This window comes from Syngnathoides biaculeatus, chromosome 2, assembly GCF_019802595.1.
Source record: "Syngnathoides biaculeatus isolate LvHL_M chromosome 2, ASM1980259v1, whole genome shotgun sequence".
Taxonomy (NCBI): Eukaryota; Metazoa; Chordata; class Actinopteri; order Syngnathiformes; family Syngnathidae; genus Syngnathoides; species Syngnathoides biaculeatus.
In genome coordinates, this window is record NC_084641.1 from 3,983,053 (window position 1) to 4,443,554 (window position 460,502).

At 42.7% G+C, this 460,502-nt stretch overlaps 9 protein-coding genes and 1 long non-coding RNA gene across 22 annotated transcripts; 6 read left to right on the plus strand and 4 right to left on the minus strand.

The window, feature by feature from the left end:
- Positions 1–1,382: 1,382 nt before the first annotated feature.
- LOC133493865 (neuronal membrane glycoprotein M6-b-like) lies at positions 1,383–19,326 on the minus strand. The gene is made up of 7 exons (XM_061807795.1): positions 19,181–19,326; positions 6,498–6,684; positions 6,256–6,415; positions 5,026–5,194; positions 4,456–4,529; positions 4,316–4,381; positions 1,383–3,476 (listed from the first exon to the last, which is right to left on the minus strand). The coding sequence occupies exons 1-7, from the start codon at positions 19,248–19,250 to the stop codon at positions 3,324–3,326; spliced, it is 879 nt and encodes a 292-aa protein (XP_061663779.1). The 5' UTR covers positions 19,251–19,326; the 3' UTR covers positions 1,383–3,323.
- A 10,797-nt stretch (positions 19,327–30,123) lies between these two features.
- On the minus strand, positions 30,124–39,293 carry gemin8 (gem (nuclear organelle) associated protein 8). 2 transcript variants are annotated; one of them, XM_061827503.1, is made up of 4 exons: positions 39,156–39,256; positions 38,697–38,737; positions 34,975–35,299; positions 30,124–31,750 (listed from the first exon to the last, which is right to left on the minus strand). In XM_061827503.1, exons 2-4 carry the CDS (start codon positions 38,697–38,699, stop codon positions 31,500–31,502), a joined length of 579 nt encoding a protein of 192 aa, XP_061683487.1. In that variant the 5' UTR covers positions 38,700–38,737; positions 39,156–39,256; the 3' UTR covers positions 30,124–31,499. The 2 variants fall into 2 exon arrangements, with proteins under 2 accessions (XP_061683487.1, XP_061683496.1); XM_061827512.1 differs by lacking the exon at positions 38,697–38,737 and having other exon boundaries at positions 39,156–39,293.
- LOC133504832 (uncharacterized) lies at positions 39,283–48,077 on the plus strand. The gene is made up of 6 exons (XM_061827491.1): positions 39,283–39,813; positions 39,918–40,007; positions 42,599–42,850; positions 43,427–43,771; positions 45,067–45,175; positions 47,919–48,077. Exons 1-6 carry the CDS (start codon positions 39,774–39,776, stop codon positions 48,058–48,060), a joined length of 978 nt encoding a protein of 325 aa, XP_061683475.1. The 5' UTR covers positions 39,283–39,773; the 3' UTR covers positions 48,061–48,077.
- A 586-nt stretch (positions 48,078–48,663) lies between these two features.
- On the plus strand, positions 48,664–58,889 carry LOC133504830 (OX-2 membrane glycoprotein-like). Its single transcript, XM_061827476.1, has 6 exons — positions 48,664–49,065; positions 49,771–49,858; positions 50,769–51,092; positions 52,582–52,905; positions 56,316–56,603; positions 57,086–58,889. The coding sequence occupies exons 1-6, from the start codon at positions 48,925–48,927 to the stop codon at positions 57,184–57,186; spliced, it is 1,266 nt and encodes a 421-aa protein (XP_061683460.1). The 5' UTR covers positions 48,664–48,924; the 3' UTR covers positions 57,187–58,889.
- A 6,450-nt stretch (positions 58,890–65,339) lies between these two features.
- LOC133504876 (B- and T-lymphocyte attenuator-like) lies at positions 65,340–68,896 on the minus strand. The gene is made up of 7 exons (XM_061827581.1): positions 68,762–68,896; positions 68,557–68,659; positions 67,551–67,865; positions 67,428–67,469; positions 67,194–67,301; positions 66,095–66,129; positions 65,340–66,006 (listed from the first exon to the last, which is right to left on the minus strand). The coding sequence occupies exons 2-7, from the start codon at positions 68,621–68,623 to the stop codon at positions 65,767–65,769; spliced, it is 807 nt and encodes a 268-aa protein (XP_061683565.1). The 5' UTR covers positions 68,624–68,659; positions 68,762–68,896; the 3' UTR covers positions 65,340–65,766.
- On the plus strand, positions 68,846–79,202 carry LOC133504883 (splicing factor U2AF 35 kDa subunit-like). Of its 2 annotated transcripts, none has more exons than XM_061827597.1 (8): positions 68,846–68,987; positions 70,674–70,761; positions 70,837–70,903; positions 72,551–72,600; positions 76,342–76,440; positions 76,524–76,657; positions 78,742–78,834; positions 78,934–79,202. In XM_061827597.1, the coding sequence occupies exons 1-8, from the start codon at positions 68,944–68,946 to the stop codon at positions 79,040–79,042; spliced, it is 684 nt and encodes a 227-aa protein (XP_061683581.1). In that variant the 5' UTR covers positions 68,846–68,943; the 3' UTR covers positions 79,043–79,202. The 2 variants fall into 2 exon arrangements, with proteins under 2 accessions (XP_061683581.1, XP_061683575.1); XM_061827591.1 differs by lacking the exon at positions 68,846–68,987 and adding an exon at positions 70,235–70,277.
- A 1,007-nt stretch (positions 79,203–80,209) lies between these two features.
- Positions 80,210–90,397, plus strand: cbsa (cystathionine beta-synthase a). 2 transcript variants are annotated; one of them, XM_061827534.1, is made up of 15 exons: positions 80,210–80,380; positions 82,231–82,505; positions 82,672–82,778; positions 83,940–84,074; positions 84,198–84,277; positions 84,350–84,554; positions 84,652–84,743; positions 85,488–85,613; positions 85,685–85,769; positions 86,996–87,101; positions 87,759–87,836; positions 87,917–88,051; positions 88,141–88,249; positions 88,431–88,515; positions 89,684–90,397. In XM_061827534.1, exons 2-15 carry the CDS (start codon positions 82,237–82,239, stop codon positions 89,812–89,814), a joined length of 1,743 nt encoding a protein of 580 aa, XP_061683518.1. In that variant the 5' UTR covers positions 80,210–80,380; positions 82,231–82,236; the 3' UTR covers positions 89,815–90,397. The 2 variants fall into 2 exon arrangements, with proteins under 2 accessions (XP_061683518.1, XP_061683508.1); XM_061827524.1 differs by having other exon boundaries at positions 80,212–80,422.
- Positions 90,398–90,880: 483 nt separating this feature from the next.
- On the plus strand, positions 90,881–99,825 carry arl13b (ADP-ribosylation factor-like 13b). Of its 4 annotated transcripts, XM_061827546.1 has the most exons (11): positions 90,881–91,065; positions 91,274–91,421; positions 94,916–94,986; positions 95,064–95,313; positions 95,669–95,774; positions 96,130–96,332; positions 96,551–96,665; positions 96,752–96,893; positions 97,173–97,295; positions 99,040–99,108; positions 99,495–99,825. In XM_061827546.1, the coding sequence occupies exons 2-11, from the start codon at positions 91,363–91,365 to the stop codon at positions 99,569–99,571; spliced, it is 1,215 nt and encodes a 404-aa protein (XP_061683530.1). In that variant the 5' UTR covers positions 90,881–91,065; positions 91,274–91,362; the 3' UTR covers positions 99,572–99,825. The 4 variants fall into 4 exon arrangements, with proteins under 4 accessions (XP_061683530.1, XP_061683546.1, XP_061683540.1 ...); XM_061827562.1 differs by having other exon boundaries at positions 90,882–91,421; positions 99,632–99,825; XM_061827556.1 differs by lacking the exon at positions 99,495–99,825 and adding an exon at positions 99,276–99,488 and having other exon boundaries at positions 90,882–91,421.
- Positions 99,826–174,154: 74,329 nt separating this feature from the next.
- Positions 174,155–175,084, minus strand: LOC133495785 (uncharacterized). Its single transcript, XR_009793656.1, has 3 exons — positions 174,922–175,084; positions 174,686–174,832; positions 174,155–174,599 (listed from the first exon to the last, which is right to left on the minus strand). It is a non-coding gene; the product is annotated as an uncharacterized LOC133495785 (long non-coding RNA).
- Positions 175,085–186,901: 11,817 nt separating this feature from the next.
- On the plus strand, positions 186,902–416,585 carry LOC133504891 (neural cell adhesion molecule 2-like). Of its 7 annotated transcripts, XM_061827631.1 has the most exons (20): positions 227,295–227,685; positions 304,045–304,133; positions 309,423–309,540; positions 363,347–363,421; positions 366,308–366,514; positions 369,902–370,045; positions 371,515–371,652; positions 375,491–375,608; positions 378,416–378,585; positions 380,692–380,837; positions 394,146–394,296; positions 395,410–395,597; positions 395,699–395,795; positions 396,240–396,413; positions 397,350–397,469; positions 398,057–398,178; positions 398,255–398,429; positions 406,000–406,207; positions 406,521–406,560; positions 413,023–416,585. In XM_061827631.1, the coding sequence occupies exons 1-20, from the start codon at positions 227,388–227,390 to the stop codon at positions 413,077–413,079; spliced, it is 2,835 nt and encodes a 944-aa protein (XP_061683615.1). In that variant the 5' UTR covers positions 227,295–227,387; the 3' UTR covers positions 413,080–416,585. The 7 variants fall into 7 exon arrangements, with proteins under 7 accessions (XP_061683632.1, XP_061683615.1, XP_061683595.1 ...); XM_061827611.1 differs by lacking the exon at positions 406,521–406,560 and having other exon boundaries at positions 227,298–227,685; XM_061827621.1 differs by lacking the exon at positions 406,521–406,560 and having other exon boundaries at positions 227,302–227,685; positions 406,003–406,207.
- Positions 416,586–460,502: the final 43,917 nt, after the last annotated feature.

The window sequence follows — 460,502 nt, forward strand, 5'->3', positions numbered from 1 at the left end:
GGCCTCTGAGGACCGGGATTTGAATCTCAGCGATGGCTGTGTGGAGTTTTCATGTCCACTCCGGTTTCCTCCCACATCCCAAAAACATCCATTCAATGGAGATTGTAAATTCCCCCAGGTGTGATTGTGAGCGCGACTGTTGTTTGTCACTATGTGTGCTGCAGGTTGCACCCCGCCTCCTGCCCGATGACAGCTGGGATTGGCTCCAGCACTCCCCCGGGTCGCGACCATTGTGAGGATAAGGGGCTCAGAAAATGGATTGGTGTATGAATGGATAGATGGATTACTATATGTCTCATTTCACAATTTGAGGACACTTTCTCCCTGTCCCCCACTCATGACACTTAAAATATCTACAAAGTACAAAAAATATAAAGCTGTGTGTAAATTCTACATCAAAATTATGCTTCTTTTGGCTTGTCCCATTGGGGTCGCCACAGATGAATGCTCATATTTGTTTGGCACAACTCATGACCCCTGGTGTACCAAACCAATGCTCTAACAATTGAGCTATGGGGCCCCTGAACTCTACATCAAAACTAATACCTAAATATTTTTAAACATTAAATAGCTCTACCCCTTCAAGTAACTTTTTTTTTTTTTTTTTTTTTTAAAAAATACCACCCTCCTGGCGACCAACATACTTATGATACAAAACGGATTTAAAAAAAGTTTTAAATCAAGGTTTGGGGTGTAATTTTGTCATCACGTTGAAAGTTTGTCAGCGTATGGACACAGTAGTAATTATGCTCTTAATTTGTCTTTTGGTGTATCTCTGTTACTACCGCAAGACAAAAGGAGTGCGCTAAAATACTAAGCAGCAACATAAAACAGCAACATAAAGCTAATTGCTTTGACCATGGATAGACGGAGGGCAAGTCCTCATTTCTATTATATTGTAATATATTTTCTATTATATTCTAATACATTTTTTCAAGTAAACCTAACCCTGTTACTTATCAGAAAAGTACAATTTCAAATATTTCTTTTCCATTATTTATGTATATATATAGCTGAGTTTGTTTTGGATGGACTGGTGAGCATAGCAGCTAACATAGCGAGCATCTACTCTTGAGCAAAAACATTACCAATGATTTATGTTACTGAAATTAAATTGATACTAAAAGCAAATTTGTTTTCAAATAAAATGTAACTTTTTTTACTTGTAAAGGATTTATTGTGCAATATTTCTGAAAGGATGGTTCGTTACCTCCTTTCTTGAAAACGAAGAAGTCATGTCATCTGATTTTATGCACGAGTGTAACTTTCCATAAATCACTTGACATTGTTTCTGAAAACACATCCCGTCGACTTGTGAAATTATTCCCAAAGAACATCAAGACAAGCCAAGTCAAGAAAGAGGCAGGAGACAACGGTGACACGATAATAAAAATACCGGTTTTACTAGAGAAGGTTACAAAAATCATCACTATATACCAGTCATAAAACTAGTTCCAACTTAAAATAAACAGCATAAGGAAACACCTACTTAGATTACATTGCCATCAAGGTACAATGGATGTGTGTGTGTATGTGTGTTTATTTTTCATTTTTATTTTTTAGAAAAGGGGAATGGGGTAGGGGTGCAGAAGAAATTGGGAAAAACACCGCCTACCAAAGTTCTCCTACAATTGACTACACATCACCTGAAAAAACTGCAAAGACACGGTCATGTCTCCTTCATGCAAAGAACAAGGAAACAACAACACCCTGACATGAATTGTCGGATAGGAAGTTGAAGTTTGCTTTTACATCCGCCTGCCAGCAGAGGCAGAGAATGATTGGCAAACGTAGCGCACATGGCAATAAAAATCTTTTTTTTTTTTTTTTTTTAAATACAGAATAGACAGCTGCACACGTGAACAATACTGACATGCTTCATCTCATCAAATTGCATTTTTTTCCCTTTTTTATGGTTGACTTAGCAGTGGTCATCAATTATATAGTATAGTTTATGATTATGAAATAATATTGGATTATAAAATGAATGTATGAAAATTCCTGACTTGTTTAGTTCAGTGTAAACATCCAAAAACAGTCTGTGGCTCATCGGGGAGGCGTCAAGAAAGAAAAAACAATAACGTACTCGATCGCACAAACAAGTCACTCTTTTGGCTGGCCATTAAAAAAAAAAAAAAGAAGGATATAGAACCACAAGAAGAATTCATCTGCCTCGAACTCAAAGCTGATCAAATCAATTCTGTCGCATTTGAACTATTCATATCACAAGTACATCGATCCATTGTGTCACGGCCGCACTGTATCCATCCCTCTCACGACATTTCATTGCAAGTGTTACGTTACAATTGTAAAATCAAATGCAGAGCTAAACACACACAAAGGGAACATATACATGTTTGCAAAGTAATAAGAAAATGAATATCACGGACAAACGCGGACTCTTCTCGCTGAGTTGATTACAATTTTTTTTTGGAGGGGGTAACGAGACTATTTACAGCTGAGCCTTTTTTGCAAATAGGAAGCAAATTTTGAGCAAGATTTAGTGGTTGTTGTTTGGGTACATGCTTCAGGTAAGTGATTCCCGACCAAATTGACGGAAGAGATCCTCAGGTCCGGCATTGGAATGTTCGTCCGTTTTTTTTTTTTTTTTTGTCCGCTTGCACAGTAACAATGTTTTAAGCATCTACAATAAATCAGTCAAAAATGCAAAGAAGTGGAAAAATAATAATGAACGGCAAAAACATCAGAAGAAACATTTTCAGAGTACCTGGCATTTTCAGAGTATTAAAAAAAAAACAACATTCGCACACATTCACACAATATATTCATATTCATATATACTGTATATATGCATATAAAACATCAAAAAAAAGAGAGGATGTTGGTCGCTGTCAGGCTTCCCCGTGGGGGGCGCTAGCAGTAAACAAAGTTTGTTTCGGCCGCAGGGAGTCGTGCGTCGAGAGGCTGCGCTGGCCAGTGGTGGGAGGTGGGGGGCGAGTGGGGAGGACCTGGGCCGGCCTGCTCGGACCAACTGACCCCAACAGCCAGGAGACGCTTGGTAACCGGTGGCCCACGCATGAGGTCGCCCCCTGACGGATGAGCGCTCACATTTTCAAGGCTCTTTTGGGGCGGGGCTTCTCTTCCCTGACCCTCAATCCTGTTCCCTTCTGGTGGGAGACCACGCCCACTCCATCCAAGATGGCGGAAGGGAAGAGCAGAGAGACTCAGGAGCTCCGGGGACTACTGAATATAACTGGGGGGCGTCGTTTTCATGAAGGAAGTTGGTGGGTGCTAAGGTGTGGTGGGTGGCAGCTGAAGGTGTGCGGGGGAGACGGGCGCTGCTATTAGCGGGTCGCTCATCCTTATGAGTAGGAGGATGAGTTCTGGCCTTCCTTGGAGCGCGCCTCTGCCTCCAGGTCCTGGTCATCCTTCGTCTTGATGTCGTGGTAATCGTGCGTGGAGACGACGCTCTTCAGGTAGGCCCAGTTGGCTGACAAGATCATCAGATAGTGAATCTGAAACGAGATCACAAAAATCTTGCCGTGGACTTCTTGTGTCCAGATTTTCTTGTCCAAAGGCAACACTGACCGATGCAAAAGCCAGTGTGACACTGTTGACTCTATCAAACACGCTGACAGTGCTCTATCAGGCAATTTTGTGAAACTCCAACATGACTGCTTTCTGTTAAGCACGATAAGGCAAATAGTTTCGGGTTTGCTATGATTCTGAGGTGGCCCCGTTTCCCGCCAGAATAGATCCACCCTTGTCCAGAGCAAATCTCCATATTCAGAGTAACAACAACAAAAAAAAAAAAAACAAGCTGTCATAGACTGACAATCCTCAAAGTAATGTTTGCTTGAGGATCTTAATGAATTATTCATTTTTGACACAGGACCAAAAACAATTTTTGCTATTTAGTTGTAAGTAGTTTCTTTGCAGGTGTGCAAAAGCTCATATAAAATCGTTTAATGGCCCTCGTAGTAGTTGTCATGGGTGCTGCAGCCATGGAAGAGTGGGTGTCACCCCTGCTCCCCCTCACCGTTTTTCATGCTTACACCAAACAGCATTGGAGAGCCGTATCAAGTGTTATTTTTTCCAACATGCGAGCTACAGAAAAGCGGACTCTCACTTTGCCACAGTTTAAAAAAAAAAAAAAAATCAATGCTAGCAAAAAAAATCTGAAGCTTGGAAAACAAATTGTGACCCTCTGCACACAGATGGATGCAGAGGTGGGCAACTGGGGAGAATTTCAACCCGTGGCGTTACGCGTTGAGCGAGAGAGAGCCAGAGTTGCTATGGAAACAGATCATTGCGCCATGGCAACGTGCATATTAAGAGACCAAGCCAAGCTCACCAGTGCTATGACGGTCGCTCCAGCGCCGGCTAACGCCACGATGTAGAGGTGGTAAGACAGGTAGAACTGCAATTCAAAACAGATTTAGGCTTAGTGGAGGAAACTAAAAGTAGTAAAAGTCCTGCTCAAGAGCATCTTACTTCATTGGTGTTGCAAATGTCTCCCAGAGTGGCACCGCAAGCTTTACCCGGCGTCGCGTTCCAGGGAATGATACCTGTGGGATCAAAGGCTTGAGTCCCAGAGAAAAAGTGGCTCCTGTTTTCCTTTCTTTGCAAATCAAAGAAATGATTATGACGCCGATTCAAATTCAGCGGAAATCCGACCATGCGGCCCCGCGACGCCGGAGCCATCTTTGTCCCACTTGGGAGGCGTCCCAGCTGCGCCTCACATGTGGCTTAGAAATTCAACAGTAACATAAGCTGCAGGCTAAGGCAGCCGTGGATTTTCCAAGCAGTTCCATAAACTCATTGTACAGTTGGGATCTAGTAAAATTGAAAGAGACTCTCTCACTCTCCCTCCCTCACTGGAATCCTGGGATGTTTGCTCAAAAAGTTCACTTAAAAGTATAACTCACTATTTTGGAATCTACCACACATTTGTTCATTACACAAATAATAAACTGATATGCAAACATGGTGAAATATAAATACATCATAAACATTTCACAAAGCTGTGTCTGGCGCCTGCGCAAATAGGTCAGTGCCACCTACCGTACTGCCTGACATCCACGCAGATGGAGTCGGGTGAGGTGATGTTGGAGTCTGGGGACCTCATGGCAGCGCAGGTGTTCCACATGTTGAAAAAGAGGAACACTGGGATGGCCGTGAAACCGAAGATGGCGAAGAAGGCGAGGGCGAGGATGTAGGTCAGGAACATGAACTGAAAATATCAAAGAGGTTTGTCTCCATGACACCCGTCCTTTATTAAGTTGGGGAAAAGAAAAATCCATGTGCTACCTGGGCCTTTGGTGGGGACTTTACTGACTTAACCAACCTCTCTCTTAAAACCAATCCTGTTACATCACAATTATATAAACCATTAATACTAACTATCCAAAATCAGAATAGTTTGTAACTCAAACAGCACGCATCTGTGCCGCTGTGCCTATTATCTGGAGAAGTTATCAATCAGCATCTATTCATTCATTCATTCATTCATTCATTTTCCAAGCTACTCATCCTCACGAGGCCTCTCCAAGCTATCACAATCAGAATCAGCACTAATGGCCAAGTATGTAACAACACCCAAGGAATTAGTCTCCGGCAGTCGGTGTCTCCCTGGTACGACATTCATGTTGAGTACTGCACAACGCTTGTATCACCGTGCTGCCCATTCAGCATTTAACATTTACAAAATACATGTTTAATTGCCGGAAATCCTTATTAATAAACATATTGCACCCGTCAAATTTGGCTTGCTCAGACCAAGCAATGAGAGGACGTAAATTGGTGCCCTCCTTGTGGGTCTGTGAGCGAATTTTGAAATCTGATTGGCTGAAGAAACAGTCCCATTACCAATACAAGGAACCAAAAAGAAATGTGTGAATAATTAACTGTAATTGTGTCTAGATGCCACAATATGGAAGAAAATCACTTAAATGGAGAGGATCATGAAACATTAATGCTGTGCTTTGAGCACATACACAATCATGAAAGTTAAAGTGTGTCATTCGGCCAACACTGTGTGCGTCCGAAACTAGCTGAGTTATTCGATCATTTTTCACGGCCCCTAGAATGAAGCCATACACTTTTGGTTGTAAATAAAGGTCAGCGCTACTGAGGTTGTCCAGTCCTTGCTGGCCTTATATGCTCACGAGGGCAGATTGAATGTCTGTGCCAATTGGACCAGAGAGGTCAAATCGTGCCAGAGTTACCCTCAAGGGCCAAGAGCGCAACATTTTATGTATGTATCTATCTGCACTTTGTGTGTGTGTGACGTACGAAGGCGGTGATGCAGCGTCCACACACGGTGGTCTTGAAGTCACTCTGCAGCTCCTTTTTGATGGCGCCGGTGGTGTAGAAGCCCTCAGCCAGCAGGACCACGGCAAAGACGAAGAAGAAGGATGCCACGCCGTAGATGATGTACTGAAAGATCTGAACGCTGAGAACACGCAAATATTGGGAAGTTTTAAAGCAACCAAAGGTCGCGTGGCCTTTGCGCCGGCGGAGGTTCCAGAACTTACACCAGGGTGAGGGTGGCGTGGTCACTGGGGATCCTGGAGAAGTGGTTCTCCAGCATAGTGAGGGTGCCAGTCAGTGCTACGTGGCCACAACCGCAAAACAGGGCCACACCGGAGAAGCAGAGGATGGTGGCCACCAGGGAGGCATATGGCACCCCGCCCAGACACTTGATGCAGCACTCGAAGCATCCTACAGCGAAGGGGGACAAACATGAACACACCACGAAACTCTTTGGCGATTGAAGCGCTGCTAAAAACCAATCATGCACCTCTACGATTTATGAAAGCGCTTGCTGCCTAAACAACTTGGAAAAGTGTCAAACGTAACACTGCTTGGTTGAAACGTGACGTTTTACACAAGAAAAATGGTTTGCTTCGTCCAGTCCCTCCTAGAGCCATTGTGATACTTCTTTCTTTCTGTGTGCTTGAGCTGACCTTTTCCTTCTTTCTACTCTATTTCATTATTTTATAAAGGAGGATATTACAGTTGTAGCTTCCTAATTAAAAAAAAAAAAGTTTTGGGGTTTTTGGGGTTAGCCTGCAACGGATTGATGACTTTTCAAATTCATTTCAAATTGGGAGATATGACATTAGATGTGAGTGTTGAGTTGTATTTTATTCCTCCCTTTTGTCTTGCAAGAAACCTCGCCAAAAATGTCCCCCCCCCCATGACCAGATGACATGAATAAATCACGCGGCAGCACTAAATAAATGATCTAAAAGCAGGGGAGACGTTTTCTAGGGCAACCAAGAAGCAGCGCTTGAGTGTTGCCCGTGTGAATTCTGGGATGCGCTCGCGGACTTTCTTCTGCGGATGAACATCAACAGTCAAGAAAACGAAGAGCAACAAGGAGGGGGGACTCTTATATAACGGCTTGTTAAAAATAGATCCTCCGGCAAAGCAGGAAGTTTGTCAGGGAGGCGGAAAAAAAGGATGGAATGAAATGTCTTTTGTGCCGCGTTTCTACGGCGACCAGCTCCATTTGGCAACCCTGAAGCCTCGTTACCATTTTTGCGTGTTGAAAAGTTTGTTGGACTGAAGAAGACCACTAGGTGTCTTCACAAGTGTGCACGCGCAGCTTTGCACCAGCGAGACATTCTCCGCCCTTTCCCCAGCTCACACAAGCCCCTCAGCTTTCATCGCCGATAGTTATAACGTCGGCAATCATCGACATCGTTTGCGGCACAGCCCAAACGAACAGACGTCCTGCCAAAGCACAACTAGAGGGGAACCGTTGGACTGAAAATTGTCCTTTAACAGTTTTCTATCGAGCCCTCGCTGCAGCCATTTGACTCTCCCGCTTGTTATTGATGATTTTAAAGAGCAAATTGAGTTTTGGCTCCACTAAGGGGAGGGAAGTTCATCTGCAGTTTTTCTTGCCATATGCACGAGATGTCTCTATTATTCACGGGGAAATGATGGAAACTTCGCAACATCCGGCCACCATCAGTTCACATAGATTTCCTTGCAGCGGCAAGCCAAAATCAGTCGGGGGCGCAAATGCTAAGTTCAGCTCCCTGGCCATCTGGCAACAAACACCACAGAAGAAGAATAAAGAAGGACAATACCTTCGTTCTGGACGTGTTTTGTCCTCACATTTTCTGTTTCTGCAAGTTTTGTGCAGAGCAAATGTTTTTACAGCATGTTTTTATTCACTGCAAAACTGGTCACTCAGTGTCAATTTTCCTTTTAAATGTTGTTGTTGCTGGAAGTGATTGATTGTACTTCCATTCATTTCGACAGGGAAAGGTGTCTTGTGATGCAAATGTTCTGGGAACAGAGCGAGCTCATGCATTGATGCACACTCTTATCTCAAGACAGCACCGTATGGTGCCGTAAGTCTCAACTGGCAGGCGGCGGCCCTAAAAAGTGGGTTGCAAATTAAAAATTACAGGCCGTCCTCCATAGAGCGCCATAACATGTTTTGAAGTTTCAAGTGGCACGTAATGAAGTAGTTTGTTTTCATTGGATTATTTTAGATTTATCAAGTGTTTTTTTTAATACTGATAATTACGACTTTAATACTGTGTATGGTGTAGATTAGTGATAGACTATGACACATGGCTGATTTACAGACAAATACTGTATGTTTACAAAAAACTGAGGACTCCTGTCCAGTGATGTATTCAAAGTGTATCCTAAATTAGAATAAACTTGAATTTGGAAAATAACATTATTATGAAAAAGAGAACAATGTCAAGATGAGTGAAATTTTGTGGGTGTATTTTGTGCAATTAACTTGCCTGCTTGTCTTTCAGACTTTACCAGGACCGTTCTGGGACGGATGCCGTGCTGCTCAGGATTTCAAGGTTATGCCCAGCACATGGTGTAAACTGTGTGATTCGACGCTTGATTAAGTCACAGCGTTAAGACGCTCCCCTCCAAAGTGTGCTGCTTATGATGAAGAGTCTCGTTGCATAACGGTGGGCGTTGCATAATACATTCAAATCCCATTAATGTTAATGAAGAGGAGGGTTAAAAAATCGCTCGCCCGAAACCAGGCCGAGTCCTCGGGGAGCTCGTTGGGGGTCGACGGAGTCATGACCAGGGGGGTTACGCACTGACTCGACATCCTGCTCTTAAGCTCCAACCTCAACTGCTTGTCTAATACCATATCAGAGAATTTACATTCACATTTACTTCTGCTTGGAGACTACTTGATAGAACAAATCCAAACTTGGGTGTTGTGCACAGATGCATTGTCTCCCTGCGCCAACGGGCTTGACTCTAGTGGTTCTGGACTGCTGTCACCCAGCAACTCGTATTTTCTTACTGTTGCACACCCCCAACCCACGATCAGAACAATAAATTATTTTTTTTGGTTTAAAACTATATCCTCTGAAAATACACGTACAGAACGGTGAATTTTTAAATGTCTTTTATTTGAAGAATCTACATTTCCCGTCAATGTGAATATGAGTGTGAATGTTTATAATGTGCCCAGCGAGTGGCTGGCAACCAGTTCAGGGTGTAGTCCGCCTCTCTTCCCAAGATAGCTGGGACAGGCTCCAGCACTCCCACGACCCTTGTGAGGATAAAACGGTTCAGAAAATGGATGGATCCCGCCCAAAGTATATTGCTTGCCATGTTCCCCACTCGCCAGAGGTCTAGGTCTAGGTCGTTGATTTGACTGGTGACGAGTAACGTTTCTTGTGGCTTAGCCAGCACGTTCCATGGAGGAACTGAGAACGCTTCTGCACTACAACAAAAACAAAATCAGTATACAAACACGACCAATGTTATTGGTCCCGAGCCACAGGAAGAGAATCACTGCTTGAAAGCATAAATTCCCTTGCGGGCTTCTTTTATACACACGGGCCCGCTTTTGTCGCCCGGGGAAGTGGTTTTAAAAGCCCGCTAATAGGAACCAGACAGGCCGGAGTGCTCGGGCCTAATGGAAATCAATGGACTATTCATTAGAAGTGAATTGAGGCGACACTCTGAGGTCAGGCCGTTGCTCCCGTGTTGCGGCCGGCTGCGTCCTGCCATCTCGCAACGCGTTCCGCCTCTGCCCGCTGCCTGAAATACGACCGGCGGTCCACATTGCTCTCGCGCTCGCTCACTAGCTCAGACAATCTGTTGGCATGCCGGGGCTACCCGCTGCATCGTATATCATCTCAGCGCTCTTATAATATCCCGTCTCAACATCAGGGAGAGGGCGCGCCTGCGGTCAGCCAGGAGAGGTCTCGCCACATTAGAATGCAGATGCTGTGATAATGAGCAGGACCGGTGGAGAGGGATGCCACACCGGCAACTAGAAGGACAAAGAAGCAAGCGAGAGATGCGAGCCAGTCAGTCATGGAAAGGGAAATGAAGGCCAAAAGGAAATGAATGGAAAATTTGTTGTTAGTGGGCGTTCCAAATTATTTTCTTGAGTTTGTCACCGTCATCTCAGTAATAGCCAAAATAAATAAATAAATAAAAAACACAGATACACGCACATACACGAGTTCAGATAGGCAAGTAGTAATACCAGGTATCTCATTTCAAGCTATCGGGTACTTGTGAAGACTCTCGATACCTCTACTTTTCAGGTGACAAGATGGTGAAAAAGGATAGACGGACGTGGAGCCAACAGCAAACGTGCCTTAGCACAATTTTGTGCGGGTGGTGCCCCGACAAGCCAAAATATTTTACGTGGTCTTCGTAACAACAGAGCCTCTTTGCCTCAGGCTGACGAGTATCAGTTGCCATGGCAACTTGTTACCCAACGACCCAGTTCGGCACTTTAGCGTGTTGAGCTTAGCAGCCGCTGTTGCTTTTCTTGCCCTTTCTCTGTTTTCACAGAATTGAATTCCGAACCCTTTATCCTATATGCAGCTTATTGAGTCACTTAGTTGCAAAAGTCTTTTCTTTGTATTATCTGCAGTGGAACCACAATTTAACGGTGTTCAAATTACATGTGTATAAACAAGTGTGGCGGCACGGTAGATCAGCTGGTAAAGCGTTGGTCTCACAGTTCTTATGTTCCGGGTTCAATCCCGGACCTGCCTGTGTGGTGTTTGCATGTTCTCCCCGTGCCTGCGTGGGTTTTCTCCGGGTACTCCGGTTTCCTCCCACATCCCAAAAACATGGAACATTAATTGGTCGCTTACTTTAGTTTTCTTCTGATAAAGCTTGTTGAAAAGCCAGAGACAACAAAATTGCCCCTAGGTGTGATCATGAGTGCAGCTATTTGTCTCCATGTGCCCTGCGATTGGCTGGCAACCAGTTCAGGGTGTACCCCGCGTCCTGCCCGTTGACAGCTGGGATAGGGCCCAGCACTCCCACAACCCTTGTGAGGATAAGCGGCTTTCTAAAAAAATAGATGGATGGATGGATGGATGGATAAACTGGTGTAAAGCGGTCATTTAAAATTCCCGTTCCCATGCACCATCAAGCTAAGTCTGGATAAAGTAAACTTTTCAAACATTCTAAAAATTAGTTTACATTCACTTACAACAATTTTGTACTGTACTGCTGTTTTAGGCCATGAAAAAAGTGTTTCAATTTAATGGACAATCTGATTTGACCGATGCCCCCACCATAAATCGAGGTTGCAATGTATTGAAGCTGGATAGTGTTGCCCCCTGGTGGCCAAGGCACGCTACCAGACCACAATTTTAGTTGACAAACAAGAATTGAATTGAATTTAATTGCATTAATTATATTCAATGGTGTTGGAATTGTATAATTTTTATACCATTGAGTGCTATTTTGCTTACTAAAAAAAACATGTTTTGTGAAGGCATGTAACGGATCGATTCCTCATCTGTTATGGCACCGCTGTACTGTACCCAGGTTTGAGAACATTTTTGGGGCGTTTTCTATGAGATGTTCTGAAAGTTAAATAGATGTCTCGGCCTGATTAAGACTGAGAAAAGCAGGTGTAACCATTCCATTTCAAGAACAAACAAACGGAACAAATGGTGAGCAAAACTCTCCATCTGGCTTTTGCAATTCAAAGTTTGTCCCAAGGGGGTAAAAAAGTCTGGTAATGGAGTTCAGTATTTATGTGAGCTTGCTTTTTTCTTTCTTTCTAGCAAACACCTTTTAACAGTAAATTGAGCAATAGCTGATAATAAAAAAAAAAGAATATTACCCTTAACTTGGGATTTCAAAACCACATCAATCAATTTGCCGTGTGGTGTAAGCTTGAGTTTCCTTCCGCCAGAATTCAAGATGGCCCACCGGGCCACAAATTGTGTCGTGCCAACTGAGCGAGTGGCTCAGAAATTACGCAACCGACTTGGCCGATGTTGAAGAAGTCAGTCATAGAATTTGACTTTCCGGGCATTCTGAGGGGACGTCCGAACATTGTGGCAAATATTTGATTTTCCGTGGACGCGGCCAATTAATGACTAACAGTAATCGCCATCGGAGGGCATTCAGAATCGCTGGGCAGGCAGAGGAGGCTGGCGTCACTCGAGGACGAGGCATGCTGTGCCAACCTGTCACGCTGCTATTCATATCTCACTGCAGACAGTGCCCACCACGACCGCTGTGCTTTGTGAAGAAGGAACGTGAAGGCAAAATGGCCACAAAGGGATGCGAGCAAGCATGTTTGTGGAAAGCTCGAACGCAAACACAATGCTGCGCCACCCACTGCACGCGTGTAAAAATAGAGCTTTTCAACCACCCCTGGTCACTGGCACGTAAACAAATGAAAGCGCAACAGACGCGCGCATCCAGATGGAGGCCGACGGCACGCTTTGGGCAATTGACTTCAAATGCGGAATACGTGAGCCTCCCCCCCTCGTGTGTGACGGCTTTCACGTGCTTCCGCGACCTCACGCAGCGCTGCAGGCTCAGCCGAGGATACAGTAGGTGAACTTTGTACGAGCGTGTACATGTGCGTGTGTGATAGAGATGAGGGCTGAAACGAGGAAACCGTGCAGAAATCTAACATGGTGGGTTTCCATGTGGGCCTATTTATCATCTATTTTCATTCATTGCCAACGAGCGAAATTTTACATTTTATTCTCCAGCAGCATCAGGCCTTTCGAAAATAACCGTCCATCTTTGCTTGAAGCGTGAATTAGCACTTAAACTTCTTCTTCTTCTTTTCCTTTCGGCTTGTTTTTGACCAACTTATTCAATCGAATACTAGCAGGAGAGAAGATACCAGAAGAGTGGAAGAAAAGTGTGCTAGTCCCCGTTTTTAAGAACAAAAGCAATGTTCAGAACTGTGGAAACGACAGCGGAATAAAGATGATGAGCCGCATAATGAAGTTATGGGAAAGAGTAGTTGAGGCTAGACTCAGGACATAAGTAATGTATGTCTGGATGAACTTGAGTAGGCTGCGAAGAGTTCTGACCTCAACCCCATAGAACACCTTCAAATTGATTTGGCCTTGTCGTCCAACATCTTCACATATGCTCCTGTAAGAATGGGCAATAAGTCCCATTGTTGAAAGTCTTTGAAACTATTGCAGCTCCAAAATGGTAGAGAAACACGATACTCAAGCATTTCAACTTGGAATGAGATATCACTTCAAATCATATATGAGTCAAGACAGACGAGACAATATTTTTGGAAATATACCGAACTTTACAAAAGCGTGGTGTGAACAATTGTTGACAATTAGTACTCCTGCTAAAAGAATTTTAAGCAAAGCATCTGGTTTGGACAATGGTTTTGCGATGTTCGTCTAAAATAAATGAAGAAACCGAAACAGGTTAAAACACCTTCCCTTATATAAAAGTAAAAAGTACAGATTCTGCAATGTACTTGCAACAAAAGGCAAAGCTAAAAATATCTTGTATATATATTTTTACAATCAATTATATTACATTACATTTAGATTAGCTGGAGAGTTTTGGAATGCCAGAAGCTGAACGACTCACAATATAAAAGAATCTGTCAGAGAAATTCTTCGTAATTCTGTCTCGGTTTTTCTGCACCTTGTGAGTCGCTAACATCACAATCGATACAGCCATCAAATTTCTGAAAAATCAACTCAGTGCGGGAATGACATATTTGTACTTGTGCCTCGAATAAAAAAAGCATCATCAGATTTCTGGGAGCCCAGCGCAACAGCGTGGATCCGTGAAGGACGAAGACACGCCCGTATTTACGTGTTGACCGACAAACACGCCAAATGTCAGCACCAGCACCTGACAGATGAACATCAAACAAATTTGACCTTTTCAGTCACCGACCTTTTACCCTTTCTGGCAATCACAAAGTTCAACTCGTCTTCTTTGTGATCTGCTCGCATTGCTGACCATTTTCTCCACAAATGATCCGTTGATAAAAAACAACAACAACACAGGTGCCTTGGACTCCTTCTGGAGCATTTTGGAGCCTCCAGACAATGACGTCATCTCAAAGTGCTGCTCACGCACCACACGAGGAGGGGGGGAGGGGGGGATCGAAGCTTGACGTGGGCTTCAAGGAGGTTTTTGCTTTCTCTCATCGAACAGGACCCAATCAAACGGAACTTCAGAAAGAGCAGCCGACGTCCGAAACAGGGCCGGGCTTCAAACAGCAAGATGATGCGATTGAATCGAAGACAAACAATTGAGGAACTGAAACATTTGCTTGCATTAATTTTCTGGTGTGGCGGCATGGTGGATCAGCTGGTAAAGCTTTGGCCTCACAGTTCTGACGTCCCGGTTCTATCCCGGATCCACCTGTATGAAGTTTGCAAGTTCTCCCACTGCCTGTGTGGGTTTTCTCCTTACACTCCGGTTTCCTCCCACATCCCAAAAACATGCAACATTAATTGGACACTCTAAATTGCCCCTAGGTGTGATTGTGAGTGCGACTGTTGTTTGTTTCTATGTGCCCTACGATTGGCTGGCAACCAGTGCAGGGTTTACCCCACCTCCTGCCCGTTGACAGCTGGGATAGGCTCCAGCAGTCCCCACAACCCTTGTGAGGATAAGCGGCTAAGAAAATGGATAGATGGATGGATAATTTTCTGGTGCAGAGTTTATTTAGGTTATGCGTAGAAAAATTTCATGGCACAAAAAAGTATTATGAAACAAAAAAACGTTTTTGGAGTGGTGCATCTTTTCGGACCCATGTAACGGCGTTGCGCGATGGGCTGCGTCTCAACTTCTCGCAAAGTCTGAGGATTCTCCGTTGCACCTGATTAAAATGTAGTGCAGGATAGGGATGACATTTTCAGCTCTTTTTTCAAAGTCATCAAATAATATTAATGTTTACGCAATTTTATCATGTGCAACCGATGGACATGTTTGCATTAAGTCGATTCAAGAGTTTTTCTAGAGTGTATATCCCTATTCACCTTTTGTTTCACCTTTATTCATATTGCACATAATTCGCCATATCATGGGATTTTGGGTGTATGCTGTGATTTTTTTTTTTGTGGTATGGTAAAGCAAACACTTGGTAAAAAAAAAAATCCAAATAAAACATCAAACAAATGACAAAGAATAAAAGGTACATAGTGTACGGTACTACTGTGCATTACTGCATGATTAAAAAGTGTTTCAGTGGATAAAAAAGGTTTCTTAAGAGTATGGTGGCAGTTAAAAGGAGTGTCGAAAAATTAATGAATCTGGGGTGATTTGTACTGGTTTAAAATACAGTACTAAGTATAAATAATCGGAATATGTGCTGTAGCTACTTTACGGATTTCACCTATTGCCGGGCCTGTCTGGAACCTAAGCTCCGTCATAAAGGAGGACTTTCAGTGTGATGATAAAAAATGAAGAGTGAATCAGAATTGAAGTATTACTTCTTGTACTATTCCAAAATAAACACTGTAAAGACATGTTATTGTCCAACAAAACACATTTTGTCACATGACCAGAAAGAGAGCAAACTGACACATTTTTGATGGCACATTTCGACTGTGCTTGTTTTTAGTTGAAAATGGCTTCCTTTAACCAAGATCCCATGCGATATTGTGGGCGTTGTCTGTTTTGCAGCCTCTTTGTGCAGTAAATCCACGCTGGCTGGCTGGCTGGACACATCTACTTCCACTTAGCCAGCTCGTTACTTTATCCTCGCTGCTAGTTAGCAGTAGCTGGCTAGCTCTTGTCAATCATAGGCCACGATGTGCTGGATGAATCTTGTGTAACTTTATCTAGTTCAAATGCACCACTCGCTGTCAGCCAAGAATGTCCGTGGAGATTCTCGGCCATGTGCAGTAAACAAAGACCATCGTGAAAAAGGGCAGTAAACGCATTGCGGCAACATTGCAGCGCTTATTAGAATTAAGTAAGCAGTATAATATTCTTTAATGTTTTTTCAGGGGGATGCAAAAATTCATTTTTTTTTTCCAGTTGACTCATGAGTTAATTTGAATCATTAACGGTTCGCTCATAGGCCTACCACAAGATTATTTGAGTGTGTGCATCTTCTCCATGCTCCTTGCGAGTGTATTCATTTTGCATTTGTGTTTGACTGTTTGTCTTGTTCAGTAAACGGCTGAGAGTGCCACAGTGACTGTTTGTACTTTTTACCCCACTTCACTTGAGCGGTGGGCATATGGAAAACTGGCGAAGCAAAACCAAACAAACAATCTTAATCAGTGTGAGCTGTAATAATGACGATCTTGTTTCAGTATAATCACAAATGGATTGTGAAGTGGGGCCTTGTTTAGGAAAACATTGAGTTTTTATCGCATTGTATGAATGGCAAGAGGTTAATTGGACTTTCTCCAGTCTAGCGGAAGAACATTTAATTATATTGCGTGTCGCAATATATCATGAACATTTACAGGCAGATTTTTGTGCCATTCCAATGCATCTCATTCCGACTGAAGACCAACTGTACACATGCGAGGTGATCTATTCTGATCTTGTGTAAATGTGTCACACCTTTAATCACAACAGCTGTTTTACAAATGTGTGATGCGCTGATCGCTGCAAACATCGCAACATTTATCGAGCTGGAGGTCAGCCGTCAATTGAGCACAGTAGTGTTTCGACATTTCTGGTCATTAAAAAAAAACAATCTCATGTTACAACTGTGACAATAACTTGTTACAAGTAGCTAAAAACAAGAAACGATTGAATGATTCTGATTGACCATTTCCATGATGTAAATTGACTTCTAATCAGTTGGGCAAAAGGAATATTGCCTCTGTGAAATCAAATTAAATTCTTTTGGATTTGCCGAGTTTATCCCAATTATGCATTTTAAAACCGATTCTAATCGGGATACATTGAGCCATCGTAAACTCATGTATAGATAAAGGAACAGAGATACAGATGGAAAATAAACTTTTGCATCAATCACGTAAAATTATTGTGGTTAATCAGCAATTAAGCTGATGGTAAATGTGGTGATATAACTTGGATAAATATTCAGAGCCCAAGTGGTACCTGAAGGTCACGCCACGCAACTTAAACCCCGATTTGGAGCCAAATACACAACACAAGCTTCTTACGCGAGCGCGCTCGTCTTTTGGCTCCTGGTACAAATCTTCAACGTCTTATTGGACTCGGTAAGCTGATGGTCACATTCCAGATGTCAAAGTGCGCCCACAGCACTTCAATTTATTTCAGTGCAGCGGCGTGGGTGGACCCAGTTGCGCAACGTACACCTCGGCTGCGGACGGCGAGTGGAAATGGGCGATTCGACAAGTCGGGGGGTTAACTGCTGGTTCTGAGAGCGCTCGACCACCCTTGCCCAGCTGATGTTGCGCAATGGGCCCTCGCCAGGGAATGATGTCATCGCTTTTGAAAGCATCGGAGCCAAGCGACGCCCCGCCAGCTTCGATCGGCACAGCTGCGAGGGGACACGCTCAGGCGCACAATTTTCAGAAATTGGGGATTTGCTCAACTGGGCCCTCCAACTACAACGGAAGGAGACAAGCCCAGACAAAACCGCAAACTGTAACGCAGTCTGCACCAACAGGCACGTGCACAGACATTTTTGGGGGGCAGGTGCAGTAGTATGGATTTCATTTACAATGTCTATTTTGTCAACACCTCCCGCCCAAATATATACAGCTTATCTCTCTGTGTGTGGGGTTTTTGTGTGTCTAGTAACAAAGTTAATGAATGTAAAAAAAAAAAAAACGTGTTAATATTTATGTACAGTAGTAAGTTTTAAAATGGATGTTTTACAACACAGTTGTTTTCCTTCATTGAAAGATGAAAGAAAAAGAGTGTATTTTTTGTGGTGGTCTGTAATGAATTTATTATTCCATTTTTAATACATTTTGATTGGGAACATGTATTTGATATTGGAGAATATTGAGTTACGATCTTGAGTACCACTTGCAGTGTGTACTTTTCTGTGCATGATACTTTGACTTGGTAGTGCAGCGAGATTGTTCAAATGCAAAATGTGTCTTGGCTCAAAAAAGGCTGGCAAAGCCGGAAACAGATTCCAAAGCGACATTTTGCACCTTACAACCAAATGGACGCCCACTCCCAAATTTGCCCAAAAGGATTTTAACAACCACACGATTTATGCACACGACAGTGTTGATGATTTTGACGGTGGTGGGGAGGTGGGGGGGGGGGGTGTGACAATCAGCCTGCACACTGCACGACACACCTTCGCCTGAAGAAACACGTACACACATACACATGCACACGCACACACACTGAGACGCAGCAACAGTTTGACGTAATCTACATTCAATTCATCTTTTGACACAAACACACACCGCCAAAATAAATGCACGCAGTGTGATTCGTTTTATAGGAAGCTTTTACGTGCAGCGTGTAGTGAGGCGCTCGTGCGACTGATGCCCACGGAGCCCGTGCGCGCCTCTGCGTCAAGTGCGCGCGTCTTTCTGCAGCCTCTCTCCACGCACGCACGCGCGCGCAAAACACACGCCAAAAGAAGACTTCCATAGTGGAGGAGGAGGATGTAGTCTCATGCATAAAAAAAGAAATACATCCAATCAATCACAGGCTGACGTGCACGCGCACGGGTACAGCGCCGCGGGTCACCAATACGGTGCGAATCTGTGCATTGCATTGCATGGAAAGCTTTCAAGTAAATCGTGGAGTCTTGGACGTAAGGCACACAATGACATGAAATCTGGACCACGAACTACTGAAGGTTAAAAAACAAAGTCCTAGTCTTTGCTTCCTTCGGGAGGGTGTCTATCAGAATAATAGCACCGCTATTGTTCGGAACAGGAAGCCACCGCAAAGCCGGTTTACCGGGACTCGGGTTGGCACAAACCAAACCACGGGCCGCAAACCACTCGTTAAAAAAAAAGAAATAAAAGAAAAGACGCAAAAGGCAGTAGCAAGTGAAGCCTACCTTTACTCTCCTGTCCTTCCTCTTGAGTCTCGTCCGCGTTGGAGTCCATGGCGGGCTTTGTTCCATCCATGATGATGCGGCCTGATGTTCTCCGGGCAGTGCAGCTGGGGGGCTGTGCTGGGTGGAAGGACGGACGAGCCTAGAGCCTGGAACCTGGAGCGGAGCGTGGGGACTTGATGCTATCTCTCTCTCTCTCTCTCTCTCTCTCTCTCCTCTCTCTCTCTCTCTCTCCCTCTCTCTCTTTCTCTCTCTCTTTCTCGATCTCTCTCTCTCTTCTCCCTCTTCCCCCCCCTCTCTCTCTCTCCTCTTTCACCTCTCCCCTCCCCCTTAACTCTTTTGCACAACCTATCTCTCTGTTTCTCTGTCGTCTACACGTGCAAATGCTCTTGCCGGCTTGTATTGATCCCTTCAAACTGTCACCACGCAAATCTTTCCAAGTCTTTCACTCAACGCAGACTACCTTTTCATTTTTTGGGGGGTCATTTTTTCCAAAGGACGCGAAGGCCACAAAGTGCAAGAGCTGTAAATATGCAAACTGATGTGTGGCCATGCGTGAACGCGCAAGCGTAGCATCGCTTCCCCCTCTCCATCTGGTGAGTTGAGACCGAAAATGAGGGAGGGAGGAGAGACAAGCAAATCTTGTGCCTTCAGAGCCTAAATTGGGGCATAGAAACTGCAGCTTTAGCTAAACCGATGTGGTGAACTGATGTCACGATTGACCAATCACATCGTAGGGCAGTCAACACTTGACTTAAGAGGAGCAACTTTGTTTACCTCAAAGGATGCTGATGCGAGGGTGTTTTCACACCATAATTCGCCCCATTTTCTACTGATTATGAATATATCCTGGAACAATGAGGCGCCATCTGTCCAGAATCCTCTTACAGTTTTAGCTCAGGTCCCCAGGTGGCCCCATTTCAGGCAAACAAGTCCAGGGGGTTCCCCTCAGCCCCCTCAGTCACTGTCCACAACTCAAAATATTGACAAGTATCAGCCAGACCGGCATGACATTTAATGGGCACATTTAGCCACAGGACATAAGAAAAAAAACCAACAACATTCGCTGTGTGCCATATGTAGGCGAGCCAAAGAGGGTCATCGCTCACAATGAGTGTTTGTCATGTGAGCAAACCTGAAACACAATCTACAAGCACAAACAAAGAATTCTGATGCTCGACTCTTACTGATGTCTTCCAAGCAGACGTTGGCTTGGTAACGCGTTTCTTTTTGGGACTCGCGCCCCACTGCGCTCTCACAGTGAGCTTAACCAGCAACATGTTTTAGGCCATTTAAAACCAGTTTTGGGCTACGTCTTTGGTGCCTGGGCCTTCAGTGGGGACTTTCTCCTATTACAGCAGGGGTCTCAAACTCACTTTATCTTGGGGCCACTAGAGGCAGAAGCTGCCTCAGCCTGGGCCGCAGAGGCACATACACGTGCGCACAATTTCAATTAGAAATGAAAAAAAAATCCCAATCTTCTCAAACGTATTTCTTTTTAAACACAAAATTAGATAAACAAGGATGCTGGTATTAAATGAGTTGTGTGCCATACTGTGATTGGTAGGTTCGTCAACTCCGCACACAACATTGTAAAACTGCTATTCATAAAAAAAAAAAAAAAAAAAGGCTGCACTAACATTAAACTTCATAATAGAGATGACAGTCTTGCAGGCTGCAAATGGCCCCAGGGCCGCCAGTTTGAGACCCTTACAGTATTACACAAATACTAAAACACAAAAAAACTAAAATCCTCAGCATCATGAACCCACTTATCGAAGCCATCACCCTTTTGGGAGCACCCGCGGCACTTTTCGCCTCGTTGGTCACGAGTTGCCAAGACATTTTCACCTACTGAAACACATTTTGTGCTCTCCTGCACTTGGGTTGCATAATAGTAAGCAAGCCCAGGTGGCAAATGTGGAACTCAATTAAAGTTCATAAGTCTCATCATGAACACAGCCACTCTAAACTGCTCACAGTTGTGGCTAATGATGCAAAGACGTTATTACAACCAGAGTTGCCGAAGTTTCACAATGCATAGAAACAATCTGAGGGGGAGAGGAAGAGGTAGTCGACCAGGAAAGGCCAGGCAACAGTGATCTGAGACCGTGGTACACATGCCCCCATCCGTAATTTTTTGCAACATATTGCAGGCATCAATTTCAAAAGGAAAAAAAAAAACCCCAATACAATTTATCAGGGCGGCTGCGCTGCAACATGGCAAAGAAGAATCCAGCCAAGAAGTCATTTTTTAGGCTAGGGTTCATCCAGTCTGAAGAATCATACAAGAACAATCAAAAAGATGGAAGCGTCGTGCTCTCCCCGCTCCAAACGGTTCATCAATGCAGGGAAGGCGATGGCTTCCATTTTGGGGATTCTCGGGGTTCGTCATATCGATGGGTTATCTTTAGCATCGCATGCCCAGCTGGTGGTGCATTTAGTGGGCCTTTTCCGTCTCCCTACCACTCATGATTGCGATTGTGATTGACTACGAGTGAACGTCTGTTGACCGTCCGTATTTGCGCATTTCCAGGAACAAGGTTTCAAAGCGACGAGCACCTCTGAGGCAAAATAAAACGAGGCCACCTGTTTCCACACAATACCCCCTCGAATTGATTATCCCACACAATTCCACGACAGTCCGCGTTCTCGTCCTTCGCACCGATCGCAGGAACTGCTGTTGCCATGGAGACCCGCCATACTGCCAGTGCGCCGCCATGGTTCAAGCCTGCTCGCAATGCTGTGTCAGTTGTGTGTGTGTCTGTGTGTGTGTGTGTGGGGGGGGGCTTTCTTTTTATGGGACGATTGGGCCAGGAGCCAGAAACCAAATCAAAATGAGGCCGAGTGAAAGAAATTTCATCAGTGAGGCGATTTTTCTTCTGCCTCTGCGTCATCCTCATGGGGATCGAGACGATGACGGGGAGCCCGCCAGGATATGTTGTCAAGCTTTGCGGGGGCGGTGTCATCTCGTGTACTCTGAATGTGAAAGTAAGCCACCTGCATGTGTTTGGCAGCTTTATGAAATAAAAGCTGCCGGCCAGACGCTGTGCGAGTTGCCATCGGTAGCATCGACCACCTCAAGCATCGCATTGACCTTTGAAGGTTCTACAATCTGCGGACTGTGAAGCTTTCAGGCACTGGCCCAAAGGTTGAGGTTAATGCGACATTTCATTGCGTGAAAAGTGCAACTTGGAATTGAGCATCGATGTAAATAAATATAATACGAAGACACACAGGTACACAAAAATGATGTGTATTTTAGCTGGAAACCGCACAGAAGGTGGCAAGACCTCAAAATTTTGTGATAATGATTCAACAAAACAAACAAACAAAAAAAAAAAGTTCAAGTTTTCCTCACCATCTCACCATGTCTTAAAATTTCCTGCTAAACAATACAGAAAATAATACAAATGAGCTAGAGGTGTGACCATTAATTAAACACTAATGGATAAAATAAATCACTCATCATTTTTGATAGTCGAATAGTGTAGTAGTGTGTAATATTTCATGCAGAAGACTCGGGTTAGGGATATGTAAATGCGCAATGTCATGCAAGAGAAAAGTCTATTGGCCTATTTGCATCACATCGGACTTTTAAGACAGGACACTGGGTTCCATTACGAGCCAAGTCAAATGAATACACCCACTCACTTATAAAGATTACATTGCTATTACTTGTGATCTTTCCAAGTAAAAAGTACTCATCCTACTTTACATGCACAGTATGATTCCACTATTTTATCCTGTTGGATTTCAATATGAAGTTTGTGAGGCATCAACCTTTTTGCATCGATTGCCAACATTTCGCTGTAACTCTGACATTGCGTCCTGCTCTGTCCAAAATCTTAATTCTGTGTAGATGTTCTTGCGTGAAATAGTTGAGACCTCTCTGTAGAACTCCCTAGGCCAAGTCTGATTCATTTGGCAAAAAACATAACCCAATATTATATGGAATACGCGATAGAGCACTGTTTTTCAACCTTTTTTGAGCCACGGCACATTTTTTACATTGGAGAAATTTTGTGGCACACCACTAACCAAAAATGTTACAAAAAGACACTCTGTATAGTATATTTAATTACAATATAATTTCTGAATTTATTTATACTCAGTCAGTGTGAAACCTGGGCCTGTTTAGATGAACACAAAGCCGATATCCTGGCAGGAAAGAAGAAGGACACACACGAAGCTCTTCTTCAACAGCTCTCAGTCTCTCATTAGACTTTAGCTATGTCATCAGGGCCGAGCATCTCGTTGACAATGGCTTTACAGGCAGGTAGTATTAATGTCTCTGCCACAGTGTGCGGCTTTTCTGATTTAGCAACAAGTTCGGCGACTAGGTAACTAGCTTTGAGCGCTTTCTCATTTACCTTTGTGGTTTTTCTCATAAACGTTGCCTGTTTTTCTGTTTACACGCAGGCAAACAAAATAGTCTATCGGCTTGTTTTGAAGCGACGGGTGTGTCGTTTGGAGATGGCGTTTAAGCTTGCTTGGCCCCATGGCGCTGTTGGATAGCTTCTCGCCACACACCAGGCATAACGGAATAGGTGTCGTCTCATCCCCGGTGAAAGTAAATCCAAACGAAAGATAGCTTTCACTATATTGCCTTGAGCTCACCGTCTTTGCTTTCTTTTTCCCACCACTCAAACTTGGGCCTTCATCCGGGTCAGAATCTTGTCCAGGGCCCAGTTCGGAGTTTGCAGTTGTCCTTTTTAAAAACTTCTCCATGACTGTCACCACGGCCTCTCAGGTGCATCACTAATTCTCTTGGAGGAACGAGGCAATCAGCTACGTGTTGCCACACGGACAAATATTACATTACTCTGCCAGCCTTTACAGCACGGACACTGGACAATGACATAATATTTGCAGAAAATTATTAATAAATGTTAATTTTAAAAAAAAAGTGATATTGGATAATTTCTCACGGCACACTGGTGTGCCGCGGCACTGTGGTTGAAAATCACTGCGATAGAGAATCCAGTTCAAACCTGTTATGTTCAGTCGCCATTTTGGAAGATTGTGGGGCATGGCAACTGTAGCTAAGGAGGGTGGGGCTGAAGATCGCCAGTGGGAAAGGTCCACTGTAGTAATAAAGAAATTAATATTAAGAATTATATTGACTATACTAAAGCAGGCCTATAATTTTGCGTTTCATCAAAGTAAGACATTTGAAAACATCTTTTACTTTGGAAAACAATTACAAAAAACTTTTTCCCATTTTTTGACATGTTGCAAACCAAAATGATATCTGAATCAATCAGTCAAGGGATGATAACCCGATTCGTCGCTGAATCTAAAAAAAAATAATGGACGGATTAATTGAATCAAAATATAATTAAGATTGGTCCAGGGTATGAAGAATTTTGAATGTAACAGTACGTGTGCGTGTGTGTGAGTGTTCCGCGGCATACACACGCGTGTGCACGGCCGTCAGGCCTTTTAATCTGCCGTGGCGCCGATGACCCACTTTCGCACCCCTCCCACTCACACACTCAGCTTTCGGTCGCCAAGGAGACGTTTCGCTCTCATCCCTGAACAGGATAATCCATCCCTGACACACTCATACACACGGTGGAAAGATGTCATCGTTTATTTGCAAAGGTGGGATTGTGACGGAGGCGACCACTTCAAGCGGGTCAGCTGAAGAGTGCCACGTCAATTTTTGCTAACTCCTCCATCATCTCGTCACCAATTGGCATCATTTGCGCTCTCTGCTGCATGGAGGCCAAGTCGCCAGATTGAATAGCCATGACAATGTCTCGCTTGCCTGATTTATGATACAGTACCTGACTCGTAATTTACTGTCGTCCCCCCCCTCCCCCCGACCCCAACACACACACATTTCCCTCACCCGACCAATCTCTCCATCTCGCAATTTATCTGAGGAGCCATTAATCCCGCTGGCCCAGATTTGGTCTTCAGCCTGCACCACATGTTGTTCCGCCGTCATCGGACCCACAATCCGTCCATGCGGCGCACACCCCCGCATTCACGTACAGTAGGCTTACGCCCTTCTTTTCGTCATGTGACGTGTGTGACGCAGGATTCGCGCGAGCGTGACCCGCCGCGTCTCCCTCACAAACGTGCTCCTGCTTTTCCGAGCATGCAAATTGAATCAAAATATGACCGTGATTATAATTTTGGCTTGTCGCGATCATTAAAACATTACAATGGAAGAAAAACAAGTCACGTGCCAAATTTGCATGTTCCTGTGTCGTAAAAGTACCGTGAACACATGTACACTACGGTTGCTTGCAGCAAGCCTGAGACATTCGTTATTCTGCCACAGTTGGAGTTGAATCTCAAACTAGCCATTCACCTAGCCAGCCATTTTCTACCGCTTAGTCGAGATCAGGTCACGGGGGCAGTAGCTTTAGCGGGGACACCCCGACTTCCCACTTCGATATGGGTCCTCTTAAGCCTGGCGAAGTTGCTCAAGTTTGACTAGGAACCATGGTTTGTCGTTATTGAATGTGTGAAAGGACTTTGTTGGTACACACATCACTTCACGCAAACTGATATAGGATGTGGCAGTGTCTGTTATATTCACCCAGGCAAGCATCTGAACTTCTGAAGCATCTGACAGTCTGAAGAGACTCCAGAGTGTCTCTGCAGTCTAAACAGCATTAAAGTTCTACCTTTGCTTTGTTGGTTCACTTTTTTGGGGTATGTATTTAGGGAGTTTGTGGTTAAGTTTAGCTTTGTGAAAGTCCCCTACAATAATGATGGGTGAGTCCAATTTTGTTTACATTTTTAGCGAGCGTTAGCAGCGTGGTGTTCGTGTTAGCTTGAGGTGGATTGTGAATATCGTTGAGAATGGAATCGGCAAACTCATGCGGCAAATGGCTGACAGTTGAAAAACAGCGGCTCTAAATGCAAGCTGCAGTGTGTGCCGAGCTCCGTGACGTCCGTACACCATTTTTCATTGATATAGGACCACATCCTTCTGCCCTCTGTTTTCCCCAATAATTCTGTGAACGCTCTGCCCGGCGTAGATGGAAGCCTGGAAGTAGAACGGCGCCGTCGGGCACAGCCTCATAAAACCATGCCTCCATGAAGCACAGGGTGGCAGAACGTCCAAAGTCTTTACTGGTTTTTATCAGAAGATGGAGTGCATCCATTTTGTTAGGAAAGGACTGTAGATTTGCAAGGTGGATTGACAGGAAAGTCAATCTGTATCCTCTAATGCGGAACTTCACTACCCTCCGTGTCATCGCCTTCTCCTCCATGACCCCAAGATCGCAGTTTCGCCCTCGGTGAGTACCTCGGGGAAAAAACTGAGTGCATTTGCGAGAGTTGATGAAAGAAACTCTCCCTGATGTCAAGACTCCCTAATATTTAGCAAAGTCTTCCCTTTTGTTGGTGAGTCAGGTAATGTTTCCAAAGAGGAACGAAAAACAGACTGTTCACACACACGAATGGAACACATACAACAAAAAACCAGAGTGAAATCAATCAAATTTAATGACAAATTTCTTCATCTGACCTTTTTTTTTTAATCTTAGTTTAAGTGTGTATAAATGTACGTACCACACAGAGGAACAAGGCATGCAGCAGATGGAAAAGCAGGTCATTTTTTAAAATTTAAATTGAATGTTGAGTTTTGGTCCTTCAATAAATGCAGAAAGTTATGAAACATGCATAATCATGCTTGCTCATCGGGATTTCAATATTAAGCAAAATAATCTTGCTATTATTTTCTTGATAATCAGAGAGCGCAAAATCTCAATGAAGCAAAATGGAGCACATCTTCATCATCCTCATCTTCAAGTGTTCGCCAAACGTCGGCCTCGCTGATTGTGCGTTGCGCATATTCATATTTGTTTGGCTTCGTGGGCGCAAGCCACAACTCCTCGCATGTGACCGCGCGTGATATGACGCCAGCCTCGATCTGAGATGAGTGCGTTGCTGAGTCGCCATGGCAACAAGTCCTCTCGACGACCACTCATTCCGACACATTAGAGTCGCTGTTGGGCTGAGTTTAAATTTCCTCACATGCAAGGTGGTGAGTTTTCAGGTTGCGCAGTAGAAAGTTGAGATGTGCTTTGTGGATTGATTAAAGCGCACTGAACACCACTGCAAATATTAAACAAATGGAACATATGGCTTTGATTGGCTCAGAATTGAGACCTTTGTTGTGGAAGATTAGTTTGACAAACACAATACGTTTGATAATTGCGGAAAACAGGAAATAACAATAATAACAGAAAACAACAATAACTGTACTATGTGTTACGCAGTTGTTGTTCAGCATTTCCGATTTTTTTTTTTTTTTTGCACCTTCCCATTGGATGGTCTACTGTCATGGCCACTTTAGGGAACTTCATTATCTTGGCATAGACAGGTTTCCACGGACTAGCCCAGGTACATTTCAATACATTCAAATACCCATCCATCAATTTTCACACTTATCTGAGGTCAGTTTGCAGGTACCAGCCTTAGAAGGAATGGCCACACTTACCTCTTCCCAGCCACTTCATCCAGCTCTTCCGGGGCCATTATGAGCCAGTTCATGACAGAACGGAAACAAAGAGCATCATGGGTAAAGAGTGAGTTCCCTCCTAGCCAATCAGATGCCAGGAAGATGCTGGGGAATAGGCAATGGGAGAACTGCTCTACCTCGCCACTTTCAAACCACGAAACCAGATGATGAAGTTTGGTGAAATTTGGGAGCTGAATATAGCAGAAACTATTTCTGCCTTTCGTATCCTGGATTTACCTTCGTAACGAGACAATGTTTTTCCAAAGAGGTCCTGCCATGGGAAAGCCCCTAACCTCTACCTGTCCCGGCGGCATATTTTCCACCCAACGGAGGTTTTAACCAGATATGCAGAAGACGCAGTCACACCAATTTTTCAAGGTGGTAGAAGTAGTATTTGACTGACAGCTATCAGTAGAATGGGGTTTGGTTTCAGCACATTCAGGGGGCACATGTTGTGAAATTCCCAGTTATTTCAGTGATCACATTTTCAATTGCTGTATTTCAGTTTAACTTTTCAATGTTAACAAATTCGTCATATAAAAAAAAAATTCAACCTTCAAAATTCAAACGCAATATTTGCAGTCTCCTGTGATTCAACTGGCTACAATCTGCTGTCTGAAATTCACCATCTAAAATCAGCGTTAAGAAGGCAGGGTTACTTCAGGTCTTCTTAACACTGAACACTGAATTTAGATGGTGAATTTCAGACAGCGAATTGTAGCCAGTTGAATCTCAGGAGACTGAAAATACTGCGTTTGAATTTTGAAGGTTGAACTTTTTTATATGGCGAATTTGCTAACATTGAAAAGTTAAACTGAAATACAGCTATTGAAAATATGATCACTTTGAAATAACAAACTGAATTTTACAACATAAAATTTTCACTGGCATTTTTAATTCAACTCCTAGTGGCACATATTTACCCTCATACGCCTATGGCGTTTGAATCAAGAGTGGAGGACTTTTTGATGATTTTGAAGCTTTATTTTAAATACCTTTTTCTTCCCCGCCAAATTCAAATTTATCAGGGTTACTCTTCTATGTTGCACATCAAATTTAGAAGACATTTATTTTCACTTTACACTCATTAATGCAATTTTGTGGTCCCAATCTGTCATTATTACTATTTCTACTGAATGCCTGTCAGCTTCAGCATCTGTTTTGCAGCTTCAGTGCACCACAGCCAACCCCCCCAGAGAGGATGCGGCATTAGTCACGTGCCGCAAAGAGCACAAAGGTTGAATCCACAAAGAGGTCAAACGGGTGAAAGAAGCAGGCGATGAAGGGAATGCGGGCCATGCAAGAAAGGCTTCTAATGGCAACACTCATGGCGTCAAAGTATAGTTTAGCTGAACAACAAACATTACGAGTGATGAGCTGAAAAAAAGTTGTAGGAAAAGGCCCATCGCATTAAATCATGTTGGCTACTTCTTGCCGACTTTAGAATGTCATTAACAGTCTGGCGGCATTATTGAAACCAGATTTTGCCAAAGAGAGACAAGAACCGCCAGCGCTTGCGCGTTTCTATGTCGAAGCGAACTATATGTCGTCACACAACAGTGAAAATTGTACTTTGTGCTGGAGCTGCCACAGCCTATCTAATCCGCAGCCAAGTGAGCGGAACCTTTATTGCAAATCCAATCAACACACGAGCAACGGAGCACTCGGTGGCTGGGTACAAACACGCCATCGTCTTCTTCAGTGTGGGCGAAACTGTCATTCAAATACAAAATAAAGCATTGCACAACGGAGAATGTACAGAATTTAAATCAGAATTCTTCTTCAACAGCTTCAAATCCTGTCCGGGAGGGATGTGACAATTTTGGAATCTAGTTTGAGGGCTACTCGTGCACATGTGGAAACAAAGTTTAACCGTAATATTTTTCAAAGTGTGATTATGGAGTGGGTGGGGAAAGCCATACCGGGTACAGTGAAACGATGAAAGCAAGCAGACAGGGTGAGGTTTCCTTTCCTTTAATCCTTTAAACTGATTAACAGAGATGTACAATAGTCAAGCGAGGCGCATTATGTAGAATGTCCGGACAGGCGCAAAGCTTCCTACGCCCATCAAATGCAGTGACAAAGTCAAATACACAGACACTACTCTGAAAATGACCCGGTTCCTTGCACTTTCGGTTTTGAAAGAAAAAGATCATTGAAATCTTTTAGACAGGGCCCTATAGCTCAGTGGTTAGAGCACTAAACTAGGGGTCACGAGTTCATATTTCTCACAGGGGCCTCCACTCCCCAAGAGGGGTTAAGCCAGGAAGAGCATCGAGTGTAAAAACTGTACCAAACACATATGAGCGTTCATCTGAGATGACATACAGTGGAGACCCCTAACGGGACAAGCCGAAAGAAAGTTTTTAAGTCATTTCGACACTATGCACGTCTGGAGACTGGACCTAAGAATCAAATGTGGTGGAAAAGGAAAAAATATAAAGATGAAGGCCAGCGGTTGTGCGGGGGTGGGTTTATTGCGGAGGTAACAAGCAGTCAATCGGACGTCAGATTTTGAAAAGGGGTTATGTGACCGCACAATCATTCTGCACGACATAGCAATCCCTCGCTGTCTTCTTTAAACGATTGCGATTTCAGCGCATCATACTTTTGTTTTAAATAACTTCAACTCTGATACAATTCAACTTCTAGGCTAAATTATGTTAATGCGGGAGCAATGACTTGGGTACTTATTCTTTGCAGAACTCAAACAGTACATTTGGTAAGTCACTAAATCGCTTAAGTATACAAAGAACATCACTAGAAAGCCACTTTTAAAAACAAAAGGCACGGTCAGGATTTTTTATAGATAAATTCACAACTTTAGACAAAAAAAATAGCTACTGCACACATGCATAACAACATCTGCAGGATCATTGCCAAGTCAAGAGCCATATTTACCTTGTTTTTCTACAACTTACAGTAGGTACTAAAGTTAAAACCATCCCCGCAATCAGGTGTGGGTTCACAATGCTTTTCACTTATCTTGCCAGGATTATCAGGGTGAGGAATTGTTCAAAGTTAGGAAATGTGTTGAAATGTTCGCATGGACTGATGTTCACATCAGTCAAGCACAGCACACCTGCCTTCAACAAGCATGTGCTCGTGTAGATGTGTGGATGGCGACCTCAAGAGGATATATTACATTCCTGCATCTCACTCAACGCGTCGCACTCTGAAAAGCATATACGAAATGTAAAAACCAATACAATCGTATAATAAAGCATGATACTTCACTAATTTCATTTATTGTCAGGGTTTTTGGAATGTAACCGTTATGATCAATGAGGGTTTACTGTTTAGGAAAATGCTCTCCAGTGGTTGCCACAAAATCAGGTAAAAATAATCCCATTTCAAAATATTTTTTTCTAAATTCTAAAAAGTTTTTAACTCTGTGTTAGAGTGCATGTCAATAAAATCAATACTCCAAAACTTTGAATTCCCACATGCCATAGTAAACAGCAGTATACTGCTTCCTTGCATTTGCCTTTCAACATTTCACCACTGTAATATGCATATTTTAAAAACACAATACAATCCTATACGTTTCCATTAGGTTTTTAATTTCTACATTAAATAAACTATATGCAATTTCATTTAATATATAGCATACACCTTTTGCAAGGCAGCCATGCGAAGGGCTTCTTGTGATGACTGACAGCCCGGACTAGCTAGTTGAGGGGAAAACAAAAAGGGAGAAGAAAAAACACAAGTAGACATTTGTTTCAATTGTTTACATCACCAAAAAGTGGGAAATGTTCACCCTCTGGAACCAATTTTCTGTCAGCAAATGAGTTGCACTTTGAAATAAAACAGAAAAAAAACCCCTGAGGACTAAAGTTTGAGCGGGATGACGGGCCAGTACTTGGGCTGCTTGAGGTCACAGTTCCTGTCAAAGGTGAGCTGCATGGCTGTCTCCATTGCCAGGATCTTGGCCGCATCCTCGCCGTACAGCTTCTTCATCTCGGCCCCGCGCCTCTCGCCCGGCCGCTCGGCCGGTGGGGCCACGCCAACTCGGTGGGAGATGCTGCGCAGGTCCTGGTCGGCCGGGACGTAGCTGTTGGCTTCTATTTGTTGCTGCTTTCCTGCAAAGGAAGATGAACACAGCAAAGCTCCGTTTATCAGGGTGAACCTTTTTCAGATACGCCCGCATCAGGTGAACGTTTGCACTGTAATACTCATAAAACAACAAACATACAAACAAATTTAATGCATTAAAAGTATAGTAAATACTATAATGGTATTAAACGTAACTTTAGAGGCAGGGTAACACGTGCCGTTGCCAAGTCCTTGTGTGAATGCCTGGGTGTGAGCTGTGGATGACAGCAGCTCATTGTCCTTATTTTTGACTGCTGTACCCAGTGTGTGTATATATATATATATATATATATATATATATATATATATATATAAATAAAAGTACACCCATGGCAGTATCTCCCGTTTGGCACGTGCAAGGGAATTACAGTCATAAAAAAAAAGCAATGCAGCTCTAAGGAGAAATCTACAAGTGACCCCCCCTTAATTACCAACGATTGCCAAAACATGGTTGCAAGGGACAACTTTTTCAGCATGATCTAAATAAACATCCGTTGCATTGAAGAAAATGTGTCAAAAAATTACATCTATATTTATTCTACTTAATGTCGTTAGTGTCTAATTTTATAAACCATATTTCAAGCTACTTCCCATTTCTATTGCCATTTCCAGATTTAAGATATGCTTTGACATCACAAATTAAGCATTTTAAGGCAATAACACAATGAAAAAAAACTACATGTTCAACAATTAATAGACAACTAATCTAATTTACGGGCCAAACCAGTAACCGAACCAGAATCAATTTGTGCTTGTGTGTCACTTTGAAACAGTGTCTTGTCTTGAAATTAAAGAATGTTTTTAACCGATGAATGGACATATTAGCAGATTATTCAAATAATTGTTTTTAAAACCCTAGTTAACACACCTCAAGGATGATACTATTAACAGTCACTGTTATTTGAGGGGCGAGATTGCGTTCGAGCCCCATCACGCGCGCAATTCTGCACGGTTGAGCATGAAAAATCACACGTGCAAAATTTGTTACTTGTACAAAAAAATAGATATTGAAAGATGTCGCTTATTTTGTGTAGTCTTGACATTAATTTACATGTTTATTTCATAAATGTTGTGAACTAAAGAAGGCTGCTCCTAAACAATCAATATTCAACCCGGAAACAGGAAATGCAAGTTAACTGTACTGAGCATGTTCCGAAGTTACAAGGCCCTCGCTACCCACTCACTAATTCGCCATATGTGAATACATACTGAGTCAAGCGGGTAAAGTTTTGAAATGGCAAAAAAAATTGGCAAACGTGGAAATTGGCTGTTTATCCTAGCATACGATTCTGTAGTGTTATAGGCTTTTATGTATATTCAAGAATTTGTATTCGATTCCTGGGTTTAGCGTGACGAACGTTTGTCGGAAGCTATACCGGAAGTTGAGCAAATAATTATTTACATCAGAGACAACTGCATCCGGGTTCCGCGTCAAACCCACGATTTCTCGCCATCGGTTCATGCTAACTGTGGATGCTACGGAAAATTTATAAACCTTAGGGATTATCTTCCGAAAAACAAAGCATGGCAGTGGTATAAATGCAGTTTGTCAGCTGCCAACTTTGACAGATGCCCATTACGTGGGAAAGACATCCAACACAACTTTGTCTGCTGTCGGAAAATCCACTCCGCGTGCAGGGCAGAGGCAAAAGATTCACTAGGAATGGTTTTCTAAATTCAAGTGGCTCAAATTGAGGGACTCAAATTTTTTCTGCCAATGGTGTATTGACAATGGAAGAAAAAAATGTTCTGACACGCTGAAAATCAGTGGTGCCAAAGTTGGACGACTTCGTGAAGCATCAGCAGACAGATGATGACAAGTTTGCTGCAACTGCAAAGACGTAGTTGATGTAAAACGTGGCTTCAGCAGGCATAACATTGTAAAGACGTCCTTAAGGAATTGTCTCAAAACAGAAAGTGGAAATGAATTGTTAATCGTTAAAATTGAAGGCCCTGAAGAAGAATTGTTTGATTTTGATAAAAGTTTCTATTAATGGGTGAGCAGTAAAAAGAGGAGAATCTTTATGGCAGGAATCATGCTAAAACTTAGTGTTGAACAGTGACGTTATTTTCAACAGTCAGAAGTACGGAAGAGGATTGAGAAACTTTTTTATTTTTATGACATATCTCTGTCATTCTTAATGTTCATTAGATTCAGTTACCAATAAAAATATAATTCCTTGTATCATATTGATGTCTGAAAGTTATTTGTATGCATGTAACCTGAATAACAAGAAAGAGTATTAGTCATTTTAGTAGTCCGCAGTTTGACCGGCATGTGATTGGCTATTTTTTGGCTTTGATTATCGACAAGTGGCAAATGGGGGGGGAATAAAAAATGGTTAATGATGAAAAAAGGCTAGCCAGGGACCAGAGTTATGCCAAAAGCGTATGTTCAGAGCTTCTTCTCGTGCGGCGAGCGCATTTACGTTGAAAGTCATCAACATCATGAGGCATGTCAAAGGAAATTCAGTTACACTGAAAACATTTCTACCATATAACACAGGTAATGTTTCAGTAACTAACTATAACAAGTGTGATCTTGTCATTTACTTTCACTTGATCTAAAAATCCAACGTTAGACTAGTCTGTCCATATATTTAAATGGTCATTTTCCCCATTGTACGCATTATCTTGAAGTTGAAAATGTTTCCCCTCTACATGCTTGAGGAAGATAGAGATCATCTACTGCTAGCTTTCATCAATGGATTGACAATAGATACCGCTGTTAAATTATGCTAGATTATAACAATACATCACGATTCCCGACAGGAATGTTTGTTACAGTGTATCGCTAGCTCGTTGGCACTAACGGCGATTATGTTGAACTAAACTTTCAGCATTTAGAAAACATTGCAGTTATGTTTATTCCTTGACAGGCCAGTGCATTTAACTTTTCTTCAGATAAAGTTTGTCAGATGAAGAATTTTTATTGATGAAACATTTTAAATCATGTTCTACTAATATCATCTGAAATTGGAAATTAACATTTATGATTTTCAAATTTTACTTTTCTATTTTATTTATTTCATTTTTAATTTACAGTTATGTAATATTACTCCAGTAGGTTATATTAAGGTTTTGAGATTCCATCCCTAATCACATGTGCAACTTTATCTGCGAGCATGACTGACCACACCCATACATTTTTCAAATGTGAGTGACTGTATTAAACATAACCAGTGAACGACAGAACGACAACTCCACTTACTTAACTCCTGCCGGTGTTTCTCAGTCTGGGCAAAATACTCCCGGAGCTCTTCGCTGATTTCCATGTTACTAATGTCGCACTCGATCTCGTCATCCGAACTACTCTCCCCTTCTTCACTGCCACTTTCGCCTGGGTGCCAGTCCATGTAGCGCTCTATACTCCCGGGGCGCCGCTGGCGGCGGTAGACTGGGCCATAAGCGGCCTGCAAGGCCTTCTGGTAGGCCCACCTGTGCCTCTGGTGCCAGGCCATCGCCTGCTGGTAGTGCCGCCAGTATCGACTGTAGACGGGGCTGCAAAACCGAGACATTTGGGCGCTAATGTCCTCCTGTCAAGGAAAACAACTTTAGCTCAACACCATATGCAAGATGACGAGCATTTCAAGCCAACAGATGTATGAAGTAACCAAGTCCAAATACTTTGTTATGAACCATCAGTAGATTTAACAGGTATTTGTACATAACTTGGGTATTTATTTTTTCTGACAACATTTCACTTGTGCTCCCTATAATTTCAAACAGATGTCAGTAATTTCGACTCCTTACTGTGTCAAAATAGACTGGCTAATTTTTTTTCAAATGCCACAGATAAAAACATGATGTAAAAACAAAAGTGGCTAAGATTTTGGTTAATTGAGATCTTGGAAACTTGAAAGGGTGAAAAAAAACAAAACAGCAAGGACGTGGAGGAACATGAAGCCGTGATCATCAACAATGATGATTAAGCAGAATCAGAGAATCAAGATATTGCCCATGCACTGCCCTTTTTAACGCTTGGATCAGACTGGAAAACAAATGAAGTAATTCTTGATGGTACAAGGTCAGACTACTGCCACTAAATCCACCCCGTATCTCTCAAACTGGCAAGCAGCACTACACGATGCATTACGATACCAACCAAGACCATCTTTTACGGTCACCGGGCTATATCTTGTCAAGCCAGGCAGGGACAGGACCAATTGTGAATGTGAGCGCAAATGGTTGTTTATTAATATGTGCCCTACGATTGCCTGGCAACCGTTTTAGTGTATTTCCCACCTCTAACCCGATTATTGCTGGAGTAGGCATGAGGAGAAGCGGGACTGAAGATGAATGAATGAATGAATGAATGAATGGTCTCTGATGTGATAATTTTCCCTTTTTCTCAATCAAGGATGTGGTTGTTCCTTCTAGTTTGGGAAGCCATTTATCCTCTCAAGAAAGGCTTGGAGTGCTATCTTTTTAGAGTCGGGGATATTCATTACAAGTGAGACCATGTCGGCCCACCCCCCCAACACGTTATGATCCTAGTCCGGTTGCAAAGTGTTCGACGGAGTGTACGTGCTGTGGGATGTTATGATGTCCAAAGTAGGTACTGGTTTGTATGTGTGGGTTTTGTGTATAATATGATTTTGATGTCACCATCTTCTTTGTGGTGTACTACGGAAGCATATTACTGCCACACCCAAAAAAAATTATGTGAATCGAATCACATTATTATGTGAATCAATACACATTATAACGTAGATTTGTTTCACATAATAACGTAGAAAATATTTATAATTTCTCACAGGAGTTTCCCTGGACTAACTTGTGCTAACGTGTTTGCTAGCTACAATAAAAGAGCACAAAACTATTGGATGCTAAGAATAAACTTAAATGTTCTTGCTCCATGTGTAAGAGGCAATCTTAATGCAAGAGGCAATCTTCAGGTACACCATGACTCCGTAAAAAGCTCACCAAATCCACGTTTTGTGCAACACTAAATGATGTCTTACGGAAGTTATTGCTACCGCCCACCCGAACCAGAAGTAATTGTCTATTGGGGGGCGGGGTAAAGAGAGGTGAAATTTATTTATTTATTATTTTCAACATTATTATGTGAAACGAATCTACATTATTATGTGAAGTGAATTTATGTTATTATGTGAAACGAATCTATGTTATAATGTGAAACGATTTACTTCACATTACGCGACCTTTTTTTTTTTTTTTTTGGTGTGGCAGTCATACGCTTCCTCAGTGTACAGTAAGTACGTGTACAGTATTCCATGAATTAACTATTCTAGGTGACTTTGTTTCTAAGCCATGCTCTCAACTGTGTTCTGCCAGTTCCCGGGATGTGTGGGTTTTTGTGTGTCCATGTTTTCTTGTATCCAGTATGTCATCTTCGTGTCGCTTCCAGAATGTTGCATCCTAATGCGAGGGTGCAATCGGAGTGACGCATAGGCGGAGAATGGACATGGTCATTTTAGGGAATTTGACTTTGAAAGTATCCCAGTCCAATCAGCAGTTTTTAGACACATGACACCAGGAAGTGGTGACAGCTCTAACAAAAGCTCAAATCCGCTGAATTTGTGAGCCAGAAAAGAGAACTTCTTTCCTTGAAAAATATCTGTCTGAATACGAGAAATCAAATTTGTAATCAAAGAAGACACTTAAAAAAAAAAGATTGACTTTTTTCCCCTAACTGTGAGAAAACAGTACTGTGAATCACAGACGAATGAAGTATCCTTAGTTACAGTATGTTCACTTGCTTGCTCACTGCAGTATTTTGTTGGAAAAGCCAATCCTAAGCTTCTTTTCAGAAATTCTGTTCAACTTTATCAAACTTCCAATCTACATTTTAAAGAGCACTTAAGCTGTGCACGGTTTTCCTACCTAAGAATTATCTGATTCAAAGTTCATATATGTTAATCATAATGTTGTTGGATAAAGTAATAGATTATTGTCTATCCCATGTTCACATACATACATTACCTGTTAATTAAAACTATACAGGAAATTATTGATCGCAGAGTTATATTTTGAAATTTGGTAACTTTAGAGGATTTTCAGATTTCAAATCAGGACATCATCGTCTGAGTTTCGGGAATGACTGGGATACGGTTTGATGTAAAGCTTGTCAGAAAATAGGCAAACATTTCTTTTTATCATGTTTCCCAAGTCCAAGATAAATTCCATGAGTTAATTGATTTCATGGAGGATATTAGAAAGTGTTCACATTTTAGCACGATTTAGACTTTAAAAATAATCTAAATCTTTTCACTTCTTTTCCATTATGCGTGCAATAAGCTCGCTAACAAGAGTTACGTATTTTGTTGTTGTTTTGTCACAGGACATTTAATTATCTTTTTTTGGCCAAAACAGAGAGGATGAATTCATTGTAAGCGGATGATCATTACACTGGGGAACAATTTGAAAATAATTTGCTGAAGGGTTAATTTGAATGCTGAATAAAATGAGATCTTGATTCCAAAATTAGTTAGTTTTGTAGCCTGTTTTTGGGATTTGGGAGAAAACCGGAGTGCCCGGAGAAAACCCACGCAGGCACGGGGAGAACATGCAAACTCCATACAGGCAAGGCCGGGATCGAACCCGGTTCCTCATAACTTTGAGGCCAACGATATACCAGCTGAGCCGCCGTTGGTCACTACTCAATATCTGCAAACAGAAAGCTAGCGTAGTAGCAATTATGAGGACATATACATTGTTCATAAATTCTATTGTTTTGCGCAGTTTTTTTTACGGTTTCAAAGCTTGTATCTACATAGATTATATTTACTTTTATTAATATAGTTGCTCCACTTTGTTCAAAAACTTGACGTGAAAGAGAAAAACAGTTTTGGTTTGCGCACCCAAAAATGAGTTAGAGCAGTGGTCAGATCTAACTACAAAAATGGCGTTCCCCAGTGATTTACCCATCAATTTCTAAAACAAAAGCGACCTCAGTGTCGTTGCTCTTACCATGGGTGCTCTTCAGTTCCTCACAGCAGACGACGCACGGTCTTAAAAAGGCATTTGAGAGAAAACTCAGCGAGAAAAAAAAATAGCATCCCAAAAGCTAGCTAGCGTTGCTAAAGCTACAACAGAGTGACAACCAGGCAGGGCGCAGGGAGATGATTTATTTAGCACTGCCCACTGACTGTTACGTCAACAACAATATAAAAACAAGATCACAGACCCATCACGCGAAAGGTCGCGGTCATTTCGAGCTCCGTGTTGACAGCAACGCTAAGCTAGGGACAATGGATAGGGTCAATGAATGTTGGGGGGAAATAACAAAAATACCAAGGATGTCAGTTCGCTTGATTACGGACTACGATTGCGAACGCCCATTTAAGAAGAAAACTGAAAATCCCGTACAAATGTAAACATTTGATGCATTTTTTTCAAATATTATGCGTTGACAAAATCGTAACTCACGTGAAAAGCGATTTGGAAATGAGCAAGTGAATTTCTTCATGTCAATGTCGATGCTTTGTACAGAAACACCGACCCTTCCAACATGGTCCCCACGGAGATACGTCGGATATCTGGCGAACCGGCAAGTTAACACTTCCTAGCTATCGTGGACACGTTTTCCCTTTTAGTCACAATCTTTCATACACGCACAGTATTGTGGTTGTAGAGTATTATAACAAGAGACATGAGTCTTAAGTGGTTGTTAAACTGGAAGGGATACATTTTATTTCCCCTTTTTGTTCACTCTAGCTGAGTTGTTGCTCTAAGGGGAGGAGGTTCGTGTTGCTTGAGGGAATATCTGGGTCGCGTTTTGGTCTGAGGCTTCAAAGGGACGATAAATAAATGAGAAATAAAAGACGTGTTGTTAAATCGACGCGTGGATTCACACTGTACAATTGCACATTCATAATTCCCTTTTTTGTACATTTTAGCAGATCAAATGCTTTTTTCCCGTGAGCTTGAAATCTATCCTTCACCACTTTAAGTATTTACAAAGTCTCAAATGGTTTTGGTTTTGCTTTTTGTTTATGCTGCTATTAAAGATGAAGAAATAAAACCGAAAGAGATCTTCCCTGCAGGATGTGGCAACACATATTCGTCCTCTCTTTGCTCTTCAAATGTAATTCCGTGCTGGAAATCGAAGTTGTTTGTAGATTCTGCTCGCCTTTTGAGGACTGCACTAATAACATTTGTGTATGTGTGTGTTGTGCATTATTATTTTAGCAACGAGCCCTCGGGTCACCGGTTTTGGGGATACATCTGTTGAGTATGGCAAGGATGCACACTACAAATGCGAGCTTTGGAACCAGAAAGGTAAGATACAAACTTGCTTTAACTAAACTGGGCTGCTACTGTTCTGCAAAAGCAATTATATGTTATTGAATTCGGCACAGGACAGCAAAACACCTGCATTGAGCCAGCAATTACCAAATCTACACTTTGGAGTGTGGATTTAACAGATTTAACAATTTTAACAGTACAGTATTAATCATATTTATACATTCAATTTTGAATTGTACTATTCAGATTTAGTTTTTAAAGGAAGACTCCTCAGAATTCATATGTACAATAAACCCTCCAATGTGAAGTAATATTATTATTATTACATATATTTTGTACAGTAATTGAAAAAAAAGTTGAAAATGAAGAACATATTTGAAATCCAAGCAAAATCCGGATATGTCCCAGCTTTCAGAGCCAAACCGAAAGAAACATCCTTGACCCCCGCCGTTGATGTCGCCGGTGCTTAACATTACAGACCATTCGTTCTTGCTAAGCCAAGATGCTGACTTGTTCTGCACTGAAACTGAGAAAACGCACCCAAATTTGTCCTTCTTTAACCTCCTGTGGGGTCAACCTGACAGGATAAAGCTGTGGCTGGCACAGTTGAGGCTCATTCATCAATGGGGAAATTTGCACGCATTTCATCATTACTGGTCATGAGACTGTAAATTATAGCCTCTCGTGCTTGTACGGTAAAGCGGTAAACAGCATACGTTATGAGGGTGGCGTAGCTGTTTAATCGCGGACCTCCGTGTGTGGAGTTTGCATGTTCTCCCTGTGTCTGTATGTGTGTGGATAGCCTGCCTCCTGCCCGTCAACAGCTGGGATAGGCTCCAGCACACCTTCAACCATCGCGTGGCTAAGAAAATGGATGGATGGATATACACGTGTAACACTTCCCGGCGATACACGCGAGCAAGAAGAAGCTTTGCTGCTTAAAAAGTACAACTTGGTGTTAAAAACAAAAAAAGTCTGTCCATATATTCTCTACATCTAAACCAACTCCTCAGTAAAGCATCAAATCTCCGCGGTCCATTTCATGGGACTATTATTGTTCGTCATCAGCGCCACGTCCCTCTCAACTCGTCGAATTCCGCCTGTGTGTGTTCTGGCTCAAACGCTTGAACATTGTACATTGTTTTTTTCATTTTGTTTGCTCAATGGTCGGTATAGCAATAACATGGAGCATCAACTCGCTTTGGTAGCTCTCAGAACACACTTCCCGGTTACTATTTACAGCGATCCGTGTGTGCCCCGCCACCTCCACCCCCCGCCACCGCTGCTGCCAGTCACTTGAGAGAGGCTTGCTCCTTGGGGTTTAAAAAAAAAAAAAAAAACTCAGGCTACGCCGGCTGTATATTAGCTACATCTAAACCAACTCCTCACAAAGATATCACACAAATCTCCACGGTCCATGTAATGGGATTATTGTTTGTCATTAGGGCCACGCCCCCTCTCCAACAAGTCAACCGGCGGCTGTGTGTATTCTGGCTCAAACGCCCAGGCTTGAAAATTGTACGTCATGCTACTCTCCTTTGTTTGTTTGTAATTATTTTTTCACAAAAATCAGCCGCAAAATGGCAGATAGTGGACATTCTCTTTTCGGTGAAATGTATCCACGAGCAACGGGGGGTCAGAACAGGAAGCACTGCAGGTGTGGCAAACACTGATTGGCTGTCAGTTTTCCAGCCGGGCCCATTGGAATGTCTGAGTGAGAGAGGAATTTCGATTTTGCGTTTCCAATTTAGAGATGTTTTTCAGTGAAATCTGCGGATAACTCTGGCGTTAAAAGAAACACTGAAACCTCATCTATTAACTTTTAATGTGTGCTCCCATTCCTATTAGTTTGGACAAAGTCTTCCTTTCAATGCAATGGTTTCAACTGAAATGATACGAGGTCAAATTCTCTTTTCCCAATTCGACTTTTGGATTCTGTTATTCAAGTGTAGAAATTCAAATATAAATGATGGAAATTCACTTCCTGCTGGCACTTATTTCAGTCCACCAAAATGTTGCCAAATCGACAGGTTATATGAATAATTTCATCCAAATCTTTTCATCAGCAGTTGTTGGCTGTACAAACAGTGCGATCGTATTTGCAGTCTGGGTGGAACAGGTTCAGTTGGGAACTTTTACAACAGAATTTAATACTTTTTTTTATTATCGCAGATGGATAAACATCCGGTTTCCTCCCACACCCCAAAAACATGCATTCATTCCAGACACTAAATTGCCCTTTGGTTTGATTCTGAGTGCGGCTGTTGTTTGTCTCGATGTGGCCTGCAATTGGCTACCAACCAGTTCAGGGTGTACCCTGCCTCCTGCCCGTTGACAGCTGGGATAGGCTCCAGGACTCCCGCGACCCTTTTAAGCATAAGCGGCTCAGAAAATGGATGGACGTATTGGATCATAGTTTATGGTATTTAAACTATAAATAAAGGCAGTTTCTATGCCTTTTACTGCCTTACTGATTAACTGTAGGCAAAAGATTTGCTGACACTGGAATTTTCTTCCTTAGGGGTACAGACTTTTGTCTGAAACCTTCATTATCAGGACCAGTACTGAGCTGTTGTGTTTGATCTGCAATCTGTTTCCCTAATGGCTTCCTGGCCTCGCCCCAGGTGTGCACCAGATCACATGGCAGAAGCGCCTCCGCGATAATTCAGTTGAGAATGTAGCATCGTACAGCAAGAGGTTTGGACAGCACGTCAATGAGCCTTACCAAGGCAAGGTGATTCTCACTGAGACTTCGCTGAGCTCGGCGTCCCTCACCCTAAAGAATGTCACGTGGGGAGATGAATTTTGTTACATCTGCATCTTCAATGTCTACCCAGAAGAGTCCAAAAGAAAGCAGACCTGCCTCACCGTGGAAGGTAAAAGCGATTACAGTGTCCGCAGAACTCGTGCATCCATATCCTCTCCAACGATTGTTCGGTTCCACCCCACCCAATCCCCCCGTAGCTGGGTGCACAACAGTACATGGGATGGTTTAAAAAAAAAAAAAAAAAAAAAAAAAAAATATATATATATATATATATATATATATATATATATATATATTAGATGTGATGATAACACATTCCATGATTTTGACAATGACTAAGAGGCTCAAGTAAGGTTTAATTAAGTCTGTCATCTCCCACCAATATCCAAGGGGCTCCCGTTACTGTGTGCCCAGATGCGCCCTTGTCAGATTCACCCAAATCACAATATTAGATCACCTGCTCCAAAAGTTGGACATGGTCCCAGTTGCCGTAGGTTTCGACATACATTCTGTCACCAAAATCTCCCAGGGCGCTGATATGCCCAGCTTGGTGCCGATGGGTCTGCATAATAAGCGAGTCTTCAGACTGTCAAGATGCACATGTTTTCACACTGAAACTTGCTGAAAATAGAACCCTTCATTGGCAATTTTTCATGTGACCAGTGTGACTTTGCAAATTTTGTAGGGATATCTGAGGTGAAAGCAGAGGTGTACCATCCCAGCAGCGGGCTTGCGGACGGAACCGCCTCTGTTGGGTTCAGCTGCTCTGCCACGGGGAAACCAGCACCAACCATCCGCTGGGGCTTCTCACCCAATGTCACCGGTTTGCAGCATCCGGTGACCACCCTGCTCGTCAATGATGACGGCACGTTCACCAGCAGTCAGAATGTCACGTTGCGCATGTCAGGAAGATGGGAGGGCCACGCAGACTGCGTTGTTCAGAGCGGGAGTTGGCCGGAAAGGCTAGAGAGGCTCCCTTTTTCCTGGACTGCTAGCCTGGAGGAGGAGGAGGAGGAGGCAGGGGAGACTGGTATATATGATGTCAAGGCTGGTGCCTTCACTTATGAGTCCGGATGGTGACAGCCAATGCTATGACTTCTCAAAACTGAAAATGTTTGGCAGATAGTGAACAATTGTTAAAAAAAAAAGATCATTTAAGCTCTTTTATGTCACGCTAACTTGAAGTTTACTGTTAACGCCCCCACCCCCAAAAAAAACAAAGAATTTCAGATTTTACATTTTAAAAGAACCAGACAACTAATGTTAAATGGAAAACAAAATAGATGTGCTAACGATTAGCATCGATAGTTGCACCGTTACCTTCACCCTTCACGCAATGGATATTGGAACACAAACAGTCGTGCAGCCTGTAAACCAAACATATCGAAATCCTTGCAAGTGTATTATTGCACCTTATTTTACTACTTGACTGTAATTTCATAAAGTGGAATATTATGGCGTTATTTTTCCCCCCCCCCCCCCCCCCAAAAATGACAAAAGTTTTTGCTGTGGTTTTACAGGCCGGAACACCTGAATGGCCTTGCCATTTTTTTCTGTACATTAAGAAGTACTAACTGTTCCACCCTTTTAATTACGCTGTAATTGCTTTTAATCACGATAGCTTCCGCATTCTTTTATTTGTTCCCATCTGTAATTCTTTTCATTTTTTTTTTATCAAGACCTCTCATAAAGTGTGTTGCTTTCGCTGTACAGTATTCTGGATTTACAGGATGTTGAATTTATCGACTGTTAACGTTACTTTGAGGATATCAGATTCCATCTCCCAATTGCGTTGCCATGACAGATATCTGGGCGGGGGTGAGCCTTTACTGACTGATTTAAAAACTCCATCAGAAAGAAAGTGAAAGCAATCTAGCAGTCTAAAATGCCACCGAGTTTCTCTTTCACATTCGTGATGAGTGTGTTTAGTTAGTTAGTGTACTTGTAATATCCTTTATCCACTATGTCCATTTTATTCAAAATCAAGACATGAAGACCAATGTGTCATAGGTCTTTATTACTTGGAAGATAATTTCAAGGTTAAAAAAAAACATTTACTACAGTACCTGTATTTTGCTAAAAAAAAAAAAACAAAACATCTGATACAGATTGGGTTAAATTCTGGAGATGAGCATGGGCAGGTAACATTAATTTTGTTGGTTTAATTTCTGGTATACCAGTCAGTTGTTTTTGCTCATTATTTTGGGAAAGAGATATCACAGATATATTTTTCTTCGTGTTTTGATTTGCAAGGAAATAGTGTTCCCAGTGCAAAGCTATTCTTTACACAACTGAAGTGTGTATGTATGGTGTTTTTTTTGGCAGGTGGAAGGCTCTCTGAAACAGGCCAAATTCTTCTTGTACTTGCTATACTTGTTTTGATGGCGATCATAGTACTCACCATTGTCATAAGACTGAAGAGGACTCAGAAGAGGTGAGTACATTACAGTTAACCCGGAAATATTATGTGAAAGTTGTATGATGTTGCATAGCTGAAACGTTAGTGATAATATTCCGATCCTTCAACATTGTTGTTCTTCTGTCTTTAATCTCACAATTGACCTGATTTCAATATTTTTTTACTCTTCAGGATGTTGTTTACACAGCTCACTTGCTGACCCTTGACTGAGACCCATAACTGAAATTAGACAGTGCCATGAACAAAAGTAATCCCTCCCCCACCCCTTTCAAATTCTTATATTTTTGTATAGCTTCCTCATTTTAATGTTTAAGACAATCAAACAATAACTGAAACAAAGCATTTTCTAGAACAGGCAATGAGCCATCTTTGTGAAGCTATTTTAGCCCAATCTTCCTCAGAGAATTGTTTGAATTCAGGAACACTGGAAGGGTTTCAAGCATGAACAGTTTTTTTTAGAGGTCATGCCACTGCATTTCATTCAGATTCAAGTCTGGACTTTGTCTAGGCCACTTCAAAACCTTTTTGTTTTTTTAACCCATTTGAAAGTTGACTCAATGTGTTTTGGATGATTATCCTGGTGCAGAATCCAAGTGCGCCTCAGCTATAGCTGATGGCGGAACGTATTCTTTCAGGATTTTCAGTTAAAGCACAGAATTCATGTTTCCATCAATCACAGCGAGTTGTCCAGGTCCTGAAGGAGGGTAGCAGCCCAAGGCCTCCCCACGGTCACCAGCGTGCTTGACTGTTAGTTTTACCCCAGACGTAATGAGACCCACGCCTTCCAAAAAGCTCAACTTTCATCTCATCAGTCAATATAACATTCTCCCAAAAGAATCATTCAGGTGTTTTTTTTTTTGTTTGTTTTTTGCAAATATAAGACTACCCTTTATTTATTTGTTTTTGTCAGCAATAGTTTTTGCCTTGGAAGTTGCATTTTTGCCCTGCAGTCTCTTTCTTGTTGAGTCATGAGCGCTGATCTCCAGAGAGGCAAGGGAGGACTGCTGTTCTTCAGATGTTGCCCTGAGTTCCTTTGTGACCTCCTGGATGAGATGTTTTTTTTGTTTGTTTGTAGGACGGCCATTCCTAGGATGGCTCACCGCCACCCAGTTTTCCTTAATTTCAGGACAGTGACCCTCACGTTGGTTTGTTGATGTCCTAAAGCTTTAGAAATCAGTAACTCTTTCAAGATTGTGAGATGACAATTACTTCATTTCCCATTTGTTTCTTGAATTTTTTGGGTTTTTTTTTCCCGACATTTTGAGAAACTTTATTTTATCAGTAATTGATTTCTTAATTGAATAGGTCAGGAAGTAGTCAGACTTGAGGATGATCAGCAAAAATGAACTAATGTTTTCCCAACAATGTTATTATTTTGTTTATTTGTGATATATTTGTCTGATATATGCATTTGTTTGATGATCTTGAACGTTAAAGTTTGGGAAACTGCCCAAAAATAGGAACTTGCTGGGGGGCCAATACTTTTTCACGGCACTGTATGTACTACTCAATTGTGAAGATTTAACGTTAAACTGCTTTTTACTGTTTCGGTCTTCATGTTGTTGTGTCATGCAGTTAGGTAACAAGCTCTGCATACACTCCAAAAAAGATAATCCTCCTCCGTTTGTAGTGTATGCTGGCATGAAGGGTTTTAGAGTGCCTCGTTGTCAGCCATGAGTGCATGCACATCATGGAAAGAAGGCAGAAGAGTGAGATATTTTAGTTGTTTTGCTTTTTTAAAGTCAGATTAAATAACCAGTAGGTGGGCAGGGATTTCACATTAGTGTGAACGCTTTCAAACGCCTTCTTGCGGCATGGAAAAGCCCCAAGACGACCCTGTGGGATGTATTCCAGCCACTGGAGGCTTTCACTGGATCTATTTTTGTGGCTCAAACATGTAGGGAAGTGGAGGTATAAGAAAAATGTGCTGTATTTGATTGATAGGTGATTTTCCATGATTTTAAAGCCAAATTTCAATCGCGATTAGGCCCTGTAGCTCAATGGTTAGAGGACTGGTTTGGTAAACCAGGGGTTGTGGGTTCGTATCCCACTGGGGCCTCCACTCCCTGAGAAGGGTTGCGTCAGGAAGGGCATCCGGTGTAAAAATTGTGCCAAACACATATGTGTGTTCATCTCAGATGACACGCTGTGGCGACCCCGAAAGGGACAAGTTGAAAGAAATTTACTTTTATTTCAATCGCAATTAGTATTTTTTTTTTTAATATCAAATTTGGCAGGTATGTTGGCAACACAGCGACGCATTGAATAACTGTTTAGATTGTCTGTCTCACTGTCCCGGGGACCGTGGTTCAAATCCTGGCCCCAACTGTAGTGGGTGCATGTTCTCCCTGTGTCTGTGTGGGGTTTTCTCCAGGCACTCCGGTTTTCTTCCACAATGCAAAAACATGCATGCTAGTTTAATTGATGACCCTAAATTGCCTGTAGGGACAAATGTTTGTTTATATGTGCCCTGTGATTGGCTGGCAAAGCAGTTGATGGTGTACCCCGCCTTCTGCCCGAAGATAGTTAGGATGGGCTCCAGCAGTCCTGTGACCCTTGTGTTGATAAGCTGCTCAGATAATTGATGGGTGTTGACAAAATACACCTCTCTGTGGTTTGTGATACATTTAGAAAATATTTTCACTTTCCAGGTCCCTCCAGTAATTGCGATTGAAACAAGAACATCAAGCCTAACTGGTCTGGTGCATGAAATTGCCAACTATCTAATGTTCCTTGTTTCGTTTCTTCCTGCCCACAGGCAAAAAGTTTTCAGAGATGGTGTGTTCTTTGCCCTGGTGAGAGCGATGTTGTCACTCCGGGGTGGCACTGACCTTAACACGCCAGATGTCCCAAGATCACAGCGGGATCAGCTCCAGTCACCAACTTCAGACGCGCTCTAATCCGAACCGCACTTTATGTATCTTTGTATGAAGTTTTAAGTTGAAGGTTTCTTAGTCCTTTTAGAAATTCAGCTTGCTTGATATATATTGTCGGGATTTGCGAGTTTGGACCCTACGCGTGTTCGATGATCGAGGAAGAGATCACCAATGATTAGAAAAAGTTAACAACAAATGGATTTGTTACAAAGGAATGTGCAATACAGACATCCGAGTCTTATCTAGGCATCTGCTGCACACGAGACGCGTGTCTTTTGACAAGATGACCCAAGAAGGAGACAAGGGCAGCCCGGTAACACAGGGTTTTTATCTGTATGGGTCTTTTCTATTGAAATTGCATATATTTATTTTTTGTGCACTTTAGCGCCTCTTGCAAGCACTCTCTGTGTACTGTTCATGTATGTTTATTTATTATACTGTAGCGCCGGAGAAAAGGAGTCGGAGGCGGAGGAACAGAACTTGCTTTATTGTTCGACATCACCAAACTACTCGCATAACGGCGGGAACTCTGTTAACCTTTCCTCCGGAAGCGCAACAACAAAAACAGTCCGTGCGGAACCCCGCACCCCAACTCGTTGTCCCGCGGGTGAATTATGTAAACACCACAATACGGTAATTTCCATTCCCTCCTTTTTAAATTATGTTGTTGATGGATAAGTGATTAATAATTGTGCGAATTCAACGCAAGATCTTATTTATGTTGTAATTGTAAACCTGTGAGTCATAAAACATGGTGATCCCATCTGATTTGAGTTTGAATCGTTAGAAGCACGATTGAGCAGGTGAGGCTGAATGACTGCAATGAGACCAAATGGCCGCTAGAGATCGTAGTTTCCTGCTTTTGAGAGCGAGTCCTCGACCAAGCAAATGCAACTTGTCCTCCATCACTTGTTGCTCTCTGCTTGTCGGAAGCTGTCATGTCCTGTTCGCTCCCCTCTCGCTTCCCCAGCGAAATTCCACACGCCTCGCACTCACCAAGAGTCACTGAACGCAGCCGTCTGCCCGCGGGTGAGTTTCATCTGCAACCGTTACTATCGCCATTTTTCTGCTTAACATTTTGCTTTAATCAACGATGCACTTCAGAATGTACTGTATTAATAATACTAATCTCTAATACGTAAATGTCCATCAATGTACAGTATTCAGTCTTAATATATAAAATTTGTTTGAACTGTTAGTGGATGCTGTTTATGTGCTGTGAGCTAAACGTGTATTCTGTGCTGTTTGCAGAAATAAAATAAACACAACTTTAATATGTTGAACAAAGTGGGTGACTCCATTCTTTAAAGTGTAACACATCCAATGGCTAGGCTTCCAATGACGTCACCACCACCCTTGGACCAAATCAACGATAGAAAAAAACCTTCACGCTTCACCCATCACCTGTGTTCTCTGGCCTCTTTTACACACAAGATGGCGGAATTGGAAACTTGCCCATTGTCAGCCATACATGTTTAAATCTAAAAAACGTTCGGAGTCAAGAGTGGACTGGGTTGACATTACAAATGAGAAATCACTACTGTTATTGGATACAGAATATTACTAGGGCCACTAAAAGTAATGGCACTATGTACTATGCATTGTAAAACTGTATAAACAAAACTTGAGAAAAATCTAAATTAGCATTCCTTGTTCAGCCAAATGAAAAGAGGCCAGACGTTGGTTTGGAGCCATCAGTGTATGTTTTTTTTATTGCTCTTGTCGTTTTTGAAGTTGGTGGTTTTGCTGCAGTTGGACATGTCTGGACTTCCCCTGCGTCTGGTCCTCCTACTCTGGGTTGGAGGACCATCCACCACACAAGGTAAATAAAGAAAATGAATGAAAGATGAATTTTAGGCTGTCGATGGAAACCCCTGCCAATTCTTATGTAACGTCATGCGCAATCTGTGATGTCGAGACATCATGCAAATTGCTCATAGGAGGCAAAATTCGCCACACGTTTGAACTGGAAAAAAATGTTATACTGCACACCCATGATCGTATTTAAAACGTATGGCATTTTTTCCTCATAAAAAAAATGCACATCTTTTGCCAACTGTTGCAATCACTAAAACATATTAAGTGCATTTTAATGTAACATTTTAACATTCCTCATGGTCAGCCAAATTTCAATATAGTGTAACTACCACTTATCGTAAAAAAAAAAGGAAATGTAAATAAATAAATACATAAATAAAGAATGGCCTAGGCATGAAGTTATGTCACTGCGAGTCTGCTTTCCCTCTAACATATAGTGTGTCTTGTTACTGTCTTCATTTTATTATATTTTTAACCCTTATTGTGGATATGGCCTAGCTGTTGGCTTTGGAGCACAAAATGAAAGCAGCTTGCCCCCTCAAGAGCAGGTCTTGGACCACACCAATTTGGACTTGTGCCCTTTCGCAGGTGACTTTGGTGGTAGCTGGTGGCTACGGCATGGCAGCTGCCAGCCAATGGCAGAGAACAATAAAAAATAACCACTGACACGTTCACACCAAAACACAATTTTGTGTCTTTTAAATACTGAATACTGAACATTACGTACGCCTGTTTCTTAAACACAAAAAAAACATGCAAGCACCTGGGAGAACCCAGATTCAAAGCCAAATTGCTGTTAGTGTGTCATTGTTTTCATTTTACTGTCTCAAATCCTCAACAGGAAAATTAGGTTTTCGGGCTGATCCATGAGGATGAGATCGACACCGATGTTAGCTGACATGGTGTTCTCGCAGGTGAGGTGGCATCTTCTGCCAGCGTGAGTGTCGAGGCGGGGCAGCCCGTCCTCTTGGGCTGCAATGTTACCACGGCAACGGGCAACAGCGTCCATCAAGTGCGCTGGCTGAACCAACGCAGCGAGCTGCTGTTGGCGTACCAGCACACAACGCCGATTCGCGTCAGCCACCGAGCGCCCAACGTGCGGCTGGCCTCCTGGAGCCAGGACTCCAGCCACATCGCCATCAACGAGGCGGGCCCCCGGGACGAGGGCTGCTACCGCTGCATCTTCGACGTCTTTCCCGTGGGCTCGCAAGAAGGCAGCACCTGCGTCAGTGTGACCGGTGAGTTCAGTCTTTTCAACTAAAGAAAGTTGACAGAGTTTGAGAGCTTCATCAACAGTTTCAAAAGTTGCAAGATATTCCCCATCCATGGCCTGATTTAAGAGAAATGTTTGCCATTTTCTTACCCAGGGAATAATTTGTGGCAGATGCGTTTTATTTTGTGCCAACCGAAAATCACCAAATATTCTCCATCTAATCAGAAAGAAAGTAAGGTGTCTTTTTTTCCCGGCTGTTATCATTGGCTAATTCAGCATTTTATTAGCCTAAAAACATAATTTCCAGTCCTTATTAAGTTACTTTCACGTTATCAAATAAACAAGACAAATATGCCTGCAAACTCTGTGCAGATTTTCGTCTGTAGGTCGGTGAGTCTAAAACTGTGGTTTGGGGACCGCTTGTGTACATGGGTTGGCTGTCGCAGGACATGAAAGAAGTAATGCTTAAATGTAATGAAAATTCTCTACATTTGAAAGATGACATCCAAACATTTTAGAACTAAGTATGTCGCTGTGCAGCAGGTTAATGAAACTTTTTTTTTTTTTTGACAGCAACTTGATTTTTGATGTTTGTTGACTTTATGGCTTTTCTATATTCTCCAAAAACATTAAAATATGAGTCTGGCAACTTTGCTATGGAGTTCACTTTTTTTTTGTTAACAATGTTAACAAAGCGACTCACAGCTGTTTAACGGCAAGTCAACCAAAGGCTAGCTAGCTTTTAAAGAAGAACGTGCCTCGTGTTGTGATCCCCCCCCCTCCGTAAGCGCTCATTTAAATCAATAAGAGGGTGTAAAAAATTATTTTTCCCCAGTTGTGTCAAGTTATTAAAATGTTTTGTATATATTGAAAAAGGACTTTGAATTGATAATTTTGTACAGTGCAGTACTAGTTATAAAGTAGTTCGTAACATGCCGGTTACTTCTTTGCAGACTGTGCGAGTTCAATTCCCAATGCCAAACCACTGCCAGTCCCAAAACGTCAGGAAGGTTTGCATCAAGCAATGAACTGAATGTCATAACTACAGCTTGAGTATATTTCAAACTCTAAACTTCTTTTTACTTAACTACAAGAATTGAATCAATGCTTGTATATTTCCCAGTCCTTTTTATATCATCATCATCATTGTCTTTTTCCCACCTATCGTCTCACTCTCCATTCTTGAGCAATGACTTGCGGGTTGGCCTTCACTGCACGCTTTGTGCCATCTCGACAAAAATAGGCTTTGTTGCATTTGCTGCTCCCAAATTCTCCGAACATGAACAAGACTGAAACTTGTGTCTGAATCAACACCCCCCCACTATTGGTACGGCGGCCCACCCACTCCGCGACCTCGCTCCCAGTGAGTGTGCACAGTTTGACCCCCAGCCTCCTCCTCGTGAAAGCGGCTCCCGAGGCAACTTCGCTGTGACGTCGGCTTTTTACTGCACATTTGCGCCGCGGCAGATATGTGCGGTAGTAACAGCCCCAAATTTGTTTTTTTCCCTTTTCAGTCAGTGCCCATCAAGACGGCGACAAGGAAGCCCAAAGTGGCCAGCCGGCCGCCCTGTCCTGCTGGTACAGCCTGCCCGAGCGGGTGCTCCAGGTTCTGTGGAAGAAGACTGCGGAAGAGGGCGGCGTCACGGTGGCCTCCTACTCCCAGGGTCACTACGACGTGGAAGAGACGCTGCGGGGTCGCCTGATCCTAAGCCGAAGTCTCGGCCGCACCCGGCTGTCTTTCCAGTCGGTCAGCGTACAAGATGAGGCGTGCTACACCTGCGAATTCCACACTTTCCCCGACGGCACCAGAAGCGCCACCGCTTGCCTCTCTGTTTTTGGTGAGTTTAGGTTAAAGTGCTCAATTGCACGCAGTCTTTCATACTCAATCAGGGGAATGCTGGCCACAGATCTTGAAGTGATTTACAACTTTAGCAGAATGAACAATGATATCAATGCGAAATCAAATTACTCTACTGCCAGCTGAACATTTGCAAGGATGTCCATTTCCGTGCCTTTCTGTGACTCTTCCAGTCCGCCGCGATGTGCTGGTGACATCCAAACTCGGTGCCCACTTCCCTCTGAGAACATGTCGGAAGTGTCACGATGGCGAGGTACAGTCGATTGTTTGCCATCGTCTTAGGCCCGATGTCAAAATGTGAACGACGTGACCGAAAGGACCGTTTTAAGACAACAACGCCAACTGGACTGGGACATTGGTTGCCCGAGTCACCCGTCAAACCCCTAGTGCGTGTTTTGCCCTTCAGCTCGTTAAACAGTTGGACATTTGAATGTGCAGTCGACAAAACCTCAAATCAAGTTCACCTGTAAAGGGTTGAGTGCATTTGAGGTCAATTCTGAAAATGTGCCAAACATCGCTAAATTTGTGTCCGTAATGTTTGTCAATGGCTGAATCTCATTTCTCTGTTTACATCCTCCTCGGGCCCCTCATTCCACATTAGCTCGTCCCTTCAGAGATTCTGTCGAGGAGAACAACGGCGATGCGAGGAGGGGCAAATGTTTGGAGAAAGGAGACCTTGACCCTTTGATGTCATCATTTCATGGAGACGTCAAGTAAAGATAGATAAAATAGTGACTTTCAACTCAAATCTGATACACAAAGCCACTCTCAGAAGCCTGATCGCGGTGGGCTTTCCCATCCCCTCACGCATCTCGCTCACAGCCAGTGTTTGCTGTAACTTGGAAATATTTACACTGTATTTACAGTGAAGAAAATAAGTATTTGAAGACCCTGCTATATTGCATGTTCACATTTTCCACTTGGGAATCATGGAGGGGGTCTGAAATTTTCATCATAGGTGCATGTCCACTGTGGGAGAGATAATCTAAAAAGAAAAATCCAAAAATCACAATGTATGATTTTTTTTTTTTTACCGATTTATCTGTGTGATACAGCTTCAAATAAGTATTTAAATGCCTGAGAAAACCAATGTTTATATTCGGTATAGTAGCCTATGTTTGCAATTACACTCCTCCACACAGATCTTCTCTAGATCGGACAGTTTTCTGGGCTGTCGCTAAGAAACACGGAGTTTCAGTTCCCTCCAAAGATTTTCTATTGGGTCGAGGTCTGGAGACTGGCCAGGCCACGCCAAAACCATGATATGCTTCTTACGGAGCCATTCCTTGGTTTTCCTGGCTTTGTGCTTCGGGTCATTGTCATGTTGAAAGACCCAGCCGCAACCCATCTTCCATGCTCTTAGTGAGGGAAAGAGGTTGTTCCCCGAAATCTCACAATACATGGCCGCCGTCTTCCTCTCCTCAATCCAGTGCAGTCGTCCTATCCCATGTGCAGAAAAACACCCCCAAAGCATGATGCTACCACCCTCATGCTTCACAGTAGGGATGGTGTTCTTGGGACGGAACTCATCATTCGTCCTCCTCCAAACATGGTTACTGCAATTATGACCAAAAAGTTCCATTTTGGTCTCATCTGACCTCAAAACTTTCTCCCATGACTCCTCTGTATCATCCAAATGGTCATTGGCAAACTTAAGACGCCAGGTCATTAACGAAGTCCTGTCGTGTAGTCCTGGGCTGATTCCTCACCTTTCTAAGGATCATTGAGACCCCACGAGATGATATCTTGCATGGGGCTCCACTCCGATTGAGATTGTCCGTCATATTTAGCTTCTTGCATTTTCTAATGATTCCTCCAACAGTGGACCTTTTTTTCACGAAGCTGCTTGGCAATTTCTCCGTAGCCCTTTCCAGCCTTGTGGAGTTGTACAATTTTGTCTCTGGTGTCTTTGGACAGCTCTTTGGTCTTGGCCATGTTACAAGTTTGAGTCTTACTGATTGTATGGGGTGGACAGGTGTCTTTATGCAGCTAACGACCTCACACAGGTGCATCTGATTCAGGATAATACATGGAGTGGAGGTGGACTTTTAAAGGAGGACTAACAGGTCTTTGAGGGTCAGAATTCTAGCTGAGTGTGTTCAAGTGTTCAAATACTTATTTGTAGCTGTATCACACAAATAAATCGTTAAATAAATCATACATTGTGATTTCTGGATTTTTCTTTTTAAATGATCCCTCTCACAGTGGACATGCACCTACGATGAAAATTTCAGACCCCTCCGTGATTTCTAAGTGGGAGAACTTGCAATATAGCAGGGTGTTCAAATACTTATTTTCTTCACTGTATATTTATACGATATGCCTATGATGAAAGGCAGCTGACCTTCCGTGATTCTAGCTGAAAACTCATTTGGACGGTGGCATGAGAACAACTTGCGAGTCGGGGTCCGAGCACTGTGGAGCAAGTGGAACGACTTCTTGGCAGAACGAAAATCTTTTATTTTTGCTTCTTATCTGTTTTAACGTCCTTTTGGCCTCTGCTCTACTGAACGAGACGTAAGTGGGCAGGCAGAACTTTGAAAAGGGAAGTTCATGCTCAAGCAGCGCTTTTATCACTCAGGAAGGGGAAACAAGTGGATAAATAAATCACAATCTGTTCTTAGTCATGCCACAGCTTCCAAGAAAATATTGTGAGGTATGTGTGTGGAGGAGGGTTGGGGAGGTAAAAGGTAACAGGCGATTGTTTTGGAGGGAAACAAACTCATATGATGAAAAAATGTAGTTTTATAATGAAAATAAATAAATACTATCTTAGCCAATTAAAAACTGGGATGTGAGCCCAAAATTTGGGGCTCAGAAGCACAAAGCTCGGGTGAAAAGTTTCCATCGGTGCGCAATCACTGCTTTTGTAAGGTAGAAATGTGCACGATGTCTTTGGACGACTGAATTTGTGATTGCAAAACAAGGTGGAAAAATTCTGCTCATATGTTGCCTGTTTCTCAGCGGGGATTAAAAAGTCCCCATTCGCTTTTCTCCTAAAATTGTGGCTACGTGGGTCGGAAACATCGGTAAGATTGCAAAATTGACGCGGCTTTTTCAAATTTGTTTGCAGCCATGTTGTTAGTGGAAGCAGAGCACGTCAACTACTGACGATGGCTAAATACTGAATTAAATTCAATTGAGTTTGGTTCAGTTCCTTTCTATTAAGCAGCTCACTAGTATTTGTCTTTCTCCCCTACAAGAGGTCCCTTGACCACAAAAGTTTGAGAACCTCTGTGTTAAGGTTTAGATAGGATTAAAAACGTCCATACGTGTCAACAACCGAGCATTCAGCAGGGTTAAAATTTCATCTGTCCCAGTGATCTGGCGGTGAACAATATATGTTGACAAATTGCTGTTTCTCAAGCAGTTCCTCATTGTATCCTCCAGTTCTACCCGAGGTGACGGTGGCCCATCTGACGTCGTCTTCAGGTCTTACTGAGGCCAACTGCACCGCACGATCACGCCCCGCGGCGCAGATCACTTGGACGATCGGCGGAGACGACCAAAGTCTCAACACGTCGCTTGTTTCCCGCCACTCAGACAGTGACGGCATAACAACAGTGACAAGCACGCTACTCGTCATGTCGGCCACGTTCACCGAGAACTCGATCCGGTGTGTCGTACGCCATCAGGGACTGGAAGAACCTCTCTATGTGGCCCTCCACAACCCAAGCGGTGAGATTTTCAGAGTCCTCCTTTCAAATTGGTTTAGTTATTGCTTGCGTGACTCCTTTTAGCTAGTCAGTTCAATTGTTTATTTCAAACTCATGGCTCATAAAAGATGCACCGTTAAAACTAAGAAAATAAATCAAATCACCTCGTCACTTGGGAAGTCTTAGAATGACACCGAGCTCTTCTATAAACTGTGGGATTCAGGGACAATGCATTAGCTTAGCTAGGTAGCTAACTGCACATCATATTGGTGGAAATGGGTCTTGTAATAATAAATAACTTGCAGGTTCGTAATGATCATGATCATCATTATACTATAATTTAATTTCTCAATATCAACAACAGCGTGTTTCACACCCCAAACAACTCTAACTCGACTGGCCATCGTGGTCTTTGCTTGGAAGAACAATTCTGGCGGGGGATTGTCTTCGTGCCTGACCTGCTCATTTTTCAGAAGTAAAACTGGGTGTGTTTTTGTGCAACAGTGAGTCCCGCCCAGATCGCCATCATCTCGCTGAGCACTTTGATAGCAGCCCTGATCCTCGTCTGCTTGTGTGTTCACCTCCGCCGTAAATTCTTCACTTAGAAAGTGGCTGCATCAGCTCCCAACAGGAATGGAAAAATCCCTGCTGACAAAGACAAGGTTTATTTGGGCAAGGTGAGCCAATCTCAATGGCAAATCTCGTGTCTCAAAGCGACTTTCCACACAAAGGTGTTGACGCGGGTGCATCGAAGCACATCCTCATCATCATCACTTCTGTTCACACCTTTTTCGTGTGGAAAGTGCGACGTTTGCATTGTGAGGGCCATTTTCGCTTCCATCTTCTGCCCACAAAGGCACAAATCGAACTTGACGACACTATTTAAAGGCCTTCACTGAAATATTTTGTAATACTCATTACTGTGTGTATTTTATGTTTGTTTGGTTTTTTTTAATTGTGTAACTTTTTTCAAATATTATTTTATACCATTGTCAGATTTCTTTATTTTACCAATTTTGTTGGGATTGTGAGTCTTTTCTGCACTGAAGGCTTGTAATTAATGGTTTGACCGCCTCATATTGAGGGTATGTTTTAAATGCCCACTTGTTTTGCTTGCATCCTTCTTTGGCTGAAGAATTACAATGAAGAATCAAAAACAATTACACTAAAGTCGATTCCCATACAATATATAAATTTACTCAAATTCAAGAGAAGGTACTTGTATACAAAATTGCCCCAAACTTCAGTTCCCTGTTTTGCATGACCCATCACCAGTGAAGGATTAAGTTATTTTTGTTTAACTAATTAAGATGGTTAACTTCTTTTTACACTTTTATGACAGGTGAGAATGGAACAAATAAAGGAATAATATTTTATTTAACACGAGTCGCATAGAAAATTTACTTCCTAGTACAGTGGAGCTACTTTGGAACCATTGGGAGTGCTCAAGCTCAACAGATGGCAATGACCTATGGGGTCCCTCAAGGATCAGTTCATGGACCCCTCCTGTTCAGCCTGTATATGCTATCCAGGGATCAAATTCTTCAAAATTTTCATTTTGGCTATCATAGCTATCCAGATGACACACAGTTATATTTAGCAGTGTCTACAGATGACCACAGTTCAATTGAGGTATTGTGCCATTGTCTAAAGCAGATTCAACTCTGGATGAGGCAAAAAATTTCTTCAACTAAAAAGGTGGGAACATGATGTTGTGGGGCTGCTTTACAGCAAATAGTAGTGGTAAACTTCACATCATTTGAATGAATTATGAATGGGAAAATATACTGAGATATTCTTGACAAAATTCTGCTCTCATCTACAATGATGATAAAAATGAAAACAGGGTGGACATTTCAGCAGGTTAATAATCCGAAAGGAAACTAAATTGGTTTCAAAGGGGGGAAAAGACTGCTATAATGGCCTAACCAATCACCTGACTTGAATCAAATGGAAAATAGAAGTGGAAAGAACTGAAACTCAAGGTCCATAAAAGAAGCCTTCAAACATTCGAGATTTGAAGAGAGCTTATGCGAAGCCAAAATCACAGCAGCATTTGACAAGTTTCTCCATACAGGAGGCATCTTGAAGCTGTCATTGCAAACAAAGGCTGTTGTGCAAAGTATTCAATAAATACCATTTGACGTGTTCATTACTTGTTCCTTTGTCGTTTCACATTTATTGCACACAACATAATTTCTGAGCATATTTGTTCTTTCTTTCCATGTATGGACTACTTGTGTTGTTCCCAAGATCTGTTGAAATTTTCACATCAATTTCACCTCTGGAAATATATTTGAGAAAAATGGCAACGTGTTGAATACTTATTTCAGCTGCTGTATGTCTACAATTATTTTTTTCTTTGGGATTTTTCATGAAAATATAGCACAGATGTTAAGAAACCTGGGAAATAGTCCAATCTGAGATTTAAAAATAAATATACACGTCTCCTTCTGAATTTAATTGAACGTCGTATTAACAGTGGCACAAATTGTTCACGCCCTCATTACAGTATTTCCTATTGGAGAATTCCAAGCCAATTGGAAGCCTGACCGGCACCCTGGACAGGTATTGTTCCACTTTCAGAGGTTCTACTTGAATTTGATTGTGTTGAGGGCCCAAGTCACTCAGTTGAACTAAATGTTGGGTTGCAATAAGACCAACTGGATCTTTGGTAATTTTTTTAATGCACTACAATTTAAAAAAAAAAAGAAAAATGTTTTCCTGTGCATTTTCTCATCCCGTTGTCCTCCCTTGCTACCCCTGAATAGAATAGCAGGTGGAGATTGTTTACAACTCCAGCAAAAGGACACATCTGTCCTGTGTGGGAGGGAGACGGTCAGGAGTGGGCCGTGACAAAAATACTTCCCTGGATCCTCCCACACATGAAACAGTGCACACATCCAACTTACAGTAAAACTCTAGGCTTTGAGTGTAAAAGATGTTGTCCAAAATAGTTCCTCACAAAGACAACTAACCGGTGGTTGGAAAAGTTGAGGTTTGCCCACCGACTTGTTTACAGTTTTATTGGAGAGAGAGGGATAAAAAAACAAACCCAAAACAAAAGAGTCACCACATGAATGCTTTTAATCATGGTTAGTTTGGCACCTCTCGGTGCCAGCAGGATGTATAAGGGAGGAACCACATCCGGCCTGGTGCCTGGCAGACACAGCCAGGCGCCATGACTGGAAGAACTGAGGAATGCCACACAGCTCCAGATCTATCTACAGAGGGGATATCCGAAGGTTCACACACCCCTGTTCAAATGCCAAAGTATGTAAAAAAAAGATGGAAAACTTTCTTCATCATGAATGTGACCTATAACCCTTCTCAGTAGGGTCGGTACAAATAAACAACTGAGATCATGGGGTTGCACTATATGCACACCCTCTTATCACTGGGAGTGTCGCAGCGTTCAGGAATATCCAATCCTATCTCAGATCAAGTCCAGGCTATTTATTTAGCTTTTAACCTCAGTAGAGCCTCCAAGGGCTTCACAAGCGTCCCGTTAGAGATCAACGACATCGTAACGACCACTCGGGCGAGGAAGGACAGAACTTACATTGTAAACGGAACCCAGCACACAACTGCCACCTTGTTAAAACCCCAAATACGTTCTACTCTTTAATAGTTACCGGCATGCTGTTGGTTTGGTGATGATCAGTGATGTGTTGTTCTTTGTATTTTATTTTGACTGTGTTCAGACTTCCATTACTGGCGTAAAATTGTTTGTAAGATAACTTGTGTAATTTATAGTCGGCCAGGTTTTGTAATTTTGCGCTCATTCGACAAGGGAGAAATAGAGGTTGGAGCACCGAAATTTTGTCTCTTCGAGGAATGCATGGTGAGTGCTTGAGGACTGGAAGATCTGTTATCGACGTTGTGAGGTTGACATCCAAACACTTGTGGGAAGTGGTGACTTTCAGGTTTTGCGTGCATCTGAGCACAAAAGGGCCTTTCACAAGTCTTGCTGAAGTTTCACTTAAAGACACTGTGAACACATTTCCATTTCTTGGTTTCTAAATACATGAAACGTGAGAAGATAAGTTCTGAAAACGTATCAAGACAGAGAACAATTTAGGACTGAATTGTTGAGGTATAGCGGTAAGGTCTTTTTTTTTTTTCAACCATTTCAGTTGTCTGGATTATGGGGGGATTGCTAAAACGAGGTCAAATAGGCACTTGGAATTTCAGGCATAAATTGGCCCTTCCCCAATTTACATAAATATACCGAGTGCTGTCAATCCATACGTGGCGATTGTGAATTTATAATAACTCGTTTGATTTCTACCACTAAAGCATACAGTTAGCTGTCAAGCTATGCCTACAATCTGAAAAATGAAAACTTCCCTTAAGCATTTCGCCACGCGTGGTGCACAGAGCCAGACCATGATGTATTAGACCACTCCACTGCTGGTCTGGACACCCGCAAACAGCTAGGAGTTTCAAATGGACCCACGGACCGACACGGGGTCCGTTTAATTGTCCACAGCTAACAAGCTAGTGAGCTAGCTGGATCTGTGAGTGGACAGTCTCACACGTCAGGGACTTGGGCTGTGTTGCTAAGACACTTCAGGGAAAGTTGATCAGGAAGTACGTTCGGCAGGCCACAAACTAACAAGCTAGCGAGCTAACAAACAAGTGGGTTCAGCAGACTGGCAGTGGGATCGTCTCACACGTCGGCACCTCGTTGGGTGTCACTGTGTGTGGGCACAAATAGAGAAACTCTGGGGAAAGCTAACTGTTTATTTAACGGAGGAGCACATTGTGTAGCCTCTACCTGACTAACCAATTAGCTAGCGGACATTTGAGCATACGTTTCACAAACCAACTTGTTAGATTGATAGCTGAAAAATGAGTGTCAGTGACCGTGAAGGCGGTGTTTCATTTCACAATTTTGGATCTTCCTTTTAGAGTATATACTTTGTATTTATTTTAATATTATTCATTCAAATTTTCTAATTTACAGGATATTTTATTTTCACTTTCCAGGGCCTTGAAAGATAACAACAAATATATTGATGGTTTAGTCAAGCATGTATGTTAATGTCATCCGGTGTGACATTGGTGAAAAGTCTCCTTGTGATTAATGCACATGCGTTACTAACAGGGGAACTCTAGGTATGTAGCAGACGCTTACTGGGAACTCCCCCGATCTCATTGTTCCCCTTTATGGTGACCCCGACGTGATGTAAGAGAGGTAAAAGAAGTCCGGGACTTTGAAAAAAAACCACAAGAGTCTGGGACTCGGTCAGGGACCCACGTCCACACCAGGTGACGACCTGACAAAGGAGCCACGTGTCCGACCGTCTTTCCTCTTGGGCCCACAGTGAAACAAGGAAAGCAGACTCCTTTTCAAATTCTGCACATTGGCAACGCTAAATTATAAGAGGAAGGAGGAGCGGAACGGCGTAAAAGTGTAATAGTGTGGACATTAGTAGGGTATAAAATCTGGGATTTACCTACTAGAATAGTTTGGAACTATTCGTGGTAACGATACGGTTTAAAATTTGGGATTTACGTATCAGTGTGGAAGCGGTGTGAATGTGAGTGTGAAAACTAACATTATTCTGCGTAAAAAGTGGTTGGGACACGCGCGGGTGGATTTAAAGATGGCGAATGAGAGGAAATGTGAAAGGGGTCTCGGGTCCAGAACTTCAGACGAACGGACTGAACTCTGGTTGGAGATTAATGGTCATTACGCTAAGCTGGAATCACAGTTGATTAGTGGAAAAGAAAGTAAGAAAATTAAGAAGGAAAAAGAACGCAGTCAGAAGTTGTTTCTGAAATTAAAGAAGGATGAATTGTTTCGCGGAGAACCCGGAACATGGGACATGGCAAAGTTAGCGCGGCAGTTACAGAAAAAGGAAAACAGAATGTTGGCAGATATTCCAGATATGAAGGAGGATCAGAGCCAAGTCGGATGGCGACAGCGTAATAAACTTGAGAAGGAAGTGACGAAATTGGAGAAAGATAGACGAGGCATTCACCAATTGGCAACTACCGCTACTGCGCTGGCGGCGATAAAAGAGGAAAAGAGTGAGAATGAGGTGAAGAAAGAGGATGAAGTGATTGAAAAAGTGGAAGAAAAGATGGAATGTCTGAGAGGCATTTATCCACAGTTGTCGGACTCGCGACAGTATGTGTTTGCGCCGCCACCGTATCCGACGGCGCCAGTAATGGCCCCCGTAGTCACCTTGGGGGGCAGAATGGTTTTAGATGTAGAAGTTGTATGAAGCAATTAAGGGTCCCCACGAATTGGCGATTGTAAAGGTCTCGGGACACTCAAAGGCCAACACCATGGTGGCAAAAGGTAATGAGAGGGCGGATGCTCTCGCGAAAGAAGTGGCTGGGTACACCCCTCAGGACGAGATGATGTTAGCAACCACGACTGTGGTCTGGGATGGGGAACCCCCGGATCTTCCAGTGGCACCCGAGGTTACACTGGAGGACATTATGGACGCACAAGTGTGTCTGCGCAGGTCACAGACAAGGCGGTTGCAGATTCGTCATCAGCATCACCGGAGTCGGACATCACTCCGTACGTCTACCTCCGGGTGCTTTCCCGGATGTGGACTGAACCTCGCTGGAAAGGACCGTTTAGGGTTCTGGCTAGAATTTCACACACCGTCCAATTGGAAACTAAAGGACAAAAAAGGTTGACCGCCCGGACGGGCAGGTCCAGAGAGGGAATGTGAAGATGGCGAGAATTGGATCAAAGTCGGACTCGGACTCGAAAGTGTCTGAACAAAGACGATGACGATGCAAATGTTTAACTTTATTGACTATTTTGCTTGCTGGCTTGTGTTTGTGTGGACTATGTTGGGGTTTGAACATATGATGCAGGATGACAGAAGTGATGGAGCAAAAGGAGAACGAGTGATGGTGTACCATTCCTGTCATAGAACGGTATGGTATGAAGCAGAGCAAGATGGTGGTAAGACGCTGACACAGACACAACAACTACTGCTAAATCTGAAGTGTGAACAACCGACACAGGTGAATGCTTGGGTGACAATTTTCACCTGGACTCAACAATGGCTTGATTTGTTAGATAAATTGGACAATTATCAACCACGGTACCAGGACTGGCCCTTGGTACGCCCACAGGAACCTAGAAGGAGAAGAGAGGTAAAGTCAGAAAATGAGTGGGAGAAAAAGGGCTACCAGCCTTGGATAATAGGCTGGGCATACAATAATTCGGTGAGAGTAACAGTGGCCCCTAATACAACTACCCAAGTAAATATACCAATAAAGGCATTGGAGGGTCTGCGCACGCTAAGTAACAAAATGAAGGAACACTCAGGTGTGGACACCAGTTGGTACTCTGACTGCTTAAACATCTTTGGCAAATACAAAAGCTTGATTGCATCAGTACTGATTTATATCGCTGTGTTTGCTGCTATTATGGTGTTATGCGGATGTTGCTGTATTCCATGTATCAGATCATTAACTTTTAAGACAATTGAACACACGTTGGGGCCACTCCCTCCGGGTGGCCAGTACATGATGATCCCTCAGAAGGACCCCCAGGAGGCGGAGACAGCTGTGGCCCTCCGGGAGTCCGGGATGTGAGTATGTGAAGGTGGCCTCAGGGACCTGAGGCCATGAGGAGGGAATGAAATTTTCTACTGATTTTCTACTAGAATTAAATTTTTTACTGATTTTTAATTTTCTACTAATTTTTAATTTTTTGCTGATTTTTAGCTTATGGCTATTGATTTTTAACTCGTGTTTAACAATAAAATCAGGTGTTCGAGTGATGACCTCAGTCGTCTGAGGTCATGAGAGGGAATAAAGGAATATAAGAGTTTGAGCTTAAAGTAGTTCATTAGATGTTGCTGCATCCTGTGTATGAAAGTGTGAGACTGTAAAGTGCTGAGTGTGTGACTGGTGGAACGAAACAGGGTATGTGGTGCAAGAATGGAATGTTTTAGAACAGACGGTGCTAACTGCAAGGAGGATGCGGAGACGAGAGGACTCAGAGCAGTTGGTGGAAAAACTACTGTCAGGAAACCACCACCAGGAGGAGCCTGCACGCGATTCTGCAAGGGAGGAGTCGGGGCAACATCCGGCGGACCAAAGGAGACCAATGAGAGAGCGCCAAGGATACCTACAGGAGACACAGAACCAATAGTGAATCAGTAGATTGTACTTTAAAAATTGTTCTGGGAAACTCGGATGTAGAGTACGTCTGCTGGTGGCAACAGAGACGTACAGGGTTGTAATGAGAGGGACCCGAGACCCAGGTGTGTGTTGAAGGAATAAATCCACTCGTGTGTGAAAATGCCGGCTTCCTGATACCTTTCTATTGCAGAACGAGCGCGCGTATTGTTGGATGAGTGGCAGTTGGGTAAGGTCACAAATTGGAGTCAGATTACTAACTTAAGTTTATGATCATTTAGAAATAAAAATTCCAACACCCTTCTTCTAGATGGAGGGAGCTAACATACGTTATATCCTAACGTTAATCTAACCTTAAAACAAAAGTTGATAAAAGGATATACACATATATGTACGTTCCCTTTGTTTGTCTTTCGAGATGTCCATAGAGAACATGAACACTCGGCGACAAGTTGTCGAATGGCACATATTGAAGAAGCATGAATGGGGATGTTTCAGACTGGCAGGAAGTTTACAAAATATACGCGCATGCAAGTTAATCACAAGGAGACTTTTCAGCACCGGGACCGCTCAAACCGTCACACCGGCATGAAATTAGATATGAAATCCAATAAATTGTGACCAGCTCAAACTGTTGCTTGATGTTCTTGTTTTGTAAATCTATTCCATTTTATTTCGTAAGCACATCCATTTTTTTTCTGGCAGCATAAAGTTTACACGTTGGAAAGGAAAAGCTTTGAATTTTGTGCCTGGCTGTAATTCTTGACAACAATAATGCTAAAAAAAAAAAAACAGGGGCTGTCATGACAACTTTCATAAACTGCAGTTTCACACCCTCGTCGCACGCCCACATGATTTGTGCAACCTCTGTCACCTTCCGCTTATTCGAAGAACTTTTTGGATCTCACTACCTTAAATTCTTGACAATAAACCAGAAGGTCGCGTCTCTTTCCTACAAAGGAAAGAGGAAGCTGGTGGTTACAGTCTCATGTGAAAATGGTCTCTTCACCGACTTGAATGTGGGAGAAAAGCTGATCTTCCACCAGCAGCAGTGCGTGGCATCATACTCGAATGTCCGCGTACTCTGAACTTTCCTCTCTGGGCCGCCTCGGTCGCGGGGGCGCACCGGCGGGCGGCTGATGATGGAGCGCGGCGTACACAACGACGTTTCCGTCGGTCTCTGTCCTCGCTTCTGAACCCTTTTCCTCTTTGGAAGCCATCCTGTTGTACGCGAAGCTGCCAGGGGAGGTTTGCGTAGCGTGTGGTCTGGCGCTAGCCGTCGGCTTTAGCACAGAAAAGTCCTGCAAACATCGACAGACATTATTTATAACACTTTGTTGGGAATTAGTGACAAGTGTTATGTTGCACAAAAGATCAGGGATGCCTCACTTGATTTTCACTTTGCGTCTCTCTCTGTGAGTTGCCTGCATGAGGGGGGATGGATTTTTTTTTTAATTGGATCAAATAAGGATTGGATTCATATATACATATGAATATTTACATACAGGTGTGTAGACTATTTCGTTAAGTCTGCATTTTTTTGAAGGTTTTGTGTGAAATGGCAACTGAAAATGCACTTTACAGGTGAACTTGATAATTGTGTAAACTGTTGAAGGTCCAACTTTTCAGTGTTTCAGTATGTTTTGCACAACTTGGATTTCAAGGAGCTGAATGACAAAATTCACAACAGTTTTTTTTTAACATTTGGATAGACTAATACAACAGTTTTCAGTTTTTTTGTACTAAGTGCTAACTCCAAAAATAATGTCAACACGACTGCATAGCATATGATGCTGACTGTTCAACAAAAACGAGGCACTTCCTTAAAACTACATAACTCTAATAGTTTGAACGTTAACACCTAAATAGTGATTCATTTATCTGTTGCACATTATAAATAAAAAAAGTAACAAAATAAATATTTGAAAACCAACTCTTCTAATAAGATTAAATCCAAAGTCATTGTTGTTCAAAGTTGAATAAAACTAAACTGTACTTGGAAAATGTACTGTACTGGATAAATGTAGGCTTAATGCACTGTAAAATTACATGCGGTTTGAACATTTGATTCAGTGATTTTTTTTTTTTTTCTTGCATACCCCACATTGAAAATCACTGGACCAACGCCATCCACTTCTAGGCCTTTCTGTGATTCCTCCAGTCTCGCTTTCTCTGCTGACGACGCTCTGTGACACTCTAAGCTCAGCGGCCCCTTCTTCTCCGAGAACTTCCGTTTTTTAGCCGTTATCAATCAACAAGCGTTGTCTTTGTCCCGCGGTGTAAATATGTGAAGAGCATGATGAAAAGCATCGTTTACATTACATTATTTTTTATTGAGCCAGGAAATGTCTCGCTCATTCATGGATCAAACAACCATTTTGCCCTTCAGCTCCTTGTTGTAGAACAGCCGACTAGACCTTGTTTTTTTGCATTTGTATTGGCTTGTATTTTTATTGCCTGACAATATGCTAAGTAAAAAAACACTCACCTTTGCACCGCTGCATGGAAATGACCGAAATGAAAATGATTCCGATGACAAAGGCCAGTGTACCGACGGCGGAGTACACATACATCCACCGCCTTTTCACCGTCATGGCTGCAGAAACAAACATAGACTTGAATTTAAAGAATAAACATGGAGCCACATGTCAAGCGCGCTCTCTGAATAAAACAAAAATCATCATGTAGAATTGGCTGCAAAAACAAAACAAAACATTCTTACTCGTTTCATTCGTCGGTGAGATGTTGCTCACCACAGAGATGTCTAGGAAAGCAAAGATGGAAAGGAATATAGAAATAGTGTCCAAAACTATTGGCAATTGATGAGCATGTTAAGGACACGTACCGTGCACGGACACTTTGATGTTTTGACCAAAGGTAAATTCACTTTGACAGCGATAGAAACCTGCATTGCTCATTTGTATATTTGTGAAATTGAGTAACAATATGGTTTCAAAATTGTTTACCTGGACTGGTTTCACCTCAGTCCGAGTGTCATTGATCACTGGCACATACATTCTGTTTTCCAACTTGTGCCAGGAGACGTACGATGAAGTAGAACAATTAATATACCGGTATGTGCAGTTCATCTTTAAGTTTGCCCCAACTGAAACGTTATGAACATCTTCGTGCCGAATGATTTGCAGGCAGTCTTCTCCATCTGGACACAGAGAGGGTGAGAAACACAAATGACCACAACCATAAATATAGAAGACAGTAACACAAATATTTTGTTTCAGGCCCATGGCCTTTTCAGACCCTCACACAGAATTTACTGCATGCAGGTCTCCATACCATCAGGGACTGTACTCCACTATTCGGACAAGAAAGCTCTTTATGATTTTGCCCTGACACACTACCACAGTGAGTCTGAACAAATAAACAACTTTAATTGAAGCGGCTTCACGGGTTATGTCATTTGACATTTTTCTATAGCGCTTATACTCCTTTGGGTGTCTCCCAGCCGAGTTTGAGTGCGGCGTCGAGGCACACCCTGGATTGGGTTACCAGCCAATCGCGGTGGACAAATAAACAACAAACACTTCGAACTTGCGAGGAAGCCGGAGTACCTGGAGAAAACTACATCCCGACTGTACAAAGAAGGACTCGAGCGGAGCGCTGCACTGCTACCTCGCAATCAAATCATATGCGATTGCTTTTAATGTGATATGCACTGTGGCGGTTGTGCCTTGGTAAAAACACAAAAAGTTCCATGGTATACAGCACATCGCATTTGGACCAAACAGAGTTATGAGTGATGCAGGCTATATCTTTTTTTTTTTTTTTTTTTTGCACTCACAGGACCTCCTCAGACGGTGAAGGATAACGTGAAAACGGAAATAACAACTCACCGCTGCTTGAAGTGAGATGCTGGACTGCCAAAATGGAGGCAAGCAGCACATGCCAGGATTGCTTCATGATTGGAGGCAACACTCATTTTCCCCTTGCAGCAAACTGAAAATAAGATTATCATTCGGTTACACAAACACACGTGTACAACTTCCTCTGTCTGGTCTGCATTTGCAATGTTATGTGGAAGTGAGTGAAAAGTCACACCTATGCACGCTCATATTTTAACCACACGCTCAACAGAGAAACTGCTCGAGGTATTTTCGATCAACAACGCCCCGGTGTGTTCATGATAGTTATTGCCTAATGTCTGGTTTATGACCGCGCTTACGTAGTGACGTAGGTGTTTTGCGTAATGACGTGTTCCGTACGTTTCCGACGAGCCGAAAATGGCGGAGTATCTGGCGTCCATTTTCGGTACTGAGAAAGACAAGTAAGTTTTCCTGCATGTTTTTGTCAATGTAGCGAGAAAGGTGGTGCACTCGAAAAGCACCACTGCGCTTTCCAAGCTTGGCCAGTAGGTGGGCTCACTCGATGCCGGTTAGGCCTCACTGACTGGTTTACTAAAGTTGATATTAGCAAGAGGAGCTAACGAGCGGAGCTAGCGCAATGAATGAAACAGGAAATCAGCGTCGCCAATCTGCAACTGCGAGGCGCTAAGGCAATTATTTCTCAAGCACATGTTGTGCTACGTGGTCTAATACTTGCATCCAATTTTGTTTGTAATCGTTAGCAAGTTGTTACCCAAGTTTGCGCGATTTCAGTTCAGCCAAATAATTCTCGTATCCACCAAATTGTAGACGTTGACTTAATATTTGATGTGTTCACACCAATTATTATCAAAGCGACTGTTATTTACAATGTGAAAAAATGTTTTTATTAGACTAGGTACCTTGAACAATGCCAGGATGAAGTTATTAAAGAAAGGAATGGAATAAATAAGTTTAACTTTTCTAACTTGTGACGTCGCCTCCTGGTATTTTAGTCAAAACAATAGGGTAATAATATGCCCTCTTGAGCACCGGTATCGTCTCCTCTTTTCATGCCGCTGTGTAAAGATGAAATATGTTCATGATATGACAGAACTTTCCCCACGATTATCAATCAAAAAGTGCTGATAGCCATGAGATACAATATCGAGAAGAAGAAACTTGATCTGACAGGAATAAAGATGCTGAGATTGATGTGTGTAGTGATGTAATAAGAAATGAATTGATAAGGGGTTGTCAGGGAGGCTAATTTAAGTTTCAAAGACAAGACATCTTTTGGTGAGAAGAAATGAAGGACGGACAGCATGGAAGAGATGGAGATTAAAATACGAGGTGTACCTAGAACCGAATAAAAGAAAAATGACAGTAATAAACTACTTCTGGAAGAGAATGAAGTGGATGAAAAGAATGCTGTTGTTGTTGCTGTTGTTATACAATGTAAAAAATACACCATGTCCCAAAGTTTTCCGATTTCATTTCAGGTATTATTCAGATAGACGTGTGGCTGTCGGCATTCGACAGCGTAAGCAGTGCAGTTTTTCTAAGCACAATGTTCCCTTGCTTTGGACCGTCATGCAGCATTGCAAAAAGTTTTTCTGTCGACTGCAGTTTATGGCCATCGTCTCGACGCGCAGTATAACTTGTTCGATCTGTAGCAATTTTCTCAGAACGGCAGGGGAAGACTTACTACTACCGCCGCTGATGAAAATCCAAGAGCAGGTGTTTATGCAAAGGTGGGGAAAGTCTACCCGCTAGAAGTCAGGATCCATCAAAAGATGGATTTAGTGGAGTGACAAAGCTTTAGATTTTGTTGACCATCATAATCTTCCTCTTGAAGCCTTTGCACAACCTTAAGTAGTTCTGGATCATGCGTTATCAATTTGGCAATCGGTGAATCATTGGCCATGGAATGAAAACTTGCTTACAAAAGCTGCAAAGCACAGGCTGCTGAATGGTGATGATGGCTTCTTGTCTCTCTGAATGAGACCTGCAAGGAAATAGAAAAAAGGAAGTTTAGGGTGTTGTGATTTTTGAGGCCACCTGCATTTGTTTCGGGAGTACCCAGAAAAATAAAATGTGCAATATTCAAATCGAAGGGCCCCATCAAATATTTGTTTGAATCTTTCCAGGGTCAATTGTTCCTTCTATTTCAAAATCGGAGCTTGCAGACATGGCGATCGCTGTTCAAGATTGCACAACAAACCGACCTTCAGCCAGGTGAGGAGGACGTCGGCTGACATTTCCTACGAATGTGGACTTGATTTGCCTTTCAACTGCTCATTCTGTCCGCAGACCATTTTGATACAAAACATCTACCGTAACCCCCAGAACAGTGCACAGACTGCCGACGCGTCACGCTGTAAGTGTCACCCTCCCCTCTTCTCCTTCCTGTGTTTTATTAATGTGGCGGCCACATGTGGGGTGTCGTTTGGAGCTTGGAGTGCTCCCATGTCAAACTTTGTAAAAACAGCTGCTGGCTACAAAACACATGAGAACATGAACACCTTTTGCACCTTTTAGCTGGTGGAGAAACGCCCAGAACAAACATTTGGTGAGGAAAAAGTACACCGCCAGCAGGCCAGCTTGTTAAACAGTAAACTGCTCATGTGACTTATGACCTGTCTGATGTTTTACATTGTTGAATTTTACACCCCAAACCCAATTTGAAACTTTTTCTATGCATCTTGGTGTTTGCTGCGTGTCACACAGACGCATGCGCTAACACTGCTAAATAGTTTGCATTTACTACAAAATGTGGTTTTACTTTAACAAGAGACTTCGGGTTTTTTAAAAATACTGAATAGTCAATCATAATTCCCAATCTTAAATTGCGTCGTCTCTACCACTGTCATCATTTTGACTGAGTTTTTGAGTCTGAGTCAGCATTTAGTTCATTTCATTGTTGAATATATATATTTTTTAATTATATGCAGCACTTAGTTTCAGCTGTGGTTGTTCTTCTAAAGTGATGTAGATCGAGTTGAGTTGGTTAACGGTTTATCAGCATTCTGATTAGCATCCTGACCTTGGCACAGAAAAAAAAGTTGGCATCTCTGTGCTGTTTTTTTGCGCTCCGTCACACTGAGCTTTGTTTGGCATGTGATCTTGAATCTTGTATCGGGACAGGAAAGTCGAGTTTTGGAACCTTGTGTTTTGAGCACACAGACGCAAATCCCTGTGTGAACTCTCGAAAGTTGGAAGATGTCATTCCTGAGGATTCTAACAACACGTTTTCCCTCCCCAGCTCCACGTTTTTCATTGTTGTGTGTCACAGAAATTTACGTTTTGTATTTCAGACCGTTTCCCTCTTGAACATTTACCTTCATAACCTTGAAAACTGTGTCCAAGTCTGCTGATGGTTTGCACTGTAAGTTCTTCTTCATACCCAGGACCCTCTGGCACTGACTGCACTTATGTTTTCGTACTGCGCAATTTCCTTCAAAATTTGGCTACACTCGAGATTAAGGAGCCACGTGCAGTTTCCTGTCGAAAAACGAATTGTGCCAGCGCGGTGTGTGGGCGCACCAAGCACGTTGTGGCTCGTTCTGTTGATGTTGAAATGAAGGAACAGCCAAGGAGGGTTGATTCCTTGGGTTCAGCAGCCCAGGACAGCCCATGATTCAACTCTCCTCAAATTTCCATGACCAGAGCAAAACCTTCAGACTCGACGTATCAGGGCCTTTCTGTCGGAGCCTGTAGGCTTTGCACTCATCTGACACTGAGCACTCAGTGTTCATCGAAAGATACAGGTCGCTGACCCCAGATTCTGTTTGTAACGAGTACATCAAGAACCCAGCCATAATATATTGTACGTAAACAAACGTTTTCCCACCAGCAGGAAGCTGACCAGGCCTGGTTCTAGTTTTTCCTCAATAAAGAACACAAACTCATTCACACGACTGTATTTTCATGTCATCTGGTAGAATATCAAACTTTCTGGACAGTGTCTAAATGTCCCAAGTTGAGGTCCATGACAGTGCTGCTGATTTCTGTGATGTAACTGCAGGTCCCGTCAGTGATGTGGAAATGCAGGAGCACTATGACGAGTTCTTTGAGGTGAGCGACCTTTTGTATCGTTGCCTTTCCCACGTGACATAAGATTGTTTCTGTTTGCGCATCTGTCACACAGCAGCTCTGACAGACTGTGGGGGAAATAATAATTTATTTTATTGCTGAGTTTGTACATTTGCTATTAAAGGAAGACTTTGTCGAGACTATTGGGAATGGGAGCACACATGAAAATTTAGTAGATGAGGGTTCAGTGTTTCTTTTAATGCCAGATTTATTTGCAGATTTCACAGAGAAACATCTCTAAATTGGAAAAGTATTATCGAATTTCTCTCTCGCTCAGACATTCCAATGAGCCCGGCTGGAAAACTTGACAGCCAATCAGCATTTGCCATGCCTCCTGTGCTTCCTGTTCTGGCCCCCCTATTGCTCGTTGATACGTTTCACCGAACACATAACGTCCACTATCTGGCATTTTGTGAATGATTTTTGTGAAAATAATCACAAACAAACAAAACAAAAATAGCATGATGTACAGTGTTCAAGCCTGTGCGCTTGAGCCTGAATACACACATCCAACACTTGACGTGTTATAGAGGGGGCGTGGCACTAACGATGAACAATAACAATCCTATTATATGGACCGCGAAGATGTGATGCTTTTCTGAGGAGTTGGTTTCGGTATAGAGATTGTACAGCAAGCGTGGCCTGACTATTTCCCCCCAAATTGTACTTTTCAAGCAGTTAGCCTCTCGAGAATGACCTTTGTGTACGTGTCGATCGCCGTTAATAGTAACCGGGAAGTGTTGTGTGCTCAGAGCCAACAAAGCGAGTGTAACACAGAGTCGATGCTCTATTACTACTCCCGCCATTGAGCAAACAAAACAAAAATAATAATGTGCAATGTTCAAGCGTTTGAACCAGAATGCACACAAGGCGGAAGTCGATGTGTCGGGAGGAGCGTAGTGTTGACGACGAACAAACAACGGAAGTCCGGGATTGAACACCTGCGCCACCCTCATAACGTATGTTGTTGTTTATACAGTATTACCACGCGAGGGTATAACTCAGCAGCTAATAACCAGTAATTATTGGATGCGTGCAAATTTCCCCTGCTGGTGAACGAGCCTCAACTGTGACAGCCACAGCTGTATCCTGTCAGGTTGACCCCATGGGAGGTTAAAGAAGGAGAAATTTGGGTGCAGAACAAGTCAGTATTTTGGCTTAGCTAGAACGAATGGTCTATAATGCTAAGCGCCGGAGATGTCAGGGGCGGAGTCAAGGATTTTTCTTCCGCGTTTGGCTCTGAAAGATGGCACATATCCAGATTTTGCTTGGATTTCAAATATGTTCTTTATTTTCAATTTTTATTTACAATTAATGTCCAAAATATATGTAATAATAACATTACTTCACATCGGAGGGTTTATTGTACATATGAATTTTGGGGAGAGTCTTCCTTTAATGACAAAGACATTAAGATTAAGATTAACATTTTAATGGTTAATTCATGCTAGTTCGTTCCCCTCAATCAGTTTGAATGGACACGTCATTCTATGGGGGCTGAAACGCAATCTGCCTCGCTGATGTTCTAAACCAGGGGTGCTCTCTGCGTCAATCGCAATCAAGCAATCGATCGCCGAGGCAGTTTTGGTCATTCATGTGACGGTATGCCAAAAAACACCAAAAAAAAAAAAAACCACGAGCCCATCATGCGTCTCGTCGCTTGATTGATTTGTGGCCAATATGTCGATTGCTCGCACTTAAAGACGCGTTCTAGCAAGCTGGCCTCCTATTTACAGTCTCTCTCTTGCTTTCTCCAGTCGGGGTGATGTGCGCATGCCCCCCCATAACACAAAATCAGTTCTTATCCAATTAATTGATGGCACAATCGGTAGAAAAATCGATTCAAAATATTTATACAAAAATGAGAGGTGTTGGAAATAATGCACAGGAAAGAATATCCCATTAGATTATCCTCTAGCCACAAGCAGCAAACTGGAATTACAGCTAGCTAGCTAGTGATAACCATGACTCGAGCATCACTGGGTTTTGCGCTACTGTGGGAAACACGTGCAGAACTATTTGTGTTGCTGAAAACTGATTAAACATTACATGTTCCTGTTAACTATGAAATAATATTTGTATACATGTGTAAACACAATAGGGCTGTTGAGGTTGTGATGTTCTATTCTGGTTTGATGATCCTGAGATAGTGTACAACATCCCTTGTACATTTTGTTCTTTGTTTTTGTTGCTTTGTTGTTCTTTGATTTGAATGTCCAACTGCCGGAGAAAAATTCCTTCTGTGTTTTTACACACTTGGCCAATCCCGCTGATGCTGATTCTGATCACTCCATTTGTGAAATATTGCTTAATAATTTAGACATCAGTGATAAATGTGTAAAAACAGACAATCTAAAAGGTGTAAATGATGTTAACCCATTCAAGGGCAGGGTGGCAATTTTTTGCCTTATTGAGATAAAAGTCTCCTAACAGGCCACAATCAAGGAAATAACACTTCTTTTTCGTTTAACGCATAAAACAAAGGGCAAAAAAGATGTACCCTCTCGCGTGCAGCGTCCCAAAAGTGGGAAGGATATGTTATCAGCTCTGTGAAGTGATACATACTGGAGATATGTTTATGAATTAGTTCGTATTCTAGAACGACACTTACACATCAATAATACTGATGGATTTGCATTTTGAAGACAAACTTGGTTGCATACTGACCTTTCTCCCTTTCTTCTCTTGGAAAACGCTCCATGTGCACATGAGGCAGCCATGTTGGGTCAGGAAGGAAAGGGAAATAACGTCGTGCTAACTTTGGCCGATGAGTTATCCTCTCCCTATACCAAATTATGACTTCAGATTAAAGCACTTAAATATTTTGATATAGTAAAGGATATAATGCGTGAAAATCATGATTTCCCAAAAATGGGATGCTGCCCATGAATGGGTTCAGTGGAAGAAAACAAAACATTTTGCGTTTTTTTGAGTGCTATGTTTTTTATCTCAAGACAAACCTTAGGTCGTGGTAGTTGTGGAGAAACCCTTTTTAAACATTTCTTGTATTTGCCCAACACGTTTGAGTTCACCTGACATGGGATTTTGTCTTACGAGGAACACTTTAAATTGTTCAAGTTTTTAATTTGTATGAAATGCATTATATAAAAAAGTTTGCTTTGGTTTGTTACTGTACTTGCCTCTGTTCAGTTTCCCCTCAACGCAGTGAAGTCACCTCATACCATTGGCACAAAACCAACCCAAAATAATGTTGCCACATTGCTGCCTGACTGCGGGATCATGGATTGTGTTATTTAGGTCACGTCTGTGCCCGATAGCTCAACTTCGATTTCATGTAACCACACTGCTCTCTCCCGAGGCCTTTCTGAGTCATTTACCGGTAGACGTTAACTGGCCAACAAAAGCCGGCAGGCCGCTTGCACACGAGCCTTCTCGAGCAGGGCTCCTTCCGATCATGGCAAGAACTTCAATCTGTAACGGTGAAGTCTTTCCAGCTGTTTTCTTTGTTTCTCTGTTACAATAATCAATAAACAAGCAGATATGTGGTAGAATTTATTTCTTTGAAGGTGAACAAGCTTAAATGATTAAAGGTACGGGGAAAAAATTCAGCTGGATGTTTTCCAGCGTACGTGACCTGTTTTCTGTGCTTAAGAATATCTGACCCGCATGCTGTGCTGCCAAGGATTCCAAAAGCAAAGCGTGGGAATTTGACCCTGATAAAGATGCTCGAACTCTGAATAAATTCAACTTGCATTGGTACAGGAGGTCTTCACGGAAATGGAGGAGAAGTACGGAGAAGTGGAGGAGATGAACGTGTGTGACAACCTGGGGGACCATCTTGTCGGCAATGTTTATGTCAAGGTACTTCATAAATGACTGCATTATTCAGTTTTCCTTGTGGCCTGTCTGCAATCGCCGCTTCATCCTCTCAACTTTGCTTGCAGTTCCGTCGCGAAGAGGATGCGGAAAAAGCTGTCATGGACTTGAACAACCGCTGGTTCAATGCCCAGCCCGTCCACGCTGAGCTCTCGCCTGTCACTGACTTCAGGGAAGCTTGCTGCCGCCAGTACGAAATGGGGTGAGTCACCACTGTCAGGATGTTGCTGTTGGGATATGAATTTGAAAAAAACTATACATTTCATCACATCAAAACCTTAAATCTCTCTCTCTCTCTTTGTGGCATGCAAGCGTAATGATACTAAATGTGTAAAGTTAAAAAGCCCAGACTCCTTTAAAGAGAATTGCGTAGGAAAACAAACTCTTCAATAAAATAAAGTGCAATAATTGCGGTAGTAAAAATTTATCCTTGTTCAGTTTGGGACCATGGTTTTAAATGGGTAAAGTTTGTTTTGCTAGTCAATAATTTGCAAAATAGTGTGAATAATCACAATTGATACCTTAATATAGTGTTGGTACACTTCTCATTTTTAAATGTGTGCCAATCATGGTTGTGGTAATGCCTAAAATGAAATGGGAAGAAGGTGGGAAGCCTTCACGTGAAGAACTGGCCCCTCTCAGTTGAAAAAAAATTATCAAATACCTATGAAGCCTTTGTTTTAAATGTGAATTGACCTGTTTTGTCTGCTACTTATTGCAGACAAACTTCTTGTTCGGTGACATATTTTGCAAGTATCATATCTCCAGTCACTGTCAGTTGAAACTATGGTATGCTACGGTTGTACTGTTCTCTTCATGTGTTTTACTTCCAAAGTGCTAACATGAATAAACAGCCAGCCAAACTCCTTTTCAAGAGCCAGGAAGTGAGCGTGCTTGCTCCTTTAATGACTTCTTAACAGGTTAAGTCGGGTGACACAATGAAAATGGAGTGAAACTAGAAAAAGAAATACTAAACAGACTGCGGTGTCAAATCAGTATGGAGTATAAACATCTTCCATTAGTATATGAATTAAACATTCACATTCAGTAAGTCTAAGCACCAACAGCAACAGCATTCTAGTGAAGTGAGTAGCAGATACACATACTGCTGCTAGCTATCTCATGAGAATGAACACAACATGTAAAGTTACTAAAGCAGTGCCGCTCACAAATATGCACAAAGATACTGTTAAAGTTACTAGCAATACTTCTGAAACATGTAAAGAACATAAATTACTCACAGCCACTGCTTTCTGACGGATTCATGCACAGGAATAAGCTCATTTCAACGTGCTACATCTTTCAACTGTTGACGTTTTTTTTTTTTTTTTTACCGTTTTGCTCAGTGCTTCCTACTTCCTGTATTCTACAGTTTCAAAATAAAAGCTCAGCAATGCACTCTCAAAATTAACAACACAAACAGATCTTTTCTAATAAAATCGATCTTCTTAACATATTAAACACTTGGGGCAGAACAACGGTCATGCTGTGCCTCCTCAAAAACAGTTGAATATAGAGATTGAAGGGGAATGTTATCATGGTATTCATCGTGATCATATAATCACTTAATCTGAACTCTGTTTGGTTAATCAATGAGCTGTTTGGTGTTTTCTTTAAATTTAATATGATTTGACCGGAGAATGGGCAACAGGTAAGTTATCCATAACTTCCACACATGCCAAGTATTTTTGAATGTGGTTGTACTTTTATGACTATGTTTGGAAGAAATAGTCTGTGGAGACACTTCCATATTGTGATATCGTCACTGCCTCACAGTCAGAATTAATATAAGTCAAAACTCCAGGTCACACAACACAACTGCAGGGTTGCTACTCCCTATGGCGCAAGAAGGGTTTGCCATAAATGCTTTGTTGTGGGCCTTAGATGGATTCTTGCCAAAGTCTGCAAGTTCCTGTGTGTGAAGGCGTGTGTATGTGTGACTTGTAATTGGTGATGTCTGTAATTTTCTTTTTAGATTATCTCTAACAGTGGAGACGCACCTATGATGAAAATTTCAGACCCCTCCATGATTTCTCAGTGGAAGAACTTGCAATACAGCAGGGTTTTCAAATACTTATTTTCTTTACTGTAAAGCACCCAGAGAGCACTTTGGGGTATCAGCATCTTGCTCAAGGACACCGCAGCCGTGAGTCCGGCGAATGTTTGCGGATGGTCCTGTTGGGATCTTGAACCGAGCTCTCTCACTGAGGCAGGCGATGCTCTCAGAATGGGGACACAGCTTACAAATGAAGATGGACTCGATTCTTTTCCTGTGATATGTTCCAGAGAGTGCACACGAGGCGGCTTCTGCAACTTCATGCACCTGAAACCGATATCCAGGGAACTCCGACGAGAGTTGTATGGACGACGCAGAAAAAGGTTCAAACACCCCGTTTGGGTTTTGCAAATCAGTTGGTTTGATTTTCTTTTTCTTTTTTTTCTTCAGATTTTTATTACATTCTTTTTGTCCACCAACAGGCAACGTTCTCGCTCACGTTCTCGAGAAAGACGCTCCCGCTCGAAGGATCGGCGGCGGGACCGTGAGAGACGGAGGTCAAGAGATCGAGAACGCTCTGGACGCTTCTGAAGGCGTACGACAGAACAATCTACCGAAATCCGTCTGTGGGGGCAAAAAACCCTGTCAGTGAAAACAGTTTAGACTCTTGGTGAATTATTAGTGTTTTTCTTTGATCCCTTTTTTATGAACAGCAAGTCGCTTTCTCAATAAAACAATTTGTTACTCTGCATTGTTTACTTCAGAAAACAATCCCTTCATTCTTGGGGGGGGGGGATGAAAAGATGCACATGTGCTACATTCCATAATGTGGGAAATTAAATACTAATGACATGGTTGATTTGGTGTTTTTTTGTGTGAAAACATTCCACAAGTAAATTAGATTTACTTTAACACTGTTAAAGTTTGTTTGTAAAGGGTTTTTTAATTTTCTGATGAGATTAATTCACTTGAACAAAGTTTTATGGTTGTTGTTCAGTCTGTGCTTCACCTTTGTAGGCCAACAGTTTTTTTTGCAAAAAAGCAATCTAAATATATTCCCAAACTTCATCAGTGGATATGCAAGAAAACACATTTTCTGTGAAATTTTTGATGAATTTCACACTACATAACTCTGCAAATTGAATTTGACTTTCAAATGTGAGGAAATGTTAACATTTTCTGGATGTCGCAGAGACAACAAATGAACGTTGAGCATTTTCCCATAGTGAGTCCATATTTCCAAAAGTATCTAGTAATTGACTTAAAATGTAACGTTTTTATGACAAAAAAAATACGTTTAGTTTTTGCTATGTTAAGATGATAGTGCTTCTCAGCATGTTTTAGGAAAAGTTAAAATCACGGAAATCGGGCTGTAGGTAATATGCAAGGTTTCTTGGTAGTCACGGTGTTTGATGTCTTTCCTTCGCACTTAGCCTTTTTTGACTTACCAAGTCGAATTAAAAATCCTTCATGTTACCAGAACTGAAACGACCAGTTTTAAATTGACATGCCAAACTTTGAGAAAAAAAACCCGCCATAATCCAACCTGTATGTCGTGTCTTTCACACTTTTGTGATGGGAATACCAAGATGGCGGTCAACTGGGTTCAACCAATCGATACATCGCTCGATGTGTATGCTCTATCCAGGTATTTTTTAAATTTTTTTTTTTTTTTTTTTTTTTAGCTCAGTCGTCTCGGGCATCTGCCAATAAACAGTGGGCGGGGACTGCGTGGGCTCATCGGTTTCGAGAAGCGCCCAGCTCGTGATTGGCGCAGGAGCTGGCGCAGCCTCCGTCACTACAGCCAATGACGGTACCATGAAGAGACGCTAGCAGCTGCAAGGCGGAAGTTGTGCAGTGTGACCTCGCAGCTTCTCGGTTCGCTCACCACATTTCCGATCTTCATCAGGGCCACGTCGCGCTGAACAGGTGAGGGACAAGCCAGCTATGCCAAGGCCCGCGGACAAAAAGGTAAAGTGTGAAGTGGAGCTTCTTCGGTTGTGATGGGTGCTTCAGTGGACTTCCGCGCACTTCACCTGCCTGCGTGTTATTCTTTTGAAAGCAGACAATTGCTGGCTAAATTCGGGTTTCGGTAAAATGTCGCCACAACGTTTAGAATTTGCTGTAGTTTACCTTGCGAGGAAACTGAAGCTAACCTGCGTGTGTGTGCGCTTTTACTTTTGGACATCGGTTGGAGCTGCTTTTGTTGATATGATGCAACATTGCAGCACCAGCATGGTCTTGATTTTCTTGCCCACAGGATCGACTTCCAAGCACGTCGTGGTTTGCAGCTCTTTGTGTTTGTTTTGTTTGCTTTGCATTCCTGCTGCTCACATTTGTGCGCTTTGTTGCGGCCCAGTGATGCCGATTTTTGCTGACAGTCCAGACAGCGCTTTTTCTTCTCTTTCTTTTGTTGTACAAATGAAAATAAGCACTAAGTCAATATTTGAATTTTGGTGATTATGCCACAGAAGACTAAAGATGCATGACCTCTATATAGAAGAGTTGAATGTGAATTAATATGTTCATCTGGTTGGGCTTGCTTGGAGCCTTTAATCCGAAGTGATACGCATATGAATCGGATTTCCCCGGGTGAAAGATTGACATCGGAAGGCTTACTTTCAGTTCTTATAGTAGCTCTGGTTTTCCACGTGTCGCAGTTGAAATGAGCAGCTTGCCTCGCACTCACTCTTTAAACACTCGAACGCAACTGTATGTGAAAACGGTAGGATGTTTGAGAAAATCAATAAGCTCAAGCATGGGGAAAAAATAGATATATAACCTGGCATTTGTAAAATACAACCCCGAACATCCCAGTTTATGAAAGTAATAAACATGATTTTTTTATTTCCTCCCCTGTAATGCTGGTATCTGAATTCACGTTAAAAATTCTGTTTGGTCATAGATTTAAAAAAAAAAAGACATCCATATTAGAACACATTTACCTTCTTATTGCAGACCATTTCAGAGTTTATAGTGAAATTCCATTAACACACAAATGCTTATAATATCTCAACATTATCATTTATGATATATGACAATTTGAAATGTTGTGACATATTTTCACAAGAATCGCGGATTTTGAGACCAATGATTTGCCTTCGCGGGCCACATAAAATCAGGTGGCGGGTCAGATCTGAGTTTGACACCTGTGATATATGTCCTACTGATCAAAAGTTAATGTGTGCGTCCAAAAATAACTGACTTGCAGGTGAACCACAAGCTTTGATTGAAAGTGACTTTTGATCTTCCCTTAGACTTGTTTTCAAGTCACGGGTAAGGAAGGTTGATGTAGGGTCGGTGATAATGTAAATTAGTTATTCCCATTGAATGGCTCACTCGCAGCTTTTTGAAAATAAGATTGACTAGGTTTTTTTTTTGTTTTCATGTATGAAAGGCAGGAAGAGACCCAACTATTTGTATACAACCCAGCAAAAAGTCTACTTTCCATTTTAGATCAAATAAATGAATGTGTTCAACAGTTAATATGTGCTGGGAAAGAAAACAAGAACATCAACTAGTTGTTGATGTTGTGTTTGCTTTCAGTCTGGATTTAATGATTGTTGCCGTGATTGGGCATGAATGGTTACCAAGGTGTTGACGGAGCTTTCGACGATTGCCCAATACTCTCTAACGAGAAACAAATGGTCCACATGCTTTCTTCAGTGAATATTTAAAAGGTTGCTGAACTGATCCCTCCTGAGTGTTTGTGGAAATTTTAAAAGGACATTTTTTTTTTTGGATGTTGGATGTCATTTTTCTTTTTGTTTTTAATGAAGGAAACCATGCCGTCCGTTCCCTTGTCCAACGAGAGTGCTGTCAAAGGCCCCATCTGCTCCCACGCTGCTATGATGCTCCAACACGCCAACGGCGAAGTCAAACTGCGCGAGGCTTCGGACCTGCCCAACGGGGTTGACGTCGCGCTCGCGGCAGATGACGACACGGAGCGGAACGCCGTCACTGCCAGGAAATGGATCCGTCCTGACCTGCCGAGCCGCTGCAAGTGGAGGCTGGGAGCTTCGCAAGTGGAATCTCCTCATGCTCAAGTTCCGAGGTGACTTGGGACATGTGCACAGACCCTGTTAGTTTTTCATACTGAAAACCCCCAATTGGTTTGGAAGAAAAATTAATCAGCAAACTAAATGCCGTTGTCAGTAGTGTCTGATTATTATAATGTATGTTTCCTCTGACCATTTTTTTGTTTATTCTTCTGCTGACAGAACGACTGCGCCCACCATTCTTCCCAACATTTTGTACAGGATCGGTGACACTCCCATGGTGCGGATCAACAAAATCCCCAAAGCGTTTGGACTCAAATGCGAAATACGTGAGTACCCGCACACACGAGCCGAGAGTCAAACTCCGATGTCAAAGGGGTTAACGCTCAATTTTCAGTCCCGCCCGAAGATGCCGTTGTGTTTTAAGAAGTTGGCTATCGCTTTATGGTTCGTATCTGAATTACAAATTCTTTGTAAGCCACCAACTTACTGTTCTAAATGGATTTCACACCAAGTTCAGTTTGGCACATTCATGCTTCAATGCTTAACTACCATTTTTAAATGCCACATCGACCCTTACTGTAAAGTGCTGTAAAAATAACCATCATGTATGTTCTAAACTCTTATGTAAAAAGATTAATTGTGACGTATGAGTCCCACAGCTAATTTACATATTAAATACTGATGTGCAAAAATAGGAAACGTCTGCTTATTCACAAGTGTTTAAAATTAACACTAAAATTAAAATTGCTACGTAAAAACTTTGGCATGTCGATTTGACACAAAATCTATAGGGGGGGTGGAGTATAATACAAACAGACAAGACAAACAAAGAACTGTTTTGCTAATGACTCAGCAATCTGCTGAAATATTTGACAATTTTGCAAAATTTTTTCCAAATTTTTGAAATTTCAGGCTCTCAGCAGTAAATCTGCTCGGACTCCTTATTCCTCCAAAACAAAACATTAGCAAACATCTGCTTTGACTTTGAAAAATAATGAACGTTTTTGCCGCTTCTCTGATATTTTACGGGCTAAACCAGTCACTGAATTATCAGTTTGTGTGTGAACTTTCTGCACTTTAATTTTGAAATAATGTTCCATTTTTCTTAGATCAATCAAAAGTCTTTATTGTCATAATTTGACTGCATAGAATGAGATGACAAGCGCTACTCCACAAGGTGCTTGAGCAAATATAAATAAAATGTGATAGAAAACAAATTAAATGTGAAATAAAGTGACTCCTCGTGTCCAGGTAATGGTAAGATTATGATCCATTTTTCACCCATTCATCGATTAATCAACAGAATTAATAAATTGTATCAGATTATCAAATTCATCATGAGATGCTGGCCTGTCTGAGTTTTGTTGTAATGATGTTGACTTGTAACTGGAGTCGTTCCTACCGCAAGGCACCGCTGTAAATGTGTCATGTAGAAAGTTGCAGGACAAGCTGTTAATGTTCTTCCTTCCTCGGTGGCGTCAACGTAGTGGCCAAGTGCGAGTTTTTCAATGCCGGCGGCAGCGTCAAAGACAGGATCAGTCTGCGAATGGTGGAGGACGCAGAGAAGGCGGGCGTCCTCAAGCCGGGAGACACCATAATCGAGCCCACCTCCGGCAACACCGGTAATCAAGGGAGGCGGGCCGGCGCACGCGTTTGTGCTCACAAGTGCCCATGTTGCTATGACCAAAAGGTATTTTAATGGGCTGCAAGCCGAAGTCTTGTAAATGTTGTGTGCTTGTGTCGAGGTATCGGATTGGCTCTGGCTGCGGCAGTCAAAGGCTACCGCTGCATCATCGTCATGCCCGAGAAAATGAGTATGGAAAAGGTGAATTTTGTCGTGCTGTCGTAGTGACGTCCTTCCCTTCACATTCTTCAGAAGACCTCTTCCCCCACGCAGGTCGATGTGCTGAGATCACTCGGAGCCGAGATCGTTCGCACACCTACCAGCGCTCGCTTCGACTCCCCAGAATCTCACGTGGGAGTTGCCTGGCGCCTGAAGAACGAAATTCCCAACTCGCACATCCTGGACCAGTACCGCAACCCCAGCAACCCTCTGGCTCACTACGACACCACAGCTGAAGAGATCTTGGAGCAGTGCGACGGTACAGGACATCTGTGCGGTGTTAAGAAATGGCAAAATTCGTTAGCGTGTTAGCACCAGCAAGGGCACGTTGACGCTTTTCTTTCTCACCTCACCAGGTAAACTGGACATGCTAGTGGCAGGAGCTGGCACTGGAGGCACCGTTACGGGCATTGCCCGCAAACTAAAGGAACGTTGCCCCAACATCAAGGTAAGTTGTTACCAGAGATCACAATGAAGATGAAGGCCTTTTTTTTGTGTTTATTTACCACTCCAGGGCAATTGCTACAAATTCAAGGCCTACACTCATAAACATATCACTGTTTAGTTTTTTCCCCGAGTCAGTGTTTGCCACATGGAAAAATTCCAATTGTCAAGCCTCTGTCCTTTTATTAGCATGAACTTTTTGAAAGCCACTCAGCGGAGCAAAAGCATACAGTATTTATTTGGACAAAATGTCTGCAGTTAGCGGTTGGAGCTAAACTTGGCTCTCAAGCTTGCAAGAAGATATGAATATGTGCCACTTCAACTCAATTTCCTTCCACGAGAGAGAGATTGACCTTATTTTCCTTTGGGGTTGTCCCGTTGGGGATGGGTAGAGCGTTTCCTCCTTTACCATGTCAACCTCTTCTTCCGTCCTCCTCGCTAACATCAACAGCCCTCATAGCGGCTTCACTGCACTTCTGAACTGAATTATGTGTTCGTATTACCCAGCATCCACCTACAATATTTTGCAAGTTGTAGTTTACCTTTTGCCAGCAGTCATCCTGGTTCTATTCTGACCCTGAACAGGATTTGGTTGGATAGTTGGACATGTCCAAAAGCATCTTCTTCCGTAAACATTGCACAGCACTATCTGTCCCACTTATATATTAAACAACCTACTTAGAAGAATACAGATGTACGAGGTGTGAGCCGTCAGGTGAGAATAAGTTGGTTGACATTTTTCCTGTAGATTATTGGTGTCGACCCTTTAGGGTCTTGCCTGGCTGAGCCAGAAGAAATTAACAAGACTGACAAGACCCAGTACGAGGTGGAGGGCATCGGCTATGACTTCATTCCCACAGTACTCGACAGATCAGTAAGCAGCACCGGCCTTGGCTTCCTTGTGACTTTGCAGTCAGCACTAATGTCTTCATTTGGTGGCGTTAGGTTATTGATAGCTGGTACAAGTCCGACGATGAGGAGTCCTTCAATATGGCACGTATGCTGATCAGAGACGAGGGCCTGCTGTGTGGTAAGCGCTTGCACCAGTCAACCAGAAACGTACTTAAAGGTCAAGTGTCATGAAATGGATGATTTTTAGTTCGTCATTAATGAAAAAACGGTAGCCGGTATGGACCCATCTGTTTTTTCACCACAAAACATGATTTTCCTCTCGAGGGATTTTTTTTTTGACAAGTAGCAGGAAGTGACGTTGGAGGCAGTAGCGCGCTCAAGCGAACTCATTTCTTTCAATTAGTTTTACATGCAGGAAGGTAGCTCGTTATTCCTTCGTGTTAGCCAAAATGCCAGCTCGTTGCATTGCTGGATATTGCTCGAACACTCGGGAGGATGGATTCGCTCTCCAAAAGATCCGGTTCGTCATGAAAAATGGATTGCAAATGACAGGTAGGTGTGTATACAGCTACTAAAAAAAAAAACAATAGTTGGGGGGCGGGGCGTAATCCGTAAATCAGGGGGTGCTAAATATGTCAATGTGCGCATCGGAAGACTTCCGTGCAGCAGCCACTGAAGGACGCCCTCCGCAGGTCTTGTGAATCGCCACCGGCCATGTCGACAAGGCCAAGCCAGCTGCCGGCCTTGTCGGTCGGGGTGGTTGTGGTGGTGGTGCCGGGCCGCGGGGACTCATCTCCGCCGTGGAAGTGGATCGGGTGGGGAGGCGGTTTGGCCGCGGCGTCATCGTCGCTCACGGGCGGCGTTGTTTTTATCACCCCCATGCAGAGGTGAATGGGACGGGGAGGTGGTTTAGCCATGATCTGCATATCCTCTAAGAATGGGTCGAAACGATAGCGTAGTATTGCCTCGGTCACTTCACTCGGTTGTGAGATGTTCTCTTCTTCGAAAAGAGCTTCCGTGTCTGAAGGGGCATGTCCCATAGTAGGGGCCACAGCGTCTTTTCAATGGCGAATGTCCAGGGTGACGTCACGGACAGTAGATACACCCAATATGGCGACCACTTGGATGTCAAATGACACTTCCACAACTTTGGGCATGGATGACGCCTCTCCGCTCATATTTATTTTTTTGTATAGACATTGAAGTAAATAATGTTATATGTATTTTTCATTTCAATATCTTATTTTAGAATGTTTATAGGGATGACACTTGACCTTTAAGTAACTGTAAATCTATCAGATAATATATCAAGACGTAAATTTGTGAACTTTTCAATCCTATATTAATTGATTGAGGTCTACCTGTATGTTACACTGGCAGTGAAAGTATTTTTGTGTGAAACAGGGGGGAGCTCTGGCACCGCCATGGCAGCTGCTGTCAATGTTGCCAAAGAGTTGAAAGAGGGGCAGCGCTGTGTGGTCATCCTTCCAGACTCCGTCCGAAATTACATGTAAGGGACGGTCATGTTCGAAAACGGGCCGCTACGGTGGGTTTTGCGGTATGGAGTGCTCCCAAAGAGTAAGAAGGGGCTTAAATATGTGTAGGCTTGGCCTTCGGGTATTCTCTGTCCAAAATCCTCCACATTACCATCCTCATTTAATGATTGACACGCCTCTAAGGGACCTTATTTCATTGGCCTTTCACTGTAGTTTTGATTTTTAAATGTTTATTTGTTTTGTGTGGGCTGACGTAGTTGTTTGTACACTTGTAATGGGCGTATTACAAGGATTTCAAGCACCAATTGACAAGGTATATTTGATCTGTATGTTTTCATTGCATTCAAATTTTGATGTGTATCAGATATTTAACCACACTTGGATTATTTTTTCTTTACACTCCAATGAAGCAATCTGAGCTGTGCCACTTGACCGCCTAATAATTAATATTGTGTAACATGAACCATGAAGTTATTGACAGATGATCTGTCAAGTTCACCTTCCCTGTGACTCTGAACAGGATCATTAATATAGAAAATGGATGGATCGAGCTGTAATCATAAGGACCCAGAAGTGTTTTCACTAATATATCGAGCCAACTTCAGAGAATGACAAACTCTGGTTAAATGGATTGATTTAGAATGAATCTATTTTAAAATGTCGTTTTCAAGGTCCAAATTCCTGAGTGACAAATGGATGGTGCAGAAGGGTTTCCTGAGGGAGGAGGACCTCATGGTGAAAAAACCGTGGTATGTTGAAAGTTGCGTTTTGATCCTGAAGAAACCTTAACGTATTGGCACTCAGGGATGCGCATGATTGTCGTTGTCAGGTGGTGGAACCTCACCGTGCAAAGCTTGAACCTGTCCGCACCGCTCACTGTCTTGCCGAGTGTCAGCTGCCAGAGGACCATCACAATCCTCAAAGAGAAGGGCTTTGACCAAGCACCTGTGGTGGATGAGTCAGGGTGTGTGTCCTGGAGCACAACAAGTATTTTCCATTGGAAAATGTGCAATTTTGTATTTGTTTTGTGTGTGTGTGTGCGCGCGTCTATAGGGTAATCCTGGGCATGGTGACTCTGGGGAACATGCTGGCTTCTATCCTTGCCGGGAAGATCAAGCTGTCAGACCCAGTCAGCAAAGTGCTCTACAAGCAATTCAAACAGGTCTGACAGACATATTGTCTTTGAAAAGTGTCATGACCGTAAGGCAGGCATACTTCTTGTCAAGTCTGTCCAACTATGCTCCAACTTGAATGAAGAAGCATTTTATTTTTTAAGTAGATGTCAACGTCTCTTTTCTTCCATCCCACTCTCAAAATAGTGTCCCCTTGTCTTATAATTTCAGATACGCCTTTTGGATAACTTGGGAAAGTTGTCCCGAATTCTGGAAATTGATCACTTCGCCCTGGTGGTTCATGAGCAGATCCAATGTAAGTTGTATGAACTTTCTTGCACTTAGTAGTGGTGTGAAAAAATACACCGACATGCATTGTTTTGTTTTGTTTTTGTACAATTTTAAGCCCTTACCCAGGTGTCGCAATGTCTTTGGCAAGCTTTGGTCATTGTTCTCCGAGAATCAAGAATTACAAAATTTCTACGGCATATTTCTTGCCATGATAAAATTGGCTCCTTTTCGGGGCGGGGCACTCTTTCCGGCTTATGTAAGCATGACAAGCAGTAAGCTGGAACGCCTCATGTGCTTGCGGCGGCCGACCGCTTCTTGCTTCTACTAGTGGAAGCAGAGCCCGGCTGGTGGAGAACAGCCGAGCGCCCAAGATAATGACGGTGTTGTTATGCCCTGTGGCAACATCGCCAAACGCAAACAACCCACACCATGTCAACATCTACATTAAACAATCATGTAAGTGTCTTTACTTGATTAGTGTTTGTTATTATAACCTAACACTAATACAAAGCTAGTCCTTTATTAGTAGGCTAATCACCACATCACCAAACAATGAGGAAAAGAAGGAAATGTGATATTGATTCAAATCCTTCACGAGTGACTTACAGCAGCTGGTAAAGTGGTTGCCTCTCGATTTGTTGTGGTTTGAATTCCCAGATCCCTTTCCTTGTGCAGGATGCACCCCACTTCCTCCCGATGTTGCATCATGAGCTATCAACTAACTTTTTTCCCTTCCATTGTAACACATTCCTGCATCAAATATCCCTGTGAGAATGTAGTGAGGTGGTTGTATAAATGCCTTTGAGTCAGTGGCAGTTGGAGACCAATTTTAATGGGGAGGCGGGGCTAATGGTTTCATCGGAGGAGCCACGTTGGCAACCCTCGAGAACTATATTCGGACTCTATTCCAGTGAAGAGTAGGGCCTGACCGAAATGTTTATCAGACATAAAAGAACATTCTGAACTTGGGTGGGATATTTTTCATTTTTGGGCCTGGCTTGAATGAACCAAAGGGAGGGAGGGGCAAGCACTGCCCTACACCACCCCACCCTAACCTGAACTGCCACTGCTTTTGACTGTCTGGAAAGTAGAAAAGGTCCTTTGTCAATAGTTGTATTTCTGCATCAACTTTTTGCTGCACCTTAATTTTTTTTTTTTTTTTTTTTTGCTCTTGTGTTCCTTTTGTGTTTCAGACCTGAGTGATGGCTCTCCCAGTTTGAAGCAGATGGTCTTTGGGGTGGTGACCGCTGTGGACCTACTCAACTTTGTCACAGGCCGTGAGCGCCGGGAGCGCTCGTTCTCCGAGTCAACGGACGAACTGTGACTGACGGGCAAAAATGTAGTGCAGTGCTTGCAAGGTTCTCACAGCGTCACAATGTCTACGAATGTCATCAGTTAAGTTTGTCTTGTATACAAAAAAAGCGATGATTGGGATTCATACTTGAGTTTTGAAAATGAAGCAGGCCATTTTAATGTTTATGGGATTCATACAATTTGAGATTGGGTCATTTTTTTTTTGTGTTTGAAAGAATTGGTTGTTATGAAGTAAATCTGCCTGCTGTGCATAAAGAAAGTTATTCATGTAGAACATGCTTGTTTAATATTATTGTAAATGGTGGAGGCTTTTTGATCACGTTTGAGATCAGGGATATCAGAATGAGGACTCTTAGTCTGAAATTTGTCAGAAATGAAGATTAGCCAGGCTGACAAATGGTATTTATTTCTTGTTACAGTATGCATGTGTTTACTCCTTTTTGTGTGTCTGCAAAAAACAAAAACAAAACTAGTATTCTACATGAGGTCTGTCTTCATACTATATGCTGTTGCTACTTTTGGGGGTAAAAAAGTATTTTTTATTTACTCATTACATGTAATCATGAATGGTTCAATAAAGACGTTACATTCAGTATCGACTCATTTTATAAGCCAAATTACAACACTCCGTCAGGTCCCTTTTTGAAACTGGGGAAACATTGATGTGTCATATCTGGCATCCTGTAAAATCAAGAAAATATTTTGAGATTAGAAGTGTAGAACACATACAGTATATGGCATTTCTTTATTGTGTGTGGGGTCTGTCAGAGATTAAGAATACTGTATTTTTGAAGAATCTTTGTAGGTACATCTCGAAAGCTCAATTTAGTCATGTGGCTCAGTACAAATAGTGAAACTCATAGAGATGTTCTCCACACATGCTGTGAAATATTTCATGATTTTTTTTAAACATTGACTATAGCTCACAGCAAACAAAAATCACATACATTTTTGTACCACAATTTAATTTGTGGAAGTGTGTATGTGTGTGTGTTGGTCGCATCTCTGATCAGATCGACACGCGGTTGTGTAGTGCCAAGAATGTCCACAGGCAGCGCTTGAAGTAGAACGGATTTTATGGGACGAGGGAATATGACGTCAACACGTCTGCATCCTAGCAACGGAAAAGAAGGCGCAGAAAGGCTAAAGGAGGCTAAATGCTAATTGTTTCGTTGGCAATGTAAACATGTTACTTGTTTTGATATTGTGCTCTTATAGAGCTGACTCATGGTTCATGGTGAATACAACTTTTATTGACAAGGTAATTGACGTGTGTCGAGACTAAACCTGGTTCAAAAAGCTGTTTTTGTCGCTAGTCGGAAGCGCTAGCGTTAGCTGCAGTTAACGGTTTGGAGAATTTTTGGGATATGTATTCTACGTTTGGGTCCTCCCGTGACATGGACGGACACTCAAATCACAAGAGCAAGTGATGCTTTTAACACTAATGGCCACAACCAATGTTACACCAGGCTGGACTTCGCTCAGAATGTAGCTGACAAGTGGTGGAACTCCTTTGGGCTCGATGACCACTTGACTGCAGAGCCACACTTAGCCCGACATGTTTAGCCTGATGGCCAATTGCTGTAACTGGCTGAAACGCTGGCGAGAGCCGGCAAGGTAAGTCAGCAATTTTACACTAAAAAGGTTTGCAATCATTTGTAAAATGTAAATGCCTTTTATTAGTTCTCATAATGTGCAGTTAGCCCTGAAAACGCGCTACACGTGTTAAAATACTAAATGGTAAATCACATTTGAAACGGAACTTTCCATGCACCAGTTAGCCCTTTTAAAAAGACATCCTTACGAGGACGGGATATTGAAAACCAAATAGATTTCGTTTATTTAGGTAATTCAATTTGGAATCTTTAAATTGCAATTAAATCTTAATGGAAAAGCTTTGGTGTAAATTGGATACGATGAGAAATGAGCTAATTAATTAGAGGGACACCTAAAGTTGGAGGTTTTAGAGACAAGGTTCGAGAGAGCAGACTTAGATGGTTTGCACATGTCCAGAGGCGAGAGAGTGAGTATATTGGTAGAAGGATGCTGAGGATGGAGCTGCCAGTCAAAAGAGTGAGAGGAAGACCAAAGAAAAGGTTGATTGATGTTGTGAAGGAGGATATGAGGACAGTGGGTGTTAGAGAGGAAGATGCACAAGATAGGTTTAGATGGAAAAAGATGATACGCTGTGGCGACCCCTAACGGGACGGGACAAGTTGAAAGGAAAAGAAGAAGTGGAAAAGCTTTGGTGTTAATTCAAGAAGAAATAGAAATACTCAAATAATTGTCCATGTTGACGATTTCCAAATATGTATTATTTATTGCCATCTGTGGACACTAAAACATCTCAAGCATAATATTGTTGCATATGGATTATAAAAAAAATGACAGTTCTGTACTTAGATCTAATTCAGACGTTTTGCTAAATACTGTAGATATTGAATTGGAATTGGGTATATTGCGATGCATCCATTAATCCATGTCCCTCAATCCAGCTAAGTGACATCATAGTTATGGTTTCCTGCAGAGGGTTGTTATACATTTCATATCACCACATCCTAGTATAGATACATCCATCCATCCATCCATCCATTTTCTTTTGCCGCTTATCCTCACGAGAGTCGTGGGGAGTTCTGGAGCCTATTCCATCTGTCAACGGGCAGGACGCGGGGTACACCCTGTACTGGTTGCCAATCGCAGGGCACATCGAGACAAACAGCCGTACTCACAATCACACCTTGGGGCAATTTATGTTGCATGTTTTTTTGGGATGTGGGAGGAAACCAGAGTGCCTGGAGAAAACCCATGTAGGCACGGGGAGAACATGCAAACTCCACACAGCCGGTCCAGGATTGATCCTGGGATCTCAGAACTGTCAGACCAACGCTTTACCAGCTGATCCACCGTGCCGCCACAGATACATGTTTGTCTCTTATTATTTTATATTTGCTAAACATCAAATTAAATTTGAAATAAGAATTTATAAAAAAAAAACTGGCAAGCAAACATGTTAGTATACAACTATTGTTCAATTTTGGGGGATTTGGTGATAAACATTTGTAAATCAGGCACAACAGAAATACATTGTAATTTTGGCACAGATTTTTGACCAAAATGTTCTTTTTTTCAATGTCATCTATTTAGCAAGAAACATTTAATTGACTCGTTTTATTTGCCTTTGATGGCTACTTAAAATGATGCCGCGGACCAGAACTAGCCCGTGTGCTTTGATTTTGACTCCCTTGATCTTGAACATCTACATTGACTGTGCCATTAAAAATGTTTAACATTCAGAATCATAAACTAGATTCACACAAAAAAAACCTCACTAACATGAAATGCAGAAAGGCAGTCATAAAGGCATCCCCAGCACATCAAATATAAATTTGACACAGCAAAACACAACAGAAGACATGCAACTTAGGTTTTTCTATGAATATTATCCTCCTTGATTGACCTTATTTGCAACGTTCATTAAAGTTGTCTTTAGGTTTGAATGTGAGTGTAAATGGTTCTTTGTCTCTGCGTCAGTCCTGTGATCACTGCAGTATGTTCCCTGCCTCTCACCGTAAATCAGCTGAGATAGGTTGAAGAGAACAATACTGATGCATTCTTTTGAAATATTCTGACATTGGAATAACTGTTTGGAATTTTGTAAAACGTCAGTCTGTTTTGCAAATCACCAGACACTTCGATTAGGTACACCAGACGTACGTGAGCTTTGTAAAAGATTCAGATTTTTTCGAAGATGCTCAGTTTTGAGAGCTATTAACGACAAGTTTCTTTGTGATTTGTGAACTGTGTGGGTTGTTTATGAATTTTACGACTAGATATTGAGCTACACAAGAGATGCCTTGTATTAGACATGTTTAGCCTAATATGCAAGCCATTTTCAACATTTTTGAGAAATGAAAAGAAACGACAAAATTCAATAAACAAGAAGAGTGCCGTTTCCTCAATTCGACATTTGCCAATTGTCAGACCCAGATGACACAGAATCTCCACGAAAAATGAAGAAAAAATGAATTTACAGGAATATTGGTATTTTTTATTTTGATATTCTGATAGGAAGTTAAAAATGTCTTGGTTAGATTGAAATCTATTTCGTTATGGTGGAGTGAGTTCAAGGCCTATCCAGTAATGCAGATGCATAATAGTGAAAGAGTAAACATTTGCGCACAATCGATGTGGTACATGTGAGTCTTTGGATTTAGTGAGAAATCCTCACCTAATCCCACAGCCAGGTCAGTTCGCCAAGTCTCTCTCCTTTGACACTTTGCTGCGAGGTGTTTGCAACATAAACGGGGTTGCAGATAGCGGCTGCTCATTATATCAGCTTTACATCATGAAGCTGCTCAGATGAAGGCCATCTTGCTCCAGAGGACCGTTAGATGAATTAAGCACTTGATGACAACTTGGCCCGGGTGTCACAGTTAAGTATGAAGAAAGGAGATGAATGTCAAGTATATGTGCTTAGCATCACCTTGAATGCATCCCCACAGTCCTCCGTTGGCTACAAATGTTGACTGTTGTCACTTGATGAGGTCATAAGATTAGTATTTTAGAGCTATAATTTTTTTTTTTTTTAATTCAGCACACATGCATACCTTGCCAATTATTGCAAACAATGAATTACATAATTATGATTGAATAGTTACATGACAATAACTGGCTCATTCAGTTCACTATTTATCTAACCGGGCTAAGTGTGCCTACTTTTGTGACAAGTTTAATGTTTTCTGGGACTGGGTGATCAGTTAGAAGATGAGTGTGTTCAGACTAAAAATTATCCATCATCGGGCAGGAGGCGGGGTAGACACTGAACTGGTGGCCAGCCAATTGCAGGGCACATAGAGACAAACAGCCACACTCACAATCACACCGAGGGGCACTTTAGAGTGTCCAATTAATGTTGCATGTTTTTGGGATGGGGGAGGAAACCGGAGTACCTGGAGAAAACCCACGCGGGCACGGGGGAGAACATGCAAACTCTACACAGGGAGTGCTGGGATTGAACCTGAGTCCTCAGAACTGTGAGGCCAATGCTTTCCAGCTGATCCAACCGTGGCGGCTACTAAAAACTATATTCATACCAATTTCTTTTCCTGCAGAAAAGTGACTTTAGTGATGGTAGGCCTGGATAACGCAGGAAAGACTGCCACAGTACGAGGAATCCAAGGAGGTTCGGAACAGGTTTTTTTATTTTTCATGTTTTCCTTTAGAGCTTTATCTGTGCTAACCTTTGGCTTTGTTTTGCAGAGAATCCCCAGGATGTTGCTCCAACTGTGGGTTTTTCCAAAGTTGACTTGAAGCAAGGAAAATTTGAGGTGACCATCTTTGATCTGGGTGGTGGGAAGAGGATCCGTGGTATATGGAAGAATTACTATTCTGAGTCGCACGGTGTAGTGTTTGTGGTGGACTCCAGCGACGTGCAACGGATTCAGGAGACGCGGGAGACCATGGCGGAGGTTCTGCAGCACCCTCGCATCGCTGGGAAGCCCGTGCTGGTGTGAGTGGATGCAACAGAATTCAAAAGTTGGATTTTCCAACCCAATTTTACTGAAGTTAGGATGTTGTGTTAAATATAAATAAGTCTTTTGCGGGTCTTCTCTTTCAATTGCTTTCAGAGCAACTTTGTACTGTTTCTGTTTCAGTGCCATCTGGTGACTGACAGAAAAGTGCACGAGTAAAAAAAGGATACCCAAACTAGTGCAATGCTGGATATTGTTTTTTTTCATTCAATTTTTTTATGTTATCATTACTTTGAGAATTAGAGGTGCCTGGAATATAGGTTTGGTTGTAGAAAGTCTTAATTGTAGGAAAAGCCCTTTTCATTTACATGTAGTTCACGTTACTTCTTCCAGACTTGCCAACAAGCAGGATCAGGAAGGAGCACTGACTGAAGCAGACATCATTGAGAACCTGTCGTTAGAGAAGCTTGTTAATGAGAACAAGTGTCTCTGTCAGATCGTAAGTGTTTCTGCACCTGTTGTCGAAGGACCGTTGAGTGACATGAAGAGCGTACAGTTTTTCTGCGAGTGGCAGAGTTTAATTCGTACAGTGACCACACTCGTAAATTTTTACAGTAACTGCTATGGCAATTCGTCTGGATGGAAATGTGGTACGCTAAAATATTTTCCTTTCTAAAAATATGTACTAATGAAATGTACCAATCATTCAGAGTGGGGATAAAGAAAATGCGAGAAGGCAACAGGAGCTGCAGGAGTGGCACCATTTCTTGGAAAAAAAAGAAAAAAAAACTTGCTTTGTTAGCATCAGCTTTGGCTTGGCAGTGCTGACGAATTACATTCTATTCCTTGTCCAGGAGCCGTGCTCTGCAGTCTTGGGTTATGGCAAGAAGGTTGACAAATCTATCAGGAGGGGTTTGAACTGGCTGCTCAACAACATTGCCAAAGATTATGAGGCCATTACTGAACGTGTGCAGAAAGACACTGCAGAACAGCGTGCTCTGGAAGAACAGGATAAGAAAGAAAGAGCAGAACGAGTCAGGAGGATAAGAGAAGAGAGGTGAGTAGGGAGGAGGCAAAAAAAAAGTATCACGGATGCTTTCCCTGGCTAAGAATGGAAGACGATATCAGTTCTTGTTTTCTGCACTTAAGCATAGATTTTTTTTATTCATTGCTTGCAGGTAAACAGTTGAACTCATTTGACCCAAGAATATTTTCTTTACATCCCTCCCACGTGTGTGTATCAAGCTGCCAAAAGGTTAATGCATTTTTTTCCAGAGAACGGCAAGAGAGGGAGGAGGCAGAACGTGAAGGCAGGGAGATTCGGGAAGATGAACCTGATGAAGAAAACATGGCCAACCCCTTCCAGCCGATTGAAAATGTCATCAGTGAGGTATGAAACAACAACGGAACATTAAAACAAGGCACTGTGTGATCGCCAGCGTGACCAATTCCCCTTTTGACTTCAATTTCATTCAGAGTGGGGATAAAGAAAATGCAAGAAGGCAACAGGAGCTGCAGGAGTGCACGATCAGCAGTTTGAAGGCAGAAAGCGAGTATCAGGAGGACAATCACGAAGAGACAGACGATGCCAGACAAACGCCGGATAATTCCAGCTCTAGTAAGTGCGTTACGACCCACATCGACCTTTACGACAGGAGATGTAGCAAATTTTTATTTAATTCGACTTTGGGTGCACTGTGGCCGTGAGTGTGCATTTCGACCTCACACAACCTCAAATAAAGGTGAAAAAGGAGATGACAGAAGTGCGCACTTTTAAAGAACATTTGCTACCCAACATGCTGACTTTTTATTACAGATACTGTTTGAAACATTCAACGAGAAACTGAAACAACTTCTTTCCATCATTTCAAATACATAGCACCATATTTTGTCGCAGGCACAGTCACGGAGCAAAGCAAGAAAAAGGTGAGGAAATTGTACCTGAAGAGGAAGCACCGTGTGGACCCACTGAAGACGGAGGAGGTGCCAGCCGAGAGAGCCGCCCCTCCGCCACTCCCAGGTTCGTCTTCTCGATTCAATTTGTCGTTTTCACGTCACCATCTCAACTGGATTTCCGCTAATAACATTTCATTTTTTCATTGTTGGAAAAAAGTGAGTGGGTGGGGGAGACTCAACGCTGTTGCCTTTTCGACCTGTCATGTGTGAACATTAATTGTGTTAATCCTTATGATAGTACGTGTAGAGCGGTGCTTTGAGATAAGAGTTTAATTCGTACAGTGACCACACTCGTAAATTTTTACAGTAACTGCTATGGCAATTCGTCTGGATGGAAATGTGGGACACTAAAATATTTTGCTTTCTAAAAATATGTACTAATGAAATAATTGAAAAAATTCCATTAATTGAATTTATTTACATTTATCCACTTGTTTTGCTCCAATTTTGTGATAGTGCTGCTCATTCTTGCACTCTCCACTTGGGGGCAGTACAACACATCCATTTTCTGTAGCGCTTATCCTCACTAGTGTTCCAGGTGAGCTGGAGTCGATCCCAGTTTATTTCAGGTGAGAGGCACGAAACACTTCTGAATTGGTCACCAGCCAATTACGGGGCACAAACCCTAACCCGTGGGGTCACAGCATTTGGGGACGTCACAGAATGATGACATCACGACACTGATGTCATGTTTTTATAAAGTTATAATAAATATGAAATAAATAGCTTGCATTTTAAATACTTTTTCCTCTGGGTCATTTTACATTATTTATTAGTTTATTCTACTTTCATTGTATGCAGTTCATATATCTGGTGATATATGTAGAACAATATCTAATGAGAAAAATGGTATCATGTTAAATACTTCTTATTCATACACAACGGTTCTTCACAGTTCCGGGGTTTAAATCCCGGCCTCGCCTGTGTGGACTTGCCATATTCTCCCTGTGCCTGCATGGGTTTTCTCTGGGCACTCCCATATCCCAAAAACATGAATTCATTGGAGACTCTAAATTGCCCCGAGGTGTGATTGCAAGTGAGAGAGTGTTTCAGCAGCAATTGTGGATATAAGACCTATAAATATGTAATATAAATAGCAGGCAAGAGAATATGGAATTACATTTCTCATTACATGTACTTCCTGTACGCACATGACGACTTGTTACCCTTGCCGTATTTCTTATATCGCTCTACATGGTAATTTTAACTTGCATTTGAAGATGACACGTTGAATGTTCCAAAAAGGTTTAAACGTTTTTTTGTTGCAGACATCACGTTAAAAATGAGACAATATTTACAAATTTAAACCCAAAAAATAAAAGAACATTAAATATCGTGTGTTTGTTGTATATTGACCTGAATGTAGGTTGAAACGGATTTGTGAAACATTGTATTCTGCTTCTATTTGTTTTACACAATGTCCCAAAATAATTGGAAAAGGAATTTGTATATACAGTCATGGAAAAAAAATGATTACACCACTTTAGTTTCTTGTTCTTTTTCATGTCTGGCACAACTAAAGATAAGTAAGAGCTGAATTAAAGAGTTTTTATCTTGCCGTTTTCCTTGGGTTTTTTTTTTTAATCGCAAAATAACTGGGAAAACAGTTAAGCTTAAGCATGTCAAATAGGAGATCAACTATTATGCAATCAGCTGCATTTTTGTTCATTCCTGTTCCTCACTTTAGTAGTTCCAGCCATTCAAATGAACGATAAATTAAAGCAACGGGGGTGGTCCACATTTATTTCCCCACGACATCTACCCTGGCAAATGTTTCAATGTTCAAGTCCCTTTTTTTTCTATTTTAGTTGGATGGGCGTCACCTAAGGTTTCTCGGCTGGCCAAACTCGAGCCTCTGTGGGACTCAAAAGCCTCTGGTAAAAATAGCCGTGTCTTGACTCTAATTTGTTTGCTTTGTTTAACAGCTCTCATCTCATCCCACGCTTGCAAACAATCACTTAGTTTTCTTTCTTTATCTTTCACTGACTGTTGGAAGTGTCTTCTCTTCAGAGTAATAATTAGAGGGGTGTCGTTGTCATTACAGGCAACATCGCAGTTTGACACTGCAGAGGAAACACTGAAGCCATGCTTTTATTCTTAATGCAGCGTCAATCTTGATCATCTCCAATGGCTCATTGGTCTTTGCATCCAGCTGTCCATCTTCACATCTCTCATCCCCTTCTGTTTTGCCTGATGCATGGATTAATTTCAGTTTGTTCTGTCTTTGTATTAATTTCGCCAAACCCTCTCTTCCGCTCCACAGAGTTTTACAAGAAGCCACTCCCGCCTGTTGCAAATAAGCGACAGCCTAACAGTGACAGCCACGATGTGTTTTTTTAACCTCATTTACTGATCGAGCCCACCCAATCACGGCTCTCCCCTTTTGCTTTCTGTCCCAAGCGAGCGGAGTGTAAACTGCACTACAGCGCTCAGCAGCCCGAGAGCAAGAAGTGCCGCGTAAAAGACGACAGACCAACATGGAGACGGACACGCCATAAAGCTGTGCTCTCAAAGATGCAAAAAAAGAAAAACATACACACGTTTTCCACAAATGTTTTCATGTACCATGTTATTAAACAAAATGAACACCTCTATGACTGTGGCATCGTTTTTTTTCAAATACCTGATCATTTACAAAATGAGTGGGGAAGAAGTCCCTACAACCTAATCTATCTCATTGATATCAAATATTTAAGGATATTCAAATACAGGAATCTATAATGTAAAATCTAATACCATATACCAATATTACATACACTGTTTACACATAATACTTTCATAACGTTATATACCAGTATGCCAATATCACAATATAATTGACTTTCCTGATACTACCAACCTATTAATATAGTTGCTCCACAATAGTTATGAATTTGAGGATGAGTGGCTTGGAAAATGGAAATGGGAAAAAACCCACTGTGTCCTTTACTACTTTTTCTTTCGGCTTTTCCTGTTACTGGTCGCTATAGCGTGTCTTTTTTTCCCCCATAGACTTACATAAAATAACCTCTTTATATCACAATCGTGGTTAGCAATAATGTAACGTATATCCCGAGGTGGGTAGTAACGCTACACTAATTCCGTTACATTTACACAAGTAACACTTTCCATAAACTGTACTTGTCACAGAACTTGAAATGCCCGGTACATTTCACTTGAGTTCATGTGACGAAGGATCGACACTATTACTCCCTTGAAATGAACGACATCCCATTCACGACTATTCTGCGTTCAAGCTTGCGAGCGTGCGTGTACTTCCACATGGAGGGCCCGTTGCCCCAATCAAACGGGATCGCCAATGTCATTGGACTCTTAATTGGCTAATTAGACGACACAAGCCTGTCATAAGACTTCACAAAGAGCCCTGGCGAGTCAATGAAAATGACAAATCTGTCGCCAATCAGTCGCCACAAGACAGTCACATGATCGCATACGTCGCTTTCGCGAGACAATCCAAATGACTCATTTGGGGGTGGGGGTAATCAGCCGCGCGACTTTATTTTCATCTTTACAGACCCCCCCCCCAAAAAACAAACAAACAAAAAAAAAACAGCCTTGTCATGGGCTCTTAAAGCCCAAGTGTTATCCCTATAAACATTCTAAAATAGATATTGCAATGAAAAATACATATAACAGTATTCACTTCAATGTCTATACAAAAAAATGTGAGCGGATAGTGCGTCATCCATGCGCAAGTTGCTGAAGCGTCATTCTACGATATCCAAGTGGTCGCCATATGGGCTGCGTCCTCCGTCCGTGACGTCACCCGGACGTTCGCCAATGAAAACACGCGGTGCACCCTAACTATGGGAGACAAACGCGCCCCTTCTGACAACGGAAGCTCTTTTCGAAAAGGGAAACACCACACAATCGAGTGAAGTTCCCGGGGCAATATTGCAATATTGTTTCGAGCCCTCGGGGTAATATTACACTATTGTTTCGAGGCATATTCAGATGATATGCGATCACGGCCAAACCGCATCCCCGTCCGATCCCCTTCCGCAGCGGGGATGAGCTACCGCGCTACCACGGATGAGCTGGCTGGTGTGGATTATGACGGAGCCGAGCTGTCCTGCTTTAGGGGGGTGTTCACAGACGCCTTATTACTGAGCAACACAGTCAAACTGGGGCGCTTTATGCGCGCACGCGGCTGAGTGAGGCATTCTTGCCTGGGTTCTTCAAAGCCGCCCATGTCCGCAAAGCCTGACGCGCAGCCTTCGCAGAAGCGGTGACCGCCGAACGGGGCGTCTCAGCTGATGTGGCTGATTATCTGTGCCGTGGTGGCTTATCATGGAGCCAAAGCGTGCAGTTTTTAGGGGGATGTTCAAAGCCGCTTCAGTACTTGTTAAACACTGTCAAGCCGGGCGCATTACTGCTTACCTGTTATTTGGAACCCACAAAGCTCTCATCCTCCACACCCGTGCCATCCATTTTTCACGACAAACTGGGTCTCTTGCAAACTTAAGAAGGGTAAATCCATCCTCCCGAGTGTTCAAGCAATGTCCAGCAATGCAATGAGTTTTTGGCTAACACGAAGGAACAACGAGCTACCTTCCCACAGGTAAAACTAATGGAAACAAACGAGTCCATTTGGGGGCGCCGCTGTCCTTTACGTCACTCCCTACTTCATCTCAAAAACAAATCCCTCAAGGGGATTTTCATGGCGGGAGTTACAAAAAGCTGTATACGTCAAAATCATGTTTTGTGGTGGAAAAAACGCACGGGCCCATATTGGCTGATGTTTTTCCATTAATAACATACTAAAAGTCATCCATTTCATGACTGGGGCCCTTTAAATAATTATTGGCCAACTTCGGATAATTCGGCCCACTACTAACTTGGGAAAAAAACCTGCGGTAAATTGCTGATTTTTCTAGTGTTGTTTTGGCAGTGAATATGGAAAAACTAACACTATGGTGTCCGACATGCACACACAATCCCTCATGCTGCTCAGCAAGCAAGTTGTTCATGAAATTATTTACGCGAATAAAGCAAATAATGTTTCTGTAGGGCCCATTCCATATGTTGTTTATTTTTGGGCAGTTAATAATTGAAATAGTGGCAGGTGTTTCGACTCGTAAATCCGTTTTCACAAAAGTTTCATTTGATGTTCATGGTCGGATTAAAAAACTAAATAAAATCAGAAACTCCTCACAAGTTACTCTTGTAGCTTTTTAAAAATAATTACTTTCTTAATCAAGTAAGGATTTGGATGTCTACTTTTTACTTTGACTTGAGTCATATTATTCTAAAGTCAGTGTACTCTTACTTGACCAGAATATTTATGACTATGCCCACCTTTACATATAGATCACATATGTTAGCATGCTACAACTTGCAAACTCCCAAAGGTGGTTATTGAAATGCTGCAGTTGTTTCAAGTTGAAAAGATACCACTCTTGTTAAATGACTTAGACTAGGCAGGCATCTTCAAAATAGCCTCAGGTTTTGTTCTGGGATGCTTGCAGCTCCGTGTTTTAGGTCATTGTTATGTCGGAGAGACATTTGAGAGCGCATTTCACCCTAGGGGACCTTTAAGGATCGTTTCTTTGTACCCTGCATAAATTCCCACAGACAACTTTCCTTGACACATTTCTTAATTCGTTCGTTAATTAAATAGGATTGGATGACTTGATCACTTGTAATTCTTTGTATTGCCATTAAACGTTTTGGACAATTGTACACACTCAACAGGTGGGGGAAGCCTTTTTGTGTTCTGGTCTGATTGAGCCGCAGTGTAGAAAGCAAAGTCCACCAATCAACGCAGCATACTGGGATGAGTTTGGTGTGAAAGAACTTGCATGGAACCCTGACCTCAATCTCTCTCTCTGGCTGGCCACCATCACTACCACACCAGTTTTCAAAAAAGTGGCAGCTGTTCTAGCTGAAAAGAACTGAACTACTGTCTTTTTGTCTTGTACAAAGGTAGCCGTGGGTAAGAAAGTCTCACATGTGCAAAGAAAAACGAAAAATGACTTAGAACATTTTTATATTTCTTCATCACTCCCTAATCGCCATCAGGCCTTTTCTTTTGTTGATTTGTAGTTGTTGACTTGATATTATCACTGATTCAGCTAACATTAGATTAAACACCTCAGAGTTTATTTATTTAGCTAATGTGGCTAGCTAACATTAGTTAAAAGACTTAGCTGTGACTTGATTTCATTTATTCAGTTAACAGCTAATGTCCACTTTTACAGATACATTTGCAATATAACGTGACATACATGTGACTATTCCATTTAATTTGAGAAGTACAATCTCCCCACTTATCCCGAGGTGACTCACTCCACACTGCTGAGCTGGTATTTAAAGGGTTTATTTGCTGATGTGCAAAATGTAAATTTCCAACGGTCTAATCTAAACCAATCAGTGATAGCGAAGGGCAGGACCTGGTTAGCCATGCGCATGCATTTGAAATGCAATCCCACGCAGGTGGACTCCGCAAAGTTTTCCGAAGGCTTGCATGGAGCTGTGCAAATTACAGAAAGTTGAGCAGCATAAATGGAATTCGTTACAAAGCCAAATGCCACTATAACGATGTGGTGAAGATTTATGGGTGCGGCCACACACGTTTGTATGAAGTCGCAACAAAAACAATACAACATAAACCTCAAAGTGACAAGAAGCACCTGGCCAATTTCTTCAGGAGGTAAGAAAAACATGGTGGGACACTTTCTGTTTCCTGTCATCTTGCACTTCAGGAAGCCTTTGTCCAAAATGCAAACATTAACATGATACTCACATGTACAGTACATCACTTGCTAGTAGAGATGCAGCCATTAAACATGTCAACAAACTTACAAAAAAGTGCTGCAAACCTTTAAATGGCAGTGTGAAACCCGATGTAACGGGTTGCATTGGTCTACTTGTGCTGTTGTTAATGTTGATACTTTGCACTTTTTATTTACTAATTGCCAACATATTGTTGCCTTATAAGACTTTAATGATGCTTTATACCGCTGTGCCAAATGTTCAATATTTCAGAGCAATTTTTGTGTAAAGGTCAAGTCTTTATTCACTATTGATTCATCTGATATATAAAGTTCTACTATTCCGTCCCACTGTTCAATATTCTTTAGAATTAAGTTCTTCTTTTCCTTTCGGCTTGTCCCGTTAGTGGTCGCCACAGTGTGTCATCTTTTTCTATTTAAGCCTGTCTCGTCCATCCTCCTCTCTCACACCCACTGTCCTCATGTCCTCCCTCACAACATCCATCAACCTTTTCTTTCGTCTTCCCCTCACTCTTTTGCCTGGCAGCTCCATCCTCAGCACCCTTCTACCAAGATACTCACTCTCTCTCCTCTGAACATCTCCAAACCATCAAAGTCTGCTCTCTTGAACCTTGTCTCCAAAACATCCAACATTGGCTGTCCCTCTAATGAACTCATTTCTCATCCTATCCAACCTGCTCACTCCACGCGAGAACCTCAACATCTTCATTTCTGTTACCTCCAGTTCTGCTTTGTGTTGTTTCTTCAGTGCCACCGTCTCTAATCCGTACATCATTACTATTACATCACCACGGTTTTATAAACTTTGCTCTTCATCCTGGCCGAGACTCTTCTGTCACATAGAACACCAGACACCTTCTGCCAACTGTTCCACCCCGCTTGGACCTGTTTCTTCACTTCCTTACCACATTCTTCAGTTAACTGCTCTTAAAAAGGTATTTTTAAATTATGCACTAATATATCAGCAGCAGAAAAAAAAATCAGCAAGAAGGGTAACACAAAAAACAAAATAGCAAAAAATACAACCACGAAGAAGGTGTTTAGTCCCTTAAAGTGCGGGTGACATCCCTATAAACATTCTAAAATAGATATTGTAATGAAAAATACGTACAACAGTATTCACTTCAATGTCGAAATGAAAAAAAAGTGAGTGGAGAGCGCGTCATCCATGCGCAAAGTTGCACAATTGAGTGCACCTCAACATCCAAGTGGTCGCCATATTAGTCTCGTCATCTGTCCTTGACGTCATCGTCACTTCCGCCGTTGAAAACGCGCAGTGCCTCCTACTATGGATGCCGAACAACAGAGATATTCGGATTTTTCCAATGGCCCTTCTGACACGGAAGCCCTTTTCGAAAAGGACAACACCACACAACCGAGTGAAGTTACCGGGGTAATATTACACTATTGTTTCGAGTCTCAGGGCAATATTACACTATTGTTTCGAGCCATATTCAGATAATATGTCGTCACGGCCAAACCACATCCTGTCCGATCCACTTCCGCGGCGGAGATGAGCCATCGCGGCTCATCGGAGCCGGCTGGTGTGGCTTATGACGGAGCCGAGCGGTGCTGCTTTGTGTTCACAGTCAAGCCGGCGCGCTTCATGCTCGCACACGACTGAGTAATGCATCCTCGGCTGGGTTCTTCAGAGCCGCCCCCGTCGCAAAGCCCGACGCGCAGGATTCGCGGAAGATGTGACCACTGAACGCGGCGCCTCAGCCGGTGTGGCTGAGTTTTGGCCCGCTGTGCTATATTAGGAGGGGGTGGAGCCGAGCTATGTTGCAGGCTGAGTGAGACATTGTTGGCTGGGCGACGCGCACATTGACACATTTCATACGCGTATCTTTTGTTGCGTTATGAGAGAGACCGATTACGTGGTCCGCCCCAAACTATGATTTTTTTTTTGTAGTCGCTGTATACACACCGACCTGTTATTTGGAACCCCCAAAGCTCTCGTCCTTTGCACCCGCATAATCCATTTTTCACAACGAACAGGGTCTCTTTCAAACTTATGAAGGGTAATTCCATTCTCCCGTGTGTTCAACTGTTCAAGTGTTCCAGCAATGCAATGAGCCGGCATTTTGACTAACACAAAGGAACAACGGGCGACTTTCGCGGAGGTAAAACTAATGGAAAGAAACGAGTCCACGAGGGGGCGCCACTGTCCTTTATGTCACTTCCTGCTTCTTCTCGACAATAAATTCCAACAACAAAAAGCTGTATACGTCAAAATCATGTTTTGTGGTGAAAAAACACATGGGACCATATTGGCTGTGGGGTTTTCATTAATAATATACCAAAAATCATCCGTTTGACGACACTTGAGCTTTAAACAGTGTATTATTTAGGACGTTCAACAGATATTAGCTTTAAGGTGATATGCTGTCTATTTTTACAGTTTGTTGCCTTTTATGTAAATATTTGAATTTATATACTCCAGTGTATGTGTATATGTATTAGTGGTCTCGTTGCCAATTCTATTCTTCGTACTAGCTGGAAGGAGATTACAAAACTACACATATTTCCCTTTTGGCTTAATTTCTCCGTTTGCTGTCTTTGGGAAGGTTTTACATTTTTCAAAGTTCCATAACATGAGTGACACCATGCAGTCACCTGGACTGAAATAAGAGAATCCATATTATCCCTACATGAAAGCGAGTAGCTCAAACTGCAGTTTGACGGTCTGGGCACATTGCATATTGCGAGTTACTTCTTGTGCTGTCATGGGACATTGTTAAAGAACATGACCAGAGCAAAGGCACATGCCAACTTGCACTCGGCATCTAATCCTTTGATCCTCGCGGTAGCTCTCCCTGACCTCAAAATATCAATAGCTTTGATTGTTGTCATTAGGGCTTAACGTGTTCCCTGGAAGGGTGAGCATCGATCGGAGGCGTGCTGGATGTGGTCGCATGAAGTCAGCCAGCGGTTCCCTCTGAACGACGCCACAAGAAATCGAGGTGGCCGTCAGGGAAGTGTTCCGATCATTGACTTCAGGTTTCCTGAACATGTTCCGGCACAGTTTGCACAAATATCCGCAGTGTGCGCAGAAAGGCCACTGAGCGATTTTGTTTTGTACCAGACCGAAAATGTCATCCATGATGCGAGCAAAAGATGTATTTCAATGTATCGATTGCAGATATTGAAGGTGCGCCAGGGACTTCATTATGTGTTAAAACCACAGCCTGAGGTTGGAATGAGCATCACAATCAAATATGAACCCAAATGTGTGTGTGGACCTGTTATTTATCAACTATATTCAATAGGGTAGGTCACAGGAGGAGTTCATGCAGAAGCCATTGCGGTTATGTCTTTTGCCTGTAGAGGACAGTCCAGTCCTAGGAATCCCAACCCAGCAAGGATGTGACTTCTCCCCAGCCTCATAGAGTTGATGAGCTTCCTTCTTTGTTTTTTTTACATGCGTTTTGAGCTGACCTGATAATCTCGGTTCATAAAAATTATTCCCTGAGGAGTAGAGGAGGCGGAGGAGGCTCAATCGCTCAGGGGTGAGGTGAAAAAGTGTAATGTTACGGTGCGGTGACATTCAATCTTATATTAAGCTTAGTATTTGCATCCATGTGAATGAAATCTGTGCATATGCAAATAGACTTGCATTTTTTTCAGCAGTCTGGATGCTTTGTGGCACCACGGTGTCTCTTACGAGCAGTCTCAGTACGAAAACAGATGTCTGGATTAAACCAGGAGATGACTTCTTTTTCATCATTTGATGTGCTGGGTCGTTTACCTCGTGTACACCACACGTTATAACACTAAACATTACAAGATCTTTTTCATGTATTTAATTTATTAAAAAGTGCTATGTGTATACAGTGAACTCCAACCAATACAAGATCCAAATGGCACAAACCAAGGAATAATGGATTAGTCCCTTATCTTCATAATTGCCAATAATAAAAAATGTTAAACGTACCCCACACTATCACCCTTTTCAAACGCATCTTTCATTACCATGAAAATTAAATGATGATGCTGGCACGTATGTCGGCACTTTGTGACCCCTTATTAATTCGAATTACTACTTTCCGATCAGCCAAGTGAAGTGTATTTGTTCAGCCCTTACTCACAAAAGAATCTCAAAAGGCTGAAATCCCCTCCCTTAAGCCCCCTAACGGTAGAAAGAAAAACTCAAAACCCCACTGAGAAGGGACCCCAGGGGGGCGATGCCCTATTGCCCCCTTCCAGGATGAGCAGGCTGCAATGGATGCCGGTGGGTAACATTTAGGACACGCAGTAACCTGCTGTGGTACAATGTTCATTACGATGCCGTAAGAGTCCATCTGAAGAGAAAAGGCGCCACAGGACGGGAGGCTCCGGCGGTTCTGCCTCAGATTCTATTAGGCATGTTTCATTATGTTTTTGGCTCAATGATACTCATTTTATGTTTATGTTAATGCATTTAATGAAAGGAAAAATACCTTATCTTTACTTTTGGAAAGTACTGTACTCGCTACCCATTAGCAGCAGATCAGCTGTTCACTTCCACAACTGCAAATGGCGGTGTGGACCTTTCCCTGAACCATCCAATGATGTTTACCACAGAATATATGTGCATGAATGTGAGGGGCGGAGGAGGAGGAGTGAAGCTCCAGGGAGAAGAGATAGCGAGGGTGGATGACTTCAAATAATTTGAGTCAACAATACAGAGCCGTGGAGAGTGTGGTATAGAGTTGAAGAAACGGGTCCAAGCGGGGTGGAACAGTTGGCAGAAGGTGTCTGATGTTCTATGTGACAGAAGAGTCTCCGCGAGGATGAAGGGCAAAGTTTATAAAACCGTGGTGTGGCCGGCCCTGATGTACGGTGGCTCTGAAGAAACAACTGGAACCAGGACTGGAGGTAGCAGATATGAAGATGCTGAGGTTCTCGCTTGGAGTTAGCAGGTTGGATAGGATTAGAAATGAGCTCATTAGAGGGACAGCCAAAGTTGGATGTTTTGGAGACAAGGTTAGAGAGAGCAGATTTCGATGGTTTGGACACGTTCAGAGGCGAGAGACTGAGTATATTGGTGGAAGGGTGCTGAGGATGGAGCTGCCAGGCAAAAGAGCGAGAGGAAGACCAAAGAAAAGGTTGATGGATGATGTGAGGGAGGACATGCGAACAGTGGGTTTTAGAGAGGAGGATACACGAGATAGGCTTAGATGGAAAAAGATGACACGCTGTGGTGACCCCTAACGGGACAAGCCGAAAGGAAAGATCCAATGATGTTTACTACACTGCTTACGGTACTCTGATGTTGCCTACCCACCTGTTGGACTCGCTGCTGTTTGCTATCAAGTCGCACGACTGTCAGGTCGTGGCCAGCGCTAGCTACTCTCTCGCTAACATGGCACCAAAGTCAGGGCAGGATGTTCATTGCAGAATGAGCACAAGAAATGCACAATTAGGTGGCAACTGCTGCCTTTGTTAGTGAATGCTAGTGTTTTCTAGAAATCACTTGATTTGGCAAATCAGACAGAGTTGGTTGTAAAGGAATATAAGAGTTTGAGCTTAAAGTAGTTCATTAGATGTCGCTACATCCTGTGTATGAAAGTGTGAGACTGTAAAGTGCTGAGTGTGTGACTGGTGGAACGAAACAGGGTATGTGGTGCAAGAATGGAATGTTTTAGAACAGACGGTGCTAACTGCAAGGAGGATGCGGAGACGAGAGGACTCAGAGGCAGTTGGTGGAAAAACTACTGTCAGGAAACCACCACCAGGAGGAGCCTGCACGCGATTCTGCAAGGGAGGAGTCGGGGCAACATCCGGCGGACCAAAGGAGACCAATGAGAGAGCGCCAAGGATACCTACAGGAGACACAGAACCAATAGTGAATCAGTAGATTGTACTTTAAAAATTGTTCTGGGAAACTCGGATGTAGAGTACGTCTGCTGGTGGCAACAGAGACGTACAGGGTTGTAATGAGAGGGACCCGAGACCCAGGTGTGTGTTGAAGGAATAAATCCACTCGTGTGTGAAAATGCCGGCTTCCTGATACCTTTCTATTGCAGAACGAGCGCACGTATTGTTGGATGAGTGGCAGTTGGGTAAAGGTCACAAATTGGAGTCAGATTACTAACTTAAGTTTATGATGATTTAGAAATATAAAATTCCAACAATCTATGGTGACCCCGACGTGATGCAAGAGAGGTAAAAGAAGTCCGGGACTTCGAGAAAAACCACAAGAGTCTGGGACTCGGGTCAGGGACCCACGTCCACACCAGGTGACGACCTGACAAAGGAGCCACGTGTCCGACCGTCTTTCCTCTTGGGCCCACAGTGAAACAAGGAAAGCAGACTCCTTTTCAAATTCTGCACATTGGCAATGCTAAATTATAAGAGGAAGGAGGAGCGGAACGGCGTAAAAGTGTAATAGTGTGGACATTAGTAGGGTATAAAATCTGGGATTTACCTACTAGAATAGTTTGGAACTATTCGTGGTTACGATCCGGTTTAAAATCTGGGATTTACGTATCAGTGTGGAAGCGGTGTGAGTGTGAAAACTAACATTGTTCTTCGTAAAAAGTGGTTGGGACATGCACGGGTGGATTTCAAGATGGGGAATGAGAGGAAGTGTGAAAGGGGTCTCGGGTCCAGCACTTCAGACGAACGGACTGAAGTCTGGTCGGAGATTAATGGTCATTACGCTAAGATGGAATCACAGTTGATTAGTGGAATAGAAAGTAAGAAAATTAAGAAGGAAAAAGAACGCAGTCAGAAGTTGTTTCTGAAATTAAAGAAGGATGAATTGTTTCGCGGAGAACCCGGAACATGGGACATGGCAAAGTTAGCGCGGCAGTTACAGAAAAAGGAAAGCAGAATGTTGGCAGATATTCCAGATATGAAGGAGGATCAGAGCCAAGTCGGATGGCGACAGCGTAATAAACTTGAGAAGGAAGTGACGAAATTGGAGAAAGATAGACGAGGCATTCACCAATTGGCAACTATCGCTACTGCGCTGGCGGCGATAAAAGAGGAAAAGAGTGAGAATGAGGTGAAGAAAGAGGATGAAGTGGAAAAAAAGATGGAATGTCTGAAAGGCATTTATCCACAGTTGTCGGACTCGCAACAGTATGTGTTTGCGCCGCCACCGTATCCGACGGCGCCAGTAATGGCCCCCGTAGTCACCTTGGGGGGCAGAATGGTTTTAGATGTAGAAGATAAAGGTTCACGGATGGCGCCAGCGACCATACAGTTGATTGAACAGGCTGTGAATAATGAGAGAAAGAGAGTGCGCGGGAAACAGCAGGGGAGTGTGGAGTCGCCCGTGCTGGCGCCAGGGGCGGAGCTAGCAGGAGACGGGGGCACCACTCGTCCAAGTGAGTAAGAGGACTCCGAAGCTGATGAAGAAGGAGGCATCGTGGAAGTTGTTTGAAGGACAAAGGGTGCAGAGTGAGGAAAGAGAGATGCTAGAGGAAGTGATGACGGGGACACGGAAACATGGGCAGGCAATGCCCAGCGACGCTGATCACCACGAGGAGGAAATGGAAAGTGATGAGGAAGACGAGGTGGTGTTACGTGAACAGCGGCAGATGCTCAGAGCGCTGAGTGAAGGTTAGAGGCTGGGCGATAGTGAGGAGAGCATGTCCAGGGCGGAGCGAGGCTATAATACGCGTAGTAAAGGGAAAATGATGGCACAGAAGGAGCAGCCTCAAACAATGGCACCCCTAGTGGTGACTCATGCTGGCCGTCACTATGAGCCTTTGGTGCTTTGGGATGTGGCTTCATTGGTGGAAAAATTGCCCCCCCTGCATAAAGGGGCACGAGTCTGGATTACTAAATTCTTAGCTGCCATGTCAGGACAGGGAGTAGCATTGGGGGATTTTAGACAAGCCATTTTGGGATCATGTTCCCTGAGTCAATTACAGAATATTGAGGGGGCAGCTGGCACCCGCCAGCTGGGGAGAGAAACGCCCCTTGCGGAGATCTCGGAGGCGTTGTTTCGGGAGCTGAGGGCGGCTTTTCCCTCCCCAGTGGATGTGGTGCCAACAATTTTTAATTACGAAAAGATGTGACTCCCGAGCAACATTATGCTGAGGCATTGGAGCTGTGGATTGAGACCACAGGTAAACACCCAGGCAGCTACCCTGAAGCTGAGATGATGTTCAGGACGGCGATGCTGAACGGCCTCCCAAATGAGGTGCAAGCGATTATGAGAATTGATCCGGACATTTTGGTCTGTCCGGAACCGAGATTTAAGAGGCATTTGATACGCCATTGCGCATCTACATGGAAAAAGCAAATAAAGATCAAAAGGAAACTGATGCTCTGGCAACTAGTTTGGTTAAACTACAGTTGGCAAAGTTGCATGGTGAGGCAAAACAAGAAAAGGTTAAACAAAAACAGATGTATCAAACTCCAGTAGGGGCTGGACGGGGCAGAGGCCAAGGGTTCCGTGGTGGATACAGAGGGCGTGGTCATGGCGCCCCCCCAGGTCGGGGCCGGAATGGGTTTGCTCCAGGGACTTGCTTCAACTGCGGGTCCCCTGATCACTGGGCACGTTATTGTCATGGCAACCCACCACCACCAGGGGTGGAGCAGCAGAACCAGCAAGCAGGGCCACCACACCAAGGGGGACCGCAGCAGCCCCGTCCGTGGCCACAGCCAAATCCACGGGGTCAGTATTACCAAGCCGACCCGTGGTACGGCCCGGACGAATAGGGGGGCCTGGGAAGCTCGGAAAGCACTGGCCAGGCAGAGCCAATGCTTCAGTTGACAGTGGCGGGCACTCCGGTCCAGATGTTGATGGACACTGGAGCAACACATTCATCAATCAACATGCCACTGCCAAGAACAGCGTTGTCGAGACGAGTTCCAACGTTGGTCGGCTTCTCGGGACGTCCTCAGACTCTGCCCTTTACCCGGCCATTGAAAATGGAAATCACAAACACTGGACAGAAACTATATCATTCATATGTTCATGCAATGGACACACCCATCAATTTAATGGGCAGAGACATGTTGTCAGCATTGAGAGCCCAGTTATTGTGCGGTGAGTAGGGACTTACAGTGACATTTCCTGGCGGACAGGTTCTGGAATGCTCCCAGACTGTGACACCTAGGGGTCAGTGGTTGATGGCACCACTCCCCACAGTACCTGAAACGGCACGGATCTACTGGGCTAGATTGAATCCTGAGACTCCACTTGGGGGAGGTGTCTACTCCACTTACTTCCTGTGGAAACCATGGATCCAGGGATTGGCACCGTACCACCCCCCAGTGGACCCATTGCATTGCACTCTTTATTACAATTGGGATTCGGATGAAGTATATAGAGATGCATTTGAAGAAATCGAGGGAGTTGATTGGACACTCCAGTCACCATGCATCTTTGTAGGCCCAGAGGGAGTGGCAGCGAATGTGCAGTTGTCGCCAGAGCAAGAACAATTGTTCAAAATGGGTGAGGAAGGTCTGCCCCATGTAACACTGGCTGTGTCGCCAGTCCATGAGCCCCGCCAATTGGGGCCCATGGTGAAACGATTAACACAACAACATGACTGGATGATGTATGAGATTCCAGATGTGTGGCATTCGGCCGCAACCAAAAGTTACAGGATAATGGCAAAAATGGTAGCTGAGTCAGACCTTGAATTGGTCTTCCTGGACCGCCATTTTGGGCGGGAACAGACGGACCATGATTCTGCACAGGCGATGCTGGATCAAATGCCACAGACCTTGTGGTCACAGGGTCCATTTGATGTTGGTTTTTGTCATACGGTTCAACCGATCCAATTGAAGTTGATTGCTCCATTCAGGTCCGCCGTCCTCAATATCGATGGCCGAAGGAAGCAGACAAAGGTATGGAGGACACAGTGGCAGGATTGTGGGATGCGGGGGTGTTGGAAACGTCGGCATCCTCTTGGAACACACCTCTGAGGCCGGTCCAGAAGGCTGATGGGGTGACATGGAGGATGGCCCACGATTTGCGGCCAGTGAATGACATAACTATCACTCCAGTTTTGCCAGTTCCTGACCCCCATCGCACCCTGTCCTCCCTGGATCCTCAGAAACAGTGGTATACGGTAATTGTTTTGGCGAATGCATATTTCTGTTTACCACTGGCTGAGTCAATACGACACGTGTTTGCATTTTCTTACAAAGGGGTGAAATTGCAGTACAAACGATTCCCACAGGGCTTCAAGAATTCACCAGGAATCTTTAATCAGGTCTTGAAGGACTTGTTATTTTCATGTGAACTACCCCAAGCCTCAGTGCTCCTGCAGTATGTGGACGATCTCCTCATTGCAGCCGAAACATCCAACCAGTGTGTGGAAGCCACACGAGCAGTGCTGTTGAAGCTTGCTGACCTGGGCTTCAAAGTGTCAAGGAAAAAGTTACAATGCTGTCGCAAGTCTGTGGTTTTTCTGGGGCGTGTCATCACACCAGCCGGTTTGGCTATGTCCCCTAATCACCGCAGCTCCATCTTGCGACACCCACGTCCAGAAACAGTGCAGGACATGCTTTCTCTTTTGGGATTGTGTGGCTACAGCCGAGCCTACATCCCATGTTTTGTGGATAAAACAGCAGGCTTGCGGGCCCTGGTCAAACAACAAGGGGTCCGAAATTTGAAGGCCACATTGCAGTGGACCCCTGAGGATGATGCATTGTTTGTGCAACTAATTCAGGAATTGGCATCAGCAGCAGCTTTGGCTACCCCAGATTACACTAAGGTGTTTCATTTAGATGTAGCTATTAGTGAGAAAACAGTGAATGCGGCATTGTACCAAAGACATGGAACAAACAGGGCAGTTTTATTGTATTGGAGTGTGGCATTAGACGGAATTGAACAGAAACAAGCAGACTGCGTTAGGTACGCAGCGGGCCTGGCAAAGGTCCTACAGAAAACGGCACATGTGGTCATGGGGTATCCCGTCCAGGTGTTAACAGAACATGCGGTGTAAGCTTTTGTCGCATCGGCGGCATTTACGTTGACACCCCTAAGACAAACATGGATAATGAAGACATTGACGGCACCAAATGTTACGTATGTGAATGATGGTGTGAACATGGCTAATCACCTCCTGGAAGGGGCACATGAGTGTGCTCTGAAAGTACAGAAAGATCAAAAGGTCCGTGAGGACTTGTATGCGGAACCATTGGAAGGTGGACGGGTTATGTTCACGGATGGGTGTTGTTGGCGTGCCAAGGATGGGACACTCCACGCGGCAGCGGCAGTGGTGGAGTGGAAAGGTTCTTTCTTCCTCCCGGTGACAGCTCAGAAATTGACAATAAAACCCTCCGCCCAGGCGGCTGAGGTGTTGGCTCTGGTGTTGGCGTTGGAACAGTGTCCAGGACAGCAATTAACTGTATATACTTATTCGGCATCTGCAGCGTTGGCTGCCCTGATTAACCTAAAGGGGTGGCTGCACAATGGCTGGCTAACAGCGAAAGGCAAAGAAATCGCTCATAAAACTTTCATGGAGCGATTGTATGAAGCAATTTAGGGTCCCCACGAATTGGCGATTGTAAAGGTCTCGGGACACTCAAAGACCAACACCATGGTGGAAAAAGGTAATGAGAGGGCGGATGCTCTCGCGAAAGAAGTGGCTGGGTACACCCCTCAGGACGAGATGATGTTAACAACCACGGCTGTGGTCTGGGATGGGGAACCCCCGGATCTTCCAGTGGCACCCGAGGTTACACTGGAGGACATTATGGACGCACAAGGTAAGTCGTCGCCGGAACAAAAATCTATGTGGATCGCATCAAAGGCGGTCAGGGGATCGGATGGTCTTTGGGTGGGTCCCAGAGGCCAGCCGGTCCTCCCTGAAGGACGACTCATGACCTCGGTGTTGACTGTAGCAGATTCGTCATTAGCATCACCGGAGTCGGACATCACTCCGTACGTCTACCTCCGGGTGCTTTCCTGGAAGAGACTGAACCTCGCTGGAAAGGACCGTTTAGGGTTCTGGCTAGAACTTCACACGCCGTCCAATTGGAAACTAAAGGACAAAAGTGGTACCATTACTCACAGTTGCGCCCGCCCCCAGACTTTGTGCCTGCCAATGGTGAGCTTAAAGGTTGACCGCCCGGACGGGCAGGTCCAGAGAGGGAATGTGAAGATGGCGAGAATTGGATCAAACTCGGACTTGAAAGTGGCTGAACAAAGACGACGATGCAAATGTTTAACTTTATTGACTATTTTGCTTGCTGGCTTGTTTGTGTGGACTATGTTGGCGTTTGAACATATGATGCAGGATGACAGAAGTGATGGAGCGAAAGGAGAACGAGTGATGGTGTACCATTCCTGTAATAGAACGGTATGGTATGAAGCAGAGCAAGATGGTGGTAAGACGCTGACACAGACACAACAACTACTGCTAAATCTGAAGTGTGAACAACCGACACAGGTGAATGCTTGGGTGACAATTTTCACCTGGACTCAACAATGGCTTGATTTGTTAGATAAATTGGACAATTATCAACCACGGTATGGAAAAGAAAAAGCCTATTTTTGACACCCAAGTTGCGAAACAAAATTTCACCTGCCTAAAGTTAAATGGGACTGGCCCTGGGATTGGAAGTATCCAGGAGTCATGGTGTAATGAAAGTGTGTCTTTGCCAGCAGGAATCCCTCTCGCTCGTGCTGATGTTTGGCTGTGGTGTGGAGCGAAAGTGTTGTATGATAGGCTTCCCACCAATGCCTCAGGTAAGTGCGCCCTAGTAACGCTGCTCATGCCAATTAGTGTGACAGCATTAGATCTGACCAGAATGGATTGGGAAGGCGTTGGACAGTGGGGAAGAATCCCCTTCCTTGGGAGGAAGAAAAGGGACATGCAAGAATGGTTGAATGCAGGAGACCCCACGTACATAGATGCAATTGGAGTTCCGAGAGGGGTCCCTGATGAATACAAATTGGTGGATCAAGTGGCAGCAGGATGGGAGAGTATATTCCTGTTCGTTACAGTAAACAAAAATGTGGACCGGATTAATTATGTCCACTATAATGTCCAACGATTGGCGAACTTCACCACCTCAGCACTCCAGACAGTGCATGAGCAATTGGCTGCCACGTCTCTTATGGCATTCCAAAACAGAATGGGCTGAGATATGTTGTTAGCTGAAAGAGGAGGAGTGTGTGGTATTTTTGGGGATCAGTGTTGTACTCTGATTCCCAACAATACGTCTCCTGACGGTCGCCTTACCAAGGCATTGGAGGGTCTGCCCACGTTAAGTAACAAAATGAAGGAGCACTCAGGTGTGGACACCAGTTGGTACTCTGACTGGTTAAACGTCTTTGGCAAATACAAAAGCTTGATTGCATCAGTACTGATTTATATCGCTGTGTTTGCTGCTATTATGGTGTTATGCGGATGTTGCTGTATTCCATGTATCAGATCATTAACTTTTAAGACAATTGAACACACGTTGGGGCCACTCCCTCCGGGTGGCCAGTACATGATGATCCCTCAGAAGGACCCCCAGGAGGCGGAGACAGCTGTGGCCCTCCGGGAGTCCGGGATGTGAGTATGTGAAGGTGGCCTCAGGGACCTGAGGCCATGAGGAGGGAATGAAATTTTCTACTGATTTTCTACTAGAATTAAATTTTTTACTGATTTTTAATTTTCTACTAATTTTTAATTGTTTGCTGATTTTTAGCTTATGGCTATTGATTTTTAACTCGTGTTTACCAATAAAATCAGGTGTTCGAGTGATGACCTCAGTCGTCTGAGGTCATGAGAGGGAATAAAGGAATATAAGAGTTTGATCTTAAAGTAGTTCATTAGATGTTGCTGCATCCTGTGTATGAAAGTGTGGGACTGTAAAGTGCTGAGCGTGTGACTGGTGGAACGAAACAGGGTATGTGGTGCAAGAATGTGGAAGAAGGGAATGTTTTAGAACAGACGGTGCTAACTGCAAGGAGGATGCGGAGACGAGAGGACTCAGACGCAGTTGGTGGAAAAACTACTGTCAGGAAACCACCACCAGGAGGAGCCAGCACGCGATTCTGCAGGGGAGGAGTCGGGCCAACATCCAGCGGACCAAAGGAGACCAATGTGAGAGCGCCAAGGATACCTACAGGAGACACAGAACCAATAGTGAATCAGTAGATTGTACTTTAAAATTGTTCTGGGAAACTCGGATGTAGAGTACGTCGGCTGAGGGAACAGAGACGTACAGGGTTGTAATGAGAGGGACCCGAGACCCAGGTGTGTGTTGAAGGAATAAATCCACTCGTGTGTGAAAATGCCGGCTTCCTGATACCTTTCTATTGCAGAACGAGCGTGCGTATTGTTGGATGAGTGGCAGTTGGGTAAGGTCACAAATTGGAGTCAGATTACTAACTTAAGTTTATGATGATTTAGAAATATAAAATTCCAACAGTTGTATGCTTTCGTGTTTGGTGGCACCAGCACAGCTGATGGGCACAGGGCCTGCTCTGATTGAGGTTAGGAAAAGGTGGCGGCTAGTGAATGGCAGGAGATGCAGAAAAGCAGCACAAAGAGAGCGATGAGGGCGGAAAGGCAACAAGAGATATGTGAGTGAATCAAAAGAGCAGATAAGGGATAATGAGGTGTTTGTAAGAATGGTGTTGAGAGAAGGAGGATGAAGCTGAACTTGGGGAAGAGCCGTGAGATAAAGGTTAAAAGCGTGATCGGAACGTTCTGGTGTCCGGGGCTTAGTCAGCAGAAGTGGAGGAACACGAGAAGCCGCAGTGCTGACATTGTGCCGTTATTGTTGAAATGAAGTTCTAACAATTTTTTATCCATGAAATAATAGTATTCATTTATTCCCAGCACTTGATTCTTTTTATTTTGTAGCAGTAAATTTATGTTGTTGTTAGATTTTTTTTCCCTCGTCCAATCAGATTTCAGCCTCTGTCAGTGCCCAGGGCCTTGGAAATGGCTGTAACTTCAACTATAATTCACCAATTCGATGAAATCCATTTGACCTCACATGGCCAGCAGTATTTTTCTGTCCTCTGATTGGGTGGCAAGCAAGCTAAACTTGACAAGCAAAATAGATCCAACCCACTTTTGCACATATGAAATACATTAAATACTTAGTAGCATCCCTGGTGAGCGTGATGTTTATGTAAATTTTATTATTAAATTTGATTTGTGTTTAGTGTTTTTTTTTTACTTCAACTCCTGTACCGTCAGTGTTCGATACTGCTGCCCCTGTTCAGGGTAGCAGAATGCTTGAGCCTCTCCCACCCCAGCGTCTTTGGCCGAAAGACAGGTTTGAAGACATGAAGACAGGCAATTTTTTTGTTGTTGTTGTTGAAAACTCTCATTTACACTATCAATTTAGGGAGAATTTAACCTATGCTGGCATATGAAGTGCTACTCCATCAGTGACTGACTCCTGCAATCCATTTGGATGTAATTACAGTACTTACTTGCAGAGGAAAATGACAGGTGCCTCGAACTCTGACGTCTGCTCTTGTTTTCAAATGTTTGTGCTTCACCGTCGACCACACGGCGTCGAGTGACAGGAAGGAAGGAAAACAATTAATGCCATGCCTGTTTGAAAAATGACAATTCTATGTGGTTGGCTTGATTTCACTTTGCATGTCCTCATCCAACTACACAGTCTTGCATTTTGGATTCTACGGATCTGATTTCAGCAATAATCATACATTTTTCTTTTTCTTTTTAATCTGTTTTTGTGAGGAATCACTGAATTCGAGCTACGATTCCATTGCTGAAGTGGAACATGATGTACCTGTATATGTATATGTATATAGGAGTGCCGCTTTACTTATAACTCATCATGATTTATATCCTTTGTTCATAGAAATGTTGTGCAGCTTCACATCAGTCTCAGAACCCTGCGTGTGACAAATCTAAATGTGGGAAGAGAGAAGCCAGGAAGCATAACAAGAAATGTAGCATATGTACGTCATGTCTTCGTATTCACTGACAACACAAATAGGACTGTAAATCGGAGGATAGGAAATCAATCTTGTGCATGTGAGCAGTGATCACTTGATGCTCATGAACGCGGAAAAAAATCACATGGAGAGAAGAGCGCCTCCATCAACATTGTGGAAAGGCTGAGGAAAATGAAGATAGTCAAAAGCGATTGTGCCCCGAGGGCTGAATCCGACACTGAGGGGAGAGGCGTTCTGCCCAGAGTGGAGATGTTTTACAGAGTTTGCACGCTTTCAGTGTGACACTTTCTTCCTGCTGCCACTCAGCGGTAATAACACTACTCAGGTGGTAGTTACCGCTGCAATCATTTCCTGCTTGTTCCATGTGCTGTACGACCATGCAACTTTATTTACATGAGGAGTGTTGCCATTATGAAAAAAGGCTGTTGTGAAGAGAATTTGTAATCCAGGGGTATTATTTTATTTGTTTGCCAAGTAGCAGTATCACAGCTAGGGGTGGCTGCAATTATCCATTCAACAACTCATCATAATTCTTTCCCCTCCACAATTTACTATGTAAGTTTCTTTTGGCTTGTCCCGTTAGGGGTAGCCACAGCGTGACAGCTCAGATGAACGCTCATATTTGTTTGGCACAGTTTTTACGCCGGATGCCGTTCCTGACGCAATCCCTCCTGGGGAGTAGAGGCCCCAGTGAGATATGAACTAACCCTCCACAATTTAGTACGGATTTCACAAATCCTTTGGATCGATTGACCTCCTGGCCAGTGGGGGGCACTGTGGGTGTGATTCATGTTGCCCGGACAGAAGTCGCACTTGACGCTTAATTATTTGTTGTATTTCTATGACTTAAGTAGTCAATCTGACAAACTCACGGTGTCACCATATTAAGCAATAGAGTGGTACCTCTACTTACGAAATTAGTCTGTTTGGGAAATGGTTTTGTAATCAGAATTTTTGGTAAATAGAAGCACATTTTACATGTAAATAGTGTAATCTCTTCCAAGGATTGGAAGATGCTACGGCAATAGCCAATGGGAGAGCAGCTCTATCGTGCCACACAAACCAAGATACTGTATGTTTACGTTCAGTGGAATTAGGGGGCTGTGAATCCGGTGCCCATTTTTTCCCCTTTCGTATCCTGAATTTTCCTTCGTAACTAGAGACAATATTTTCACGAGAGGTGTTTTGTAACCTGAATTTTTCATTACTAGAGACAAAGTCATAAGTAGAGGTACCATTGTTTTAATTCATTTACTTAATCCTGGCACAGACCTACGACAGATGTTTCAGAATCCTTAAACTGCGTGGCTTTCTTCTTCCCAAACTTCGACTTACTTCTGACGACCTTGTCTTCACTTACCGAGGTTGCATGCTCAGCTTTGAATTTCCTTTTTAGAGAACGATGCCAAGTATATTATAACACACAGATTAACAGACACCAACATAAAAGTTATTGGGATTTTAAGATATATTGGAATACACATTGCAGTATAATTTAAAGCCCAAGTGTCATCCCTATAAACATTCTAAAATAGATATTGTAATGAAAAATACATATAACATTATTCACTTCAATGTCTATACGAAAAAATAAATGTGAGCGGAGAGCACGTCATCCATGCGCAAAGTTGCAGAAGTGTCATTCTATAATATCCAAGTGGTCGTCATATTGGGTGCATCCTCCGTCCGTGACGTCACTCGGACATCCGCCAATGAAAACACGCGGTGCAGCCCAACTATGGGATGCAAACGCGCCCCTTCTGACACGGAAGCTCCTTTTCGAAAAGGAGAACACCACACAACCGAGTGACGCTACCAGGACAGTATTACACTATTGTTTCGAGCCCTGAGGCAATGTTACACTATTGTTTCGAGCCATATTCAGATGATATGCGATCACGGCCAAACCGCATCCCCACGGCGGAGATGAACCATCGCAGCTCATCGCAGCCGGCCGGTGTGGCTTATGACGGAGCTGAGCGGTGCTGCTTTAGGGGGTTGTTCATAGTACGAGATGAACAACACAGTCGATCCGGGGCGCTTTACTGCAGGCACGCGGCTAAGTGAGGCATTCTCGGCTGGGTTCTTCATGAGTGCCGAATGCAGCGCCTCAGCCAGTGTGGCGGATTTTCGGCACCGTGGTGGCGTATAATGGACCCGAGCCGTGCTTCTTTTAAGGGGTTGTTCATAGCCAGAGTATTCTATGAACACCGTCGAGCCAGGGCGCGTTACTGCGCGCACGTGGCTGAGTGAGGCATTCTTGGCTGGGTTCTTCAGATTTGCTGCCGCACATCGACATCTTTCATACTCGGATTTCCATTCTCCCGAGTAATCCAACAATGTCCAGCAATGCAATTAGCCGGCATTTTGGCTAACACAAAGGAACAATGAGCTACCTTCCCGGAGGTAAAACTAATGGAAACAAACGAGTCCACTTGGGGGCGCCGCTGTCCTTTACATCACTTCCTGCTTCTTCTCGAAGACAAATCCCTCGAGAGGATTTTCATGGCAGGAGTTACAAAAAGCTGTATACGTCAAAATCCTGTTTTGTGGCGAAAAAACGCATCGGCCCATATTAGCTGATGTTTTTTCATTAAAAACATACAAAAAAATCATCCATTTCATGACAGTAGCCCTTTAAAAAACTGATACTGCACCCAAAAATGGAAATGTATCTACTTATCTTCTAGTTGAAATCATGCCAGTGGAGGGGGAGTGAAATGTATTTTTTTGGGTGTCAGTTTTCTTAACCTGTTTATGCAAGGCTAAAAACTCTCGGAAAGCCGCAGGGATCCAATGATATATATATATATATATAATTTTTATTTTTATTTTTCCATAAAACATATGTTTGGACTTCAAGAAACTTGGATAACTTCAGATGAGCAGTATGAAGATACTGTATGTGGTGGTTTCATTGTGCTTTGTGGACAATTGAATGAGCAAATTCACACTTTTTTTTTCAAGCCGAAGTTTTGAATTAATTTGTCAATTATGTGGGTATCAACATATTTAACCTCAGAGGATTTAACATGCAGATAGCTAGCTAGATATTCTTTCCGCTTTTAGCACCCTCAACTGGAAGTTGGCTAACTTGAGAGATTCGCGTCCTTCATGCAGGTAGCTGCCAGCCTTCAAGTGTCCAACCTAGCTTCACCAAATGATTAAAATGGTACTGAGCAAGCTAATAATATTTCACTTAATTTGCCTTGAGCCATTTACTATTTTCAGTTTAGTGAAAGGAATGTTACAGGCTAGTTACTTTACTGACACAGCTATCTTACAAACTGACCGGGTTTCATTAAATTGAACCAGACATTTGTCAGAACCACAAAACTTCACATTTACATACTTTACATTTGAATTCATCCTAACACGACCTCTTTGTGCCTCCTCTTCTGTAATTTGTAATTGTGCATACTTCAAATTCTGGAGAAGGTCTTCTGTTGAAAAGGGCTCCATCCTTGTCTCGCCAGTGACTGAGTGAAGAAAAGAAAACTAATTGTTTGGTTTGGCATAACCTTGCACTTTTGACTGACTCTTTTTGGCCAATCAAATCACTTGAAGACATTCTTATTCACACCTATACTTGCGAACTGAACTAGCTAAAGTAAGAGGATTCCAGAGTTCCGCTTCATTCTGTTTATGTACATGGTAAAACAAAAGCAACAATTTTGTATGGTGTTTGCTTAGAGGAGAAAAAAAATACTTGCACAAACTTGGTGCATGACGATATTACTGGCTGCCTGCTGTGTTAATCGAAGGTATCTTTTAAAACCCCACCAAACAAAATCAAAATTTCCTCCTCTGATTTACACTTGTAGGAACTTAACATAATAGAACAGAAATAGGACTTCAACATGGAACTCAATTAATTTTATGTTTGTGTGTGTGTGTGTAAATATATAACATTGAAAATCTTTAAGCAGGCTCAATTTTGTATGGTCTGAACCCAAGATTTACATAAAAAGCATTGTTAAGATAACATTTTATTGTTGTCCTACATTTATTTCTTTAAACTGTATTCCAGCTTTGTGGCCTCTTAAAAGTCAGTCTGGACATTTTATGTACCTTTTCTAACCATAAAGAGTACTTATTTGTACCTAGAGGTTCAGTTTTAAACCCTTTAGAGTACGTCACAGAATTTTGTACCTTGGAGATAATAATTGGAACCCAATAGTACCCTTATTTTTGACAGTGTAGGATAAAAACCATCGATGTCATCATGCCATTTTACCTAGCATAAAATGGCGCCCTGCAGATGTACATAAATTACATACCAGAATCTGCCACTGACAACAGGTGTTCAAGTAAGTCAACATTCACCCGGGTACCGCAAACGTTTGTCCAAAATGTGATTTGGTGAAAAGTGAACATGTCAAAAGGAGTAAGTTCCCTTATCCTTAATATATTCCAATCCAGGTACTGAAAATTGCTTTTTCCTTGGTCCTTAGACCTGATATCTCTTTGCCAATCATAAAAGACCCACTGAGCATCCTTTGCACAGTCAGTGGCACACGTGTGCTGACTCAGCACCTGTCGCCAACAAGCGAAGGCGGGCGGGAGCATGGCAGGCAATCTGTGATGCTTGGCAACTTGCAATAAAGGCGAAGAAACCTCAGTTGAGTGGCAGAGTTGCCCAGTGGGTACACAGAGTGTTGTCTCAATCCATTTTAGTTTTTTTACTGAACCAAGTGTCATTGAGCAATATGATTTAAAAAAAAAAATTGTGAGCAGAAGGATGTTTTATTTTACAAGCTTCAGGGTAAAACAAGGATAAAAAGAACAACTGGGCGAAGGTTTCATCCTATGGTTCAGTTTCCTCCGTCTGTTGAGCAGTGAGAATATTTGTTACTTTGCTGTAATTACAAAAAATATTTTGGAATTGTGTTTCCTATCTTGGCTCCATGCTAACTAAAATAGTGTATGTGGAAAACGCGCATTCCCACCCAGTTACACACATCTTTTTTTGAAAGAAAACCGTCACTTATCTTGAACGCAAGATTGATTCAGGAGCCAGCAAGGCTACAACCAACAAAAGCAAAGCTAGCTTTTGTTCTCCCACACTTCAACACCACTTGTCGGTCGGCCTCCTTCCAGCGCCTTGCGTAGTTATGCGGATGCTCTGCCATTGCTACTTTGACAGGTATTGTAATTGCATTTTCTCCCATTGAGTCCCGATACGTGCACAGTGCCAGCGCACCCCTTTGGACGTCGTCGTCATCCACTTACATGAAAGGAAAAAAGCTTCACTCTGAGAGCGACACTGGCCACCTTGGTGTGCGTTCAGACATCGAAATGTGTCATGACTCTTAAGTTTGAAATCACGCTCACAGCTGACGCTGTAGGAAGATCCTTGTTTTGCAACCCACTTCTACAAGTACAGTTGCCCTTCAGGTAAAAAAATATAGATGTCAAGAAACTACAATAACTTCCAATTATCCCCAAGCAGAACTAGATTGGAAGACCCTTCCGATTGGCCAACAAGTTACGGAAATATTTGATATTTAAGCCACACAGGTCACAAAAACATCATTTTTAATGCTGTATGTAAATCATGTTAAATATTTCTAAACTGTTAACTCATGTTTTTACATAAATTACATCTCCTAATCTTCTTATTAAAAAAATACAGTTTGGGATTGTTTGCGACAATGGATTTTGTGTTTGAATCACCTCTGCCTCAACTCGCTGTATTATTAAAACTATTAACCTACAAAATAATTTTGAGTATTTAACCTTTGTTTGACCAGTCACATTGTGCTGTGTTCTCCTGTGTTTTTTTGGTGTAGCAGAGCAGCACAAGGCCAACAGGGTGTGCCCACACTGAGTGTAAATTTTGGAATAAAACTGAATTCTAAAAATGACAGAAAAGTAAGGGAGGATTTTGTGCAGGGTTCTTTTCAAGAAAGCAAAAATCAAATCTGGTTGCGCGTGAGCGACGCAGGGCGAGTGACCATCGACCAACCTTTCTGCTCTTCCTGATTGTTTGTCACCGCCATCTTTTCAGACACAAGCCAAATAACACCCAGTTCAACGGCACACGCTCAGGAGAAATTTCCTTGCTTGCTAGAGAGCTTACAAAAGTTCTAGTGGAGATGAAGTGGCGCACAGCACGGACCAAAGCTTGTCTTGTCTGATGAGAGGCCTCGTTTGGAGGTGCTCTTCGCATGCCGTGTGATTTATGGCTGTGTTTGCTGCAGATCTCGCTTGACAATAGAAGAGAGAAGTGCTAAAGAACCGCCGTCCTGCTGGCGCCGTCTTGTTACTCAAATGTGCCCACAGAGATGGTGGAATCCTGTCGCAAGCACAAAGTTGTCTAATTTTAAATAGAATCAATGGCGGATGGAAATAGAGACTATCTGGATCAGGAATTCCTCTTAGAACGTTTTTCTTGTATTTCCATGCTGTGAGTGTAAATTTAAAATGGGGGGGGGGGGAGAATCACCTCGTGCAGGTGAATCATACTGCGGGGGATTTAATTTGAAGCTGATAATTAGTTTCATCATTTTATTTAACCTCCATTTGTCCTGAGAAATGGGAGGCAGCAGGATCATTAGGAGACAAAATCTGAATTAGACCAAATGCAATTATATAATCACGATGATTTTTATCTTTTACCTCGTGCACAATGTCGGTGAGTGAGATTGTCTTTTAAAGATACAAAAAAAAAGTTAAAAAAACAACGTGATTATGGACCGTGCTGTTGCCATTATTTGAAGTGAATAAATGATCTGATCATTAGCATTACAGTTATATCTTAATTAGAATGTCCTAGAAATATTACTTTTTTTCAGTACTCCTGCAGTCTATATTCATTAAGTATTTGGGGAAAAATACTTTCCAGAGGGCAAATTCCTGCCTAATTTCTACAATAACAATCATTTTGGTTGCTTCGTGATGACTTTGGGGTGGGCGGGTTGGGGGTGGGGTGGAGATTTAGGGTTTTCATTGGCTACATTGGCCTCATTGTTCTGAGGACCGGGGTTCAATCTGGGCCCTGTTTGTGTGGAGTTTGCATGTTCTCCCTCTGTCCGTGTGGGTTTTCTCTGGGCAGTCCGGGTTCCTCCCACATCCCAAAACATGAATTCTTTGGAGACTATAAATTGCCCCAAAGTGTGATTATGAGTGCGACTGTTGTCTTTCTCCATGTAGCCCCTGATTGCCTGGCAACCAGTTCAGGGTGTACCTGGGTGTGCCGTATGACAGCTAGGATAGGCTCCTGCAACCCTTGAGGATAAGCAGCCCAGAAAATGGATGGATGGTTGGATGGATGAGGGAGAGGTAGCTGTATGTACATCACCTGAAGTGCATGATGTAATAGGACAGTTTCTACATTTTCATTTCCCTGGAATAAACGAGGCTGCGGCTGGCTGGGAATTAAACACCGCCGTCCCTGCTGCACAGCAAAAGAATGTCTTTACTTGAGGACTGACGTTCTACCGCCCACATCCGCACATCTGTCGACCCCCGGGCTCATTGATCAGATGGCTGACTGGAGGTCGGGAGGGGTACAGAGAACGAGCATTAATCGCTCGGACGTGGATGTCGGTGGCCTGTGATCATTGAAGATCGCTATCTGTTGGGGAAATCTGCCGTCAGCATCCCCTGCAGACCAAAAAGCATTTCCTGTATTGTTTGCTTCCAATAGCGTAGGTGGAGGTCTTACCGAGCAGCAATGCAGTAGCGCTCACTGGCGGAAGCAAAGAAATAGAAACCCGTAGCAGCAAACACAACATTGTAATAAGCTTCCAGCCAAAGTTGAAATTGATCAGTAGTCTCCTGATTCATTCAACACGTTAGGGTTAGGTTTCGTAATGGTTATTATGTCAGAGTTTTGATGTTTGTGTCGTGCTGTGGGCAAGATGGGGAAACGACACATTAAAGACCATATCATATCATATTTGACAAGGTTTTTTTTTCTGACAAATCTTTACTTTTACCCACGAGGTTCGAAAACACTTCCAATGCCTTACTTTGTCAATATAGCTATTTTTTTTTCAAGCTTCATAGGCGTTTTATGGAAAAAAATGTAAATAGCGAGCAGTATGGAGGTCTGGATTGATTGAGCTCTTTGGGTTTTTAAAGCAGAAAAAAAAAATACAATAGTAGTGCTTTGGAGAAACACGAACCCGGAAAAATAAAGAATGTTGTTGCAACAGGTTTGAATTTGAATTTCTGGAGGAGAGCCTCTTGACATGCACTATCTCAAGTAGAATGGGCAGCTGGCAGCGATGAGGGTCTGGCCAATCATCCCAAGGGAGCAAACCCAGAATTTGGAGTCAATCTATTTTATTATTTATTTCATCCATCCATCCATTTTCTGAGCTGCTTATCCTCACAAGGGTCGAGGGAGTGCTGGAGCCTATCCCAGCTGTCATCGGGCAGGAGGCGGGGTACACACTGAACTGGGTGCTCGGTCCTAAGAACTGTAATGCCAACACTCTAACCAGTCACGCCACCGTGCGCATTAGCTATGATTGGGGAACATTGAGTGGCAAGTGAAGTCGGATTGCCTTTATGCTTCAAAAGAGGATAGTTGTAATCTAACTCCTAAATATTTTTGATAATTGAGGAAAGTATTTGTAATCTGGTACATGCGCAAATGCACCAAAACCGGTTGGATCTCTTCCTCCCGCTTTAGATGAATGGCGAAGGGGGCCGTCACAAAGCAGCCATAACATCTTCAGGTTTTTTTTTTTTGGTTGTTTTTTTTTAATACAGGATGTCACCACCGAGTGTGACTGTCAGATTCGAGTGGAGACTGGACCTGAAAGCAGGCTGAGGGGTTGCGATGAACAGTTTTTTGAAAGAAGGGAAATGTAGTTGGTCCTTGAGGCGGAGTGGCAGGTCTTTGAGGCAGGGGATGCGTGGCAGGTGGTGACAAGGTTAGGCGTGGGTGCACGGAGGGAACACTGAACACAAGGAGACATACGGAGGTCAGAAAAGGATACAAGCAATTGAGTAGGCGTCCTTGGAGACTGAGCAGCTTTGGTACCGCTATGCAAGCTGCAATGCTCTGGCGAGAGTTTCTGGGATCTGGCAGGCTTTTCTGCAGGTGCGTGTGGGTGATCGGGATGGGGTAGCACACACAGAAAGGCAGCGAACCTGTTTTTGAGGTCCGGTCACGTCACATTCTGCATATAACTGATTATTAATTGTTAAATGTAATGTAATATTTTCTTGAATGACATCATTGTTTTTAGACTGTTTTGGTCTTTTTGCTCCGCCACCAACACTGTCACATGTGTGCAGTTACTTCAGTGGCAGCATCAGAGCAATTTACGTCCAGTAAATTTTCCAGGCACCTTCACTGATGTGCGTATGCAAAAATGCCTGCCAGGGACTCGGACTAATGTGCCCCAGACAAAATGTTCCTGCTAATGATGGTGGGAAAGGGCCTGAAATGTACTCCTTTCTTCATAATGCATGGAATGAAAACTCATTTCAGGATGGTGTTTTTAAAGTTGGAACATGAAAATCAATTGATTTTTTTTGGAGGACCTTCCTCAATCTGGATCTGCGACTATCACTGAGTTCAGGATTTATTAAAGACTAAATCAGGGAAAAAGGTTCGTGAGAATGAAAACACTATTTCTTTGGTCCTTGGAACCAAATGACGTTTTAACCACTTCAGCCTCCTTCCTTCATTGATGTAGCAATTTCACCAAAGAATACAATAGTAGCGTACAGCCCACTTATCTGTCGCTACATAAATGTACTCTCTGCTTACAAATGGTTTCAGCACTGTAATTTGTTGAGGCAAAAAGGAATCCATTCATGCTCATTCCTTGATCATAAACTATTAGGAATAGAAGAGTTGATGCACATGTTGTTTCCATTCAAAAGTTGAGTAGAACGTATGTAGCTAAGAAGTTTCGTGTGTCTTTTATCTTTTGCTGTCTTCCGGAAATGTTTTTTTTTTGGGAGTTTTTCCCTAATTGCTGTATTTATTCATTCTTCTGTTGTGGATGCAGCTAGCGTCTCAATACTGTATTTACCAAAGAGTTCAGGGTTGCTCTTTTGTCAACCTCCTGCTCGACTGTCATATACACATCGCACAGGTTTTGGGTTGTGTCATTGGCTCGGCGAGTGTGAGAATTATATTTACTTTAGGATTTAGGAGGTAAGAAGCTCACTGTGTTAGCACTTGTGGTAATAAGGAGTTTGTGGCCGTGTGCAGAGTGGAAAGGAAAACATTCAGAGAAGCAATTTTCTCTCCAAGCTTCAATGTATTAGTATCTTTAAACCTATGGCATGCTGGTTCGGGCTGTTGCGACTCCACAGAACAAATCCAGAACGCCCTGTCACACTGGTCAGTTCGCTAACAGTATGTAAAATACATCTCATGTGTGACAACACAAGATGAGACAGCATCCGGTTTCCATTTTTGTAATGTTTTTCCCATACACATTACAAGTGTCTCATGTAACATTTTATTTATTTTTTATAAGGTGATGATTGTCGACTTTGATGAATTGCTGACTTTTTTTCAGTCGTCAACTAGCTTTGGATGCCCCAAAGAGTAAAAATGGAGGAGAAAGAAATGCTTTGCAATAATGTCTCGTAGCAAACCTACAGTTGTTCGGTGGATTGTTTTAAATTTTATACGCTTTGAATTACTGTATATTGGTTTCTTCACGTCATTAGCCACAATTGTGATCAGTTTATTTCAGATGAGATTTTTTTTTAATTCTCGAAGCTGCTGTTTTGATGACAATGCAAAACACAATGCAGCAGAATCAACATCAACATTCTCTTATGGGAATGCACAAAAAAAAATCTCTCTAAGTTTAATTTAATTGTTGTCTTTTTTGCCCTGATTCACCTGATTGTTGATGTCGCCAAGATCTAAATCAATCAAATTGAGATTTCAAGATGTCAATTATTTTTTTACATCATGTTTTCATCTGTGGCCGTTAAAAAAACATAACGAGCTAACTTTGACTGTGCAGAGAGAAACTAGTACAGACTGTTGTTAGATGTAACAAGTAACAGTAAGTATCTACACACACCTGTAATTTCAAAAGTAACGAGGCATTTGTACTTCCTTGCATTCCTTCACTGGTGTATTACTGTATGAATACCAAATGAGAAAAGTGTCGCTTAGGGAGAGACGACGAGGACGTACTGCATTCAGGTCATGTCTCTCCTCTTGCCTGTCTTGCTGCACCAGTGATTAACACGAGCACGACATGCATACGCTTTGACAGACAAGCGCCTCCCCGCGCCTGTGCGCTCGCCACCCTTCCCTCCCCTGTGGTCACTACCCCCTACTTCCTCCTGCCCATTGGCATGTGGACGTGTGTAATGGAGATGGATGGCGGCCGGCTCTGCTTACACCGTGCAACAGACGGACTTCTCCCGAAGCGCCTGTCGACCGGCACCCATCAGTCTTCAGCCACCGTTGTATCTCTCTTTGTGTGTGTGTGTGTCTTCCTTTTTTTAAAATCAACCTTTTACAGTTAACATACAGTATATCCTGTTAAAAAGAGCTTTTTAGTTATATGTCTGGCATCCTCAGTGCATTAGAGAAACAACAATACTCTTTACTTAAACATCTTCCTCAGAAGCTTCAGGAAGTACAACCTCTGCCGGGCCTTTTTAATATGGAAATTTGTTGATGTTGAAGGTCAGGGTCTTGATTGTTGACAAAAGGCAGTTGGTCAACTTGAGCGGCAAGTGTGGCGAAGTATGCTTCCTGAAGTCCACTATTACCTCTCCAGTCTTGAGTGTGTTCTGCTCCAAGTTGTGTCGGCCACACCACAGCTCCAGGTGCTCCACATCATGTCGATACGCAGACCCGTCATAGGCAAATGACTGTGGTGTTGTCTGCAAACTTCAGGAGTTAGCAGGGGATCTGTGATCCTCTTGAGGTGGTCCAGCATGAGGCATTCAAAGTACTTCATGAGCACAGATGTCAAAGCGACATTTTTGCACAGTTCCAGATATCTATTGAAGATCTGTGTGAAGACTGGAGCGAGCTGGTCCAGACAGAATTTGAGTCAGGATGGGGGCACGAGGTCTGGGCCTGCCGCTTTGTTAATCTTTTGTTGTTTGAAGATGCACCCACATCCTTTTCGTAGAGGGTCAATACAGAAGTCAGAGGTCTGATAATGGTCGGTGGTGTGCCTGTTTGGGTGTGTGAAGTCAAAGTGTCCATTTCAAACCTGCAGTTCAAGGTGTTCTAGTTGTCGGCTAGTCTGGTAGTGTTCTCGGCTTGGAGATAACGTCACTTGTAATTGGTTAGTAATTGTAATACATACCAGACATTTATACACGTTAGCTAAAATTTTCATTATAGTTTCTCTTTGCAATGTTGATTTCTTTAGTCAGTTGTTTTCTAGTGCGATTATAAAGGCCCTGTCCCCACTTTGATATGCGTCCTCTTAGTCTGGTGAAGTTGCTTAGGTTTGACAGATAACCACAGTTTGCCTTTATTGAATATGCAGAATGACTTTGTTGGTACACACACCTCTTCATACAAACTGATGTAGGATGTGACAGTGTCTGTTTATATTCGTTCAGGCTCCCAGCTGAACTTTCGCAGAGAATTCAGTCTGTGCTGTCTACACAGCTTTGAAGTTCTCTCTTTGCGTTTTTGGTCCACTTTTTCACCGTTTTCACTGTTGGCTTTGCACATTTTAAGTTTTTGCTTGTATGCTTATATTAAGTGAATGTCAAAATGAACCAGCCCAGAGCTGTACAAAGTATGGCACAATATGTGTTACTTAGGACAGTATAAGAGTGGTCCAATATAATTTTCCTTGTGGGACAGCCAGTGTCTTGCTTGTATTGAAGGACTCTGTGGTTGAGTTTAGTTTGGGTTGCTCGGACACCTTTTACTTTTAGTCTCCCTCTGTCCCTCTGATTGTTTGAGCTATTGAGAAACTTTAACTATCAGGCCTCCCTGAACTGGGTTATCTTAACCTTTTTGCATCATTAGCAACACGTGTGATCAGTTTTGATTCTTAAATTGAGTTTCACTTTTGCTACCTGTGCTTACCATGACACAACACATATGTATCAGATTAAAAATGTGTTCTAGTGGGTGAAAATATGTTGGCAAGTTGTATTTAACTAGGCAGAAAGTGCTTAAGGTTCTTCTAAAAGGGTGACTGCTTCAACCAATGAGTTCAGGACAAGTGAGGATTAGAGTCAGACAAAGTGGGTTTTGTGTTTTAGCATTTGAAAAATACTGAGAGCAAGATAGAATGACCGTTGCCCTGCCCCAAAGCTATATCAATACAGTATAGCAAGCATGACAAATGTTTTACAGCAACTTCACCATATTTACAGTTTATAATGTGGCTATAGATGATTTTCCCAAAATGTATGTTCACTGTATGTATGGTGTAAAATGAATTGGGAGCCATTGAGCCTCTTTGAAAATATTTTCATTTTTATGCTCGCACACGTCCACTACCTTAAGCAACCCGCTTCTTCCTGAACTATTACTCTGTCTTTTTATGGTTTAATAAATGTGATAAGGTACAATATAGTGGATGTGCATCGTCAAACACCTTTTACGGGTTTGCTGTTTGGGGCGTCCACACAAAATATTGAACTGCTCAGTGTGCAGGGCGGAAGTGGGGCCATTTTTTTTTTTTTTGGGCAATGATCCCATCTAATTGGGTTCTTGCCCATCCCGCAGTGTACGCCGGCCTAAAGTCGACAACACTGACTGTGCTTTTGTGAACCAGTAAAAGCACGACCAACTCTGACAGCGGGGGCTGACGTACTTTGGTCAGTAACTTGATTCCAAAATAGCTCAACAAAAGCGGTGAGGTTGGCATCTGAAGAATCCTCTCTACTCAGCCACCACCACTGGAAATAATAATTAAGCGAGTAATTAAGATGCTGATTTTGACTGCTTATCCTTCCTGCATTACAATTTGTGATTTGTTTGAATAATTTCAAAACTGAATCAGATCAAAATACTGATGGTTTATAATCTCAGGAAACAAGATTTGCCTTGAGGGCCTTGACAATTTGACTTTTTTTCATACTGCCACAGAGCAGTGAATAGGAAAGCAAAATGCAGTGGCAAGTGTTTGGGCGATACCGGAAGAGATCTACTTTGTTTTGATAAAATATTGGAAATCCAGTTGCTCCTTCCTTTTAGAACACAGTTGATTACCCAACCATCACCTGATGCTTGAATGATGAACATTTTCTTTTCAGTCTATATTCAGGTCTGTGTTTTTTGTTGCATTTGGTTCTGACCACCTCAAGGAAATCCCTCTTGGATAGAGGTGGAGAACCTTTTAATTATCAAGCAATTTCTACTTTTAAAAAGTCTTCTGGGGACCCTACTAAGTATACAGCATATTTAAAAAAGTGATGCAGTGAGAATTTTCATATTGAGAATTTGTGGGTTCCTTTTTTTTAGATGTACACATTCAAAAGTGAATAGGGTATACTCCGTTTGTCTATGCTTGCGTTCCGTTTTTTTTCTTTAAACCGAAAGGCAAACATGTTTGACTCTCAAGTGGCGACAGAACGTCAGGAGAATTGAGGATCTGCAGTTTCCTGGCAACACTACTGTGATTAAAATTTGTCTACTTATCCTGTCAGAAATGTCTGACAATTGTAAAAAGCAAAGCAATTTTATTTGTATAGCGCATTTGATTCACAAGATATTTCAATGTGCTTTACATGATTAAAATGATTTGAGTACAAAAATAAAAAATTGGCACTCGGGACTGACGTCACCTCTGTTGGCAACTTACTCCATTTGTGTGCAGCATAATAGCTAAATGCTGCTTCACCATATTTGCCTTGGACTCTGCGCTCCACTGTTTGACCTGAGTGTCGATCTCAGCACCCTACTCGGTTTCTATTCTATTCTATTCTATTCTATTCTATTCTATTCTATTCTATTCTATTCTATTCTATTCTGATTTCTTTCATGTATTCAGGACCTGAACCATTTAGTGATTTATAGACCAGTAGCAGAACTTCAAAATCTATTCTAAAGCTAACTGGAAGCCAGAGTAAGGACTTAAAAATTGTAGTTATATACTCAAACATATTTGTTCTGGTCAGAACCCAAGCTGCGGCATTCTGAATGAGTTGGAGCTGTTTAATGGTCTTTTTGGTTAGTCCAGTCAGAAGACCATTATAATAGTCAAGTCTACTTGAGATTAAAGGCATGGATGAGCTTCTTCTGGTCTGCTTGACACATGCAACCCTTCACTCTATTTTCTTCAGATGGTAAAAGGCAGTTTTTGTGATTGATTTGATATGAGTCTTGAAAGGCACGTCGGAATCCATCAGAACACCAATGTTTCAGACTTGGTCTTTTGTTTTTAAAGGTAGTGAGTCCAGGTATTTACTAACAGCAATTCTTTTCTTTGTTGCCACAAACAATTGTGTCAGTTTTGTTGTGGTTTAGTTGAAGGAAATTTTGGCTCATCCAGTTATTTATCTGCTTTAGACAATACCTCAATTGAACTGTTGTCATCCAGAGACACACATAGGAGCAGGTTCTGTATATGTATTATTCTGAGAAGGTAATAGTTTTCCCTTCAGAAGTAATGGAAATGATAAAATAAATCATTTTAGCATTTTACTGATTTGTGCTGACATTTGACCTGATGAATTGTATTTTTGCACTATAATAACAGGCATAATCATTGCATGTGTCAGCTGTTATGAGTTCTGGAGCTATCTGATTTGGGGGGTGAGCGTGTCAACCACATTAAACAGAGTGACAGTATTCCTGAGGTTCTTACTGATGATTTCAGAAAAGTGTTGCTGTCTAGCCCTGACAAACTCTTGGTTAAAATTACAAAGACACTGTCTGTAGCGATCATAGTCAATTTGGAGTTTAGTTTTTCTCTACTTGCGCTTTGCTTTCATACAGTTTGATTTAGAGGTCTTTACCATTGATGTGCTCTTCCATGGGGGTTTAGTTGCCTCAAGATGGTCTTGGTTTTAACAGGAGCGACAGAATTCAGGGTATTTGAGATTTTCGAGGTGAAAATGTCCAAAAGTTGTCTCAGCATTCATAGTCTGTGGGACAGCTACAGTCTCCATAAACCTAGGCGCAGTACTCTCATTTATGTACCTTTTCTTAGTAGACACAGATGTTGTCTGAACTTTTGGAAGAATCTATAATTCAAAAAATACACAAAAATGGACAGAAATAATCATATCCAGTCTAAAATGTGACGTTGAGTGTTAGTTGGATTCTTAAAATGTTGAAAGAGGTCAAATGTGTCTAGTATTGCAGAAAGTTCTTTGGATGGTAAATTCATGTTATTGTCACCATGAATATTAAGGTCCCCCGTTATGACATAATACTTGTACTTAGGACAAATAACTGACAGCAGTTCTGTCTATATATTAGTAAAACAATAACCAGTTGATGGTATTCATGTCTAGTTTTATTTCTGCCTGCTAGTTTGAGGCTAAAGCTGGCACAGTTGTACGGTACAGTAAACCTCAGCTGCTTCATTTTTATTATGTGGATTTATGCCTGTTATTTTACACGGAAGATTTCACTGCTTATTAATAACTTGCCATTTGAATTTGTTTCCACGCTGCTGATTGAGCATGGGTGGCGGCGATGAGAGCCAATACCAGTACAAAACAGTACAGTGTGCGATGTAGCTACTAACTATTAATTTGTCAACATTAGCTATGAATGAAAGCACCAGCTGTTAAACATTATAATGGCCAATTTGCATTTGCGGAAGAATGCATTTCACATAGTCTCACAAGTTAGCTATAGGCGCACGTATGGGTCATTTGGCTGCAGATGGTGACCCGCTATGAGATGAGGTTGACATCATTGTGCGTCGACGGTTATACCTGCATCTGTTGGATACAGCAGCTCTTTCACAAAACGTGATGTAAATACAGTACACCTGTGTCATGAGTTGTTCTTTTCTTAGTGTTGCAGCAATTCATCATAGGTTGACATAAATTATGACTTGCTAGCCATACCACTTCCCTATTGTCTTCTCAAAGAGGAAGTAAAACAGGATACAAATGTGTGACATCCCTGGGTAAAAAAGCCACTTCATGACATTCATCCCCGCGCGCTTGCATGTGTGCGCTTCCTGTCGAAAGCTTGAAAAAGGATAATGAGGTGGCTGTTTTCAAGCAGAGAGAAAGCAATGCATCAGTGATTTATGAGACTGCTGGACACACACACACATTATTGCTCTGGGATTATGCATGTGTTGATGGAAGTGACAAGTGATGCTCATTTGGGAGTGAAGAGGGCTGCGCTCTGCGACTGCTGACGGTTTACATAAATAGGCTGACGAGCTGGCTGGAAGTAACTGACTCAAGTACAAAGACTTGAGTCAAATCCTCCCAGCAAAGAGTTAAAACATTCGCATCTGGAAAGGCATCCCGTTTAATGCAGTCGTAGCTCAAATTTGATTGGCTCAAAGTTGCGCAATTTGGGGACAGATCAACATAAGAAACACCGGCTGTTCATTTTTGGCATTATTAATGCATTTTAAGTGTTGAAAATAGCTTGAAAACAAATCTCTGTTGAAGTTTCACCTGTCAAAGGAATGTTGTTCAACTCTGCCTCTTCTCTTTCACTTTGTGGGAGCCGTTCGCCATTTAAACAGTAATGAGTGAAAATATTTTGAAAATAGCTAAACAAGTTGTTTGAGTAAGCCTGTTTTGTTGACAATGGCTTGCTGTGATGTTTCAGTGCCGAAGGAAACAGTCAGCCACAAAGTTAAGTGTGTGACGATTCATTTTTGCTGATCAAACTTCTTGGCCAGGAAATTTTAGAAATGCATGGATTCTGCCCGACAGCAGTGATATGTGGGCAAAATGTCCCTCTAAATTCAAACAATCATGAAATGTGATGCGACATATTGTGCAAGAACTGATTGGAAGTTAGTTACACTCATTTTTATATTTTGGATAGTCACTAAGAATGTTCAGATGTTGCTTTAAAACACTGTGCACGTGCAAGATGTTGGCGCCACTTTGACCCGGGAGTGTTTTAATTAGTGGTTCAGTATTTCCTGTTAGAACTTTGGTTTTGAAAGCCCAACAAATTCTGCCTGTATTCTGTACTTTACGAGTACTCAATCACTGCAATTTAAACTGAATTAAAAGACATCTGGTCAATGAAGTGAAGCCTCTACCTGCACAGGTACTGCACAGGTCTTCTATTGCTTCTATATATTTGTCCTCCCTCCAAGTTAATATTAGTTTCCAGACAGTGCAGCAGCATTTCTTGCCAGGGTTTCACTTTCCGGCTTTTCATTCTGAAAGATTCCAAGGCTGGATTTATGCTGCACACTTCAAGTTACACAGTTCAGATATTTTGCTCTCAAATCATCATCATCATCATCATCATCATCATCATCATCAATCATCATCATCATCATCATCATCATCATCATCATCATCTTCATCAATCTTCATATCAGAATCATACAATGAAGTATTAGGCTGACACAGATTTACACTACGCGAATAAGGTAGTAATTTATGAAAATAGAAATGCTATAAAAAAATAAGCACAACCCTACACTATTTTTGTGAAAAAAGGCCATATGTTGGATTATAAAAGTTGTCTATTTTTTTAGGTGGATTTTAACAAAGTCTTTGTCATCTTTTATGTGACCTTCCTCATTTGTTCCTTACAGACATTAAGACGACTCTAAAAACCTTCTCTTCAGTCGCATCACGAGTCAGCTTTTTTTTATTTCTTGACATACTTTACAACTTGTATTCTAAGGAGGATCTTCTGAATCTGTGATTCTAAAATTTCTTACTCTAAGTAGCACCTAAACACTGTTCATGTACCAACATCATGACCACATGAATGTAATAGGCCCAGGTGTTCATCAAAAACAAGGCAGATGTTTTTTCTTAAAGTATATTTCTTATTATAAAACAGTGTAAGATTGTGTAAAAATAAACAGTTCACTTAAGGACAAGAAAACAAAATGTGACTTAACTCATTCACTGGCAGCCTGACAAGTTAACATAGAAATTTGGCTTCTAAAGCCATCAGTGGAAGTAAATGTGGTTAACTTCCAATTCAGTTTAAATTATTTCATATAAAAGTCAAAAGAAGAATTTATCTTATTGAAAGAAGTTTCTTCTTCTTCTTCTTCTTTTCGGATTGTCCCGTTAGGGGTCGCCACCGCGTGTCATCTTTTTCCATCTTCTTAGCCTATCTCCTGCATCTTCCTCTCTCACCCCTACTGCCCTCATGTCTTCCTTCACCACATCCATAAACCTTCTCTTTGGTCTTCCTCTCGCTCTTTTGCCTGGGAGCTCCATTCTCAGCATCCTTCTACCAATATACTCACTCTCTCGCCTCTGAACATGTCCAAACCATCGAAGTCTGCTCTCTCGAATCTTGTCTCCAAAACATCCAACTTTGGCTGTCCCTCTAATGAGCTCATTTCCAATCCTATCCAACCTGCTGACTCTGAGCGAGAACATCAACATCTTCATTTCTGCTACCTCCAGTTCTGCTTTCTTATTGAAAGAAGTTTGTCACTGTAAAAGTATCGGCAGTTTGAACATTTTATTCAGTAATTTTCACATAGATGATGGACTCTTTGAACATTATCACTGCACTTAAAGCTCCACTGACATGAAATACATGATTTTTAGTATTAGTATTTTAGTTTTTTTTTTTCATTTTTTAAAATAAATAAAAAAAGACAGCCAGAACGAACCCATCTGTTTTTTTCACCACAAAACATGATTTTGATGTATATGGCTTTTTGTAACTGCCGCCATGAAAATCCTCTTGAGCGATTTGTTTTGGAGGAGAAGCACGAAGTGACGTTATCAACAGGAGTGCACTCAGGCGGTCTTGTGTTTATAGTAGTTTTACCTGCTGGAAGTTAACTCTTTGTTCCTTCGCGTTAGCCAAAATGGCGGCTCGTTGCATTGCTGGACATTGCTTGAACACTCGGAAGGAGGGATTTCCCCTTCATAAGTTTGCAAGAGACCCGGTTCGTTGTGAAAAATGGATTGCACAGGTGCAAAGGACGAGAGTTTCATGGGTTCCAAATGACAGGTAGGTATGTATACAGCTATGAAAAAAAAATAATTTGGGGGGGACCACGTAATCCGTCTCTCATAATGTAACAAAAGATCCGTGTACGTAAGTCAGGGGTGCTAAATGTGTCTGTGTGCATCTGCGCCGCGTCCGCCGGTCATGGCTTCTGCCAGGGTGGCTCAACGCAGCCCCGAGCCGGGCCGCTTTGTGGCGTTGTTGTCGCTTACAGCTGAATGTGCCATCGTCGGCGGCGTTGTTTATTGCCGCCACCATTGGAGGCGTTGTTTATCTGTCGGTGTTGTTCATCATTGACAGCAGCGGCGTCGGCGGCATTGAACAACACCGACGAATGAACAACGCCGTTGACGATGGTGGACTCTGCCGCGAGCGACAACAATGCTGTAAAGCGGCCTGGCTCGACGCCGCGATGAACCACCCCGGCCGAAGCCGTGACCAGGTTGTCGCGTCACTTGGGCTTTAAATAAAGGAAAACAAAAACTGAACTTAAAGTGCCACTGACATCCCAATATACATTTTAAAAGAGATATTATGAAAACTACACATCATATTATCCACTTCAATGTCTATACTAAAAAAAAAAATGAGTGGAGAGCATGTCATTCATGGATAAAGTTGCGGAAGTCTCACTCGACATCCCAGTGGTGGCCATATTGTCTGCGACATCATTTACAGCTGTCACACTGGGACAGTCGCCTTGAGAAGCCTTTCTCCTCCCCGTCCGATTCAACTCCTTGTCAGGGATAGCGCCGGCGGAAAGCAACAATGCCGCAGCCGTACACATTTAGCATCCCGGACTTAAATACTTCATGACATTATTATGACGTGGTTCTTTTGTTACGTTCTGAGGTGAAGGATTACGTCGTCATACGCGGACAGAGCTTTTTATGATTGCTGCTTTTGGAGAAGTATACATCTCGTTAGCTCGTGTTACACGCTACTAAACTGTCTTTGTACTGTTTACTATTGTTTTGTGTTGTATTGTGTTTGTGATCAAATTTTCTTCAATGCAATACAAGTGCTTTATTATATGTTGCCTGTTTGACCATAGGGATTTATTCTAAATTCATACATAACATATACTATGAACTGAGACAAATTAGTCCCCCTTTTTTTTTTTGAATAGCTCTATACGCGACGCTCTCGTCCTTTGCACCTGTGCAATCCATTTTTCATGATAAACCGGATCGTTTTGGTAAAGTGTGAAGAGTGAATCCCTCCTCCAGAGTGTTCGACAAAACCCAGCAATACGATGAGCTGGCATTTTGGCTCACACGATGAAAAAAACAAGTCATGTTTCGCCGGTACAACACTTGACCCTGCTACTGTAAAACATATCAATTCCTGGTTCTTCTCCAACACAAATGCCTCGTGAGTATTTTCATGGGAGGAGATGCAAAAATCCATATACGACAACATCATGACGTGTGGTGAAAAAACAGATGAGTCAGTTCCGGCTTCCTTTTTTTAAATTAAAAAACATTGTAAAAATCATACTTTACGTGTCGGTAACATTTTAAAGGAAGACTCTCCTCAGAATTCATATGTACAATAAAACCTCCAATGTAAGTAAGTAATATTATTATTACATATAATTGGTACAGTAATTGAAAAAAAAATAAAAAACAATCAACTTATTTGAAATCTAAGCAAAATCTGGATATGTCCCAGCTTTTAGAGCCAAACCGAAGAAACATCCTTGACCCCGCCGCTGACATCGCCGGTGCTTAGCATTACAGACCATTCGTTCTCGCTAAGCCAAGATGCCGACTTGTTCTGCAGCAAAACTGAGAAAACGCACCCAAATATGTCCTTCTTTAACCTCGCGTGAGGTTAACATGACAGGATAAAGCTGTGGCTGTCACAGTTGAGGCTCATTCATCAGCGGGGAAATTTGCACGCATTTAATCATTACCGGTTATTAGCTGCTAAGTTATAGCCTTTCGTGCTGGTACGGTAAAGCAACAGCATACGTTATGACGGTGGCGCAGCTGTTCAATCTCGGACCTCCGTGTGTGTGCTTTCCGAGCTCTCAGAAAACAACACTTCCTGGGTACTATTGAAACCCCCCCACCCCACCCCACCGCAGCTGGCGGACGCTTGAGAGAGGCTTGCTGCTTGGGGTAAAAAAAAAAAAAAAGTCAGGCCACCCCTGCTGTATATATATCAAAACCAACTCCTCACAAAGGCATCAAACAAATCTCCACAGTCGATATAATGGGATTATTGTTCATCGTTAGTGCCATGCCCCCTCTCCAACCCGTCAAGTTCCACTCGTGTGGATTCTGGCTCAAGTATTGTTTGTATGTAATTATCTTTCACAAAAAACACAAAAAAATTCACAAAATACCAGATAGGGGACGTTCTCTGTTCGGTGAAATGTATCCATGAGCATTGGGGGGTCAGAACAGGAAGCACTGAAGGCGTGGCAAACGCTGATTGGCTGTCAGTTTTCCAGCCGGGCTCATTGGAATGTCTGAGCAGGAGAGGAATTTCAATAATACTTTTCCAATTTAGAGATGTTTCTCTCTGAAATGTGCGGATAACTCTGGTATTAAAAGAAACACTGAATCCTCATCTACTAACTTTTAATGTCTGCTCCTGTTCCTATTAGTTTCAACAAAGTCTTCCTTTAAATAACGATTCAATTAAAAAAAAAACCAAATGGTTCTAAACACCCATCCATTTTCTTCACTGCTTATCCTCATGAGGGTCACGGGGAGTGCTGGAGTCTATCCAGCTGTCAACGGGCAGGAGGCGGGGGTACACCCTGAACTGGTTACCAGCCAATCGCAGGGCACATTGAAACAAACACTCACAATCACACATAGGGGCCATTTCGAGTGTCCAATTAATGTTGCATGTTTTTTGGGAAGTGGGAGGAAACCGGAGTACCCGGAGGAAACACACGCAGGCACGGGGAGAACATGCAAACTCCACACAGGTGGGTCCAGGATTGAAACCGAGACCTCAGAACTCTGAGGCCAATGCTTTCCAGCTGCTCCACCGTTCCACCCACAGATATACACGTTAAAAATCCAAAATATTCAAAGTAAATGCACTGGTACGTAAAAGTTGACTACAGCTGAGCTCTACTTAAATTTATTGTACTCGATTGTGGGGGAAAGTGTTTCTACTGTGAGAGGGACCCTTTACATTCTTCGAGAATGTCTGTAGCCTAATAAAGAATCCAGTTTTGGAAGTGGCCTTTGAGAAATGTGTCACAAGGACGCAGGCTGACACCTTTTGGCAAATTCTTTATTCATGGCGATGACATAATACGTTTGGATTAGGACCCAACACGTTAGGATTAGATAAACGGTACACCGCCATTTTCGGGATGGGCATTGGGAACGCTTCCTCGTGGCAAACACAACTTAAAAGCCAAGTGTCTTCCCTATAAACATTCAAAAATAGATATCTTAATGAAAAATACATAATACATTATTCACATTCAAATGTGAGCGGAGAGCGCGTCATCCATGCGCAAAGTTGCAGAAGTGTCATTCTACGACATCCAAGTGGTCCCCATATTGGCTGGATCCTTTGTTCATGACGTCACCCGGACATTCTCCAAAGAAAACACGCGGTGCGCCCTACTATGGGAGACAAACACGCCCATTCTGACACGGAAGCTCTTTTCTAAAAGAAGAACACCACACAACCGAGTGAAGTTACCGGAGCAATATTACACTATTATTTCGAGCCATATTCAGATGATATGCGATATGCCAAAACGCCTCCTGTCTGATCCACTTTCCCGGCGGAGATGAGCCATCGCGGCTCATCGCAGCCGGACGGTGTGGCTCATTTTCGCCGCCGAGGTGGCTTATCACGGAGCTGAGCCGTGCTGCTTTAGGGGGTTGTTCACAGCCGCCGCAGTGTACGATAAGCAACACCATTGAGCCGGGGCGCTTTATTGCGTTGACGTCGCACGCGGCTGAGTGAGGCAGAGCCGAGCCGTGCTGCTTTTGGGGGTTGTTCATAGACACCGCAGTACGCGATGAACAACACCGTCGAGCCGGGGTTCGTTACTGCGCTGTCGTCTCACGCGGCTGAGTGCTGCATTGTGGCAGCCTTCTTCAGAGCCGCCGCCGTTCGGGAGCCCATGAGCTTCGCTGACGAAGCGACGCAGCACCCCGATGCTATCCAGCGTGCACATCGACATATGTCGTACGCGGATCTTTTGTTACGTTATGAGAGACGGATTACGTGGTCCGCCCCAAACAATTATTTTTTTTAGTAGCTGGAGACACACCTACCTGTCATTTGGAACCCACGAAGCTCTCATCCTCCACACCCGTGCCATCCATTTTTCACGACAAACTGGGTCTCTTGCAAACTTATGAAGGGTAAATCCATCCTCCTGAGTGTTCAAGCAATGTCCAGCAATGCAACGAGCCGGCATTTTGGCTAACACGAAGGGACAACGAGCTACCTTCCCAGAGGTAAAACTAATGGAAACAAACGAGTCCATTTAAGGGCGGGTCTGTCCTTTACGTCACTTCCTGCTTCTTCTCGAAAACAAATCCGTCGAGAGAATTTTCATGGCCGGAGTTACAAAAAGCTGTATACGTCAAAATCATGTTTTGTGGTGGAAAAAACGCATGGGTCCATGTCGGCTGCCGTTTTTTCATTAATAATGTACTAAAAATCATGCATTTCATGACAGTGGCACTTTAACAGTTGGTAGAAGAGCTTGGTGACCACAAAATCAGTACTCCCTGAATTTGCTTATTAGGTGATTTTTAGCGAATCGTTTGAAACTTTGTTCAAAACAGTGATCATGTTCACCTCAGTGTATCGAACTGACGTCAACAATCTCAATGTTGTCTGGGAAAAGGAAGTTCAAGAGTGGTTAGATAAAAAAACAAAACAAAAAACTTGAGGGGCTTGGGAACAGTTTCCAGAGTCAAAGATAAAAATAGGAATGGTTTGTGTGACTGTCTTGTTATAAAACATATATTAGCCAGCAAAACAACCAAAATATAGATGTAAAGTTTGACAGAATGGGGTCATTCAGACAAGAAATAGGACTGTGTTTCACAATAGGGTTGTGTCATAAAAAAAAAAAAAAAAAAAAAACTTCAAGAATAATAGACAAATACTAGCGAGGTATTGAAATGAACTTTTCCTGATACCAGATTTATTGGATCGTGTAGCAGTTGACCACCTCCTGCTTTGTGACTTCAAAACAGAAGTGTTTGTTAGGACAGAAGCCTACTCATATTTGCGGGTTAGTTGTATGTTGTGTGTTGTTACCTCTTAGAGTTTTTGTGGGCACACACAGGATGAATCATGTGTTCACTGCAGCAGCGCTTCAAATATAAGCCTTCAGTTCAGTCAGTGGCAGGGAGGCAGAGCGCCTGGCACCACAAACCGGGCTTGGAGATTACACCGGTTGCTGAACTATCCATGGGGGAAATGTTAAGCAGATCCAATGGATGGAGGAATTCAATTTCAGGCCCTGAATAGTACTGTACTCTCATCATTTGCCATGGAATTAGCTGCCCCCACCGAGGATGTCGGGTCGGTGGTCACATCCCTAATGCTGCTACCCTAAAAAACATAACGTGAGCAGAGCATAGCTCACCCATACCTTTTTTTTTCATGGCAAAATACAAGTGACAGTATGTTTGTAAGCGTTTTGAAGTGTTATGAGCATCTTCACAGCCATCTATGGCTTTTGGGACCAAAGTTTGTTATATTTATGGTTTAACCGGGGTGTCAAACTCCATTTGAGTTCAGGGACACATTCAGCCCAATTTGTACATAATAAACTGTGAATACCAACAATGACACATTTGTTTTTACTGTAAATAATTACCCGTACATTTTTGAAAATATTATTGACGATGATCTTTATTTTTAAATATTTAATATTAATGTTTATTTTAAATGTACAACTATTATATATACTGTATGTTCATTTTTACATAATTTAAGATCTAGAAATTCTTTTACATGCATTTCGACATACTTAGGAAAATCTTGACAAGCTCACCTGACCTAACACACCTTAGAAACCAAAGTGGTTACTTCACAGAGCGCTATTGCCCCCTCGCTTTTTAAATTTATACATAAGAATAAATACAAGTGATGTATCTCTCATGCCCACATTTAGTCATGACTACATAATTTCCTCATGTGCTCAGCTCTTGCCAGATGTGTCCTTGAGAGCATCTCTGCACGTGGGCTAACCTTGATGAACTGCATACTGGACACTTTGCAATAATCCATTGCCAGCTAGTACCGGTTGAGACAGAACCCTTTGTCTAAGTGGAAAGCCCCGATCTCACGCCACAGGTTTGATACCACCCATAGTCCGCCCTTATGATAAGATAAATGATGTGTGCTTTCTCTGTATCTTCGGACTTGTGATTTGCTCTCTGCAGCCATTGTCTGTAACTCATAAATGCCCGGAATATTCTGTAAGTAAATTCTTCAAAGAAACTGTTCATCATCTCCAGCCTTTATTTGGATAACCAACATTCTCAGTACCCAAAATTAAACGAACACACGGAGGAAAAATAGCATCCTCCAACACAAGTTACAGAAGACAGTGCTTGAATAAAATGCACAAGGGTTCCGTCAAACCAGCCTCTGTTCAATTGAAGCTGTCGACTCATAATTTGCAGTTTTCGATATCTTAACATATTTCTACAGGAAGTCATCATTTTCACAGAACTGTATTCTTCACAGCAAAAAGGTGGCACAACATTCCAAATGAAGCTCGGAAGCCCATTTCCTGTCATTTGAGCGATTGTCAGTGTCATCGCCAATGAACAAAATTTGCAACAACTGTTACTTTTTGTCAAAAATTGCAATTCATGTGTTTGCTTTCCCATACATACACAGTAATATGCATGTGTGTCACTTGTTATATACCTCGAAAGCTTGGGATTCTGGAAAACATCACATCATGTCAAAGTACAGCGAAGAAAATAAGTATTTGAGCACCCTGCTATATTGCAAGTTCTCCCACTTGGAAATCATGAGGGGAGGGGGTTTAAAATTTTCTTCGTAGGTGCATGTCCACTGTGAGAGAGATCATCTAAAAAGAAAAATCCAGAAATCACAATGGATGATTTATTAACAATTTATTTGTGATACAACTGCAAAAAAAGTATTTGAACACCTGTCTATCAGCAAGAATTCTGACCCTCAAAGACATGTTAGTTCGCCTTTAAAAGTCCACCTCCACTCCATGTATTATCCTGAATCAGATGCACCTGTGTTAGGTCGTTAGCTGCATAAAGACACCTGTCGACCCTATACAATCAGTAAGACTCAAACCTGTAACATGACCAAGACCAAAGAGCTGTCCAAAGACACCAGAGAGAAAATTGTACAACTCCACATGGCTGGAAAGGGCTACAGAGAACTTGCCAAGCAGCTTGGTGAAAAAAGGTCCACTGTGGGAGCAATCATTAGAAAATGGAAGAAGCTAAACATGACGGACAATCTCAATCGGAGTGGAGCCCCATGCATGATATCACCTCGTTTGGTCTCAATGAACTTTCGAAAGGTGAGGAATCAGCCCAGGACTACAACGCAGGACTTGGTCAATGACCTGAAAAGAGCTGGGACCACCGTTTCCAAGGTGACTGTTGGTAATACACTAAGACGTCATGGTTTGGAATCATGCATGGAACAGAAGGTTCCCCTGCTTAAACCAGCACATGTCAAGGCCCGCCTTAAGTTTGCCAATGACCATTTGGATGATACAGAGGAGTCATGGGAGAAAGGTTTGTGGTCAGATGAGACCAAAATGGAACTTTTTGGTCATAATTCCACTAACCGTGTTTGGAGGAAGACGAATGATGAGTTCCATCCCAAGAACACCATCCCTACTGCGAAGCATGGGGGTGGTAGCATCATGCTTTGGGGGTGTTTTTCTGCACATGGGACATGACGACTGCAATGTATTAAGGAGAGGATAACCGTGGCCGTGTATTGTGAGATTTTGGGCAACAGCCGCTTTCCCTCAGTAAGAGCATGGAAGATGGGTTGCGGTTGGGTCTTTCAACATGACAATGACCCGAATCACACAGCCAGGAAAACCAAGGAATGGCTCCGTAAGAAGCATATCATGGTTTTGGCGTGGCCTGGCCAGTCTCCAGACCTAAAGCCAATACAAAATCTTTGGAGGGAGCCGAAACTCCGTGTTTCTCAGCGACAGCCCAGAAACCTGTCTGATCAAGAGAAGATATGTGGAGGAGTGGGCCAGAATCCCCCCTGCAGTGTCTGCGAACCTGGTGGACAACTATAGGAAACGTTTGACCTCTGTAATTGCAAACAAAGGCTACTGTACCAAATATTAACAATGGTTTTCTCAGGTGTTCAAATACTTATTCGCAGCTGTATCATACAAATAAATCGTTAAAAAAAATATACATTGCAATTTCTGGATTTTTATTTTTTACGGAGCCCTAAAGGGACATTGAAAATAAAAATGTATTGAAAAAAAAAAATTACTTGTTTTTCTCATTGTAATGAGTAACTTACTCATTATATTGAGTAACTTACTCATTACATTGAGTAACTTACTCATTACAATGAGAAAAACAAAAACTTACTCATTACAATGAGAAAAACAAGTAAGTTTTTTTTTTCAATACATTTTTATTTTCAATGCCCCTTTAGGGGCTCCGTAATTTTTAGATTATCTCTCTCACGGTGGACTTGCACCTACGATGAAAATTTCAGACCCCTCCATGATTTCCAAGTTGGAGTACTTGCAATATAGCAGGGTGTTCAAACACTTATTTTCTTCACTTTGTTTTGTGGCTAGTTTAGGCTTTCATGATGAAGAGGAAGAGACAAGCTCATTTGTTGACAAAAAAATTAAAACACGCTGACCTTTAATTCGTTCATCTCATTTGTTGCCAAGGATCGGAAAGACGTTTTAATTCCTGGACCCAGTCCTGTCCAAATAATTGTTTTCCATTTTTTTCTTCTTGTTTTTGTGAACTGCATTCGCACAGGTAGCAGGGATACGTCCACGTGGAAAGAGTCCTTGTGCTGTATGTAATTCAAAGGCAACAAACTAGAAGGCGTGTGACGGCTGCTGGAGTGTAATGTCTTTTTAATGGTGCCCAAATTCTCCAGCAGTGAGTGACCTGTCCTAAGTGCTGTGCAAAAAATGGTCTGCAGCGATCCTTTTCACTGATGTGAAGCACAGGCAGGCTCCCCATCGATTGTCTTCAAAATGAATCTAGATGTCACAGTTCCTAAACTGAAAATTCTTCTCCCCGCTCAGCAAATTGTTACCCTTTCACTAGTGAAAATTGAACAAATTAGATGCTGCTGCCAGCATTCAAATAGCAGGAGACGGTTTTCCTTTGTCAAGAATTTACTTAATTGCAGCGCTTGACGGGTGTCGCAGCACAAGGCCTTAATTAGTGTCAAAGTTTTTGAGCTGCGACGCTCTAAAATGCTGTTTTCATATATTTGGATTTCATCAAATGTGAAAGCAGACTGGAAGGTCCTTGCTGTCCTGCAGTTTTTTCTTTTTTTTTGGGTGAATGGTCTCAGATCTATTTCCAACTCACTATGAAATAGCTGTTAAACATATTTTAGGGAACTTTGCCGAACTTCCAAAATAAGTGCTGAAGGCATCTTAAATATTCCATGACTTCTCTCCCTTCTTTTCATCTATCCTGTTTACGAGTGTGCTTAAGCGTCCAAATATGTTTGGGGGACCCCAACTCTCCCCAACACACTTTGTTGTCTGCACCGGTGGATGCTATCAACGTCCTGTTCTTCTCAGCGATGGCCTTGAGCTTTCTGGGCGTTGACAGTCGTCCTTATTACTGACCCAGGCTGCCAAAACGTCAAAACATTGCCACAATCCGTTGCGGAGGAGAGAGACCCGGTGCATGTTTAGCTCTTGTACACTTCCTGGATGAAGATTTTCCAATGCTCAGCAGCTTTTCAAAAAGTCCCCGATGTCCAAAAAAAGATAATCATGACCGATGTGCAAAGGTGGAAGGGTTTCATTTCTTTTTCTTGATTATTTGAGATGAATACAACAACAATTCCAATGAAGTTGGGACATTGTGTTAAACAAATAAAAACAGAATACAATGAATTCCAAATCATGTTGAACCTATATTTAATCGACTACAATACAAAGACAAGATATTTAATGTTCAAAGTGATAAACTTGTTTGTTTTTAGAAAATTATCATGAACTTAGAATTGTATGCCTTGTTCCAAAAAGACTGGAGCAGGGTCATGTTTACCACTGTGTTACATCACCTGTTCTTTTGGCAGCATTCAATAATCGTTTGGAAACTGAGGACATTAAGTGTTGACCCTTTGTTGGTGGAATTATTTTCCATTCTTGCTTGATGTGCAGCTTCAGATGTTCACAGTCCAGGGTCGTATTTTACACTTCATAATCCGCCACACATTTTCAGGAGACAGGCTGGCCGGTCTTGTTCCCGCACCCTTTTACCACGAAGCCATGCTGTTGGAAAATGTCCAGAATGTGGCTTGGCATTGTCTTGCCGAACTAAGCAGGAGTCTCCATGGAAAAAGACATAGCTTGGATGGCAGCATAATTTTCCAAACCCTGTATGTACAGTGAACCTCTGAGTTTGAACATCCAGTAGTTCATGCTTGTGAAGTGTTCAAACTCTGATTTATTCAAACATCCATTCCATAGGAAATAATGTAAATGGGTTTAATCCATTCCTAACCTCCAAATAGTAGATTTGATTTATTTATCATTTACCTTTTAGCTCACGGTGTAATGGCATCGGAGGGACTTGAGAAGGAAGGAGAAAGTGTTATGCTGAAGTGACCCTCCATGATTTGACAACGTAATTCTTCAGTAGCTTCTCCTTTTTTTTCCTATTATCTGTGGTCTTTGCTTTGTAATGCTAGTCATTCCTTTGCCAACACTAGCTGCCTTTTATTATATTTTTATTCTTTAGGATAGTCGAAATAGGCGACTTAGCTATACGATACTAGTTAGCAAGACCTGTAACAAATGTGCACCTCATTTACGGATTTAGCGATGTTTAAAGGGGAAGTCCGGTAATTTGGATTAACAATGTATCCGATAGGTCATGTCATATGTACTCTACCTTGAAAATTTGAGGTTAATCTGATATCATTTAATGGTATTTTGAGAAGATTTTTATCGGCAATTATGATTTTTCAAAGGTGCTGCCATTTTGACGAGTCACATGACCTACGTGCGCGGATGTGACGTATTACATGCGCAAACAAAGTCTCGCTTACGTGGTGACACAATTATGGCCAGCGCTGATTTCTCTAATTTATCCTCATCTGATGAAGAAATAGCACTATTGGTTGATCAGGAAGATGGAGGAATACTTCCAAATAGGTTGCCGATAAAAAAAAACTTCTCAAAGCACCATTAAATGATATCGGATTAACCTGAAATTTTCAAGGTACAGTACATATGACATGACCTATCGGATACATTGTTAATCCAAACGACCTGACTTCCCCTTTAACAACGTCCTAACCTCAGAATTTCTTTGAATAAGTTTGGCTGAGGGTTTTTATTTTTTAAGTGCTGAACTCCATATTCATTGTGTCAAGTAGATGTGCTGTTGGAAATGCATATTAGTCAAGCGCCTCCGATGTGCATGCAATCAGCAAAATATGTGAGTTTGCTGACAGTATATTTTTCACCAGTGTTAGCTTTTAATTAGCAACAGGAATCAGTTAGAAAGCTGACTGTGTACTGTTTGCCAAATATATTTCTAATGTCTTAAATGTTTTTGTCTCAATTGATAGTTCGCTCTGTCCTTGCGGACATGTTAAACTTGACAACGTCCAACTCCAAATTAATTCTAATGTGCTCATTTACGATTCAACAGTGGAAATTAATTATTGTGTAACTGTCCACTGTTTCAGCTTCCACTTAAGAAAGATGTAAAGGCGTTCATAATGGCCTTGGAAACATGATAACCCACAATTACAGGGTGGACACCAATTTCAGGGCCATGTGGCAAATGTTCAGTATGATTATGAAAAGGGTGAATAAAATGGATCTATCCCGTAACTTGGTGTTAATGGTAAAACACTAAGAGTTTTGATTTAGTATCTTTTAGCACATATTCCACCCACTAGCTAGAAGAGCAATGTCTGGGAAGTGCCAAAAACACATTTCAAGACACTTTTTATTTTACTTGTGTGTGAAGAAATATTTGTTCACCATTTTCATCATAATTGATTCATTCTGAGGAGGACAACAAAAATATTTTATACTGATATTAATCCACGGTACATTTACAAACGAAGATTTTTTTTCGTGTGCATAAACAAAATAATAAGAATAAAAAAAAAAAAACTTTCCAAACAAGTGGAAAAATGTAATAAAATATGCCAGGCCTCCCTGTTTGTCTTTCCTGGTTTTGTGAAATGCATCTTTTTGGGTATGTGTATTTATAATTGTGTGTAATTTCTTTGTTAGACACAGCAGCTTTCCTGAAGTAGTATTGCAAGCGCGCCAATCACAACAACCTTGTTGTTGACTTGTGGATCACACCCACACGTTCGTGTGCATGTTTTCTGTTTAATGATTTTTTTTTTTTTTTTAGCATTTTGATCATTGATCTCAAAACGTACGTTTTTTAACCGCATTTTTCCAGACCCTAAACATTGTTTTCATGCACGAATAGCCGCATGCTGCTTCCTGCCATCAACCGAAAAGAGCCTGGCAGCAATGAGCTTTCACGGACAGTGATGTGGAAGACTAGGTACGCATTCATGACCATAAAATAGTGTCATATTTTCTTGTATTAACGCAGTATCCACTAATATAAAATCCCTTTTAAGACACTCCCAAGCCATTGAATCGATCACGACTGGCCTGTTGATGTCTTAGAAGTTGTTTTGCCTGTCATCTGAGCAGGCGTCATCAGTCCATGCGCACAGGCTCAATAGGACAGCTACGGCCAGAACAGTCCAGTTGCCATCGATTCAGTACCCTGAGAACTAAATGACCTGGATGAATGAAAATACTCGCAGGCATTCCAAGACACTGTTGCGCTGCATTGTGAGTTTTGCCAGTCTCTTCTTCAGTGTTCTCTTGAGTAGAGAGAGACATACTTCCATCACGCACTGGCACCGGTTTCGAATTCATTTGCCGTTCACGTTGCTGCCAAACCCTGTTGGAGCTGTAATGCTCGGCATTCGGACATGGGGAGGAGCCGGACACAGCGGCCCATTAGTTGCTTGTCAATGAATCGTGCCATTTTGTGACCCGAAATAATAGATTTACAACAGAGAGAGCAATTCAAAATGTTTCTGGATCATTTGTCTCCCCTCCTCTTTATTGAATTTGTTGACAGTTTACAAGTCTAATCAGGCTTCACGATTCCTAACTGCTGCCCTGTGAATGGCTGGGAACCCATCCTGAGGTGGAGGCCCTAGTTCACCTGGGACCCAAATGAGGACAAACTCACCCGAGTGTGGATGGATAGCAGCAATCGGAACTGAATTGGTGAGCTGGGCTGAACTTAGCGTGAGCTAGAAGCGTGACTGAGGAAGTACGTACTGCTACTGGATCCCACGTTTCTTGCAGGCTTGGGATCTTCCTTTCATTTCCCCAGGTTGCAGCGTGCAAGTTTAAAACAAGCTCAGAGATTTAAATTCATGCTGTGAAAATATGGCAGAATTTGAGCTTAACTGATTATCTAAAAACTTGTTCGAACTAACATGCTTTTACATGAATATTTTAGCTCGGTTTCAGTGGCCTGTGAATTATTTAGAGGATCTTGGTGCGGGTGAGACCACAAGGCTTGATGGGGAAAACTGGCTTTCCCAGTTTGTTGTTGTTTTTGTTATCAAAGTTAAATGAGGTGCCACTATGCGATTGAAGAGCATAATCTTACAATTTTGTGACCTCCTGCTAAGCCACAAGCTGTCAAGGTCATGCTTTGTGAAGGGAAGGAGTTGAACAGTCAAAAGCAGATATTTAGTAAAATGGTGTTTGTTTGTTTTTTTTATTCCTGGGTACCAACTTAAAGCCAGTAGTTTTTATTTAGGGTATTGTAATTATTATGAATTGAACTGATTATAGTCATTGGTGCCCCTCAAGTGTGTGAAGTTGTTTTGCAAATCACAAGCGTCAGAAAGGTTCTGTAGAGAGTGCTGGACCAATTGAGTTGTGGTGCGGGCAACGATGCCTTGCTCAAGGGCAGCGACACAGCAGACAACAAGCAGACGAGCATCTCTCCAACAAAGAGTTGCCATTTTGTAAAGCATTTTTGTCTGTAGTGGGCCACCAACAATTTGATGTCCTTGCAAATAAGATGAAAAAAAATGTATTAATACAACTTTTATTAATGATCTTTTATTAATAAAGGTTTTTCAAGAAGATCTATGATTTCATTTCAGCACAAAACCAGATACCTCCACAAAAAATCTTTTCCTGAACAGTTTTGTGTTTACATTTCATTGTTTTGTTTTGAGTTTTTATTCCATCAAGAACATGATTAATTCCAAAAATAGGGATCTGCTAATGACCTCTTTTTAGGAGGAAATATGCAAGGTTTTTCTTGATGCATTTATTCAAAATTATGGAAATAATTCAACGTAAGGATGTACTTCTTGCGGCTTCTGAGGAAGCATGGTTTGTCACAAGAGCTGTTGAGACAGTTCTACACAGCGGCTATTCAATCAGTACTGTGTACCTCCATCACAGTCTGGTTTGGCCACTACTAAAAAGGACAATCAAAACCGCTGAACAGATCGTCGTCACCACGCTACCCATTATTGAGGACTTGGACGCAACGCGAAGTAGGTCCAGAGCAGGTAGGATCCTTTTGGATCCTCCACATGCTGGTCACCAGCTCTTCCAGTTCCTTCCTTCAGGAAAGCAATACAGATCAATGAAAGTCAAAACTAGCAGGCGTTTGAACAATTTTTTCCCCTCTGGCAATTGAGTCGTGAAATTTTTGATCGGCGAACCTATTATTTTTCTGCCTTGTGCCGTGTTAGGACACTCACTCAGATCCTGCTGGTCCAATCAGTATGAGTATTAGTAATATATATAAAATATTTTGTATTATACTTCGTTCACTTTAAAGCTCAAGTGTCATCCCTATAAACATTCTAAAATAGATATTGTGACGAAAAATACATATAACATTATTCACTTCAATGTCTATACGAAAATATAAATATGAGCGGAGAGCTCGTCATCCATGCGCAAAGTTGCAGAAATGCCATTCTACAACATCCAAGTGGTCGCCATATTACTGCATCTCCTGTCCTTGACGTCACCCCGGACATTCGCCATTGAAAACACCCTGTGGCCCCTACTATGGGAGACAAACGCGCCCCTTCTGACACGGAAGCTCTTTTCGATGAAGAGAACATCTCACAACCGATTGAAGAGACTGGGGCAATATTACCCTATTGTTTCCAGCCATATTCAGATGATATGTGATCATGGCCAAACCGCGGCGGAGATGAGCCATCACGGCTCATAGCAGCCACCCGTTGTGGCTCATTTTTGGCGCCGAAGTGGCTTATCACGGAGCAGAGCCGGGGTGCTTTAGGGCGTTGTTCATAGCCGCCGCAGTACGCGATGAACAAAACCATCGAGCCAGAGCGCTTTACGGCGTTGTCGTGCATGCGGCTGAGTGCGGCATTGTGGCAGCGTTCTTCAGAGCCGCTGCCGTCTGCGAGCCTGACACACAGCCTTCACCAAAGCCGTGACCGGCTTGACGCGGCGCCTTGGCCGGTGTAGCTCATTTTCGGCACCGCTGTGGTTTAACATGCAGCCGAGCCGGGCTGCTTTAGTGCACATCGACAAATTTAGCACGCTTGTCATACGTACGCGGATCTTTTGTGACCTTATGAGGAACTATTATTTTTTTAGTAGCTGTATACACACCGTGTGTTGGTGCCATATATTAGTTTCTCTATTTTGTAGTCGTCAAAAACTGATTTAAATGTTGAGTTAACATGAGGACATAATTGAATCTTAGTCAGGCAATATCTAATTGTGATGGAAACAGTTAATAACAACTTGAAAATCTTCAAACAGGAGAAAAAAAGGCTTCGGCCTCCAACTTTGAATGTAAGTGAGGGTTTGAAAGCCTTCACCGTCAAGCCTGGCGCTTTTCGTTTAAAATGAAACGAGTACAGTAATTGGCAACGTGGCTGTGGCTGACCCGTTAATTATCAATTAATTGGGGCTGGCTTGATGAAATCACTTGGCGCAAACGAGGTGTTGTTGTTTCACAATTTGCAAGGCGTTCGCGGTGGAGTTAACTGGGAGACTTGACGACAGCATGTTTATGCACATCTGGACCGGCAGCCATCTCGTGGGCGTGCACATACCCAAGCGAAGCCGGCTTTACTTTTCAAATGAAGTGTTGCACAACCTAAAGAGGTTTGTCTCAACACCAGATGGAAATTTGGAGCTGTGATGTAAAAATAGCAGGAGCAAGATTTTTTTTTCTTTTTTTTTTTTTTAAGACATATGAATCTTCCCATTTCCTACAGTCCTATAAACATCTACCATACTTCCAAACATTCCCTATACTCTTCAACCCTTTTTCTACCATACATATTGACAGCATGCCAAATAATGGTACACCCATTTAATGTTGATGCCAATTGTACAAACCCGGCAAGAGCAAGTCAGCCTGATTTTATTTTCATCCTTTTATGCCACGATGGCTGTCGACATGGGGCAAACTTAGGCAGACCTTCTAGCTTCCTTCAACAGGTCAGGAAGTTGCATCATTTCTTATCCGGGCACCTGTTAATTCTAGCATCTTCTGCTCATGTACCTTGTTTGGGCACCATAGTTAGGCTTGACCTCAGGTTTTGTCTTACGTCATCCAATGACACACAAAAAGAAATTATCATCTCCTCACATTTCTTAATAAAGTAACGAAACACAGATACTGGGAGACATACAGTAGGCCGTCAACAAACTGTCTCTTGGCCTGCCCACCTGCCCCTGATATATGTAGAAACGATGCGTTCAGAGATACTCTGAAAACCCAGCACCACTCAGCTTTTGGACTGTACTTTACAGGTATTTATTCCTTGTATTATATTCCAGAATTGACCATTGTTATTTTGTGGCTTACTGCAGGCAGAACATGGGACAGATAAATTGTCGAGTCACAGATCTACAATGATACTAGATTCTCCTGTGCCGACAAGGCGGCCCTGTTAAATGTGGGGCATTGACGTGGCGGATAAGTGACGATGGTTCTCTCTGTGTATTCTGTGTGGATTGTTGGCAGATGGCCTGGCAGCAGCGTTAACTTTGAGGAAAATAAAATACAAGTCTTTGGAGTTTGGATCCTGCTATTTTTGGTACAGTAACTTTTTTTTTTTTGTCTAGCCGTTCACATTTGGCAACAGATTTGGAACTATAAAGCACACTACAGTGAAGAAAATAAGTATTTGAACACCCTGCTATATTGTAAGAACTGCCACTTAGAAATTATGGAAGGGTGTGAAATATTCATCTTAGGTTCATGTCTACTGTGAGCGAAATGATTTAAAAAGAAAAATCCAAAAATCACAATGTATGATTTTTTTAAAATGATTTATTTGTGTGATACAGCTGCAAATAAACCTGTAAAACCTTTAAAAGTCCACCTCCACTCCATGTATTATCTTGAATCAGATGCACCTGTATGAGGTCATTAGCTGCATAAAGACACCCGTCCACCCCATGGCCAAGACCAAAGAGCAGTCCAAAGGCACCAGATACGAAATTGTACAACTGTACACAGCTGGAAAGGGCTTCGGAGAAATTTGCCAAGCAGCTTGGTGAAAAAAGGTCCACTGTGGGAGCAATCATTAGAAAATGGAAGGAGCTAAACATTACGGTCAATCTCAATCGGAGTGGAGCCCCATGGAAAATGTCACCTCATGAGGTCTCAATGATCCTTAGAAAGGCGAGGAATTAGCCTAGGACTACAAAACAGGACTTGGTCAATGACCTGACACGCTTTGGGACCACCGTTTCCAAGGTGACTCTTGGTAATACACTAAGATATCGTAGTTTGAAATCATGCATGGCACGGAAGGTTCCCCTGCTTAAACCAGCACATGTCAAGGCCCATCTTAAATTTGCCAATGACCATTTGGACGATACAGAGGAGTCATGGGAGAAAGTTTTGTGGTCAGATGAGACCAAAATGGAACTTTTTGGGCGTAATTCCACTAACCGTGTTTGGAGGAAGATGAATGATTGGTTCTATCCCAAGGACACCATCCCTACTATGAAGCATGGGGGTGGCATCACATTTTGGGGTTATTTTTCTGCACATGGGACAGGACGACTGCACTGTATTAAGGAGAGGATGACCGCAGCAATGTATTGTGAGATTTTGGGGAACAACCTCTTTCCCTGAGTCAGAGCATTGAAGGTGGGTCGTGGCTGGGTCTTTCAACATGACAATGACCCGAAGCACACAGCCAGCAAAACCTATATATCAAGGTTCTGGCATGGCCTAGCCGGTCTCCAGACCAAAACCCAATAGAAAATCTTTGGAGGGAGCCGAAACAACGTGTTTCTCAGCGACAGCCCAGAAACTTGTCAGATCAAGAGAAGATCTGTGGAGGAGTGGGCCAAAATCCCTCCTGCAGTGTGTGCAAACCTGGTGAACAACTACAGAAAACGTTTGACCTCTGTAATTGCAAACAAAGGTTACTGTACCAAATATTAACATTGCTTTTCTCAGGTGTTCAAATATTTATTTGCAGCTGTATCACACAAGCTGTATCACACAAATAAATCATACAATGCGATATCTGGGTTTTTCTTTTTAGATTATCTTTCTCACAGTGGACATGCACCTACGATGAAAATTTCAGACCGCTCCATAGTTTCTAAGTGGTAGCACTTCCAATATGGCAGGGTGTTCAAATATTTATTTTCTTCACTGTAATTCCTCACGGTTTATGAATGCAACTCGCTCATGATGAATACTGTACATCAATGTTGTCACCATGACCTAGCACATCGGCGTGTTCAGTCTGTGTTAGATGTGAAACAATTTCAAGCTTTTTTTAAAAAAAAAAATATTCACAATAAGTTTCTACACCGCTGAGAGTTTTAGATCTTAATGAAAAACGAAATATTTTGTACTGTACAGTAATATGGGTGCATATGTTCTAAAAAAAAAAAAGTGTTTCACTTGTAACGGACAATCGCCTTTATCAGATCAAATAATCTAAAGGATAAATGGAGCCACTACGATGTTGTCACTGGGAACAAACCAATATTAGTGAATAAATCAGGTTTGACATTGTCTTGTAAAGTGGAACCGCACTATAATGAAAGAAATGTTATTGAGGTGGGAGGTGTCATTAGGAAAGATGAGCTCAAACATTCAAACGGTCAATAAATGACTCATCATCTTTGTGGGATGAACCTGCTTCTGCGCACACTTTGATGGAAGATTACCTTTCCAGATGAATGGAGTCCATCTTAAATGCTGCTTTGTGCACGCCTTTATTCAGTTTTTATTCATTGGTGTTTAACCCAACTTGATATGAGTGAGCATATTTTCAAATGGCCATCAAGCTGGAACGTATTGATAAAAGTGGTTCATTTGCGTTGGAATTTTTCTTCACGATGACCAGACATTCTAATACGAAACACTTATTGTTTTACCCGACCTTAATCGTCATACCTAAGCTCTTGGATCCTTTCTGAGGGCTGGGAGTTGTTTCATCGTTTGTTTCTTAACACCATGTTGCGCTCATCCTGCTTCCATGAATAGCAGCACTCAGTCTTGCAGCTCTGCTGTCCTTTCCCAGTGGCATTTATAAAAGTTTCATTACAGCAATATAAAACATTACATGTCACGCTCTCATGAATCATTTGTGTCATGGATCATTGCGTCGGAGCCCTAGCAGGGACGTTAATGGGAAGCAACTTTGTGACAAGCGCGTCCGTGTGGAAAAGCTGATAAAATGTACAACACGTTGAGAATTTGGTCCTTGCGATTTCAGATTGATGTTTGCGATCCTTCCAGCAAAAGAGAAAAGGTTAAATGTGTGAGTTAAACGATTCACCTGTCATCATTTCAGACGTATTGCTGTGATGATCACTAAACACAAAATCTCCCTTTTGCTCTAACAAGATACGTATTAGTAACCGCACGGGTTAGTAAATGGCAGCCAAGTGTGTGTGGAGGGGGGAAAAAATGGATCTTCTCAGTCTGATGTATCAGTCATCTCAGTCAGTATCTATCAAGTCATCCATAAAGTCCTCCCTTTAAGGGAAACTATGAGATTCCATTTAGATTGTCAATGCTCAGCTGACTCTTTTTTTTTTTTTTTAATAGTACATGAAAGGAATGAAGCAAATGTCACATAGTAAATGTATGGATGCATGCAAAGGATTTTAAGACAAGTGTAGATGTGATTCTTTCTGTTCCTTTGTCCAAATGTTAAAGTCTGTATGTCACAAACAAAATCACACCTGGCCTAACAATTGTAAAACGGACTCCAGTCATCAGGGAAAGTCCAGTTTTCACACCAACTTGTTCCAAGTTCAGTATACCATTCCAAAAATGGACTAGCTCATAGTTCTCCCCCTGCCCCTCAATATGTAGCTGTGAGCTATTGGCCTCCCAAAACTGGCATTTCCACATGACTACCATCTATTTAGGCCACACTGGTAGCCAGTTGCTGCTTTCAAACTAAAAGTCTTAGAAACAAAAGGATCATGTTTCTTGGTTGCTATTTTTGCTGAACGAAGAATTAAAATAAAATCAAGACTTGAAGTCCTTCATGTGCTGAAACACAATCAGGGATAGAAAATTAGTCATCACTGCAGCTACAGTATATGCGGCCCTCTACTGTAACTATCCCCGCACCTTTCATGTGAGGAGCTTTTATATGCACGTAAGGCACTTGGAAAACAGCATCCCACCTGTGACTTAATTTGAAGGTTTTGGAATTTTTCACAGAGTTAAAATTAATTATAATGTACCACCCAATGAAATACAAAGGATAAACGCTCTTGTGCTTACCAGGGACGAGCAAGCAATACGTTTTTTTTTTTTCTAAATCACCACAAACTACACATTATTGAAGATCTATTTATGTTGTTGTGCGTCCCGATTGTGTGGAGTGATAAATTACGTTTACAGTTGGATGCGTGAAATAGAGGCTGGCCTTTGACATCGCCTCGGGCTACTGTATCGGCTCTCTGCGGTGTCCTTGAGCGAGATCAGTCGACCGTGACCTCCTGACCACTGTGTGGAGGCAGACCTGAAGATAAGCAGTGGAGCAATATTGTGCTGTTTTTGTTAGAGAACAATATCAGCCTTTAAGCAGTACATAAGTGAAAAAACAGCGAGCCAACCCTGCCTAAACACTCTTTGTACACACTGGACAATCATGACTGCAGTCCACGCTTGAAAACACCCAATTACTTTGTACATATTCTTAGTGTGTATAAGTGTACTGTACTTAATTTATAGGAAACCTTTTTCCAGCTTGTATATCATTATGAGGGCATAGAAAACTATTAATATCATTAGGCTAATAACTTGTTATAGTATATCACCAGTGGCAGTCCTAGCTGGAATGCCAACCTATGTGAGACGCCCTTTGGCCCCCTCCGCCCACCATCTCACACACACGCACACACCAATGCATTCACACCAGAGTGGATGTATTAGAGCCACATATTTTCTTTCAAATGATTGAATTCTAAATAAATGTTTGCCTTGCAGACTAACTGTCTTTTACAGTAACAAGCAGTTGTGTTATTTCCAAGAAACAAACTCCTCTTTGTTATTTTTGAGGTGATGAGCAATTTGGAAATGGAACTTGTCCCCCATGATATGATAAAAATCGGTGGAATCGACTTGTGCGCGGTGGTGAGTGTGAACCTACTACAACTTCACTTGCAGCTACTAATGTACAATTTGACAATGAGCTTGCCACATGTCAGAACCAACACCGTCCTCATCAAAAACAACTTAGGGGACAACAAAATGATGCAGAACAAGTGACCACACATGCGTGCATTACACTAATAGGAAATACTAACTATAACTAAGTTGTAATGAGCTGCAACTGTTTACAAATGTAGGGATGCCAAACATCAACTTCCTTAATGCTAGAGCAGGAGTTAAGCTGCACTTCCCAGCATTTCTAGCGGCATCTTGTGAAGGAGTGTGAGGAATTATTTGTTTGTTAAAGTAGTTTGTTGTTGGTCCCTTGTTGTAAAAGTAGTTTTTGTGGATTAGTTGCTTGAGTGCTTTACATACCTACAGTGCTGCATGTGTCGTGCTGTAATTCTCTTTGTACCTCGAGTAAGGTTACATTTTCCATTTAGTGACAACTCGTTCATTTCCGTGATGTAACAGAAATTGTAACGATAGCTTTTTTTAACTATTGCGATTTACTAGAATTAAGTTTTCCAACTTGAGAGGAACAAATAATTTATGATGCAGCAGCAGCCCTAAAAATCACTCCCACTCTCTAGCACTTGAACTTTCCAAGACCTGGTATGGTGATAAAGATGATCAGCCTGTTTTTTATACCAATTTTACCCCTTCCCGAACAAGCATGTCAAACGCCAGACAATTTTAAGTCTTAGAAGATGATCCTAGAAGATTGTCCTCAGGTCTGTGATGTGTTAATTGGATTTGTCACAATTTTAGGGTCCGATACATCAATCAATATGTATGACCAAAAGTGTGTGTGTGCGTGTGTGTGTGTGAGGGGGGGGAGGGGGGGTGACTTCTCCTGAGTGAAGACATTGAAAACTGACGTGGAATTGAATGTACCCGATCCAGTACCATGTATCAGTATCATATACCCGCCTAAGACTGTTGAGCAAAATACAGAAATCAAAAATGAAAACAAACATCTGAATCCATTTTTTTGAATAAAAGTGTATTTAAAGGTCTACCGACATGTATGGCATGATTTTTAATATGTTTTTAATAATTAAAAAAAAAGGCAGCGGGAATGGACCCATCTGTTTTTTCACCACACGTGATGATGTTGTCATATATGGATTTTTGTATCTCCTGCCATGAAAATCCTCTCGAGGAATGTTTTGGAGAAGAAGCAGGAACTGACGTTATCAACAGGAGCACACTCAGGTGGTGTGCTCGTGTGTTTATACCTGTTTTGCCAGTGCAAAAGTAGCTGTTTTTTCCTGCGTTAGCCAAAATGCCGTCTCGTTGTATAGCTGGATATTGCTCGAACACTCGGGAGGATGGATTAACTCTTCACATATTACCAAAACACCGAGTTCATTGTGAAAAATGGATTGTACAGATGCAAAGGACGAGAGCTTCATGAGCTCCAAATGATAGGTAGTTGTTTATAGAGCTTTTAAAAAAAAATAGTTTGGGGGGGACAGTATAATGCTCAAAGAAGTAACAAGAGATCCGTGTCATAACAACTTAATAAATTACATAAGTCAGGGGTGTTAAATGTGTCTGTGTGTGGCCGCGGCGTTCGTTTTCGTCACTCGCGGGGGTGCTGTTAGTTGTCGTCGCTCGCCGGCACCGTTGTTCATCACCGCTGTGGAAGTGGATTGGGCTGGGAGGTGGTTTGCCGCGCGTGGGAGGAAAAAGGAGCTCTACTCACCGGGCACTGTTTCGCCATGACAAAATTTTGGTGGTGTTTGTTGAGATGATCAACACCACACACAATATGACCAAAACTGTTAAATGCCCAATTTTGTATCTTTGTGTGGGGTCTGTCACAGAGTACAAAAAAAAAAAAGCTTTTTATATTTGAAAAATCTTTACGTGTGTACCAGGGCCAAAATGTTACTTCACCCTAAACCTCCCTTAGTACTCTTATAGTGGTCGGGTGAAGTATTTTCTTTCCAGACCAGTAAGAAAATATCGCCACTCCTTTTAAATATGAACCTCATCCAACATTTGGTCATACTTCTGAAAATTAAGTGAAACATTTCACCAACCTCTGCTTTCCTAATAATTTGAAATGTTTAGTTAATTTAATTTGATCCATAACGCTCCACTACATGTGACTGCCTGTTTCTAAAGCCTAAACTTTGATTTGTGACTCTTGCATTGTGTGCAGTGTGCAGTGTTATGTGCCCACCTGGTGATTGCCAGCTCAGAAGTATCATTAAAAATGAATCATATTTCGACAGTTTCATAGTGATTTTGCTGCAGTTGGACTGCCTCCCTGTAGGGGTTCTGTTGTAAAACATCAGCAGTCACACAGGATTGATTAAAAAAGAGGCTTTGAACAACAACAACAACAAAATGAATTTATTATTTGTTCTCCAAGTGCACATTTGGAGAAATGAAGGACAAAAATACACAAAAGCAAGCAATTATTTGAATGTTCCTCATGAAATCATACGCCAGAGCGCACGTAAACGCTTAATGACACACAAAAAGCAGAACCCAATTGTATGTTGGCCACTTGTAATGACATTTGGTGGATGGCTAATGTAACAGAAGTCACGGATCACTGATGTACTTGAACCTTTTTTTTTTTTTTAAATCAATTTAATTGCTGCTAAACATGGCTCTGATGCTTAACCATATGGCAGCATGGCTGTCATGAGCGTGGACCTTAGCGGGGATGTGGATGTTTCATCAGCCACCTTTTTTCCCAGCAACAGTGTTTCAAACACCTACTCGTTTCCTGCAATTACTGCACAAACACGGTCAGCAAATTAAAAATGTTACAGTTCGAGCTCCCCGCAGACACCATTGCACTTTTACAAAGCTTGCTTCAGTCTGATTGTTGTTCGCTAAACAAAAATAAGTCTTCTTGAAGCAAGACAATAAAAATGTAAACTATGATTGTTGAAGGTTTTTCGTTTTGGCTATTATTGTAATACAGAGCGCACCTGGTTATAAGCCTCATCCAGTACATTTACAGTACCCAGTAAAAGCCGCCCACATTGAAACCCACATTGAAATACGAGATATTTACAAAGAAAGACGGTACACAGAGAGTTTAACGCTAGCGTGGGCTAACACTACCACCCCCGCACTAACGCTAACGCTGTGTTAACGCCGCGCTAACGGCCTGTAAAAAAAACAAAAAACATACCGGTAAAAATCACTGACACATGGCAGTAACACGGTGGCGCAGTGCTAACAGGGCTGGACCAGTAAAAGTCACTTCCTCAGCACATATTTTCCATCGTTCTGACTCTTACCTTTTACGCTTGAGTGCCCCCTTGCGGCCATTAGAAAAAATACACAAATTAGCTGCATCACTGCATAAACCGCAGGGGTGAAAGCGTGTGAAAAAGTCGCGGCTTATAGGCCAGAAATTATGGAAGGTTTATCACAATCAGAATCATCTTTATTATAAAAATGGCTCTGTTCTTTCAACAAACTCAAGTTTCCCCCAGGGACAAGTGGAGAGTCTCTCTTACGTGGCTACGGCTCAAACCTTTGACACAATTTGCTTGCCGTTGTACTTGAACCACAGTTGTTCCAACCACCCGTCACACTACGTTTAAAGTTGCACGAAATGGCACTCAGGCAAAACCATAAAAGCTGGACTGTCGCAGCTCCATTAAAGTCACTACCGGAGACCTGCTTTGCAGTGGATATACAGATCTTTTATGTTTTCCAAAATGGCTGCAGTCAATTGCGTGTGACTGTGGGACGAGGTGAGGAAAATTCACAAAACCTAATTCTATGCCCCGGATTCTCTTGCCCACTCAGTAGTGGGCACTTAACCAATTGTCAGAGGAATGACAAGCTGTTTATAATTGGCTAGCTGACATCCTGTTCAATCAAATGACAGGATGCAAAGACTATTTTTGTCAGCAGAGATTGCGATAGTAATATATTGTAAGTGGTGTTTGTCTGAAATTTATGCTCCACTTGGACCATCTTTACGTAGCATTGAAGCACTCAGCTTCCTGCTGTGAGAAAACAACAGTGTGCAAAAACAAATCAAATCAAAGTTTTTAGGCTTGACTCCCTGAAATCGAATATGTAAAATTGGAGAATTAAAAGGGGAAAACAGAGAAAACGGGGATAAAAGGAAATTAGATGGGGAAATTAACGTTGCATTTGAGCCTGTGTGATTCTCCAGCCTGACCTCCAATCAGAAAATGACAAGTTTTGAGCTACAAAGGATCTCTAAAGGTTCTTGCACTGTTTCATGATATGCCAGTCATCTTGATCAGTTAATTAAGATCTTAGGAAGGACAATTTCTGTAAACCCGCATGTAGTTATTAAGGAACTTGCAAAGTGAAAATTAAGGGTCCTTTTGAGATGGAAGTTGTAACCAATATGTTCCAGCTTTGTGTAATAAAGTTATGACCCTTTCCAGGTTCAATGCTTGCAAGTCAATGTCATCTACTCAGCTCACCAAGCGGGTATGCAAAATATTGTTGTGCTGTGACGACGTTGCGATGAAGGCCCCATATTGGCCTTTGTCTAGTTTGTGACTTGCTGATTAATCACCTTAACTACTGTGCCTTCGTGTTGTTAGTGGAGGGCCAGAACATCTGACTACGCTCTCCCCATTCCCCTTACACAGACTCATGATTGTTATGTCGTTTGTTTATGATCCGTGGCGCCTTTATGATGGGATAACGCTATCCATCAGTTGTCCCACTGGCCCACTTTCACCCAGGCACCGTCCCACCCTCGATGATTCAGTGACACAAAAATATGTTCAGCTAATTAGAAACTTTGAAATAGAGACACTGTCACGAGGGTCTTGTAAACGTGTCAGCAAGTAATTTACCTTAATTTTATTGTAAGGGTTGTCACACCTCCTCTTTACAGCACATTTTGTATTTACTATTAAGGATGTTGTTAAACCTATTTGGCTGTGCAGTTTGCTGGACCCTGCCCTCAACATTTGGAATATTACGGGGACGAAAAATGATACACACCAAGAAGAAAATGGTGTAGTTAACCAAGAATTTCTCATTTTACCAAAGGTGTAGTCTTTTTTTTAAAATGCTAAGCCACCGCTGAAATTGGAGCGCTATCTTGTGCGGCGGTTTCATGGCTGAACATTGTTTGTGAGTGACAAGTGCACAAATATCTCCTGACATTTGGTTGCTTCGACACAAAGAGCTCCATCAGTTTTCAACGACAATGACCTTGAGCTATTTAAGCCTTTGTGAGACTGCTTGGATATTGCAGAAGGTGTAATACTTTATACTTCTGTGACATGACCTGATGTTTTACCCTGACAGTGCTGATGAGTGAACTGTATCAACAAGAGGTCGGACATTAACCGTCATTATTTGCAAGCATAGCTTTCTAACCCTGGGAAGCTGACGAGGTCCAACACATTTATACAGACTCAAAAGTAATTTTTACATTTATCTCAATTATATAGTTTTTAAGATGAAAATATTAATGCATCCAGACTGACAGGAAAAGCACTTTCAGAATAATGAGTGATACAATTTGACAATCACCTACATGCAAGGAGATCTTTCAAACATATGGTTATCATCTGCCACATGCATCATTCATTAATATTTGTGGCTAATCACATTTTTAAAATTCATTTTCATTGATCTCACCCAAGACAGATTACCTCCAGAACTGCTCAATCAAGAATTCACTTATATAGATTCTGTCTGACAAATTGAAGTTGCTTAAAAGAGCTGTAATAAAATGGCACAATCCAAAGAAATATAGTGCCAGATTAGAAATAAAATAGTCATCTTTTACTCTGGAAAAGTTTACAATCACAATCAGATTTAGTATGTAACAACACACAAGGAATTTTTCTCCTGTGGTAGTTGCTACCTGAGTATGACATACATGTTGAGTATGATGAGCAATAGCCAGTAAATTGATAGGGAACTTTTATTTATTTATTTTCTCATAAGGACTCACAGTTGTGCAAGGATGCAGTCTCCTAGCATTTAGAGGAGTTAGAGTGCCCATTTGAGCGATAGTCCAATACAAACCATGTCAAAACCTCAAGGAGTGTATGCAGTTTAAAGTGACTAGTCGGCGATAATTATCGTACACAATACCAATACTGATTGACTGATTGTGACAACAACAACTCGAGGTAGAAAATTGGCAGCATGTTGCAGTGGAATTGTAAGTTAACTGTTCAAGAATTAATAACTTAATTGTGAGAGGGAAGAAGCTGTTGCAATGCCTTCTAGTTTTGATTTGCATTGATCGGTAGCCCCTCTCCGATGGAAAGAGTTGGTGGCCAGGATGTGAAGGGTCCAAGAGGATTATCCATTTTCTTCTCTTAGTTTTGGAAACGTGCAAGTTCTTTCTAATGACAATTTTATCCATTAGTCCTGACTGTCTGTTGCAGTCTAAGCTTGTCGGTTTTTGGAGCAGCACTAAACCAGACTGTCACAGGACCGATTCAATGATTGCTGTGCAGAACTACCTCAACAACTCCTGCTGTAAGCCGTTCTTCCTCAGAAGCCGCCAGAAGTCCATCCTCTGCTGAACTTTTTTTGAGGATGGAGTTGATGTGATGATGATCACTTCAGATCCCAAGAGACTATAATTCCCAGAAACCTGAAGGTCTCAGTGGTTGTCAGCAGGCAGTTGGATGGCGTGAGTGACAGCTGTGGCAAAAGATGCTTCCTGAAGTCGATGCTTATCTCTACATTCTTGAGGGCATTCAACTCTGAGTCAGCCGCACCAAAGCTCTTCATGTTGAGTAATGGTACGTACATTTAATTGTGGCTTCAGGAGAGCAAACTACATCCTTCTGGCATTATTAATGTGTGTCCATGGTTGTTGCCATGGCAATGGTGAGCCGAAATGTATTTCTTGCCATAGCAGTATTAATGTTGAGGAGGAAAAGAAAGGAAAAAAATGGAAGAGAAAAGTGGTCTTGTTCATGGATTGTGAAAAAGGGCCCATTTGGGATGCCCCTAGCAATACTAATCAAGGTGCAATTTAACCTACGTTTACACACAACAGCATTAGCGTTGGCAAGCTAACATGCCTGCAGTTCAGTTGATTTTGCCTTAATTCATAAAAAGTTTCAAAGCACATCACAGGTCAACAGCTGACAATGACTGACGATATCCCCTAATCTAGACCCCCTGATTATGCAGAGAAGAGAAGCTCAAAATTCCATTTAAGGGGGGAGCAGAAACCTTGAGAAATGGTCATTGGGGTTGGGGTATACCCTTTCAGGGTGACCAGGCCACAATGGATGTTGAATATATCACATGGTCCTGTAAAATATTCGTGACGATGGCATCCTTTTAAAGAAGTGACACAGGTACTGCAGATGCCTTCACGGAGTTGTTTTACCCAAAGACCTGGCCAGGTTGGTCAGAGCAGAGTCCTCCATAGCAGCGCCTCCAGGAAAGTGGTCCACCTCTTTTCCAAGTTGGTTGGCGCCTTAGATTGGATTATGGGTGCGTGGCAAGACGCTGAGTAGGAGAGGAGGGGAGAGTCAGTGGCAGGAGATAGGACAAGCGGCAGTAAAACAGGCCTACATGTACTTCAACTCCATGCCAAAGAGTAGAAATTAGTCTGAAGTTGGGATTTTGACATTTCTACTTAGATATCAGCTCTAAATATCAGCTGGTCGGGCATTCCCGATTACAAAGCCCAAATAAAAAATGCTCAAGAGCCCTTGGACTTCTTTCTGGCTTTCACAGGCACTAAAAGACAGGCATTGTGCAAGCATAGGTTTCAGTATGGAAAATAGAGTACAACTAAATCAGTGAGATAAGAAGCTAGAAACTAGACAGGGAAAGACGTGAAAGGAGTATTTTACAATAGTCGAGGCCAGACGTAACATGAGTTGGCCACGATCTCCGCTTCATCATTGCGATATTGCAGGGGAAAAAGAAAAAGAAAAAAAACCCCAAAAAAGTGTAGTTTGGGTCATATTCTTAAAGTGCCTCTGAATCAGAGTCCTTATTTTCTGATGTCTTTTTGGTAATGGTATGTTTCAAAACAAAAATCCTAATCCTAATAATGATGTACAGTATATCGTACGCAAGATGTTTTTATATCACATTACAATCTTGATGCAATTTTGAAAGTGTTATGAACCAAAATGCACTTCACATTCACATTTTGTGTGACAATCACTTGTTTGTGTTGTGAGGGGAAATGATAATCAAAATCGTCAGACAAGCTAACAAATGATCACGTGTAATCAAATACTGGAAACCGACGCTTGTCCAATAGAACAGGATTGAAAGTCCCATCCCTACAGTGATTTGAATAAGTTTTCATTTTTTGTGTCTACAAAATACTCCCGAGCAAAATTTGTGGTCACGCTACAATCTGCTAGGTGTACTTTGAAGTGCACGTCCATTGTGGTGGGCAGGTAGGGTGGCAACTTGCCCTGGGGGGCTTGGCACCGGGCCAGTAGCTCGAGCATGTGTTCATTAGTGAACTGTGGGGAAGCTTATCATTCAGAATGGCCTCATTAGTGATTGGAATTAATATGCTGTGGGTTCATTAGAGCCGCAGGCAGGGGAGTTGCCAGGACTACAGAATGCCCTCACTTCTCATGTTGGGTCAGATGTTGGCAAAAATCTGCTGAAAACACTTGTTGGACATAAACCGCACTACTCTGTACACCACTTGTCTAGCATGAGTGTGATATGGTGGTTATTCACTAACAGGTTCCGTAGGAACGCAGGCAAAAAGAAGGGGGGGGGGGGGGGAGACACATGGCACTTATTACTACCCAGTCACACACACAGACACATTGCAAGCTGAAAATGTACTTTTTGATGTGCTGCATAGGTTAAATTTACCATTAGTTCTTATCTGAGGGGTGGACTTTCGCGCAAATCAACATAATGCTTAAAGGAGCAACTTTATTGTATGCAGGTCGATTCGAAGAATGAATTTTCCACTCAGTCCCCACCCTCTATTTTGAATAAATGACAGCTGGTGGGCTGCTACATATTTGTTGTGTGCTGATCGCATGCTGAGAGAAAGATACGTGCACTGTACCGCTCATTAAATATTGAACGACCACACTGTTGTTATTTTATTTATTACAACATCAGATCGAGGGCCCGATTGGACTTGAAAAGTTCTGCAGCACACACTACCTTCTGTAATGCAAACATTCAGAATGCTGTTGGGGAGGGGGAAAAAAAACATCCACAGAAATGCTTTGTAACTTAGAAAATCCACTTGAAGTTCTGGTGGGATTTTTTTCACAGTGATGAGTTGGTTCAGTGATGATTTTATAGTGTACAATAAACTGTGTGTATGCGTGTGTGTGTGTGTGTGTGTACGTATGTATGTATATATGTTTTTCCATCTATTTTCTAAGCTGCTTATCCTAAGCGCTGGAGTCTATCCCAGCTGTCAACGGCCAGGAGGCGGGGTACACCCTGAACTGGTTACCAGCCAATCCCAGGTCACATAGTGACAGACAGCAGTCGCACTCACAATCACACCTAGGGCCAATTTAGAGTGTCCAATTAATATTTTTGGATGTAGGAGGAAACCGGCGTGCCCGGAGAAAACCCACACAGGCACGGGAAGAACATAGTGAGTGCGGCTGTTTGTCTCCATGTGCCCTGTGATTGGCTGGCAACCAGTTCAGGGTGTACCCTGCCTCGTGCCCGTTGACAGCTGGGGGAGGGTCCACCATTCCCTGCAACCCTTGTGAGGATAAGCGACAAAGAAAATGGATGGATGGATATATGTATATATATATATATATATATAATATATATATATATATATATATACTACTCCACTGTTGAACTGCTCCAGATGATGTACGTGGTTGTTATTAATGTTATGGTATAGCATTGATGGTTTCTGTAATTGCCATGTGATGGCGGTGTTAAGAGGTCGATCAATTCAGTGAAGTCCCCGCTGAAGGTCTTCGTACCAAGTGTTGGAATATTATCATCAGTAAACAATCTTGAGAAAAACTCTACAAGAGCTTGTAATGGGCTACCTTTTATTAGCATGTGCATGGAATGTGAAATTAAAATGATTTTTAGAAGGTGAATCATAGTTTAGTTTATTGAAATGTCAAAAAGTCCATAGGTTATAGCAAAGTCTTTTGTTTCCACGTACACTTTTGTCAGACTTTACCACACAATAGGAACTCTTAGGCTTCAATGTTATACTTGAGACCTGCACGGTCGAAGAGGAAGCAAGAACGAGATAGGAAGTTAATGATAGCAGCCTTTGTTTGATTTCTCTCTCAACTCTCCTGTAGATTCAGCTGCCAGGCATCACACGCTTGTGATGGAGCTAAAAGGAAGAACACTCAGAGAACATTCAGCAGACATTTACTTTGGTGTTCTTTGTGCTGCAGCTGAAGGGTCTTTGTCAAATGTGATGGCAAGACTATTCTTTTTTTGTCTCATGTATTATCGCTCTAGATGCTCCGACTTCTCCTGATTGAAGTAATTCGTTCACAATGTGAAATCAGAATGTTCCTTATGATCCTCAGGGGTTACTCGCAATAAAGAGAGCCTGGGCCAACTCGCCGGCTCACATCACGGTTCTTTTCTAATAGAGAGGCTTTCCAAAGCTGACACTGAACCTTCTGTACCTTACTTGAAAGGACATAGAGCGACTGAAATCAGTATTTAAAACATCACCTCTTTTCTCACCCAATATATTCCCAACGGTGGTATTCACCAGAAAACGTCACCAGATGTCGGGAACAACTCAAGTAATCCAACCATACAAAGAAAGTAGAACAAATAAACGCCGAAATTAAGTTGTTTAAAAATGCGAAATGACATGGGAAAAAGTACTGATCACATGAAGAAAGGGAGGTACTTAACGGACAGCCAAGACGACGCTTTAAATCAATGCCCAGACCCTTGTCAGTGCAACTGAATATCAACTAGTTGAGTCCTCAGTGATGGCTTGTAAAACATAATCATGGAATATCTAACCCTTCTTACGGAAGTGGAAGCCAATACGACTGCCATAAATTTGCTTCTATCCATATTTGGGATGGAGGTGTGCATAAAATACAGTAATTTCAGGCCTACCAGCTGCGACTTTTTTCCACACACTTTCAACCCTGCGGTTTATTTGGTGATGCGGCTTATTTGTGCATTTTTTTCTCTTGGCACTTGAGCGGAAAAGGTAAGAATGAGACTGGTAAAATATATGTGCCGAGGAAGTGACTTTTATCGGGCCTGTTAGCGCTGTGCTAGCGTGTTGGTGCTGTGTCACTGGCGTGTCTCAGTGATATTTACCGGTAAGTTTGATTTTAACTGGCACTGTTAGCGTTATTTTCTGCAGGATAATAGTATCAGAAAAACTCAAAAATAAAGCTGCAAGAAAAGGTCAGCCAATCACCCGACTTGAATCCAATTGAAAACCCTGGGAAAGAAGTGAAACTTAAGATCGATTAAAGCCGCCCATAGAACCTTCAAGATTTGAAGACTGCTTGTGTGGAAGAGTGGTCCAAAAATCACAACAGCAATGCAAGCATGTGACCAGTTTCTCCATACAGGAGGCCTCTTAAGGCCTCTTGAAGCAATCATTGCAAAGAAGCGTTCCAATTGTACCATTATTACTGTAAATCAAGACCACTTGGCGTGTTCAACATGTTTTCCGGGTCTCATTTCACATTGTTGTCGATGTTGTTCCCAACATCTGGTGAAATGTTCATGTCAGCATTATCTTGGGATATATATGGTACATTTAATGAGAAAATGGTGAGGTGTTAAATACTTATTTCAGCCTCTGTACATACATATAGATACATAAATAATCCATCTTCTGCAGTATAAACCTCTCTTCTCCCTGGACAGCTAACTGCTATGGTGGAGGAGTCTGTGACTGATAAACTCTTGCTGCCATAGTGACCACTAACTGTCACTTGAGCTGTACGTAGACCTGTCATAACATTTTTAAAGACAATTTTGTCCCAAGACACGATAAACCATAGGTTTTTTTTAATGCCTCTGAAATCATGAATGTTAGGCCTTCCTTTATTAGTGTTACTATTTTTATTATTTCCTTTGTTTTTTTTCTTTTCCCTAATTTTTTTTAAACTCTTCAAATATTGATCCCCAGAGCTGTCAAATGTTACAGAACGTCCGTATTTTGTTCTGGAAATCACACGCTGAAGCATTAAGGCTGTAACACCGATTGTTCTGCATGTTAGGGCGGGGGAAATACGTGTGTCATTAATTACCGGACGATATTGGGCTGCGTCCAGCTACTGTGATGAAAAGAAAAGGGGGGCTGCTTGGGAGCACACTATTTTATTGTCCCTAAGCAAGCCAGTTGCCAAGCTGCATAAGCAAAAATTGTCTTTGCAATGCAGTAGAAATCACTGTTCATTGCCTCCATGGTAGCGAATAAAGGACACTTCTTATCACGTATCATGTTTGTTGTCACGACGACAAGGAGTGAAGTGAGCAGGAAAAGATGCAAAAACAAGCATGATGCTAATTGCTAAGCTATCGTGTCATGAAGTCGCAAAACCCCAAAATAAGTGATTCGGTGCTACAATTAGTCCGTCACATTAGTCTGGCTGGAAGGTGGTGTTGCAAAGTTTGGACAACAAAACAACAAGCCAATAAATACGTTTGTGTCCGGAGATACTGGAGACATCATCTGAGAATGGGGTCAGGTCAAAACTATTTTAATATGAATAATAAATATTTGTAGTACAAGATAACATGTCCATGTCCATTGTCCAAGTCGCTTACCCTCACAAGGGCAGAGCCAGGGCCTATCCCAGCTAACATCGGGCGATAGGCAGACTACACCTTGAATTGGTTGCCAGTCAGTTGCAGGGCATACATCAACACCATCACTGAGCGGAAATCGATCCCATGCTGCCTTCACCAATGTCAGTCGTGTGTGCCACTACTCCATTACCTTACAAGATAACATTTATTGTTAACATTTTTAAATACATTTATATATCCCAAGTCACCAATTGTGTAGCAGTCAACTCGCCTGACTTTGGTGCAGACGTGGGTTCAGTTCCCGTTCGTTGACGCCGAATGGCTGTCTCTATGTGGCCTGTAGCGGACTGGTGACCAGTTCAGAGTGGAGTCCGCCTTTCGCCTGAAGTCAACTGCGACCTGTGACCCTAACCAGGATAAGCACTGTTGAAAATGGAAGGATGGAGGTTTATTAGTCCAATCATGAAGGAATATCAATCACATCAGTAGCAATAGTGAATACTGTCACAAACCTCTGGTGCGGGGCTAGACCCAAATGCAGGACTCCGGGACAAGGACATGATATTAGGTGTAGTTTTATTCAAGCTGAGGTGGCACAGAAACACTGTAACGAGGATACCTCAACACGACACAATTTTCAGTGGTGGAGATTCCTATTGTCAATGAATACAACTCACAAACTCAGGGGACAGCGACGTGGCGAACTCCGACTTAAATACACCATCTAATAACAGTCCCAATGTGAAACAGCTGTGCGTGGTGACAGGGCAGTGGCCACGCCCCTCTTGGCCATGGTCCAGCCTGGCACATAAAATATATAGGAAAGATAAATATATAATATAAATAGCATGAAAGACTACATTTATATAGGTACATTCACGAAATAGAACGCTAAGCTATTACCTAAGCATAAACTATCATGTTCAAACTATCAGCAATGTTTGTTTGCAAAATAGTGTTGCATTTTAGTTGACTTTTGAGATTTGATTAATCTGATTTCTTTTTTGTTTTTCAAACCAAGGTTGAAAACAATTGGTAAAGGCTAATTCATTCAATGATGGCATGTTGAGATCTTATATACTTTGATTCAGGCTGCAACTGTGTTCACCAAAACAAAGTTGACCCAATAAAAACAAAATAATAAATATTGAAGCCAAAATTTAATAACAATTACGTTAATGGAGTAATGATTATGTTATGGCCTCACAGTTCTGACGTACCGGTTTCAGTCCTGGACCTGCCCGTGTGGAGTTTGGATGTTCTCCCGTGCCTGCGTGGGTTTTCTCCGGGCACTCTAGTTTCTTCCCACATCCTAAAACATGCAACATTAATTCGAGACTCCAAATTGCCCTGAGGTGTGATTGTGAGTGCAACTGTTCTCTGTCTCTATGCGATTGGGTGGCAACCACTTCAACGTGTACCCCGCCTCCTGCCCGTTCACAGCTGGTATAGGCTCCAGCACTCCCTGCGACCCTCGTGAGGATAAGCGACTAAGAAAATTGATGGATGGCATAAAAGAATATGCATAATTATTTTTTATCCAATTATATACAGTAGCATACCGGAATAACTGCAACTCAACAAAGTTGAGAAAATATGAAAATTCAGACAAATTGTTCAGCCAATCAATTTCTATACATATGCAATAATCTCTGAAATATAGAATAAAGGCAATCCTGGTTTACATGGAGTTCTCTATTTCAGTTCTAATTGCTTTACAATCCCAAACCAAATAAAAACACTCCATATGAACACCTCAATCGGAATGAGCAGGCTGAATAACATTTAACATAACATTTAGTAATATTTTATAACAAAAAAAAAGGAGCTACCGTAATGTGACGAGGCAATATCACCTTTGTCCCAAAGGCAGACTACAAAGGCATTGCAAAGAATTTTAGTTCCTGTGAACTACGGTTATTTCCAGGTCAAAATGGGCCTTCAGCCTCACTTATCAAAAATACCGTCCACTAAATGCACTCGAATTGCTTGGTTGCTTTTCCACCATGTGTGATTTGTGGTATCCGTCTACAAATGTCTGCAATCTGTGAATTAAATACAGTAAAAATAACGAGCAGCAGTAGCTGCATTTGAGTTAAAAAAAAAAAAAAAATAGTTGTTTTTTATCTAACAGTGGGTGAATGTTTTGGATAAACATGCCTCCGGTGTATATTCACACCGCAATTTAAATGTTTTATTTATATGGAAATAAAGTGAGCATTGTAGGTTGGCAAACGAATGGGCGATGCGAGTGCAGGAGCGCCTGCCTGGCGTTTCTATTTCTAGATGCAGAACGGCACCACCCCAAAACTGACCTGGATAACGAGCGCATGGTGTGTCGCCGTTGTAACGTGAGCATAATGGATTCACCCCCCACCCCGCCCCCCATCGCTGTTTTAATGGACTCATTTGCATAGAAAAATGAGTCAATATCGTATCTAAAAATGGTGGGACTTCATTGGCTGCGTGAGAATGAGTTTGGAAAAAGAGTGAAGCCAAGAGTGAAACTCACACCTGTCCCCCGTTATATTCCCTTCAACCCGCACGGGCCTCATCGGAGATGCCAGATAATGTGTACTTGTTGCTAAGACAACCACTTTGACTTCTCATTCATCTTGATAGTTACTGTATGTTGGGCAGGATGACGAGCTTTTAAGTGATTGAATATGTGCATGATTTAAGGGCTGCTCAAAAAACTAATTTCAACAAAACATTTGGGCTGAAATTCTTGAGGAACATCAAGCGAAAAATGCTATATATGATTTCCATCAAGATTCTTAACCTTGACTGTTTGGTCATCGGGGCGCAAGTTTATTCTCAGCAAACACAACATAAATTATCGGCAAACAATTTTTGTGTGGTCTCCATCTACTCAAGCAAAGTCAGAGAGATTGTTGTGCCAAAACGAAGCCAGAATTCAAGCGGTCTCACCTAAGAAGGGTACCTTTAAGGGTTTGTCTATGCGTTATTTTATTTTATTTTTCACTCTCTCATCCACAGCTCTGTTGTTCTGCTCTTGCAAGTAATTGCTCTACTTTGAGGCCATCAATCCTTCGCAATCCTGTTAATGTGTTCCCTCCTCCTCGCTCGATACAGACCCAACATATTTGTTTGAGAACAGCCTTTGTTTCTTTCCATCATCGTTAGTATTTCCAATTTCACAGCTTTGTTGCTATTTGATGGACTTTTCTCGACACTTTTAGACACGCTATGCATTTATATGTATGTAGTCTCCAAAACGCTGAGCCCATCTGTTTCATTGCTTTTATTTTATGTGTGTGTGTGGCACAGTGGTGCGACTGGTTAGTGTTAGCCTCACAGTTCTGATGACCGGGGGTTCAAATCCTGGCCCCGCCTGTGTGGAGTGTGCATGATCTCCCTGTCCCTGTGTGGGTTTTCTCCAGGCACTCAGGTTTCCTTCCATATCCCAGAAACATGCATTCATTGGAGACTTTTCCGTTAGGTGTGATTGTGAGCATGAATCCGTTTCTACAGTGAAGAAAGTAAGTATTTGAACACCCTCCTGTATTGCAACTTCTCTACTTAGAAATCATGGAACGTTCTGAAATTTTCATTGTAGGTGCATGTCCACTGTGAGAGAGATAATCTAAAAAGAAAAATCCAGAAATCACAATGTATGATTTCTTTTTTTTAGCGATTTATTTGTGTGATACAGCTGTAAATAAGTATTTGAACACCTGAGAAAACCAATGTTAATATTTGGTACAGTAGGCTTTGCTTTCAATTACAGAGGTCAAATATTTCCTGTAGTTGTCCACCAGGTTTGCATAGACTGCAGGAGGAATTTTGACCCACTCCTCCACACAGATCTTCTCTAGATCAGACAGGTTTCTGGGCTGTCGCTGAGAAACACGGCGTTTCAGCTCCCTCCAAAGATTTTCTATTGGGTTTAGATCTGGAGACTGGCTAGGCCACGCCAGAACCCTGATATGCTTCTTACGGAGCCACTCCTTGGTTTTGGTGGCTGTGTGCTTTGGGTCATTGCCATATTGAAAGACCCAGCCACGACCCATCTCCACTGCTCTGACTGAGGGAAAGAGGTTGTTCCCCAAAATCTCACAATACACGGCCACGGTCATCCTTTCTTAATACAGTGCAGCCGTCCTGTCCCATGCGCAGAAAAACACCCCCAAACCATGATGCTACCACCCCCATGCTTCACATGAGGGATGGTGTTCTTGGGATGGAACTCATCATTTGTCTTCCTCCAAACACGGTTAGTGGAATTATGACCAAAAAGCTAAATTTTGGTCTCATCTGACTACAAAAACTTTCTTCCACGACTTTCTCCCATGACTCCTCTATCATCCAAATGGTCATTGGCAAACTTAAGACAGGCCTTGACATGTGCTGGTTTAAGCAGGGGAACCTTCCGTGCCATGCATGATTTCAAACCATGACGTCTTAGTGTATTACCAACAGTCACCTTGGAAACGGTGGTCCCAGCTCTTTTCAGGTCATTGACCAAGTCCTGCGTTGTATTCCTGGTCTGATTCCTCACCTTTCTAAAGTTCATTGAGACCCCATGAGGTGACATCATGCGTGGGGCTACACTCTGATTGAGATTGACAGTCATGTTTAGCTTCTTCCATTTTCTAATGATTGCTCCAACAGTGGACTCTTTTTCTCCAAGCTGATAAACAGGTGTTCAATAACTTATTTGCAGCTGTATCACACAAAAACACTGTTAAAAAAACATGCATTGTGATTTCTGAATTTTTCTTTTTAGATTATCTCCCTGACAGTGAAATTGCACTGACGATGAAAAATTCAGTCCCCTCCAGGACTTACAAGTGGGAGAACTTGCAATATAGCAGGGTGTTAAAAAAACTATTTTCTGGCAACCAGTTCAGGGTGTACCCTGCCTCCTGCCCATTGACAGCAGGATTAGGCTCCAGCACTCCCACAACCATTGTGAGGATAAGCGGCTGGCTAAGAAAATGAATGGATGGAGATATATATATTTAGTGTTCCACATAATTTCCAGTGTATTGACGTGTGGAGCAAAAGCCATTTGTCTCAAGCAAGAATCATTTAGGTTTGTGAGAAAAAATTTGCATTTTTTGCAGCATCATAAAGAGTTAATAGATGTTTTGTATTTGATTATAATGTGATGACATTCAAGTCGAAATCAATGACATTATTAAAAATATTGATGTTTAAAATGTTGATGTCCGCACATCACACCAGTCCCCAAATTTTTTTGTGCCATGGAATGGCTTCACGTGAAGATATATTTTAATGGACCCGCACAGAAACAAATAAAGGCAAGTGATTTATACAGTACATATAACTCATGGTTACACCTAATGAAATATTTTTTAGCGGCAACACTCCGCATGTTTTTCTTCTGCAATGAGCTGGGCTGTATCACCTGGTGTTCCTTTAAAAAAAAAAAAAGAAAAGAAAAAAAAAGTAACATGACGTTGTCTCCAAAATCACAAAGCATATCTTTTTCATTACTTTTAAGAAAAATTATTTTATTGTACAAACCACAATTTCAATAAAATTGGGATATGTCAAATAAAAACAAATTTCAAACACTTTTCAACCAATATTCGATTGAAGACACTACAAAGACATTTAATTTTCAAACTGTTGAACTTTTTTTCACCCGTAAATATTCTCTCATTTTGAATTTGATAGCTGCACATGCTGTTTTGAAATCTGGGACAGGTTCATGTTTACGCGTTACATCTTCTTTCCCTTTAACAAGATTCAAGTGTTAAAGAAGTGAGGGCACTAATTGTTGAAGCGTTGTAAGCGAAATTCTTTCTCATTCTTGCTATCTGCAGTTCCTCATTAATCTCAGATCTCTGTTGTGGTATTTTGCATTTCATAATACACCTGCAGACAGGTGCATTATGAACATGAGACAGGTTTGGACTGCTGGCACTGCTACTACGAATGTAGCCATGCTGTTTTTACATGTGCAGAATGTGGCTTGGCACTGTCTTGCTGAAAGAAACAGGAGTCCCTGAAAAGGACCTTGCTTGGATGGCAGCATCTGTTGATTCAAAACATGTACGATAGCATGAATGGCGCCTTCACAGAAGGGCAAGTTACCCATCCTATGGCCATTAAGACACCCACATACCTTTACAGATGCTAGCTTTTCAACTTTATGGTGATGTATAATCCTGATGGATTGATGAATCTCTATCCTCTTTGGTCAAGAGGACACCACGTCCATGATTTGTTTTAAAAAAAAGTGTGCTAAACAGATCACCGCATACTTTTCCATTTTTCCATCTTAGATGAGCTTGGGCCAAGAGAAGCCTGGCTGCCTGCGATGGTTCTGGTTTTTGTTCATATATGGTTTTGGATTTGCAAGGTATAGTTTTAAGTTGGATTTGCAGATGTAGCAACCAAGTGTGATAACTAACAATGGGTTTCTGAAGTCTTCCGACTATTTTGAAACTGACAGATCAGTGTCTTTCCATACAAGCACATTTCACTATAGTTGCTTTCTTTAGGAGGGGAAAAAAAGGCTAGCTATCTGCGACCATTGATTATGTCCTTACAAGTGAACATTAGTTGGTTCTGGACTTCTATCTTCCAGGCCAGTGATCAGTGTCAGCCAAGTTCAGAAAGTGGTTTTCCCACAGGCGCTGGATTAAAAGTATTGCTTTCGTTCAAAAAGGTTTCTGCCTCAAGGTTATGTGTGGAAAAATCCCCCACTCCCAGCACAATCCCCCTTTCCCTTGCTTTTACAGTACACACAGTCATTCTATAAAACGCAAGATGCGATGTCGTGACTTCCTTTATGTGAGCACACGTTGAAATGTTTGAAGTAGAGTATATAATTTTTGCCGCGATGTCCATCATTATTAGAACCAAAAAGTTATTTTCCCCATTGCGACAGACCAGCTTTGCGTTGTTGTTGTTGTTATCGGGCTACTTCCTGGCTCATGGAGGATGACAGACAGGTGTAAAGCTACATTTGTGAATCTATAACTTTATCAAGGGGCTTCACCAAAGTTTCAGGGTTCACACAAAAGGATAAAGTTTGGGAAAATATGTAGTCCTATTCATGGTCTCTGTTCTAGTATTGACTGTTTTACGATGTTAAAATGACTGCAGTGGAAAAAGGTCATTAAAATAATAAAGCTGGTGACTTTGCATAGTAGAGCATAATTGGCGTAATATATTTTCATTGGAAATGTTAATGTTTGTTGCTATAGTAAACCAATTTTTCGACAACTCGACCACCTTTATTTAAAAAAAGAAAAGAAAAGACTTGTGTTGTTTTTGTTTGTGTTATTGCAGTGTAGTCGAGACATGTAGTCAAAGTAGAAATAGCTTATTCGATTAAAAACCTGAAGCTGTTTCATGTGAAATAAATACATGGGGTGGCACGGCGGGGCAAATTGGTAGAGCGTTGGCCTCAGAGTTCTGAGGACCACCGTTCAAATCCTAGCCCCGCCTGTGTGGATTTTGCATGTTCTCACCATTTCTGCGTGGGTTTTCTCCAGGCACTCTAGTTTCGTCCCACATCAAAAAAAAGATGCAACATTAAATAGACACTCTAAATTGCCCCGAGGTTTGATTGTGAGTGCGACTGTTGTCTGTCTCCATGTGCACTGCGATTGGCTGGCGGCCAGTTTAGGGTGTACCTCGCCTCCGGCCCGATGACAGCTGGGATAGTCTCCAGGACTCCTGTGACCCTTGTGAGGATAAGTGGCTCGGAAAATGAATGAATGCATAAATGTATTGACAGTGGAAGTGAAGTGCAGGCAGAGAGTCGAAAGCGAATCAAAATTGCTAATTGTGTTCCAATGGAATAACGAGGAGATATTACAAAGATTGTTATCACAGATCCTGCTTTCAAAAGAAATGCAGTGAAGAGCATGTTTTTTTTTTACTAGCCTTCTGATTTTACAACTAGTTATTCATCAATTTGTTGTGTATCTCTAATTACATGAGATGATAATTCCTTCATATGGGTTCACAGTCATAACGGCCCTTGGAGAGGAGTCATAACTACCAAGTGACCTGTGACAAAAATGAGTTTGACACCCTCTGATTGAAGTCATAAGAGTATAATTTGAGCTTGGTCTTCATTACATCTTTGTGTTTTCAGTTATTTTTTCACTTAATGTAAGTTATCACTTTTTGAAGTTCTATGATTGCAACAGAGCTCGAGCAGCAGCAAATGCTGAGGTGAAGCGGAAGAGGAAACGTAAGGTTTTATACTTTTATGATTTCCAGACATGCACGCTTTTGAGGTAAAAACCACCTCGCTTTGCACAGGCGTTAAGTCCAGAAACTGACATGCAAATTTGTCGTAAATATCCGCCCCCTCTTAAATTGTTTCAAATTGCAGATATGAATAGCTTCACAATAAATACACAAACTATGCACGCAAACTGAGATTACATACCTACATACCTAATATAACATTATTCACAGACTGACATTTCAATCTCAACTTGTTACATTACATTGCAGATTCGAGCACTTCCTGTACCTGACGGCAAGTGATAAGCTTGTTAAGCTTCACCACTGCCGATAGCCGAGCCGAGCTTTCCCTTCTTCATCTTGAGGGGTAAACGCCACGTTTTTTATGCAGTCAACCCCACAAAGAACCTCACCTGCCTTTTGGACCTCTAGCGGAGTCTTCTGCCATACCGCTGCATGGAAAACAACAGCATAACATTTTTAACACTCTTTCCTGAAGGCTGAGCGGGAGCAGAGTATGCCTGCCGGCACTAATGAATTTCAGGCCGATACTAACTATTATATTCATTCATTTTCCGTACTGCTTATCCTCACGTGGGTCCCCAGTGTGCTTGAGCCCAACCCGGCTATATCGGGATACGCTCTTAAGTGGCCGCCAGCCAATCACAGGACACATCTAAACAATTTAGAGTCTTCAATCAACCTAGCACGCATGTTTTTGGGATGTGGGAGGAAATGCACGCTGGCAGAGGGAGTACATGCAAACTCCACACAGGCAGGGCTGGATTTCAACCTGCAACCTCAGAACTGTGAGGCACATATGCTAACCATAACCAGTTGGTCTCCATTTTGCCCTGACAACAATAATAATAATAATAATTGACATATAATAGGCTGTGATTGAGAGATCAAAGCCAAAGAAGAAAAGGTGAACATGTGCATAGCATATAGTGTGTAGAATAACAAAATAAAGAAAACACAAGCAGACGGTGTATGTTGTGGCTTATATTCTCAAATGTGCCCACGCGGGGTCACAAGCAACGATCTGACCTTCTGACAGCCCGCAGACACAAATAAAATTTTCCAGCAGGGATCGCTAAATCATTTCATTCATCCATTAATCTCGCTTGCTCCCCTAATTGAAGAATTTGTGTACTACTGATGCGCATGTTACATTTGATTAAAAAAAAGGGCTTGTCCTCAATTTAAATCTTGTTCATGTCACCATTAAATTTAACGTTATGTGCACGTTTTATTTCCAAGAAATTAATCATGTTATTGAAAGGGAAACCTCTTACATTCCTGCATGACAGATATGCTGTGCGGGATCCAAAACCAGTGCAAATCTGGCTCCTGAAACGGCATCTTTCTTCATTTCGCTAAATAGTTAATAGCGTGCCAATCATCAGCACCTGCTGAAATATGCAAAGAGCGTCCATGCCACGAGGGCACCGGATCACAGCAGCCAGACGTTTCCCCAGCCAGCCCGAAAGCATCGAAATGGCTCGCTTTTGCACACTGCCGTCAATCCTACATCATCAGCTTGTTCCACCTGAAATATAATTTTGAGTTTAACAAGCATGGGATCGCGCCGCGAACAAGACGTCTTTGCCCTCAATTTAATTACTCTTATTGTTCTAATTATTTGTGACACTACTCTAGCTGCGAGCCAAGCTCAGAGGTTGACAGGGCAAATAGCACGGTAATTACTAGGTAATGTGTTTCTTAATTGTACTTTTTCAGCGGTTGTGGATCAGTGGCATTTAGTTGAGTTACCCAAAGTTGAAAGAGTTTTGTTTGTGTTTTTTCATGGGAACGTCTCATGCCTTACGTACAAAAGCTTCTTTCCGAGGACCTCCAACTGTCCTTGCAGGATTCGAGCATCTAAGACATTACGCAATAGTAATCCACACTCCATCGTCTTGAAAACAACTAAATGTTGACTTGAGAACTTGACCTCTAGAAGGGGGTGTAGGGCTGGGGGTGGAATCAACTCAATGTGCCCCTGTGAACGCAATGAACACATTTGATGATGAAAACAAAGCACATAGCGGAGTTGTGTGCAGCCTGTCCGCATTTCATGCTTACCTCCTTGCTAGTGCTAATTTAACAGGAAGTTTGCACCATCACTTCTGATGCTAAAGCACACCTAAATTTGCTTTTCACACAACTGAAAATAATAGGGATGTATTTTTTTTTAATGAAACACTTTGCTTCTGGATGTTAGAAGACAGACAAATGCTGTGCACTTTTATGCACAGTCGGTAGTCCATAACAATGTCTAATCTTGATTGCCTTTTGTTTCATTGCCTCAGGTTACATGAATGAAGGCTCAAGCACAAACTATATTTTATAAATTAAGTCAAGGGCGGAGCGGCGTACGGGGACGCCAAAGAGAGAAAATCCATTTTAAACAGAACCATCCCACCCAATTTCTTCAGATGGGAACAAAAATAAAGCGTGGGACAGTTCTCGTTTCCCCATCAGCTTGCAATTATTGGAACCCTGTGCCCAACAATGCAAATAAAAAATGTCAATATGGTACATGAATGCTCACATTATAGTATAATATAGCTTTACTATTGTAAGCGATGTAGCTGTCGACAAAGCAGAAGCGTTGCAGACTTTTGAAAAGTAGGACATATTCTGCATCAAAACAGGTTGCTTTGATCTACTTGTGCTGTCGTTATTGTTGCTACTTGGCTCTTTTTCTTAACCAACTGGAAACTTGATTGGCAGTATATTGCCTGCTAAGACATTAATGACTGTTTGTATTGTAGAACTGCAATTTTTGACAACAGAGCCTGAGACTGCTTCATTTATTCTACATTACAATGTCAGTATTCATTGGAATTAAGAAAGTATTTAGTCAAAATATTATGCTGTAAATTCATTATATCAGTGGCATACGAAAATATTTGCCGTGATTGGGAAAAATGTATTGCCCTAAAAAATTTGAGAGAGAACAAATGCTATAAAAATATTGCAGCAAAATCTGCAATATAGCAGGACGGTGAAGCAAGAACTACGATATAGCGTAGGATTACTTTATATGTATTTTGTGATGACAAGTTGTAGGGACTCATTTTTTCAATGATATACCGTCATGCAGCCTGGGACTCACAAAGTCTCAAATGTAAAATAATCTACAGTGTGTTACCCACTCTGTTCTTTTTGTCTTTTTTTTCATAAATATTTCTGTGGTTTTAGAAAAAGAAGAATCACCTTTTTCATGAACATGCAGAGATGCACACAGTTTTTGTGACCGTATTAGTTCATCTTTTTCAAACATTTTCCCTGGTGGATTCAATGACATTCCAATCCAACTTTATTTGTTAAACTGGAGTCATCAGATTATGATTGATCAGATTCATTCATGATTGATCAGATGACAGCTGTTATTTAATTGTGGAAAATCAAATGAGCAATCAATTAGGTTCCAACACTCAGATTTATTTGTGCATGTGGACTCATACACCTGAACCTTTTGTTGTTGTTACATTTCCAAAGTGCAAATAAGATAGCCACAATTTAAGGGGCAAAAGACAACAAACATGTCGAGCAAAATGAAAATTTCAATTTGAGTGACATGAAAATTTGCAACATCAAGGTTTGTTATAATTTCAGCTTTGTTCGGAGGGTGCAATTAAAAAAAATGACAACCACCATTCACTCTTTTGTTTAAAAACCTTGTGGTCGTTCTCATTTGTAGACCTTGTTGTTATTGGTTTTTTTTTTCATGTGTATGTAAACTTGAATCTATGCTGTCCTACTTCTACTTTTGGTATTTTAGAATACAGTACAAACTGTCATGGCAGGCATGGCAGCTCACCGGTTTTTCTCAGTGAAACAGCGGTTTGGTAATGACATGCTTCGTGCAGTAATTCTGGTTATGTCACTGCTTCTTGGAAAATTGTAAGCAGTTTTGAATGCATATTTCAGTGCATGTGAACGCATCAAATCCAATACTTACCATTATCATCAAATTTTCAGGGTTATGAAAATGGCCTCATTACATCAAACTGATTTGGCCAAAATTCTTCCATAATTGGCTGTGTTTTGTTATTCATTCAGTAATTGTAAGTTACAATATGTCGCTGATTGGCTTCAGATCCCAAAATAACTTCTGATTGGAAGCAAAATGAATTTAAAGAACTTGCAGACAAATACAAAGTCCATATTGATGCTTTGTTTACTTTTTCTTCATTTTTGCAGGGATTCTTGTGGATTCAGGCGGGACATACAGTAGCAAGGCATCTAAGGCTGCTGTTTCTGTTCTGCCACTATTCATTGTGGAGAAGGCCAATGGTGAGCAAATCGTATCATGTATGAAGGAAAAAGGGCTATTTGTCAAGATGTTGAGCCCGTTGGGCGCAGTGCGATACGTTTGTTTACCTGTTCTCTCTTGAATGAAACTTTGCTCACTATGCAGCTTTCTACAGTGGTCTGAGTCATTCAAGCAGATTTTAATTAGGATTATTACAACTTGAGGACAGCCTTATAAGGTCCAGTCATGTTTATGACTTCATTTGTAACTCCATGAATATATTTGATTTGAATGTGATCCACAATTCTGACTAATTGCGCCACATCCTATATTGGTATTTGACCTCCCTTCCCTGACACTCAAGCACGAAATCCACTCCGAGACAACGTTGCTTGACCCAAGGTCACTCGATTCATTGGCGTCGGGCTAATTGCGTTGACCCCAGTCACAATGAAAGCTTCTAAGCATCTTGCGCTTGCCCTAAATCGGAGGTCTCCGCCTTGATTCCGTGTCAAATGGAGATAATACTTGTCACCCTAAACCTTGTTGAACTCTGTCCACAATCTTTTAACTTAGAACTCCTGCAAAGAGTGACATGATGGGCTTTATTTCTTCTAGAAACTCTAAATATACTGGAAACATCTTACCATGCTATATCATTTTTGATTTTGTTTTTCGGGAGCATTCAAGCTCCACCCAAGCTATTGACGCACTGTAAACTTGAAAGAGGTTTGCTCCATTTGAAGTCAAGTATGTCATTCCACAAAATGTTACAACAGTTGCAGTTGTTCGTATTTCTTAGGGCAACTGAAAACTGAATTTTCTACTGTAATGGAATCTTTGGTGTGGAATCTCAAAAAGGCTTCAGACAGCTGCAAGACAGGACTTTGAGGAGAAATTGTGAATGTGCCTCTACTCTTTTCATTATCTTCCATCATGACCAAAAGGAAGCAGCAACCGATATAGAAGTGTGTATCTATTATTAATACACTCATATATTGGACAAATATGAGCTCGCTATTGTCAGGCCGTTACTGAAATGGAGAAGAAGGAGCCTGCAGCGATCTCAAATGACCCGCTGATCGTTATTCAGCAGGGTCTAATTGTGCAAATTCTCTGAAGGCCAATAGAATTACAGCAGGCTGTTATTTAAGTCATTAATTATCAACATTTAATGAAATGGACATTTTCGCATTTGCATTTTTCAGAGCTCCAGTCCAATGAGCTGTACATTGCTATTGATTGACAGACCACTCTTCTGACAAATGAACTCCTCCCATCGATTTTGGCTCCTTTGAATAGCACATAATCATATTTCACATAATTTGCCCTCTGTTTTTTCTCCTCAGTCAGTCTCCCTTCTGCCATCGTCCCCACGTTCAAAGAGTTGCCAGCTCGTATTTCTTCCCAACCATGGGAACAATGCTCGGAGATATAAGAGCCCATTTTCATACATCCATAATATTGCGATGCTGCCATAAGTTTATGAAGATGTTGTTTTGAGGTTATGACCCCTACATGCAGACAAAATATCCTGAGGACATTTTGTAATGGACTTCATGATATGGCCCCAGCCCTGTGCCAAATCAGCATGGCAGCCTGCGAGGGAAGAAAAAAAAAACATTGCGAGGACACATTTGGATTCGCAGAGCCTCATTTGTTCTCGGTTCAAGGCCTGCCTGCGCTTTGACTCTTAATGCAAGGCACCTTCCGTCAATAAGTTGTTTTCAACAAAACAAACACATTGCTCTTTTCCTTCTGTCACCCGTTCTCTGTTTTTCCTTGCTTGACCTTTGACCGCTCCAGAGAAATAGCCCGCTGACCTCTAGTCTACGTTACCAAGCAGCAGAGTTGTTGATCGGCACAGTTTTTAAATATTTTCTCCACTGTGCAATTAAATGTTTATAATGTTTGAGTTTGTCACTAACATACTTAAAAGCCTGGATTTTTATTTGATTTTTTTTAAATGCTGTAGACAATTGGGGTGTGATCTCAGACAAGGCATACCCAGGCAAGACAAGTAGCTGGAAGGAGCTGATTGGCTGACACAAGCTAGCGGATGGAGGACATAACACGGGGAGATGGAAACTAAACGAGCTGACGAGACATGAGACACACTAAAACAAGATATCACCTGAAACAAAACACAGATCACAAGAGTTGTGGTAGAGACTGAACTGACTAAAATGTGGGTGGGGCGGCACAAGTGTAGCGCCGGAGAAAAGGAGTCGGAGGCGGAGTGTCGGACACAGGAACAAAACTTGTTTTATTGCTCGACATCAAAACACTACTCGCATAACGGCAGGAACTCTGTGAACCTTCACTCTGGAAGAGCAACAACAAAAACAGTCCGTGCGAAACCCCGCACCCCAACTCAAGGTCCCCGGGTGAATTATGTAAACACAAGGACTACAGACAGACAGAGTGCTGAATCTACTGAAAACGCAGTTCTAGCGCTTATCCTTCCCCAGATCACTTAAGTTTCTGCTGGGTACTTTGAGGCTGGATCAGCTTCACTCCATGAGGCAGTAACATCTTGCATGGACCCTCAGATTGAGTGCACCCAAATCTTTCCTTAATCCACCCTTTTAATTTGTTCTCAAATTCAGTTGAAAATAACTTAAAAAAACAAACAAAAAAAATTTCTGTGGTGGAAACAAGTGCTTTTGCAATGACCCACTAAAACCTAAATCATGTGAAAAATCAGCAGAGAATTGAATAAGTTATTACCTAATTTCAATGTCCATCAATTGCCTTTGATGGGGATCTCAACCTTCCCAACATGGCTGCCACGTAACCCTGTCGGTTAGCCAAGCCTGTAGTCCTGATCTCTGTGATCACTACAAATATTTGCCGCTGTGTTGACGCTCATGAGCAGCTCATCCTTGTTTGAACCCGCAACCTCACAACTTTGAGGCAGATGTGGTGCCCAGTTGTTCATCGTACCACCCTATTTCAAGTCAAAACTAATTAAAATCAGAGGCATCATGTGAAAAAGAAAAGAACAAATGGACATCATAAATAACGCGCCCCTGGGATAGCTTTTTCAAGTAAACATGAGCTCGTAGCAAGTGAAAACTGCCTAAAAACCAGGTGATGAGTCTTTAAGATTTTGAATTTTTGCAGCCTCGGTGTTTATTTTCAGTTAAAGAAAAACAAAGCAAAAAAAAAAAAAAAAATCAAACATTGGCAGTATCAGGTCGCTTTCATTGGCATAACAACATATTACAGTTCACGACAGGACAGGAAATTGTTTGCAAATGTCTGCTTTTCAGTAGATGGACGTTTGCTATTTTTTTAAAAGAAGTTTGCCAGGTGCAGGTGAGAGAATACTTTGTTGCACGATGAGTTTCTTTTGTGTAGTTGTTATAATGTACAAAAGTACAAGATAAAAGTAGCATTTTCAATTACTCAAATCAAATGTTGGCCTTACAAAGAACTCCTTTCTTCTTTAGAGACAACCCCAAATGATTTTAATACTTTTCCTCTGCGATGAAACACGTATGTTTGTATTCATACTGTTTCAAGAGGTCTGTGCTTTTTTTTTTTTTTTTCACAATAAGAATGGCCTTTAAAACATATTGAAGAAATGGATTATTAATAATAATTAGTATCAGAATTTGGATTCTTCTGCCAATTGGTCTTCTTTTCCTTTCGGCTTGTCCCGTTGGGGGTCGCCACCGCGTGTCATCTTTTTACATCGAAGCCTATCTCGTGCATCTTCCTCTCGAACATCCACTGTCCTCATGTCCTCCCTCACAACATCCATCAATATTTTCTTTGGTCTTCCTCTCACTCTTTTGCCTGCATCCTCAGTGTCATGATCCTGCCGCTCCAGCCCGGGCTGTGTGGGTGCCCGTGCGGCCGTGCTAATTGGGAGGCACACACCTGCGCCTCATGCGGGCTGATTATCCCCTGTATATATAGGACCCCGATGACGACTGGTCCTCCGTCAGATCGTTGAGGTTCATGCCCCGTTCCAGCACTCCCGTATCCCTGATCGTCAACCCGTGTGTACCGACCTTCGCCTGTTCTCCGACCGACCTCGTAAGCCTGACTCCTTTGACACTTCTGCCTGCTTTGATCGTTCTCCCGTGTACCGACTCCTGCCTGCCTGCTGACCTCCTCTCTACGCCCGACGCCCCAACTACTGCTGCTGCACCTGACTGCCTGCCCGATCCCCGACCATTGAATAATAAATGTTTTTCCTGATTTACATCTGCGTCTCCCGTGTACTCCTGCATTTGGGTCCTACTTCCATTCCGATGGGTCGTGACACTCAGCACCCTTCTACCAATATATTCACTCTCTTGCCTCTGGACATGTCCAAACCATCAAAGTCACTGTTTTATAAACTTTGCCCTTCAACACAGCAGAGACCTTCCCGCTTGGACCCGTTTCTTCACTTCTTTACAACACTTTATTGTTGCTCTGGATTGTTGACCCCATGTATTTGAAGTCATCCACCCTCTCTACCTCTTCTCCCTGTATCCTCACACTTCCCCCTCAAACCCTCTAATTCACGCACATATATTCTGTTTTACTTTACATCGTGGTCCAAGGGGATTCCAGTCTAACATCCATTACCACAGCAAACAGGAAGGGGCTCAGAGCTGATCCCTGATGCAGTCCCACTTCCACCTCGAATTCTTCTGTTACACCTATGGCACATCTCAGCACTGTTCTGTTGCCCTCATACATGTCCTGTACTACTCTAACATATTTCTCTGCCACACCAGATTTCCGCATGCAGTATCACAGTTCCTGTCTTGGTACTCTGTCATAGGCTTTCTCTAGGTCTACAGAGACACAATGTAGGTCCTGCTGGCCTTCTCTGTACTTTTCCACGAGCATCGTCAAGGCAAATAATGCATCTGTGGTACTCTTTCTAGGCATGAAACCATACTGTTGCTCGCAGATACTTACTTCTGTCCTGAGTCTAGCCTCCACTACTCTTTCCCATAACTTCATTGTGTGGCCCATCATCTTTATTCCTCTGTAAATTCCACAGTTCTGAACATCGCCTTTGTTCTTAAAGATGGGAACTAGTACACTTTTCCTCCATTCTTTAGGCATCTTCCCGCCCGCTAGTATTCTGTTGAATAAGTTGCTCAAAAACTCCACGGCCACCTCTCCAAATTGTTTCCATTACTCTATTGGTATGTCATCAGGACCATCTGCCTTTCCATTTTTCATCCTGTGTAGTGCCTTTCTCACTTCCCCCTTTCTAATCATTGCCACTTCCTGGTCCTTCACACTTGCCTATCTGTCTAAGCATTATCTTCACTATCATCAACAAGCAGGCAAACACTTGGAAATTCTCAATATCTTTAAAAACAAATGAAGCACCTGATCAGAAAAAAAATCAACAATTTCCCCCACCGCATATGAAAAGTATTTTTTTTTTAAATATGCTACTAGTATTTTTGTAACAATTTGTTTTTCAAACGAATTAGCCATTACAAATCCGTCCTGAAGCCTACAGTTTGACTCGACCAGCGAGGGTATTTTGAGATACTTTAATTCCCACTGACTATGGCCTAGAAAAGCTTTTATTTTTGTTCTAAAATTTCTATCCTTCTCATTAGTCTCCGGGCAACGGCTCCCAAGAAGAGTGAGGCCTGAAGTTGTTTATTTTCTGCGCCTCGAATCCACACGTGAAACACCTTGTTCTACATAACCGCGAGTGTCTCGTAATCGACTTGGTTGTGTGATGTGTTTTATCCAATCAACCCTGTGAATTCCTCTTTGAAAGAGTTTGTGTCTGAACTTGTGGCACGGCAGAAACTAATTACAGCGTTATCGGTGAATTGGCAGAGCATTACAGTAGATCCGAGCTCCAATTTGCAGAGAGTGACAACCGGTGCATTTAAAGTTGTTTTCGTGTTCCTTTCAATCTTTTTCAGCTCAGACGAGGGAAACCATCCCAGAGCACGTCTTGCATTCGTGAAACCAAAGGAGTTTATTTGGATAGGGCTCGAAAGAACCAGATTGGCTCGAACTTCCAAATGAGTAATTACACCTGGCAGGATGGAACAGAACAACAGAAATGTACAGATAACACAAAAACTTGAACGCAAGCCTTCCCACAAGCTGAGGCTTTGACCCAAACTGATTTTTAATGAGCTATTCACATTTTAAACAAACACACGGAGGTTGTTATGGATCGCAGGATTTTGGTTTCAAACCTTTCCTGGAATATTCAGCTGTCGGGAAATGCTAGGTAACGAAGCCAAGCTCATTGTGAGGTGGAAAAAGTTGAAATATGCCAATTAGAGAAGTTTGTGCTTGATTCTTTATTTGTACAGGTTTGGGTTTTTTTTTCGTTGCTTGAACATGATTTTGAAAACTGGGCTCTTTTTTTTTCAAAACTCCACACAATTCACGCAAGTACACACAAGAAGCAGAACACCTCAAATCCTTTGGAAAATCAAACACTTGCACAGAATATACACTCACTTATGTAAACTATATTTTGTTACCCTTTAATTTTGTTTATACAGTGCTGTTGGTAACCTAAAACAGTTTTACCAGATTCCACTTCTCAATGAGTAGAGGACAGGAAGTGAAATATACAGAGTGCAAATATATACAGCAATCCGTAAATTTGCCAAACATTTCATGAGATGAACGCTGCAGACTGAAAATATTTTTCTCTTCATTAAACCAAATCAGTCATCATGTCATCATGGAGAATCACAGCTAAACATGTCCATGTGTATTGCACAAGAGGTAAGAGTTTCAGAAATATCAGACAAAAATAAATGATTGGGTCAAGCACAAGTTACAGTAGAAAGGAAAATACAATACAGAAAATATTCGGTATTCTCGTTGTCTAGCTGGATCGAGCCAGAGAATTTCATGAACACCATAAAGACTAATGAATTCACCTTTTTTTTCCTTTTTTTTTAGTGCCTCCACCCGATTGGTGTGTGTGTGTGTGTGTGTGTGTGCACAAGTAAGCAATTGCGTGTTGGCGCATTCGATGGCTACGTTGAACCAACTGAGCTCATTTGACCCTCACTGCTTTGGAATTGAAAGGAAGTCACATCCTGACCTGCTACTGTGTCCAATGTCTAAAAGTGAGTTTAATGTTTTGCACATCACTGTGTGTACTGTTGTGCACAAAAAGTGTGAGGCTGACTTGGTGCAAATGCTCCTTCAGTGTAAGGTTATTACAATTGTGTAATACTTTGGATTATAATGTTTATACAGTTGCAAAAAGCTGTCAAGAAGATGAGATAAGATGCCCCACTGGCAGGTTATCAGCATTCCGCAGAATCACAACGTGTGACTTTTGCTACCTTTTCCCCTTCATAAAATCCTTCATTGTCAATCTTAAGGGTGGCCGGTTCTTTTCTCATGACTACAAATCAAAATACAGTGGGTGCAGAAATACCTGAATTATGTCTGCATGTCTTTTAAATCGTAAAAAAACATCGGGTCATGGTAAATCATGACCTGTCTGTCTAATGTACCTGATTCAAAGCAGCTGGAGGTGAGCTAAATGGGGTTGATGTCTAATGCCCTCCAGGCTTTGCTTGTTTTACATGTTGCTACCTCTCATTTTGCCTTTTAATTGCTTTGCTGTGGTTGCACAGAGGCCTTGCAGAGGCACCAAAGAAGTGTAAGTGTAATCACCATCTGTTGTCAAGGTCATTTGCCACACTATAAAAGCATCCATCATGAGCAGGAAATGTCCTCATTTAACTGGAAATGGAGTCGTTCATCTTGGTGACATTTCACATTCAATATTTTGGATCATTGTGCACTACAGCGGTGCAGCACAGATAGAACGATATCATCAGTGGAGCAGATGCAATCATATTTGTTCTCTTACTCATTAAAGCGAGAGTGCTGCTGCTTCACAACACAAAAGACTATTTTGAATGGGCTCGACCAAATTGTTGTGTGCTCTGTCTTGCTGTTGTGTTTCTTCCTCTTCATCTTGGTTCCTTCTGGCCAATCAGAACGGATGTTGCCAAAACCTTATGCATACTTTTTGCATCACTGATGCCCGCCACCCAGCACAACAAATTTCCTCACACATTATGTTGTCAACAGCGGCAAACTCAGGCATGCGTATTATATGTGACAGTACGGGGCCAGATTGCGCCCACAAAATTCGATAAGTAAAACAGGTTCCTTCAATCATTACGATTTTCACTGCCTTATGGCGTCGCATTTGTAGATCTGTGGGAGTGATGTGTGGTGAGGCACAGTCAGTTAGTGAACACATTTCACATCACAGGTGTGACTTAGATGTTCTAAACTAATACATTAAACGTACTGATTGTACTGTTCTTCAGAACTTTAGAACATTTAAGAGTTCTACCCAACTTATTTTGGGGCTTGTTTTGATAGGCAGAGTTAGGGTTAGGTAAATTGTACATTGACAGTGAAAGTCCTAGTGTGCCGCGCATGTGTGCGTCCGCAATGCCCCCCCGACCTCCAAGTTAAATTGATCACGAACTACCGCTTCTCACAGAGCAAACAAGTGAAATAAGTGATTCAACTTGAAATAATTAACATTTCATGTAATGTAAAATAGCCTGTCCAGTAACTCAGTTTGTGTGGTTTTGATCAAATAAGACGACGACTGAAAATGATCGAAAAAATAACCAAATGTCTACAGCCGTAGTCACTCTGTCGTCCTCGTAACAGGGCATTTCATTTGTAAGCATCCCCTATCATACTGCTTACAATGAGCAACAATGATAAATTGTGTGGAAACTTGCCAGAGGCTTTCTGTTATTGGTTTTTAAAGTAACACAATGTCCCATCGGGCAAGAGGTTTGGCCCACTATCAAGAGAAATGGATTTAGGATTAAACACAAAAAGACACGTTGAACACTGCCATGCGAGGCGGTACGACGGTCCAAGATGTTCTTTGGGGGATGGACCGCCACACGGCTAAATCTGCGCTCAGTATACAGTTTCTATAAAACCCTGGACTGTTTTGGCTTTTTAATCCTCTGTTTGGCAAAGTCACCATGAGCTTACTCGGCTTTCGTCTCTTGTGCTGTCAGAAAGGAAATAAACAATACGTTTTGTAACAGATGGATAACATTCTGACCGCTTTGTTAAGAAGCTATTCAGATGGAGACCCTTAACCAATCATCTTCATTTGTCATTTATTTGTTATTCACTCAAACACATGAAAATTTAAGTGTGGTTGTGTGACAAGTCTCACGGGCAAGAAATGGTGAGGGAGGTGCAATCATGTTGGCTCCCTTTTTGCGATTTCTAAAACTCCAAAACTCAATTGAATACTACTAAAATGAAAGCATATTGACAGAAGAGAGTTGAAGACATCAGTGCAACTTATTCTGCTAAGGGTAATGGGGTGTCGTCTTGATCTCTGTGGTCACTACAAATATTTGCCGCTGTGTTGACGCTCATGAGCAGCTAATCCTTGTTTGAACCCGCAACCTCACAACTGTGAGGCAGATGTGCTGCCCAGTTGCCCAGGGTGAGTCTTCAATCAACCTACCCTGCATGTTTTGGAGATGTGGGAGGCAAACCAGAGTGTCCGGAGAAAACCTGTGCATACACGAGGAGAACATTTAATCTCCACACAGGTGGGGCTGGGATTTTTACCCGGGTCCTCAGAACTGTGAGGCAGATGCGCTAGTCTCCAAGTTGACAGGAGTCAAGTCTTGTAGAGGTCTTAGTCATCGTGAGTTAATCGACGTCTGGATGCCCCCACCGCTTTGTAAATATAGGAGCCATCAATACCACAAAAAAAAAACTCAAAAAAAAAAAAAAACAATAGAACAAGGCATAATATTTTGCTTTTCTGGAAAAGTCACCCTTATATTCTTTTAAGTATGTTGACCAAGTCAATATTTCTTCTTCCTTCAACCATTGTGGGCGTGAAAATAACAATTCTAACTTATGAATGTGTGCAGCTCACCACAAATGTGTTTTGGTTTTCACAATCTTGCTGTGACCGATCAATCGGAGGACAGAAAAATGTCAGCAGTAGGTAGCAAAATATCACCAGTAGGTAGCTGGGACTGTGTGCAGATTTGAAGTAAATGTTACATTGGCCAGTGATACTGAAAAGTGACGTGGCAACACGTGCAGGGTGGAATTTGATTGGGGAAAAAAAAAAAAAAATCAAGCAACCACATCAATGTGCTGCTGCCAATTGAAAACAAAAAACACAGACTATTAATTGCGGCTACAGTCTTACGAAAAACTAATGTACATGATTTTGGTTACCTTCAGATAACACTGAGAAGAACATCAAGAGATCGAAATTGAAATTTTGAGTTTCGAATCTGGATTCCTCTTATTGTAGGATGACTAATGGAAACAGACAACCAAAGACTCATAAGCGCAGCAGAATGGAGATTCGAAGTCAAAACCTTCTTGGGTTAGCATTAATCCATAAATATTTGCCACTGTGCTTCCCCAGAACAATAAGATAAATCTAGCAAATCTCACTACTTTCTTCAGCATTCTCACCATAAACTGGAGCCTTACCTGTCAGTGCTGATTTAAGTACACGCATAGACTTGAATAATTTGTGAGGCTTGGCAGTTCTGCCACAATATGCTTTGATGAAGAGGCGAAATAAGAGGCTTTCAGCGTTAAGATGTCATTGAGTGCTTGTGCGTCATTAAGATGATCTGACCTCGGTAATTCCAGAGAAGAAAGCCTGATCAAGCTGTCAGCGCTCGCCGTGGCTTAAATCCGCATGACGAACGTTCCCCGGCAACAAAGGCCAGACTGTGGTCAGTGCGCGCATGTGAATGCCATGTGCCGCTGCTGTCCTCACACTCTCCCCGTGCGCATCTTTAAATTTGGGCACGTGAAAGCGATCCGTCACGCACGTGCCAAGCGTGGACAACGACCCAAAATATGCAGCAAGTGTCACACTGCAGCCTTTAATGTGCTTGAGAGTGCTGCCCGATTGACCCCATACGCGAATTCCAAGCAGCATCTCGGGAACGCGACTCACGCGCCCTTTGATTCAGAAACAACCAAAGCCTTTCAAGCACGCGGATGCACAAACCGGCTGCGCCGCGCTACTTCGTCCCTCTCCGGATGAGCGTGCCGGCGTGAAACTTTGATTTATCCTCGTAATATCCATCAGGTCAGTAGGACCTTGGAAAGGCTCAGCCATAAAATCCGAGCTGTGGCTGGGCCTTTTTAATACAGTCTCTGTAAAATGGCTGAAGGTCAACTGCAACCTCACTCAATCAGATGTAAGCAGCTCCTGCAGCCACAGCAAGTGTTGTTGCAGTAAAGTTAGACAGATCGCTGCGGTAGCGCAGCTGAAGGAGCGGGAACAATGACTGCGAGATGTTCTGCAGTGGGAAGATGCCTCTCCCACAGAGAAGCCATTACTCCCCAGTCAAAGAAATCAATCGCGTGCTGGCGACGCTGTAAAACATCTCTGCCGCAGAACTGTAACTCAAAATAAAATGTGTCCTCGCCGCAGAATGAAATGTCCCTGCAGAAAGGGTGCAGATCAAATTTAGATGAATTCTCCCGAACCGCATGGATTCTGATGATGAGCAGCATTGTAGAGACAATCTGAATCATTTTCAGAATTGTGTGTGGCTTTTCCAGGTCGGACAGTGTCAGCTACTGAAAAAGTCTCTTGAAATAGTTTTTCCTTACTTCTCATCAAGACACGTAGGATCCCAGCGTCTGCATTGTTTTTATGATCACATTTACTCATGACAATTTATTGTGGATCCTCCTCTGGCTAAATTAGAAGCATGAGTCAGAAAAGCAGAGAAATCCACACAATTTGAAAGAAAAGGCGCAGAAGTTGCCCGCTAGTTGGGATTAATTGCTTGGACCTTTCCTGCCATTAATTTGAGGGTGGTGGTGAGGGAGGGGTGGTGGGGGGGGGTGAGGGTAGTACCTTTTTTTTTAAAGCCGTTTTAATTTTAAGATTGCAAATCACAATCACAAATCGAATTTAGAAACTTGCTTTTTGTACAGGACATTTGTTAACCTCGCAATCACTGATGTGTAGTGATACACCTGCCTGACTTTGGTGCGAGCAATTAGTTAACCTAAATTGCCAGCTGTCAGGCGATGATATAAAATCTTTAATGGAATAGAATCAACGTTTGTGATATTTTCATGGCATCTCGGGATAACAAAATGTAATGTACAAAAACAAAGTCATGTTCTCTAGAACAGTGGATCTCAAGCCCTAACCGGGGGTCATGGACTAATTTTTAGTGGCTCCCAAACTTTTAACGAAGGTGTTGACTATTACTGCAACTACAAATAATTCAACAATACACACTTGGGAGTTGATAGAGCCTCAATAGCTCTGAAAAAGAAAAAAAAGATGAAATTCCTGTGTGTATTTCTCATTGAGAATACAAATTCTGGTTCCATTTCATCCCTCCCTCTGTAGTTCTGGCTGAAATTACAAATTCAGGTTCCATTCTGTCACAAACAAGGATGCTGGTATTTGATTAGACTCAAGGCCTGTCCTCATGAGGGAAACTCACGGCGCTGTGTGTGGTGCAAATACAGACATTCGCATGAAACTAATACATTTTCTTCAATGTTCTTAAAGCCCAAGTGTCATCCCTATATACATTCTATAATGAATATTGTAATGAAAAATACATATAACATTATTCACTTCAATGTCTACACGAAAAACAAATGTGAGCGGAGAGTGTGTCATCCATGCGCAAAGTTGCAGAAGTGTCATTCTATGACATCCAAGTGCTCGCCATTTTGGCTGGATCCATTATTCCCCAATGAAAACACACGGTGCACCCTTACTATGGGAGACGAACACATCCCTTCTGTGTCACGACCCATCGAAACGGAGGTAGGACCCAAATGCGGAGTCGGGAGACGCAGAGGTAATTCGGGAAAAACGTTTATTCTTCCAAGGTCGGGGATCGGGCAGGCAGTCAGGTGCAGCAGTGGTAGTCAGGACGTCGGGCGTGGAGGGCAGGTCCACGGGCAGGCGTTAGTCGCTACAGGGCAGATCAATCAAGGAAGGCAGAAGTTTACGGGGTCGGTTGGAGAACAGGCGGAGGTCGGTACACACGGGAATACGAACAGAGATATGGGAGTGCTGGAACGGGATATGAAGCGCAACGATCTGGCGCCGGACCAGTCGTCCTCATAGTCCTATATACACCGGGACCAATCAGACAGCATGAGGCGCAGGTGTGCGCCTCCCAATCAGCTCTGGCCGCGCGGGAACCCGCACAGCCAGGGCTGGACCGGCAAGACCATGACATTCTGACACGGAGGCTGTCTTCTAAAAGAACACCACACAACCGAGTGAAGTTACACTATTGTTTCGAGCCATATTCAGATGATACGTGATCATGGCCAAAGCGCATCCCCGTCCGATCCACTTCCGCAGCGGAGATGAGCCGTCACGGCTCATCGCAGACGGCCAGTGTGGCTTATGAAGGAGCCGAGCCGTGTTGCCGAGCCGTGTTGCTTTAGGGGGTTGTTCATAGATGCCGCAGTACGCGATGAGCAACACCATCGAGTCGGGGAGCTTTACAGCGTGCACGCGGCTGAGTGAGGCATTCTTGGCTGGGTTCTTCAGAGCCGCCACCGTCCGCAAGCCCGAAGCGCAACCTTTGCTGCCAAAGCGACCCAGCAGCTCAACGCCGTCCGACGCGCACATCCACATATTTCGTACGCGGATCTTTTGTTACGTTATAAGAGGCCGATTATGTGGTCTGCCCCAAACTATATATTTTTTTTTGTAGCTGTATACACAGCTACCTGTTATTTGGAACCCACGAAGCTCTCGTCCTCTGCACCTGTGCAATCCATTTTTCACGACGAACCGGGTCTCTTGCAAACTTATGAAGGGTAAATCCATCCTCCTGAGTGTTCAAGCAATGTCCAGCAATGCAACGAGCCGGCATTTTGGCTAACACAAAGAAACAACGAGCTACCTTCCTGGAGGTAAAGCTTATGGAAACAAACGAGTCCACTTGGGGGCGCCGCTGTCCTTTACGTCACTTCCTGCTTCTTCTCGAAAACAAATCCCTCGAGAGGATTTTCATGGCGGGAGTTACAAAAAGCTGTATACGTCAAAATCATGTTTTGTGGTGAAAAAAACGCATGGGCCCATATTGGCTGCTGTTTTTTCATTGATAACATACAAAAAATCATCCATTTCATGACAGTAGCCCTTTAACTTTTACGAAAGTGGGTTGTACTTGAGGGTCAATACCAAAAATGAGAGTCCCAGTATGACAAAAATTGAGAACCACAGCTCTCATTGCTGAAAGTATTTCAGTGAGTGCCCCGAAAAAGGCCTAAAGAGAAACACTTGAAGAGTTTGTTTTCAAAACGAGACATAGGCATTTTTTTCAGATTTACGAAACTCGCGCCAAAATTATCCAGCTCCGAATGGATAATTTTGGCGCGAGTTTCGTAAATCTGACAAAAATGCCTATGTCTCGTTTTGAAAACAAACTCTTCACTTGTTCAAAAGTAACTGGAAGGAGGAAGTGAGTAACAGTTACGGATACAGTCTGAAAACGTCCACAGTTAATGGAATCAGTCCATTGGGTTTGTGAGGTCATTTATTTGTCAATAGGACAACTGGTGACGGTGACTGTTGGCTCGTGACGCTCTGTTGTTCCCGACTTTTGCGATACTCTGAGACATCCCGAAGAAGAAGTGCATATGTCTCCTTGTAAGTGACAGTCAGGCTCGCGTGCTGTCATTTGAGACGACCTTGTCACTCGCGCTCGGCACATCTTTGAATTACATCCCGCAGTCCCCGCCTAATGCCATCATTACCATTATTAATGGGACATGACACAAGTCATTGCCACGCATAACGTTCGCCCACAACCCAGGAGTAATGGCTTCCCTCTGATGTAATGCCGCCGCTTTCTCGCTTAGCGCGCCAGGAAGTCAAATAGTCGGCTTCTGCCGCCGACTCCGCGATGCCACTTGTCTCGCACGCAATAAAATCCAATTTCATCAGTGGCTATGTGTGCGCTTGCTAATTAAATCCCTTGTCAGTAATTTGCTCGAAAGACGTCAGCTTTCCCAACATCACGCGGGCACTGATTGAAAAGGTGGCGCTGCTGGGGCGGCGTGGTCAATTTCTCGCTCTGGTGTGTTTTGTGTGCAGCAGGTTCCATGTCAACCCGCTCGTTTGCAGAAATGTGCAAATGACATGAAGTATTGTGCCAGTGCTTCAAGAAAAGTGTTGTATGCACCAGCCGTCATTTTAATGTGTAATATAAATGTTGTTCACCAAACGATTCCAGGGACAACGACAGTGTCACGACTGGGGCTCGAGGGCGGACCCAAATGCAGGACTCCAGAGGCAAGCAGGTAGAGTACAGAAAGCTTTTATTAGGTCCGTGGACAAAGATCAGCGAGTCAGTCAGGAAAAGCAGCAGTATCAGAAGAGCCAGGCTTACTGGGATGGTCAGGGAAAAGGCGAGGGTCGGTACACGGTAGGTCAGGTATACAGGAGTGCGGGAACGAGGCATGAGAATCAACGATCTGGCGGAGGACTAGTTGTCCCCCGCGTCCTATAAGTACCGGGTGTAATCAGCCGAAACAGGGTGCAGGTGTGTGCCGACTAATTGGCTGACCACACCCAGCCTGGGGAGGATGCCAGGGGCCTGACAGACAGCTTGCTTGGAAACGTTAAACTACTCCTCATTTTGGAGTGCCTTTTGCAAGTGGATTAAAATGAATAAAATAATGTCTTGAAATGTTGCAATCAGATTAATTTGTCATTTATATGTACCGCTCACACTCCCTCGGGGTTGTATTTAGATTTGTACGGTGCATGCCAGGAGTGAAGTACAGTTATTGTCATTTTTCATTTAAAATACAGTATCTGCCTGGTAAAGCGTAGGGAATGCATTCGACTTTTCATTTGAGCTCAACTCTACCAATTTTCTTCAGTTATGTTTATTACTTTCACTTTCAATATCACTTTCAAGAATTTGGCCGGGGGCTTCCGTTCTTTCCTTTCACGTTTGAGTCAAAATGGAGAATTTAGCAACAAAACCAAATAAAAGGACTAATCTGTGTGTAACTGACAGCTTGAAATTGTTTGTGGAGAGTTTTTCTGTTATGGCTCATCTGTTGCTGGCAAGCATGTACCCTCATGAAGTATTTTGAAGTTTTGGATACGGCACCATTTTCTATTTGGCCTCTTTGAATTCAAGCAAAATGATTTTTTTACAGTATTTGTTCTTGACTAAATCAAACAGACACTTTTAACAAAGTTTAGATGTTAGGGGTTTTTTTTTTTTTTTTTTAGTCCTGGCTAAAACTTCTATCTCATTTGCTGCTGCCCCAGCGACAGTAAATAGGCTCATCTTCCTTTGCTGCTAATGAGAAGGTAAAATATGTTGCATCTGGCAACCGCATTCATTTGCAACGCTGTTTGGCTCACGGCTGGAGAAGACAGGAAGGAGCAACGTTCATCTTTGCCCACAAGCCACCGTGGTGATCATGATGGTATAAAACCTCAAACCACCTGCGCTAGTGATCCTGTGTCACCTCAAGTGGTTAGCGGGATTAGGCTGTGTCATGGAAGTATCAATCTTCTCAGCATCTCCCTTGCCTGTCACCTTTTCACAAATTTGAGGTGACAGTCGCTGTCCAGGATTTAGGTCATAAAAGGTGACTGCGGTGTGTGACTTATGTAATTTAGTTATGATTCCTTGAAGGCTCCTTTCACCCTCCAATCAGTTACCAAATAAGAGAAGTTCAAAGTTGTTACAGCACCCCATCAGAACGCAATCCTACACTTGTGCAATACTTGACAGGCTTGTACGGTCCAGCCTAACGCACACTTTCACGTCATTATCGCTCCCTTGCCTTCGATTATCAGTTTTTATCTGATTGGAATGAAATCACCTTTTTTAACATCAGGAACAAAAAACTGTTGACAAGTTGAAGGTTGGAGAAAGACACGGTGATGCGAGGGGAAAAGATTACATTGCCACCCGCCGGAAGGACTCCAATGTCACACTTGAAGAGACAAAAAAATGTCATCGCCGTGCTGGCAATCAGAAACATTTGGTTCCTTCCAGATCTTCAGATTTCCCATCACATCTCTGAGATTGACCTCTAGCTACCGGGACAGAGGTGGAAAATTCCCATTAGATGGACGAACAATGAGCAACAATGAGAGTGCATGAGCAACAATAACAGCGGCCATAAAAGAAATCATGTGAGCGGAGAATGTAAATGCTAATGTTTACTGGTCATCCAGGCGCTTTAATTAGAAAAACATTACCATGATAATTTGAGGGACTAAATTAAAGCTGACTTTGAGAATCAGATCACCCGTTTACAATGGCATTGTTTAGTGGCACTACCGCCGTTAAATGTAATGCACTTGCTGCAGTTTGGAAAAAGCGGCAACTGCAAGACACAGCCAGTCGATGCAATGTCGTTGCAGCTAACTAATTGCCTTGGCCTCTGTTTTTTCCACAAGCAGACACACAGCAATCCATCAAAAAGGGCCACAAAACACAGCGATTATATCGGAGACCAAGTGTTGCTCGTGGCGCCAGATGGAATTTGGCCTACCTCTGCAGAGGTCGTAGTCAACTTAATTTGAAACATTAAAGGGAACTGCACACCTGTGAAAGGAGCCTGTGAGATATCAGCTGAGCCGGGTCGCTTGCAGCCCGCCCGCTTTGGTGGCGCGTGTTCTACCTTTTGGGCCGGTGGACGCCGTCATGGTGCTCTGTGGGGGAGCACAGCTGTTAATTGATTGATTGAGCGCATTAATTGCTTCCTTTGGCAAGGACACACGTCACTGTACCTTGACTCTCCACTCTCTCTCGTATTGTCAGCCCAAAAGCACATTGTCACACCTTCGCACTCACACATATTCCCCCTGAGCGTTTGGAACCGCGGGCATCGGATAAATTAAAGACACGGCGTTGCATTGCAAAAAGTGTGTTTTTCTTTACGTGACATCGTTTTTCACCTCATTTGCTCGTTTTCAGGCGTCTCCTGTCAAACAGCGGGTGAGCAAACTGTGCCTGTGCTTTGAAAACAGGTTTCTCAGAGCGGAGAATAAATTCTCAGATGTTGCTGCGGAGGCGCCAAATATCAGGTTTGAAAGGTGACAGAGACACTAAATAATGCTTTATGTATCTGTTCAGTGATTTTTAAGATTGGTGTGGAGGATTCAGACAGAAAAAGAAATAGACACTGCAATGCTGAATGTGTTAACTAGATTTCATGGCATGATAATGCAAGCAACTGCGGTGTCATTTTAATGTGTCTTTGCAATGGGTTAATGCAGATTTGAGTCCTCTGGAGAGAAATTGACAGCGGTTGAGGCATAATAGAAGTGATTTTACTCAACAGGCTCGAAGTTACTTTGAGGATAAGATGTTTTTGTGAACGTGGCCGGTAAACCCATTCTCTTAATGCACACAATTAAATGGTTTTTTTGTACATTATTGTTCAGCTACCAATCCAGTAACCGCAAATTCCTCAGCCTGTTTCTCTAATTGAGTAAAGTCTGAACGTAAGCTCTACATTAAAGCAATGTTGGGGAACACTTAATGGAATTAATTGGAGGAATCTCCTAGCAGAAATTCACCATTTTAATTGCGAGGGCCGTGCTTTGAGTTTGCTTATGCCTGCCAACAATTATTTTGGTGAAAATATTATGGCTTTTTTTTTTTTTTTTTAAATGATACGATAAGTGCAAAGGAGGATGTCATTCATCCTGGCCTTTGTATTCTCAGGGTGTTGACTTACTCGCAAGCGGACTGTTGTGGTCGTCCAAGAAGAAGTTTTGTGTCGCTGAAATATTCAATCGGTAACCTCCAGGCGGAGCAGATGGCGACAGGCCTGAATATTTATCCTCTAAGATTCTCATTCTGGGTGTGGACTCCCTGATCTTTGAGCGTAGTGGCCTTTGTCTCGGTGTGTTTGACGTGCACCAGAATATCATGTCGGTTGAAAATCATTCTGAGTTTCTCAGCTGGACCTGACAACATAAGGAATGGGCATGTTGTGAGTATCACACTTTTTGTTTTCCTTATCCACTTTCATCTTTTTTCCTTCTGGAACTCGAGGCTTTTTTTCTTCTTCTTTTTTTTTTTTTTTCCAACAAACAACCAGCTGGCAGAACCACAGGTTTTGAGGGCTCCCTCAGGTGCTCATGCTTGCTCTGTTCAGCCTTTAGGCTGGTTGGAAGATGATCTTTATCTTTTAGGGTTCTGATAACACCCAGTTTGTGTCTAGTCTGTGCTTTAGCTCACAGAGTAGTAGCCAATGTGGACATGGCTTGCACTTTTTGGCTTTTGATTTGAACCCAGCCCGACTATTGTAACAACTGAATGTAATGCTGACTGTGGTAACTGCACCCAGAGGCCTGTCGTTGGCTGGCTGATGCCTTTCTTGCAAACTATCCCCAAAGAGTGAAAACCTTCTCACTTAGCCCCGATCACACAGAAATGGAGCAGACCTTTTTATTATTGATTTTGAAAAAGGTTTCAAAAAATGTGTGCGCCCAAACAAAGATACTATTGCATGGCATTGCAACGCTGCCACATGAAGTCACCAAAAACAGAGAAGAAGAAATCAATGCAACGAAATTTGCTCACGACAGCGGCAAGGAATAGAAAGCCAGCAAGTATGGAGATAATTGTTTGTGTGTGACAATAATGTGAAGTTTCAAACTTTCACCAAGGTCCACGGCATCGGTGAAGACACAGTGATTTACCGTAGCCGTTTGTTGTTGTTGTTGTTTGGCGGTACACGTGCATGCTCATGTGAGAACTGGGGCAGGCACGTTAATGTCTAAGGAAAGATGTATGTGTGGCACACACATGGAAATGTGAGAACAGCGTTTTGAGATCAAGCCACTCTGGAATCTGATTGAAGAAAATGATTATCTTTTGATTTGCAAAATGCTAACATTTCTGTCTCGATGGGGCATAATTATAGTTAAGTATGTAGAGGGTGAATGCTGTCAGTCAGTCCCCATCCTGCTAGACAATAGTTGTCCTTTCTTTGAATATGAACTGATGAAGCCTGCTCTGATGAGAGGCAAAATGTCTCCGAAGACAACGCAAACAGGCCAGATCACTTCAATGCCCAAGGAAGAGAAGTTCAAAGTTGTTACATCACCCCTCGCATCAGATTGGACAGTTTCCAAATACAAACATAACAAAAAACAAAAAGCAGCACATTTTGACCCCAGAAAATCCGGTGCTTCATGAAAATTCAATGTTATGAAGTGAAGCAGATCAGAAAATGACATCTCCCTATTCAGATAGGCCGATTCCTGTCAGGGACGGCGTGCAAACGGCGCTCGTGGCGGCGGCGAGCGACAGAAGGCGAAACGCACCCAGATAAGACCGAGGCGAGCTGGTGACACGCCAGGCTGGGGAGGGAAAAGCAAATCATTGAGGACAATCTATTCCCACAGCTGCCATTCACGCGGCCGGCCTGTGAATGCCAATTCCCTATGATGGATTCTACAAAGCTGGCAGTGCGCTCTGAGCCTGTGCAACGTTATGGACCACACGCTGGCTGCTAGAAGTATAAATCAGCTTCTTGAGGAAATCTAATGGCAGCTTAAGGACAAACGAATGAACTGGAGTTTTCATCAGTTCAGGTTCTTCCCAGATGAAGATTACAAAAATTGCTCCGCTAAATACACTTGCTGCTCAAGATCACATTAACGCTTCAGGCATCTAATACGTATTGCATAAACATTCCAAACTGCCATAAAACTGTTTTGCTTGCCCAAACAGCTCATATTTGGTAAAAATTGCATTTTTATTCCAATCTAGATGTTGACATGTACTTGTTGGCTCATTGTTGATGTTGTCTATGTTATTCTTCCCATTTATTAATGTCAAACATTTATTATTATTAAATGCAATCATTTTAGGCAATGGCATATCAAAAGGAATCCTATCTGAATTGGGTGGAGGCTCAAAAGAATTATGTGAAGAAGTCGTACTCGTTTCCCCGTTTCCCTTTTCACTTTGTTACATCATTTTTGCAAGGAAAAGCTCATTACACAATAAAAACGCAAAATACAATAATTTTTTTGATGGTTTATTGATAATTGACTCTCATTTGGCATTCCACAAACTGTATGAGTTTGATTGTATCTTTAATTACTTTATTTTATTATTTCTTTTTTGGAGCTCAATCCTGATACGGCCTCACGTCACTTGGCGTCGCCATAAGGTGGACGTGCCTGAGTGTCAGACGCTCCTTTTGCAGCTTTGCTCGGCTGGGCCAACTCTTGCTATGCCCCCCCGTGAGATTTCTACGCTGTCGGTATTACGTTTTGCTCCGTGGTTGACAACGAAGCCAAATTGTTTTTACAAGCTATGCTGAAAGCAAAGCATGTTTATTTGGTTAGCGTATTTCATAGGTTCAAGGTAAGGCAATGCGCTTTCCATGATTAAAATCATTCAAACACATAAAAACATTTGAAGTACAATTAAAACATCTTTTAGTTCAAGAAATAGCACTGAAAAGTGGAAGTACTCGAGAACTCATGAGAATAAAAAATAATTTTTTTAATCTAGATTTGAAAACACTCACGTGGGGCTGATCTCACCTTTGTTGGCAATTTATTCCATTTTATTTTGCAGCATAACAGCGAAATACTGCTTCACCATGTTTGCTTACAAACATCATCCTTTGCTACCAATTTGTGACTTGTATGTTGGGATGGTTTCTGGTTTCTTCTAATGCCAGCGCACTTTCTCACATAATCTCCAGTTCGTCTCACTAAAGTGTTTTTTTCCCCCTCTGTTTTGCATTCAGCCTTTTTGCGTTGCCCTTGCCTCACTGTGTCCTACTGGACTTATTGCCGTGTTTGTCCTTGGTTTTTTAGAAGTTCATTACGTTTGGCCAATCTTCAGTGTGGTGTTGTAACTACAACTTAAAAATGTTCATCCTGTTCTGTGCGACTCAGCCAACAATTTTGTTTATAGGTGCCATTCTTTCCGATCAAACTCATATCGTGCTGAGTCAGCGCTGCACTCGTCGATGGAATGTGTCAGTAATGTTTATTAGCATCATCACCTCGCCCATCCTACGCCAAGCTCCTAACGTAAAAACATTTACGCTCGCTAACTTGCCGAGAGGCATTGAAGTCCTGTGAGCTCATTTTGCTTCGCCCCCTGTTCCGTTTTACAGGTCTCCATCATCGATAATTGTGATAATTGATGTTTCTGTTCTCAGCTAGTAAGGATGCTTTTAGTATTTATGGTTGGGGAGGGACAGGCAAGCTACTTGTTAATAGTCCTCTACCTTCCCACCTCTTTATTGACGTAGCTTTTCTCACATTCACGTCAGTAAATTAATTTTGACCCACCTAAATGCAATACATCAACGCAAACCGCCACTCGCTGCCTTTCCACAGGCGCATTTTCTTAAGCGCTTTGTCATAAAGATGTTTTATTGATTCTCGTCACAGATGCTGTCATAAGCTCTTTGGAGAACAAGTGTTTTACTGCTAGGTTAAATGCGTGTCGGTCGGTGGCTCGTGTAAAATGCACTTATGAAGAGCTCCTTTGCAAAATGAGAGAAACCGCCCTTCATCACATTTCATTTTGCTTTTTAAAAGACAAACATTTTTCACTGATGAATACTTTGGAAATTTCTGAGGATCAAGTAATGTTTTCATCAGGTGTCAAGAATATGTTGGTTGAAAAAATGGAATAAAGCGACTCATCATTGTGAAAAAGAAAATGAACAGTTTGGGTGGCAGATGGATTGTGTGCTAATATTCAGTTTTCTCATTTTGAATGGTCTCCAGAAATAATTTTGTAGCCATAACGTTGAGCACGATGTTGGGCTTTACCTGTTCCACGTTGTGTATTTTATATATATATATATATATATATATATATACCAGCATGTTATGAGTTCATCGAAGCAGCACCAATAGACGTTGTTGTTGCTCTCTAGTGTGGTGCTCAGTCATGGAGTTCAGCAGTTTTGCTCTCGAATTACAGCGTGTATCACGTCTGTTGTTCCCCTGTGCTGTATGAATAGTATCGACGTGACGATACCCGTGTGTAGTGATCATGTGATTGGTCCACTCGGGTTCATATTGTAGGAAATATTTTGCAAAAAAAAGAAAAAAGCAAAAATTTAATTAAATTTCTTGACTCATAAAAATAAACTAATTTCGTACTTGTCACTGATGACACTGTGGCGCATCCGTCTGACTTTGGGGTGGGCAGTGTGGGTTCAGGTCCCACGCAGTTACGGTGTGAATGTGAGTGCGAAAGGTGGTCCCTGTCTACGTGTGCCCTACGACTGACTACGGACCTGTTTCAGGTGCAGTCTGCCTTTCACCTTAAAGGAAGACTCTCCCTGAAATTCTCATGTACAATAAACCCTCCAATGTGATGTAATATTATTATATATATTTTGGACATTAATTGAAAAAGAAACTGAAAACAAAGAACATTTTTTAAAGACAAGCAAAATCTGGATATGTGCCAGTTTTCGGAGCCAAACCGAAAGAAACGTCCTTGACTCCGCCCCTGACGTCGGCGGTGCTGAGCATTACAGACCATTCATTATAGCTAAGCCAAGATGCTGGCGTGCTGTGCACCAAACTGCAACAAAAGTGAGAAAACTCACCCAAATTTGTCCTTCTTTAACCTCTCGTGGGGTCAACCTGAAAGGATAAAGCTGTGGCTGTCGCAGTTGAGGCTCGGTCATCAGCCGTGGAAATTTCACGCATGTAACCATTACTGGTTAGATGCTTAGCGATAACCTCTCGTGGCGGTACTATATAACCAACAACATACTTTATGAGGCAGCACGGTGACGCAGCTGTAACCCCTTGGCCTCACAGTTTTGAGGACCCGGGTTCAAGCCCGGATCTCCGTGTATGGAGTGTGCACGTGCTCCTCGTGTCTGTATGTTTGGAACCTGTCTCCTGCCCGTTGACAGCTGGAATAGGCTCCAGCACTCCTGTGACCCTTGTGCGCCTAAGAAAATGGATGGATGGATGGATATGTATGTGTAATCACTTTAGGGAAGTCCTAATTTTTTTATTTTTTTTTTTTGCATTTCATATTCCAGGTATAACTAAACCATTAGATAGTCCTACGCCATACTCAGAAAATAAGCTCACATTTTTAATGAACTTTGGACATAGCTCATAGCATTCATATAGGTCACATAGCATTCACATAGGATTCCAAGACCATTAAAAATTTGTACTCACGGATTTTCCAATGGATGTACAAGTGGTCCTTTCATCAAACTGTCATGGATCATGAGTAAATTGATATGTAACACGTCTTCGTCCAAACAACTTCTTATCTGTTATTTAGTATCAGGTATCTATGTTATGCAGACATGTTGATCGTGATCCAAGTTCATTCCGGTATGCTCCAGTTTTTGTTCGACCTTTTCAAACTCACGATAACACTGGCATTCCGCCACAGTTGGCATTAGGTCACGAGCACACAAACACTAGTGTTCTGAAACGAGCCTGTCTGTAACATCTCCAAAGTCCATGTTATGTGAGTGTTGTGCTCCCCCGTGAGTGTCACACCCCATCTCCAACACATCAAGTTCCACCTGTGTGTATTCTTGCTCGAATGCTTGAACTTTGTACATTGTCATTTTTGTTTTGTTTGCTCAATGGCGGGAGTAGTAATAACACAGTTCATCGACTCGCTGTTATACTCGCTTTATTGGCTCTTAGCACACAACACTTCCCGGCTGCACCGCATGCACGTGTGCACCACCATCCCCCCAATCCTGGTCGATCGGGAGAGGGTGGCTGCTTGAAAAGTAGATCTTGGGGTAAAAAAGTCTGGCCATGCCTGCTGTATTTTCTCTACATTGAAACCAACTCTTTAGATAAGCATCAAACAAATCTCTGCGGTCCATATAATGGGTTTATTGTTCTTTGTCAGTGCCACCCCCCCTCTCCAACACATCAAGTTCCGCCTGTGTGGATTCTGGCTCAAACGCTCAGGGTTGACCATTATGCTATTTTCGTTTTGTTTTGTTTGTAATTATTTTTCACAAAAATTGGCCACAAAGTGCCAGATAGTGGACGTTCTCTGTTCAGTGAAACGTATCTGCGAGCAATGGGGGGGGGAGGGGGGGGGTGTTGGGGGGTTAATCAGGAAGCACTACAGGTGTTGAAAACACTGATTGGTTGTCAGTTTTCCAGCTGGGCTCATTGGAATGTCTGACCGAGAGAGGAATTTCGATAATACTTTTCCAATTTAGAGATGTTTCTTGGTGAAATCTGTGGATAATTGTGGCATTAAAAGAAACACTGAACCCTCATCTACTAACTTTTAATGTGTACTCCAATTCCTATTACTCTGGACAAAATGTTCCTTTAAGTCAGACTGGATCAGCTTCAGCGTCCCGCGACCCTGATCAAGATAAGCGCAGTTGAGAGTGAGTGGATGGAGGATTTCATGATCAATAGCATTGTTGTGGTATTTAGCTTCAGATTGTTAATGTTTTTTCATATATGTATTTGTGGGTAAATGTGATTTTTATTTTCTTGGGATCCACATCCAAATGGAGCGTTTTGGAAACAAGCTTTTAAATTCTGGGCTGACACTGCACCGACATGCCGTCCCCCACATGAGTTTTACCTTTCTTTTCAGAGGATCCAAAAGTAATCACACTCTGTAATTAAGCAGAACTCCAGATACTAGTGTAACAGCAAAAAAGTATACTAAGTTATTCCAGTATGTTTTTTATGACTGGCACAGCGAAAACAAACAAAAAAAGTCTGCCAGCAAAGTAGTTTCCCTCGTTTATTAACATCCACGCATACGCACACAAACTAACAGTACAGTTCTCATGATGCATCACACGACTTTGCTGCAAGGAAAATTCTCACAGAATAATCAGGACTGGATTGAAAGCTGCTCCTGCGTCAGCAAAGAAAAACAACAGAAATTGCTAAATTAGCTAAATATACCAAGTAAAAAAAATAAAAATACTTTGCCTGTATTTTCTTTTTCAGATGTGATTAAGGAACTTGTTTTTAGGCTGGCACTACACCACAAACCTTTCTTCTTCACATGTTTCTCCTGAATAAGGCCACAGATGGGAATATCATGCTTTTCAACTTCAAGTAATTGTCAGATAAGTTATGCATACATGACATACAACATAGATGAAATAGATTCCTCTCAGACCTGTGGTGCTATAATGGACTAAACGATTCAAAATACATGACTAAATATCTAAATAAACTATGTCTAAAATATGTACTTTGTGCCTTCTACTATACAAAATATAACCAATATGCTCAGTCTACCTCAGTTAACAACTGCGATTCCAATCCAAATCTGTTTCAGCATGTTCACTACGTGGTTACTACTATGTTCTTACAATTATCAATTAATCGTTTTTTTCACTGTGTTGTCATCCCCACATGTGGAAAGTACTGATAAGCCTTTTTTGACAAATGAGTAGAAATTACAAATCTTTATGACGATATGTGTGAAGCAAAATTCGTAAAGGAGCCCACATCAATAAATGTTCAATTAAGTACAGAAACAACAAAGTATTTCCCCACCAGGAAAAAAAAAATACTCATCAGTGAATGCTCAGAAAGACAACACTTGTTGCTTGAAGGCTTTGTGACCTGTTTGGATCTGGAAGAATTCAATCAGCGAGATCCATGGGCCCATGCTGACGCCTGAGTGAGATTGATGGCCGGGGGGCCACATCAGGAAATGGGGAGCAGCTCCCCAGGTGCGCCGCCTTCCCCGTGCCCTCCTTCCTACTGGCGTTTACAAGGGTGAAACGAGAGAGAGCGGCCTGTTGCGTCCTGGCCTCGCAGGCTCGAGCCACCATCAGCTGACCACAAAAGTACAATTTGATGTCAGCCAGACGTTTCCGCAACTCATAGAAGGCTGATTGATGAATGTCGTAAATCACGACTGCGTCGGGTTTTACGACTGAGGAAAATGATTTGAGCTGTTGAAGACTTTTTCCTGTGGCCTGTGCGTGCAAAACTCTTTTAATGTCTAACTTCATCCTGGTTTTCAAAACAAATATATGGCAGAGTGCCAAATACTATTATAGACTGATCTAAGTGCTTTTCTCGTTTTATTACAGACCTCCTAGTATTGTGTGTTAGTTTGTGCACACCTGACACCTCATCCAGCAGTTCCTATTGCTTCACCAGGTGCCAAACTAAAACGAAAACTCAATATGAGGACCAATGACGCAGGTCAGACGATTACATAGTGATGGACTTGAAGCCTTTTATGTCGAAACTATCAAAATGTATCATGCTGCGGAAATGCTAAAATTGGAACAAGCGTGAAATGACAGAAAGGACCAAACTGCCAGCCAGAAAATGTTATCTGGAAATCATCCAGTGCGTTGAAGAAATAAAAACAGGGTTGTGGTGAAACTGGGCTGATCAATAACAAAGCCTCGCACAGAGCGCTTCCTGCAATGCAAGGAAAAGAAAATCCGAGATCTTGATTAGGCTCTTGCTACAACCCACTGTGAAGATGAGCGTAAAAAAGACAGAGGCTGCAAAATCTCCAGTGGGCCAAAAAGAGGCCAAACCATAATGACAAAATGCGTGTTGGCACCAATGAGCAGGAGGCAAACATTGTGTCCATCAGGTCAAAAACACTCGCAAGGTTCTTTTCCAACTCAAGTTAGCTTTGCAAAGACAATGTCCTCGTTTAACTGTCAAAAGTAACGTCAATGTGACATTAAATTATCGTGATTAACCTGACAGAAGATAATGAAACATTGTAGACGCCTTTGTGTTTGTGTGTCGCTGCAGTTGCAACACCACTGCAAGAACCAAGGCTGATTGCGCCAAGGACAGTCGTGGGATGGGCATTTTCCTCCCAACTGAAGATAAAAACGGCCTCTGGTGAAAAGTGGGTCATTACTGCAAAAAAATCAAGTTCCATTGGGGCAGCTTTGAAAAAAAATATTCCACTAATTATGAACCAATTTGAGGTTTAGATCTTCTTTTCGGGGTACCGCTGCCACATACGCACACACAAGCTCACAGAAGATTTAGAATCTTTCTGGCTGCATCTGGCGATAAATATGAAGAAAGCTGACTTTTCCACATCAAGATGAGCGTGGCGAGGGGGCGGGGGAGCCCTTATCAGCCGCAAAGATAAGCGCTACGTCAGAAAAAGGCCAGAAAAAGGTTGCCCTCTTTGACTTCAGACTGGCGAACATGGAAGGTCAAAGAGATTGCGCAAGTAACTGCAGAAACTTATATTTTACCTCTGAAGCTACCGTTTAGCTTTGTACTTCAAACACTTTTTGCGTTGTCTTGCTCCAAGTGGTGAAATTATCCCTATTACCTTTAAGAAAGGTTAGAGAATAAAAGAAAAGCAGCCACAAAAGATCACCTCAAGCTGAGTACCCAGTATCAAGTAGTGAATTAATCTAGTGCTGCGACCTGGATACGTGGCACCCCGGGGGGCTCAAGCACAGTGCATCGCTAATGATCATGTCAATGTGGCTTGAAATATACAATTGAACAAAAAGTCTTTATAGGCGCGTAAACAACCTCCACTAAATGAAAGTCTCAAAGAATGAACCCGAATTAAGGGCTGCATTGTACAGTTGTAAATCCACCAACCCAATTTAACACAAATGTGGGATGCAGTGTAATACATAGTAATAAATAAGGGATCGTTTTCGAGGTGCCTTTCATTTCACCCAAGGTCACTTTGCAAAGTATGGGTTCAAATGCAAGGAAAACATCAAACATTAAAGCACAAAAGCATCAACACGGAAGAATATCACGGCAGCTCAAAGAAACTGTGTTCAAAAATATATATAGCAGTCCAATGAAACAGGTTAATCCACTTTTTTCGTATATTTTTTTATGGCCACATGTCAGACAAGTTACCAGTAGGTGCAATGGATTCTTAGAAAACCAACAAGACCCGTTCATAGACACTTTTAAGGCTGTGCGATTGGGCAATTTTTGAAAGGGGGGGGGTGGGGGGGGGAAGAGAGAGGAATGTGGCATGCAACAACCAGTGAGGTCATCGATTTTTGTGAAAAGCAGGTGTGAACCAGGTGGTTCCTTTTTAGGGATGAAGCCAGAACCTGTTGAACTTGAATTCATCCTTGAAAGCCTGAGGAAAATGGGTTGTTCAACAGTAGAACAGCGTACTTTGATTAAAAGTTTGACTGGCGAGGGGAAACCTTATAAAGAAGTGCAAAAAATTATAAGCTGTTCAGATCAACTGAGTGGAGAGCAAAACAAGAGACACGTGGCACAAAACAGAAGGCAGCCATCAAAATGAATCGCAAAATAACCAAAATGGCAAAGGCTGAGTTAATGATCAGCTCCAGGATCATCAAAGATAGTCTGGAGTTACCTGTAAGTACTGTGAAAATGAGAAGATGTCTGTGTGAAGCTAATCTGTTTACAGGTATCCCCCACAAAGTCAATCAGTTAAAAAAAAAAGCATGTGCAGAAGACTACAAAAGCACAATTTTCCAAAGAATAAATCAAGTGCCCCAAAGAGAAATGGAGGAACATTTTGAAAAAAATTGTAAAATTCTCCTTTTTTTGGTCCAGGGGCCGCACACAGTTTGTGAGATGACCTCCAAACTCTTTGTTCCAAGCCACAGTACACAGTGAAGACAGTGAAGCATGGTGGTGCAAGTATCATGATATGGGCATGTTTCTCCTACTCTGGAGTTGGGCCTATTTATCACATACCAGGCACCACTTGTCAAAATGCTTCAAGAGGTCATGTTGCCTTATGCTGAAGAGGACATGCTCTTGAAATGGATGTTTCAACAAGACTACAAGACTGCAAAGTCTTGGTTCCAAACCAACAAAGTTAATGTCATGGAGTAGCCAGCCCAATCCCCTCCCCGGACCTTAATCCAATCGAGAACTTGTGGGGTGACATCAAAAATGCTGTTTCTGAAGCAAAACCAAGAAATGTAAATACATTGTGGAATGTCGTGAAGGAATCTTGGAGTGGAATAACAGCTGAAAGGTTCCACAAGTTGGTTGACTCCATGCCACACAGATGTGAGGCAGTTATATTTAAAAAAAAAAAAAGTCATACAACTCAATATTAGTGTAGTGATTCAAAGGATTGGTAAATCCTAGAAACAGAAAGGTTTGTTCAAAATCGCTTTGAGTTTGTAAAGACCATTTTTTTTAACTTTACCCCTTTCAACAAATTGCCCAATTTCACAGCCTTAAGAGTGTGTATTATATATCATGAATGCTGGGTTTTGTTGGTTTTCTGAGAATGTATTGGAATTAGTTGGTACTTTGTTTAACATTCAGGAATAAAAAATATACTTAAAATGTGGTTTAATCTGGTAAATCACATTAGACAGCTTTTATTTTAAACACTATTGTGAGAACAATCAATTGTTGTTGGTTTTTTTTGCCAACTTTTAAGGGGAGTAAATTGCCAATTTCTTACACTGAATGTCTCCCCAAAAAAAAAAAAAAACCCTCAAATGATCGAATTCAGTGGCCTTGTTTTTTGTTTTTTTTTTGCTCTTCCTCATGAAACAGAACTTTTTACAGGATAACAAGTCAGGTTCATTCATTCTTCTACCATGGATGTTTTAAATGATTGGATGGATGACACGACAAGTGCGTTTAAGGCCATCTGTTTGTGGCGTTTGCCAAGCATGAAGATGTAGAAAATGCCATTTGGCGACTGGCGAACCGCCACCCACTGCTTTGCTGCCATGTGCTTGTCACAAGTAATCAAAGGGCGGAAGAGAGCGTGTGATATGTTTGACTCTTTAGTCTTTTTTTTTTAAAATCTACTTCATGGTAGGGACCATGTGCAAATGACAATCAAGAGGATCATGTGTCCTGTATTCATATTAGCATATACAGTGAAGAAAGCAAGTATTTGAACACCCTGCTATGTTGCAAGTTCTCCCTTAGAAATCATGGAGGGGTCTGAAATTTTCATCGTAGGCGCATGTCCACTGTGAGATTATCTAAAAAGAAAAATCCAAAAATCACAATGTATAATTTTTTAAAGATTTATTTGTTTGATACAGCTGCAAATAAGTTTTTGAACACCTGTCTATCAGCTAGAATTCTGACCCCCAAAGACCTGTTTGTACGCCTTGAAAAGTCCACCTCCATTCCATGTATTATCCTGAATCAGATGCATTTTTCTTTTTAGAGCTCTCACAGTGGACATGCACGCCACGATGAAAATTTCAAACCCCTATCATGATTTCCAAGTGGGAGAACTTGCAATGTAGCAGGGTGTTCACATACTTCTTTTCTTCACTGTATAGCTTGAAATGTGACTTAAAATATTACATCAGTGGTTTAATCTTGGCAAAAGGTGAGAATATAATTCTGTGTGCTGCTTTTGAAACCTGTCCCAATTATCTGACATTTGAAAATACAGTTTTGAATTAAGTTTGTAGCAGGTGGATGTAAAAGGTCACGAGTCAGAACCTCGTGTTGCCCCTTGAGCGAGTCAGATCAGCCTAATTTCACATTTGTTTTCCCTCAGTTACCTTGAAAAATTTAGTTACTTTTCTGATTACTTGACTGATTGCCGATTAAATGAAAAGTTCTCATGTTTCATCATTAATATTTAAACAAGGCATTGTAAATCCTTCAGCGTGTCAGTCCTTACCCTCAGTAATCACTTTGACATCACTGTCTGAGAGAATGCTAATAAAGTAGATAGCCGGAAAGCACGTACGCATGCATTCTGTGGCATAAACGTAGACGTGTATCCTTCGTGGAGCTCCGTTTTATTCCGCCTCGCTCGCTCAGACCTCTGCTTGTGTCTAATTGAGGCGCCAGCGAATACAATTATAGTGAGAATCATCTCTTCCTGATGTGAGGACGGATTAACGGGATTAAGAAGATAATCTGTTGACCCCCTGGCCCTTGCGCAGCGTGAGGCTGGGAAGGCAATTTGAAGCAGAGTAGAAGAAGCAAGAAAGGGAAGGGGCGGGAGGGTGGGGGTCTTTAATGAGCAAGCTGACGAACGCCTGTGACCGGCGAGGCTCGGGGTGGGGCGGGGCAGGGCGGCCTAGGGGGATTACTTTGTGTGAGAGTCCCCCTCGACAATCTCACCTCAAGGCTCACGTCGTCTGCAGCCCGCACGCTCGCTTCGGCCTTGCTAAAGGTCAACGCCTCCGAAAAGACCCACCTCTTGATCATCCATATCGTTTAATTCAGTCAATGGAGTTTCCATTGTACAGTGCATATGGATGTTTCTTCTTTCTTTTTAATTTGCTCTACACTTAAAAAGTAGATTATGGTAAGAAAACCATAAGCATAACAAATTGGAAAGTCATGGGAATTCAGAGAAAAGTACAATTTCTCCTCTCTTTTTCCATGTGGCAACCAGTTCAGGGTGTACCCCGCCTCCTGCCCGATGACAGCTGGGGTAGGCTCCATATTTAAGGCAATCTTTACTCACAGCGCAAATGGTGGCGACCCATTGGAATATACTCCTTTTAATAACGGTAAAGGTATAAACAGCTTCATAACAGCAGTGAGTTGTGCAAAGAACATGTGTTGGCCTTCAGACTGATACAAGATTATATAATTGAGCCTAACTACTCATTAAAGCCATTACATTGTCCTCTTTATGCAATCTTATTAATGCACAAATTCATTCAATTTGCCAAAATTACAGCAAGGGCATCCGGCGTAAAAACTGCGCCAAGCAAATCTGAGCGTTCATCTGAGATGTTATGCTGTGGTGACCTCTCACGGGACAAGCCCAAAGAAACTTACTTACCTATTTGTAGTAGTTGTCTACTATTGCGTGTATGCAAAATGGCTCCCTCATCCTGACACTACTCACTTGTGTTACTTTTCAAGGCAAACGCAAGTTAAGCAATAGGAGAAACAATATCCTGTTGATCAAAGATGTCATTAGCATCTTTCGAAACCAGAATGCAAATGATGAAACTTTTTTTCATACAGTACATTTTGGCATTCAACATTTGAAAAAGTATTACTTTTGAATATTTTTGAAGCAATTCTGATCTTTCAATGGATGACAACTTCTAATTATTGAAATACCAGCATGAGTGAAATTATTGGATTTTCAAAAGGGAATTGAATGAGCCATGTCTTTCCCGTTATTGACAACACGATATGAAAACAACCTGTAAATGGTATCCAAAAACTGCAGTCTGGATCTGATCCAGAAGAATCTCGGATTGACCTCAACGCTTTTGATGCACAAGAAAGTTCACCAACAGAGCCCATTATTGAGTTCTGCTTTTGAGCTTTGATGAGGATCCGCCCCCTTATCAAACAAAAATATTGCTTGGATGCCCATTCATTAATTTTCTTTGATATTTGACCACCTCATATCACAGCTTCTGCCTTTTGTAGACAAAGCACTTTTTCCCACCTATTTTTGTTGTACAATCCCAGACAGCAGCATGGTGGGGTATTGGTAAGCCCCCCTCCCTCACAGTGGAGAGATCCCGGTTTCAAATTGTACTCCGGCTTCCAGATTCGAAATCAAATGTTAAGTTTTAAGAACATTTTGACTTTGTCCCTCTGTGCGAAGGATTGTGCCTTTACAGACTGTAAAATTTACTTAGGGATATAGTGCCTAAATAAATACAGACTGAATACAATCTCTAAAATTGTATCCATGCTGCAGGCTGTTGTGTAAAAATTACTAGAGAGAAGTCACCAGAATATTATTAAAATATCATCAAACTAGGATCCCCCGCCTGTTCAACGGATGTATTGCCAGTTCCAATAAACGACAATTGCCACTGCGGAGACTTTTGTTGATCTGTCACTACATTGAGAGTAAAGTAAATGTTGAACGTTTCCCTTTGCGCAGCAAATCATCTTCCCTTTCTTGTGGCACTAATTACAAATGAAATGCTTTCTTTCATGGTGGCAAACTTTTTCATCTTTTCAAAGAACTACCAGTAGCACTACTGCTTGCCCACGATGAATAAAACCAGAATGTTCCGACTTAGAAAGGTGCATTGAAAACTCAATTCTTTATTTTATGGTGTGGTCAGACAAACTGCCCTTGTGTGAACATTAAAAAATGTTATCTTATTTCCTTTCTAAGAATGTCTGTGTGACACTCATGCATTCAGCTTTAGGTGTTGCCATGCCAACTCAATGTGGAACTGGATTGGGTTTTGTCTTTTCAAAACATTGAGGAAAACTCAAGCAAATTTTAATGAAATGCAAAATGCAGTCAGTCGCAAGGTCCAATATTTTTGGTGACATGAAAAATTTGAACATTCACCTCAAGATCTTCTAAATTGTGTTCTAGAAAAGGTATTCTCAAATTCAGCTTTTTATGCCTAGCACAAATGTTTTCACTTTACAGGGAAAGTAAAGGAATTCATGCTGTAGGGTACATACAGGTTTTGGAGGAACACGTGCTGCCATCCAAGCTAGGCCTTTTTCCAGGTACGTCCCTGTTTATTTTAGCAGGACAATGCCAGGCCACAGTCTTCATGTGTTACAACAGCACTGTTTGCTAGTAAAATAGTGTGAGTGCTAGCCTGGCCTACCAGGAATCCAGCTGTTTCTCCGATTGAAAATATTTGCAGGCATATTATCGAACCCAAAATAGCACAATGGAGAAAAAAAAGGAGCAATTCAAACTATACATTAAGCAACAATGTAAATGAATTTCACTTACAAAGATTGTACAATTGTCTTCACTTTGCAAATTCCCGAGTGTTGTTTAAAGGAAAGGTCATGTAAGACAGTGGCAAACGTCCACCATCGTGTTGCCAGCATCACATTTAAAAAAAGAGAATATTTGAACATGCATTAGTTTGTCTTTCTGGTGGGGCATCCCCAGAACACCTCACCGGGGAGGCATTAGGGAGACATCTGAATTAGATGCCCCTGCCACCTTATATGGCTTCACTCAATGCGGAGGAGCATCGTCTCAACACTGAGCACCTCCCAGATGACCAAGCTTCTAACCCTATCTCTAAACTCATTTCGGCCGCTTGTATCCGGGATCTTGTACATTTGATCACGACCCACAGCCTCCTCTCCAACACTCCTAAATAAACCTTACATCCATCACTATCGGTGTCCACCAACATGTTCGTGGCTTGCCGCCACAACAGCCACCAACCACCTTCCGCCCACAACTTTGGTCAGCTGCCTCTTTGTAACATTTTTGCCTGTTGATGTGTTGTGAGCCGGGTTTTCTCGTGGAGGATTTTTCAATCAATGTGATTGTTCTCTCTGTGCTAAAGATAGGTTTTTGGCCACGCGGGGGATGTTCTCTGAACTTTGGCTTAAAACACACACAATGCATCTATACATTTGTGCATTGTTTTCTGTGCTCAGCTCCCGACGGAACAGCTGACAAACATGTGTGCTGTATTTTTAAAACCACAACAACTAAAAAGATGGCTGAACCTCTCATCTCATGAATGAAAAACGTTTACACGCTACTGTTCTGATAATGCAATAGTGGGGGTTGGGGGGGTCTTTTGTACTTGAGACGCAGACATGTTTACTGTCTGCTTCTTGGCTTCACACACGGAAATGAAAGGTACCAATCATTGGATCTTCCACGTGGCGGATATTTGGATGGAGAGTATGATGTAGCAATTACATTTCCAAACAAACGATGAGCCCTATACCAATTTATCTCAAAGAGTTCTATTCATTTACCATATAACTGTGGTTGAACTCCCTTCATTGTGTAATTGTGTCAAATTATTTGATATGTTGCTTTCTCAGTGATTCTGTGTTGGACCTGTGGCACATTACTAAGGAAGCTTTTTTTTTTTTTTTAAACCCACTTGGTGCTGTACACTTGCACCGCCTCTTGAAGAGGAATAAAAATCATCTCTGTCAAGAATGAGGCTGCTGTCTGTCTTTGGGATGTTCAGTGGAGAGGAATCATGAGACCTTGTTCTTTCTTACTGCAACTCATCACGTTATTAGTCTGCGCTTTAACAGAATATTAATCATTCCTCTCAATATACCTTCATCAATAATTCAAAATCACAGGTAGAAAAATATCATGTGCGCGGAGCAGAGGAAATTGCTATCAAGCTTAATAACTTTTCTCAGTTTACATAATGTCAGGTACCCTGCAATCAAAATAAGAGCGCTAAAAAAAAAGTGCAATGTAGAAGAGCTGCCTGTTCGACTAAGCTTGACTTCTCCAAGGATATTTTGTGCACATCAAGCATCTATCAAGAATTTCTTATTTTACACTTTTTACATTCTAGAAGAAAATGAAAAGAGACCAGGGGCTCTTAATTTCCTAGATGGTGCGTTTGCGGCGGGATGTGATGGATCTTGATTTTCCTGTGTATTTTCCAAAATGGCAAATCTGTATCAAGATGGGCGTTTTTGCGCAACCCAGGCATCACCTTTGCCAGGTGCTCGGGCAGTGACACTTCGGTGGCAGAAATTCGGTCTAACCTCACGCCTGCTGGGACCACATCAAGTCTGGTGACGTAGGTTGATCACCCTTTTGACTGTGATTTTGGTGAATTTAATTGAGCACGGGCAGTCAGCTTCACTGACATTTGCAGTTCATGTCAGATGTACAGTATTTATTTTAGAAATAAGCAAAAAGATGGCTTAAAACCTTGCGAACCAATGTACAACCATTGTTTACTGACTGGATTACTATCATTATATATCGTTCAAATAAACCCATTGGCCGGGATGCAACAATTGTGGGGACGGCGGCGCACATGAACCATCGTGCACACGTTGGAATAAATACAGTACATGATATTCACGGACGTGCGCTACTGAAGTCACCGGGAGGAATCACCAGCTTGTATATTTAATTAGGGTCCCCGCTCACACTGTGAGTGACCACAGGGAAAAGAGCTGAGAAGACGTGCCACGAAGGCCTGCAATTATGCGTCAGCCTCTTGAGTACCAAAATGTCTCCGTGATGGAGTGTCGTTGCGCCGCATTTCGAGGTAATGAGAAGAGGCGCTTTGATTGGTGGCCAATTAATTCAGCGGGGCTTTTAAAGACGCCGGCTTCTGGGCCAAGCCATCTCCACAAAAACCTTAAGCTGCCTGCTGTGCTGTACACATCCTTCCCATTTTCCTTGTCTACTTTTTGTTTTTATTTTGTGTTTTGTTTTTATTTTTGTACCTGTAATTATAGGGCCAACTTTTTTTTTCTCATCTTGAGGCACTAGTGAGTCACAGTTGCAGGAAGATGCAGGTGTGCTCATCAGTAAATGCGTATATTGCTGCACCTCCCTGAGGTAACACAATTTGGCGTTCCACCAAAATTTGGAACGAAAACAAAACCACCAAAGTCGAACAATTCAGTCACACAAAAACCGCAAGCGTTGTCTTGCATGTTATAGAGACGCGCGCTTCATTTGTGATGGCTCAACACGTTCAAAACTGATGTCAAATCAAGGCCCACGGACCTGACCCAGCACCCTCACATCATTTGTTATGGCCCAGGAAAGAGTTTCACCATTTTTTTTCATAAGTTTTTTTTTTTTAAAAAAACTTGTTAATCATAAAAATAGAATAATGAAATCCAGGGACAATTATGTAACATGAATGGGTGAAAATTTACCATATCTGACAAGAAATGGTACGATATGTGGACTGCCACACCCTTTCGCCAACAACCAACCACAGTCCAGATCAGCATCTGGCCAACGGATCTTATGGCTAGCGATGTGCTTTTGGCCGAGTGTCACACTTGTTTCAAAGGGCATCACAGAAACGTAAATAAATATCAACACTGAGCTCGACAAAAAGAAGGAAAAAGAGAAGCGCAATCGCAACTTCCAAACATTTCAAAAACCTCCCGCAGGCTCTTCAGGTCAAACGTAAGCAAGAACAAATGTCATCTGGGTTTTTACAGCATAATAATTCACTGTTCAAGCTGTTGGCCTTGCACTTGCCTACGTTGTTCTTTTTCTTACAAGAAGACAAACTATTCATGTTGCACTTTCTGCAAAAGGAGAAAAATGGAAGCTGTTGTTTCATTTGAAACCGCATGACTTCTCTTCCTGTTTACATTACAGATGAGATTCTACATTTCTGTGGTTTCTCTGACAACGATGATGTGGTCTGCGATGAAAAACAATTTGATCTAAAAGTTGTAGTGCCACAGAACAGATTGCAAAGAGGAAATGTGTCATCATGACCAACTACCACCAGCAAAGGTTTTTGTTGCTTTTAAAGTTGTGCATGTCTGCCGCCTGTCTCCTCAGTACAATAACAGCAATAATACCAATAAGTTGGAAATAAAAATAAACAAAAATGCTCTGGAACATCACCGGCGTCCCTGAAACAAACCATTTTGACCTTCAGACAATCTACAAGTTACTCAGACAATCTACAAGTTACTGGGCTGTTTTGTTTGAGCAGTTCAAAAAGGAGCAGGGGTGACTGTGAAAAAAGATTGCACCAGTCAAGGGATTTTTTTCTCCCTGCCTGTTAGATATTGTCTGCCATATGCTGACAGCAGTTATGATGATTTCAAACAAGATCTTTCCAAAGAAATAGCCTCATGCAAAGACTCATCCATTGAGTCATCGTCATCCCTTTCTTTTTTGGCTCAGGCTCCAGAAACAGGAACGGGACGGGGCCTTTAAATGTTAGCTGTGCATGTCTGGGAGATGCTGAAGAAAGCCTCGCGATCCACCGCTTTACTCGGAAAGCAATCAATAAATATTCCCTGGAATTGTAGCTGTGGACATTTTGGATCATCCGTTTCCAACTTGGTGGAAACGACCAGCGTCACAGGTGTGCTGGAAACGCGTTTGATGCAGAAGAAGGACTTCAGAACCTTATGAGAACAGCAGCCACCATCAGTGACCGCACTGTTAACTTCACACCAACGTCAGGCTCATTTTCAAATAATCGTGTCATTTGAAACACATCTTGTCACGAAGAGCAATTTTTGGTCAGATTGACTGTTTTGTGCACAAAATTCCACATGCATGATCAAACTGCTAGACAAAAAAAAATCTTTTTGTAATAAGCTAACTTTAGTCATGCTCAAAACTGCCAAAGATGGAAAAAAATGGGGGGATTTGAACATTTGATATGCTATTTTAGAGTATGACTTCTTAAATCACAGATGTGTCAGAGGTTAGCAACCAAAAATTATTGTGGCTGTCATGATCCTGCCGCTCCAGCCCAGGCTGTGCGGGTGCCCGTGCGGCCGTGCTAATTGGGAGGCACACACCTGCGCCTCATGCGGGCTGATTATCCCCTGTATATATAGGACCCCGATGACGACTGGTCCTCCGCCAGATCGTTGAGCTTCATGTCCTGGTCCAGCACTCTAGTAACCCTGATCGTCAACCCGTGTGTACCGACGTTCGCCTGTTCTCCGACCGACCCCGTAAGCCTGATTCCTTTGACACTTCTGCCTGCCTTGATCGATCTCCCGTGTACCGACTCCTGCCTGGCCGCTCACCTGCTCTCTTCGCCCGACGTCCCAACTACCGCTGCTGCACCTGACTGCCTGCCCGATCCCCGACCATTGGATAATAAACGTTTTTCCCTGAACTACCTTGCATCTTCCGTCTCCTCCTGCATTTGGGTCCTACCTCCGTTCCAATGGGTTGTGACAGAACGATCTGGCCCAAAACAGGACCCAGCAGGAAAGACCTGGCGTCGCCGGGACCGACGCAAGGTAGACCATCTGCCGGAGGACCAAGCCTGTCCGATCCTGGTAGGCTCCATGGCGTCCTCCGCTTCCGTGTCATATACTCCGACGGCGAGCTACGGAAACGTCCCGACCACGACCCGTCTGGCACCACATATTCTAGTGGACTCTAACTTTTCGGACTATGAGGAGGACCTTGATTTGTATGACCGGCTGCCGTTCCGATGGGTCATGACAGTGCCTGCACTCATTTTATTTTTTTTATTTTTTACTAATTGGTCTGTACACCAAAGCCAGAAATATCTAATTGACAGAGTCGAAACACGTGTTCTGGTTGTCGGCATATAATTTCAAAGAAAAGTAGTAATGTCTGACATTTTGCTCACCCGATCCAACCGTTTCCAAAACGATACCGAGGGCCGACCTCAGCGACCTGCTCACCGGAGCTTCTCCAGATAATCCCAGCACACTCCAACCTGTCGGCCAGGCATTCTCAATGCATTTGGAATCAAGTACAAATATTTTTCAGATAGCCATTTATTTTTCTGACTTTTGACGTTCCGACGGTCTACTTTTGATATCTGCGTTTTATTATTGTTGTCAAAACAGGTTTGTGACCACATACAAGCTGTCATTGGTTTGAAGTCTCATCTAGGGTCAGGTGCCAAAAAGAGCGACGATGTGGTTAGAGATTGGGAGAAACGAGAGATTCCCTCATTCGTGGCCTTAGTTCCCCCAAAAATGGTTTGATGCAGAAGAGAAGAAAACTATTTTGCGCAATTTTTTTTTTTTTTCCCCCATTGTGGCAAGTTATCGTTCGGGAGTCATAGTTCGTCTTTCTTCAAGTAGTTAAATACGACTACAAGCGCAAGTTGAGCGCAACGGCTTGCTTTTCTTCCTGTACTTGAACTTAATTGGCGCATGTGAAAATGGATTTGCCACCTCTGGCCCCCCGTCACGTTGGCAGAGAGCGGTGGGGAGGGTGCGGAGCGCGCTCAGTGAGCGAGCCTGGCAGCGGGAGCGCGCGTAGACGAAGAAGGGACGGACGGACGGACGGAAGGAGCGGAGGCAGAGCGCCGGACCGCAGACGGCCGCGGATGAAGGGAGGCGAAGCTCGCTCGCGTGGCTTTTTCTCGCACGGCGTCTTTCTGGCACTGCAAAGGAGCCGCTCGACAACGATGCTCCAACTCGTGCATCTCTTGGCGGCGTTGGTGTGCGGCAGCCAAGGTAAAATGTGCGTGCGCGATGTGCACGGGGGACGTGAGCTTGCTGACTTTGTGGGCAACTTGTTTTGGGGTTTATGACGATGGAGAGGGCCAAAAGGGCCGGATTGTGCACTGGACCTTGTTTTGTAGTTTGGTCACGTCTTTGCAGGGGCCAGGGGCTCTGAACGGGGGAGCGAGAGGAGGGAATTTTTAGGAGGGCACATGTTCAGCATTTCAAATCTATGATTCTACTATATAAAGTATTCTGATAGACCAATGCGTGCATGCGATTTGGAACTGCTCAATTTTGGGAATCGTGCGGCGCGTCCTGGTCTCGGCCCAGTGACTCTTGCAGCATGCACGAAGCTGAAACAAATGACGCTCGCGGAGTGCTGCAGTTGCCGTCGAGAGCGCTTTGTAGAAGTTTGCTCGTGCAAAACTGCTTTACGTGCGCGTCTGATTAGCAGGTTTCGTGATTTAAACGGAGTCTTCGGCTCCATTGGCAGGAGACTTACGGAAGAAGGGGGAAAAAGGCATATGTGCAGCGTGCGTGGAGACGTTGTCCGCATGAACTTTCTTGAACTTCAAACGAGCTCCAAGCTTGATGAACGCGCGCACGTCGTGCCAATCGGCTGTCCCCCCTTTGCTTGATGGGTGTTATTTGCAGCGGCTTGCTAGCACGTGACGGCAGGCGGCGCCAGAGCGCTGCCAAGTGTTGTGTCTCGGCCCGCTGCCGGACTCTTAATTAGGTACATCTTGCGCAAGCCAACGAAACCTCGATTGAGCCAAGAGGGCTCTTATTTTACATAAGCAAAATCTTACTGAAGCGCAAAAAAATAAAAAGTCACAAATGCCGTCTGTTTACTCCCACAAGTATCTTAATATGAACTGTGGGTGCGTTTATTTAAGCACTTAAAGGATCTTTTGCTCAGTGTAGGTCACTGGCATGGATGAACAAAAATAAAGTGTTTTATTGTATTTTTTTTCAGACCAATTAAGTGAAATTGGACAAATTCCAGCTGCACACCTGATGAACTCTTGCGTCAATGGTCTAATTCGATCCAAGACAAAAGCGGTCTCAACGTCTGCTCACAGGATGATAATAAATCCATCCATTTTCTGAGCCGCTTATCCTCATGAGGGTCATGGAAGTGCTGGAACCAATCCCAGCTATCGTCGGGCAGGAGGCGGGGTAAACGCTGAAATGGTTGCAGCCTAATGCAGGGCACATGGAGACAGATAACAGTCACACTGACAATCACACCGAGGGGCAATGTAGAGTGTCCAATTAATGAATGTTTTTGGGTTATGGGAGGAAACCGGAGTTCCCCCAGAAAACCCACGCAGGCATGGGGAGAACATACAAACTCCACACTCCGGGGCCGGGGTTTGAAACCCGGTCCTCAAAAAGGAGAGGCAAACGCGCTCCAGCTGCTCCGCTGTGCCACCCTAATAATAATTATTGGTATCATTAGTATAATTAGTAGTATTCAGTGGTTAGAGCATTGGTTTGGTAAACCGGGGGTCGTGAGTTTGTTTCTCACAGGAGCCTCCACCCCAAGACGGATTGCGTCAGGAAGGGCATCCTGCGTAAAAACTGTGCCAAACAAATACGAGCGTTTATCTGAGATGACACGCTGTGGCGACTCCTAACAGGACAAGCCGAAAGACAGTTTCTTTTGAATTGTTGCGGTTTCAGCATCACACTCATTAGTGTTTCTTTTTACGTCCTTCAGTTAGCTACACAAAAGTCATATTTGAAATATTTTTGGAAGATTGTGTTTTGCTGTCAGTCTGGTGATTGCACCACTCAAACATATTTTTGAGTTGTCACGTCATGGCTTGTATTTTCTATCTCCTTAGATATTTAACCAATGTTGTCAATTATTTTCAGTGCAGCCCCAGTTAGAAAGTGTACAGTGGCTAAAATTGGATCACAGCTGCAGCCGCATACTACGTACATCAACATATTTGATCGGATTGATCGTTTGTCATGTCGTCCAGTCAATGAGGTCTCCAGCTTCCTTGTTATAGAAAAATCCTGCTCAAGTTTATGTTCTGGCCATGAGGTGAGGAAGACTTCTTTTATTTATATATATATATATATATATATATATATACACACACACACACACACCTCGTGTTATCCCTCTGTGAGTTAAGAAGGCTAACAAGTATCATGCTGGAATATGTATTGGCTTTGTTCCTTTGTTGCGGCGCTCTTTCATCACATTTTGCCAACCATTTTCATCATCTATCATCTTATTCATGATGGCAAAAGTCCACTGTAATTAAGCTTCCAGACCATACCAGGAACTGAATGTTAAATTAGCATAAAAACAGGGCTGATCTTGAATTGAAGAGGAAAAAAATATATCACTTGGAGAAGAATGAAACAACCACCTGGGCATTCTTTTTCTTGTCATAGCCGCTCGGGTTCTTGACTGACGCTGCAAATGAACTACTAGCATCCCCTATGGCCTCTCAAGGAAAACATTTGCGTTTGAAATCCCAGTTAACAAACCTCTCTGCACTTTGCACCCTTGAAGGTTGATGTATTCGTCTTTTACCGACACCTAGTACAATAAATTACATGCTTGCTTGGACTCGGCGGGGACCCGACAACGTGATATTAAGTGGCCTAATTAAGCTATTCCGCCGCATATCTCAGGGGGGAATGTCGTTGGCTCCGGGTTTCAAAAATGTCTACCGATGTGACTCTCGTTGCACTCTCAGCCGGGTCGGGGCTTAAGCGCTTGTTGGAGGTTCGGTGGCATTACGCGACTGCAAAAGGAATCTTCAAATAACACAGACGTTTGGTAGGGAAGCATACAGGTATTTACGGATGGGCTTTTCTACAACGTCGCATCAGCGCCGTTGGACGCGGCTCAGTGGAATGTTGTATGCCACAGTCCTGCACGGGTTGTAAGATTTGATCGTGTATCGTGAGGAGTACAAAAAAGTGGAATAGCACCCCTGAGGCAAGCACGTATGAGGAACGCATTTCAAGAAGGGCTGCAGTCAGCAGGTCTTTGCGTTGTCCAAAGGCCAATCTCATTCTCATGGATATGCTATTTATTATCCTGCTTTATTTTGGTAGGATGTGCGTGTGTGCTTTTTTTTTTTTTTTGTACCCTATGGCGCTCATTTCCCCAAGTTTCTTCCTATGCATCACTTTCCACGCAACTTCCATTACAATACCAGAATCCAAGCAGTCACAGTGGGAATGAAGTTCAAGAAGCGTCCCGATTAATATTATTATTTTTTTGGTTCGTGGAGGTGTTAAATTATTAAAGCCTTTCCTGTCAACTAAAACTTTGCCCCAAATGCCTTGTTTCAGCAATTCTGCATGATGCTACACAAAGTTGTTGAAAGAAAACAATGCATGTTCAAATATGTTCTTCACAGGGTTTTTATGAGGTCAGTGACTGTGCAGCACTTCGGAAGAAGTGATGTGCCTTGCTTCTTCTTCTTTTTCTTTCGGCTTGTCACGTTAGGGGTCGCCACAACGTGTCATCTTTTTCCATTAAAGCCCATCTCGTGCATCCTCCTCTCTAACACCCACAGTCTTCATGTCCTCCCTCACAACATCCATCAACCTTTTCTTTGGTCTTCCTCTCACTCTTTTGCCTGGCAGCTCAATCCTCAGCACCCTTCCACCAATATACTCACTCTCTAGCCTCTGGACATGTCCAAACCATTGAAGTCTGCTCTCTCTAACTTTGTCTCCAAAACATCCAACTTTGGCTGTCCCTCTAATGAGCTCATTTCTAATCCTATCCAACCTGCTCACTCTGAGCAAGAACCTCAACATCTTCATTTCTGCTACCTCCAGTTCTGCTTCCTGTTGTTTCTTCAGGGCCACCGTCTCTAATCCGTACATCATGGCCGGCCTCACCACTGTTTTATAAACTTTGCCCTTCATCCTGGCCGAGACTCTTCTGTCACATAGAACACCAGACACCTTCCGCCAAATGTTCCACCCCGCTGGACCCGTTTCTTCAATTCCCTACCACACTCACCATTGCTCTGTATTGTTGACCCCGAGTATTTGAAGTCGTCCAATCTCGCTATCTCTTCTCCCTGGAGCTTCAGTCTTCCTCCTTCGCCCCTCTTATTCACGCACATATATTCTGTTTTACTTCAGCTAATCTTTATTCCTCTCCTTTCCATTGCGTACCTCCATCTTTCTAACTGTTCCTCCACCTGTTCCATGCTTTCACTGCATATCCCAATATAATCTGCGAACATCATGGTCCAAGGGAAATCCACTCTAACCTCGTCTGTCAGACTATCCATGACTACCACAAACAGGAAGGGGCTCAGCGTGGAACCCTGATGCAGTCCCACCTCCACCTTAAATTCTTCTGTCACACCAACGGCACATCTCACCGCTGTTCTGCTGCCCTCATATATGTCCTGTACTACTCTAACATAGTTCTCCGCCACACCAGACTTGCCCATGCAGTACCACAGTTCCTCTCTTGGTACTCTGTCATAGGCTTTCTCTAGATCCACAAAGACACAATGTAGCTCCTTCTGACCTTCTCTGTATTTTTCCACTAGCATCCTGAAGGCAAACAATGCATCTTCGGTACTCTTTCTAGGCATGAAACCATACTGTTGCTCGCAGATACTTACTTACTTCTGTCCCGAGTCTAGCTTCCACTAATCTTTCCCATAACTTCATTGTGTGGCTCACCATCTTTATTCCTCTGTAGTTTCCACAGTTCTGAACATCGCCGTTGTTCTTAAAAATGGGGACTATCACACTTCTCTTCCATTCTTCAGGCATCTGCCTTGCTCAAAGGCATTTTAAAGGTGGTACAAGCTATGCAGGTAAAACAATGACCATCAGGGTTTAGGAGACTTGTTGCAATATATTCACGCTTAATGTAAAGCATATTGACTTCAGTTGCACTGGAAACAAGCGGAACTGAGACGGTGGTTGGTGAGAATTCGGCAACTTTTTCAACCAGAATTGGCGCAGTAATATTGTCTGCCAGCCGTCTTTTATTCTCATTTTCCAAGACTCCCCGTTGTCATGGAAGCGACTAATGTTCTCCGCAGGGAGTCCGCCGCTTACCGGAAGGCGTGAGGAGAGCGTCTTCAAAATTCATTCATTCCCAGCGAATCTGATTGCATCTCGTTAAAGTGCATCGCCAGAGATGAACTCCCAACTCTGTGGAGTCACACTGAGCCAAAATTAATCAAATGTAATTGGATGGTGTTGAGAGGAAATCAGATTAGAGCCAACTGATGTGATTGGAGGAGGCGGTTTACTTCGGGATTCACCGAGTAGGAAACTTTTGCCTGCCGCGTTGCATCCGAAAAGTCTCACTCGCAGGTTAACGGGCCGCGTCAGGCCAGGAGTCCGGCTGCCAACGCAACGAGTCGGAGGGCCCACTCGCCACATTTGGGGAAAATACACACGCTACGTCCAGCATGTGGAGAGCGGCCACTGTACTTTAGTATCATGACTCGTTTTCTCCTTCAGATTACAAACCAAAAACAAGATGTGGCTCCTTGCTCCTAGATTGTCGGCACCGCTTTCATTTCACAGATGGTGAATGCTTCGTGCGGTCGTTGACAACTCTTGTTAATTTTTGGTTTTAACACACGTTGTCGCTTTGCCATTCTGTCTTGCCTCTGCTGACAGTTTTAATCTGTGTTACTTTTGGAATGGATTCATGACTTGTTCATTTACCAGTATATACTTGTGTACTCGCCACACACACACTTGTGTACTTATTTGCTCATAAAATATATATTTACAAGAAATAATGCATCTTTGTTCATCTTTTTTTTTTACCAGTGAGGCATAGTGACAGACAGAACAAATGAATGGTCTTCTATTAGGTGAGCAGCAACTACATACAATAATCTATCCATTTTTTGGCTTTTTTTTTTTTGTTGGTGCAATTTTTCAATTGCAAAATATGTCTTGACTCCACAAAGGTTGGAATTGACTGCTCAAAGCAAAGCAGGTTTAATTATGTAGCACATTTCATACAGAAGGTAACTCAATGTTTTTTTTACATGATTAAAAGCATTGAATAACAAAGAAAAAGGTTTATGAATAGGGAAAAATAAAAAGTATATTTAAAACCGCATATAATTGAAGAAATATTTAAAAATGGAAATACACTAACGAGCATGAAAAAAAATATCCTCCATTTAAAACAATCATACTTGGGGATGGTGTCACTTCTGTTGACAACTTATTCCATTTGTATGCAGCATAATAGCTAAACCAACATTTTATCATGACAGAAATGATGTGTTAAATTACTGTAATCACACACACCAAAATTTTAGAGTGAGATTCATCAGAACGGCAGTATGTTTATGGCCAACTGTAAGCGCTAGCACTAGCTTGCTAGGCTATGTAACGTTTCCCCATTTTATTCTTATAAAGATTTTATAGTCTGTAGTCTGTCTTGGTGCAATCATAAAAGGGCAAATTTTTATTGGCGTCTGATTTGGGTATTACATGTCTGTCTCTCACTTTTTTTTAAAAGATAACTTTGATGGTCAAATATTTAAAGTACTACGTCAATGGACCCGCAACAAGGCCAAAAATGAACTAGGTTTTGGATTAGAATATACTGTAATGATGTCATTGATCAGATCAGTGAATTATGATATTAAAGCCAATCAGCATACATTGCTAACTATCAAATGATACCAATCAGATCAGTGTAAGATAGAGTGAAAACCTGATTAGAGATTTGATTGGATTTAGTTCAATAATCTATTTGAAGTCAAAAGACTCATGTGAAATTATTGGCACTCCAGGGTTGTTATGACCATATTGTGTATTATGAATATTTGTTTAAAAAAATGACTCTCACTATTGTTGGATTTATCAAATACAAATTTCTTTAGTTCTAATTTACCTAAAACAGGAAAGGTTTTGTGTGATTGTCAACAACAACAAAAAACCTCGCATAATGTAATTTTATGCAGTGGTGGCTGTGCTTTGAGCACGACTATATCTATCGAGCTATGGATCAATCTAAGTCCTTCCAGATTGAGCTACTGCCTCTCCACATACAGCATGCTTGACCATAACGTGGATCAATCTGTCGATCGGTTTTGGAGCAGCGCTTGCGGTGCTGTCGTTTGACATTACAAACTGGGCTTCAATATCCAAGTGGCGAGGCTGACGTCCTGATTTAGCGGCGCATCAGACAGAAATTGATGATAAATGGTTGACGGGAAGAGCGAGGCGCCTGACACGCTAATTAAGGTTTGAATGTTGAAGGCGAGGTATTGCAGAGGAGGCTGCTATTGACAGCAACAAAGGCTTGTTTTTCTGTTTTAGGTTTGATCATGCTTTGTGGTAGTGATGGCCCTCAGGTCCAATGCAGCACTGGCTTCAGAAACAGCTGAAAATGTCGGCCTGGGATCCAAAACTGTAACTGACTCAGTGACGTCTGAAGACCAGAGAAGGTGCTTCAGTTTTTTACTGAGATGCTTTCTTGCGGAAGCGTATTACTGCACGCTTCCGTACTTTCTGCCACATTTAAAAACAATTGTTCCCATCCACCGTAAGCAACGGGGCTGTATTAACGTATTGTATTACTGACATTCTTTTTTTATTGGCAGTTACACTTGTCCAAATGCTCTTTTGTTTTTAATTTTTTTTAAAAAAATAAAGGAACTACGGGCGAATTGATGTTACTAACCCACCCAAGGCTCGCCCAGCTGCCGTCATGTAAACAGCTCCAAAGATCATCTGCCGCATGACTTTATGTTACTGGCTGTCCTTGTAGCATCGGTTTTACTTGGAAATGAAATGAGAGGCCATCTCGAAAAGACATCTCCGATATCCTGCCTCGTGGCCAATGTCCTTCTTTATGGGAGGTGGTCCTTAATGAGCGGCAGATGAGAGGCAAAGACGAGGTTTGCTTGCAGTGTGGCCCAACGTTCTCGGCTCTCCTGATTGCCTCTTCGTGCCAGACGAACTTCAAACAGAATTGCCTAATGCAACGTGGGCCAGCCTTTTTTTTTTTTGTTTCTCATTTGACTTCCACTTTTGATTTCTTTTTCTTTTCTCGTGCTCACCCCACACTGTGCTCACTCCTCCCACGCCAGAAGTCTCATTTGCTAGGGGAGCGAGTCTTATAAGCAGGGCTACTCGCCGGGCGTTTGCAACTGCGGCCTTCAATGTGACGATTAATTTATATCGTTTTTTGGTGGAGTCGTTCTTGAGTCAAACCTCACATTCGTGTCACATGGCTTTGAATTCGTCCTTTCCCTAATAAACAAAGAACCCAAAGCTATGATACCATTTGATCTGAAAGCCGCAGATCTCCAGGAACCAAGCGGCTCATCTCCGCTGTCGTCAAGTGATAAAAAAGCGGGGCTGGACGGCCGCCGCCGCATCACCGTTTCGGCTGCCTCCCCACGGAGGCGGCCTGAGTCCCAGATTAATAGAACACCCCCGCACGGTCAGGGAGTTTCATTTGGAAGCGTCACGCTACATAAAACGTCACAATGAAGAGTTGACCGAGGGCCCCCAGGAGTCGGAGTATAACCTTTGTGTCATGCTGCTCCTTCACCTGTGCGTGCCCCATCCCCACTTTCATTCTTAGACTACATCTTATTGTTTAAACGTTCAACCTTTGTCAGGTTGAAGATTTGAATTAGACATGGATATGACGGATGAGATTATGCCACAGCCTTTGTTTGTTGAAATAGTAAATTAGAACGCAGATCGCTTTTTGTCTGTTTCCCATAAAAAGTCAGTCAGCTGGCAACTGTGTCAAATTCCAAGTGACAAATACACAGTGTGGTGCTCACCACCCCCCCCCCCGCCCCAAAAGCCCCCACCCCTCGAGGACTGCTTTAGTCTTATCATTATATTTGCAAAGGCCAAGATTAGCCATGGTAACTAGCTCAGTCACGACTGCATGCCTCACAGCGAGGATTACCACAATGACTAACCACTCGACGCACGGGGACACAAAAACCGTCCATGTTGAGCCACAAAGTCGACTTTGAAAAAAAGCTGGCAGCTGTTTTTGTTCACGGCAAAGGAAAGAACACAAACACATATTTAGTGATAATAACTTCATCATCTTGTTTGTCTCCGTTAAATCATAAGCACAGTGCTATTATGGGGAAGAATTCATCTTTTTTTTTTTTTTTTTGTCTTTATCAAAGTGGTCTAAGGTGTTACACAATCCATACCAGGATGTATTTGTTGACAATTAACTCGTTTGAGTTTTGCCAAAAGTTTTCTGGTAGGAAATAATAACTGTCACCATTGTTGTTGTTTTTTTTTTTTTAAACTGTGCAGGTTTTTTTTTTCCAACAACAAAAAGGTAATCAAAGTAAATATTGTATATACACGTACCGCCAGTGTTGATAGCAACTGATGTGATGCATGATGAGGGTGGAATCTTTTTGATTTTGAATTCGCACGTATTACGTCCTGAAGTATTTCCCAACCTTTTTGAGCTGGGGCAAATACTAAACAGATCCCATGCCACTCTCGCAAAACCAAAAGTATGTTGGCAAGAAAGATCTCGTCTTACTTTACTTCCAAATGTACTTAGAGGGGACATATTTTTCCAAGCCAACTTTTTTTTAGTATTTGCAATAAAGATTGGCTGTGTGGTACCTCAGTGAAAGTTTCCAAACTGCTTATCCTCACAAGGTTTGAGGCAGTTCTGGAGCCTATCCCAGCTAATTTCAGGTGAAAGGTGGACTGCACCTTGAATTGGTCACCAGTCACCCACCTCAATATACCTGAAATATGAATTCAAATGGTCCCAGCATTCCTGAGTTCCAGACATTTTTCTACCGAGAGGCCTGAACTCATCTCATTTGAATTTCTCCAGCTTTTCGACATTACTGGTGAAAATCTCCATCTATCGGTCTGCTCCCGAGGGAAGGCACTCGTCATATCACACTCGTGCTCTCACAAGATGGAGGGAACCAATCAGAAGAAAGGGGGTGGTCTTAGCCAAATATGGGCAAAGCAGATAGAAGAGGTGGTCAAACAGAAGTCAGGCACTTTCTTGACACTCTGATGACAAAACCAAGAAGTTTTTTTCCAAAAAATTTGGCACCTTTATGGAAAGTCTGTGGTAGAGAGTCCCTCAATGGCAGTCAAAAAACAAAAGTAAAAAATATGGGACATTTAATGAGTGGGAAATGTGAAATGAAACACAATCCGATATGAGCTTATTCTATTGTATGAATGGCAAGAGGTGAGCTCCATTGTCCTTTCTGCTCTGCGTCTTTGTTGAAAAGAATTTCATTGTTTCGCTGTCGCAGGCATAGATTAATAAAGATGCATTGTATTCGGTAAATGAATAACTATTTTCCATTATTGAAATGAAGTAGGGTAATTTTCCGCTGCACTCCTGATGAGCTCCCACGGAAAACTCTTTCAGCTCAACTGTGTATGTTTTTTCCACTTATCTTCCAAAACGGTTACAAAAAAACCAAAGTGGGGGGGGGGGTGATGAAAGCATCCAACGTAAACCAAAGGTTGCATTCATTCATTCCTGAGGGATTGTCATTTGGGGACAGTGCATCTTGGTCCAGGTCTTGTTGAGTCTAAGTTGTTGGTTCGCATCCCCATGAAGCAGCAATGCTCTGGCATCACACCTCGCATGTCTGCCTCTGTGTGGTGTGTAACAAAAACAACAACAACAAACAGCAACTGTATCCTGACATTTTCCTTCAAAAAATTCAATGTTCACAAAAACATTGCAGCCAATATTCTGTTCTTATTTTGTTCGCCTGTGACTTGATGCAATATCTAATAACGCACACTTGTTGATACACTTGAGTTAGTGTAAATTTCTTACTGCTCTGCTGCTTGTTGCCCAACTAGCAACAACACGGATTCATCTGTTGCCTGCTGTGACACCAAATATTTTGGCATTATATTTCTGCGGTTTTCTCCGCTCAGAGGGAAACCGCCGCGGGTGTGTAAGGGTCAAAAAGCGCTTGCCGTGATGAAGCTCAGCTTGACGCGTGACCCAGATGTTAATGGTGGCGGCGGCTGCCGCCGTTTCTTTTGCCCATCTGTAGCTTTGTGCCACAGTTTTGGCGAGTCTTCGCTATCCAACTGTTGCTCGTTGGTGATGGCGGGCGTTTGATAGAAGCTTACGGTTCGTCCTGCTGTCAAATCAAACTCGGAGAGTGCAAATCAAACAGTGTCCTTGCAGTTGAAGTAGAAAGCTAATCATAAATGTAAGCTCTTTGTTAGCTTTTTTTATTTGTGTTTTTCCTGACTCTTCCGTTCTTGCTTTGGATGCTTTTGTGCTCTCTTGTGCGAAAGATTCTCCATGCGACCGGTGAAACTGAAGTGAAGCACAACAATTTGAAAGCACTGACATCTGCAATTTCCTGGAATGCATCCATCTGAAATATATATATTCTATTATAATATGACTTGTATTCAGTCAATGCTTTGCTGTGCAATTCCACAATAATAATTCCACAATAATAATTCCACAACAATAATAATAATAATAGAACCATCCAGTTTGCAGGGGATTAGTTTGGTTCTGAACAGAAACCCTGCTACAACAAGTGATGATGCAGATACAGTTGGTGTGCCCGGGATTTTCCGTGGAACTATTGCAAATTTGAGGAACGGAACGGAACTGACTGAATGACATTTTTTGTTTTTCAATTAATTTTGGCTAGTGGACAGTCTTGTGTACAATATTTGTTGGTCTTTGAAGACTGGTTCTGCCTTGCAAATACACCATACACCATTTGTTGATCTGTACTTCAACAATCGGTAGTTGGGAATTAACATGATATGGTAAAAGTTTCAGGGATGACCACCTTCACGAATTGACTCTTAAACCAGACGTAAATACGGTTTGAAATTATGAGTTAACCACTGACTGAATTTGTCGTGAACAACAAGGATGAGTATAGTGTTAAAAAGAGGTCAATTTAATAGAAAAGGTAAACTTGAGGAGTATTTTTTTAAAATCACTATATCACTAAATGTGGTTTTTAAAAGGAATAGTGAAGTGAATGAAAACATTTCCTCAAAAGTCATAAAAAAAAAATCCCAGTTGCAATGTGAGCACTTTGAAGGGCAGAATGACTGACTCGAAAGCCCTTGAATTCGACCGCGGCGGAATCATCAGGACACATGCAAGCCGACAAGAAGAGTTTCAACTTCTCCAGGCACACCGGTTTCCTCTCACATCCATAAAACTTGCAACATTTACTGGACACTCAGAATTGCCCCTCGGTGTGATTTTGACTGCGACTGTTGTCTCTCTCCATGTGACTTCTGTTTGGCAGGCAACCAGTTCAGGGTGTAGCCTGCCTCTAGCCCATTGATAGCTGAGATAGGCTCCAGCACTACTGTGACGCTTGTGGGGATAAGGGGCTAAGAAAATGATGGATGGATCGATGAATACTTTAGGATCATATTATTATAAATGAACCAAATTGTTGGCAAAATGAATAATTACACCTATAGAAAGAAATTCCGTCACATGATAGATTTGACTTATTCTTAAAAGAGTTTCTGGTCACAGCCCGAAATTTGACCTGCTTGGTCCTGAACATAGACTGCATTAAACAGCTGCCTTATTGGAGTTCTTGACTTGAGATAACCTGTGGCTTGACTTGACAAGAAGACTTGGGACCCAAAACTGGAGGTAAATCCCGTCTCTATCCATCAATAGTACAGAGAGATGCAGATCCAGTCTTTTTTTTCTTCTAGGCAACCAAGATAGATTTTCTGAGAATTTTCAGGAAGCCATTAGCAGCTCGACAGGGAGCAATGGAAATGTGCGTTCCTGTTCATCGCATCATTGAAAATCAATTATGTTACGCGATACAAGCGTAATCCTAAACACTAAAAATGTTGTCAGTGAATAATCGGAAGAGCTTTCTATCTGCCAGTGCAGCTCGCTGTGTGTTTGTCAAAGTTTATCTTCCACCACCTCATATGAATTAAGTCTCGTTTTTCACTTTTTTATTCTTACGCATTCTTAAGACTGCATTTTACCTGCCGCGCTTAAACAGAAAAGCAGTTTAAAAACGCAAAACCTTCAACTCCTGATGCTTGAATCAGTTTCTTCAAGCGCTAAATTGAAAATGTACACCCAGACGCACACCCAAATGGAAATAGGAGATGTTTTTTCCTGAGATGCTCGAGTGGTTTTGTTGACGTTTTATATGGGGGGCAATTTGAGATTGTCGCATGTGACCCCGTGTCAGCGTGCCAAGATGGATGGTGACTGACTTTTGTTTGCTGTGTTGGGTCAGCTGTGCTGCCGCTAATCTACAGACCGCGTCATTTTTTTCCCCCTCCAAACGAGATGAGGGCAAAGTAGAGGAAAGTAAGGAGGAGAGGGAGAGGGAGTTCGACAGGTAGAGACGCTGTTGCAAGAGTTTGTTTTCAACTCAAACTAGATTCAAGTTCAGTTCACGGTGCCAAAAACCAGTTTGAAAATATGACCTCGTTCATGAACTTGGACTCATTCAGGACATTGACATTAGTCATCGTAAGGACAAGACATTCGTTTTATATTTGCCTACTAATTTATCAATATGTATTTTTTGTAATTTTTGTATCAAAACAGTTGTCATGCCTTTATTTTTTTCTTAACGTATTATTTTTCTTAACATATAGTGTCAAGGTTTTAAAAATGTATGTGAATCGTTACTTTGTCAGCAAACAGCCATTTCTAAAATAAAAATACAAAAAGGTAGTATTATAAGTAGAATATTTGTTTTATAATAATATGCAGCAATGTATTCAACATTGCGGGCAAAACCGTCCAGAAAAACTAATTGACAATTTGAGTTTGTGTGCATGTTAGATTTCCAATGTTCTATGTTGTTAATGGTTTATTGTCTGTGTGTGGCCTGCGATTGGCTGCTCACCTTTGAAGGCCGAACCCCGCCTGTTGCCCACAGTTAGCGTTCCATTGATATAAAATGGATTGCTGGAACTTTCAGCAGGTAATGACGAGTCTACCATCAAGATGGTCGTTAGCAGGAACCCTATAATTGGACTTTCAAGAATAATGATTTGCCAACCCCCCCCCCCCGCTGCCCCATTTTAATTACATAGTTAAACTTGTGTTTGCCATTTAAATGTGCCAAACACGCATTGAAGATCGTTGGTGCGCGAGGGCATGTTTGTGTCACCACTGGATTTAGGATCGGTTTCTAAAAGTGGCCTGTGGTGAATGTTATTCTGCAAGCGGCTCGATTCCGGGCTCGCAAATGAGCCGCCCCCGCTGCGCCCCCTCGGGAAGCCTTCTGTAATTAGAACGGGGAGCTCACCTGTTCTCAAGTGAGCACTGAGGAACGGGATTGCGGTGAGTGGGGGGGGCAAGGAGACGGTGCTTCGTGGCGGTGCCGATAAAGGGGCACGCGGGATGAGGGGGCGAGGACGACGACCTTGACACTGTCAACGTCAGCTCGCTCTGCGTGAAAGTTGTGCGAGAGCCTGGCCTCCATTTCAAACTCAACTTCTTGTCCTAACGGCGGAGGTGAGCAGAGACGGAAGTGTCTAATATTGTTTGCCTGACTCTCTTTCATGTGCGGCAACTGTCGTAGCTCCTCTGTGTCAAAACGCAACCTTAGGAGTCAACTCATCTTGCACAATAAATATCGCTGCAAAACATGTATACATATCTCTCAAGTTTCGCAGACTGCTGGCCCTGTCACGTGACCCGCTCGCTGCCTCGGCCTTGTAAAAACAAGCTACCCAAACAGGAATTGTCAGCGAGCATGTATTTCAAATAAGTACACAGGCGGGTGGATGGATAGCGATCCAAACACGCGGCACACTCCTTCTGTTGGCTCAGTAAAAACATGATGAAATATTCAGTATGTCTCGCAGCACTTTGGGTTCTACCTGTCTCTGTTTCTTTTGCTGGGTTTGTTTATACGAAATGAAAAGTCTCTGTGCTTGTCAGCACCCTCATGGAGACGTTCTCTGGGCTTAAGTGGGACTCGATGTTGTTGCATACGGAGGAGCTCGGAAAACTCCTTTCTCCCCTCTCACTTGTTTACATCCACAGAGATCCATTCGGTGGATGGCAACAGCAAAAGTCGGCGCTGCAGTCTCTCTTCATCCTACACAGTGGAAGAAGAGTCGGAATTACAGTCAATGTCTGTATACAAAATATTTTGAGGCATAGAAAAACAATAACGTGAAAAATAGAGAGTACGCCAGATGACAATGTTGCGCCATTGGGGAATTGTAATGTGTTATTGTGTAAACCGAGGACCCTGTATGTGAATTTGAAAGGATTGAAATTATTGTAAAGCCTGAGGCAAGTCTGCTGTTGTTTGTGGGGGGGACAACAACAAAAGAACAACACAGCTGCCAAGTTGGAAGATCCTGCATCACCTGCAGTTCATATTAATGGAGCAGTTGAAAATGGGAGGTTTTCTTGAAAATTGTGTTTAAAAAATATATGAGAAGGCTCATGAGGGGAAAAAAAAAATCTACTTGACCCTTGTTTGGATAGAGTTCCCCTTCCCTTTGCTTTTGAATACTTTAAATCAAGATTGTCCAGATTATGACCCTCTGTGTCCTGCAGACATTTTTTTTAGCAGCTTGCCTCTTACAGTGAAAATGTCATCGGAAGGTTTGGAATGCGCTTGAAAAAAAGTGTTGTCGCTGTGACAACCCTGAAAACTATCAGTTATCAGTTTTAGTGGATTTAGAGCGTTTCCATATTCAGTATGCATAGCTGCAAAAACAATTACAACGAGTAAGTACATTTTTTTCCTCATAATTCCATTTCAGAAGGAAAAAGGATGTCCTCTACTTTCTTAACTGTATCATGGTTTCCATTTTTTTAACATATACAAAGAATCTTAAAGGAGACACGACTTCAAAAATGACAAGAGTACTCCAGACTGCTGTTGTTTTGGTTCCGAATGTGAGTATTTGCACTCCCTCGATCACCGTTCACAAAAAGTGCTGATGTACCGGGTGCATACACAGTACAAGTCCTGGATTCATTTTAGAAATTTAAGGTCACAAATTTGGCATGGTCCTTGGACCCTTTGTTTTTCTCAGAAGAGGACCCAGTTTGGATTCTATTTTTAGAAGTGGCATAGAAAGTGGGTGGATTCTATTAAAATATCATGGTTACTATCAGAACATTTGAAAAGCAACAATAAATACTTATAAATGATTACATTTGTGCAATTTTTTGTACGCCCTTGTCTCAGGGTAGGTAATATAAAATAGCAAGACACTTAAAGGTGAGGTACGAAAAAAAAAGACTTCTCTTATCACACATGCACAGAAATAACACAATCTCACAATTTTACACAAGAAAAATGAAGCTCACCTCTCGGGTTGGACAAGGCTAAAATAACAAACAAAACATACCAAACCCTATATGAAATAAATGAACTCAAAATACATTTACTGAACCTGACTAGCTAACACAAACAGGAGAGAAGAGCCGAATTGAAATGGAAGGATACTCTGTGTTGTGCCCTTTACACACATATACAACTCTCCTTTCTTTCTCGACCAGTTCCTATTTTTGTGTTCTTAAAATGCAGTTACAACACTCTTGCTTGAAAGTCACGCCATCACAATATAAATACCCGAGGTCGGAGTTGTTCCATTGCAATGAGTTGCTGAATCCGCAAGGGTCAATGGCCAGGTGCGCCAGCTGAAGTCGTGACTTGGAATTTGTTGGGGATTGCGCAGTCACCACGGCTGGTGTGCGGTGGGCCGGTTGTGCATGCGGCTGGATGCGAGCGGGGCCAGAGGACATGAGGAAAACACAGATGAGCCCGCAGATAACATAGAATTTCCCCCAGAAACGCCTGACCACAGTTTCAAACCATCAACTTCTCGACTGAGAGGCAGATCTTTTTATTGTAGACATTTTTCTTTAATTGTCAATAGCTCGGAATGTCCTTTGTTCAAGGTCAGAGTTATTAAAAACAAATCCTGACACATCATTATACAGTAGATATTACTCGAGGGAATATTTTTGTCTGTATTTTTCCATGCAATGTTTTTCTTTTTTTGCTTAAGCTTCCCAGGAGCTGCTGCTGGAGTAACATTGCCGTGTCATTGGATTGCGCAGATTTGCTCAAAAAAGCACACTGTTGTCATGTAATCATATTAGTGGAGGGTATATTTTATGACCAGAATAATTTCAACAGGATATTCTCGTCGCTGCGGGGATTAGCAAATGCAACAAACAAACACCTTTCAATGCTGATATATAATGAGTCTGGAGATCTCCTATTTTGGCCTTTTAATCGCAATCGTCTTTTCTTATGATCGGAAGTAACAGCTAGCTGATTTCACTTTCCTTTAGTACTTGCGTTTCATGTCCAGGACCCGGAACCCTCCTGCATGACAGAGCGCTAGCCAAACATACCAAACACGTGTTGAGTAGCATTCATTAGTCCTGCCGTTGCAAATGGTTCATAAATCGTGAGCATCTGGAACTGCTCTGAGGGCTGCGAAGCGCTGAGCGCGAAATGCAACATGCCCCGCTGGCCAATGACCAATCGGATTGTAGTATCCCATGGTGGTCCGCGATGCCAGAGACAAACTGCTTGTGGGGGAAACTTTCAAACTGAAATGTACTGATTGGAAGGTTTTTTTGTCACATTTGCTTGAACCTAAAGGGGCTTAAATTCAAGTCTTTAAATTGTGTCATCGTGCACTTTTTCCTTTGGACAAAAGATTTTTTTTTTTTTTTTTTACCTCCCCTAAGTAGGAAAGTGTAAAATGTATTGCTTTAATCACTGTTTTTTTCCCTTATAAACATACATACATTTCATACCTCGTCCAAAATTACTACCGTATAATAAATAAGAATAAGTAAATACAAAGAAAATCCCCGCTACTCTTACTGAAAGCATTAAACAAAGATTTGTGTTTTGAAGATTGCAGGTTTTTGCAGTTGAAAGTCAAACCTAGCAATCAAAAATACATTTTCGTGCAGTCAACATACCACCAAATAATTAGTTATTTAGAATAACTAAAATGCCACTGATGTACGTATTTAACAGCCTTGGCATAGGTTTTTAGTTGTAGTTGACATTTTTCAAAGGAATAGAAATAACTAAATAATGTGCAAAATTAGATAATGCTGTCCAATACCACTAAAGTCAACGACATAATAAGGGGCAAATAAATAGTCTGCTATTTTCTTTCCATTTATTAAAAAACACAACAGACTCAGCAAGCAGAAATGACAGAAAAGTCAGGATCAAGGCTGCAGATGATGTAAAAAGTCTATACACCCCTGTTCAACTACCTGGTGTTTTATTTTTCCTTGCATAAAAAAGTTCAGACCAAGCCAAAACATTTTCAATCAATTTCTACCATACATGTGAACTCAGTTGATTCTATCCATCCATTACCCAAGGCGCTTATCCTCACAAGGGTCACGGGAGTGCCGGACCAATCCCGCCTTTATTCAGGTAGGAGGTGGGGTACAACCTTCACTGGTTGCCAGCCAATCGCAGGGCAGGTAGAAACAAGCATTCACACTGACGATCACACCTAAAGGCAATTTAGAGACTTCAACAAATGCATGTTTTTGGGATGTGGGACGAAACCGGAGTGCATGGAGAAACCCCATGGAGGCACTGGGAGAACGTGGAAACTTCACACAGGCGGTATTTGAACCCCGGTCCTCAGAGCTGTGAGGCAGATGCTCTAACCAGTTCTTCCATTGTTCCACCCATTCATTTGAATCATTTTTTTAAATGCTTTTTTAAGATGAGAGGTAAACACAAGCAAGCGTTCTTGGCCTTGTCACCATTGCAAAACAGCTAATCTGTCTCAACTGCTCTTTTACCTGAATGAACACATTTCAATGAAGAAAAAAAGAACATGTACTCAAATCGGATGTTGTATATTTGAGTTATTTTTGTGAGCTTTCTTTTTATTTACTGTATGAATGTCGTCATATTATCCATCCATCCATTTTCCTTCGCTTATCCAAGGTGGGCTAAATATCGAGGTGGGGGCGGAGTAGATTTAGTAGGGAAGCCCAGAGTTCCTCTCCCCAGCTATGCTCTCCAACTCTTCCGTTGTCATGTTATGCACTGGATAATTTCTGCTGCCTCTTGGCTCTTGAAAGAGATTTAACCTTTAAATAAGTTAACACCTGGTTCAATAAAATGGAAATAAGGCCCTGATTCGGTTGCTGGACTGTGATCATGTGACATATTTCCTCTACAATCCAATGATCCTGAAAGTTAGTCCATCCATCCATCCATCCATCCATTTTCTACCGCTTTGCCAGGTCAGATTGTGGGGGAAGTAACTTCAGCAGGGATACCCAGACTTCTTTCACCAGCATTTTCTTCCAGCTCTTCCGAAGGGATCCCGAGGTGTTCCCAAGCCAGCCGAGAGACATAGTCTCTCCAGCGTGTCCTGGACCATCCCCGCGGTCTCTTTCCTGTGGGACATGCCCGGAACACCTCGTCTGGGAGGCATCCGAATCAGATGCCCCACCCACCTCATCTGGTTCCTCTCAATACGGAGGAGCAGCGGCTCGACACTGACCCCCTCCCGAATGACTGAGCCTCTCAAGCTATCTCTAAGGGTGAGCCCCGACACCCTATAGAGGAAACTCATTTTGGCCACTTGTATCCCGGGATCTGGTTCTTTCGGTCACGACCCACAGCTCGTACCCATAGGTGAGGGTAGGAACGTAGATCGACTGGTAAATTGAGAGCTTCATCTTTCAACTTCGCTCCCTCTTCACCACAACAGACCGTTACAAAGTCCGCATCACTGCAGACGCTGCACCAATCCATCTCTTGATTTCCCACTCCATTCTTCCCTCACTCATGAACAAGATCCCAAGGTACTTGAATTCCTTCACTTGGGGGAGGATCTCTTCCCTGACCCGGAGAGGGCATGCCACGCTTTTCTGACTGATGACCATGGTCTCAGAATTGGAGGTGCCAATTGTCAACCCAAGCACTTCACACTCAACTCTGAACCGCTCCATAGAGAATTGGAAATCACTGCTTGATGAAGCCAACAGAAGCACATCATCTGCAAAGAGCAGAGATGTGATGCTGAGGCCACCAAACTGGACACACTCTACACCTCAACTGCACCTAGAGATTGTCCAACTCTCACCAGAAACGAGTCCGACTTATTGCCGGCAATGCGGACCAAACTCTGAAAACGGTGGTACAGGGACAGCTCGTATCAGTGGGTTCGGTGTCCCATACTCCCAAAGAGCCCTCCCAGAGGTCCTGGTACCTATCAGCTGCCTCGGGAGTCCCACAGGCAAAAAATGCCCAATAAGACTCTTTCCTCAGCTTGACAGCATCCCTCACTGTTAGTGTCCACCAACGTGGTCACCCTTATACCTGAACATGGTGTTCGTAATGGACAATCCGTGATGAGCACAGAAGTCCTGTGACAAAACACCACTCGGGTGCTGATCAGGGGCGGCGTTCTTCCCATCCACACCCTTCCAGGTCTCACTGTCATTGCCCATATGAGCATTGAAGTCCCCCAGCAGAATGATTGAGTCACTAGAGGGAGCGCCCTCTAGCACTCACTCGAAGGACTCCAAAAGGGTGGGTACTCTGAACTGCCATTTGGTGCAGAACCACAAACAACAGTAAGGACTTGTCCCCCTATCTGAAGGTGTCTGCTCAGTGTCTCTCACTGTGAGTAGACAACTCCAGAGTGGAACAGAGTCCAACCCCTCTCAAGAGGAGTGATGCCAGAGCCCAAACGGTGCGTAGAGGCGAGTCCAACTATATCAAGTTGGAACCTCTTGACTTCACGTACCAACTTGGGGTCATTCCCTGCCAAAGTTGACATTCCATGCCCCTAGAGCTCGTTTCTGTAGCCAAGGATCAGATCGCCAGGGTCCACGCCTCTGGCCACCACCCAGCTCACATCGCATCCAACCCCTATGACCCCTCTTACAGGTGGTGAGCCCATTGGAAGGGGGACCCATGTTACCATTTTGGGCTGTGCCCGGCCGAGCCCCATGGATGCAGGCCCAGCCTGACCTGGCTCCAGAGGGGGGGACGCGGTGACTCATGTGCGGGCAGTGGAAACCAAGATCCAATTTTTTTATTTTTTTGGAGTCGTACTTTGTTTGGTCCCTCACCTAGGACCTTTTTGCCATGGCTGACCCAGGGGCATGAAGCCCCAGACAACTTAGCTCCTTGGGTCATCGGTAGCCAAAACCTCCTACATCACAATAAGGTGTCGGCTCAAAGAGGGGATCCTGAAAGTTAGTTAAATAAAATCAATTATTCCCTGAATATTTCCGTGTGTTTATGGTTTGAAAACAGTTAACTTTCCTGTGGGTGTGTCTGTTATGTGGGGAACACACACACATGTAGTACATGTCTTAAGCCGTGCGTCTATAGACGGATATCTAAATGCTTCCCTGCTAGTCATTGTGTGTCTCAGATGTTCGTCGCAGATCAAAGAAGATCCTTGCAATTGTCCCTAAATGTGACTTGAGTAAATGTGACTTGAGTAAATGTGACGAAGGAAATGTGGCACAATCCGACCCACTTGTGCTAGTATGTGTGGGTCAGTCCACATTTGTAATAGTCGTTGTTGGAGTTGGTTTAGCCTGTGTTGTTAGTGAAAGTTCCAGAAAAAATACTCTAAGTGCCATGTTGTAAGATGAGTTTGAAATGATATTTAAGTGTTTTACCATTAGGATGTTTCTTGTATTTATGGCTTCAATTCTGAACAGTTTTTTTTGGGGTGGGGATCTCATTTACTTGCATTTTCCTGTTATTCATATCAGAGGTGAATCCCTAACGCATGAAAAGTGGAGGTTTAATGTGAATCCTATTTTGATTCAAGTTTGTTTTCCTTTGACCGTTTGTATGTGTGTAGCTTTGGCTTTATTTTTTATTTTAATGTTCAAAATGAGGTTGAAAGGAAAAAAACAAGGCAGAACTTGTAGATGACCAAGGGTGTTGATGGAGTTTGCACACCAGCAATTAAGACAGAACAAACAAAAAAGGAAAAGATGCCCACCCGGGCGCTCATGGCATCCACATGCCGGCTTCGGGATTCTACGTTCTCGGGGGGAACCGCCGGTGGGCCAAGGCTTGTCCGTCCACCTGCGCCTCCCCTCCGGTCGCCGTGCCGCACAACATCAACGGTGCCGCAATCAAACAACATCTCACCAGAGGTGCCTGTCTTCCACCCACACGTTTACCCGCAATGTTTTTCCTGACAGCTCTCTCTGTTGCCCTCATTATCGCAGAACCTCCTCATGATCCCCCGGTCCCCTCCAGGCCACCCCAGATTCAAAAGGTCAGTACTGATGACTGACTCAATCAAAAGCATTGGACTGCGAAAGCACTACGCTTCCTCTGCTCTGATGCTCCGCCTGCTTCCTGATAAGGTTTAGACCAGCGGTGCCGACACTTTTTTGCCCCAAAATCTGCTTTTCAGACAGCCAGTCTCTCACGATCTACTGACAGGGAGTGGAGGAGGGGGTAGTGAGTGTATCATCGATGCAATGTTCGGGGGTTTGGGAAACGGTGTATCGCCGCGACTTCAGTGGAGAAGGCAAGAGATGAAAAAATAGACAAATAGGAAGCCAGCTTGCTAGAACACACACGGCTTTATGTGCACATGTGCAGTGACATGTCAGAAGAGATCCAACCGAATATAAATCTACCCGCGCGATTGACGTATAGGCCACATCTGAATCAAGCGATGAGATGGATGGTAGGCTGACATCTTTTATGTATTTACTTTTTTTGGGCAAGCGGTCGAGATCGACCATAATCACCTCGGAGATCGACTGGCCGAGTGCGATCGACGCCTCGGGTGCCCCCGGTTGAGAGGCTGGGATGCAGATGTGGTCGTGTTGGCCAGGCGCAAATGGTGGGATGCAACTATTGATGACTTTGTCTTTTCTGGGTCTTCCTGTCTTCACTCTGCACTTCATCAAGTGTCTGGATTTTTCAGCATCTCCGCCCTTTGTTCTTGGTTTAATTTCCGGCCTTCTTCCTTTCTGCTACCTGCAAATATCCCTCCTCATTTGCGGCTGGGAGCGCTCCATTCATATTCAAATCACTCTCATTGTCTCTTATCCTTGTCATGTATACTTTAATTCCCACATTTTGCATAACGGAAATAAATGCCAGCGCGACTTGTAAAGAAGTGTTTTTTTCTCCATCAGCAGATTTCTCACACAAGCGCGCACCCCCTTGAGCAAGACATAACAGCCCCAGATTTAATCCCCGTCTTGCACGCTGGCCAAAAGTCCAAGATCAGTAAAGAGGTTTTCTGGATGCTCTGAGTGTGGGGAAAAAAATGCATATTATTTGCCGGTGTTGCCGTGCCGTACATACAATCTGTTTGGGAGCTGCGTGGCCTCGGTGCGCCGAAGCAGACAGCACTTTTGATGCCTTTTGAGAAGATGCAAAATGTTCAGACTCGCTTGAGTTTGTGGTGAATCGCATCTTCCGTCTTTCCTCTTTCTGTTTGTCTCCACTTGATATTTACATATTTGATTGCAGGCAGCAGATGTGCTCTTGTTACAGCCTCTTGTACAGTATATACAGGTACTCAAAAGCGTGGGAGTGATAATTCACTCGTCTCTCCTCCTCTTTTCTGTTGATAGTGAGTGAGTCATAAGATCACATCGCTGTTCTTTGATGCCACTTTTTTGCCCCTTATTTTAAGTCTCCATGAAGTGGAAATACCTCCTAAATTTGTCAAACACACAAGGGAGTGTAGGTCACATTGCCCATCGCTCAAATGCCTCACTCAGCGTTTTCCCACACCCTATGACAAAATTGTGAATTAGGAAAATTGAAATGATGAAAAAATAAAAACAGTCAAATTAATATCCATATGCCAGGGTTTAGAGTTTCCCCATTCCAAGCCTTTATTAACGGTACACCTTTAGGATTCAGAAATGTCAAAAGTGTAGCTATTGATCGGTTTGACTAAAGAGCTGAAGGAGGATTTCAACTTGGAAAAACTCCAACAGTCTCTGTGTTCTTTGTGTTATTGCGGCTACTGCAACAAGGACATTTTGCTGTCCTCTAACAAGCAGAACAAGTTTGTCTCTTGTAGCATCGTATACGTGAAATGGATTTTATCTTTTGACTCCCTTTGCAAATCTAATTAGGCTTAGCTCTGTAGGTTATAAGAAGAGATCGGCTGTCCGCATTTTGACACTGAGTTTCCCTTACAAAAAAGAAAGGAGAGATGAAAGAAAGGAGAGACTCGCTGTCGGCACTCTTGAGATCTTCCCTGTCACGGAAAGCAGATGCCAGTCACCAAATCAGCTCAATCGGTCGCATACTGTACAACTTGAGGACACAGGAAGGCCTCTCTTTTTGGAGCTTTTTGACACTGGCTGCCAACAGTTTGGATTGATTTTTGAGTCAACAACTGTTTTGTTTTGAGCTGATATTTTGTAACAAAAGGGAGGGATGTCCTCCATTTAGAACATAATCATGCTAATGACAAGGATGCATTTAGTCTCTCTCCTTGTTGTCCCTTTTTTCAGCAACACCCCTGCGGGCTGCCGACGCATCAAGGACCGTATCGGTCTCGCTCGGCTGCCTGTCTGCCGCTGGCCGGAGCATCTTTGGTCCGTCCGGCTGCATGCTGAGCCGCTTGCACGCATCCCAGCTCGGTTACGGCAGAGTACGAGGAGATTCCGGGTTGGGCTTTCCTTTTAGCCGAGACTTTCCGAAATATGGCTGAAGGTGAGCACCAGTGTAGCACCGTGACTTCCGATGACTGTGACTTGATTCGCTGGGCATTGTGGTTTTGCCCACAACCAAACCACGTGTATTCAGTTTTTGTACAGGTTCCTTTTATTCAGGTGTTGACACAAAATCCAGATTTGTTCTATGGCCCGACGCTGCCGCACACCGCTGACTTACGTGCACAGAATATGCGACAAAGTATGCTTACTGGTTCAGTGGCCATTTTTCAAATAATCAAATTGGATTTTCCATTTGTTGGACAATTATTTTGCAATAGTACAAGGAAGAACAAAGCAAATTGATCCATTATTCGCATGTTTACGTCCTGAAAAATAGTGATACTGTCATAATGTCATTGTTAGGTATCAGTAGTGCACATTAGTGCGTACTTCAATATAAGTACTCAAAAACATGCATTTGGTGCATGGTGCACAGTTGAGTTTTTGAATTGTTCTTTGACCACCATTTGATCTTGAATGTTGACTTTGAAAAAGCGAGAGTGTTTTGAAACCCTCAGGGAGGAAAAGAAAAGATTCTTTTGTGGACACAAGGCCAAAACACTAAGAAATATAGAGAATTGTGTATTGTGGTGTGTGTGTAATGTGAGTAGTGTGACAAGTCGCTTCTCTGTGCTGAAACAGCTCCTCAAAGCCCCGACAATCATTTTCATGGAACGTGTAATCCATGCTGTCGTTTACACGCCAGGAAAGATGAAAAGCGAGCCATCATGGAGGGAGAATGATAGATTAGCTGCCCGCTGCTTATCAAACACTTTCACCACAAGCGGCATCATTTGCCTCAACTTTGATTTTCTTTCAAACAACTTCTTTCTCTTTCTTTTTTAAGCAGCAAAGAGTTATTTTTATCCATGCTTATTTTTATAAATTGCCACGAGAGCCACTTGCGTTGTGTCGCTGCATCGCAGTAAAACGTTCTGAGATGGATTTCAAGGAAAGCGTCAAAGCTGGTTAATCGGCTCAGGCTGGTTAGATTTTATTCACGGTGCCTTTCCCTGCTCCTTGGTAATCATCTAAATCTGACAAGATGATTAATCATGATCAAACAAGGAAGAGATTAGCATTTGTATGTTGCTCGTGTTGATGCTTTGCTGGGGAGGGAATCCATGAGAAGGTGCGTGTCTGTGCCTGGGAGGCAAATGTCGCTTCCAGCCGATCAAGGAACGAGAGTGAGAACGACACATGCGCATACGCTAAAGGTCTCGCTGGGATTTTTTCCAACCTTCAAATTGCTTCTGTCACTGAGAACATTTGAGGATTTCTGTTGTTCAAAACAACCATAAATGCACTTTAAGCGCCACAGACTGGCTCAACTCTTGCTTGAGCGGCCTGTTAATTATTTTTCCTTTGTAATGATGACTTAACTATCTGATTGATCTTCAATTCATTCTATAGAGTAAACCGGAACAATTGGAGAGAAACACGAGAGTTGGGGCCACTAAACATTGACTTTGTGTTGGATGGGAGTGAAATGTGCCAAACTGGTTATTCCCATCTCATTCTTCTATGGTTATGTAACTTACATTATTATTATTATTATTACTTTTAGAGCGGTTAAAATACTGGACTTGGAATTCAGTTCCTGACAAGTGTTACTTTAGCTGAAGAGGTCAAGAGGTGGATTTTTACTAACTTTTTTTAGTCGAGAGACATGGCTGTTTTGATACTGTGTAACAATTTGATTCTTAATCAATCGCTTACTGATTCTCAAATTTGTAGTAAGGGGAGAGAAAAATCCAGGGGACTTTAAATAGAATCAAAAAAATAATTAGATGAATACAATCAAGTAAAAAATGTCACTGATTATTAAACTCGGGCTCCTTGCTATAATTCCATAATAACTGAAAAACTCCTAATGTAAGTAAAGTATGTAAGTTCATTTGTTGTGAACTGAACACACCAAGTTGCCTATAGCAAGCGTGTGACATGTGCTTGAAACTGTTTCATTTCACCCCACTTGTAGTTTACGATAAAACTAAATGCACAACAGAAATGGTGACATACATTTAAATACTACATCTTCTTTTCGGGATTGCTAGCTCATTGCTAGCTCAATGCTAACACTCAATGGAAAACCCTGTTGACAGGTCATTGAACATTAGCATTCACGGATGGGATTTACCTTCAAATTTACAGATATTCACATACAAACTCACACATACTGATGGAGAATATAACAATACTCACAGGTATATTCATTTTAATCAACGAAAAACACCTTTGTGGATCCATTACACCACAAGATGCCAAGCAAACATCCGGTTGGAGTTTCTAGCAGGGTGTATTTTAGCGTAACACACAGACAATTAGGATACGCTCTTTCCCAGAAAGCATTGATGAAGTTTCATATTTTGACAGTCTTAAAATCAATCTTTGTGTTATTTTGTACGTAGAGGATATAACTGATAGTGGTTTTGTTTCTAGTCATTTACAGTTGAATTTCTCTGGCTTTTCGTTATCTGTTTACTGCTACTCTTGGTGCCAAGAGAGAACCTTTACACAGAATAGTGAGTGTGACATCGCGTATCAATAACCCTTGAGGCCAGTAGAGGTCAATAGCTGAAGAGAAATGTGGCTGATCCGTGGGATGCATATGCTGCATAAAATGTGCAATGACCTCATCAAATTGCATAGCACTGATAAGGAATTTACTCGAAAATTCAGCTCACGATTTCAAGGTTGTATTGTTAACTTCGGAACGGGTTCCCGCCAGTTCTCAAGACCTAGGCCTGAACACAAGTCAAATCTTGGGTTTGCAACAATAGTTGCTAACTTGTAAACGGAAAATGAGGCAGATAGATGTTACTTATAGTCTTTTTAGAGCCTCGTTATTATAATGTTCAGTCCTGCTATTTTTCCATCACAGTGAATGTCACTGAGATGCTTTTAAAAAGTAGATGCTTGAGGTGACTCCAGGTTGAATCTTAAATCATTCTGACATGAGAGGAAATCTTTGCCTGACTGAAAGGGACCCATATTGGATCAATAGAATTGTTTACTACACACCATTTCCACACTATGCCTGCATCTCGTTGCACTGCCGGGGACGCAGTCGCCTGATTGAAGGTGAGAGTTTGGCGAGGGGACACAATCCCTGACGGCAGAGAAACATTGCTATTCATGCAGTGACGCACGGGATGTCAAATGTGCATATCGACGAAGCGTAGGCACGTGTGCACACTTTACGATTCAGCAGGAAGTAGACACACATAAATGGAACTTCATTGTATGCGTTTTTATCAACCGAAGGGAAATTCTGTCCTCGTGCTGTGCTGGCTAGCTGCCATCCATCAGGACAACACGTGGCACTCTGATAATCAAGCCAAAGAGGTTCACCTGACCCTGTTGCCTTCATGATGTGATATGTGCCACGCTATTTAAACCCGTTTGTCTGAAAAGCAGGTCGGCTGGCGAGGAGGTGAAGCGTACGCTGGTCGAGGTGAAGGTGAAGGCAGGGGGGAGCTGAGCCAAGCGTAAGCCATCAACCCTAAGTCATGTCCACACTTTCAAACACATAATACTTCTAACTTTATGAGCATTTTGGTCTTTTATCCGTGCACAAACTATATTTCAGCCGGATCAAAACTGGCATTTCTTCTTTTTATAAACAGCTCTTCAGGCTTCTGATCAGATTAAATGCATTTACCATCCCGGTTATAGTTGTTTTGGAAAAGGTCAATAGGTTTTGTCGAGCAGCATTGTATCCCACTGAATTTGTTCTGTCCCTGTATGTAGCGGCAGCAGAATCCTATTGGCAATTTCAGAAGCAAAACGGGAGCAATCTGTGCCAAGATGGCCTTGACATAGAGCGTAAACTACAGGAAACTCTCGCGGTCCAAATGATTTTTCCGCTGCAGCTGTATGGTCTCATCATCGTTGTCTTCCTGTTGCATTGCTTTTGTGTTCTGCGTTGCACCTACTGACAATGACATCTGGCCCATCGGTTAATCGGTTATTGAAGCGCAGCAGAAGCAGACTGGTGCAAAGCTCACCTTAATCATCTCTGCGTAGTTTCAACACTTTGTTCCGCGTCAACACTTGATCTTTCGTGTATAGCGTTTGTTTGCCTCGTCTCCAATGTAAACATTTCTGTGACCTTGCCTGCCTTTATTTATGTTGGTTTAGATCCCGTGTGTGCTTTTTGCTCATCTTGTATCTTCCGATATGGCTTCGTCGACCTCTTTTAGTTGATTTAGATCCTCTGAATTTTTCTTTTTTATTGTCCTTTTTTGTTGTTCTTTGTTTTGCATTCAGTAAACATTTCTTGTGCACATTTGATTGAATGTGTTCTGTTTGATTTTTCCACTTTTATCTGCTTTGGGGTAGATGACTATTCTATCTTATTCGCCCCATTGCATTACAGTACGAATACAACTTTTGTTTCTATTTCATTAGTATTTTTTAGTGTTTTTGCAAATCTAGAAAAGCTCCAATACAATAGTAGGAGTTGTTATCAGGGGCGTCTCATCTCACCCGCTGTAAAGGTTTCAACTACTTCTGTCTTTTTTCTTTTATATGCTGCAAACCACATATGTGCCCCAAGCCATTGTTTGAACAACCCCATTTTCATTCAAGGAACTCAATCCATCCATCCATCCATCCATCCATCCATCCATTTTCTTCACTTTTCAAGGGGCAGGAGGCAGTGTACACCCTGAACTGGTTGCCACCCAATCGCAGGGCACATCGAGACAAACAGCCGCATTCACAATCACACCTAGGGGGAATTTAGAGTGTCCAATTAATGTTCCATGTTTTTTAAAATGTGTGAAGAAACCGGAGTGCCCGGAGGAATCCCACGCAGGCACGGGGAGAACATGCAAACTCCACACAAGCAGGTCTGGGATTGAACCTGGGACCTCAGAACTGTGAGGCCAACGCTTTACCAGCTGAGCCGCCCTGCCGCCCAAGGAACTCAAACTGGTAAAACTGGAAAAAGCACGGCTCTGGATTTAGCAGTAGCGGCATGTGATTTCTCTCATCCTCTCAACAAATTAGGACAATACCATTGGAAAAATGATAATTGGCTACAACGAAAGAAACATTGTATGCAAATATGTAATGTAATAATTATTCAACCAATTGAAAATTGGTTAAAATGTAATATTTCCAAATTTTTCCCTGGGTATGAAGGGCACTAGAGTTTGGATGTTGTTGGAGGCAAATTTTGCACTATCCTTACCGGACAATAAAGCCTTCAATTGTGTATGAACGCCATTGAAGTGAGAGGAGGAAGACACCTTTGTCCCTGACAGATGGAGTTTATGGTCATGTCGTTGTATGAGTAAAGTAAAGAAACAAAACATAAAAATCGACAGCTGCTCAATGACTATGACAACCATGGGAATAAAAATCCTCCGAATGGGTTGCCGAAAAGCGGCTGAAGGTCCCGTGCCGATCCGCGCCTCTGCGGTGTCTGTCTCCCGGCGCCTGTGCCCTTTGGCGTCTGGGACTGATTCTCGTACTCGGGATCCCTTTTGCAGTCGGGCAGAATCTGCCCTGGGCTGGGTGCACGATGGATCACGACAGCCAAGCGAGGAGGAGGCGAAACATTCTCCCTGAACTCCCAGTGAACCTTGCGCTCCCCTCCTGACATTTTCTACCCGCCTGGCAGAAGCGCTCACCCGCTGCACGCTGACTCACATTTGTCCACGAGAGAGCTGCGCATGTGTTAATAGGTTCCAGTGGTTGCCTGTCACTTAGCGTGACGAGAGTGACAGTGTGGCCCTGCGGCGCCCTCGCTCTGCTGATGGCGAAGGTCAGGACGGGACAGGTGTCTGTCAGCCGTCAGTCGGCCGTCGTAAGGACGGATGACACGACCCCGCGTGTCCCCGTGTACCAGATTGGCCCGCCTCCGTGTCATTTGGACTTTCAGCTCAAGTCATGACGTTGCTGTGGTTGCCATTGTTGATGATCTTTGCTCAGCAATTCAATTACGGGCTGAGCTCGAAGCTCCAGGCAGCAAAGCTCATCAACCTCGGTGATGTCGGCAAGATGGATTTTATAACGTGCGAGTGAATACACATCAGGCAAATTCACTCATATTTTCAAGGACTCATATTTTTCTTCTTTCCTCTCTAAAGGCTTGCTCTTATTTTGAAAGGTGTGACTGAGTGACTGTAAGACTGTTTCTTTGGTTTGGAGTGCAGCAAATGAAATAAATGAATGATGCACATTAGGTCCTGTCTCAGTCTACGATATTAGGCACAATCTTTCCCCTAAAAAAATGCACAGTAGTATACAGATTTTAAAGTCATGAGACAACCACCCAATATCAGAATGATGCTAAGATTTTCTTAGGTGAAGAACCTACACAACTGCAGAATCTGTTCATTGCTCAGCGGTGCTCAATATCGTCACTCGGCGGAACGAAATCAAAACTTTGCCACTCAGCTCATGGTACAGTATATGTCATCAGACTGCTAATTCATTCATCATTCCTCGCGCTTATTTTCACTCGGGTTGCGGGAGTTCTGGCACCTATCCCGGCTATTTTCGGGTGAGAGGCGAGGTAGACCCTGAACACATTGACAGACAATCGCAGGGCACACAGAAATAAACAAACATTCACGACCACATTTGCACCTACAGAAAATTTAAAGTCTTCATTTAATGCCGGTTTTGGGGATGTGGGAAGAAACGGGAGTATCTGGAGAAATTTCACATAGGCACAGGGAGAACGTGAGAATTCCACACAGCTGATGCTGGTATTTAAACACCAGTCCTCAGAACTGCCACCGTGCCGCCACTGCTACCGGTAATTCAATTCAATAGAAAGATTCATCCAATAGTGTCATCAAGTGAAAACGTCGTATTGTTTTTTCACGCTTCATTATAGAGAACACTTTGACACTTACAGTCCCCAACCAGATGACCTTTTGACCCCATTTTGCTGATGTGATGTGTGGGCGCCTCCTCTCTCGTAAGGATGGCTTCATGACTGCTCAGCGTTAATGAAGATGAATCATCCAGCGGATTCAATCGATCACAGACTCTTTGTACTCCAATCCCCGTAGGCTGCGGCAACACACGAGCAACAATACTTGCGTGACACATCCCCGTTCACACGAGCACAACACGCCAGAGGCCTTCAATGAGCAAAGCTTCTGTCGAGCCTTGCACTTTCTCAGAGTTGCACGCTGCTGTTAAGATTCGGCGGCACCAGCGCTTCCCTGTTGCGGGCTCCCCTAGACTTCCAGTCCTTGCCAAGTCTTCAACCCGCCTCGGCGGTGAGCCGCGGCGGCTAGTCGGGAGGAAGAAAGCATCGGCAGCAGATCAAACACAACTCATGCGGCAAACGCGGCGAGATATACGTCCGATCTTCACCTCTTTGCCTTCATGAATGTGTGCTGATGCAAATCTGTCACTGTGAGGAGAAACTGTCTGGAATAAGCAGAAATAAAAAGTTTTCTGGTTATGCAACACGAAGGCAGTATCAGGCTGCCAAGTACTTTTAAATTCTTCAAAAGTATGTGAATTTTGCATAAAAAGCTTCAAAGTGCTTGATATTGTGACACTTCTGCCTTTAACTCAGACGGGAACTTCAGCAGTCTAGTTGCTAATAGCTGTCACATTTTGAAACCAACTCTCTCTATACACATATGCATATATACTGTAAATGTATGGAAATTATACTAATATAATATGCTTGAATTCAATGAAAACTGACAAGGAACTCTGTAGAATTCTTTTTTATAACAGAAAAGAGCTGTCAACCATACGGTGACCAAAAAAGAATTATTTTTGTCCAAATCCAATTCCGTCTTGCCAGTAAAAGGAAAGGATTGATTTCTTTGCTGCATTTTCTTTGTCATTCGTTTGAGAAGAGATAAAAGATGTTTTCTCCACCTTTCCAAGTGGTTGTCAGATAGTTTGTTGTTTATTTTCAGGTTCCAAATCTCATTCCTAGCCTTCGGTCCTCGTGCAACCGCAAAATGTGTGAGAGTGAAGCTGTATCATGGCGACCCTTTTTAGACTTTTGAATTGTGACCATGCCTTGGACAAAATGTCTCCAGATTTTGGATGTCGGAATAATTAGCATTTTAAACCTGAATTTGATGTGCTATTCTTGAGCCTCCATTTTTGTATTTTTTAACTTGTGCACATTAATTCTGTCATTAAACCCACATAAGTTGTGATGATTTATGACTAATTTATATTTCAGTCACGATCATCCAGCCATTGCGTCCTCTGCCAATTTAATAATTTTTGACACAGAACACAAGTCAGTTTGGGATTTTGATCACGTTTTGAATTTCATTTATAACATCCTGACTCCGACTGTCCAAATGTCGACGTGCCCTCGGGCAAAGCGCTGACTCCTAATTTTCCGCCAGTAGGCCTGGCGGCGCCTTGTATGTCAGCAGAGGCCTGTTGGGGTGTTAATGTGTGTGTGCCAGTCAAAGATTTAGTGCAATCCATTTACCATTTTTATTTAATATCTCACCATACAATGAAAATCTCTTTAATCAGTAATATATATTCAATTGAAAAAGGGATCTAGCACAAAAGTAAGCAATAATATTGGCAGCATATTTTTTTAAGTATCCAGTCGCCATGAACGTATCTTAAGGCCCGATCTTTAACTCTTCACAAGTTTTCCTGTGTTGGAGTTTTCATAGAGTTCTCTCCATGTCAAAAACCTCGGAGAGTAAAAAGCGTGATGTCAAGGGAAGCAAAACTTCGGCAGTGTGATTGATTGCAGTTGAATCCGTGTCACGCTTGTGTGTACGTCTTCGCTCCGCTGCATTGTTCTCTGTCAAAGCAGGCAAGATATTTATAGCTCAATTAAATCGGATATTGCCTGCTATTTCACTGAAAAAAAGTTTTGTTGTTAGTCGTTGCTAACTGCTAAAGCATGTTAAGTTGCATACCCAGCCTCCCACTTCCGAGATGTGTTGTTGCTTTAGTTCAAAGTTTTTCAAACCGTTAAACGTGGCCGCATCTGCTATAGTGTGGAGAGGGAAATTGTCACTGAGAATGTTCTTGAAACCGGACTGAAGATGCCGGTGCTCATTTCATCCCCTCTGCATTTTTCTATAAACCTCTTCCACAAGTTTGGAAGAAATATAATTTCAAGTTGCGCTACAATATCTTTCAAGGCCAAGTGGAAGCAAGTCAGCTTCACTCTGCTGAGATTCCTCTGAAGAAAAAAGTCGACATTTTCCAGTTTCTCCCAGACATGCCGGAGAAGATTCCTGCTGAACATATTTTCAAGCATCACAGCCGGGCTGCAATGGGTTCAAAGCCCATCTGCTTCAAATGGGAATCAGCAAGAGCACTGCTTGACTGTGCTGCTGCCGAATGTTTACTTAGAAAAGGCCCACTCGGTTTGATTGACTGAACTAGCAAAGCCCCTTTCACTTGGTGTTATTGTAGAACATTTGGTGATACTTTAAAAGCCTTTGTCAACATATCCCAAACATCCAGATTTGACACATTTCCACGTGTACAAATTTGCTGAAACTTCACACTTAGCTGATGCTTTTCTATACTAATATTACAACCGTGCTTACTTTTTGGCTAAAACATGACTTTTTTTTTGTGTAGTCTGGCAGCCCTTATTTGGTAGGATCTTCTCCCAGCCGAGCTTCCAAGTCACAATGGGAGAAAGTTGCGTGGTGGGCAGACGGTTTTGTACAAATGAGCCGCACCGTTGTGTCACAATCTCTCAGAATTCAGAGCGGCTCCCTCAGACACTTTCCCAGAAATAGGTAGCTGACAAAAGAGTTGATCTTTGTGAGTGGACACTGTTACTAGCGAGCCTACCGTTTGGATACAAGCAATTAAAAAGCGTGCAGTCCAGAGAGAAAGCAACCTTCAAACCTCAGACAGTTGGAGCTGTTGCTCACAAGGCAGAAAGACAAAATACTGTAGATGTTGACTGAGTTACAGAAATAAATTGCAGCGACGCTGTCAAAAAGTTGTGCAACAAACGAGCAAGTTAGAGCAGGGGAGGCCAATTAATTTTCCAAAGGGGTTGTTTGAGAAACTGATTTGATGTTATGATAGGGGGAAAAAATCACAAGCATCCAACTGACCATCCATTTTCCTCTGCTTATCGGAGGTCTAGTCACAGGGGCAACACCCTCAGCAGCGAAGCCCAGACTCTCCTTTCCCCAGCCATTTTTTCCAGTTTATAAATTATAAGCAATCATTCAAATTAATTATTTCGCACTATTTAATCAAGATTTGTACACAAAAAATGCATCTATAGCATGCACAAATCTTTCGCTATTCTTAAAGTGTGCTGACATTATGTGAGCAGCAATATGATACAGTATATGATATGATCATATGAGCCATTCCTAGTTGGGACTGCTAAATGATGATCAGGGTAAAGCTGACCTGGCTTCTTCCCTCCACCAAGCAGGAAACAAGAATGTTGCTAACATGACAAACAGTGTCAAAAGTCTCTTTTAATTATTAAATTAAATAAATTATTTTTGTTTCATTAATTGAACTCTGATTTTATTCAGCGCGTCATGGTGGCATGACTGGTTAGTTTGTCTGCCTCATTGTTTTGAGGACTGGGGTTCAAATCCTAGTCCCGCCTGTGCAGAGTCCGCATGTTCTCCCCGTGCCCGCCTTGGTTTTCTCCAGACACTCCGGTTTCCTCCCACACCCCAAAAACATGCATTCATTAGAGACTCTAAATTACCCCTTAGTGTGATTGTGAGTGTGAATGATTGGTTTTCTCTATGTGACCTGCGATTTGCTGACAAGCCGTTCAGGGTGTACCCTCCCTTCTTCCTGAAGATAACTGGGATAGGCCCCAAGCACTTATCTTTATGAGGATTAGTGGCTTGAATAATGGTTAGATGGACAAATAGAAAGAGAACCAACTATAACAGTATTTTGTTAACCTACAAACTATTGTAAATTGCATTATATAAACCACATGGCGAATTAAAGGTGAAAAGGAGGTTCAGTTTTGTTCACATTTTACATCATTCGCTTTTTAAATGAAGAACTTTTTGGGACGAATTAGATGTTTTATTTTGGGGTGGTGGGTGTTCCAGTCCATTTGTGGCAGAGACTTTAGTTGATTCAAAAGACTAAAAAGAAAGTGCAGACTTTGGGAATGAGAAGCTGGTGAGCAGCAAGTGCAGGTAGTCTTACCAGCAGAAAAAATTACCAAAGGGTCATGAAGGTCACTAAACATAGCAGCAATTTGTTTTTTGGGTTTTTTTTTTTTTTTGGCATGCAATGAAAACCTATGTTCAAAGACGTAATTTTCAAACAACACAACAACAACAAAAAAATCTGTGAACATATCTGTATATGACACACGAAGTGAAGGTTGATGAACTAAACTGATCTGGCCAAAAATTATGCTTCACCTAACTTAGTAACTCACATCAAATCATTTTTGTTATTCTTGAAAATGTCTTTTTTTGGCTCCATCTTAGTGAGCTTCCGGAGAATTTACTCCAAAGTGGTTGGTTATAAGGTCACGCCTGGTGGAACGTTAAAGACGATCCCCTCGTGCTGCTCCCTCATCCACAGCCACCTGGTCCAGGATCACTTCAGATTTGTCTCTTATGTGCGTCTTACTATGGGATGCGTGCTGCAGCACAAACACTGCGCATTCATTATCATGCACTTGGCAGGCTCGCTCTGTAATGTACTGAACGTCCTCATTTGCATCCAAAGATGTCTTTCCTGCAGAGCAGATGTAATGAAATTAGGATGAAGAGTAGAAGACCTTGGAGGAAGCTTATTGCACCAGTGAAACGCAGTAATAGTGAATGCCTTCTGTCAATGAACTGCTTGATGGTAGTCTGCCTCTTATCTGGCGTTGCCATTTTTACTCCACCCCCCCCCCTCTCCCTCCAGATGCTCGTCTTATAAAAAAAATATAGAGCTATATTTGCTCTCGACGCTCCCTCAGCGTCTTGCGCGCCGTCCCAATCTATCCATGCTAAATCTACTTTCTCTTTCAAAGGCGTGCTTTATGCCGTTGTCATTCTTGACAGCAACAGCTCTGCATTCAGGGCATCACGTTTCACTGCCATTGTCATGGACACACAGCTCCTACTCTTAAAAAAAAAAAAAAAAAAAGACAATTTCATTCTCTCCAGAGCCCAGATTTGACAGTGCAAGGTCGTGACTTGGCCTAGGTGAATGTTAACATTCTTCTAAATGTCCTCTTGTGTCAAGTGACTGTTAATAGGCTATCCCTTTGTGTGTGTTTGCACTTTTTGTTCACATTTTCTCCGACTTCATGCTATTCTGTTATCTGAGATCCTCCCTCGCAGCAGCGATACAGTTTATACTGAAAACACTTGTCAACAATTGAGGCAGAATCGGCACTCTGGTCCATCACGTTTATGTATTCTGTCAGGTTGAACCCTCTGTCTTTTACCGGAAACTTTGTATTGTCTGCCGCAATGGCAACGGACACCACCGAAATGCACAAATTGCTGGTTGGGGGTAGAAGGTGCTTTTGTTTCAGGTTTCCATTACGTTGACATTGATGCTGTCAATCGTTTGAGTGGTCGCTTGCTGGTGAAAATTTGAACGTTATCAAATACAACTGATGTGGTGAAGGGTAATGCGTTTATTTGATGTGTACTCTTACATATTACCTCCAAATCTGCATCTTGAGTTCACAAGACAATAGTCTCGCTATTGTCTTGCTATTGCTATCGCTATTGCCCCAGCTATGTTAGCCTCGCGTTTTGTTGTGGTCAAATGATCGACAAATTTGACTCTTGAATCTACTTTGACTCTTCTGAGATTTTTTTTTTTTTTTGGTGTGTTACTTTGGACAGAGAAGGTCAGAAGGAGCTACATTGTATCTTTGTATACCTAGAGAAAGCCGATGACAGACTACCAAGAGAGGAACTGTGGTACTGCATGCGCAAGTCTGATGTGGAGGAGAAAAATGTTAGAATAGTACAGGACATGTATGAGGGCAGCAGAACAGCGGTGAGATGTGCCATTGGTGTGTCAGAAGAATTTAAGGTGGAGGTGGGACTGCATCAGGGTTCTGCACTGAGCCCCTTCCTGTAAATATATGTGTGTGAATGAGAGGGGCAGAGGAGGAAGAATGAAGCTCCAGGGAGAAGAGATAGCGAAGGTGGATGACTTCAAATACTTGGGGTCAACAATACAGAGCAATGGAGAGTTTGGTAAGGAAGTGAAGAAATGGGTCCGAGCGGGGTGGAACAGTTGGCGGAAGGTGTCTGGTGTTCTATGTGACAGAAGAGTATCTGCCAGGATGAAGGGCAAAGTGTATAAAACAGTGGTGAGGCCAGCTATGATGTACGGATTAGAGACAGTGGCACTGAAGAAACAACAGGAAGCAGAACTTGAAGTAGCAGAAATGAAGATGCTGAAGTTCTCGCTTGGAGTGAAGAGGTTGGATAGGATTAGAAATGAGCTCACAAGAGGGACAGCCAAAGTTGGATGTTTTGGAGACAAGGTGAGAATGAGCAGACTTAATTGGTTTGGACATGTTCAGAGGCGAGAGACTGAGTATGTTGGTAGAAGGGTGCTGACGATGGAGCTGCCAGGCAAAAGAGTGAGAGGAAACCAAAGAAAAGGTTGATTGATGTTGTGAGGGAGGACATGAGGACAGTGGGAGTTAGAGAGGAGGATGAAGGAGAAAAGAAGAAGTCTTTGGACTTCCTTATCTATTGACTCAGAAGAACATTAGTGAGGTCAGAATTCACAGATGTTGGCTCTCAATCTCTTTTTTTAATTCATCCCAAAGATTTTTGACAGGAATGAGGTCAGGGCTCTCATCCAAGTTTTTCTTTATGGACCTTGCTTGGTGAACTGTCCCAATAAAAATAATTGGAGCATGGCAGTACTCCTCCACATTGTCTTTGCTTCTATTCACATCCATACTGCACTGATATTCATCAGTAACAGACAAAGTTGCAAAAGAAATACTCAGTCTTTTGTTATGTATGGTTGTATATTGAGTGTAGATTGACTTGATTGCCATTTTTGTTGCTTGTTGTGTCTTCTGGAAGCTGTCAGTCTGGCAGCCAGTCAGCTTGTGTGAACGAGCACATAGCGGCGGCTTGCAAGGGCAGCGTTGAGTGGACACTTTTGAGGGTCTCTTCACTGCAGGCTTTTGAGTCAGACTTCAGAACTCTGGTGTCCTTATGCGGTGGCGAAATATTAATTAATTTGTGGAACTGCAAGATTTTATTTACAATTATAAGATTATCCATCCATCCATCCATTTTCTTGGCCGCTTGTCATCACAAGGTTCGCGGGGAGTGCTGGAGCCCATCCCAGCTGTCAACGGGTAAGAACCCTGAACTGGTTGGCAGCCAATCGCAGGGCACGTTATAAGAGTATGGTTATTGGTATTTCATTATGTTAATACTGTCAGAAAATGTAAAAAAAAAAAAAAACTGCTATTGTTCCAATATGTTGTCTCCCTTTGAGTTGTATGTTTCCATTCGCTTTTCCAGTTTGATCAAAAACACACTTTAACTTATCCAAGATGGCGAATACAAAGCAAAAAAAAAAAAAAAAAAACTCCTACTCACACTACGGTCATAGTCAGAGCAAATAAATAAATATTCCCAATGGTCTCTCCAAAACTCAGTCAGTCGTTATCTCCTGGAAGCAGTGTCCTTACGTCTTGATGTGGCCTCTCTGCTCTGCATACTGGTGGCTTGCCAGGTATGCATGCTCTACACACACACACACACACACACACCACACACACACACACACAAAATATTTTTCAAAAACTCAACAAATGACACACAATCTTGACATGTGAAAAGGCAAGCTGTGTCATGTAGTTTTAGCCAAGCAAGCCCTGAGTCTTGAAATAGTCTGACTCGAGTCAAGTCATGTGATTTGAGTCAAGTCATGTGACTCAAATCAAGTTATGTGGCTCGAGCCCACCATCCCTCGTAGTAACAGCTGCAATCTTCTGTAATGGTTAATCAGTAAAATGGAAATCATTTTATTGCAACTAACAGTATCATTGGAAAAATGTCATGTTTTCAAAAGAAAGCCTTCCATTTTAAACCTCCCAGTCAGTTGTTTGTACTGTGTGTCATTTTGTAGTTTGGGATATCTATTGCTCAAATCCATATTTTGCGAAATAAATAACATTTAGCGCAGATGGATTGATGATGAAAACATTTGTTCTGTGTCCCTGCCCTATTACTTTAGATGTTTTTGTTATTAGGAGCTCCACAAAAAAAAAAAAAAAAAAAGAAAAAACTCACTACCTTTAAAATGTGTCTCATACAATTATCTCTTTACAACCCCCCTGCAGCTTCACAATTTCCAAATTAGCTTTGCAGGTGGTGAAGATAATTGTACCTGTGGTACTTTTTCCTCACTTTGGGGTGTTACAGCCCGGCCTTTTGTTCAAAGAGCTTCAGAGTCGCCTCCCTCTAAGCCTGTCCGGCAAATCGTGGAGGAGGGCCACAATCTCCAATGAAGAGAACGCAGCAAATCTTTGTTTGTTTGTTTTTTTCTGCCAAACTGTCCTGTTCAGCTGCATGGCCTTGCAGAATGGTTATTCTGTATGCCTTTGTGCTGGAACATTTTTGCTGTGCAACAGGGGAGTTTGAAATACCCCATTTATTTTTCAAGTTTTTTTTAAATCACAAATGACGCCCACATCACCCAAAACTCCCAACTCCGCACACTATTGGTGAAACTTGGGAAAAGAGGCAGTGGGACCTAGCATCCAAAGAAAAATAAAACGTCAAATCAATAACTCAAGAGGTCTACTGCAACTCATGGATTCCTCCCGTCTGCACGTCAAGTTTCCGCCAGTTCAAGTTTGTGTTGCCTGCTGGATCCGCTGAGCAGCAAGGAAATCGCAAGTGTATTTGCAATCATTACACTGCCGCGTCTTTTTTTTTTCTTTTTTTTTTTAACAAGTTGCTTAATTACTACCTGCACCACGGCTGGGTTCCCCCCTGAGCCCTCTCCCTGCACTGCCCCACCAACCTAGCCCATCATCGATCTTGACTCAGGGAAAAAGTAAACTTTCCTAGGGCTTTTAGTTTGTTTTGTTTCGACACCTTGATGATTCCCAGTTGGGTGGACTGAGCTCGCAAAGATGCTAATTTGTTCTTGACGAACAGAGAAAATAAAATCATTAAGCAGTTGTGCAATACCCAGGAGCAAAGGGAGCTAAGGGAAGCTTGTACACAAAGCTTGGTGCAATCTGGATGCTGATGCTGAGGGAGTTCATTCGGCTGTTTCTAATTAGGGAGGACTTTATATTTACTGTGATCTCTTACTTTGTAACTGAAATATTGGCCTTTTTTCCTTTCATGGTCTAATCTCTCAGTGTACTCAGGTAAGACCACCAACATGTGTCTCAACTCAGCACACACTCGATAAACATGCTGGAATTTACCTCTCCACTCCTAAGAATTAAACAGGACACTCCCACTGTGTGGAGCACATGGTGACGGGACAGCTTATGCGTATTCCACCCAAAGACGTCTGACAGACGCCTCTCCGTACGAGGATGCGCTTTTAAATTGCATGCGAAGCGCAATTCATCACTGCCAGCTGCGGCGTTCATCGCAGCTGCGAGGCTGTTTGATTGAAGTGTGTGACATTTTCGCAGGGCAAATGTGTTCTCGCGCGGAATTAAGTTTGAACACCTTTTCAAAAAGGTATTACCAAGCAAGAAAATAGCCAGGTGGGTTTTATTCTTGGACTCAGCTGCCAGATTTGCATTTCCTATTGAAGGGCCAGCTGACGATGCATTTGAGGCAATGCTCGATTCATGTCTATGCGTACGTTTAGAACGGGTTATGCTTGGTGAGCTCATTGTTTTTACAGTTATCAAGCCAACGCCTCGTGTTTGTCTTTGTTGGACCATTTACGACGATTCAAAGACTTCTCTGAACACGTCTGTGTTCGCAAGCTTCTATACCGAGACAGCAAATTTCCACAGACGGAAATCAATAATATAAAATGAACTCAGCCATCTTAAGCCGAGAATTTGTTGCATGTCCTGTAATTTCCCATCTTAGCTCTTAGCTAGATTAACTTTTATCCTCAGGAGCTTTTATTTTTTATTGCTGCACACGTTCATGTGCGCTTTCATCTGGCCTCGGTTATTGGCTCTATCTATCTATCTATCTATCTATCTATCTATCTATCTATCTATCTATCTATCTATCTATCTATATCTATCTATCTATCTATCTATCTATCTATCTATCTATCTATCTATCTATCTATCTATCTATCTATCTATCTATCTATCTATCTATCTATCTATCTATCTATCTATCTATATATCTGTGAGGGGTGGGGGTAGGATATTTAAGCAGTTATGTTCCCTCAAGGTTATATTCCCTCATAGATATATTTGTGGTGTGTTAGCAGAGGCCTAAAAAGAGTTCTGATTTGGACGTGGTGACGATTGGGCCATTGTGTCCTTTTGGAGAAAGGACACTTTCAAAGACTCTGCCATGCATACGATTGTAATCCCGCTATCATTTCCCAATCGTGAAACTGCAGGAAGGCCTTTGGAAGCAATCCAGTAATTGGGAAACCATTGTAAGACAATTTGTCTTGAAAAAGCCGCCCTTGAACAATTCACTGTGAATCTTCAATCTGCTTATATGATATGACCATCAGGTGAATACTTATAAGGTCAAATTTGTGCTACCATCACACGTACGGTGTCCATATTTGTCTCTTTGTGGGTGGTGACAAACTGCTTCATTCCTGTCACGATATGGTCAACATGATGATGTTCAGCTTCTGGAACACATGCATTGAACAAAGGCAAAGGTTCTGGACTGAATATAATTTTCTTCTTAAAATCATGTTTATTAAAGAAAAAAAAGAAAAAAAACAAGTTAGGGATATTGGGTATTAAGGTCAATTTTCAAAATTGACTTCAAAATCGTTGAGTTTTACAAGTGAACTTAATTTGACCTTTGAATGCACACGTCCAACTGTTGAATGTCTGGTTTGCTGTTTTCCATCACAGAGCTGGAGAGTCTACAACAGCTTTTGTATACACGATTGGACCAATGCATGTCCTCTTCCAATAAAAATTGGAATTTTGAAAGTATCCTCTTCCTCACTTTATCAACTCTTCCCATTGTGACATTATGAGACCGAAAGCGCAGTTAAGCAACCGCACCTCTCGTGAGACTTCATTCACACATCCACTGAGTTTAAAGTGTCAGCTTGTTATCAGCAGATTTTAACATAGGCACAGTGAGACTGGAAGAGTCACTAAAAAGCAGAGAAGTGGATAGGGGGAGGGAAATAAGGTGAATTTGACTGTTCAGTTCCTTGTTACAAAACAAGTTGTGGAAAAAGTGCTAACTTTTAAGAAGTTGGACGTGTTCATTCCAAATTTTAGAGAAGGTCAACTATGGTTCACCTGTAAAGCTTTATAACTTCATTCTGAAATCCATTAGTGCTTCATTTTTGTGACTGGTATATGTTGCTAAATGAGGATAAACATGACATATGCTTTGGAGGAGTTTGTGATGCTTTGTCAGCTTAGTTTGATTAATTTCTGCATTCTTGCCCTCAAGTCCATAACTTCTCTCCTTCGATCATTACCAGTCCTGTCCTCAGGCAAAATGGCTGCAGAGTTAAAGATGTTCACGTTCATGAAGGTGCTCGGGGGACTCCTTTGCCTCTCCCATTGTCACGCTCCACAGCCGAAGTCCTTTACTTCTTACACTTCAGATCCTCACTGTTAAGAATGCGGCTAAAATAAATGTGCAAGCTCAACCATGATTTAAAGACACCAACCTCATGCTGAAGTTGGGGGCAGCTGGAGCACAAAGTCTACAAAATGAATTCAGGCCCAATTTCAAGATCACCTCCGCTACGGGGGAGGAGGAGGCCGCTCGTCATTTTCCCATCCCCAGTTGTGGTATTGATTGAGCCCTCTGCTGGAGTGCCGTCCTTTCATTCTGACTTTTTTTTTTTCTCCACGCAGAGATGTCGAAGGTCAATTGCATCTGGAGCCTGAAAATTTCCGTCATCTTGGTTCTCTTGCAATGTGTAACAAAAATCTGCACTCAAGAGATAGAGTGTCCCTGTGTGAAGGGTATAATGATGAGAAGAGGCTGGTATAATTGCCCACCACTTTGGGCTTGGTGACATTTCTCTGACAAAAAAAAAAAAAAAAAAAAAAAAAACCTAATTAAAACAAAAGTAACTTGGTAGCAAATTTAGGCTTTCTGTATTCATTTTATATGAAACGAAACAGACTGAGGCCAATTTCTATTGCTGGCTTCTTCTTCTCATATTTATTTTGAGAACTTAGATAGATACGCTCGATAATTCCTGTTGGACTCCATGTGTTCTGTCTGAATGTGCTTTTCAGAAACCAAATGATTTTTGTTGTGGTTGCGTGCCAATTTTCCAGTGTTTGGCCTCTGTGCCTCAGGACCCGCTTTGTGCTTCCCCCATTGTGCCTCACTGCAGTACTTGAGGGTTGGGCGGATATGACTGCCAACTTCGAGACTCAGGTTGGCGTTGTTTAAATCGGTCATTTGTTGTATTGATGGCGCACTGACGGCCTCCATTGATTGGCCATCGACGCGCTGGTGAGCAGTAGATAAGCCCTCGGACGCCGGTACTGTAGATAAGTGGCTGTCGTTTCCCCCGACGGCCAAAAATGGCACGAAGGACGGCACAAAGTCAGATGTCCACCAAAGTCAGACTGAGAGTATCGAATAGCCGTCACATCTAAACGCACGACAAAACAAAGGCACTCATCCGGCAGTCAACCACTCACACTTGCCAGGATGGTGTATTGAATTAGTGCTTGATGCTGTCACATCACAAGTGATTGTCCTGACAGTCAGCCACTCCTACATTTTTTTATTTCAGGTTTGGCCGTGTGACATCTTTAATGGAAAGCATGAAACAGAAAATGACCAACTTAGGTACAATGACAAATTAAAACATTTACCTTCACTGTTTTCTTATTCAAGTGTTGGGCTTCTCATTTTAAATTTTAGCCTTGGTCCGCAAGTATTTGTTTTCACTACATATGACAAGTCTCTTGGAGTGCTTCAAGCACATGCCAGAGAACATGTTACTTGAACCAAATTTATGGAGGAAAAAAATTTTTTCTCTGGCCTAAAACGGTCTGAAAAGTCTTCTGATTGGTCTCTGCACTCCTCTGTTAGAAATTTTGTGAGGAGGACCTGGTCGAGGCAAATGTATGGGCATATGATTGGCTTTCCACTAATGCATTCTGGCCCCAAGCATGCTCACATTCACGATCAGAAGCCTAGATATGTGCCTGTAACCAATTCCCGCAATATATTTTACAACAATTTCTTTGCAATGGTCTTGAGACAGCTGTTTGCTCGTACCCATCATTTGTGCCTTGACTCACACCTTGAGACGTTTTTGTAGGCCATTATTTAAGACTGAAACTGCTGATATTCATTTGCACTGACAAGGGGCTGGATCACTGTTTCATTAGTGATACAGTTTAGGTGTTGTCTTAGCATTCTGTGTATATTTTTATGTTGCATGTACGTACGACTGATGGCACAAGCAAACTCTGTCACACGTCTGAGCTGAGACTCGAAGTGGGGTTGGGTGCTTTATTCAAGGACACTCCGACAGTGCCTGGGAAGCACTGCATAATTGACCCCTCCGTACAGGGCACTTAACCACGCCTCCTGAAGTGACGTCACGCCACGTGCGCTGACGTAAGACATACAGTAAAAATGGCAAACACAATACAATACATTCTGAACTGAGACAGACTCCATGCTTCTCATTTGATTCAAATCAACGATATATTATAGATTCTAAATACAATACATTCTTAACAGAGAGACGCCATGCTTCTGATTTCATTCAATCATTCACACGTAGCAATGTTATGCTAGCGGAGAACGTCTCATTCATTTATACGAAATGTGTATTAAAAATCAAATTTAGGGCATATCTTCGTGCAAACACAGTCTGGTTAAGCTTCTGGCCGCGAGCCAGCAAGAAATCAATACATTTGTGCAGTCCGATCATCGCTAAATATCGCTCAACAAAGAATAAGTGTGTCAATCGTTCACACGTAGCTGTGTTATGCGAGCGGAGAACGTCTCATTCATTTATACGAGACGTGGATTAAAAATCAAATTTAGGGCATATCTTCGTGCAAACACAGTCTGGTTAAACTTCTGGCCACGAGCCAGCAAGAAATCAATACGTTTGTGCAGTCCGATCATCGCTAAATATCGCTCAACAAAGAATAAGTGTGTCAATCGTTCACACGCAGCTGTGTTATGCTAGCGGAGAACGTCTCATTCATTTATACGAGACGTGGATTAAAAATCAAATTTAGGGCATATCTTCGTGCAAACACAGTCTGGTTAAGCTTCGGCCGTCAGCCAGCAAGAAATAGATACGTTTGTGCAGTTCGATCATCGCTAAATATCGCTCAACAAAGAATAAGTGTGTCAATCGTTCACACGTAGCAATGTTATGCTAGCGGAGAACGTCTCATTCATTTATACGAGACGTGTATTAAAAATCAAATTTATGGCATACCTTTGTGCAAACATATGTGTTCCGGTTGATATTAGATGGATTTAGTTGATAATGCGGTCTTCCACAAAGTTTGATCCATCTGAGGCATTTTTCGTACTGGGTCTTCAGTTTTGGAAAGGGTACGAATCGAACTCCACCAACTAGCCTTTCAGGATACCTGACGTCACTATTCCAAAGTCCGTGACTACACCTCTTAAACATATTTTTTGTTAAATAACCCAAATACGCGATAAAAGGCTAACTAAACCTATACTGGACCATGCAATGTTGTCTGAGAAAATGGCGGGAGCAAAAACGGGCTTTGGTTTATGCAGATCTCTGGCCTCTGATTGGTCAGTGATGCGGATTGCGCAATATCCACGGAGGAGTCAATTCCAACAACAAGATGCAATTCCTGTATATTTGTCAATACACAGTGGGATTGGAGTTCTTAACTCTGCACCAAAATCAAGTTCATTTGACGTGACTTACTGCTACCCTTTGAGACTCTTTTATGACAAATATATTGTAACGTGACTGCAGGGTCTAAAAATGGAAGCACTGTGGTTTTGTTCCATACATACAATATGTTAAATGTCTCTTCAAGGGCTTGTGATTCATAGCAGGAAGCCGTTTCTCTTAATGTCATTAATGGAATCGTATTTTTGAATGGGAGCCTTTCCTCTCCTCTCAGTTTGCCACTCTCAAAGATCCGTAGCGCCATCTTCCAGTGGAGATTCTGAGCTTTTTTTGTGTGTCCTTTTGCATGCCTCCATTCCCTCTCAGCTTTAGGGCTGAGCTTGCTTTATTGTCGTCGATAAACTGGTGTCACACTCTACTGTGGCTCCCAGGCGTCCGAGTTTGTCGCTGTGCAATTCTGCGAGAGGCCAGTCTAGCCAGACAGATGAGCGAAGGTTGCATGGGTTAACATCATATTAAAAGGAAACCAGCTAACTAAGACACTGGGTCATCTCATGCATCTCATATCGAGCAGGAAAACACTAACACATGCACACAGCATCATGGGATGTGTGGCGCATGCAGCCACATTCGTAAACAAAACGCTTGATTCAGATCAGAGCTTTATTGTGCTTTCCACGCCAGCAGTCCTCATGCTGCCTGAATAACAATTCGGTGTCTACATGCACTCAGGCAGGCTGCACAAATTAAATGAGAGGATGCATTTTGTTCTTCTCGTGCTCTACTGCCCTGAGATCTCCTGCCGCCCACAAGCTCATCGAAGCCCGAGCCAAGGAAAAAAAAAAAAGAAAAATCCTTGGTTGGGATCCTTACCATTACTGCACCAGTGATAGGTAAGCACATCGCAAAGCTCGCGTCACCAATTAGCAAAATTATCTTTATGTTTAAGAGGTCTGCTTGTGCCCTAACTTTATCTGTACCGTCAGAGCAGATGTGGCCATTAAAAAGGGGTGTGTTTTTTTCTGAATGCTGCCGATTGCTGAGGGATGTGGTTTTGATTCTGCTTCCTGTCAAATTAATCTTAGCCTTGGGCGACCTAATTAGCCCAGTCATAAATCATAGTACCCGCAGCGCAGCCGTCAGCACCACAGTCTATGTGGTGTTGTTTTGCTTGGAGATATGTCGGCAACCCTTGGTGGAGGACAGGTCTACTGTCACCCCCTACCGGAATCGAGGTTGGCGGTGACATACAAGGAGCGCCAACTCAATTAGCTTCCTCCAATCCGTATTTACCTTGAGTAACAAAGTAAATTCGGCAGCCTCCAAAGAGGGCTGTGCAATATGCTGCCATATTGTCTTTGTACCGGGCAAAAGCTGCCTGGCTTGACGGCTCACGCTGGGCTGGGGTAGTTAGCACAGGGTGGATGCAGTTGGAGAGCAAAGCAAAGACCCCCTGGGAGATTTCCAGCTGCTTGTCTTCCAAATGCAAAGATGCTGACAGGCCTTAGAGGGAGGCAGTCGACGGACACCTCGACTTTCTCACCTTCACCCTCCGCTGGTAACACGGCATTATCTGTCATGTAGATAATGGAATGTGAAGTTGAAGTAATTGTAGAGTGTAACACACGTGCTGATGTCAGCATGATATTCAGCCTCCACAGGGCCTGCATCAGGATTTTAGTTCTTTCTCATCTCATTGCAGAGATTCACTAAAGCTTTGTGCACAAGTAAAGGTTTGAATAATTCATTCAGTGAGCCGGGGAACACATATTCCAGGGGTGAAAAAATGTTAACGAAGTGAAATCTCTCTGACTCTCTTCACACATGATCCTATTTCTGTGAGACACGAGACCCGCGAGTTCACCAGCAGGAAATGAGGCTCTACAGTCTCGGCCTGCATCTCAGGGTTAGGATCCTTTCGTCCGCGCTCAAGAGGGATGCTTCATGGGATCGACACTAACAACAAAACAACACCAATAGTGTTTTGTTGGCCTCCAGCTTCCTTTTAAAACAAGTTAACCCTTCCTGCCCCATGGCTTAGAGTGATAGCTCTGTGCTGCAAGTTCCCTTGAGCACAGCGGGCCAGTCCCAAATCTGCATGAGCTGCCGCGCCCTTTAGTGCGGCCATCGCCGTGTTCATATTACATGCTGACGCAGGTGCGTGTTTAGCCTCACATTTGTCTAATTTTTGCAAATGCAAACATGTTTGCTTGCTGAGGATCAGAAGCCAGTTTGGGTGTTTACTTTTAAATGTTTTGTCCCACCACTTCTTAACCGCCTTTTCTTGGAGTGGATTGGAGTGTTATGTAATTATAGATAGCAAATGGGCTATGGGTCTTTTGTACATCTTTGCACCTTCTTTTTATTGACTTTGAGCAGACAAACGCGACGTGTTTGATTCGTATTCAGCAGGTGCCAATGGCTGGTGCTTCGTGTCTGCCATTACAAGTCATTAGCTGTGGATTAGCCGCATCTCTTGCCTTGTTTACACTGTGTTTCTCATCTGCTTCCAATGCAAGTAATTTGGAAAAGTGGCACTTGTCTCAAAACCCAATCAAAAGCGGTGGAAACTGTGAAAGTGCTTCTTTTGATACTTTGATGTGTTGGCAAACAGAGCAAAATATTTGCTGAACGTAAAGCAGGCTGATGATACGTTCACGTGTTGATCCAAATGTGCCCATTTGGAGTCACAGCCACTCACTGAATCACTTTGGTTTTCAAGTAAACAGCAGATTGCACGGAGGAGAAAATTGCAAACCTATAGAAGTTCATGGATGATGCCCGTTTTGTGACATCATCAGAGATGCTATTGCTCTGCACAAGCACATACATGCATTAATTACATCAGTGGATTCCACAGATTAAAAAAAATTATTCAATTGATGGAGAAAATGTTGGGATATCTCTCTCCATTCAATTCAATTACAATTCAATTGGATGAGATTCATTTTGATTACCAATTATGGATTCAACCCAGTGCACAAGATACAGCAAGGGTGCCCAGACTTTTTTTTTTTTTTAACCCCAAGGTCTACTTTTCAAGCAGCTAGCCTCTCGTGATGGACCGGTGGCGGCAGCAGCGGGGGCTGGGAGGGACGGTGTGCGATGCGCACATCGCCGTAAATACAAGCCGGGAAGTGTTGTGTGGTAAGAGCCAATAAAGCAAGTACAACAGCGAGTCCATGCTCCGTGTTATTACTACTCCCACGATTGAGCAAACAAAACAAAAATAGGAATGTACAATGTTCAAGCGTTTGAGCCAGAATACACACAGGTGGAACTTTACGTGTTGAAGAGAGGCATGGCCCTGACAACCAACAATAACAGTCCCATTATATGGACCGCAGAGATTTGTTTGATGCTTTTCTGAGGAGTTAGTTTAGATGTAGAGAATATACACCAGGGGTTGCCAGACTTGTCTTTTTACCCCAAGTTGTACTTTTCAAGCAGCCAGCTTCTCACGATCGACCAGCTCTGTGGAGGGCCGGGGGGTTTGCACGCGTGCATCGCCATAAATCGCAACCGGGAAGTGTTGTGTGCTTACACGTATATATCCATCCATCCATTTTCTTAGCCGCACGATGGTCACAGGAGTGCTGGTGCCTATTCCAGATGTCAACGGGCAGGAGGCAGGTTACACACATGCAGACTCGGAGAACATGCAAACTCCACACACGGAGGTCTGGGATTGAACAGCTGCGCCACCGTGCCGCCTCATAAAGTATGTTGTTGCTTATACAGTACCAGCACGAGAGGTTATAACTAAGTGGCTAATAACCAGTAATGATTCGATAAGTGCAAATTTCCCCGGCTGATGAACGAGCCTCAACTGTGACAGCCACAGGTTTATCCTGTCAAGTTGACCCCACGGGAGATTAAAGAAGGACAAATTTGGGTGCGTTTTCTCAGTTTTTGTTGGATTTTGTTGCCGAACACGTTGGCATCTTCGTTTAGCTAAAACAAATGGTCTGTAATGCTAAGCACCGGCGTCGTCAGGGGCGGGGTCAAGGATGTTTCTTTTTGGTCTGGCTGTTAAAGCTAGAACATATCCAGATTTTGCTTGGATTTCAAAAATTTTCTTTTTCTAATTTTTTTTCAATTAATGTTAAAAATATATGTAATCATAATATTACTTCCCATTGGAGGGTTTATTGTACATATGAATTTTGGGGAGAGTCTTCCTTTAAATAGGGGCCACCTGATTCACACCTGTTTTTCAAAAAATTGATCACCTCACTGATTTGATTCCACACTGCTATTTTTTTAACACCCCACTTTCAACAAAAACCCCAACTGCACAGCCTTAAATAGTGTATATTATGAACGCTGCATCTTTTTGGTTTTCTGAGCATCTACTACACCTTCTGGAAAGTTGTTTGATGAACTAATAAAAAAAATGTACTGAAAATGTGGATTAAGCTCGTTAGTCACTTTGGAGTGCCATTACACTACTGTATGTTCAAACACTACAAAAGATGAACATCATACTGTACATTTTCACCAAAGACACAATTATGCCCCAAAATTGAATTGGGCAGTTTTGTTTTTTCAACCGTCATCATCTGCAACATCACTTATTGTCAATGTAATTACCCCTCAGTAGAAGAACACTCTGCGTTCCAGTGTCCGCTATGAACGGATGTTTGCTGCAACTTATCTTCATTATTAATGACAACAAAGCATCTCAGTCGAATTACTTTCACAGCTGGAATCAAAGGTTCTGTGTTTGAGCTGACTCTTCCTTTGTTTTGGGGGATTTTGGCGACACTCACTTTGAAAGGAAGACTGAGGAAAAAGAATGCTGATGAGGCTGTTCAAACCTCCTTGAACAACTTCAATGCTCATCCATTCCCCGGTACCCTCCGCCGCTCCCAGAGTGTGACGCTCCGACAGCACATTCTGACAACGCTCTGAGTTTACAAACTGTCCGGAGTGTAACAGAGTTCACTCGTGGCGCATTTCCGAATGTACCCTTAGGTTGTCACTGCCTAGTTAGCTGTGGAATGGCTGCTGCCATATGCTTGTTGTGCATTTTGATTGGCATCAGAATACGAAAGGTTGGTACACGCACGTGTTAAATGAATGGTATACAAATGAAGTGTCCTGAAGTGTTGTTTTTTGTTTTTTTTTTTTGCAGCACTGCTTGAATAGGGATTTCTTAAAGTGCCACTGTCATGAAATGGATGATTTTTAGTATGTTATTAATGAAAAAATGGCAGCCAATATGGGCCCATGCGTTTTTTTTCACCACAAAACATGATTTGGACGTATACAGCTTTTTGTAACTCCCGCCATGAAAATCCTCTCGAGGGATTTGTTTTCCAGAAGAAGCAGGAAGTGACGTAAAGGACAGAAGCGCCCTCAAGTGGACTCGTTTGTTTCCATTAGTTTTACCTCCGGGAAGGAAGCTCGTTGTTCCTTTGTGTTAGCCAAAATGCCGGCTCGTTGCATTGCTGGATATTGCTCAAACACTAGGGATGATGGATTCGCTCTCCAAAAGATCCGGTTCGTCATGAAAAATGGATTGCACGGGTGCAGAGGATCACAGCTTCGTGGGTTCCAAATGACAGGTAGGTGTGTATACAGCGACTACAAAAAAAAATCATAGTTTGGGGCGGACCACGTAATCAGTCTTTCATAACGTAGCAAGAGATATGCGTACGAAATGTGTGGATATGCGCGTCGGACGGCGTCGGTCTGCTGCGTCGCTTCGTCAGCGAAGGCAGCGCTTCAGGCTCGCGGAAGGCGGCGGCTCTGAAGAACGCAGCACCAATGCCTCACTCAGCCGCGTGCGACGACAACGCAGTAAAGCATCCCGGCTCGACCGTGTTGTTCATCGCGTACTGTGGCGGCTATGAACAACCCACTAAAGCAGCACGGCTCGGCTCCATTATAAGCCACCACGGTGCCAAAAATGAGCCACACTGACTGAGGCGCCGCATCGGGCTTGTGGACGGTGGCGGCTCTGAAAAACGCAACTGACAATGCCTCAGTCAGCCGCATGCGGTGTCAACGCAGTAAAGCGCCCAGGCTTGACGGTGTTGTTCATCGCGTACTGCGGTGGCTATGAACAACCCTCTAAAGCAGCACGGCTCAGCTCCGTGATAAGCCACCTCGGCGACGAAAATGAGCCATACTGGCCGGCTGCGATGAGCCGCGATGGCTCATCTCCGGCGCGTAAGTGGATCGGACAGGGAGGCGGTTTGGCCATGATCGCATATCATCTGAATATGGCTGGAAACAATAGTGTAATATTGCCCTGGTAACTTCACTCGGTTGTGTGGTGTTCTCCTTTTCGAAAAGAGCTTCCGTGTCATAAGGGGTGTGTTCCTCTCCCATCGTCGGGTGCACCACGTGTTTTCATGAGAAAATGTCCGGGTGACATCACGGAGAGAGGATGCAGCCAATATGGCGACCACTTGGATGTCGTAGAATGACACTTCTGCAACTTTGTGCATGGATGACACGCTCTCCGCTCACATTTATTTTTTCGTATAGACATTGCAGTGAATAATGTTCTATTTATTTTTCATTACAATATCCATTTTAGAATATTTACAGGGATGACACTTGACCTTTAATGTTGTCAACTGCACATGCTAGAAGTTGTCAATGGGGGCGGGAAGAATTGTCATTTCTTCGGTGCTTTGGGAGGAAGATGTAAACAATTGCTGCCATTAGCACTTTTCGCTCTCGCAAGACTGAAAATTTACGAGAACGTGATGTCTTCGAGTACTTCTGGCAAAACGAAATTCCAGCAGTAATTACTCAGAAAACTGTACAGTGAGTAAATACTCAAGAATGCAAGCTACTTATATAATTATGTTCCTTTTGCAAAAACTACTTAATAAATCATGACTGTAAACATAATCTACAAGTATTTCCCAAGTTGAGAGCTGATCTGGATCCCTTTTTGCAGAAGTTGTTCACATTAAAAAGTTGACCTACGATGCTTTTACTCTTCGCTATGCTTCCTTTGATGAGCGCTGCCTGTTTTCCATGTCAGCCTTGGTATACTCACAGAATGAGTAAAGTCATTTCTCTCAGCAATTTGTCCATGACACAGTTCATTGGCACAATTAGTGAGCAGGCAATTTGCTACTAGTGGTGACCGATTAAGATTTCGTCCAACATGGCGCCCCTCAATATGTTAATTAATAAAGCCGATGAATTCCTGTTCCTCTAATTGTTTAAACACCACTGATGGGTTTTTATGAGAAACAATAAAGGTAACAATTCATCGTTCCCTTTTTGTTTTGAATGAACTATAATAGACTAGACATACTTTTATCTGTAATTAATTTTAATCGCAGAAATATGGATAGTAGGAAGAAGGAAGAGGAAGATAAGTGTTTTGGAAGTAGTCATATGGTAAGAGGAGAAAAAGATTCATTGTTCAGCATCAATCGTGGGGTGGCAACAGATTCCCGTTTTGGGAAACACAAAGAATCTGAGAGCAGGTTTTGATTTTGCTATTCATTGTAAGGTTTGCACCGCAACTGCAGGAGGAATTCTCATACACACCCGCGGCCCTGCTCAAAATACTATTTCCATTGAAGACTATGCTTTCTTAGGGGCTGATAGTATACAAAAGATTCTGTGTGGAAAAATGGCCACTTACTTGATCGCGCATGCCAATAGATGTGCGAGCTGATCTCGTCACGTAACTGTGTGCTGACTCCAAACACAATAGCCACAAAGTTACGTTTGCTTTTTGTGGGAGAAGTTAATCAAAAAAATGAATGAAATGCATAAAAACCCAGTGATCAAAGCAGAGATGTATCGGGGTGGCTAAAATGTTAAATCGCGTGTCTGAAAAGCCGATACAGTACATGCAAAGCAGCCGTGGCAGCGTTGTGCAAGCAAGATGAGCATTTCTGCTCCTGTAAACGTTTTTGAAATACCACCAAAAATCATAGCGACAGATCATCTATTCAGCAGGTAATTTTGGAGCTTCTGAGTGACTCTGGAACCAGTCAGCAGAACTCTGTGTTGCTTATATTTCAAAACACCTCTCAAGCGCATGCATCCGTACATGTGTCGGGGGCACTTTAGCGCACTGTGACAGTTGGTGCAAGTTTTCTCCCGCAGGAATTTTCTACGTGTACCAAATTGGAAATGTAGTGTTATGGAGCATGAACACATACTTGTACAGGTAAATCAAATGTATTAACCAAAAAGTCTTTGATGCACTTGCTGTCTTCCCCAAAATGATCAGCATGATCAATTCATTTTCTTTAACACAGTAATATATTTGTGTGCCTCATGTACTAACACTTCCAATTCCGTCACTCCAAACTTCATTTTGCACTTGCAGTGGTACGTTACATGGTAAAAACAGACACAAATGCACACACGCACACACTAACAAAGTGAAAGTTATTCTCCTGGAATATATAAAGCACTGATGATAATGAAATCAAACTCAGAGAAGATACTTCTCCATCACTTACCTCCGAACATACAGCCTTGTGTTTGATTATATTGTTCACCTTTGGTTGTACGTCCAGTCTTCCGCAAGCCTTGAGCCCTCGTAGACACTTTGTCAACTGTGTTTTAGGCTTTGGAAAATGAATCGACCGGGCCCCTTGTACTCTAGCAGGATATCTTTCGTCAGAATTGCACGTTCCCCAAGCGCATTTGAGGACCATTTCTTTGTAACATCAACTTTTCCAAGCGTACGCTGCCGACATCCAGTATCGCAGGTGGGACAACATGGTGGCATTGTCGCGTCAAGCCATGGGTTAAGACAATGCGGCTATCTGATTGGCTATTATTGTACAAGTAATTGACAGGTCGGGAAGGTCCATTGCCTCAGTCATCTCACAAGAACCTGAGCGTATCACAAAATGAGAAAAAAATCTGCCACCTTTGAGCTGATGCATTTTACGCTTGCTCTTGTCTCCTATATCCTCCCTTTTAGTTTTGTCGGGGTTTTGACACCTGTTGCCAACACTGTGCACGATCTGTTGCAGTGAGTGAACACTCAATTTAACGCCCGCCGTTTGGGATCCTACTAAATCCGGCCCGTGGTGACAGGCAGCCTCCTGTGTGTAGTCCAGATTTGGAATACACGTCCACCATGTTTGAGTTGCTCCTTTCACAAGAGATAAAAGATATTTCCCTGTCCAACTCCTATTTACCTTCTTGTCACTTGTTATCTGCTCAGCCGCCGCTACCCTTACAGGTGAAATAGAGCAGGCTACAGCAACAACAAACATTTTGATGATTATAAGTTTTAGCACTGGATAAATTTAACTTGAACAAATTGGGACCGGAGAGGTTTGGTTAGGTGTAAATGGTGGCAGGTGACAAACATTTTTGTGGCGGAAAGAGCTGGCATGTACAAGAAAACATTTCATACAGCTGAGACCTGTGTGGCACTGCAATTCTGACTTCTTTTTTTTTTTTTAACAAATGCTTTAAGGTCGAGGGACGAAAGTGACTAAGAAGCAGCAAGTCCCTGGAAAATTGACTAATGTGCATTTTACGCAGCACAAAAGGTCGAGTGCAGCCCCGCCGGCAAATAGTTTTAGGACCACAGCGGTATAAGAGTCTCAGGCTGGATGGAAGAGAGCGAGGATGATGAAGATGGAAGCCCTGACAGGGTGCTGAGAGGAATGTTTACATTCATTCATCCTTTAGCTGGTTGCCAGGATGACACCAGACACATGAAGGCTGCAAAAGCTACCACATGCGCCCCCACCCATGGGTGTCACTATTGTGGGGAAAGTGATGATTATGATGATGATGATGATGATGATGATTCTGAGGTCCCATGATTGACTGGAGTGGTTGAGATGTGTGATCTTCTGGTGACCTTCTGTGTTGTCCGTATGAAGAAAGGTGTGACACCGGCAACTTTTTAGAGAGGATCTTCTTTTGTTCTGACAGAATAAACAGATGAGTTTTGACTGTCCGTTTGAGTTCCTCTCCCAGAGGAAGACTGTACAAAAGGGGGCCCGCGACTTGACAAAACATACCTGACAGAATAAACCTATAATCCTCCATATAAGTGTTGACTGTCCGCTCGAGCTCCTAAGCAAATAGTATACAGATGACATCGGCAACCCGGAAGTCAGTTCGGTTTGTCACAGCGTCATGCTTGTGATCCTCAACTGTTAGAAAAATACCCTTTTATACACGACTCTGCTAACATATACCCACCAAGTGACAAGAAAAAACAACAACATTGGGACTAAAATGCAGAGTTCAGTCAGATGCATATGACTGAAAAATGGTACGTAAAAAAGGGGAGATGCGGGGTCCTAGAAAACATTTGTTGTGGGGACCACAGAACAAATAACACAGATTACACAGGAGGAGCATCAACCTACATACACACATCTTACACTGGATGGGGAGGCATTTTCTTGTCAGGCAGTAACAGATTTTGTGTAATCATATAGAAACTTCATTCAATACACAGATTGACCCGTTACACACACACACTGTCCATCCATCCATTTTCTTTTGCCGCTTGTCCTCACAAGGGTCGCAGGAGTGGTAGAGCCTATCCAAGCTATCTTCAGGCAGGAGGCAGGGTATACCCTGAAGTGGTTGCCAGACAATCGCAGAGCACATGGAGACAGACAACAGTCGCACTCACAATCACTCCTAGAGTCAATTTGGAGTCTCCACTCAGTGCATGTTTTTGGGTTGTGGGAGGAAACCGGAGTGGAACTGGGAGAACATGCAAACGCCACATAAGGAGGGCTGGTATTTGAACCCTGGTCCTCAGAACTGTGAGGCCAACACTCTAAGCAGTTGCGCCAACGTTCCACCTAACCATCCTTCCATTTTCAAAGCCGCTCATCCCCACAAGGGTCGAGGGAGTGCTGGAGCCTATCCCACCTAACTTCAGGCAAGAGGCGCTTTGGTCTGCAGTCAGTCGCAGGGCACATATCGACACCTTAATTGAGGAGGAATCGATTCCACGCTGCCCGCACCAAAGTCAGGCATCTGTACCACTACACCATCAGTGACTCTTATATATATTTTAATTGAGCCAAATCCCTGGTGCGCGCACATGCACGTCTTGTTGACATTTTCATAGGCACGAGAAGTAATTTATGTAAGGTTAGTCTGTTCCCAGTGCAGCAGGCCAGAACACAGCAAAAGCAAACAGAGAGCCAAAGAGAACAAATTGCTTTTTTAAATTGCTCAGACAGAGTGCTCTTTTTGCTCTATTAGGACAAAGTGCAAACACTGCCACTGCAACTGGGTGGGGGCCGAATGGGTGGGGGTTTGGGGTGTAGCTCACCGCAGGAGTGTGACTTCATCTCATAGAAATGCCATCTGCCCACACGGATGCCAACAGGACCGGTGTGATCCGCATGGAGAACACGATAATGTGGCGCAGCGCAAAGCTAGCGTTTCCCAGAGAAAGTCTATTTTCAGCTGGCAAGGTGAGAATTGTGTGAATTCATAAATGAAGATTCAACTAGAACTGAAAGATAAGGCCAGTCTACAAACTCCTTGCATACTGCCACTATACACTTTTAAATAGTCGCAGTATTGGCTGTTTTTAATGCGATTCTGCTTGCAATTGCAAGCGAATGATTTCACATTTTATATTTATGCCAATTTGCAGGCCCACATGCATATTTTTGCTTGATCTCAAGCTGCAAACAATGTGCACTGCTGCTAATGAGCTGTTACTCTTGTAAAATTTTATCCTCATTAGACAGAAAACTTAATTGAAAATCGCTACGCAAATGGCACTTGCATTCGTATCATAATGAAATCCATTTTCAACTATTAAAACCAAGCTGATGTACAAAAATTGGGATCCCTGAAAAAGGTCAGAAACAGAATCATACAAAACACGGAGGTTCCTCTGTATGTCATATGATGAGGTAATTACACATTTATCTGCTTCCACAGTCATAACAGCTCTCTGGTGGAGAGTGCGGTGACAATGTGGCCTGCAACAAACAGATGAGGTTTACACCCGTACTCTAAATTGGCTACATGTGTGAATCTGAGTGAGAATGTTTGGTGTCAGTCCAACGAATGGCTGGTGATGAGTCCGGTGTTTGTCAAAATCTAATCCTAAATAAGCGGCGATAGCCTCCTGCTTCCTGTGACCCTGAACAGGATAAGCGGCATCATACATTCACACGTCGGGGCTTGAACTTATGTTCCTCGTTCAAAGAGAATCCAGCTCTCGACCCGAGTCGATGGGTGGCCTTCGTGCCCCGGGGGAGGTTGCACGATCAAAAATAGACGGCAGTCCTCACCAGTGAGCTTGGCAAGAGCCCAATCATTGCACCGCATCTAAAATATTCATGAGGACATCTTCCACGCTCCCTTCTCAGAATCAGCCTCTTTTCCGTGCTCTGCCGCATGTCAAGTTGAGGTTTCACCAGATTAACTGCCCTGCAAAACAAGCCCACCCATGGGAGGAAAGACATTGTTTGACAGATTTACCAATAATATCCCTCAATCTATCCATTTTCTACAGCTCCTGTCCTCATTATGATCATGACATCATCTTAATAATGAAGTGCAAAATGTCAAACGATACACTCTATTAATCCAACCCCCCAATAGCTGCCTGTGGAATGCAATCTGCAGACATCCATCCATCCATTTTCTGAGCCGCTTATCCTCACAAAAGTTGGGAGAGTGCTGGAGCCTATCCTAGCTATCTTTGGATAGGAGGTGGGGTACACCCTGAACTGGTTGTCAGCCAATCGCAGGGCACATAGAAACAACCACTCACACCTACACAAATTAAGAGTCTCCAGTTAACCTACCATGCATGTTTGGGGGATGTTGGAGGAAATCGGAGCACCTGTAGCATACCCACGCTGGCACGGGGAGACCCTGCACACTCCACGCACGCGGAGCCGGGATTTGAACCCCAGTCCCTAGAGAGAGTGAGAGACGCTCTAAACAGTTTTTCCCACTGTGTATCTGCAGACATAAAGTAATAAAACCTCCTTCTCATCTGGTGGCCTTAGTTGAACTTCATCCTTTGCAAGTTTTGCTAGTTTAGTGTTCATTGAGTTGTGAACAATTCCCTGTCTGTGAGCTGACTCCGAGTATGGAACTTAATTTAATTCAGTTCTACACGAAGGCTACAATATTAGAAGTGATACAAATGACACCCGAGTGTAGCATGTGCAAAAGCCATTATGGGAAATTATTTATCAATAGATACTTTTCATTGATGTCACATCGATCATGTGTTGTTTTTTTTTGTTTACAGCGCCATCTTGGCAAGATAGTGTCTAAATATCATGGCAAGGAAGCGATAAGTGTGTACTGTAAGGGTTTGGCTATGGTTATCGTTTGATCTTTTATCTTGAAAGACCTTTGACATACGAACACTATAACCAGAGGGGATTGAGGCACGTGTGCTCGAGTGAGGAATAAAGAAAGAAGCCACATGTGTAACTCGAAAGCAAGTATCATCTCGTTATAATTAGATTGAGCTATATAACTTCTCGTATATCTCAAGTGTGATGTGATTGTATTGACGTCAGCGGGGCACGATGAGACAGGATGAGAAGGAAGTCAGAGGTTGGCGGGGGGAAACGCGAAATAAATATCACCCACGTTAAAAAATACAGTTGGACTTACGTATGTGTTCAATAACATGACAGCAAGATCATAACATGGTGTCAGAGTGATGGTCGTATAACTATGGACTCACGGGAGCTGCGGGTTAGGGGCGGTGGACAATGGAAGTTGACGACGAATTGACCACGATGGAGGTGCATGTTTGGTGTTTCAACCCTGATGATGGACTGGGACTCGTCCAATTTACCAGATGCGTGGCGGAGATTCAAGCAAGACGCTGAACTCATGTTCACGGGACCGCTTAAAAACAGAGGTGAAGAGGAAAAGTGCCGTTTCCTCCTGCTGTGGATTGGTGATAAAGATGGGATGTCAGCAATACGTGGAGACTGAGCAGAGACGAAGATAAGTTGCTAAGAACTTATCACGGAAAATTCTCTGATTACCTCACTCCGAAAGCAAACCCCATATTTCATGGATATAAATTTCACGAGAAGGCGCAAGGTAACTCTGAGCTATTTGAGCCGTTTGTGACAGAACTCAAGCCGTTCGTTATAGACTGTAACTACACAAACAGCGATGAGATGGTCAGAGACCACATACTTTTTGCTATCAACTCACCAAGTGTGCACAAAAACTTACGTAGCCAGGGGCCGGAGCTCACGTTCGAAAACAGCGATCGACATAGCCTGCTCCCACGAGTTATCAAAAGTCCATCTTATTAAGGCTATGGCTGGCGACAGCCACGAGGTTCACGTTATCCACAGCAAACCTGAAAAGCAAAGTTTTACTGCGGATGCTAGTAGTCATATTGGCAGCCCAAAGACCTCCGTAAAAATATATAACAAGTGTGGAAGATACCTAAATTAGATTAGATTAAATTAGATGAATGGCTGACCTGTCAGACCCCTTCTTTTTTCTGTTCTTACAACCATAACCCACACAATGAAATACCACTATGAAAAGGCCGTAACACGCTTATAAGCAAGCCAATATTCACAAAAAGATCACTAAAAAACGTGAGTTGTATTGTCCGTCCAGTATGGCGTCGTAAACAAAAGTCATGTGATTCATGACGTCACGTGAAAAGCATCTATTAATGTGTGCGTGTGTGTGTGTGTGTGTGTGTGTGGTGTGTGTGTGTGTGTGTGTGTGTGTGTTTGTGTGTTTTAGCACTTTTAATGATCATGGACATGGATCATGGGAGTATCGAAATATTTTTTGTTTTTTTATTTTTTATTATTAACCCTCTTAAGCTATTGAGTGGGCCAGTCTGAGCATCAAACCACATCTCCTGATGCCCTCCAAAGTGCACAGGGGATTATGGTAGACGTCCATGCACACTCCAAAATGAGAAAAGCTAACATCCTGCGAAGGTTAATTCGAACGTATGGGCTTATTTTGGTTTTTTAGTCATCCCAAAGTATATGAATGACAACAAGCAAACGGCTACAAATTTCTATCTTGGACAAATTGCAGTATAATGCGGCATAGTTGGACATCATAAGCTATGCCGAGCAGTGTATCCTCTATTGGGTATTAATACATTTAAAAAAATAGATGAAGTAGAAAGCTATAAGGACGTAATAAAAAGGTGTGGCCCCAGTTGCGATGGAGCTGGGGGGTCTTGGTTTGATGAATTTAGTAATTGTTAGCGAAGTCGCTAGATGTCATATTTGAAGAATTAAAGTCTTATTGCTACAGGTATGTACCGGCAGTCTATGAACTGGCTCTTTACCGGCTGTGAACTCGCTCGGACTAAGACTAAACACTAAAATGTCAAAGCACATGCAGAAAGACCAAAATGGGGGGGGGGGGGGGGAGATAAATAAAAAACTGTTTCAGGTCAAACATCAAAGTTGTATTTCTTTATTTGTCCAGAAAAAAGTAAGGTATGGAATATATGTACACAAACAGACATAAGTTTGGTGAGGCATGAAAAAAGAAGCCCTAAGCAATGACTTCTGGTGGTAATTTGAGTACCAGACCAAATTTGTTATTTGCCTGTTCCTCTGTGATTTTCGTTCCAGAAGATAAAAAGTATGCGTGTGTACGACACTCAGGAGTTAGTTGCGGCTCCTTTTATCTGAATGAGTGCAACAATGCTGCATAGCATGGAGTCACGGAGTCTGTGGCACTGCTCAGGTGTTGTGAGAGCCCAGGTTGCTCTGATAGTGGCCTTCAACTCTCCTTCTCTTTTGTCTCCGGTGCATCGCATCTTCCTCTTCACAACACCGCGTAGATTCTCTATGTGGTTGAAGTCAGGCGAATTTGCTGGCCTATCAAAAGTCTGCTGCTTTGAAGAAATCTTGGGCCACACCGGATAAAGTGTTCACTGTACACTGTGACAAGTGTTCCCATGATCCTTCAATCGTCACTTCATTGAGGAGATCCCAAGCCTCTCCATGGTGATGGTTATCTTTGATTGGTTATCCTACAAAGGCTGTCCTTTAAGCATCATCAGCCATTCAACATTTGCACACTGTGGTACACTGACGCGCACGCAGCCCCTGGGTTATTCTTTCAAAGTCTTAGACTCTAGACTACCGCCCTCTACTCATGCTCTCTTTTATGTGAACTTCTGTGTGCTGTTTTTTTTTTTTTTTGGCAAGAAATGAGGATGTATAGCTGGATGATTTATATATGCAGGTGATGCAGTGTAGATTTATCAGAGTGTAACGTAGAGCCAGTTCAAGTGAATCAGGCATTTGTAACGATAAGGATGTGATGTAGTCGGCGAGGAGTTCAGCAGGGCGAGTGTGCAGCATGATAACGGTGATGTACTATCTCTTTCTCCTGAACAGCAAGCTCTGCAGTGGCTGATGTAAAAAAAATAAAAAACAACCCCCCCCCCCACACACAAAAAAAAAAAAAGTTTTTCTGTGTTTCTTAATGGGATGATTCATGACACGAAACCCAGAGAAGGCATCACCTGGCCGGTTGAAACAGTTGGCTCCATATGTAGTATGATCTCAGCCCAAGCCAATAATTCTCCTAAAAACTGGAGAAAAACAAACAAAACAAAAAAATAGGAAAACGGCATAATGATAAGTGCTGATTTTAGTCAATGCTTTACTTTTTGCAAATGAATAAATATGCCATCTTATGCAAAACATCCCAGCTCTCAGCCAATTTTGCATTCTGTTATTGAAATAAATTACTCGCTTTTGTCCCCTGATGATATTGATGTAAAAAGGGCTCTTTGTTTTGGCCTAATGTGGAGCTTGGTGTCGCACTTACTTAACAAGAGGGATGATTGCCCCAGTGTCGAGTTATTCCCATACTTCTGTAAGTCGTCCTTGGCGTTCCTCTTTTGAATAGAAGTTTGTCATTTTGAAGCAGCGTCACCATTCTCCTGCCAGTTTCGTATTTATTGAAGTGTGACCGTCTCCCTGTGTGTGAGCTGATTCAGAATGGGGAATTTCATTCATTTCAATCCTCCATGAATGCTACAATATTAAAACCGATACAAATGGAACCTGAGAGTCGCTATTACATGTGCAATAGCTATTATGGGAAATTACAGGAATGAATTAATGGTACATTTCATTCAGGTTGTTCATAATGTAGGGAGGAAATGTCAATCAAAGATATGATACTGGGATTCAATAATTGGAAGGCTTTCATCACTTCTTCCGCCATAAATGTATGAAGCTCTTGTCAGCTCTAATTAGTTGCAATGGATTGGGTCTTCGTGTGTGTGTGTCTGTGCGAGTGTGTGTGTCCCCACAATTTGTGGGGTTTTGCATGATGCTCACAGTGTAGTTAAGGTGTCTTGAATGCCATTTATTGGCATTATACCACTGTACAATGAGATAGAGCGTCTCCTCCCTCAGTGCATACATAAAAGCAGGGTAAAAAGAGATAAAAGGAGATGTGTAAAATGGAATACATAAAGTGGATTGCAGAAGATGTTGAAATTAACTTCCCTTCACGGCTAGAGGAAAAATGAACGTTCAGGGCGGTGACGGTGGGTGGTGTTCCTCAATCTGGCGGTCCTTGCTTTCGCGTATCTGTACCGTCGTCCAGATGGCAGGAGCTCAAACATTTGAGAACCGGGGTGTGTAGTGTTCTAAATAATGTTCGGAGGTTGTTAAACCTTGACGACTGCTGAGATGTTGTCTGCCCAAGAGAGGTCTTCACAGGTTAGGACTCCCAGGAAACCTGAATGTGCGGACTCTCTACACACACACTCTGTTGATGAAGAGCAGAGCCAGTTCAGTTCTGTTCCTCCTGAAGTCCACAATGACCGCCTTTGTTTTTATAGTGTTCAGTGCCAGATTATTATCTGAGCACCAGGTTGCATCTTTTGGACCTCTTCTCTGTAGGTTGCCTTGTCTTCCTTTTCTCTTAGCATAACCACTATGGTGTCATCGGCGAACTTGGCGATGTTATTATTGATGACTGAACTGCAGTCAAAGATGTAGAGATAGCACTGGAGGGCACGCAACCGGGTAATGAGCCAGTGTGTGGGTGGGGGAAAAGCTCACTGTCTGGGGTCTGTCAAAAAGTCTTTAATCCAGGTGCATGTGGATACCCTGGATGTCTAGTTTAGTCATTGGAATGTCAAGTGTGATTGCGTTAAAGGCTGAGCTAAAATCCACAAAGACCATCCTAGCATAGTTCTGCGTTTGTCCCAGGTGGCTTAATGATGGTGTCCTCTGTCGAGGTATTCGCGCGGTATGCGACTTGGGGGAGACCGTCTTTGATTTGCTTGAAAACCAGCTTCTCAAAGCACTTCATGATGACAGGTGTGAGGGCAACAGGGTGATAGACATTAAGACTGGTTAAGGGTTTCTTTTGGGGAAGGTAATGATTGTCGAGGATTTTAAACAGGTGGGGATGACTGCTTGGGCCACCGAGAAGTTGAAGATCTTCGAGATGACAGTGGACAGCTGGTGGGCACATGCTTTGAGCATCTTGCCTGGCACTCCTACTGGGCCTGCAACCTTCCTGAGGTTCACGGCCAGAGCACACTCCTCACATTGTGCTCCTGTACAGCGAGTGGGAAGTTATTGGAGCCTGGTGGGGTTGGTAGGAGTGCATCACAGTCTTTAAAGTTTTTCAGGATTTGTAGACTCTGCCACACCTCCTGAGATCTGTTGCTGGCAAGATGGAACTCTATCCTCCTTTTTAGTCCATTTTTGGCATTTTTTCAGTTCATCTCGAGCCATGCTGAAAAGAGCTCTGTCACTTCACCTGAAGGCAGTGTCGCGTAGCCGCGTGAGCAGACCTGGTTGGTCATCAAGGGTTTCCAGTTTAGAAAAACCCCGATGCTTTTCTTCTCTCTCAAACACACACAGTTGCTATACAGAACTTGATGAAGTCCAGTACATCCCCTGTGTATCTGTGCAGATCCTGATGTGCAAATAGGTCCCAGTCTGTGTATTGGAAGCAGTCCTGAAGTTCACTGAGTCCAGTTTCTTGGCAGGTTATTACAATCTTTGTAGTGGGGCTGGATCTGTGTCTGAGGGGGATGTATGAAGGGATATGCAGCAGGGTGAGTCTGACTCACCAATGTGTGTCGGAGGGGCCTGGTTCTATAGCTGTGCTTAATGCTGGTGTACACGTGGTATGAAGTTTTTCCACCTCTTGTTGGACATGTAACATGCTGGCGGAACTTCTGGAGTACAGTCTTGGTCTTGTTAAAAGTCCCCAGCTATAATGTCAACACTTTCGCGGTGGGTCTGCTGCCATTCATTAATGACGTTCAGCAGGAGAGAGAGAGCGCAGCATTAGCACTAGCATCTGGTGGAATGTAAACAGCAATGATAATGACTACAGTTAGCTCCTTCTGAATGTAAAAGGGCCGGCATTTATCGGACGTACTCACTGTTGGGTGAACAGTCTCATTAATCACGCTGTTGCTGTACCAATCATCATGCACGTACACACAGATCCCCCACCTATGGTTTTACCAGAGTCCGAACCCAGCGGTGCAGTGTGCGGCCCGCTAGCTGCACGCTAGCATTGGTAATGTTCGTGTGATGCCAGGTCTCACTTATGATGAGGACGCAGCAATCACAAACACAGCAATTATCTGCAAGTTGTAATTCCAAATCGTCTGTTGTGTTGGCGATAGAGCTAGTGTTGGTGTTTTGGAAGAGGTGGTCTTTGTGGATTGTTCTCGAGACCGACGGCGCCGCTTCTTCTTCCTCTCTCTCTGCCGACTCGACAACAATCCACAGCCAGGTCGGCGGTCTCGTTACCTCCTATGGGATGTTGTGTTTTGAATGAAAGTTGCTTGAAACTGTTATTTTGTGTCAGTATGCGAGGTCCAAAAGTTCCTGGCGGGTGTAGCAGGACAGTGAAAGAGCCGCAAGCCGCTGCATCCGTGCGCGCCACCATCTGCAATACATTGGGTCATGTGGCCAAATGCTGTTTTATAAGCGTCCATAAAACATGGAATAAACGGAAACAGTAACAGCACAAAATACTAATTTCCTCAAATTCACCGACATTGCGTCTTTGTAAATTCATGGAGGTAATATCAGCTAACGTCAAATGTGCTATCAAAGACCAACCCACCATGAGATTATGTCATCCAATGTAAGAGATGAAACAAAATTTCTGCAGTTTTAATCATTCATTTTATTTAAAACAACATTTTGTCTACACTTTTTACTTGGTTTTAAATAGCATGATTAGAAAGAATTTTCCTCACTGAATCATAATGACTTTCTAATATTTTTCACTCTCATTTCCATATATAACAACAACCACAGTAATTAACACGTTGTTGAAATAACTTGCTGAAAGTGTGAATCAAAACAGATTATTAATTATAAAAACATATTTATGGAAACAGGTCCACTACTGGCACACTAAGTGAGATTTTGTATTTGGACTCATCCATCTCTGATCTCCAAAATCTCTTTTGAGCTTGATACACATTTTTCATGTGATTTAATAACTGACAGTAAGAGTGTTCCTTCTTGTATTTCAGCCAGACAAACTAGTCTAATTGTTCATAGTAAAACTGTTGTTTCTGATTGTAGCTTTGATGTTTTTATACCCAAGGCTTGAAGTGCTTATGTGATGGGCAAAATATTTGTTACTCAATCTTCACCCGACAATGCCTATTCCCTATCCCTCCATTGGACAGTTATTTTCTTATTTTCAAATATATATATTTTTTTATCTGATAAGCAATTCACTCTTAATACTTTCATATTCTGCGGTACTGTCAATCCATCCATTTTCTGAGTCTCTTATTCTCACAAGGATCATGGTATTGCTGGAGCCTATCCCAGCTATCATCGGGCAGGAGGCAGGGTACACCCTCAACTGATTGCCAGCCAATCGCAGGGGACACAGAGACAGACAACAGTTGCCCCCACAATCACACCTGAGGGCAATGTAGCGTCTCCGATGAATGTATGTTTTTGGGATGTTGGAGGAAACCGGAGTGCCCGGAGAAAAGCCACGCAGGCACGGGGAGAACATGCAAATTACTGTACAGTACTGTTCCCTCACAATCTTGCTTTCTTGTCTTTTAAAAGACCCCCAAACTGTGCTGACGGTAGAATCAAACCTCTGAGAAACCCATTGTTTCACCTGTGGAAATAGAAAAGTCATTTCTATAATGTAGCATCAGTTGACCACATTACGCAATGTTGATGGATTACCGCTTTTAAATAGATCAGTGCCACAGTGACGAACATGAAGTCATTGACGAGGGAAACTGACATACCCAATTTGATGATGCCGATGAAAAACAGTTTGTGGGTTTGGAGGCAACAAAACTAAACCTAAAAAAACAACAATGGGGACATATGTGCTTCAGGCTAATGAATCGAAAGAGGAACTCTTTAATGCAGCAATGATGTTAATTGATGCAGTGTGATGACTGCTGGAGGAAGTCTCCTCTATTCCAAAGAAAGTGTCGTTTCCAGCTCAACTCCCCTGTGAAAGCAGCAACTCAGCAAGACAATCAGTTTAGTTAAGATCATTAGAGACAAAGGCAGGCGAGTTTTAGCAAATCTCAATTATTTCTTCTTTTGTTTTGTCCTCAGGGAGCCTGGGAAAGACCATTAGTATTGTTTGTTAGTGCCATTCTGCTTTATCTCATCTGTGGTCATCTTTCTCATGCATGCCACAGTTTGAGTTGAGGCAATTATCCAAATTTCTTAACTAATTAGTCTGTAGCTTCTCTGCGGGAATATAAAAGTTTTCAAGGATGACTAACAATAGATAGCAATCTGTGGAACATTAGCAGAGGTTTGGTCTCGAGAGCTAGCAATTGGAATATTCACAGCTCGAATGGCCACATTTTGTTTAATACAGCAGAAAGAAAGTATCACTTGAATATGTTTTTTTTTTTCCATATACAAAAGTCACCAGTCATTAGATTAAAGGGGAAAATTCGCTATTAAGATACTGGATCTGAGAGAAAACTTTTATCTGACTGGGTGTTTCTTTTTCCTCTGCTGCTTGATTCTCTTGTCACCGTAGCGGTCAAAGGGAAAGTATCACCCGTAACAGTATGATCTTGTGCTCTCATTCACTGGAAGAATCTGTAGGCCACAAAAAAGAACTTCAATTTGTCCGTTTTTATTCTTCAGTTCCACGATTAATTATAGCCAAATTCTTGCAGTTTGTAATATTTCTTGCACAAGAAGCATTATCTGTTTAGTATGAGGAAACTTTATCAACTTATAATGAGACAACCAGCGTGGGACACTTAACTCATTATAATGACAATCCTGTCTCTTCTCCCTGAAACCAAAGCGTCTAGTGCAGTACTAAGAGTGACCTGTGAGGGGCAGCATGGTACCACAGGGTATCCAGACTGCTGCAAACCACAGGGAACAAAGAAGAAGTGTGGTGTTTTCTGAGGGGTTTTTTTTAAGCTTAATGGCAACCACATTTTGCAGTTGGTTCCACGTTGATGGACATTCTTCTTTTGCTATTTTGTACCACCCCAACTCCCATGGTTGAGTCTGTTGAAGACAATTGTCCTTTAAATTAAATTGTAAAATGTTTTTGGACTCTTATTTTCCATTCGTTAAATCTGAACTCTTGTTCAATTGAGGTCCGTTATTGAATTGAGGTTCTACTGTACTTGGGGCCAATCGAAATGTCTTTTTATGAAGAGACAAGAACTTGACCCATTTGGTTGGAGGCCAATTGCTTGATTAGTTGAGAGATTAAGAAGTGGTCTCAAAATGTTTCTATATAGCTTGTATCCGTAGAAATCATGCTGTTCAGCTCTCTGTGACTCCATTGATCCGTCTGTCTGCCAGCTCCCCGTGGGGCAGCGTTTATCAGTTAATTGGGCTGCAATTCACTTCCTGGCAAGGAGCACATCCCGGCGACATCTCAATAAGAGCCAACTAGTTTGGCTGGTTGCCAGTGCCCCCAAGGACCAGTCCCCGTTATGGATTCACTTTCCTCCATTGCTGCATTCTCCAGGATGAGCGCACAATTGTTACATTTGCTTTTCATATTTTTGAAGCTCATACCTTTTAAAATATCTGAGTGGTTACATTGTGGAAGGGTGGGCTCAGCTCTTTTTCCGCTCTTAAAAAGTCATCATGTCAGCATTTTTGATTGCTCTGGCAATTCTGGTGTCCTCCCACATCTTAAGCACATGCTTCTTAAGTTAACTGAAGACTGAGTGTGAGACATGTAAATGGTTATTTGTCTCTATGTTCCCTGTAATTGGCTGGACTGTGGTCAGGGTATATCCCGTCTCCTACCCAAAGTCAGCTGGGATGATATCAGGCTCACCCCTGATCCTAATGAGAACAAGCGCCACAGAGAGCAGAAAACTGACAGATGGATGTTTACTGCTCCTTCTCGAGCAGCAGTTTCCAACATGTGCAGAACATAAAAATTCTGTCTGTGTTCTTCTCTTAGATCATCAGCAGTTTAATCTCTGGATTTGCCCACATATTGTGGTTGGATTTCATTTGTTCGCTCGACTCATCACTGATAGATTTGTGCAGTGTGTGCTCCCAGATTGCATTGACAATCTGAAAGAGTTGCTCCTTGGTCACTGTTGCATTATCTCACACCTTGGAAGGCACCATTGATGAGGAAAAACACATTACAAAGGTATTGTCACAGACAATGACAATATATCCTATCCAGTCAGATATTGTTTCATTTTTAATGCCATGATGATGTGTTTTCCCATTAGCAACCTGACATTTGAATTATTGGCTCTTGTGTGGCGAATTTGGTTCCCTTTGTGGAGTTTTTTTCTCAAGAAGTGATGGTGATTGTTGGGGAATAATTGGAAATGTTGATCATAACTTGAAGATAGCACTATTCTTAATGACTGCAGTACGTTGCTTTTTTATGGGAGTGTCCAATTTCAAATTGTATAACCTCTCATTTTAACGCTTATCAACATAGTATCAAAGGGTAATATTGCACAGCACACAATTCAAGCTAAGACCGCCACTGGATGCGAGGCAGATGTGTAATAGTGAGGGTTGGATAGTAACCATACATTAGTTACACAACCTCTCTTGAGCAGAAAAGTCCGCCAGTCAATCAAATGGGAACTGCGAAAAGGACCTTCGGGGATTGACTGCACGCAGCATGTTTAAAAGCAGACCGCCAAGCTACACATAAGCTGGACATACATCAAGAATCAGAAGCACATCCAGGCAGATGAAGTGCCGGATGGTTTGGGTTTGGTGCGTTGTCGCCCAGCGAGTTTTTAACTTCAGGCGAAGAAGAGGTGAACCTCCTGTGTGACGAGGAGCTGCAGTTTCTCCTGTTCACCGGTTTGTATGTTTTAGGAGTTTCCATTTTCATCTGGAGAACTATAAAACGTCCTTTTCTTGGTGTTCTGTCCTTTGTGCTGCAATGCGTTCAAGTGTTTTCACTTGTTGGAGTGCTGCTGGACTCCTACTGTTAAATGAAAGGAGCAATGAACGTATGGGTGTCTCCACGTGGCTCAATATTCTATCCTTGTCTCATTCTTATAGTCATCCGCAACAAGCAGACGGCTTCTGCGTTCATTTCAATGTGGTTCATGCGGTTTCTCTTTTTGATCGAATGGACTTTTTAATACGGCATGCAAGAATGTATGCAAAATGAAGTCATGGAAAAGTTACAGTACTCAGACAAAGTTACTATCCTCGCATCCCCACAGCCACTACTTTACTGATCTCAGTGGCTCAGTCACATCTTCACTTCCCATCCTCTTTCTCTCACTCCTGCCACCGGGGTTGGTCATATTATCTAGCAAGAATATTAAGACAATAAATTCCGGACTACGCCGTGGGGTTTACAGTTTGAAAACAAGCATTATGAGAGACGAAGGGATTAGGATTGCTGAAGATTAATGTGTGCTCGTGTGTGCTCAATTTCTGAAAGAATTAAAGTAAAGATTGGGAGTAAAAGAATCCTCATTAGGTGAAAAAAATGATGGGAGATAGTACCATGTAGTATTTGGAGGTTCCCTATTCTGTAAGTAACATTCCTTCAAGGATGGAAGTCCCTTTGCTTCAGTAAGGTGAAAAATCACATTTGGAGTAATAATATGTTGGATGACAGCCGTCTTTTTGCCTAGTAAACGTGAATGTGTGAATTGCACTGGTTGACTGTTTTCAGCAAAAGCAAAGCTAATGTATTTATATAGTCCACTTCTCCCATAAAGTAATTCAGTGTGCTTTACACGATTTGAAAAAAACCTTACTAAAGTAAAAGCTAAAAAAAAAAACAGCTGATAAACATTTAAAACAAAGAGGAAGAACAAAAGTACAATAAAGCAACATAGGGTGCAAGAAATGTCATAAAGTGGAAATGTGCTAAAGAGCATGAGAAAAAGGGAAAAGTTTTTAACCTGAATTTAAAAAAAAACTTTCACACTTGGGGCTGACGTCTCTTCTGTTGGCAACGCATTCCATTTTTGTTCAGCATAATAGCTAAATGCTGCTTCTCCCCGTCTGGTTTGGACTCTGTGCTCCACTATTTGACCTGAGTCATTCCATCTTGGAGCCTTACTGGGTTTATATTCCATTAGCGTTTCTTTCATGTATTCAGGACCAAAACCATTTCGTGATTTATAGACCTGTGGTAGAACATTCAAATCTATTCTAAAGCTGACTGGGAACCAGTGTAAAGACTTTAGAATTGGACCTCATTTGACCTCTTTGTTCTGTTCAGACCCCAAGCTCATCTGGAGTCATCTGCATAGCTAATGTAGTTCTTACAGTGAAGAAAATAAGTATTTGAAAACCCTCCTACATTGCAAGTTCTCCCACTTAGAAATCATGGAGGGGTCTGAAATTGTCATCATAGGTGCATGTCCACTGTGAAAGAGAAAATCTAAAAAAAAAAATCCAGAAAACAGAATCTATGATTTTTTTTTAATGATTTATTTGTGTGATACAGCTGCAAATAAGTATTTGAACCAATTTTAATATTTGGTACAGTAGCCTTTGTTTGCAAGTACAGAGGTCAAACGTTTCCTGTGGTTGTTCACCAGGTTTGCACACACTGCAGGAGGGATTCTGGCCCACTCCTCCACATATCTTCACTAGATCAAACAGGTTTCTGGGCTGTCACTGAGAAACACGGCGTTTCAGCTCCCTCCAAAGATTTTATATTGGGTTTAGGTCTGGAGAGTGGCTAGGCCACGCCAGAACCTTGATATGCTTCTTACAGAGCCACTCCTAGGTTTTCCTGGCTGTGTGATTCGGGTCATTGTCATGTTGAAAGACCCAGCCACGACCCGTCTTCAATGATCTGACTGAGGGAAAGAGGTTGTTCCCCAAAATCTCACAATACATGGCCACAGTCATCCTCTCCTTAATACAGTGCAGTCGTCCTGTCCCATGTGCAGGAAAACACCACCAACGCATGATCTCCCACCCCCATGCTTCACAGTAGGGATGGTGTTCTTGGGATGGAGCTCATCATTCATCTTCCTCCAAACACGGTTAGTGGAATTATGACCAAAAAGTTCCTTTTTGGTCTTATCTGACCACAAAACTTTCTCCCATGATTCCTCGGTATCATTCAAATGGTCATCGGCAAACTTAAGACGTGCCTGAACATGTGCTGGTTTAAACAGGGGAACCTTCCGTTCAATGCATGACTCCAAACCATGACGTCTTAGTGAATTCCCAACAGTCACCTTGGAAACGGTGGTCCCAGCTCTTTTCATGTCATTGACCAAGTCCTGTCTTGTAGTCCTGGGCTGATTCCTCACCTTTGAAACGATCATTGAGACCCCACGAGGTGTTATCTTGCATGGGGCTCTACTCCGATTGAGATTGACAGTCATGTTTAGCTTCTTCCATTTTCTAATGTTTGCTCCAACAGTGGACCTTTTTTCACCAAGCTGCTTGGCAAATTTCTCCACAGCCCTTTCCAGCCATGTGGAGTTGTACGATTTCGTCTCTGGTGTCTTTGGACAGCTCTTTGGTCTTGGCAATGTTACAACCTTGAGTCTTACTGATTGTATGGGGTGGACAGGTGTCTTTATGCAGCTAAAAACCTCACACAGGTGCATCTGATTCAGGACAATACATAGAGTAGAGGTGGACTGCTGAAGGCAGACTAACAGGTCTTTGAGGGTCAGAATTCTAGCTGATAGACAGGTGCTCAAATACTTATATGCAACTGTATCACACAAGTAAATTGTTAAAAAAAATCATACATTGTGATTTCTGGATTTTTCTTTTTAGATTACGTTTCTCACAGTGGATGAGCACCTATGATGAAAATTTTAGACCCCTCCATGATTTCTAAGTGGAGAACTTGCAATATAGCAGGGTGTTCAAATACTTATTTTCTTCACTGTAGTTAGTCCTGAAGAATTTGACCCAGGAGTAGCATACTGTATGCAGGCAGGTTTTAAAAAGAACTCTGACCGCAGTGAACTTTTGTTTATATGAGCTTTTTTGATGTACAGTAAGTAACAACCTTAAAAAAATTATTTCCAGGTTTATATATTTGTAGGAAAGGTTATTTAAACATTTTCGTTTGCGTCATCGGTTGGTGTTGTCGAAAGGTGTAAAGCCTAGTTTCACCAGTGTTTTTAGCTGTCGCTAGAGCCGCAGCTGCAGTAATGATCATCGCTTTTCCGCGTTTTGAGTTCAAGCCAGTCTTTGATCAAAGACTAGAGGAGAGGGTAAAATTAACTGGCAAATGGAAAATGGAGAAGGAGGATGAAGATGGAGCTCGAGTTGGTCATTTTTGGGTGGCGTCATCGCTGCTGCTTGGCAGCCTCTACTGAAAAAGACTGCATGAGTATGAAGAGCTCCTTTCATTTATCCCGGTGACTGTGTTCACTGGAGTCGTAACGTAAAATAAAATAAACACGTCCTCTGAGTTCGCGTCACTACTCATTGTTTGTGTCTACGTGGCCTGCGATTGGCTGCCAACCAGTTCAAGGTGTACCCTGCCCTCTGCCCAATGATAGCTGGGGTAGGCACCAGCAATCCTGCGACCCTTGTGAGGATAAGTGGCTCAGATGATGGATGGATGGAGGGATGGGCAATGTCACGTTTAACCAAATAGTTGCTGTCTGTGATTGTCAAGTGTTTATGTGTCATTGTAGATTTACTGTACATCGCAAATCGCACATTCCCAACTCAGTGGATATTGTCCTGAACAACTGTACACTTTGTACTTCATCACATTTTTTAAACTGGAAAAAGATCGCTTAATCATGAAGGAAAAAGCAGCTTTCTAAAGAGAGGACTTGTGAAAAAATAAAAGCAAATAGCTGTAAGCTGCTGCTAGGTGTGTGACGGTTTTTAGCTCGGCAGAAGGCAGCAGCGTTTTTTTTTTGTTTTGTTTTTTTTAAAAGAAGTTTACAATAGATGGGAACAATAAAAGTTTAAAAATTCAACAAACATGACAGGGCAACAATGTACGTGGCAAAGAGCAACCATTCTTTGTCATCAATCCCAGAAAGCTTTGAGCACATTTTATATCTTAAAAAATGATTTGAAAAGTAGAATTCAGTGGTTGTAATTGAAGAAGTATTCGTTTTCACAAACAGGATTTCCGGGGGTTAAAGTGATCAGATGGAAACTTCCTAAACACGACACCTTTCGGAGCAAAATTGTCATTTTAAAAAAGTCTTTATTTTCCTCTCTTACCTGAACACATAGCTTATAAAAAATTCCCTAAAGTAAAAGTCCCTTTGCCATACCAGCCTCTCCAAACATTCAGACTCGCGCTCCACATCCTTTCTCTTGTTTGTCCTAGCATGCTGTAGACGCTTTTCCTTTTAAGTCAGGTGTAGGTGGAGGCTTTCTATCCGGAGCGAAGCCAACATGCACACACATTCACTGTGATTTAAGCCACTGGCAGCCTGTGCTTGTTTTTATTTTCCTTTCCCCTTTAGATCCTAAGGTTTTTGTAGACTTATCAGAAATCCATTACAATGCAGGCGTCCCAAGTACAACAAAATAAATAGAGCCGTGGAATCCAAGTCAACACATTTAATTGGAATTAGGGGGCGTTTATTGACATGTTTTTCTTCTGCGCCCCCCTCCCAAAATAATCTTGTCCGTGTGACTCCTAAATTGTTCACCAGACAGACCAACGTGCATAAGAAGGATTTGTTCGTGAAGTATCCAAGTGCCTGTACAAATAAATTATCTGAGAGCTCAGTGCTGCTTTAGTTTCTTTTGGTGCTCAGCCTTGAAGGATAATGAGGGAAGATCTGTATGGCTCCTGTCTTGCTGTCAGGAAAATAATGGCACCTATTCACCACAGTCTTCTAATGACGTGCGCAGGTGGATACAGCCAAACTCACACAATTAAAAAGCTTTTAAACCAGCATGTATTGTAGCTTTTGTGTTTTTATACTACGGCGGAAAGAAAGAAGAGGGTGGACGTGTGCTGGTTGCTTGCGGAAGCTCTGAAAGCCAAGAAAAGGAACGTTGGATGAAGTACAATATGCAAATCACCAAACCACTCAGTAGGATGGGACACAAAGTTAGCCATCTAGAAAGGATCTACATTTTATTTAAGATACTGTGTATCAAAGGGCGCCATAGAAAAATAGCTCACTTTGGTCCTCTCCACATCGATGCGGCCAATTGGAAAATATTGTTGTCTAGCACCCTGTCAGCCGTGGGCTGTCATCATGTTTGCCTTTGTGGCATAAATCATGGTTCAAATGCGATGCAGTGACAACAAATGATGCTTGTTTTCAAAAAAAAAAAAAAATATTTTCTACTCGGAAGTCACCAATGCACCAAAGCTTTGTGGTCAAAACGTTGATTTGCTCTTATGATTGGCAGATTTCGACAAGGTCCCCACAAGAGAGTCGTCCCCCACATACTCTGTAATTATGGGTGCTGGTGATTTGCCACAACAAAATAAACTCCAGGTTTGTCCACATTGCAGCCTCTTTCTTCTCTGGTGGAGATTAGAACAAGTGCCCCACAGATGTTTTTTTTTTCTTTTTTCCTCCCGGACGAATGGATTGCTTTCAGTGTATGTGATGCTATCTCATCGTTATTTGTTTAGTTGATTGTTTGACTTTCATCTGGCAGTACAGGTAATTATTTTCAGCCAAAGCAATGTTTTATGAGAAAAGAAATCCAGAGGGATGTTTGAATATGACATTAGAGTGGAACCTCTGCACTCCAGTATACACCTCGATTTCAGATGCAGGTAATGGTTTTGTTCAGATTTCAAAGCAATTTTTCCAATAGCAGTCGGTGGAAATTAGGGTCAAACTGTACAGTATGAGTACCTAAGTTTCTAACTAATGCTTTTACATTTTATCAAAGTTAATGCAAATCTAAAGAAAAAACAAAACGCTATGGACCCCTCATTTTAATGCTTAAATGACACTTTTATGTAACTTTCTGGGCTAATTTCCCAAATTGTGGGAATTTGATTTCAGAGGTCCCACCGCATACAGATGAATCAAAACACTTGAAGATTCTTGTTGGCGTGTGCCAAACAAGGGCATGATTGTAGATTCTTGAAGTGCAGCTTCAGTGGGGTTTGATTGCAGCGAGACTTTGAATCAGCAGGAATTGTCAACATGGGCAAGAGGATTTATGCGGCATCGTCGTCCTCTCTGGTGTTATTTGCATGTCCATCCAGAGCTGAAATGGCAGCCAAACCTCTTTCAATAGAATATCAATTCATTGCTTTCTTTTTCAAAGAATTGGAAGGATGCGGCAATTTTCAAAGGGTGGTTTCAAGTTGAATAAAATTCAGGGAAATATAGACAACAAAAGTAGTCTTGCATATACTGTACATACTCTACATTGGTCTTCACCTTCCTTGCACACCTTTTCAATTTTTGAGGTTTCTGATACTGTATTCTTCCTCCTTGACACTGCAGATACTCATACAGATATTGAATTCATTTTCACGTTTTAGTTGTGTGTCAAGCATGATATAAAGAGCACAGCATTCAATGCTTTTGCTTGGCTTCGTTTTCCATGTATGGACATCTGCGGATGTCATCAATTTATATTGTTAGGTGCGAGAAAGCTGAGATGCTCAAACTTGTCTTTTGTTGTATCCCACTCGGGGCTACGCTTCAGATACATTTGATCGATTGGATTCAGAATGATTTGACCGGCACCGCATTTAGAACAGGTCAAAGTTTTATTTGGATTCCACTCAACTCTCTGAAACTATCCTTTAGTTGTCAAAATGAACCAGCATTAGTTCTCTTTTTCCAGTTCTGAGAATATATTTTTTTCTCCTCATAGATTCAGTTGCATTTAGCACATAGGTTGTCAATCACTTATTCAATCTCAGGATTGAAAGAAAGAATCAATTTACATGAAGTCGAAAGTAGATATTATAGAGAAAGAAGACACAGGCAACAAGGGACAGCCCGTCAAGTACAATTACACGTTATTAAATGCTGCATGGCACACTAGCACTTAGCACAGGGGTGTTTAAAATTTGACAGCTGGGCCAAGTCACAACCAGATGCTTATATGTGAAAATTGAACATCAACAACAACAACAAATCATTGCAGTGTAAATACTTTGATTTAGTTATAATGGGAACTGTGTTGTGTTGTTGTTGATCACATTTTTTTCTACCAGTGTATCAAAGTTGGGTGTTGGTTTTGTTGTGGTAATTCTCAGAACAGCAACTGCCAAGTGGCAGGAATAGCACATATCCACTACCAAAAAAAATAAACTAAATAAAAAATCATTCAGCTAACTGTACTCATTACTTGGTAATGTATGCCACACAAGTTAGTTACATCAACATGAACCAGCAACTTAAATATTAGTGTTAAAGCAGTAGCAGAATTGACATGAAAACACAGTATGATAGATAGATAGATAGATAGATAGATAGATAGATAGATAGATAGATAGATAGATAGATAGATAGATAGATAGATAGATAGATAGATAGATAGATATTGTGCTTCATGAAGGCAACTGTGTATGATCGTGCGTGTATGAAGACGTGAAAGTAACACCAACCAACCGTCATTTTGATGTAAAGAGGAAGAAAAGGTGACAACATTACAGAACTGTTTAATCAGCAAAACTGTGGGTAATTGAAGCCGAGGTGAAGCAATTACTCGCGTGACGTCAGCCGTTAAGCATGTGAAACCAGCTCATAGTCCGGGCCACATTGAAGTTGAAAGTTCTCACGTTTCATTGTAAATATTATTGAAGTATTGTAAATCCTTGAGTGATACGGTCCTTTACCTCCATGACTGCTTTATGACAGTGCAAGTTGGGATGATCCACAAATCATTGCACACTTAACATGCCAATAAATCATATAATTTACGTAGATTTAAAAATTGACAACAACAAAAAAATACCCTTTACACAAAGGAAAATAGAAATTGTGTGACGATAGTGAAATTGTACATTTCTTTACACTTTTAATGTGTTGCACCATCATTGTGCATTATAGAGTCACAATCACCTCCCAATCACTTTCTTCCCACGATACTTATATCTGCAAGTTCTGTGTGTGTTGTTAAATGTTTACCAATGTTAAGGTGATGAACCCTTGAATCGTCAGCATACAGTCACGCTTTGATGAGAAATGTTACAAACCTGTGAGTAATTGCATTTTGTTAAGTGTGTTGGGGAAATTGATGTATCACTTCATTTATTTTCTAAAGTAGCAGAATCACTACCCAGCATACACTGTTGACTTTTTTTCCTCTTTGGTCCACTCCCATAGTGGTCGAAGTGTTCAGTGATGAAGTGGAGAGAAACTGAATCACCAAAGTCAACTCACTTTATCACTCGACCTACCACCTGGTGGAACCAGTTGGCATCACAGACGTGGTTCAATCAATGTGGTCATGATTTTCTTATGATTCGAGCAATTCTGTGCCAAACTTTGGCAGACCGGATTGAATTAATCAAAAGGCCGAATGTGGCCCGCAGACCGTATTTTTTCTCAACTTTGAGTGAGCAAGTCTGCATCCTGAGGTTCCAGATTTGAATTTGGGCTCAGGCCTTCATATGAGGAAATTTCATGTTCTCCTCGTGCATATTGCAGCGTTCTCCTGCATTACAAAAACCTGCATGTTTGGTTATGCTAATGAAAGACTCTACATTGTCCGCAGGTGTGATGTGGGTTTGTATAATTAAATATGGTTATTTGTGTAATTAAATATCCCCTGCAGATGATTAGGGAGCAGTCCAGGGCGTACCCCGCCTCTCGCCCAAAGTCAGTCAGGATCAGCAACACGCTCATAGAGGATAAGCGCCACAGAAAACTCAGAGTTAGCTCGTTGTTTTGTCGATAGCACGAATTATGGATGATTATAAAAAGTTGCATGACGCCTGCTATGCTTAAGTTTGGCCACATCTAGGTAGTTCTAGTTTGATTCCAGTTGCTGCACAGCAACTTTTGCAAATTCCCTGGAAACGTAACAGCATGCACAGAATACACACAAGATGTCGGATGCGAGCATGACTCACGGCGGGATCCTCCCAGCTGCGCTCAGGAGACCATCGGGTGAGGAGCTGGTCAGCCGTACATAATGGCTGTCTGCGTAGCTATGATGGGAAAATTCATCTCTGAAGACAGACTTGGAAGATGATAATAAAGTGGTAGTTGGTGCCATCACATTTGGAGCGATCTTACATAGACAACAAAAGAAAACGTCCATGGAGCCACAGAATAATATTTCAAAGAAGGAAAACTCTTTTTCTCTTGTCACTCTGTTTTGTTTTTGTGTTTTTCCCAAGATTTCACCATTGAGTTATTAATGCCGAAGGGAAATTTGACTGTAAACTCTTTCAAGTGACAGCGTGTACAAGTGAGTGTTTGAGTAACGGGAGATCTTCTGCGTTGTCGGTTTGAATAAAGGTGGGACACCGGGACCTTTTTGGGGACAAGCTCCTTCTAACAAAATAAAAAGAAAAGCCTCTGTATAAATTTGACTGTCCGCTCGAGCTCCTCTCCCACAGGAAGGTTGTGCCAAAGGGCACAGAAGAAGAAACAGTTTCCACTGGATCGGGACGCATTTTCTTGTTAGGTATCAATCATAGAAAAACTTCGATCAACACACAGATTCACCAGGTCACATGAACATGAGCAGGAAAGTAGGAGGGTACGGGTCTGATATTAGGAGTCGTTTTACAATTTGTTAGCAACGCAAAGTGGCCACCATATTTGTGGAATTTCTAGAAAAAAATAAATCCCGGAATGAGCACTTCAAACAAATAAATTCACAAAGAACAATTGATTGCTCAATTACCTGACCTGTAATATTCTACTGCCCACACTGCTCTTCTGACCAAATAATGTTCAATTTGCATTAATTCACAAAAGACGCAGTCAGAAAGGTCATGCAAATGTTGATCCACCAGCATCTTGGCATTTCAACCCATACGAGATGGTTAGTAGTTATGCAGTCAGTTTGTTTGCCTCAAGTCAGAAAAAAAAAAACAAAAAATTGGTAACGGCAATGGTATTAACTGAGCTGATTTTAATACTATCTTCACTAGCTGGTCCTCCTGACCACTCTTGAATCATCTTTGTCAGCCTTTCTTTGATTTGAACTCATGTACACCCCCAATGTGTTGACTTTCTCGAACATGCACTATTTTATTCCTGGAGTCTGCTTCATTGATGACGTGTTTCTTGTCCAGTCTTATTAACCCAGAAAGAGTGCCCTTCACATTTTGGAGACGGTTGTTCTTGAAAAAGCTTCCTCAAACCCTGTGACCTTCAAGTACATCGTGTTACAATTGCGACATTTGTCTGCCGGATGAAGTGACCTAATATGTAAATCTCTCCTCTGATATGCAGCTCCAGAAAACATTGGAATAGGCAAATGCTGCTAGTGATGAACCTCTAACTTGTGACTCATTGCTATGATGTGGTGACACCACTATGACACTGTTTTGGAACTGAGTTCAAGACAGAAAAATGTCATTCCGAATCCCACAGCGGGCCTTCTTTTGTTTTTGCAAACAATCACAGGAAGTTCAATTGCCTTCAGCATGACTTGGCCAAGAGCCTGGTAGAAGAATTACAACCCAGTAAAATACAGCAGTAAATGCAGTGAAACGCCGCCCAGGTGTTGCTTTTAATTTCATCCAGGAAGCAGAGTGGTTTTACACAGACTTGAGAGGCCAGGGGCAAATAAACATGTCTCCGCCTCTGAGATCATTAGCATTGCAGCTAATAACTCTTCCCCGCCAGACTGGCCTGCCTGCCCATGCGACTGCTCGTGGGGTTGCCTGCCGCGCTGCAAAAACACACAGGCACCTAATCCAATCAAAGAGGCAGCAGCGGTGGATCACTTTGTGCAGGCTGGCAGGTAATGTGTGTATGTATGTATGTGTGTGTGTGTGTGTGTGTGTGTGTGTGTGTGTATATATATATATATATATATATATATATATATATATATAATTTTTTTTTAAAACCCATAAAAATAATGAAAAATTCAGTCATTCCTGAGGCTATGCTGTTTCTAATAACAGCTTGATGTCTGCTAAAGTGTGACAGCAAGCAGGGAGGAGAGCTCCACTGACAGTTTTTGCTGCTGAAATAGATCTCTATGCTGTTGGCTAACTTTTGAGTTTCGACACTCCAGCTCAGAATTTCTCCTTGTCAATCAGCTCATGAAATGCTGCTGACTCTGGCCCAACTTGATTCTACGACTTCTGAGTTGAATTTTTTTGTATTGCCACGCTGACAACTCAAAACATTTGTATCTCTAATCAGATTTCTCAATAGAAATGTGTGTAATTGACATTCATCTGTTTACAGCCCCCCTCACCAAAAAAAAAAAAAAAAAAACATGTATCAGAAGAAAAACAACATCAAATTTATTGCCCAGCTCCTGGTGTGCATGCAGCGACCAGAAGGGGGCAGTATAAGACAGACATGTTGTACGTGGCTATACATTGAGATGGCCATAACTGCTCAGGAAGATGCAATGTGGAGGATAAAGAATTATATATAATATATATTATCTCTCTACATGTGTTGCCTTGCCTAACAAGACCGATGCTATTTGTGTGCCCATCTATGGTGTTTTCTGTTGTGTGCGAACATAAAGCTACTGGACTTTCCAAAGGTGAAGTTATTTTTTTGAACTTGTTTTGAAGAATAGTTGGCAACCTGGTGCTTGAGTTGAGTCCGCTGCTAACATTTAGTGCTTGTAGCTCCCATTTTTGCTCTCATGTTTAATGAAAAAATCATGACCACAGCTCTTATCTTGAAAAACGTGTGAATTGGGTCACTGGTAGGTCAGGGCTTTGCATTATTAGCCTGGTTCATCCTTGTTACAAGTCAGTTTCGCCACAGTGGACTTGGCTTTGTCACGTTCCTCTAGTGTCCTTTGGAATTGGGAAATATTATGTGATCACCTCAAATCTACTCCATATTTAAAGGCATAGTTTTTTTTAGTGGTCTTCCTATTTACTATTTATTAGGAACTCACACCAGCCGCCTGCATACATTTAATGATGATGCACACCGACAAGAAGCAACAGCAATGTTACAGCACTGTGTTTATGTATGCACATGAAAGGACTCTTGCCGCAATGTTCTCCATCTTGTTGCGCTTGTTCGTTGACCTAGCGATAACACCAAGCTCGACGCCAGGCTACGTTTTTGCTGTTGGTTCACATTTTTTTTTCCATTCATGTGGAACCATCTTTGGCATGGCAGATAAAATAGCAAGCTTCTCTGTTTTACAGTTTGCATACAAACAAGTTCTAAACAGAAGTGAGTTTGTTTTTGAGCAAAATAGCAATTTTGCATGTCTTTGGGCTGGGAACACACTCCAGCTTGCACTCAGGCCGAGAGACAACATGTTTGCACGTTGGCTTTCTTGGAGAGTCAGATGGTAATGAGTCCTCATTGTGGCTGCTTGGCTGAATTTTTCATTTACTGTATATTTATTGACGCTATAACTATTTGTCACGAGACAGCTATAGATAAAAACATCTCTGTCTCTGACCTCCAGGGTGGAATTTCACCACGGCTATGGTGACGCAGATGAAACGGTGTAAAAATGTTTGTCCCTCATGAATCCTTATTCAGAGTCAGTCTGAGTGTCGAGGTTATTGTAAAGAAAAGCATTTATCTGATGATGAATGTCTCTTGCAAACCACTCGAGTTTGGCTCAGTGAAATAATGGTCATTCAAAAGAATAAAAGAGGTCTCATTGTCTTTGAGTATTTTTGGCAAGAAGGGATGAGAGAGAAGAATTATTCACTTCAATATTGGCACCAAACGCATTGAGTCCTGAAATAACAATTTTAGCTACATCATTACTATCAAAGGAGATCCAGTATGTTCATAATAAGCTTTGTATGAAACATTTGTAAAAAAAAATATATGTGTATATATATAGTTTGGATTGACGCTAAGAAGAATTTAAGTGTTTTATTGCCATGGTATTTTTCACTAATCTAGAGCTGAACAGCTTATAACTCTTAAATCTTATATTGCAATCATATACAGTTGTGCACTAACATCAGTGTAAACCCCCCCCCCAAAAAAAAATCTAGTTTAATTGCTCATATTTAATAGGAAACAAAATTATTATTTTATTACACTCTCATGGAAGTCTTAGGACAAAGCCCCAGCCAGCCAGCTCAACGTCTGTGGTCCCAGCAACCCTCTAACTAGAAGAAAAGTCTTTAATGATTGTGGGTACATCATCTTGCTGAACTCTTTCTCAAAGGTCAAGCGCCCTAAGTGATGCAAAAAATGAAACATTTAGCTGACTAAAGCAGTTGAATAAGCAGAAGAGATTCTGCATGAAAACTTTCCTTCGTGGCTGACCAGTTTCTTGTTATCTGAAGCAATATTGCATTTTTTAATTTTTTCAACAAATGGGTTTTACTCAAAGTGGTTAAAAGAGTTGATATATTTGTTTTTAAGTTTCATTTTTTTCTATTTTCAACACAACAGAACATGTAAGGATGGACCTAGCGGATTGATTTGTTTAAAAAAAAAAAAACTTTAACGGCAACAATATGATGTAGCCACTTTTCTTACTAACAACTGCAGTGATGTGACTCAACTTTTAGTTTTGGAAAATCTACTGAAATACAATTGATTCTGAACTGACACTGACTCTTTTTTTTCCTACCATGCTGACCTCCCCCCGGTGTGTTGACGTCGACACTTGGCCAATGCGGACACACAACTTTCATCACTAGGTAAGACAACCTTTGGTTAACTGTGCTGCTCTTTTTCTTTCAATGTACAGTAACAACATGTTTATTGTGTGAACATATTTAAAAACTAACTCGGAGGTTGCTTGTTCAGGGATGTAAAACAAAGCTGTGAAAAAACACACACTTTACAGAGACCTACATGAATAGACAGAATTGTTGCTACCCACAATGATCACTCAAACTCAAGTACTTTCTACCAAACTGTCTATAAAGAGACCAATCTTTTCTCTAATTTGTATCTCGGTGCCAATGTAATACAAGTTGCATGGTGAGTCCATTGTGCTGCTCCAGCTACAATACAAAAAAATCCAGCCGTCAAGTAAAGCAATAAAATTTACAAATGGCATTGCTGTGGTGGGACGGATCTCAACTTTCAACAATACCATTTACACGCTGAAGTTGGCAGATTAGTTTTGTACCTTGGCGCATAGAGAATATCAGGAAAACAAAGAAATCATACCTGACTTCACAAGAAAGAAGGTCGATCGGATCTCCTGCAGTTGCCAAAAAAGCACATTGTCTTCATTTTTACAGACACTAAAGAAAAATAACTGCCCTGGTGAGCTGCTACAAAAGCCTCGAGCACTGCTCCTTTGAGAGTATTTTAACATTCAGTATCATAAAATGGTTTTGCAACTGCACAGAGAGCGACAAGAAGGCTCTCTCAAGAGTCCTACAAACTGAAGTGAGAATAAGTGAACTCCACCCGACTTCACTGGACGACATCTTCGAAGCGTGCCGCCTGCAGTGAGGAAAGCCATCCTGTTGAATGAATACACTCCCCCACGCCCCACCCCGCCAATCCTCACACCCGCTGGGCGCTACAAGGGCCCTCAAAGGCCGCACCTCGAGTGTTGTGGAACATTTTCATTTTCCCAGGGCCATCACAGAAATGAAACAAGCACCCACGCGTTAGAAACAAGACAGAACTTTGCTACTCTAAACTAAGTACGGTCATGTATATTTTACAATATGATACCATTATATTGTGCAGTGTTTATGTATTGTTTATAAAAACCGTTAGTATGAAAATTAGCACCTTCCAAATATGAGACCATGATATTCCGTGGGAAAAGGGAGGATTGCGCTCTCTGGGTCAGGAATGACATCCTGACACAAGTGGAGGAATTCAAGTATCTTCGGGTCTTGTTGATGAGTGAGGGAAAAACAGAGCGGCAGGGCCAGGGCGTCTACAGTAATGCCGACTACCGGTTTCTTGTCGGGAAGGAGATTCTCGATTTAGCGGTCCAACGCTGTTCTGCCCCTCGGCGATGCTCACAAGATGGCGGATACAAGTGGCCCAAATTAATTTCCTCCGCTAGGTGTCCATGCTTTCCAGCTACAGAACAGCTGTGAAGCTCAGTCATTGGGGTAAAAAACAGTAGTAGAGACGCTGCTCCTCTGCATCGAGAGGAGCCAGATGAGGTGGGTCGGGCACGTTCCACCGGGAGGAGACCCCGGAGATGACCCGGGACACGCTCGAGGGACGATGTCTCTCGGCTTGCCTAGGAACATCTTGGGGTCCCCTTGGGCTCCCATGGACAAAGAGAGAAGTCTGGACTTCCTTGCTTAAGCTGGTGCCCCTCGCGACTTGACTCTAGATAAGCGTGAGAAGATGGATGGATGGAAAATTTATTAATGCTTGGGTGTTTGGGGTATTATTTCCACATGAGCATATTATGCAGCTATTATTGGTGGAGTGTGCCTTTGTTTGTGTCCAGATCTGCTCGTTTTAAAAGCTGCACAAGCAAATTCTGATTTTCAAATCATTAAAATTCACTGGAAAAGAACACTGTAGATGAATAACCTCATCTTGTTTTGTGCGGGTGAGCCAATTTAACTTTTTAAATTTTCTTAGAGAATTTTATTGGAGGCGACACAGTGGATCAGATGGTAAAGCGTTGGCCTCACAGTTCTGAGGACCCGGGTTCGATCCCGTTCCCGCCTGTGTGGAGTTTGCATATTCTCCGCGTACCTGCGTGGGTTTTCTCCGGGCACTCCGGTTTCCTCCCACAACCCAAAAACATGCAACATTAATTGGACATTCTAAATTGCCCCCAAGTGTGATTGTGAGTGCGAATGGTTGTTCGTCTGCCTGTGCCCTGCGATTGGGTGGCAACCAGTTCAGGGTGTACCCCGCCTCCTGCCCGTTGACAGCTGGGATAGGCTCCAGCACTCCCCGTCACCCTCGTGAGGATAAGCAGAAAAGAAAATGGATGGATGGATGGAATTTTATTGGAGCAGTAAAATGAAGCAGTCTCATTGCATTACTTCAATGACTAAGTCATTTCGGTGATCATTGAGTTTTTCATTGTTTTGGCAATATCTTTTTCTGACACCAGAAGCAAGGAGACAATCTTATCTTTGTGGATTTTTATTACAAAAGAAAGTCTTTGCAAAGAGAGGAAAAGGTACAAGTCTTGCCAATTGTCACCCCTGACTAAAGATCAGACGAAAAGTCCTTTTGTTATATAAAAGTGAGAGAGACAAAGAGACACAACAAGACCGTTATCTAAGTTCACATGGAGCCCTAGAAACATCATCATATGAGGAACAGCCTGACCGGGAAAACTAGAAGCCACAACTGGATAAAACGTGTTTAAGTTGAAGGTAGAACTGATAGAACAAATATTTGGTACATATGTAAAACATAAATCTGCCAGCGCATCATCATGACCAATTTTGTGTATGTGTGCATCGTTAGTGAGATTTAAATCAAAATACAGTGTGGCTCTCCCCTTTGAAGCTTCTGACCATTAACAAATAATGTAAATTTATGTAAATAAATTAATTGATTATCTTGCAAAAGAATGTTGTACTTTTTAAAATGTATGGTTGCTTCTACTTTTGGCTACAAGAACAGACTCCGATCATAAATGGAGAATCAGCTTGAGATGCATGCATGTGATGTATGTAAACTTTTTTTTTTTTTTTTTTTTTAGTTACACCCCATAGAGGTGCACCATGAAGAATTGGTCTAAACATCTTGAAAATCAAGAAAGGAACATTTGAAAGCAGTCTATGTGGCTCCAGAGAGGCTGAGCGCTGATGGTAGTTGTAGTTCAAGTGGAGGTTTCACAAGCACTGTCCCTGTACCGTGTCACGGCCCACACGGTGAAACACTTCTTTCCTTTGAGCTGCACTGCGGAACATTCCGAAGGTTAATTTTAATTTTTTTTTTGTTTGTTTTTTGGGGGGGGGGTTTGCGTAGGGATTCCCAAGTCACAGAGTTTAATCATTAGCACCTCAGGAAGGAAGCACGGAAGCAAGGAATACAACCAGCCGAATGATCACTTACAGTTTTGTGACGCTTTATCTGACCGCGACGCGGGAAGGATTCTCCCACTGCATTGTGTTTCTACTTGAAAAACATCTGTAATTTATGTTTTCTTTTTGTTGGTGATGCAAATTAAGTGAGATGTCTACAACTCAAGCGCATTGCCTACAGCTTCAGACTCATTGGGTGTTGTTTCTTTGTGTGCACATGACGCTTGTGCCATTCTTCAATGGCATCCTTCCACTTCAACACAATGCTTTAAAGTGAACGTATCTTGGAAGCAATTGAAGTTTGTTGGTTCAGTGTTAATGAACAAGTCAGAGCAACTCTCGGACAAAATGCGGCCATATTTTATGTGTTGCACATGTGTGTGCGCCCAAGCCTTTAATCCTTTAACGGGATTACAAGCATTGTCTTGTGTTCGCTTGTTCGTTGACACCCACGGATGCTGGTAGCTGCAATGTCAAAGCCCACATTTCGGATTACTGTATAATGGGCCTATTTTTCCCATCCTTGCTTAAGCCGGTGCATGTTTGTAAGTGTGAATGCAGTTCTTGGGATTAGCTTTTATCGATTGTGCACGTTGTATTCATCTTGAGTTGTTTTTGCAAGCACCAGATTATTGTTATTCTAGTCTTTCAATTTTTAGCCTGTCAAGGAAGAGTTAGTAGTAACTGGCAGTAGCTGTAAAATGAAAATACATCTTTGAAGTTTGATCCACTACAGTGAAAAGCGTTGTTAACAACACTGCCAAATTCGAAGTTCATTTAATTTAACCTTTACATACCCAGGAAAACTTCATTTACAGTCCAAAACAATCCAAGACAATCATGCCATTCTCTCCATTCTCAAAATTTGTGGTTGTGTCCACTGAATGCGCTGAAACCATTCATCCATTTTAGGTCCCACTTAACCTCCCTGGGGTCACGGGCATGCTTGAAGCTGTCCCAGCTACCTTCCGGCAAGAGGCAGTGACACATTGAACTGGTCGCCGGCCAATCGCAGGGTGAATTCAAACAAACAACCATACATTCACAATTTAGAGTCTTCAATACACCTACCACACGTTTTTGGGAGGTGAGAGAAAACCACAGAATTTGTAGAAAACCCACGCAGGCACGGGAGAAAAACATACAAATTCTAAACAGGCAGGGGTGGGATTTGAACCCCAAGTCCTCACAACTGTGAGGCAGGTGCACCAACATAGACGTACACTGCGCTGGTGCTTAAACCAAGCCGGTAAATACCACTACAGTGAGGCCTGGCCCATTCGCAGTTCACCGTTCGTGGCCACGCAGATTTTGGTCTCAAAGTTTTTTTAATTTAAATTTACCATATTTTCACAATTGTAAAGGTCTTAAATTCTCTTCTAAATAGCCGAGGCGCCACATTAAATGTGGCATCTTACACTGTGGTGCATCTTGTGTGCACACTGAGTCCCAACATTTACAAATGTTGTTGTGTGACTTTTCCAACATAGTACACTTAAACACACTGATGATACTGTTAGCATGCATGCCAGCAAGAGTTTTAGCGCGTATGTAAGATACCGTATGATGGTGCTCATGAGGCAGTGAAGAATAATTGCATTTCCCATCTGTAAACAGAAAGCACTTACACTGCCCCACACATTGCCTGTGTAGGTAGGTCATTACTGGCAATGTACACACTCACAGTGTCACGTCAAAACTAAAATTATCACACCACAACACACACAATAGCATAACTAGCAAACAAAACAAATAAAATAATGACTCGAGAAATAATTGGCATAAAACATGCACTTTAAATGATATTTATATGCTCCCAGCATGCTTTGCAGCACTATGGAGGTCCTGAGCGCCACCGAGGCGTGGTGAAAAGTGGCCACCTCGAGGAGGGGCCAACACCACCCACACCATCCCACGGTGAAAACTAAGTTCTAAATAGATGTCAGTCTTTGGCAACAATTTTCTGTAACTGTGTCAAACATATTCAGAAACAAAAGTCTGAATTCACTTTTTCAAAATATGCCATATTGAAGCGCCTCAACCGCTTGATTTCTCTCATGCCAATCAGCAAGGCAAGTATTCTCTGCCCCTCCCCAAGTTAGCTGGGATGGACTCCAGACGAGTATTTCAGTTCGTGCCCCCTCACGGGTCAAGCAAGCTAAGATAACGGCGCGTGTCTGTAGCTTCATTTAGACCGGCAGCTTTCTTTATGGATCAGTGAACTCCCGCCTGGAGGGATGTGCTCGGGATCCATTAAAATGCTGGCTGCCATTCCTTCACTGACCTTCACGGACATACTCGAGCGCTTCACTGGCCTCCATGTTGTTATTTAAAATAACAGGATTTCAGTTACCACGTTGCTGATCTTAGAACTTGTACAATGTGATCGCGTCAGCACCCATGTATCCTCACTGGGCTCATTGTTGTGTCACAAAGATTCTTTTTTTTTTTCCTAATGAAATTTACACAAGGCTGCTGCGGCACTTGGAGGCATTCACTCGGTTGCGTTGGATGAGTAAAGCATGCCCCGCTGCCATTATTGTTCTTTATGGTGTCGTAGGTGTACATTATGTTGGAGTGTGGGAAACGGCTCTTGGCTATATTGCCAGTCGTGCTTGCCGCCCTGCAGAGTGGGCATGGTGGATCACAGCGACGCGTGCTAATGGACGTGCAAATGTACAAAACACTGTCAAGAGAGTTGGTGTCAATTGCCCACTTAGCCGAGTTGGGAGGTGCAGCTATATGAGAGAAAAAGAAAGCCATCAGCTAATGACAACGTGACATTCACTGCATCAATGTCAACAAGCTTCCGGATGACGGTGCATGTGAATCCATCTGCATCGGTGCTCAGGTGATTGACACCTGAGCTACAGAGCTGGGATTTTGCCGAGCTTCTAACCGACTGGCGAGGTGAAGGCTGTCCGAGCGCTAAACTATAATCTACCCCATCTCAGGTGTCAAAACTAGATTGTATTCCACTGTCAGAATGATGCATTTGGCGTGATGATCTGAGATGCTGTTCAGTCTGTGTTCTCAGCTAAAAGCAATGTGTAGTTCCCGTTAATTAGTTGGCTGATGCGTTCTATTAAGAATCAAAGTGCTGTCCTTGTGCTTCCTAACAAGCGCTCCCTAAGGAAAAAAATGAGGACACAAAAGCATGATGAGGGTTATGGCGTGTTGTTTAACTATGCACACAAGTGAAACATTGTGATTTGTGTGTTTGTCTGCATCTTGAACTCACGTCCTACTTCCCACTACACTGAAAACAATCGGCTGGAAGATCTCGGCAGCGTCAGATTTAAAAAAAAAAAAAAAAAGGGCTGCATCTTCTGTCAATTGTTTAGATGAACGCTCATATTTGTTTGGCACAGTTTTTACGCCGGATGCCCCTTCCTGACGCAACCCTCTGCATTTATCTGGGTTTGGGACCGGCCTACAGATTACACACATCCCCGGCACTGCTAACCTGCTGGGCGTCAGTGGAAATTCAGCTACTGTGGATCGAACACAAAGAAGAGGAGGAAACCAGATCCGTCGTCAGAAGAAAAAGAGGAATGCACAGAGCCTACAACTGAGTGTAGGGACTTTGAATGTTGGGACTATGACAGGAAAAGCTCAGGAGCTGTTCACATGATGATTAGGAGAAAGGTTGATATACTATGGATCCAAGAGAGCAGGTGGAAAGGTAGTAAGGCAAGAAGTTTAGGAGCAGGGTTTAAATTATTCTACCACGGAGTAGGGAAGAGAAATGGAGTAGGGGTTATTTTAAAGGAAGAGTTGTCTAAGAATATCTTGGAGGTGAAAAGAGTATCAGATTGAGTGATAAGACTAAAATTTAAATTTGAGGGTGTTATGTATAATGTGGTTAGCGGTTATGCCCCACAGGTAGGATGTGAAATTGACCAATTTTGGTTGAAAGAGAAATTGTGGAAGGAACTAGATGAAGTAATTCTGAGCATCCCAGACAGCGAGAGAGTTGTAATTGGTGCAGATTGTAATGGACATATTGGTAAAGGAAATAGCGGCAATGAAGTGATGGGTAAGTACGGCATCCAGGTAAGGAACTTTGAGGGACAGATGGTGGTGGACTTTGCAAAAAGGATGGAGATGGCTGTAGTGAACACTTATTTCCAGAAGAGGGAAGAACATATACTGACCTACAAGAGGGGAGGTCGAAGCACGCAGGTGGATTATATTTTGTGCAGACGATGTAATCTGAAGGAGATTACTGACTGTAAAGTAGTGGTAGGGGAGAGTGTAGCTCAACAGCATAGGATGGTGGTGTGTAGGATGACTGGTGGTGGGTAGGAAGATTAATAAGACAAAGGTAGAGCAGAGAACCATGTGGTGGAACCTGAGAAAGGAAGAATGTTGTGAGGCCTTTCGGAAAGAGGTGAGACAGGCTCTCCATGGACAGCAGACGCTCCCGGAAGACTGGACTACGACAGGCAAGGTGATCAGAGAGACAGGCAGGAGAGTACTTGGTGTGTCTTCTGGTAGGAAAGGAGAGAAGGAGACTTGGTGGTGGAAGCCCAAAATACAGGGAGTCATACAAGGAAAGAGATTAGCAAATAAGAAGTGGGACACTGAGAGGACTGAGGAGAGGCGAAAGGAGTACATCGAGATGCAACATAGGGCAAAGGTAGAGGTGGCAAAGGCTAAACAAGGGGCATATGAAGACATGTACATCAGGTTGTACACAAAAGACGTGACATGACGTGTGCCTTAGGTGTGACAGAAGAATTTAAGGTGGAAGTGGGACTGCATCAGGGATCAGCTCTGAGCCCCTTCCTGTTTGCAGTGGTAATGGATAGGCTGACAGATGAGGTTAGACTGGAATCCCCTTGGACCATGATGTTCGCAGATGATGTTGTGATATGCAGTGAAAGCAGGGAGCATGCAGAGGAACAATTAGAAAGATGGAGACATGCACTGGAAAGGAGAGGAATGAAGATTAGCCAAAGTAAAACATAATATATGTGTGTGAATGAGAAAGGTGGAGGGGGAAGAGTGAGGCTACAGGGAGAAGAGATAGCGAGGCTGGAGGACTTCAAATATTTAGGGTCAACAATCCAGAGCAATGGTGTTTGTGGTAAGGAAGTGAAGAAACGTGTCCAAGCAGGTTGGAACAGCTGGCGAAAGGTGTCTGGTGTGTTATGTGACAGAAGAGTCTGCTAGGATGAAGGGCAAAGTTTACAAAACAGTAGTGAGGCCGGCCATGATGTACGGATTAGAGACGGTGGCACTGAACCTCAAGATGTTGAGGTTCTCGCTCGGAGTGAGCAGGTTAGATAGGATTAGAAATTAGCTCATTAGAGGGACAGCCAAAGTTGGATGTTTTGGAGACTGCCACGACCCATCGGAACAGAGGTAGGACCCAAATGCAGGACTCGGGAGATGCAAGGTAGTTCGGGGAAAAACGTTTATTATTCAATGGTCGGGGATCGGGCAGGCAGTCAGGTGCAGCAGCGGTAGTCGGGACGTCGGGCGAAGAGAGCAGGTGAGCGGGCAGGCAGGAGTCAGTACCCACACCACCCGGGCTAGAGCAGCAGGATCATGACACTGAGGATGGAGCTGCCAGGCAAAAGAGCGAGAAGAACACCAAAGAGAAGGTTTATGGATGTGGTGAGGGAAGACATGAGAGCAGTTGGGGTTAGAGAAGAATATGCGGGAGATAGGCTAAGATGGAAAAAGATGACACGCTGTGGCGACCCCTAACAGGACAAGCCGAAAGGAAAAGAAGAAGAAGATCTTCTGTCAATTACTGTATTTGCACCATAAGTTACGCTCAATGTTTCTGTTTGTGGGCTGCAGCACGGAAATGTCCTGTTTTCTGTAATCGGGGTCTTTGTGGCTGGTACTCAATAATGCAATGCCTCTCAAATAACAACATGCCCGCTGAGCACAGAATCTGGGCGACGCAACCCAGTCCGCCTCTTCGTGGTGTAAACCATGCATGAAAATATTTCTTCTGGCATTCAATGCTGAACTTGTACGTTAGCATACATCTTGATTTTGGCCACAATATTGAATACTACTGATTGTGATCTACTCTACAATTGCACCACAGCCAAGATTGAACTATTGTTGTCAGAAAACAAATTTGCCATGTTTGCATCTGTTTCTCTGGCATCGGCAGGCTGTGCCCTTACAAAAATGAGCAGGGAGGCAACAATATTTTATCACGATATCCACACACGTGTGAAAGATAAAGGTATCTGTCCTACTAGCAAGTATTTGATTAAACTGTGACAGTCCCAGATTCAGCACAAGGCTAATTTCCATCCCCAAACAATAAAAACATGAAGTGTGAGAAATAACCCATAAAATGCAGTACAAAAGTACCTGAACACATGTACAATATATGTAAAGTATAAAATTAACAAACAAAATACACAATTATTGACATATTTGTTTTGTAAGTAGCCATTTTATTTTTTAGTTTTCCATTAAAGTGATTGATACTGGAGCTTTCCCTAATTGGGCCCCGACTGGGCGCGTAGCCCTCGTAACCGCATGCTGTCAAGTGATGTACGACGGTCACTGCACAACTGGTCCGTGTGACTGAAACATCGTGGAAAATCTGACACTCCAACAAAAGGAAGTAAAAGGGAAAATTGTCTGCTCTGAAATTATTAACTGCATCCCTCTGATTGAGATCAGGGTTCTTCAAAATCATCTCTCGTTTTATTCCGAGTCAATTATGGGTGGTTGCAGCTATGCGTTTGTCCTCACCTGATACCAAGCTTCCTGACAGCGGGTGGCAAATTTGCCTCCAGAATGCTTGGATGGTTGTAAATTTCGAGAAACAAAAATGAATCAAAGAACACCATCACCAAACATGGAGCAAGCTCAGTTATACTGTGGGACCGCTTTGCTACTTCCGACGCATTCATCCATCTTCCAGCTCACACCGGGCAGGAGGTGGGGAACACCCTGAACTGGTTGCCAGCCAATCCCAGGGCACGTAGAGACAGAACACAGTCGTACTCACAATCACACCAACGGGCAATTTAGGGTGTCCAATTAATGTTGCATGCTTTTTAGGATCTGGGAGGAAACCGGAGTGCCCGGAGAAAACCCATGCGGGTACGGGCAGAACACGCAAACTCCACATAGGCGGGGCTGGGATTTCAACCCCGAACTGTGAAGCGTTTGTGTTAACCCGTTGCGGCACCGTGTCACCATAGAGATGTCCCCCCCCCCCTTAAAATGTGTGTGATATTGGGGGGTGTAGGTGGGAGTTATTGTCCTTAAGTGAGACAAAATGGATCCATTAGTGGGCCTTTTGTTGCCCAGCGAGCCCCTGAAAGAACAGCTTGTCCAGGCACTTATTCACCGACATTTTCCGCTATCTTGGGCAATCGGACAAATCAATCTGCGCCAGCGACTTGCAGTGTGCGAAGTGTGTGTGCGTGTATATATATGTGTGTGTGTGTGTGCGTGTGTTTGAGGGGGTGGGGAGGTTGCTGTTTTTTTATGTTCCTGCAGTGTTCAAAGGTCTTCAGGGATAATTGTGGCACATGTGATGATTGTTGCATTTGAATTCTTCTGTGAAAGAAGCTGCCTTTCCGCATCATTTCTTTCCATCTGCATGGAACATATATAAGAGCCATTGACTCCAGATGGACTCGTGTTTGACGTTGTCACACAGCTGACATGTTGCATTTGGGACTTGGCAGTCACAGCAGCAGCCTGCTGCATCTGGGTTCCGCCCGGCCGACTCAGACTTCCACACCAGCTAGCCTGGTCTTACCTCCCCCCTCGATGCTGTGGCTTTTCGTTGTCCAACTTCAAAGATGGCTGGATGAACGAGCGATTTCCCTCAATAAAAAGCATGCGACGCGCCTTTGAAGTTGGGCATCAATCTTCCCTTGGCATTCGTCAGACTTCTCTCCCGCCCGCTTCCGAAATCATTATTGAGAACTCGGGTGCTTTGAGGTGTCGGCCCAGTTTTTAATCGACAAGCGGCATGTGTCTTTTTTTTTTTTCGTGGTTGACATCTGCAAGGCTGGCAACATTTAGTGTGACTCACCCAATCGTTCCTTTTTATCACCAGGCCTTCATTGTGTGTGTATAATTGGATGAAAATGCACATTATGGGAAATTCTACAGTTCTTCAGCCCCACCCACTCTGGTGCATTGACCTTGTTGCCACCTTTATTTATTGCACAATGGCGTGTAATTAGAGGTGTTATTACTTGGCCTTTAGTCTCAGTCATTTAGAGGTGATCACACTATCAATCCTCCCACTTTTTTCTCATACCCAGTAACCTCCGAGCTTGTGCTTCTTTTCCCTCAAATGAGGCTGATAAGAGGAGACCCCGCCCAACGCCACGACTCATTTTCATCCAGGCTTCTTAATTATATTAGTAATTTCACCCGATTTTCAGCTGAACACCCACAAATTGCCCCGGTCAGAGCCCAAAGACAAAAGGAATTTAGTGTTAATTAAGCATAGTCGTTCATTTCACACGCTTGTTCTCCAGCACACATACACATTTTTTCACAGCAACTCTTCTGCTGTCCCTTTTTCCTTTCTTTGGCTTTGTCTTAGGAGATAAATAATGGTCCCATTCCAGCATTTGGAGAACTTCATCCCTTCAGAACAAGCCTCAGTGTCTCCTGCTGAAGTAAAACATATTCTGTGACGTTTTTCTTGGCCCATAAGAACACTTTATTTAAACAGGAGATTCAGAAAATTGACTTTTTAATGTTTTTATGCAAATGGTTTGCTCTCTGGAATGCCTGCTAATGCATGCCTGCTAATGCATTCAATGTGAAATTAAACAGCCACCTTTAAAAAAAAAAACATTTATTGAATTGTATACATTTAAAACGGTATCAGACTGGACTGCTACAGTCATTATTCCCCTTCTTCCTCTTCCTCATCCTCTTAATCATATTTGTGTTGTAACATGCACGTACAGGTTTTTTACATTGGGTAGAGCTCTAATACATTTACTGTTTTTAAGGGTCATTTTTCACGATTTTTGTATTTGAAGGTGTTGTAGAGTAAAGTTTGAGGTATATTTATGTTTTAAACTATAAATGAAGACAATTATAATCACAGTCAGGACTGCAATGATTATTTGCACAAATTTGCTCTTCACGGTCGGGCTTGGGGCACAGAGAATGGCGGGCGTCCACTGTAGATGCAAATGCTAACAAAAATAATCTTTTTTAACAAAAATAAAAGATGGATGTGTGGGTCACAAATTTTCCACTCCTGCAAAAAAAATGAAACTGTGTAAATAGCAATAACAGTTCAAACAGAAAGAAATACTGAGTCTGAAATGTTACAAAAAAGTGGAATTACGATATGTGTGTATGTAAAATATACTATCACTATCCAGGTACCGCTGTAGTTTCTAACCTGGAGCACCAGCAACATTGTTGTGTCTTGAGGCGGACTTGTGTGACCAAAATCCAAATCGTGACCCTCTCCAGCATTTACGGATCAAAAAATCAATGAATCTATTCCTGAATTGAAGAACGACACAAAATCCACGGGTCCGCGATGCTGGAATTTACTTCCTCAGAAAGCGCCAGACGTATTGCGTAACTCCTGTAGGCCACCAACCAATACGGGTTGTTCAAAATGGCTCCCTGCTGGGAGGTCATTGTGATGCATCCACTTGGATGTGTGCAACTGGAGCTGATGGATTGTCGTGACCTTTCTCTGGCCAATAGCAGCCGATGAGCGTGGCACATCACCGGCCTCTGATTGATGTCATCGTGAGACGTACATGGGGGAGCGTTGCTGGGTGTACGCCGTGAGTGCAAAAATGTGCGCGCATTTCTCCACATTCTACAGGCCTTGAACAGTCAAAAGTGAGTGACACCACAAAGATAGCAGCAATGTGACATCGCTTGTTTTTTTTTTAACACTTTTTTTCTTCAGACATATTGGTGCTTGCAAAAGAACCCCATGGCAGTATCACCATTAGCCCTGAAAGTTTTTCTTTTATGTGTGTGTGTGTGGGGGGGGGGGGGTTGGAAACAAACATCCATACTTTTTCTGAGCCGCTTATCCTCACAAGGGTCGCAGGGAGTGCTGGAACGAATCCCACCTATCAACAGGCAGGAGGCAGGATACACCCTGAACTGGTTGCCAGCCAATCACAGGGCACATGGAAATAGACAACAGTCGCTGTCTCCAATGAATGCATGTTTTTGGGATGTTGGGGGAAACTGGAGTCCATGCAGGCACGGGAAGACCATGTAAACTCTTCACAGGGGGGGCTGGGATTTGAAACTTGGTCCTCAGAACTGTGAGGGCACCGCTCTAACCAATATGCTCCACCATTCCAGCTGCAAACAAACAATTTGGTTCTTTTACGTTCTCCTAAAAAAATATGCCAAAGAGCCACCGTCAAAGTAATGAAAGGTACCAAATACCTGATGGCTACCGATTTTTGATGTCCTTTTTGTTACTGATACCAATAATAGTGTTCCATTACCTCATGGGTGGCACGAGCAGCCTTTTGATTGGTTGATATGTCATCTAACATTTCATGTGGCAACAGGAATTGAGTCACCGCTACAGAAAGGGGCCATCTTCTCAAATAGTCTTTCCCCAACATTTGTGTGGAAAATCACAACAGAACCATTGTTGTCAGCATCTGTGTTGATTTCCCACTCTTTGTTGAATTCTCACTTATTATAATTACCTGTACAAGAGTAGCCCAGGGACCACAGTTACACAACTTGTATCAATTTTCAATTCCACACTGTACTGTGGGGATCAAGATGAGCTGAACTGAAGTGAAGTGGTAAAAATGTTTAAGTAACATTTATTCTTGCGTTTCTGCGATGAAGAGTTCTTCAGGTTTTGGTATCAAAACATTGACAGGCTTGTTGGAGATGCATTATAGAAACAAACAGCCTTGGTTACGCACACTGAGGAGTGAGCACACCTGTGGCGAGCTCATCGTGTGCCAAATTGAATATCGATTGTTGCTATTTCATACGTGGTTTAACTCAGGTGCTAGCATGGTCATCTCCATTCAATCCTCAGCCCCCCGTCACCCTATGACGAATTATCCTTGAGCAAGATAAGTGAACCAACCGTTGCGTTATACGTCTGTGAGTGGAAAAAAAGCCCCTTGAGCACCTTGAATGTAGAAAAGTGGCATACAAATGAAAAAACATTCATCATTACCAGATTAAAAAGGGATAACAAGATGAAGCACTAAATACCCGAGACATTGTTGGGGCGCAATGAAACACCACCAAGGTGTGGTGGAAAAATTGGTGCGATTTCATGGTGGAGGGAAAAAAAATCCATCATCTTTCCCACTGTGTGAACGAGAAGCTCTTCTATTCTTTATGATGTCAATCTTGCAGAGAGCAGCTCATGAAGCAAATTACAGCAGAGAGGTGGCCTGAATTTCGAACGCTCAAAATTGGCACCCCCAGATGCTCATCAAGCAATTAGTGCTATTTGGATGTAATTTTATGGTAATCCTTTATTTTCTGACTCGTTTTGTTCCTCTTTTGTATCGCGGAAGCGAATCTGAGCGAAGATGGCACACAGCACAATCACAAAAAAAATAAGTGTCCAAAATTCAAATGAGCGAGATAAATCCCAGTTTGAAACGTTCGTTGGTCATTTAGCAAATAATTGAGGGTAAATTGAAGGAATGAGTGCACACATTTAAATTATCTCGCAAATTGTATTTATGAAGTGCAACTGTGAACGAGAAGTGCAGCCTTAACAATTATAATAATAAATATCAAATATAACGTGATGTTCTAAATCTGATTTGATATTCATAAGGGTTGGTACAGCCAGCCACTGCCCTCCTAAAGCAAGCTCCACTCAAAGTTTACCATACGCTGTACATAAATAATCATACCATAAAAATATCTGTTCTGGCGGAGATTTATAGAGCAGAATGACTATAATTATGACTTTTTCACTGTACTGGGGTAAACCAGAAACAAAATGGATGATTTGTTTTTCACTTGCTAATTAGCATCTGTTGTTCAACAGTAGCTTGTCATAAATGTCCTAAATATTCTGACATCCCCAGTAAGCCTTCCTGCATTACATTCATGAAGTATCACGGTTGTCTTGCTATTCCCAGGCCTTCATTTAGGAAATCAATCTCATTAATGAACTTTAAGGGTAATTTAATTAAAAGCTCGGATCTGTTATTCCCTAAGGTTAGCATTTCCCAAGATAGGGTGCGACATTTTCCCTCTAGTTTGTTTTCCAACAATGGTGCAGAAAAACGCAAGCTCTAAAAATAGCTACATCTTTGGGCAATTTGCATCTCGGGCTCTGATGTTTTTTTTTTTTTCATTTTATTTTATATTTTCTAGAAAGTTGTTCACATGCAAGGACTTTGAAGTACAAAATATCTCTTATCAACTTTTGCCAGCTGCGTTAAAGACAGCGGCTGCTGTGCAAGTGTCGCGTTTAAGGTTGTTCACAATTGCTTTTTATCCGTGCTAATCCCCTTCATTGATATTCAATAAGCATCAGAAGTGCACATTACCCCACAGACGAGACTCGTCTCCTAAACAAAGTCAAACTTTTTTTTTTCCCTCTCTCTCTCAAGGATTTTTGCTCCTGAGGACAGCTTAATGTTAGGGACATGGTTATCAAGTTTTCGACTAATGGTCCTTTCACTGATGAGCACTGCACTTTTTTTTCCCTTAAGAGTGGACGTTAACCACGTCGCTATTGGACAAATCGTGACATTTTCATTTATGTTGCCAAGCTAGCATGCATAAAGCAGTTTCAATTAATGGAAGATACGCGTGAGTGTGTTGAGCAAAGAGTCTCACGCTGCTAATAAAAGTAAAAGGGCTGTGAAAGATTAGGCGGCGGCGATGTTCTTCAAATATGTGGCTGACGTAGACTTGCCGCTGCTTGATGACGGGGGAGTAGCAATTTTCTTTGGCAAAAGCAATCAAAACCAAGTTGGCTCAATTCAATCGTTGATACAGCCTCATTGAGACAGCTCAGGGGGAAAGCTGAAGATGAAGAAGCACTTGCTTTGTGGCGCTTTAAACCTTCATCATGAACCAAGAGTCACAATGGCACAAGCGGTCTTTTCACCAACTTCCATGAAATTGACAAAGACAGCACTCCGCATTGTTTTTCACTTTATCATTCCTGAAATGAACAATCTAATCTGATTTTAAGTGTTGTTCACACCTTGACTCATCAGCTAATCCAGACCGGGGAAACATCCAAGGGCCATTTTGTGGACTTGGCTGCTTGACTGAGAAAGCCAAGCGATTAAGATGAGAGAGACATATGAGTCTGACTGATGTTCCTTGGCAATGCACAAGATGACAGGCTAGTTTTAATTTTTTAAATCTTTCTCTCTTTTGGTCTTCTCAAGTGAAAAAAAAAAACATTTCAGATATCGAGATTTTAATCAAGAGTTGCAACTTGTTTGTTGATCGTGGAGCATATGGTGTTCATCCTATGCAGTCCTCTAAGACTTTGCTTCATGCCACCTCAGAAGATGGTTCAAAGGTTCTCCTCATTGCAAAGTGAAATGAGAGGTACTCCACAGACCGCAGCAATCCTGAAAACCAAACAATCCTCCTCTGTATAAGCGCAAAATTTACGGCTTTTTTCTGTTTTGCTCTTCCATCATGTTGTTTTTTATTTTTGTTTTGGTAAGCGTGATCAATAATTCTACAGGGAAGCAAGCAAACAATTCCTGGCGATCATATGTCTGGGAAGTGGTTACGTTACCTGGGGTGGGACAGCGGACAACTGGTGAAAACTTACACTTGGCTGTTCTGAGGTCTCAGGTTCAAATCCGGCATCACTTGTGTGTAGCTTGCATGTTCTCACCATGCCTATGTGGCACTCCGGTTTCCTCCCACATCCCCAAAATGTGTGGACGGATGGTTGTTTGTTTCTATGTGGTCTGCGCTTGGCGAGTGACCAGTTCAGGGTCTACCCCGCCTCTCGCCCAAAGATAAGATGGGATAGGCTCCAGCACTCCCGCGACCCATGTGAGGAGAAGTTGTGTAGAAAAAGGATGGATGAAAATGTGGAAAATCGATTCAATATCATTTTATAATGCAAAAGGTTATAATATTGTGGCTGGTCCATTTATTTTCCATTAATAGTCTTTTTCATATAATTCACTGAGAAATTAAGGATAATGTAAAAATCTTTTAACAAATGTTAGAAAAATCTATCTGTCCATCCATTTTGAGCACCACTAATCCTGGTTAGGGTCATGGTGACAAAAATACAATATACAAGTTGTCAGTATCATCAGTCAAATAACTTTAAGCTGGAACCTACCAAAAAGTAATGTTTTTTTCCCTTTGCTTTGGTTAGTAGGAAAGATAAAATAAATGTGCTGTATCTTCGTTGTGAGAATTGAGAGGAAAAGAAAATCCTGGCTCAGCCACAAATGTTACACCCTCAGAAATGACCACCTCTTGCGTTTACCTGAATGTACTCATTTACGCCGCTGTTTGTACGTATTATTCACTCAGGTATGAAAGTACACGATGGAATTCTATTGTACGAGAATGTCCCCTGATTGAGCAGAGACATTCCCCCTCCACGAAAAACAAAAATGGATGTAGTTTACTGTGCAGATCCTAAACGTCAAAAGTCAGCACTGTTCATTTGTATGATTTCAAAGTATTTCGTATGCTATATGTTAATATACTTTTGGCCTTATGGGGTTCTCCTCCTGGCTGGTGTTTGCGGTAATATATTGATTCATTTGCGGTTTTCGGCCACGTGTGCTGTGCTTCCTGTGTAGCTGTGTTATGATGTATTTTCTCTCGAGACACTCATTAATTAACCTGCTAATTTTCTGCTGTTAGTTTATTACTCTCTGCTGTAACACAGCTCCAGCCAGACTTCTGTTAAAGTTGTACTCTAGCCCCAATGTAAGCACATATTCTCAGGTGTTTCAGTAATTTTCATTTCACATTTGTGTGAGTGGTTAACGTGACTTCTCCATCTTCTCCTCTTTGTTATGCCTCGTCCTCCTTTAGTGATAACGTCACTTGTCTAGCCTATTGACTCGGAACTGGTAAAAAACAAAACAAAAAAATTCTCACGTTCATGATCAGACAGGGTTGTAGCAATTTTCATACAGAGGCTCATAAAATATCATTTTTCATTTGCTCCAAATCTATACTGTATGCAAATTTGTCTGCTTGGTTAGGGTTAGGGTTAGCCTAACCTGTACAGGACAGTATATTCCACAATTTTTCTTGGTCTGCGGGAATTCAACCGTGCTGCAAAAAAACAAACAAATAGGGAACAATTTATCTTCATGCCAGGCTTGGTGGAAGGAGTAAAAGCAAACCTGCCAACAAAAACGCCTGACTAACAGGTGTCAGAATCATCAGGCGCCATCACCGGGCATCCTGTGCCAGTTAAAAAGATCATATCCTAATACTCATCATCTGTCAAATCCAGTGATTGCCTGAAGGCCGAAAACATTCCTCTTTTCTTTTTTTTTTTTTGCCGGAGCTGCAGACCGTTAGGCTGAGACGATGCTGACACCTTAAATAAAAATATCACAGCAATGAGACATCTGTCTTCCCTTGCATGATGGTGGCGTCGTCCTCGGGAGATTGGATAACACCGCTGCTATCGTCATTGTCTGAAAAACCTGTGTTAAGCTTGTAGCTTTGTGACGGAGTAATATTCTTCTCTGCGTTTTAACCCCTCAAATGTTGTGTTATTAAATAACATAGACGTGAGTCCAACTGCGTCTTTCGAACGTGGGTGATATTTATTTTGCTCTTCAACCAGTCTCTAACTCACTTCGTTATCGTCACTCTCCGTCGCACCCTGCTGACGTCAACACAATCGCACCACATCTCCCCTTTCTCGAATCATTGGGTAGACTGCCAATGATTCAACAGACCTTTGTGGTTATTCTGCCTCGTGGTTGGAAGGTCTGCTCCCGTCTGAACCTGACCCTGACAGTTAAGCACACACACAGTCTTAGCTTGAACAATTCACTTCAACAAATCAATAACTCAACCAACAATCCTGCAGTTAACTAAGCATTTACATTACAAAAAGATAGCATGAATCACATCACATTTTAACATTTCTCTTTTTTTCCGAGTTCCTGCATTGCCTCTATCTCAAAATCATAAATCCAACCTCACTGGCATCCTTACAGCCCTCCCGGACTTGGTTCTGAGACTAGGAATAAATGGTGGGTCTGGATGGTTCTGCGGCGGTCGTTCCTCTGTCTGTTGATCTGAATCGCACCTCCGGGAAGGCTCCACCGGAATGGGGGAACTCTGCTCTGGTGAGGCTCTCATGGGCGTGAGATGACGACGGTTCCGTCTTATGGTTCTGTGGGGTTCATCTAATAGATACAAACGTTGGGTGGCGTGACCACTGATGATGGCCCCTACTGTTCCTTGATCCTTGATCCACACCTCCTGTCCTGGCTCCAGTGCCTCGAGGTTCCATGCACAAAGCCGTAGGTTATAGCGTTGGGCATCTTTCATTCCTTCTCACTTTCCTCCAACCGAAAAGCTTCAAGATTTGGAATAGCTGGAGTCAGCAGGGCGGGAAGGACGGGCACTGTCGTCCGAAGTCTCTTTGCCATGAGAAGCTGCGCTGGACTATACCCATTCTCCAAAGGGGTATTCCTGTAAGCGAGTAATGCCGGATAGGGGTCGTCTGCTTTCTTAAAGAGACCTTTTACACTCTGAACAGATCATTCAGCCTCTGCATTGCCTTGTGGGTATCTTGGGCTGCTGGTGACATGATGGAACCCATAGGACTTTGCAAACTCCGAGAAAGCCACTCCTGTAAACTGTGACATGTAGGCTACTGGCCTCCATCCCTCATCGCGTTTTTGGAGCAGTGCTCCTCCCATTCCATATGACGACATGTCTTCATAGACCTTGGACTCTCTGTTGGGATCATTGCCAGTACCGGTGTAGACGTCAGTGCCTCCTTCAAGTCTTGAAAGGCATGCACCTGGTCGATGCCCTACACCCAGCAGTTCACTTTTAACAGGAGGTCCCGCAGAGCCCTGTCCCTCTCAACCAGTCACAGCATGAACCTCCCAAGTTGGTTCAGCATTCCGAGAAAACACCTCAGCTCAGTTACAGTCATAGGCTCCCTCATTTTCAATGAATGTTGAAGGTAGCGCTCGGTCCGGCGGCAATTATCGGCCACTGTGTCATGTTGTCTCCCCGGGGGGGAGCTTTGGCTCCGTTGGTCATGTTTCCTCCTAAACTCATCCATTCTCGACAACCGTCCAAACGAAGCTCCGTTAGATACACTCCACGCTAACTACACCACTTCTGACACCATGTCGTGTTGTTAAATAACATAGACGCGAGTCCAACTTTGTCTTTCAATGTGGGTGATGTTTATTTTGCTCTTCCAACCGCCTCTCTCTAATTTACTTCCTTGTCGTCACTCTCCGTCGCACCCTGCTGACGTCAACACAATCACACCACCTCAAATAAATGTACTCTACCTGAAAAAAACTCACAGGCTCTGAAGGAATAAGATAGGAAATAAGCTCTTCCACAAGTTAACAAAGGGTCTCACTGTGGAGCAGGTACTTGTTTCGATTTGAAATGTGTTTTTATGCGTCATCGCCTTGTGCAGACATTCTTAGACACGAAAGGCTGTTGGGAAAAGATCAGCAGTAAATGAAGACATTGAGAGTGTGAGAAAAATTCATAAGTGTTTGACTGGGGTGATTCAAATTGCTTAAAAATCTGTTTAAGGAAAAACAAAAAACGTTCACTTATTGCGTGGTGGTCCGCAACCCAACTCCCACGATAAGCGAAGGATCACTGTAGTGTTGTGCAAAATCAAATTCCGAGACGTTTCGCCACACACTCAATTGGACGTAAGAAGGCATCAGAACTCTCAAAGCAATCAATATCTTGCATCTTCTGTGGTGCAGCCAATACACAATTGATGTACTTTATACATTTATGTACAATGTTTAAGGACATCCTACAGGATATCAATGACTTTCAACCCCCCCTCCCAAAAAACCCAAGAGGAATTACACATTGAGCTGTTGTCTATAAATTAAGGCTTAAGTTTCAAGTTTTATTTTTTATTTATTTATTTTTTTTTTAATAACCAGAAGATGCTGAGTAACTGATGGTATTCCTAAATGACAAATTAGCCTGATGTACCGATATAGCAACTTCCCCTGAAAGGAAGTAAAAGTAGGCTGCGGATCAAATCTTCAAACATGATTAGTGCCCCTTCAAAAAGTCTTTTCATTCATGAAAAATAGTATAATATTAACGTTCAGTGGCAAGGAGAGCTGTCCAGCCCTCAAAAGGTTTGCTTCTATGCAGACAAATACTTCGACCTTGATTAGGCATATTTCTTTTCGTTTTTTTTTTTGTTTGTTTTTTTTAGGAAAAGCTACAGTTTGTTACTTACGAATCTAACATTTTCAATAAGTTGGTATATTATTCTGGATGGAACTTGATGAACAGAATGACACTGGATGCAAATAAAAGCTGCTGTCTTTTAGGTTGTGTATCAAAACTTGATGTTGATGCCAGGAAATAAAAACTGCAATGTTTTTTTTTAATGCCATATCAAATCTAAATATTTTTAGTCTTCAGCAAAAACAAAATGCATGCATCCTTTCAGAAGAATAACCCAATGGCTTAGGACAGGTTTGAAAATGCCCAACTGCACTAGTCTGCTCTCAACACGCAAGAATGAAGTCAGTTGTGTGTGTTTTGTCAGCGCAGACAGTTCTGACAGTCCCGTGTGCACACTTGGCAGAATGCAGCGAGAGCGAGACGCGCAAATGGAGCTCAAGTGTTTCCCAGGTTAATTAAAAGATGATCCCGTCTCAGACATCTGGCTGTGAAGTTGTCAAATCCAATGAGCAGAGACAAGTCAAAGAGTTTCCAAAGAAAAGGAGGATTCCAGCAGAGCAAGTCAGATGGAAAATAACATCTCAGAAAGAGACAGAGAGACATTTTTGGAGCTCAGTAGAGTTGTTGAAATCAAATGCCTCAGACGTCTTCACACGCTCTTGCAACAAGCGTCAAGCTTTAATTGCGGCTTTGTCTTTATTCACACTTAGTGGCAATGGGCATGTATTTGCATTTGTATACGTATGCATGCATTTCTGTGCAACAAATTACAGTACAATGTGGATAAACATGCTCAGTGACGCAGCAATGTACGTCCAATATGCAGGATATATACGTATATTTTATAGGTGAAGGGTCAATTTCAACATGGATAAATGCAAACTTCACAATTGTTTGGTGCTCAGTTTGTTCTGAGAGTCACATGGAACAAAACAAGACAAAGAGAACCGCTGTTCACTTCGTCAAAATCGTTTCATTCAAAACACAGTCGTCACTGGGCTTTCAGATTTCAAGATTTCAACTTCAAAGTCCTCAGAATGTCAAGCAAACAATGCATGCAAATCTATCCTTGAATAAAACAAACATTCCTTCATTATGAAATATTTTGGCAACATGACTACTGAATAGTTCATTGTGGAATATTCAACTTGCAAACATTGACTTATTCAGCCCTGATAGCTTTGATTAAATTCGGCACGCATTGTGTAGTCAAGTTTTAAGAACCAACATAATGACTCAAACTACAAACTCTTTTCAGAATAACATTCCACCTTTATTAATTTGAAATCTAAATCAATCAATCAGGTTGTAAACTAATTGGTATTCACTACTAATTTTTGTAATTGGCCCACTCTGCACGAGTCAGTAACTTTGTTTAGTCTAGTTGAACTCCAATTAAATAATTTAACAAGTGATGGAATTGCCAACAGCACTGCAGTTGAGAAGAATGCGACAATGCATCAGTTAGTGTGATGCATTGTGGGACTTGTAGTATTAGCTTCGAGTGTGTAAAATAAAAAAATTTAAAAAAAGAGTTTGGTGTTTCCAACCTTTAGCCATAGTGCACAGTTTTGTGATGGCAACAGTTTCAGCCAGCAATAAATTATTTTACTTTGCCTTATGTTCTTTCAAAAAAAAAATATAGACAAATGTTAGACTGACCAGCATTCCAGTGTTGATTGTGTTCAACTTGGAAGTTGTCTTCTTAGCTGCGTTGGTGTATGTTGACGCCTTGCTGGTTGCGTCTTCTTTTTTTCTTTGCAATCCAATACGTTGTGCATCTTTTACACCCCCCCCCCCCCCCGATTGCCGCAGTCAAAGATGGCATTAAAGAAATCGTTTGCTGTCTCTAAATGAAATCTCATTTTCTTATTTGAATACAACCTCAGGTGACTTGTTTTTTTTTTCATTTCAATTCCAAGGACAAGTCTGATTCTGTGCGCTTGTCAAAGAAAGCTGTGATTTGCCGCAAGCATAATGGAAAACGTTATCCACCAGTTGGAGGCTTTCGGCGCACCCTCTTACTCGCATTGATGTCGGCAAGGAGGACGCAAATGGGAAACGGCCCCACGTCTTCTTTTCCGCCTGTCTCTTTCTGCAGACACGCTACACATACACGCCCGTTTGAAAAATGTCCCTCAGCACAAAAAGAGGAACCTTGCATAGCGGAGATAGCAGCGCAGGCGGCCGTAGAACTCTGTCGATAACGGCCATCTTGTGGAAGCCCAAAGAGCCGTGACGCGGCAGTTTCGCCAGCCGCTGGCTCTTTGCCGACGATAAGGGCTGCGGCAGGCCATCTCTTTCTTTGGAGCATCATTCACTCGTCCCCGAGCCGCCCAGATAGTTAGATGCACAGCGAGTCACTTTTGTATGCCGCGTGGAAGTGCTCCTGGAGATACGGACTTGAGGAAACGTGGTTCCTCTGAAGAAGGACAAAGCACATGCAAGGTTTTAAGTGCCCCAAATGATCCGTTTTTCTAAAATTACTAAGACCAGCCCTGAGGTTCTGTACTACTACTACTGTAAGTAGGGAGGGGGGGGGGGTTCTTGGTAATATTGGAGTAAAGCGCCCTTTGATGGTTTGTCATCTAGGCTGCTGGATTGTACCTTCCTACACAAAAACATTAGCACTTGGGAGCCGAGGGTCACAAAAACTTTCAGTTTTACTTGTAATGGATCGCGAGGGATCAGGGGGTTACGGTCAGATGCTCAATTGCGATGCAACTTCCCACCGACAGGAATGCATGATGATGAAAATCGTATCCAAATAACTCTTCAAAAGCCTACCTGTGGGGAGTTTGCATAGAATAGCAAGGCAAAGCAAATTAATTTGTGAAACTAATTTCATAACACGAGGGAACTTAATGTGCTAACTTTACATGATTAAAATGATTTGAATTTCTCTCTCTCTCTCTCTCTCCATCCATCCATTTTCTGAGCAGCTTATCCTCACTGTCAACCCGAGCTGTCATCAGGCAGGAGGCGGGCTACACCAAGAACTGGTTGCCAGCCAATCACAGAGCACATGGAGACAGACAGCAGTCAGACTCACAATAATATCTCGGGGCAATTTAGAGTCTCCAATTAATGGATGTTTTTGGGGTGTGTGGGGGGAAACTGAAGTGCCCTAGAAGACACACGCAGGCAAGGGGAGAACATGCAAACTCCACACAAGCGGGGCTAGGATTTGAACCCTGGTCCTCAGAACTGTGAGGCCAACTCTCTACAGCTGCTCCACCGTGCCGCCACAGTTAAATCACATTCATCGTAAACGTTTGAATGGGTCGTGGTTCACTTTGTACAGGATGAAAAGATGAAGAATCCGCCGCTTGAAATCTTAGCGTCTCCCTGTGGTGCGAGAGAAGAAATTCCCAAATAGGTTGCCATGGCACACGTATCCGTGCCAGATCGTCTAAGCTGACTGAATTAGTCAAGTTAATTATAATTAATTCCAAATATTATTTTTTCAACTGTCAAAACAATTACATACATGCGCTTTGACTAGGCGGCATGAGGCACAATGAACCCATAATAAATAAACCCACGCCACCTTTTCAACAAGAGTATTGTTCTACTAAGCAGGAGTGATTTCTCACTTGTTTTTTTTTTTGAGGGGGGGATGGGGCGCCATGAAATTTTTCAGTGTAAACTGGCTCTTTGTCCCAATAAAGGTTAAAGAGAAACCTGCTCTTCACAACAAAACGTGAGGTCAGCAGTCATGTCTTCATTTGGCCCTCTTTAACTGAATCTCAAACCCTGTGAACTTGAACCAGGTTCAAGTTCTGAGGCAAAACCTCTTTAAGATTCATCCATTCACTTTCGCTGCTCGTATGCACCAAAGCTATTTAACCTGATTACGGGATCACATTGCTCTGAATATTACAGCACTTTTTGCAGGATTGTCACTCTAACCTCTATAAATGTTTGGCTGAGATGCTGCCTGGATCAAATTTCTTTATTTTATTCATATTCATTTGTGTCTCTCTGAGTGACTTTCCAAGACTCTACACTCCTTTTCAAGGACTTTCATGCACTTTCCGTCCACTCCCATCTACTTCACGCAGCTTTTGGATCTTTCACTTAATGACTCGCTGAAGCAGAAGGCCCGGCTGGGAGTTAATGGTCAGCAGGGTTAGCGTCTCCAATCAAGGTCACGGTCCCAAAACGCCATCAAGTGTGTGTGATTTATGAGTCAGCGCTGCTACATGATGGAGGGAGTCCTGTTTTTTTTTTTCTGCGTCCGCCAATATGGTTTGAAATTCCATCAGCTCTGGTTGTGCTGACTCCCTAAATTCACTTATACATCCATCCATTTTCTTCCACTTAGCCTAGATCGGGTTGCAGGAGCAGTAGCCTCAGCGGGGAAGCCCAGACTTACCTTTCCCCAGCCACTTCATTCAGCTTTTCTGGGGTGATCCTGAGGCATTCCCGGGCTAGCCAAGAGACATAGTTTCTCCAACATGCCCGGGGTCATCCCTGGGTTTCTCTTTCCAGTGAAATGTGCTTGGAACACCTCACCATGGAGACACACATAGTCATTCTAATCAGATGCCCAAACGACCTCATCTGGGCCCTCTCAATGTGGAGGAGAAGTAGCTCTACTCTGAGCCCCTTGTGGAGGACCGAGCTTGTCACCCTATCTCTAATGGCTCCGTCACATCATGACATTCTGGTCAACGTTCTCTGAACATTTCAATTGTTCTATTTTTCAGCATTCTGAAACGCGGATGACACATCTGGCGTGTGATTAACATGTGTCATGACTTAACGAGTGTCTAACGCACGAGAAGCGTGTAACAGCGACAAAATAAGATACCCCTAAAATCCATTAGCGTGTGCTAACATGTCACTGGCGCGCGACGAGCGATTTGTCATTGTTAGACAAGCGTGTCGAGTGTGTGACTAAATGGGTGAATAACGACAGAATAGCGTTTTGCTGGCATGTAATTTTTACAGTGGAACGGGAACGAAAACGTTGGAAATTTCATACTCACTTCAGTTGTTCTCGTGAGTTTCAATAGTCAGCATCATGCCGCCTAGACGAAAAAAGGTGGGGTACGGACTTCAGCAACTAGCGCTGCAAGTAAGAATGCAAAGCATCGGTTTATATACCCATATCCATGGACGTTCGGGAAACGCTCGAATGACGCTCAATGGACGCCAACGCTCAGCGAACATTAGTAAAATGTTCTTTAACGTTCTGCAGCGTTTAAAATTAAACATTGATGAACACTGGTCTCAGTGAGAACTTTTGTGCATGTTCAAAACTTTTTTTCCGGACCGGCGTTCTCCGCCGATTCCCAGCGATCATTGACGTTCTCTAGCATTCAAACAACACTCTTCTGGCGCTATCCCGACGACCATGGGTGACTACCAACGTTTCCTCAAACGCTATAGAACGCTGACCAGAACGTCATGGTGTGACGGGGGGCCATAAGGGAGAGCCTAGAAAACCCTCATTTCGGCTGCTTGCTCTTGTATTTTCGGTCCACACATCAGCCATGGCTTCACAGCACCAGGTAACTGTACTCCTTTACAGCTGCAGAGATTTTATTGAAGATAATATTCCCACCTTATTTTTAAAAGATCGGAAAAACGAGTCAGCTATGCCTCTTTTACCATCTCTCCATCTTGGAAGGACTTCTTCTTATTAATGATAATGTGACGAACCCGGACACGATGCTTCGGTGGCGGCTTTCGCTGTTGAACTATATTGTGTGAAAAGTAACTGCTGTGAGACCATTTGGGATTTTAGTTCATTTGCTAACTTTTCTCATTCTAAGCTTGCTTTTCAGTAGAATGTCGGCATCGTATTTTCCATAAACATTTCGAAAACACCGCTACACATTTCCCTCCACTGGCAGATGTGTGGATAAATATATTTTGAAATACTGTACACTGTATCCCAAGTCCAATGTAATTTTTTTCCTGAAAATCTTACACCATCATTGTCATTATATCGGTGTACTAAAGAAACACATCACACGAGGGTTAAAGGTTCTGTCATTGTGCATTTACTTAGGCTAAAACAGCTTAATCTACACCATCACAGTGGTCAAAGCACCTTACAAAGCCTCACATCGGAATCACATTAATACACCATTGGGCAGTTGCTGACATGCAAGGTCCAGCCAGGCCCACTGGGACCATATTAGGTTTCAGTGTCTTGCCCCAGGACATCCGGACAGCAAACAGTCGGAGCCTGGATTCTAACGGTCGACCCTTTGGTCACAAGCTGAGTCAAAGATATCTAAAGGTGCACTCGCACTCGTCCAGTTCCATGTTGTGTCTCGGTCCGGTCTGGATGGTAAGTGATGGCCTCTCTGGCTGCTGACTCCCACTGGCCATGTCCCGGTTGATTCTGGGATGTCCGCATCCTACCAATTGTTTGTCGCATGAAGATACATGCACATGTGGATGGGACTTAATCCCTCCCCTAAATCCACTGTAGTCATTTTTTTTTCCTTTTGCTCCATCTCCACTTTCTCTGCATCCCCAGAGCTGCCTTAATTTCTCTGCTTGTTTGCTTCCTGTTTCATTCCCCCTGCTGTGCCAACTCGGAATCCATTATCGCCACTGTTTAAAGTTAACCTTTTAGTCGTGAGTTCCGACTCGCCCTGCCAATTTCCAGGCAAGTCGTTGGTGTTCATGGCTGACTTTCATGCCAAGACTTCAATGCAAGTCTCGGCTCTGCTGCCTCTCAAAGGTGACTTCATGTTGGTATTGCTTTTCATCTGGAATAAACTTGCATAATTGTCCATTTAAATTGAAAGCAGAGCAGAATATCAAAGGGTGAAGCATTCACTCTGAAATACACTGTGTGCTGTGACAGTTTGCACACTCGCATGGCAGCTGCTGTCTACATTGACAATGTTTTGAAAGGATCAAAAGTAGACCACCGGCAAGGCTAAACAAGGGTACCCACCTGCTGCATATTGAAATGTTCAGCAATTATGTTATCCGCAAACAGTTTATCCCCCAAAATTTCAAAATGACATTTCCTACTTATGTTGAGCTTCACTCACACGTCATTTCTTTCTTTCAGAGTCACTGCCACAGACCCGATGTTCACGTGGAGAAAGTTGGCGACATGTTTGTGTAATCCTTTTTACAGATTAACAAAGCAATGTATCCATTCTCAATACCCCTAATCCTGTTCATGGTCGCGGGGTGCTGGAACCTATCCCAGCCCACTTAGGGCGAAATGCAGACTACACCCTGAACTGGTCGCCAGTCAATCGCAGGGTACATATAGATGCACACAAACATCAACACTCACATTCGCATTGTCACTGAGTGGGAACACAACCCATGCTACCCACACCAAAGCCAGGCGAGTGTGTCACTATACCATCAGTGACACAAAGGAGCTTAATTTGGTAGTTCCAACTCAAATATATGGTTTTACATTCATTTCAAAATTCTAGCTCTATTTTGCTCACCTTGTGCAGATTTGTGCAGGTCACCTTGTGCAAATTGGTGCAGGTTTTAGGCTTAAAACAATTGGACCATTGCAGTTCAATAACTGAAATTATTTTTTTTCAAGGTTGAACTGTACCCATGACTCCAATTTCTAAGCCTGTCATTGCAGAAACATTCTTTTTTCAAACCCAGTAGTAAAAATGGCACAACCATGCCACATCCTTTAAATGTGGCGCCAGGCACTGTGAGGTGGATCCAAATCAAACCGGCCACAACCAATCCTCTGCAAAGTGCATTCTTTTGGTGGCTGCCTTGCCTAGTGGATGTGGGGGTTTGGGGATTCTCTATTGCCTAGTGAGAGATAAATAAAGCGAAAAACAATGGAGTCTATCCATGGAGTTGAGCCTCCGGGCAACGCTCCAGCCCTTCCGGCCAATTGCTCAAATGGATGTGAAAAGAAAAGAGACAGTTTGTGAATCGTACATTTACAAATCGATGAAGGCGGCCTTAACAGCACAAAATGTGGCCGGGGGGGTGGGGGGGGGCAGGGGAGAATACTTCCAAAAGCTTTGTTCAAGATGATAAGTAGCATAAATCAACTAACCAGCAGCAGAGTGAGGTAAATGTACATCCTTGTGGGCCCAAGGCTGCAACTTCTTCTTTTTCTTTTCCTTTCTTCTTGTCCCATTAGGGTTCATGACAGCGTATCATCCTTTTGCATCGTCCCTCGCAACATCCATCAACCTTCTCTTTGTGCTTCCACTTGCTCTTTCGTCTAGCAGTTCCATCCTCATCCTCCTTCTACCAATGTACTCCTTCTCTCTCTCTCCTTCAGACGTGTCCAAACAATCGACGTCTGCTCTCTAAATTTTTCTATAAAACTTCTATCCTTCCCTGTCCTTCTGATGACGTCATTTCTAATTTTAGCCAACCTGCTCGTTCTCTGAGAGAACCTCAAAATCTCCATTTCCACAATCTCTTGTCTCTTCAGTGCCACTATCTCTAACCCATACATCATGGGTGGCCTCAACAATGTCTGATAAAAAGGCTTTCATCCTAGGAGAGATTCTTCTCTTATATAACACACCTGACACCTTTTTCCACCTGTTCCAACCTGCTTGGATTCATTTCTTCACTTCCTTACCACACTCATCATTGCTATGGACTGTTTAGCCCAAGTGTATGAAATCCTCCACCCTCACATCATGGTCCATGGGGATTCCAGTCGAACCTCATCAGTCAGCCTATCCATCACCACTGCAAAGAGGAAGAGGCTCAGGGCTGATCCCTGATGCAGCCCCACCTTCACCTTAAATTCTTCATACTTTTTATCATACCTACAGCAAACCTCACCACTGCTGGGCTGCCCTCCTACATGTCCTGTATTACTATAACAGACTTCTCTGCCACTCTAGACTTCCATAAGCAGTACGACAGTTCCTTTCAAGGTACTCTGTCATATACTTTCTCCAGATCTACAAAAGCACAATATGTAGCTCCTTCTGACCTTCTCTACACTGTTCAATCAACATCATTAAGGCAAGCAATGCATCTGTGGTACTCTTTCTGGGCATGAAACGATACTGTTCTTTGCAAATACTCATTTATGTCCTGAGTCTAGCCTCCGTTAATCTTTCCCATAACTTCATTGTGTGGCTCATCAACCTTATTGCTCTCTGGTTCTCATAACTCTGCACATGACCCTTGTTTGTTAATAATGGGCACCAGCACACTTTTCCTTCATTCTTCAGGAACTTCTCACCTGCTAGAATCCTGTTGAACAAGCTAGTTAAAAACTCCACAGCCACCTCCCCTTGTTGCTTCCATTCCTCCACAGGAATGTCATCAAGACCAACTTTCAATTTTTATCCTCTTTAATGCCTTAATAACTTCCTCCTTACTAATTATTGCCACTTCCGGGTCCATCATACTTCCCTCTTCTTCTCTTCCTTCTCTCTTCTTGTTTCATCAACTCCTCAAGGTATTCTTTCCATCTGTCCAGCACACTACTGGCACCGGTCAACACATTTCCATCTGTAGCCTTAATCAACTTAAATTGCTGCACATCCTTCCCATCTCTATCTCTCTGGACAGCCTCTAGAGATCATTTACTCCTGATTTAGTGTTCAACCTGGCATACATGTAAATAGATGCCTCTTATTTAGCCTTTTTGACCTCTCCCTTTATCCTACATCACATGCAATGTACTGTATTCCTGTCGCCATCCTTGGTTCTCTGTGTCTTACATCTTCTTAGCTATTCCCTTTCCTTGTATGATTTCCTCTACCTTGAGTTTCTACGACCAAGTCTCCTCTTCTTTCCTGCCATAAGATATACCAAGTACTCCAGTCACTGTGATTTGATGGGTGCATATTCGCTCGCGCGCCATCCCACTCGCAAATCTGCACGGTCAAGCTTGTAAAATTACTCGCGTAAAATTTGTCACAAGTAGAAATACATAGATATTGAAAGCCGTCGCTTGTTTTGTGTAGTCTTGACGAGTGTTCCCTCTAAGCTCTGCCACTACACAATGGACCTTTATGGTGGTGATCTTAAGCTCCGCCCCCTTAGCCATGTCCCACAAGCTCACAAAATGGCAATTGAACAGAACATGTTTGAAGTCGATTCTCTATCGCGTATTACAGATAATATTTGGGTATGTTTTTTGTCAAATGCGTCAGACTTGTCCAAGAGAGTTCTACAGAGAGGTCTCAACTATATCACGCAAGAATATGCACACAGAATTAAGAGTTTGGACGGAGCAGGACACAATGTCAGAGTTACAGCGAAATGTTGGCGATCGATGCAAAAAGGTTGATGCCTCACAAACTTCATATTGAAATCCGACAGGATAAAATAGTGGAATCATACTGTGCATGTAAAGTAGGATGAGTACTTTTTACCTGGAAAGATCACGAATATTATCATTGTAGTCTTTATAAGTGAGTGGGTGAATTCATTTGACTTGGCTTGTAATGGATCCCAGTGCTCTGTCTTAAAAGTCCGATGGGATACAAATAGGCAAATAGACATTTCTCTTACATGAAATCGCACATTTACGTATCACTAACTGGACTCTTCGGCATAAAACATTACACACTTCATTCAGCAGGTAAGTGATACACTCACAAAGTGAAAGTTGTTCTCCTGCAATGATAAAGCACTGATAATAATGAAATCAAACTCAGAGAAGATACTTCTCCTTCACTTACCTTCTAATATACAGTCTTGTGTTTGTTGATAGTGTCCACATTTAGTTGTACTTGCGGTCTTCTGCGAGCCTTAATCCATTGTAGACACTTCATCAACTGTGTTTTAGACTTTGGAAAATGAATCAAACGGGCCCCTTGTAACCTAGCAGGATATCTTTCATCAGAATTGCACGTTCCCCAAGTGCATCTGAGGACCATTTTCTTCGTAACATTAACTTTTCCAAGCGCATGCTACTGACGACCAGCATTGCTTTTGGGACAACATGGTGGCAGGGGCATGTCAAGCCAGGGGTTAAGACAATGCGGCTATCTGATTGGCTATTATTGTACGACTGATTAACAGGTCGGTAAGGTCCATTGCCCACTTGTCGCACATTCTCAGCGCACATGAAAACTGATCCAGCGCAGTGAACCACAGCCTGGCGTCTTTTTTTGTTTTGTTTTTTAACACGGAAGCAAACAGTCTCTAACAATGAGATGCTTGGTCAGCCTACTTCTACTTCCTAGTTTACTTGACACCACCCCCTCTGCTCTTAAAAGGGTACACTCATAATAACAAACAGAACACACACCTGCAATTTTATATCTGCGGGGATGACTGGTGGACCACACTTGTAACTTTATATCTGCGGGCATGACTGACCACACCCATACATTTTTCAAATGTGAGTGACTAAAGTACTTACTCTCCTGCCCGTTTTTCTAATCATCTTGGCTGTCATCGGGTAGTCTTCTGGAACCTCTACCTGTCCTCCAAGAGCCTGTCTCACCTCTTCCCCAAAGTCTGGACAACATTCTTCCATTCTCAGCTTCGACCACATGGTTCTCTGCTCTGTTTTTGTTTACTTAATCTTTCTCCACACCACCATCCTGTGCTTTCTAGTCGGACTTTCCCATACCACTACCTTTAAGTGTGTAGCTTCCTGTGTCCTTCTACTGCGACTCTTGTAGGTCACCCTATGTTCCTCCCTCTTCTAGAAACAAGTGTTCATGACAGCCATTTGCATTTGTTATGCAAAGTTTCCTACCATCTCCAAGTTCCTTTCCTGGATGCTGTACTTCCCCATCATTTCTTCATCACCCATGTTTCCTTCACCAACATGTCCATTACAGTCTGTACCAATCACAGCTCTCTCCTTGTCTGGGGTGCTCAGAACTATTTTATCTAGTTTTTCCAGAATATCTCTTGCACCTCTAGGTCACATGCTACCTGTGGTGCATAGCCACAAATCACATAATACATAACACCCTCTTCCTCAAACTTCTACACTTACTTACTTTCCACCTGGTTTCCAGGACACACAATACAGTATGTCAACCTTCCTCCTAATAATCATGTCAACCAACCCAAAAGATTTTCCTGCCATAGTCCCAGCATTCAAAGTCCCCACGTTCAATTTTAGGCTCTTCTCTTTGTGCCTAAGAACGCGCTTACCACTCCTCCTTCGTCGCCGACCCACAGTAGCTGAATTTCAAGCGGCAACCTGCAGGTTAAATTAACGACGCCTGGGGCAGACATTGGTAACCTGGGCCTCGACTGATCTGGTATGGAATATTTTATAGGAATGCTCATGTTTGTTTCACAAAGTTTCAAGACAGATGCCTTTCCTAATGCAACCCCTCTGCATTTATCCTGGGCTGGGACCGGTCTAAACAATGCATTTGGCCAAGGCTGCAAGTAGTGGGAGAAAATATAGTCGGCAGGGCTGCTTTCATAATGCTTAGCCTTCATAATTTGGACCACTCTCTGGTTCAAATTTTTGCATTTGTATGTGTAAGTTTGAAGGCAAGTTTGTTACCCAGGTGTGCATAATTAAAGGACAGTTGGAGTCGGTAATTTTTTTTTTAGTTCATAATGTTGAAAAAGACAGACCTGGATAGACAGTGGAATAGACCAATGCTTTCCAAAAGAAATTAAAGTACTGGACTTTCCAAACGAATCATTCTTATGTGTGTGTGAATAAGACAGGAAACAGGTTTGTTCTAGTCAATTAGGTCTTTGAACCTGCTGGGTTCTGCAGTCCAAAGACGTTTGACAAAAGATTTGCCCTCGGATCTTAAATACATGAAAGACAACTTTGTTCAATAAATAGATTTCACTAATTAAGACACTTTAATTCCAATATTACAAGTGTACATATGACTGTGTACAGTCTACATATGTACAGTTGTCCTCATAAGTTTAGGCAGAATTTGTCAACGGTTTATTTTTTATATACGACTGATGACTGAACAACAATAAACCATTAATTTTGTTATGGTTATGCTTTGTTTCATGATATAGCTTTTTTTGAAATGGTTGCTAGTTTAAATTCAAACCCATTAAAAGAAAATTAAATGTTTTGCCTTGTCCCCTTATGTTTTCTTTCAAGGAATGTACCCACCTACACATACACATTGTGCCTGGGTAATTAAACATGAGCACAACTTGTTTTTTTAATCAAGTAAATAAAAGTAGAGTTGTGAATTTCAAAATAAGAGCAAATAAATAAAAAGAAAATATTATATGTTCAAATAAAGAGCGTAACTTCGGAATAATTCTTTAGAAAAAAAAATGCAGATGATGTAGCAAAATGATGCATCATACACTGGTTGGAGGGTTTTCCAAAATTTTTAGGTCAATTTTGGTGGTGGATATTATAGACGGGTGCATTTTATACACAGGAACTTACGATACATCACCAAGAAATTCAACACATTAAAGAAAGAAACGTTTTGTATGTCCAGTCCAAGGAGCACCGTTTTAGAAAGTTGGCCTAACAAGTCAGGTGCACTTTGTCCAAGTATTCAGCAGGGTGTTGTTAAGTAGCAACCCTACGGTTTAAATGACAAACAACTATGTGTGTTTTAGCAGTTTTGAAGGTCAGTGTTATATGTCTGGATTCCACTATCAGTGTTTATGGTGAGGTGCTTGGAGACTCGAGATTGCTGTGTGCTTAATCCTTCTGAGCCATCTGCAGTCTTCTCAGATTTTACTGCACATCATCTTTTATTTCAACAGCAGATCCGATCAGCAAAGAGAGAAGTGGTCTTGGGGGCCTCTAAGAGGGAGGAGGGGGTGCAACCATGGGACAGACATCCATGGTTGCCGTGCATACATCACCCCTGTTTCAGCCGAGATAACCTGCCAACCAACGGCTCTGTTATCTGGATCTGCCTGCAGTTAGGAGAGCTCAGTGTTTACAGCTGCTCTAATGCTCAAATCACACAGGAGTGTAAAAATACTCCTCTGTAATAAAATCTTGCTATCACACTAGGCATGAGTTGTAGTTTGCTGCATCAGATTTAGTGGCACCACTATGCTCTAATGAATTCTCGCCCCCACACATCTATTGAACCCAGGAAGCGAGTCTGTCCGACCGACCGGCACTATCAGTGCAGCTCTATCACTAACGAGGCCTGTGGGGTGGGGGGGTGGGGGAGGGGTGTCGCTGCGTGCATCTAGGGGCTGTAATGAAGGTGCCCAAGGATCTGGTGCCGTAACAAGGGGACCGCATGAGAAGTGCAGGTTGCTAACAGGACCGAGGTCAGCGCTGGCAGAGGTGGTGCTCGTTCAGATTCGACTAAAAGAGGAGCATAAGATTGTAAATGTTTGCTTGTATAGTTCAGCATGATCTTTCATTGCTGCACCCGAGTGGCTCATCCTGTGTCCACCTGAGAGAGAGAGAGATTGGCAGGAGCGTTCTGACTCCATCTGTACAAATATTTCAGATGAAAGCAAATATTTGTGGTTGAAAGACAGGTTTATGAAGCTTCCACTATCAGACCTGCACTTTCTCTGCACTGGCAAAGTGTGTTTCTGTCTTAATGGTCAGATCGGCAATTATCTAAATTGCCTTAAAATGACAGATTAGATCAAAATCATTCCAGATGCTCTAATATGAATTCATAGATTTCTTATTGCAAATATTTGTAGGTAATTGCTGAAAACAGGGGCAAACACTGACAAAATATGTTGTACTTGATTGTAGAATTTTTCACCATTTTAGCTTGCCTTATTAATTGAGTGTTTTCATTCATGCCTCAGCGGTTATGGGATGCATTTGCAACAAATCATACCAGAGCAAGACATGCAACTACTTTCTCCATACAGGAGGTGCCTTGAAGCTGTCATTTCAAACAAAGGCTTTTGTATAAAGTACTCAATAAAGTTGACGTGTTCAATTCTTTTCCCTTGTGTCATTTCACATTTTTTCACAACTTAATTCCTGAGCTTATTGGTTCCACTTTCTTCAAAATTAAAATCAAGGCCTGCCTACATTTTCGCCCCACCGCAGATAAGCTGTCTAGGAAAATACAGCCCAGAGTGTCTAGTTTCTGCGTGACTGCCGTCTTTTAGCAGCCTCCTCCGTCACCACACAGCTGCGCTTATCACAGTTGTCACACTTAAGAGCATCAGTGTCATTTGGTAGCCATTTTGGCTTTCTGCTGCTATCTTGCAGTCAGGGTTCTCTGACTGGCTCATGTTCGGGTATTCACGTGCTAACCGTCCAGATCATTCCAAGTAACACAGTTTCTTATTAACTTAGAATTCACTCTGAATTATGTGGATGTTCATGTCTCCTCTTTGCTATCCATTTAGTGTCATATATTTTGCAACGTCAACAGTGCTTGCTCTCCATATCTGGCATGTGAGATGAAATTAAATTAACATATGACGAAAGAGAAGTGGTCCATGGAGATGGATGCTTTGCAGGGAAAGTCGATTCTTAGGCCTGATCCGAGCAAATTCTCTCAGTGCAGTTGTTATCTTTTTAATGTGTACTACCCTGAAATGAATTGATGCTTTAATAACCTGAGTAAAGAAATGTTTGCGTAAAAGGCGAGTTCACTACTTTGGACCTGCATCGTCTTGTAAATGTGACTAAACTTGCGCAACTTGACCACAGAGATTGAATTGTTATACTGCCAAAATTGTCAGACAGCAGTTTTAAAATCTGGTCAAAAGGTATGAGTTAGCAGATTTGTAGACGAAGACAAAGTATAATTTCTGTTGAATCAAAATGCACAATTGTAATGCTGTAAATTCATGTGATACATATTCAGAATGTTGGAGGTTCACGACAACAAGAAAAAATAACCACTACAGATTAAATGTTAATTTGCTTTTGAAACCTTTTGCAAGAAAAAGAAAGGAAAAAAAAAAAAAACTTCCCCCCGACTGCAGAGACACCTCGCTCATTTTCTTTTCCTTTTTGTTAGTGTGTCTGCTTTTTTATTCTTTTTCCACATAATGGTGCCTCACACTTAAAGAAAAATAAGCATAAAATTGAGGGAAAGTTAAAGAAAGTTACTTGCCTGCTATAGCTTTTGTCACAAAATGATTCCCTAACACATCAGCCTGTATCTGATCTCTGTCCTCGAGAACTGAATAAATTGGGCGTCCTCCTTCCTGTCTGTTGGCTTTCCTCGGCAAACTTGTTCTTCTAGCATGCAGGCCATGGAGCCCAGATTGTAAATAGGAAAGTTAATTAAGTAAGCTCCCTCATCCATATTCTTGGAATAACTAACAAACATAATAATTAAATCAACATGCCAACTTATCGTGTGCGCATTAGCATAAAGACCCATTTTCATTTGGAACGCTGTGTCTAATGCTATTGATTTTCAGCTTCAGCTTGATTTATATCCTACTATTCAATTCTCTGCTGCTGTATTAAATTTAGCATTGGTTTTAATTTGCTGCCTCCACATTCACCAGAACGAACGTGTATCCCGACCTCCATCGATCTGTGACACTGAAACCACATTTGAAAGCGCCACAGAATGCCACCTTCTAGTCAAAAGCAAGATATTGATTTACATAAGAGTACATGTTGTCAGCCTGTAGCTACAGTCAGAAGCTGCCAGCATTTGATGGATGCTTCTCAACGATGATAAAACTTCGACTCGTTGTGCGGGAAGAGCAATTGTCTTTTCCGAAGCCTCTGAATTGGGCTGCTGTGAGACCTGAATACGTGGAAATAAACTCCGTTTCTATGGAAACAAAAGAAATCTTCAGAAGACCGGTGGTGGAAAGGAGAAGCGAGAATGTTTTGGAATCAGAAATTATAAAAGCAATGAACCTGCTACACACGCTGTGGCCGTATTAATATTGCAACCTCATGAGATTCAATTAAAGAGGTTTGCCTTTACAAACTTTGCAATGCTTAGTTTTGATTGACACTTTGAAAGATGGATTATTGTAACAAACAGTGTTTCCAAATATGTCTCTTCAGTTCAGTGTCACTGCAAACTACAACCACATGAATTAGTTGCATGTGGCTGAAAACTAAGCATTCTTATCTTTGCAAAGCCAGACAGAAGCTTTTCTTTTCTTTTGCTTTTTGTGTTGCGTTTTATCACATTGTTTTCTTAACGTTGCGTCGACACACTGGAATGTGTCACGGGTGGTATTTGCATAAAACTACATTTCATTCACAAATAATTTCCGACTAAAAATAATTACATTAGTAGTGAAGACTTACCCTGGTCAGAAATGTTGCATTTGTAATTCTTTAGGATAGCTGAATTGCTCCTCCCCAGACGCAATGGACGTGTTTATGTGCAGCACTGACGGAAAGACCAGCCAAAAATGAACTAAGATAATACACCTTCAGGATTAATGTTTACAGAAACTTAAAACAAGAAAAGAATTTAAAAAAAATTGAGGGAAGAATAGCTGCAGGCAACTATGGCAGAATAACACACTTCGAATGAATAATTAAACGGGCTTCGTTGATAATGATGGTGAAACTGCAGCTCATTAACACTGACTGAGCGCTAAATGGAAAGCTAAAATTCTGCTCTCTTTATCATTTACTCGGGAATCTATATTTTTGTTACTGTTGTTTATAACAGTTGTCAGGTTTAATGTCAAGCTACGGATGGGTCTTCAAATACTTACAATACAGTAAAAATACAAATACTTATTTTCTTCACTGTACATTGCATCAATATCCTGGAAGGACAGCAACGATGTTGGACTTTAGGGCCTGGGTTCCATGATTTCAGGGCTTTTGAGTTCTTCTCTGCCAATTTCACCCAAGTATGTACGACAGCGCCCCCACAAATGTTGGAAAACTACTGCTTTAGCCACATACATGAAAGGGGGGAGAGACTTCAGCTTTCCAAACTCGTACAGAAGGTCAATGGATGCCTTTGTTTCTACTTGTGCACGTATGTTACTGGACTAACTTTTGATATCGTAGTATATCGTAGAATGTCACACTTTTCAACCTGTACAGTATTTCCATTGTCCAACCAGAAATGCCCACCAAACATTAAACGTTCATAGAATATGCCACTGTGTTTCTTTGTCTTCATACATCAAGGGCTGATAATTTTGAAAATAAATGTCTAATACATAAGATTTGAATAACAGTTGTTCATCTTCAGTGAATTGGAAGAAAAACCAAGTAATACTCCAAACATTTGTGGGATCTGGCCGACTCACCACAACCAATAAATTAAGTTAGAATATTGTACGTGATTTGGCGAAATGAATATGAATTCATGTACAGTAGATGCAGGAAATGTAAAGTTTATAATCCTTACCAGAATAGGTAAAGAGAGCTGGAACCAGCGACTCTTTGATCACTGGATGACCCGCTCCTCCAATTGATCCACAGCCATCCAACCAAAAGAAAATGGAGATAGGGATGTATGAGATGGCACTAGGTAGCCATACATAGGGACGCGTATGAGTCATTACTCATTGGGGCCACAAATGAAATTGAAAACTGTCCTCTGTGGGGAGGAGCCACAAACATATCAAAGTTTAATGTGCTTGAAAAGGATCAGACAAACCCCAATAAATGGCCTGATTTGGTTATTAAAGCCGATGAGCAGAGATGGAAATTGTGGGGTCCTTTCACATTCCTTCCTTTCTAATTTAGACACGAGTCACTTGCTTTTAGCATTCTATTACAACCACCTGGGCTGGTTTTTATTATCCTTCTTGGTGACTTTGTAGAGCTGAACTGTAAATTCACCACATTTGTGTCGACTGTGAGTCACTTTATTTCCAGAGGGGGAAAAAAGAAGGAGAGTATATGAGTATATGAGTGTAGCAGCCTTGTTCTAATATGAATCCACTAACCCTAACAAAGCCCAATCATAACCTCAACCCATCCTAAACCGCCTCAACATTCACCCTTGCGCTAAACTTAAATGTAACAATCTTCTGTTTTTATTTTGTACAAATGTGTTAGAATTTTGAATGTTCATTCCATAACATCTGCTTAGTCTTCCATGCGATCCAGGAGCCAATCATGTTGCAGCGAGTGTGTGTCTTGCGTACCACGCGAGTGTGACTCCTAATAACGCTTCTTTGATAGTTGTTGTTTTCGTGAGCAGCAGCTCCTCATTAAATATGGCATGCTGAGCAAAATATGCTCTTATTCGCGTGATGCACTCATCCAAATGCAATGTTAAGATGCAACAAATTAACAAACAAATTAGCTAAAACAATTACAAGAAGAATTTAAAAATACAAAGATTTGGAATGGCTAAAGGAAGGAAAACAAGGTTATAGATATTTGCGTCACTAACACTAAATGCAAATGCAACAAGATTGGTATGGAAGTTTTTAAAATAAGCAGTTCCTTGGACCCAAAATGCCAATGGACTATGTTGGTGACATACTGTAAGATGGCTGTTTTTGTGAGAGCTTTAAAAAAATATATGAGCCAGTGTATTTCACATCAAATGAAAAGAGAGGGCCAACCAACCAAATGATAGAGGAAGTGAGTCAGCTAGCACCACAGATAAAGCTGATTGCTGAGTGGTAATCGGTATCCAAGGATCTAAGGGTAGTAACAATGTAGAAGATATCACTCCCGCACAGAACAGATAAAAACAGCAACGATCATCTTCGTACAAAAAAAGTTGAAATTGAGTCCAATTCCTTAACCAGCAACCATTTTTCTGGTATTGATATAGAATTGAAAGGTCCTTTTATCATCAAGCCATAGACCTACGTAGATATTTGCACTCAAAAACTCTCTCAATGATGGAGCCATTCAAGGCGGTGATAAAACAAGGTTCGGGGTTTCAGCCTTGCAGAACAACATACAATACATGTTGTTTTCTTCAGATTAAAGACACGTTTAACAGACACAAGGGCTTCTTGAAAATGAGTAAAAGAGATTTTCAAGTTTTCCACTTTTCATGGAACAGTGTCAGCTACACGAAACTATATAGTGTCTTCAGCATGAAGATAATAATGACTGTTATTCTCTGGAGACACAATATTGGTAATGAAAACAAAAGTGTCAAAAGCATGATTGGGCTAGGAAATAACCCCTGAGGGATACACTTGTTAATAGGCAAAAGGTCTGACTGGACAGTCTCTACTTTCACACATTGAGCTCTATTGTAAAAGAAAACTCTAGAAACTGTTACAAACATTTGCGTCAAAACCAATGTTGCATTATTTATCAGTAATAATAAAATCAACAGTGCCAAAATATCAAAAATAGTAGCATGGATGGCTAAAAGTTGACACATTTGTCTAAATGTTCTCATTTTCCAGTAATTCACTGTATATTCATAACCTCTTGTGCATTTTTCCCAGATTCGGCTTAATTAAATTCAGCTTCTTGTGTGAACATTATTGAAAGCATTTCATTTGCCAATTAGCCAGCTGTTCCTCAGTTAAATAATGAATATGCTAATTGTAAAGCTGGGGGATATGTTGTCTTTTGAGTTACAGCAGTGACAATGATACAACTCGGGGATATTAAGGCTCATGTGTGGTGTTTTTGCGCTTATATTTTTTTTTTCCAGGGGTGTCACTCCATTAGGCACACCAGCACGGTCTAATGAGCTCCACGATGAGATTTTTTTTCCCCAAATTGAACACTTGCAAAGACAATAATGCCCACTGAGTTATTTTTCTCTTGCACCATGTTTATTATTGTGGCAGTTTGGAGGGAATTTCACTTTATATAACTTATAGCTCTATTTATTTCTTTTTTTTTTTGTCCTTTCAGAAATGTAAATATGGATCCAAGAAACTATACTGGATGTAGTGGACAGGAGTGATTTTGAAAGTGTACCTAATGATGTGTTTGAGAGTATACATGCTAAAACAGAAACAAATGCTTCCCTCCGTGCTGAACACGGGTCTATGTTCATGTTTTGACAACTCAAACTTGAAAGCGGCCCGTGTTGCAAAAGGCACACACACACACTGCTGCCATCCATCAACACATGCATGAGAGCAGGCGTATTAACACTGTGACAGATGCTTCCTTAAATGCTTAATGCAATATTCAGTTGCGGCGCACTGCATTAATTTGCATGTAGCATACCTTCACACACGACCGTCTCTCAGGGTCTTAATTATGAGCGTCAGCCACTTAGATGCATGCCTTCATACATGATTTATGAGTGCGGAATGGCAAACAACTTCAAGTGTAACGTTGTCATGCGTAAAATTATCCAGAGAAAAATGAATATGGACTTTTTAAAATTGCATAGCAATGTGCAGGTGTGTTCTCTTGTCCAATATTTCTTGCACTGACTACTCAGATATCTTTTCAAAGGGACTGTTGTCATTTCTCTTCACAATAGCTATAAATTATGCATTTATCAGGCCCTGATAAAACTAAAAAACGTTTTGATGACCAGACGCAAATGTGAACTGAATTGGAGCCTAAACAAAATAAAAATGAACTGCACTTTTTTTAATGTCAGCTTTGATTTGCATCCTTTGATTTTCATGCAAAGGTAATTTGTGATAGCGGTATCATCTGAGAGGGAAGCGATCTTTGAGTGATATTTTTGCTGGCGTGAGATGACACGATTGGCACCCGGCGCTGGCATCTAGCTGCCCTGATTGGCCAGGTCGCCGCGACAGTTGGTGGTGGCTTCTGTCAGAATGTGAGCGAGGGACCGCAGGAGAATCTGAAAAAGAAACTGACGAGTAATGTCATTGCACAACTGAGCCAAGATGGTGAAGATGAAAGGCTTGATTGGGTTGACAGGGATGGGGGGGGGGTGTAACTGGGCAGAATCAGATCAGTTGAAAAGTGGATAAATAATATGAGTAATTTTGAGATCAGAGAAGAGAGTGTGATGCTTTTCACTCAATCGTCGTCATTATTGATTCTGTGGCAGTGGATTGAAATTGTGGATTCTGGAATTTATTTGCGCAATTTCACATCACAACGGCCTCAATGCAATAATATTGGGCAGGCCCGTCTGTTCGTCATCTTCCATGAACCAGGAAGCAGCCCTCAAATTAAAGAGCAGATGGAGAAAGGAACAAAAATAAAAAAATTCCCAACTTGACAGCAGGGAATTCTGCATCGTTTAGAATTGCTCAAACAAATATACGGGCCTAAAGCCTCTTCGACACTATGACTTTTGCAATCTTGTATTGTGGTGCCTTGACTAAAGAATTTAATACCAATTCTGGGCTCCCATTAAAACACCAATACAAATCATTTGGAACATGGTTTTGAATGAGACAAATAACATTTTACTGCACATTATGAGATGGCAGGATGTGTTATCCCAGAACCTGTATTTACTGTTCAGCATTAGTGGTGCCTCCACAGTTGTGTAAGTTACCCATGCCATTGGCACTAACACAGCCCCATACCATCTCAGATGCTGGCTTTTGAACTTTGCGTCTATAACAATCCTAATGGTTCTTTCCCTCTTTGGCTCGGAGGACACGACGCCCACAATTTCCCCCCAAAATTTTAAATGTGGACTCATCAGGCCACAGACCACCGTTCCACTTTGCATCAGTCCACCTTAGATGAGCTCAAATTCAGAGAAGCCAGTGGCGTTTTTGGGTGTTGTTGATAAATGGCTTTTCCTTTGCATAGTAGAGTTTTAAGTTGCACTTGAGGATGTACTTGCTGAAATGTGTTTTCTGAAGTGTTCCTGAACACTTGGTGATATCCTTTACACATTGACGTTGGTTTATGATGCAGTGCCGCTTAAAGGATCAAAGGTCAGTGTCGGTTTCCGGCCTTGTCGCATACATGGGGTGATTTTGTCCAGATTCTTTGAACCTTTTGCCGAGATTATGGATTGTACATTGAGGAGCATTGTCCTAAAAGTGTTTGACAGTTTTATTCATTTAATCTAATATATATTTTTTTTTCTGTCACACACTTGTTCACAAAGTGGTGACGCTCACCCCATCTTTGCTTGTAAATGACTGAGCAATTTAGGGAAGCGCCTTTAAAACCCAATCATGGGACCCACCTGTTTCCAATTAGCCTACTCACCTGTGGGATGTTCCAAACAGGTGTTTGATGAGCATTTGTCAACGTTCTGTCTTTTTCGCCACCTGTCCAAGCATTTTTGGAAAGTCTTGCAGCTATAAAATTCCAAGTTAATTATTATTTGCTAAAAACAATCAAGTTTATCAGTGTGAACATTAAATACATTTTCTGTGTAGCGTATTCAAGTAAATATAGATTGAACATGTTTTGTAACCACTTTTTATTTATGTTATTTATTTATTTACAACAACCCAACTTTATTGGAATTGGGTTTGTAGATGAGGGTTAAAAATGGGTAGAGTTCTGTATAAAGGTGGATTTCTCTACATTCCTAAAAGTCATTGTTGTACACAGCTTCTTTTATCCTAGACTAAAGTAGAAACACTTTTCAAAAATGAGCTGTGTATTTGGGCCGGTTTTCTTCCAATTGTTCCACATGAGAGCAATGAATCTGCTGTTATCATGGGATTTACCTTCACAGTTGTGAGATAGCTCAGCTCTGACCTCTCATTCCTCATGAGCCAGACCAAGACATTTGTGCCATGCACCTCAGGGCCTCTTTTCCCAGGCTGGACCAGAACAGCTGACCTCCCCTTTGTGTCTAAATCAATCTGCGGTTATTAGATAGTGGCAATGCCATGTTATCACCACTGACAGAATGAGCTAATGATAACCTGTCGGTTTCCTTGCTGTTTCATTCCACAGCATTTAGAGAACCAGAGTGTGTTCAGGGTTCAGGAAACACTCTTTTGATGGAAATTTCTACAAATGCGCAATTTCTACTAAACGGGAACAAAATGTTGCGGTGTCATTCTTACAAAGGTCAAACTATTTACAAGTGTACTTTTGGGACAGTTGCAACAGCAAAATTGTTAAAATGAGTCTGAAGGCTAAAAGAAAACAGTTGTTCCCAGTGGATATGAAAAGAGTTTTGTGGATCTTGGGCTTGCAGACAGCAAAATTATATATCATTAGGCAGCGTTGTCGTCTTTGCGTCAACAGAACAAGCAAATACACTGAGCTATCTGGAACAATTACTTGCTTTTCACATCCCTGTCTGTGTCTGGATTGAGAACTCAGCTATAGGTCATCAGTGTCTGTGAGAGTGCTGTTAGTAGACGGGAAAATACTCTCCGGCGCATTGCTGAAGCTCTCGCAAGATGTTCTTTGACATCTTCACTCCTGTCTTCCACTGCCATTGGTCTTAAGTATTGGAATGAGAGTGCTCCAATGTTGGTGGTTGGATTCAAAAGTATGTCACAAAAAATGGATGACGTTACAAATGTTGGCTGAGCTGATCCTGCCTTCAGGCCCTTCACTTTTATGACTGAATCTTCTCAGACAGTTGCCGCCTCCTCCTCAATGCTCCCACCAATCCGCCACGTTTGGGTTTGCTCAGATGAACTCGTCTTGTGTCTTTCAATGGCAGCGAGTCCTCCCCCATCAAAATCCCAGGTTGTCTTTCCTAGCCTGGATCTTCAGTGCCATGTGTACTAGCTTTATATTTTTAGTCAATAGATTCTGTCAGTGTGTACCTTTATCTGTATGAATGGGAGGATTGTATTCATCCTTCGATTTTAATTGTATTCTTCTCAATCTGATGCACTTACTATTTTTTTACATGGGAAAAATTCCATACAAATAAAATTTGATCTGATCAGATTTTTGAATTTGAAGCCACCAGCTTTGGTTTTTGTGTTTGTCATTAGTTGCAATGTCGAGGCCTTCTCTTTTTATACCGACTATTACGCTAAATGTCAAGAGAAACAGGAGCCATCTGGAGACATGCCATTTACATGCAATCCCTCCAAGAACAGATCTTTTTTTGTTGTTGTTGTTTCTTTGTCGATTTGTTTGTTTTGCAATTTATTTTTGATAAACTAAAGATATCATTTTTGTGAGAGTAAAAGAAAAAAATGGGAAAAGAATTGTTGCAGATGTGAGACAAACCGTGGAAGTGGCAGGCCCTAATGACCAATGTATGCTCTACACAGGGAGAGAATGGAAAGCAGCGAGAAACAGAAATGGTGTTGCAGCTGCGATAAGAAAAATAACAATTCGATTAGATACAGTGGGATTGCCAGCAACGGGAACGACAAGGTGAAGGCAAGAAAGAAAAAATGGCTCAGGATTCTCTATTTTGAGGATTTGGGACAAAGGCATTATAGTGCACCTGCAGGCCAAGAATTCTAACTTTCCATAAGTATGAACACAATATCCAAGTAAATGGGATTTTTCTGATATGGTGCTACAGTTTCAACTCAATCTAGGCAACACATTTGTGATGGAGGATAAAGAGGAATGAAGTTTGTGTGTGCATGTATGTGTGTTGAAGGGTTTGAAAAGTGACCCACTATAACGTCACAAAGCTTTGCGACTGGCTGGCGACTGGTTCAAGGTGTACCCCGGGTCCTGCCTGTTGACAGCTGGGATAGGCTCCAGCACTCCCCGTGACCCTTGTGAGGATAAGCGGTGAAGAAAATGGATGGGTGGATAGTTCAGGTTGTAGCCCACCTCTCACCCACAGTCAGCTGGGATGGCCTCCAGCCCACCCCCAACCCAAGTGGGGATAAGCGTTTCAGAAAATGCATGGATGGATGGTAATATACACTTCCTTTTTGCCCAATACTGCCTGCTTTGATTGGTGTATATAAAGAAAACAATTAAAAAGTAGAACAAAGAAGCTGAAGTGCGAGGTGGCAGTGGAAGAAGAAAGAGCTATTGTAGTGTTGCTCAGTGATGCACGATCATCTTCATTACATTGTTTAGCTCTTTGATTTTGAATATTTCTATTAACATCTCTTCCAGGATGTTTGTTTGTAGCGTCGCACAAATATCAGATCACTCCTTTTTGTTTCTAAACATTAGTGACATTTGAAGCTTCATGTTCCATAGCAGTGATGAAGGCATCCCTAAAGTTGTGAAGAGAAGGATCTCTCATTGCAGTGAAGCCAAACAATCCACATTAATTATTCAGTGACTCAAAATACTAGCACATTTATTGAAGCTAATATCATTCATGGGGTTTTAATTCCTGTAATTCAACAAATTAAACAAAAAGTTTAATTTCCACTCCAGAGGCCTCAGAGGGTGATGAACTTTCATGGGCTCAAACCTCGAGGCTCATTTCATTAATTAACCGACTGCATGAATTGCACACTCAGCCGCTGTGATGAGCCACAAATTCCAACATTAAAAATAGGGTCAATAAGAGCGAATGCTTCGACAGAAGTACTGCTGCTGGCTTGCTGTTTCCTTCAGCCTTAAAAAAGAGAAGATAACTCTCTTTGTATTTGCTTGAGTTTATAGATGCAGTCACAAGCATGTGTGCAGTCGCGTGTGAGGCTCGTGTGTGTCGAGACCTCACCTGGAGCCCAGTAGTGGGATTTGATATTCCGGGCTGAGTCTAAGCGCTCTTCTCTCCTCAGTTTTTACTTGCAGGATGGGACAAACAGTATGCAAATTTGCAAACATGAAATGATATCTGGACGGGTTGCAAAAATAGTATGTAGTAAAAGTCTTTAATGCAAACACATCTTTACGCTCCTCTGTGCAGCGTGCTTTCAATGAAGCTCTTTAATGGAGGGCGGCATCTCTGCCAGTTTGCTGACTGCACGCTGGGTTCAGTGAAGGTCAGCGGCGCATCGTGCATCTTTCATCTGTGCCACAAGAAGCTGTCGGGGTCATTAGTTCAGCTCATACAACAGAACAGGCTCAATCTTCATGGACAACGTGCATCGGAGCCCAAATAGCGCCACATCTTGATTTTCACGCAAGCGTAAGGCTCGCTAGTTTTCCAGTTAGGCAGACTAGTCTACACTGCGGATGCAACATGGATGCGTCCTCGGGCGTCCTTTTCATCGATGGCACAGATGCACTTTAGTTGAAACAGAGTTTCATTCGAAAACTTTAAGTCACTAGTGATTAGTATTTTATCTGTGTGGCTTACCAGGTCAGCAACAAATTCAGAGATTTTATGTAAAAAAACACAAAAAAAACACAAGAGCCTGAGTGTACGGTAGATAAACTGGCTGCAAGGTAAATCAACAGTGCTTGTGGGGATTCCAGAATGAGTTCAAGTCATTGTTAACCGTAGGCCTAAGTTTCAGATCAGATTGAGAGATGATGGTGATGCCGTCACCATTCTTTAAACAGTGTCCAGCTTCATTTAATGGTGAAATTTCATTTGGGGTCCACTGAGTTCTGGGGATCAGCTCATTTAGTTACAAGGCTGTAGAAGGAAGTGATGTAGTGTTCATAGGACCAATTCTCATGAGATCAGGCTGGACATTGCTTTTTACCAATGTTGTATTACTAGTATTAATATTTATAAGATTGCTCCTTATAGAACATGGTGTACTCTGGGCAATTATGGCAGGGAACTGACACTGGTGGGGATCATATGAGCGAGAAAGAATACTTAACCTCAGCACGCAGTACTACATCAGGTGATACATCAGTTGGTAATGGATCACGACGTCCACTGTGATGCTTTGTTCTTCTTAACCTGACAAACTTCACACCCATTCATACTCCCTGCCTGCTGTAAAAGGTCATGTCATGGTAAACACAAATATTTGTCCATGTTGCTCTGAAAAGTGATCGTACCTTCTGCATTAAGGTAAAGGCTGTTCATCCTCAGCAGTTCCGGCCGGCCACAGAAATAGGATCAAAGGGCCGAAATATTTACCAGACGCAACCAGCTCCAAGTTCTGCGTTGGCTGTAGTGCAAGACAAGGAAATAAAGACCGTCTTTCTGTCTGTTTGCTTTGTATGTTTGCATGTACACAAATAAATATTTGCAGTGTACAATGCACTTTTCTCAAAAACTGCCACGTGAACACATTTACAGATACCAAATACTTCACAAGAGCTGTCCATGAAGTCATGTATTACTTTTTTAAACTTTTATTTGTCCCTCTAAAGTGGGGTGTTTGCAATGCCCATCTGGCTGCAGATAGCTTAGTAAAACAAAGCAAAATAAAAGCAAATACATGTAAAAACTGTACAATGTAAATTATATATTACATAACAGGGTGTCATATCACATGGTGAATAAAAGGTGAGATTTAAAATAAGACATTAACTTGTATATTTTAGCTACCGCAATGAATTTTTTTTTTTATTTTTTTTTTTGGAGGGGGGAGTGTGTTGAGCAGGTTTCAGTCATGAGCAACTCTCTCATTTGTTTAATCTACCCTGAACTACGGGATTCGGTGGGAACGCAAACCACATGGGCCAAAGGAACGTTTTGCTTCCAGGAACTCAAAGGTTCTTGGGCTGCTTGGTGGAAAAGGGGGTTATTGTCGACCTCTGTGTTCAACAGACCTTGAGGTTGTTGATGTTGTTCTTTGCAGAACAGCCCACCTGCACTGTTCCTGGAATTCTTCCACAATGCATTGCATCAGCAAAGAAACTCAAAGCGGCTGTGCACAATCCTCGACAGGATTTCATTTAAGACCCCATTGCAAAGCTTTGTTTCGTGCCTCTCAAAGTTGTCTTTTACTTGGAGTCTATTGCGCAATTTTAGCATTAATTCCTTCCTGTTCGTCGATACAGCAATGTATATTCTTTGTGCATATGAACACTTGATACAATACAACAATTTAAGTTTTTAAAGGCATCAGTTAAAATCCTTATGAGGCCTCCTCCAAGAAGAAGTGTCAGTGTCCCTTGACTCTCCTCCGTCGGCAGCTGTTCTTTATCGGAACCCCTGGGGTAGTTTTGCTGTCGGATACATTGTGGGGGAATGGATCACCACTTGAATGTTTTTCAACAGGCGCTTTAAAGGGGACTAGGAAGAGTATGACTTCATTCACCGCAGTGAGTCCTGACTCATTACAGTAGACCGCTCACAGGCCATTCTGGCTGTTGCCATGCAGTCTTCCACACTTTGCCATCTTTTGAGCGTTAACACACTGCCTCCAACTGCAAGGTTTCTGTCTTGATGTGGTGAGTGGATGTTCACTCGACCATTTCACGTCCTGACATTGATAAGCTCTCAATTTGTGGATGCCCATGTAATAGACTGCATCGCAAGGAATTTTTTTTTCTTTCTGTGGTGATATAGGGCTATTTGCTACTTGACATCCCATCCTAGAATATACACATACGAGAGATGTACTTCTGTGGTAGCGTTAAGTGAAATAGTATCAGGTCCACTTTGAAAGCATGTCATTCCTCTAAGAGCTGAGTGACAAGCTTGTCACAGATAGCGAGACAATCTGTGAATGCTGTTGATCAAAAATGTCTCGTCTAAGGTGGACAGCATGTCAGATTGCTTTGGAATTGACGCACAGCAGGACATTGTGCCCAGTACATACATGACACTGTTGTACAACATAACATAAAGTCAATTCGGCTAAGGCCAAGGACCAATCCCAATTAGAACTGGTTCTAAACGTTTCTGTGTTCCCTTCGTTTCTCTTTCTCTGTGTATCCAGCCATCCTGCAGGTTTCCATATCCTTGAACAAGGTGGAGTTAAGTGTCGGAGAGTCCAAGTTCTTCATCTGCACAGGTAAAAAGCCCGAGATTTCTGTGTGTGTGCATGCATGCGTGCGTGTGTGAGCCCCATGCTTTTGGAGGCAGGTTGCACAGACACACCACGGGGGGTCTGTTTGCTGTTTTTGTGACGGTAAGCACCAGCTCCATGCTTCCCATCTGGTAAGTGACATTTTGACCAGCAGCCTCTCCTCCCCCTCACTGTTCCCCCTAAATGGCCATCAAGAGAGGCTGGCGCTGGCAGGTCGGACCCACCTCCCGCTGCTCACCTCTTCTCTCCTCTGCCAGCCCACAGACAAGCGTAACCTCAAAAGAGTGTTGGAGGTGTGTGATAAGAAGCTCTTCCTTGACACTACAGGCTGTCACGCTCAGTCTCATCCTTACTATATTGCGTACAATACTGCCAACTGGAGGCCATAACTATTGCACACGGCACTGTTTTTAACCAAACATATAGAGTGTTTATGGGAATGATCTTTTAGTGGCTTGCTTGAATCCCAGCAGACACATTCATGACATACTCTACATCAAATTCAAAACACTGAAAGACTTTCTTTCCAAGGTGTTGTTACAGCTAACAGCCTTTTCATTTTTTGGACTGTGTATGAGTACAGATCACTTCGACAATGTTTGTTCATGAGCACTTGAAAATAATTAGATGTTTTCTTTTTATTCATGACAATGTCCCCATGTGCTCACTTAACACAGATTGATGAAAATAAATCAGCTTTCAGAGAACAACATCCGCTAATCATGAAGGAAAATGATAGCGCTAAACACCCACTAAAGAGCCTTTATGTGATGTAAAACAAGAAGGTTCAGTGAAGCGAGGCTCAGCGTGACAGATATGGAGGTGGTTAAAACTGACATTATAGTATGTGTAACCTCTCCAATTACTGGAGTGGCATCACGCCAGAACAGGCGTCAGCTTCTGAAACACGTTAAAATGCTTGTAAAATGTTCGCCCGTGCTTTATCTGAACTGTATCAAGACCCTAGACTGAACATGTGACATTTTCTCTCACCTTATTAGGGTAGTAAACAATTGTGTGATGACCTGTTGAATTTTTGGGTATTAATAACGGACCTTTGGCTCTCAACATCCTGAAAGCATATTTTATGTTGCCTCATGTCCTCATTGTAATTAATATCACATTTATGTAAATCGTTTATGCCAGGGTCTAACTGTAGGGCTCATCAGCCATTTCCGGAAGCCAACTGTCACCTGTCACGGTGCTGCGGCGCCAAAGTGGCCCAATCAGTGAAAACGGTAGCGCTTATGCAGATTTGAAGAGAAGTCTGACAGGGTTTTCCAGGAGCTCCTGTTGTGAAGACAGCGAGGAGCTTGGCTGGGCGTGAAAAACAAGTCAGCATCCCCGTCTTCTCACATCTGTGAATTAAATGAGCTGTCACCACCACGCGAGTGGCATCAACTTTAACATATTTAACTGTCAGACCGGTTGAGAAGTGCAGAGGTGATGGGATTGTAACAGGTGTGATGTGACACCAGTGGGGACATTTGGGAGGCCCGCGAGCTGAGCAAAACACTTTGAAATGACTTAAACCCATCTTTTGTTGTGTCATCACATTGGTTGTTAGTGAGCTGCGAGCACCCACGCTGAGATATGATGTAACATGTCAAGGCACTGTCTCATTAAACTCGATGAGGTGGATATAATCATTTTGAAAATCTTAATTGCAGGCATTTTTAGCCTGTAAAAGCCAGCCAAAGTGACATGAATCCAATCTAGTAGTATTAGTCAAGTTGAACTTCATGAAACCAAACAAATTGCTTTTTGCATAAGGAAGGTCTTTCTTAGTTTTCAGTGAGAAGAAGAAAATATCCTCAGCTCTTGGACCACTATCAGATGCTGAAAATATGATAACCAAAAAAATATCACTGTTTCCCTCTATCATGGTATTGTAGTTCCTGCTCTCAATGTATGTATTATTTTGAAATGTTTGAGTAAAAAAACAATAACATTTTCTACCAAGCACACACTCTACATCAGTAAACATATGAAGAAAACGAGCATTTTCTTTCTAAATAAAATCAACATGTGGCAGACAGGTAAGCACATCTGTCTCACCATTCTGAGGAGAAGGGTTCAACGCCTGGCTCCGTCTGTGTGGAGTTTGCATGTTTTCCCCTGCCTGCGTGTATTTTCTCCGGGTGCTCCGGTTTCCTCCCACATCCCAAAAGCATGCATTCATTGGGCACTCTAAATTGGTGTACTGTATTGTAGGTATGAATGTGAGCGTGAATGGTTGTTTGTTCCTATGCACCCAATGATTGGCTGGCAACCATTTTAGGGTATATCCCGCCTCTCGTCCCAATATACAGTAGCTAGGATCGGCTCCAGCATGCCAACCACCCACGTAAGGATAAAGCGGTACAGAAAATGGATGGATGGAAAATCTACATGTAGATAAAATTAGTTCTTAGAAAATGTAGTTCTCTGTTCTTCTCAGCTTTGACATGCAAGTTATCTGCATTATATTTACAGTATTTCAGCAGTTCTCGGCTCGCTAACTCGCAAAGCCTGATGCAAACATTCATTTCAAGGCTGCTTTATCCTAAAGTAGTAACATTACTTTGAATTTATCACGAGTGATAGGTGGGGCGCTTGTAATTGCTGGCACCCTTGTGGAAATGCAAAATAATTAGCTATAAGTGGCATTTGGTTTCAGAGGTAAAACCTGAGGATAGTGTTGGAAATGAATGAAAACTATAAGCTACATGTCACCATTGATTGAAAGATTTATTCGACATCCAAATCCAAGATGCTGTCATAATACGTAACTGTCTGTTGCTTCCACCAGTTCTCTCGAGAAGTTCTGAGCAAATCATCATTTTGGAGCCATCTGGACCTCATTCTAACTTTAGTTTCTTGGCTGTCTAGCGATTGGCGAGCCGGTGAGGCTGGAGTGGTTCAATCCTCAAGGCGAGCGCATTGTGGCATCCAAGCGGATGGCGCTCCACACGGAGACGTCACGATCCCGGCTCATCATCTACAACGCCATTGTCGAGGACGCTGGCATCTACCGCTGCCAGGCCACTGAAGCCGGTGGCCACACGGCAGAGGCCTCAGTGGTGCTGGAGATCTACCGTAAGTTCCACACAATGCACACATTTCTGTTTGGGGAACAGATCGTAACATGAAGATATAATGCCCTTTAAACACGCTGGCTAATAACCACTGTGCAGCTCTATAAATCTGCGTATCTTTGTGATTTAGACACTGTTTTATGTGGATGTGTAGGATTTTGTGTGTATGTGTGTTTTCCCTCTGTGTCTTGTAATTAAAGTATAATGACTTGTAGCCACACCATGGGACTCTGATCCTGCCAGGCATAATGAGGGATATGCCACTGAGGCCAAGCTTCTTTGCTGACCCGGCACTATTTCCCAGAAAGAACTTCATGTTATGAGGCACAAAGGAAAGGGAGGAAACGGGTTGTTGTTCAGTATTTACACGGACAATTCCATTGTCTCATTAAAGGTATCTCACAATTTGCCCCGCATTTGTACCGGAGAGGCGACCTAATCTAGGACTTCAATTCACAACGTTTTTGTGATTTTCAAGGGAAGGAACAAGACTTTGTAGTAGCATTGTTTACAAGTGTGAGGGCCTGTGCATTTTTTTGAAGGCATTATTCTCTCCACTAATTCTGGAAACTGAAGTGTTGAGATTCTTTTTATTACTGCTGATTTTAGTTTGTTGTATTGATGGAATTTTCCATTTATTTTTTGAAATTCTGGAAGCAAGTTTTCTTTTTACATATGTGCCTTATTTTAGAATAATTCATGCAATTACATTTTTTTGCCACAAGTTAAAATGAAAAGGTATTTTGTCAATCCTGAAAGCAGGATGACGCCAGATCGGAGAAAACATGCAAGGTTTGGGATTCTCTAGCCACTCGATGTTTTCTACCAGGCAGGTGAGATGGATTGAATTATTGGGTCCCTGAAACAGTGATGCAAGTCGAGTCACACACTTAGTCTGTAAACTGTCCAAATGAGCAAGTGTACCAAGTACAGTAACAGTCATATTTTATCATTGCTATACTGTATCCACATTATATTGCAAATAAATAAAAAAAAGAAGCGGGGAGCGTGCTGGCAATGGACATGGGGGTCCAGTTACAAATATCCGGCTGCCTTATTGGCTAAAAGTAGCTCTCTTTCCAACTTTCTGCGTTATTCTGTGACTTTTGAGGCATGTTTTTGGTCGATGTTCGAGTTGTTCATTTTCCTCTATTCAAGTGCTTTTGACTGCAAGTGTTATGTGGCATCATCAGTTCACACTCACTTAATAGTAACCTGTGTTTCACAGTATTGTGTTGGCAACGCTAACTTGTAAAGGTGACATGAACAACTCACTATTTAGTACACACACACAAAGTCACTTTCATGTGTGGTCTCCTTCATCATCCTCTATCTATGAGATATTATGGAAGACATCACAGGCTCAATCTTAGCTGATGTTGCTAGCTCCTCCACCCCAAAAAAAAACTGTTTCCATGGCAACAAGCCATTACTCGCTCCAGCTTTCAGAGTACATTGACATGAAAATCTGCCTGGAGCTTCTGCCGGCGAGTCAGCCAAAAACCCCTCAGGCAACAGGGCAGGCCGGACACTATTCAGTGTTACATGTGAAATTCCTGAAAAGTGTCAACATCCTATCAGGGGGAACTGACAACTTCACCACATTGCTAATAATGCTCCTCTGATTGGAACCTGTGTCCACGAAAGAAACCTGGCCCAGTGTTCCTCACACAGAGGTGTAGAGAGATTGGATTGTTTAATATTAAAATTAACGAGTGTGAGTGAGCTAGGGCTATAAAGATGGGAATGAGAAAGACTGAATCACTGATGATGCTATCAGACTTACAGCCAAATTGATGTCTCTGGATAAATTAAGTTTTTCACCTCACCAGAGTCGTGTTTCTCTGTAGGACAGGATGTTTCCCTCTAAGGCTCCTCTGGGGGATGAGAATGCAAAAAAGAAAGAATGAGTGTTGGAGCCCTAGACAGGAACAGAAGCAGCATAGAAGAGGAAGAACATGATAGATAAATCATAACAAAGCCCTTGAATGAAACACGAATGCACGCAGTGGCTTGAAGTTAATGACAATACCGACATGCCAGACACGTGTGCAGGGAGACGATGCAGTCGCAAGGAAAGCAGCTTGACATAAATCAAGCAGCAAAATGCTAATGTTGTAGCCTGGTAATGGAGAAGACTAATAGGGGAACCTTGGTTGATTTATGTGGGGCTTCCAAATGCAACTCAGGTGGTTGCCTTGCAGTGTCTGGATCACCCTCAGGTCTAGAACAGGAAAGCCTTCTGGGGTCACAAATACTGTACCCAAAAGGGATTGAAGTAACGCCATTCAAGTGTTTCCAAGAAAAAAAGAAATGTAATGTATGCATTAGTGGTATCCCGGAAACGCCAAACACTCTTTGAATTGACAGAAATAAAAGACTAACTACTCACAGAATGATACTCCTTCCCTTCTTCTTCTTTTCCTTTTGGCTTGTTCCATTAGGGGTCACCACAGCATTTCATCTTTTTCCATCTAAGCCTATCTCGTGCACCTTCTTCTCTAACACTCCCTGTCCTCATGTCCTCCCTCACAACATCCCAAAATAATTAAAAAAAAAATCCAGTGATTATTTGAAACCTCTCTATTGAACTAGGAACCAAGTTTTGACTGCCGCATTTTAGTTCCCACGTCTCTGTACAAAACCCTTTTTTTTCACTTTAAAATGGCTTACTTTAGCCAGGATCCCTTTCTAGTATTGTGGCCACAGGGAGAATCCCGGGTCTGTTCTGCACTCATCAGTGCCATAAATCCTTGTGGACCCGACCAATCTGCCCTCTCTCCAGCTACCACATTCGACCTGACGCGGTCATCCCCTCCAGCGATGGCTCCTTTTCGACTTCTGTGGTGGGCCTTCCATGTTAACAATGCAGCTCATTGGAGTGAGGCTCATTGAAAGCCTCCTTCAATGTTTTCTTAACAAACTTAATGAAGATCTGCGTGATGCTACATTGCCTACATGCACAGAAGCCATGCACACTAAGTCAGAATGCTGGTGAGTGCAGCATTACAACTCCTGTTAAAATGAAGTAAAAAATATTTTATTATTTTATTCGTTTTGATTTGAATGTGGAAATCTTGATGGGGATTCATGAGTGAATCTCAATCGCCACTGATACCTTTGTAGCTCTAGTATGTATGTGCATAAGTGTTTGTTCATCTTTCATGGGCAACTAAGCTGCCAAATCCATCCCCCAAATGATAAATGGTTTTTAATCAAATATATCTGCCCAAATACTTTCATCCAATGCTCACCAGCAGTTTCCCAATATTCACACATCATTTTTATTTTTTTTTGTTTGAAAATAAACTTTTGCATAACGAAGGTAATATTTTATCTGATGATAAATGTTGTCAGTAAACCAAACAAAAACGTTTTGATGTTGCAGAGAGGCTGACTTTTCGAGATGTCCAATCGCCGCAGGAATTCCGCTATGGCGAGACGGCAGAGGTGGTTTGCGATGTGATTAGCTCGCCGGTGCCAGAGGTCGTGTGGACCTACCAGGGCAGGGAGATCACTGAGGAGCACCACAGTAAGTTTAGACAAAGTCTTTTTCAGGTTTACTTGAGTGGTTCTTGAGTGTACCAGGATATTGGATGAAAACACAACTGGATTTGGATGGTAGTTAATTTGACAAATTAAAACGCCCTCTACCCAAACCAGTTCAGCTTCAGTATGTGAAGATCTTTTCACATGACCCATCAATGTTCTCACTGAAAAGCTGTGTGAATGTGTCCAAGTATTGTGGGAAACATTAGTTCCTCCGTTTCTACTGATGTATTATACGACACCTTTGGGTGTCAGAAAGGAGTCGTGTAACCAAAAACTAACACTTTAAAGAGACGAGCAGTTATAGCGGTCGTCTTGCATATAAATTCATTTTCTCCTCATTAACACTGTCCTTCAATGGACACAGATTGTTAACGTCTTGAAGGTTATTAAAACTGTGTGCTGAGACTGATATTTACAGTCTGCCACAAACTGCTGTTACTTTGGTATTTTTATTCATTTGACCACTTAAACACCATCAATAAAAACTTGCTTTGTGCAGAGTGGCCTAATCAAAGGTGAGAGCGAAAACTCCTTACTGAACATCCTATGAGATGACTCAAATGTCTTCTCATGATGAAAACACCTAAATAGCCCATTTGCATGAGTGTTGGGGATTGCTGAAATATGATGGCATATAGAATTTTAATCAGTTTCACAGTCTTCAATTTATTTACATCCCTCACCAGTCACATTTTTCTGACCCATATCTTTTTTTAGATTGAGTTTAAATCAGTGACGACGGGATAAGAAGAGGAGACTCGATGTCAATGTCGTCATTATTTATGCTGTAGGTGGGATGAATAGCCAAAGGTTGTACTCAAGTCCTGTGAGTTCTGTTATTTTAGAATAATACAACTCGAGTAAAAGTAAGGAGTCGTCCTACAAAATTTTACTACATGCCGCTGTTTGTAATGTACTGGATATACATGAATCACTTCAATGTTGGTTCACCGCTTACACTTTGTGTGCAGTGACCTTGCAACTCCTTCTAAATGGTGAAATGGAGTCAAATGTCGCGAGTGGTTACGTTGGATTCATACAAAAGTATTGTGAACAGTATTGTGACATTCTGACAAGCACTAATAAAGTCAAATACAAAAAGCAAGCCCGAAGTAGTTCAGTGGAGGGAAGTAATGTTTGCGTTTCTTCTTAAAAAGTATATTGTATAAACTAACGAATACAATTATATATCATCCATAAAGTTTGCAAAGTACAGACAAACCTGAATGGTACAACTGCTGCCATGTTTGAATTTGAAGATTCTTCTCAATGGCTACTCTAACACACACGTCACACGTATGTCATAGCCACCACGAAGGGAGTATTTATCTTTCAACTTTATCAGGTAATGGTGCTATAAAGAAGATTAACCACTAGAGGAGTGTGGCATGAATTTTGTCTTTTATTGTTTTTGTGTTTCTTTGCTTGTTTTTCTCTCGTGTGGTACAGGCAGGTACAAGGTGTTGACAAACAACAGCCTGCAGATCCTCCACGTGACCAAGGCGGATGAGGGCGTGTACCGCTGCGAGGCCAGCGTGGAGGCTCGTGGAGAGATCGACTTTGTGGATATCGCCGTGGTGGTCAACGGTGAGTTAGATAAAAGTTACTACTTTTGTGTGAACAGGATAAATTCAGGGTCCGGTTAGACCGGTGTTGCTAATTTCGCAGACCAGCGAAACCGGGTGGATCTGAGAGCCCCGGTTTGATGGGTTGTGTATTATTTTGGTTTATAAATCTCTGCCAGACATCTAATATTTGTTCCGTGGAATTTTTGTGAACAGAGACTGAATGTGTTTGATTCATATTTCTTATTTTATTCATGGTACAAGAGAGAGAAATGTGTGTGTGTGTGTGTGTGTGTGTGTGTGTGTTGTGTGTTGTTTTACACTCCCCAGTTATGTGGAAAAAAATACTGTAAAAAAAAAAATAATAATAATCTCAACCTCAATTAGTGGTGTATACTGTATTTGTATGGAGAAATGCAGCCTGGCCATGAGTGTACACAAGCAACCAGAGATAGAGCGGCTGGCTCAGAGGCTCAGGGATTTTAAGCACTTTTATCAATCAGCTGTGGACTCTGGAGCTAGGGGGTGTAAAATAAACAAAGTGATGGAAGAAAATAAAAAAGCAGGAACACAGTCTTGCCTGTAGGAAAAGGAAGAGGGATGAGGACCACAGCTCCTGGCTCTCCGCCTACATTGGGAACAAAATTGCTTTCAAATAAATCTTCTTGACGTGGTTGCTTCTCAAAGGTTTGGAGACGTCAAGTGGGCATTTAAAAACAACTACAGGAATGCGTGCATTGTTTATGGCGCTGGTTAAGTTCAGGACCACCCATTGCAGTAGGTGAAATCTCTGAAGTAGTTAAGAAATATTTTGGAGGATTATTTAAACATGTATTCATTCTAAAACTGCAAGACCCTGCCCAGACACTAATTAATATTCCCCATACTTTTTTAACATCTACCATACTCTTATAAACCCTCCTATACCCTTAAACACATGTTAAACTCTAAAGTAAGGAATTGCACTATTTTATTCCTTGAAATGAAAATGACTTTTTTTTTGGTTTTAAAGCATCTATTCTAGCACAAACTTTACATACACTCAAAATAAAAACAATTCAATGATATTATGTGAAATCTGAATATGAAAAAAAAATAATACCACAAGAATCCACAGAAGGTGATCTGCTATATATCAAAGGAACACTGTTTTAAATATTTTAAGACTTTTATTTTGCTTATTGTATCGTGTTGTACTGCTTGATCTGTATTAAGGTAAAATTTTGGAGTGAACTCCCTCTGAACCAAAAGCACGTATTCTTCTCATATTTCGTCTTGTAGCGACACGCCAGCCCACAGTTTTGTCGATGCTAAGCCGTAGGAAGTGTCAGTTTTGACTAGTTCAGCTGCACGTTCATAGACATTGCCGAACCCCGTCATACACGGGAATAAAAGCAGCGTGGAAGCCGCTTATAGTAAACTTTTCTCTTTCCATTTGGAATCACAAATGCTGTATTCATACCTCAGTTGATAAGAGAATGCTTTTTTAACACATGAATACAGTGAACAAGGCTGCGGTGATGGACTTGAGATGCTAGTCTCCAGTGGACCATTGATAACGTGGGTGTTGTCTTGAGAAGAAAGGCCAATCAACTTAAGGGCAAAACAGCTAATAAGCTGCCAAACTCTCTGGGAAGGAAAAGCTGCTGTAAGCCTTTTCTCAACTGCATTAAAAATGTAAAGGAATAGCCCACAAAATGGCTCAGATGTCACATTCATCAAGGGATTTGTTGAGGAAAGTTCCTTCCTCCCAAGCAGTCATTGTTCAATCCGGCCTTAGAAACCCCTCGGTCGTCTCATGTGTTGCCATTAAGTACATCTTTAAGACACTTTAAGACAAAACACAGATCGAAAACAAACATCCATCACCATAAGTGGTTGTTAGTGTAGTCAGAACATGAGTGTGAAAATGTTCCTTGAGATATTCAAACATTGTATCTTAAAAGTTCTTTCCCCATTAAAATGAATGGAAATGCCTTTAATCTGTCCCATTACCCAAAAAAAAAAAAATTCAAGTTTTTTTTTTTCAAGGTTAACTATTTTAAAAACATGTTGAGTTTAAATGTTTAAATAGTTTGTGGATCATGCGTCATTAATTCATTGTAACTCCTTCTGGTGTGAGTGTGTCTTGGCCACGAGGTGGCAGTATAATACTGCCGCTGCGTGCTCGTCTGTATTGTCATATTGTATGTCTTCGTGTGTTGCTTTCGCATTTGTGTTCAAATATCCCTTCCTTAAGGTTGTTATAACGGCATATATTTTATACAAACCCTTATAGATGCATACAGTACATATCTAGCATGGACAAACTGGTTTGACCAAAAGGTCAACAGCTCCGTGGCAACATCATCATCCTGTGGGTGAGTTCATCATGGAACAACTTCACTTCTTACAGCTCCTGGATTAAGGTCTGATTCCGTGATCTTTTACGACATGAATGGAGACAAATTTTCCTCACAGACACAAGTAGCCCCATGTAGAATGAGCGGCAGCTGTTATGAGTTGCAAAGTGGGGATCAAGTCCATGTCTTGACGATCTTCACTTTCTATGGGTACATCATCCCAATACTTTTGTCCACATAGTGTCTGTTACATTCAGTGTTCCATTTAAAAGTCACTCCGCAGCCTGTGGGACGCGATGTCGCTCCTCCTGTGTGCGATGACTTGTTTTGACAAGGTCCCGCAATCCCTTGAGTGCTCTCCCGACAGCGTTAAAAGCTCTCAGTACACCGAACTGCAGTCAGTGTGGACTTGTTGATTCACAACAAGCTCCCTGTTTTGCTTTTACACAATAGTTTCCTCCGCTTTGACTTCTTGTGGGCCGAATGGTAGTGTCCAAATGCATTTGGCCAAATATTGATGCTCTATCCCGGATTCCCTTGCCAACAATAAATCTGGTCTGACTAGTTAATTTTCACTAAAAGAGAAAAAAAGTCTTCGTGCGGTGCGCTGATGCATGTATGTTTTCGTTAGAGTGAGATTCCTTTGAAGTAATGAGCAAAAGAAACCTTTTTGATTTGCTCTTTTGAAGTGGGGTGCCCTGTTAACAAGGTTGTTTAACATGATGCGTTCATGATGAATAATCAGGAGCACTTGGGAGCAAAAACTGATTGGCTTGGAAATTGATGGCTGTCACATCAGGCAGAATCTTGCTTCTCTCCACCACCAATTTGCTACAAGGGAAAATGACTCAAAGTGTTTGATTTTTGCTTGGACTTGTTTTATCCAAGGTAAGCCGCCTTTAGTGCGTCTCATGTGTACGACGGTCAGCTCACTCTGACCTCCGCTAACAGGAAATTACCACAGATGATTGTGTCATTGTCTTTACCAGGGATTCTCGAAGTAGTAGTAGTAGTAGTAGTAGTAGTAGTAGTAGTAGTAGTACACAGGCTTGCTTTACCAAAGTAAAAATAATTTACTGGAGCTGCACCTTTATTAAGATCATTTCTACAATGTAATGAGTACTTCTTTGCCACTTCTCTACAATGTTCCGTGGAATTTGGTTGCGTATTTTTTGTGTATGTGTCCTTTTAGTGAATGTGATATTTACCCTTACAAAGTAAAAAAAAGGTTATTAATACCACATCCATTGGGGAAGTTAAACTATTCTGTAGTTTTCTGATTACCTTCTTCCATTGATGTTGTTTCTACAGATCAATCAATCTACTTTCATTTAAAGCCCAATTATTTTGAGGAAAATGTGCAAATGTTAGTAAAGGTTAATTACAGTTCAGAAATTGTTAAATCAAGCCACGTTTGGTCTAGATGGATCGCATATTGCACATTTTGCACTTTTGTTGCACTCTGTCTACTCTTCTGTGACATTTTATGATGGCGTCCCCTTTTCTGTCTGTCCACAGTCCCGCCAGTTCTTTCAGTTCCCCAGCAGTCATTCAACGCCACCGCTGACTACCAGGAGTCCGTCACCTTTACCTGTATCACTTCTGGATCTCCAGACCCTCTAGTAACGTGGCACAGGTATCCCTAAAAATATCTTCCACTTTTAAGAAAACACAAACATTACGCATCCTTCTGCCATGCACGGCTCAAGATCTGCCAAGCAGCAACAGTGCCACAGTATTTGCGTTCATGAATGTGTCGCTACTTTGCCGAGGTAAAACAAGGAGCTGTGGGTTGCTGGTTATGGATCGAGTCGATGAGCTTTTCAGCTCTGAGGAGTTTATATTCCAGCCTCGCACAGCGCCCTCCCCAATCGTACAGTAATAGCACACACGCTGCTCTGGGAGCAAGCATTAAGTCCCTGAAGAGGATCTGACACCAGGCTGTCCGCTCTGCACCAAGCCATGAGAAAATTAGCTCACAGACGCACCCCCCTATTGGCACCTGAGAGTCTATTGATGACAGTGAATCAGTTCTTGTATCCTGTGGTGCAGCCAATTATTTGATGCCAATGGGCTGTGACAGTGTTCGATTCATTTGAACCCTCTTAGCATTGAACATTTATACACATCGATGGTTCCCCGGATCTATGCTGCAGCTTCTTGACGTAATGCTTGAAAGCCACTCGTACATTTGCTGTATGAAGAATTATTAATACTGTACGAAGATGGAGCATTATGGACAAAAAGCATCGCATGACTTGCTTCTTTTGATGACCTTGAGAAAATCTCTGATAAAAGATGAGGAACACTAATTTGGGATTGTAACAAACTATACGTTTGCATTTCCTGAGTACGCCTGCGGTTTGTCATTAAGGTGTGTTATTTAATAGGAATGACAGGGAAACTATTCCTCAATATGCATTCAAAAAGAACGGGAAGCCAAACCCATCAACAAAGTTATTTGTCGCCACTGTTAGCCGGTCTCCAAGATCAGGATTTAAAATAATAAAACACCATCTTGATTGCGTTACCAAGTACTAGTTTATACATAGTTACACATAGTTCAGGTTTATATTGTTCTTTATATCATTATCATTTACCATTGCACACCAAGATAAGTACAATACTGTACTCCAAAACTATGTTCAATTGGAAGTTTCATGTGCTAAAGAATTCAATACGTCATGATTTCACAAACTTTTTTTATGTCGAAGAGCCGTAAATGATGCAATAAGTGAAACTATGACTTGACGAAGCAGTTTAGCAGGCTCAAAGGAATCTGCAGGCACTTACTGTACCTTCGAAGTTGACCAATTCCTTCTGCACCCATAACAGCTATCCACTTTTAATAAAACAGGCGTACTCAAATGTACTAGTTTCCCTCATTATTCTCTAAAAAAAACATCCAGACTTTGAATCTTGCTGCGACAAAATCCCACAAGGTTCCAACAGAGTGAGGAAGATGTGGAGTTTTACAAAACCCCTCAGACAGTTTGAGTGTCCAAAGGAGTCAAAAGATTTGTTCTCGAGCTATTTTCAACTCTTAACTTTAGTAGGTAAAAATAACAGATGTGGGAGGAAAAGGAAAAGAAATAGACTTTGCATGCATAATCCTGATCATTAACAAATATCCACAAAAAAAAATTATTTTAGCTCAAAACCCCGTGGTAAAACTCGGCTACAGCAATGTGATGTTTAAACAGGCCAACACTCACCTTTAACCCCTTCCATGCTGCACAATTATTCAAGAAACATGAAGAACAGAGAGCGTCAATTAATACGGACTCTGAACAAACGTTATGAATTTAATCCGTGTGTTAACCGCCCATTTTAGCCTCTCAATTGCATTTATTGTCAGTAGGACGTTTGGCCTTGCCGCCATGCATCCTGGGTAATGGACTGCCTGTCAGTCAACATAATGACACCCACCGAGCTGCCTGTCCCATGCTGCCCATGCCAGAGATGAAGCCCTCTGTTCATTTCCTCTTTGGCTCGCCAACGTTATTATTACTTGACTTCGCTGTTCCCTCTGCTGACTTTCAATTATTTTGCTCACTCTTCCTGCAGGAGGCAATGCCGCAGTGTTGCATTGTTTGCGTGTGCGTATGTTCTGACTACACGTTTCCCACATTCCCTCTATCGATCTTCCTCATTGCCACGCAACACGTGACCCGGCACAGAAGACCGTCAACATATTCTATACTTGGTTCTCTTATCGCTTTTCAATTCAGTCGCACAGCGGCTGAGGTTTAAAAAGAAAACAGCGTCCAGCTTCACAATGAATGTTTGTTTTATCAACGCCATCAAATAAATGGGCAGAAATGAAAATGTCTTTTCATACCTATTCTATTCTTTTTCTGTAAGACCTGCAACTTGTAAACACAAAGTTGTGCGCGGTTTGCTGTAAAGCTGTATATTGTAATTTGGGACCCGCTATGTTTGTTTATAAACATTCACATGCGCACACACAGGCAGTTAACATTTACAACACCTGAGATGCAATTTGAAAGCCCGTATGAAAAATCCTTCCATGGGAAATTGGCGACAAAAACTTTTTTCCCAGGAGTCAAAAGACAAGCGGGCTTAGGAAATCGACGCCGCCTCACACCGTGACGCGGGTGTGTTGAAGATTATCCACGCCGTATTCCACACCACAGCCGAGGGCTGCAGCCCGCAGCGAAGTGGAGCCAGTACACGTCAGCCTTGACAACACTGACACGCTGCCTGAGCAGGGGAAGAAGATCTTTTTGGGTGACATAGTTTGAGATGTTGTAGCGCATGTGAGGAATCTGGATGGCATATAAAAAAAAAAAGAAAAACATCCATTTAACCACCACTAATGAGAGATTCATCTGAGAAAGATATTTTAGAGGTGTAAATTGCTGCATCGGATTCTTTTGTTGCATCAGCTCACCGTTGTTCTTGTGCAATGTATTTGCTCAGGAGAGGCCAGCGGTTGGAGCCATCGGATCAGTACATTGTGAGTCAACTGGAAGGGGGGCGGAGCATGCTCACCATCCGCAACATCCGTCAAGGGGATGGGGGCTTCTACTACTGCAAGGCCACCAACAAAGCGGGTTCTCAGGAGAGGGAGCTCTTTCTCAAAGTGTTCGGTGAGTCACCGAGGCAAAGGGTCCACTTTTGACCTTTTATAGCGCAATGGAAAATGGCAATAGCTATCTATAAAGGTTACATACCATATAGAGGTTCTTTTTCCGCATGTTCTCATATTCACTCTCTCAGTAACATATATTCTTTTGAGATTCAGTTTCAACGGACACATCAGTCCAATTGTGCACAAGCAGTTCATTAAACGTCAGGATATTTTTTGTGTCAGCCTCCTATTCGAAAGAGAGCTTATTCTTCAGAATTCACATTCACAGAATTCATTCTTGATGTTATCATCAAGACGATAAAGGTGTGAGATGAATGATGCAGCTGAGTTGAAATAGCATCTTTGCCGGCATATTTGTAAATGGAACAGAATGGAACATAATCTCATTTTAGGCAGCTACTGTACAGTATGTATAGTTAAAACAGTTAATGGAGTTGAGAGCCTCTGTCTCACCGCCTTCAAGCAAAAAGTGTTGATGTTCTTACTCACAATTTCCCCTGAATCAATACACTTTTGTGACAATGTATTCAAATTTTTATCGTCTTAAATTAAGAGTGACTGAGGAAGAAATAATTGACATTCTGTTCTATTTTGTCATTCAGCTCAAGGAGAATAATATGTAAAGCTGATATTTCCTTTGAAATTTCAGAAGTCACATCCAATCTTAATTTTGCATTTGTGTGGGAGCAAAGAGCCAAACATTGCAAACTCCCTCCATGATTGTCAGAAGCAGCTTTTAAATATTCAAATTCAACAAAGTGCCTTTGTTTCGCATCAGCAAAAAGTCAAAAGTCACAATGTGTGCTGTTCAAGGATTTTCAGCGATCCATTTATAAGCTCCGTTTGACAAGAATGGTGTTTTCACTTTTTTACAAACATACATAAATAGTGCTGCTGACGTTGATAAGCCCCATATAATTATTTTAATAACCTCAATTATAATGTCAAATGTAGTTATTAAGCAATGCTGAGGTGTTAATTTTTAAGTAGCTTTTTCATGCTGGAGAAATGGGATGTATATAATTACAATATATGCATTAAATGATTGGGGCACACAGCTTATTTAGCGATAAACCAATATTTTTCCTCTTCAATTTGGAGCACTTCATCTTCCGAAGCCCGTTTGGACAATTGTAGGTGAGAAGTGTTTGGATCCCTTACAGTTGCAACATGACCGAGCTACACTTTACAAAGCAAGGCCTCAACACATCTGGGATGAACTACTTAACGCAGAGAGTGTCCTCCAGTCCTACGGCAGCAACCTCTGACCTGAAGATATGATCATCTGGATAAATAAACAAACATTTCCATAAACTCCAACATCTATTAGAAAGTCTACCCCAGAAGTATGTTGATATCCTTGCTCCAAAGGAAGACAGGAGGCATGTTTGCTTACATCTTCCTGCATCTGCATTACATCTGCACAGAAAGGTTCAGCCTTGAAAAGTCATTCTTCACACTGCGGGGCCTGATGTTCATGATGACTTGTTTTGAACAAGGTCCCACATTCCCTTTAGTGCTCCCCCAACAAGGTTAAAAGCCTTCAGTCGCTACAGTAAACCCGCAGTGTGGACTTTGCTGCGACTCAGCAAGCCCCCTTGTTGAGGACATTTACAGTACAGTACTGTCCGCCGAAATATGGTGAATAAATGTTATCCATCATTTATACCCAATGTTGTCTGCCCTCCACGTGCAATGTGTTTGTGCTTTGTGATCCCCTGCGGCCCCTCCCCAGCCACCCCCAGGACCCTTGACATCACTTAAAATTGTGTCAAAAAGGGATCACCCGATGCTGGAGATGGCTCTCCTGCAAGGATGGTTCCTTCCAAGCAAAATGTGGTGAAATGTGCACAGCAGCAGAGGCTGGGTGAATGTATGAGAAAGATGGAAATGTTTTACCTGTAAATCTGCAGAGTGGGCCAGAGGGTTTCCTCCTCTACTTGACAGAAGCAAAAGCCTGTGATTTATAAATGAGCAACACCTCAGCCATGCATCAACAGTGTGTTTTTAAACCTGGCGGCACAGCCTCCATCTTCAATTTCTGACTGGAGCTCTCATCTTTTCATGTTTCTTTTCCCCTTTTCCTCATCCTCTGTGGTTGCAGTCCAACCCCACATCACACAGCTGAAGAATGTGACGGCGGTGGAGGGCAACGCCGCCATGATCTCCTGCATCGCTGAGGGCGAGCCGCTGCCGGACATCTCCTGGAGACGAGCCAGCGACGGGCGGACCTTTGTGGACGGAGACAAGGTAGAAACTGCAAGAAGTCAGAAACATACAAGGGATTTGTCTTGAGTACTTTAGTGTAATATATATGATGACAAAAGATAGGCAGTCATTTGAGACATAAAGACATTGTGGTACCAGTCATGGAGCAATAATCTGGAAATAATGGAACCTGTGGGGGAAGTGATGATGCAGAGTCTTCTACCGTTTAGAATCGCTAGCAAAGGGCGTCAAGGTTTAAAGAAATGTATGCACTTTAAAGTGAATAGACATGCAATAATCTGGGACAATGTCGATTGTGCAAGTAGAGTAGATGTTACTCAGGTCCAAGTGGCTAGTATTAGTCAACGACAGATGGGCAGATGGTGCAGCGTGGTGAGACTACTACATTGTGTTGTCAAGTAATGTATAATAATAATAATTGGCCCAGCAGAATATGACAACCAACTCCAGACAAAAATTTGGCATCATGTTGCACTCATATTTTAAATTAACTGCTTAAAAAGTTAATTGCGAGGGGGAAGAAGCGGTTGGAGTGCCTCCTAGTTTAGGTTTGCATTGTTCGCTAAAGCCTACCCGAGGGAAGGATCTGGAAGAGTTGGTGGCCAGAATGTGGAGGGTCTGAAAGGATTTTGTCCGCTCTTCTCTTAATTCGGGTAGCGTGAGAGTCCTCGAGGGTGTGTTGGCGAGTGGTTTCTTCAGGTCCAGAGATTGCAACTTTTTTGCCACATAACGTGTAACCGACCAAGTGGTACACTAGACGGTCATTTTACAACCACACTGGACAACAGAGAAAAAAAACAACTCCTGAACATTTATCACTAACATATACATAACAGAACTGAAGGAGGGTTTTTTTTGGATTAGAGGTAAACATCTTCAAGAGACAAGAACACTCCAGTTGCCTTGATTCGTCCTTTGCATATTCTAGTAACCGCACCAGTGTTATGTATATTCCCATTTTGACATTAAATGTCATTGCATTCATGTCTATATAGAGTAATTGAGTGGGGGACACACCCATCAGGTGATTTATGAAATAGATTAAATGTCATTACATTTATGTGTATGTAAAAGTAATTGAGTGCCTGTGTGTGTCGCATCTACTTGAATGCTAAAAGGTATAGCCAACATTTAACAGCTAATTACTGCTATATGTTCTCATAAAGGTAGTCATAATCGTTCCCATCTGCCATATTCATGAATTGTTGAAATTAGGGGCATCTTACAGCACAAGTGGTGCTCATAACGTGTTGAAAAACAGATGCTTTTAATATTTATTCTACATAGTTGATGATCTAATCCTGTCACTTGGTTTAAACGCACAAGCCTCAAGCTCACACATATGCGCTTGTCAATGACGCGAATGACCTTGTATTCAGATGTACCATTAAGTTTTCAGTGCAAACACACACATGGATTTATTTCTCAGTATTGTACATACTGTGAAGCTAAAAAGGCTGTATGTTCTGTATTTTTCTCTCAGCGCCCATTATTTACATTATGAATTGCTATACAAAATTAGAAATCGGATGAACTGCAGACAGGGTATCGTTGAATGGTGATTTTTATGAGGGATGTTACAGTCAGTGTCAAACATACACAGTGGGTATGGGAAGTATTCAGACCCTCTTAGATTTTTAGGCTTTTTTATATTGCATTTGATAAAATAATTAAGTTCATTTTTTTTACTCAGTACTGTACACACAGCCACCTCATAGTGACGGAAATCAACTGAAGTTTTTGAAGATATATTAAAAAGAAAAACTCAAATATCACAGTCATAAATATTTAGACCCTTTATTGTAACAGTCATATATTAAACTCTTGTCACGACCCATCGGTATGGAGGAGGACCCAAATGCAGGAATCCGGAGATGCAGAGGCAGTTTGGGAAAAGTGATTATTCGGTCCAAAGTCGGGGATCAGGCAGACAGTCAAGTGGAGCAGCGGTAGTCAGGACGTCGGGCGTAGAGAGCAGGTCGCGGGCAGGAAGGGGTCGGTACACGGGAGATCGATCAGAGAAGGCAAGAGTATCGAAGACGTCAAAAGCTTACTGGGTCGGTCGGAGGACAGGTGGAGGTTGGTACACCAGGGTTCACGATCAAGAATACGCGAGTGCTGGAACGGGACATGAGTTGCGACGATCTGGCGAACACCAGTCGTCCCCTGTGTCCTATAAATACAGGGTTTACTCAACGAGGATGAGGCCCAGGCTGTGCGCCTCCTAATCAGCGCCGGTGTGCTGGGACCCGCCCAGCCAGGGCTGGACCGGCAGGAACATGACAACTCTGGTGTTTTCCATTTCTTCTGATCATCCCTGACATGGTTCTATATCTTCATTGGAGTCCAGCTGTGCTTGATGATACTGATTGGACTTGATTAGGAAAGCCACACATCTGTCTAAATAAGACCTTTACAACTCACAGTGCATCTCAGAGCATATTTGAATTATGAGGTCAAAGGAACTGCCCGAGAGCTCAGAGACAGAATTGTGGCAAGGCACAGATCTGTGTAGTGGCCTCCTTAATCCTTGGATGATGTTTGGGATGGCCAGAACCCTTCTTCAAACTGGCGATCTGGCCAAACAGAGCAATTGAGGGAAAAGAGCCTTTGTGAGAGAGGTCAAAAGAACCCAAACATCACAGTGGCTGAGCTCCAGAGATGTAGTCGGGAGATGGAGAAAAAGTTCTAGAAAGTCAACCATCACAGCAGCCCTCCACCAGTCGGGGCTTTATGGCCGACTGGCTCGACGAAGGTCTCTCCTCAGTGCAAAAAACATGAAAGCCCACATGGCATTTGCTAAAAAAAAATACCAGAAGGACTCCAAGATAGTGAGAAATGAGATTCTCTGGTCTGATGAGACCAAAATGGAACTTTTTAGTCTGAATTCTAAGCGGTATTTGTGGAGGAAACCAGACAATGCTCATCACCCGTGCAATACAATCCCAGCAGTGAAGCATGGTGGCGGCAGCATCATGCTGTCTGGGTGTTTTTCAGCTGCAGGGATAGGACGACTGGTTACGACGGAAAGAAAGATGAATGTGGCCACGTTCAGGGGTATCCTGATGAGAAGTGTGTGTTCAGAACCTCAGACTGGGCCGAGGATTCACCAGGAGTGGCTTCAGAACAAGTCTGTGACTGTTCTTGAATGGCCCAGCCAGAGCACTGACTTAAACCCAATTGAGTATCTCTGGAGGGACTTGAAAATGGCTGCTCAACATCATTCACCATCCAGCCTGACGGAACTGAAATCTAGGTGTGAAAAACTTTCTGCATCATTCCCTAATAGTATCAAAAGGGGTGTTCGAAAAAATACTGGGGAAAAGGACTAAATACTTATTCCTTTTTTGTTATTTCAGTTGTTTTCTTTTTTCATAAGTTTTTTTTTCTGTCAATATGGCGTGACTGTGTATAGAGTGCTGAGGGGAAAAAATGAACTTAAATTATTTCAGAAAATGGCTGCGACATGAGACAGTGAAAAATGTAAGGGGTTCTGAATACTTTGGGTACCGACTGTACAATATGCACTTCCAACCCTTGGAGAAGGCTGAGGTCCCAACCCAAAGGGGGGAAAAAACGAACAAAAAAACAAAAAACAGAAGACCACTAGCTACAGTGCTCTTTTTCACTGGAAAAAGGTCAGCGCATAGACAAATGAATGTGTGTGCTGTCTTGAACCGCTTTGGTTGATAAATAACAAGCCGCAAATGCAATTATGGAAATGCAACTGGAGGCCAACACACCTAAACACACACAAAGACAAACAGAGTATGTGGGATACGAGGCGTGATGGATGAGCGCAGTCATTTAGGTTTAAGGCAGGACGTTCCTCTCTCAATTTGCTCTCCAATCTGCATACTGAAGCTGCTCATCTGTGGGCCTGATATTGGTCCATTCCACTCACTTTGTCACGTTTGTATTCTTCTTCAAGCACCAACAACCTCCTTCAATCACAGGCTTGAAGTTGGACGAATGTTGTATGACCACTTTTCTTTAACCATAGCCCACCCTAACGTTTTACTGTACTCGTATACTAAGACAAATTTGCTCTTTCACAATTGCAGTGTGTCAGACGACTACAATAAATTTTGGTAATCCAATACCAGTGCATCCCATTTTTACAATCTTTCGGTTTTATCTTGTCAATTCAAACACATCCGGATACACTCATTAACATGACATTGTAGCGCCGGAGAAAAGGAGTCGGAGGCGGAGTGTCGGACACAGAAACAGAACTTGCTTTATTGTTCGACATCACCAAAAAACTCGCATAACGGCGGGAACTCTGTTAACCTTTTTCTCCAGAAGCGCAACAACAAAAACAATCCGTGCGGAACCCCGCACCCCAACTCGAGGTCCCGCGGGTGAATTATGTAAACACCACACAAGCCCCCCCAGAATTCACCCATAGTCAAAATCCTTGTGCCGTGGAGGGATGATGACCCGACCCCGGCGAGTGTGCACTGTAGGGGCCGATGGGGGCGGGGCCGCACTGTCCATTGAGTCACGGGACAAGGGCTCAGGCGGGGTCAAGGGTACCCCGGCGGGCACAGGGGCACAGGGCAAAGGGGGACGACCCCGGCGCGGGGGGAGGGCCAACCCCAAAGGCTGGGCAATGTCCAGGTGCGCGGGTTTGACCCTGTCCACGGAAACAGTCTCGGGTCTGCCGCCAATGTCCACGAGCAGGCTCTTATCCCCGTGCTCCAGGACCCTGAACGGCCCGTCGTATGGGGGGCGGAGAGGTCCACGGTGGGCGTCATGACGAACAAACACAAAATCCGCAGAGCGCAGGTGACGGGGCAGCCGGGCAGCTGGGGTGCCATGTTGCGACGTGGGAACCGGCGCAAACCCTTTTGCGGCCTCCAGCAGGGAGGACCGTTGCCTGGCTGCGGACCAGGGCGCTGTGGCGTCCGGGATGAATTCGCCGGGGACCCGCAGTGGCTGGCCGTAGACAAGTTCGGCGGATGAGGACAACAGGTCCTCCTTGGGGGCGCACCTGAGGCCGAGCATAACCCACGGGAGCTTATCCAACCAGTTGCCGTCCGTCAAGCCGGCACGCAGGGCTGCTTTCATGGAGCGGTGGAACCGCTCGCAAAGACCGTTCGCCTGGGGGTGATAGGCGGTAGTGCGGTGCAGCTTGACCCCCAAACTCTCAGCAACTGCGTTCCAGAGTTCAGAGGTAAACTGAGGGCCACGATCTGAAGAAAGGTCGCACGGTGTCCCGAAGCGTGCAACCCACGTGCCGATGAACGCCCGGTCCACGTCTGACGACGTTGTCGAGGAGAGGGGAACGGCTTCGGGCCAGCGGGTCGTCCTGTCCACCATGGTGAGCAAGTAGGTGAATCCGTGCGAGGGAGGAAGTGGACCTACCAAGTCAACGTTGACGTGGTCAAACCTCCTCTCGGGGACAGCAAAGGGCTCCAAGGGGGCTTTTGTGTGGCGATGCACCTTAGCCCGCTGACAGGCCACGCACGAGTCGACCCAGGCCTGCACATCTTTCTTGAGACCGCGCCACACGAACGGTTTCCTTCCGGGGTGGGAGAGGTTGTGGACCGCCTCGAAAACAGCTCTTCGCCAGTTTGCAGGGACCAGCGGCCGAGGCTGGTCAGCCGAGAGGTCGCACAGCAACCTGACGCCCGAGTCACCAACCGCGACTTCCTCCAGGCGCAAACCCGTGTCAGAAGTCTTGAGGGCCTGCACCCCGTGGTCCGAGGCCTGGTCTGCGCTCATGCGGGAGTAGTCGAGACCCAGATGCACAGTGCCGACGATCGCCCTAGAGAGGCAGTCCGCGACCACATTGGATTTGCCGGCGATGTGTTGGATGTCCGTAGTGTACTCAGAGATGAACGACAGTTGGCGTTGCTGGCGGGCGGACCACGGCTCGGCCACCTTGGACATGGCGAAAGTGAGGGGTTTATGGTCCACATATGCCGTGAACTCACGGCCTTCCAATAGGGAGCGGAAGTGGCGGATCGCCAGCCAGAGGCCGAGGAGCTCTCTATCGAACGTGCTGTATTTGCGCTCCCTGGGGACCAGCTGACGGCTGAAAAAGGCAAGCGGTTGCCAGGCGCCGCCGACCCACTGTTCGAATACGGCTCCAACAGCGTAGTCCGATGCATCGGTAGTGAGAGCGACCGGGGCCCCGTGGGTCGGGTGAGCCAGCATAGCGACACGACTCAGTGCGGCCTTCGTAGCCTCGAAGGCTTCCATCCTCTCGGCCGTCCATTCAACGTCCCGGTTGGGGGCCTTGTCTTTAAGAGCCTCATAGAGCGGGCGCATGATGTGGGCCGCCCGGCGGATGAACCGGTGGTAGAAAGTCACCATCCCCAGGAACTCCCGGAGGCCCAGAGCCGAGCGAGGTCGGGGAAAAGCGGAGACGGCCTCCACCTTTGCCGGAAGGGGGGCGGCGCCGTTCTTGTCTATGAGGTGCCCGAGGAACTGGATAGAGGGCACCCCGAAAACACACTTTGCCGGGTTGATGATCAGGCCATGCTGCTCAAGTCTTGCGAAGAGTTCGCGGAGGTGCATCAGATGTTCATCCTCCGAGGAGCTGGCGACGAGGATGTCATCCAAATAGACGAACACAAATGGCAAGTCCCTGAGCACAGAATCCATTAAACGCTGGAAAGATTGTGCCGCATTTTTAAGACCAAACGGCATCCTCAGAAACTCGAACAGTCCAAACGGAGTGATTACAGCTGTCTTGGGAACGTCTGAGGGGTGCACGGGAACCTGGTGATACCCGCGCACCAGGTCGACCTTGGAGAACAAGATTTTGCCTGCCAGGTGGGCTGAGAAGTCCTGAATGTGTGGAACAGGGTAGCGGTCGGGCGTAGTGGCGTCGTTAAGGCGGCGGTAGTCACCACACGGTCGCCACCCACCACTCGGTTTAGGGACGATGTGTAGTGGCGAGGCCCACGGGCTATCCGAGCGGCGGACGATGCCCAGACGCTCCATGTTGGCAAACTCGGACTTAGCGACTGCTAGTTTCTCGGGATCAAGCCGTCGGGCCCTCGCGTGGATCGGGGGGCCCTTGGTCTCAATGTGGTGCTCGACCCCATGTTTAGTCGTGGCAGAGGAGAAAGTGGGCCGTGTCAAGGCAGGGAACTCACCAAGGAGGAGTTGGTACTTGGTGCCGTCCGATAGCGAACTGGAGAGACCACCATAAGTCGCCTCATTGCGGACGCAGGCGACCGTGGAAAAAGTCAGTGCATCCACCAGACGGCCCCTCTTAACATCCACCAGCAGCCCGTGGGCACAAAAAAAATCAGCACCAAGGAGAGGGAATGAGACATCCGCAGTGACAAAGTCCCATGTGAAGCGCTGACTCCCGAAACACAAGTCCACAGTCCTCATGCCATAAGAGCGGATAGGGGAGCCATTAGTGGACAGTAGGGGTGGCCCATGAGTCCCGCCAGCGGCGTCCTCCGCAGTGGCCGTCAGGACGCTCCTCTGGGCGCCGGTGTTACAAAGGAATTTGCGCCCGGAAAGGTTGTCCTTGACGAACAGCAGCCGGCTCTTCGCGCCCACGCTCACGGCCGCTGCGAAGCGTGGGCTTTGGCGTTTCCCGACGCGTCGTAGTTGCAAGGGGCGCGGCACCTCTTCGCTTTCGCACCGAAACGGGCATGGAAGTAGCACAAGCCTGTGCCGGCACGGCCGTCGGTGCCGAAGGGGCCCCTGCTGGATGCCACCCCCGCGCCCAAAGGTGAGTAACTGCACGTCGCGGCCAGCGTCTCAGGGGAGAAGCGCTGGGTTGCCAGGAAGAAACGGTCGGCCTCCTCGGCCAGGGCCCGGGGCTCAGTGATAGTACTGTTCGCGAGCGCCGTCTGAACATGCGGTGGCATTTGCCTGAGAAACAGTTCCATGAAAATGAAATTGGGCTCTTCCGTGCCCAGCAGGTTTAGCATCATTTCCATGAGTTCGGAAGGTTTGCTGTCCCCCAGTCCATTAATAGCCAACAGACGTCGGGCACGTTCCGGCCGTGAAAGCTCAAAAACCTTGAGAAGGTGAGCCTTGATCCCAGCATACTTATCTCGGGCCGGGGGAGAGGTGATGAAGTTCACTGCTCTGGCCGCCGTTGAGCTCCCGAGTGCTGAGACAACGTGGTAGTAACGCGTGGAATCATCTGAGATCCCGCGGAGGGCGAACTGAGCCTCAGTCTGTGCGAACCACGCTGCCGCGGACGTCTCCCAAAACTCCGGCAATTTGAGGATGGCGGTTGCCATGTTCATTTCAATCTCGAAAATGCCGGGACTGACGTCGGGGTCACCAGTGTAGCGCCGGAGAAAAGGAGTCGGAGGCGGAGTGTCGGACACAGAAACAAAACTTGCTTTATTGTTCGACATCACCAAAAAACTCGCATAACGGCGGGAACTCTGTTAACCTTTTTCTCCGGAAGCGCAACAACAAAAACAATCCGTGCGGAACCCCGCACCCCAACTCGAGGTCCCGCGGGTGAATTATGTAAACACCACAACATGATCATAATAATAACAAAAGGTCATTTATTATAAGAACAAAATGGTTGAAAGCGTATGTTGGTGGTCACCATTGCTCAGAAGAGGATGTCCATTTAAGGCTTGCTTGAGGTATATTCACGGACTTTTAATATGATACACCAGGCAACCAGGCAACAAAACCCTTTGTAGCAGAGCAAGCTAGTGCTAGCAGTAATGGCTTTGTGTAAACACGCTGCCGTTCTGTCAAATCATGGAGGGATCATGGAATTATGGACCCAATGCACATATTTAACAATTAAAAATCCCAAAAACGTCACACCAACAAAAATGTCAGAAAAAGTGGATACATTGATGATTGTAAATGTACTTCCTGCCAGCTAATAAATCGTTCATTTGTTCTGTCTGTCAGTATTCCGAACTGGCATATATAGATGTAGAATGATACTGTACATTATTTATTGTAAATATTTTTGAGCAATTAAGGAATTAAGTATACTTTATATGAACAAGTCATTGCTCCATGTTGTGATCAGATTGTTGCTCTTTTTTTTTTCCTAAACTCGCTGATTAGTGATCAGCCCCCGCAATACTGATGGTGTAAACACTAGCTATAATTTTTAGCGTGATAGGGCCTTCAGTTTCTCAACCATCTCTCATCCATGGATAGTTTCTTTCATGGGGGGGCTTATTCAAAATACAGCATTCTAAAATAGCGTCACACACAATATTATCGGAAATGGGTCATAAAGTGGTCTGTAATATGTGCTATTGCTGTCATTACATAGAAATACATTGGGGGTAATCACATTTTGACCAAAAGACATTTTTGCCCTTCAAGTCAGATGTTGACAAGGAACCCCCTCTTTGATATCACCTCAATTATAACTGTAAAGCCCCTTCACAATTGTGCCAATTTATATTGCACAGGCTGCACCATGTGGTAGGGTACGTATGCTGGCCCATATAAGGCAGGTTGTGACTCGACTGAACAGGAAGCAGCCTGGTGCCTTCTACGCCAGATATGGACGTAAAGCAGGCCGCACTGTTCCAACATAAACCCCTTCCTTTGCCTACATGAGAACGATGAAGTGCGGATGAGCAGCTGCAAAATGAAGGGTATGGGTTCAGCTGATTCTGGCAAGGCAGGATCTGGGAAAATAAATTTACGCTCATGACTGAGCTCCACTGCTACGCAGACACTTCGAGATGTCTTCAGGCAGAACAAGAGCATTCTGTATGAAAGTACGTTCTCTGTCTTCTGTGCCAGACTTTGGGACATAAAACCTGATTTGATTTTACTGTAGAATCCCTCTAATGTCTCGCATTGTTTTCACTCTTTCCTTTCGGATGCACCGAGATGTCGTCATAGTGCACTATGCCGGGACTGAACTTTTTAAAAAATTATTTGCCACAGGGAACAGGCACCCATCAGACGTAAACCTGCGCTGCATGCCATTGCACACATGTGCCATAGATGATTGCTCCTAGATAGATTGTCCCAGAGTTGCTGTTTGGAAGTATACGCCTGTCACAGGGTGGTGCTTTGCCTGTGGAAAAAATATTTTTCTGCAGAAGACAAATTTTTATATGATGCCAGGAAATTGTTGGCACCCTGAAGGGGGCCAACCAACTCTCTCCCAGCCCAAACCTGCCACCTCCTTGTTGACCTGCCAGCTTTGTAGGGACATGTCGTCCATCCGCCAACTCTCCCAAACGCCATCCATCTGGACCATCCAAAATAGCATAGCATACATGAGTGAGTAAAACAGTTTGTAAATTCGCTCCCCCCTTGAGCACTTAAGGGGTGGTTGGAAAAATAAAGCATTAAATGTGACTGAAAGCCTTCAGAGGACCCTTCATTGAGAGGTTCTTGGGACTCTTGCTCTTGTTCTGCCTGAAGACAACCGCAGCTCCAATACTTAATTGCTGCTTTCCAACTGCTTTCTTAATACAACACATTTTGTTGTTGTCACAAGGACGAGGCAATGCAGTAATCAAAAGTAAAAGTTTCAAGTCATGCTGACATTTACTGCTGGCATTTCTAAAAAGTCTCTAGCATGGCGATGAAAGCATCCTAGCCTCCCCCGCTGAGAGTCAGATGTTTGCTTGTATTATTTCTGCATTTTGCAAGAAGCATGTGTTCGAACCCCTCTTCCCCACCAATCCTATAAAGCTGTGTCCCCTTGAGCTGTGTGTTGTCATGACAGACCCCCTGTGCAGCTAGTTCATAGCTTTTGTGAATACGTGCGAGTCTGTACTTCACTGTTGTGTGTTGACCACTTGCATTCCACTGAGCTGCATATCAAACAGGCGGTGCTTTGGAGGCTGACTTAGTCTCCACACACGCACACCCCGCCAGTTGGCAGAGAGAAATTGGGGGTGGGGGCAGAGGGTTTTTTAGCCACTCATTTCCTGGCTCATGCAGAAGCTCACGTCCTGGAAGGTGTCCTCTCTTTTTCGCCTCCTCACAGATCCCTACATCCTCAGCATTCAGGACGTGCACACTCCTCCAATTCCAATGACCCCAGCTGGCGAAGTAGACCAGTGCAACTCACTGGCTGACAGTACTGCTGCGATAAGAGTGCCGATAAAATCTGCAGGATGGAGCAGAGACAGCGTAAAGAGTGTGCGGGGGTGGACTCGGGTCATCACAAAGAGTGAAATGTGCAAGGGAAGATGTGTGCTTCTACTCTACAGGCACACGTAGCAAGATAAAGCACGTCAAAAGCCACCAACCAGTACACTTGAGTTTAGAACAGGGGGTTCCAAGCTCTGATGGATCCACTGGCCACCATTTTGACTCAAGCAACCTGGAGATGACTGCTGTTCATTTTGATAACAGGTGTTTGCGCAATTTCTCGGCATAGTGTGGTGAGAGTGTGGGTCCATTCTTGGTAGTCCAGTGGAAGATAGGGCTAGTCTCCCATTCTTGCCTTGCTTTTAGTTTTCAGATATGCTCGTGTGGAAAACCATACGCTCACAGATATTCAGTATATTCTGTACCTGCAACCTCTGGAAATTTGTAACAACTTCACAGGAACATTGTGTGTTATACATATCCCCGCTGATGTTTAAATGTAGTCTTTGTTTATTTTGTCTTGGTATTCTTTCTTTGAGTCACTGATGGTGTAGTGGTACACACGCCTGCCTTTGTTGCAGGCAGCGTGGGATCGAGTCCCGCTCGGTGATGGTTTTGATATCTGGCCTGCAACTGAGGTGGCGACCAGTTCAGGCTGTAGTCTGTCTTTCGCCCGAAGGTAGCTGGGATAGGCTCCAGCTTTCCTGCAACCTTTGTTAGCATAAGCGGCTTGGATAATGACATTCTTTCTGTTTTATATGAAACACATCACATATGACATCAGCAATAGAATACAGTTAATACTTTCTACTTCACCAACTTCCACGCCTGCTGCTGGATTTTTCCTCAGTATGAATAATTTTTGTGGGCAAGAAAGAGCTGAACAGAAAGGCCGAGTTCTCAAATTACCAGCTGATCTACATTCCTACTCTCACCTATGGTCACGGGCTGTGGGCCGTGACCGAAAGAACGAGATCCTGGATACACCCGCCGAATTGAGTTTGTTCCGCAGGGTGTCCAGCCTCTTCCTTTGACATTGGGTGTGAAGCTCCGTCATCCCAGAGGGGCTCAAAGTCCTGCCACTGCTCCTCCTTTGAACCCCATCTCTCAGAACTGTGAGGCACATAATTATTAATTAGAGTTCAACAAAAAAATAATAGCATCCAAACGTGAAGAATGGCATGGCAGGCTGGATTATTTTAAAATATGTCTTTTGGCACATTGTGGACAAGAGCTCTTAATGTCAAACTGTTGCAGCAAGATCTGCGTATGGCATAACGAAGCCGCTGAAAAGAACAAATTTGCAAACTTTTTTTGGAACATATTAGTGAATCATCAATGTTTTCTAAAATTGAGCATGCCATTTGGAGTCTTATTCGCTGATTGTGAGCAAAGAGGAGACAAGATCAAAAATGTGTTTAAATTGATCTAAACACTGTACTAAAAAATGTGCCTTTAAACCAATGGAAGGTGTTTTTCATTCAGTTAAAGGGGAAGGCCACTCATTGAAAATAACAATGTATCAGATAGTTCATGTCATTTGTACTATAACTTTAAAATAAAGATTTTCATCAGATATCATTTAAGGTTGTTTATATCGGCAGTTTTGAATGTTCCCAGTCGGTGACATTTTGGCGGGTTACGTGACCTATGTCTGTGGATGTCATATGTCATGTCCTCAACCTGAGCTCGCTCGCTTGCAGCCGGCTGCCGGCTACTGGCCAGGAGCTCGCTCGCTCTCTGCCGGCCCGGAGCTTGCTTGCTCGTGGCCGGAGCTCCGTTGGCCTTTGATTACACACTTCTGTTCCTCCCGCAGGCCTCCGAGTGGTCAGACTCCGTGTCTTTCCCATCTGAAGAACCATCCGAATATTCAACATTATTGACAGTTTCAAATCTGGATGGACGTATTCCTCCATCTTCCCGATCAACCGATACTTCTATTTCTTAATCAGATGAGGATAAGTCCAAGAAATCGGCGCTGACAATAACTGTGTAGGAATGTAACCGAGCCTCAGGTTGAGCTCATGACACGTCACATCCGCGCACGTAGGTCATGTGACTTGCCAAAATGTCAGTAACCGGGAACATTCAAAATTGCCGATATAAACAACCTTAAATGATATCTGATGAAAATCTCTATTTTAAAGTTACAGTACCAATGACATGACCTATCTGATACATTGTTATTTTCAATGAGTGGCCTTCCCCTTTAAAGCGCATTGTTTTGAGCTTCAGCTTTGTTCAAAGCTTGTGAATTGGAAGTGACTTGTCCTCACCGTTTCATGTCCTCAGAGCCAGGACGGTCGCTTTGAAGTGCGGGGTCACCACGGCAAGTCAGCGCTGACCATCAGCAGCGTTCGGCTTACTGACCTGGGCCGCTTTGACTGTGAGGCACTCAGTAGGATCGGAGGCCATCAGAAGAGCATGTTTCTGGATATTGAGTGTAAGTGTCCGTTTTATTTCAGTTTTTTTGGACATTCCACAATATTCTGACTGTTTCTTGACTGACCACTTTTGTCCTCCCACGCAGCTTGAACCATTTTAAAAACAAGCAGTTGCAAACAGGGACATGGTTTTGAACAAGACTAATGTCCATGTCGATGTGTAGAGCTCTGACGTTCAATCACGGGTTGTTCTTTCATTTCCTTTGAACACTGTGTTTGCAAGTGTGCCACTTTTTAAGCCTACAGAAAGGTAAATAGCCATGCATTGTCACTCCCACGCTGACAGCCTTCCTGCAACAGACGTGATTCCTCCAATTCACTTCTTGCTTGGCAGTTATTTGGAGTGGCCAATCCCCTACCTAATGAGGTCTGACGCAGAGATGTGACTATTGACCTTGGAATGATTGACTTTATTATAAGCACTGGTTGAATGAGAGCAGTGGACAAGGGGTCGCAGCATCCTGACGCTCGCAGAAACAATAAAATAAACAACGAGGCAGAGCGAGAGCAAATTCATTTATTGCATTTGAATGTCGCGGTGTCGCTTCAAAAGATACTTTGCTCAGGCAAGGTGACGTCGTTGGCATCCTCATGTATCACACGCGCATCATTAGACAGTAAATGACGTTGCATTGGGCTCAGCTGACGAGCGGCTCCAGCACAGACGGAACTGAGGCAACCGCTGCCACACGACAAATGAACTCATTTAATAAGTCACTGCAGGCTGAGAGGGGATAAGATGTCCTCAGTGGTGATGGAGAACTGAGAATCAATCTCTCTAATGGAATCCTGCAAGCGAGAACAAAACAACCACAATGCTTCGACTGAGAAAAATCTGCAGGACAGCTCGCGCTGCCGCCGCACATCCCCATTATTGCCTCTCCCATTTGCACCATGAATGTGTGTCCGTTTGGATCCTTTGACATTTCTGCCCCAAGAGTGAAGCGGCTCCAGTTCATGTTTATCTTTTTAATCATGCACAGAAACTCTTCTTATGCTTAGAGGGTGAAATGTCAGTGAGTCATATGTACTGTACTGTATGTGTTTGCGGTAAATACTCCAAAAATTGACAGAAATGAGAGTAAGATCCACCATGGTTTTGTTGTGAACAGACATACCAAAGTTCTTGAGCAACCACACCATCTTCTATTCGTGGGAGGGGAACCCAGTCAACATCAGCTGTGACGTCATGTCCAACCCGCCCGCCACTTTACTGTGGAGGAGGGAGCACTTCACCATCTCTGCGCAGGAGACCACCAATACGCGGGTGCACAACACCGTGGGGAAGTCCGTACTGGAGGTGTGGCCAAAGCATCAGCACACAGAATTTTTTGGTTTTCACATTTGTTTGACATTTCTGGGAGCATGAATATCAACAGATTTTTTTTTTTTTGCTTCCAGGTTACACCGATGTCCGACAGGGACTTTGGTCGCTACAACTGTACTGCCCGCAATAACATTGGCCTTCGATACCAGGAATTCATTCTGGCCCAGGCAGGTGAGTTTGAGCCTTGACCTCCACTTAAATCCAGACTGTGCCAAGTTGGCAATCCCACATAAAGGACTCCACAACTAGATTACAGTACATTCCAAAGCTCTGCCTCTTTGCCAATGCTGATGTCCTCTTTTTCATTTTTCACAAAGTTTCACCATCACCTCTGTTCACTGAATCCTAATCTCCAACACATTTCCTTGCCATTCCCTTACAATACACAGTTGCGAATTCCACTTAGCTTCGGTGCAGAGTGAATTGCCAGGGATAACAAAAGTAATCACTAATAGCAGACCTCACATGTAGACTTGGAGTAAACAAGGCTACTGAGACAACACGATCACAACAAATCGGTGAAGACCATACTAACAGATTTGGGGTCTTTTCTGGGGTCTCTCAGGACCTGTTTGCGTAACGCTGCAACTGAAGTGTGCTCACATGCATTTCCAGATGTGCCGTCCAATCCATACTTGGTACGCCTGTCGGCCGTCTCCCAGCGTTTGGCTACTGTCACCTTCATGAAGCCGGACTCTCACGGTGGCGTGCCTATTGGCTATTACCTGGTCCAGTACAAGGAGGCAGGCCCACAGGACTGGAGGGACGTCAGATCACATAATGTGCAGAGTAAGTTTGAAATGGGCTGCTGAGTCAGTCACAGGTACCAGGACACCTTGCCGTATTGGGCTAATAGTATAAGGTTGTTCCTTTCATCCTGCAGCCTGGTCAGAGGTCACTGAAGTTGGCACACAAGTTTCTTTTTTTTTTTATTAATTAATTCATTCATTTATTGATTGATTTCTTAGAGGTCAGAATTGTCAAATTCTTCCACACCAAACATCCAAGAATGCCCTTGTGGACTTTGCTTTGTGCACTTTTTTCCCCAACAAAGAGTGTCGCCCAAGCCCAAGTTTATGAATCGATTGAGTTCTGTGTTCCAAAATGTTTATCCTAAGAACTCGCTGTCGTCCTCCATAGTAAATGCTGTAACTAGAAAATAAAACCACAAAATAAGAGGATATATAAGGTCTATTTGAAAACGTTTCATGGATTACTTATTTCAAAAAGAGGACCCAAAATACTTTTGCTCACTTAGCTAATTAGAATCTAGTGCAAGACATTCGAGAAACCCCTTTCACAAATGAAAATACTGAAACATAATTAGATGGCAGGACCCTTTAAGTTGCAATGCTTTTGCACAAATTGAAACGTGTGCTTAAAGCCAGAGACATAAGTAAGCTGTGTTGCAGGACTGAAGCGGCGCACAAGCTCCCACCACAGAGCATTTAATTTTTGCAGAATGACAAAACAACATGGCTAACTCATTACGCTGTTGGCTTTCTGGTGCAGGGAAGGTTATGTAAATTGTTTCCAGTGAGAGACTGTGCTCTGATATTGAGATGCTCTGTTTACACTTAAAATTTAATATTCAGTGTGCGCACAGGGAAATAGCTACAAATGAGCAGGTATTCAGCAATTTATGAGCCTATTTGTTCCCATCAGGAAAAGTTGTGCATTCATGTTTGTGGTCACTGTGTGATCGGCGCGTCTTTGTCTCGCTAGCAACGGTGGCACTCAGCGGCCTGGAGCCCAACACAACATACGAGGTCCGAGTGGCGGCCGTCAACGGGAAGGGTCAGGGTGACTTCAGTCACATGGAGACTTTCCAGACCTTACCCATCCGTAAGTCCCCCGCACTCGCTTGAGAATTTGATTTGAGTTGGACACAGTGGCACCTCTCGGCGACTGAGGACGCAATGTGCTCATTTTTGATCCGCCGGTTTTTCACCAAGGTATCTTCATCTCAAATATAATATTTTTCATGTTAATTTGGCTAAGATGGCTAAACTCACTCTGTTTCCTTTTTCGATGCGTGGGTGAGGTTGCACTTGGGGGGAGTTTGTGTCTCCATTTTGTGACTTCTTGTTTCAATGCCAACGTCATATTGGGGATATAAATGACATTTATATCCTCACCCCAGTGAGGCATACACCATGCGGAGGTCTGTAGGCCTAAATTGCATTCGTGTTGTTGTTCTTCCGCCCGCAAACTACATGAGTCTAAATCTGCTGGTTCCATTTTACAATTGGTGAATGGACTTCATGGTTGTAGAGCTCATCCCTGCATCCAACATGAGATTATAACTTACTCTGATAGCTTCTATCAACAGAAATTCATTCCCTCTCAAAAAGCTTCCCTTCCTCTCCTCATCTATCTAGCCTTGCCACGTTGTTTTGACTTTCGGTCTCCCCCTCCCACATGTCCTTCAGGAGAACCAAGCCCACCGGCAGTCCACGGTCAGAGAGGAATGGGGAAAGCCTACAAGCTGGGGCTGGTTAAACAGGATGACGGAGGGATGCCCATCGTGGAATATATTGTCAAGTACAAGACAGTATGTGCCATCATATTGTTCACACCAGTTTCCATCCATTTTCCTCTGAAGTCCTTCAGTCTTTATTCTCTTCCAGGACAAGGAGGAGCAATGGATGACAAAGCTCGTTCCAGGCTCCAATGACTTTGCGACTCTGCAGCCACTGCAGTGGAACACCCGATACGAAGTGGAGATAACAGCCCGAAACGTGAAAGGACTGTCAGAGCCCACCTTCTACCAGTTCTTCATGCCACAGAAACCAGACATCACAGGTAAAAGCTGTTTTGGCTTGCAGGCGTGAACTTTTGGGTGGATTTACACAGAATCAAACTAAATTTCTCATTTCCAAGCCCTCCAGCTAGTTTGGAGCTACACGCATGGAAATGTGCACATGCATGCAGAAATTCAGACAGATGCTTTGATCTTCACACCAAGTGACACTTTGAAGTATCTTGCGCTTTCTCTCACCCCACTGCCAGAGATGTCTATTGTTGGAATAAAAAATGTACTTCCATTATTGGCCCCCCGTGAGCGCCACTAACAAAAACCCTCCCGGAGGAGGCTTGCATTTCCTCTCCGAGTGTTGTAATGGTTTGGAATGTATCCAGCCGGTGTTTTTCTCTTCAAGCTAAACAGGCCACAAACATGTGCACTGCCTCACAAGCAGAAACGAGAACCCGGGGAGCGTTAGGCTTCAGGCGGGTCTTCGATTGACTGTCCTCCCTCGTTAGGTGCATCGTGGGAAAGGGCCCACGAGCAAAGCAAAGATGAGAGGAGAAAGCTTTTTCCTAATGTGAACATCGGACAGTCACCTGGGGTAAATGTTTGTGCTAAGAAGGCAATAAAGATGCAAACAACAGGGAGGAGTCATTTTTTTCTGTGCAACTGCTGCTTTTTCAAAGGCACTTTTGATTAGGCCTGTCATGGTGATTAGTTATCCTATCTACTTTATCATTCAATAAATAAATTTGACATGAGAGTTTTTGTGGACTCGATAAATTGTCATTGTTGTGCTGAGCCGATGTGTGGGTCACAAAATGAGCATAAAGCGTTAGCCAGCTCTGTAGTCAGCTGCTAGTGGACAGATGGAACACCGGCGGACCGGTACTCCTGCCAGTGTTGGCTAGGTCTGACAGTTCTCAGCCTTGCTCCATGTGCAGCGCAGAGACTCACACAACAGAGACACTTAAGGGAAAGTTAACTGATTGTTGTGTTCACTAGTCCATGAGCCAACAAGTTTGCTCACACACAAACCAGCTTGGCTCTCAAGCTAGCACGTTAAGGAGCTAAATTGCTCGCTTCACTGCAGCAATGTGATTTAAAACTTCAGAGTTTTGCTTCCAGTTATTGTTTATGTGATAGTCCCCATTAAACACATGGGGATTTGAATTGTTTATTAAGCATAACGTTAGTGGCACACCTTTTTCAGCCAATAGTTGACAAACATCCACATATTTATATCACCTATATTTGATAGGTGAAGGGGTCCTCTTCAACAGGCCAACCACACTTAGTCGGATTTGCATTGAGACTCTATATTCATTCGCATTAAAATCATTTGGATTAAACAGCAGTGGTCAACTGTTTACGGATGAAATCATCTATTTTGATCGGGCGTATACATGATGTGCACTACATTTCACTGGAACAGTCGTGTGTTGTGCACACTTCCTCATGAGCGTTATCATTTATCAAGATGCTGGTCTGTAGTATATTCAGAAAAAAAAACACAAAATGAAAACAACTTATACAGTGAAGAAAATAAGTATTTGAACACCCTGCTAAATTGCAAGTTCTCCCAGTTAGAAATCATGGAGGGGTCAGAAATTTTCATCGTAGGTACGTAACTAGAATTTTGACCCTCAAAGACCCGTTAGTCCGCCGTTAAAAGTCCACTTCCACTCCTTGTATTTTCCTGAATCAGATGCACCTGTGTGAGGTCGTTAGCTGCATAAAGACACCTGTCCACCCCATACAATCAGTAAAACCTAAACTTGTAACGTGGCCAAGACCAAAGAGCTGTCCAAAGACACCAGAGACAAAATTGTACAACTCCTACGGAGAAATTGCCAAGAAGCTTGGTGAAAAAAGGTCCACTGTTGGAGCAATCATTAGAAAATGGAAGAAGCTAAACATGACAGTCAATCTCAATCGGAGTGGAGCCCCATCCAAGGTATCACCTCGTGGGGTCTCAATGATCGTTACAAAGGTGAGGAATCAGCCCAGGACTACAAGACAGGACTTGGTCAATGACCTGAAAAGAGCTGGGACCACCGTTTCCAAGGTGACTGTTGTGAAATCATGCATGGCACGGAAGGTTTCCCTTCTTAAACCAGCACATGTCAAGGCACGTCTTAAGTTTGCCGATGACCATTTGAATGATACAGAGGAGTCGTGGGAGAAAGTTTTGTGGTCAGATGAGACCAAAATGGAACTTTTTGGTCATAATTCCACTAAGCGTGTTTGGAGGAAGACGAATGATGAGTTCCATCCCAAGAACACCATCCCTACTGTGAAGCATGGGGGTGGTAGCATCATGCTTTCGGGGTGTTTTTCTGCACATGGGACAGGACGACTACACTGTACTAAGGAGAGGAAGACCGCGGCCATGTATTGTGAAAGTTTGTGGAACAACTGCTTTCCCTCAGTCAGAGCATTGAAGATGGGTCGTGGCTGTGTCTTTCAACATGACAATGACCTGAAGCACACACCCAGGAAAACCAAGGAGTGGCTCCTTAAGAAGCATATCAAGGTTTTGGCGTGGCCTAGCTAGTAAAATCTTTGGAGGAAGCTGAAACTCCGTGTTTCTCATTGACAGCCCAGAAACCTGTCTGATCTAGAGAAGATCTGTGTGGAGGAGTGGGTAAAAATCCCTCCTGCAGTGTGTGCAAACCTGGTGAACAACTACAGGAAACATTTGACCACTGTAATTGAAAACAAAGGTCACTGTACCAAATATTAACATTGGTATTCTCAGGTGTTCAAACATTTATTTGCAGCTGTATCATACTAATAAATCGTTAAAAAAAATCACACATTGTTCTGAATTTTTCTTTTTAGATTATCTCTCTAGCAGTAGACTTGTACCTATGATGAAAATTTCAGACCCCTCCATGATTTCTCAGTGGGAGAACTTGCAATATAGCAGGTTGTTCAAATACTTTTCTTCACTGTAAGTAGTTAAAAAACACAAACACTTTCCATCTACAATAAAACCCCTTTATTTTTTGACCTGATACAAAATGCCATCTTACTTTACTGAAGTTATACGAGCAGGAGTAACAGGCATATATTGTGTATTCCGAAAGCTGGAGACGTTATACCACAGTGAGAAAGACCTACTATGTTTCCACTTAAGGTGTAAATACAAAATAGTGTCACTGCAAAAGCAAAATCACACCGTGGAGGACATACCTGGTGAACAACTACAGGAAACATTTGACCAACTGTAATTGAAAACAAAGGTCACTGTACCAAATATTAACATTGGTATTCTCAGGTGTTCAAACATTTATTTGCAGCTGTATCACACTAATAAATCGTTAAAAAAAATCACACATTGTTCTGAATTTTTCTTTTTAGATTATCTCTCTAGCAGTAGACTTGTACCTATGATGAAAATTTCAGACCCCTCCATGATTTCTCAGTGGGAGAACTTGCAATATAGCAGGTTGTTCAAATACTTTTCTTCACTGTAAGTAGTTAAAAAACACAAACACTTTCCATCTACAATAAAACCCCTTTATTTTTTGACCTGATACAAAATGCCATCTTACTTTACTGAAGTTATACGAGCAGGAGTAACAGGCATATATTGTGTATTCCGAAAGCTGGAGACGTTATACCACAGTGAGAAAGACCTACTATGTTTCCACTTAAGGTGTAAATACAAAATAGTGTCACTGCAAAAGCAAAATCACACCGTGGAGGACATACCTGGTGAACAACTACAGGAAACATTTGACCAACTGTAATTGAAAACAAAGGTCACTGTACCAAATATTAACATTGGTATTCTCAGGTGTTCAAACATTTATTTGCAGCTGTATCACACTAATAAATCGTTAAAAAAAATCACACATTGTTCTGAATTTTTCTTTTTAGATTATCTCTCTAGCAGTAGACATGTACCTATGATGAAAATTTCAGACCCCTCCATGATTTCTCAGTGGGAGAACTTGCAATATAGCAGGTTGTTCAAATACTTTTCTTCACTGTAAGTAGTTAAAAAACACAAACACTTTCCATCTACAATAAAACCCCTTTATTTTTTGACCTGATACAAAATGCCATCTTACTTTACTGAAGTTATACGAGCAGGAGTAACAGGCATATATTGTGTATTCCGAAAGCTGGAGACGTTATACCACAGTGAGAAAGACCTACTATGTTTCCACTTAAGGTGTAAATACAAAATAGTGTCACTGCAAAAGCAAAATCACACCGTGGAGGACATAGCATTCAAGCAAAGTCCCGTAAAGATGTAGATGTAAGCAAAAAGATTCACCAAGCATCACTGGAATACAGCACTTACTATTTGGAAAGAAGGGCAAACGGTAAATAGCTGATTAGGGTACTTACTGTATGTTTTCCAGTCTTTCCAGAACACCACAGCAGCATGACTGCAGAGTGCAGTGTTGATTTTCTTGATGGAATAATTTTGAATTTGATTTCAGTTTGGATGGAATATGGGCAGAGGTTTTGTGGCAGTCTTATCTGCAGTCAGCGCTGATGTGTCTACGCATCCGCAGCAGATAACGTTCAACAACGCCCCTGGGATCATACTTTTATATTTATTTTTGCATTTCAGCAAATCACAACAAAGGTGGATTCCAAGGGCATCGCTATGAAAGGAGTTTTTACAAATCTGGTAGTTTGGATTTGAAATATGTTTTGTAACTCACTTTTGTCATACCTTGTATGATAGTTTTTTTGTTTAGAGTGGTGTTGGGGGTGGTCTTCTGTCTTAAGAGTGGTTGCTCACAAGGTTTGATTATTTCAATACTTGCAAAAACGTTGGACAGTACTGCAGGTGTATTTCAGAAAATCCCGTCTGAAGTTCCTGGGAGCTGATCTGGACGTTGTCAGTACCCCAAAAAACTGTTGTGTAGAAATTTGCATTTGAACACAAAAAGTGTAGATGAACTCAAAGTGCTCATTAAGGATGTAAGAAGCCAACAGTTTTCCTTCAAGTTGGCTCTTGAGTGCTCTCCAATTGCATCAGACTTGCTGGATCCTGTTTAAATTTGGGCCAAGAAGAGATTGTCCCTCTGTTTAATGATCCTCTTACAAGCTCTCCGGGAAACTTTCATTTCTGCCGAATCGCCCAACACTTACGGAGTAACCTCTTTCGCATCCTCCAACGCATCTGATTATCCCTCTGAAGATTTCCATCTGCTGCCTCCCTGATCAATTAATGGCCATTCGGCCATCATTAATGGCCGCGCTTCCTCTCCGACCGGTGGAGGGACCGAGCATAATGAGTTTATGTCGTTAGGGTTGAACAGGTACGGATGTGTTTGGATCCCTGGGATTTGACAGACACAGCTCAGGGGCCACAATTCAGGAAGTAATCAGGAGTCTTGGTCACTTTGAGGGTTAATGGAGCATGAAAATAAAAATAAACACGCATGGTGTTTTAGGAATTAGCCAAAGTGTGGAAACTCAGTCTCAACCAATTAGTTATGCCGGGAGCTTCTGGGGAAAATGATAAACAACCGACTCCGACATCCCACCCATTTTCACATTAGTTTTCCCTGACACAGTTAAACGTGTAAAATAAAAGCAGGTAGGAGGCAACATCATCGCGAGCCACTTCCGTGTTGCTTAGCAATAATAATTAGAGCAACTGTACGGTCAAGTCATTATTCGACAAATGACCTCGACTTAACTTGCAACGAGTTTGCCGCTATTACCGTTCCTTACAATTGTGCGTTCATCCAAGATTGATATGTATTTCAACCCTTTAGACACAAAAAAGAATTTTCTTTCACCCAGAAGATGCGATTTACATGCAAAACACATACTGAACTATCCATCCATCCATCCATTTTCTTAGCCACTTATCCTCACAAGGATCGCTGGAGTGCTGGAACCTATCCCAGCCATCCACGGGCAGGAGGCAGGGTTACACCCTGCATATCTTTATCTATTTTGTTCTTTCGGCTATTAGGTCAAGCAGGTCTGATCTGTCCCTTTCATGCCAGAACAGTTTTACTGTGTTACAGTGGACTTTTCAAACTTCCAATGTGGTTTGCTATTGTAATGGATATTTAATGATTGATTGATTGTTTCATCTAAAACGATGACACGTGAGATATGAGTGTTATATGGGTCAGTTATGCAACACCCTCTGATGGAAGGGCAGGACAAGGTAAGACAGGACAATGACAGAAGAAGAATTATGCAGGATAAGGGTTGTGAACCTGCCCGGCTGTATAACTAAAGTGTGTAGGGAGCGGCTATGTAAATGATAAAAGTCTATAGGATGAGAGTGTGAGTGAGTGGATACCCAAGCAAAAAAGTCACAGGGATCTTTGCCTGCGGACACATGCAAGTGAATAGACACCGTTAAGACTGACAGAGGTGTCCTGTAATTGATGTGCCTGCATCAGGGCTGCTGATCTCACCCAATCAGTCGAGAGCCTGGATTGGCCACAGGATTTCACCCGAAAGCAGCCCAGTGTACTGGACGTGTCTCATAATGGAGGGACCCAGGGGGGTTTGCTGGCCCCATCATGGTCCCCTGACAACCGGCCATCTGAAGGAATCAGCCAAAGTTTGGACGCCTCCCTTCACTTCAAGACTTGTTAATCTCCAGGAACTGTGGACTTGTAGATCATATTATGGCTGACAGAACTCACCCTAGACACATTCTGGTCGACTCGTTCCACTCAGGCCGGAGGTTCCATTCCCTTCTGACAGGAACCTGCCGCCCCATGACAGCTTTTCCCTACTCACGGAGACTTAAAAAGCCACCCACTTCTGCCCATTAAAACTTCACACCTGAACTTGCCGCCCCATAAGTTTCTTCCCTTCGGCCATCAGACTCATGGAGACTAAAAAAGCCACTTTTGCCAATTAAAACTTCACACCTGAACCTATTGCACATTATTTTCCTTTTTATTCTGTGTATGTTTTCATTTTTATTATTTATTTGTACCTTCAATTTTTCATATTCCACAATCAGAGCGAGAAAGAAACAATAACAATGGCAATAAACCATTTCTGATTCTGAAAAGTGAGTGTCTGTAACATAATTCTACCTGATTTACCAAAAGAAAACTGATGACACAGGCAATAATAGATAGAAAATGTTGAGCTAACTGTAGCTCAGTGTCAGTTTTTTCAAACAAAAATATTTAAGTGAAGGTCAAAAGATATGTTGCATTAAAACTACTCTGATAAGTGCACTTTTACACAAAAGGTGGCCCAAGTAAATGTAGTCTTTTTACTCACCTTCACTAACATGACTGACTTGAAAAGTTAAGTTTATGTAATCACAAAAGAGGTTTCCATGGCCACAGCTGCCAAAGATTGGCAAGGTCCTCCAACCTAAACCCCACAGCCATTAATCGCGCTTTACATTGTGTGCAATCGTTCACAATAGATTTTTTGGAGCATTCTTTGTGTTGGACATTCATTGAGCTTAGTGCTGATACGTTTAGGTGCTGCGTGTGCAATTTTATTGCTTTTTACCCCGATTCATACGCATGCGGCCGTTGTGATTGGACGTAAGAGGAACTTGCGCCCGTGACCTACAACCAGGAGTCTCTCTCTCACCTGGTGGCACGCTCTTGAGCTTCATCTCCCATTGCTGACAGTGCTTCATCTGTGTCTCAGCAGAATCTCTGTTCAGCGGCCTGGGCCTGGGCGCGGTGGTGGGCCTCGGCCTCGGGGCGCTGCTCTTGCTGTTGGTTCTGGTGGACGTCAGCTGCTTCTTCGTGCGACGTTGCGGCCTGCTGATGTGTATCACACGCGCTCTGTGCAGCAAGAAGACGGTCACCGGCGGCAAAGGCAAAGAAATGGAGGAGGGCAAGGCCGCCTACCTGTGAGTGCCGTTTTGTTTTCTGGGATTGTGGCGATAGTGCGGATGTATCAATGTCAACAAGTCATTCATGCTTCAGAGGGAGCATCTGCTGTGGGTGTCACGGCCTTTGAGTTATAACTACATATTACTCTTTTTTTTTTTCTCAAGCAAATATGCACACGTTGAGTTGCCTGTTTTAAAAAGCTGAACAAATTAACACTTTTGTGAAAAGCTCACACTCTTGTAGAAATTTGGCTAGCTGGTGAAACTCACTTGTTTTTGTGCAAACCATTTTGGGGGCAATGAGAAAAGAAGCCTTCTTTTTGCCGTCTAGGTACACCTACAACAGCCGCCCGACCACCTTTTCAACCACAGTATGTCTCTGATAACGTCTTCTTCACTAACGTCTCATCCTGTGTGTGTGTGTGTGTGTGTGTGTGTGTGTGTCTGTGTCTGTGTGTGTGTGTGTGTGCGTGCGTGCACGCACGTATCCAGATCGCATGTTCATCTTCGTCTAGCGCATGCCTTCAAGCATCGGTCAATCACAAGTCGTTCTCCATGTGGCTTTTTGACACCACCGCAGTCCTTTTCTTAAGCATTCATTGTTCACATCCAGCTGTTATGAGAGTGCATGAAGCCTGAATTTAATGCTTCTTTGAGGCCAATCTTTTTTTTTCCTTTTACATTTCACTCAGTTCCTCACATAATGGATAAGAAAACTTGTAACTACAATATAATAGTACTTTGGTTTAGAGTTATGTTTCACCTTTTGGTTTCTCAGTGTGCACCTGTAAGTGGAAAAGACAAGCATGTGATGAAGTCCTGGAACACACCTTTTAAAAAACAAATTCTCAATACGTTGGTATCCCCTGAAGGCCGCTGCACACGCCGAGCTGGGACTGAGGCAACGCAACTGAAAAGCAGTGAAATGATAACAGCCGGCACCGCGCATCTCCCCAGGTGCTGCTGAAAATTGTGACCGCTGGTGTTCCTTTTGGGGAAACAATGTTTTGAGGCTTAACAAATACTATGCTACCTTTTTATTGAACCACTAATGAAAGTGCAAGATCGTTAAGGCGAAAAGGGATGATCCTGGCTGCTCTAGCTGCATGATCATTATGATAGCGGGTGAGAATACAGGAGGACGTGTTGGTCTTTTGGAGGCTATTGGCAATGATAACAGCAATCATACAGACACTCTCCATCACACTCACTCACATTTTAGTCGCAGACATGTTAGAAATTATAAATTTGACAGGCGGCACTTTGGCTGATATAGTTCATACATATTCATAAAAAAAGAGGCTTCAAGCTGTACACAGCCATGACCAGTTGACATTTACTTGAAAACTTAACTATTAAACAAAAAGTGACGTGTATTTCAGACAACCACAGTGTAGTGTGTATTGGTTGAAATGATGTAATTAATTTGAAAAACAACACAAAGGAGTTTAAATCCCTGGATTCACTTCTGGATTTGTCCGATTTATGTGTTTTACGTTTTAATGAAACCAATTTTTCTTGTAAAGGGAACCACATTGCTTTTTATATGTATAAAATTTAGGACAAAGCGCAGACAAACCTTTTCTGTCTCATGATCTAAAGGTTGCTACATTTTATGACATACGACTTTTCGATGACCGAGGGTTAACCCTAATCATCTCAAAACACACACAAAACACCCCCAAGAGTGGAATTTTATAAAGTATTTAATGAAATCTACGAGGCATCTATAAGGAAACACAAGGAGGGGTCTGACGGCCTGTCGTATGGGGAGCGCAGGGGTCCACGGTGGGCGTCATGTCGAACAAACACAAAATCCGCAGAGCGCAGGTGACGGGCAGCCGGGCAGCTGGGGTGCCATGTTGCGACGTGGGAACCAGCGCAAACCCTTTTGCAGCCTCCAGCAGGGAGGACCGTTGCCTGGTTGCAGACCAGGGCGCTGTGGCATCCGGGATGAATTCACCGGGGACCCACAGTGGCTGGCCGTAGACGAGCTCGGCGGATGAGGACTACAGGTCCTCCTTGGGGGCGCACCTGAGGCCGACCATGACCCACGGGAGCTTATCCAACCAGTTGCCGTCTGTCAAGCCGGCACGCAGGGCTGCTTTCATGGAGCGGTGGATCCGCTCGCAGAGACCGATCGCCTGGGGGTAGTGCGGTGCAGCTTGACCCCCAAACTCTCAGCGACTGGGTTCCAGAGGTCAGAGGTGAACTGAGGGCCATGGTCGGAGGAAAGGTCGGACGGGGTCCCGAAGCACGCAACCCAAGTCCCGATGAAAGCCCGGGCCACGTCCGACGACGTTGTCGAGGAGAGGGGAACGGCTTCGGGCCAGCGGGTCGTCCTGTCCACCATGGTGAGCAAGCAGGTGAAACTGTGCGAGGGAGGAAGCGGACCCACCAAGTCGACGTTGACGTGGTGGAACCTCCTCTCGGGGACAGCGAAGGGCTCCAAGGGAGCTTTTGTGTGGCGATGCACCTTAGCCCGCTGACAGGCCACGCACGAGTCGACCCAGGCCTGCACATCTTTCTTAAGACCGCGCCACACGAACTTCTGGGCCACCAGCCTCACGGACGGTTTCCTTCCGGGGTGGGAGAGGGTGTGGCGTGCGGACCAGGGCTCGGCCACCTTGGACATGGCGAAAGTGAGGGGTTTATGGTCCACATATGCCGTGAACTCACGGCCTTCCAATAGGGAGCGGAAGTGGCGGATCGCCAGCCAGAGGCCGAGGAGCTCCCTATCGTACGTGCTGTATTTGCGCTCCCTGGGGACAAGCTGACGGCTGAAAAAGGCAAGCGGTTGCCAGGCGCCGCCGACCCACTGTTCGAATACGGCTCCAACAGCGTAGTCCGATGCGTCGGTAGTGAGAGCGACAGGGGCCCCGTGGGTCGGGTGGGCCAGCATAGCGGCACGACTCAGCGCGGCCTTCGTAGCCTCGAAGGCTTCTATCCTCCACCAGGTCGACCTTGGAGAACAGGATTTTGCCCACCAGGTGGGCCGAGAAGTCCTAAATGTGTGGAACAGGGTAGCGTTCGGGCGTAGTGGCGTCGTTATGGCGGCGGTAGTCACCACGCGGTCGCCACCCACCACTCGGTTTAGGGACGGTGTGTAGCGGCGAGGCCCACGGGCTATCCGAGCGGCGGACAATGCCCAGGCGCTCCATGTTGGCAAACTCGGACTTAGCGACTGCTAGGTTCTCGGGGTCAAGCCGTCGGGCCTTCGCGTGAATAGGGGGGGCCCTTGGTCTCAATGTGGTGCTCGACCCCATGTTTAGTCGTGGCAGAGGAGAAAGTGGGCCGTGTCAAGTCGGGGAACTCACCAAGGAGGAGTTGGTACTTGGTGCTGTCTGAGAGCGAACTGGAGAGACCACCATAAGTCGCCTCATTGCGGATGCAGGCAACCGTGGAGAAAGTCAGTGCATCCACCAGACGGCCCCTCTTAACATCCACCAGCAGCCCGTGGGCACAAAAAAAATCAGCGCCGAGTAGAGGGAACGAGACATCAGCAGTGACAAAGTCCCATGTGAAGCCCTGACTCCCAAAACACAGGTCCACAGTCCTTATGCCATAAGAGCGGATAGGGGAGCCATTAGCGGACAGTAGGGGTGGCCCATGAGTCCCGCCAGCGGCGTCCTCCGCAGTGGCCGTCAGGACGCTCCTCTGGGCGCCTGTGTCGCAAAGGGTGTCCTTGACGAACAGGAGCCGGCTCTTCGCGCCAACGGTCATGGCCGCCACGAAGCGCGGGCTTTGGCGTTTCCCGATGCGTCATAGTTGCAAGGGGCGCGGCACATCTTTGCTTTCGCGCCGAAACGGGCATGGAAGTAGCACAAGCCTGTGGCAGCACAGCCGTCGGTGGCGATGGGGCCCCTGCTGGATGCCACCCCCGCCCAGAGGCGAGTAACTGCGCGTAGCGGCCACCATCTCAGGGGAGAAGCACTGGGTGGCCAGGAAGAAACGGTCGGCCTCCTCGGCTAAGGCCCGGGGCTCAGTGACTGTACTGTTAGCGAGCGCCGTCTGAACATGCGGTGGCATGTGCCTGAGAAACAGTTCCATGAAAATGAAATTGGGCTCTTCCGTGCCCAGCAGGTTTAGCATCATTTCCATGAGTTCGGAAGGTTTGCTGTCCCCCAGTCCATTAATAGCCAACAGACGTCGGGCACGTTCCGGCCATGAAAGCTCAAAAACCTTGAGAAGGTGAGCCTTGATCCCAGCATACTTATCTCGGGCCGGGGGAGAGGTGATGAAGTTCACTGCTCTGGCCGCCGTTGAGCTCCCGAGGGCTGAGACAACGTGGTAATAATGCGTGGAATCATCCGAGATCCCGCGGAGGGTGAACTGAGCCTCCATCTGCGCGAACCACGCTGCTGCGGACGTCTCCCAGAACTCCGGCAATTTGAGGATGGCGGTTGCCATGTTCGTTCAGTCTCAAAAACGCCGGGACTGGAGTCACCAGTGTAGCGCTGGAGAAAAGGAGTCGGAGGCGGAGTGTGGGACACAGGAACAAAACTTGTTTTATTGGCAGACATCAAAACACTACTCGCATAACGGCGGGAACTCTGTCAACCCTGACTCCGGAAGAGCAACGATAAAAACAGTCCGTGCAGAACCCCGCAACCCAACTCGAGGTTCCGCGGGTGAATTATGTAAACACCACACTAGCTTCATTTAGGGGAGGAGCCAGAAGTGATGACGTCAGAAGCCCATTTAAATGTACAAGAGCTCAAATGAAGTTTCACTTTTTGTCTTTTGTGGAACTTAAATGGATTAATTGCATTTGCATTCTTTTTAATGGAAAAAAAATTGAGGGTTTTTTTTTCGATAAGAGCATGATCAAGGAACAAATTAAACTTATATCTCAAGGTTCCGCTATAGTTACTTATAGCAGTCACTCACATTTGAAAAATGTACAGGTGTGGTCAGTCATGTCCGCAGATATTAAGTTACGGGTGTGGTCCACCAGTCATGCCCACAGATATAAAGTTGCGGGTCTGTGTTCTGTTTGTAATTATGAGGGTACCCCTTTAAGAGCAGAGAGGTGCAGTGTCAGGTAAACTAGGAAGTAGAATAGGCTGAGCAGCAGCTTGTTGTGCTTTATGTTTAAAAAAAAAAAAGACATTGGGCTGTGGTTCACTCCGCTGGATCGGATTTCATGTGCTCTGATAGTGTGCGACAACTGCACAATTGCGCAGTGACGCAGCTTAGAGGGAACATTGGTCAAGACGACACAAAATAAAATATCTGTGTGTTTCTGCTCGTTACAAATTTTATGCGCAGGATTTTTCGTCCTTGACTGTGGAGGTTTGCGAGCGCGATGGCGCCTGTCAAATCACAGTGATTGTTATAGATAAAACATTGCGATAGCCTGGCAACAAGTTCAGGCTGTCAGGTTGCCAGTTCCTGCCTGGTAATAGCTGGGATAGGCTCCAGCACTCCCGCAACCTTTGTGAGGTTAAACGACTCAAATAATGCATAGTTAAAACAACATATACTACTGTATTTACTGTATCGTTATGGCTTGGTGGTGGGCGGCTTGATCCCGCTTCATACCTGCTTATGAAAAGCCTTTTCTGATGAGCAATAACATCTGCAACACTGTGACGGCGTTAATAACTAGTTGTGGAGGATCGGCTACTCTTAAAAGCTAGTCCCACAATCCGACAGTTTGGACTCATTCGGCCACGTTGGTCGGTGTGCAGAGGACCTTTCTTATTTATTTTCATTTAGCTGCGATAGTTCCAGGTTTCTTATCCACCATGACTGCACAAATTGGGTCTATAAAGGTGCGCCTGATGCGAACCTGATCAAAGTGAGCTCAATGCCATTAAACACTTTTGGGATGATATCAAGCAGTGAATATGACCTCACAATTCTTCTTCTGGGTGAATGGACACTAACGTCCCACAGACGCCATTCTGCAGTATTTGCAGCGAGGCTGCGACAGCTTCATGTTTCAATCTATTTTCACTTGCTGCGGCGATAATGGCCACTAATCCCAATGTCTTTATCTACAGTATGCAGTGTAATTGTATTCTATTTGTATTTCGCTGCGACATGGAGGAACTTAAGTAAGAGTTTTCAGTATGCTGCAGAATCTCGTTGGCATCACAAGTGATTGAATCTGCACAGGGCACGAGCCAAAGAGGCATCAGAGGGGTTACACCACGGCCGCTTCAGTTGGGGTTTGCATGAGCTAATGAAACATGAAATTGCTTCTATTACGTGGGAACTTGAACATCCTCCCATCACGCACGCTGGTACTCCCTTCGGGCACTTGGCAATTGTGCTTATTAGGATTTTTTTCACACTCCTATAATGTTACTTATTCCAACAAAATTTGTCACAGATGTAGTTTGAAGTTATTTGAAGAAAGTATGTTGAAAGAAATATTGGCCAACATGTCAGTACCTGAGCAGTCGCGCAGTTTACCCTGAAGAATATTTTCCTGGTGATAACGTGGCGAGATTCATTTGGTGACTGAAGTTATTTAGCAAGCCTTCAGAATGGAGAATGAAAGGAGGAGGAGGCAAACCTCCATGCTAACATGATATTTGCATCAAGGTATAGTCGAAAGTGATGACTGACAATGCAGTGGGATTGGATCCGTCCAAAAAGGAGAATGAATGTGAACATTTCTCACTTGCGTCCATCACTGCTGCGTTCTCATTTCGATGAAAGGAGCTTTTGCCGACGCTTCCTGTCTGTGTCTCACGCAAGCATGCGTCTCATTGACACCTTCCACGCCTGGCCAAATCATTTCCGTCGTACCGCCACGCGCCTCGCCATCGTGTACGCTCCCCGACGCGGCCTCACGTGTACAATGTGCGCTCATGTTGCAGGAAACTGCCGCTGAAGGAAGAAAATGGCAAAGAGTCTCTCAGGCCGGATACGATTGAAATCAAATTCCACGGTGACCGCAGCATCCACGCCAACCCGGACGACAGCAAAGCATGAAAGGGGGCGCCCCTCTCGCACACGCGAGAACATTCGGATCACGAGACCAAAACTCAGCGAAGCTACAGAACTGCATCGTAGTCAAGAAATAAATGTGCGTCAATGAGAGGCGTGTGTAAATACAAAATTTAGATTGACGCGTGGGTGCGTGGCTGCTGACATGACATCAGTGCAAAATGATTGTATATTTTTTGTTTTGTTGTGTATTGTTATGATTCACATGATGCATTTGTTTTTTTGTTTTTTTTTTTTTTTTTTGGGGGGGGGGGTGTTGCCCTCCGACCGCCTCCTGTGGGTTGTTCCATAAAATTCACAACCCAGTCCGCTGACCTCTCACAATCCCACACTTGAGGGCAATTCTAGCAAAAGATGCTCACAGCACTAACACACACTACGTCCATGATGTCAGCCTCTTTCTTTGCAAGATTAAGCTTCAGTAAAGTGAAAAAGTCTGTGAAATGGGGGGAATAATACTGTTATTCTGTGTTGCCAGGAAAAAAAAATACTTAATGGCAAAAAAAAAAGACAAAAACAAAAATATGTGGTGGCAAATGGCGTATGTGGGTTGATTCGTTTTCTAAAAGTCTTTATTGTTGCCACTGTTGCCATCGCTCACCATCCAACTGGATGTTCTATTTTTTTGTTTTTGTCAGTCCCCTCCAGTGAGCGTGAACGGTGAATGTTTTGATCTTTCAAAGAAGTTTATTGCAAGAAGAGAAATACAAGGAATCAAGGAATCGAGACACAAGTCAACATTTACTTTGATGTCTTTGCGCTCTCTGCCTCTGATGTCTCCTCAAAGTCTTTTTTTTTCCTTTGTTGGTCTGCTCGCTGACATTGTCACGTGTTGTACATAGGTGGGAAAAAATATTTCAGAGAGCTTTTATGTAAATACACCATAAAGGATGTGAGTTTTTTTCAAAAGGCAGTTTCTTCTTTGGTTATGTTGTATTTGGTTCAAAGCTTAGTGCTGGTCAAACCTTTGACCCCAAATGATTTCATATCAGTGGAGGAAGTAACATAATCTGCCCCTGTTCTGTAGCAGCAGTGCACACTTCTGAAACACGTCTATAGACTGTTTTCGACCACGTGACTACATCCGGGGCACCTGGCCGTGTTGGATGGGTTCACTATCCTGACGCGCAGTTCACTCTAATGCTTTTGCATATAGACCGGAGTTACACAAATGTTCGTATGACTGTTAAAAGTGATGCATGATGGCTAAAAACACTTGGAAAATTTATCGGTGCTCATTAGATGTTGTTTCAAGAAACCGTTACGAATAAAAGTGTGCTTTGATCGACAATATCGACCCGCCTTGGAGAAACACAAATGGAGCACACAACTGTGGCTGTCAGTAACCGATCCGGACATCGTCCACTATCTCCTCTTCTCGACAAGCGCTTATACCGTGGACCAACTAAAGAATTACGAAGCTCTGGAGGCCTACAACCAATTCATCAATGTCTGGGTTCGTGATGCGGTGGTATCCATTGTAAGCACACTGCTAAGGTTAGTGTACCGCACAATGTAATTTAAATATGTACCGCATGATTATAGTCAGCGTTGTGTTAAATTATGTTGATTATACTTACGAAAGAGTTGTAGATTATTATTTTTGTTTTTGTTACCGAGAAGGAGAGAGAGAGAGAGAGAGAGAGAGAGAGAGAGAGAGAGAGGTTCGACCGGGAAAAGTCTCAAGTGGAGCCCGCACCTTTTTCTCCACTTCCACAGTTACATTTTTAACTCAACTCGCGAAACAGCTAGCAGTGCGGTAACCCGTTTTTGCAAACTTATAATAAAACGGAAAATACAGATTTTGGAGACATGCATCGCATTCACACACGAGTATTGTGCTTAGCTGCTAGATCGGCTCTGCTCATACTAGACAGCCACAGTTGTCATTATTCGGTTGCTAACTGCTCCATTTTCTCGCAGTGGTTCTTGATCACAGCTGGCAGTCGAAAGAAAGACGCTTTACAACACCCGTTTGAGCAATCAATAACATAGCAGTGTGCCCCCATTCATACACCTTTCTGAAATGATTCCTGCTTAGTTACGTGTCTTTACGTGAATTCACCAAACCAAGATGGCGCCCGTGTTCTAAATCAGAAGGTGTGTGACGTCAGTCGAAAACAGTCTATACTGCTTTTTTTTTTTTGGGGGGGGGGGGTTTGGGCCACAGAATGTGTTTGAAGGTTGAATGTTTTTGTCCTGCTGTGAACTGTGGAAAATGTAGTCAACACTGAACAAAACATTGGTACAACTGCAGGCTGACTAATGCTGCAAGACGAGGTGTTTCAGAAAGTTGATATATTTCATACCCAAACTACAAGTTTTCCCATAGGAAGTGGCTCCGTTGTAGTCTAAATCCACTTTCCCAGCCTTCTGTGGCATACCGTCATGTACAGGATTCCTGATGCTTTCATCGTCACGGCCATCGGTATGTCGTTCGAGTCTTCGAAAGGGGTCCCCTTGGAGACCCCATTCAGGGGATTGTGAGCAGACGCATTGTCATGACAAAGTAGCCACTGTTTCGCTCCACCTTACCCGCTGAAGGTAGAAAATCTTTTTTTTTGTAGACATACAGGTTGTCGTCTGTCCCATATAAAAGGGAAAAACTCCTAGTTTGGGTAATCTTGGAACTTCTCTGATAAATCTCGCAGCGCTTCAATGATGTAATTTATGATGTAATGTATTTTTGAGCGTGAAGCAGCAGATGAATAATCCCCATGCACCAGGTTGCATGTTTATCTTTTGGCTGCATCTGCATGGCCTTTTGTCCAAAGGCAGTGCCTCCAATTTGAAAAGCGCATTCATCACTGGCAACACTGATTTGACTTTTTCTGTTTTTATTTGACGCAGCACGAGGTGATAACGACCTCCCATGAATGTGAGTTGCTAATTATGCACTTGTGGACAGTGATTGAGTTCCCCAATCTGCAGCGATTAAGTGACTGCTCGCTCAACTCCTGCCGCCACCGGCCACCTCCCGGACGTTTAATTTTGTTGTTGTTTTTGTTTTTATGTGCGTGGGACCAGTAAGCCCATGCACCTTCTGTCCATCATAAGGGACAGTCCACAGTCCGCGGTCCCTGTTGTGGTTCCAATGCCAATCGTGCTGACTGTAAATGGGGGTGCGCAGTGCCCGGGTGGCGTTCCGATTTGTACGTTCTTTTGTATTTGAGGTCGAAGCCTACTCTCTTCGTTCCTCCTCTGTCCAGTCCACTGTGTCCTCTCTTATAGGGGGTCAAATGGGTGTGTGTGATCTCAGTGTGCAGTGCGTGTCCTCTTGGTTCCCAAATCCTTCACACCCATTTGGACCTCCTTCCCTGCTGAGTGTACTTTGTGCAGGAAGTGGGAATATTGATGTCTCTGTGTATGTACCTGTGCAACACTTGTGACTCCTGTCATTTGCCACTGTAAATAAACATTTCCTGGTAGAAGAGATCGTGTTTCCAGATGTGGTCTTCTAAGATTTGCTCCGCAGGTGTTACAAAGACGCTGACATGACAACTGACACGGTAAAAAAATAATAATAATAATCATCACACTGCAGAGGGAGAAGATTTCATAGTTATCCTTGCCATTGTCAAAAATTGTACTTCTACGAACACTCCTCCAAAAAACAAACTGTGGCTTTTCTTTTCTTTTTTTTTGTGGGGTTGGGGGGAGGTCAATAGACATTTGCGGGGCTCTTTTCTCCAGAGGACACAGTGCTATTTTCATCAAGGTCATTCCTAAGCCAGCATTATTTCAAACAGAAGCTGTGGTGCATCTAAATGGATTCTCATCTCTTAGGTGAGAAATCCAAGAGAAGCGTGAGAGCAAAGGAGAATGGAGATATTCGTCAATATTTTAATGGCTTTTCTTTGTGCCATTCCCTGAACAGTATGCTGATATGCAATCTATTTGGTGAATATAACTAGTGCAATATTGAATGCATCTTAAACAAAAACAAAAAAAGCCCTACAAACGTATACACAAAATATTCACCGACCCAAGGAAACTCAGCAGCAATACTGAACCAAATTACAGTAGCTTTGTTTAGCTTTTGACATACTGTATCCTCTTCAATTGAAAAAAAAAAAAACGAATCGAGCTCCAAATGAAATTCTGATTTTAATTTGACAAAGTTTTTTTTTGTAATATATACACTGAAGTGTCCCTTGGTGAGGTTTTCCATGGTACTTCTTCAAAAGTGCTCCTCTAGTAACCTTCTCTTTCACACCGAAGACGACCTTTTTATTCTTGTAATAGTAAAACAACAACAAAAGTCTTTCCTAAAATCACATTTTCCCCCTCTAAATAATACCCCTTTATTATTTCTTTTAAAAAGAAAAACAAAAACTCACTCCAATTTCATGGAGGAATAGTGTCAAAGTTTAGAATGTGCAACTCTGTTGGCGACTGAAATTCATTTTTAAGATAAGAATTATGGTCCACTTAACATTCACTTATCACATAAGTATGTCTTTTGTTACCACGATGACTGGGGCATAGCTTTCGGCATGTGAAGGAGCAAACTGCGCCTCACTGTTGCCAACTCGGCGAGGTCGTTATGAAGTGAATTTTCTGCAAACTCTAGCAAGTGATTTAAAAAAGCCATGTGCCGCACATATTTTTGTTTTTGAAAGGCGCTTGCGCAAATCCAGCCACCCTGGCTAATTTAACGGGTTTTCTTTCCAGAAGCAGTGACAGGTGGACCAAATTGCGGTTTGTTTTCCCCAAAAAGCAACAACAAAGCACTCAAACGATCTCAATTGTATTGATAGAGCACCAGCATCACCGCTTTCAGTAGGTTGAAATGCTGATCAATGATACTGAAGAAATAAAGTCAGCAGCGCAATTGCAGATCAAAAGTCAGGTCGCGGGGATCCACAGAAAAGTTACGCAGTTTGGAGCACGTCATGTACAGTAAGCATGTTGGGCCACACACATCAATTGAAATCGTGTTTGGGCCGACTGGCAGGAAGTCAAAAAGCAGAAGAAAAGCGCTTGAGGTAATATTTCACCGCTAATCTCACTCTTTGCAGAGTCTCCCACGATACTGACGGCACCTTAATCCCAACTACTCAAGAAAGTTTGGGAAAACATCTCCCCGCCATTGTTGGAAGTTTTCTCTCCCTTATGCACAAAGGCAGGCGTGCACTTAGACACCACTCCGCCGCACAATTCCACAGTGACAGGCGCACACAAATTAATTTCCAAAGCTCTGCCGGCGTGTACGGAAGGTGGAGATTTTCCACACGGCAAATCGGGCCGCAAGCTTTCTGCCGGGTCCGCTTTCTTAATCTGCTTGATTTCCAAGTCGGCCGGCACAGGTCCAGCTGGGCTCTGAGCTGACAGGCGAGGACGCTTTGGAAGAGTGGGGAGGGGGCAGTTTTGGTCTGCATGAAAAAGTTACCTTTCTTTTCCCTCTGTGGTGACGCAACACATCCTTATTCTGAAGACACTTGACATGAGGGCAGTATCGCACAAGCGATCCGAGCAGCTTCGGCAGTGCGATGACGCTCATCGTCGAGGAGAAAGTTGACCTCGGGGTCGGACGGTGACCTCATGCACGACAACCGCCAACACATTGGCTCCCATGTGGCCACTTTAGAAGTGCTAATGACTCTTCCGCAGTCCATTTGTGCCATCGATGAGCTCCGGAGTGCTTGAATGTACTTATATTCATTTGAATTGCTGCAGTAGGAATTTTCAATTTCCATCTCAATGGATGGGGCTGAGTTTGTAGGCACGCTGGTGAAAAGGTCCAAAAATCGGCGCTGCTGGATCATGGCACAAATTAAAATCATCATTAATTTGATCAGTATTCTAATCCCAATTGATAATCACAGTTATTCATCATGTTAGGAAAAACATCTGTATTTTTAGTGCACATTAAGAACTAAAAATGCAAACTGTTTTCAGTATTTCTAACCTGAAATAGGAATTTAAAAAAATAATACAATTTAGCCAAGAATTACACACTTTTGCTAATTGAAGTATAAAGTACAGCAAGCAGATGCTGAGTTCTTTGGAGGCACAATCTCCTCATTACGATGCTTCTCATCTTCACCTTTTGTTCTACTTTGTTCTCTCAACGCAACTTCCTCTTATCATTCTACAGAAGGGATTTTCAGCTCTCGCAGTAAGTTGGCTCTGTTATTTCGGCAGTATAGCCAAACCTTAAGTAAGAGTTTCGCCCCTGGTTGTTGGCTTTTGTTCCATGTCGTGTCTCGTTTTTTTTTCTTCTTTGCTTTATCGCATGTGAATGTCTTGTCTCACTCGTTAGATTTTCGTTTGTCGCTGTTCTCGTCAGCCCAGTCACTTGTCTACAAATCAGCTTGCTCTGAACTCAGTTAAGTGTTTTCCATGTGTGCATCGTATTCTCTTCAATTAGGTTGTATTTAGTTCCCAGCTTTCTTTTAGTCTGTTACTGCATTTTTGTGTCTTCTATTGTCATTTTTCTTTAGGTCTGCTTTGTTTTCTGTTGCAGTGTTGTTGTTTTCCTTGTGTTTCTTTCTTACTTTGGATTAGGTTTTTGGACTATATTAATACAGTGCTTGCTTTCTCGTATTTTTGAGGGATGGGTGGAGTTAAATCCTGTTGTCATTCCTGCCTTTCCACTTCCCTGCGCTTGTGTCCACCTTTTGCCTCAAAAAAGTTGTGACAGCCATAACCCCAATCAGAGTTCCTTTTGCTCCATCTTTTCTTTTCAATTTCACATAATTACATATCAGTCCCCCGTCCAAATGGCTCCACGCCAAAGCAGAAGAACGTGTGAGCAACTCTAATTCTTGTGTTCCCATTGACAGGCGCTGCACGAGAGGTTTCGCGGCTGGTGTCGGACGTTTGAAATGCGGCCGGCCGATTACGAAGCCTGGGCACGCATCATCGCAGCCACGATCCCTTACAGCCTGTTGCCTATAGATTACGGCCAATTGCAGAAAGCACTGTGCAAAACTGCTCGGAGCCTCGGGGAAAAAAAATCTCTCCCAATAATTGAGCGCATGGCAGGGTAAATGTCAAACCATTTGCAGGCCATTTCGAGCCACAATATTCTTCTCTATTAGCCTAATGTGCCGAATTTACTCCTCCCGGCTTTGTGAAAATTCATATTGGATTTTTATTAAAATTCACACCAATAGTAATGGATGTGCCTCTGGGGGAGCTTTAAAAATCAATTTGCTAAACAGCTCAAAATTGCCCCCATAATTGCCTCTGTGGAGTGCGGACCTCATCACCAGTCAAAGGTGATCTTCATCAACTGTGAATAAACTTTGCTCTCTCGCTGACCAACTCACTCACCGGCTCGGACACCTTTCGACCCCACCGCCTCACGCATGTGCTCATTACAGCGGCAAGCCGAACAAACTGCATCCTGCCCATCAAAAGCCCCAGCGGCAGTTTTGTCTGCTAATCAAATGAAATAACCTGGCATCCCAAGCGGAAATAGAACAGTTTGTTTGGTCACGTGAGCGTGACCACAATCTGCGAGACTTGACTCATTCCCGAGGAAAATAGCACAACCCGCTGACGGCATTAATTCATTATAAAGTGACATTTACAGATACAGACCTTCTGGTGAATGTCACTGCTAATGAATATGCAGAAGATTATCAAAGAGAAAGTGTCTAGCTCACAGGAATTATCTTTATTCGCATGTGAGATTGCATTGCGGCGGATTGCGTGACGAGTATGAAGATGCAATTGAGTCGCTGCTGCACCCCCCCCCACATCAACGCTGGCTCGCACACACTAACAAGCCAGGTGACCAAGTCAGATGCTCCCATTTGCCTCGCTGACCTCTCACCAGCTATTGAGGGGGCTAGTGATGGGCGTGGCAGTTCTTTTGATTGCACTGAATCATTAGAATCAATTCATTCAAAATATTCATACACAAAATTGTTCCATTCTTTTTCCATAAAATCATCAAGTGCTTCCTCATCCAGTTAATGATGCATCCCTGATGTTCACGTTCACTTAACACATTCAACCTTGTGTTGTTGTTGTCACATATTGTAAACTAAGAAAGACCGGAAAAAAAAAAAAAAAAACTTAAGCTAAATTATCCCCTACCTATCTCGATTCCTTTCAATTTGTGACGCTTGAACATGCGTGGGCGAAAAGATGCCTGAAGAATGGAGGAAAAGTGTTCTAGTTCCCATTTTTAAGAACAAAGGGGATGTTCAGAGCTGTGGGAACTATAGAGGAATAAAGTTGATGAGCCACACAATGAAGTTATGGGAAAGAGTAGTAGAGGCTAGACTCAGGACAGAAGTAAGTATCTGCGAGCAACAGTAGGGTCTCATGCCTAGAAAGAGTACCACGGATGCATTATTTGCCTTGAGGATGCTAGTGGAAAAGTACAGAGAAGGTCAGAAGGAGCTACATTGTGTCTTTGTGGATCTAGAGAAGGCCTATGACAGAGTACCAAGAGAGGAACTGTGGTACTGCGTGCGTAAGTCTGGTGTGGCAGAGAAGTATGTTGAAATAGTACAGGACATGTATGATGGCAACAGAACAATGGTGAGGTGTGCCTTAGGTGTGACAGAAGAATTTAAGGTGGAGGTGGGACTGCATCAGGGATCAGCTCTGAGCCCCTTCCTGTTTGCAGTGGTAATGGATAGGCTGACAGATGAGGTTAGACTGGAATCCCCTTGGACCATGATTTTCGCAGATGATGTTGTGATATGCAGTGAAAGCAGGGAGCATGCAGAGGAACAATTAGAAAGATGGAGACATGCACTGGAAAGGAGAGGAATGAAGATTAGCCGAAGTAAAACAGAATATATGTGCGTGAATGAGAAAAGTGGAGAGGGAAGAGTGAGGCTACAGGGAGAAGAGATAGCGAGGGTGGACGACTTCAAATAGTTGGGGTCAACAATACAGAGCAATGGAGAGTGTGGTCAGGAAGTGAAGAAACGGGTCCAAGCAGGTTGGAACAGCTGGCGAAAGGTGTCTGGTGTGTTATGTGACAGAAGAGTCTCTGCTAGGATGAAGGGCAAAGTTTACAAAACAGCGGTGAGACCGGCCATGATGTACGGATTAGAGACAGTGGCACTGAAGAAACAACAGGAAGCTGAACTGGAGGTGGCAGAAATGAAGATGTTGAGGTTCTCGCTCGGAGTGACCAGGTTGGATAGGATTAGAAATGAGCTCATTAGAGGGACAGCCAAAGTTGGATGTTTTGGAGACAAGATTCGAGAGAGCAGACTTCGATGGTTTGGACATGTTCAGAGGCGAGAGAGTGAGTGTATTGGTGGAAAGGTGCTGAGGATGGAGCTGCCAGGCCAAAGAGCGAGAGGAAGACCAAAGAGAAGGTTTATGGATGTGGTGAGGGAAGACATGAGGGCAGTTGGGGTTAGAGAGGAAGATGCACGAGATAAGCTAAGATGGCAAAAGATGACACGCTGTGGCGACCCCTAACGGGACAAGCCAAAAGGAAAAGAAGAAGAAGAACATGCGTGCAGCGACCTCAGGAATGGACCATCCCCTGAAGACTAGCTAGGCTCTTGTCAGTCGCCATGACGTTTCTGCATTATACAGCGGTGAACAGCGTCGCTTACACCAGCCGGGATTTCTGCTCACTCATATTAGTGTATACTTGTTTCTGAGTGCTTGACTGACTCAACATTGGCCATTAGCTTTAAAAAACGTCTGCTCGTGAAAACTAGCCCCATGAGGACGTCAAGACGAGCAGTTAAATTCACTCTCGAGTACGTTCACAGCATAGTACGTCGTTCCTTGCACAAACAAATCACTCATCGTACTAGTACATTGCCCCTTAGTGGGTCACTAACGAAGAAGTTCAACAAACAAATTACTTGTGTCTAATAGATCAGGAACGACAACTACAACAAATGAATCTCTCTTCAGTTCACCCCTATATCAGAATCAGATTTAATGGCTAAGTATGTAACAATACAAGTAATTTGTCTGCAGCAGTCGGTCCTGCCCTGGCACGGCATTTATGTTGTGTACTGAAAAGACGAACAAACAGACTAACAGGAACGGAGAACAATAGACATTCAATTAATAGGCAAGTATTCCTTATAAGAGTCACAGTTGTGCAAAGATGCAGAGTCCTCTAGCAGTACTCAGAGTGACATCTGGGGTTGTTTATTCAAACATAAAAGTGACAAATCCACAGGAGTATTCAGTTCACTTAAGTGTCTCCCCTGAACAAATCACTATTCAGTTCTCCAGTGCATTCAATTCAGTTAAGTCCCTTCCCTGCCTGCACAACACTGCCTGATGCTGGCTGCTCATTGGTCATTCGCTGAACATTCAGAAGCGAGTGACAGAACGCTTCAGCGTTGCTGTTTCTGCATGCGGCTGACTGACTTGTCTCACGGCAACGAGCGACTGCCCAGCTCAGAAAAACAAATCATTTCATAAAATGATTCTGTTTACTACGTTTCCCTAAAAAGATTCATTCTTCCAAACGAAACGTTCCCAAACAAGACAACACCACAATGGGTGCCCAACGGCCTGACTCGGTCTGGCAGTTTTGTTCTTCCCTGACCATGCACGTCAAATGCTGCACTACTTTGTTTTTGTTTTTTTTTAAGATTCTCCTGTAAGATTGTCTTCAGGTGTGATGTTTTTGTTTGTGTGTGTGTGTGTGTGTGTGTGTGTGTGTGTGTGGTGTGTGTGTGTGTGTGTGTGTGTGTGTGTGTTGTGTGTGTGTGTGTGTGTGTGTGTGTGTTTTGTCCTGTTCACCTGTTAAGTCATGCAGAATGGATGATCTGTATCCGTTTTATGCCGTTTACTGTCACGGTGGAGTTTTTAAGCTTCCCTTTTGGTTTCTTGGTATTATAGTTGAAGTTTGTTGTGAAGCAGTTGATTAGTCGAACAAAACAAAGTTTCTTGAGGAGAGAGAGAACAAAGAAAAAAGACAGAGCACTAATAGTAAACAGGATGAGAAAAGTAACTCATTACACATGTACAACAATAAAACGTTTTGGGTGTTGCATGGAGCTATAGTTCTACACCATGTGTGGGCAGGACAGGACAAGAAAGAAGAGGACAAGGACAGGAGAAGAAGCATGCAGGATCAGGCTTGTGAACCTACCACAACTGAGTGCTAGCATCTTTAGACTCACAGCAAAACAACGGCCAGCGCAAAAATGAACACAATATATACCAACTTACTAACCAATGACAGCTGACATGCCACCAAAGGACAAGATAACCAATAAAACTCATATTGTTTGAAAAAAAATCCAATTTAAATCATTCTATGCACACAATATTTTGAGAGGGGAATCCCAATACGTAATACAGACAATACTTAATGTTTTGAGCATATGGATAGCAGCAAATAAATGGTAGACTGGTTTTCCAGATTTTGGGGTGCGTGTTATACTTGATAACGTACTAGACACAAGAAATTGCAGTTCTCAGTGTGATGTCTGGGCTTGTTAATTTAAACATAAAACTGACAAATCACAGTAAACCATGACCTCTTGCATAGATGGAAATGAGTGATAAGCAGGTAAAAGAAATAAAGAAATAAACGGATTTCTTTTAGCTTGTGCCATTTTATGGTTATGGCTGTCACTATATGATGTTGGCACAGATAGATGAACAGTCGGGTATATCTCCATCCATCCATCCATCCATTTTCATAGCCAGTTATCCTCACGGGGGTTGTGGGGAGTGCTGGAACCTATCCCAGCTGTCAAGGAGGGGTGGGGTACACCCTGAACTGGTTGCCAGCCAATCGCAGGGCACATAGAGACAGTCACAGTCACAATCACACCTACGGGCAATTTAGAGTGTCCAATTAATGTTGCATGTTTTTGGGATGTGGGAGGAAACCGGAGTGCCCGGAGAAATCCCACGCAGGGACGGGGAGAAAATGCAAGCTCCACACAGGCAGGTCTGGGATTGAACCCGGGACCTCAGAACTGTGAGGCCAATGCTTTCCAGCTGCCCCACCATTCCACCGTCAGGTATATCTAATTAATACAATTATAATTTCCTAACAAGTGAAATTGGATAGTCTGTCACATAACCCTGGTTGGGAAACATTGCATTAGGTAAACTACTTTGACAAGCGAAGGAGTTCAAACAAGAGAGCTGTATCAAAATCATACTTTGGTGGGGTTTTTTTGTTGTTGTTGTTGTTGAAATATTGCAGGTCCAAAATATTCCCGTTTTCCCGCTGACATTTAAGCCATTGTTGCTGTGCACACTGATATCCAAACAATCAAGCGCAACAAAAGATGGCAGAACCCTCGTCGTCAGTGCTGATTGTTAATCAGACGTTTGGTGTAATTGATTTACTTCCCAGTTCACTTTTCCTGCAATTTGTATCACTCGGTTCTAATCTAAACTTTTTGTTAGACTCCCAAAAATATCTGCCAAAAAATGAAAAATGAGGCAAAATTGGTTGTTGGAAAATGCTTTCCAAGAATCTGTGTGCCGCGTGTCTGCCATTCAACATTAAATAAACAAGCCTGAAAAGGATAAGTTCACTGCAACCGCTAATATTTTCATGTCTGCAATGATAATAAGCTATTAGCAAGGTCAAATATTGTGACATATGCAAACTGGGCACTGCATCTCACCGATGCCATGTGTGGAGAAGTACAAAATAAAAATAAATTGCACAGAACGTATTATAACTCATTAATATAATGAGCAGTTAATCTGCCATAAATAACCAAAAACAGCTCTTTGATTGAATGTTATTAGACGGTTCACTGTGACTGTCATGGCCCATTTGCCACAACCTAGAAAATCCTGTTGGGAAATTTAGAAGATGGTTGTTACATCCTGGACGTTCAGAACAAAATGAAAAGCTTTTTGTTGAAATGCCAGTAGAAAAAAAAGACCCTGTTAATTTGGCTTTGATGTTTTGTCAAAAAGGTGTTCAGACTGGAATTAGGCAACACACCAACACTATCTTCATCAACAATTTGGAATGTTCCTGCCATGGTCCACAGGAATTGAAAGCATCCGTCCATCCGTCAATCTTTTCAAAACATCCTGAACATATTCTGTGTACCATGCAGAAATCATGTGATTTATTTTCTTCTGCCCTTCCTGAGCCTGCTTTAAGATGGTGATGATGACAGATGACATTTTATTGTCATTTTAAAGATCATCAGTCGATGGAAAACCCAATTGTCGGGTTTGGGAAAAGTTATATTAAATCATCTGTTCACACACAAACACTGTAGTAACACAAACAAACGGGTAATATAACAATGCTCTCAGGCATATACATCCTAATCTGTACAAAACAATTTTTCTTAAAATGCTATCGTGACTTTTGGACTTTTTTTTCTTCTTTTTTTTAAAGGTGACTGAAACATGTATCTTTTGGCATGCACTGGACTTCCGTCAAGAGGCTGAGGCAAACTAACAGTCACATTTTCTGGGAGGGCGGATTTTAGTGTAGCACCAAATTCGCATGCACTTTTCCCCCTTAAGGCATTGCTCTAGTTTTGACTGCATTAAAATCCTTCTTTAAAGTAATATAGTCCAGACAAGATTAACTAGTTAGACTGGAGGATGCTATAATATCACTCCTGGCCAGTTGTTGGTTTTGAATAATTATGTTGGCTCGCCAAATTAAAACATTGCCTCATTTGTATGTGTAAGTTTTCAAAAATCATTTTTCTCATTATTATTTTAATACTATCCACCATTTTTCAATGAGTGTTTTCTTTCTTAAAATGTTTGAATCTGAAAAATTCCCAAATTGCCCTTTTTATGTCCAAGATGAGACCAATGTTAACCTTTTTGGCGGCACATTGCAAGACATTTACTTCTCTTGTACACACAGCAGCGGCGATAAATAAAACAGAATGAAGGTTTCGGTGTCACGATTACCCACAATTCACTCACTGCAAATGTATTTCATCATGTGGGATTTCTGCATATAGCAGTATTTCTGGTGGGAAAAAAAAAAAAACAAGCAGAAAAATTAAGTCCTGATTTGTAAAACTCGAGGGAGTGCAAAATGTTTGCAATAATGAACGCCTTTCGGGACTATCTGAGAGGTCGAAGTTCAACTGCTACCTTGTTTGAAGTATACTGTGGTTTCACATTTAATGAATGACTAAAAAAAGGGATAAATAAGAAGAATCTAACCCACTTCCTCGCTCAAAAGATGAAAGTCAAACATTAAATAGATGTTTTTTCAGGTGCTGCTCTCCCAGGAGCTTGTTACACACAACAAGATGGAGGTCAACAAGCACTTTTGGAACAGCGAACACCCTGCGGTGAGTTCATTTTGCCAAAGTTTTCAACAAGATTTCCTCTTTTCCCCTGTCTTTTATTTACCAGCCAGTTTAAACAAACAGACAAGCAAACAAAAAAGGATGATGGAGGGATCAGACATTTCTTTTTTTTTTGGGGTCCTCCAATTGAGCTCTTTACCTTGTCACATAATTGGATGATTAATTCATAATGTTCAACTAAAAAGTGCAGAATGTAAATGAGGGAAACTGACACACCGCCTTGATTTATTTCTCATCACGCAGTCCAAGACACCTCAATGCCGTGAATGAGCTTGTGGAGTTTAGAAGACAGGTGGGAAATCCCATCTTATCAATTAACCCCCAAAAAATTTGAAATAAAATTCTCCTTCGCGGCTTTTGTAGCCTGCTGACAGAAACTGTTTACTCTGAACTTCTAGAGCGGAAGCAGTTTTGGAAATGGTTCAGGACGTGGCGTTGCCAGCCCAAACTACGCTATGTGACCTTTTGCTTTATTTTTATTCATGACTTGATCACTACCTTTATTGACTTGCGGGGGGTTCACTTGGCACACGCCGATTTACCCACCACAGGTTTGCAGCGTCAGACAATGAGCAATAAACGGTGCTGTTGCGAATGAGGGTTCAGGAATGTTGAAGCTGGCCGGTCACGCTTCCACGCAAGGGAAAAGTCTCAGTAAGAACAGACCAATGATTAAAATGAGTTCACATTTTTTTTATATATTACCAGAAAGGATGATAGTGGAAGGAGTTCGTTTATATGTTGCAAAAGCAGTTGTTAAAGTGCGACTGTCATGAAATGGAAGATTTTTGGTATATTATTAATGAAAAACCCACAGCCAATATGGTCCCATGTGTTTTTTCACCACAAAACATGATTTTGACGTACACAGCTTTTTGTAACTCCCGCCATGAAAATCCTCTCGAGGGATTTGTTTTCGAGAAGAAGCAGGAAGTGACGTAAAGGACAGCGGCACCCCCTAGTGGACTCGTTTGTTTCCATTAGTTTTACCTCTGAGAAGGTAGCTTGTTGTTCCTTCGTGTTAGCCAAAATGCTGGCTCATTGCATTGCTGGACATTGCTTGAACACTCGGGAGAATGGAATTACCATTCATACTTTTCAAAAAGACCCGATTCGTTGTGAAAAATGGATTGCACGGCTACAGAGGACGAGAGCTTTGTGGGTTCCAAAGAACAGGTAGGTGTGTATACAGCTACTAAAACAATAATAGTTTGCGAACCACGTAATCGGTCTCTCTCATAACGTAACAAAAGATCCGCGTATGAAATGTGTCGATGTGCGCGTCGCCCAGCCAACAATGTCTCACTCAGCCTCGTCTCGATAGTGTTCATCGCGTACTGTGGTGGCTGTTAACAACCCTCTAAAAGCAGCATGCCTCGGTTCCATTATATGCCACCACGGCGCCAAAAATCAGCCACACCGGCTGAGGCGCCGAGTTTGGCGGTCACATCTTCTGCGAAGGCTGCGCGTCGGGCTTTGCGACGGGGGCGGCTCTGAAGAACCCAGCCGAGAATGCGTTACTTAGTCGCGTGCGTGCATAAAGCGCCGCGGCTCGCTCGACTGTGTTCCTCAGTACTGCGGCATCTGTGAACACCCCCCTAAAGCAGCACCGCTCGGCTCTGTCATAAGCCACACCAGCCGGCTGCAATGAGCCGTGATGGCTCATCTCCCCCGCGGAAGTGGATCGGACAGGGATGCGGTTTGGCCGTAATCGCATATCATCTGAATATGCCTCGAAACAATATAATATTGTATGTAATATTGGCCTGAGGGCTCGAAACAATTGTGTAATATTGCCCCGGTAACTTCACTCGGTTGTGTGGTGCTGTCCTTTTCGAAAAGAGCTTCCGTGTCAGAAGGGGCATTGGAAAAATCCGAATATCTCTGTTGTTCGGCTTCCATAGTAGCAGGCACTGCGGGTTTTCAACGGCGGAAGTGACGATGACGTCAAGGACAGAGGACGCGACTAATATGGCGACCACTTGGATGTCGAGGGACACTCAATTGCGCAACTTTGCGCATGGAAGACGCACTATCCGTTCACATTTATTTTTTCGTATAGACATTGAAGTGAATACTGTCATATGTATTTTTCATTACAATATCTATTTTAGAATGTTTATAGGGATGACAGTCCCTCTTTAAGGCACACATTGATCCACTCCAATAGTGGAAGCAGATGTTGTGATGAATCTCTACGAAAGCTTAGCCAAATACGTCACACACTTGACAGGAGGTTTTGCTTTCTGCTCGGTGTGCCTTGAAAATAAGTCAGCAGGAAATCAACTACCCACAGGTGACTTATAACGGGCAGGAAACCGTAAGTGTGTCATTTGAGAGGGTGTCAGTGTCGTGGTGACATTGTCACATGTAACGGGGCATGCCTCCAGCCTCATGTTGCAGACAGACTTAGCGAAAATGTTTATTAAAACTGGGCAGCCTACCTGGCATGCAGCAGTGCAAGCAGTCTATTTTACTCACATTCTGTTCAGGGACAGTTTTGTTGCGACATAATAATCCAAAAGGGAATACAGTGGTACAGTTACGAAAAGAATTCCTTCCAGAAGTCCTTTTGTAATGTGTATTTTTCGAAGCCGAATCCTTTCCAAGGCCCCCAAACTCTCCGTTAAAAGTGATAATTCAAAGTATATAATACAATCACTCACATTTGAAAAATGTACAGGTGTGGTCAGTCATGCCCGTAGATATAAAGTTGTGGATGTGATATTTGTATTTACAGCTGTGTTTTAAGACAGCTTCATTTTTCCAAGGTTTAAATGATGTGGTTGGCATTTGTTTTATCTTTTTATTGAAATCAGATTTTAGGCTCAACTAAATGTGGGGTTTATCTGACAGCTCTTATGCAAACAATATGTGCACAAAACAGATGTCGGAAGTGTCCAGGTAGCTTTAATAGCTACATGGCTCTATTAATACATACTCCACACCTCTGATTGAATGTCAGGTCCTGCAGGATGTACCGCTAGTCCAAATGGACTTGTGTATGACATCACTGTCAGACATTAGTTCATCATTTCTACTGTCACTGCAAAGAGAACATCTTGTGTCTGAGAGAGCCTGCTGGACACCTGGACCTTTTCTAGGATTTGGGGATTTCATTTTTGGAATGCGACATGCAGCGTGTCAAAGGAATTTTCATGCATGGAGACAGCCAGCTTTATTTACACATCATCTTTTATTTTATGTTTTTTTTTCTTTCAATTCGCTCTGCCTTTAACACTTGAAGCCACATTACGTCTTATGGTCTGCAACTTATGAATCATTTTGTAACTTATGAATCATTCGACACTTCAGGCATCCTGATATGTCACAACTTTTTATTTTTTTAAACTAATTTCTATCATTATTATGGAAATGCCATATGAATTTTATAGACTGGTACATTTCTTCAGTAGTCTGGGCCCTATGAGTTAGCGCCGCTCTGATGAAATCTGATTTTGTCAGTCAAAAGTCATAGCTTACGTTACCTTGTGGGTGAAGATTTTTCACGCTAATTAGCTTTTTGCTAATGAATAAGAGCATGAAACAAAAAAACAGAAGTGACAAAAGCAAACAAATGGCAAAAAAAAGTGTTAAGTTCTCAAAGGGTGTCACTCGGGGAGCCACATTTATCTGTTGTTGCGAAGTTCTGACCCACTTTAATAGTATCTAGGAATAATAATGAACCTGCATTGTTCGAAACTAATCTTTGAAATCACAGAAATGGAATCTAATTTTCAAGCATCACTACTGCTTCTCGTGTTTACTTCTTTAAAGTGCACCTTATTTAGAAGCTCATGATAAGCATAACTGCATGTACAAACGTAAATCTTGGAATATATATTTTGCCTCCCCCCCACTTGCTCCATTCTGCTCCCTCTTTTTTTGTGGCGTTATCAGAAATGTGAGGTAAACTTTAGATGATTGATGTAAATATATCATACCCGCTAATTAAAGGTAGTCTTTGGCTATAATGTTTGATTAACTGTAAATGTATCTACTTAAAATGGCTGCAAATTGATCCACCAGATTTTTGGCCCATGATGTTTTTCATCTGAGCTCAGATGAAGTTGTATGTACTTTTAATTCGCATTTTCATCTTGACTTATCCCTTGAACCTCACTTCAGAGATCTGCACTGTCTTGTGCATAAGAAGAAATGCAGTCACCATAGCAACCATACAGACAGGTGATAGTTCTCACTCCCAGTTGCATTCAATCTGTAGAGTTTCTCAGATGGACTATTTTTGAAGTTTATTTTTTCACACTTAAAAATAATCCCTCTGTATGTAAAACTCGCGGAAGATGTAAGTGCCTCAGGAGAGCAAATTAGTTCTTCTTTTCCTGCATTTAAACATGATGTACAAATCAAAGATAGATTCAATCAAAAATAATTAACACACACCTTGCCTGGTCTTTTTACAAGGAAAAAAACATTCATTATCTGATTAAAAGTATGACAGCAGTTGTTTTAAAACTCCAAACAAAGGTAGACTTTCTGTGACTGTCATCAGCTCAACCACATGCAAATCAGGCAGCCATCCTGTTGCATGTCATGTTAATGTTAAAACAAACAAAGCCCAAGTATCCACCTGTCATCAATAATAATAATAATTCAGATGAATAAATAATCATTTTTGCCATCAGTTTTGCGAAGCATTCACTGCTCCAAGACTCCTTACTTAAGTGTACCCAAACAAATGTTTTTTTTTTTTTTTTTTTTTTTTTTTTAAAAGCAGTTAATGCTAAAATCTTTAGACGTTGTCCGCGGTTTTTCCCACCTAGGATTTGATTTTACTTTTCAGTGAGGTGAGTTTGTCAAGGTTCCTGATGTCAAGGGACGGTTAGTTCCAGAGAGTTGTGCGGCAGTGCTGGAGGATCTTGCAGCAGTTGATGCGCTGCTACATGGGAAGACAGATTGTGGAGGGGAGCGTATATTCAAATACAAATCTCAAGAAGGAAATACACGTTGGGGATTCACACTTAAGGGTGTGTATGAATTTGTAGTTCCATAAATGAAAAATAAGATGAGACAGATCGGTAGGTGAATCTCAAAAATGGGACAAACCATAGCAATAATCAAATAAGGGCATTTAAAAATGACCTAGAGTGAAGAAAATAAGTATTTTGAACACCCTGCTATATTGCAAGTTCTCCCACTTAGAAATCATGGAGGGGTCTGAAATTTTCATCGTTGGTGCATGTCCACTGTGAGAGGGATCATTTAAAAAGAAAAATCCAGAGATCACAATGTATGATTTTTTAACGATCTATTTGTGTGATAGAGCTGTAAATAAGTCTTTGAACACCTGAGAAAACCAAAGGTAATATTTGGTACAGTAGCCTTTGCTTGCAATTACAGACGTCAAATTATTTAGTAATCCTTTAGTTGTTCACCAGTTTTGCACACACTGCAGGAGGGATTTTGGCCCACTCCTCCACACAGATCTTCTCTAGATCAGAAAGGTTTCTGAGCTGTTGCTGAGAAACACAGAGTTTCACCTCCCTCCAAAGATTTTCTATTGGCTTTATGTCAGACTAGGCCAGAACCTTGATATGCTTCTTATGGAGCCACTCATTGATTTTCCTGGGTGTGTACTTCGGGTCATTGTCATGTTGAAAGACCCAGCCACGACCCATCTTCAATGCTCTGCCTGAGGGAAAGACGTTGTTCCCCAAAATCTCACAATACATGGCCAGGGTCATCCTCTCCTCAATACAGTGCAGTCGTCCTGTCCCATGTGCAGGAAAATGACCTCAAAATGTGATGCCACCCCCATGCTTCACAGTAGGGATGGTGTTCTTGGGATAGAACCAATCATTCGTCTTCCTCCAAACACGGTTAGTGGAATTATGACCAAAAAGTTCAATTTTGGTCTCATCTGACCACAAAACTTTCTCCCATGACTCCTCTGTATCATCCAAATGGTAATTGGAAAACTTATGACAGGCCTTGACATGTGCTGGTTTAAGTAGGGGAAGCTTCCGTGCCATGCATGATTTAAAACCATGACGTCTTAGTGTATTACCAACAGTCACCTTGGAAACGGTGGTGCAAGCTCTTTTCAGATTATTTGACCAAGCCCTGTCGTGTAGTCCTGGACTGGTTACTCACCTTTCTAAGGATCATGGACACCCCACGAGGTGATACCTTGCATGGGGCTCCACTCCGATTGAGATTGACCGTTATGTTTAGCTTCTTCCATTTTCTAATGATTGCTCCAACAGTGGACCTTTTTTCAGCAAGCTGTTTGGGAATTTCTTCGTAGCCTTTTTCAATTCAGTATCAGTGACACCCACAGCCCAGCAAAACTTCTAATCCTGAACACGCATCCGATCAGATGAGTTGAACCTGCAGCTTCCGACCACCGTGCGGTCACTGCCCTTATAGGGCTACTGACACATAAAGCATGATTTTTACTATGTTTTTAATGAAAAAAGGGCAGCCGGAATGGACCGATCCATTTTTTCACAACACATCATGATATTGTCGTATATGGATTTTTGTATTGAATTATGGACATGTAAGCAGAGTCCGTGGAGTTGAACAGTGAAATGGCTTGGGGGGTTGGTGTTCCCCACTCACTGGGAGGTGGCTGTCAACCTCCTTGCTCTGACTGGCACTCGTCCTGACACTGAAACGGCTTCTTGCTCGAGAGGGGTAACGACGAGGTCACCAGTGAAACTGAAAATACATTAAAAATCAAAATGGTCAGATGGCATCCTAGAGTGGGGATGAATGATTTTCATCTATGTTTGAACAGATCTAACTCTTTTGACTAACTTTCGTGACAGCTACTGGCCAATTTTAGTAATGATGCAAGTCTGGATATACGAGGGGTTGCCTAATGCACCAAAGTAGTTATAATTAACAGTAATAGCAATAATTAAGCTCACCGTGACTGAATCGAGTCCTGTCTGGAGAGGGGTCTATTCGACCGGTTCTGACTGTCTTCGTCACTTGACTACGACTCGCAGAAAGTCTTCAGGGCCTTGTTGATGGCTTTTCAGGCCCGGCAAAAGTCCTTTAAACTCAGCCCCAGCAGCACACTTTTGACGTAGGCGGCATAGGTGGTCCTTTCGGTGACTGGCTCGGGAGGCGGGAGTTGTTCACGCAGCATCGTCAGGATGTTGCCACTCTCCTTGGACCTCCTCTCAAGGGTCGCAATGTCAGAGGAAACAGACCAGGCTTGGGTGGGTTGACGTTCTGTGACATTGTCATCAAACTCGTCAACTTCAACCCTCTCCTCCGCCGCGGCCCGCTCAGCCTTATCCAGGTCGCCCTGACTTTCGGCTATGATTGTCATCAACTAGAAATACATGAATTGACACAGGTAAACACAGTGTGTTTGGAAATTGACAATTAACAATTGTACAGACATTCATCTTTTAAATATTAATCAATATTGAAGTATAATTATAGATATAGGATTAGTTCAATATGTGTGTCAGCACCTACACTCTTGACGGGCTTCGACCGGTGGTTGATAGCTTGGTGGAAAAATGCTAATTTCCCTTTTATCCATGTCTCCCTTTCCGTCAATTTTTTCTGGCCATCCCCACTCTTCTTCTTGTCCATCCTGGTAGATATTATAAGGATACGGTCAGACTATACCAAGTACATACGTATATGGTAGGTATATGTTAAGTATATAAATTCCATTATTATTACATTCAGGGCAATTACTTGAAGAATTTTCCCAAATTTAAACGTAAATACTAACTTTGTGAACATGTCCCTGAGGGGCTTGAATCAGGTCCACAAGTGGTCCACGCTGATCTGGAGTTCTGTGGCTTTGGTCTCGAGTATCATTTGCCTCTTCATCTTGTTTTTGTAATCAGTCTTCAGTGAGTTCCACAGCAGTTCGTTTTTGCGGAAGAAATCCACCAGACTATCCTCAACAGCCCGGTCCAGGATCCTGCAATCCTTTCTCTGCTTCTTTTGTCCCTTTGTCGGACCGTCCTCACTAGCAGCTCTAGTTGCTGAAGTCTGCGCCCTAACTTTTCTTCTTCTCGGCGGCATGATGCTCACTGTTCTAACTCACGACAACAACTGAAGTGACTATGAACTTTCCAATGTTTTAGTTCCGGATCCAATGTGAATAATTACATGCCAGCAAAACGATTTTCTGCCATTATTCACCCATTGGTCAACACGCCCGTCTTACATTGACGAATCGCTCGTCGCGCCCCAATGACACGTTAGCACATGCTAATGGTTTTGAGAGGTATCTTATTTGGTCGCTGTTACACGCTTTTCGTGCATTAGACACACGTTAAGTCATGCGTTAGACACACGTTAATCACACGCCAGATGTGCCATCCGCGTTTGAGAACGCTGGAAAATGGAACGATTGAAATGTTCAGAGGACGTTGACCAGAACGTCATGGTGTTACGGAGCCTAAAGCACACTGCAAAAATAAACATTTTTCAATTCGGGTGCTTCTGTATGAGGGCAACTTCACATACTCAATCGTGACTTCGTCAAGTGCGCACTCAGGTGTGCAACGGGAAGTGTAGATAACGGCGAAACTACTATTGTTTGAACGCAAGTCTTTGAACGGGACGTAACTATTGGGGGATCACAAATACCTGGCCAATGGGGCTGACCCAGCCCGGGGGCCACTATCGCGCATTCGAGCTTTTGTAATATTTCGTTCCATTGCACTTTGCATTATTGCACGATGGGCTTTCTTATCGGTTGTTTGCAGTTCAGGTTTGATGTCTGAAAGCAACTACGTTTCCTTTCCTTGCTGCAAGAATAGACCGAGCTTCTTGATTTGTTGTGTTGGTTCGGTCATGATCCAAGGCCAGAGTGAGGCCCAAGCCGGGGCTTAGCCTCTCTGTGTTCTATTACAGAAAATGGACGATCCTATTACCCCGCTGGTAATCTTACCAGGGCCAGATGGGACATAGGAGGATTTCCCATCTAGCCCTCAGTCTCCTTTGCCCCCCGGGTACGGGTGTTGCCCGCTGACCCTCCGGAGTCCATTTCCCCGCAGCGGAACCACTTCCTATCATCAGTGCTCTGAGGTGCCAAGCTGCGCTGTGCACACAGAAGATATGCTTGGAGTCCAAGCGATGCGCTGTGAATAAGAAGCAGAGGAGGCCAATTTAACCGGAGCAGGTTAAAGCAAGTAAGTCAACATCTAGCGCATGTTTAAATGTGTCACAAAACGTCATTTTTGAAGCTTATAATTAACAAAGAATGTCTCCACCATCTGCATATAAGGCCTGATACTGGTTGGGAGAGGTGCAACTGAAACTCCTCTTTTGGAAGTCCCCCAGCACTTATTCAAGTTCAGGTGCCATTTTTACTAGGAAGCTCTTCACGTGACCTGTTGTGGCTGTAAATGTTATCTCTTCAAATCCACCTGCTTACTGGAAGGTTGTGATAGCGTGCAAAATGTAGGATGTCAATTCAAAAGTGGGCCCATCATTGTGTTCTTGACACCCCTTTGAAAAATGACTTTTTGAACACAATGCAGGCACGAAACTGTTTTGCTCTATGGTATCTTGCTGCCAAACTTTGAACTATCAAAACTAGAGTGTCGCTTACTTCACTGGTTGAGGGTGGCGGTGTACGGCGCAACTCTGCAGGGAATCAATTTGACCTGGGCTGTCGTATGTCGGAATCAGTGTTCCTGTCGTGTCTAAGGGGGAATGTTAAACAGGTTCGGACCGCCTTATGTAAGTCATAGTATTAGCCAGCTCAAAGTTTTGGCTAATGACATAATGGTTTATACCTCGTGACAGCATGTTTTGATGCTTGACAGTCCACATTTTCCAAGGTTCTCAATTGGAGGAAAACGATCTTTCCAGGGGATCTTGATAATATTGCAGGGAGACTCCCCTAAAAGTGATTATTATTGTCTGTATTAATAGTTTGAACCATAAACATCCGACAAAGTATGATCACATCACCCATTAATTGCATTTCAAACACTCATACACACCTTCAAATGTTGCTTTAGCCTTAAAAATACGCACAATTACTGCTAGGCACACATGTATAATGTTGAGTACCTTCATGTATTGTACTGTACTTGTAAACAATTGTTGGGATCAAGGACTTACTACGTACTGTAGCATTGTATTCGGGTGTAGGAGGAGCATTGGACTGCACAGTAAGGCACAGGAGTACCATGAATGGTGCTCCAGTGAAATTGGATCTAAAATACAATACACATTTCACTCTGAATCCTGCAAATATGCAGGGGTCCATTGCATTACTTAGAATATTCCTGTCAGGTTAATAAAGGTTAAATGATGGCGACAGAACTTGGAAATTATTATTTGTGTTTCTGAACACAGCATATTACTGTGTATGGTTAAAGGAATAATCCACAACATGTAAAAGTCAAATCAGGTATGAAATAGTTGCCAACAAAAACAACCGTCAGTGTATCCCTGAAAGTCTAATGGTGTATTTTGATGCATCAACGGCACGGGCAAATTGTTGCATCTGAGTGTGGCGACTGCGCAATCTTAAAAGTCAAATAATACCGGATAAATCCATCTGAAGGAGCCATTTTGAAAGCTGTCTAAATGCATATATCTGACAATGATTGAATTTAAGGCCATTGTATAAATTGTATCCTTGAAGTAAAACACTCTATCAGCTCTGCTTTCATTTAATTTCACCGGACTGACTGAGTGTGGGAGCAACTGAATGCCGACAAAGTGCTACTGCAAGGAAGAAAGAAGCAGAGAAAAGGTGACAAGGCGGGGGACGCGGGTGCGTCAAGGAGTGATGGCCAGCTCTCATGGGATGCGATATCTCTGATGAACAAGCGTATATGTGCGTAGGACAGACACGAGCTTGATATGATGCATGAATAGATCATAATTTTTCTTCTGACTGATGTTTTTATCCAGCAAAGCAGGCAGGTAGCCACATTCTTTATCTGCTGATGCAGTCATGTTACCGCCATCGATCTTTAATACACAAGGTCATCAGATATAGTGGGGCGTAATTAAGCGAGCGGGGCCTGTTCAATCCCTCCACATATTTTTTAGTAATGACATACTGTATAGAGCTAATTCATTTGGGTTTCATAGGAAGTTGATTTTAGCGCTTGGGTCTCATCCTTTTGTGAGGTCACTCTGGTCAAGTCGTGATGTGTCATGGTCTATGTTTTGGTTGGGTTGGTTTTGTTCCATGTTTCATTTTTGTAGTCATGTCCACCTGTTTGAGTTTACCCTCTACCTTGTGTTGTCCAATCAGCTCATGTCTTATCCAGGTGTTCCTCGTTGTCTTGTCAATCTGTATGTATTTAGTACCCTGGTTTTTTTTTCAGTTCTTGTCGGTTCATTGGTGATGTCATGTTTGTCAATCTGTCTCACATCTTAGTCTTCAGTCGTATCTTGTTTCTGGTTTAGGGGGGTTTTCAGTGGTTGTTGCAATGGTTATTAATTGTGGGACCTTGTTTAGTTTAGTTTTTTTTTTTTACATTCCACCACAATTGTTGTGAGAACCCCACCCAAAAAAAAAAAGAAAAAAATTGCACTTTTGCAGAGAAACATTAAAAAACTATTGGGACAAAAGTTAATCAGATTTTGGAGTTAGGACTTACTTTTTGCAAAATCTCTGTGCTTCCAAGTTTGGGGATGATCCTTTTTGTTCTTCTGTTCTTAAATGTTGCTGCAAGAATGCAGTAGACAAACCCAATTTGATCAAGGCATGCCTGGGTAAATTTAGCGTGCAAAAACTTTGGAGCTCTGAACTCAACTCACGTGAAATATCCTTTAGGATGAACCAGGCAATCATTTGCAAGCCAACATCAGAGACCTCTGAACAGAAAAATGTTGGTAAATAATAGTAGAAAATAAAGAATTAATATATTCTAATTAGGGTTGGAACAAATACCCGATGTACCCCAGCGACTGACTGGTGACCAGTTCATGGTGTTGTTTGCCTTTTGCCTTAAGTCAGCTGGGGATAGGCTCCAGCACTCGTGATCCTAACCAGGATTAGCTGTCTTGAAAATTGATGGATGGATGAATGAACGAATACCCGAGTTTTTGAAGGCAAAACTGCAAGAGGATTCGAAATCCGTCGAAGGACAATCAGGAATGCAAATAGCACACTTTTTTTACTCAAGGAGCAGAAAAATGCCAGTTAAATACAGGCAGAAAAGTCTAAAAGCCAAAAGGGCATTTCAGACTGAACAGAAAGCTGAACAGCAAATTGTTCACATCTACCACGGAACATTGACTGCAATAGACTGGTGAGGCTGCCGTATTTGGATTTGTATGACACTGCATTGATCATGTGCGTCTTTGAACCACCATGAGTTCTCTATTGAGTGGCTTAGACGTTTAAATTGTGCTTATTTGTCGCACTACTGCATTTAGTGCCTTTTACTACCTTATGATTTTTAGCTCCTCGCTGCTTTGATTGACAACTGTGGCTCATTTCTTTAATGTCCGTTAAGTTCCTAATGATGTTCCTTAAGCGCCATTGTAGTTCATAATGTGGGTACATGTCATATCTTTGGAGCCTGTGGAGAAGTGTGCTTTAGAAGTTGAATGCTAGATATTTGAATACTCATTTCACCTTCACTAAAGTGCCATGAAAAAGTATTTACCCCTTCTCAAGTTCTCATTTTCTGTGCATAATTTTCCCAAATCATGTAAAATCATCAAACTAATGTAAATATTAGATGAAGATAACCCATTTAACTCATTGCCAGTTCTAGAAAAGGCTTCATTTCAGTTGTTTCTGCTGAGTCTGACCCAAGCAGGTCTTAGGTTTAGAGGGCCTGTACTTTTTCCACACTAGGCCTGGTAACTTTGAACCGTTTTTTTTTTTCATTCATCCATCCATTTTTTGAGCCACTTATCCTCACAAGGGTCACAGGAGTGCTGGAGCCAATCCAAGGTGTCATTGGGCAGGAAGCGGGGTACAGCCTGAAGTGGTGGCCAGCCAATCGCAGAGCACATGGAGACAGACAACATTCACACTCACAATCACGCCTGGGGGCAATTCAGAGTCTCCAATTAATGACTGTCTTTGCGATGTGTGAGGAAACCGAAATGTCTGATGAAAACCCACCGAGGCACGGGGAGAACAGGCCGGGATTGAACCCGGGTCCTCAGAACTGTGAGGCCACCACACCAAACAAATCGGCATGCAATTACTTCTCCCTTTTAAAGACACAGAATCAGATTTACTGGCCAAGTGTGTTAAGTTTAACTTTTTTAATTAAACTATTCAAATGGATGCGATCACGTGACTGTGAAAACTTGCAGATAGGTTGAACAAAGGCTTGGTTTCAGGGGAGTAAATTGCCGCCCAATTCTTGCAGCGTCACCTCAACAGCGTGAACTGTTGCCGTGCTGGAGAGTTCAAGCTAATCCAAGACCTTTGTGAATCATATGTTGGGAATGAGTCTCACAGCTGCCTTTCCCAAGTCCACTCCCAGGGTCTGGGCTTTCTGTTTGTAATCCATCGGCGCGCAGGAGAGACTGCTGGCTGCCTACTGGATTGACGCTAAGCCTATGGAGAAGCTCCCTGAATGTGGCTTCCTGTCCATTTGTGAAAAGTTTTTATTTCACTTCTTTCACTTACCTTTCCAAACCTGTGTGTTGACAAAAGTTTGTGTTTCTGTTGTTTTGAGGCTGCCAAGCCATTAAAGGACCTGGGAAGTGCAAAACCTAAATCCAGGGTCCCCAAAGGCAGAAAAAGGCCAACAACTTTGATCTCCCCCAAGCAGAAAAAAAACCCTAGTAATTTTCCACAGCAATGCCGCGGTGCTGGTAATATTGGATTAAAAGTGCCTCTTTTCTTCCCCTGTCCACTCATGTATGGCCACTGTGCGGAACTGAGGATGAAGTCTGTCGGAGACGCTTGGCCGCGCTACACAATGGAGATAGAGGCGAGCAATTTTGACATTTCTGCTTCAGGGTCATCATGCATTAATTCAGCTCAGCAAAACATTTTCAGACCTGGACGAGTGAAACACGGCTGTATGCAGGCCGGGATGTTAACTTGGAGGATGTTTGTGATGTGTGTATTGGGTAATGAGTCATGAACAAAAATTAGCAGCCGAGTTCATACAGGTCATAACCAAAACATCAGAAGTGTGCTTGAACTGGGTACAATCTAGGCAGAAGAGCAGGTCAAGAATTAATTAACCAGTCCAGGGTTAGACTTTACCACGAAAAGGTAGTCCTCATTCTGTTTCAAATGTTTTGTCGTCACCAATTGACCACAGTGAACAACTTGGGCTATTGGTTACACATCTGCCATAATCTTCTGCGTCTCAGGGTTCATGGTTCAAATTTCAACTCTGACATTGCAGTGTGGAGTTGACAAGTTGTCGCAGTGCTCATGTGGTCTACTTCAGGTACTTATTCCAAAAACATGTATGTTGGGTTCATTGAAGACACCAAACACAGCTGAATGATGCTTCACTCACAACACTGCTCTAAATGACCACATTGGTTGGCCCAAAGGGGAGGAGCTCTAATTCACCGTAATGGTCTGTGGATTTGTTTTGTAAGACAGTTACAGTAATACCCTATTTATGCCTGGCTTACATTCCAGAAAAAAATGAAATTCATGAAATCCCTGAAACAGCAATCAATTATTCCTGATATTGAGCTTAGACATATTTGGCCACTTGACGTCACCATGCACACACAACACAAGCACATGCCTATCAAATGCTCTGTTTGAGTGACGTGAACAACATCCTATGCAAACTTGGTGTGAACAGATTTCTTGCTTTAAGCATTAGTACTGTTCCTCACTGTAATCGTCCTGTCAACGTACTCAGTGAAAAGCATTATGGGAACCCAGAATTCACTGTCTTAATGCTTTTGACGACAGTACTGTAGTTGTAGAAAATGAAGCTTAACATTGCTCTTTACTCACATTTGTCAATATTACATATGACCCTCTCTGAGTCATGTTACTTATTGGTGCTACAAGAACCATGTCACCACTAACTGTCCCGGAGATGTGCAGGTGAGTAAGAACACCATACTGACCTACAAAAAAAAAAAAAAAATCTGCAACACATTGAATTTGCAATAATGTATAGTGAAGAATTACTGTACTACTGTGACGACCAGAAAAGGTGCTTCAAATAATATTCCCCTACATGGCCCAAAATCTGCTCTTCTTCACATGATGTTAAACCAGAGAAAAAGTAAAAATGAGACAGCGCAACACCAAATACAGCAAAAAGGCTCCAAATGTCTACAGCAACCTCGGGCCAGTGTGAGCCACTCACCTTGTTTGGGGCCAAATGTGCTCAGTGGAAAGGAAAGCAAAAGGAGTGGGGGCAGCAGGGGAAGGGGAAGGGGAAGGGGCCGAGTCAGCCCAAATGAGCAGCAGCAAATTGGAGCAGCTTTGAGTGGCATGTGTGACTTGTGAGATGAGAGAGGCGTGACAGAGACGGATCTTGGCTCGTATTGCAACACTGACATGTGGACAGTATAGCGTCACAGAGCCAAGTCGTACATTGTGACAGGGCCACTTCTTCTCAATGTCGGTTGTACTGAAAATCCCCAGATTGCTGGGAAAAACCTTTACCTTATTTCCTTGTCCAAGCATCTTTTATTTTTGTTGATCAGTTTTTAATCTTCCTGTCTCTAATTTATATTATTCTTGGTTATACATTCTTCAATGATGACTTTTACTGGCATATCTACATATTTGTGGCATCTTAAAAATGTGCAGTATTTGTCTAGCCCCCAAACCCACCTACCCCTACCCCCCTTTAGTCAGTGGCCCTGCCTCCTGAACAGTAGGCACTCTGATGTTACCTTCATTATTTTTTACTGCGAGGAGTAAAATATGAGCAATAGACTTAATGCTTGGAATATATCTGGTTAGTTGTGCTTATAAATGTATATGCCTGTCAAAATTTAAAAATACTGCATTGGCAATTTTGCAGAACATATATCTGATAACTGATATTCTATTGTAATTATTGTGTGTATATCTGACCATGCTATTATTTCTTTATTGATATGTTATGTTCCATCATTGCACTCTTCAATTCTTTCTTTATTTTATTCTTTATGTCTTATTTTTTTCTAAATTCCTGATCGCTGCTTTTGTCTTAACCCCATCTGGTATGGTCTTTCGATTTGCAAGACTATTGTGCATTGTGAAGTTGAGTTCATTGCAAATTTTGTCAAAAACTCAGCCTAAGGACAACTCGTGCCTCAGAAAACTTTAAAATCCGGTCACTCATGCCTCAATGGGCCATGGCATGCAGTATGTTACTTTTTGTTTTTAAATCTTTCTTCTGGTGCTTCACCCTGTGAGGGAAGAACAGGACAATGCAGGACAGGACAGGAGAGGAAGAGAGCAGGACGAAGGTAGTAAATTCTAAACAAGTGAGTGGACATTGCAAGAAATTCATAAGGTCTTGAGAGTTGTTTAGCACTTAGGGAGGGCTCCCACACCAAGCAACTTCATCCAAGGGTGTGTGTCTGCAAATTGAGATCGTGTCGCATGCACAATAACTGCCAGAATTGCTACACCGGCAAGACGGGGACGGAGAACTCCACAGGAGCCAGACAAAGGGCTGGTTTGAGGAGGGTCCGGGGGCTGAACCGAGTGCGGCCGGCTAACAGGACAGCACCCACACCCAGGGAACAGGGCCGGTCCCCAGGCCCCGCCAATGTGCCCCAAAACCAGCCACCTGGAGGATAACTCAGGGACGCACAACCACCCCGTCTACATCGCGCTCATCATAATGAACCAATTGTTACTGTTGTGCATTTGTTGTGTGTATTTTTTTATGTGTTACTGTAGATTAATTTATTCATACACCTATGACCGTTCCGGTTGTTTAAATGTTGCCTAGGGAGGTAATGACACTTTCATCCTGGAAAGTATCGTGTTCAACATTAGAGGTTCTCCTTAAATATTTTCTTTCTTCATTAACAGTGAGATCAAATGAAATCGTTTACTTTTTGATTTGGAATATAGGGGGAAAAAAGTAATCTTTCCAACACATCTAAAAAAAGGAAAAAAAAAACATCACTTTCTGAAGTCCAAACAAGCTGCAAAATTTTCCAACCAGCAATTTCTTGGCGGCGCCCCGTTTGTAATCCCCCACGCTGCCGTATCGGCCCCCATCCATCACAGGTTGCCTGCTGCCGACGCGTCGTTAAGATGGATCGACTCACTTTGCTCGCACCCTTTGAGGAATGATACTTTCCATCGTACAACTAAGAAAACGATCGATGAGGCAGGCACACTTGCCCGTGTATTTTATTTTTCATATGTTGAAATGAGGCGCGGCATTCTGTGTAAAACCACATGATGAACTTGGCGTTCTGACTCAGCAGTCTTTCTTTTCCAGCGCGGCTGGGGTGTCGGAGCACGACGATGGTGTTTCTTGGCGAGCAGCAGGCGGCCAGGACAGCAGCCGAAGCATCCGTCGAATGCGCATTGCCTCGGAGGAGCTCAAGTCAATCTGAGCTGCCGTTGTTCAGGTGAACTAGTTGGCGTTTTTTTGTTTTTGTTTTTGTTTTTTTCTGGTCCTCTTCATAGTTTCTTTCCTCTCCCACGTCTTTTCACCTCTTCGATGCATGTGATTTCTTTTCCACACCTCTTTGTCCCCATCAGTGCTCCTTCCCGCCCGGGCATTTAGCATTGAACTCTGATTCCTCTCGATGCCTCCTCCTCCCCACCCTGACAATTACCTTCATCCTCTTTCCCCAGAACCTTTCCTTCTCCTCCTCTCCTGTTCTCCTGGCCCTTTTGTCCTCAAGCTCCGCCTTCTCCTCTCTCCGGTGTTTCTTCACCCAAACCCCCCAAGAGGCAGATATCGATGTAAACACACACAAGGCTTCGGGTCCTTCTAAGCCGCTCTGAGCCATCTGCAGGCCGCCCTCCATTGTTCCACCAACATTAGGAAGGGACTTCACATCTCCAATAGGCTTATCCCTCCGACCGAGTCGGCGTCCAGCCGTGAAATACACAGCGGGGGATTTGATTAGGCACTGGTGACTGGATCGAGTTTGCACTTCTTTCAGTGTACTCTTAGAGAAGAGAACATCGCAATTATGGATTGGAGAGCTCATTATGTGACTAAAAGCCAGAATGTGGAATATGCACTAACTGGCTACTTCAGTGTATGTACAATCAAAGGTGATTCAGTGTAAAACTGCTTTACACGGATGGCGATCGTGCAATTTTGCTTCACAGAGACATTCGTTTAACAAGATGGTTGTTAGTATTCCCCACTATATCACAATTAATCATTTACGCCTCTGCCACAAAACAGAATTTTTAGGAGGAGCATATTTGTCTGTCACACAAATCTTTTTTTGTGAGTTTATACAGTACACTCACGTAATATTTTCACATGTGGGAAAGGAGAGCCATGATCACCATTGGTATTTTTTTCCAGCCATATATAAAACACCTAGAGAAAAAAAAACACTGCTGCTGGCCAAAGCTCACGTCCACCACTCGCCACGCCACCAAGCCACGGCTTTTTGAGGCGCATACACAATGTACGGACTATCCTGTATTTTTTTTTTTTTTTTGTACCTTCAAATATATTCACAATGTGTGTAAAAGTGTGATCAGGTCAGTTCCCCTGTGTTTAAATGTTTTTGGAGGGATGCAACAATATTTTTTATAAAATAATATGGCCTGTGTATCTCTGATTTTCATTGGTCTAGAAGACGTCATTGAGAACGCTTCACTTTAAGCGCTCTATGGATGTTTGGATTCACAACTACACAAAGACAACACAATCATTTCCTGAAACTTTTTGGAGGTTGCCACATTTCCATTCCAAAGCAGGCCAGTCCATTTGTCCAGTCCTGCTATGTTCTGCTCTTCTAGCTATATGCTCACCATTTTCCTTCAAGTCTCTGCCCGGTCCCGTCAGAGAGGACATTCTGAGGCACATCTGCACAGTGGCATTTCTTTTCATGGTGTATAAACGCGGTCTTGTTTTGATGTCAGTGCCTGTGTTTCCTCTCTCGCATTTCTCTGTGACCTTTCGCTTCAAAGTGGCATTGAAGGCGCACATCCAGCCTGATGATCAGAGAACACGTATCAAACTCGGTTGCGCCGCTGTCACTGTTCTATTCTCGCTCAGACATGCAAGAGCCATGAGAGTCACCCACAATTTGCAGAAGGTCTTGTTGTCTGAGGAACCTGCTGCTCATTTGCAACTCGTATTGGAACGCCGCATCTTTTCCAGCAAGCGCTTGTATCGTTACCTCACTTGACACCGCAGAGAAGAAGCGTCTCCGGTTGTAGTATCACTACGTTGACTTCCACGTAGTCTGGGAATTGATGTCAAGATCTTGCCAATGGCTTTTAAAAATGTATGGGTCTGGATCCAAGTGACGTAGCTGAACGACGTTTTATCTGCATTTATGTGAGCGTGCTCCCCTGGAGCTCCTGGAACTTCACGACTGCATCCATTTCATTTAAGTAGTGTTTGTGCGCCCTCGGCTGGACAAAATTCGTAACATGTACTTTTCTTGAAAAATAGCAGTGAATGTCTTCTTCATCCCCACACTGCGGTTCTGATCCGCGTGCTGTATGTTTAACTCCCCTGATATAAAACACTATACTTGGGGCTCATGTTAGTGTACTGTCATTTATATTCATTCATGGTTTTATTAAATACCTTTTTTATTATGGTCAGGAGTCAGGGGTGAGCTGGATCCTATCCCAGCTGCCCTTGGGGACACCCTGAATGGGTCACTCCTTATGCTTTACTGAGGTTCCACTGTACTCACATTCACACATCTGGGTACTTGTGAGGCGTGATTTTGGAATGCAGAAGGAAACTCGAGGGCCAGGAGATCACAGGAAGGCCTCCGCCGAGATTCATCCCAGGGCCTCTTGACTATGAGGGAGACGTGCGCACCGCCTTTGTGGTTTTTAGGACTGTGAACCTTTTAGTGACATCGCGGTCAGAATGATGCAGGGTGAGTTTGTTCTTAATGTCTGGGTGGTTCATTAATGCTTCAACTGTCAGTCCAAATGTGGTACGTAAACATGTATTTACACACTAGCTTTGGTCTGAGAGGGAAAATATTTCAAGATCTGGACCAACTAATTGGAGGACACATATAAACAAAGTACCGTTGGCAGTTACATTCACACAGACAGACAATTTCAACAATGAACCTAGCACAAATTATTTTGGGTTGTAGGAGGAAACTGCAGTATCTGAAGAAAACCGGGCACAGGCACGGGGAGAACATGCAAACACGGGCCGGGATTTGAACCCACAACCTCAGAACTGTGAGGCAGATGTGCTAACCAGTTATTACCGTGCTATTAAATAAAATAACAATATATGACAAAATGGAAATAAAAACAATAACATTGGCAAAACAGAAGTTCCGGTATTGCTTATTATACAGTATGCATTTTATTAAAAAAGAAAAAAACTAAATATCCTGGAATTTAGCAAATAGAAATAAATAATGTAAAACGGGAACATTTTTGTCTGATTTCATGTCAGATGGGGAAAAATATTTGTGTCTCTTTCTGCCAAGTCATGACTGTATCTACTGTTCCGGCTATCCCCACCTTGGCCTCTTGGAGGGAGTATGGTGCGATTCACGCATGGAGCTGCATATAACAGAAGCTAAGAGTAGCAGAAAGTTGCAATAGAACTTTATCAATGATCGTTTTTCACAGACGAGGAAGAATACTGTATATGCTAGAGGACATTATATTGCCTGTGCCTATTAGATGCCGTTTGTGTAAACATCCATTATGAGGCATCTGTAGCTTAGTAGGGAGAGCGGGTGAGGGTAGGGGGTTTGAATCTTGGCTTTGACTGTCCGCAAGTCGCTGTGTCTTTGAGCAAGACATTGAAGCCTAATTTGCTCCCAGTAGACCTGGCAGCAGTCGCCCATTGGTTGGTGAATGTGAGGCTTTGTAAAGAGCTTTTGACACTGTAATGGTGGCACTATAGAAGTGCAATCCATTTACCATTATTTGGTGAACTAATGCTAATGTTTAGCTAGCCCGGCAAAACGGTTTTTCATTGATTTCTAAAATCTGTGTCTTGTATTGAAATAGGCACTCTGAGGGTTTTCTTTTTGTTGTGAATTTAGTTTTCCATGAAACTCCAGCTGTATGTGAATTGTCAGCAGCTTCCATCCAGTGAACACCCTGACTGAGGGCTTGCATAACTGTGACGGTGACACACAGTATGGAGACGTGCCTGAAAGGTTGAGCTATTGACTTTTACTTCCTGACAGCGAAGTGACCTTTCAGCTGTTTGAGGGGGCTGGCAAGCCAGCGATGGATTTTGCCAGTCCTCCCGCGGGGTTAAGAACAAATGCACCTCTCTGCTTGTCTGTGAAGCAAAACTCTCAAAATGGTCTTGATGCTTTTGTTTGAGCCGAACAATCACGGTCATGAGTTGGACCAGTGATTCCAAACTAGTGGGTTGGGACCCAAAAGTGGGTTGCAGACCGATTCTGGTCGGGTTAGTGACAGGTGACGTTTTGTTTTTTATTTCCCCAGTATACTGTTGACCTCTGCTATTGGTGGGACTGACAGACTGTGAATCTGAAATTCTGGGTTTTAATCTCAGTTGAGACTCAAAAGAGGAGTTTCTAGTGTTCTCCTCGTGCTAACGTTGGTTTTTCCACATCCTCCAGAACTGAATTGTCCAAAGTCATGAACGTGGTTCTGAATGGTTGCGTGTCTTCATATGAGACATTACTAGCAACCAACCAGTCCAGTTTGTACCTGACTTCTCACCAAAGGTCAACTGGGTTTTACCCCAGCTCACTCACAATCCTTATTCGGGTATCCAAGATGGGTGGATGAGATCCAACAAGTCCGATTTTCCCCACCCAACACTCATATGCGTCGCTGTGCGTAACCACGTGACATAATTTATGCGGCATCACTACACAGGGACCAATAACACGACGAATACCAATAGGTTTACAGGTCATAATTCCGTTTTACCGCCCCAGTGGATCAGCTGGTATCATTATGACTCAAGAAAATACAATTGACTATGAGCAGAACTGCTTAACCCCTTCAGGATTGGCTGCTTTTCAGTTTCGGGTTTGTTAATATAGTGCGCAGCTGCTTAGTCATGTTGCAAAACATTCTGAAAAATGGCTAAGGTTTGAATGATCGAGGTGAATTCATTGGCTGATTTCATCCCTCATCAGTCTTTCCAGCGGTCAATGACGTGCTGCCCGTCCATGGACCATTACTCCCATTGGTCAATGAGCCATCTGCATGAGAGGGGCCTCATTGATTCCCCTTTACGGCCTGAAAACGTAAACTCAAACCAGACTTCATCGACAGGTTCGCTAACACAAAAGCATTGAGGCAGCAAATATAAAATATTATCTCATATTTAGCTCTGCTTGGAGTTAAACAGTGTGAGTGCTTGGATCATCGAGAGGTCAAGGTTTGGGTGCCAGAGTTGTCCAGACGAGGTCCTCGGATTATAACTGAGTTCTGTTCCTGTGACTCTGTCATAATCCAGTTTTGTTTGCAACTCAGAACACACCATAGTCTCGATTAGAGTATCAAGAGTATTAAAGTCCTAATTACAGTGAATATATATGAATACAAAACAATTTGCACTTTTCCATAACTGCGAAACGTTGTAAACTGATGATCTCGAGTCAACTCGACTGACAAGTTGAGCTGCTAACCAAGTCATCGGTATGAGCTGGTGACCATTTAAGAGTACCATAAAGTCTTAATTGGGTCAAAATGCTATTCTCACAGAAGCTTTTATAGTTCATAAAAATATAATGTTCAGTATTAGACGCTTTGTTTGAAGTGATGATAATGGTTGGTTTTGATTGACATTGTCAGACTGGAATTGATTTACTGCCCTGCGACCCTTGTGAATATAAGCAGTCGATTGGCTTTGCACAACAAACGCAATTGAATCTGCTTTTACTCCCCCTAGTGGCCTGGTGGAGGATCTGTGATGACGGACAGTATGTGCCTACCCCCACACCCCCACCCCGTCATCAAATTATGTTTTCCGTCGTCCACTGGATGCCACACCTGTGCATTACCAATGCACAAAGTCTTCAAATCAGTCTGCATACGTCATCTGAGTCCAATCCTATAAATGTTCTTTCATCAGTCATCAGCACTGCTTTCAGACTGTGAGGAGAAAACAATGTATTCACAAATAGTATACTGTTGTTACTTAAAACTGCCATGACGAAGTCCGTTAGATCCGCAATTTGCCACTCTTATTCACTGGTGCTGTGGCCTGACATACTGCAGGCAGACTTGGGTTGCATCTTAAGTCCCTGAAATGTGACGGTCCTAGCTCCTCGTTTCTCAAATCGTTGTTGTCGTATGACGGAGCATATCAAGAGTCTTAAACGCGCATGGAAAAGTGAGGAGCGAGCATCGGCGGGCCTCCACGAGTCCCCTTAAATTGAAGGAAGTCTGAAGTACCCTCAGCGGACATCACGTACCGCCTCCATCCTGACCTTGCACAAGCTGGATCGTAAACTGAACAAAATTTCCAATTAAATTATTAATCTTCAGATTTTCCCTTGCCGTCATTACTGTAGTTTGAATAATTTACACATTTTGCTGAGATTCTATTGTATTTGATAGATATAAAGTGACTTAGGCTCATGGTTACGTATTTCTCAGGCTTGTTATCGTAATTAGGCAGTCATTTTGTGAATACATTTGGGCACAGAGAGAAAAAAAATGTCTTGGTTTTTGGTTGGTCGAACCTCTCAAAGCTTGACATGTATTTTTGAGTCACTACTAAAATGTACTGTGCTATGAGCTTGGAAGTTCCAAATATAGAAATGGCACACATGCGTCTTCGGGTTACAAATATACAACATTCTGCAAACAGACATGGTGGCCATGTTGAATTTGCCGAGATTCCTATCAAAGGCAACTGATGTGGCGGCCATGATGGCAGGCGATCTATTTATTGTTGCATCAGGCTTTGTTAAGAGGGAGTGTCGCATTGCTGCTGTGCTAATGCAAAAAAAGGAATATGACACACACGTCTCTTCAGTCTGGAATGTTCTATTTTAAGTGCGGTAAGATTTGTTTTCTCAAACTGTTCGTCGGTGGCATCTAATTAACAGATTTGGAACTAGAAAGCGCTATAATTCCTTGATACTGTTGGAATTTTATATTTCTAAATGATCATAAACTTAAGTTAGTAATCTGACTCCAATTTGTGACCTTACCCAACTGCCACTCATCCAACAATACGCGCGCTCGTTCTGCAATAGAAAGGTATCAGGAAGCCGGCATTTTCACACACGAGTGGATTTATTCCTTCAACACACACCTGGGTCTCGGGTCCCTCTCATTACAACCCTGTACGTCTTTGTTCCCTCAGCCGACGTACTCTACATCCGAGTTTCCCAGAACAATTTTTAAAGTACAATCTACTGATTCACTATTGGTTCTGTGTCTCCTGTAGGTATCCTTGGCGCTCTCACATTGGTCTCCTTTGGTCCGCCGGATGTTGGCCCGACTCCTCCCCTGCAGAATCGCGTGCTGGCTCCTCCTGGTGGTGGTTTCCTGACAGTATTTTTTCCACTAACTGCGTCTGAGTCCTCTCGTCTCCGCATCCTCCTTGCAGTTAGCACCGTCTGTTCTAAAACATTCCATTCTTGCACCACATACCCTGTTTCGTTCCACCAGTCACACGCTCAGCACTTTACAGTCTCACACTTTCATACACAGGATGCAGCAACATCTAATGAACTACTTTAAGCTCAAACTCTTATATTCCTTTAATACTCATACGAAAGTCAACCGCCGGTATGGACCGTTTGAAACAATTTTAAAACCCTTGCAACATTTTTTATCTTTTTAGTTTTGTTTATTTACAATAACTGTGTACTTTACAGAATGTTTTAGGCAATTAAAAAAGTTGTGAAATACAAAAAAAGGTAAAATAGAAAGATTTGCGATTTTGCGTTACATTTTTACAATAATTGGGTTGGTGTTGTCAATATGCGAAATGAAACTTTTCTTAACAGAGATCACTCATGCTGCAAATTTCTTTCACCCCGTTGTATAAGTCATTTCTTCATTGAAGAACATGAAAGCGAATTTTATAAAGTTGTTAGTTCTTCATCGATAGTCAGTTTGAGGTTTTCTGTGAATTTATCCAACCCGTCTTTTTTTCCCCCTCTGAACTCATCAGGGCAGTAGCGAAATGGGGTCATAGTGTGAGAATGACTTTTTGAAGTTTTGTCCCAACGTTTGACTTTCGCCATTTTCATTTTACTTAAGGATATGTCAAGTTTTTTTTCTTTTTTTTTTTGCCATGCCTTCATTGTTTTAACCATCGTCATGTTGATGTCTTTCTTGTCACTTTTTTTCTCCTTCATGCACAAATTCTGATTTGTCGCTCCTCCATAGCTATCATGAAGAGTGAGCTTGGCGATTACCTTAATGAATTCGAGTTTGAAATTGCAGTTGCTGTCTGCTGAAGATAAGGTTTTTGTTTTTGTTGATGTACCCACCTCCTCCACGTTTTCTCTATTTCTGCAGGGAAGATGAAAACTGTTTGCATCTTAAACTTTTGTTAAAAGATGCCTGATCACCAGGGTTTTGTCTTGATGGCCTTGTTGTGTAGAGTCTGTGCAGCAGTAGCAATTGCCACTGAAATGGGATCAAGTTCTTTTCTGGGTTGGTCACAACATGGTATATTGTATGCCATGTTCTGAGACTTACTGTAGACAGTATGTTCAGAATATTCTAAAAATCAATGAGGATCGAGCCTAGCATGTGTCAAGTGGACTCTAAATTAATTAGGAGGACTCCTCGAAATCTTGAAAGTCTTCGAAGTCTTTCCAGAAAACAACTAAAAGGTGGGGAGATCCTTCCCCCCATAGGAACAATTGCTGGAACACAGGCGATCCCTGCTGGTATTGGAGAGTTACTGCAATGTGGACTGAAGCGTTTTCTTTACCTGAAAATCAAACGTCCTGATATTTCACGAACTGCAGAAATATTCTAGATATATATGAAGTGAATTCCGTGTCTGAGAAAGCGGTCACGTCGAGTCGAAGCAAAGAATATTCCCGAGACACAGGTGGTTGAGCTAAATGAGGTGTATTGAACATGCCTTTGTGTGTTAAAAGCTGTTTTCAAGGTCAAGTGGTTTGGTTGGTTAAGTACCTCCCCTAAGCCTGATTGGTTCACTTTGCTTTGAATTGTACAGGTACTTCCTCTCGCTGTCACCTTTTGTCACTGAATCAACCAAAGTCACCAACTGAATCTGTCCCACCAAATGGCGATCGTAATTCTTGATGGTGCACCAACAGCTTCCATTTATGGTTTGTCTCGGAGTTTATTCAGTGGACGTATTGCCTTGTAAACAGCAGGGGAGATCAATGGATTGTTGTGTGTTGCTACATACTTGGCCATTAAATCTGATTCTGATTCTGAAGCATTTGGTCTCTGGAATGCAAAGGCCCCTTTGAAGCTGAACGTTGCAAGAGAAATAGCTGACACATTCATATGTCTACTGGCATCCTTTTATATAGTGGCAATGTCTCTTTTCGGGTGCTTATTAAAAATACACTACATATGCTTTGATATCTGCGTGGTGGTGTCAATTTACAGGTCCAGCTGGAGATTTTGAGAACGGTTTGTCTTAATTTGAAGTCAAACAGCATGAAATGCGATTGAACAAGAAGCAATTGATCTGCCGAGACTAAAGTTCAAACAATCATTCTCTGTGCTTGATCTCGGAGTAAAGGCTTCTTTATACTCTCGCCTGTGGCAACCACGCTGACATCACTGCAGCTCTCCTGCGCATAGTTTGCCTTTATAGTCGCACACCGCACAGACTCAGTTTTAAAAATATGCTGCAGTTCTTCTCCGTGTCAGAGGTGTCGCTACGGCTGGTTAAGGAGTGGATGACTGGCGTTTCCTCAGCACATTTTGGTCATTTTTCGTACCCATTTTTCCTTTTCCTTTCTTTTCCTTTCCTTTCCTTGAACAAGTGGACCTAAATGACCAGATGATACGTTTAATTATGCAGCAAAATCAATCGATGAAGCGGCGGCGTAGGTGTTGTGTGGAGGCGAAAGAAACGGTGAGGACGTCACCACAACATGTGACTGAGGCGGGTCAATCACGAGGGGTGAGCTCCGCAGTTTCTCCCATGCAGCAACTTTTTTGACACGTGCACGGCTTGCTATGCGTAGGTCACGTGATGTAATGTGGCCATTGTCGACCGTGGGAGTCTCGAGTGGCCTTAAATGGCCACTGACACCTAAACCATAACATTTGTGTTCAGCCGGAATCGACTCATCCGTTTGTTCACAGCATGTCAGAATGTTGCCGTATATTGATTTTTTTTCATCTTCTGCCATGAAAATTCTGTCGACTGGTTTGAGCTGCTGAAGAACCAGGAAGTGGTGTTTTTTGAGGTAGCGGGGGTCTAGTGTTTATATTGGTTTTTACCTATTGTACTGGCAAGAAATTACCCGTTTAATCATCGTGAAAAATGGCTTCCACAGGTGGAAAGGACTGGAGCTTTGTGGGTTCCAAATGACAAGTAGGTGTGTATACAGCTATTGAAAAAAAATAATAGTTGGGAGGACTCATTTGTCTCATAGTTTATAACATATGTTATGTGATAATTTAGAAATAATCCCCTTGGTCAAACCGGCAACACGAAACAAAACACTTGTATTCCGTTTAAGACAATTTAATCACACAATACAATACAACACAAAACAATAACAAAATAGAAGTACAAAGACAGTTTAGCATCCTGTAACACAACCCAAACGACATATAGTCACCAAACTCAAACAAATCCTTTTTCCAGCAAATGTTCCAGGAATGCAGTCTGGTGTCCGTGTAAAGCTCCTCCGCGTCCGCCGACGTAATCCTTCTCTCAGAACAGAACAAAAGATCCGCGTCATATCGCCGGTGGCCGCCATTAGCTGCCGTTAACCGGTGGCCTCCATTAGCTGCCATTAGCCGGCGGCCACCATTATCCCCGATGCGGAGGTGGGTCGGCCAGGGAAGTGGTTTGGCCATGTGCGGAGAGGAGAAAGGAGCCCCCCCCTCCGACTACCAGTGTCTGGGGACCCCTGAAGTAGTTATTTCGCCCGGCATGGGCCCTCCTGAGTACGCTACATATACAAGACTTGTAAAAGAGTTAGGAAATTGAACAATTATAGGCCTGTCTTCTGAATATTTCATCATTTTCCACACCCATGTCGGTTAGTTAGAAGTGATCCGCATATCATCTAAATATGGTTCAAAAATGATCGGGTAATATTGCCCCTGTTGCGTCACTCAGTTATGAGATGTTCTCCTCTTCGAGAAGAGCTTCAATCTCAGAATGGGCGTCAGAAAAATCTGAAAATCTCTCTTGTTCATCTCCCATTGCAGGTGGCACAGCGTCTTCTCAATGGCGACAGTCCCAGTGTGACTTCTGCAAATAATGTCGCAGGCAATATGGCCGTCACTGGGATGCCGAGTGAGACTTCTGCAACTATGCGCCTTAATGACACGCTCTCCGCTCACTTTTTTTTTTCCGGATTGACGTTGAAGTGAATAATATTAGATGTGGTTTTCATAACCATCTATTTTAAAATATATATTTTGGTGTGAGTTACCATTGAATAGTACAATGTCCTTGTTGTGTTTTCGGTTTAATAATGAAGCCTCTTAATCTTGAGTTTGTGTTTCCTAAATGTAGTAAAAAGAGAGTTAGGGTTGCCTCCTATTATCTTTGGCCTTAATGTAATAGATCGAAAAAAGGAGATGTGCCCTTTTGAGACAAATGATTCTAACAGCTATCGGGCTAAACTGGAAGAGACATAGTTCATCGTCAACAAATTTATTTCTGAAATAAATTACTTTTTAACCACTTCTATACTGTCTAATATGGTAATTCTGGTTTTTAACTATGAAGCACTTTGAAGATGCTGTATGAGGAATATATATAAATAAAATGCACTTATTTAGTGCCCGGGGACGGAGCTGATTACAACTGCGTATTATTGTCTCTCCTTTGTAGAGAGCTGCATTCTACTTACCCGCACTCTACTAATTACTCCTGTTTTGCCGGACTTGAATACTGGGATTCAGTGGATGATCCCAAGACGCAGTCTTGTAACGTAAAAATGAAACATGTCGGTGAGCGGCACCTTTTTCAAGATCTCGTGGCCTTGTTTTGGCATTGCAAAGCGTGTAATGAATTCACGGAGAAGAACGGCGGCAAAGGGGAAGCTCCTCTGTCACGTATGCGTAAGATATTAGATCATCTTTTCATCATCTTTTTTGAAAATCTGTTTATTTTTTTTAGCTAGTTAAAGAAGTAATCCCTTTGATGTTTTGCACTTGAGTGCATACAGTGAACATATTGTGTACATAAGATTCTGGTTCTGGCGTTGTTTTATTTTATTAAAATGCTGAAGGATGAATAATTGTGCTCAAGATAGCAGGCAGAGTGTCACGACATTCTTTTTTCAGGCTCGGGTTAAGCGGGCTTTGTACGAGAGAAAGTAGTCCTCATTGAGGGGAAGTGAAAAATGTGCGAGGGCAAGCAGGAAATTTGGAAACTAAGGTTACGTTTACGCTACACGTTCCTGGCAACCTCAAACCACAGAATAGTCAAAACAGGTTTCTTGTAGAGCAGCGCAAAGGTCACATGCCGTCACTGCTGGGCATAACTGCGTGGCCAGATTTTAAAAAAAAATGTGCAACTGCGTTCGCCTCACAGGTGAGAAACCGAGGCAGCCGTGGTGAGATGGCGTAAACGCTACAGAACGTGACAGTACATAATAAGGCGTAAAATCATAAATATGAAGACGTGATACACCCAATGCGGCGCCGCTAACCTTTGTGGCGGTTGTGTTAAAGTTCCCATCAAAGGTGATGCATGGACTTTGAAATGAAGTTGTGCCTTGCTAGTTGTGTGTGTGAATATTCTCTCTTTTGTGTGTGTGAATACTCTCTCTTTTGCATGGTTTGGTGCAAAAGTGAATTTGTTGTTGAGACATATTTGCATTGTTTATTTGATGCAGTGCCGGAAAGTGGAGGAATATTACAAAATAGGCATCACTCTGAAAAGTTAACAGCATTTTGTTTGTTTGTTTTTAAGTGCTTAAATAAAGCTGAAAACTTTCCACTTCAAAACAATTGCTCCAGCGCCACTCGAGCATGCAGTTATTTTTTTCGTAATGTCTTTCTACTCAAGCTGAACCGTCATGAATTGGGCAATTTTGTTTGTTTGTTTTGTTTGCCTTTTTTGGGGGATAATTGATTTTTCAAAACACCAAAAGAATAGAGTTCATCATGACCAAACAACTCTTGTCAAATGTAAGAACCCTCATCTATTTTGAATTGCTATAAAAATTGATAGTTCTGGTTGTTCCCATTTATAATGTGTTGTTGTGATATTTGTAACCTTTGTAGCACTTCTGGGTTTTGAGACATTTGAACTCCCAGGCCTCTGTCCTGTTCATGAAAGGCAAATGCTCCAAGATTATTAATATTTGCCGCCTTCTCTGGGCTGCGTGGCCTTCAGTTTTTGAGCAGAACTCCTAACGTGACACCCGACAGGAATTGTGAGCATCTGCGGCCTTTTCGGTATTGCCAGCTTTCTCTAAATCGGGTAGTAGCATTTGCATAGAAATTGCTTAGAGATTGGGGGAGCGCAGAAACAATCCCTGCGAGCGGACGCGTGCAAAAAATGAACATGGGCTCCCACAGTCTGGTCGTCGAAGACCTTCAGAACCATGAGAGGAGAACGTGATGAAAACGAGACGCTTCATGTTTATGAAAAGGGGGATCGGAGTTGTGAAACTTTGTCCACGACGGAGTGTTTTTATGCCTTAACATGTTCCAGCACACTTGACTATCACTGGTGTCACGTATGCAAAATAAAACTTCTCTCTGCTCTTCAGGGGAAAACTGCATTAAATCATATATCATATTCATGTTGAGCAAAGGAGAAACTAAACAAACGATGACAGCAACCAACATCACTTGTTTCTACATGCATATATTAAATATGTATGTGGTGTTGAATTGTTGCGCTCAGGCCTCAAACTGTCTTGCCAAAAGACGTGGGACGTATACCAAGTGGTTCCGCCCCCACTGCATTCGTCGGAAGCGCCGCTTGGTCATGTATAATAACTTGGCCCATTTCTACCACTGCAGTGTGTAGTTTGTCGGCAAATTCTGAAAACTCAACAAGTCATGAAAAAAAAAGACATCTTAATTTAAACTGGCACCGCACGGTGGGGCGACTCACAATTTCTGAGGATCGGGGTTCAAATCCCGGCCCCCATCTGTGTGGAGTTATCATGTTCTCCCCTTTGCCTGCGTGCGTTTTCTCCGGGGACTCCGGTTTCCTCCCACATGCCATAAACATGCAACATTTATGGGACAGTCTAAATTGCCCCATTGTGTGATTGTGAGTGCGACTGTTTGTCTTTGTGTACCCTCCGATTGGCTGGCGACCAGTTCAGGGTGTACGTCCTGCTCATTGACAGCTGGGATAGGTTCCAACACTCCTCTGCCCTACTCTACTCCCACTCTACCCTCATGAGGGTAAGCAGCTCTGAGAATGGATAGATGGATGTTAACTGGCATTGCTATTAAACAGTGTTGTGATTTTTTTTTTTAAAGATTTATTCACTTGGCAGGGATGGGGAGTATAAACTACATTTTTCTTTGGTTAGCTTTTATCTGATTCATCACTTAAGAAACCCACCAAAGGATAAAGCCAAGCGAAAAGGCTACTACAGTGCGCTCCTCTTTACACAATCAAAGATGTTGTTCACCCCAAAAAAAAAAAAAATAATAATTCAAGACACAGACACTAATTTCAACATCTTAAAGCCAAACTGTTATTAGTACAAGAAACACACAAAACACTTTTTTCCCCGACAAACAAAAAGAAGCTTTGCACAAAACAGAATTTCTCACGGGAGCAGAATCGATTTTGTGGTGGCTGGGAGTTAAAGTTACACTTTGTGAATCACAATTTTAAAAAAACACTGTCACTTCCATAAATACAAAGAAATTCATTAAAAATTGAAAACTGTTGCTTTTACATAATTGCCATTCCATAGCTTAACATGTAATAAAGGCTGATAGTGGGTGATTAAAGGCATCACCATCCATCCATTTTTGAAGCTACTTATCCTCACAAGGGTTGGCAGAGTGCTGGAGCTCATCCTTGCTCCCTTCAGGCAAGAGGGGGGTACACCCTGAACTGGTCACTCACACCTGTGGGCAATTTACAGTTTTCAGTCGACCTAGCATGCATGATTTGGGATGTGGGAAGAACCCGGGGAAAAACCACGCAGGCACAGGGCAACGCGAATGTGCTAACTAGTTGTCCATTGTGCCGCCCTTGGCTTATTCCATCCATCCATCCATTTTCTTTGCCGCTTATAATCACGAGGGTCGCAGGGAGTGCTGGAGCCAATCCCAGCTGTCAACGGGCAGGAGGCGGGGTACACCCTGAACTGGTTGCCAGCCAATCGCATGGCACAAAGAGACAAATAGCCACACTCACGATCACAACCTAGGGGCAATTTAGAGTGTCCAATTAATGTTGAATGTTTTTGGAATGTGAGAGGAAATCGGAGTGCCCAGAGAAAACCCACACAGGCACGGGGAGAACATGCAAACTTCACGCAGGCGGGTCTGGGATTGAATCCGGGACCTCAGAACTGTGAGGCCAACGCTTTACCAGCTGGGCCACCAGGCCGCCTTTGGCTTATTCCAATATTACATAATTATTCAAATTTGTAGAATTTTTATGAATTAAGAATGTAGAAGCATTTGACATTGTTTAGTCTGTTTTCAGTCCCCTGCTTTTACTAATGTTTGGGATTTTTGCTGTGGTATGGTTCCAGTAGCAGTACCCGGGTAGCGTATCAAGGTTGGGATTTTGGTTTTGTGACACAAGTACAGGCCCAACCCCTCCTGTCATCAAAGGTCCACGTGACCCTGAACAGCACAAGCGCCGTCAAAAATGGACGCACGGACTGCTGTGGCGAGTCCAGGTCGTACTGGTATCGCCTCAGACTTATAAAATGGGCCAAGTCTATCTCAGGTCATGACCTTACAGCGCATGTCAGCGACACGCAGATCGACCGGATTAACTGCAGCCTCACGGCGA

Bases quoted from the DNA above. Each gene is read 5' to 3' on its own strand.
- LOC133493865 (XM_061807795.1), bottom strand. From the start codon at position 19,250: ATGGATGGAACAAAGCCCGCCATGGACTCCAACGCGGACGAGACTCAA. The intron at 6,685-19,180 runs GTAGGCTTCACT...CCTTCGCTGTAG, and splicing joins GGAAGGACAGGAGAGTAAAG to GATGCTTCGAGTGCTGCATC. The intron at 4,382-4,455 runs GTAAGATGCTCT...TTTGAATTGCAG, and splicing joins ACATTTGCAACACCAATGAA to TTCTACCTGTCTTACCACCT.
- gemin8 (XM_061827503.1), bottom strand. The intron at 31,751-34,974 runs GTAAGTGGAGTT...CTTCCTTTGCAG, and splicing joins GAAACACCGGCAGGAGTTAA to GAAAGCAGCAACAAATAGAA.
- LOC133504832 (XM_061827491.1), top strand. From the start codon at position 39,774: ATGTGGCAACACATATTCGTCCTCTCTTTGCTCTTCAAAT. The intron at 39,814-39,917 runs GTAATTCCGTGC...TTATTATTTTAG, and splicing joins CCTCTCTTTGCTCTTCAAAT to CAACGAGCCCTCGGGTCACC. The intron at 42,851-43,426 runs GTAAAAGCGATT...CAAATTTTGTAG, and splicing joins GACCTGCCTCACCGTGGAAG to GGATATCTGAGGTGAAAGCA.
- LOC133504830 (XM_061827476.1), top strand. From the start codon at position 48,925: ATGCAACTTGTCCTCCATCACTTGTTGCTCTCTGCTTGTCGGAAGCTG. The intron at 49,066-49,770 runs GTGAGTTTCATC...TCGTTTTTGAAG, and splicing joins ACGCAGCCGTCTGCCCGCGG to TTGGTGGTTTTGCTGCAGTT. The intron at 52,906-56,315 runs GTGAGTTTAGGT...TGTATCCTCCAG, and splicing joins CGCTTGCCTCTCTGTTTTTG to TTCTACCCGAGGTGACGGTG.
- LOC133504876 (XM_061827581.1), bottom strand. From the start codon at position 68,623: ATGAAGCAATCCTGGCATGTGCTGCTTGCCTCCATTTTGGCAGTCCAG. The intron at 67,866-68,556 runs GTGAGTTGTTAT...CTCTGTGTCCAG, and splicing joins GCATCTCACTTCAAGCAGCG to ATGGAGAAGACTGCCTGCAA. The intron at 67,470-67,550 runs GTACGTGTCCTT...TTGCTTTCCTAG, and splicing joins CATCAAAGTGTCCGTGCACG to ACATCTCTGTGGTGAGCAAC.
- LOC133504883 (XM_061827597.1), top strand. From the start codon at position 68,944: ATGGCGGAGTATCTGGCGTCCATTTTCGGTACTGAGAAAGACAA. The intron at 68,988-70,673 runs GTAAGTTTTCCT...GAATCTTTCCAG, and splicing joins TTCGGTACTGAGAAAGACAA to GGTCAATTGTTCCTTCTATT. The intron at 70,762-70,836 runs GTGAGGAGGACG...TTCTGTCCGCAG, and splicing joins ACAAACCGACCTTCAGCCAG to ACCATTTTGATACAAAACAT.
- cbsa (XM_061827524.1), top strand. From the start codon at position 80,399: ATGCCAAGGCCCGCGGACAAAAAG. The intron at 84,075-84,197 runs GTAATCAAGGGA...GCTTGTGTCGAG, and splicing joins GCCCACCTCCGGCAACACCG to GTATCGGATTGGCTCTGGCT. The intron at 87,102-87,758 runs GTAAGGGACGGT...GTCGTTTTCAAG, and splicing joins GACTCCGTCCGAAATTACAT to GTCCAAATTCCTGAGTGACA.
- arl13b (XM_061827546.1), top strand. From the start codon at position 91,363: ATGTTTAGCCTGATGGCCAATTGCTGTAACTGGCTGAAACGCTGGCGA. The intron at 94,987-95,063 runs GTTCGGAACAGG...TTTGTTTTGCAG, and splicing joins AGTACGAGGAATCCAAGGAG to AGAATCCCCAGGATGTTGCT. The intron at 99,109-99,494 runs GTAAAAATAGCC...TCCGCTCCACAG, and splicing joins GTGGGACTCAAAAGCCTCTG to AGTTTTACAAGAAGCCACTC.
- LOC133504891 (XM_061827611.1), top strand. From the start codon at position 227,388: ATGGATTTGCCACCTCTGGCCCCCCGTCACGTTGGCAGAGAGCGGTGG. The intron at 375,609-378,415 runs GTATCCCTAAAA...GTATTTGCTCAG, and splicing joins CCTCTAGTAACGTGGCACAG to GAGAGGCCAGCGGTTGGAGC. The intron at 378,586-380,691 runs GTGAGTCACCGA...CTGTGGTTGCAG, and splicing joins GCTCTTTCTCAAAGTGTTCG to TCCAACCCCACATCACACAG.